At 34.7% G+C, this 534763-nt stretch overlaps 29 protein-coding genes and 2 long non-coding RNA genes across 47 annotated transcripts; 17 read left to right on the top strand and 14 right to left on the bottom strand.

Annotated features, from left to right (window-relative positions):
* The first annotated feature begins 7040 nt into the window (after positions 1–7040).
* LOC135840209 (uncharacterized) lies at positions 7041–14447 on the top strand. Its single transcript, XM_065356617.1, has 5 exons — positions 7041–7328; positions 8323–8429; positions 8509–8606; positions 12947–13330; positions 13420–14447. Exons 1-5 carry the CDS (start codon positions 7223–7225, stop codon positions 13574–13576), a joined length of 852 nt encoding a protein of 283 aa, XP_065212689.1. The 5' UTR covers positions 7041–7222; the 3' UTR covers positions 13577–14447.
* A 406-nt stretch (positions 14448–14853) lies between these two features.
* LOC135840210 (uncharacterized) lies at positions 14854–16054 on the bottom strand. Its single transcript, XM_065356618.1, has one exon. It carries the CDS (start codon positions 15674–15676, stop codon positions 15392–15394), a length of 285 nt encoding a protein of 94 aa, XP_065212690.1. The 5' UTR covers positions 15677–16054; the 3' UTR covers positions 14854–15391.
* A 50776-nt stretch (positions 16055–66830) lies between these two features.
* Positions 66831–87586, top strand: LOC135840453 (uncharacterized). Of its 2 annotated transcripts, none has more exons than XM_065357005.1 (4): positions 66831–67707; positions 80125–80412; positions 85301–85501; positions 85873–87586. In XM_065357005.1, the coding sequence occupies exons 1-4, from the start codon at positions 67233–67235 to the stop codon at positions 86235–86237; spliced, it is 1329 nt and encodes a 442-aa protein (XP_065213077.1). In that variant the 5' UTR covers positions 66831–67232; the 3' UTR covers positions 86238–87586. The 2 variants fall into 2 exon arrangements, with proteins under 2 accessions (XP_065213077.1, XP_065213076.1); XM_065357004.1 differs by having other exon boundaries at positions 66833–67707; positions 85301–85510.
* Positions 87587–95110: 7524 nt separating this feature from the next.
* Positions 95111–98537, top strand: LOC135840734 (uncharacterized). Its single transcript, XR_010557780.1, has 2 exons — positions 95111–95861; positions 96084–98537. It is a non-coding gene; the product is annotated as an uncharacterized LOC135840734 (long non-coding RNA).
* A 5749-nt stretch (positions 98538–104286) lies between these two features.
* On the top strand, positions 104287–107442 carry LOC135840987 (uncharacterized). Its single transcript, XR_010557821.1, has 3 exons — positions 104287–104678; positions 104894–105036; positions 106677–107442. It is a non-coding gene; the product is annotated as an uncharacterized LOC135840987 (long non-coding RNA).
* Positions 107443–108078: 636 nt separating this feature from the next.
* On the top strand, positions 108079–114847 carry LOC135840047 (ras-related protein Rab-2A-like). The gene is made up of 5 exons (XM_065356365.1): positions 108079–108406; positions 112224–112314; positions 113926–114027; positions 114118–114275; positions 114585–114847. Exons 1-5 carry the CDS (start codon positions 108185–108187, stop codon positions 114603–114605), a joined length of 594 nt encoding a protein of 197 aa, XP_065212437.1. The 5' UTR covers positions 108079–108184; the 3' UTR covers positions 114606–114847.
* A 5110-nt stretch (positions 114848–119957) lies between these two features.
* Positions 119958–128077, top strand: LOC135841481 (uncharacterized). Its single transcript, XM_065358453.1, has 2 exons — positions 119958–120886; positions 127591–128077. The coding sequence occupies exons 1-2, from the start codon at positions 120265–120267 to the stop codon at positions 127938–127940; spliced, it is 972 nt and encodes a 323-aa protein (XP_065214525.1). The 5' UTR covers positions 119958–120264; the 3' UTR covers positions 127941–128077.
* A 211-nt stretch (positions 128078–128288) lies between these two features.
* Positions 128289–130892, top strand: LOC135841477 (NADPH-dependent diflavin oxidoreductase 1-like). Its single transcript, XM_065358450.1, has 9 exons — positions 128289–128567; positions 128645–128827; positions 128901–129134; positions 129216–129351; positions 129429–129677; positions 129763–130017; positions 130087–130251; positions 130324–130544; positions 130614–130892. Exons 1-9 carry the CDS (start codon positions 128479–128481, stop codon positions 130840–130842), a joined length of 1761 nt encoding a protein of 586 aa, XP_065214522.1. The 5' UTR covers positions 128289–128478; the 3' UTR covers positions 130843–130892.
* Positions 130893–131195: 303 nt separating this feature from the next.
* Positions 131196–133706, top strand: LOC135841479 (NADPH-dependent diflavin oxidoreductase 1-like). Its single transcript, XM_065358451.1, has 7 exons — positions 131196–131517; positions 131594–131726; positions 131795–132043; positions 132113–132367; positions 132464–132628; positions 132706–132929; positions 133006–133706. The coding sequence occupies exons 1-7, from the start codon at positions 131369–131371 to the stop codon at positions 133229–133231; spliced, it is 1401 nt and encodes a 466-aa protein (XP_065214523.1). The 5' UTR covers positions 131196–131368; the 3' UTR covers positions 133232–133706.
* A 1802-nt stretch (positions 133707–135508) lies between these two features.
* Positions 135509–159354, top strand: LOC135841480 (casein kinase I). Its single transcript, XM_065358452.1, has 8 exons — positions 135509–135870; positions 136336–136442; positions 136525–136750; positions 136836–136975; positions 137058–137136; positions 137214–137288; positions 149799–150044; positions 154448–159354. Exons 1-8 carry the CDS (start codon positions 135754–135756, stop codon positions 154535–154537), a joined length of 1080 nt encoding a protein of 359 aa, XP_065214524.1. The 5' UTR covers positions 135509–135753; the 3' UTR covers positions 154538–159354.
* A 7022-nt stretch (positions 159355–166376) lies between these two features.
* Positions 166377–171620, bottom strand: LOC135841679 (uncharacterized). 3 transcript variants are annotated; one of them, XM_065358783.1, is made up of 3 exons: positions 170973–171620; positions 170645–170885; positions 166377–166827 (listed from the first exon to the last, which is right to left on the bottom strand). In XM_065358783.1, the coding sequence occupies exons 1-3, from the start codon at positions 171177–171179 to the stop codon at positions 166448–166450; spliced, it is 828 nt and encodes a 275-aa protein (XP_065214855.1). In that variant the 5' UTR covers positions 171180–171620; the 3' UTR covers positions 166377–166447. The 3 variants fall into 3 exon arrangements, with proteins under 3 accessions (XP_065214855.1, XP_065214854.1, XP_065214856.1); XM_065358782.1 differs by having other exon boundaries at positions 166377–166842; positions 170651–170885; XM_065358784.1 differs by having other exon boundaries at positions 170651–170885.
* Positions 171621–172200: 580 nt separating this feature from the next.
* Positions 172201–188551, bottom strand: Vps15 (vacuolar protein sorting 15). Of its 3 annotated transcripts, none has more exons than XM_065358779.1 (28): positions 188312–188551; positions 187916–188096; positions 187693–187842; positions 187448–187620; positions 187285–187374; positions 187079–187208; positions 186831–187009; positions 186612–186755; positions 183866–183971; positions 183645–183785; positions 183493–183569; positions 183221–183420; positions 182990–183138; positions 182749–182901; positions 182550–182669; positions 182286–182471; positions 182047–182187; positions 181541–181641; positions 181343–181459; positions 181172–181263; positions 180894–181083; positions 180600–180815; positions 180423–180517; positions 180242–180346; positions 179030–179155; positions 172820–172977; positions 172576–172751; positions 172201–172503 (listed from the first exon to the last, which is right to left on the bottom strand). In XM_065358779.1, the coding sequence occupies exons 1-28, from the start codon at positions 188401–188403 to the stop codon at positions 172257–172259; spliced, it is 4035 nt and encodes a 1344-aa protein (XP_065214851.1). In that variant the 5' UTR covers positions 188404–188551; the 3' UTR covers positions 172201–172256. The 3 variants fall into 3 exon arrangements, with proteins under 3 accessions (XP_065214851.1, XP_065214852.1, XP_065214853.1); XM_065358780.1 differs by having other exon boundaries at positions 182050–182187; XM_065358781.1 differs by having other exon boundaries at positions 182056–182187.
* A 161-nt stretch (positions 188552–188712) lies between these two features.
* Positions 188713–192349, top strand: LOC135841680 (UPF0047 protein YjbQ). Its single transcript, XM_065358785.1, has 5 exons — positions 188713–189231; positions 189306–189360; positions 189439–189478; positions 189565–189606; positions 189697–192349. Exons 1-5 carry the CDS (start codon positions 189072–189074, stop codon positions 189910–189912), a joined length of 513 nt encoding a protein of 170 aa, XP_065214857.1. The 5' UTR covers positions 188713–189071; the 3' UTR covers positions 189913–192349.
* A 3458-nt stretch (positions 192350–195807) lies between these two features.
* On the bottom strand, positions 195808–218041 carry Ubr1 (Ubr1 ubiquitin ligase). The gene is made up of 4 exons (XM_065357719.1): positions 217292–218041; positions 205981–211745; positions 202383–202702; positions 195808–198745 (listed from the first exon to the last, which is right to left on the bottom strand). Exons 2-3 carry the CDS (start codon positions 211705–211707, stop codon positions 202400–202402), a joined length of 6030 nt encoding a protein of 2009 aa, XP_065213791.1. The 5' UTR covers positions 211708–211745; positions 217292–218041; the 3' UTR covers positions 195808–198745; positions 202383–202399.
* Positions 218042–218365: 324 nt separating this feature from the next.
* Positions 218366–225434, top strand: sp3 (spermathreecae). Of its 2 annotated transcripts, XM_065357720.1 has the most exons (17): positions 218366–218724; positions 218799–218989; positions 219070–219231; positions 219307–219660; positions 219729–219954; positions 220018–220210; positions 220280–220445; positions 220524–220679; positions 220820–220890; positions 221031–221255; positions 221525–221583; positions 221727–221931; positions 222150–222227; positions 222306–222595; positions 222686–222847; positions 222986–223077; positions 223176–225434. In XM_065357720.1, the coding sequence occupies exons 1-17, from the start codon at positions 218628–218630 to the stop codon at positions 223761–223763; spliced, it is 3315 nt and encodes a 1104-aa protein (XP_065213792.1). In that variant the 5' UTR covers positions 218366–218627; the 3' UTR covers positions 223764–225434. The 2 variants fall into 2 exon arrangements, with proteins under 2 accessions (XP_065213792.1, XP_065213793.1); XM_065357721.1 differs by lacking the exon at positions 221031–221255.
* Positions 225435–225864: 430 nt separating this feature from the next.
* LOC135841092 (uncharacterized) lies at positions 225865–254364 on the top strand. 3 transcript variants are annotated; one of them, XR_010557842.1, is made up of 5 exons: positions 225956–226141; positions 226646–226783; positions 245303–245516; positions 245585–249388; positions 253785–254364. XR_010557842.1 is itself a non-coding variant. In XM_065357892.1 (3 exons), the coding sequence occupies exon 3, from the start codon at positions 232875–232877 to the stop codon at positions 235605–235607; it is 2733 nt and encodes a 910-aa protein (XP_065213964.1). In that variant the 5' UTR covers positions 225865–226141; positions 226646–226783; positions 229203–232874; the 3' UTR covers positions 235608–237796. The 3 variants fall into 3 exon arrangements, 1 of the variants encoding a protein (XP_065213964.1); XR_010557843.1 differs by having other exon boundaries at positions 225954–226141; positions 245303–249433; XM_065357892.1 differs by lacking the exons at positions 245303–245516; positions 245585–249388; positions 253785–254364 and adding an exon at positions 229203–237796 and having other exon boundaries at positions 225865–226141.
* Positions 254365–260552: 6188 nt separating this feature from the next.
* LOC135841093 (TWiK family of potassium channels protein 7-like) lies at positions 260553–281633 on the bottom strand. Of its 2 annotated transcripts, XM_065357894.1 has the most exons (8): positions 281033–281633; positions 277810–278166; positions 272464–272714; positions 272152–272335; positions 261697–261899; positions 261094–261399; positions 260928–261005; positions 260553–260830 (listed from the first exon to the last, which is right to left on the bottom strand). In XM_065357894.1, exons 2-8 carry the CDS (start codon positions 278162–278164, stop codon positions 260702–260704), a joined length of 1506 nt encoding a protein of 501 aa, XP_065213966.1. In that variant the 5' UTR covers positions 278165–278166; positions 281033–281633; the 3' UTR covers positions 260553–260701. The 2 variants fall into 2 exon arrangements, with proteins under 2 accessions (XP_065213966.1, XP_065213965.1); XM_065357893.1 differs by lacking the exons at positions 272152–272335; positions 272464–272714; positions 277810–278166; positions 281033–281633 and adding an exon at positions 265021–266208.
* Positions 281634–285567: 3934 nt separating this feature from the next.
* BBS9 (Bardet-Biedl syndrome 9) lies at positions 285568–296066 on the bottom strand. The gene is made up of 13 exons (XM_065357168.1): positions 295254–296066; positions 294818–295171; positions 294518–294735; positions 294133–294263; positions 293868–294045; positions 291386–291586; positions 291059–291304; positions 290661–290971; positions 290422–290586; positions 290111–290254; positions 289830–290034; positions 289649–289756; positions 285568–285773 (listed from the first exon to the last, which is right to left on the bottom strand). Exons 1-13 carry the CDS (start codon positions 295511–295513, stop codon positions 285733–285735), a joined length of 2562 nt encoding a protein of 853 aa, XP_065213240.1. The 5' UTR covers positions 295514–296066; the 3' UTR covers positions 285568–285732.
* A 4017-nt stretch (positions 296067–300083) lies between these two features.
* Positions 300084–313692, bottom strand: LOC135839401 (DNA-binding protein RFX2-like). Of its 4 annotated transcripts, none has more exons than XM_065355409.1 (17): positions 313381–313692; positions 312508–312764; positions 312284–312407; positions 312129–312185; positions 311614–311719; positions 306784–306898; positions 306560–306691; positions 306301–306468; positions 305965–306146; positions 305658–305886; positions 305311–305570; positions 305103–305224; positions 302490–302587; positions 302251–302406; positions 301970–302172; positions 301729–301882; positions 300084–301393 (listed from the first exon to the last, which is right to left on the bottom strand). In XM_065355409.1, exons 2-17 carry the CDS (start codon positions 312715–312717, stop codon positions 301220–301222), a joined length of 2490 nt encoding a protein of 829 aa, XP_065211481.1. In that variant the 5' UTR covers positions 312718–312764; positions 313381–313692; the 3' UTR covers positions 300084–301219. The 4 variants fall into 4 exon arrangements, with proteins under 4 accessions (XP_065211481.1, XP_065211482.1, XP_065211480.1 ...); XM_065355410.1 differs by having other exon boundaries at positions 300084–301405; positions 306316–306468; XM_065355408.1 differs by having other exon boundaries at positions 300084–301405; positions 313381–313691.
* Positions 313693–318273: 4581 nt separating this feature from the next.
* LOC135839785 (uncharacterized) lies at positions 318274–324169 on the bottom strand. The gene is made up of 9 exons (XM_065355986.1): positions 323743–324169; positions 323510–323675; positions 323180–323440; positions 322965–323111; positions 322731–322893; positions 322601–322656; positions 320079–320177; positions 319449–319659; positions 318274–319374 (listed from the first exon to the last, which is right to left on the bottom strand). Exons 1-9 carry the CDS (start codon positions 323832–323834, stop codon positions 319148–319150), a joined length of 1422 nt encoding a protein of 473 aa, XP_065212058.1. The 5' UTR covers positions 323835–324169; the 3' UTR covers positions 318274–319147.
* A 585-nt stretch (positions 324170–324754) lies between these two features.
* Positions 324755–326427, bottom strand: LOC135842125 (protein twisted gastrulation-like). Its single transcript, XM_065359494.1, has 4 exons — positions 326044–326427; positions 325749–325955; positions 325464–325665; positions 324755–325379 (listed from the first exon to the last, which is right to left on the bottom strand). Exons 1-4 carry the CDS (start codon positions 326261–326263, stop codon positions 325292–325294), a joined length of 717 nt encoding a protein of 238 aa, XP_065215566.1. The 5' UTR covers positions 326264–326427; the 3' UTR covers positions 324755–325291.
* A 1385-nt stretch (positions 326428–327812) lies between these two features.
* On the bottom strand, positions 327813–332413 carry LOC135842124 (flotillin-1-like). Its single transcript, XM_065359492.1, has 10 exons — positions 332085–332413; positions 331922–331997; positions 331738–331828; positions 331504–331647; positions 331307–331426; positions 330771–330901; positions 330605–330689; positions 330340–330527; positions 330043–330253; positions 327813–329966 (listed from the first exon to the last, which is right to left on the bottom strand). Exons 1-10 carry the CDS (start codon positions 332134–332136, stop codon positions 329793–329795), a joined length of 1272 nt encoding a protein of 423 aa, XP_065215564.1. The 5' UTR covers positions 332137–332413; the 3' UTR covers positions 327813–329792.
* Positions 332414–332732: 319 nt separating this feature from the next.
* On the top strand, positions 332733–338931 carry LOC135842123 (uncharacterized). Its single transcript, XM_065359491.1, has 2 exons — positions 332733–332892; positions 336482–338931. The coding sequence occupies exon 2, from the start codon at positions 336503–336505 to the stop codon at positions 338714–338716; it is 2214 nt and encodes a 737-aa protein (XP_065215563.1). The 5' UTR covers positions 332733–332892; positions 336482–336502; the 3' UTR covers positions 338717–338931.
* LOC135842126 (uncharacterized) lies at positions 338879–342039 on the bottom strand. Its single transcript, XM_065359495.1, has 3 exons — positions 341880–342039; positions 341593–341757; positions 338879–339128 (listed from the first exon to the last, which is right to left on the bottom strand). Exons 1-3 carry the CDS (start codon positions 341938–341940, stop codon positions 339046–339048), a joined length of 309 nt encoding a protein of 102 aa, XP_065215567.1. The 5' UTR covers positions 341941–342039; the 3' UTR covers positions 338879–339045.
* Positions 342040–343029: 990 nt separating this feature from the next.
* LOC135840775 (protein PBDC1) lies at positions 343030–344463 on the top strand. The gene is made up of 5 exons (XM_065357449.1): positions 343030–343206; positions 343310–343375; positions 343759–343818; positions 343911–344051; positions 344123–344463. The coding sequence occupies exons 1-5, from the start codon at positions 343183–343185 to the stop codon at positions 344363–344365; spliced, it is 534 nt and encodes a 177-aa protein (XP_065213521.1). The 5' UTR covers positions 343030–343182; the 3' UTR covers positions 344366–344463.
* Positions 344464–349846: 5383 nt separating this feature from the next.
* LOC135841886 (serine-rich adhesin for platelets-like) lies at positions 349847–436376 on the top strand. The gene is made up of 20 exons (XM_065359099.1): positions 349847–350168; positions 384431–384500; positions 400349–400412; positions 409991–410200; positions 411346–411605; positions 411812–411936; positions 412137–412266; positions 412350–412535; positions 412625–412753; positions 412837–412973; positions 413181–413374; positions 420350–420472; positions 420555–420860; positions 421031–421148; positions 421272–421391; positions 422206–422490; positions 426770–429755; positions 433919–434132; positions 434711–435043; positions 435156–436376. Exons 2-20 carry the CDS (start codon positions 384489–384491, stop codon positions 435578–435580), a joined length of 6357 nt encoding a protein of 2118 aa, XP_065215171.1. The 5' UTR covers positions 349847–350168; positions 384431–384488; the 3' UTR covers positions 435581–436376.
* Positions 436377–440613: 4237 nt separating this feature from the next.
* Positions 440614–447325, bottom strand: LOC135838752 (telomere zinc finger-associated protein-like). 2 transcript variants are annotated; one of them, XM_065354508.1, is made up of 3 exons: positions 447161–447325; positions 443983–444966; positions 440614–443580 (listed from the first exon to the last, which is right to left on the bottom strand). In XM_065354508.1, the coding sequence occupies exons 2-3, from the start codon at positions 444842–444844 to the stop codon at positions 443567–443569; spliced, it is 876 nt and encodes a 291-aa protein (XP_065210580.1). In that variant the 5' UTR covers positions 444845–444966; positions 447161–447325; the 3' UTR covers positions 440614–443566. The 2 variants fall into 2 exon arrangements, with proteins under 2 accessions (XP_065210580.1, XP_065210579.1); XM_065354507.1 differs by lacking the exon at positions 447161–447325 and adding an exon at positions 445168–446619.
* A 9249-nt stretch (positions 447326–456574) lies between these two features.
* On the bottom strand, positions 456575–459753 carry LOC135838981 (uncharacterized). The gene is made up of 3 exons (XM_065354821.1): positions 458979–459753; positions 458538–458747; positions 456575–458459 (listed from the first exon to the last, which is right to left on the bottom strand). The coding sequence occupies exons 1-3, from the start codon at positions 459751–459753 to the stop codon at positions 457156–457158; spliced, it is 2289 nt and encodes a 762-aa protein (XP_065210893.1). The 3' UTR covers positions 456575–457155.
* A 15624-nt stretch (positions 459754–475377) lies between these two features.
* Positions 475378–494926, top strand: cic (Putative transcription factor capicua). Of its 4 annotated transcripts, none has more exons than XM_065358880.1 (26): positions 475378–475598; positions 476110–477352; positions 477428–477557; positions 477781–477999; positions 478079–478221; positions 478309–478525; positions 478777–479002; positions 479086–479235; positions 479328–479571; positions 479644–479972; positions 480057–480236; positions 480308–480502; positions 480585–480671; positions 480803–480993; positions 482468–482877; positions 482946–483377; positions 483469–483580; positions 483648–483709; positions 485698–485810; positions 485896–486037; positions 486124–486355; positions 486431–486594; positions 486674–486784; positions 486871–487046; positions 487170–487308; positions 493373–494926. In XM_065358880.1, exons 2-26 carry the CDS (start codon positions 476218–476220, stop codon positions 493399–493401), a joined length of 5568 nt encoding a protein of 1855 aa, XP_065214952.1. In that variant the 5' UTR covers positions 475378–475598; positions 476110–476217; the 3' UTR covers positions 493402–494926. The 4 variants fall into 4 exon arrangements, with proteins under 4 accessions (XP_065214952.1, XP_065214951.1, XP_065214953.1 ...); XM_065358879.1 differs by having other exon boundaries at positions 475379–475607; XM_065358881.1 differs by lacking the exon at positions 475378–475598 and adding an exon at positions 475689–475829.
* A 4819-nt stretch (positions 494927–499745) lies between these two features.
* On the bottom strand, positions 499746–503710 carry LOC135838797 (uncharacterized). The gene is made up of 8 exons (XM_065354559.1): positions 503446–503710; positions 503220–503368; positions 502951–503137; positions 502626–502874; positions 502252–502542; positions 501894–502175; positions 501423–501816; positions 499746–501344 (listed from the first exon to the last, which is right to left on the bottom strand). Exons 1-8 carry the CDS (start codon positions 503486–503488, stop codon positions 501194–501196), a joined length of 1746 nt encoding a protein of 581 aa, XP_065210631.1. The 5' UTR covers positions 503489–503710; the 3' UTR covers positions 499746–501193.
* A 224-nt stretch (positions 503711–503934) lies between these two features.
* On the top strand, positions 503935–507200 carry LOC135838802 (glycosylated lysosomal membrane protein-like). Its single transcript, XM_065354568.1, has 6 exons — positions 503935–504239; positions 504321–504560; positions 504644–504844; positions 504918–505142; positions 505352–505638; positions 505717–507200. The coding sequence occupies exons 1-6, from the start codon at positions 504150–504152 to the stop codon at positions 505865–505867; spliced, it is 1194 nt and encodes a 397-aa protein (XP_065210640.1). The 5' UTR covers positions 503935–504149; the 3' UTR covers positions 505868–507200.
* Positions 507201–534763: the final 27563 nt, after the last annotated feature.

The following is a 534763-nucleotide window of genomic DNA, read 5'->3' as shown; positions in this document are numbered from 1 at the left end:
GGTGGTTCCAAAATTTTCAAAAATTGAAATACCCCCTCCACAACCGACAAAAAGGCCAAAAATGAAAAAAACGTTATAATGCTGCATTGCCTACTCTTAAAGCAACATAATATATTCGCTACTTTAAATTTTTTACATTTTCCAGCAATTGGTGGTAAAAATTTTAGAAATTTTCGACTTTGGGACCACCCCACGACCCCCTGGGAAAATGTCAACTAATATTAATAATAGGGACCATCCCCTATAAGAAAAGTCCGTTTCAAGTACCTATCGAAGTAGGTGGGGCAAGAAAATGTCCATTATGACCCTCCTTCTTTGTTCATTACTTATAGATACATTTTTTTCAGAATTTTTGAGAGTCGAAACGATATGAAAACTACGTTTTGGAACTTTTTGAGCTACGAGTAGTTTTACATACAAAGAAAGTGGCAACACTGATTTTTATGATGTCACGAAAAGGGTTTCAAAACCCTCAACTATTGTAAAAAGTTCAATTTCAGTAGGTATATCGCGGTTATCGAGTAAGTAATCCACTGCTGAAATGGATGATATTATTTCAAGTTCACTGAAAACTTTGACACCCCCTAGCAGCCTTTAAAAAATGGCTAGAGGGCTGCGATTTGCGCCATTGGTCATCCCTTCGAAAGGTCCTTACCATTTCTTGGTTGAATTGACGTGGAATAACCCAACAGTGTTCTTAAAAAGTCGAGTTCAATTTTTTTTTTTCGATAAAAATATGGAGTAACAAAACTAGAAAATGCCAAGAAGGACATCTGCCTCTAGCTAACTCATAAGCTGAAATTCTACATTAGGTACTCACATGTGTTATTTTTGACATACATGTACATATTCTTTAGATTCACACACATAATGTCGTTTTCGACAACATGTTGCCTATTTGGACTTACGGTTAGACAGGGTTGCTCAAAAAAGAATTAGTTTCCTTCGTCGTTCGTGGAAGGTAGTATTTACACGTTTCCCTCTAATTTTTAATGTGTAAGTAGGTACGTATGTGGCAAACAAAGGGACTTCGTTTACTGGTCATAGGTTTTGTACCTGTAGTGTTTACACTACACACAATAGTGCCTTAAATTACACAGGTGGTGTGAGACTTGCTGTTTATTTTAAAAATTGGAATAAGCGTGGTATAGATAGATATTAGGTATGTAGTTCGTTATCTCCATACTGGATTGCATCAGTCTAGAATAAGCGTTCATATGTGTTCACCCTTCCCTATGTTACAACGAGAAAAAATTCAGCGTACTCAAGTCAACAGTGTTACTTGATATCTATTAGGTGTATTATTTTACTTTCTAGAATTTTAATTTTGTTTCTCAAGAAGCATCATGGATCCTTGCAAAAATCTCATCGTCATTCAGATGACATTGTTCAGCTTTGGGATCACATTGATTACTTGTGCTTATGTTGTAACACATTTAATTCTCAAAACTTATAAGATCGTCCTATGGAAAAAGAAAACTAGTAAGTAAATGTAAATATTACGTAGGATGTCCACTGACGAATGGTCAGCAAAAGTTCAGATTTGGACACGACCGGATACCACTAAGAAAAATGTTATGTTAAGGTGTTGCCTATCTTTAAATTTGAATGGGCAAATTGCATTCTTTGAAATCGAAACCAACGGTCAAAATTTATTTTTGATTTTAGCTAGGAGTAGGTATAACCTTGAAAACTAGGTAAACAAAATCCGATATCATGACTTTTTGTGCTACTTGCAAATTGAAGGGGGCACGAATGAATTTCAATTTCAAAAAATAACAATGAAAAAAATAATTGCGGAAATGAATACATAAATTAGTAAGTAGGTAAGTCTAAAAATGAACAAATTTTGTTAGGATCAATTGTTTTCCAACTGTAATATTTTTAAAGTCAGTAGGTAAAATTTACAATTTACCTACCTACCTAGTGAAAATTTTTATAAATTTACCAACTTTCAACATGAAAAAAAATTGATCATTACAAGATTCGTTCATTTTAGACACTTACTACTTAATTACCTATTCATTTCAACAATTTTTTTTTTCATTCAAAAATTTGAGAAAAATAGTACCTAAAAAACTAATCCAATATTTTCAAGCTTTTGAAATTGGCAATAATGACCAAATGATTAGCATCACTGGGTACTAAAATATTTTCCAAGAGTCAGAAATTGTATATTTCAATATTTTGGCGTAATTGTTGCAAAATATTTGCAAAGAAAAAGACGTTTTCAAAATTCACTAGTTATAGTCCGGCATATCACAATAGGAGTAATTGCACCCCCTCCCGCCGATCCTACGGGACAACTTTTTTCTTAAAGGGAACATCCTAAGGAACATTTTAAAGCAAACTTGCCCAAAAAAATTCGGTCTTACTTACATAATGGCAGCCATTTTGATTGACAGGTCAGCCGAAATCGCAGATTTTGCGTTTCAACATAGGACTTGCACGAAATTTTTCAAACCATACAAAGGTAGATCGGAAGATAATGCAAAAATTCATCACCTGTCAAAATTTCAAGTGCTAAAGTGCGTTTTTCGATTTTTGGTGGGCCAAAAATGAGGGGAAAAAAATCAAAATTTTACCAAATTGACCAAGAAAGCTGAAATTTGGGATATACCCTATTTTCGACATGCCAAATCGATTGGAAACGGTTTCAACCAGTTTTGAGTAGTTCTGGAGCCTCCAGAAGATTTTTGAAACTCGAAATTCCCACAAAATTCCATCAAATTGGAGCTGTAAAGCAGAAATTTATTCTAAAAATTAATTTCAATATACTACGAACTGCTGCAGGTGAATTTTAAGTCGTTTTGGAGCCTCCAGCGACTTTTTGAAAATTCCTGAAGCCTCCAGCAGATGTTTGAAACTTTAAATTTTCACAAAATTTCATCAAACAGAGATAGAGAGTCGAAATTCATTCTGCAAACTAATTTCAATACGCTACGAAGTTGACTGCTGGTGAATTTCAAGTCGTTTTGGAGACTCCGGCAACTTTTTGAAAGGTTGTATGACGTTTTTAAAATTGAAATTTCGTAAAAGTAGTTGGAAGCTTCAAAACCATTTGAAATCACCATGTAGGCATGTAGTCTGCGAAGTAAATTTCAGCTTGCCAACTCCATTTGATAAATTAATGTTGGGGAAATTTCAAGTTTCAAAAATCTACTGGAGGCTCCAGTAATTTTCAAAAAAGTCGCTGGGGGCTCTAAAATGACTTGAACCCACCTTAAGTCGTCTTCGGAGGGTGTTAAAATTGGAGTGTAGGTATAGTAAACTTCAGCTTTCCAACTCCTCCATTTGATGAAATTTTGCGAAAATTTAAATCAAAAATCTGCTGGAGGCTCCAGTAATTTTCAAAAAATGTCGCTGGAGGCCCTAAAATTACTTGAACCCGCCTGAAGGCGTCTTCAGAGGGTGTTAAATTGGAGTGTAAAGTAAATTTCAGCTTTCCATCTCCATTTGATGAAAATTTGTGAAAATTTAAAGTTTCAATAATCTGCTGGAGGCTCCAGTAATTTTCAAAAAAATGTCGCTGGAGGCCCTAAAATTACTTGAACCCACCTGAAGTCGTCTTCAGAGGGTGTTAAAATTGGAGTGTAAAGTAAATTTCAGCTTTCCATCTCCATTTGATGAAATTTTGTGAAAATTTAAAGTTTCAATAATCTGCTGGAGGCTCCAGTAATTTTCAAAAAATGTCGCTGGAGGCCCTAAAATTACTTGAACCCGCCTGAAGGCGTCTTCAGAGGGTGTTAAAATTGGAGTGTAGAGTAAATTTTAGCTTTACAACTCCAATTTGATGGAATTTTGTGGGAATTTAGAGTTTCAAAAATCTGCTGGAGGCTTCAGGAATTTTCAAAAAGTCGCTGGAGGCTCCAAAACGACTTGAAATTCACCCGCAGTACTTCGTAGCGCATTGAAATTAGTTTTTAGAATAAATTTTAGCTTTACAACTCCAATTTGATGGAATTTTGTGGTAATTTCGAGTTTCAAAAATCTGCAGGAGACTCCAGAACGACATGAAATTCGCCTGCAGTACTTCGTAGCGTATTGAAATTAGTTTTTAGAATAAATTTCAGCTTCACAACTCAAATTTAATGGAATTTTGTGGGAATTTCGAGTTTCAAAAATCTGCTGGAGGCTCCAGAACTACTCAAAACGAGTTGAAACCGTTTCCAATCGATTTGGCATGTCGAAAATAGGGTATATCCCAACTTTCAGTTTTCTTGGTCAATTTGATAAAATTTTGATTTTTTTCCCTCATTTTTGGCCTAAATTCGATTTTCAAAAATTCACCAAAAATCGAAAAACGCACTTTAGCACTTGAAATTTTTACAGGTGATAAATTTTTGCATGATCTTTCGATCTACCTTTGAAAAGTTTGAAAAAGTTCGTGCAAGTCCTATGTCAAAACGCAAAATCCGCGATTTCTGTTGACCTGTCAATCAAAATGACCGCCATTTTGCAAGTAAGGCCAACTTTTTATTTTGGCAAGTTTGCTTAAATATGTTCCTTAGGATGTCTCCTTTAAGAAAAAAGTTTCATGGAGGATCGGTGGGGGGGGGGGGGTGCAATTACTCCTATTGTCATATGCCGGACTAATAATGACCAAATGATTAGCATCACTGGGTTCTAAAATATTTTCCAAGTGTTAGAAATGATATTATGTTTCAATATTTTGGCTTAATTGTTGCAAAATATTTTGCAAAGAAGAAATTTTCAAAATTTTCAAAATTCACTTAGGTAGGTATCTTACTTAAAAATAAGCAGTTTTCAAATGTTTAATTGCTTAGTGCCCTAAAAGTGATCTTGGATTTGTGTGGCAATAGCCTAAGTCAACTCAGAATTTTACTTACCATATTTTAGACATGGAAACTTTTAGGTATTTTGATTTTTTGGGCATCCTGAACTATAATATCTATTTAATTTTACAAGGATTTCGAGCTACATATATCTCAAATTATAAATCAAGAAAAAGTCGACTTTACTGAATTCGATCCAAATTCTTCAACCTTTTTTTCGTGATCCACCCTACTGAAATGTAACCATCCCTGGTTGTAATAATTTCAGTAATTATTATTTTGAAATTATAGCTAGATATCTCAAAGAACGAGTGTGGAAATTGCACAAAGAATTACAGGAACTGGAAGCAGTTGACCCATCTTCAGTACAAATGGCCATTGAGAAACAGTTTGAAAAAGTAAGTTTTCCTCATTTTCACACTGTACCTAATTGTTCAACTGCTATTGCTTTTGCTTCTTTTTAATGCTATTGAAATTTTTTAGTATGCACGGCATAGTTTACAAATCGAATGCCAGCCCACCGACGATGTTGGAATAAATCAACTCAAAACAGTATCACAACTTGCCGAAAATGAATTGAGGTAAATAACACAGCAGGGCTTTTTTGTGGTGGAGCGCGGGGGCTGCGTTCCCCCAAAAGAAAGTAGGTATAGAGGAAATAATCACATTCAGTGTTTGGTAACTTTTTCAAAAAATTTTGAATTTTCTTAAGTTAAAATAGTGATCAAAATTTTTTATCTTAAAATAATTCAAAATTTTGTTAAAAAAATAAACAAATAATTTAGGTATGTACTTTGATTTTTTTCTCAAAACACAGTGGCGGAGGGGGATGAAAATTAAGGACTCAACTCCAATTTAGCATCCTCCCCCCCCCCCCACCCAGAAAAAGACCTGATTATACCTATCTATCCAAAAATACAATTTTAAAACGCGTATACCTAATGTGAAAATATGACATTATTTTGCAGATTTGGAAGTATCGAAGAAGATTTGATCTGTCAAATACACAGAGAAATAACGAAGACCACGAATTTTGGCGGCGGATATCGAGTTGCGATAATCTCGGAATATGTCGATTGGATGGCTCTCTTGACATTAACAGACCATGGTATAAAGATGTGCCAATGCTTACAGAACGCTATGTGAAGTGGTTAAATTTACAGAAAAGAAAAGGCCCAATACACGTTTTAGAAATTGCCATCAACGCTAAGATGCAGTTTTTGTACATCTACCCATTTCCGGACTCGAATGAAATGATTGGTAGAATAATTTTCAATGGAATATTGCGAAATTCAGGTTTCCCTTGGATACCAGTGCCTTGTAACGAAAAACTAAAGTAAGCACAGTATTTTAAAGTTTTTTCCTCTCTTCAAAGTACCTACAAGTAGGTAATTGTAAATAATTTATTCTCATCTAGATATCTCAAAGCAATGGAGAAGCATTTTGATGAAAATGATACCGTTCCAATTCGCGTATTAATGATGAAATTAGTTGAAGAATCTTTGAAGGAAGTCATTAAAAATAGTAAGCCAGAAAGAAGATTATGGAGTAAATTTTCCTGGTTTTATAGAAGACTAGTGCAACCATTCTGCAGTAAACATGGAACAACTAAGTACAACAAAGTGTAACAATGTTTACTGTCAGAATGTGACAAAAAGCAATTGAAAGACAAAAGTGCAAAAGGAAGACACGCTTTATTATAATTATTTTTCTGCGACAATTATCTCACTGCGGCAATGAAATTAAAACCAAAACTCTAACTAAAAAAGCCACTAAAAATGAATTTCTGCAGCAAAAATGTTGGCGGAAGATGGCAGGACATGTTTTCTTAGAGAATTTACATACAATATTTCAAAGGAATATTTCAATACCTATCTATTTGGTTTTCCTATTATTTAATAAGGTACCTGTGTGCAAATTTCTACAACTGAAACTGCTTTCTTGTTCATAATTTTTATTCAAAGAAAATAAAACTAAAATGTCAATGTTATATAGCATAAAAATAAATAGTTATGTAAGTACCTTGGCAAATTATCTACAATCATTAAATTTAAATATTCATAGTTTTTGTCATTTGTGGTAGATATCTTTATATTTATTTCGCTCTTCGGTGGAATTTTTAATAGGTATGACGTATGTAGCAAACAAAGGGACTTCGTGCACTCGTTATATGTTTTGTATTTGTATAGAGATTACCTACACATGTGGTGCGAGACTTGTTCTATTTTAAAAATTGGAACACTTCTAGTTTGTTAGCTGCATACTGCACTGCATCAGTCGACAATAATCGTTCGTATAGTGTTTACCATTCAATGTGTTACAAGGGGGGAAAATTCAGTGTATTTTAATCTACAGTGTTAATTGATATCTATTACGTGTATTATTTTACTTTCTAGAATTTTTATTTTGTTTTCTCAAGAAGCATCATGGATCGTAGCAAAAATTACACCTTGATCATCAATTTAATTTTTTTTTTGGTTTGGAGTTGTGGTCTAGCATATTGCATTTACAGATATTGGAAACTGAAAGCTAGTAAGTAAATGTAAATGTTATACAGGGGGTCCAGTAAGTGGTCAGCAAAACTTCAGATTTGGTCATACAACCCGATACCACTAAATAAAAATGTTATGTTAAGGTATTACCTACCTTTGTATTAGAATGGACAAATTGCATTCTTTGAAATCGAAAGAAACGGTGACAATTCATTCTTGACCTTATAGGAGTGGACATTAACCTTGAAAACTATAGGTAAACAAAATTTTGCAATCATGACCAAATGATTAGCATCACCGCGTTATGAAATATTTTCCCAGAGCCATACTTGGACTGAAACATGTAAAGATCTGTTTTTGGTAGAGAAAATCTTAACCCTTCCATCGTTATACATTCTTGAAATGGGAGTCATGGTGAAGAAAAAAACAATAAAAACATCCACAACATCCCATCAGAACCGCACACGAAATAGAAACAACCTTACAGTAAACTACTTCAAAACAACAAATTTACAATCCAACATTGACACCATGGCAGCAAAAATCTTCAATGCTTTACCCCCTGACCTAAAAACCATCAATTCTACAAAAACATTTAAAAAATATCTGAAAGCATGGCTATAGAGACAAAGGCTTTCTACACAGTGCAGGAATTTCTTGAACTTTGTTAACACTAAGATTATAAGTTTAAGATGCATATGTGTACCTACCCCAAGTCAACGCAGGATTTCAATTACCATCTGGAACTGGACCATTTTCCCCGGAACAGGCTGGGTATAGGAGCCACAGTAGCAAAAACGTCAATTTTTCGATATCGTCCGCTCTTTGAGACCCCATATCACCCCTCCAGGTGCACCTTTGGAACTGAAAATGTTTTTATAAGTAACTTTTTACTCGAAAGTCTTTACTGAACTTGATCCAAATTTGACATTTTTTTTTCATGATTCACGTCCTACTGTAATGTAACACTAATAATTCCAGCGATTATTATGAAAGGTGATTAAATAAAATTTTTCTTTGTTTTGAAATTACAGGGAGAGAGCTCAAAGAACGAGTTTGGAAATTGCACAAAGAATTACAGGAACTGGAAGCAGTTGACCCATTCTCAGTACAAAAGGCCATTGAAAACCAGTTTGAAAAAGTAATGTTTCCTTATTTTCATACTCCTAATCATTTAATCATTACATAATGTTTTTTTCTAAAGCTACTTAAATTTTTAGTATGCGCGGCATAGTTTACAAATGGAATGCCAACCCACAAATGATGTTAACATGAATCAACTAAAAACAGCGTCACGACTCGCCGAAAATAAATTGAGGTAGGTAATTATACCTATATCTACAGTATGACACAAAAGTAGTGCCCAGTGGCTTCTATTTCTAAGGGGAAAGAGCTAGCGGGATGAATGAAGCGGGCGACGTTTAGGGAAAAATAAAGGCTTTCAAAAACGACCTTGAAAATTTCAGGCCCATGCACGAGGTGTTCGCAAAATGAAAAGCCGGTTTGCGTCAAAAAATTCAAACCGAGTTTTACTGGCTCAATGTATTCTACACACAAGATGATAGAAACGTGATAAAAAAAACTTGAATGAAAAGTTGTAGAGTGTGAAAAATTGAACCATTTTTGCTTATTGGATTTTGAAACCGGTTTATTAATTTGCAACCAGTTCTCAAAAATTACCTAAAAATTGGAGATCAAGAAAAAAGCTTGGAACAAAAGTTGTAGGTAGTGAAAAATGACACAATTCTGTTCAATCACATTTTGAAAACCGGTTCATTAGTTCGCATTTAGCAACCAGTTTTGGACAATCACCCAAAAATTAAAGATGGAGAAAAACCAGACAGCTGCACATCTGTAACCGTGTGAGTAGCCTATTTTATTAGGGAAGCACAATATGATTTTGAAAAAAAACAATGCAGTTTTGGGAAAAGCACAATGCGATTTTGAATAAAAAACACAATGTGAAATCAAAAAAAAAGCACAACGCAATTTTGAAAAAAAATCACAGCTTGATTTTGAAGAAAAGCACAACACAATTTTGAAAAAACGCGATTTGAATTTCAAAAGCACAACGCAATTCTGAAAAAATAGGCACAACGGGATTTTGAAAAAAAGCACAATGTAGTTTTGAAAAAAAGCACAACACAATTTTGAAAAAAAGCACAACGCAATTCCGAATTTCCTATGCTATTCTGAAAGCTCCAAAGCACAACGCGATATACCTATCTTAAAAGCATAACCCGTACAACAATGACCATGCTAATTTCGATGTGAATGTCGACCCATCCACATCCGTCACTTTTGGATGCCACATGTTTGATGTAAATTTCGACCCTGTGTCGAGCTAATTGTCGATGTAATTGTCGACTGATGTTGATCTACATTCGTGTCGACAATGGGCTCCACACAGGGTCGAAATTCACATCGACATGGGGCATCCAAAAGTGACAGATGTGGATGGATCGACATTCACATCGAAATTTACGTCGACCTCCTGCTTCGTTAAGTTATAGAATTTGAGTTTTGAAATTTTTCATTTTTTTTTCAAAAATTATTTCCTCTGATGTGGCTATTGCTAGTTCTGAAAACAGCATCGATGCAAAGTCCACTTCCGAAGAAGTACAGACGAAAAGTCTGTATAATCAAGAAGTTCAACAGAAATCCCTTATATCAAAGATGGTGCAATACTTAATCTGCGAGTACTAAACTAATCCATTTTCATGTCAACATGTTGATGTTAATGTTGATGTGAAATTCGACATCAACAAATACATCCACAATATCAACATCATATCATCTACAACTCCAAACTGCGGAAAAGTGAATAATTTCATCAATTCCCTAAAAAATTTGTTTTCCACATTGAACAAGGTCATATTTTTGAATGTTTACTAAAATTTTAAACACTAAAACAGAAATTTTAATTCTGAAAAATTGGTTGACATGGTTGTAGATGTAAATTTCGAGCATCGAATTTTACATCTACATGTTGAGATGGCATGTCGAGGTATCAGAAATAATGAGAAAATTTCGAAAATTTTCATTTACCTGGCTTTTGTATGGACAGAAGATTCCTACTAAATAATTAATTGATCACTTTTCCATCATATGTTGGAAAAAAAACGTAGTCGATGTAAATGTCGACGTCGACAATTGTTGTGTGGGAATGCAACTCCAAAAGCACTACAGCTCTGATTGAACCTCTTGGCAGCACTGCATTATCACGAATGACTGGTGGGATTTGATTCAGAAAGGGTAACCACCTGCTTTCGTTGTCTAGGTACTGCATTTGTGTAAATGAAACACCTGCAGAAGTTCTAAAAACCTTTCTCAAAATTGAACAATGGAGAAAATTTTATAACCCCTGTGGTGTTACATTTAGGTATAAGGGAGACAGATAAGCGAATACAATGGATCATTGAAAATCAATAGAAATGGCAAATCACTTTGATTTAAGGTGCACCGGGGCAAGTCAGAATGATTTTTCGCAATTTCAACTTTGACCAGGTGTTACTCCCGTTCTAATGAACCAATATGGATCAAATTTATTATGTAGGTTCTCATAAGGGTTCTTAACCTATGGTAAAAATTTGAGCGCGATTGACACAGTAGCCTTCGCTCAGTGGAATAAAATATAAACTGTCCTGACTTACCCCAATTGGGGGAAGTCAGAACAGGCTAAACTTTGCAGAGACGTAGATCACAAACCGAGCGTCCTAGAAAAATTTCATAGAAATAAAATTGTAGAGAAGTTAATTCTCTTTGAGATCACTCTCATCAGATTTTCACTAGGACGCACGGTTCGTCCGCTATATGCGAAAAACTAAGAAATAGAAAGTCTGTATTTTAGACCAAATTCAAAATAGGTTCAAAACAACAACAAAATACAATTGAACCAAAGACATCTAAAATGAAACTGAATCGCGAAAATTTGTATGCCGTGATGAAGTAGGGGTAGTACCCTCAAGTCACCTTTAGTGGCACTTCGCCAGATATAAACCTCTAGGCGCTAGAGCAAGTTTTCTAACTTACCCCAAATTCCAACTTCCCCCGGTGCACCTTAATAACTTTTAGAAAATAACCAAATTTGAAATTTTTGTAAAAGGTTTCTATGGCCTATTGTGTTTGCTAATCGGCATCTTTTATAAATATAACACCACAGGGGTCATAAAGATTTTACAACCCCTGTGGTGTTACATAAATTTTGAAATTTAACTGATGTCGGCATCGCTTTTGATAAAATCTTTTCCATTGTTTAATTTTGAAAAATAAATTTGAAATTGAACAATAGAAAAGATTTTAACCCCTGTGGTGTTACATAAATTTTGAGATTTAACTGATGTCGGCTTCACTTTTGTCGGCTTCGCTTTTGATATAGCCCTTTTCCCCTTTTTTATTGTTTTTTTAGTACCTACACATTTTCGTAACTAATTGCAATTAGGTACTCAAGAAGCTACTTGAATAATTACATTTATAATTACGACATTCCCTGCCTCAAGTTAGTCAAGTTAAGCCTCACCTATGTATGAAAGGTTCAAAAAAATGGCCCATTCCTCTAAGAGAACACTTGAGCCAACAAATTTTTCAACTTTCAGAACAAAAGTAAGTAATAGTGTGCTACACACACTAATAAAACTTGAATCAAAAGTTGTAGAGTATGAAAAATTGAACCATTTTTGCTGATCGGATTTTGTAATGGTCAATTAATTTGCAATCCGTTATCTTTTTGATGGCTTGCTGTGAATTAATGAACTAGTTTCAAAAACTGATAAGCCAAAATAGTTCAATTTTACATACCTACTTACTCTACAATTTATGTTTCAAACTTTTTTCTCTATGATGTTCAAACTTTCATCTCTATCTCCAATTTTTAGGTGATTGTCAAAAACATGGTTACTACCTAAATGCGAACCGATGAACCGATTTCAAAATGTACTTACACAGAATTGTGTTATTTTTTACACTCTACACCTTTGGTTTCAAGCTTTTTTCACTATCTACCTACAATTTTTGAGTAATTTTTGATAACTGGTTGCAAATTAATGAACCGGTTTCAAAATCCGATCAGCGAAAATCGTTCAATTTTTCACACTCTACAACTTTTCATTCAAGTTTTTTTTCTCTTTTTCACACTCTACAACTTTTCATTCAAGTTTTTTTTCTCTATCTCCAATTTTTAAGTGATTGTCAAAAACTGGTTGCTAAAGGCGAACCAATGAACTGGTTTCAAAATGTGATTAGACAGAATTATGCCATTTTTCATGCTCTACAACTTTTGTTTCAAGCTTTTTTCTACATTTACAATCTATGGGTATTTCTTGTTAACTGGTTGCAAATTAATGAACCGGTTTCAAAAATTCTTATCACGTTTCTGTCGTCTTAGTGTGTAGAATACATTGCGCCAGTAAAACTCGGTTTGAATTTTTTGACGCAAACCGGTTTTTCAATTTGTGGACACCCTGAGCATGGGTCTGAAATTTTCAAGGTCGTTTTTGAAAGCCTTTATTTTTCCCTACTCAACGCCGCCCGCTTCATTCATCTTGCTAGCTCTTTCCACTTAGAAATAAAAACCACCGGGCACTACTTTTGTGTCATACTGTAAATCAAAAAATACAATTTAAAATGCAGATATTTTGAAAATACGACATTATTTTGCAGAATCGGAAGTATCGACGAGGAAAATGAAAATTTGATCTGCCAAATATACGGAGAAATGATGAAGAACACAAATTTTACCGGTAGATATCGGGTTGATAATGTGAAAATATCTCGATTGGATGGCTCTCTTTGCATTAACAGACCACGCCATGAAGATGTGGCAAAGCTTATAAATGACTGTGTGGAGCAGTTAAATTCGGAGGAAAACAAATGCCCAAATGGCCCTATGCAAATTTTAGAAACTGCCATTGAAACTAAAATGCAGTTTATGTTCATCCACCCATTTCCAGATGCGAATGGAATGCTTAGTAGTACAATTTTCAACGGGATATTGCGAAATGCAGGTTTCCCTTGGATACCTATACCTTGTGAGAGCAAACTAAAGTATGCATGGTTTTTACATTTTTTCCCCCTTCAAATTAAGTATGCGCACATTAGATGAATTGTTAATCATATTTTTCTCATCTACGTAGATATCTCCAAGCAACAGAGGAATATTATGATCAAAATGAGTACTGTTCAATCTACTATTTAATGATGGAATTGGTTGAAGAATCTTTGCAGGAAGTCATCAAAAATAGCAAGCTCAAGAGAAGATCAGAGAAGAAACTTTCTTGGTTGTTAGTCTAGTGGAGTTGGCTAAAAAAAAAATGCCTCCGCTCACACTGAATGTAAAAAGCGATCTGATGACTGATTTTTAATCTAGAGGGTATTAGCCCCCTCCTCCTTCCGAGAGGGCCACCCTTTCTTGAAAATGCGCTCATCCCTCCTTCTATTGGTCACATAGAAAAATTTTTCCAGTAAAAGTTATTTCTTGAAGGGTTCTCTACATTATTGGTTATTACAAAAATTTCATTTAGAGCAACCTTTGCCCCACAAATTTGAAAAATCCACTTAGCAAAATACTTAAAAGAAAAGCACATTATTTGCATTTTTACTGCGGAAATTATTAAACGTTGCGCAAAAGTGGTGATTACTTCAAGTATTCAGAATGAAATTTTCTATCCAGAGATGTCTTCACCACTCCTCCCCTCTCAAATTTCAAAGTGATGTTCTTATTTGTAAGGATTGAATTTTTTGGAAAGGGTGGAACTTGAAGGGGGAGGAGAGGAGTGATGAAGATATCTCTGGATCTGAAATTTCATTCTGAATACTGAAAGTAATAATCACTTTGGCGCTATCTTCAATTATTTCTGCAGTAAATGCAAATTATTTTTTTTAAATAGGTACATGCATTTTTAGGAAGGAGCTAGTCATCAGATCGCTTTTTACAATCTGAGCTTTACAAATGAGGTACCTAATTTGACTAAACTACATTATATGTACCTACATAGAAGATGATACATAGTGAATCTAATAAATTAGCTGTCCTTTTATTTTAATTTTGATGTCCAAGATATTCGGAAATTAAATTTTATTAATATAGGTAGGTAGGTACCTACAATATTTACCTTTATTTTTTTATAGTAAAATTACTCAACACTGTATGGAGTATACATAATTTTTTAGTGTTTTTTTTTTTACTCGCAATATTCTAGGAATCTTTGCCAGGCATGTAGCCAAGTACCATTTTGAGGATAGAAGAAATGAAAAAATTCTCAACTGAATCATTTAAAAATTCCAAAATATTAAAAAAAAATAAAAGGGTGTAGAGAAGTTGAAATGAAATAAATTCACACTGGTTTATTTTGTTTGAAAAAAAATACGTTCTTACTATGTACTAAAAAGTTTGAAAATTGCCATAAAAACATTTTGTAGTTCTTTTAATTTTCAAAAATTTGTCAAAAATCTAAAAATGAACTTCAGCACCTAAAATTTTAGCGGAGGATGGCTGGAAATGTTTTCTCAAGAGACGAATTTTAGAATACCTATCAATTTTAAAGGAATATTTCAACATTTACTCGTATTTGGTTTATTATTCAATATACAAATTTCTACAATTGAAACTGCTTCCTTGTGAATGATTTTCCTCGTAGAAAATAAAACAAAAATGTAAATGTTATAAGTATATCATAAAAATAAAAAGCAATCAGGTACCCAGGCCTCATTGTTTCTTTTTTACAGTAAAATGAATGACAGTCCAAGTCACTGAAATTATAATGTCAATTCAACAATGAAACGTTCACGTCCGTGCATCCTTCATTTGCTACGAATACAATACAATAACTCGCTTGTCGAAGTAGAAGCATATCTTAAACTATCGCAAGGCTCACAATGCTTCTCCAACTATTCAGTCAGGACATTGGATAAACTACCTACATAATAAACAACACATTTTTTAAAAAGAATCGCGAGTTTTCCAAGCCTAAAAATAACCAACATCACGAATAAATACGAACTATGTAAAAAAAAGTCTAAAAAATGCAATACAAATTCTCATCTAAGGCCTCCAATTCGATATAATCACGTCTCTACAACGACAAAAATTGAAGGCCCGGGTACCCTTCATTGGCTATGACTACTATAACTCGGCTCGCTGGACGGAGTAGAAGCATATCTCGGGTAATTCCACGGCTCATCGAGAGTTCTCTTGCGATATCCGATCACCGCTGAATTGTAATCTTTGGCGTTAACGTCGATGATCGCTTCAGCGCACTGGTGCCGATAGGCAGAAGTCAAAGGTGCGGTTGACGCTGCGGTATAATGCGATGATCCTCCGTGCCCTTTGAAGTAACACATAATACTCAATATTAATGCAACTGTCGAAGCCACAACGGCTTTACCACTCATTGCGAATAGAGCGCTACTTCCCAGGGCTGCGATGGCTCCGGCTGCCCAGACTGCGGCGTCTTTGGAGCCTTTCTTTTTTCCTCGACCTGAATTCAGATATTTCAACGTATGAATAAAATTACCTAAATGAGATTGAACGTCGTCTGCAAAGTAAAAATGTACGATACATGGTTTCAGTTTGGTACGAGATGAATAAGTGGATGAGCATGAGCATGGCGATCAGTAAGCGAGTGCAATGGTTATGAGAAGCTTGAGAATGATTGCTCCTTTTCAGGCTGGATTATTAAAAAAAATTGGTTCATTAAAATCATGAAATGTGCATTCCAATTTTATACTTTTATCAAATTTTAATCTTTTTAATGACATTTTAACCTGTTTTTACAATATGTATTTTATATTTAATGTCACGTTTGCTACATTTCACTCAATTTCCCAAAATTTTATAGATTTTTGGTAATTTTCAGTCATAGGTATTTGTGTCAAGTAATTTTACAGTTATTATTCTTATTTTTTCAAGTTAGATAGTACCTACTTTTGATGCACCTTCATTCAATTTCTATAATTTTATTTCCAACCTTTTTTCCCGATATTTCCAACATTTTTGCAGGATTTTAGCCACAGTTTTTGTTCAACTAATAGAACAATTTCAATTTTCGAACTGAATCATTAAGTACCTATCTATATTGAATTTTGGTATTCTCAAAAAAACGAATTTGAAAACAGCATTTTTAGAATTGAAAAATAAAATTTGGTGGGAAGTACAATGTTTTCTTTTTTTTTTTTAATTTCATTCTGTTTTAGATCCTCCTTTTAAAAAATTTTAGAACTCAAAACTATATCCATCGACTTCAATTAAAAAAAAAAAAAAAAAAAAACTACAGTTACCTACCTATACCTATACTGAAACTGTCGAAAAATAAAATTCGAATGTGTAATGTTTCAAAAACAAAGATTTTTAGAGTAAATTATGTGCCATTGATTTTTTTCTCATTTTCATTTTATTCATAGAATTGCAAGTTCAGTTTGAAAATTGATTGTTTGTCGTGAAAAAATAATGAAACCTGATTTCTGAGCAAAACTTAGAACTCTCCAACAAGAAAGGATAAAGAAAATTATGTTTTTGAGATAGAAATCTCATATTTTGAACAACAGTTTGGAAAATGTGAAAACTAAGTAAATCAAAATAACAAGGGCCAAAAATTTCAAATTAAAAAAAATATATCCCAAAAATAGGTTGTTAAGGAATCAAAACAATTAAGGGAATCATTTGAAGTGTCTTTTTCCAGCATGGTCTGAAATCATTACAACCAATTTTTCGCTTATTGGGAAATTTTTAAAATTCAAAATTAACCATTCTCGCAATTTATGGTTTTTTTTATTTTTTTTATTTTTTTTTTTAGAAAAAAGGTATTTTAGTACTCATAAAGCTATCCTAGCTGTCAGAAAACTATTTGGAACGAACAAAACTAAATCAATAAGTAGAGTATGTAAAAATACATCAACAGACAAAATTTCAGATGGCAAAGTACATTTTTGAATTTTTGGCGAATTTTCAAGTACATACCTATCGTTTGGATAAACGATTGGAAAAAATCGAAAATTTCAACAAATTAACCTAAAAAGCTGAAATTTGGTACGTTCCCTGTTTTTAGTCGAATCAATTATTAGAAACGATTTCAATCCATTTTGAGCAGCTCTGGAGCCTACTGCTGATTTTTGAAAGCTGAAATTTTCACAAAATTTTACCAAATGAAATTGGAAATCTACAATTCACTTTATATGTATTGTACCTTCTTAATTTCAATATGCTGAGTCGATTGAAAGTAGTTTGAAGCCAGTGCTTCCAGCCATAAATTTTGAAAATTCCAGATTTTCAAAAAAGTCACAAAAACCGTCAAGAGGAAACGATTATCATTTATCCAGATTGTAAGTTAATTTGGACAGTTCTTATGAGCCTTTTTGAAGTTTTGAAATTTTCAAAATAACACTACAGGCTCCAGAATAACTTGAAACCCTCTCTAATAGACTCTCAGCACGTTGAAGTTATGCTATAAAATAAATTTTAAACTTTCAACCTAATTTAGCCCAGTCAAATAGCGAAAACAAATGGGTGAACCCAGACATAATTGCGACCAAAGCTTTATTTGGCGAATATTGTCTAGGATGGTGAGGTGAACAGCATACTGAAATCCCCGCCCCTACCCCGGGAGCCACCTCCCCCCACAATGGATCGGAGCCCCCCCCCCCCATAAGTTTTTTGTCAACAATTTCTGAAATATAAACTTTTGAGTAAAATGAGTTTAGTGATGATTTAATCTCCTCTCAAAATACCTCTAAAATGAGCTATCAACCGACTCTTTTGCCCCAAGGGGGGTGGCGCTACGACCCCTCAAAGTGACTTGATTTTATAATAATTTTACATTATTTATGAGTTCGGGACTTGGGGCCTGTTCTAATTGATCAAATAAAGGTAAACTTAAACGCGTTCCCCAAGAGAAAAAAAGTCCCTTTGTGGGTAGATAGTAATTTTGGAATATGTGTGACCATTAGTATTTTTTAGCGCTGAATCTGAATATGATATCAATTTTTGACTACGGGCATTAGGGGGAGGGAGGGAGGGGGTAAAATCTTGAAAATAAGCTTAAAAACCAATATGGGTATCCTCATATACGTTTTTTGAGGCGCTGAATCCAAATCCGATATTAGGTTTTGTCCATGGTAATCGGATATCCCATGGCATTATGATTCTTTTTTCGAATTTTGGCTGAAGAAGGGGCGAGGGAGAAGGTGGAACGGATAGAGGAGACCAGATCGAAAAACTAAGTCCATATTCGAATTCAGCGTCCCCAAAAACTCAACAAATGATACGTCACATGGTATTATTTTTTTTTCAATTTTGGATCATAAGGGGAGTGTGAGGGGGAGGGGAGAACAGGGTAGAGAAGGCCAGATCGAAAAACTAAGTCCATATTCGAATTCAGCATCCCGAAAAACATAACAAACGATAAGTCACATGGTATCATTTTTTTTCAATTTCGGATCATAAGAGGCGGGGGGAGGGGTGGACAGGGTAGAGAAGGCCAGATCGAAAAACTAAGTCGATATTCGGACTCAGCATCCCCAAAAACATAACAAACGATATGTCACATGGTATTATTTTTTTAAAATTTTGGATCATAAAGGGTGGGGGAGAGGGTGGAAAGGGTGGAGAAGGCCAGATCGAAAAACTAAGTCGATATTCGGTCTTAGCGTCCCCAAAAACATAACAAACGATACGTCACATGATATTATATTATGTATTTTTTTTTTCGATTTTGGATCATAAAGGGTGGGGGGTGGAGGACGTGGAGGTTCTCTACCTTAGGGGTACGATATTTCAAATCGGACGTGAAATTTGCATTCAGCACCAAAAAAAAAACAATTTTTACCCCTTAAAAGCTGGATTACTATAGAAAATAGTTTCCTATACCCCCTCCATTTCATTCTGATTCGCCCAGGGTAGGGGGAGTTGCAAACTTATCTCCTTGGTTGAAACAAATTTTGAAAAGGTATCAAATTTAGCATCTTTCAAAACCAAAATCATTACACCCCAGCCGGAATTCACCCTAAAAAATTTGAAATTAGAAAATTCAGGTATGTACTAAAAAAAATCACTAATTTTGATGTAATCTCTAGAAAAAAACGATTTTTGGACACTTATTATGGGAAAAATCAAGTAAACAAGAGGTGATTCGGAAATGGCATGAAATTTTGCGTCTTTTGAGCCCAAAACCATTTTCCTGAAAAAATTTTTGGATAGAAAAAAAAATTACTAAGTATAACAATTTTTTTTGCAATATTTCAACGGTTTTGGGTGCTAAAACCAAAAATTGCAAACCAACTAAAGCTCAGTTGCAAAAAATTTTCGATTCTTTCAAAAGCCCATACTTTGTGTCACATTTTCTTACATTTGAAATTTTTTCAACTTGCACCCCAATTTTTGAAAGCCAAGTTTAACATTTTTTTGAAAATTTCAAAATTACACATTTTTTCTCCAACTTCAACAGCTTATAATCACATTATAAATAATTGGAAATTCAAAATTAAGTACATCAATAGAATCTACATCCCTTCGGCTTTCATTTCCATGTTTCAAAATTTTCCTAGCTACTATTTAACGCACACAAACTTGAAATGTACAACACCGCGCACTTATCAACATTACCTTCACCATTTTTCACATTCCTACAACATTGAAGTTCCCCTGTCTGTAATTCCAGGAAAAGTGGGTGGGACGAGTTTTTAACGATTATGTGTGTTACTCTGCAGTATTTTCAAGAAAGAACAGTGGTTTCAGGTGCATCGGTCAATTTGACTTTTTTCCTCCTAAATTTTGCTCAGGTTCCACTGTGGAACGGGATTCTTTTGGGACCTAGAGTCGACCCCTGGAGAAGGGAGGGTCAAATTCAAATTTGAAAATTACAGAGAGCTCATTTTTTTGGAGGGGCATAATATGGTCCAAAATCATATCATTTGTCAGCGTGATCAGCATATCCAAATTTCAGCTTTCTAGAACAATTTGATAAAATTTCGATTTTTTTTTGCCCCAAAAATTTGAAAAAATCCACCAAAAATCTAAAAGTGTGGTTTGCATCTGAAATTTTTTCTACTATTAAATTTTGGCGTGCTGTTTTGATTTAGCAGTGTCCAATTTAAAAAATTTTCCTGAAGTTGAAATGTTAAAACTTGCTGTGTGGATGTGTGGAGTCGGTTGGAGGTGGTTTCAGTTCATTTTGAAGCCCTGCCGTATTCTAAAAATCTGTATAACTTCCAAATTACGACTAGAGGCTTCAGAACCTGCTTGAATTAGGTTCGAAGATATGGCAGTTTCAAATTTTCTTTTGTCAAAGGGGAGGGGGCAAAAAATTAAAAAAATTCAAGCTGCTAAACTCATGTCTCCTCTGAATATGTATTTTGGGTGAATTCAAAATTTTTTGCTAAGAACTCGTTGAAATATGATTTTTTTCGAAACAAAGCGTTTTGTCGTCATTATGGGCAAAGTGGTGAGGCGGAGGGGGCATTTTTGGCTCCAACCTTTTGTTTAAAGGTACCCAACAATTTCACCAAGTGATCTAAAGATTTCCTCGTAGGCTTATATAAAAACATAACTTTAATTTTTTGCGGAATTACCTTATTCGAAGTAGAAACTTTGATCGAGGAAACCATACCTATTCAAACCAGTTCCCATCTTCGAATTCGCTTCGACATGGTTGATTAATTTAATTATTGTGAAAATAGTACCATCGTGGTCGCCAGATTAAGCACAACAAAGACTCATAATCGAGCCCACTTTCAAATACAGGCACTCATATTATTACAAATCAAAATCACCATCGTTCAATCGATCATTCGATTATCAAATGGCATCCTCGTGTATATTTTATCAGACCTATATTTCACGACACACATTTCAAACAGTTCAACTCAACCCAACCCAATCCAATCATAAGCAATGCAAACAATACTCAACTTCACCATTAGTAATCCTTGCATTAGCCTTATAGCTGACATTTGTTAAATGTGTTACCACAATTCATCACCCCTTGACCCTGAATCTTCGACGAAAAAAAAAAGTACGAGGCGTTTTCACGACAACATTTCTCAGCTTATAGGTAGGTATCGTCGTTGAAGCAAAATCATTTGTCAAATGAACGAGTACTTATAAATTGCCGGAACTGAAATTAAATACACATTCTAATACTCGTCTAATCGTTTAATATTTGGCACACCGACACCTCAGCAATGAATATACGACGAGTACTTTAAGACGATGAGCGTAATCTCAGATAATGTACTCGTAGCTGCTTAATTGCTCATGCGTTTATACATACAGAATCTTCTTATTAGTAGATACCTAGCTATATTAGCACTATAGATGGAAATGTACTTAATCCTTGTTTTACCTGGAAAACTATTTTCATAACCTGGATGTGCGTTCGTAATGGGAATTCATGTCTGGTGCAGATACAGAAATAATAAGTAATATGCCATCATCTCCTCTCCACTGCGTGTAATAAGGTAAATATAATTTGTAAAATTTACTTCGAACGAAGAATAAAAAAAATAACAGTTAGACGAGCGAATGAATATTAAACAGATTGCCTCTCTCTATTTCGCACATATTATGGCAACAGCGTCAACATCCCGCTGACTCGGCGAAAATATCAATTTAGGAGAAAAAATAAAAACCGAAAAAATTAAATGGCAATTTTACTCGTTTTAGTGAATTTACTCGTATTTAACGAAGCGGTTACGCGTATTAGATTTCACCTCATAGTAGGCATATGATGGTGTTACCGGCTACCTACCAGTTTCCGTTAGATTTATTCTTTAGGACGCGGAGCTGAGGTATCTTGTGGTAGATTGGTAATCCTTTGCATTAAGACTCGACCAACAAACAATCCGATTGACGAATTTCCATACAATGGCATTAAAGCGATGTATAAACCGTTTGAAAGCGAAGGCATAGCTAGGTATGGCAAAGAGATGAAGACCAACTACCTAATTTCCTATAGTTCCGGCAAATTACGCTATCAAAAATTCATACGATTTGGAAGCTCGCTAGAAACGTGAGCTCATAGCACACAGCGCAATTACTTACAACAACAGCATCAGCATCGGCATCAGCCAGCAACATAAGTACGTCTATGTATACCTATAATGTAGGTATGTCTATGTACTTATAGGTTTAGATATTATAGTCAGGTCCCAATATTTGACAAAAAAACACGTCCGCACGCGTGTATTTTGTCGAAAGCAATTTCATGATTGATTATTGTTCTACACGTCAATACAAGGAAATTGAGCCCAGATGCACATTTTTCTCCATCCCTCTTCCCAGGATCCACCCCTCCTTGACTTGAAAATAAGTCTATTTATTCAGCTATTGGTGGGACGAAGAAAAAGTTCAAATGAAAATTTTTTCTTGAAATCTCCTCTACAACGTGGTTATCATTCATTTCTGTTCGGAAGAACCTTTGAGCTTGATGGCTCAAAAAATCATTCTAAAAATCATAAAAATCAATTAACAGAGATACCTACATTAAAAAGTATTCAAAAATCCCGTAAGTATCACAACAAATTTCCTCACCTCCTCTTCGATTTCATAAGGAACCCACCTCCCTATTTCCTAAAATATACTATGTATTTTCACTTTCACTAAACATGAATTTTCTGCAAAATAGTTAAAGTCTGCCTTTCTGACAAAAATAGCTAAAAATCTCACCTTCTGTCAAAATTTCCAAATAGCCTCGTTTCTTGTCAACATTTGTCATTTTTGCAAAAAAATTCAAGAAATATCCATTTCTCTTCCTAAAAATTTCCCAAAAATCCCACTTTTTTGCTTAAAAAAAATACCATGTGACCATGCAAAAAATATCTCCCATTTTCAACAAAGATTGCAAAAAAAAGTAAGTACTACCATTTTTTAAATAATAATTGCCAAAAAATGGTCCCTTTTCCCAGAAATAGTCGGTCTTGCTTTTTGCTAAAAATTGTCAAAATTCTCTGTTTCTAGCAAAAAATTAGAAAAAGTTCAATTTTTTTTCAAAACAGTACAAAAACTTAACAAAAATTTTCACAGATGGTTCAAAAACACGAAATGGAATTGGTTATGCCAGTATATAATCCACAATCGTCGATACTCCAGAACACTCAACCCAATCTGTTCTTCATATACTGCCAAACTATTTGGAATCAAACATGCATTAATTGTATTTCCTGATCCATGCTGACTATCTTAGTTCTCTACAGATAATTGACTACATGCAAAATGAAAGCTCAACTTGTTGACCAAATTCAAATTCACTATCTACTACATGGGTATATTAAGGCTGTTCTCTACCCCCTGTTATCAGTAGTGATTTTTGATGAAAACTACAAACTTTGATCTGGGATTGTGTGAAAACTCATGGGATGGATTTTTGTGGGGTTTGGTTTATTTTACTCAGAAAACATTTAAAAGCTAGGGTAAGTCGAGATATTTTGATTTATGTCATTTTGCAGCTGTCATTGAGAATTGAATGGAGGTACTATTGATACTCAGATCTCTGTTGGAAAAGCTAAATTAGAAAATATGGCTACATAAAAACTGACCACTTTTTGTAAAACTGCCACCAATCGAAGACTATTTCACTTTATAAACATGGTAAATGGCTTAAAATGTAGGTTGAACCTTCCCTAAATGAATAATCTTTAATATGTTTTCTGAATTTTTTTCCGAAACAACTCAAAAACAATTTTTCAAAATTTGGTATCCTAATCCCAACCACCTCCAAAAAGTTAGGTACCTAATTCCAACCACATTTGAAAGTGCAGCAACCAATAAAATACTATTTCACATGAAAATACAGTAAATGGCTTAAAAGATAGATTGAACCTTCCTCCAACTCATATTAAAATTTTGGGGTTATAGAATAATTCTTTATGGCTTTTTGGAATTTTCTTCTGAGGCACCTCAAAAATGACTGTTTGAATTTTGTACCCTAATCCTGACCACCCTGAATTTACATGATCTTATGGGTGGTCGGGATTAGAAGACCCATATTGTTTTATTTGTTTTACACTTTTGTAAAAATTATCTATACATACCTGCGATTGATTATAAAAACGGCAATACCATCAAAATCTCACTTTAATCACAATCACAAATCACATTTAACGCCACAAAATTAGTTATAACAAGTCAAAAATTTTTGGCAATAAAAAATGGTGAAAAACAATTTTTAGATCATGGAATTTCTTCAAATTCAATTTATTTTGCGAGTTTTGGCTTTACAGTGGCCGGGAATGTCTCAAATTAAATGTCTGTGATAGAGGAACAGGTTTATATCACTTTTCAATAGGTAGCGCTAATAACAGATGAGATATACATGGTGATGGGATTAGGCACTGGGTGGAATAGGGGTACTTTACCCTTACCCTAGTTTTCAATGATAAAAGTATTAGCATTGGTGAAAAAAAATTGAAAGAATTTTGAAAATTCACAGAGAAATCTCCGCCCAAAGTTATGATGGAAGCGGGTTGCGGGACATAAGTACAACTAAATTTGTTCACTCAATTACACGCAATCTTATGAACGAACGATGAAAATAATAAACAAATCGGCTTCATATTTTGAATGTTTTTGCAGAGGTAGAGAATACCCTTAACATATCAACAAAGAAGTATCACATTTCTCTGGATCCCCAGCCATAAGGGACTAACCTCCAATGAATAGGCTGATGAACTAGTGAAACAAGCAACAGAAATGTTGATCACCAAAGAACTAATACTGTGTTACAATCTCCAAAACCACTAGAAAAATGCAATCACACAAGTCACAACACTGGAAATTTGAATGGAATCAAACGAATAACCATTTAGCATCATTCAAAAAAGACATACAACGCCTTAAAACTTTTCCTATACAAGAAACCAAAGACAACAAAATGATCAATGTAGCAATTAGAATAGTGTTTATCAGTCATACTAGAGTGACACAGGAGCACACGGCCGAACCCAAGAACACGGAAAATTTAGTGGCCCACTAAGATATCCCATTTTAGTGGCCCTGATTTTGGGCTCCTCAATTAATTGGCCAAATTTCTTTCTCCCATTTGTTAAAGTGCAGGACACTGAGCATAAAAATTCATTCGGAAATTTTTTAAGCGGCCCAGTTTTTACTTCATCGGCCCAAATACGTCGGTAACTCGGTGGGTGGGTCCAGGCTTGCACAAGCACATCCTAAAAAAGACACCAAGACCTCAGACATGTCCCTTTTGTTTAGAGAATGGATTTTATGTCAAAACACATCATTCTACATGGTACCAACTTCGACAATGAAAAAAGGAAGTATAAAACAAATCTTTCTCTAAAAAATCTTTCAAATCCGGCACATTATCTTTTAGACACAAAATTGTATAAATTTATAGTTTTTAAGTACCTACTTATTAAAAATTATCATGTATTTATAAACTCAAGAAATGACCTAAAACGTTGAAGCGAGTATAATTTCAAATAAATAAATTAAAATTGAGTTTTTTTACTAAAATTTACAAATTTTTGTTCTGCATATTTTGCATCTTTAAAATTATCTAAAATCTCGGCTTAGGTAGGTACCTATTTGCCAAAAATTGCCAAAGTACCTAACTATTTTTACCAATAATTCTCACAAAGTTCTTTTTTAGCTAAAATTGTAAAAATAATTAATGTTTTTTTTAAAACAAAATTTCCAAAAATAGTCGGTTCTTCAGAAAATTTTGAATTTTTACTTTTAAAAAAAAAGTTGTCCAAATGTCTTGCTTTTTTGCCAGAAACTGCCAGAAAACTATTCCTTGGGTTACAATTGTCAGTCTCATTTCATTTTCCAAGAAAAAATTGCCAAAATCCTTATTTTGCTTCCAGAAAATTGTCAAAAAGTCTCACTTTTCAAATCATAGGTAATATTCTGTTTTTTTTTTTTTCTGTTAATTTTGTTCTGTAGGTATTAAAATATTTTCCCCACATTTTGTCACTTTTTTGACTACTTTTTCAAGCTTTTTCGGTTACAAAATTACTTTTTTGGAAGAAAAATTGAATACAAGCTCTGCCCTCGCTTCACTTGGGCCTGCTTATTTTTCATTTTCAAAATTAAAATTTCTTGAAATCTTGTAATTTATCTCAAAAACTTGTAATTTCCTTCAACAAAATTGTTATTTTTGTTCTCATACCAGTCGGCAAGTTTTCAGTCATCAGGTCTCTTCCCACTGCATTCCACTCCCCCTCCCCCCTTAAAACTAGTTTTATTTTTGTCAGATTGGTTTATTTTTGCAAAAGTGAATAAAAAATTAAAAATAAAATTGTACAACTTGCATTCAACTTTCAAATATCCGAACTTGAGGTAAAAGCAGTAGGAGGACGATTCTGTGGGGGGGAGGGTTCAGGACCTTATTCAGTACATCCGCCAGGGCTCTCCAACTGACCTAGTTCGCGCCTGGAGGCTATGTCAAGAAACATGCACACTTGGAGCAGCAAATTGAAAAACGTTGTGGAGGAGATTTCAAGGAACAACTTTCATTCGAACTTTTTTTTTCGTACAACCAGTAGGTGAAGAGATAGACGGATTTTCAAGTTGGGGAGGATGGATCCTGTGGAAAGTGGAGGAGGTTGAAAAATGGCCATCCAAGCCATCTGGGCTAAATTTGTTTGCATTGACGTTGTGTAGAACAATAATCGATCATAAAATTGCTTTCAACAAAATTAGCGAGATGGATGACCTATTGAGACCTGACTGTAGATATATGCGAATACCAGGCCAATAAAAATATTTACACGTTTTTATACGTAGTCTGTAGAGTACATATAAAAGTTTTTACTATGTACCTGTGTTAATAGTTGGAAGCAGTCCGGTGATAAAATTATCGCTAAATTTCCTCACACTGATGGCCGAATTTCTATCCATTATTTTCAACGATAAACTAAACGCGTCTAAGAATGCGTTTAGTTTTTTGCCAACGTACAACTCCAACATTTCCGTTTGATTATTTACTACCGCCAATTGAACAGTATCGATGCCGATGGAGTCGATGGATGTAGTACTTGTATTCTCGGAAGGTATATCTTCTTTAATGAGATAAACGCCCGGTAGTACTTGATACTTATTCGTGGATCGGCTACGATCTAACAACTTGTAAACGTCCATCAATAGACAATTAATCGAGTACTTGGCCGAGCACTGATCTGCAACCACCTGTAACATTCCAGCAATTTAACGCCGTGTCACTATATTAGTGTAAAAATCCATAAGAGATGCACGTACGCGTAGGCAGCAATCTATGTACCTATCGCATCAATGTATGTAAAATTTAGTAGCGTTTCGCTCATCTTCTGCGAACATGAATGTATGCAGATGCGAGTACCTACGTACGTAAATATTTATATACGTTAAAATAACGTGCTCAGGTTCGACTTGAATGACATTCCGGACCATATATTATCGATCACATAGTAGCTACAGAGTAGGTATATAATATTGTAGGTACATGTAGGTAAGCTAAGGTATCTCGTACATCACGCATTACTTCGGCTACTTCGTGCTAAATTAATTTATACCGCCACAACGATATAAACGGGTCACCGCTTGCAAGCGAAAAAACACTCGAGAAAGATATCGTGAATACCTCACTACCTACCTAATAATAATGATCAAATGAAATCAACATCATCTCTCACACAGCTCGCACACAGAGAAAATAATACACTGGGTTCTGGGTAGCATGCTGAGACTAAATGGCTGAATTTTCCCAACGAAAGTTATATGCTCGCGGTGCATCTTGCAGGGTGCATAATATTGCACCGCGTCACACTATTCGAGGAAGATGCACCCGAAATATTTGATGAAAAATTCGACATCTTTGGTGCCAGGAATAGGCATAGGCAGATATTTGAATCGTTTGTTCAAGTCGATGCCAGGTATAGAAAGGAGCGATACATAAATTTATATCTTGCAAGAAAGAGATTCCTAATGGCAGAAAATTTTCTAAACGAGAACGTTACCTAAACCGAAAGAGCAGTAGGTCTAGGTACCCTATTTTCGACTCTCCCTGAATCGATTGCAAATGACTTCGATTAGCAGATTTTTTTAAAGGTAACCAGCAACTTTTTGGAAATTAACGCTTGATGACTCCTGTAAATTAAGTTTGACTATGTTGATGATTTTTTTTTTTTGGAATGACACCATGATTGGGATAAAATTTGAAACTTAATGACATATTTCGGTGACATAGAAAATTTCACGTTGAATGACGTTATCACTTTTTTTGAACCACGTTTGCCACTATCTAGTATAAGGCTTGCAGTCCCACAAAAGACACTTTGAAGAAGTTGGAGCCAGAGACGGATTTAATAAACGGCAAAAGGGGCAGTATAGCTGGGTGGGCCTACATGAAAAATGGGTCTACTTTGTTTAATAAACTTCTTCTAATGATTCAGAGTTGGGGTGGGTTCCATTCAACTTTTCTTGTAAGATAGGGAGGGGGGGATTTGATAAAAAGTTGTGGGAAAGACCTCAAAAGACTGCAGAAAAAATCTTGGATCCCTGACTTGAATAATAAAAAAATTTTCGACTAATGAGGTTTCAAATTGAAACTCTAATTTTGTTAGTAATAATTTATTATCAATTTTTCATTTTTTCAAAAAAAAAAAAAGGTAGGTACGTTGGATAAAATGGCGTAAAAGTGACAAAAATGCACTAAAATCGCTTAAAATTACCCCAAACTACTGAGATTTCAGCAAAATTAATTGTCAAATGCATTAAAATGATGTGTTAAAATTAGTTTCAAATAATGTGAAACCACTCCAAAAAAATCATCGAACAAAAGTTGCCTAAAATTGATCTAATTTCAGTAAATTTCCAAAAAATCCAGAAAACGTGTTAAAAATGTGAAATAATTGTGATTAAAATCTATAAAAAAAAAAAATTCAAACTACTTAATAAAATTGTAGAAAAATTTGTCAAAAAAAAGAAAATGACAATTTTTTTTTTAGAATGCTGTAAAAACACCGAAAAACAAAGAAAAGGACTGACAATCACAAAAAAAAAGAATTAAAAAAACATAAAATGTTAGTAAAAATTTCCAAGAATGACATAAAAATACCTGCTTAGACAAAAACATTGAAATCATTGAAAATTGCCTAAAACTACTGAAATGTCAATGAATGTTGCCCCAAATGCATGAAAAAGTGTTCAAAAAGCGTTAAAATAATGTTTAAAAAAAATCGAAAAAAATTATTGGAATCACTGCAATTTGTTGAACCGAGATGGAATTTTAATGAAAGTTGTCCAATTATGTATGTAGCATGAAAAAATGTTAAAATGATGTAAAAATCATCACAAAAATGCTTCAAAAAAGTTGTTGGAGGGTCTAAAATGACTAGAAATCCACCTGAAGTCGTCTTCAGAGGCTGCACTGAAAGAAATGATTTTCAAAACGCTTTATTCAGTCCCGAAATTGATGCAATGGTTACTGCACAGTACAGTAATTTTCAAATTACCTCGTTTTGATGTAATGATTACATAGGTTAAATCAGAGAATGCATCAAGTGATGGAATGAGTACACCGCTAGGATGGATTTATTGCATCACTTTTCAAAATTCGTTTCTATGTTCTTAGGTAATACATTTCTTTGGGGACTCAGTCCTGCAGACATGGTATTCAAAACATCGTTTGGTGGGTAATAATTACATCGTATAGTATGCAATGATTACATTTCTTAAACATGACTGAGAACCATGTAGTGATTTACTGAATACAGTAAATGATGCACTGAGTACATCGCCATACTGCAATGAAATCATTTTTTTTCAAACAGTGAAAACCCTATAAATACTTCGAGGGCCTGAATCAAATGTTCTACTCGCGGCCATGTCGTTAATTGTAGGTAGTTAGGAACGAAAGGTCCCAGGTTCGAATCCCGGTTAGGTCGGAAAATTTTTGTTAGGAAATAAGTTCTTGAAAAATTTGTTGCAGTGAGAATTATTTAGATGTGCGGAGAAACGTGAAATTGATAGTACCAATTCCCCCCCACTTTTTAAATATTGTTGAATAAAAGCGATGGAATGGTTACCGCACTTCTGTGTAATAGCTACTTCTCTAAATATGTACTGATTAATGCGTTTCATTCCTATACCAAAATTACCGCGTTTTAATGCACTGAGTGCATCGTTTCAATGTAACTAGTACTGTTTATTTCTTTCAGTGTTGAAATTAGTTTTTAGAATAAATTTCAGCTTTACAACTCCAATTTGATGGAATTTTGTGGGAATTTCGAGTTTCAAAAATCTGCTGGAGGCTCCAGAACTGCTCAAAACGGGTTGAAACCGTTTCCAATCGATTTGGCATGTCGAAAATAGGGTATAACCAAAACTTCAGCTCTCTTGGTCAATTTGGTGAAATTTTGATTTTTTCCCTCATTTTTGACCTAAATTCGATTTTCAAAAATTCACCAAAAATCGAAAAACGCACTTCAGCACTTGAAATTTTGACAGGTGATAAATTTTTGCATGATCTTTCGATCTACCTTTGTAAAGTTTGAAAAATTTCGTGCAAGTTTTATGTTGTAACGCAAAATCTGCGATTTTGGCTGACCTGTCAATCAAAATGGCCGCCATTTTGTAAGTAAGGCCAACCTTTTTTTTGGCAACTTTGCTTTAAAATGTTCCTTAGGATGTCCCCTTTAAGAAAAAAAGTGTCCCGGAGGATCGGCGGGGGGTGCAATTACTCCTATTGTCATATGCCGGACTATAAATTTTGGCAAATCTTGACGACATTTTATTTTGTTGTTGTTGTTGATTTTTATTTTTTTATGAGTTTTCATTAATTTAATTGAAATTCTGACATGATCTGTTAATTTCAGTGATTTTGATGTTTTTTTTGTTTGAACGCGCGTCTTTTAAAACATTTTCGTGTATTTTTGATAAAATTTGGCTAAAAATTAATAATTTTTTGTACAGTGTATGTTTTATAAACTATTGTTCAAATTTTTTTTTCGAAAATTCTTTCTATTGTGAAAGGTTTGATTTTTTAAAAAAAATGACAATATCTCTACGAGTAAAGATTTTCAAAATATTTTGTGCAAGTTCTGCGAAATTTTGACGAATTTTGTAGAAATATAATCTGATATGTTTTTCTCATTTGTAAATGGATTTCAATTTTGCAGAAATTTCATCATTTTGAAGTAAATTTTGAATGATATTTCAATGTGTTAAGATTTCGTTAATACGTAGATACGTAGGCATCGTACTTAGGTACGTATATCACACGTAGATTCGTCTTTAAAAACTAGTCTAAGAAACTTTTGTTTATTTCGTTAGGTATTTTGTATTCGTTTAAAGAATTGTTGGTTGCCAAAGTGCGCCAGGAGCAAAATTCAAAATTACGCGATTTTGCGTAAAATAGAAATATTCGGCTAGTTTAAAATATTTAGACTCAAAATTTCGTACTTTTGTAGTGTATACGTTTGGGGTCATTCCTCTTATGGTTTTCGTATTGTCAACAACGTTTTTATGTTCGACAATTGTTATATTATTTCAATGTTATTTTTTTGAATTTTTTTTTTGAAAATAAAATTCAATTTATTTAAGTTGAAAAGCAGTTCCATGTTATTTTATCGACTCAGTCGATTTTGTTGAATACGTTATACGTATTATGGTAGGCAGAGCTATGGTTCAATAGCTTTTCGATTTCTACGTTCGTTATTTTCGTTTCCGTAAATGTTGAGTGCGATTTTGGGCACTAATTCGTCGAAAAACGAGTCCGATTCCGAGTCTAGTGATAATTCATTAAACCTAGACGATTCCGGCGAATGCAGAGGTTTCTCTACTGGTAGTGCACGTACGGCCAGAAACCGTAAGAGAAACGCTCGCAAGAAACTGCTACGTAAATCCATCGAACTTAGAGCTGCAGCGTCGTCCGCGAGCGGTGATAAGTTGAAAAACGCAAATCCGTCGAATACTCCGAAACAGTCGTCGTCTACGCAATCCACCGAAAACGCCGAGCCGCTGTCAACTCCGGTAACTCCGCCTGATCCGGTAAACGTTGAGAATCCGATTCCGCCGATTTGTACGCCGACTCCATCGCCAATACGTCGTAACCGCAGTAGAAACAGCAGTCGAGATAGTAGTCGTAGTTCTTCAAGTGAATCGTACGGCGAATACAAAACGGCAATGTCTGGTGACCATAAGGAGCATAATCCTGCTCAATACAAAGTTGGTTTAAATTATGTAATGTTTAAGCGTCGTTTATTAATCGCGCTTCGGGCTAAAAAATTAGAGAAATGCGTGTTAACCCCTGATGATTGTTCACCCGATCAAAGGGACAAAGCCTTTAATTTCATATTCGAACGTTTACACGATACGATCGCGCGTCTTATTAAAGAGGAACGGTGCCCGAAAAAGTTATTAAAAGAACTCGACGATGCCTACGGGCAAATTGACGAGATTGCGTTAGTAGAGACCCGTACGGCCTTGGCCAAAGTCGATATAGGTAGGTTCGATATGTGTAGGAGCTACCTAGATGAAATTCAGTTGCTCGTTAACAAGTTGGAGGCCGCTGGGGTTGTCGTGAACGCTGCGGAGAAATACTCGTACATATTAACGGGTATTAAAGATAAAAAGCGATTCGATAATATCTGCGTATCGGCCCGCACAGCGTTACACGGCAAACCAGCCGATCCTGAGTTACTGGCATCATTGTTGAAAGACTATGATGACAGAAACAAATCGTCGTCGTCGAAGGAATCGTTGAAAGGTGCAGCATTAGTGGTACCTGGCCCCTCTGGGGAACAGGGGAAAAGGTCGAATTCGTCTTCTGATAATAGGGACAAGAAAGATAGGCCGAGATGCTACAAATGTCGTAAGGTTGGACATAAAGCGAATTCGTGTCGCTCAAAATTCGATGATACGAAACGTGATCGAAATCCAAACGAAGCCGTTCGCTGTTACAGATGTAACGGCTTAGGCCATTTCGGAAAATCGTGCCCTCGTTACGGAGACGAGGCGAATGAAAAGCGAAGCAAGGACGCGAAGAACAAGAGGAATGATACTGGCAAGGGACCTGGAGGTCGTCCTCCACCTACCGCTATGATCGCATTCCAAAATGGATCAGTGTCTGGCTCAATTGATCCGGTACCGTCGACTTCTTCTGGTTATGTAGCTCCGTCGTCCGCTCCGTTGTCCGCTTCGTCGCCTGCCTCGTCGTCCGTAACGGTGAGTCAAAATTTTGGTACTAATTCGAATCATAGTAGTAAACGTAGTAATGCGTCGATTTGCGCGTTAGCAAACCTTTCTGGGTGCTTCGATTCCGCGTTACAAACGACATACGGTCATTCCAACGTAGATGATGGTGAAGATTACTTGACGTTCATTGTGGACTCAGGTTGTACTAACCACATGGTACGTTTTCCAAATCTGTTGAAAGATGAAAAGAAATTATTCGGTGAAACGATTTTGGTTGCTAAAGAAAATGTTTTTCTTACTAAAGATAGCGTAGGAAACTTACCTATTTTAGGTGACAACGATAAAGAATATTATTTAAAAGACGTATTCTTTGTTCCCGAACTTTCTCACAATTTATTGAGTGTCATTAAATTAAATGAAAACGGTTTTTCGGTATTATTTGACGCGAATCCTCGAATCGTCGATCGTAACGGTGCTAGCGTAGCATCTTTAAAAATTGTAAATGGACTTTTTGTCGTAAAATTTCTAATAAATTTTGTTTCTGAGTGGTACGACATTGCTTTGAATTCGGTAGATTCTGCTACTGGTACGGTCAATTCGGCAGACGAAGAGTCTGCAAATAACAATGATGTAAATTCTTTGACACGAAATATGGAAAATTTGAATATTAATTCTAATTTTAAAAGTGATGAACTACGTACCGATATCTGGCATAGAAGGTTAGGCCACCCATCGAAAAAAGTTATCTATGCTATTCCTGGCTTAAAGAAGTGTGCGTGTCCGAAATTAAGCCAATGCGAAGTCTGCTGTAAGGCTAAGCAACGAAAACATGCGTATAAAAATACAAGGTATCGTTTTAAAAATCCTTTAGACCTCGTACACGTAGATATTATGGGTCCAATAAATTCCAGTATTGATGGGGAAAGATATATTGTAGGTTTTTTAGATGATTGTACGAGATTTGCAGTTACGTATGCAATGGAAACGAAAGACGAAGTGGGATATTATTTTGAATCATATAATAAATTGGTTTCAAACATTTTTAATCGTAAAATTACGCGTATTCGATGCGATAACGCGCCTGAATTAATCGGAGGTAAATTCAAAGAAGTTGTAAATAGGGAGGGTATGCAAATGCAGAACTCCGAACCTTACGAAGCGCAGCATAACGGCGCCATAGAAAGATTTTTCCGTACGTTGCAGGAGAGAATGAGGTCATTTTTGATAGATGCCAATTTGCCTAAAAAATTCTGGGTATACGCTGCGTATTCAGCTACGTTTATTTATAATCGTATACCAAATTCTTCTTTAAATATGAAATCCCCGTACGAGATATGGAATCAGCGCAGTCCCGATCTGTCTCATTTGAAATTGTTCGGTAGCGTAGGTTTTGTTCTGAAACCGAAAGAAAAAAGAGATAAGCTCGATGAAAAGTCCGAAGCCATGATTTTGGTTGGGTTTTCGGACACTGGGTATTTAATGTACGATGTTAAAAAGAACAAAATCATACCTTCGTCTAACGTTGAGTTTGATGAATCGAAAACGTACGCTGATTTGACCGGTGAAACCGTAGAAAATGATTTTATCGACTTTACGCAAAATAGCGAGATTTCGGCAAATCCAATACCATCGGCCAGTGGTGCCATGAATCAAAATTATTTGACTAGTTTAGATAGCGATATTATTTCGGTAAATTCTTCGAGCGATGATTCTTCGGTTAGCGACGATGATGAATCTGAAACTAACGACGAATCATCAACAAAACAAGTGGCGTTAAATATAAACGAAAAACAGTCGAACGAACTGACCTACGAAAAGGCAATCTCAGGTCCAGAGGGTAAATTTTGGAAAAAAGCGATTCAGGAAGAACTGGATGCTATGGAACAAAAAGACGTTTGGTATTCGACCACTCTGGAAGAATTAAATACACAAAATTATTCACAAGTCGATTCAAAGTGGGTTTTGACCAAGAAGATCAATACCCAAGGGGGAGTTAGGTATAAAGCTCGACTTGTTCTTCGAGGTTTTAAAGACCTCCATAATTATGAACTTACCGAGGTGTATTCTCCTACTCCAAATAATCCTGTTATTCGTGAGGTTATCAATATTGCTAAGGTGAACGATTGGCCGCTCCGTCAGTTAGATGTGTCGACTGCTTTTCTTAACGGCGACATTACGCGTACGATTATATTTAAGCCACCTCAGGGTTCTTCACCTGAAAATAAAGGAAAAATTTTCGTTTTAAAAAGGTCAATTTATGGGTTAAAAACCTCTCCTAAAAATTGGAATTCTAAATTGAACGAGTATTTATTATCGTTGGGATTTGAACAATCCAAAGTCGAACCGTGCGTATATTTCGACAGCAAAGATCCATTGAGATGTTTCTTTGTAGTTTTCGTAGATGATTTTTTAATTTCGGGTAGAGATTCTAAACTAATCAAATGGTTAGTTGATTCTCTTGAAAATAAATTTGGAATTCGTGATCTCGGGGAGAGTAAAAAATTCGTGGGAATTGAAATCGATAGAAATAAAAGTAATAAATGTACGTACTTACACCAGGTAGCGTATATCAAATCGTTAATCGAGGAGTATGGTCTCGAAGGAGCCAATAACGTTTATTCTCCAATGGAACCAAATCTCAAAATCGTAAATCCAAAACTCGATAAATCGTACGAAACCAAAGTACGTGCTCTTTTAGGTTGCTTGGGATATATTTCGAGAGGCACTAGACCGGACATTGCTTTCCCGGTAAATTTCTTATCACGATACCAGCAGTTCGCAAATTCTGAAATTTATCAATATGCTTTACGCATATTAAAGTATTTAAAAACCACGATAGAAACTAAATTACGGTACGATACAAACGGTAGAAAAGATAGATACAACTTCAGAATATTCGTCGATGCAGATTACGCCGGTGACTTAATCGATAGGAAGTCCACAAGTGGAGTTATGACTTATCACTGTGGAAATCTTATCGATTGGTCAGTAAAAAAACAAAACTGTGTTAGCACTTCGTCTGCCGAATCAGAGTATATAGCGATGTCGTTCTCAGCTAAACAAGGGTTAGCATGGAAAAATTTTCTCTCAGAATTAAATATTAAAATCGAAACGATCCCCGTTTTCTCCGATAGCTCTTCGGCGATTGCTATCGGTAGTACTACGGAAAGTCAACGTACGCGACACATCGATATTTCTGTACATCATGTTCGCGATCTCGTACAGAAACATATCGTACAACTCGTTAAAATTGCAGGGACTGACCAAATTGCAGATGCAATGACCAAATCCCTTACGCGAAAGATTTTTAAGAAAATGTTCAATTTAATGTATAAATTGAAATAATCGTTGTGTTTTGATGACAAATGTTATCAAACGTACTTTTTATTTGTGTTATTTTTGACTTCGCGCATATGTTACACGTAATTGTATACACCACCCCATTTATTATGTTCGTTTGTTCGGTGAAATATTGTAAAATTTATTTTTTATTTAAAAAATGTTAATTTTAAGGGGGAGTGTTAAGATTTCGTTAATACGTAGATACGTAGGCATCGTACTTAGGTACGTATATCACACGTAGATTCGTCTTTAAAAACTAGTCTAAGAAACTTTTGTTTATTTCGTTAGGTATTTTGTATTCGTTTAAAGAATTGTTGGTTGCCAAAGTGCGCCAGGAGCAAAATTCAAAATTACGCGATTTTGCGTAAAATAGAAATATTCGGCTAGTTTAAAATATTTAGACTCAAAATTTCGTACTTTTGTAGTGTATACGTTTGGGGTCATTCCTCTTATGGTTTTCGTATTGTCAACAACGTTTTTATGTTCGACAATTGTTATATTATTTCAATGTTATTTTTTTGAATTTTTTTTTTGAAAATAAAATTCAATTTATTTAAGTTGAAAAGCAGTTCCATGTTATTTTATCGACTCAGTCGATTTTGTTGAATACGTTATACGTATTACAATGCTTCTCACGTGTTTCAATTTTTTTAAAAGGTGTTTTAACAATGTTTCGCGCAGTTTTCGCTTTTTTGCTCAATTTTCGCCAAATTGTGATAAATTTCTTTAATTTTTCATATTAAGTGTTTTAATAACGTCTTATGCGACTTTCGATCAACTGACAAAATTTTCTTTAATTTTCGTCAGTTCTTGGGAAATAAATTTTGATGAATTTTAATGGTTTTTAAAATACTTATAGACTAAATAGATATCATATAAGTGACCTAAAATCTAGATTTACTTAGTTTTATTCAATTTGTAGAGGTTGAAAATCCTCAATTCCTGTAAAGCTAAATGTTACTATGTAACAGATTGCAGTAAATATACCACTAACTACTACTACTACTTAGGTTTTACTCCATTTCAAAACGTTTTTAGCGACGTTTTATGCAATTTTTTGCAAATATCCATGAAATTCCTTCATTTTTTGAAATCTTCTGGTGACTTTTATGATATTTTCTTGTCTTCCATGTCACTATAATAGCTTTTAAATTATTTTTTGTGTGATTTTTTCCCAAATTTTGCCAAATTTTATAACAATTTTATGAGTTTTTGGTAATTTTTCAAAATGTTTTTGTAAAACTTTCAACAGTTTTTAGCGACTTTCTATGCAATTTCTATTTGTATAAAAAACCTTCCTTACCCATCAACAAAAATAAAATAAAATTGAAAACACATACTAATACGTGTGTCAATTACCTACAATAGCGTCATATAGGTACTTTCTTTCACCCACGTCGCGTGGGCAATTCGCCTAAAATACCATTACGAGAAAGTAAGTTCCTACAATCTAAGATCATACTTACCTGTCGGTAACTATCAACCTACCTATCTATAAAAAATCGTAATCACGTTGCCTATATGCAGTACATTGTCATAGTCTCCATCTCCACTACTCCAACTACAGTACACTACATCTACACTACACTACACAACTCATATTCTCGAGCCTTTACCAAATCAAAAGACAGACGATTGTAAGAATCTTGTTGCAAGTTAGTAGGCCAAGTATGAGTAAACAAATTAATTCATTTCTCTTTCGAATTTATCCGGCGTGTCTTTATTGTTATAATGGGTATAGCGGGCGCTCGACGCATAATTCACCAATTCTAATTCGATACGTTTTTATACGTCGTCTAAATGACTAATTTACATAATGTTAACAATCTCGTAAATTAAAATTTGCATTCAATTCTATGTTATACTAGCTCATAGAGGTAGGTATCTGGTTATGTACATATTGCGAACACCTCTTCTCCGATGTAGATTATTCGCACCGTGGCTAATTCTTCACATTTTACATACGTTTAACCTCGAACACATAAAAAATAATACAGGAAAAACTCAATTTCGCGCCGCGACGCCCAAACAAGTATATTGTACACTTCGATGAAAATCTATGTAAGTATGTTTGTAATACACACAACCGTAAGTGCATAATCAAAACCACGCCGGTATGTGCTTTATGAGCGCCCACGAATTGTAATTTCTACTCGAATTAAATACTTGAGATACTTTTTTTTTTTTTTTTGGGTGTCAGGTCAAATTTGCTCGATGTACTGGACTACTTTAACGAGAGTAGGTGATTATCGTGACGAGACTTTGTTGCAGAAATTTTTTTTACAAGTTTGAGAAGAAAATTTTGGTTCGCCTCCTTTTTCAATTAGTTTGATTGAAAAATGCACATTTCTGGAAAAAAATTCAAATCTGGAGGCTCCAGCATAAAGTCAGTTTTCTCCAGGAATTTTAAAGATTTCCAAAATAGCTGGATATTAACTTGAGAAATTGAAAGTTTGACACGAACCTCCTCTCGACTATAGTTCAATCGAAACATTCACGCTTCCTGCGAAATTCCAGAAGCTTTGGAGCTTCCAGCACAGAATCAGTTCTCTCCGGGAATTTTAAATACCCCCCCCCCCCCTCCAATATTAACTAGATATCAACTTGGGTGACTAAAATTTATTTTGCATCCACTTTCAATTAGTTTCAGCCAAATTCCAGGTGTTCTGGAGCCTCCAGTTCAAAATCAGTTTTCTCCATAAATTTCAAAAACATAAATTATAATATCTTTACAAGTGCTGGGTATTAATTTAGTGCGATGAAATTTCGGTTCAATCCTTTTTGGTGGAAAAATTCACATTCCTAGAAAAATTTCATATGTTCTGGAAGCTCCAGCATGAAATAAGTTTTCTAAGTAGAGTTTTAAATACCTTCAAGATGCTCCAGGATGCCTGAATATCAGCTTAATTGACTGATGTAGTTTTGGTTCCCACGTACTTTCAACAAGTTCGATCGAAAAATGCACGACACTTCCAGCTGAATTCTAGGCACTCTGGAGCCTCCATTTCAAAATCAGTTTTCTCCATTCCAATTACATATGTTCGAAATGGTTGGATATTAACTTATTGGTCTTCTGAAATGTATGATTTGTAGCTGCTTTCGACTAGTTCAACCAAAGCCATGGTTCAGAAATTACAGCTTTTCAAATCAATTTTGTAGCAATTTTGAAAATTTTTATTTTTTGTACAATTTTTATGAGTCATTTAACATTTTTTCAAAATTTTCTAAAAATCGAGAAATCAACTTGGGTGGTTACTGACACATTTTTTCTTCAAATATCCAAGAATTTTTCAAACCCCAGGAAGAAAATTAAAATGATTTTCTTGGTTACTTTTAAAATCCAAAGACGTCGAAATTAATTAAGGCAGTTGAGAATAATTTGGTTCTGGTGTTCTTTTGGAGTATTCTATCCAAAAATTGGCCATTTCAGCGAATTCTTCTCTTCGTCTCAATTGCAGTTTTTGATCGATTTGGAGTTTTAAGGAATCTCAACTACCTACATTAAAATGATCAGGTCGTCTGGTCGTTTCTTGAGTGGAAAAAAAACATTTCTTGCCCAATATTGTCTCGTCAGATTCGAATTCAGCCATTTTCAAGAATCTGGGAGCTTTCAAAAAATATATACATATATAAATTTCCTATTTCTGTCGGAGATACGTCTATTGAAATTTGATTAGAGCAGCTGTAAATTTGGCATCGCATCTCCTTTTCAGGTGTTCAATCTGAAAATTTGATCAAAATTTGGTAAATTCTTCCATAAAAAAAAATGTCTGTGGAATTTCAAAGGTGTTCATACTGAAACTGAACCCTCAGAGATCAGAGAAGTGGTCGGGACCCGAAATTTAAAAATTCCAGATTCTGAAAAATACTTTTTTCGTAGGAGGGATGGCAGAGAATAGGAAAGTGACCAAATTTCAACAAATTTCACCTGATAAAATTACTGCCAGTACAGGTAATCCATTTCTCATCAATTGTTGCGATTTTCAATCACTAAAAATCCTATTCTGAAAAAATGAACTCTCTGAATTCGTGCTGAGAGGATCGAGATACTTCAATTATTACGTAATTTTCCATCAAATCATCAAAATACAATATTTTTTGATACATCAACAAGGAATTCATCTAAACTCAAACTCTCCGATTTGAACAAAACCAAACTAGATCGAAAGAGCATGTGCTATAAAACTCCACTTACCAAAATTCCAGGTCCTAAAGTTCAGTCGTAGATTTTTGGTGAATTTTCGAAAATTTTAAAAATTCGAAAAAGCTGTTTCAAGGACTACTTTTGAACTTTTTTATGAAATATAAATTTTTTGAGAAAACTAAGCTTATGTAAATTATTCCATTAATTCAATCCCCACACGTCAAGATCTACTAGTTTAGACTATTATCTGGAGCCTTCGACGATTTTTTAATTTTCTCCAGAAATTTCAAATCGCTGTGGAAGAGTCAAAAATGAACTTGGCCCCCTACAGCAGGTTTGTTGGTGCTTTTAGTGGACGCACTCTCGGCCATTTTTTTGCACACGTTCTTTGAAAAATTTTTTCTTTCACTTCTTCTGGAATTTAATCGGTCAAAAATTTACTTTTGAATTCACACTCCTGGAATTTTGCAATAACCACTGAAAACGGTTTCGAGAAGGTGCCCATTGCCGTACAAGCACCGATCAAAGTTGCAGGTGCCAAAATAGGTACAACGATTTGAAAATGGAAAAAATTAAAAAATCACCAGAGCCTCCAGAATGGCTCAAAACAAAAGTATGGGACTTGAAGTGAAGGGATTATTTATAATTGCTTCAAAAAAAAATATTTCATAGAAATCGTTGAAAATCATTTGAAAAATGAATTTTCTCAACAATTCGAAAAAATTCTACATCCAAACCACTCATCATTCGGATCACCATCACAAAAAAAATAAACAAAAAATCAAGCACCAAACACTAGGTACCCACCTTTTTCAAAACGACAGGATCAATAGCACCTGTTATATTCTCAAAACACTGGTATTGGTCACAAAAACACAGCAAAATTAACAAAACACCACAACAAGAAGTAAAACCTTTGCCGATCATTTTGCACTTTTTCGCCAGCACTGTGAAGCTGCAACGACACAATCGAACACTCCTAAACGACATCTAATCACCAACTAAATTGTTTCGAGTTAATTAAATACCTCATTAAGGTGAAATTTAAAACATGTAAGAAAATAAAAATTCATTAAGGAATCGCTTCATTACACCTGCGATGATCGTGCAATTTCCTTCAGATACAAATAGGTAGGCAGGTACTTGGTAGTTGCGATAGATGATAAAAACGGTGATTCTTTTTGTGACATGGCTAATTGATATGGGAATAGTTGATTAGCACAATCTTAATGGGTCATTTTTTTCAGACTCATTTACGGTTTCCTTTTCGATGGAATTTAGATTCGAGTTCGAGTAAAAGCGAACGATAAGTAAGTAGATGCGTAAGAAAGAACGTAAATCTTTTATTTATTATCTATGCAACTTACTTAAATGTTCATCTGCATACCTACCATGACATTAAGTAGGTACGTCTTCGTATGATGATGTAGTCTGTGTAATGCGAATGATGCATTCGAACGTTGGAAATGATATAAGAAATATTGATACCTACATTGTAATGCTGCATGCATGCAATTGCATAAACGCATCGATTCGTCTTCTACACAGGTAGTTAAAAATTGATCAGATGAAAGTGAAACGATCGCAGTAGGTAGTTTTTGTATAGCCCTGCGTCGAACCATCGTCAATACAGAATTGATAGCCATTCTATCATCCGCTACACAAATGCTAAATTTCCAAACCATTGTTCTCGGCTCAAATCAAGCCAGTTAATTGTGCGTGATTTTGAATATTTTATAATGACCTTGACGAGGTACACAACGGTGCTCGCAGTCGCAGCTCGAGGAAAATCTAAACCTATCGGAGAAATTTTCATTCGGTGCGATACCGATGATACCATCGTCAAGCTACCAATCTTAGGTATAGGCTATATATATACCTACCTATAGTTCGTTCTGCGAAAATAACGCTACTCTTAACAATTATAAAAAATATCTTTTTTTAAATAGAAATAAACTCAGCGGGAAACTACATCTCAAGTTATTAGCCATGGGCTATTATGACAGAATAAAATCTCTTGTAAGGTACTTGTTCCAATAAACCAACAACGCTATGCCATGCCACTCTCACTCAAATATTTTGTTTTACTATCGTTTGGTCCGGCGCTCCGAGTAATTAAGGACACTACCGATTGCCATAGCTACTACAGCCGCCCTATTAATGTCTTTTCTTCCTTATAAGTTGATTAGTTTTCAATGAGACGTATAAAATGAAAAAGAACAGAGTGTATTGGTCAGACTTGTGGGTGATATACAATACCTATAAGTACACATACACTGCACGGTATAGATCTCACGAGCAGAATAGAAACTCTTCTGCGGAGTAATCAAAGTGGACATTTTACACTCTGTTTCAATTACTGACTTACAGGATGAGTAACACATACGAGATCTACCTACACTTAGATATTATTTGTCAAAAGACCGATAATTCTCATCAGATCAAATGCATTGTGCTTTGAAACTTGTTTCATATAATAAAAAATCGTATATGGTTTTTTACTTTCGACTAATAAGATTCGATTTTATTTATACCTATCTCAAGGCTAATGAAGCTATAGACTCTCATCTTCAGACATAGGTAGGTATAGGTTAGGATGGACCGAGAAAAAAAAAGTGGGCGGATTTGAACCAAATTTAGCACAAATCTCCATTCTCAGTGTTGTGACTTGTGGGTTATTCAGAAATAATTTTAGCTCCAGAGGTGTCCCATCCCATGGAGAAGAGAAATGAGTCCTGGGGAGGGGGGGAAGTCGCTCTTGTTGCTACTCAACCTGTTTTGGGAAAAATGGTCTAGTCTGAAATGAAAGTATTCGTGAGATTCTGTGTCGACCTATGCAATATATTGCCCTTGAAATCCAAGACCAATTTTAGGGTTCTACTGAACGGTTTAAAATTTGCAAATCGCTCATTTTTGGATAAATTCGTGTTTTGAAAATTTTTTCTTTGCAAATATTTTTATATTAATTTTGCCAAAATATTAAAAGATATCATTCCTGAAAGTGGGGAAATATTTTGGAATACAGTGGTGCCAATTTTTTGCTCATTGCTGCCACTTTCAAAAAATTGAAAAAAATTTAATAATTTCTGGCTATTTTTATTGATTTTTTGAAATTTGCAGGAATGGTCAAAAAATTAGCACCACCGCATTCCAAAATGTTTCCCCCAGTTTCAGGGATGATATTTTTCAATATTTTGGCAAAATTAATGCGAAAATATTTGCCAGGAAAAAATTTTCAAGACACGAATTTATTCAAAAATGAACTATTTGCAAATTTTTAATTGCTCAGTTAGAGACCTAAAAGTGGTGTTGGATTTTAGGGGCAATTGCATAGGTCGACATAAAATCCCGAATAAGCACTTTCATTTAGAACTAAGCCATTTTTTCCAAAACAGGTTGAGTAGCGACAGGAGTGAAAAACACATTTTTTCGAAAATGCCCCCTTTTCAGAGCCCAAATATTCCACAGAGATGTAAGAATTCCAGTTTTTTTTTCAGTTGCCAGAAAATTCGAAGATCAATTGTTGGCTTTCGAAAGATCGAATCAAAAAAATTAGTTCAAATCACATATTTGCCATTTTTTTTTTTGTTTTTTTTACTTTTTGAACAAAATATCAAGGTTTCTTGCCCCCTTTGTGGTTTTGCGAATTGCATCTTGCAAAGTTCATTGTTAAAAATATCGCAAAAATGCATTCTTCCTGATTTTTTTTTAAATTTTCAACATGGAGCTCCGAAAATTTGAAAGCCTTTAAAAATTGATCCATCATAAAAAGCTCAATTTTGAACTTTTGAAATTATTAGCAGATATTTTTGAAACTGCTCTCGGTTTAGTATCTTTATAGACAGATTTTCCCGAAGTTGCAGCAGTTCTACGCAGTAAATTCCAAATTTGTACATTATATGTATGACGATAAATTACAATCGTTGAAAAAAATAAACCCTACCTCGCCTGCCACAAGATGAGCTAGAGAGTCAATGATAGCAATATTCCTTTTTTCTAATATTTATAAGCAGGGCTTTTGTGGTGGGGGAGGGAGAACCCGGGGACTTTCAGCTCCTTCAAAGTGCCCCTAAAAAAATTTCAGAAAAATTGCCATAAAAACTGGAAAAGTAAAAGAATTTGGGAGAAAAAAAAATTAATTTGACAAAAAATAGAAGCTTATAAACGGTTTTGTAAAAAAACAGTACTTTTATTGGCCAAACTTTGAAACAAAAAGATAACATTTTAGGCAGGCAAGCCAAAAATTGATGCTTTTTGGACTTTTGGCAAAAAGTTCACAAATTCCTTAGAAATTTTGGAAAAAATTACGACCATTTGATTAGGTACCTACCTACCTATTATTATCATCAACAAACTACTTCTGAGAATTTTGACTAAAAAACATTACAACTTTTTGTCAACTCGCCAAAAATTGACGATTTCTGACAATTTTTACAAAAAGCGGGAATATTTTGACATTTTTTTCCAGAACATGACTGTTTGACAATTTTGGCAAAAATTAGCCTTTTTTGAAAATTGTATCAAGAATGGACATTTTTTTGCAATTTCAACAAAAATGGACGCTTTTTGACCAATTTCCCCAAAAATTGACTATTTTTGACAACTTTTCCAAAAATTGGCCCTTTTCAATTTAGGCAAATTTGGCAAAACAATCTTAAAAAGTCAAAATTTGATAAAATCTTGTAAACAGGACTTTTATTTGGCAATTTGGGAACAAAGATAGGACTTTATAAACAGAATAAGGTAAAAACCAATTCTTTTTGTACGTTTTAGGGAAACAAAAAATTATGTAGGTTAGGTAGGTACCAACTTTAGAGAATTAGCGTATCCCCAAAAAAGAGGTGAAAACAAAAGGCCGGTGTGTAAGGAATTTATGAGAAAATTTTCAGCAAAATCTGAGTACCTGAACCCAAAACGAGCGGGGGCATCCTAAGGAACATTTTAAAGCAAACTTGCCCCAAAAAAAGTTGGCCTTACTTACAAAATGACGGCCATTTTGATTGACAGGTCAGCCGAAATCGCAGATTTCGGGTTTCAACACAGGACTTGCACGAAATTTTTCAAACCTTGCAAAGGTAGATCGAAAGATCATGCAAAAATTTATCACCTGTCAAAATTTCAAGTGCTAAAGTTCGTTTTTCGATTTTTGGTGAATTTTTAAAAATCCAATTTAGGCCAAAAATAAGGGAAAAAATCAAAATTTTACTAAATTGACCAAGAAACCTGAAATTTGGGATATACCCTATTTTCGACATGCCAAATCGATTGGAAACGGTTTCAAACCGTTTTGAGCAGTTCTGGAGCCTCCAGCAGATTTTTGAAACTCGAAATTCCCACAAAATCCCATCAAATTGTAGTTCCATAAAGCTAAAATTTATTCTAAAAACTAATTTCAATACGCTACGAAGTACTGCAGGTGAATTTCAAGTCGTTTTGGAGCCTCCAGCGACTTTTTGAAACTCCTGGAGCCTCCAGCAGATTTTTGAAACTTCAAATTTTCACAAAATTTCATCAAATGGAGATGGAAAGTTGAAATTTACTCTACAATCCAATTTTAACACCCTCTGAAGACGACTTCAGGTGGGTTCAAGTCATTTTAGAGCCTCCAGCGGTTTTTTTGAAAATCACCTGGAGCCTCCAGTAGATTTTTGAAACTTGAAATTCCCGCAACATTAATTTATCAAATGGAGTTGGCAAGCTGAAATTTACTTAGCAGACTACATGGTGGTTTCAATTGGTTTTGAAGCTTCCAGCTACTTTTAGGAAATTTCAATTTTCCAAAAAAACGCCATACAACCTTTCAAAAAGTCGCTGGAGGCTCCAAAACGACTTGAAATCCCCCAGCTGTCAACTTCGTAGCGTATTGAAATTAGTTTGAAGAATGAATTTCGACTCTTCATCTAACTTTGATGAAATTTTGGGGAAATTTCAAGTTTCAAAAATCTACTGGAGGCTCCAGTAATTTTCAAAAAAGGATTGTAGAGTAAATTTCAACTTTCCATCTCCATTTGATGAAATTTTGTGAAAATTTGAAGTTTCAAAAATCTGCTGGAGGCTCCAGGAGTTTTCAAAAAGTCGCTGGAGGCTCCTAAACGACTTGAAATTCACCTGCAGTACTTCGTAGCGTATTGAAATTAGTTTTTAGAATAAATTTTAGCTTTATGGAACTACAATTTGATGGGATTTTGTGGGAATTTCGAGTTTCAAAAATCTGCTGGAGGCTCCAGAACTGCTCAAAACGGTTTGAAACCGTTTCCAATCGATTTGGCATGTCGAAAATAGGGTATATCCCAAATTTCAGGTTTCTTGGTCAATTTAGTAAAATTTTGATTTTTTCCCTTATTTTTGGCCTAAATTGGATTTTTAAAAATTCACCAAAAATTGAAAAACGAACTTTAGCACTTGAAATTTTGACAGGTGATAAATTTTTGCATGATCTTTCGATCTACCTTTGCAAGGTTTGAAAAATTTCGTGCAAGTCCTGTGTTGAAACCCGAAATCTGCGATTTCGGCTGACCTGTCAATCAAAATGGCCGTCATTTTGTAAGTAAGGCCAACTTTTTTTGGGGCAAGTTTGCTTTAAAATGTTCCTTAGGATGCCCCCTTTAAGATAAAAGTTGTCCCGGAGGATCGTCGGTGGGGGGGGGGGTGCAATTACTCCTATTGTCATATGCCGGACTAATATAGGTACCTAATTCATGCAATCAAAGGGTTCACAAAAAACACCGACCAAAGTTATTCGTTTCCAAGTTGATTATTCGTCCTTTCAGAGTGATAACTTGCAGTTTTTAATCTCAAAACTTATTGTTATTTGTAAAAATTAATCAAAAAAGACTTTGTACGTATGTTTTTATACATTTTTTTCGTTTATTTATATTTATATTTTTTTTAAGATGGTGCTAATGATTAAAAAATTGGCAATACTGCGTTCCAAAATATTTCCCCAGTTTAAGGAATGATTATCTTTCAGTATTTATGGCTAAATTAATGCGAAATAGAAAAAGTTTTCAAAACACAATTAATTTAGGTAAGTAGTAGGTATAACCTATCTAAAAATAAGCGATTTCCCGAATACTTTCATTTTTAAATGCGCAATTTTTCAAAAGCAGATTGGGTAACGAAAGGAGTGAAAAAATAACGATTTTGTAAAAATTTCTCTCTTAGGGGGCCCGTTTCTCCCTTTCAGGTGCGCCTCCGGAGCAGAAAATTTTTCTAAGTAACTTTCAACTCAAAATGAAGGTCTTCGCTGAATTAGGATAAAATCCGTATACTTTTTGCTCGCAATCCACTCCAATCTTACAGTTGTCTTAAGCTTGTAAGGCTCATTCGAAATCAAAATCATTTCAAAACTGACAACTAACAATTTACACTTGCATTTGGCAAATTTCTGCAACAGCGCAAAGTGTTACCCATTTGAAAATATGAAAAATTCGTTTTCCAATTTCACTGTAAATAGGAATAGATGCCTATTTGCTTACCTACATTGTGGGTACATATAAAAGTGCTGCTTTATCATTACAGTCACACATTCGAGCTTATTACTTTATGACTGTTTAGAGTACTTAGGTACTCTATAAACCTCGTCGCCTCAATCACATCCAGATTAGAGACGTTGAAAAGAAACAATTTCGCTAAATCAAACCATCGAGATGACACTGATTCGTTGGTGCGTAAATAACATGCCATATTGCCATAGCTCATATAGGTACGTTATAGCATAGTTTTCTAAATTGTAAATCCACATATTCTGTATAATATACCTCCTATACGTATTGACGAGTGATTAGTTCGATAACAATACATCATCGATGCATATGTAACAGACACGAATTTATCTACGGTCGACAAACTACCTGTATATTATCTACATAGGTAGATAGGTGGATGTAGTGTATGTGCTATATGTATACTGGCGATTGTTTAGTAGGTCGATTAGAATGACAATCTCGCGGCGCATTGCATTTTACATTCACGTAAAAATTGAACAGTTATTAAATATTGACTCTGAAGGGACTTGGCCAAGTTCAGAAACAGTCTCCAGATGTCTATCAAGGTCCATATTGCACTATTGTTGAATTAGACACGGGAATACGTCTTCTTTTTTGGCCGCGATTCGAAATGGACATATTTGAAACAAATTATAATGGAATATAAGAATATGTTTATGGCAGATGTGATTATCAAATCATAAAAAAAAGTGTTACAAATGTCCCACCCTCTTCCTCTCACACGAGTCGTAAGGAAACAAGAAGAATTCGCATTCGCATTTATAATCAAAACTATTTCATTTCATTTTCTGCAATGGTAAAATTTTTCTTCCTACAATACCATTGTGGCCAATTAAAGTTGTAATAATGACATCGATATCATTTTTCATGATACTCTGTTTTCATGTGTAGGTGCTAGCTAGACTATGGGTAGGGACAAAGATAAAACCAACGTACCAAAATACTATTTTCTTAACCTATAAAATTCATATCTACTTACACTCGGTGTTATAATATAAAATCGCAGTTCCTGGAGTAAACATAGAGGTCTTATACCCAGGTACTCATCTTGTGGAATATTTGTGTACATGAAATAATAATTTAGGAGAAAAAATGTGTCAGCGAATACAAAGAATGTTTGGAAGAGGAGAGGGAATAAAGGATTACAAATCTCGTACGTTTTCATGAAATTCATTCACAATGACCAAACTCATTGAACATTTCACGAGTAGGTACCTACCTAATTTACTTTGAAATAGTTTTCCACCATCCAAATAAAGGAGGCGACTAGTTCATTTGTGATGATTGATTGAAAATCCTTTCTCAAACAATGAACCAATCGACTTGCACTTTTGTAAAGCAGGTAGTACCTCTCAAAGAAAATTCAAAAATATTGAAAAATTGCCATGAAAACTGTAAAAAATGAAAGAATTTGAAGGAAAATGAAATTTGACAAAAAAATAAGGTTTCAAACAATTTTGTAAAAAAACAGTACTATTGTTTGGCAAACTTCGAAGTACGTAAAAAGAGGACTTTTTAGCAGGCAAGGGAAACATCTATGCGTTTTGGACATTTTGGCAAAAAAGCATAGGTATACTATGTTTTCTGCAATTTTAGCAAGAATTGGCGCTTTCCCTCTTAGACAATTTTATGGACACTTTCGACAATTTCGACAAAAATGGACACTTCTTGATAATTGTATCGAAAATGAACGCTTTCTGACAATTTTGCTAAAAACTGACGCTTTTTGAATTTTTTTCCAAAAATTAACACTCTCTGACAATTTTAATAAAAATGGGAATTTTTGACAAATTTTGGCAAAAACAGGATTTTTGGGACAATTTTAGCAAGAAAAGGACTGTTTGAAAATTTTTTGCAAAAATTGACCCTTTTTGAAAATGTTACCGAAAATGGTTACTTTTTGACAATTGTGCCAAAAATGGACGCTCCTCAACTATGTCAAAATGCCCTTTTTGACAATTTTGCCAAAAATGGACACATTCTGACAACTTAGACAAAAATGTCTATACCTACTTTTTGACAATTGTGTCTAAAATTTACATTCTCTGGCAATTTTGAGAAAAAACGGGAATTTTTGTCTGATTTTGACAAAAACAGGATTTCTTGGGGCAGCAATCTTGGCAAGAACAGGACTGATTAAAACTTCTGGCAAAATTAATCATTTTCGGCAATTTCAGACTTTTCTCGACAATTTTGGCAAAAATGCACACTTTTGACAATTGTGCCAGAAATGGACGCTTTATGAAGTTTTTATCCAAGAATTGACACTCTCTGTCAATTTTTTAGAAAAAAGAAATTTTTGACAAGTTCTTTAAAAGAATCTTGCAACAAGAACGGGACTGTTTAAAAATTTAAGGCAAAGATTGACGTTTTTTGACAATTGTACCAAAAATGAACACTTTCCGACAATTTCGCCAAAAATCAACGTTTTCCGACAATTTTTCCAAAAACTGACGCTTTTTGAATTTTTTCCCCAAAAATTAACACTCTTTGACAATTTTGATAAAGTGGGAATTTTTGGCAAAAGCAGGATTCTTGGAACAGTCTCAGCAAGAACAGGACTGTTTGAAAATTTTACCAAAAATGGTTACTTTTTGACAATTGTGCCTTAAATGGACGCTTCTTAACTATTTTGCCAAAAATTGACGCTGTTTGAAATTTCTTGTCAAAAAATTGACTCTCTGACAAGTTTGACAAAAAACGGAAATTTTTGACAAATTTTGGCAAAACCCAGGATTTTTTGGAGCAATCTTGGCAAGAACAGGACTGTTTAAAACTTTTACCGACTTTGCCGTGAAACGGAAAAGTAAGGTATTGTATTTGTCATGATGGTTGAGGATTTGGGTGGGGGTGGGTTTTCTTGACGTTTTGGAGTGTGCTGATCACGATAAGACATATGGCGCAATAAAACGAGATAAGTTTACATATATATTTATTTATATATTTATTTATTTATATAGGTATTAGTAACCAGACTTGTCAACTAATGAATGGGTTAATTTTACTATACAAGTGGACTGACCAACTTCTCAACTATAGTTGACAAGTCATGGGTTAATTTTACTATACAAGTCAACTAGGAGTTTTCAGAAACTTCCAGCAGAGCGCGCATGGTTTAGAAATCAAGGCGCGAGGACGAACGCAGGGTCTACAGTTGATTTGTAGTAAGTAGAATGTGATGCGCTGGTGGATATGTATGCAGATACATCGATCCTGAGAGTACACGACAACAAATTTGACTTGAAATTTTTCAGTATTTTATTGGCCCATGGAAGAATTAGAAACATCAAAAATTTTTATGGTGTTCAAGCTTTCTTGTGGTGTCTTAACTTTTTTAAAATTCAAATTATTTCAACTCCATTTTCAAAATTTTTCTACAAAATTTAGCCTAAAAATCTGAATACTTTTTTCAACACATAGATTTTTAAAATATTAGATTGAATCTGCAAATAAAATTTTGGTAAGTGATTTAGAACAGAAATTATACCAATTTTAAAATTTTGTTCACTTTTCTGCATATATGCCAAGCATAGTTGACATGTCTGGTCGCTAGCAAATATATATATATAGATTTAAACTTGGTCATTGTGGTGCCCGTTTTAAGTATACGTAGTCATTGTGGTGCCCGGTTTTGGGCTTGTGGCGCCCAAATCGGGCACCACAAGGTCTTTTTATATAAAACGATGTAGAATTTAATGAAATGCACTCTAAGGTGAAAAAAAAATTTTTGAGGCAGGCACCACAAGTACCAAGTTTATATAACGGGCACCACTATGACTAAAAACTGCAAAAAAAATAAACTGCTCCAAAACACCTTTATCATACATATATATATGATCCTCTATGTACGCGGGCACCACAATTACCATAAAAGACCCGGGCACCACAAGGTACTAGGTACGTGTATTCATATATATCAATTTATGTATAAATTTGTGTCACGCTGAACTCAAAAGCTCCGAACTTTAAATCGAAACTGATGATGGCAAAATATTGCTTTGATACTGAACTAGAGAAATTTTTAATGTGGTCGAAATCGATTCAGCCGTTTACGAGATATGAACGTTTAAGTGTGTTTCAACGTTATGGATAAGCAGAAATTTGTGTAAACCCTTATATCTCGCAAACGGCTCACCCCCAACAAACAGATGGGGTGGTTAGGGTGTGTAGGTTGCAGATTGGTGCGCCGGAGGTCGGGTGTTCGAATCCCGCGCGAGTCAAGAGGAGAAAATTTTTTGTTGATTTTTTTGTTAATTTTTTTGTTAATTTTATCCGTCCAAAATTTTTTTGCCATAAAAAAACAAAATTTTTCAAAAAATTCTGGTGTAAATTTTGTTTCAACAAAAAACACAAGTTTTTGGTAAATAGCCCGTAAATTTTGATAATTTTTTTTTTTTTTGTTAATTAATAGTAGTTTTTAGTAAATAAAATGATTAGTTATTTTTGGTGAATTACTCGTAATTAAAGTTGGTCGAAAATTTTGGTAAATTGCTTGGGTAATTTTTGGTAAATTGGTAAATACCTTTGGCAGTAAATTACTGGGGTGATTAAAATTCAGTAAAAAATTGGTAAATTAGTGAGGAAATGTCTGGTGAATTACTGAGGTGAATGTTGGTAAATTGCTGAGGTAATTTTTGGTAAATTTGTAAATTTTGGTAAATTGGTAAATTTTGGTAAATTAGTAAATTTTGGTAAATTGGTAAATTTTGGTAAATTGATAAATTTTGGTAAATTGGTAAACTTTGGTAAATCGGTAAACTTTAGTAAATCCGTAAATTTGGGTAAATTGGTAAATTTTGGTAAATTGGTAAATTTTGGTAAATTGGTAAATTTTGGTAAATTGGTAAATTTTGGTAAATTGGTAAATTTTGGTAAATTGGTAAATTTCGGTAAATAGCTAAATTTTGGTAAATTGGTAAATTTTGGTAAATAGCTAAATTTTGGTAAATTGGTAAATTTTGGTAAATCCGTAAATTTCGATAAATTTATTTATTTTCCTGTATAACAGAGCAAAGTCGGTTAATCTTGCCTACTGCGCAAGATGTTTTTTTTAAAATGCCCTTTTTGACAATTTTACCCAAAATGAACATATTTTGACAACTTTGACAAAAATGGCTACTTTTTGACAATTGTGCCAAAAATTCACAAGGACGGATTAAAACTTCTGGCAAAATTAATCCTTTCCGGCAATTTCAGACTTTTCTCGACAACACTTCTGACAATTATGCCAAAAATGGATTCATTCTGACTATTTTTCCAAAAATTGAGGCTTTTTGATATTTTTCCCCAAAAATTGATATTTTTCGATTTGGGAAATTGGGGGGGGGGACAGAAACTCATTTCAGCTACTTTAGATCAAAAAGAAGACTTTTTAAGAAAGTAGAAAGAAAAAACACAACTTTTGTTAGGCAATTTTTGAACAAAAACGGGGCGGAAATCGATTCTTTTTGTATGTTTGGGGGAGGGGGTTGGAGAGGGGGTACAAAAAATCATGGATCTACAACTTTCGAGAATTAGTGTGGTCCCAAAAAAGAAGTGACAAAAAATACTTGTTTCTATCAACAAAAATTGGAATCGATTCGTTTTGCGAACGATTCGCTCAGAAATGATGAATCATTCGAGAACGACTAAATCACTTGGAAATTGAATCAAACATGACAAGATAACGTTGATAAAAAATTTCAATAGTTCATTCCCAGAGTGATTCGTTTGCTCAAAGGGAAAACATCGTTTACGAATGAATTGAATCACTAAAAACTCAAATTAAATACATACCTTATGTACCTCTACCTACCCACCATATTTTCGATCTACCGAGTCGATTGGTGATAGTTTCGAACTGTTCTGCGGCCTCCGGCAGATTATTATTTTTTTCATTTTTTCAAAAATAATCAGCAGAGAAAATTTTGGATTTGAACCGACTCAAAAATATTTTGAATTGTGAGCTCAAATCGCTTGAATGAGTCACGAAGATATTGACTTTGAGTTAATAGTTGCTGACTTTCATTTTCACCTCAGATATAGGTATTTAAAACTTTTTTTTTTTTGAAAAATAAAGAAATCTAAAATCTGCTAAAGGCTTTAGAGTGGTTCGAAACCATCACCAATCGACTCGGGAGGTCGAAAATAAAGTATAAACCAAATTCCAGCTTTCTAGGTCAATTTTCTGAAATTTTGATTTTTTTTCTCATTTTGGCCCAAATTTGAATTTTTAAACATTCGCCAAAAATCGAAAAAAAAATTTAGCAGCTGAAATTTTGGCTTGTGGTGCATTTTAGAGACTTCTTTCGATTCTTTTTTGCTCGGTTCAAAAATTTTTGTGCTGGTTGGGATACTTTCCCTTGTTAAAAAATAAGCAACGAGCAACTTTACCTGTGAAATTTTTCAGGTATGTGTAGATCTAGATACTCATCATTTTTATTTTCAATTTTGAACCGTAAAGTGTAGGTAAGGATCCATGGACGTTCAAACATACTCTTTTATTAACGACTCGAAGACTTTCAAAGCATCTGCTCATTTCATATTGTGAATGTACATATAATTATGAAACCGTCAAATAAAACGTGATAGATAACTCTTTCATTACCCGACAATCGACAAAACACTACAATATTTACTCTTCCTTTATGGTCCACATTTATATAGTACGTCACATGATCACAAAATGTACGTATCCATCTTACAAGTACGTATAGAAAAGTTCACGTTCTCAACATTTAGCCATTTTTAATCAAACTTTCTCACCTTGAAAAGAGCTTCAAACTTATCACTCCTTTCACTCGATATAAGAATATTTGAACTTGGAACCTATCTTTGCTTTCACACGATTTAGCTTAATGTGTAGATATCTTTTGTCTTTGCAAATCAGGAATGACCAACTTATTTGGAGCCGAATTATCGATCTGTTTATGTATTTCAAATCGACACTCGATCCAACATTCTCACAAGAGCTTATCTCGGTTTGACCAATTTTTATTAGAATCTTAGACGATAAGACAAAAATTCTCATACTTTAATAAGAAAGTATTATCAGACATCGGTCATAATGTAGTGTGCCCGATGCGTCGTCAATGAAATAAAAATTTCACTAAGAGTGAATTTGAAAAATCATTTTCTATACAATTTCTATGGTATCTGCATAGCTATATATTTCGCTAGGTACATTGAGAACGTTGTGTTTTTTTCACTTAATCTCACCAACAAATATATAGGTACAAAGAAACGATAAAAAGAAACGACCATATTTAACATACTTTTTAAATTCATAAATAGTATTAAATCGATGACTACACAAAAAAATAAGAAAGATGCATATCTCCATCTTGGCGAATATTTGTTTAAATTTCACGCCTATTCGAATGACGCAGCTGACGCGCCGTTTCACCTCGATTACAAAATTTCATCTCGATGGAATTTTCGTATTACAAAATAGGCCTATGTACATACCTACTACGAGTACGATGAGTAGTCGTGCGAAATATGGATTAGATGTGATTTTATTTATTATTATTTTTTTTTAATATAGGAAATCGAGAATTCTCGAGTGAATTGGAATTGTGGGTATTCGCACAGATTAAACTTATTGATTAGATCGTGAATCGATTTAGTCGAGTTGAAGATGGATACTTTGGGACCGAATCGAGAAAAAACGAATGAAATGCTCGTAACAATTAATCCGGATTAATTTAACTAAAATCGAGTCGACTTTCTCACAACTACACGTGCATATCTACGTAAAATTTTATCTAATTCATATCTCCGTACCCATAACGCTTATCATATAAACAAATCTAATGTTCTAATTTACATAAAAAGATAAAGATGCATACGAAAAATGATTTATTCGACGTTATATGCAGAAATTTTTACATTTTGTCGTATGGTACCTTTATCTGTCTATTCTGATACCATCAAAGCATTTTGGTACAACATCACTTAAATATAAAACGCTGCTCCAGCTCGTAAGTACTCTACCTAGTCTATCTTGTAAATCTGAAAATTTCCTCCAAATTAAACCCGGATATCTCGTTAAGTACTCGTACTTTCTGTTCGCGGTCGCGAAAAGCAAAAGCAAAAGCAAAACCTGCGCAAATGTTCATTTAATGATTTCGACAAGTAGAATTCCAAACGACCGACTCGAAAAGGGAAACAAAACAATGAAATATTAAATTATATCTCACGTTTAATACCTATTAAGAAATCTAATGTTAAAGTGTACCCATTTTCATAAATGATTTATTGTTCGAAAAGAGCCTGCCGTATCATTATGTTCTTTTATACAAAATGACAGCATGCTCCTAAACGCTAAACGCGTACAGACAGACAAGTGAGAATTTAAGGAGGCCATGGGTCATCGATGAAAACTTTTTCAAACATCAGCGCTCCCTTCGACCGACGTCCGCCACATCCGGCGTTGTCATCTGTTGTGATTTCGAAAAAATCCGAGTCGTTAGGATAATTAATCGCGGCGATTTTGATGAAAGTTCAAGGTTATGAGGAGAACGAGGCGTACCATTTCTCGCGCCTCGCAGGTCGTCGAAATCTGCCTAGCGGAAAGAAATTTCCTCTTGGGTGATCGAAAAATAGATTAATTTGAATGTTGAGAGGGTCAGAAGAGAGTTCGTCGTCTTTTGAGGTCATGAAGATCGTGAATTTTTCTTCGCCAAGAAATTCTCCCTGGTGCATGTGATTCTGATATGTAATTGAAAATTGGAGAGGGGTACATTGTCAAATTAATGATTTTATGCTAGATTTTTACAAACTTCTCTTTTTTTCCTTTTTTTTTGCGGGTCTTATTTTTCCCGAGTTACGTGTACACAAAGTTGGTCTAGTTTATCTGTTCGCTGAAAAAAATTTTCTTCTCATAAGCTATCTCCACGGATCAAATCATTCCATTTATGTGTACAGATTAGATAATGTTTCTATCAACAGATTCCTTACTAATCTTTGATTGCATCTTTAATCGGAAGAAAAGTTGAACACTGTAACACTGAAATTAATACTTAGTCGACTTAAGAGCACAGGACTACTCTTGATTATTTTCCAGTATAATTACCAAACATACTGATACGATAAAATGAAGTTTCTCTTACATATAATTACTATAGGCATAACAATATTATGTAAGTAAACTTTCTTTATTAATTCTTTCTCTCTATAGTGACAATATTTGTACAAAGATCTTGTGTATAATACATTTGTTAATATCGTAGATTCTGCACTTCCACACCCCTGTCCTCCAACAAAAACTCCAAAAACACTCGAAGAGGCAATACAATCTATTCAAAAAATGGCCGAAAAACAAGAACAATTGCAGGAAACTTTATCAAAACTGGATAACACGATGAATAGAATGTATAAGAGGATGGTTGATAATGATGGTAAGGGACCAGCATCTGAATATTTCTACTAAGTATATTAGATAGATACGCCAACACTATAAAAAATATTTTGTGTCTCTGATTTCAGAAGATATTCCCGTCCCATATAAACCCGAAGTTGTTGCATGGTTGAAAAAACAGGACGAACAGAATGAGGATAAGAAAAGTAAGAAATTTGTATGTGTGAACCCGCTATATTGTTAAAAGGGACTCGTTCCACTTTTTTGAGGTATATGCTGAGTTATGCACGAGCTCATACTCTGTAAGAGTAGATAGACGCATCTCTGGAAGTACAAAAGGTACTCATTCCACATCTTTTTCCGGCGTCTTTAGGCCATCGAAATATGAAATATGCGCTGAGTGTTAAAAGATATAGGTTCACGACAGCACACTTATGAACCCATGTGTGTGTTCATCTTGCATAAGAAGTGAACCAGTAGGTATAGGTTTACCAGCCTGGCTCACTTTGTAAAGGCTAAAGTTACATAACAAGTGAGCCGCGCGTTTCAAACCAGTTTTGTCAAAGATAGCTACACTCAGTAATTGTTTCTCAGAGATGTTCACTAGATGTAGTACCTACTAACGCGAGGCCTATAGAATAGGAAGCACTGGTCGGCATACCCATAGCCCTGTTGAAATTGGGTATGCACAATGATAAATTTGACTAATGATTTTTCTGCATTTTATTGCTCTGCTTTTTTACAACCAAGCAATTTTCACAAAATTCAATATAGTTCAAAAAATTTTTTAATTTTTTGACTAAATTTTCTCCAAAAATTTTTTATTCTGTTTCTTGATAGAGATAAATTATATATTTCAATGACTGTGCAATTAGAATTGTGATTAGTTGATTAGAACAAAAATTGAAAATGATTTTAAAAATTTTGAAATTTTGAAAAATTGGCTCATAAGCCTGCCGCGATGCCTATATATATATGTAGGTATTCATTCCGAAAGTTCATCACATTTCACTGGAAGGAAATTTCATCCTCTATAACTTTGTTCATAGCCTAACTATTTTTATTGTAAGATGTACCGTTCGCCCATAAAATCAACTTTAATGTCAAAAATGTGAATTTAAAACTCGTACCTCCAAAACTATGATATTTTCATGGCGCTGTAAGTGGGAGCTACCATTAGAAAATCTGAAAAAATTTCCATAGGTGTACCTTTTGATGTTTTTTTGAAATACTTTTTTTTCGAAATGGGATCTTCTGATGGAGGGGGCGCACCTCCTCTCCAAATTTGGGCGAAACTCTCGAGAAAAAAAATCTGCAGCATTTGATATATCGAATTGTATGTTTTGGTGATGCAGAACACGAATATGAGCTCAGATTTTTGATTGGACCCCATCCACGACCCCCAACAATTTTTTTGGACTTTTACCAATTAGGGGAAGTTCTGGGAGCCATGGGTGAGGTCAATTTGAAAAACTGGCTAGTGGCTATAGGTACCTATTCGTGTTCAGCGATATCGAAAGCATATCATTTCATGTGTCACACAAATGAAACCATTTTTTTTGGGTTACCCGCTTTAGGGAGGTGCTGGGGACCGTCGATGCCAATCAAAAATCTGACGTCATATTTGTGTTCAGCGTCACCAAAAACACACTATTCCATGTATCGCACGATCGAAACACTATTTTGAACTTTTACCCCATTTGGGGAGGTGCTGCTGGGGATTTTTAGCATTAGCAATTTTCCATTTTTTCTCAATTGAGCATAGCAAAATACATAACCTCTCCCCGTATTCACTCTAGCAGCGGTGAAAAACATTTTTCATTTGGGGTGTAACAGTTGGGCTCGTAAGCCCATATAATTGTTTGTAATATTATTCTTTTAACAGTATAAATTAAAAATGTGAATTTCAGATTTTTAGCGTCCGCACCAATTGTAGTTAGTACCCCCTGCATCTGTATTATTCGTTTTTATAACCACTGGAGACTTGGAAGCCAATTTCAAGGCAGGCACCCAGGTTTAATCGTAAAGTATAGCAAAGACTCCAAACGCGCATTGGTGTTCCCACTGAGCCATACGAAACAGTACAGCGATAAAGTAATACCAATTCGATTGCCAAATGATGAGGGGAAAACAAGTTACATCTTAGTAGACCAAATCCAGAACATAGATTCTAGAAATATAATTACACCTATGATTGGTGCCCTAACCGACGAAATGTGGGAAATTATATATAAAGATTATCCTTTTTTAAAGAATAGGTAATATAACTCAAATATGTATAAACTGTAATTGATGGTATCGTACTGAGGGAATCCGAATCCCCACACTCGCAGGTATTTTCCGTAGAATGCTTCGTTCCACCTCCAGAAAGCTATAAAAATTTTGAGCGCTCAATATTTCCGATTTTTTTACCTTCTAAGTTGCATTATTTCCAAATTCAAAACGATAATTTTCGCTGTTTTCATCAGAAAATGCGTCCGAAGTTGCAAATATTTGTTTACTTAATTGTTACGAGCATTTCATTCGCTTTTTCTCGATTCGGTCGAAAAGTATCCATCTATGTACAACTCGACTAAATCGATTCACGATCTAATCAATAAGTTTAATCTGTGCGAATACCTACGATTCCAATTCACTCGAGAATTCTCGATTTCCTATACTTATTTTAAAAAATATAAGTAATAAAATCACATCTAATCCATATTTCGCACGACTACTCATTGTATGTACTCGTACTACATAGGCCTATTTTGTAATATGAAAATTCCATCGAAATGAACTTTACGTGAAATTTCATCTAATTCATATCTCTGTACCCATTTGTATGTAATATGAAAATTCCATCGAGATGAACCTTATGTGAAATTTTATCTAATTCATAAGTATCTCTGTACCCATAACGCTTATCATATAAATCGCAAAAATGAGTACCTAATTATAAGATATAAATAATATCTATTCAAAAATATAGATAAGTAAACCTTTTTTTTAAACAAAATTTAATCTTCTAATTTATTTGTACATAACAAGAAAAGATGCATAATATTTAAGAAAAATGATTTATTCGACGTTATACAGAAATTTTTACATTTTGTCGTATGGTACCTATCTATTCTGATACCATCGAAGCATTTGGTACAAAATAACTTAAATATAACGCTGTTCTAGCTCCTAAGTAGGTACTCTACCTAGTATAATCTGGTAAATCTGAAAATTTCCTCCAAATTAAACCCGGATATCCTTTTTAGATTTTTTGAAATTGACAGTAAGTGGTCAAAAAATTGGTACCACTGCGTTCAAAACTATTTCCCCAGTTTGAGGAATGACGTCTTTCAATATTTTAGCTGAATCAATGTAAAATATTTTCGAAGAAACAATTTTCAAAATACGAAATTTTCCAAAAATTACCGATTTTCAAATTTTTAACTATTCAGTAGAACCCTAAAAGTGGTGTTGGATTTTCACGATAATAGGTACCATAGATCAGCACAGAATCTCGAATACTTTCATTCAGGACTGGGGCATTTTTCATTTTTCCTAAAACAGGTTGAGTAGTGACAGGATCGATAAAATCACAATTTTTTAAAAATATCCCCTCTTTGAGAGCACATTTGTCCCACCCATTCACAATTATTTTGGACCGTTCGTATGACTTTTTGGAAAATGTGAAATTTCAAAAATAGGACTGGAGACTTCAGAACGCTTTATATACTTCTCCAATCAACTCCGAATGTTGAGATTTCAGCTCTCCTGCTTTATTGGAGTGAAATTTCCCTGGAAATTCCAACTTTCAATAATCAGCCAAAAGGCTCCAGAAATACTCAAAACGGTTCGAAACTCAAATTTCTACTTTCTGGGTCAATTTCGTTAAATTTAAATTTTTTTCCCCATTTTAAAAAATTCACCAAAAAATCAAGAAAAGCGCGGTAGATAACTATTTTTGTGTGGTCTTTCAATTTTAGGTCATTTCATATTCGTCCCGGTTCAAAAAAATAATTTTTGTCAGTTGTAATGTTTTTCTTGTTAGGGAAAAAAATCAAAAAAATGAAGAATTTTTCTCTCATAAAAGGTAATAGGGGAAGGAAAATTAAAAATAAGAATCGTTCTAAAGAAGTACCTACTCATGACTTCATTTAAATCATGTTTTTGATTTTTTTAAATGAATTTTTGAGACCTCATAGAAATGGGAATGTATTGACATTGTTTGGAGACTTGAGAGAAAAGGCAATTGAACAATGCTTTTTACGCAGAGATTGAAAGTTGAAAATTATCCCCCCCCCAAAAAAAATGTTTGATTTGTTTTTCAACCTGAGAGCCTCGTTTTGGAGGAACTAATACCTACCTATTAATCTGGGTCACTGGAGACATTTTCAAAAACGGAATGGGTCATGTAGAGGAATTTATTAGCAGAATTTAATTTTTATTTCATGATTTTAACAACAAAACTCAAAACAGTTTTTCGGGGGGGAGGGGGGCACAGTGACTCGGATGGCGAAAAAAGGCGCGGGCATGGCGTTTTACAACAAAACTATGACCATATCAAGAGTTGAAAGTAGTTATTTCCGTAGTAATTTTCAACGAGGAATTCGAATTCGATGACCTTTTTTTCGCCAGACCCCTTAGGGGGGTGGTACCAAAATCAAATTTTGTAAAAATGAAAAAAAAATCGAGTGACATGTCAAAATATAGGTTTTTTGGGTCGAGAAACACGAATATGAGGTCTTTTTTCCCCTCAGACCTTTTGGGCGCCCTTGGGGAGGTGCTACCAAAATCAAATTTTCAAAAATGAAGAAAATCGAGTGATATGTCAAAGTATAGGTTTTTTTTGGGTCGAGAAACACAAATCTGAGGTCTTTTTTCCCCCTGAGACCCCTTGGGGATCCTTGGGGAGGTGCTACCAAAATCAAATCTTTAAAAATAAAAAAAATCGAATGATATGTTAAAATATAGGGTTTTTGGGTCGAGAAACACGAATCTGAGGTACTTTTTTTCTTCAGTTCCTCTCGAGGGCCCTTAGGGAGGTGCTACCGAAATCAAATTTTGTAAGAATTTAAAAAAATCGAGTGATATAGGTCAAAATGTAGGTTTTTTGGGTCGAGAAACACGAATCTGAAGTCCTTTTTTTCATTCAGCCCCTAGGGGAGGTGTTACCGAAATCAAATTTTGAGAAAATCACAAAAATTTGAGTAGATTATCAAAATTTAGATTTTTTTGGTTGAGGGGTTTTATTAGTCAGTTTTTCAATCATTCGACCCGATATCGTCGGTTATTTTATATCATAACTTGAAAAATCGGACCTAATCGGAAAGTAATTAACCACGCCCAAATTCTGCATAATTCAACACACATTTTCACGCAATCGCGGTTTTGAAGGGAGTTGAATGAAAAAACTTATGCCTTATTCACTTACAATTATTTCGCATTAATTCAGTTGAAATGTAGTCTCGTTTGAGACGAGATATCGCAAGAATGGTAGCACCTCTCCAAGGGCCCACGAGGGGTCTGAGGGAAGAAAGGACCTCAGATTCGTGTTCCTCGGCCCAAAAAACCTATTCCCTATTGACAATTTCAAGTGGCAGAATGCTAGCAAGAGTGCTAGCATGGCCATGCTAGCACTGGTTGCACCATTTTGAACACCTTTCCTAGCATATCTGCTAGCAAACTGTTGCTAGCACAATGCTAGGAAACTGGTACTAGCACCACGCTAGCAGCATTTTTCTAGCATTATGCTAGCGACGGTTTGCTAGCAGATATGCTAGTAGAGGTGTTCAAAATGGTGCTATTGGTGCTAGCATGGTCATGCTAGCATATTTCTAGCATATGCTGGCATACAATTGGCATAATTCAAGCAGGAGGACCAGCATTATGCTAGCATCCGTTTGCTAGCAGATATGCTAGTGCAGGTGTTCAAAATGGTGCTACTGGTGCTAGCATGATCTTGCTAGCTTTTTGCTAGCTTATGCTAGCATGTGTACAATAAGTATAATGCTAGAAGTGTATTAATTTCTTTATAAAAGAATAGGGTATTTGTAATTATGGTATGTTTCCCAAAAATATCCAAAAATGGGCAATTGCCCTACAATGCTAGTTCTAGCATTGCACTAGCATCTTGTGTTAGTATAAACTGAGTGATTAGTTTGCCAACTTCACTCTTCTTAATTTAAACAAGAAACTGCATTGAGCTTATATTCGATTTGACTACATACTTCGTCTAAGAGAAGTTAAATGTATCATGATAAAGAACAACGCTAGCAAGTTGCTAGCATTATGCTAGCACTTGACTGCTAGCATCCGGATAAGAAGTCGTTTAACAAAAATCCAGCACCATGCCAGTACTTTGACTGCTAGCTTTACCAAGGTGAGGATAGCGCTAGCAGTAGACTAGTGCAAGTTTACCAGTGATTGTCTTTCTAGCATGTAACTAGCAGATTGCTAGCATGTCTTTTGCTAGTTCACCTCATGCTAGCACCATTACAGGGTGCTAGCAATGCACTAGAAATATGCTAGTAGTGACGGCTAGCTTTACTCAGTGGTTATGCTGCTAGCATGAAACCAGCAAATTGCTGGCCTGTCTTTTGCTAGTTCACCACTTCACCTCATCCCAGTTGGGTGAAAATCTGCTCTTACGCGACATAAAAACGTGGGCAGGAGATTTAACACTTCACGCCAATGCCTTTTCTGCCCATAAATCGGCGCGTATTTTAATTACGCGTAAAAATCTGCCATTGATAAAATATTCTTGAAAAATTTTTCGGCACTAGCGGGGATCGAACTCGGGTCCCCGGATCTGTGAGCGGACTCCTTGCTACCTACTCCACCAGGGATCTTGGTAGAAGAGAACAAATATTTACATACTAACCTATAACACACGCGGAAAATACCACATTTACGCGCGTTTTTCAGAAAATACGCGATTAAATACGCTACGAAATATTTGCGTAGCGTATTTTGTGGCTGGTTTTTTCAACGTGCAAAAATACGCCACATAATTTAGAAGCATAGCGGCTTTACGCGATAAAAATACGCTACGAAATATTCTTGTGGCGTGTTTATCAGCAGAAATTTTATTCTGCTGTGCAGAAAATGCAACAACCTAAAAAGTCGCTTCAAATTACGCCCGTGAATTGAAGCGCGATTTTGAAAACTGTAAAATCTGCTGCATGGCAGCAGTTTAAAGTCGCGTTGAAGTATAAAACGCCAATTAAACTGCTCTTTACCGCGTATTTATTGGCAGAAGAGCAGATTTTCACCCAACTGGGATGCTAGCACCATACCAGTTCTATGCTAGGATGAATTTTTCAATAAAATGTCTGCTGGCAAAGTGCTAACACCATTCTAACTGGTAATATGCTAGTTGATTCCATGCTAGTATTCTGCTAGGATCAACTAGTGTCTGGCTAGCGTACTTTTTACTAGCTCATATCATGCTAGCAACATGGTAGCTTAATGCTAGGAGAAACTGCCAGCATCGCTCGGTAATTATGACGTTAGGATATAACTAGCATGTTGCTAGCATACATTGTGCTAGCTCATCTCAGGCTAGTATTATGGTAGAATTTTGCTAGCAGGAACTGCTGGGATCACTCGATAATTATGGTGCTGGGTTTTAACTAGCATATCCCTAGCATACATTTTGCTAGATAATCTCACATTAGCAATATGATAGCATCATGCTAGCAGGGACAACTGGCATTACTAGGTAATTATGAGGCAAGGGTTTAACTAGCACATTGCTCGCATACATTTTGCTAGCTCACCCCATGCTAGGGATATGATAGCATCATAGTATGAACTGCTAGCATCACTTGGTAATTAAGGGGCAAGGGTTTAACTAGCATATTGCTAGCATGCATTGTGCTAGCTCATCTCATATTAGATATATGATAGCATTTTGCTAGCTGGAAATGCTAGCTTCATTCGGTAGTTATGTTGCTAGCTTCATTCGGTAGTTATGTTGCTAGCATGTAGCTAGCTCATTGCTAGCATACTTCTTGCTAGTTTGTATCATGCTAGTAATAAGCTGACATTTTGCTAGCATGTTATGCCAGTTTATTTCATGCTAGCATAACGCTAGTATCATGCTAGTTTCCTGCTACTCATGCTAGGTGGGTGCTACTAATACTAGCATTCTGCTAGTAAAATTGTCAATAGGGATATTTTGACATATCACTCGATTTTTTTCATTTTTACAAAATTTGATTTTGGTAGCACCTCCCCATGAGGTCTGACGAAAAAAAAACCTCAGATTCGTGTTTCTCGATCCAAAAAACCTACATTTTGACATATCACTCGATTTTTTTTTCATTTTTGCAAAATTTGATTTTGGTACCACCCCCCAAGGGGTTTGGCGAAAAAAAAGGACATCGGATTCGAATTCCTCGTTGAAAATTACTACGAAATCACTACTTTCAACATTTGATATGGTCATAGTTTTGCTGTAAAACGCCATGCGCGCCTTTTTTCGCAATCCGAGTCACTGTGGGGGGGCCTTCATTCAAAATTCCTAACATAGAATTGTAATTTCTGGTCGAAACAAAAGTACCTATTGGTCGAAAACTGAGGACCTGTGTAAAATTAGGTACCCTACTCCACCAGAAAAAACGTCAAGTGCCAAAGTTCATTTTTCAAGCTTTGAGGTGTAAGTTTGGCCAAATTGTGCTAGAAAACTAAAATTTGGTATCATTTGGGTGAAATTTTATGGAAATCGTATTTTCCAAAACTTTTTTGGAGACTTCAGAACTGCTCGACCCGGCTTTAAACCGCTTCCAATTGATTCAGAAGGTGTTTGAAAAGATTGTGTTTGTGAAAATTAAGGTACACGTACCAATCCGCAACTTCTTTGCTCAATTAAGCAATTTTTTTGCAGTTGTTCTAAATTTGATTTTTTTTAATTCCCCAAAGCTCAAAAAATGATTTTTAAAACCTAAAACATTGGCTGATGAGCTCTTTTAATGCATAGCTTTGTTGATGTTTAAACGCTTATGTAGGTAGGTACATAATATTATGTTTTTCCATCCAAAATGATAATCTCAAAAATATCAATACATAAATTGAAAAAATGTCAACAAAGAACTAAGTAAATTTCTTTCATTTTTGAAACACAAAAAAATTGAATCCCAAAAGAAGCAATAATTCCGCCTCAAAAAAGCCTCACTTCCTCGTCTGAAACCGGACCCATACGATAACAAATGAGTATAAAATTGGCGAAAAAATGATTTCACGTACCGGAAAAAAATCCGCAACTTGGGCAAAGTGCGGGATTGCGGGCGTTGATGGTTTTGCTTTTACACGAGCGTGTGTATGTATAGAGTATCGGAGGCAAGGCGGACGCTTGGTTACATCGGATCGTTTAACGTCGAGCTGAATCACCTCCCACTCACGTCGGCGACTTAAACTCCGGTAAAGAACAATTTGGTAAATTCGTTTCATGTAGTTACCATTGACCGAATTACATTGATAAAAGCGCCTTTACACTTGAATCATATTTCACTATGGCGAGACCGACGGCCAAGGACACTTCGAACATGGCATTTTCGCGTCCGTTGTTTTATATTTTATTCGCGATTATAACGCGTATTTGTGTATCGTATGCCGAAGATGTGGCGAATAATAATAATACGCAGCAAACGTTAGATTTAAATCAAAACCAAAGTGTACCTTTTTTAAGTAGTAATTCTAATGTTAATAGTAGTGAACCAATAATACCAGTGTTTTCGGTTAAAAATATAACCACTAAATTGTTTCCGGAAAGATATGCGCGTTTTTTGAGTATTTCGCAAGGCCATTACGCGCCTTTGAAGAGCATCGAGGATAACGAAATCGACGATAAAAATGACGCCGTGTCGCAGGAAGGCGATCCGATGGTGCCTTTGTACGAAATTTATAAAGATTGTTTGTTTCGGTTATCGTTTAAGTGTGTTCAACAAAAAATATTGGTAGCTTTGGATCAGTTTAGTAGAATGAAAAGTGAGTTTTTTAAAATGTTTATTCAGTATGGTGTAATATGGTGATTGGTGATTGGTGAGGTGTCAAATCTCGATTAAGGGGGGCTCTAAATGTTGGCCAAAATATGTTACTTTTTTCGTGCAGAAGAGTGGTTGGATTTTAGCCCCTTCGATCAAAATTTATGAGTTTGCCTTGTATGATAATTTCAAGCTGTATAAAAAATTTGAAAGAAAATTTTCAATTTGTGAGGTTAATGACCTTTCAAGCACAAATTTTGACTATTTTAAACGCATAAAACGCAATGAATGTTTCTGTAGGCACTCCTCATTCTTTTTTAGAACACCATTGGTCTAAGTATTGATTCATTATTTATTCTTATTCGATCAAATGAAATTTTTCAAACACCCAACACAGAGCCTTCAAAAATGACGGATTTTTTAAACAAACATTAACTAAACGTTGTTGGGCGATTAATTCGTAGGTATCGTGAAATATAAGATGCGTTGAAACGCACGATTTATGATTTATCTGCGTGATCCGTAGATCATATCAATGGGAAGTAGGTGGTATAGGTAGCATAACTAGCTATACATTGTTTGAAAAATAACGAGTTTGTTTCTCTGTACACTTATCTCGTCGTTTATCTGTAAGATTGCCTGTTTAGTGATGGGAATGATAAGTGACTAGGTGTAGGTAGATATTACATGCAGCGTTATTTTCATGTATCAGATCTTGGGGACAGATTCGTTCTTTATTGACCATTTTCTTGATAAAACAAAAAATTCGAAAAAATTGCAACAAATGATACCTAATTTAATTATTTTTTTTCTAATAACAAAAATGAAATATACCTACAACTTGAAAAAGAATCGACTTGAAAATTAAAGACAGAAAAATTAAAATCAATAGGTACTTACTGATTCGTGATCAAATCTTCAAATAACTGAAGAGGTAAAAAATGCTCACATTTTTCAAATAAGTATGATTTTTTGGGACAACACTAACTCATTTTGATGTTAATTTGTTTTGAGTTTAATTAGATAGTGAAAAACAATCTTTGGAACAATATAGGTAGGTACCTACTAAATTTAATTTTTTTTAACGGTTGCTTTCATCACAACTGAAGCGAAAATTAAACGCAGTTCTTTATTCAAGGTTCAAATTCAGATATCGTAGTCTATACTCTATAATAAAAGTCTGCGATGCACAACAAGGGGATGTTTTTGATTTTGAGGCCAATATAAGAAACGATAAAGTGAAAAAATCATGGTTGTTCAGGTCCACAAAATTTTGATTTTTGTAGAAATATTCAGAATATCTTTTGAAAAATGTCGAGAAAGTTTGAAGGTGATGGAGGGAGCTTTCAAAAACCGAAATGGGCCAGGAACAAATATCATTTGATTCATCTTCCCCTAAAAAATTTATTCTGGGAAAAATCGTTGAATTTCAATTTTTTTTCAATGAACTCAAAAGTCAAAACTGCTTTGTTTTAATAAACTAAAATTGAAAATTTTCGATGAATTTTAAAATTTTACCTGTTGTATGATCATAAATTCATAGTTTATCTCAAGCCCTTGATTTTTAGGACCCTCCAGGAAATCTAGGTCCGGAGCAGATTGCTATCTGCGCCCTCTCGGTCCTCTGCAATATTATTAAATTACTAATACGAGTAAATCTAGGTAAATAAAAATTTTATTTAATTAAAATAACATAAAATAAAATCATCTAAAATCCAAATAAACATTTTTAAAAAAATTTAGGGAACATTATTAGCAGAATTTAAACTATGAAAAATTAATAGATACTTATTTACAAAAAAAAAATTAAAAAATTAATTATGTTTTTATAAATTAATGGTGCTCTTGTTCTGCTCGTAATTTTTCCTTCGTAGGATTAATTAATTTCGAAGCAAATTTCGTATCGATAAGTAATTTTGAAAATTCGTTATTCGAATTTCCACCAGCAACTTTCAAAAATTGTCTATGATAATTTTTTCATTTTTTTTTTTTTTTTTAATGTAAAGAAGAAAAAATTACAAACTTTTCTGAAAAAGGAAAATTAACCATTTTTTAAACCAATGAGTAGATTTTAGAAAATGAAAGTGTCACTCCCACTGTCCTTATGTTGGCTACGAGTCTGAAAGTATGGGAGGCAGTATCAGTACCTAATCTTAATAAAATTTTCAAAAAACCAATAGAGTGGCCAATGGGAGGGGTAAAAAAGCAATACCTTTTTTTTGTCTTTTGAATTAATTTTTTCAAAAAACTTTTGCTCTTGCTTCGCTCAAGCAGTAATTTCATTTTCATTTTCATGAAGTGATTTTTCAAGTAGGTATAGTATTAATACAATCTTTTTAGAAAACTATTTCAAATTTTCAACATTTTTATGCCTGTAAATCATATTGCTTTGCTCTCCGTTTAAGAAACCCTACCTCTGCTATTGAACCAAACTAATAATTTTTTCAAATTTTATAACCGATTTTTCTGACAATTTAAATTGGAAATTTGGAGAAAAAAATTACTGAGTGGAAGGAAATGAGTAGAAGTATGAAAATTGAAAGTGCTTCATAACCCCCCCCCCCGTCCAAAAAGCTAAAAATCTCAAACAATTGGTAATAATCGTGCAATTACAAACACAACCTCCCCCTCCCAAAAAAAAGGTTAAATTTTTAATACTTTCTTAATATTGTGAATAAATGAGAAATTTCGTGAAAATGAGGAGTAAAAAAAATGACAATTACAAAAAGCTTAAATGTCAAACTTCATGAATCCATTAACGACTTTCGAAAACAGATATTTTTAACGAAATTTGATTTTCGAAGAGCACATAATTAGATTAATTTTTCAAAGTGGCTGAATTCTGCACATCTCTGGAAAAAACTTTAATGTGTTTTTCGACTGTTTTTGGCGTTTGAAACATTAAAATTTGATTCATATAGGTAAAACTTTTTGACCAATTTTGATGAAAATTTCAGGAGTGGAAGAAGAAAATTGGCTAATTCGTTGTTCAAGAATTATTATCAAAAAATTAGAAAACAATATGTCTTCTCATAAAAATCAGTTTTTTGAACAAATTAATGACACCATAAACAATTTTTATAAATATAAATTGTAAAAAATTGAATTTTACGTTGCTATGAGCGAAGCATTGTTTACCTATTTCTGAGTAACTTTGTTTTTACTCATTTTTTTTTCTTTTTTCTATGTACATACTTACTTGCTCACAAATTTATTTCAAGTTGATGATTTTTGAACCACTGTAAAACTTATCCACCTATCTACTTTTCGCCCGAATTCAAAAATACGAGTATTGGTAGGTGCCACAAGATCTTCCTATTTTCCTCTTTTTTCTGTGAAATTTTTGTCGAAATTGGTTGAACGGTTCCGGACAGAAATGGAATCTCGAAGTAGGTAGGTATAGGTACGTGAGTCAAAAAGTGAAAGGAAACAAACGAGTATAATTTTTCACAGGAATGCATAAAATTAAATCATTTTGGAAAATTAACTAATGCAGTGTCTGTGTCTCCAGAAATAAAATCTCGGTTTAAAAAAAATAGAGGTTATTTGGGAATACTTGTAGGTAACTTATTTGTTTTAGGAGGGAGAATGAGGCAACTCGTCTCAGCTCTAATTTTGACGCGGAGAGCCCAAAAAATGGAAAATCTGGGAGCTATTGATCAAATGAATATTGAACTTGGAAAATTTATTGAAAAATTTCAATTTAAATAAACAATATTTACCCCTCCAGGGGGAAATGATTGGTTCTGAAAAGGCCTGAACTGATTTAATTAAGTCTACAAAATATATGTCTTTGTATCTGATCAGAATCAATCAGGTCTTTCATCAGGTCTGATTTGATCTAATTCGACTAGAATTCTAATCTGGCCGGATCTGGTGAGGTCAGGTCACATGAGATTTATGGAATGTCCAAATCTAATCACATCCAATCATCCCCCCTCCCCGGGTAACGAATAACGATTGATTGAATGAAATACCTAATTTTTCCATGAGATAGTTTTTATTAGCAGGTGGAGGGTGAAAAGCTCTCTTTCATGCCGCATTTTGGCTCTCGTCAATTTTCCCAAGCATGGGTAAGCCTGTGGAGTTGAATACTTATTCAAAATTTTACATCCTCGACCCTTATAAATGTTACGAAAGTTGTCCAAGTACTCATCAGAAAGTACCACCCATCAATTTTTTTCAGTTCTCCTCACCTAAAGTTTTCAGCAAGCAAAGTATGATTATCTTTATTGAGGTTTTCTAGCTGATTTTTTTTTTGCAAAAGTCCCAACTTATTGTCTTGAAGCTTATTCTGATAAACTTCAGAACTAAAAGTAGGTACTTACAGCAAACCAATAAAAAAACTTCAAAAACTGCAAATTCAACGACCCATAAGTCAACGAAAAAATCGACTCGGTAATTAATTCAAAAAAATATGAGAGAACAGACCCTAAAACCTTATGGCACGAATCGTTCTAAATACCTGTAGGTACTTATTATCAAAAATTAGCATATAAGTACCTAACTACTTACCAATAATTCGAGATGAACTTTATTTTTTTGACTTGATAATTTTTGAATAAATTTTTGCCAAATAATGCTTTTTGCGAATTAATCCATTCGTCTCACAGAGCGGAAGATGGGATGTTCCGGGTACCAAACGAACCGTTTAATTACCATTCATACCTACCTATAGGATACGTAGGTATGCAAAATATCTCCTCAGTTAATTATCGCAATACACCGTCAACGACGAACAATTAGTCGGCGCATAGTTCCAAAAAATTTAGATCATCGAGGTCGCTTTCAAGATCCTTGAACATGATCCTTGTTCGGTGCAAAACAGAGCACTTCTATTTCAATTCTAATGGACAATGAAAGCCTAAAAAAAATGCAGCAGATAAGCAGCCTTCTTTCTATGTACCATCTACTAATAAAGCTCGTCTAGATATTAACCAATCGTCGCATCGCCGGCCGGCGAAATAAGCAGATAATTGCATCAAAACTCGTTGACCAAATCCAACTCGCACACTTTCCACGTTCGAATTATTCTCATAACATATAAAATTATTATGCATGCCGAAAAAAAAAAACGAGAAGGTAATTAAAATACGCGATAATTTAGCTGAATACCATACCTAGACATCGCGAATAGGCCATATGCATACCTACGGTCCATTACGGGGCTAATGTATGAAAATGTATTAAAATTAGTTGCATTTTCAGACAAATTATAAAACACGGCTGTCATTAATCTGCGACTATTACGAAGATAATATACTATCAGTTTCACTCTTATTAGATAAGTTAGTAGCGTGTGACTTGCCGGTAGAAGTAAAAAAAAAAAAAAAAAACGACTATTCTCGTAATAATAAACTAATTCTTATAGATTTTAAACGCTTGGCACTTTCGCACCTGCGTTTCGAGTTTCTGAATTCTGTGTATAAATTTTAAATTACTCGCGTTTCGAATTAGTAAATTCGCCTTACGGAGTGATTTTCGATTCGAGAGTTGTAAATGTCCTCAGCAGTCTATATTTTGCTAAGTACTCGATAGGTACTGTAATATTCATTTGCATCTTATTGCCAATGCGCAATATTCCCAGATTGGTAGATACCCGTTTTTATGATCATGATACGATCATCATTTTACCGTATACTGTTGTACCACGTCTCTCATTCATCTTCTTCTAGGTAGGTATCTTTTCTGGTCGCGAGACCACGACGAAAAAGAATCGCAGTACACATTATGTCGAATTCGTTTTAATATACGTAGGTATAGGTACATTTTACAGCATACTCGTATCTCTCTTCTTGTCTGGCTGATGCTGTGAATAGGCTATACGAGTAGGTACGGTTTTTAATATGGTACGGTACACGTCTTCCTATGAATCATAGTGTACACGTTCGTTGGTCTCTTCATCTGCCATTAAGTTACATTAAACGAAAGTAAAGCTTCGATCATGACGATGCGTATTCCTATTCTGGATCGTGCACTATTGTTAGAAAGAAAGGTGCACTCTTTTTCTTCATCTTTATTTACGTTTGTTCCCATTGAAGTAGTTCATGAAAGTGTATTGATAAAGTGTTTCTGATTATTGTATTTCATTTCGTTATTCGGTTAACCATATCTTTTTTTTTTTCTAAATGGGATAACCTTTTTTTTTTCATACGAGTGTGTCGTTCTTTTTGAAAGGATATTAAATGTATAGGTAGGTAGTAGGTACTTACTTGCTGCAACGAGATGCGTAATCTGGTCGTTGAAATTTACGCGTAGATCTTTTTGCATTTTTTGTCATCAATTTCAAATCGTAGGGTACTTGAACTTGATAACTTATTAAAATGAGAGCTGGAAAAAAATTAGCATATGACCTATATAATATGTAAATGGGCCTCTCTCGTTAAGATCTGCTGAATTAATTACGAAGATTGCCTATTTCTCGGGCTCGAGGAGCTGGAAGCTATCTATCAAATTTGCAAAATGACCTTTTTGCATTTTTTTTTCATCTCCCTTCAAAATTTATGGTTTTTATGGGGGAGGGAATTCCCTGAAAATTGTAGGCTGCCAATTTCAAATTGCCTAGATCGTGTTGGCAAGCCCTCATATATGTTGAAAGAAATAAAAAACAGTTTAATTTACCCAAAAACTTCCTATATTTTTTGTGTGAGAATGCTTCAAAATAGGCAAGTTTTCAAATTTTCGAGAAAACCCCCACTTCCCTTTCCTGAGCTATTTTGGTGCCCTTATGAGCTCCCGAAAATTGGAAAAAACCCAAGAAAAATGGAATAGACCTATACCTACAGGTAAAAGTTGGTAATTTATTTACATAAAATTTCTCATCACTATATCAGAATCCTTCTATAATATGTACATATGTAAATATACTTAGCACTTTTTAAGCAAAATCTGCATCGAATCCCCAAACAATGTTGGTGGAAAAATCAAAAACATTAGTGGGGACCGAGGGAGGATTTTTCTGGAATGGGGATTTGAATACCTAATAATGATTCTGACTAGAAATGAGAAATTTTCAAAAATATACTTACAGACTTTCATCAACCTATTACACTTTTTTCTGAATTTTTCTAGAGACAGGGGAGATTTTTTTCTTGAATAGGTAATCATTACTTGGAGGAATTTGTGGGGCGAAAATGGAACATTTTTGGATTAATTTCTTCTCTTTTTTTTTACTGAAATTGATTATAACACGTTTCACTAAGTCTAAATTATATTAAAAAAGCTCTACACATTCGAATTAAGAAAATACCTATATTCTACAGTACAGTGGTGTAAGTAGGATTGCTTTACCTACTCCTGTGTCAACAATCACTTTGCCCTCGTCCCCAAAAGCCGAATTACTGAAGGCGGAGGACCTGAGACTCGAGCACTAAACTTACGTAGGAGTGACTGGCCCTATTAATCTCTGACGATCAGACCTACACTGTGAAGCGTGAATCAACAAGTGAAGTTTAATTCCTTCTTGACTTGGCTGATAGCCTCGAGTTTAGAAGGAATTGAGCTTTATGAACTTACGAGCTTTTCACATTTGGCCTTAATGCATTGAATAGATCTTTTGTATGTAAAGTACTATGGGATCAATCTAATTGATTGAATCCTACAGAACCTATCCTTACTGATGAAAGATTTACCTATAATATTATCACTGATACTGGGTGACCAAGAATAATGGGTTTTGTAATATTCTGATATGCCAAAAAGGGAAAAAATTTCCCTAATTAAAAACTGGAAAATGAAATAACAATCGAGAAAAAGTGCTTTCGATTCATTGTTTGGATGCAAAATGAAAGATTATTTCGTATTTCATTAATACAATCACTCAAACGCCATTTTTTACATGATTATTTCATTTTGTAATTTTCATAACGGGAATTTTCTCTCCTTTTTGATAACATCGAAATCCCATTATTCTTGGTCACCCGGTAGAAATACGATAAGTATCCCTGTCTAGCCAGTGAATGCATATTGTCCCCTTAGATACAACATGACTATTTATCGCACCTCGGGAGTAATAAGGTCACATCTCAAAAAAAATCGATTTTGATGTTTTTGCATTTTTGGGGTTTGTATGACCCTCCTCATCCAAAAATTACACTTTGAGTTGGGTACATTTTGAGCAATTTTCGTACATACAAAGTGTTAACAAATAGTTTTGATTGTTTTGAATGTTTGTCAGTTAGAAATAGTCACAAGGAGTGCATTTTTTATTGGCTTGTACCAAATGGAAAATTTTTTTTAAATTGATCACTTTTCAGAAAAATGAATTTGCACATATCATGAAATTTTAGTTTTTCGAGAAAAACTCAAAAACTAAGCACTCTAGAAAAAAACTAACGATATTATGTCGATTGGAAATTTAATTCTCTACAACTTTGTTATCATGAAATTTTTTTGTACGCTTCCTTCCGCCTCCACATCAACATTAATGAAAGGTTATAACTCAAAATGTTTTCCAAACATTGAAATATTTCCTCTTTAAGATTTTATTTTTCAAAGTGTTCTTATGCTAAATGAAGGTAGGATACCAGATCTTTAAAATGAGGTGCTATTCATTTCTCACAATTAATTATAAGTTGATAAAAATAATGAATCAAGTTTTAAAAAAAAAGAAAATCACTCTCCTGTAAAATTTCACTTTTTTGAGATGTGACCTTATTACTCCCGAGGTGCGTTATTAGGATGGAATGAGAAAAATGTATTTTGTGTTTTGACAAAAATTGACGAAAAAGTTTACTTTGAGTGGAAGACCACTCACAAAAATATTAAGTCCGCTAGCTGCGCAGGTAGCTGAGCCAAGAGGTCTCTAAGTGCCCATTCTTGAAGGGGAAACATTTTTTTGCCATTTTTTGTTATCTGATGTGACGTGGAAAAGTACCTACCTCGGGCCACCTCCTTTTAAAATTTTGATTTTGAGTTTCTAAGTACATATATATATATATACTGCCCTGACCATGACCATTTTATCAACTTTATATTGTTTTTCCATCATTGAAGGCTGTCCTGGCTGCCACGCTATTTACCATCGTCCATCGTTTCGATCGAATTGTCCAGATTCACTTTTTTAAATGAATTTTTATTTGATCAAAATGAACACGAAAAAAGTGTTTATTGTAGATACTTAAGTGTGTATTTCAACTTGCTAATGATGAATCCAACGACGTTAGTTTTTCGTAAAAAGCATTTTAAATGACGGAAAAGTGCTGTAAAGTATAGATATATAGTTAAGAAATCGTAATTTTCTCGATCCACCAATCTTCAATTGTTAAGTATATTCGTAGAATGGAGGAAAGTGATACCGCGAATTTCAATTTCAATATGCCAGGAAGATGTGGAAACTCAAATCGCAACTTTTTAGGAGGGAAGGGGAATCGAGGTACTGCACAGTGTCGTTACTTTGAAGACTTCTAGATCAGCTTTTTGTTCGGCTACAGGACTAAAAAATAGTCTGAATAGTCTCATTTCAATCAAAGTAAACTTTTTCGTCAATTTTCATCAAAATCCAGGACAGGTTTTTTAAGCTTGATCAAAATTAATGTACCTATATTCTTTCTTAAAACAAACTCAAGCTGTTGTTCAACTCAATTACTTTCTCATGCCCAAATTTATTCTCACGTGGTCTAGACACTGGAGAAGCTTCAAAATTCCGGAGAATTCGAAAATCACGCTGAAGGCTCCAGAATAGCCCGAAATTGTAAAATTCGAATGGGCAGGAGGATTCGCAAAATTTTAATTTTTCGATATTTACTGGGATTCGAGTTTCTGGTCTGAACCCCCCATCCTAAATTTCAGCTGTCCGAATCAATTTTTAGATTTTTTTGAAAATGATTGTTTTTCTTTAAATGTGTTATTTTACTCCAAATCGAATTTCACCATTTCATGCCCCTCAGAAGCCTCCTTATTTAGTGCAGTTTCTGAGCAGACACCTCGCGTGCACTTACGAGTATTTTTTGATCAGAATATTTTTAAGGTAAAAAATGTATGTACCTATTGAGTAAAAAATTGTTGGTCAAAAAAACGCACTGGAGGTATGTGGAAATGAGATAAAGAGTATGAATAATTTGTGAAACAGGTCGAAAATGAACCACAGTTCGACATCCGGCTGCTCGCAAAATAATCTCCAAGCCTTCTGGAGAAATTCAAAAATTCCGGAGATATCGAAAATTACGCTGGTGGCTCCAGAATGGTAGGAAATTGGCTTCGAGTCTGATTCTAATTTTTACTGAATAAATAATATATTTTTCTTTGAAAGAGCAAATCCTAAAACTTTATCAACCAAAATTTTAGATGCTAAAGTTGAATTAATCACAAATTTTTGAGAATCTCAAAAAAATCAAAAGTTATTATTATTGTGATAGGTTTTAACTTTTTTTTTTGGATTTGCCTTTCTGGAGCAATTTAAATTTTTTGAAGAAGATTGAAAACATTAAAAATTATAATTTTTGAGATTTCCAATTTACCAAAAAATTAAAATTCAAAAGTCATTTGCTTAAAACGGATTTAAGACTTGCTCTTCCCATCTCTAAATAGTTCCATCGAGTTTATGGTGTATTTGTGGGTCTTTTGGGACGCATTGAGTGATTTCGACGAAAAATATGTTTCTATAAAGGACCCTACAAGTTTGAAATACTGAAATTTAAGACAGAAATTGCAATTTTATTTCCTTCAATGGTAAGATAACAGTCCGCAAATTTTGTCACAAAAGTTTGGAATCATCTGGACTTACTTTTTCTCAACTTTATAACCAAGAAATAAACAAATAAAAACGCTGAAATTTTCCACGCACGGCTGCCAAAAATTACCCTTCCCATTTCTCAAATATTTTTGAGAAAAGAGTCTCAAGCTTTGTAAAGCCTTTGTACAAAAATAGGTCTCCACTTATCCCCCCTTCGGAACTTTCGATGGGTAATTTTGAATTTTTGGATAGATTTCAAAAATTTTCATGCGAGAAATTGGACTAAAAAATTGAGTAAGCAGTGAAAAAAAATGAATTCAAATTGATGATTCTCTTAATTTTTTTAAGACCATGATGTTGATTTCCAAAACCAAAATTTAAATATGCAGATGGAAATAAAAGGCAACATTGATAGAAGTTTTCTAAAAAAATTCCATCAGCTGAAAATTTTCCCGACCCACTAAGAAAAGATATGTTGCCCCAAAACACAGCAATTAATTCCCCCCCCCCTTTTTTGACAACTTCTATATTTCGCAAGGAAAATTTGTATACCACGGATAAAGAGGAATGAAATAAGATCAGAAGTCGTAAAGGTTTTCGATTTCGAGAAGTCTGATTTTAAAATTCAAAAATTCAGAACAAAATATGGTAAAGATTGAAATTTTTGACAGTCAACAAAATTTGAATACATATTTCCAAATACATATGAAAAAATTTCCATTTCATATAAAATTGAAATTCGTAAACTTTGAAAGCAGAATTATCAAGAGAGGCAGGCAACCGATAAATTGTAGGTAAGTATTTAGGAACCACTGGTTGGAGAAGAGGATTTCAAAAAGCAGTTCTCTAAATCAAGATTTGGATTTTTAAGTACCTATAGCGTATAAAACTTCCAATTCATTTTCAAAATACCTACCACCTCATTTCGGGATTTGAATCCAGCAATAAGAACCTACCTAGAGGTAAATGAATTAAACTTTGCCTTCATTCAAAACCAAAACTGCGTCAAATCACCTCGCCGAGCATAAATAACTCACCCGTCAACGTCGCGTTTTCTCCCAAGTCCCAAATCTAAGTAGAACCAGCAGTTGTCAGTTCTATACTCACGACGACTCCAACAACTGCCAATTCCACATCGCAGAACAAAACGCATACGAAAAAGGTTATTAATTCTGCATCACGTCATTAAAAAATGATATAGCACCGAAATACTACCATAGCTTGTCCATTGCTAACCTAATTTTCGCATCGCATTAGTCGTCGAAACCAAAACTGCGAAAGCGAAAGCACCGTGTAAAGAAAAATGACCCGAGACCTTGCCTTTTCTCTTCTCTTTTTTTTTGCCCACGAATGACGCGAATACGAGAATTTGACGATATTAATTTTCACCATCCAGACAGAGGTGGCAGTTGTACAGAGAGTCAGACTACACAGAGCTATCAGCAATGTGAAAAATAGACGTTTGATCGAGTAAACAACCATTACAAATAAAAAACTAGGCAACTGGTACGAGTATGACCAATTTATAAATTGTGTATAAAACAATAATACGAATATGAAAAGTCGTCAAGCGGTTGGGCCCAGCCTGGCCGTTGCTGTAATCACACTCTTGTTAATAGACGAGGTGCATGTTTCTGGTTAATACATACAACTGTGTACTTGTTGTAGCTGTGGCATTGGCATCGATGCAATTATTAATTTATTAGCCGGAGATAACTAAGTTTTTTAACGATTTATTTTTTTCCGCAGGTATCAATTTACTCGGCGATTTGCTGTCGATTGTGCGAACGAAACGGGAACTTGGTCCGGTGATTAGAGAATCCGAGCTGGAGGCTCGTCTGAATCCAGACGATGCTACGAATTCGTTATCAGCTTTGCTGGAATATAATTTAGAACGTTTCTTGCAACAGCATGTGTTGAGGGTGACGTTACCAGCTGGAATGACTGCATCGGTTACCAGTAATGCTAGAAGTTTTCCAGGCGGCTCAATAGGCAATACCATCGATATCAATATTACCAGAGCATTGGAAGAAATGGGTAATATTAACATTTTTGAAAGATATTATTCGCATGGTTATGTTTAGTCTACGGTCCAGCCGGCAAAAAGTGTAATTAGTTGGCTGGAATTTCTGCAGCACAAAAAATTTAGTTGACGTTTTGTAGAAATGAGTTCAAAATGTCAGAAAAGACTTTATTTTGTAGAGGAGGGAGTGAGAGCTTGAGTAGCTCGAGCCCAGAAATGTCATGCGATCTATAAAAATTTTCTATAAGTTCAAGAGAAAATCAGAAATTTTCACTAAAACTTTGTTTCAGCACTTTTGAAGAATTTTGAGCTTAAAATTAGCTTCCATTGGCTACAGTCAATGATTTTTCTAAAGTTTAAAAAACGGTATCATGGCGTTAAAATTTTAGCTGAAAATCAAAATTCTCTACGGTGACTTTCTTTGAGCACTTTTAAATAATTTTGAGCTCAAACGTTGATTCTCGAAAAAGTACTAGTGACCTATCAAAATGTGTTGCTTATAATATTTCAGGAGAGAATCAAAAAGTTCTGTCAAAACTTTTTTGAACTCAAAATTGACTCAAGTCATGAGTCATGATCGTATGAATTTTTGAAAGATTTAAGAAAAATGTAAATATCTCATCGAACATTTTTTTTGAGCACTTTAAAATGATTTTGAGCTCAAAATTGGCTCTTGATCTTCTGAATTTTGAGCAAAAACTGGCTCATGAGATCCTAGATTTTTGAAAAATGTGCCATGTAATCAATGGATTAAAATTTCTCATAGAATTCGAGTATTTCGACAAAAATGTTTTTTGAGCATTTTTTTTGAAAAGTTTTCAGCGTAAAATTAGTCATAATTTTTAAAATTTCTAAAAAAAAAAAAAAAACGTAATGTGACCTATTAAAGTAGACTAAAATCTTACAAGGAATTCAAATAGAACGAACTTTTTTTGAACATTTTTGAGGAATCTTGAGTTTTAGACTAGGTCATGATTTTTGGGATTATTGAAAAAGTATCGTCAATTTTTTTTTGTGTTCTTAAAAAAATTGTTAGCCCAAAAACTCAGTAAATTTTTCTGGTGATTATGTGACATTAAAAAGAAAGTCCAGTGAAATAATCTTTATAATATTTTTATAACGTCTCTTAAGAATTTCAAATGTTATTGTGGACTTGGTTAGAATGTTGTATTAAATTTTGATAAGGTTCCAAAGCATTTTAAATAATTGACGAGTAGGTAATTCTCGTGTAATTTAAATCTATTCTGATAGGTTGCATTCTCCGATAGTTTTCAAAAATCAACCTATAATGATACGATATTTTTAAAAAATAAGTTTACTCAAAATTGGTAACAATTTCTGATTTGTTCTTAAACTTGTAACACTTTTTGATAGATCACGTGGCAATTTTTCAAAAAAATCTCAAAAGGGCCCAAACAAAGTTTTGATAGAGATTTTTCATTTTCTACCTTAATTTTAACCCATTTGGTATTTTGATCAATCGCATGACACCTTTATCAAAAATTCAGAAAACCACGAACCAATTTGGTTTTCAAATTCTTCAAAAGTATTCAAAAGCATTTTCGTCAGAATATTTAAATTTTTCTCATACTTTTAACCCTCTTCGATAAGACATTATGACACCTTTCTCAAAAATTCAAAACCCTTGAACTAATTTCAAGCTCAAAATCTCTCAAAAGTGCTCAAATACGTTTTTGTCGAAATATTTGAATTTTTTGCATATTTTTAACCTGTTTTGATAGGTTGCATGACCCCCTTTATTCAAAAATTCAGAAAATAATGAGTCAATTTCAACATTAAAATTCTTCAAAAGTGCTGAAAAAAGGTTTGTTGGAGATTTTTTAATTTTATGCCAAAACTTTAATCCATTTTGATTGGTTGCAAGGCAGTTTTTTCAAAATTTTCAAAAATCAAGGCTCATGTTTGGGCTGAAGATTTTTCAAAAATTCTTAAAAAACATGTTTTGTCCAATTACTTTTTTTTTTTTTGCAAAATTTTAATCCGTTTGGATAAGTTTTATGACACTTTATCAAAACTCCCAAAAATCTTGACTCAAGTTTGTGCTCAAAGTTCTTCAAAAGTACTAAAAAAAATTTTGATGAAAATTTTTGTTTTTCTAACGAGATTTTAATCCATTTTTAAAGGTCACATGACACCTTCATTTTCATAATCATGAAATTCCTGACCCACTTTGGAGCTCATGATTTCTGAAAAATTTTCCAACAAAATGTTTGTTGAAATGTTTGATTTGTTTTCTTTTTCGAAATTTAAACTTTTTTTGATATGTCACAAGACACCATTTTTCAAAATTCAGAAAATCACATGAGCCAATTTTCAGAAAAAATTCTTCAATTCACACTGAAATTATAACGCATTTCGATTGGTCACATGACAGTACTTTTTCTGATAATTCTGATTCATGACCCAATTTTGAGTTCAAAATTCACTTTCGTTGAAATATTTGAATTTATCCCGTATGAAAAAAAACTAGTCATCACTACTAAGTACCACTAGTAACTAGTAGTAACCAGTGGTAACTACTCGTTATTGAGTGGTGATTAGTGGTAACTACAAGAAACCAGTCGTCATGACTATTCACCACTAACAGGATGAGTTGTGATTAGTAGTTACCACTGGTTACTACTCATCAGAAAGATGCTGATCAGTAGTGATGACTGGTCAGACTAATGGTAACCACTAATCACAACTAAAAATTTTACAGGTCAAAACTAAAAAATCAAATAATTATTAACAGGATGAAGTACGTGTGACTATTTTTATGGAAAGTGGAAACAGCAATTATTTTGCATAGAAATAATAACTCCAACACTCATTTTGGCGTTTTTGCAATACCTGGTTAGCCATGTTTAATTTAAATAACTTTAAATTTTGAATAGGGAAATTATTTTCCTTTTTTGGAACATTAAAACCTTTTATTCTTGGACACAATTTCAATACTCAGCACCTCAAAAGGAATCATTCACTTTATTCTTTGAAAATTATGAATTATTTCAATTTGGGCCAATTACAAAAAATCAAAAATAAGGAAAGCTCCTTTTTTTTTAGGTATAGATGGTGCAATATCCATTAAAATTTCATCTAGAAGTACGAACATACTAAAAACTTGATTATATATCCGTAGTTTGTATTTTGTAAAATCATCATACTTGGAATTTTCTAAGTCCAGAGTGCTGAAAAGTGCTGAAAAGTGCATATAAATCCTTAAAACACCTAATCTTTCGACTTCCCCAGTAGCCCAGTAGGTTAGATAGGTGACTACCAAACGAGAGGTCCCAGGTTCGAGTCCCACCCCACGTGAAAATTTTTTTGGTTTTTAAAATTTTTGGGGGTTGAATTCTTTGACCTAGAAGGGTCTACTATAAGAAACAATGACTGTACTGCCGTAAAATATATGTTTTAATTGATTTTCAGTTCAAAATATGTACATACTGCAGCAACTACAACTACCACTACCACTGGTTATTAGTGTAGTGGTAGTGGTAGTGGTGTCGAAAATACCACTGGTACTTTTTACCAGTGGTGATGACTGGTTTTTTTTCATACGGGATATCAAAATTTATAACCCATTTTGTTTTGTGGTGTGACACTTTTTCAAAATTTTCAAAAATCATGACTCAAGTTTGGGCTCAAAGTTCTTCAAAAGTACTCAAAAAAATGTTGATAGAACTTTTTGTTTTTCTGACGAGATTTTAATACATTTTTATAGGTCGCATGACAGCTTCATCTTCGGGTATCGTGAAATTCCTAACCCAATTTGGAGCTCGTAATTTCTGAAAAATATTCCAACAAAATCTGTGTCAAAATGTTTGATTATTATTTTTTTTTTTTGAAATTCAAACTTATTTTGATATGTCTCAAGACACCATTTTTCAAAATTCAAAAATCACATGAGCCATTTTTCAGAAAAAATGCTTCAATTCCTACTGAAATTATAACCCATTTTGATAGGTCACATGACAGTACTTTTTCTAATAATTCTGATTCATGAGTCATGATCCAAATTTGTGTTCAAAATTCCTGAAGAATGCTCGAAACTCACTTTCGTTGAAATATTTGAATTTATCACAAAATTTATAACCCATTTTGTTTTGTGATGTAACACTTTTTCAAAATTTCCAAAAATCATGACTCAATTTTGTGTTCAAAAATTCTTCAAAAGTACTCAAAACTGCATTGATGATATTTTTTGGGTTCTGCCAACATTTTCACCCATTTTGATGAGTGGTACGACACCTTTTTAAAAAGTTAAGAAAATGTCGAGCCATTTTTCAGCTCAAAATTCTTCAAACTGCTCAAAACGAGTTTTGAAAAAAGATGATTTCCCGCCAAAAATTTAATCCATTTCTATGGGTCACGTGACGTCTTCTTCAGAAATTCCGAAAATCATAACGTAATTTTGGGATTGAAATGCTTCAAAAATGCTCAAAAAACATTTTAGTTGAAGTATATTTTGGATTTTCTGCAACATTTTAACTTAAAATTTGATAGATTACGTGAAACATTTTCAAATATCCCAAAAATTCATGACTCAAGTTCTTGCTCGAAATTGCTCATGAAAGCTCAAAAACATTTTCCTTCAAATATTTGTTTTTTTCGCAAAATTTTAACCCACATTGACGGATCACAAGGTAATTTTTGAACAATTCTACAACTACTATTCAATTTTGAAAAATGAAGAGGGGGAGGGGTTTGGTCCCTTTCCTACCGAGATACCTATCTGCTGACATTTTAGACCCCCTTATCTACAATTCGCCGAATTTTTCGGCTAAAAAAATTCCATCCAAATAAAATTCGACTTCTCGACGAGCACTTTTTGCCTGTTGGACTCCGGACCACACACGGCGTATTGGATTAATTTGACCCGGTTTGTGTATTTCGCAGGTCGAGGTAAAGGCGACAAGAAGATGAAGAAATTGATGGGCATGATGATGACCGGTTTAATGGGCAAAATGGCGTTCATGGGTCCTATGATGATTCTATTGATAAAACTAAAAGCGTTGAAAGCTCTGATATTGAGCAAAATCGCCTTAATGCTCTCGCTCTTCCAATTACTCAAAGGAGGCGGAAAGAAAGGAGGCGGAGGTGGGCACGGTAAATACTAAAAAAATTCAGCATTCTTGATTATCATGACTCAGTGGCACTATAATTCGCAAAAAAAAATCCTCACATACACACACACACACACGTACCTACTCGTACTACCTAGCAAAAGAACGCGATCGAGCCGACGATAATATAGTAAAAAGTATACATGGTATTTAAAATAAAAAGAAGGACAAATGCGTAAATAAAGTACAGGGGCAATAAATAAAGGGTAAAACGCGCATGCGCATCAGACTATTAAGTCGTCGCCACCGACCGCCGAATTTCTCCCGCTTGGCCACTGACTCTGTTATAAGAATATAATCGCTGTGTAGGAGGCAAATTTATTATATTTCCGATATGTTTTACAGGTAAAGAGGTGATAATTGTCCATGACGCGCATGGAGGCGGAGGTGGTCATGATAGTTATGGTGGAAGCAGTGGGTGGGCATCAGGTGGTGGCGGCGGTGGATGGTCTGGTGGCGGCGGCGGCGGCTCAGCATGGTTAGCTCAGGGAGACAGTTACAGCAGCGGAGCCCATACAGGAGGTGGCGATGCCACCTACGCTGGTTCTGATGCCTACGCCACCGGTGGCAACGCAGCCGCTGCTGCTGGCGGTGGCGGATGGGCCGGAGGTGGCGGAGGCGGTGGCGGTGGCAACGGATGGGGCCGCCGATCCGCCACTGATCCACATTGGGTCGCTTACAAAGCATACGTGCCGCCGGGAGAAGAATAACCACCTTGATACGCCGCATTTTTTTTCTTTGGAATACCTACATAACTCTTGTGTACTTCGAAATGGGAAATGATTGCGCATGGAAATGCGCTGGAATTTGTACAACCGCGATGCTCACTCAGCAGTCAATGTCAACTGAAAAGTCTACCATCAGCGTACAATTTTCTCGAATGTACTTTCTTTTTTACACGTCGTGATATCAAAATATAATTAGATAATTATATCGCCTTTTAAAAATACTTGTAGTATTTTTTTTTTGTTGGTTTTTACGTATTTTTCCTCTTTATTTATTTATTTATTTATTTAATTTATTACTTATTTATTTATTTATCGTTTATATTTTCCTTCTTTCATTTTTTTTTTTTTTGTTACTATCCTTTTATCCCCCCGAGTTTTATCGCGCTCAACTTTCAAATCGAACTAGTCATATTCGAAAGAAATCTTTTACTTTTCCATTCGCGCAATCAGAGTAAAATTTTACATCCATGGCGAAGAAATATATGACTAGCTTGTTCGTACTTCGTAGCCCATCCAAAAATGCTTCCTTTTTGCCCAATCGAGTCAAATGTTTGCCATAAAAAAAAAGTACCTACCTTCGTTTTTAACTAAAAATAATCATGGACTAGAATGATTCTTATTATTATTATGTTGAAGATTATTTCATTCGAATAAAAAACATCCCACGTGAAAAACAATTGTATGTAAATATTTAATTATAATATTGTTGTTATATTTATAATATGAAATATTTTCATGTGTACTGTATTTATTTATACGAAATGGTTCAATCAATTGCGAATTGTTCATATTTTAGTACCTAATAATCACAATCACTATGTCACAAATTTTTTTCATCTTAGTAAATTTCTTCGAGGTTTTTTCTCCAAATTACATTTATAAAATTGAAAAGTACCTACTCCGAAATAACAGATTCAAAAATATGAAATATGACAAATCGCAAAAACCATTATCGAATTTTATTTTTTATACGTATTTTATACGAGTATATTTTCTTTTTTTTTATTTATTTGTTTTGTTCATTTATATGATTTACTTATTTATTGTTTTTTTTTTGTGTAGTAGATACATATTTATTTATTTATTTTCAAACTACCTTAACTTTTCACTTCCCTTTTTCCAATTATAATACGATACACTTGATAACTTTACAAAATAAGAGCTAACCCCAGTGTGCCGTAGTCGCAGAAAAATAATGTAAATAAATAGATTATATCTCGTTGAAATATTTTAAAGCAGTTTTTGTAGTGAACGAATGCTTTATTTTTCAAGCATTCGTACAGCATTTAAAATTATCGTTGTAAAAATAAAATTATTTTCTTTATAATTTATTTTTTTATTTTATTTTTGCTGTGTGTACTCACTGAGAAAGCTTGGGCCAATCTAGTTCCAGTTTTCGAAATTTGAATCTCTGAAAGGTAATGCTGTTCAAATTTGAAAAATTTCTGAACCAGCAAAATCATCTTCCCACATCAAGAATGTTTGAGAGCTCATAGGAGCCCAAAAGCATGAAAAAATGTGCCCAAAACAGGAAAAAAGAATATTTCGGGATATACATGTTTTACCGTTAAAGTCAGAATTGGAAAAAAAACAAAAAAAACGTTTTTTTTTTGTTTTAAACAGTTTTTGTTTTAAACAAATGTTAAAAACAGTTCCATCGATTCGTTGTTTAAAACAGTGTTTAAAACAAAATTTTGAATAAATAAGCAAAATGAATAGGTAGTCAAAACTCAAATCTCAAAAGTCTTACTTTTGTTGTTTAAATTTTATTCATCATGTAATGTTCTTTCTGCTAACAATTGAAATTTCTGTTCATCATTTTTATATTGGTTATCAAATGATTTTTAAATGTGACCGTGATTGTAAAAAATTGGGAAATTCATGAGAAAAAGTTTTTTTTCCATTTCAAAAAAAACATTGTTTAAAACGTTTTAAACACTTTCCTTGTTTTAAACACTTCAATTTTTTTGGCCTGTTTAAAGCACTGTTTTAAACACTGTTTTAAACATGTCTGTTTTTTTTTTGCCAACCCTGGTTTAGTTAAAGTATTTACTCCAAGTAATGTATGAAATAACTAGTTATTTCATACATTAACGAAAAAGTATTTAATTCAAGTAAATTGTTCACAGTTCACCTAATCTAGTTATTCCATGAAATAGCTAGGTGTGATCAGTTAAATCATGAAATGAGCTGTTAAAAATTATTTTATTACAAAAATATGGTTTTGAGCATGATAAAAAATATTGGTGACAAAAAAAGCTTCCAAAAATTGAAAAAAAAATATTTATTACATCACGTGTTGCTTGCATGGCATTTTGAGTTGCACTTCATTCAATTTTTCACATATTGGCAACGTTTATTTTTTCAACTTTTTCAACGGATACGTTAAAATAAGAGTACAATAGGGGTAAAATGGGTCAACTTCACCAGTCAAAACTTTTTTTCATGTTTTAAATGAAAAATCGCATTTTTTCGCAAACTTTCAATTTTTTTAAATCGACTTTATTACGACATAATGCCATCCCATTTTTTTAATATGTTGTTCAGCATACAAAGTTGTTCATCATATATATATTTTTTTCAGAATTTCTGAGAAAAAGGGCTACAGGGCTGCGATTTGTGCCATTGGTCATCCCTTCGAAAATACGTATGCAAACCACGTTGAAAATATGTTAATAGATTTGCATAACTAGTTCGCCGCAAATACAGCAAAATTCTCAACAAGGAATTTTTTACAACTTTTCTACTCCACTTGGGCTTAAATTTTGGGTCATTTAAAGAGCACGTTATCCATTTCCCGGAACCAAATTTTGAGTTGTCGAATAAGTTGATTTTTCGATTTTTGGCAAATTTTTGAAGATAGGTACCCACTTAGCGAAAATACATGGTTGATTATCCACAAAAAAAAAAGCATAAATACTGGAGACATTGTATCGTCAGGGTGAAATAAGAGCTTTCAAAAGCGGCATTGAAAATTTCAGGCCAATGCACAGGGTGTCCACAAATTGAAAAACCGAATTGGTCAAAAAATTCAAATTGAAAATAGATGAAAAAACCTTGGAACAAAAGTTGTAGAGCCTAAAAAATTGAATTATTTTCGCGGATCGGATTTTGAAACTGGTTCAGTAATTTGCAACCAGTTTACAAAAAATACCCAAAAATTGTAGATAGAGAAAAAAGCTTGAAACAAAACTTGTAGAGAGTGAAAAATTACACAATTCTGTCTAATTACATTTTGAAACCGGTTCATTGGTTCGCATTTACGTAGCAACCAGTTTTTGACAATCACCTAAAAATTGAAGATAGAGAAAAAAACTTGAAACAGAAGTTGTAGAGCGTGAAAAATTGACATAATTTTGCTGATCGGATTTCGAAAATGGCTGATTAATTTGCATCAGGTAACTTTCGATGGCTTGCTGCGAATAAATAAACTGGGTTCAAAATCTGATTAGCAAAAATACCTACTTCAACTTTTCACACTTTACAACACTTATGTTTCAAACTTTTTAGTTTTTTCTCAATCTCTAATTTTTTGGTGATTGTGAAAAACATGATTGCTAAATGCAAACCAATGAACCGTTTTCAAAATGTGATTACCCAGAATTGTATTATTTTTCACACTCCATAACTTTTGTTTCAAGCTTTTTTCACTATGTACATATTTTTGGGTAATTTTCGATTACTGGCTGCAAATTAATAAACCAGTTTCGAAATACAATCAGTAAAAATGTGTAAATTTTTCACGCTCTACAACTTCTGTTTCAAGTGTTTTTCTCTATCTTCAGTTTTTAGGTGATTGTCAAAAACTGGTTCCTAAATGGGAACCGATGAATCGGTTTCAAAATGTGATTGAACAGAATTGTGTAATTTTTCACGCCCCACAACTTTTGTTCCAAGCTTGTTTCTCAATTTCCAATGTTTAGGTAATTTTTGATAACTGGTTGCAAATTAATGAACCAGTTTCAAAATCCGATCCGCGAAAATAGTTCGATTTTTTTATACGCTCTACAACTACTTATTATTCCAAGCTCAATTTTTAGTTGATTGTCAAAAACTGGTTGCTAAATGCGAACCAATGAACCGGTTTCAAAATGTGATTGGACAGAATTGTGTGATTTTTTACGCTCTACAACTTTTGTTTCGAGCTTTTTTCTCTATCTACAATTTTTGGGTATTTTTTGTAAACTGGTTGCAAATTAAGGAACTGGTTTCAAAAAATTCATATCACGTTTTTGTCGCCTTAAAGTGTAGAATACATTGCGCCAGTAAAAACCAATTTGAATTTTTTGACCAAACTCGAAACTGGTTTTTCAATTTGTGGACACCCTGTGCATGGACCTGAAATTTTCATGGTCGCTTTTGAAAGCCCTTATGTTTCCCTATTCAACGCCGCTGCATTCATCTTGCTAGCTCTTTCCACTTAGTCCGGCATATGACAATAGGACTAATTGCACCCCCCCCCCCGCCGATCCTCCGGGACAACTTTTTTCTTAAAGGGGACATCCTAAAGAACATTTTAAAGCAAACTTGCCAAAACAAAAGTTGGCCTTACTTACGAAATGGCGGCCATTTTGATTGACTGGTCACCGAAATCGCAGATTTTGCGTTTTAACATAGGACTTGCACGAACTTTTTCAAACTTTACAAAGGTAGATCGAAAGATCGTGCAAAAATTTATCACCTGTCAAAATTTCAAGTGCTAAAGTGCGTTTTTCAATTTTTGGTGAATTTTTGAAAATCGAATTTAGGCCAAAAATGAGGGAAAAAATCAAAATTTTACCAAATTGACCAAGAAAGGTGAAATTTGGGATATACCCTATTTTCGACATGCCAAAGCGATTGGAAACGGTTTCAACCCGTTTTGAGCGGTTTTGGAGCCTCCAGCGACTTTTTTTGAAAATTACTGGAGCCTCCAACAGATTTTTGAAACTTTGAATTTCGCCAAAATTTCATCAAACCAAGATGGAGAGTTGAAATTAATTCTGCAAACTAATTTCAATACGCTACGAAGTTGCCTGCTGGTGAATTTCAAGTCGTTTTGAAGCCTCCAGCAACTTTTTGAAAGGTTGTATGACGTTTTTTTTCTAAATTGAAATTCCCTAAAAGTAGCTGGAAGCTTCAAAACCATTTGAAACCACCATGTAGTCTGCGAAGTAAATTCCAGCTTGCCAACTCCATTTGATAAATTAAATTTGCGGGAAATTTCAAGTTTCGAAAATCTACTGGAGGCTCCAGTAATTTTCAAAAAAGTCACTGGAGGCCCTAAAATGACTTGAACCCGCCTGAAGTCGTCTTCAGAGGGTGTTAAAATTGGAGTGTAGAGTAAATTTCAGCTTTCCATCTCCATTTGATGAAATTTTGTGAAAATTTGAAGTTTCAAAAATCTACTGGAGGCTCCAGTAATTTTCAAATAAAGTCGCTGGTGGCCCTAAAATTACTTGAACCCGCCTGAAGTCGTCTTCAGAGGGTGTTGAAAATGGAGTATAGAGTAAATTTCAACTTTCCATCTCTATTTGATGAAATTTTGTGAAAATTTAAAGTTTCAAAAATCTGCTGGAGGCATCAGGAATTTTCAAAAAGTCGCTGGAGGCTCCAAAACGACTTGAAATCCACCTGCAGTACTTCGTAGCGTATTGAAATTAGTTTTTAGAATAAATTTCAGCTTTACAGCTCCAATTTGATGGAATTTTGTGGGAATTTCGAGTTTCAAAAATCTGCTGGAGGCTCCAGAACTGCTCAAAACGGGTTGAAACCGTTTCCAATCGCTTTGGCATGTCGAAACTAGGGTATATCCCAAATTTCAGCTTTCTTGGTCGATTTGGTAAAATTTTAATTTTTTCCCTCATTTTTGGCCTAAATTCGATTTTCAAAAATTCACCAAAAATCGAAAAACGCACTTTAGCACTTGAAATTTTGACAGGTGATAAATTTTTGCATGATCTTTCGATCTACTTTTGTAAAGTTTGAAAAAGTTCGCGCAAGTCCTATGTTGAAACGCAAAATCTGCGATTTCGGCTGACCTGTCAATCAAAATGGCCGCCATTTTGTAAGTAAGGCCAACTTTTTCTTGGCAAGTTTGCTTTAAAATGTTTCTTAGGATGTCCCCTTTAAGAAAAAAGTTGTCCCGGAGGATCGGCGGGGGGGGTGCAATTCCTCCTATTGTCATATGCCGGACTAACTTGGAAAAATATAAAAGCCACCGAGCACTACTTTTGTGTCATACTATGTGATGAGCAGATATGCCCTGACTGCCGTAGGTGGTCACTATTGTAACTATTCCTATAGTGGTACTTCATATAATAACTGGTTTAGAGGTAGCGGGGAAAGGTTACGTATGCAAATTACCGCGATCCTGGGTCTGGACCAGGATGGCGAAAAATATCATCTTCACTACCTGTGCAAGATCTCGAGCTCTCGGTACAGTGGTCAACCATCTAGACTTTATTAGGCTATGGCCTCCTTGCATTTCAATCCTAAGTATTACCCGCTTGTTCGGTGTGAATTTGTGTCAATTAACATAAAACGTTTGAGATTCAATGAATTAGCGCGTTTTATGGTATTTTGGATCATCTCTCATTCGTCGACCATGAGAGTATGTACCCAGTCCCAAAATGTATTACGAGATGATGGATACAGAATCGTCGTAGGTAACAGACCCCTTAATTGGAGACGATTAACGCGAATAGTTGGGTATGAGTTGGAACACTCTCCACCAATCACATTGTCGATGCTTTTATTGCTAACAATGTAGAAGCGTCTCGTAAGTAGAGAAACTATTTCATATATTTTAGATATATTACCTACTTACGAGCAGAGTAAGGATTAATATTTATGATTAGATAAATTTAGTCTGGCTTGAATCACGAACGTAATTCTCATGTGTGCCAGGATTAAACACCCTGAGTAAATTCGTCCCTCGCATAACGTAATCTAGAGCTAATCATCTATTTTATGATACTATATTAATTCACCTTGTGTATTTTAGAATTAATATCTTATGATATTCACGACGTATTATACAGTGCATTGATATTTATTTCATCAATAAATCTCTATAGTATTGTTGTCTCGTAACTAATTTAATTGGTTATGGAGTTCAGAAAAATCTAGTATGTATAGTACCTGAGGATTATTGAGTTGCCTATTCCTTTGAACTAGGCATAGGGAATTTCTCACCCCCTGAGGAGTTATTTCCTACTATCTTGCTATTATGTCTGATTATTACCTATCTTACCAATACCAATAATTCCTTATATCACTATATCAACTAAAAAAAAATTTCTTACGCTGAAGTGTTAAAGCCGAAACAGTATTTTAAAACACTTTTCTAGACCCAGACAGAAAGTATATATGGCCAAACACGGGGCGCAGTTCACCATATTTTTTGACCTCTAATTTTAACCGACGCGATGGCGATCTTGTAAACCAGTTCTCAAACTTGAAACGCTACACGTTTATTACGATTACCTACCTCATAATGGATTTTTATTTCGGTGCGAAACTTACTCAAATAATATTACATTGGTTCCGTTGAAAGCAGAGATGTGCTTATTAATTAGGTGTACACTGTATAGGGTGTGCAGAAATATCGAGTACCCCTGAAAACGTTTCTTTGCTAAATGTTTGGGTTGGTCACAGTGAATGATAATAATGATAGCACATTATTGGTTGTTGGACTGAGACGATTACATTCCATCAATCATGTGCATCTATTTCACGTTGCCAAACTACATTTTTAATTTTTTTAAAAAAACTTTTTTGGGGGTACTCGATATTTTTACGCACTCTGTACAATCTTGTTGGGTATGTACCTACCAACTTAATTTTTCGACATTTTTTTTAGTAAGAGTTTTGGAATTTTTAGGAACTAAAGTACATACGTAATACATGTCATGGAACAGATACGAGATGCATGTTAGATATTAATTTATCGTGTTGATGCAAAAGCATAACATGGAACATAAAAATTCGCGAATCGGGAGGATAACTAAACTCGTAGTTATTTATCACAACCATTAAAATCATTCTGGCTGAGCTGTGTCACCTCTGCACAGTTGGGGTCTGACTAGCTAAGGATAATGAGTAGTGTGTAATATGGAAGGAGGGGGTGCGTCCTGTAAGAGTAGCAGTCTATAAGGCTTTTGACGTATTGCGGGTTGCATATCGGTTTGCCTGAACTTTATCGGTTTGGTGGGCATTCTTATCAGTGAGTATCAAAATTTCATATTTTGAGCAATTTTCACAAGGTTTTTTTGAAATTTATAGCTTTTATTTAGTTTTTCCATCAATTTTAAACACTGTTGAATCCTGTGATGGAAAAAGATCCGCTCTTTGTCGAGGTTCAAAGACGTTTTGTCAACTTCTTTAAAACTCGACGAAGAGAGGATCTTTTTCCATTACAGGGTTTAACAGTGTTTAAAATTGAAGAAAAAACTAAATAAAAGCTATACATTTCAAAAACACCTTATGAAAATTGCTCAAAATATGACATTTTGATACTCACTGATAAGAATGCCCACCAAACCGATAAAGTTCAGGCAAACCGATATGCAACCCGCAATACGTCAAAAGCCTTATTATACCAACATATCGATGCATTGACCTTATCTCTACTTGAATCTGAGAACCAGATTCTTTCATTACCTATAATTTATAGGCCCTCTTTATTTAGTAAAATACATTATTGGTCGAACACGAATGAAACACTTTTGTGATGCGATACATGGCCATTACGTGTGGAAGAATATACCATTGTATCTACCAAGTCGCGCATGCTCCTTCGTAGGTAGATATTATTATATAACGTGAAAGACAGATTCATCTGAAAATCTTGTCAAGTTCACTGATGACTCGACCACAGGTATGATGTGCGAGAGAATTCTAGGAACGTTAATTTAAATTAGGTACCTATTCGGATTTTTGAAAGGCCTAAATACCTATATTAATCAGTTAATTCGGTGATTTCGCGAAAGTTGACAATATATAAGATAAAAGCTTCCTCATTGTATTTCAAGTTTATTTCGCGTTCAAAGTTCAAACTTTACGAAGTCGTGTCGAGTGTGATAAAGTGCTAAGGATAAGAAGAACTAATCACGAAGACGAATTGATGCTTTGGGAGATCGGTTAAATAGGCAAGGCAACAAGTTGTAACATCATAATTACCTACCTACTTACTTAGTTATAACGAGAAAAGCCTTCGTAGGTACCTGAAGAGTGAACTTCGTCAATTCGGTTAAAGGACATTCGACTAGTCTTTCCATTGCAATTTTGTTAAACAAATTTTTCTTTCTAATTTTAAAATTGACTGTGATAAAACACTTCAAAGAAACTGCAATATTCAAAAACGAAATAATGGGGAATTTCAATACGTTGATCCAATTTAGTGTCGGCCTATTTCTTTATTTATCAATATCAATAGTTAAAACTTCCCCTATCAACACCTTCGAAGATTATTACTCATTCGCCTTACTTACCAAGACCATCGACGATTCTGAATACTCAGTCATGCCTGCCAACAGCACCTGCATTTCTCCAAGTCACAAGTTTCATTTCGCAAGGCTTCAGATGATGGCTAATGAACTTTTAAATTTTCGTGAGCAAACGATGGTAAGTGATTCAGAATATATTTATAATTCAAGAGAAGGAGAAAGGAAAACGTGAAAATTTTTTCATTTTTAATAGCCCTACAATTTTTTAAATTTTGATTTTTTAACTGATGTTTTTTTCGTGGCTGATGCACGCGACTGGAAATTCAATCGACATGCGGCTGGTTTATGTAGTTATTTTAACATAATTATAATTTTATTTCATGTGAAATAATTTTATCAGGATAATCTGGAAGAAGGTGTGCCAAGAAAGTGTACGTATGATGGTCCTTGTGGTATATTAACGATGAAAAGATTTGAGCCTTTGCCCGAAGATAATGAGGATGATGAGGGTCCTTTTACTGATCCTAATGAGAAGAATTCAAGGTAAGTAAAATTTCACGCTGAACAATCTATCACCTATACCAATTAACTTATACCTATTCTGTACAGAATAATCAGATAGTTACAACGGAATCTAAAAAAGACCCAAAATTTACAAATTCAAAGGTCCTTTTCGAGAAAAAAAAATCAAAATTGACGTGAAAGGTCAACATTTTATTTCTGTCCTATTTTTGCTCTTACCATGTTAATTGGCGATGGTTTCGAAGCGTTCTGGACTGGAGCCTCTAGGAGGCCATTTTTCGAAAAAAAAAAATAAAAAAACTGGAAGTAAAGGGAAACTGAAATTTAACACCTATAAAGTAAACTCGGATTTATCCTTTTTGTAACACTTTCGATCGATGTAGACTCATATTTTCAAGATCCGTTTTCTATAACTGATTCAAATCCAACCCTGTATTTCAATACACTGTTAAAAATAACAAGGTACCTACTTAAATATAAATTTTTTTTTTTTTTTTTTTTTGACATTTTTTTATACTGGGCGTGTATAATTGCCAGGATTTTTACGCCCAGTTTCCAGGGGTTTGTCTAGATTTGGTTTGAAAGATTGATTTCTTTGATGTATTTAAGAATGTTTTCCATCTGCTTGATGTTGTCAGGAATTGTAGGGTTGAGGTCTGAAATGTTTAAGGATTGACGTTTTGTTTTGAGGGAGGGACAGTAGAATAGAAGGTGTTGGGTGGAGATTATTTCAGAATTACAGAATTGGCAGGTGGGTTTAGGAGCTTTGGTGTACAAATAGCTGTGGGTTAATTTGGTATGACCAATTCGGAGGCGGGTGATTATAATTTCTTCTGATCTATTTAGGTGACTGAGGTGCTTCCAAGGGAGGATTGATTTTTTGTGGGTAAATAGTTTGTGATTTGTTTTTGAGTTCCATAGGTTTTGCCAGTTGGAGTTTTGGATGATTTTTAGAATGTTAATAACATCATCATGGGTCACAGAGAAAATTTTAGAGGGGGTAACAGCTGTTTTAGCTGATTCATCTACTGCCTGATTTCCTTCAATGCCTACATGACTTGGGACAAACATAAATTTAATAATTTTGTCAGTAGACTGAAGTTTATAGATGATTTGATGGATCTTATGAACAAGTTGATGTTCAGAAAATTTGTTTTGAATTGATAAAAGAGCAGAGAGTGAGTCTGACTGAATCAGGAATTTTTTGTTAGGGCTTTTTGAAGTAGAGATCTTTTGTAGGCAATGGAGTATAGCAGAAACTTCTAAATTGAAAATTGAAGAATATTTATGAGCTGTGAAGTTGGTAATTTTACCATCAATAGAAAAAGCATAGCCTGCATATTCAAACTCATTTTTAGAACCATCTGTGAAGCATAAAATAAATTCGTGATATTCTGCTATGATCTCAGTATATTTTTCTTTGATGAAACCAGGTGGGTACTCATTTTTTTTATATTGGGATAAGGATAGATTGAATTCTGGTAAAATTAATTCCCAGGGAGGAAATTTATTGTATTCGGAAGTGAGGTCTAATAGGCTTACATGGTAATTTCCTAAAGAATTTTGGAGAATACATGAGTGATTTTCAGAATGGTTTGAAATATTTTGAATTTGTTTTTTGATTAAAGTTCTGACTGGGTTTGTTGGATTTGTTGTTGCTGATACAATGAATTTATTAGTAATATAGAAATTCCTGAAGTTTGGAGGGGGTTCACTAGCTTCACAGTAGATGCTGTCTATAGGAGAGGATGGTAATGCTCCAATACATAGGCGTAAGGCAGCATTTTGTATTACTTTAAGGATTGATAGGTTTTTATCTGATGCACTGATATAGGCTGGACAGCCATATTCTACTTTGCTTCTAATTAGAGATCTATATAACTGAAGTAAAAGGGATCTTGAAGGGTTATATTTTGGATTTTTAATCACTTTCAATAGATTTAGGGTTTTCATTAAGTTCTGTTTGATGGATAAAAAGTGAGGTGTCCATTTGAGCTTGCAATCAAAAATCAATCCAAGGAATTTTGTATTTGATTTGAATTCAAGTTTTTTACCTTTGAGAGTTAGGGAAGGAAGTTCAATTTTGTTTTTTCTAGAAAAAAGAATGCAATGGGTTTTAGACTGTGAAAATGAGAGACCATTTGAATCTGCCCATTCTTGAATTTTATCAAGGGTTTCTTGGATAAAGAGCTGTGCTATTTGTAAGTCTTTGAAACATAGGGAGATGTTCATATCATCTGCAAATAATCTTAGTGACATTGGGGGAGGGATAATGCTATGAATACTATCAATAAGGAGAATAAAAAGAGTTGTACTCAATACAGAGCCTTGTGGAACACCATTTTGAATTTCATATACTTGTGATAAGGTATTATTTATTCTAACTTGAAATTTACGATCAGAAAGAAAATTTGCAATGAAGAGAGCAAGATGTCCTCGAATTCCAATTGAGTGGATTTTTCCAAGAATTTTGTACCTCCATGCTCTATCATAAGCCTTCTCTAAGTCAAAGAAAATTGAAATAACACTTTCCTTATTTTCAAAGGCAGTGGAAACCTCTTGTTGAAGAGAAAAAAGATGATCAGTGGTGGATCTTTTCTTACGAAAACCACTCTGGCTATTATTGAGAGAGTTTGTAGATTCAATGAACCATACAAGTCGTTTACTCACCATTTTTTCTAAAATTTTGCAAGGTACAGAAGTAAGAGAAATTGGTCTATAACTAGAAGGGGACGAATTTTCTTTATTTGGTTTTAGGATTGGAATTATTACAGCATTTTTCCATGAGTTAGGGAAGGAGTCTGAAAGCCAGATTCTATTAAAGAGATTTAAAAGCTGTAACTTTGCCTGCTCTGGAAGGTATTTTAGCATAAAAGGATGAATATTGTCAGGACCAGGGGAGGAATTTTTAATGTTGTGATTCAGAACATAATCAAGTTCATCCATATTAAAAGGTAGGTTGTAGGTTTCAAAGTTATCTGAGTTGAAATTTAAAGTTGATTTTTCAGTTTCTACTTTAAAGTTTTGGAAATTAAGGTCATATGATTCATCTGCTGAAACATTGGCAAAGCATGTAGCAAAAATATTAGCAATATCTTCATCTGAGGTGATGAAAACTTTCACAGGTGTATTTGTTAAAAGCCCCAAGGAACTTGCTCAAATGGCCCATTGACGAAATTGGAGGATGGAAGTGAAGGTTTTATTTTCTATTGCCGTAATAAAAATTGCGGAGATCACAGAACGTGGTTGAGAAAGAGATGGGGTGATCTAAAGAAAAACAGCCTTATACATAATTTTACACAGGTAAAGGTGAATTAATTTTACAGAGACAATTCGAACTGGTGTATAGAAGAGAGATGTGGATCGCAAAAATACCGACTGAAATGTTTTTTCATGATAAAATATTCGCCAAATTGGCTGTTTGAGTCCCCTCTGAAAAAAATTTGAATGAAAGACGATTCAGAGAAAAAAAAATATTAAAAAAACTCCTTCACGAGAATAAAATTTTGAAAAAATGAACATTTTTAGAAAAATCATTCGATAAGGAAAACTAATAGGTATGCAGGTATCTGTCCAAGCGAAACGAGGGTGCCAAATTTTTGAAAAATGCCAAATTTTTGAAAAATTTTCGAAATTTCCCAGTCGATGGTTTTATAATTCAGTCGGAATTTTATTTAAAGATTTTAATTAAGCAGTTTGTTGGAAAAAATTGGTGAAACTCAATCATTTATCTTCTAAAATTTGGCCGACGATTTGGGTGAAATTTTACAGAAAATGCCGACTGAGAAATGACTGCCCCCCCCTCTTCTAGGTGGCTTTGAATCTAGCTGATACTTTCATAGCATATTTTCTAGAACTTAGCAATATTTTTAAAATTATGAGTAGGTAGTAGGTACTTAGGGTAGGTATGTACTATTTTGTGAAAAATATACTTTGTATTATTTGATTTGTTGTTGTTTAGTGTACTTATTCATTTTTAGGAATTTTGAGAAAAATTTGAAAACGTGTATGTAAGTATAATTTTTAAATAGCCTGCACGAAATAGATTTCAACTTACAGGTACTACACGACATGTCTTAAGAAAATATCTCACGGAACCCGCGCAGGTATCAATATTCATTGACGAAAGTGATGGGTTGCCTAACATCCTTCTAATAGGAATATAGATAATATTTTAACGATCATGATCGCTTTATCTGATCGAGAAAAAAAACAAAAGTAGGTATCAACATACATATAGTTGAGAATTTTCGATCTAAATGAGAAAATTTTGTCCTACAAGTTGAAGTTGCAAGATTTATACTCGATAAATCGGCAAACAGACAACTTTTCTTGGAACTTGAATTACGCATTTTTGAGAACGTTTGCCCTCGTTTCGATCGTGTCTAAATAGTTGTTTAATTCTGAATTTCTGGATCAAGAACATATCAGCTGTTTTACTTTTTGAAAATGTCAAAGGCAGAAAAAAATTTACCTATTCTTATGAAAAAAGAATTTCTTTCAAGATGAAAGACAAAAAGCGAATAACAAATTGTAAACACAAAAACAAAAAATTCTAAAAGTTTTTCCAAAACAGGAAAAAATGATAATTAAAATTAATTTTGAAAAAAAAACAACAACAACAAAAACTCAAAAAAATTAAACGAATTGAAACATAATTTCATCAAGCACGAAGAAACACCAAAAAAATAACTCAAAAAATTTCTAAAAATAGAAAAAAAATTATATATAACTATTGAAAAACAATGAAAAAATGCAAAAAAAAATTGAAAAAAAAACTCCAAATTGAACAAATGCCGATTATGAAATTTTATGGGTAAAATTTGATTGTCCAATACATATTTTACACAGAGCTGTTTCCTCTTCGTGGTTGATTATGTAGGAATTTGGCAGAAATAGATCTCAGTTTGTCAGTTTGTGTTGATACAATATTTCAATTATTAGACCATTCTGTTTTTTTTCAGCCAGCAGAAAAAACAAATAAATACTTATATGCAGGACTTTTTTGTGGGGGGACGCAGGGGGACGCCGTCCCCCCCCCCAAAGAAAATTTGAAATTATCGAAAAATTTCCATAAAAACTGTTGGCAAAATTGTAGTGTAACGCTACCCGTAACTTTAATCTACGTGTAATTTAGGTTCCAAATCTAAATTTTTGTTTTTATTTATATTGTCGTTCGGTTATGTAAAATATAAATGGTTAGTGCGCCAGGAGCCCAAAACGTTATGGTCTCTTATGGGAAATACTTGGCTATTGTTTTTTCGAGCATTTTGAAAGTGTAATCGTTATAGACGTTATTGGTATTACGTCACAATGAGGCATAATGGTTCTTGCTGAGCGCTGATTGGCTGGTTGGTTTGTGGCGCAAAATTACGTCTAATTAATCAAATATCTCAGTAATTACTGAGAATAATTAAAAAGTAATTAGATATTTGAAATCTACGCATCTGAAAACATACATGAGAAGTTCAAAAATGAATAAAGTGGAAATTCTCGCGAAATGAATCGTTTATCAGTGTCGCGAATTGTGCTCTCTGTTTACAATGATAAAAACCAGAATTCCTAACACTGATAAACGATTTATTTCGCGAGAATTTCCACTTTATTCATTTTTGAACTTCTCATGTATGTTTTCAGATGCGTAGATTTAAAATATCTAATTACTTTTTAATTATTCTCAGTAATTACTGAGATATTTGATTAATTAGACGTAATTTTGCGCCAACTTGACTGATAATTTAATAACAAACCAACCAGCCAATCAGCGCACAGCAAGAACCATTCTTCCTCATTGTGACGTAATACCAATAATGTCTATATACATAAGTTCGACGCGTTAATACGATTGTAAACTTTAAATGGTTAAGTAGTCTAAGCTCTTGGAGCTTGTTATAATTCTACGTACGGTTCGTTGTACCCATCCAGGTCAACGACCGCAGTTTCAAAATAAATATTTCTATTTATTTGAATATTTTTGTTCGAGATGTTTTTAGTTTAAAGTTAGTAAAAGTCAGTTTGAGTAGTCAGGGTATTTTATTCGTGTGTCGAGTAAATATCCGTACAAAAACTAAAAAAATGAACGAATTAGGAAAAAATGAACAAATTTTGGTAACTTTTTTTAAAAATGTTGAATTATCGGAATAGTAAAGTGCGAAAACGAGATTAGAATTACGATGAAAATTATTCGTAAATCTAAAATTTAGCATTCACGTTTGTACCTCAGTACTTATCTTGCACGTCGGGGAGCCCGCTCAAGTATTATTGCAACCCCCTCCCCCCTCCCCGATCGATCCCCGGGGACAAATTTCTTAAAGGGGGAGTCCTGAGGAATATTTCTAGCCCTTGTACTCAAAAAAAAGTGGCCCTACTTACAAAATGGCGGCGATTTTCATTGCGCCGTTTTGATTGGCAGATCAGCCGAAATCGCAGATTTTGCGTTCCAACATAGGCCTTGCACGAAATTTTTTAAACCTTACAAAGGTAGATCGAAAGATCAGGCAAAAATTTTTCACCTGTCAAAATTTCGAGTACTAAAGTGCATTTTTCGATTGTTGGTGAATTTTTGAAAATCAAATTCTGGCCAAAAATGAGGTGAAAAATCAAAATTTTACCTAATTGATCAAGAAAGCTGAAATTTGAGATATACCCTATTTTCGACATGCCTAATCGATTGGAAACTGTTTCAAACCGTTTTGAGCAGTTTTGGAGCCTCCAGAAAATTTTTGAAACTCGAAATTTCCACTAAATTTCATCAAAATGGAGTTGGAAAGCTGAAATTTATTCTGGAAACTAATTTCAATGCGCTACGAAGTACTGCAGGTAAATTTCAAGTTGTTTTGGAGCCTCCAGCGATTTTTTGAAAATTCTGGAGCCTCCAGCAGATTTTTTATACTTTGAATTTTTACAAAATTTCATCAAATGGAGATGGAAAGCTCAAAATTACTATCTACACTCCAATTTTAACACTCTCTGAAGACGACTTCAGGTGGATTCAAGTCATTGTGGAGCCTCCAGCAACTTTTTGAAAATTACTGGAGGCTCCAGCAGATTTTTTAAACTTTGAATTTTTACAAAATTTCATCAATGGAGATGGAAAGCTGAAATTTATTTCGCAGAATAATTTTCAATACAATATTATGAAGTCGACTACATGGTGGTTTCAAATGGTTTTGAAGCTTCCAGCTACTTTTTGTAAATTTAAATTTTTCAAAAAACGCCATACGACCTTTCAAAAAGTTGCTGGAGACTCCAAAATGACTTGAAATCCACCAGCAGTCGACTTCGTATCGTATTGAAATTAGTTTGCAGAATGAATTTCGACTTTCCATCTCCGTTTGATGAAATTTTGGGGAAATTTCAAGTTTCAAAAATTTGCTGGTGGCTCCAGTAATTTTAAAAAAATAGCCGGAGGCTCCAAAATGACTTGAAATTCCCCTGCAGTTGACTTCGTAGCGTATTGAAATTAGTTTGCAGAATAATTTCCAGCTTTCCAACTCCATTTTGATAAAATTTTGTGGAAATTTCGAGTTTCAAAAAAATTACTGAAGGCTCCAATAATTTTCAAAAAGTCGCTGGAGGCTCCAAAATGACTTGAACCCACCTGAAGTCGTCTTCAGAAGGTGTTAAAATTGGAGTGTAAAGTAATTTTCAGCTTTCCATCTCCATATTTGATGAAATTTTGTAAGAATTTAAAGATTGAAACTTCGATTTTTTTCTCTCAAAAATTCAAATTGTGTACAGTGGCTGGGGAAGGGGGTGGTATGAAAATTAGAGGCTTGCAACTTCAATTTAGCGTCCCCCTCAGAAAAGAAATACAAAAAAAGCCTGCTTATATATGTAATACGTTTTACTCGTAAATCGACTTGTGACGTAGGTACACAATATGTACATACATTGAATAACTGTTAAATTTGACAATATATGTTTAAGGTAAAATCTTCCTCATTGTGTTTCAAGTTTATTTCGCGTTCAAAGTTCAAACTTTACAAAGTCCTGGTGAGTGTGATAAAGTGCAAGTAATATCCTAATTACCTACTTGGTCAACAAGAAGAACCTTCGTACCTGAAGAGTAAACAGTAAACTTTATCAATTCGATTAAAGGGCATTCGACTAGTCTTTCCATTACAATTTTGTGAACGAAATTTTTTTAGTTTTAAAAGTGACTGTGACAAGACACTTCAAAGAAACTGCTATATTTAAAAACGAAATAACGTATTTCAATATGTTGATCCAATTTAGTGTCGGCCTGTTTTTTTATTTATCAATATCAATAGTTCAAACTTCCCCTATCAACATCGCCGAGAATTCATATGACTCATTATTGCCAGACGTACTACTTGCCAAGATCACCAACAATTCTGAATACTCGGTCATACCTGCCAACATCACCTGCCTTACTCCAAGACAAAAGGAATATTACGTAGGTCTTCAGCTGCTTGCTCATCTACTTTTAAATTTTCATGAGAAAACGTTGGTAAGTGATTCAGAATACGTATTTTTATAATATAATTTAAAAAGGGAGGGGGAGAAGACATGAAATTCTTGAACATTTTTAATACAATTTTTAAAATTTTGATTTTTTAACTGATTTTTCTTTCGTGGCTGATTCACGCGATTGGAATTTCAATCTACAGCGTCTGGTTCAGATAATTTCGCCAACTTTATTTAACGTGAAATAATTTTTTTAAGGATAATAAAGAAGAGGGTGTGACAAGAAAGTGTGCGATTGATGGTCCTTGTGGTATATTAACGACGAAAAGTATTCAGCCCCTGCCCGAGGATGATGAAGATGATGTCGGTTATTCTATTAATCCTGTTGACAATGCTACAAGGTAAGTAAAATTTCGCGCTACCTATTCTGTACAGAAAAATCCGATAGTTACAACGGAAGTATCCTAACCAGAAAGCAATTGAAAAAGGACCCAAAAATGCACCTCACCAAAAATTCCAGGCGTCGCTGCAGAAACTTATTTTTCGATTTTTGGCAAATTTTTACAAATTGAAAGGTCCCTTTTCATGAAAAAATCAAAATTAGATTAGACGTACCGTAAACTGGGGTAACATTGAAGGATTTTTCAGAATTTTTCATGTTTAGAGGCATGAATGGCGGAGGTAGGGGAAATGTGTGCGGTGCTTTTGATAAAGCTATGTCAGCACTACGTTTTGGCGTTTACAGAACTTGTCTACCTTTTTCCTGTCAGGCGCAAAAGCCAAAAGAAGTGCCCTTCAAAGTTACCCAGCGTTTGGGGTAACTTTGAAGGCCCCTTGAAATGTGCATTGCTCAAGGTCAAAAATTATCAAAAACATGAATATTCACTTCTTGGTCACTTTATACGCGTCAAACACCTACAAAATGATCCATATATTCACAATTGAATTTATGAAAGAGTGCTCCAAAATGATAATTTGAAATTTTCCTAGTTTTCAGACGTTTTTCATGCATTTTGGCCAATTTGACCAAATTTCATGATTTTTCAATGATTGTAGAGCTGTTTTTCAAGTTTTCACACCATTTTTAACAAGTTTTCAAGCATTTTCAGGCATTTTTTGCCAATTTTATTGAAATTTCATAATTTTTTTGTAGCCTTCAAAGTTACCCCAGTTTGAATATTATTTTTCTACTCCTCAGGGAAGAACTTTGGCACATGAACAAATGCGCTAATTTGTAGTCAGGAGGTGCACCAACACATCTATAATGTCACTTCACTCATTATTTGAAAATTCAAAATTCCAGACATCAAGCTTTTCACATTAATTAAAATTAATCAAAACACCACTTTTTTTCATTTGCTTTTTTATTGGTGTTGGAACCAGTAGTTGAAAATGATAAAATAGGAAAAATAATTGCCAAAGTGAACTCTATCCATTCCCGGTGTCAGAATTGCTCTATTCTTCATAGTTCCACCGCCATGGAGCATACGTGATGAAAAACCGCACCCTTCAATGTTACCCCAGTTTATGGTAGGTATATATGTACGTATCAGACCAAAATCTGATTTTGGCCCTATTTTCGCTCTCTCCAATTACTTGGCGACAGTTCGAATGAAGCGTTCTGGAGCCTCAACAAAATTTTCAGATTCTCCATGTTTTTGAAAAAACTCTGGAACAAAGAAGAAAATAAAATTTAACGCATATAAACAAACTCGAATTCATTCTCTTTGTGACACTTTCGATCGATTTAGGCTCATATTTTCAAGATCCGTTTTCTACTGGTTCAAATCGAACCCCCTATGTGACGATATCATAATTCACATTAAATAAACACGCGCATTTCAAAAGAAGAGAAATGAAAATCGTCATATTTAATTTAATCAAAAAAACATCATCGTATCTTAATTACAACGTGCTCATCATAATGATATATCTACTATTCTCAATTATCGATAGATGGCGCTATTCGCCACACCCTATTTCAATACGCTGTTAAAAATAACAAGACATGTACTACAATATAAATTGAAAACTTTCGCAGGTGTATTTGTCAAAAGCCCCAGCGAACTTGCTCAAATGGTCCATTGACAAAATTGGAGGATGGAAGTGAAGGTTTCATTTTCTATTGCCGTAATAAAAATTGCGAAGATCACACAACGTGGTTGAAAAAGAGATGGGGTGATCTGCAGAAGAAAAACAGCCTTATACATAATTTTACACAGGTATAAGTGAATTAATTTTACGTTTTTTGTATGGTACATCAGCCAGAGACCATTCGAACTGATGAATAAAAGAGGAATGTGGATCGAAAAAATACCGACTGAAAATTTTTTTCACGATAAAACATTGCCAAATTGGCTGTCCGAGTCCTCTCTGAAAAAATTTTGTATGAAACGCGATTTATTGGGAAAAAATCAATAATAATTATGTACTTTATTGTTCCTAAAAAATTTTTAAAAGAAACTTTTCCACATATAAAATAATTTTTTGAAAAAGCGAGCATTCTTAGAAAAATTATTTGATAAGGAAAATTTATATGTATCGATCCAAGCCAAGCGAATAGCGAGAGAGCAAAATTTTTGAGAAATTTTTGAAATTTTTCAGTCGGTGATTTTATAATTCAGTCGAAATTTTATTTAAAGTTTTGAGTTAACTTAAGCAGTTTGTTGCCGCCCCCCCCTTCTTCAAGGTGGCTCTGAACCTAGCTGATACTTTCATTGCATATTTTCTAGAATTAGCAATATTTTTACAATTATGCGTAGGTACTTGGGTACTATTTTGTGGAAAATATACTTTGTATTATTAGATTCGTTGTTGTTTAGTGAATTCATTTTTAGAAATTTTGAGAAAAATTTGAAAATATGCATGTGTAATTGTGTAAGTATATTTTTTAATGGCCTGTACGAAATAGATTTCAACTTACAGGTACTACAAGACATGCTTTGAGAAAATATCTCACGCAACCCATATCAATATTTATTGACGAAAGTGATGGGTTGCCTAACATCCTTCTAATAGGAATAAATAGATAATATTTCAACGATTATGATCGCTTTATTTGATCGGAGAAAAAAAACAAAAGTAGGTAGCAACATACGATAGAGATTTGTCTCGTATTAAATTTCCAAAAATAGATAAGTAATTCAATTTTTTAATTTGTATCCAATTTTTCAACCTCTGAGCTTTAAATTTGACGAATAGTGTAGACCTGTAGACCTATCCTTCCTATTGATCAAAATCAGATCCCCTTGACATATTTTTTTCTCAATTTCTGCAATAAGTGCATCGCGATTTCAGAAGCTGTTGCATAGCTATATAAAAATACAAGTACGTAGTCTGAAGCAGAAAGCACGTATTATGTGACGTATGTATCTTTATCGATATCGCTCTCTGATAAGATTAGAACGTTAAGAATACGATAATGATTGGTCGCATAGCTAACGTTTGAACAAACACATGGATTGGAAGTTAAGATTTTATTCAGTATCGGCTCTGATTTGATTAACTAAATACGAGTAGGTATAACAGTTTTTTAAACGTGTTGAAGTTATGGGCAATAAAGTGGATACGTGTCCGTCTGGAAAAACTCCACCTCCGCAAGATGAAGAAGTAGCCAATTCTACATTTGAAGTGATCATAGCTGGCGATATAACTGGTAAATCCTGTATCCTAGATCGTTTTTGTACAGGAACATATGATCCAGCGGGTGGATGCACGGCTGGGTATGGTGTAGGATACAAAAAAATGTTTGTGGATAACGAAGAAATCAAGGTAAGTGCTATGAAATGATTCTTGATTTTAGGTATACTTTTCAGAGATATTTTAGATCAAAAAACCCCCGGGATTTCATTTTACAGATTTTGAGTTTGAGGCTTACCACTTATATGGTACTTACAATGAAGAAAAGTTTAGATATTTTGAAACTAACAATAAGAAATTCAAAAAATTTGTACTTCCAAAACAGTAGATAATATTACTCGTAAAATTTCGCTATTGCATTAGCATACCGAAACCGATGTACTTAAGCAGAGGCGTCGCGCTTCAATTTTTCTGGGGGGGGTCTCGTATTGGGTACGAAAATGCCGAATGGAAATTAAAAAATGCCGAATGAACAGTGACGTAGCCAGAGTTTTCTCAAGGAGGGGGCAAAACCAGATTTTTAGGCATGAAAAATTGAAATTAGAGGTAATTTTCTGGAAACCTGTCATGATGCGAGGTGATTTTATGAAAATGAAGGCAAAATTACTGCTTGAGCGAAGCGAGATCCCCGTGTAGGGACGGGTTAAGAATATCCTTATGGTACCCTCTGCCTGTCGTAAAAGGCGACTAAAAGAGGACCAGGCAAGCACGGAGGCCTAGATAGCAGCCCTATCACCGTGATATATCTGGCATGGCTGGTAACCAAGTCAGACGAAAATCAACCTTACTCAAAATACACAAACAACAAGAAACGGATGGAAATATAGGATCCCAGGCGGAGGTGAACCCCTGGTTAAAATAAAAACACCCGCAAACGAAAGAAAATACAAACTCGGAAACTGGAATGTAAGAGGATATGCAGCCAAGGAAGCAGAAATAAACGAAATTCTAAGCAGCAGAAATATAGACTTTGCCGTGATGTCTGAAACAAAGAAGAAAGGAAGTGGAACAATCGAATCTGGAAATTACATCGTTATCTACAGCGGAGTCGACAAGAAAACCAGAGCTGCAGGCGGAGTGATGTTACACATTACATAATAAACACTGCGAAAACATCGACTCATACAACATATGGCATGAAAGAATTGTATCAGCAAGGATGAGATTGAAAAAAGACTTTCTTACAATAATTGGAGTATATGCACCAGAAGAGGGAAGAGAGGAACAAAGCGAAGAGTTCTACGAGCAACTACAGAGGGCAGTACAAGCAGTAAATCCAGAAGATAAGTTGATAATAGCAGGAGACTTGAATGCTCAGGTAGGAGATAGGCATGTAAAGACAGTAACTGGTATGTAAGGTGCGAAAAGAAACAAGATTGAAGGTGTACAATACCCTCGCAATACCGATGATGACTTATGGAAGCGAGGCTTGGGCACTGAAGAAATCTGATAAAAGAAGAATAACGGCAGCTGAGATGAAATTCATGAGGAGAACGGTAGGGGTGACTCTCAGAGACAGAGTCCCATCTGAGAAAATAACAGCAGATCTCGGAGTGATGCCAGTCATGAAAAAGATAAAAAAGTATAGGAAAGATTGGAGAAATCATGTCAAAAGGATGGAGGAAACAAGATCACCAAAACAGGTCCTCCAATATACACCAACGGGGAAAAGAAGCAGAGGGAGACCTAGGAGGAAACTCACTGATACCTCAGGCTCATCCTCAACAGGTTCCACACCACAGCAGACAGGTCAATAGGCCTACCGCTTATAAGGAAACGACGACGACGACGCGAAGCAAGAGCGAAAATTTCTTTAAAAAATGGATCAAAACAACAAAAAAACGTCCATTTCTGCATGTTTTATATCAAATTTTCGGTTGCAAGGGGGGCCATGGCCCCCGTCGCCCTCATTGGCTACATCACTGCGAATGAAAAACCAAAAATCCGATCAAGAACATATTATGCGCCCCATTCCTAAAGCAGAAGCTATTTTTAGGTTTTTGAGAGGGTGGGAGGTGGTGTGTACTAAAAATTTGTCGGCTGATGTAGGTAGAAGAAAAATATCAATTTCACTAATTGAAGAGCTGTATTCCAAAGTGGGTAAGTCGTTTTTCCCCCCCCAAAAAATACGTTTAAAATTTTTGATGCTGAAATTTGTTCTGTTTCCAAAGGTCGGTGCATCTTTCCTTTCTTTGGACATGGAACAATTGCTTGTAGAAAAATTTATAGAGCTTTTCAATTGATAAAACATAACAATCATATGACTATAATGAAAATTTTTATATTTTTTTGGATTTTTGGAGGCCTCGTATGTGAAATTCGTTTATTTCAAAATAAGAAACAATTTGCCCGAGCGAAGCGAGGGCGAGAGCTCTCGCCAATTGTTATTTTGAGATGCCTAAAATGAAAGTTTTTTAATGCGAGGAGTTTATTTTTACTTTTGGAAAGAAAACCGACTTGAGCGAAGCGACGCAAAAAAGTTCTGAAAATTTGTACTTCGAGAGGCGTAAAAACGATGTTTTTTCATCATAAAGACGAGGAGTTTATTTTTTGGATTTTAAAATGTTGGAATTTGAATGATGTTTTTCTTGAAGGAAATTGCTTTTGAAAAAGAAAACAGAACAGACCCAAGCGAGGGCTCAAGCTCTTAAGAATTTGTACTTCGATGAGGAATGAAAACAATTTTTTTTGAAGATTTCATTTTTTGGTTTTAAAACTTGATGTTTTCTTTAAAAAATAAAAAGTTCATCTTGAACTTCTCGGAACTGAAAAAGTATGTAAAGAAAACAAGCCCGAGCGAAGCGAGGGCAGAAGCTTTTGAAAATTTGTGTTTCAGAAAGTAAAAAACTGGGTTTTCTTTTATCACGGGCCCTTATTCGGCATTTTGCCGAATTTTGCCGAATTTTACCCAATTTGCCGAATTGCCGAATGAAATTCGGCTGGGGGGGATTATCCCCCCCATCCCCCCCCTAAGCGACGCCTCTGCAACTTAAGTCAAAATGACTCATACCTTTTATGATGAAAATTAAAGAAGCTGAAAATGTTTTTATTTTCAAACTTGATACTTATTTACTTATCTTGAATCAAGAACTTTTTCAAAGATGATTATCCTATTTCATAGCGTAGCATAATACTCGTACTAATACCTAGCCAAATAATTTTAATTATTTTTAAAAATTCTACCTACGTACAATAATGTATTTCAATGAATCGAATCTGAAAAAAAATTAAGTTCTGGCATTATCACTCGTGTTGAAAGAATAATCATTTATATGTATAACTTCTTCAATTTTGATGATAAATAAAAAATTGCGTCAATGTACTTAATCTATTCTAGTTTTTTTTTTTTTTTTTTATTATTATTATATATATGAATACACGTACCTAGTACCTTGTGGTGCCCGGGTCTTTTATGGTAATTGCGGTGCCCGCGTACATAGAGGATCATATATATATGTATGATAAAGGTGTTTTGGACCAGTTTATTTTTTTTAGGGTTTTTAGTCATAGTGGTGCCCGTTATATAAACTTGGTACTTGTGGTGCCTGCCTCAAAAATTTTTTTTTCACCTTAGAGTGCATTTCATCAAATTCTACATCGTTTTATATAAAAAGACCTTGTGGTGCCCGATTTGGGCGCCACAAGCCCAAAACCGGGCACCACAATGACTACGTATACTTAAAACGGGCACCACAATGACTAAGTTTAAATCTATGATTACAACATTTACATGAGAGAACCTTCATTAGCCTGCTAAAAATTCAAGCTGTCAGTTATTTTTATTTTATTCCTTAAATGTACATTAAACAGAACAATGAATCATTTAAAGGAGAGGAAATCTTATATCTAAATTCTAAGAAATGGGTGTAATTTGTAAAGTCTGCTGTCCAAAATAAGAGGATATGCCTCCCTCTACTATCTGTGCATAAAATTTTTGTTTCAATTTCAGTTACTAATATATGATAGCCGTCATATAGAAATGTTTTACCGTATTTTTCAACGAGCATATGGAGAAAGATCGCCGAATGGAATAATATTGGGTGAGTTTTGTACTATGTACCTGTGGAAATAAGTAGGTACTAGGTACCGTAAGTGCGAGCAACTTGACGGTGGAGCCCAACTTGGAAGTGAGTATTGCTTCTTAAGCCCCAGTTGAGGGCTGGTGAACGAATGTAACACTTCAATCGTCATCACCCATTGTCAATTTTGGTTTTTGGGTTTGGAGAGCCCGCATCAACATTTTAAAATGATTTTGAGATTTACAGTAGCGTGCAAATTACTTGGCCGAGCAGAAAAATCGCGATGTTGGGTACACCGTTTTTAAAAAGCTCGCTACAACAATACCGCTAACAATTTTGAAAAAACAAATACAGGGGGTGAAAGCACTATCCTTTACGAAAATTTTGATGTGTTTGAACCAAAAAAAAATAAGTTTCTTAAAGCTCATAAAAGCTCACTGAAATAAAAATCAGAAAATTTTCAGTCTTTTAGTTTTCCGCATTTACCGGACGAACCGTACGTCCTAGCAAAAATCTGATGACATTATGCTGAAAGAGAATTAAATTCTCTACAATTTCGTTACTATGAAATTTTTGTAGGACGCTCGGTTTTCAATCTGCACGCCTTTAAACTTTGAGTAAAAAAACGTTGCTGCAACTTTTTTTAGTAAAAAATCCAACTTCTTTTCACTAAAACTTCAAAGACGTGCAGTTTTGAAACAGAGCGTTCTACAAAAATTTCATAGTACCGAAATTGTAGAGAATTTAATTCTCTTTCAGCTTAATGTCATCAGATTTTTGCTAGGACGTACGGTTCGTCCGGTAAATGCGAAAAACTACAGTAGTGTGCAAACGTTGGGTTTTCTAGTAAAAGAAAGTTGCAGCAACATTTTTTTACTGAAACTTTGAAGGCGTGCAGATTGAAAACCGAGCGTCCTACAAAAATTTCATAGAAACGAAATTGTAGAGAATTTAATTCTCTTTCAGCATAATGTCATCAGATTTTTTCTAGGACGTACGGTTCGTCCGGTAAATGCGGAAAACTAAAAGACTGAAAATTTTCTGATTTTTATTTCAGTGAGCTTTTATGAGCTTTTAGAAACTTATTTTTTTTAGTTCAAACACATCAAAATTTTTGTAAAGGATAGGGCTTTCACCCCCTGTATTTGTTTTTTTCAAAATTGTTAGCGGTATTGTTGTAGCAAGCTTTTTAAAAACGGTGTAACATCGCGATTTTTCTGCTCGGCCAAGTAATTTGCACGCTACTGTATTGATAAAATAGGAGCGATGAAGTTTTTCGTTTTTAGAAAATTTCGGTTGGAAATTGTTTTCAGAAAATTGGTATTATTTCGAAATCTATACTTAGTTCAAGGATTATTGTAGTTGTGACATTGAGCATAGGTATATTTCCTACCTAACTAAAGTCAGGTTGACCTTTTCTGTATAATGCCAACATCAGATCAAAATTTGAAAGTATCAAAAACCCTGCCAACTGCCAAGTTGTTCGTTCTTTTGGTACATGAATAGGTACGGTGTTGTACTTGTAGTTGTCCAAGTTACTCGTATTACGTATATGTAGGTAAATGCCAGAGGTTTAGGTAAAGATAAGTTTTTGCATCTTTTTTTTTTTTTTTTTTTTTTTTGTTCACAAAGTTTATGATATTACCAGAGAAATCACGTTTTCAAATTTACGAACGACTTGGATGGAACGAATGCAACACGATTTTGGATTAGATGTACCAATAATTGTAGTGGGTGAGTGATTACTTGAATTAGGTAGTCGAATTATTATTAAATAAAGTGTGGACTTATTAATAGTAAGGTATGTATATGTACTGCATGCAGGAAATAAATGCGATTTAGAAAGTGAACGAACGGTTAAACAGTCAGAAGTTGAAGAATTTTGTGATGATGTTCCTCAAATAATATGCGCAGCGCTATCGTCTGCCAAAACAAATAAAAATATCGACTTTATTTTCACTCATCTGGCGATCGAAATGAAGGTAACTACCTAGACATATAAAATTATATAATGAAATGCAATTTTTCAATTTTTACGTAGAATTTTGTTACGTTCGACGAGATATGTAGATAAGTGCATATCATGATTATGATGTTAAAATAATTCTGAGTCGATGAAAATATGATGAATCGTGCTCTTATTTATACCTAAGTAATTACAATATAGTTGTTGTGAATCATCAGGCGATAATTTCAACACTAATTTAAAAAACACCAATCAAACACGTTTTATAATATTAATAACATATTGACGTTTAACTGAAATGATTTATTCATCATTTATTTTACAGAGGAGACGCCGCGCCGTTTAAAGACTGAATTGCAAAATCAAATTGAACAGAATGATGAAGATTTTTTCAAATCAAAGGATGAGAGAGATTCAGAGACCAACATCACAGCCCTATAGTGGATAAAGCATTTTAATCATTTTTTTATATATTTTTTTATGTTCCCTTATTAATAAGCAGTACCTCTACCATACTTATTATACTCAGTAAAAAAAATAAAATCGGTGTTACGAGTAGGCAGGAATAAATTTTGTTTTTGAAGTAAATTCCAGTGTAACTTACTTTTTTGGCCCCCATCATGATAGTAAACGTGCTCAATGTAAAATAGGTACTTATACTTACCTACTTACCTTATTCCGATTCTTCAGCAAACAGCATCTTATTACAGTTTTTTTTTTAAATTTTTCGACATCAATTTTTATCGTCATTATTGAGATTAAATTAATTTTTAAAAAAACACACACACTCAGATTAGATTACAAATCACATAAAAAAGACAGAAAAACTTGAAAACTCTTTTTTGAAGTACCTATTTAATATGAATAAATATATCAACCTATTCCCCTTCCCTTCACAGTCCTATCAACCTAAAACATTTACAAAGACCCATTCCACCTTTCAACCAACAAATGGATCATATAAATTGTTACAATTTAACGCATCAATTGAAAATTTTAATTGCATGAAGGGAGAACGATTGTTTTTCACATGGGACCAAAGAAAGAAGAAGCATAGACAGATATATACCTACAACACGCAAGCATACTCGTAAACATCAACGATGTCATTATTTCTTCTAATATAAATGCAAAAAAATATATATATATGAGACGAAAAATGTACAATAATTTAGAACACTATGAAGTTTGAACTAATTTCCGAGCCAGGTATGACGAACCAAACTACAGGTTCAGGTACAAGAATGAAAGTATTTGCCATATAGTTTTAAAATTATCTCATTTTTTTGCTCAGAACGAGTAATAGGTACCTATAGGTAATTTGAACATGGTATGAGTGGTCGAGAGAGGTACCTATCCAATTATTATGAATCATGAATCAGACGACGAAATGTAATTTCATTTTCCAATATTCATTTCCCTTTTTCTTACAATGTCTACGCATTATGGGACTTACGAAAGTAAAATTATTCTAGACAGTCAAGATCAACTAAAGTAGGTACCTAGTTCTTCGATACAATTTCACAGAGAAGAGGAGCAGAGAAATGATCAAAAAATAGCTAACTATGTATATTTTTTGACCCTTCAGGATTTTTATTAGCAAACAGCTAAAAATTAACAAGATTTCGGATTTTAAATTTTTTTATATTCTTGACAAAAAAATGTTCAGTTCACTCCTCATTTTTTCGTAACCCAACCTGCAAAGGGAAAATTCAAAACGCAGCATCATTCCCTTTTTCTGACAATTTCAGCAGCTCTCGAGGTATAATTTTTACAATACAACAAAATTGAAATGAAACAGAAAGAAATAATTCAAGTTTCAACAAGAATAAATGCAACTAAAAAAAATCTGGAAATCTGCAATTTAGACAAGATTTGATGAAAAACTGAAAATTTTTAGTCAACAAAATGTCAAGGTTTCTCTATAGAATTTGATTCGACGAGTCCACCTCAATGATTTGTGGAAAAAGCAAGATCAGAAATATCCAAGACTTTTTTGTGGGGGCACGCGGGGAGGGGACACGGAGTGCCCAAAAGAAAATTTCAAAAATATTATCGAGAAATTGTCATAAAGACTGAAAAAAAAAGAATTTGGGGAAAATGAAATTTGAAAGAAAGATTTTAAGCAATTTTGTAAAAAAAACAACAGGATTTTTGTTGCCAAAAATTGACACCATTCTGGCAATTTTTATAAAAAAACAGGAATTTTTTTGGAAATTTTGACAAAAACAGAATTTCTTGAGCAATCTTGGCAAGAGAACAGGACTGTTTGACAATTTTGGCAAAAATGGACGTTTCTTGACTATCGTACCAAAAATTGACGCTTCTTCGCATCTCCCCTCCCCGAAAATTAATCTTTTTTGACTTGAGCAAATTTGACAAAAAAAAAAATTGAATAAAGGTATTTTCAATTTTAATGATTTTTTTTTAAAAATCGTACCTACCTTAGGTATTTAGTAACTACTTTCCTATTCAGAAAAAAATAATATACCTATTTAGCTTTGACACTAATGTCAGCTTTTGCAAACCGAATTTTATCTACCTTTTCAAAATTCAAACTATTCTGGAGTATCCAGCATGACTTTCGATTACTCCAGAACTTTCGAATTTCTCCAGAAACTGTAGAAATTGAAAATTTTCTGTCTTGGGAAATTTTTTGTAATTTAAACGAATGTCTACTTGTCTAAAATCGATGCTCCGGATCTGAATTTTACCATTTCCGACCATTCTGGCACCTCCTGCGTGATTTTCAATTTCTTCAGAATACGTAAAAATTAATAGTCCGGCATATGACAATAGGAGTAATTGCACCCCCCCCCCCGCCGATCCTCCGGGACAACTTTTTTCTTAAAGGGGACATCCTAAAGAACATTTTAAAGCAAACTTGCCAGAAAAAAAGTTGGCCTTACTTACAAAATGGCGGCCATTTTGACTGACAGGTCAGCCGAAATCGCAGATTTTGCGTTTTAACATAGGACTTGCACGAACTTTTTCAAACTTTACAAAAGTAGATCGAAAGATCATGCAAAAATTTATCACCTGTCAAAATTTCAAGTGCTAAAGTGCATTTTTCGATTTTTGGTGAATTTTTGAAAATCGAATTTAGGCCAAAAATGGGGGAAAAAATTAAAATTTTACCAAATTGATCAAGAAAGCTGAAATTTGAGATATACCCTATTTTCGGCATGCCAAATCGATTGGAAACGGTTTCAACCCATTTTGAGCAGTTCTGGAGCCTCCAGCAGATTTTTGAAACTCAAAATTCCCACAAAATTCCATCAAATTAGAGTTGTATAGCTAAAATTTATTTTAAAAACTAATTTCAATACGCTACGAAGTACCGCAGGTAAATTTCAAGTCGTTTTGGATCCTCCAGCGACTTTTTGAAAATTCCTGAAGCCTCCAGCAGATTTTCGAAACTTTAAATTTTCACAAAATTTCATCAAATGGAGATGGGAAGCTGAAATTTACTCTACACTCCAATTTTAACACCCTCTGAAGACGACTTCAGGTGGGTTCAAGTCATTTTAGAGCCTCCAACGACTTTTTTGAAAATTACTGGAGCCTCCAGTAGATTTTTGAAACTTGAAATTTCCCCAAAATTTTATCAAACTAAGATGGAGAGTCGAAATTCATTCTGCAAACTAATTTCAATACGCTACGAAGTTGACTGCTGGTGAATTTCAAGTCGTTTTGGAGCCTCCAGCAACTTTTTGAAAGGTTGTATGACGTTTTTTTTGTAAAATTGAAATTTCCTAAAAGTAGCTGGAAGCTTCAAAATCATTTGAAACCACCATGTGGTCTGCGAAGTATATTTCAGCTTGCCAACTGTATTTGATAAATTGATGTTGTGAAAATTTAAACTTTCAAAAATCTGCTGCAGGCTCCAGTAATTTTCACAAAAAGTCGCTGGAGGCCCTAAAATCACTTGAACCCACCAGAAGTCGTCTTCAAGGGTGTTAAAATTGGAGTGTAGAGTAAATTTCAGCTTCCCATCTCCATTTGATGAAATTTTGTGAAAATTTAAAGTTTCGAAAATCTGCTGGAGGCTTCAGGAATTTTCAAAAAGTCGCTGGAGGATCCAAAACGACTTGAAATTTACCTGCGGTACTTCGTAGCGTATTGAAATTAGTTTTTAAAATAAATTTTAGCTATACAACTCTAATTTGATGGAATTTTGTGGGAATTTTGAGTTTCAAAAATCTGCTGGAGGCTCCAGAACTGCTCAAAACGGGTTGAAACCGTTTCCAATCGATTTGGCATGTCGAAAATAGGGTATATCTCAAATTTCAGCTTTCTTGATCAATTTGGTAAAATTTTAATTTTTCCCCCATTTTTGGCCTAAATTCGATTTTTAAAAATTCACCAAAAATCGAAAAATGCACTTTAGCACTTGAAATTTTGACAGGTGATAAATTTTTGCATGATCTTTCGATCTACCTTTGTAAAGTTTGAAAAAGTTCGTGCAAGTCCTATGTTAAAACGCAAAATCTGCGATTTCGGCTGACCTGTCAATCAAAATGGCCGCCATTTTGTAAGTAAGGCCAACTTTTTTCTGGCAAGTTTGCTTTAAAATGTTCCTTAGGATGTCCCCTTTATGAAAAAAGTTGTCCCGGAGGATCGGTGAGGGGGGCGTGCAAATTGTCATATGCCGGACTATATAACTTGATTTGCTAACAATCGAGTTGTACATAACTTATTCTCGACCTGTTTAACTAGTTTTTATTACACAAATTTTCGCCAATTCTCAGGTGGACATCTCAAATGTGTCTTTTTGACCAGTTTATTAATGAAGAAAAATATTTTTAAAATGGAAAAAAATCTGTTCATGCAAAGATTTTTAAAACTCGCGTCAATTAAGTAGAATTTCCAAAAACCTTCTGGCGGCTCCAAAACGGCTTGAAACCATCTTCAATCGATTGAGATTGTTGAAATTGGAGTATGAAGTAAATTTTAGCTTTTTTCAAACATAATTGGGTCAAATTTGGTGGAAATGTCATCTTCCGAAATTCCGCTATGGAAACTCCAGTACTGCTCAAAACAGTTTGAAATCATTTCTAATCAATTCGAGGGGTCGAAAATAGGGTACTCGCCCAATTTCAGCTTTCTAGGTCAATTTGGTGAAATTTTGATTTTTTTTTTTGATTTTTGACCTTGACAATTTAAAAATTTACCAAAAATTGAAAAAGGCACTCAAGCACCTGAAATATTGATGAACGACGAAAAATACTCCAACCTAAGACCGACAGGTTGGTAGAGAAAAAAATACGACTCTATTCTCAGTAGATACCTATCCATAATCTCAGATCAATACACATTTCAATCAATTTCGAAATTCACTTGAAAAACTTATCAAAAAAAATTCAAAACCCAATCCAAACAACAACGCATTTTTTCAACCTTACACCAACACCTTACTTTCCATTTCATTACTTTTACTTTTGCTCAACAGTCAACAGTCAACATCTAGCATTATCACGAGGACCGTTCATCTGCACAAATTGATCACAGCACGACATTTCATACCAGTTCATCAATATCGAGTATGCAGCTAGATAGTTTATTTATAGGTACCCAGCGAAATTGAAAACAAAAACAAAAAAAAACCGCGCAATATGGACAGCTAGCTCCTATTACGATGCGAGACGAAGAGGTAGGTACCTATAACTATATACCTGGAGCTGGAGACATGGAAACTCAGGGTACTACAGTTTTCTTACCAAATGGTTAAATATTCATCGGTTCGTCCTACTTCTCGACAAAATGGTCTCGACACCTGATACTCGTAGCTGATGGCTCGCATTATAATATGCAAATCTTCGCCGAAACCATCGATCCTTCTCTCGATCATTTTCCGATAAAAAATATCACTCGTATTCGTTATTGTTGTGTCGTCGAGTGCGATCTTACCTACCTACCTATCTAGTGCGCGTTCGCATTTAATTCAAAAATTATGAAAATCTTCGCGCTTTTAATTCTACTTCGATGAATTTTCTTCGAAAAGCATGTCTCGTTTATTAATTATTTTCATCGCTTTTATACACCATACTCGCGGCGACGATGTTCCAGGTGAAGAAGATGAAGGTGCTGGTATAAGCGACATCGACGTAAGAAACGATTCTCGACATGATCTCAGCAACATGACACTACCGATGAGGAATAAATTCTTACAAAATTTATATAAAATTGTGCAAAGCAGTTACGACACTGCCAACTCTGAAGAAAACATCGATCGATTCCCAACCGAAGCTTTGAACGGTATCTACGTCGAATGTATTTTAGGACTTTCGTTTCCGTGTTTGCAGAAAAAAATGATCAATTTTTTATCCAAACTCGATAAAATGAGACGTATCGATTTGATCGGTAAATCTATCGTGGTTGTTCGAAAAGCCGAGCATTCTTCCGATGCAGCCATTTTGGCCAAAATAGCCGAATACGTTGATCCGTCGTATTTAAAAGATTTCATCGATCATTTAATCGACGTGTTCTTCGATAATCACGTTTTACGAGTGAAAATTCCGTCGTATTTTCAAGAAAACTCCTCGGATGACGTTAATGAAACTACGTTCGTCGATATAGATTTCGGTGTTCAGAGAGCTCCAGCGTCGTCGAGAGATGGTAAAATACGTATGTGTTTTATTAGTTTTCAATAATTTATTGTATTAGGCTATAATAATTTCACTGTAGGAGATTTGCGCCTAATTTTATCAAAGTTTCTATACATACAAGGGAACCTCTTAAGATGTCACACTCCGAATTTGAACGGGACCGCGATTTTTGGAAAGAGAATAGTCTAAAACCCCTAAAACCAAATTTTCAGTTGCCCAAGTTCATTTTTCGATTTTTGGCGAATTTTTGAAAATTCAAAATTGACTGTTTTTGGCGATTTATGCTTTTTTTTAAAAGTAGGCTACGTACTTGATCAATAAAAATGGTCAAAATAAGTCCCAAAACTAATATTAATTACGCAAATCCAAATTTCACCATTTCCAGCCATTCTGGAGCCTCCAGCGGGATTTTTCAATTTCTCCAGAATTTTGAATTTGCTCCAGAAGGCGTGAATGTGAAGTTGGGCAGTTAAAAATCGAGTTGTATATTACACTCAACCTGTTTAACGAGTTTATCCACATTTGAGCCGATTTTGAGAGTGACACCTCGAAAGCAGCTTTTTGACCAGCTTTTTTCAAAATTAAAAAATCCAAAAAATCAAAAGATAACCGTTTGTGAGGAAATTTTTGAAATTTGCGCGAATCGCTGTATTTTGTCCAAAACTAACCCCCCCCCCCAAATCCAAATTTCAAAATTTCCAGCCATTCTGGAGCCTCCAGCGGGATTTTTCAATTTCTCCAGAATTTTGAATTTGCTCCAGAAGGCGTGAATGTGAAGTTGGGCAGTTAAAAATCGAGTTGTATATTACACTCAACCTGTTTAACGAGTTTATCCACATTTGAGCCGATTTTGAGAGTGACACCTCGAAAGCAGCTTTTTGACCAGCTTTTTTCAAAATTAAAAAATCCAAAAAATCAAAAGATAACCGTTTGTGAGGAAATTTTTGAAATTTGCGCGAATCGCTGTATTTTGTCCAAAACTAACCCCCCCCCCCAAATCCAAATTTCAAAATTTCCAGCCATTCTGGAGCCTCCAGCGGGATTTTTCAATTTCTCCAGAATTTTGAATTTGCTCCAGAAGGCGTGAATGTGAAGTTGGGCAGCTAAAAATCGAGTTGTATATTACACTCAACCTGTTTAACGAGTTTATCCACATTTGAGCCGATTTTGAGAGTGACACCTCAAAAGTGGCTTTTTGACCAGCTTTTTTCAAAATTAAAAAATCAAAAAAATCAAAAGTTTCCTGTTTGTGTGGAAAGTTTCAAAATTCACGCGAATCGCTGTACCCTCCAAATCCAAATTTCACTATTTCCAGCCATTCTGGAGCCTCCACTTCAAAAACGAACCCCCGGAGCGCAAATTCTACCATTTCCAGCCGTTTTGGAGCGAGAGTGACTCTTCAAAAAACCACTCTTGAGGCGTCACTCTCGAAATCGGCTAAAATGTGGATAAACTCGTTAAAAAGGTCGAGTGTAATATACAACTCGATTTTTAGCTGCCCAACTTCATATTCACGCTTTCTGGAGCAAATTCAAAATTCTGGAGAAACTGAAAAATCGCGCTGGAGGCTCCAGAATGGCTGAAAATTGTGAAATTTTGATTTTGGGAGGTTAGTTACAGACAAAATACAGCGATTCGCGCAAATTTGAAAAATTTCCTCACAAACGGTTATCTTTTGATTTTTTGGATTTTTCAATTTTGAAAAAAGCTGGTCAAAAAACCACTCGTGAGGAGTCACTCCCAAAATCGGCTCAAATGTATAGGTAAACTCGTTAAACAGGTCGAGTGTGATATACAACTCGATTTATAGCTGTCCAACTCTATATTCACGCCTTCTGGAGCAAATTCAAAATTCTGGAGAAATTGAAAAATTGCGCTGGAGGCTCCAGAATTACAGGAAATGGTGAAATTAGGATTTGCGTAATTAATATTAGTTTTGGGACTAATTTTGACCATTTTTATTGATCAAGTACGTACTTTTTAAAAAATGCATAAATCGCCAAAAACAGTCAATTTTGAATTTTCAAAAATTCGCTAAAAATCGAAAAATGAACTTGGGCAGCTGAAAATTTGGTTTTGGGGGTTTTAGACTATGCTCTTTCCAAAAATCGTGGTCCTGTTCAAATCGGAGTGTGACACCTCAAGAGGTTCCCTTGTTAGGTACAAAATTTTTATTCCTGGTTTCAACTTTGACCAGGTAATAACGAATATTGCATGGTTGAAGGTACATATTGTTATTTCGATTGAGTTTTTTCATGAAAGGGAGGGAGACAAAATTTGTGTTTTGGGGCGTACTTCCCTCTCAAAAGAACTAAAAGAAGTCAAATTTTGAATTTAAGATTAAAATACGATGCAAAAAAGCACTACTTTTCAAAATTTTGTGCCTTGATATCACTACGGTCTACTACACCGTACACCCCTCCCCCCTCCTACCCATCGCATTATCTTCAACCTGGGAGCTGAACGGAAGTTGGCATTATCTTTTTAGTCTCCACCCTCCCCTCATTATAATATAAAATATCATTTTTCATTCAATCCAATGTAAATCTAGGATAATTTCTTAACTCAAGTGTCAAGTAAGTTCCAAAATTTCATTCCTTTCATCTTTTTTTTTGTTTTTGAACAAGGACCGAAAAATTCATTTTCGCAGCAGAAAAAAAACCTACTTATGAGATTATTTTGAATAATTAAACAAAACAAAATTTTTTCAAAATTTTCAGAACCCAATTTCTTTGACAATAGTTTTTAAAAACATGACATTTTGGATTCAATTTCAAAGGCTTATATTTTTCAAGATTTTTTGGTAGATGAGAGAGGAAAGTTGATATTAAAAAATGTATATAGGTATACCTATTAAAAAAACTGTCTTCCTTGACATTTACCAGAATGTTCACCAACTACCCCTCCCTCACCCAGAAAAAATGCTCGAACAACGGGTTGTAAAAATTCACAATAATCATTGGTCTCTTGTAAGCTGCAACTAGTATTTTCGGTAACCTTAAAAACATCACCCATTCGTCTCTGACAGCAAGAGAGAGAATTCAGAGTGACGTTAATTCTGGGTTGTGATTTAATACTCAAGTATTAAAAATACTCGAGAGGATGATGGAAATAAGTTTTCAAGCTCTTGGTACCTACTTGAAAACCTGAATCATATCTACCTACTCTAGAGCAAAATCAGATTCAAAGTGATCAGATCTGAATCTGATTAGATCGGATCAGACTTTGTTTAGACACATTTTATTAGTTCTGATTAAATCAGATCAGTTCAGATCTGGTCAATTGAAGCATATGTTTCGAAAACGCACCAAGTCCAACAAAAAAATATTGATAAGAAATTCATGGTACTTAGTATGTACAATTTGGAAACGTAGAAATGGCCCAAATTGGCTGATTCTTTGATATGTTGTAGCCAAGACCGTTGAGCATAACATATCGAAAAATCAGCCATTTTGGGCCGCAACTTCATACTAAATGGCCTTATTGCAACCTCAGAATCTTTGAAAATGGACTTGGTGCGTTTTGGAAACATATGCTTTAATTGTATTTAATCCGACCCAATCCTAAAAAAAATTGAAGGAGAAGGTGGAAAATATCATTGATATTTTTCACCAAAAAAAACACCAAACACTGGTGAAATTTCAGGAAAATTTGATAAAAAAATCAGCAAAAATTTCATAAAACGTGATTAAACATGTTAGAAATGGCACAAAGCAATTTAAAATTCATTGAAGAAAACCCATAAAAAATGTCGTTAAAACACTTCAAAATCATTAAAATCATCCCAACCTATTCAAAACTGATGAAATTTGGCTATAAATTTGACAAAAATAACATAAAAAGTTACAGAAGTTAAGAAAAAACAAAAACACGTAAAAACTGTCATAAATTTAACAAAAATTGTATGTATTCAACAGGGTTAAAAACTTGATAAAATAGCAGAAAAACACCAAAAAGTGTTAAAATTATCCAAAATGTATTGAAAAATTATAAAATTTAGAAAAAAAATGTCAAAATGGAGCAAATTTTGGTATTAAAAACTGAGCTAAAACTTGTTTAAAATAACATGAAAAAGGGGGGGGGGGTATTTAAACCAATTAAAATAATCGAAAACTGAGTGGCCACATTTGGCATTTGTATTTAAATTGTTTTTCCATTTTCAAAAATTGTCAAAAAATAATAAAACTTGAGTATAAAATTGTGTAAAATTTTGCAAAATTGCAAAAAAATAAAAATGCAAGAAGGCAGGTAAACCTTTCAAAATGGCATAAAAAAACAATTGAAAATGACTTGAAAGTAATAAAACTGATGAAATATCTCAAATACTACCTTCCAAAACTGGTCATTTGCAAAATTGGGAGAGGGAGGGGTTAAAATTACATACCCAATGATTCAAACTGATCATTTTTTACTGCTTTTTTTAATTTTTCAAGTTTTGGAGAATTCGCCAAACATCAAAAAATAAATTTTAGTATCTTAAGTTTTGGTTATGTTGGTTTAAAGAAACTTTCTCCGATTTAAATCTCTTTCATCCAAATAGAACGTAGTCAGCTCAAAAGGTTCAAGCCACCCCTCCCCTTCCCTTGTTAGCTGCAAATAAAAAAATAAAAAAAGATAAAAATTGTATTATAAATGTGTCAAAATCTTACAAAAATAATAGAATCGTGAGCAGGAAGGATAAAATTTCAAGTAATTTCCAACTGATGCTCAATTTGTTCGAAGTGACTATTTTATTGATTAAATTAGTCACGTTAATCAAAACAAATACTTCCCTAATTATTACTCATCAAGATTTTACTTTCAGCCTCACCACGCATCACGTAGCAACACTTCGACGAACCGATTAATTCCATAAATCATTAACTACTGTACCGTCTAATTACCTCATTTACCCACAACATTTGATTGTCTGCTTGAAAATAATACCTTTACTTACCTACCTATAAAAAATAATAATACTAATAGGTATTATTCATTTTGATTAATTATTGTTTCATGAAACGTTGTCTATCTAATACCTTTGACAAACATTTTCAATAAAAGTTTCTTTTTACGATAACTTAGGTAGGTACCTACCATAACCGATTCTATCAAATTACTTATACACGCTAGAATATCAGTGTGGAAATGCAGTAGGTCTAGATTTTCATTTAAAAATAACACACTTTAATAACGAAAACAAAAAAAGTTCATTTTTCACTGTCCCACAATCAGGAATCTACCTATATGAAAATTCATATACCTATAGGTACCTTAAACACAATGGATTTTTTTTTCGTTCAAGAAATCATTTCGTATTATGGTTAATAATCAGATAACTAGGAATGTGCGTAAGATGAGCATGCTTTGGAGCAAAAATACGAGTAAAATATTCTTAGATGAAAATCAATATTGCATGGGAATTGTCGTACTGGTGAAAAATTAACGTCATCGTCGGTGTTTCTTTTTTACAATGGATAGGTATAGGTACCTAGTAATTTTAGATAATTTTTTTCATCGAGATTTTTTTTTTCACAATCGTGTGCAATGTGTTCATAGTCTCTATTCGTCTGGTATGGTAATTCGTAGGATAGCGAATTTGCAGATATATTTTTTGCCTAGATGCGAGTCAAGTGTAACGTGACTGGATGATTTTTCGCCTTCGGAGAAGTTTCCCACACAAATGATGATGAAATTTTCGAATGACAATATGTGCGACATGTAGGGCAACAAATGAAATTTTCTCCGAAAAACAGGAATCTTACGAAAAACACGATATGAATTATTTGAAAAATTATGTTTTGGCGAATAAGAATCTATAGATTTTTTTTATTTTAAAAAAACTGAAGTCTTTGGTTTTGAAAACAGATGTATAACAATTTTTTTATTCCTCGCAGGTAGCACTTTTTACTCCAGTACTTTCAGTATAGGTAGGTATGATAGTTTACTGAGCTAATCTGGATCCAAAATTTCGTATTCTACTTATTACACTAAATGCGGTGATCCAAAATTGAGAGAAATCTTGCAACGAGTACAATTTGATCGTTAAAACAACGAGGAAGTAACAAATCTGCAAACATAAATGACCCGTGTTTACTTTTATCACCTGTCAAATAGAACCTGCTAACCTACTAACCATAAGGATAGGATATTTGTATTTGGATATGAACTTATTCTTAACTTTCCATTCCACCCCACCCAAAAATGGTCGTCTTGATTTTTTTTCATCAATTAAGTACCTACCTATTTAATTCATTCGTTAAGTTTTGAAGGTACTAAATCGCTACGCATATAAACTTTTTTCATCGAAGAATAATGTCTTGGGTACCTCTTAAATGGCACCACACCTCCGACATAATCTCTTCAAACGTAATGATTTTGATTCGCTTGAGTGAATTTGCTACTATAATACTAAAGTCAGTACGCTTCTTATACCATAATACTTTCTTGTTGATCAGTTTCGAATAACATCTAGAAGAAATCATTCGACCAATTATAATGGTCACTCAAACGTGTTCATCTGTTCGAATCATCGCTGTAGGTATTACTTAAGTGTAAAAGACAGTGTCCAACACCTGACTGCTTAGCTACCTACCTAGGTTTTCTTTCAGAATTCAGAGCACAAATTCATGCGAGAATATCGAATAGTATTATCGATTTACCTACGATGAATTTTTCTTAACGTGATGAATAATAATAAGGTTAACTTTTACTCACTATGAATTTCCACTCGTGTGTTCTCAGGTAAAAGCAGACATCCTCATCACCATGGAAAAATCAGAGGTCTAAAGAAACTCCTCATGTTGATGGGATTACTGATGTGTATGAAGCTATCAATGATGGGTCCTCTGATGCTCGGTGTAATCGGATTGAAAGCCATGAAAGCTCTGATCTTGGCAGTAATGTCGATAACAATTAGTAAAATGATGATGTTGGGTAAAGGAGGACATCTCAGTGGAATGCTCGCTGCACATGATACAGCATCAAGTGGTAGTGGTTGGGATCGTACGATTCAAGAACAATATACGTCAACTTCTTCTTTACCATATCATATTGAACCGCCAGTACCTTACAATAGTTATACTGTTCAATGATATAATTCAGAAATGAAATCGTAATTTTGCAGAAGAGAATTTTTTAGATATTATTTTACAAACGTACAAACCATACCTATTCAGATTTTGAGTGTTACGATTACCTACGAATATTATGAAAGATCATGTACATATTTAAAAATATATAATTTATATATCAATAATACATTTATTTTCCTTCGCATTCAATCGGTTAATTAAAATAATTAATTTGAAATAATCAAAAAGGAATCCACTTTTGCTTTTGCTTTGCAAAACCGTCCTTTTTTCAAAAGAAAAAAGATTTAATTTACTAAACATGGTAATTACTCGTAATTTCCGTAAAAATCAAACACTGCGTTATCAAATCATCGTTCTTATCAATTTTGGAGTTTGAAAAACTTTTGAGAGCTTGAAATGAGCTTTCAAAAATTATTTTTAACTATTCAATCAAGTTATATTTTGAAGTGATTACTACAAAAAGGACTGTAAAAGTCTTAGATCCACTCGAATACAAAATCAGTTACACTAGAGTAAATCTCACTTCTCAGTCAAAGAAATGAGCACCAAAAAACTCACTGTTTTATATGGCAGTCAAACAGGAACCGCTCAAGAAGTCGCCGAAAGGATTTGGAGAGAAGGAAAAAGGTAAATATGCACCTTCCATCGCAGTATATTGATCTAATAGCAAAATTTTCAAGCATTTTCATAATTTTATTCTACAGATACTCCTTCGAAGGTCCTGTCCTGGCCATGGATGAATACCAAATTCCCGATTTAATCCACGAACCAGTCGTAATCTTCGTTTGCTCCACAACTGGACAAGGAACTCAACCAGATAACATGAAAAGATTCTGGAAATTTTTACTCAAGAAAAATTTACCTTTAAATTCGTTGAAAAACGTCAGGTACATTTGGGATAATCTGATCATGTGTTATAATTCTTCAGTACGTCGTTATAAAGGAAATAATTTTGTGTAGATTTTCTGTACTAGGTTTGGGTGATTCTTCGTACGTGAAATTTAATCATGCGGCTAAAAAGTTGTATAAAAGAGTACTTCAGTTGGGAGGTCAGCCAATAATTGATCCTGCATATGCTGACGATCAACATGATCTCGGGGCTGATGCTGTGGTTGATCCGTGGATTTCGAAATTATGGAATGCACTCGGTGATCCGTTAGTTGAACAAAATTCAAGAGTTGTAGATCCTCCTAGGTGACTCATTTGTCTTTATGTAAATTTTTTTTCATTTGAAAAATGAGAATTAATGGAAATCTAATTTCAATTTCTGTTTAGATGGATTATTAACGTTTCAAAAAATGACATCGCTATTCCCAGTAACGAAGTAAAGAAAGAAGAATTACTCAAATCTAATTCAGCGAAGGTTACTTGTATTTCAAACGTACGGTTAACCCCTGAAGATCATTTTCAAGTAAATTAAATTCAATTACATATTTGTATATTCAATTGAGTTCGATCATTTTTCACTCAACGTTATGAATTTTTCAGGAAACAAGGCTGATTAAATTTACTTCGGAAAATTTACAATATGTTCCAGGAGACGTGTTCATGATCAAACCTCAAAACTGTGATAAATCTGTGGATACTTTTTTTGAAATATTTAACGATCGAAGAAACGAAATCAGTGAAAATTGCCTCGTTCGTGTTACCAAACGGTTTACAGATATGGCTGTGCCATATGCGTTACAAGAACCAGTACCTTTTCGTAGTATTGTCAAGGAATACTTCGATTTAAATGTAATATATTCTGATATATTTCCTTAATTTTCATCTTTACAGCATTTTATAGGTGATAATGGGATGGTTATTATTATTTTTTTAGATGATACCTCGACGATACACTTTTGAAATTCTATCCCATTTCACCGATAGTGAATTAGAACGTGAGAAGCTGATAGAATTTAATACAGCTGAAGGTCAGCAAGAACTATACAATTATTGCAATCGTCCCAAACGAACGATTCTGGAAGTGTTGGCAGATTTTCCTCACGCTGTGGCTAAAATACCTGTCGAATATTTATTCGAAGTATTTTTACCAATTCGTCCCAGAGCTTTTTCAATCGCATCTGCTCCGGAAGTTCGTAAAAACTGCTTTAAAAATTATAGTATTTTTTTACTCGAAGTAACGAGTTTTGTTTTATTTCAGGTTCATAAAAATGAAATCCATATTTTAGTAGCTGTTGTCAGATATAAAACTAATTTAAAAAAGCCAAGAATCGGTTTGTGTTCGACTTGGCTGGCTTCTCTGCAGTCTGGCAGCGTGAATCCAGCGTACATCAGAAGTGGTTCATTTATTTTCCCGAAACAAATCGTAATATTTTTTAAATCACAAATTTTTCGTGAATTTTTCAGTCAATTGTATACTATGAATATTCATTTACAGGATATTCCAGTGATCATGGTTGGTCCAGGAACTGGTATAGCCCCGTTCAGAAGTTACGTTCATCATTCTTCTGCGTTGAATCCAACCAGTGATAGAGTCGTATTTTTTGGTTGTCGAAACAAAACTGCTGATTACTATTTTCACGAGGAGTGGACCTCGCTGCAGGAAAACCGTAAAGTTCGCATTTTCACAGCTTTCTCGAGAGATCAATCAGAGAAAATGTAATGAAGTTTTAATCTTTAATGAAGCTTTACGTAGGATTTTTATTGATATTCGTTTTGTAATTTTAGATACGTTCAACACGTTATTGAAAAAAACGTTCAAGATATCGTGAAACTCGTAGCTCAACAAAATGCCTACATATTTGTGGCAGGTAACTCGAAGAATATGCCAGAAGCGGTCAAATCAGCGTTCATTTCTGGTTACTCGAAGTATGAGAATGTTGAACAGGATTATGTTGAGCAATTATTCGAAAAAATGGAATTGAATGGAAGATATCAGACTGAAACGTGGTCGTAATCGAAGAGTTGTTTTTAATGTATTTGCAAATATAGTTTTTTTTTAGCATATTGGATTGTAATATTTTTAAAACTTCGAACTGCTTGGTTCAGTCAACTTTTTAGTACAGGTGTTCTTATCCTAGGGCTGTAAACTGAATGCATCAAATGAATAAATGTAGTATTTCATTCGGGTGCAGCACGATTTTGATTTTTTTCTGGGTACCTAATTAAAATTATATTTTTACCTATGGAAAATTTTCTTTTTCTGTACATTGTAAAGTTCTTGAATTTTCGTAAGAAAAGTTACGTAATACGTATCAAAAATATGTTGAAAATTAATTTATAAATTATCTTCGTTATCTCTAATATTATCTTCGGGATCATTTCCTCTCTTCATTGAAATCTGAAATATTCTTGCTAATATGTATAGGATGAGCTGATGCAACGAAATGCACATTTGTCGTGATTAGGTAATAGGAACGTCCTACTCTTATATCTTTACCGATGAACTTGGCTTACATTAAGTAATCTTCTTTGCGTATGAAATGAACACGATCTTTTTCAAAACCATGTTCTTGCTTTCAAATTTTGAATTTCAAATGCTACCTTTATTTAGAATTCTATCTCTTTCGAGTCTTGTGAGCGGATTTCCATCAAATGCCGAACCAAATTTACCAAAGTTAGAACCTTCTAGGTTGGTGTTTTTATACTAAGAAAATCTCGAAAGGTGAAAATTATCAGCTATGTAATTAATTCCTTAATCGTTTCAGTTTCATTGTAAAGGTATTGGAAAATGGTACTCCGGTGAAAGACTCTTTAAACAAAGAAGATTTACTGAAACCAAATTCAGCCATCGTCACATGTATAGGAAACGAACGAGTCACTTCCAAGGATCATTTTCAAGTGAGTAATTTATTAATTTGGGCTTTTTCTAGACATGTGGATAGTATTTATCAATAGTGATGTTACAGGACACAAGATTGATGAAATTTACGCTTGAAAATTTAAATTACGATCCAGGAGATGTGCTCGTAGTTAGACCTCAAAACAGCGACCAAGCAGTGAATTATTTTTTTGAATTATTTAAAAACCGAAAGGACGATTTTAATGAAAATTCCGTTGTTAATGTTTCGAAAAATATCGAAAACATCTTCATTCCTCCGGCATTGGATAAACCTGTTGCTTTTAAAAATGTGATCAAAGAATATTTCAACTTAGATGTAGGTATCATTTGAATCAATTTTTAGTTTTATGTATCGAATGATGATGTTTTACTGAATTTTATGCAGACGATGCCTCGACGATACACGTTAGAAATTTTCTGGCATTTTACCGATAGAGAAGAAGAACGACAAAACTTGATGAAATTCATGAGCGCAGAAGGAACCAAAGAATTTTACAAGCGTTTCATCTTGCCTAAGCGAACAGTTTTGGAAGTATTGGAAGAATTTCCTGGCGTTGTGGAGAAAATTCCGATAGATTATTTGTTTGAAATATTTCAAGATATTAAACCGAGATCATATTCAATAGCATCGTCTCCTAAGGTATCTAACTAAACATAGTTTAATTTTCAATTAATATTAATAAGCGATGCAATGAACAATACCTATCTTGTAATGTTTTTTTTGTCTGTATTTTAGGTTCATAAAGATGAAATCCACCTTTTAGTTGCTGTTGTAAATTATAAAACTGATCTGGATAAGCCAAGATCTGGCTTATGTTCGACCTGGTTAGCATCTTTTCAGAATGGCAGTAAAGCTGCGGTATATCTAGCCAAAGGATTACTTTCATTTCCAAAATCAAAAGTAAAATAAAACGTGCAAAAAAAATATCAGCCAATCTACTATCAAAAAAATATTTATTCGTTATTTTTTCGACGCAGGATTCCCCTACTATGATCATGGTAGGACCCGGTACTGGTATTGCTCCATTTAGGAGTTACGTCCATCAGACATCAGACTCCAATGAAACTGACAAAAACTACGTCTTTTTCGGATGTCGCAGCCAATCTGCGGATTATTATTTTGCTGACGAATGGGATACATTGCAAAAAGAAAATAAAACTCATTTATTCGCCGCTTTCTCACGAGATCAACCTGAAAAAATGTAGGTATAGCAGAATCTATTCAGTAAATAAATTTATTTTTCAACTTTTATTTGTTCAATGGTGATTTTTGTTTAGATATGTGCAGCATATTATCGAGAAAAACGCAGAACTGATGTGGAAACTCATTGCTCATCGAAATGCCAGTATTTATGTGGCTGGTAATGCGATAAATATGCCAAATGAAGTGAAGAAGGCTTTTATCTCTAGTTACTCGAGTTATGGAAACGTAAGCCAGACCCGAGCAGAAGAATTTTTCATGGATATGGAAACGAATGGAAGATATCAGACTGAAACCTGGTGAACTCAAGATAGACATCTACAATTTTAGTTTCAGATACCTACCTACTTTCGTGTAATCTGTTCCGCATTTATTCGTATCGAAATCTTACGAGGTGTTTTTCTAACGTGTTATTTGAAAAACGTGTTTCTCGACGATTCGAATAAAGTATAGGCAGAAAATTGAAAAACCAATATTTTCTCATCATTTTGCAAAGGTCTCCTTTAAATTTTTCGTGATATGAAAAATATCTGGTTTTCAATTCGATGCCTACATCGCTGAAATTTTCCAAACTTAAACACTTTCTGTGATTGTTGATATCGTTAATTTTTATTTAATTTTCTATTTATATATGTAATTTCGAACGACTTTTTGTTAGGAATACCGTCAAAATTTGTTATTTTTTTTCAACATTGTAATGTAATCAACTTTGGTATTTATGTCGAGTGAAATCAAAAAGTGTAAAAAAGTTTTTCAATAAAATTATGGTGCCCGCATATTCGAATAAAGTCTCACTAAATGAAGTCACAGGAGTATCTCATTCAGGCGTTTTCAAATTGATCATCAACGGAAAATATAAAATTATCAAAAAACTAGGAAGCGGTTCTTTCGGAGATGTTTATTTGGCTCGCACATTGAATACTCCGCAAAAAGAAGTGAGTCATGGGTATATTTCTAATCAGTTTGGTTCAGCTAATTACCTATATATAGATAAAAAATACACAGATTTATCAGTTTGTTTTACGCGGAAGCGGAATATCCATCGGGACAGAATACCTACACGGTCTTACTTGTTTGCTCTCTGAATACCACAGTTTCTTTTATATTCTCATTTTATTAACGAAAATGATATCATATAATTAGTTATCATTGGGTACGAGTTTTACCTACTTAGGTACTCTTTTTTAAACAGTAGTTGATTAGGTTCCCACGTAGGAATTCATTCTTAATTGCGAATTACGAATACTCACACTCGAGTATTTTGATACTTTGTGCTTTCTTCTATTATCAATCAAATGCTAATTTCCTCATCAGATTCTATATAATCTAAGGCCAATTCGTAGAGTACGTAGGTAGGTAATATATAGGTAGATGAGATGTGCGATAATTTTCACCCAAGTTGTAGAAGTAATATATTTCGATGCGTATCCCATCCTAATTATGCAATCAAACATTTTTAGGTATTACTCAATTTTATTTTTTATTCTCCTGAGCAAATGGAACTCGAAAGCTCGAATCAGTCAAAAATTGACTACAGAATATGAGATGGAGGAAATTGTTTTACAAGTTAGAACATTGCGGTTGGTAGGTGTCAATTAATCTCCATCTATCGAAGTATCGATCCGGTACTTGATTTAATTAAACAAAACGATGAGTCGCTAAGTATATGTTTTTCGAATTAAGAGTTTGTAATAAATGAAAATGAGCGAATGACTGAATGATCAATTCTCTAATCAGCATTTCTCGGATAATGAATGAGTCCAATATAAAGTATTTATCGCTTTTCATAGTCCTATTTCTATTTTCTACAATTATTTTCAAACCGATAGGAATGAGAAGAGGTGATTGAAAATTCTGATTTCAACGTACGTTCAAATTTGACTACTGAACTTTCATTTTATAAGACATATCACTCATCAGAGTTTATTTTTATTCTTTTGCGATAGTAAATTCTTCTAAATGAAATTGCTGATGCTGATTAAGCAATAATAATTAATATTTTCGGCAAACCATCCTACACATTTCGCGCAGTGCAAATTCTCCATCATTTTCGGGAAAAACCAAAGCTCGTTCATTTATTGTAATTGGTATGTAATTACATAGTGATCACTGATCAGTTGAGGCGTAATAAAAATATGCAAAGCAAAATATCTACTGCTACATAATTTTCTTCCATTTTCACCGGGAAAAATCGTAGAAAAACTTGCCAATTTTCAAAAAATTTTCGAAATTCAAAATTCAAATTCAAATATTTCAGTAATCATGTCACACCGGTCACGCGTCAATGAGCATAAAGTGATCATTTGAAATATTTTTTTATTGTAATTTCCTGTACTTTTAAAAACTTTAATTAGCTATTTTCTATTTTCAAAGTTTATATTTTGTCTTCCATGTGTCGATTCTGATAAATGATACCGAATTTGTGATTAAAAAACGTAATTAAAAAAAATTCCGTACGCTGCAAACTGCTCCTAGCGACATTCCTCGCGCAACGTTGCCACATCAAAGATTGCCAAACTGCGCACGCATAGAGCCAGTAAAAGTTTTTAGTCATTTTCTGGAACTAATTCATTTAACAAGTCGTCAATCAGCTATACTTTGTTATTAAAATCTTGATGTTTTCTCTTCTTTATGTGTAGTAACTTCGAAGTTTTTATTTAATTCATGAATATTTCCATAATTATTTATTCTCCTTTCGAACGTATTGTTGTTAAATTCACAAAATAATGGCTACCCGTTGCACTAATTGATGGTGTTTGTTGAAATTGATGCCGATAGTTTTATATGTCGATTGTATTAAATGACAAATAATTGAGTGTATAAAGATGGCAGGTATAGTGAAAAACGAGTTCATAGTCAGTAGTAAATATCGACTGGTTCGAAAAATAGGAAGCGGATCATTCGGAGACATATATCTAGGAATCAACATATTAAATGGCGAAGTAAGTATTCACCTGGATGTGTAACTCATCCGCATTGAACAGTATTGATAACGTGATGTGCTCTTTTCGTCAAACGACCTTAATTTATTAATATCACCACGTTATTTCGCTCTATTATTCAACTTACAGCGTTACTTCGATTACACATTCGTTCGTTGAACGAAACCATTTGGTGTATACTTCGAGACACTGTTGTCTTCCTAAAATAACTTGGAGAAAATCGTATAATTGATTAGACTAGATACCCTTATTGAAGTATATGCGAGAAAATGTACTCATATTTGGGTGACTAATGCTTAGGAATTTGTTCACTAAGACTGTCGAGTCGAGTAATACGATTTGCGTAGTTTTCCTACTATTAGGTCAATGTAGGTTATGCAAGAACGATCGTAAAATAAGTCATAATAATATTGTAAAGTTGTACATTTCTATAAACTTACTACGTTAACTTTTTTCTGTTCGTAGGAAGTAGCAGTGAAATTAGAATCGGTCAGAGCTCGTCATCCTCAGCTTTTGTACGAGAGTAAATTATATAGAATTTTACACGGTGGTATTGGTATCCCTCACGTAAGGTAATAAATCTTTCGTACGTACGTAATGATTACCGTAATACAACACGTACGTATTGTAATTTCGATTGTTTTTTTTTCGCAGATGGTACGGCCAAGAGAAGGACTACAACGTGCTGGTTATGGATCTACTGGGGCCTTCGTTAGAAGATTTGTTTAATTTCTGTTCTAGGCGTTTTACTATTAAAACAGTACTGATGTTGGCCGATCAAATGATCGGTCGCATTGAATACGTTCACTGTAAGTCTTTCATTCATCGTGACATTAAACCAGATAATTTCTTGATGGGAATTGGACGTCATTGTAACAAGGTACGGTTTCAAAAACTCGAGAGCTCGCTGAACGAGTACGTCGAGTTCACGTTGATTGATACTACGATCGTTTTGTGTATTTCAGTTATTCTTGATTGATTTCGGATTGGCTAAAAAATACCGCGATACACGCACAAGATGTCACATAGGATATCGAGAAGATAAAAATTTAACTGGTACAGCTCGTTATGCCTCGATAAATGCACATTTGGGCATTGAACAAAGGTATCTACGGTTCTGGCGAATTTATCTCTAGATTTTAATTGTAATCGTGTGATTAATTCGTGTTCATTTTGTTCGTTTTTAGTCGACGAGACGATATGGAATCGTTAGGTTACGTCCTTATGTATTTCAATAGAGGTTGTTTACCATGGCAAGGACTTAAGGTAACGTATTATTCGGTCGTATTATTCTTTACTTTTTAGTAAATCTGATAACTATGATTTTTTTTGATATTTCGCAGGCGGCAACCAAGAAACAAAAATACGAAAAAATTAGTGAGAAAAAAATGTCTACCCCTGTAGAAGTCTTATGTAAGGTAAGCATCGACGAAAACTTACGTTATCAACACTATATACTTTGGGAAACACTTGGCTTGAAATGTGCGTTTCTACATTGAAATGTGGTCAATTTTCTACTCTTGACATTATTTTCAAGCCTTTTGTCTGAATTGTTTATTATATTAACTCCATTGTTAATCGAATGTTGATTTATTGGTAATTGGAAGTGATAAACCTACACAGGTAATTTAACTCGTGTTTATATTTACGTGATACGTATTCGTTTTTTCCTCGCGATAAGCCACGATAACGTACGTACGTTCGCTGTTGGAATATAATTTTGCAGTTGGCTTTAAAATTGCAATTTTGATCCGATTCACGTGTCACGTACTGAGTTGATTTGCTACGATTGAGGTTTTATGTCGTGTGAGAATGTAATCTGTTTTGTTTCTGCTGTTATTTCGAGACCTAAGGTTCAAAATTTCTTTCCGCACGTCGTAGTCTGATCAATTTTCAAATTTGAACTCATTTCGAGCCTTTTTTTGAGAACTTTTCCAAAATTATCGGTCGTCATTTTGAGTTGAAAATGTTCTTATCAATTGCCTACTTATTCTGGTTAAGGTATTTTCACATTTTTAGATCGTGAACCTTCTTTCGATTCGAAAAATGGGTTTCATTTATTTCGTATAAGATTATGTTAAAAAATACCCAACCCAGCCGTCTTGTTAACCTATCGCATGTGTCAAATCGAACACCTGTTTTAATATGGCTTACGATTTGTGTGTGTACTTGTACTTGTTCATGTGTGAATGCAACAGCAGCGGATGTGGCATTAAGGCTATACGAATGTCGTTAAAAATCATAACAACAAGGAGAGAAAATTATGGAAGTTTGTTGACTGGTTGGTGCATTTTTGATATTTTTTCAAAGAAAATGAAGAATGAGAAGTGTTTTTTCGAGTGAATTTTCTAATCGATCGATGAAAAATTATCTAAAAACAAATCCAGGAAATTATATCTGGTGAAATCCTGTCCTGTAAGATTCTCCTTAGCTGAAGTGATTTTAATTAGTAGTTTATGAGATAGGTACTCGTATTCGTGGGACCTTGTAACTTCAATGTTGTTGGGAAGAAGTTTTTATGTTATTTGGAAGTTTTCCCAATTCTTTGGATTAGGCCTGACGTTGAATAAAATCGAATCAGCTTCTACGTTTTGTAAAAGTTTTGATCATCTGTTCGTTTGAAAATATTTTGGCATTCAAACTCGTAGTTTCATTTCATATCAAGGACGACTAAATCCTATTTTCGAGGTCAATGACCCTACTGCTATCAGTGAAAGTTCACATCCCCCTATTCTAATTTGAAAAAAGTTATGAAACAGACTTAATCTCTTAATCAGAATAAATTTTGGTTAAGTTGAATACCTACTCTGATACTACCTCTTGTTTTTTTCCGAAGAAAAAGTATTCGTAATTTCTTCTACTTGCACTGTAGTGTAAACTGACCGAGGGTTTCCTCGATGAAAAGTGAGAAACTGTTTGGTCAGTCTATAAGTAATCAAAATTAAATTAAGTTTCTAATTTAATCATTGAAACGAAAACCTAATGAACAATGACGTCATTAAAAGTGATCAATTATCTAAATAATTGAATACGTAGTGTATGAAGTTCGATATCCTCCTCGACGACGTACTTTTCCTTCAACAAACCAAAAAAAAAAAAAAAACAGAAATTTTCTCACTAAACCCTCATCTCATCCATTCCCCCTTTGATTCGATTAATCCGCTAAAAAAATGTGAGTATCGAAATTCCTCATTCCGTATAATTTCATTACTAGATGAAAATTTGATGAAAAAAATCGAAATTACAACGCCAACATCTGTTTAAATAGTATAGTGTTTGAAATATGTATTTGGAACACTCAGTGGTCGAATGAGTAGGGATAGGAGGAGCGGGCAACAGCCCAACAGACGGTTCATTGTCGAAGGTGAAAGTACTTTTCATGAGAACGACATCTTGTTGTGTACGTATTTAACGTGAAGAAAATCATTCCACGTTTTTTTTCTTCTGTTTTTATTTTGCGAGATGTTTTTTTTCTCTTATGTGTGTGAGACTGTGAAATGTTCACGTTCAGCTTCAGGTGTCAGAGTCAGAGCGTTAGATGGCGCGATTTTTTCGTTTATTCAGGAGTGTGGAAACTGAGAAGTCGAAGTCTGGATTTGAGGCTTTTTTTTCGCGTTTCTCTGGACGTATTTTTTTCTAGGATTATTTTTTAATCCTCCCTTCCGATTTTTTATATTTTTTCGGGGGGGGGGGGGGTTGTTCAACCAATTGACCTGAAACTTGGTATTGAGGAGAGAAGAAGGGGTAGTTGAGGGTGATGGCCTTGAATTTTTTTCGAATTTGAAAACTTTGAATCAGCGTGGAAAAGTGTCTGAAACTTTGAAGGAATCCAAACAAAATTATTTTCAGATTTTTTTCAAAAGGGTTATTTGAGCAGTGGTCGCTGCGCCATCGTCTTAAAATCATAAGTTTTTTTTAGCTAGGTATTCAAATTCGTACAGATCCATACCTACTCATATGGGAGCCATTTAAACCGAACCCTCCAATTTCCTCGAAACTACGAGCTAGATTTTTAAAAAACACATGCCCAAAATCCATCTTACCTAATCAAACGTTTAAAATTTGAGGTTCATTTTTGGCAAATTCCAAAACTTTCAAAAAGCTACTGTTATGCCACTCACAAGGTCCACGAAGACCAATTTAATAGATTTAACTTCTATTTACCCCCCTCCCCCCAATGTTGAAAACATCGCTGCCAAAAAAGGTATTTTAGCGATATTTGCTCAATTTCTCATTTCTGCATTTGGACTTAGTTTGATGTTGGATTTAAAAAGCCTGTGTAAAAATGACATTGACCCAGAATTTGGGGTCTAAATTTTCTGGAGAGGTGAAGGAGAATGAAAAACGCCAAAAAAAATCAAAATACGTGTGAATCAATTGATGAAAAATCAAAATTTGAGTAATACATGTTTATAAAGCAGTTTCCTGTTGTACCTCATTTGGGGAGGAGGAATTTTTTTGATCTTGAAGAACCTTGTATGCTACCCTCAGCCTGGTTTGATGTTGGATTTAAAAAGCCTGTGTAAAAATGACCTTGACCCAGAATTTGGGGTCTAAATTTTCTGGAGAGGTGAAGGAGAATGAAAAACGCCAAAAAAAATCAAAATACGTGTGAATCAATTGATGAAAAATCAAAATTTGAGTAATACATGTTTATAAAGCAGTTTCCTGTTGTACCTCATTTGGGGAGGAGGAATTTTTTTGATCTTGAAGAACCTTGTATGCTACCCTCAGCCTGGTTTGATGTTGGATTTAAAAAGCCTGTGTAAAAATGACCTTGACCCAGAATTTGGGGTCTAAATTTTCTGGAGAGGTGAAGGAGAATGAAAAACGCCAAAAAAAAATCGAAATACGTATGAATCAATTATTGATGAAAAATTAACATTTGAGTAACATGTTTAAAAATCAGTTTCCTGGAATACTTCATTTGGAGAGGAGGAACTTTTTTGATCTTTGAAAAACCTTGTATGCCAACCTCAGCCTTCTCAAATTGACTTATAAAACTAAAATGAGTATTTTTTTTGCTAAAAATTATCAATTGTCATGAAAGCCTTCTTTCAAGGTGTCTAACAGGTCCTAAAGTCCTATTTTTTTTTCAATAAGATTTTTTCAAATTTTCAATGTTCCCCTTTTTCCGGAATTTTGCACAAATTTTATACACATTTTTGAGAGCTTTTTTGCCTTTTTTAAAAATTGATAAGGAGAGAATAAAACAAAAAATTGGAGTAAAACGTTATATTTTTGGCGTCTACTTGTTTGAATAAAATCATAAGAAACATTTGTTTACAAACATTTTGACCCTCCCCCCCTTCCACCTTAAAAATTCCATAAGTGCTCGAAAAATTACCTGCTGAAAGTCCTACTTAAGTCCTACTTTTGAAATTTTGTTAGACACCCTGTCTTTTTTTTTCGCAGAAATTCCAGAAAATCCCTTTTTTTGTTGTTTTTGTTGGTTTGAATTAATTGTCACAGAAATGTTTGATCAGCTCAAAGTCTGTTTTTTTTTTTTGCCAAAATGGTAAGAAAAGAAAGTCTCATTGTGTACTTATCCAATTGTCGAGAAGTGCCGATTTTTCCAAAATTGGCTAGAAATTCCTGCCTCTTTGACGAAACGTCCGAAAACAAAAACTGAAAAGTGTTGATTTTTGCTTTAAAATCCTTTTCTTTTCTTTTTTTTTCAAAATTGTTGAGAAAAATCCTGATTGATGTCAAAATTGCCAAAAGATCTAGTTTTTTGCCAAAATCGACAGATAGATTCAATTTTTTTCCATGTTACTGGAAAGTCTTTCCTTAGATTTGTATAGAATCGTGTCAAAGTGATATTTTTTGTAAACATTTTCTAAAAGTTTCGATTTTTATCAAAATTCTTCGTTTTGGATAAAATTTTAAAATAATGCGTTTTTGCCTCAAAATTGTCACAAAATTCCATTTTTACCTACTCTCTAAATTTAAAGCAGTCAAATTTCACTGCTTAGCAGTCACGACATTTTGCCTTTTTAAAGCAGTAGTTTTTTTTACTGCAAAACAAGGAAAAATTACTGAATTGGTCAGTCAAAATGATTTTTTACTGACCAATTCAGTAATTTTTCACTGTTTTGCAGTAAAAAAAACTACTGCTTTAAAAAGGCAAAATGTCGTGACTGCTAAGCAGTGAAATTTGACTGTTTCAAATTCAGAAAATTGTCAAAAATCTCATTTTTTTTTGCCAAAGTTGCTTTAAAATCTATTTTGTGTCTAAATTGACGGGCCTGATGGAAAAGGGGTCTCAGCGTCCGGAACCCCTTTTTCCGCACTTTGGCGATTTGAACTCCTCGAAGTCTTGACTACCTTGGGTGTGATTTTCAGTTCGTGATCTTGCTCCTAGAGCAAGTTACATGACGTTTTATTCATACCTCTCTACCTGTTTTCCAACAAAAGTAAAACTTTGAACGCGTTTTCTCAAAAGTAGGGTTTTCCAACGAGGCCCTTCTTCCATCAGGGCCGTCAATCGTTAAAAAAGGCTCTGCCCCCCTCCCCCTCCACTAGATTGCTAGACAGTAGTCTCATTTTTGCCAAATTTGACAATAAGTCTTGTAATTTTTTCCTTAATTGCTTGCAAACAATTTTTGCCGAAACTTCTACAAATTAATTTTTGCCTTGGCAGTCTAAAAAGTTTTGTTTTTTTGTCAAAATTACCATAGAATCCTAAGTATTTTTATTTAATTTTTTTTTTACAAAAATGCAAAGATATTACGTGTTGTCTGAATTCCCAAAGAAAATTCAATATTCTGTCAAAATAAGTATCTAAGTTTGCTACCAAAATTGTTGAGAAAGATCTCGCTTTTTGTCAAAATTGTGCGAAAATTCTGTATTGGTGAAAGTGTCAAAAAAGGTTTTTTTTTCTGATAAAATTCATAGAAAAGTCCAGCTTTTTTGCGATTTTCTGCAGTAAAAAGTTTCCTGTGGGCCATTCCACGTCAATTGGACCAAGAAGTGGTAGGTGGATTCGGCGATATTTTTGAAATTTTTCCTGTGGAAAGACCTTCCGAAGGGATTACCAATGGCGCCAATCGCAGCCCTCTAGCCCATTTTTAAGGGCAGCCAGGGGGTATCAAAGTTTTCAGTGAACCTAAAATATCATCCAATTCAGCAGTGGATTACTCGATAACCGCGATACCTACCAAAATGGAACTTTTTTCCATAGTTAGAGGTTTTGAAAGGCTTTTTGGTGATATCATAAAAATCAGTGTTGCCACTTTTTTTCCTACAAAAAATTAGCTCAAAAAGTTTCGAAACGTAGTTTTCATATCGTTCCGACTTTCAAAAATTCAGAAAAAAATATATTATGGACAACTGTTCATGCTGAACAACATATTGAAAAATTGGGATGGTAACATGTTGCAAATTTGATTTAAAATAATTCAAAGTTTGCGAAAAAAAATGTTTTTTTTTTTCAAACATGAAAAAAAGTTTTGATAGGTGAAGTTGACCCATTTGACCCATATTTTTACGTATCTGTTGAAAAAGTTGAAAAAACTCGTTCACTCAATGAAATAAACTCCTCACAAAAAAATCAGAATTCCAAAAAAAGATTTAAAAAAATGAACGAATTTTCATGTTTGTTGTTGTGAGTGTAATTTTTATCAACTTTTTCATGAAATACGTCAGAAAGAGGTCAAAATAAGACAACTGAATAAATTTAAACTTTTTTTGATGTTTAAAATTGAAAATTGAATTTTTTTGAATTTTGATTTTTTTGTGATGAGTTCATTTTATCGAGTGAAAGGGGGGTTTCAACTTCTTCAACAGATACGTAAAAATAGCAGTCAAAATGGTCAACTTTTTTCAAAATTGTCAGAATATCTCATTTTTACCGAAGTTGTCAAGAAGTTTCGTCATTTTTGCCTCAGCTGCCTGAGAAGTCCTGTTTTTCGCCAAGATCACCAATAAAATCTCATTTCCTGATAGAAATTCATGATCACGTTTTTGTCTGATTTGTCAAAAAATTCAATCTTTTGCCAAAATTTTCCAAAAAATTTACCTTTGTTACCAAACTTGCCAAAAAAGTCTCGCTTTTTGTGATAACACTAAGACATTTATATAATTGCCAAAATTGTCCGAATATTCCAGTTTTACCTAAATTGTCGAAAGATGCTATTTTTGCCAAAATTTCTAAAAAATCTCTACCGAATATCCAAAAAGTATAAAATGTTTAAATGAAGAGTCCACGGAAAGAACCAGGTAAGTCACTTTTTTTCAAAAATGAGTTTAGGGTTGAATTAAATTCACACTGAGGAGTAGAAAAATGTAGTCCATTTACATTTTGAAAAAAATCGATTTTTTGTGGTTAAAATGGCTTTTAAAAAAAATAGGAGAAGAGAAAAATGAGCCGAGACCAAATGTGAGGCGACAGAAAGAAAATTTCAACATCGTCAACTATTTAGAATACAAAAATTTTTCATTATGTCATCATAATAATCGATTTTCATCGAATTCAAGTTGTTGCAAAACACTGATTTTTCGATTTTTTGCTTGATTTTTTCACGAAAACAGTGACTTTTCAAGTCGTGACTGGCTCATCTCTTCATTTTTTTCCTACAATGCCTCAAGTTGTGTTTGTGGGATGTTGTGTGATGTATTTCCAGTCATTACCTTGATGAAATTCAAATTCGCTACAAAATTGGAGCCTTCTGATACTTCAAAACGCCGTAACTCAGAAGTTTGAAAAAGTGACTTACCTGGTTCTTTCCCTGGACTCTTCAAATATTCGTCTAAAAAGACCTTTTTTTCTATCAAGTACCTACGCAAATGACTTTCGTACCGTTGTGTTTGAAAATCAAATAATACGAGATGAGATGAGAAATGTAAACCATGGGAAATTCGTATCAAATGTAATGACGAAGAAAGATCAAATAAGTACGTTTTCGGTATCTGATAATTTGTATTCCCTATGACGTCTTTTAGTGATAATTTAGCATAATACGGTATGCTATTTTTAAGCTGCGGCTACAGTAGTGGCGTCGTGAATGCGTTAAATTACACCATGCTCGCGGTGTGTTATGTTGAATAAAACGCGGCGAGCTACGACTGAAAGAGTAAAAAACATGTAAACAAATAACAAAATTATTATTGCAATGGTATTACGTTGTATGTATGTATACGAATTATAAGAGAGAATCAGCTGGATGCGTATAATACATACGAGTATGTATAATGTGTAAGACTGGGTACTGCGTTTATGTAGAGATTGTGATTGCGGTTGCACTTCGAATCTCTATCTTCGATTCGTGGTTTAATTATTCTTATACAGAGAGTGTGTGCGAACTGCGAAGGCGTTTCCGAAAATAAACGGAGAAAAATAGGAACCTGCAGGTGAAGATGGGGGAGAGTAAATTTATCCAACTGATAACTCTTGTGACCCTGCTGAAAAGAGATGTGAGGTGTGTTGGAATATATACGGTATCTTTCGTATTGTTCGCGTTGCGAACTCGTACTCGAGAGTGCGATATTGTGTACTTGAAAAATGTAGGTAGGATTTTTTTAAAAAAAAAAAACTTATAGAATAGCTTAGACGGCTGTAATAAAATTTCGAATTGATACACTCGTCTGCGATGGTAATTTCAAGTGGAAGGTCTATAAGAGCACACCGTAAATATACGAGTACAATACGTATACGCAGTTTGTGTACCTACTCGTAAATGTCGTGTATTAGTAGGTTAGTAGGTCAGCGCTGTGTAAGAGTAGAGTATTTTTGAATGAAACAAACGAACTGCACAGACGGACGAATTGCACGCATGGAGTATTGTTGCGAAGGCGCAGAAGAAGAATAAAATTGCGGGCGAGATGATTGTAAAATTTTAAACCCAAGTGGGGAACAAAATTTGAGAAAGAAGGGTTTGGAATGAGGCCATGGTTTATGGATGTAGTGCTTGTAAGTAGTGCCGGTGTGGTTGATTGGATGAAGGCTTGAAGTACATATGAGGTTCTCAAAATGAATGTTTTTGATATTGATCCCTGTGAAATTTGATTGATTAGAAAGCTCAATTAGAAGGTTTTTTTTTTGTTGGTAAAATTGGTTTTATTTTGAAAGGTTAGATTTGACGTACCTGTGTACTCGGTGAGAAGACTGAACAGGTTCTGACCTTGTCCTTGGAACTAGATTCAGTTTTTTTTTGTTGATTTTTGATCTGGTTTTAAATTTTAGTATGTAAGAAAGAATTTTACGTTTTAATTTAGATGAAAAGTGTATGTGTAGTAGTGTCTGGTAAATTCGCCAAAAATAGGATTCAGATTACGTACGAATCACTGCTCAAAAAAAAAGATGAACAAATTAAGCAAAAAAATGCAATTAATTGCGAAAAAATGAAAAATTTGTTGAGACTGCTTTGTACAAAAATTAATACATACATATTGGGTGAATACACTGCAATTTTGTTAAAATTGTTCAAATCCCTCGAAAAGTCTACAACAGGGTATCTAAGAGGCAGTGAAAAAGAGGCGATTTTAAAAATGGATAGTGAAAGTAGTGAAAAAGTAATGAATTTAGTCAAAAAGGTTGTGAAAAAATGAAAAAATCCAAACAGCCAAACAAAAACCTTCAAATTATCGAAAAAAATATTTTTTTGATGAAGTTGGCAACTTGTTTTTTTAAAAAATTTTGATTGAAATTAAAAACCACTTTGTATACTTACAAATTTTCTTCCAATTTCAATTGTTTTGAAAAATTTCATATGAAAAATTGGACTTTGTTAATTTTTTTGGTGTGTGGGAGGAGGGGAGGGGAGGGGAGAGAGTTCGAGTAAAGAACTTTCTGAAAATTTGGTTGAAAAAAGGTGCAAAAAAATCCCTTAAGTTTGTGAAAATTTAGTTCAAATGAAATTTTTATTAAAATTTATCAAATAGGCTGAATGGGAGGAGGGGAGGGGAGGGGAGGGAGGGTCGAGTAAAAAGCTTTTTGAAAATTTGGTTGAAAAAAGATTCAAAAAAAAATCCTTCAAGTTTGTGATTTAGTTTGAATGAAAAATTTTATTAAAATTTATCAAATAGGCTGAAATTTCTCAAAATGAAAAAAATCCAAAAATTGATAAAGCATGCTGAATTTTTTAAATATTGCAAGAATTGTTCAGAAAGTCTGCCAAGTTGTCTGGAATTGCTGCAAAATGAGTAACAAAAGCCAAAAATGAGAGGGAAAAATCAAAATTTTACCAAATTGTTCAAGGTAGCTGGAATTTGGGATATACTCTATTTTCGACATGCCAAATCGATTGGAAACTGTTTCAAACCGTTTTGAGCAGTTCTGGAGCCTCCAGCAGATTTTTGAAACTCAAAATTTCATCAAAATATGGAATTTGGAAAGCCGAAATTTACCATGCGAACTTAATTTCAATACACCACGAAGTCAGCTGCAGGTGGATTTCAAGTCGTTTTGGAGCCTCCAGCGAATTTTTGAAAATTACTGGAGCCTCCAGTAGATTTTTGAAAATTGAAATTTCCCTAAATTTCATCAAATGATGTCGTAAATCCGACATTTACGCTGAATTCCAACTTTTAACACGCTATTAATTCAACTGCTGGCGAGTTTGAGTCATTTTGAATCCTCTAGCTACTTTTTGGAAATTCCTGGAGCATCCAGCAGATTTTCTGAAACTTGAAATTTCCATAAATTCTGTAAACCAATTTCAGAACGCTATGAAGTCGACTGCAGGCAGATTTCAAGTCGCTCTGGAGCTTCCAGCGACTTTTTGGAAATTACTGGAGCCTCCAGCAGATTTTTGATACTCGAAATTCCCACAAAATTTCATCAAAATGGAGTTGGAAAGCCGAAATTCATTCTGCAAACTAATTTCGATATGCTACGAAGTCGACTGCAGATGGATTTCAAGTCGTTTTGGAGCCTCCAGCTACTTTTTGAAAATTACTGGAGCTGCCAGTAGATTTTTGAAATTTGAAATTTCCCAAAATTTCATCAAATGATGTTGGAAATCCAAAATTTAGGCTGAATTCCAACTTTTTAACACGCTATTAATTCGACTGCTGACGAGTTTGAGTCATTTTGGATCCTCTAGCTACTTTCTGGAAATTCCTGGAGCCTCCAGCAGATTTTCTGTAACTTGAAATTTCCATAAATTTTGTAAACCAATTTCAGAACACTATGAAGTCGACTGCAGGCAGATTTCAAGTCGCTCTGGAGCTTCCAGCAACTTTTTGAAAATTACTGGAGCCTCCAGAAGATTTTTTGAAACTCAAAATTCTCACAAAATTTCCTCAAATGGAGTTGGAAAGCCGAAATTTACCCTGCGAACTAATTTCAATTCACCACGAAGTCAACTGCAGGTGGATTTCAAGTCGTTTTGGAGCCTCCAGCGACTTTTTGGAAATTACTGGAGCCTCCGGTAGATTTTTGAAACTGGGAATTTCCAAAAAATTCCATCAAATGTCGATTGGAAAGCGTAAATTCATTCTGCAAACTAATTTCAATACGCTACGAAGTCGACTGCTGGTGGGTTTCAAGTCGTTTTGGAGCCTCCAACGACCATTTGAAAGGTTGTATGGTGTTTTTTGGAAAATTGAAATTTTGAAAAAGTAGCCGAAAGCTTCAAAACCATTGGAAACCACCATGCAGACATCATATTGTATTGAAATTAGTTTGCGAATTAAATTTCAGCTTGCTAACTCTATTTGATAAAATGTTGTGGAAATTTCAAGTTTCAAAAATCGGGTGGAGACGCCGGTAATTTTCAAAAAATCGCTGGAGGCTCCAAAATAACTTGAACCCGCCTGAAGTCGTGTTCAGAGGGTGTTAAAACTGAAGTGCAGAGTGAATTTCGGCTTTCCATCTCCGTTTGATGAAATTTCAAGTTTCAAAAATCTGCTGGAGGCTCCAGTAATATTCAAAAAGTCGCGTGGCCCAATAAATTGATGAAATTTCAGAAAAATTTATCAAAATTGAGCAAAAATTGACACAGCTTTAAAATCAATTAAAACTATCAAAAAATCAATCGTCGATGAGGTTTCAGCATTTTTGGCCAAAATGTATCCGAAAAAAACCTGTTGAATCACTGAGGTTTTGCTTTGTTTGTATTTTTTTATTTTTGGTTTGTTTACGAGTTGTTTATATTATACATACATATGTATTTTGAATTGATCCGCAAAATTGGAAAAATTGCCCAAAAAGTACGAAAAGTCGACATTTTTCTGAAAGACTGGACACCGTGTGATGAATTTTTTCACAAAAGTTCTCTTCATTTTTTCCCTCGGTGAAAAATTTATAAAATGAGTGTTATGTTGTTTTCGGTATTAAATTCCAAGCGTATCTGTCAAGTGATCTCTGTGTACTACATAGATAACGTTCTTTTCGTTTATAATTAGGAATATGCGCCGTTATGTGTGTATTTTTACATGCGATGTATGTATTAATTTGTAATTGAATATCGATTTCATTTTTTTGAGTAGAGAAGAATGGGAAGGGGAAAAATGGCGAATAAATGTTCCGCAGCTACCCTTCTAATTTCATGTTTTCGATCAAAAGTCGAATAATTTTAAAATAATGCTTACCTAATCTTTCCAAATTATTGTGTTTAATATTTTTAAAATTCAGCTTTCGAATGGAAAATGGTGCTCTAAAATTGACGAGACGGAGGGCAGGTGGCCATCTTTGAATAATATGTAAAAAAAGTAAAAACTCAAATTTGATGACTTTTTGAGAATGTATTTTTTTTTTTTTTTTTCAATTTGAAACACGAAGCCTAAGGGTGTCCCAATGAAAAGAAATGTTTGTCAAGAGTGAAACTATATACAGAAGACATAAAAAAATACGTGAATTTTTTGTAAATTTCAATTTCTTTATTTTTAATGATTATAATTGCTTCAATTTTTAAGATGAAAATTTTGTTTTTCATTAGTAAGTATAGCTTGGAAAATGAAACTAATTTTTAACGTTGTTTTTTCAGGGATTCCCCGCGGAATTTTCCATGTATTTGAACTACTGCCGTGGATTAAGATTCGAAGAAGCTCCGGACTACATGTATTTGAGACAATTGTTCCGTATATTATTCCGAACGTTAAACCATCAGTATGACTATACCTTCGATTGGACCATGTTGAAACAGAAAAGCGCCAACACTAGTAATATCAACCCGAGCATGGGTTTACCAAGTGGTTTGACCGGACCAGAAAACGCCAACTTCCAGCATCCGGTGAGTTGATGAAAAATAATTGTCACTCGAATGGTGTGATTTTTATTGTTGAGGGTTGTGTACACTATACACATCTTTTGCCTAGGTGATTGTGTACATTTTTTTAGTTTGCTTGTGTTTGCATGATGTGTGCATGTCTGCCTGCCTTCGTGTGATGTACTCGTATTACCCTGTACATAAATGTGATTTGCATGTCGTAGTCTGGATTGTGGCCGTGAATTATTTATGGAAAAAATTGGTGGGTGGTGAAGTATACACTCGTACCTAGATAATTGTCCCAGATCTGGTTCATTGTGAGCCCTTTTGTAAGCATTATGAGGGTTGGTCGTGTTGTTCAGTTACTGGGCAAAATTTTCATGTGAAGAAATAGCTTTTTTTAAGGTGGGGTGGTTTTTTAAGTCTGTGTTTGGGAAATTCAGGTCATTTCACGACTGATTGGCAACATTGATGAGATCCTTTTCTCGATTTTTAAACGAATTCTGTGTTTTTTGAATTAATTTGATGAAATCCTAGCGAATAATGAGTACTTCGAAGTAAAATTGCCAAAGCCGTCGAGAGCCAATGTGCTCAGCTGGGACAAGAAATGAGACCTTCCTGAAAATATTTCACATCCTCTCAATCCTCTAATGAAAGTGTGTTTTTTGAGATCAAAAATAAGCTGTTTACAAAACAAAACGTTTCCACACGTTTTCTGCTATGTTGAAGTTACCTCCCCCTCCCCTCCCTCCTCCTCACAGTTGATAATTTTTGTTTTCAAAAAAAGTCCATCGGGAAAGGTTCTTCTACAAAGTTTGTTTTATGACAAACTATTGCATAGGTTTTTTCACGTGTAGAAAAGTTTTTTTTTCGAGAAAGTTTTTCACGAGATAATTTTTTCCTTGAAATTGAAGTTTGATATTTCCCTTCAAAAATGAAGGTTTCAATTTATTTTCTTTTCAAAAAAAAAAAATTGTGTGGGATTTTGTTCCAATAATGAAGTTTTTCCTTTTTTTCTACAAGAATGAAAGTTGCATTTTCTTTTCAAAAAGTTTACATACTCTTTTCTAAAGCGAAATAAAGAAATAACGTTCTCATGTTTTGTTCAAAAATGAAGATTTTATTTCATTTTATTTTCAAAAATGACGATTGCATTTTCTCTTTGAAAAATCAAGTTCACAAATTTTTTCGATTTTTGATAAATTTTTTGAAATTTTCAAAAATGTGGTACCTATTTTTTTCTTGAAAAAAATATACCTACTTACGTAATATTTTTTCAATGAATATGTCTGTTTAGGTGAAAATTCTCACCTCTACCAATATCAACTTCACAAAACCAAGTTTCGTGATTTCCAGCGGATTTTGAACCTCCAGCGAGATTTCGAACGATCAATGAAAATTTGTTAGCTATAAATTGTCAACTTTTTTTTCGAATTTTTCGATCTTGTAAGATTTTGAAAATTATTAGGAAAATCAAAATCTTGCTGGAAACTTCAAATCGACTGGAAATTTAGAAATTTTGATTTGCTCTTGAGAAAATGATATTTTTTGTTGATGTATGAATTTTCATCAATCCGAAAAAAAAGTATCTTGTAGCTTATTTCAAAAATATTTGGTATTTTTTCTCGTTGAAAAATTTCACTTTTCCGTTAATTATCAGTAATTTTTCCAGAATAAAAAAATTCTTTGAGATTTTAATTTAGAAAAACAGTCAATTTCGTGACTTGAAAAATGGAAAAAAGCCCCTTGATCCTCCAAGCTATTTTCATCCCCTAAAATCTTTAAAAATAAAAATGTGCCTCAGTCATCCCCTCACAATTTTTTTTTAGATATTTTTGGTCAAAACCCTTCTAAATTATCTCCTGTAGTAAAAAAAAACCTCACTCGGCCCCCAAAATGGATAAAGAATTTTGAAAATTTCAAATTTCTGTGTCAGAACTTCTCTGCATACGTTCAAGCTCCTTTTCTAAAAAAAAAAAATACTCAGTCTCTTAAACGGAATATTCCAAACAGAAGAAACAAACTTGGGGGAAGGAGAGGGAGGGGTTTTTCTTGATGTGAGGTTATTTGAAAGGATTCTAAACAAAAATGTTGAATTTTCAAAAAATTACTGTTTTTGATTTTTGTGTTGAAGTTTTTTTTTCGAGGTTGGAAGAAATATTTTTTTGAAAAATTGGGTGAAATTGGAAATTATTAGTAGGTAATATTTTATCAATTTTGATTTTCCTATTTCAATTTTCTTGATTTTTTTCGTGTTGGGGGAAGCTATGCAGACGTCCAAAATTGCTCGGAAGACCGGGGGAGGTTTTTTTGAGAAAAGGACTGTGTATTAAAAGAATTCTGACGTTGAAAATTAATTATTTTTGCACAATATAGACTAGATTTTTTTTAATTGGTGGAGAGGGCTTCCAGGCGACTTGATTTTAAGTTGAGAGGCTAAAATTTTCAAGTTTTTTTCAAAATGGGTCATCTCAACTTTACAAGTATAATAATAAGTTCCACTCCAGTGTTGCCAATCAGTATTCGTCTCATTTCAAAAAAAAAAAAAATTGTATCCTCTTGTGCTAAAATTATTGCCACGTATGGGGGAAAACCGCTGCTTTCGATTGAAACAAGAGAGGAAAAATTTGATGAGATCATTCGTAAAAATAACGACCTACGGGCGGTCCATTATAGGTACTATCCATATAATTGTATTGCTTTGCGCTTGTTATTCGCGTAGTTTTGTGTCAAGTCTCCTTATAGCTTTCGGGTAATGCGGTTGTTTATGGGAAAATGCTTGGTACTTCTCCTTAAACGCTTCCAACCTTTCTATCCTGTCTTTTTTTTTCTGGGCTCTTTTAACGACGACGAGGACAGTGCTCATAAAAACCGATAGGACGATGAGTTCAATGCCGATGATTTCTCTTTCGCCGTACTAATGATTTTCGTGGGTTTGAAATTATTGAACCTTATTAACACAACTCAGTAGCGTGGATTTTCTCGCCACGTTTATTTACCTCTATACCTGGTTTTATGTACCTTCATCCAGTATACGTGTAATTTTACCTATTTACATTTTTGTGTGTGTTGGATGTGTCAGTCTGACGTGAGTGAAGCTCCTATTCCATTTAGCGATGCAACGACTGAGACGAAGAAGGGAATATTTGGATTTGAAAGTGACGATGTATTTCGATTTGTTTTTTTTTTTTTTTTTTTTTTTTTTTTTTCAAGAAATTATTTCAAGTTTCATAAATTTACTGGAAGCTCCAGTGATTTCCAAAAAAAGTCACCGGAGGCTCCAAAATGTCTCGCATTTACCTGCAGTCGACTTGAAATTGGTGTGCAGAATGAATTTTGGATTTCCAGCTCTGTTTGATGAAATGTTATAGAAATTTCGAGCATTTAAAAATCGGCTGGAGGCTCCAGTGATTTTCAAAAAGTCACCGGAGGCTCCAAAATGTCTCGAACCTACCCGCAGTCGACTTGAAATTGGTGTGCAGAATGAATTTTGGATTTCCTGCTCTGTTTGGTAAAATGTTATGGAAATTTCGAGCATTTAAAAATCTGCTGGAGGCTCCAGTAATTTCCAAAAAGTCGCTGGAAGCTCCAAAGCGCTTGAAATCTGCCTGCAGTCGACTTCATAGCATTCTGAATAATTGGTGTACAGAATTCATGGAAATTTCAAGTATCAAAAATCTGCTGGAGGCTCCAGGAATTTCCAAAAAGTAGATAGAGGATCCAAAATGACTCAAACTCGCCAGCAGTCGAATTAATAGCTTGTTAAAGTTGAAATTTTATAAAAAAATTCATATTTCAAAAATCTGCTGGAGGCTTCAGGAATTTCCAAAAAGTAGATAGAGGATCCAAAATGACTCAAACTCGCCAGCAGTCAAATTAATAGCTTGTTAAAGTTGAAATTTTATAAAAAAATTCATATTTCAAAAATCTGCTGGAGGCTCCAGGAATTTCCAAAAAGTAGATAGAGGATCCAAAATGACTCAAACTCGCCAGCAGTCGAATTAATAGCTTGTTCAAGTTGAAATTTTATAAAAAAATTCATATTTCAAAAATCTGCTGGAGGCTCCAGAACTGCTCAAAACGGTTCTGCATCAGCTGTCGGACTATTGAGGGTGGTAAAACTTCTTGTAAAAACAAAAAAAAAAAAAAACAAACAAAAATATTTTCAAAATTATTGCTGTGCTTGTGATAGGAATTCCGAAAGCTAGAATTTTGAAAATCTTCATGTTTGGGTAAAATTATTTTTTTGGTTGAAGAAAATTTTTTCGAAGTTGCATCGTTAAAGATCGTTGTTGCATCGCTGAAGGAAGGTGTCGAAGCTGCAACCAACATACCACCTCTATAAACCTTTACATACATACCTATGTGTATTATTTTTCCCTTTTTTTTTTTGTTTCTCTGTTGAAACTGATAACTTTTTATTTCAGACTACTACTTATAACCACATAACTAGCCAGCATATTTCTACCGAAGCTGCTGAAAACGAAAGTAGCACCAATGTTCCGATTAATAAATGAATCCGCTTCCATATTCTCGAAACGCTTCCTAATGGATTTTCTCCTCTACTGTTCCGTTGTTGGCATAATAAGAGCTAATTGTTTTAATGCACACAAATACACACGCATTGAAAAAAAATATATATACGAGAATGGATGTTCGTCGAAAAAATTTGATTTTTGTTACTCCAAATTTTATTTCTTATTTTTCTCCAATTTTTTTCTTCTTTTTTTTTGGAAACAAACTGATACGAATAAAATTTTTCCTCGTCGCATATTTAAACTTTTTTTTTTTTGGTCAAAATATCGATTGTTTTGTGTGTAGAAGAATTGATTGGCGTGTATGCTAACGATTTGATTTTTTTGAAATTAATAATTCCGCTGGTGTTTTTTTTTTCTTCACTGTCTTTCTTCTTCAGCTTTACTCTCTGTCGTCGTTCATTTCTCGAGTATATAAACGCATTATTCGTGGTAATTGCGCTCGCGATTATATTCTACTACATATAAATACTTTTATTAAAAAAATTCACGGTTTTGTATGGTTTTATTGCTGTTTTTCCATCGTGTATTTCTAATCTCGACGACGACGCGACGATGAGATTTATAGTCATTTTTTATGTTTTTTTTTCTCGTTGAGAAGGGTGGAAGGGATTTTTCATGCTCGAACATAATAATTTTTTTCACTTTTCTAGTCTTTTCGATGCTTAAAAAACTACATTTTCGAGTAGATTATTGTTCTAGAATAGTAAATTTTAAAGAACAGTAAGGAAAAGAGAGAAATTTAACATAAAGATATTAATTTTTCGAATTTTCGAAGTAATTATGTTCTTCTGGATCTTCGTTCTCTTCTCTTGTACTTACGATTCCATTTTTCAGCGCGTTTGGGAATATAGCACAATTGGGAATAGGTACGAAAAGAGGAGAGAATGAAGAAAAAGTGTGCTTGGAGAAATGCCTACTTACTTAATTCGGTCTGCGGTGTAATTAAACTCGAGCCCGGGGGAAATATCATATTTTTATTAATTTTCCTTCGATTCGTCCTACCTCGTACTACTTGAAATGAACATTTATACATAATATGTGCCTCAGTGAAGAGTTGAAGCTTCTTGTTTTTTTTTTTCTGTAACTATTATTTTTGCATGTTGGAATTATTAGCTTTGCATGAATTTAGTGGATTATGCTTCATTTTACCGGTAATTTGGTCAAGTTTATGAATTTCGCTGTACTTGACCGAACGATGATGTGTATTGTAAAGCGTTGAATTGGTATTGAGAACAGGGTGTTCCTAAAATTATCGACGTTGATAATGGAAGGAATATGATTTACAATAGCTGTAGGTGTTTCGTAGAAGCATATGCGGAGAGTGTCGATTGGCAATAGCTTGTGAGGGCACTGAGTTCAATTTTTTGAGCTCCCCAGTTGCTTAGTTTTTTTTTTCTTCAAAATGAAGGACTGGAAAGAAACTGAAAGATAATATCCAGAAAATGAATATGTTTTTGAACTCATCAGTGAAAATTGACGGATCGTGATCATTTCAATTTTCAAAATCGGACGGTTGGAGGCATATTGGATTCGGGGCATCGGGGGGGGGGGGTCGAATTTAGTTTGAAGTTGTGGGCATTTGAAGAATCGACATAATTATTTATGCAGTTCCCAAAATCTTCTAACGAGGAAATTATTCATTTCTTTGTGAGAAAAAAATCTTCGAATTTGATGCTTAAAAGTTGAAAATGTTTCATTCAGAAAAGTTTTTTTTGGTGGCAAAGAAATTTTTGAACGTTTTTGGGTAGAGAGCTTCGATCTTTTGATGGAAAGAAATCTTCAATTTTTCATTTTGTTTTAGTTGAAAAACCTGTAGTTTTATTGGATGGGGTGGGGGGATTCAGCTTTGTGGTCAACATCTATTTTTAAAAAATTCCATTTCATGCATGGTGAAAAAACTTCAATTTCCAATGTTTGAAGTTCGGGTGGAAAAATGTCAGTACTTACCTGTTGTGTGGCTAATTTTTGTTGATTTAGTGATTAATTTTCAGTGCTGTGTGTTTAGAATCATCTTTTCTGATGGGGAAAAATACGATTTCTTGGTAAAAAAAAAAAACAAAAAAACAAAAACAAGAGTTTTGGTGAAGAAGAATCTTTAATTTTCTAGAGGAAAATCTTTTGGTACCTATTCACTTCAGTAAGAAACAAAATCGTCAGTTTTGTGGTCAAAATCGTATTTTCAGATGAGAAAAATATTCAATTTCTTGGTGAATGTTTGGTAGAAGAATCTTCAAAGAAAACTTCAATTTTTTAGGAAAAAAAACAGTGAGAAAATTTTTTAATTTTGTGGTCAAAATCTTGGTGTGAGGCATCTTTGATGAAAATAACTTTTCAATTTTTCTGTGTAAAGAGTATCAATCCTTTTGTGGGAAAAAATGTTCAATTATTTTTACTCGAAGTTTGAAACTCGTATTTGATGAAAAAAATACCTATTCGATACGTATTTTAGTGATGAGAAATATTCCTTTTTCGGCGAATAAAAATCTTTAATTTTTTAGTGAGAAAAATCTTCAGTTTTATGGTAAAAATCTTCAGGTGAGAATATCTTTGGTGAAAATTGGTTCCCATTTTTTTTTTTTTTTTTTATTAAAAGGAACTTCTATCCATCTTCAATTTTTTAGTGAAAGAAGTTTGATTTTTGAAAATGTTATAGGATAGAGTTTTTCTCATTTAATTTTAAATATTTTTCTATTAATTTGAGCTGTTCTTTGGTGAAACAGTTTTTTGGTCAAAATCTTCAAGTGAGATGTTTGGTGAAAAGTAGTCCTCAATTTTTTAGTAAAAAGAGTTATTTAAATCCTTTCATACAAAGAATCTTCAATTTTTAGTGAGTAGGGAAAACACTGAATTAACTTTTTTAGTGAAAAAATCTTCACTTCGGTTTTGTAGTTAAAATATTAAAGTGAGAACATCTTTTGTGAAAATAAGTTTTCAATGTTTTTTGAATAGAGCTTCAATTCTTTTGTGGGATGAAATCTTCAACTTTTAGTTTGATAAAAAAAACACATTTTTTTGTGAAAAATCTTCATTTTCCAGTGAAAAAATCTTCTATTCTTTTCAAAAAAAAAAAGAGCTTCGATCAAATCTTTGGTGAAAAAGAATATTTAATGTTGTTGAGTGTTGAAATTTACAGTTTTTCACTGAGCAAGCTCTTGAGTTTTGTGATGAAAATTTCCAGATGAGAACATCTTTGGTGAGAATGTCTCCAATTTTTAGTTTGAAAAACAATGAAATTTTTAAACAAAAAAAGAAAGTAGGTAGTAGAAAAATAATGATGGTTTTTTAGTGAAAAAATGATGGTTTTTTAGTGAAAGAAATAATGATTTTTTTAGTGAAAAAAATGATACTTTTTACTTAGTGAAAAAATGATACTTTTTTAGTGAAAAAATGAAACTTTTTTAGTGAAAAAAATGACGATTTTTTAGTGAAAAAAATGAAACTTTTTTTGTGAAAAAATGACAATTTTTTTAGTGAAAAAATGACCATTTTTTTAGTGAAAAAATGACCATTTTTTAAGTGAAAAAATGACTATTTTTTAGTGAAAAAATAACTATTTTTTTTAGTGAAAAAATTACTATTTTTTTTAGTGAAAAAATGACTATTTTTTTAGTGAAAAAATGACAATTTTTAGTGAAAATAATGATAATTTTTTAGTGAAAAAAAGAATAATTTTTTGGTAAATAGAACCATATTTTGTGAAAAAAAATTTTTCAGTGAAAAAAGGGTCATCTTTTTGGGGGGGGGGGAGGGGGGAATCTTCAATTTTGTGATTCAAATTTTTAGTGAGATGGTAGGTAATTCTCAGTTTTTATTTGATAATTTTCAGTTTTTTGGTGAAAATCTTCAAATGGGAACGTATTTGGTAAAACAAAATCTTCAACATATTTTTTGGGGAGAAAAAACTTCAAATTTAATCTAAAAGAAACTCGAAGCTTCCAAAAATCTGCAAAGGACTGTGTTTGAACGTTATAAATAAGATGCACATCTCCCCCCCCCTTCCCTTATCTTCGATTCTGACTGCGAAATTGAGATCTGATCTGTATTATGACTTCTTCACCCCCTTCCCCACCCGGGCTTCCAATTAAGTATTCCATACTGCAGTTATAAATGTTGACTGTATAAAGAATGAAATAAGTCCATTGTTGCCAATTCCAAAATTACAGAATCGATAATAATTTCGAATCATTCTGCGAATGTTCAAAAACATCGGTAGTATGGCATGACGCTTTGTTTTTGTAAACAAAATCGTAGCATAATTAATTATGGAACACCCTGCGCTTGTATCGCTTTCAAAGGAAATATTTAATTGATCTAATACGCGGATTAAATAATGAAAATTCTCAGCTTACGACGAGCTGATTAAATTATTGCATTGGCTTGTAACTCTGATGATGATGTAGTATGGGATAAATACATTTATGTGCAGTAACGTCGGTCTTTATTTTTATCTGTATGTACTGTAATTTAAATGATTGTACAATTGTACATACAAAACTAACGAAAAAATTTATTCATTTTTTTCGAAGAATTTTTTTCTTTTTGTTTACAAAAATATTGCATGAAATAAATTACTCGATGGGTTTTTTTCCTTCGTCTGTTTCTCGTCTGCATCGACGACAACAACAACAGTAATAATTGGTCAACGTGTGTTTTTTTCGTCACGTTTCAATAATAAAATGTATTTTTCTTGTTTTCTGTTGTAGGATTTAACAAAAAAAGTGTAAAATAGCATTTTTTCGGATCTTCGTCGCAACCGTGTTTTTATTGCATAAAAGAATAAACGTTTGTTATTATTATTTTTTTCTCGTTAAAACCGCCTTTATTTTTTTTTCTTTCTTTCCTCTTTTTTTTTCTTCTTTTTTAAGTTGTGCAATGTTTTTTTCTTATGAAATAGGAATTGTGTACTTTTTATTTACTTTACAAACTTTTTAATTTTTTTTCTCCCCCTGTCCCTGTTTTTATTAATGTATTCTATTATCAAACGTTTATTTATTTACATAATTTTTTTTTCTCTCTCTCTCTCTCTATCTCTGTTTCATCGATTACGTCGTCTCGGAATTCTTGATAAATTTTTTTTCGAATGAAAAAATTTCTATAAGAAACGAGGATCGAAATTTTGTCGTATTATCGAAGCTTTTTTTTAAAATCTCGTACATTTTATCTTTTTTTTTTTTCATCTTTTTAAGAAGCGGATTCGGATTCAAGAGTTGAATCGGTTCCGTGGATAAATCGTTGAAGTTTTAAATTGGTTGAGATTAATTTTGTTTATTTTTTTTTTCATATTATAATATCGCACTAATCCGTTTTTTTTTTTGATTTTTTTTTTTACTTTTTTTTCTCTTTGTGTCTCGTTCTTATCGCCAAAAGACATATAAGTATAGTAATGGTGATAAATGAGTATATGTGGCGTGCTTTTTAATAATGGATGATGAAGTGTTATCGCGGTCGTTCGTTGTGGAATTTTTTTTCTTTTTTTTAGAAGGAATTCATTTTCTTCGCTGATGTACTTGTAAAATAGATAGCGGTGGAAAACAAAACAATTATCGATAAGTTGTAGGTTTATTTAAATTTTAGGCTATTTTTACATTTTGAAATTGTACGTGTTTTTTTTTTTTTTTTGTATGACTTCCACCTTTTAACTAACGTAAAAAGTTGTTTTGAAAAAACGCTATCTAATTTTTTTTTAGGAGGGAAGATTTTATTCCTCGGTTTTGCGATGTTTTTTTTTCTTCTTTTTGTAACATTACTACTTTTGAATGTTTCATAGTCATCTGCGTAATCGTTGTTATATATTTTTGGGGGTATTTTGTATGAGAAATGTCAAGTCGGGATGTCTTTAGAGAAGGATTTAACGAAGCGGATGCTTAGGAAGTGTGCTCGATGATGCGATACTCGTATAGCATTCAGTGGACATCCCCAGAACCTCTTTGAAAGGCTGTCAATTTTAAATATAGTTCTATACGAGCGATTTAATTCATACATACTACAAACGACAAGCCAATTGTTTTTTTGGCGCATTATTTTATTTTATTATTTTTTTCGTTTTGTTTTATTTCGTTCGTTCGTTCGTTTCGTTTCGTTTTTTCTCGTATATTTACCTAATTTTCTTCATCCTATGATCATGGAAGTTGATTGAAAAGGTTGAATAGATTGGTAAAGTGAATGGAAATATGTTTAAAAATTCAGTAAAGTGAGGAAAAGTTGGATTTTGTATGTCTTTGTACATACATTTTAAGGTATGGAATTTTTGATGAATAAACAACAACAACAACAAAAAGGAAAGTAGATGGCGACGTATGAAAAGATGCACTTTGTGTTCGAGTTCGGAGTCTCGATACTTGAAATTATTATCGCCGCGTTGCCAAGTTGAAGTGTGTGCAATTTTTGATACAATTTTTTCAGTACCTAATACTGTAAAAGATCGAGCTCTGAATCGTTATTGTAAAGCAATTCCTAATTCTAATGTTGGAAACAGACTGCGGAAATAAAGGTCACGTGTTTAAAAAAAATGATTTTTTTTTCTTATTACGAACTCGACCATTTGCACGATTTTTTTTTTCTAGATGTATTTTTCGAATTGTGTGTTTTGTTTTGATCGATTATGTAGTACGTAATTATGTGTATTACACTTTTTTAATCGGGATGAATGATGAGGTTGGTAATATTGGAAGGGTGCAAGTGTTTAACGTTGATAAATATTACCAACGGTTATATAATCGAATACGAATATACCAATATTAAGATGTTGAAAATTGAAACATTCATATACATTTTTTTTTTCATTTTGTAGTAATCATTTGATTATATAGGATTTTAAAGTGTTTAATTTTTATTGTACGTAAGTTATAGCTTATTTACCAAATACCTGTATTTTTTCCTATATAACGCGATAATATTAAACTATGATTAATTTACGATTTACTCTGTATTATTAAGTTTGTATGTGGAAAAAAATTATTTCTCTTCCGAAGTTTTTGTTTTTTTTTTAATAGTTTATTTTTTTAGGGTGTTTATAATTGCGAGATTATTTGTACACCCTGTGGATTTCAGGTGTGGATGAAGACGTGATTTTTTAAATTTTGAGACGTTTGAAATTTTGAACTGAAAATGTTTAGCTTTTAACGAGTAAAACTTGAAGTTGTAAGTAATGGAAACAGAAATCAGAAAGCCTTTATTTTTAGTGAGAAACGTTCGATTTTATTATTGTAAAAATCTTCAATTTTCAGTGAAGAAAATATTTAATTTTTAGTGAAAGAAATCATTCTTTTTTTAGTTGAAAATTTCTTCAACTTTTTTTTATTCGAGGAATCGCTTCAGTTATTTGATGACGAATAAAGTTGTAGACTTTTTACTGAAATGAGATTTTCGATTTTTTTTTCAGTGAAAAAAGCTGCATTTTTGGTCAAATTTTTTCACTGAAAATATTTTCAGTCATTTTTAAATTTTAATGAAATAATTTAATTTTTTCAATAGAAAAAAATCTTCAACCAAGCAATCCTTCTTGAAAATAAAATCCAATTCAATGAGTGAAAAAATAATGAAAATCTTCATTTTTGCAGCAGAAAAAAAACATGCAGTTCTGTCAAAATATTTTACAGAAAGAAATCATCCATTTTTTAAAATAGAATATATAGATCGGCATATGACAATAGGAGTAATTGCACACCCTCCCCCCAGCCGATCCTCCGGGACAACTTTTTTCTTAAAGGAGACATCCTAAGAAACATTTTAAAGCAAACTTGCCAAAAAAAAAAGTTGGCCTTAGTTACAAAATGGCGGCCATTTTGATTTGACAGGTCAGCCGGAATCGCAGATTTTGCGTTTTAACATAGGACTTGCACGAACTTTTTAAACTTTACAAAGGTAGATCGAAAGATCATGCAAAAATTAATCACCTGTCAAAATTTCAAGTGCTAAAGTGAGTTTTTCGATTTTTGGTGAATTTTTGAAAATCGAATTTAGGTCAAAAATGAGGGAAAAAATCAAAATTTTACCAAATTGGCCGAGAAAGCTGAAATTTGAGATATACCCTATTTTCGACATGCCAAATCGATTGGAAACGGTTTCAACCCGTTTTGAGCAGTTCTGGAGCCTCCAGCAGATTTTTGAAACTCGAAATTCCCACAAAATTCCATCAAATTGGAGTTGTAAAGCTAAAATTTATTCTAAAAACTGATTTCAATACGCTACGAAGTACTGCAGGTGAATTTCCAGTCGTTTTGGAGCCTCCAGTGACTTTTTTGAAAATTCCTGAAGCCTCCAGCAGATTTTCGAAACTTTAAATTTTCACAAAATTTCATCAAATGGAGATGGAAAGCTGAAATTTACTCTACACTCCAATTTTAACACCCTCTGAAGACGACTTCAGATGGGTTCAAGTTATTTTAGAGCCTCCAGCGACTTTTTTGAAAATTACTGGAGCCTCCAGTAGATTTTTGAAACTTGAAATTTCCCCAAAATTTCATCAAACTGAGGTAGAGAGTCGAAATTCATTCTTCAAACTAATTTCAATACGCTACGAAGTGGACTGCTGGTGGATTTCAAGTCGTTTTGGAGCCTCCAGCGACTTTTTGAAAGATTGTATGACGTTTTTTTTGGAAAATTGAAATTTCCAAAAAGTAGCTGGAAACTTCAAAACCATTTGAAACCACCATGTAGTCTGCGAAGTAAATTTCAGCTTGCCAACTCCATTTGATAAATTAATTTTGGGGAAATTTCAAGTTTCAAAAATCTACTGGAGGCTCCAGTAATTTTCAAAAAAGTCGTTGGAAGCTCTAAAATGACTTGAAACCACCTGAAGTCGTCTTCAGAGGGTGTTAAAATTGGAGTGTAGAGTAAATTTCAGCTTTACATCTCCATTTGATGAAATTTTGTGAAAATTTAAAGTTCCAAAAATCTGCTGGAGGCTCCAGTAATTTTCAAGGAAAGTCGCTGGAGGCCCTAAAATGACTTGAACCCACCTGAAGTCGTCTTCAGAAGGTGTTGAAATTAGAGTGTAGAATAAATTTTAGCTTTCCATCTCCATTTGATGAAATTTTGTGGAAATTTAAAGTTTCAAAAATCTGCTGGAGGCTCCAAATCGACTGGAAATTCACCTGCAGTACTTCGTAGCGTATTGAAATTAGTTTTTAGAATAAATTTTAGCTTTACAACTCCAATTTGATGGAATTTTGTGGGAATTTCGAGTTTCAAAAATCTGCTGGAGGCTCCAGAACTGCTCAAAACGGGTTGAAACCGTTTCCAATCGATTTGGCATGTCGAAAATAGGGTATATCCCAAATTTCAGCTTTCTCAGTCAATTTGGTAAAATTTTGATTTTTTCCCTCATTTTTGACCTAAATTCGATTTTCAAAAATTCACCAAAAATCGAAAAACTCACTTTAGCATTTGAAATTTTGACAGGTGATAAATTTTTGCATGATCTTTCGATCTACCTTTGTAAAGTTTGAAAAAGTTCGTGCAAGTCCTATGTTAAAACTCAAAATCTGCGATTTCGGCTGACCTGTCAATCAAAATGGCCGCCATTTTGTAACTAAGGCCAACTTTTTTTTTGGAAAGTTTGCTTTAAAATGTTTCTTAGGATGTCACCTTTGAGAAAAAAGTTGTCCCGGAGGATCGGCGGGGTGGGGGTGCAATTACTCCTATTGTCATATGCCGGACTAATAGTACATTAAATTTTCTTCAATTTTTTGCGATGATGGACATCTTCAACTTTTTCGTACAAAGAAACAAATCTTCATGTTTTCATCTAGAAAAATCTATCGGAAAATACTCAAATAGCTTCAATTTCCCAACAAAAATAACTCAGTTCTTTGGTGGATAAAATCCTCTACTTTTAAATGAAAAACATCTTCGGTTTTTAGTTGAAGAAGATTATCATGCTTTCTTGCCAAAATTTGACGAAAAAAAAATGACTTCAAAATCCTGTACTTATTTTTTCTTTTATTCAAAATGTTGATTTTTTTCACTAAAATCAATTATGAACTAATTTCAGAGTCGGATTATTTTATTCGTCCCTCATTAAAACATCAATAGCATCATAAAGACCTCGCACTCGTAATTCAACAAGAGTCTTGAAATTAGCATAAGACCTCGTTAAATTAAAATGCAATAATGATATTATCAAAATGCGACTTCGAATTGGTAAGTACTCGTTGATTTTGAGAAAATTGCATCTGTAGAAAAGTAATAAAATTAATTTGCTGGCGAAAAATTAACAATACTCCTGCAAAAATCACGATAGGCAACCACTTTGACCGAGTTCGATTCGAATTTTCAACTTAACGGACACACAACGCCCTCTATCGGGAAAGAAAATAAACTTTGTTCTGTTTTCAATGAAACCAGGTGAAAAATTGGCGAAATGAAGTCTAGATATGCGCGTGGCGCTATCTCTCGGAATAATTCGGAACTACTTGAGACAGAACATGGAAAATCGCGTTTCTATCACTCTTTTTCGACGTAGTTCCGAAATATTCCGAGAGATAGCGCCACGCGCATATCTAGACTTCATTCCGTCAAAATCTTGAGACCGAATTTTTAAAAACGCTGAACAAAGTTTCTACTTTATTCCGATAGATAGCGTTGCCCGTCCGTTGAAAATTCGAACCATGAAACTTTAAAAAACGCCGTGTTTCGTGTATTTTTTGCGCCTTGTGAGTAGGCAACTTCTTCAACAGCGGAAAGAATTTCAGTTGTTTTACCTCCTTTAAAATGTCAATTTAGGACTGAAAAGTGGTTTTCAACTAAATCAAGACCGCTGAGTTCGATACTGCAGTTTATTTTACTCAATGATGCCAACTTACCGAGAAAAAAAATATGGAATACAAGTTTTCTTCCCCTGTTTCTAAATAATTTTGCAAAAAATGTTTGAAAATGTAGTTTTTTTTCTCATTTTGAAGAGTGGTAAAGTTGTGAGAGGGCCTGAACATGAAATTCGATCATCAAGAAGATTCTCAATTTGTTTCTCTAAATTCGATCCCATCTAAATCGGTCATTTTTCTGCTTCAAAATAAAATTCCAAGTTCCAAAACCTCTTCTGTGGCCTCGTTTAATGACTTCATGGTGTATTGCTGTAATAAGGAAGAACTTGTGAGCCAGTATTGGTATGTCCAACGTTCAATCTCAATATCCCTGAGAAACTCTTCAGAAAATGAGATACTATGTTCATTCCACGAGTAATTATGGGTACTTGTAGTATGAGATTTTTACTTCCACAGTTCTAGAACTTGAGGTATAATATGTATCATGAAGGTAGGTAGTCAGTAAAATTAAATCGTTAGATCCTGAAATCAGATTTTGATGTACGAAATCTAAACACCGGATTACCTGATTTGATTTTTTTTGCGATATTTATATAATATGTTAAGTATACCTACAATCTACATATATAAGTATACGATGAAAAAACCAAGGAAATGGATGTCTTGTCGATGATGAGCTGTAGAATTAAACGTGTACCTATCTAATAGACGTACCATCTCCAAAATTCAGTTCACTGAAGCATTAAAACGTTGATTATTTCGAATGATTACGTTGTTCAAATTACCTATACAAGGTTTACTTTAAATTCGTAATGCATTAACCGTAAATGCCACCTGCTCAGTTGACATAGTAAACCAAATAAAACATTTTGTAGCTGAGCACAACCAAAACGAGTACCTATATTCGTCGATTACGGATAAATATGACTTGCAAACTGTCGCGATACGAGTACATTACAATTCCTTAATTTGTGGTGTGTAACACAAAGATCATGGTTCGTAGATCGTACAGATTTCCCTTAGTAGGTAATAAAAAAAAAAAAGACAGGTAAAATAAATAGGTTTTATTTACTTAAATAAACAATTTGTACAAACAAAACAAATTCAAAGACACGACGAGGTGCTTTTAATAAAAACTTTTACCTCCGTAATCAGCTTGTTGCTGTTTATTGGCATGATAAGGATTCGAATAAGCTAAAGGATTATAATTCGAGAAATCGCCAATAATTGTATCGGAAGTAGCAACGTAAGGAGCTAGCACAGGAGCTGTAGCCGCAGCAGCTTGTAATCCTCCGGCTCCAGGGAAGAAACCGCCTGGACCAAATCGGCATATACGTAACATGGCTATAACTGTAGGTACTGCCATTGCAGCCACAACTAACATCTTTTTAATGGCGATGATTCCCATTAAAATAGGTATAAGTAGAGCTTTGATGAGAATGAATTTAAAAGTTGCTATTAAAGGAAAAACCATGGCGAACTTTTTATCCTTCTTCTTCCTTCGGGCTGCAATTCGAAGAGCTTCATTAAACGGTAATTGGAATTTTGAGAAAAAATAAATCATTTATGGTGATGGGAGATTTTTCTCTATAGATTGAATTCATGAAGCATATACGAAGGATCGAGAATTGAAAAATGAAAATATTATGATGACTTGAAATGTTGGGTTTTGATTTCATTTGAAAAATATATGTTTTAAAATATTTGTAACAAAATTTTCAGCAGTTCAAATTACTACTTTTCGGTAATTTTTTAAAATTAAAAAAAAAAAATCAAGGCATTACGAAGAAGGTGCGTAACTACATGAAATTCCTATCACAATTTTTTTTCTATTAATTTAAATTTGATTCGATGCAGGGTGGTCAGAATATGACCTAGAAAAAAGCTCCCTCCCTACTATCGCAGCTTTAAAATTTTGGGTCATTTTTTCCTAAAGAATTAGCCCCCAAAAAATATTACTAAATATTTCCACCTGTTCTAAAAATTATGGGCCCCAGAATATAAAGAAGCTTTCCACAGTTGTGGCAGCCCAATCGCTTATATCGAGATTTAGGGTAATTTTTTTGAAAAAATTTGAACTCAAAAAATATTTTTGCGCTTGCTCATGTTAACAGTTGTTTTAAAAATGTGTCAAAATAGTCAATAGTGAGAATATATGACCTTGAAATAAGATTCTTACAAGGGATTCTCTTGAGGTGTAACACTCCGATTTGAACGGGACCGCGATTTTTGGAAAGAGCATAGTCTAAAACCCCCAAAACCAAATTTTCAGCTGCCCAAGTTCATTTTTCGATTTTTGACGAATTTTTGAAAATTCAAAATTGACTGTTTTTGGCGATTTATGCTTTTTTTTTAAAAAGTAGGTACTTGATCAATAAAAAAGGTCAAAATAAGTCCCAAAACTAATATTAATTACCCAACGCCAAATTTGACCATTTCCAGCCATTCTGGAGTCTCCAGCGTGATTTTTCAATCTCTCCAGAATTTTGAATTTGCTCCAGAAGGCGTGAATGTGAAGTTGGGCAGCTAAAAATCCAGTTTGTATATTACACTGGACCTGTTTAACGAGTTTATCCACATTGGAGCCGATTCTGAGAGTGACACCTCAAAAGTGGCTTTTTGACCAGCTTTTTTCAAAATTATAAAATCAAAAAGATAACCTGTTGTGAGGAAATTTTTGAAATTTGGGCGAATCGCCGTATTTCTTCAAGAACTAACCCCCGGAGCGCAATTTCTACCATTTCCAGCCGTTTTGGAGCGAGAGTGACACCTCAAAAAACCACTCTTGAGGTGTCACTCTCAAAATCGGCTCAAATGTGGATAAACTTGTTAAACAGGTCGAGTATAATACACAACTCAATTATTAGCTGCCCAACTTCATATTCACGCCTTCCGAAGCAAATCCAAAATTCTGGAGAAATTGAAAATCGCGCTGGAGGCTCCAGAATGGCGGGAAATTGTGAAATTTGGATTTGGGGGGTTAGTTTTGGACAAAATATAGCGAATCGCGTAAATTTCAAAAATTTTCTCACAAACGGAAAAATTTTGATTTTTTTGATTTTTTAATTTTGAAAAAAGATGGTCAAAAAACCACTTTTGAGGTGTCACTCCCAAAATCGGCTCCAATGTAGATGAGCTCGTTTAACAGGTCGAGTATAAATACACAACTCGATTTTTAGCTGCCCAACTGCATATTCACGCCTTCCGAAGCAAATCCAAAATTCTGGAGAAATTGAAAATCGCGCTGGAGGCTCCAGAATGGCGGGAAATTGTGAAATTTGGATTTGGGGGGTTAGTTTTGGACAAAATATAGCGAATCGCGTAAATTTCAAAAATTTTCTCACAAACGGAAAAATTTTGATTTTTTTGATTTTTTAATTTTGAAAAAAGCTGGTCAAAAGCCACTTTTGAGGTGTCACTCCCAAAATCGGCTCCAATGTAGATGAACTCGTTCAACAGGTCGAGTATAAATACACAACTCGATTTTTAGCTGCCCAACTTCATATTCACGCCTTCTGGATCAAATTCAAAATTCTGGAGAAATTGAAAAATCGCGCTGGAGGCTCCAGAATGGCTGGAAATTGTGAAATTTGGATTTGGAGGGTTAGTTTTGGACAAAATACAGCGAATCGTGTGAATTTCAAAAATTTCCTCACAAACGGGAAACTTTTGATTTTTTTGATTTTAATTTTTTAATTTTGAAAAAAGCTGGTCAAAAAGCCACTTTTAAGGTGCCACTATCAAACATATTCACGCCTCCAGGAGCAAATTCAAAATTCTGGAGAAATTGAAAAATCGCGCTGGAGGCTCCAGAATGGCTGGAAATGGTGAAATTTAGATTTGGCTAATTAATATTAGTTTTGGGACTTATTTTGGCCATTTTTACTGATCAAGTACGTACTTTTAAAAAAAAAGGATACATCGCCAAAAACAGTCAATTTTCAATTTTCAAAAATTCTCCAAAAAACGAAAAATGAACTTGAGCAGCTGAAAATTTGGTTTTGGGGCTTTTAGACTATGCTCTTTCCAAAAATCGCAGTCCTGTTCAAATCGGAGTGTGACACCTCAAAAGGGTTCCCTTGTTAGTTAGTTACTGTTGTGGCTGCTCGAAATCGAACATTCCGAGATTTTGAGTCAATTTTTCGAAGAAAAAAAAATGAAATTAGGTGGACTTTGAGAAGTACAAATTATTAATTCTGTCTCATGCCAAAAATTGGGTCTCAGAACGCGTTGGTAGTTAGAATATGACCTATAGAGAAGCTTTCCATCAATAAACTGATTTTTCAATTTTTGACAAATTTTTGAAAATTCAAGATTGATTTTTTTCGACGATTTATGTTTTTTTTTTTTTTTTTTTAATTATTATTTATTCAGTAAAACTGATGGAACTTATTCCTAAAAATAATTATCGACTCTCTGCAAGCGAATTTCACTATTTCCGGTCATCTAGATGCTCTGTGGGATTTTCGATTTCTCCAGAATCTCAAAATTCTTCCAAAAAGTACCTAAGTATGGAAATTTTTAAATTTTTTCCTTTGTTACCTATCTAAATGTTTTAGCCAAAAAACGCACTTGAGGTGTCCGCCTGAAAATTGATCCAATTCATTAAATGGGTCCAAAATGAACCATAACTGTATTTTCATCTGCGCAAATTGAATTCTAGGCTTTCTGGAGAAATTTTGAAATCCTGGAGAAATCGAAAATCACGCTGGAAGCTCCAGAATGGCTCGAAATGGTGAAATTCGGATGGGAGGGGGGTTGTTTTCTACGAGACAAACCATTCGAGCAAATTTCAAAAATTTTCCACAAATAGAAATTTTTTTGATTTTCTCAATTTTTTTCTCATAAATGAAAATTTTGACCAAAAAAACTCATTTGAGCTATTTGCCTGGAAATTGACCCAACTCGTTAAATGGGTCTTGAATGACTACCAAAATGAGCTACAATTCGGTTTCAGTTGCTCAAGCTAATTTACACGACTTCTGGAGAAATTTTGAAATTCTAGAGCATACTGTACCTAAATTTCCAAAAAAAATTGATCAATTTTGAACTTTTGAAAATTCGTTAAAACCCAAAAAATCAATTTGGGCATCTGAAATTTTGATTTCGAATCATACTCTTTTTAAAAATCACGGTGTCATTCAAATAGGAAGCGGAAACCTCGAGATGAAGAAGTTCCCTCATTAGGAATTTTTCTGTGAATCGTCTTCTTAAAATCGTCCCAAAATTCTCATTTTCAGTCACCATCTTTTTCAAACCCTTTTCCTTCTTATATGCTTCTGATATGTAATTCCAAATTAAAATAATATTTTGTATCTCTTACCCCTACCTTCTCCGATCTGTTCACTGGCGTTCGTATATTCTTCGACAACTATGCCCGGGTAATTCTTCGTCAACGAAGGAATAGGTATTTTTATACCATACGATTCCATGAAAAACTCCAAGCTTTTACTAATCAACGATATAATATTCGACGAATACGAACGGAATTTGGGTTTTTCCTCCGACACCGACATAATACTCGTTGCATATTCGGGTAATTTCACGAGTTGTACAGGACCAGCCTTTAAAGGAATAAATTTTGATTTTTTTTTTTCTTTTAGAATACTTGTATTGTGAACCAATAAAGCAACAAATAAGGCAACACTTACTTGAAGCGGTGAAAAATTTGACACATAAGGTAGTTGTTCGATTAAATACACGATTTTATGATAAATACACGATCGATTGAAATTATTCTCGCTGATTTCGCAACTATTCTGCAATCGTTCGTTCATTACGATCGCGTACGATTGAAAATGCGATTTTAATAAATTAACGTATAAAATTATAGCACCGAGAAGTATTAAAAAACGCATGTTTATGCTTGCGACTTATCTATCCTCGTCACATTGTTCATTTGTTTGAACAATACTGAAACACGAGATAGGTACAGTTCAAATGACGATCGATAAAGTTGCAAAGTCATTAGCAGAGCTAAGATTAATCAAGCGTAATTTAACCGACGACGACAATTAACCTTAAATTCGAAGAATTATTATACCCACTTCTAAATTCGCACATTGCCTACCTATTACGGGCTTATAAAAATACCTACTAACAGATGTTTAAAAAATTGCCTAGTTCATTATACGAGTTATTTGAGCGAAAAATATGACAGAGGGGAGAGGACGGAATCACAAAGTAGATCCTTTTCCGGATCGTTGGAAAAATTATGGTGATAATATTTCATTTCCTAGAATTTTACAATATTTTTATCATAAAAAAATCAATGATCGAGGAGAACACTGATCTCCTTACCAATCCCAACTCATTATTATTTAATTTCGATTTCAATTTACCGGTAAAATCTTCCTTTCGCAGCATCGATATCGACTTTACCGGTAGGAAATTAAAAAAATCAACCAAACACCGACACACTCGAATAAACAAATATTAAAACAATTTATTAAGTCAAGCGAAAAAATATTTAAAACATATCAGGAAGGAAAATAGCATAATAGTAATGTTTACTTTGGTAACTATAACGAACAAGTAAACAAAACTGCGTATATAAAAAGCGTATCATTTGAGGAGAGAAAAAAAAACGTCAAAAATTTGATTATAAAAATTTAGAAAATGAAAAAAATTCGAACGAACACTTACGTTAATTATTACAGCTCCGAAAATAACATCGACTTAATTCTAGTAAGAGGAGAGCGGAAAATGGGGGAGTAAATTTAAACGACTCGAATACAATAAAAATTACTAAAACGCTTTTTAGTAGATTTTCTTCAATATTTACACAGGCAGTGCACGCTTTTGTATCCGTAACTCGAGAACTACCTACTATAGATCTAAACGTACACATCGTGTTCGTATCGCACCGTACGAATAAAATAAAACAATTAACTAAATTATAATTAAAAAGATCACAGACGAGTAAAATATTCTAATCACTTCCACACTTTGATGACACCATCGCGTGCTGAAGTAACCAGAAAACATTGAGTTGGTGTTTGGCACATGGTTATATCGGTAATCGTATCTCGATGACCGGAAGAAGGCAGCTCAGGTCCGGCAGCCAGTTGCGAGGTGTCATTCATCGTGACTCCTTGCCTTTCGTTATCCATTGATTTTTCTTTTTGAACCGATAACTGGCAATGTTCTTCTATCACACGAGTTCCATCGACCAGACGATCGCTGGAAATTATTTCAAAAATAGTATTTTTCTAATTTATGACGAGATTTGTTTAATGTTTATCTCAAATTTACCTATAGTTATACGTAGTTTGAGGATAATCATTCGCAGAAGGTATTACAACGTTGCATTCGTCGATGAAAGGTTTCAAGCACCATTTTCTGATTCTTTGATCGGTTCCACCAGATAACAAAATATGCGAACGTTCAGAATAATACGCGTACAAAGCGCAAGTGCTGTTCCCATTTTCCTAAATAATCGAAACACGTTTTCAATGAAAATTCTCAATATCTGAATTTTTTTCAAAATTTTACTCACGGTCGGTTTGGAAAGAGGGGGAGTTTCATTAGCCCAGAAATTAAGCTGTCGAGAACCGGTTTCCATATCCCAAACGGATATTTCGTTATTTCCATGCACCGATGAGATAATCCACGATGATTCTTTCGGGTGTCTGATCACTTTACGTACTCTGGCGTCTGTTGAACGTGAAAATCAATCAATTGATTCGGTTTTGACGAGTTTTTTTTTACCCAAAAGTAAAGTAAAACTAGACAAAGAGATATAGAATCAGTGTAGCATGCGAGAGATCCCTTAAATTACGAATCTCCATCGAATGAATAATTTTTTTCTCTACATCTAACGATGAAGGGACCTTTCAATCTCACTCTCTCCGATTTCAACGATACCAAGTTAGATGAAAAGAACATGTCTTGAAACTCTGGTAGTGGTTACCAAAATTTCAAGTCCCAACGTTGATTTTTAAATTTTGGGCGAATTTTTGAAAATTTAAAAATCCAAGAAACCAGTTTTTTTTCGACGCAATTTTCAAACTTTTTCATGAAATATAATGATTTTTTTTTCGAATCGAGTGAACTCACGTGAATAAAATCCCTCAATTCAATTCACTAATTTTGGATCATTCTGGAGCCTCCATCAATTTTTAAATTTCCTTCAGAGAATTCAAATCGCTGTGGAAGGGTAAAAAACGAACTTTGGAATCCATAACTTCAGTCCTTACTTATTGGGTACCATCTCGACCATTCTAAGTGGTCACCGCAAAATTCCACGAGTTTGAGTTGAAAAATGAATTTTTGACCAAATTAAGAATAATTCCAGGAAAATTGAAAAAATTCAAACTTCAAAGAAGGAAATGTCTACGAAATCACCTGACTCAAAAACAGTCGCAATTTGATCATTTTTGGAGACGCCATCGAGTTTTCAAATTTTCTCCAGAAATTTTAAAGTTCTCTGGAAAGACCGAAAATGAACTTCAGCGCATGTGACTTTGGTTGGTGCTATAATTGGGAACCCTCAAGACCGTTTTGTTACATATCTTCATTGAAAATCCAATTTTTAAATTTTTTCTAGAATTTACAAATCGGTCAAAAAATTTATTTTTAAACTGGCACTCCTGGAATTTTTTGAAAACCACCTAAAACGGTAAAGAAGATGCTCTATATGCGCACTGATCAAATTAACACTGGCTCAAGTTCAATTTTGGCCTTTCCAGAGCGATTTGAAATTTCTGGAGAAGATTAAGAAATCGCTGGAGGCTCCAGAATTCACTGAAACTAGCATTAGTTCCTAATTCATGAGAGTTGAATTTGAAAAATCATTTAAATTGGTTCACTTCGCTAAAAAATTTTAATTTCATGAAAAAGTTTGAAAATCACCCTCAACAGTTTTTTTAAAAATTTGTATACAGTATGACACAAAAGTAGTGCTCGGTGGCTTTCACTTCCAAGTGGAAAGAGCTAGCGAGATGAATGAAGCGGCGTTGAGTAGGGAAAAATAAGGGATTTCAAAAGCGACCTTGAAAATTTCAGGTCCAAGCACAGGGTGCCCACAAATTGAAAAACCGGTTTGGTCAAAAAATTCAAACTGGTTTTTATGGGCGCAATGTATTCTACACACTAAGGCGACAAAAATGTGACATGAATTTTTTGAAACCGGTTCATTAATTTGCAACCAGTTAACAAAAAATACTCAAAAATTGTAGATAGAGAAAAAAGCTTGGAACAAAAGTTGTAGAGCGTGAAAAATTACACAATTCTGTCCAATCACATTTTGAAACCGGTTCATTGGTTCACATTTAGCAACCAGTTTTTGACAATCGCTTAAAATTTGAGATGGAGAAGCAAGCTTCAAACAAAAGTTGTAGAGCGTGAAAAATTACACAATTCTGTCCAATCACATTTTGAAACCGGTTCATTGGTTCACATTTAGCAACCAGTTTTTGACAATCGCCTAAAAATTGGAGATAGAGAAAAAAGCTCAAAACAAAAGTTGTGGAGCGTGAAAAATTGAACCATTTTCGCTGATTAGATTTCGAAACCGGTTCATTAATTTGCAACCAGTTATCAAAAACTACATAAAAATTGAAGATCTAGAAAAAAGCTTGAAACAAAAGTTGTACGACGTGAAAAATTACACAATCCTGTTCGATTACATTTTGAAACCGGTTCATTGGTTCGCATTTGGGAACCAGTTTTTGACAACCAGCTAAAAATTAAAGATGGAGAAGAAAACTTTAAACAAAAGTTGCAGAGAGTGAAAAATTGAACCATTTTTGCTGATCGGATTTTGAAACCAGTTCATTAATTTGCAACCAGGGAACTTTCGATAGTTTGCTGCGAATTAATGAACTAGTTTCAAAATTTGATTATCGAAAATAGTTCAATTTTTCACACTCTACAAGTTATGTTTCAAGCTTTTCTCTTTATCTCCAATTTTTAGACGATTGTCAAAAACTGGTTGCTAAATGCGAAATGATGAACTACTGGTTTCAAAATGTGATTAGACCAGGGTATCTAACGGATTTTTTTTTGAAAAAATCACTACTTTTTCACTGCTTTTTTCACTACCTTTTTTCAACCAAATTTTCAGAATGCCATCCACTCAACCTGCCCCCCTCCCCACAAAAAAAAAATTCGAGAAAGTCAAATTTTTCACATGAAAATTTAAAAAAAAATTGAAACTGGAAGAAAATTTGTAATTTCAATCAAAATTATTGAAAAAAACAATACAAATAAACGAGCTTATTACATTCGTTATAAGACAAGGTGTCAAACAAAATTTCAAAATAAAAAACCAGAACTTTAGCAGGACATTTTTTAAACACAAGAGATTTTATTTTAAAAAAAAGGAGCCGGGGGGAAGCAAAATTTTACATTAGAATTTTTCGCTTTTAGTTTTCAAATGTCTTCAACAACCCAAGATTTTTTTCAAGCAAGCGGATGTCGAAAATATAATTTTATCATTTCAATTTTTGATTTTTTTTTCACGTCAAAGGTTTATTTGTGCTCATGTAATGAAATTGGGCGAATAAAAAACTTTTTCTTCAAACAAACCAAATTTTTAATTTCGAGAGGGAGGTACATATGTGTCAAAAGAGATGATTTTTAGTGTGACGAATTGGTTAATTTTATTATAAGAACAAAATTTTGAAATTCAAATGATTTTTTTTCTTTAAAAAATTTAAAATTGAAAAAAAAAGCAAACGAGCCCGAGCGAAGCGAGGGCAGAAACTTTCAAAAATTCATGTTTCGAGAAGTGAAAAAAAATTTTCTTCATGCAGGGAGGAGTTTATTTTTCTGATTCAAACTTTGAACATTTCTTGAATTTGAACAATAGTTTTTCATGGCGAAAAGAGTAAACAGCCCGAGCGACGCGAGGGCAAAAGCTCTCAAAAATGTGTAATTCAAGCTCTAAAAAAGTCGACAAATGAGCTCTTTTCTACAGAATAAAAATCGAGAAAAAGGAACAAATTTGAATTTTTTCATTTTTTCACTACCTTTTTAACAAAATTCACTACTTTTTCACTACTTTCACTACCCATTTTAAAAATCACTACTTTTTCACTACTTTCACTACTTGCACTACCTGTTAGATACCCTGTAGACAGATAGTCCGGCGTATGAAAATAGGAGTAATTGCACCCCCCCCCCCCCGGCCGATCCTCCGGGACAACTTTTTTCTTAAAGGGGACATCCTAAGGAACATTTTAAAGCAAACTTGCCCAAAAAAAAAGTTGGCCTTACTTGTTTCAACATAGGACTTGCACGAAATTTTTCAAATTTTGCAAAGGTAGATCGAAAAATCATACAAAAATTTATCACCTGTCAAAATTTCAAGTGCTAAAGTGCGTTTTTCGATTTTTGGTGAATTTTTGAAAATCGAATTTAGGCCAAAAATTAGGGAAAAAATCAAAATTTTACCAAATTGACCAAGAAAGCTTAAATTTGGTGAATACCCTATTTTCGACATGCCAAATCGACTGGAAACGGTTTCAACCCGTTTTGAGCAGTTCTGAAGCCCCCCCCCCCCCGCAGATTTTGGAAACTCGAAATTCCCACAAAATTCCATCAAATTGGAGATGTAAAGCTAAAATTTATTCTAAAAACTAATTTCAATACGCTACGAAGTACTGCAGGTGAATTTCAAGTCGTTTTGGATCCTCCAGCGGCTTTTTGAAAATTCCTGATGCCTCCAGCAGATGTTTGAAACTTCAAATTTTCACAAAATTTCATCAAATGGAGGTGGAAAGCTGAAATTTACTCTACACTCCAATTTTAACATCCTCTGAAAACGACTTTTGGTGGATTTCAAGTCGTTCTGGAGCCTCCAGCGACTTTTTTGAAAATTACTGGAGCATCCCGTAGATTTTTGAAACTTGAAATTTCCCTAACATTAATTTATCAATAAATTGAGTTGGCAAGCTGAAATTTACTTCGCAGACTACATGGTGGTTTCAAATGGTTTTGAAGCTTCCAGCTACTTTTAGGAAATTTCAATTTTCCAAAAAAACGTCATACAACCTTTCAAAAAGTTGCTGGAGGCGCCAAAACGACTTGAAATTCACCAGCAGTGAACTTCGTAGAGTATTGACATTAGTTTGCAGAATGAATTTCGACTCTCCATCTTAGTTTGATGAAATTTTGGGGAAATTTCAAGTTTCAAAAATCTACTGGAGGCTCCAGTAACTTTCAAAAAATCGTTGGAGGCTCTAAAATGACTTGAAATCCAACAAAAGTCGTTTTCAGAGGGTGTTAAAATTGAAGTGTAGAGTAAATTTCAGCTTTCCATCTCCATTTGATGAAATTTTGAGAAAATTTGAAGTTTCAAAAATCTGCTGGAGGCATCAGGAATTTTCAGAAAGTCGCTGGAGGATCCAAAACGACTTGAAATTCACCTGCAGTACTTCGTAGCGTATTGAAATTAGTTTTTAGAATGAATTTTAGCTTTACATCTCCAATTTGATGGAATTTTATGGGAATTTCGAGTTTCAAAAATCTGCTGGGGGCTCCAGAACTGCTCAAAACGGGTTGAAACCGTTTCCAGTCGATTTGGCATGTCGAAAATAGGGTGTATACACCAAATTTCAGCTTTCTTGGTCAATTTGGTAAAATTTTGATTTTTCCCCTCATTTTTGGCCTAAATTAGATTTTCAAAAATTCACCAAAAATCGAAAAACGCACTTTAGCACTTGAAATTTTGACAGGTGATAAATTTTTGCATGATCTTTCGATCTACCTTTGCAAAGTTTGAAAAATTTCGTGCAAGTCCTATGTTGAAACGCAAAATCCGCAATTTCGGCTGACCTGTCAATCAAAATGACCGCCATTTTGTAAGTAAGGCCAACTTTTTTTTTGAGCAAGTTTGCTTTAAACTGTTCCTTAGGATGTCCCCTTCAAGAAAAAAGTTATCCCGGAGGATCGGCCGAGAGGGGCGTGCAATTACTCCTATTGCCATATGCCGGACTAAGAATTATGTAATTTTTCACGCTCTACAACTTTTGTTTCAAGCTTTTTTCGCTATCTACAATTTGTCAATTGTTGATAACTGGTTGCAAATTAATGAACCGGTTTCAAAAAATTCATATCACATTTTTGTCGCCCTAATGTGTAGAATACATACATTGCACCAATAAAAACCAGTTTGAATTTTTTGACCAAACCGGTTTTTCAATTTGTGGACACCCTGTGCTTGGGCCTGAAATTTTCAAGGTCGCTTTTGAAAGCCCTTGTTTTTCCCTACTCAACGCCGGTTCATTCATCTCGCTTACTCGCCAGCTCTTTCCACTTGGAAATAACACCCACCGAGCTCTACTTTTGTGTCATACTGTATTTTTCAAAAATTCACCAAAATTGAACTCAACCACATGAAATTTGGATGAGGGGGGGGGGATTCAGGACAGATCCAGCTTGGTTTCGTTCAAATCAAAAAAAATTCATTCCGTTCAAACAAAAAAAAATTATTTTTCTCAAAATTTTTAGACATAAAAATGTTTTTTCTTTTTTTCCTCAAAAATGTCAATATCATAAAGACAAGATTACGCAAATTCACGAAAAAAAATTGTTATTGGATTTTTAACTAATATTTCTATTGACCTACAACCAAAAAGCAAAAAACTGTAATCCCTCCCCCTCCGCATGCACATTCAACTATTCAAAAAATCATTTTCTTTTAAAATGTTTCAAAACAGTTGCTATTTATGGAAATAAATTCTACGATTCTTATTCAACTTACTGTACGGATGAACGACTGAAGTAATAGGTAATCTGAATCTTAAATCGATGCACGTGTGATAACCGCATCCGGTACCCAATATCAAACAATTTTGGAACGAGTCCATGCACATTGTAGTAATCACACCTGGAATTCAATCAAAAAAATAGTCATTTTTTTCATTTTTATAACAATATTATTTAATTAGGTATATTTAGTAATTATTAGGGCTAGGATTTTTATGATAATGCTTTTTTTTTGTAGCAACACCCTATACGGCATAAATATATTTTCTTTGCGTTTCATTCCATTCTGAGGCAAATGGTGAAAGTTGATAGTGCTTTTTTTTGCTTTTTTTGGGTGTAAATGCTTTAAAATGCTTATTTTGGGCAAAAAAGGCGGAAATTTTGCTTTTTTGGGGCTTTTTTTCGTCGTTACCGCTTTTTTTTGGTAAAAAATTGATAAAATGAAGAAATAAGTTCCAAAAATACAAAAATTTATCAACTTTTTGCACATTTTTGAAAAAAAAATAGTTGTTAAAAAAAGATGAGTTCAAAAAAACAAGGGAAGAAAAACTGAAAAATAACAGATTCAGTTTTCATTTTTCTATTTTTATTTTATTTTATTTTTTATTAAATTTTTAGTTTCAGGTTTGTTCCTTTTTTTTCTTTTTTTCATCTTTTAGTTCATTTTGGTTCAAGTTGTACATATATTTAAAGGAGGGGTCTTGCTCGGTTTGAAAAAACCTTCATTTTGATACGTAACATGGTAGGATTTGATAGCGCTTGTTTTTGCTTTTTTCTTACATTTTTATTGCTTTTTTATAGCGCTTAAAACGTGTTTGATAGCGCTTGAAAATCCTAGCCCTAGTAATTATATTTTACATAATCAAGACCAAAAACCTTCAGATATGCGAATTTTCAAATCAATTCCTCAAATTCGCCTCCAATGTGATCCAATTTTCACTTCATTCCCTTCATTAGATATTAATATTTTTTATTTTAGCAAATTTTTACAGGGTGCTCAAATCCAATTCGTATTTTACCAATTTTAAACGACGTTCCAAGCAAGTGACCAAGTTACCTCAATTTATAAATATTTCATGAATTTTTAATTCTTTGAAGATTTCCAGGAATTTGAATGTTTTTTTTTTCATGCTTTTCAGAAAATTAAAGGACACTAGGTATTGCTATTTATTGCGGCTGAATTTGCTCATCAATACCAAATTATTACCTTGTTTGGATTTACTATCAATTCTCCAAGCGTCTTCGTAGGCTCGCAGATCCCATCCTACGATTGTACCATACATCGTCACATACACAACGACGGATTGATGCCCTGCAAAAAAAATTCACATTAATCACGTTGCGTAAAATTTCACGTTTCGTAGAGATTTTCTTTTTTCAAACTATACCAGGATCAAAATAGGCAATATCCACTGCACAGCCATCTTTTTTCAAATCTAATTTTCTCGAATGCAGCGTTGACATTTTGCCTCCAGAATCGATACTGTAAATTACAACGTATTTTATAATTTATAAAATAATTTTATCGTTCATTTATAGGTCTATAAAAATACAATTCAACTCACTTGAGCACTGATACATTTCCCGAATTACTACACACAGCCAAAGATTGATTGTTGCGACAGATAGTCATGCTATTAAGACCGCCGCTTTTGGTATTATACGTTAGTTTTGATTTATTGGCGATATTACGTCCTTCTATTTTACTACAATCCCATAGTTTCACGCATTGATCATCGGAGCAACTAGCAAATAGATTTGATCCGGGTATTGTCACAAGTCTGTAATAAAAATTGATTTTAGCGACATATTCGTGTGTAGAAAACTGATCGAAGGATGAAATAAAGAGTGCGAATTACTTATTCACGGCCGATTTATGTTCGTGTAAATGAGCTATTAAAGATGAACGGAATTCCCAACCGGGAGGAGGCAAGCTGGGCGAAAGTATTGCGTTTTCTAGGTAATCTTGAGCTACGACGGCACTTTCGTATTGTTCTTGTTTCGTACGAATTATTTTATTCAAGTCGGTCTTACAAGGTGGGTAACGATCTGTAAAATTAATCATTGTAAGAATAATTTTTTTTTTCAGTTCTTCAAAAGTCGAAAATCGTAGAATTAGAGCTAGTGGATGGCTCACATTGAACGTATGAATGTTCTTGGATACTTTCAGCTTCGAGGCTCTGGTCTACCGAAAATGTGCTGGATTTTTTACTCGAAATGGATTCGTGTCTGAGGAGAGAACAAATATCAATTATAATAACGAAAACAAACGTTGCTATGAAATACAAGCGAAAAAACAGTCACGTACAAAGTATCTGACGAATGAATGCCTTGTTTCGACGATGAGTTATTTATACCGAACATATGTTTCCATTCTTCGTTCATTCCGCCGACTAAATGAGATCCTCCATCGTCGAATCGTTTTCTGAATAAATAATTCACAAATATATTCTCCTATAGCGATTTTTTAATACATTTAACGAATAAATTATACTGATAAATGTACCTGTGAGAGACATTCGATCGTGTATCTTTCGATAAAATATCAGATTTCGAAAAATGCACCGTATGGAATTTGATACCATGCTGCAAATGACTCACATCGATCTGATGAAACAGGCAAAAAATACAATATTAGATTCAATCAGGTATTTCAATTTAGTAAAAGCTTCGCATGATTCCAGATTCTGAACTAATAACGATGAGATAATTACATAATATCGAGAACCCACGAAAAATCATTCGAAAGCCCATAAAAGCTCTTCACAAACACACATACAAATGCACAAGACGAACAACAGGTTAATCAACAACACAAACAATAACTTACTCCAATGTACGTAGAACAATGATGATTGATGATTAGTTGAAAATACCCAAAATTCACAAATGAGCTCATGCAAGTTCGAAAAAAGTACACAGGTATAACGAAACACACCACGAAAGACACCCAAAACCCCACGTCGAAAGCAGCATTCGGACAGCCAGCACAAAGAAAATTAATCAACTTACTACCTTCACCTTTCCAGTAGGAGCCGAGGGTTTTTCAACATTGATGTAATACTGATTCAATTTTTTGTAATGATCAGCCATCAAAAGTATCTTGTCTTCGACCGTGTCGTCCATTCCTTCGGAACATAAACGTCGGAAAAGCTGAAAAAATCCAAAATGAATCAGAAGACTATTTACAGTGAAGGAAAAAAACAGGCGATCAAAAAATTATTTCATTAAAACGATGAAAAAATGCCTACAGCTTGAAAAGTAGTAGAATGTCGGATCAACGACGATGAAAATATTTCTTCAGTTCTGGCACCCATTTGCCTGGCACCACGTCGAGCTTCCAACGTGTTGAGAAATAACTCCAGATCGTTAGATTTATAAACGTTATCGTGTATAAATCTCGGTATCGGAGGTTGCAAAGCATTCAGTACGTATTTCTGTAAAGTGACAGTCATTTCATAACGACGAACAGATGCAATAATATTAAATTCTAGGTTTACTCGTAATCCACTCACTTCGGTATCTAATTGGTGAATCGCGTGTTTCATGAATTTTATGATTATCGGAGATACGTGACATTCGACTTCTAGAGGTGATAGGATACGAGTGATTCTCTTTATGAAGCCAACTACAGCCTAAAAAATAAACGTATCGTTGAAATTAAATGTTTTTCTCGTGGAACAAAATGAGACGTGAAAGTGCACGAATAATTACTCGTCTAATCCATAAATTGGGATGAATCATGAGACAGGCAGTACCGTTGATTAGAGTCAGTAAAGTGCTCTTTTTAAAAAGACCCAATTCGGTCATCGCTGACATCGAATTGATCGCTTTTCTGATAATGTATTCTTCCGAATCGGTCGTTCCCTGAAATTATCGATTAACGATTAAGTTTCAACTCGAAAAAAGTCTAAATAATTTGTTTTCCGATGAAAAATTCTGAAATCGTAGTTACCTGAAGTAATAAGGGAATCAGCATATCTGTGCAAAATATTCCAATATATCCAGCTACTCCGGGAATACAATCAAAAAACGATGCTCTCAGTTGTTTGTCGTTTTTATCGTTGAGAAATGTTACCATATGCGATAGGACAATTTCGTTAGCTGCGATACGAACGAAAATGAGAAATATTAACAAACAGTCACTTATTTTTACATCCGCGTACTTTTTGAGCGATGGACTTACATTTTATTTTACCGAAGAATGTGCACAGTCTAACGATACCGTTTTCAATCAAGGTACGTTTCACGATATTTTGCGAATCAGTGAATAACGAAGAAACACATTGTCTGATCATCTCGTGTAACGTAGCAACTTCGCTTTCGAAAGTATGACAAGGTATTTCGTGATTCTCCAACGTGACTGTTTGAGTATATTCCAAAAATCTGAAAGAAAATTGAATTAAATCGATTGCGAAACTCGAAGACGTCAGATTGAAGTTTTCAACGATGATTTACTTCATAGAAGTCTCCGATATTTGCGCGATTACTTCGGCTAAAGCAGTTCTAACAGCTACTTCTTTATGTTGAGAAATCTAACGAAAAAAATAGTATTCGAATTAATTAAATTTTCCATCAAAACTGATCAAGTTTCATTATTATTAACTTACTGGAGTCAACGCTGGCAGAATGTACTCTGGAAATATATTAGCATCGCTCGGAGGCACAGATTGAATAAGATTTAGGCAATTATTAATGGTATGAATGGCGGAAATGCAAACTCTAGTACATCCATCTTGTAACAAATCGAGCTGAAAATTCATATAAGATTAATACTAAGGATCATGAGAAATTTATTCGTTCACATTCGATATCAAAAGAATCAGCTTACGATGTAAGGGATAATTCTATCCAATATTGTTTCAACGGACGTATGCTTGGAAAGCGTGAACAGAATTTCTAAAGCCTTTAATTTAGAAGAAGAAGTTTTCAGACCCCTGTAATTAGTGGTATTTTTATATTAGATACTTGAATTAAAAAATATAGTCCGGCATATCACAATAGGAGTAATTGCACCCCTCCACTGATCCTCCGGGACAACTTTTTTCTTAAAGGGGACATCCTAAGGAACATTTTAAAGCAAACTTGCCCAAAAACAAGTTGGCCTTACTTACAAAATGGCGGCCATTTTGATTGACAGGTCAGCCGAAATCGCAGATTTTGCGTTTTAACATAGGACTTGCACGAAAATTTTCAAACCTTACAAAGGTAGATCGAAAGATCATGCAAAAATTTATCACCTGTCAAGATTTCACGTGCTTAAGTGCATTTTTCGATTTTTTGTGAATTTTTGAAAATCCAATTTAGGCCAAAAATGAGGGGAAAAAATCAAAATTTTACCAAATTGACCAAGAAAGCTGAAATTTGGGATATACGCCATTTTCGACCTGCCAAATCGTTTGGAAACGGTTTCAACTCATTTTGAGCAGTTCTGGAGCCTCCAGCAGATTTTTGAAACTCGAAATTCCCACAAAATTTTATCAAATTGGAGTTGTAAAGTTGAAATTTATTCTAAAAACTAATTTTAATACGCTACAAAGTACTGCAGGTGAATTTCAAGTCGTTTTGGAGCCTCCAGCGAGTTTTTGAAAATTCCTGAAGCCTCCAGCAGATGTTTGAAACTTTAAATTTTCACAACATTTCATCAAATGGAGATGGAAAGCTGAAATGTACTCTACACTCCAATTCTAACACCCTGTGAAGACGACTTCAGGTGAGTTCAAGTCATTTTAGGGCCTCCAGCGACTTTTTTGAAAATTACCGGAGCCTCCGGTGGATTTTTGAAACTTGACATTTCCCCAAAATTTCATCAAACTGAGATGGAGAGTCGAAATTCATTCTGCAAACTAATTTCAATACGCTACGAAGTTGACTGCTGATGTATTTCAAGACGTTTTGGAGCCTCCAGCGACTTTTTGAAGGGTTGTATGGCGTTTTTTTTTTTGAAATATTGAAATTTCCTAAAAGTAGTTGGGAGCTTCAAAACCATTTGAAACCACCATGTAGTCTGTGAAGTAAATTTTAGCTTGACAACTCCATTAGATAAATTAATGTTGGGGAAAGTTCAAGTTTCAAAAATCTACTGGAGGCTCCAGTAATTTTCAAAAAAGTCGCTGGAGGCCCTAAAATGACTTGAACCCACCTAAAGTCGTCTTCAGAGGGAGCTAAAATTGGAGTCTAGAGTAAATTTTAGCTTTCCATCAACATTTGATGAAATTTTGTGAAAATTTAAAGTTTCAAAAATCTGCTGAAGGCTCCAGTAATTTTCAAAAAAGTCGCTGGAGACCCTAAAATGACTTGAACCCATCTGAAATTGTCTTCAGAGGGTGTTAGAATTGGAGTGTAGAGTAAATTTCAGCTTTCCATCTCCATTTGATGAAATTTTCTGAAAATTTAATGTTTCAAAAATCTGCTGGAGGCTCCAGTAATTTTCAAAAAAGTTGCTGGAGGCCCTAAAATGACTTGAACCCACCTGAAGTCGTCTTCACAGGGTGTTAAAATTGGAGTGTAGAGTAAATTTCAACTTTTCATCTCCTTTTGATGAAATTTTGTAAAAATTTAAATTTTCAAACATCTGCTGGAGGCTTCTGGAATTTTTAAAAAGTCGCTGGAGGCTTCAAAACGACTTGAAATTCATTAATTTAACAAATGGAGTTGGCAAGCTAAAATTTACTTCGCATGCTACATGGCGGTTTCAAATGGTTTTGAAGCTTCCAGATGCTTTTAAGAAATTTCAATTTTCAAAAAAAAGAACGCCATACAACCCTTCAAAAAGTCACTAGAGGCTTCAAAACGTCTTGAAATACACCAGCTGTCAACTTCGTAGCGTATTGAAATTAGTTTTCAGAATGAATTTCGACTCTCCATCTCAGTTTGATAAAATGTTGGAGGAATTTCAAGTTTCAAAAATCTACTGGAGGCTCCAGTAATTTTCAAAAACTCGCTGGAGGATCCAAAACGACTTGAAATTCATCTGCAGTACTTCGTAGCGTATTGAAATTAGTTTTTAGAATAAATTTCAGCTTCACAACTCCAATTTAATGGAATTTTGTGGGAATTTCGTGATTCAAAAATCTGCTGGAGGCTCCAGAACTGCTCAAAACGAGTTGAAACCGTTTCCAATCGATTTGGCATGTCGAAAATACGGTATATCCCAAATTTCAGCTTTCTTGGTCAATTTGGTAAAATTTTGATTTTTTTCCTCATTTTCGGCCAAAATTCGATTTTCAAAAATTCACCAAAAATCGAAAAACGCACTTTAGCACTTGAAAATTTGACAGGTGATGAATTTTTGCATGATCTTTCGATCTACTTTTGTAAAGTTTGAAAAATTTTGTGCAAGTCCTATGTTGAAACGCAAAATCTGTGATTTCGGCTGACCTGTCAATCAAAATAGCCGCCATTTTGTAAGTAATGCCAACTTTTTTTGGGCAAGTTTGCTTTAAAATGTTCCTTAGGATGTCCCCTTTAAGAAAAAAGTTGTCCCGGAGGATCGGCTGAGGGGTGCAATTACTCCTTTTGTCATATGCTGGACTAATACATCAAATTTCATAAGGCGATTCGATGATATTGTTTACCTTACGAAAGACGTAACCAACGTTGTAATCAGTACTAAAGCTTCGCATTCGCCTTCTTCGTAATCTTCGCCTAAATTTTTTTTCTTTTCTTTAGCTTCGCTATCTTCTAATAATTTAATCACGTTAGCGTTGTCTTGATACAGCCTACAAAACGAAAATCTCATTTACTGCTCGTTTCGATAAAATCTTCCCAAAGGAATCAAAATTCAAGATGAATACCTTTCGATTTTTTCGTCCGGAGAAAGTATAGTAGGCGAACTGGTGGAAAATAATGACATATATAATTGAAGAAAATCGTAAAAATATTCCGGAAATAGGCGTCCTCTCTCTCTATCTAAATACGATTCGGCTGATAGTCTTTTCGATGGGTTTCGTTGTATCATATCACTAATCAATTGCTAAACAAATGGAAAAATATTAGCACAAAAAACCGAATAAAATAGTCTAACGATCGAATAAACTATTACTTGAACGGCGGGATCTTCGATAGTTTTCAAAATATGAGGAACTTGTTCGAATTCGTTATTTCTATAGGATAATAATTGAGATAAATCAAACAGTTGTCTTCCATCTGAGAATAACTCGGCTAAAACGCACCTATAAATCCAACACAAACGATATTAAAACACAATCGAGTCGATATATAACACGGTTTAAGACAATCATAACAAACCCAGCGGAGAAAATATCCATAGCTGGAGTTAATTCGTTCTTTTCAACATCTTGTAGAGGAAGCGTGTTACTATCCGGATTGCTAACAAACCTACGCAGCGAATAAATCCGCATTAATGATGTGAATTTAGAAAAATGAGCAAATAAGACCTCAATTCGAGTACCTTTCCGGTGCAATGTAGCACGTTCTTCTTCGCGACGTATCGAAAAAAAATGAAAAATCGGCCGGATTATCGTCAGGCAAATAAGTCGGTTTAAACGAGGCAAAATCAGTCAACATAACCCAATGCCATGATGTTACCATGATGTTCTCTAGTTTTACGTCACCGTGACAAACCTAAACAAGTATTTACTCGATTTAGTGACAGATTTAAAGAAAGAAATTACCACCGAACGATATTCAACTCACTCCAACTTTATGACAATGATGTAACGCTAGTAGTATCTGAAAAGCGATCCATTTCTTTTCAATAAGAGCTAGAAATGGTCTAGTGCTAATACGATCGTATAAATTATATTTCACATATTCTCTCATCAAAAAAGCAGCGCCATGAGATACCTGAAAGTATACCAAAATGAAGGTAATTACGAATGGCAGCTGAAATTTTGAGCAGATGGATATTCATACTTACAATGGCTTTTCGAAAAGGTAAACAGTTGAGAGATGACGATAGTTTATTCTTTATTTCTTCGACTTCCTGTTGATACTTGTTTAGCAGCAGAGACAAATCATGCATAACAAACACTTTGACCACGATTAAACCTTCGCTTGATTCAGCTCTGGCCACTTTGAAGAATCTCGTGCTTCCGAGGCTGGAAAAAACATGAATAATTTTAAACGAAGCAGTTACCAATACAGACTCTAGAGCACGAAGTTCGTCTGTTTTGTTTGGAAATTGGAACGGAATCGATTAAATAAATCTCAACTCGGAGATTTCATTCGAGAGCTACAGAACGTGATTAGCTTCTCGAACAAGTCAGCTTTAAAACGTTTATTGTTCTATGATACAATGGAATTATGTACTTACTTTCCATCGAATCTCAAGTTGGGATGATGAGTTAAATAGTGCTCTACAGGAAAAATCTGCGAAGGAGCGACACCAACGAGCTGATTACCCATTTCGTAATTCACATAATTTGCATTCTATCACTCGAATAAAAATTAATTAAAGACTACTCTATTCTATACAGCAAAAATTCAACGAATAAGTCACAAAAGTAGTGTATTTTTCTGCAAATTCGCAATATTTTGAAACGATTGTTTGATATCAGTGATTTCAGTTTCAGTGTTTTTCATACGAGCAACGCAAAATTAGCAAAGACGTAGCGAAATTTTTCTTCTGGTAGCGTGGCAACACTGCATTCGATGACGAACTTTTTTTTTTTTTTTTTTTCAAAATACCGTAATGACTAATGATCCGGTTACGGCCTTTGCGGGCCTTACAGACCGAAACACAAAATTTCAAAGGCAGTCCCAAACACAGCTGAAATTTTATTCGTAAGTTGTGAAGCTTTTGGTGCAAAGTTGAAAGTTAGAACTGCGGGTATGAATTGTTTTTATAAAGGGTTGTGAACGTTATGGAGGCGTGTTTCTTGCTGTGTATTTTGATTGATGTTCGATTTTCGAAAGCTCGCTAGTATCAGTTGTATAAAATTGACATTTCATTTCGCATTCGTAAAACTCTGGCTAAAGTTTACTCATTTTCCAATTCATGTAAATGATTGTGACTAGTTACATGTTGAAATTTTTATCTCGTAATAAATGTCTTAGATGACTTATCTTTTATCATGGCTTCGTCAACAAGAGGTATACAAATTGGGAATGCTTGGTTTCAAAGGAAAATGAACTTGAGGCCACAACACAGAGGAGTTCATCTAGTTACTGAAGAAATCCTCAGACAAATGCCAGAGTTATGTCAATTCTCAGTTGGCTTATGTCATTTGCAAAGTAAGTAGAATACCCCGAAGTGCTATAATTTTAGTTGATCGCAGAAGTAGTAATCTTATATTGATATGTTTCAGTTTTACATACATCAGCAAGCTTAGCTTTGAATGAAAGTTGGGATCCGGATGTTAGGTGAGTTTGTTTTCGTACAGTCCTGCGATAATATCTCAGAATGTTTCACTTACCTAATGATTTCTTTTTTGATAACAGGGACGATATGGAAATGATGTTAAACAAAATAGTTCCTGAGGTTAGTTTGGTTTGAATAACAAGTCCTGTATTATATTTCATTTTGATCACTAGAATAGAGTCTCATTTGTGTCGCTTTTTTTTCAGGGTTTACCCTACAGACATTCTTGCGAAGGACCAGATGACATGGTGAGTATATGAGTAACTGTAGTAAAATCGAGATTTCATCTCGTATATTAATCGATTTAATAATATGCTTTTTTATATGTGTATTTACAGCCTGCTCATGTGAAAGCGTGTTTTCTCGGCTCCTCGTTAACCATTCCAATAACCGACGGTAAACTGAATCTAGGTACATGGCAGGGTATTTGGTTATGTGAACACCGAGACCATGCAGGAAGTCGTAAGCTAGTTGTAACGTTAAATGGTTGTCTTCACGACTCAACTCGTTCACCAATTAGTCCTGTATCACCTTTAGCTTCTACTAGTAGTTAATGTATGTACGTGTACATTCCAAGTGCCATTTCATCGTGTAAATATGTAAGTTAATTTTCCAAAATATATTACTATATATATATTTTTTACGTAAAAAAATTAATCGGCGTTTCGTAAACCATTATAATATTGTTTCTACTTCGTATTTTCACCTTATATTTGGCACCTTTCATTCAAGGTGTCAATATGATTGTACATAAGTTCTTGTAATTTATTAAGCGTTTGACTTCGATACAACAACACTGCTTTGGAGATGAGACTCGATAATAATGGAGAGAAATCGAATACCTAGTCAAGTAATGCGTTCAGTTATATACCTAGATTGTTTTTATTTAAAAACCAACGCGGAATATTTTTGGTGTTAGGTTTTTAAGCATTTTATTGTTATTTCTTATTAATGTAATCACGTTGCAGTAATCTCATTTTTGGCGAGTACTCGTACTTATCATCTTAATTTATCAATATGAATGTACAACATACTATTTAGGATAGATAAAAAGGTTTCTAATTACCAAGCAGAGATTGTACCGAAAAAATTTTATCGCGATATACTTAATTAAAGAGTCGAGTGATCGAGGCATTATCATCTTGCTAATTTGAATCTTTTATGCACAGATTACACGAAAATGTATCTTTTAAAAAAAAAAAATCAAACTAGTTGTAACTTATATACTTTGACGAATTGGTCATTTATTCGGATTTCAGATTAATATAAGAATTATTTTTTAATTACGATACTTATGTTTGAAATTTGTTTTCGAATGAAAATCTTGTTCACATTTGCCAGTCCAAGTCTTGATTGTTGAACTTTCGATAATTTCTGAAGATAGAAATGAATTTTGAAGATTATAAAAAAAAAATAATGGCGTGGGTTGTTTTAAAAATAGATTGAATTGGTATTCGAAGTTATTTGGTCGAATGAATTTTGCTTTTGAAAGTATGTATTGATTCGTTGTGTGATATTTATTTAAACGTCTATTCACTTTTCATTTTCAATCAATATGTTTGAAATACTGCAGCAGCTTTTTTATCCCTAATCAAACATTACGTTGAATTATTGCGAAGTGATGATCGTTTATTTTATTCCCTCCCAGTTTACGGTGATCCAATTCGTCAGTGGTTAATTTACCAATGTGTAAGATTACCTATATTTTACAGGCGATTTTTGTCACTCTTTTTTTCACCTAAATGTACTGAGCTTAAATGGCTATTCATTTTATGTACAGGGCATGTCCTTGAATTTATTAAAGCCCGAGTTTGAATAGTTATTTGAAAAAAAGCTATGATTTTATTCTTAATATACTTGACTCCCTGTCACCTTATAATATGTAATATTTTAACTATGCCGTACACAAATTACAGTGTTAATTCACCTTTTTGCTACGTTAAAAATAAATAAATTCGAGATTAGTACTCGTGTTTATAAGGGAGGCAGGTTTTTTTTCTTTTTCGTAAAACAAAAATAATATTTTTCACGTGATTTTCGCCTTGCTTCGAACTCTTCTTATATTTTTAATGTTTCAATACCGCCGAATAAAACCATTCAAATAAGAAGAAGTCTCTTTTCTTTTACTGACCTATAATTGACCTGTTTTCTAATGCATCTAACGTACGAAAAATTCGTGCCCAGCCTGGGAATCGAACCCAGGCCCTCCGGATTGCCGGTCCAGCGTGCATTCCTGGCCTAAAAGTAATTTCCTTGCAGGTTGCCTACCTGTACTTAGTAGAATAAAACCATAATTGTTCGATAATTTCTGCAAATTAATAATCGAAACACATTTACATGTAGGTATTATCATGAGGCTACATTATTGCAGAAAATTGTTTCTCCTGAAGTACTTAGTCCTTGTAAAAGATCACGGGAATGGGAAATAATAACATCAACTCTATGTAATTATTAATAAGGTTTTTTTTTAGTTACCTACCAACATACGGTTTATATTTATGTAGGTACCTATCTATTAGTTGATGGTTGTTGTTTAATGAACCGATGATTTTTTTTTTTTTGATCGATACGATGAATATTATGCCAATAAGCTCAATACATAGTGTTGAAAATTTTCAAATTATTTATATTATAATAATAATAACGTATTGTATTTACTTTCTTCTTTTAGTTGTGATAATTTTCCATCAAACTGTATGGTGTAATCGTATTTTAACGATGAAAATTGTTCGGAACTGTGTTCCATTCTTGTATAAGAATTTTAAACAATAATTTATTATTATTGTTATTTCGTGCTATTTCCTATATATTTTTTTTTTTCAGATTTTATTTTAATTCGCATCGTGACTCTTATATGTGTACTTATTTGTAAAGAAGTGAATTGTATAATGTATATTTGTTTATGCAATTTGACTCTGATTACACTTATTATTTTGATTTTATGTACATATTGTTATTTATTTAATTATTGAATAAAGCAAAAGGGATCAATTTTGTGGTTTTGGTTTTTTTTTTTTCTGTAACAAAGGAATCTCTTTTATAACTTATCAACTCCGATCGAGCTGAAAAAATTTGGCTCATAGTCCGGCATATGACAATAGGAGTAATTGCACCCACCCCCCACCAACCGATCCTCCGGGGAACTTTTTTCTTAAAGGAGACATCCTAACGAACATTTTAAAGCAAAATTGCCCAAAAAAAGTTGGCCTTACTTACAAAATGGCGGCCATTTTGATTGACAGGTCAGCCGAAATCGCAGATTTTGCGTTTCAACATAGTGCTTGCACGAAATTTTTCAAACTTTACAAAGGTAGATCGAAAGAACATGCAAAAATTTATCACCTGTCAAAATTTCACGTGCTTAAGTGCATTTTTCGATTTTTTGTGAATTTTTGAAAATCCAATTTAGGCCAAAAATGAGGGAAAAAAATCAAAATTTCACCAAATTGACCAAGAAAGCTGAAATTTGGGATATACCCTATTTTCGACCTGCCAAATCGTTTGGAAACGGTTTTAACTCGTTTTGAGCAGTTCTGAAGCCTCCAGCAGATTTTTGAAACTCGAAATTCCCACAAAATTTTATCAAATTGGAGTTGTAAAGCTGAAATTTATTCTAAAAACTAATTTTAATACGCTACAAAGTACTGCAGGTGAATTTCAAGTCGTTTTGGAGCCTCCAGCGAGTTTTTGAAAATTCCTGAAGCCTCCGGCAGATGTTTGAAACTTTAAATTTTCACAACATTTCATCAAATGGAGATGGAAAGCTGAAATGTACTCTACACTCCAATTTTAACACCCTGTGAAGACGACTTCAGGTGGGTTCAAGTCATTTTAGAGCTTCCAACGACTTTTTTGAAAATTACTGGAGCCTCCAGTAGATTTTTGAAACTTGAAATTTCCCCAAAATTTCATCAAATGGAGATGGAAAGCTAAAATTTACTCTACACATCAATTTTAACAGCCCCTGAAGACGACTTCAGGTGGATTCAAGTCATTTTAGAGCCTCCAGCGACTTTTTTGAAAATTACTGGAGCCTCCAGTAGATTTTTGAAGCTTGAAATTTCCCCAACATTAATTTAACAAATGGAGTTGGCAAGCTAAAATTTACTTCGCATACTACATGGCGGTTTCAAATGGTTTGAAGCTTCCAGCTGCTTTTAGGAAATTTCAAAATTCCAAAAAAAAAAAAAAAACGCCATACAATTAACCCTTCAAAAAGTCACTAGAGGCTTCAAAACGTCTTGAAATACACCAGCTGTCAACTTCGTAGCGTATTGAAATTGTTTATTGGAATGAATTTCGACTCTCCATCTCAGTTTGATAAAATGTTGGAGAAATTTCAAGTTTCAAAAATCTACTGGAGGCTTCAGTAATTTTCAAAAAGTTGCTGGAGGATCCAAAACGACTTGAAATTCACCTGCAGTACTTTGTAGCGTATTGAAATTAGTTTTTAGAATAAATTTCAGCTTTACAACTCTAATTTAATGGAATTTTGTGGGAATTTCGAGATTAAAAATCTACTGGAGGCTCCAATAATTTTCAAAAAGTCGCTGGAGGATCCAAAACGACTTGAAATTCACCTGCAGTACTTTGTATAGCGTATTGAAATTAGTTTTTAGAATAAATTTCAGCTTTACAACTCTAATTTAATGGAATTTTGTGGGAATTTCGAGATTAAAAATCTACTGGAGGCTCCAATAATTTTCAAAAAGTCGCTGGAGGATCCAAAACGACTTGAAATTCACCTGCAGTACTTTGTATAGCGTATTGAAATTAGTTTTCAGAATGAATTTCGACTTTCCATCTCAGTTTGATAAAATGTTGGAGAAATCTCAAGTTTCAAAAATCTACTGGAGGCTCCAGTAATTTTCAAAAAGTCGCTGGAGGCTCCAAAACGACTTGAAATTCACCTGCAGTACTTTGTAGTGTATTGAAATTAGTTTTTAGAATAAATTTCAGCTTAACAACTCTAATTTAATGGAATTTTGTGGGAATTTCGAGATTAAAAATCTACTGGAGGCTCCAGTAATTTTCAAAAAGTCGCTGGAGGATCCAAAACGACTTGAAATTTACCTGCAGTACTTTGTATAGCGTATTGAAATTAGTTTTCAGAATGAATTTCGACTCTCCATCTCAGTTTGATAAAATGTTGGAGAAATCTCAAGTTTCAAAAATCTACTGGAGGCTCCAGTAATTTTCAAAAAGTCGCTGGAGGCTCCAAAACGACTTGAAATTCACCTGCAGTACTTTGTAGTGTATTGAAATTAGTTTTTAGAATAAATTTCAGCTTAACAACTCTAATTTAATGGAATTTTGTGGGAATTTCGAGATTAAAAATCTACTGGAGGCTCCAGTAATTTTCAAAAAGTCGCTGGAGGATCCAAAACGACTTGAAATTTACCTGCAGTACTTTGTATAGCGTATTGAAATTAGTTTTCAGAATGAATTTCGACTCTCCATCTCAGTTTGATAAAATGTTGGAGAAATTTCAAGTTTCAAAAATCTACTGGAGGCTCCAGTAATTTTCAAAAAGTCGCTGGAGGCTCCAAAACGACTTGAAATTCACCTGCAGTACTTCGTAGCGTATTGAAATTAGTTTTTAGAATAAATTTCAGCTTTACAACTCCAATTTAATGGAATTTTGTGGGAATTTCGAGATTCAAAAATCTGCTGGAGGCTCCAGAACTGTTCAAAACGAGTTGAAACCGTTTCCAATCGATTTGTCATGTCGAAAATAGAGTATATTCCTAATTTCAGCTTTCTTGGTCAATTTGGTAAAATTTTGATTTTTTCCCTCATTTTTGGCCTAAATTCGATTTTCAAAAATTCACCAAAAATCGATAAACGCACCTTAGCACTTGAAATTTTGACAGGTGATGAATTTTTGCATGATCTTTCGATCTACCTTTGTAAAGTTTGAAGAATTTCGTGCAAGCACTATGTTGAAACGCAAAATCTGCGATTTCTGCTGACCTGTCGATCAAAATGGCCGCCATTTTGAAAGTAAGGCCCATTTTTTTTAGGCAATTTTGCTTTAAAATGTTCCTTAGGATGTCCCCTTTAAGAAAAAAGTTCCCCATAAGATCGGTGGGGGGGGGGGGGTGCAATTACTCCTGTCTCCTATTGTCATATGCCGGACTATCACTGAAGGAGTATTAGATGAGGGATACTTGATGTTAATAAAATTGCATAACGAGTTCGCCGTAAATATTTATATTTTTTTCAAACAGAATGACTCTTCAATTTTTGGGGGGGGAGAATCGAGAGGAAATTTTAGTTTCAGTGGAGTTTTCGGCTCGGCCTCGGCGAATTCATTTTCGTTATCATATTTGATCCAGAATTATTGATTCTCCTGCAAACCGCAAATTTTGACGAATGAACGACCAACACTGCTAGAAATAAAGTAAAAAATACTTAAGTAAGATGAGAAAGAATCGAAACAACCGAAATGGCAATCATTATTTTGTTATATTTGTTTGCGAATACAACAATTTGAGTTAAAGTACATACATTACAAAGTACGTATCTATACGTAATACCACTGACATAGGTACATATGTAGTACACTAAGCACATCGACTAACTAGACATAAAAAGCTATGTTACAAAAAAAAGTTACACACGATTAGAAGAAGAAGAACATAGGTAGATATAATACAAACGTTATACATTATTACTATTGGATATAGGCATATGAACGTATTTCGTAAAATTACAACTACAATTACAATTAATATTCGAATATTTAAAACTGAACAGCAACGCTCGTCAAATCGGTAAAATACGACGAACTAGAGTTAAAATAACATAATACTTACACATTCGCTTATGATGCAATAATATAGATGAAGGTACGTGAAAAAATATCTACAATAATATCAGCTAGAGGATCAACCCATACTTAAAAGTATTTATGCACATACACGAACTCGTATAACGATACCTGCGAACAGAAATGTTAAACTTAAACTAAAATGTACACATTTTTTCATTATGTATTTTCACTCCACTTTTCTGAGAATATCTAATAATTCTAGAATATTACAGATGGTTCGCTTTCATTTCAATATTTTGTAAAAATCTTTCAAACTCGTACCCATCGAAGTCGGTAGTTAGGTTATCAAAAGGAAACAGCATTCTGTATAATATCAATACACATGATAAGAAGCTAAAAACTACTCGTAGGAAATTAATCTCAAAAGCAACAGTTATTACTGCCAATGACAGGAACAATTAGGTAAAATAGGTTGAGTAAATGTCCTCTCTGAAAAGCTACGACTTTTAAAAAAAGGAAATCAGAACCTTATGATTACAAAACTGGCAATACAAAAAATATACGTTAGCAAATACCTACTGTAGTAAAATGGTTTAATGATAAATGTGTGACATTGATAAGTTCGCAGCTCTAAAAAGAAATTTATCAATTTTACAACAGAATAAAGCAAAAATGCCAGCGTTATGTCTAAACCTCACATAAAAGAATCCAATTAGGTATAAGAGGTGTAGTTTTGGTAGAAATTCTGAATTGCTGATTGCACTTTAGAGAACAAATATGAAGACTCAAACGTGTTACATCCGTTTTATGTGATTACCATGTAAAGTAAATGATTTCATTTCAAAAAAATGAATGATAATAATAATGACAATGAACAAAACGATAATAAAAATAACGATGATTATAATGATCTATGACAACGATGATAATGCTGATAATGGGAATCAAGTATTAAAACGCAGCAGTAAGAAAACGATCGAAAATTAAGCAATATTATTATTGAAAAATTCCACCAATCAGGTTCACGACATTAAAACTCGCCCTTCTTTACACGTTCGTCGTTCTAATAAATAAAAATGTCGCGTCGCTTCGAAGTAGGTAACTAAATACATTACAAGTTTAGGTACTATAGTGATAAAGCTAGCAATGGTTATGCAATGCCAAGTGAAACAAACTATATAAGAGTATGAATATTATGATTATAGTTTTTCGAACAAGTCGCAATCTAAAAGAGAAAAAAAAATTACAATAATTGTACAGTTAGAATTAGAGAGAGAGAGAGAGTAGTAAATAAGGTACAGGGTGGCCCAGAAAAACCTTTCACATTTGTTTTGCTCACTACTCCGAGAAAAAAACACCTAGAGAAATGATTAAAAAACCAAAATAAAGTAGAAACATGCCAGTTACAGACCATATATTCAATTCAACTTTACAAGTCCCCGTTTAAAAATTTTGCCAATAAGATGTTTTCTACCTTTTTCACACATTTGGCCTGACATTTTTTTGAATTATTGAACACGTTCGTCAAAATTTCTTGACTGATGAGGGAGCATTCACGAATAATATTGTTCTGAAGGTCATTTAGGGTCCCTGGATCAATTTTATGCACGTAGGATTTGAGTAAGCCCCATAAAAAGAAGTCAAATCACATGAAACCTGATGATCCAGGCAGCCAGTGATTTTCAGCGTTGCGTGAGATTATTCGGCAAGGGAAATGTTTACAATCGTTTCACAAGCTGATCAACGCGTTGTATCGTCTTGTTATAACCAGGAAGCCCTTTCGGAAGGAGAACCTTCGCAAACATCGCGCAATCTGATCTCCATTCCCCGTTCCCTCGATTACACATGGTCCCAATAACTGGTATTGAAGCCACGCCCATCCAGACAAGTCAACTTAGCGGAGTGGTAAACGCGGTTTCATGTAGCCAAGGCATGCTAAATTATGTTCTGATGCATGTTTGTCTTTGTGGTGATGTGGATGTCTGTGCAGAGTGCTTTTTTGCGAAGGCATCTTACCAAAATAATGACTGCATTAATGTATGCATCATCATTTTGGTAAAACGCCTTTATAATGAAAGCGAGCTGCACAAGCGTCCACTTCTCTACAACGAAAAACACACACTGCAACATAATTCGGCATCCATTGGCTACCTGAAGCTGTGTTTACCATTCCCCTAACCCTTACAGGACACGAATAAGTGGCTACCAAAGTGTGAAAGGTTTTTCTGGGCCACCCTGTACAAGGTACATATGTATAAAAAATCGAATCAAAACAATAGGTAATAAAGACAACGGCGATGACGGTGGCTAAATGGGATATAAACACAAGCGGTATTACTGCCTCATCCAAAAGGATAGTAGCCAACTACAATACGATGAACTGGAATTTCAAGACCTCCAGTATAAGCAGAAACAAAGTTTGCCATGATACGTGGCAGCAGCGAACGTGCAATTGCATATTCCCGTATTCCAAATCCTAAGGTTGAGTCCAACAGACCAGCAAACGTCGATATTGAGCTGCAGGTATTTTGTACAGTTGGGTTATCAGTGATGATAATAAATAAAGCTGCAGTAAGAAAGAACCGAGCACGACTGGACGAAAATTAGAAAACCTGTAACAATAGGTGCATTTATTAGTACAGTTGCATAAATAAAAATTATTAAAAAACTTCTTTATTTGGAATTTAATTTCAATTTTTTTGGTAAATTTGTAAATTATGATTTTATTCAATAATAGTCCGGCATATGACAATAGGAGTAATTGCACCCCCCCCCTTCCGCCGATCCTCCGGGACACTTTTTTTCTTAAAGGGGACATCCTAAGGAACATTTTAAAGCAAAGTTGCCAAAAAAAAAGTTGGCCTTACTTACAAAATGGCGGCCATTTTGATTGACAGGTCAGCCGAAATCGCAGATTTTGCGTTTTAATATAGGACTTGCACGAACTTTTTCAAACTTTACAAAGGTAGATTGAAAGATCATGCAAAAATTTATCACCTGTCAAAATTTCAAGTGCTAAAGTGCGTTTTTCGATTTTTGGTGAATTTTTGAAAATCGAATTTAGGCCAAAAATGAGGGAAAAAATCAAAATTTTACCAAATTGACCAAGAGAGCTGAAATTTGGGATATACCCTATTTTCGACATGCCAAATCGATTGGAAACGGTTTCAACCCGTTTTGAGCAGTTCTGGAGCCTCCAGCAGATTTTTGAAACTCGAAATTCCCACAAAATTCCATCAAATTGGAGTTGTAAAGCTGAAATTTATTCTAAAAACTAATTTCAATACGCTACGAAGTATTGCAGGTGAATTTCAAGTCGTTTTGGAGCCTCCAGCGACTTTTTGAAAATTCCTGAAACCTCCAGCAGATTTTTGAAACTTTAAATTTTCACAAAATTTCATCAAAAATGGAGATGGAAAGCTGAAATTTACTCTATACTCCATTTTTAACAGCCTCTGAAGACGACTTCAGGTGGATTTCAATTCATTTTAGACCCTCCAACAACTTTTTTGAAAATTACTGGAGCCTCCAGTAGAGTTTTGAAACTTTAAATTTTCATAAAATTTCATCAAATGGAGATGGAAAGCTGAAATTTACTCTACAACCCAATTTTAACACCCTCTGAAGACGACTTCAGGTGGGTTCAAGTCATTTTAGGGCCTCCAGCGACTTTTTTGAAAATTACTGAAGCCTCCAGTAGATTTTTTAAACTTGAAAATTCCCCAACATTAATTTATCAAATGGAGTTAGCAAGCTGAAATTTACTTCGCAGACTACATGGCGGTTTCAATAGTTTTGAAGCTTCCAGCTATTTTTGGGAAATTTCAATCGTCATACAACCTTTCAAAAAGTTGCTGGAGGCTCCAAAACGACTTGAAATTTACCAGCAGTCAACTTCGTGGCGTAATGAAATTAGTTTGCAGAATTAATTTCAACTCTCCATCTTGGTTTGATAAAATTTTGGGGAAATTTCAAATTTCAAAACTCTACTGGAGGCTCCAGTAATTTTCAAAAAAGTTGTTGGAGGGTCTAAAATGACTTGAAATCCACCTGAAGTCGTCTTCAGAGGCTGTTAAAAATGGAGTGTAGAGTAAATTTCAGCTTTCTATCTCCATTTTTGATGAAATTTTGTGAAAAGTTAAAGTTTCAAAAATCTACTAGAGGTTTCAGGAATTTTCAAAAAGTCGCTGGAGGCTCCAAAACGACTTGAAATTCACCTGCAGTACTTCGTAGCGTATTGAAATTAGTTTTTAGAATAAATTTCAGCTTTACAACTCCAATTTGATGGAATTTTGTGGGAATTTCGAGTTTCAAAAATCTGCTGGAGGCTCCAGAACTGCTCAAAACGGGTTGAAACCGTTTCCAATCGATTTGGCATGTCGAAAATAGGGTATATCCCAAATTTCAGCTCTCTTGGTCAATTTGGTGAAATTTTGATTTTTTCCTTCATTTTTGGCCTAAATTCGGTTTTCAAAAATTCACCAAAAATCGAAAAACGCACTTTAGCACTTGAAATTTTGACAGGTGATAAATTTTTGCATGATCTTTCGATCTACCTTTGTAAAGTTTGAAAAAGTTCGTGCTAGTCCTATATTAAAACGCAAAATCTTTTTTTTTGGCAACTTTGCTTTAAAATGTTCCTTAGGATGTCCCCTTTAAGAAAAAAAGTGTCCCGGAGGATCGGCGGGGGGGGGGTGCAATTACTCCTATTGTCATATGCCGGACTATAAACAACACATCAAAATTTAGCCTAAAAAAAAATAAAGGAACTCAAAATTAGTTCAAAATATTACTAGAGAACCTTTCAGACCTTCTTTCATAAAACTATTGAAATTTAAACAAAAACTAACTGAAATTTTTTTCAAAAACGTGGTTTTTGTAAAAAAAAAAGTCACTTTTATTGTTCAAAACTCAGTTTGTTTGTTTGTTTGTTTGTTTTTTTTTTTTGTTTTAAACACTGTTTTACACATTGCATTGTTTAAAACCATCTGAAACTCTGCTCACAATGTTGCTGTATATGGCTCATTAAAAAATGAAATGATAAAAAAAAAAATCTTCGATTTGAACGAAACAAAGCAAGATTGAAACCCCAAAATCCTATACCTAACCAAGGGCTCATGCTCAATTTATTCCAAAAAAAAAAAAAAAAAGGTAACATTTGTAACTGAAGAAAATCAAAAAAGTAACCAAAAAAGTTAAAATCGTGAGCAAATCATTCTATTGTAAAAAAAAGGTCGCCAAATAATCTAGAACATTTCAATTAAAATAACAAAGAAAAATTTCAAATGTAAAAAAAACAACTAAAAACAGATAACATTCAATTAAAATCTATGCAATAATGTAACTCGATTGAGACTTTGAACTTTTTGGTAATGAAGAAAGACTTTTTGGAAATTTCAGAAAAAAGGGTAAGATTTTAATAAATAGAAAGCAAGGATTTTTTCTTCTTTTTTTTGGCAAAAAAATTACATTTTTGAAGAATTTTTAAAGAAAAAATTGGGCTTTCCAAAATTTTTGTCAGAAAAACGACTATTTTTACTGGTTTTTGGCAAAGAGCAACTTTTTAATTTTATATAAAAAAGTAAGACTTTTTAGCAATTATTTTGGCAAACAGAAAAACAATTTTTCATCACAAAAAAGTGAGACTTTTTACCTACGTATTTTGGCATTTTTAAATTTAAAAAAAAAAAAATCATCAGTTGAGTAAATAGCGAAAATTTTATGCCAATTTTTGGCAAAAAACAAGACTTTTTTGAAATCACTGACAACATGGTGACAATTTTTTGCAATTTTTGTCGAAAAAGTGAAACCTTTTGCAACATTTTTTAGTAAAAAAAATTGACTTTTTGTAAAATGTTGGAAAAATGAGAGATTTTGAATAATAGTAAAAGGGCAAGCCACTTTGGCAATTTTTTAACGACGAAGCGATCGAGATTTATGGGCAACTTTTGGAGAAAAAGTGAGACTTGAATTTCTTTGCAAACAAGTGACAATTTTGAGTAATTTTAGGTTAGAAATGATACATTTAGAATTTTTATTATTTTCAAAAATTTGCCAAAAATACAAAAATGAATTTAATTAGTTACCTAAATTACTCGAAATTTTGGCCACGAGGTTTTGAGACATGCTTTTCGGTTTGGTTTGGTTTCGTTTAATTATTCGAAGAGTATGAGTTCAAAAGATTCCCTTGTTAGGTGCAGCTACTCTTTCATCGATTATTCGGACGAATGAATAAAGAGATACGCGTACCTATAATATTAGCGAGTTTACAGATGCTGCCACTGAGTAACGGCCAACGAGTGTGTAGATTCCAACGAACGAGACACTTCTTCGTGAATCGAATGCGATAACCAAATATTTTCCAATTTTTTATATCGTTTAAGACATAGCTTGAGCGGATTGCCTCTTCTCAGGCCTTGATCGGTTTCGCCGTATTCGTCGACGTAAGGAGGTGCCAAGAAGCAGCCACGATTGAAACACGATAACAATAAGATTTCGCATTCTCGCATACGTAAAAATATTCCAGCTCCGGCTCCGCAATACTGGGCATGATACGCGCAAGCACCCACCTGAAACACAAACGTTTCGGTTACTACATACGTTTAGTAAATATTATTAAAATTATTTCCAAGTTGATATCAACTCTCTCGAAGTAAATTTCACCATTTCTAGACATTTTATAGAGCCTACGATAGGATTTTCGATTTCTAATGGATTTCAAAACTTTCTTCAGAAAGTGTAGAAATCAACTAGATAGCTTAAAAATCGAGTTGTGGCTAATACTTGACCTGTTTAAATGGTTTATCCATATTTGGGTCCTCGAAAGCTTTCCAGGTAGTCGGGGAGCCCGCTTAAGGATCTATTGCTCCCTCCCCCCGTCGATCTTCCGGGACAACTTTTTTCTTAAAGGGCGAGTCCTAAGGAACATTTCTAACCCTTGTACTCAAAAAAAGGTGGCCCTACTTACAAAATGGCAATTTAGGCCAAAAATGAGGGAAAGAATCAACATTTTACCTAATTGACCAATGACCAAGAAAGCTGAAATTTGGGATATATCCTGCTTTCGGCATACCAAATCGATTGGAAACGGTTTCAACTCGTTTTGAGCAGTTCGGGAGCCTCCAGCAGATTTTTGAAACTCGAAATTCCCACAAAATGTCATCAAATGGAGTTGGATAGCCGAAATTTACTCTGCAAACTAATTTCAATACGCTACGAAGCCAACTACTGGGAGATTTCAAGTCGTTTTGGAGCATCCAGCGATTTTTTAAAAATTACTGGAGCCTCCAGTAGATTTTTGAAACTTGAAATTTCCCCAAAATTTCATCAAACGGAGATAGAAAGTCGAAATTCATTCTGCAAACTCATTTCAATACGCTACGAAGTTGACTGCTGGTGGATTTCAAGTCGTTTTGGAGCCTCCAGCGACTTTTTGAAAGGTCGTATGGCGTTTTTTGGAAAATTGAAATTTCCAAAATGTAGTTGGAAGCTTCAAAACCATTTGAAACCACCATGTAGCCGACTTCAATACCGTATTGAAATTAGTTTGCGAAGTAAATTTCAGCTTGCCAGCTCCATTTGGTAAAATGTTGCGAGAATTACAAGTTTCAAAAATCTACTAGAGACTCCAGTAATTTTCAAAAAGTTGCTGGAGGCTCCAAAATGACTTGAACCCACCTGAAGTCGTCTTCAGAAGGTATTAAAATTAAAGTATAGAGTAAATATCAGTTTTCCATCGCCATTTGATGAAATTTTGTGAAAATTTAAAGTTTCAGAAATCTGCTGGAGTCTCCAGTAATTTTCAAAAAGTAGCTGGAGGCTCCAAAACGACTTGAAATTTACCTGCAGTACTTCGTAGCGCATTAAAATGAGTTTGCAGAATAAATTTGAGCTCTTCAACTCCATTTTGATGAAATTTTGTGGAAATTTCGAGTTCCAAAAATCTGCTGGAGGCTCCAGAACCTCTCAAAACGATTTGAAACAGTTTCCAATCGATTTGGCATGTCGAAAATAGGGTATACTCTAAATTTCAGCTTTCTTGATCAATTTGGTAAAATTGTGATTTTCCCCCTCATTTTTGGCCAAAATTTGAATTTTCAAAAATTCACCAAAAATCGAAAAACGCAATTTAGCACTTGAAATTTTGACAGGTGATAAATTTTTGCCTGATCTTTCAATCTACCTTTGTACAGTTTGAAAATTTCGTGCAAGTCCTATTCAGGTGGGTTCAAGTAATTTTAGGCCCTCCAGCGACTTTTTTTGAAAATTACTGCAGCCTCCAGCCGATTTTTGAAACTTGAAATTTTCACAAAATTTTATCAAATGGAGATGGAAAGCTAAAATTTACTCTACACTCCAATTTTAACACCCTCTGAAGACGACTTCAGGTGGGTTCAAGTCATTTTAAGGCCTCCAGGGACTTTTTTGAAAATTACTGGATCCTCCAGTAGATTTTTGAAGCTTGAAATTTCCCCAACATTAATTTATCAAATGGAGTTGGTAAGCTGAAATGGTGGTTTCAAATGGGTTTGAAGCTTCCAGATACTTTTAGAAAATTTCAGTTTTCCAAAAAAACGTCCTACAACCTTTCAAAAAATTGCTGGAGGCTCCAAAACTACTTGAAATTCACCAGCAGTCAACTTCGTAGCGCATTGAAATTAGTTTGCAGAATGAATTTCGACTCTCCATCTTAGTATGATGAAATTTTGGGGCAGTTTCAAGTTTCAAAAATCTACTGGAAGCTCCAGTAATTTTCAAAAAAGTCGTTGGAGGCTCTAAAATGACTTGAAATCCACCAGAAGTCGTTTTCAGAGGGTGTTAAAATTGGAGTGTAGAGTAAATTTCTGCTTTCCATCTCCATTTGATGAAATTTTGTGAAAATTTGAAGTTTCAAAAATCTGCTGGAGGTTTCAGGAATTTTCAAAAAGTCGCTGGAGGCTCCAAAACGATCTGAAATTTTCCTGCAGTACTCCGTAGCGTATTGAAATTATTTTTTAGAATGAATTTTAGCTTTACAACTGCAATTTGATGGAATTTTGTGGGAATTTCAAGTTTCAAAAATCTGCTGGAGGCTCCAGAACTGCTCAAAACGGGTTGAAACCGTTTCCAATCGATTTGGCACGTCGAAAATAGGGTATATCCCAAATTTCAGCTTTCTTGGTCAATTTGGTAAAATTTTGATTTTTCCCCCTCATTTTTGGCCTAAATTCGATGTTCAAAAATTCACCAAAAATCGAAAAACGCACTTTAGCACTTGAAATTTTGACAGATGATAAATTTTTGCATGATCTTTCGATCTACCTTTGTAAATTTTGAAAAATTTCGTGCAAGTCCTATGTTGAAACGCAAAATCTGCGATTTCTGCTGACCTGTCAATCAAAATGGCTGCTATTTTGTAAGTAAGGCCAACTTTTTTTGGGCAATTTTGCTTTATAATGTTCCTTGGGATGTCCCCTTTAAGAAAAAAGATGTTCCGGTGGATCGGCCGGGGGGGTGGTGGTGGTGGTGCAATTACTCCTATTGTCATATGCCGGACTATTAAGCGAGCTCTCCGACTAAGATTAATTCGATAAAATTTTATTATTTTTCAATTTTGGATCCAAATTTGATTTTTAAACATTCATTAAAGGTCAAAAAATGCACTCTGGAACCTGAAATCGTGGCTGGTGGAATATTTTTGAAAAGCTCTTTCGATCTAGTTGCGTCCAGTTCAAAAAATGTTCAGCCAATTGGAATACAACCCTTGTAAAAATCAATTTTGAGCAGCATTTTCGTAACTAGCAAAGAGTCGGAAATTTCGTCATCATTATTTAAAAAATCAAAACACTAGACAACGTAATGCACGTACCATGACCCCGTTCAACTCCTTCTGACAGCAATAACTTTGAGAACATAAAATAGTTCCGCAGACGAGACACACTGTCGGATTCCTAGAATCTTCACGATCGCTGTTCGGGCAGGTAAACATCGACACCGAATTGATCAATTCGCTGTAATCGTCGGGCAACTGAATTAAACGTCTAAGATTCAGGTAAGTTTCGAAACGTATACTGCTATTATGAAGAGTTTGCTTCCTGCGCCAGTTAATCGTCCACTTTTTGAACACCTTCAATACGAACGGATCGTCGAGCAGTTGGTCGCAGGTCGTCGGCAGTCCCAAATATTTACACATGTTCTCGTAGGTATCGCCTTCCGGCTGGCTCAGGCAGTCGGCAGCCGGCACATTGGTAAGGAATCGGAAAAATAGACAACAGCAGCGTAAAAACGGTATACATAATTCGGTGACGCGTTGCCACAACGCCGCCGTGTCTATGGTTTCGCTGTAAGTCGCGGTATCCTTTTCGTCTCCTTCTGTGATGATTTTCAAGTACATTTTCAAGCACTCGCTCCTAGCAGCTGCTTCGTCCGGGTTAGCGGGTACTTGTGTGGCTGTAGAAACCGCAGCTGATTCTAGGTTACCGCTACGTAGACCGATTAGAATTTGCGCAACGGTCGAGATCAACATCAATTTCAGCGTGTATAATTCGAGCACGCTGCCGCAAGGTAGAGGCGAAGGGGTCGCCATACAGAACAGACTAGGCAGACACATGACTAGTGGGACCAGCATGCCGAACGGATCCCAGTCTAGGATACAGGTATCTTCGTAGATGTGGCTGTTGTCGAATACGATGCCCAGCAATGTGACCGCGTAGTTGTTGATGACGCGCTGGTTTCCGCAAATCTCTTGCAACGCCGATAAACGTATCAAAGCTTTCATGCATTGTTTCTGTCTGGTGGGTAAATATCGTAACAACGGTCTGCTCTCGCTTCTTAGTAGCATTTCTACGACGTGTATCGTGTACGCGCAGCATTTCCAACAATACAGTACGCTATTGTGTTCGATATCCGAAGACGAGCCTAGACCTTTGACGCAAACTGATTTGCAATATTTTTGTATCATACTGGTCAACGTGGGAGACAGAACCGGACCCGAGTAAGACGAAGACGAAGCTTGTTCGGCACCACTTCCACTTGCGTTCGATTCGGCTACGCTGTTGAATAATAAAATCTCCATTTGATCGGTATCTTGGGATAGAGATAAATCGTCGTCGTCTTCGGCTGCGGTCGGAACGGTATCTTCGGGTTGTTGTTGCTGCGACGAATCATCCGATGTAGCTGCTGCGTCGGTGGCAGCGACACGTGTATTGTCGTTGGCGATGACATTATTCGACGCCGAAGCGCCCGTCGTCGTTAGATCGGTAACATTCGACAAAGATGACGATTCGCTATCATCGAGTAAGCTTTCGTTAAAAATGGCGGTTTCTTTGATACATCCTAGCGGCAAAGTGGTGGTTGTTTTGCGTTTCAGTATCTCTTGTTGTTTCTTATCGGTTGCCACGATGATGCTTTTGAGCCAAGCTGCGAACGAGAATTGCGGATGGTCGAGCGAAAGCGTCGTCGACGAGTTGCTCATATTCTTGAGCGGCGGCAACACCGGAAGCACGGTGTTGTTGAGCGATTCGCAGAGCGGACACAGGAACTCGTTTTTCTCGACGTCGAAACTGATCGGCTGACGTAATCTGTACGGTCGACGATTCTCCTTGGTGGAAATATTGTTGAAATACTTCTCCCAACACGTGCTGTGCATAACGTGGCCGCAAATGCTGGTAAACGGGCTAGGATTCAGTGCGCTGGTCAAGAACACGGTAGCGTCGTCGCCGGCAGCGCTTACGTCGACTTTACGATGCTTATCCAGCGCCATCGTGTGCACTTCGTTGACCAGTACTGCGGATTTCTGCACAAACGCTCCATAAACCATGGCCGGGGCATCTGTACGAACGATCTGGTGTTCTTGGCACAATATGCAAATGTATCCGGGATCCGGAGACGAGCGTTGGGTTTGATTGGGGCCGACGGCGATTGGGAATTCTACGTTTTCGTCGTTGCTGGCTTCCCACGCCATGCATTCGCCCGCACCGCCCGAGCCACTGGCGCCGGACGTGGCTAACGTGTCGCTTTTCGTGGCCTCTTCGTATAGTTGGGCGTGCTCTTTGATGAACGATTGCTGGGCCGAAGACATCTGAGCCATGATTTTCATTCGACGTTCGGCTGCCAGTTTGGCGATACGTTCTTTCTCTTTTTTTTGAGCTTGATCGTCGGCTGCCGCGACCGCAGCTTCGTTCTCCGAACACTCCCAAGACATTTCGCAGGTGGCTTTGTCCGCAGACAAGCAGGCGGATTGGTCGTTCGACTCTTCGCCTTCTCCTAGCTCCATTTTTTCATCTTCGCGACCCGATCTGCGGCGTTCGTCGTCTTCAGCCGATGCGGCAGCGGCCGCAGCTCGGGATTCGTTCATACGTTTGTTTTTGGCGCTTAGATGCGACACGAATCGGTACTTGTTGGCGGTCCATTTGATTAGATCGCGATGAGCTTCGACTCGATTGCTGCTCTGTAGCTCTTCCAAGTAACGTAGCACTCCCCATTTTTCGCACCGTTCGGTGAACATAAAGTAATCGAGACGAGCGCTCTCTTCTTCATGTAGAGCGTATCCGATCAGGTGTAGGACGCGATGTAGCTGCGATTCGGAGAAGCTGCGAGCTTTCAAGTCGCAGGCTCGTTTCAAGATCAACTGCATCAGGTAGAACATGACGTCGCACTGTAACATATTCACCAGCATGATGAAAGATTCGGTGAGAGGAGGCAGAGTGGGCGGTGGACAGCAGTCGAGGAGACCTTGCTCTTTACGTCTTCTACGCTGAGCTTCTTCCGAACGTGATAACTCTTCTCTGGTGTAATGGTAGTAAAATACGTTGTATTGATCGTAGTATTGCGGTTTCAGCTTATACATGCCTTTGCCGTTACCGGTGGACGGTTTCTCGAACGTGGCGATCTCGTCGATAATCGAATCAACCGTTACGTCGTTGTGATCGCTATCCGGCAGTACTTTGCTCAGCTCCGAATGCGATAACGGTTTGATGCAGAGCTGCTGCATGATTTCTTTCTTAACGCAATCTTTCTCGGTCACTTTGCCGATTCCTACTACATATCTTTCGCTGACAATCGTCACCAGTAACGTGAGGAATTCTTCTACTAACGTGATCGTCTGACGTACGGTTTCTTCTTCGGCTTTTTTAGGAGACGAAGACGTCGTGATGGTCGTCGTTGTCGTCGTCGATGTCGACGTAGTCGTCGTCGACGTTGTAGAACCAGCGGACGTAGCAGCCATGCCGGCTGCAGCAACCGAAGAATACGAGTTACCTTCGAATTCGGAATCGGCCCAATTCATCAGGTTGAATTTATTCAACAAATGAATCAGGAAATCGTTGCTTTCGATGAGCGAGGCGCCGATCTGCAACATGATTATATCCTTGTTGAGCATCTCGTTGCGACACTTGACATTATGATAGAAATAAATCTGATGCAGAATCGAGTAACCGTTACGACGCCATAAATTCGCGTGTACTTGGGCAATCATCACTTGCGTACGGAGCACCGGTTCGATGATCTCTTCGAGCGTCTGCTTAGGAGTGAATTGAAACTCGGAACTGTAAAAGTTGAGCGAAAAACGCTCCAGCTGTACGTGCAATCCGGCCAAGAAACGAGACAAAGGCAAATGTATCGAAACGGGCTGCGTACTTACATCGTACACGACGCACGACGTACTATGATTGGCTAACTCGCGAACTTGGCAATGAGCTGAAGACAGATCAGCGCACGGGTTCTCGAGTAGTTTTTTCAACGTTGCTCGGTACGCTTTTGTTAGGATTTTCTTATCGGTGCCGCACCATTTGATCATCAACGTTATAACCGGGCTAAGTTTGATGTGCAGATTGAACGCCGTCTCCCATTCGGGCTCGTATTCCATGTGCTGGCCGACCTGGCGTGTTACCGCGTCCATGCCTTGCATCAGACACAACAGTCGTAAGAATAAACTCAATCCTTGGCTGAAACCTTTACGTAGCTCGTTCGTCCATCGTTCCGGTTCCGGTACCGTGCTCAGCAGGTAGTGCAGATCGTAGATGATGAATTGAGCGCGTTTAAAAGTGACCGCTGACGAGTGCTCGTTGCGTTGGAACTCTAATTTGCCATCTTTTTGATTAGCGTTGCATTCGGACAAGAAGGTATTCAGCAACACGAACAACACATCTTGATAGGCGATCAAATAATGCGCTATGGTTGGCACTGTGAATATCTGCACTGCCAACGAAGCGACTGAAAACGAGTGATCGTGATCGTCGCGAATATAATCCTGCATAATCGAACCGTAATGTTTAGTGAACAGTTTGGCGAACGCTTTCTTATGCTCGTATTCTTTCAGCATACCGGAAATGAACAAACGATGCCAATGGACACGGGCTGATTTCCATAACGACGAGTCTGCCCGAAACACACCCTCCAGTATGGATATGTCTAACGGTGGCGACGAAGCAGACGACGCAGACGACGACGACTTAGTTTCCAAAACGATTTCGGAGAATATACGACGAAAATGTTTCGAGTAAGATAGAATCTTTTGCACGCGAGCCAGCAGCTTGATAGCGTACAACTGATGGGCGATAACGTGCGAATGTTTAACCAACACCTTCAAAGGTTTACTGCTGGTACGCGATGTGATTCGTTCGACTTCGTGTTTCAATTCGGTACAGTATTGAAAAGTGGATATCTTGACAACGGCTCGTCCTTCTCGATCGATGTTCGTCACGTAATCCATCGCGTCTCGCTGATTGCATTTGATCACTTTGGACAGCGTAGTGATGACGTGATCGAAAGTGTGCGTTTCGTCGTTGTACAATACGGTACAGTAGCTATCCGGCGTATCGAGGAAACTCAACGGATCCTCTTCGATCTCCTTTAAACGTAAATCGCTCGGCAATTCCGGCGAATCGTCGTACTTGAGCAGATGATACGCGTATCGTAAAATAGCTCCGAACATGAGACGCGTACGCTGGGCCATATCTTCGGGAAAATTACCCCGAGCAGTGGTTCCACCGCTACTTTCTCCCGTCGCTGGCGAAGAAGAAGACGACGCATCCGGTGCTGTGGAAGCCTGGCTCAGTGTGCCGGCTATATGTACGCTGCAATAAGGATCGCTTTTCCAAGCTTCGGTGTCGCCGCAATCGCAACATCCGCCTCCGTTCGACATCGACATCTTGTATTTATGATTCTTATGCGCTGATTTCTTGAAACACTCGACGCAAAGCACGCAAGTCGGATCAGTACCGCATTCTCGGCAATGATACGTCGGCTCGCTCATTTTAAACACTTTGCCGCATACGGTCGATGGCTCATCTAGACGTTGTACCCGGTCCAATATCTCGCCGGTGTTACCGTCGCCGCAAATGAACTGCTCGAGGGGGGCGAACAGTACGTTTTCTTCGTCGAAAATACGATCGTAGGAACTATTACTCGGATCCAAACACAAAACCTGAGGAACGTACAGACGCCAGTGCTCTTTGAAATGCGACTCGTTCAACGTCCCTTGCTCGAATTTCTCTCGCCATATTCCCACTACTTGGGCTACCGAAGGGAAACCGCGTGGCTGGTTCGATTTCGCGTATCGGTGCTCCATATCCATCGAGTCTTCGTCGCCACTCATCGTGAAAAATAGCTACCGTGATTCTTTTCTTCGCAGATCTGTGAACATAAAAAATCACCTATTAGTCTACGAAATGATTTTCGTCTCATTGCACGTAGACGTACGTATACGAAACACTACGTATGTAGATTGTAGATGAATATTAGGACACATACTATACTATGCATAATGTGTATTACGACGCGATATTACGAGCTATTTTTTGCGTATACGTACTCGTATAATGAACGAGTAAGAAAGCTTACGAGCAGCATCACAATACGAGATCGTGTCGTGACACACTACACAGTAGTCGTCGATCTAGTAAATTTAGTTTTCGCGACATCTACCTCCCTCCTATACCCAACCCACCACCGACTTGATATTCTTTTGTAAGGCAAAAATAGTACATCTCTACGTACGTCTATAATGCGCTACGAATGTGTTGCGTCACAAAGTAACAAAACAAAACAAATTATGGGTGAAGAGACCTAGACCTAGCCTTAGCCTTCCAATACACAAGGTGACAAGAGGTAAGTATTCTGTTTTACACATACATAGTTTGCAATGGCAACGAAAATTTCTCTAATTCTTTTCGTTCTTAGAACCTTTCTTTTTGCTTCATTTTTCCATACTAGTATCTTACCTACATGCTTGAACGTTCAACTGATTAAAATTTCGAAAGAGTGATACACTGATAATTTTATTCACCCTTTACGTATACCATCCAAGTAAGCATATGAACAAATAAGATAATGTACCATTTTTTACAACCAAGTGGATGAATTTTTTGAACAGGATATAGGAGTTAGAAGGATAAGAATGGTGAAATTAATTTCTAGAGCCAGCAAGACGAACTCTGGAGTAACAAAGTAGGTAGGTTAGGGTGTAGCTCATTTTGAAAAGTTGGAATTTTCCACCTCCCACCAATCAAAGTTGTTACTTCAGGCAAGAAATCCATCTATTTAATTTTTTTTAGTGACTTTAGTGACTGAAAAATAGCAAAAAAGTGACCAAAAATTTGAGAAATGAGAGCAAAGTATATGTATTATGTTAGTCGGGGAGCCCGCATAAGGATCTATTGCACTCCTCCCCCCCCCCCGTCGATCCTCCGAGACAACTTTTTTCATAAAAGAGGAGTCCTAAGGAACATTTCTAGCTTTTGTCCTAAAAAGAAGTGGCCCTACTTTCAAAATGGAGGCCATTTTGATTGACAGGTCTTTGCGTTCCAACATAGGACTAGCACGAAATTTTTTAAACCGTATACAAAAGTAGATCGAAAGATCAGGCAAAAATTTATCACCTGTCGAAATTTCAAGTGCTAAAGTGCCTTTTTCGATTTTGGTGAATTTTTAAAAATCAAATTTAGGTCAAAAATGAGGGAAAAAATCAAAATTTCACCAAAAATCGAAAATGCACTTTAGCACTTGAAATTTCGACAGGTGATAAATTTTTTCCTGATCTTTCGATCTACTTTTGTACGGTTTAGAAAATATCTACTCTATCCAATCACATCGTCTTACATCTTTAATGTTGAACAGTTGATTTTTAATTTTTTTTAAAATGATGATTCTGAAGGATTTTCATGAAAAATATTGATCATTACATTTCTTAAAATTTTGCACTTCTTTTTCTTTTTTACACGACAAATGTTTTAATTGGACCATTTTCGCCGAAATAGTGATAAAAGCGACTTGCAAGTTTAAGACACTTTTTAAGTGACCGAACTTCATGCCTGAATAATGCCTTTTTCGAGAGAAAACTTTTCCTGGCCCTTGTATCACATTGGCTTTCTGGTAAGGAGCCTCCAAAGTTGGAAAAAATCAGAAAAAATGAGAATAAATCAAAATCAGTGACATTTTTTGGGAAATATCTCATTTTCGCATTACAGGGTGTCTAACAAAATCTGAAAACTAAAAAGAAGGACCTTTTGGAAGGACATTTTCAAAATACCAACTGATCCCCCGACCTCCACCCCATTTATTTTTATAAAATTGCCAAAAAAAACTTCAAAAATTTATAATTTTTAAAAGAAACGAAAAAAATTAATAATATTCAGATAGACCTGATCAGTTTCTTTTCCGGGGTGTCTGGTGTCTATCAAATCCAAAAAACAAAACTTCGTACCTTTTTCGTATTTTTTTCACATTTTTTTTCACACGCCATATTGTCAAGACATAAAAATTGAGTGATTATTGGGAAACTATTTTAATGAAAATTTTTAATATCAGTGATAGTACTCAAATTTTTCTGAAAAAAGTAACTTTAGTAACCAAAAAGTAATCAAAAAAGTGATTTAAAAAATTTTTAATGTAAAAAACAGAGGTGAGCATAAAACTTTCCATACAAAACATTGTGGTGGGTGATGGGGGGGGGGAGACTGAGAAATATTCCCAATTATTTTCTTCACACCTCCCCTCCCCTTCACACCAAGATTTTTCCTTTTAAAAATGGAAGTGTTGGAAACAAAAATGTCGAATCAAATTTTTTTTGAATTTTTTCATTGATTGGATTATGTTTTTGGAATTTCTCGAGTTGATTTTTCCATTCTAGGAAATGTTCGAAGATTGATGTAGTAGAATTCAAATCTGATCGAGCAAAATTGATAATTCAAAACGTAAAACACCATTTTTTATGCAAAAAGTTTATTTTCATAGCTTCAAAATGTTCAAATTTGAAAGTTTTCAGAAAAACTTATTATCTTAAAAACACGAGTAAATGAGTGAAGCAAGGGCAAAAAAAATCAAAAATTCACAATTCTTCTAGGAGTAAACCAGAATTATTTTTGATTTGAGGAGTCAATTTTTTTACCCTTTAACTTCGGTTCGAGAAAAGAAAAGAAAAAAGGCTGAGGAAAAATGATAAAATGAGATGTAAAACAACACCATTCTTGATTTTGATTAAATTACAGAAATTTAGAAAAAAGAAGGACCTTCGGATAAAAAAGAGGACTTTTTACTGACTTTTTCGAAAAGAAGGACCCATAGGCAAAAAGACAAACGTTTACTGACCTAGAGGGACTGGAAGGACTGTTAGACACCCTGTCATTAGAATTGTTTTTTGTAACCCAATTTTTCAAGGAAAAACCTTCGTTGGACCCTCAAATGATGTTGGTTTTCTTGCATGAAGACCTCCAAATGTGGAAAAAATGAAAAAAAAAAATGAAAAATTGACGTATGTAGAAATTTTTTGAAAATTTCCCACTTATACGAAGAACCCTTCTCAATAAGCACATTTAAAAGAAAAGCCTTCCTCCTTTCCCTAATTATTTTGGTTCCCTCGTATAAAGCTCCTCCAAGTAAAGAAAAAATGAAAAATTGATATCTGTACAAATTTTTTGAAAATCTCTCATATCTGGGGAGAGTACTTTTAAATAACCATATTTTCAGGAAAACCCCTCCCTTCGTTCTTCAAATGAAGCCCCCAAAGTTGAAAAACATCGAAATAAAATCAAAAAAATAAAAAATTGATGTCTAGGTACAATTTATTTGAAAATTTTTCATCTCTGAGCAAAATACTCCAAGATATTTTTCTTCTTTTTTTTTCTCAAGAAAAATCTTCCTCCAGTCCCCCGAACAATGTTGGGCATCTACAAACATGGAGACCTCTAAAGTTGAAAAACGCAAAAAAAATTAACAAATTAGTATTTTTAAAAAGAAATTCATTCTCCTAATTGAGTTGTTTGAATGACTTCAATTTTCTCATCAATTCAAGGCAATTTCAACGTTTTAGTAGCTGGAAGGTGAATTCAACTGTCTTTTTTATAATAATTTTTAGATATCGGCCCTCTCCCTCCCCCCTAATCAAAATTTCTATGTAGGAGCTCAATTTCAATTGTGGATTTTTAAGGACTTTTCAAAATAAAAAACCACTGTTTAAAAGGTGATTTTTAAACGTTTTTTTAAAATGAAATTTAAAATAAAATCGTTTGACTTGACTCAAAAATACTTTCAATTGAGGGGTTCCATGAAAAAAGGGCCTTAGTTATTTTTTTTTGTTTTTTTTTTTATTTTTACAAATTATTCTGAACGTATTTAAAATTATATTTTTTATCAATTCCACCATTATCAGTGACATTGAAGTGTTCCTCCATGAAAAAAAAACAAATTGGAAAATGGTTGCTAATAAAAAATTTTTTAAAGTCCATTTGAAGTTGTAAAAATCAGTGAAAAAAAATTGACTAAGACCCCTTTTCCATGAAGCTCCTCAATTTGACATTTTTGGAGCTTCCAAAGGTTCCCTAGCAAATATATCTACATTTAATTAGAGTATAACGAATGAACTTTTGTGAGGGGGAGTGGTCAGTGAAGAAGGACCATGAATCTGAGGGAAAATGATATGATTAGATTTGATCAGATCCGAACATTCACCATATCCAAATAGATCTGACCGAATTGGAATAGACTTGCTTGCTCAAACCAGATCAGATCCAATAGGAGAAATCTGATTAAATCTAAATTGATTTGAACTGACCCCAATAGTTCTGATCTTGATCAGACCAGATCACATTAGATCATATACGGACCTTCCTCAGATCCAATTAGATCTGCTCAGACCTGATGAAATTTGATCATTATTCCATATAGAGAAGGCACAGTAAGTAATCTGAATTGAAAATTGATAGGGAACAACGATTGAAATAAATTCCGAAAAATCCAAAAAAATGTAATAAATAATGTAAAATGAAAGTAGTTTGATGACAGAGAGGGGGGGGGGTACTTTTTTTAATGCAACTTTCATTATGAAAAATGAGGTTGATTGCGGGAAAAACGTTAAATTTTGGCCAAATTATGTGGAGGTAGACCATCAGTTTGAGTTGAAAGGTTTTCTTGCTCTAGCCCCGTTTTAGAGGAAAGGCCCAGTTTCAAAAGATAGTATGCATTTCAAATTATGCGTCGGGACCTACCATTGCCATCAAAATCCAAAACCACTTTTAGCCCTCTTTGAAAATTTGTAAATATAGGTATCTTATTTTTGGGTGAATTCGTGTTTTGAAAATTCTTTCTTCTCAAATCATTTTGCATTAATTGAGTCGAAACATCGAAACATTTCGCTTCTGAAATTATTAGATTGTGGGACGAGGTGGTGCCAATTTTTGGGCCTTTCCCATGTCAAGTTCTGTAGCATGGATAGAGCGAAAAAACAAACGATTTTTTCGAAAAAGCTCCCTTTTCGAGGATCCATCTCTTACCTCTAAAGCTACAATTTTTTCTGTGCAACTTCCAATATTCAAAATGAAGGTTTTCTTCGCAAACGGGAAGGGGAGTAGGAAGGGGTGAGTTGATTTTTTGACGTAAAGCTCACGTAGGCCTACGACCCATATCTCATCCAAATCGGTCACGTAGATTTTCAATGAAAACTTCAAAACTATTTTTGAGGAAAAATGACCTTACTCAACAACCACTCAACATTGAGGTCTGAAACTTTGGCGATCAAAGTATCTCGGCAGTAGCTACTTACTGCCAGAGTTTCATCTCGATGGCTCTACGAAAGTCGATTTCACCATTCTTATCCTTAGCCTATGTAATAGCTAACGTAGTACTTATAGGTAATTAGTATTATGGTATGTTGGCAATCAGAACTCGTGAAGGAAATCGTTACATACCTCGCATTGGTAGGTATAATTAGCTACATCGTACGTTCAAGTTCATGTCGGTGCACTCTTTGTGGATGATCCTTTATGATAGTGCTATTCGATAAAAAGCAAATCCGAACGTGTGCAACGGCTGACTGAACTTCAGGAACTACACGTAGTGTCAGTGGAGTGTGAATATACGTCTACGTACTCGTCAACAGTGATACAGATTCTTCTCGAATTCAAAACAGCTTTTACGATTACGAATGCGGATTTTATAGATGATTATAGATTACACACTAATGACTATAGCTGATAGCTAAACAAAAGTCATAACATACCATTTACGAAATACGATACACAGTACAGTACGCGTTGTACGAAAACAAAGCACTCGTAAGCATCGAATATTCGAATACCGAGCGAAGAACAAAGCAACGTTATTATCACTACTACGATACGAATTACTCGACACTATTTTCGAAAAAGCAAAAAGAAAACAAATCACAATACAGATGGACTTTCTGATTATAAAAATCACTGCACAACAGGCAAGACAGCTCAGTTCCTGATCCTGAGTCACGAATTCAATTTCAGCGCATCATCTTCAGCGCCCACCACTCGACTCGAAAACAATAATTTATACACAACTTACGAATGTTTATGGCAGTAGTTTTCTCAAAATAATCACTTCACGTCGCACTAAAAGCACAAAGTACGAACTTTTCGAATTCTAAAATGCTAAAAGGATGTCGACCATTGGAACAATGATAAAGATGAATTTTTGATAAAAATAAAAAATTAGCTGGATCGGAATCAGATCGGAACCGAAACCGAACCGAACTCGACGATGATATTCGTTCTATTCTCCGAACCGAAACCGAAACCTTTCGAATAAGGCACTAAAGCTTCATTCAGATAAAATCAGTCGGCCATCTTTGGTACAAAATGAATGATTTCAGCCAATCACAGCACAGTACAGCTGTCCGTCAAGTGACGTCACTGTGACGTTTCATTGAATTCTATTGTTATTCTGCACCAAAGATGGCCGACCGATTTGATCTAACCGAAACCTTTCGAAATAATTGGAAAACACGAATGACGTCATTAGAAATCATTGATATTTGATAAGAAAAAGACTCTTCCTAGTTTCCTGTCGATGAGAAATTCAAAAATTATTCATATTTCGAGGAAATGAAGGTTGAAATTAAAAATTCCCCGTTTCGTATCCGTTTCTAACTCATTTATATCATGTTCGATCGCGAGATAATCAAGTAATACATGTAATTTGTTTTACATGCTGATCAAATACCAGCTCAATATGTAAAGAAACTCAGTGATTTATCATCAAATAGAAGCATACAATATGGAAATTTTTCGTACGGAAAATTTCTTCGTACTCTTATGTGGTGAAAGTAGCCTTTGGATCGATAAAAAATCCGGAGAATTATCCATTAAACCAGGTAAGTGTGTCTATTACTCGTCTCTGATTTTTATTGTATTACAAAAATCTATACCTTTTCACATTTAATTTCAGCTTGGGAACTGGCTAATGGACAAGATCCGGAATGTTTGGGTATATTTTTCGGTTTCATCGGTCGTATTCAATGCCCAGTTATCGAGGATTACATATTACTAGTCAGAGAAAGCGTTTGTGTTGGAGAGTTACCTTCTGGACATGCTGTGCATAAGATCAAATCTATAGCTATGTTCAATCCTACAGTCGATGTGAGATTTCTTAAACTGTTTCAATGTACCTGTACTCATCACACTCTTGTATTAATCATCTTCGTGTACGATGTTTCTAGTTTTATCAAGATTTGAATTTGAAACCGTGTTCTAAACATCATAGAATCGCCTACATGCAAGAACAAAATATCGCCAATTCAGCCATATCAAAGACATGGACTTCGTTAAAAACGGCTACTACTAATATTAAAACATCGGCTCAGAGTAGTACTCCTCTACAAGTATGATCATTTTGCATACATTAGTCGTATTTCGTAGTAATCTGCGTTGAATTAACGAACGTGGATTCGTTTCAGTTCCCTAATCAGAACCGTAAAGAAGCCAGAGAACGTGAAAAATATAAAAGACGTATTAAGGAAGAGCTGCATAGAATATTCACAGATACAGATTCGTTTTACTTTTGTCCAGCCGGAGGCGATATTACCAATTCTACTTACAGACAATACTTATTTTCCGAAAAGGATAGCGAAAATTACGAATCGAATTTATTGGATTACGTAGACGAAAGATTCTTCTGGAATCAACACATGTTACAAGATATTATCAATATAGATTCACCTCTAGCTAAAGTATGGATTATGCCTATTATTCAAGGCTACGTTGAAATCAAGCAATGCAAAACTTTTTTCAAAGAAAATCAGAAGCACGAAGTAAATTTTTCACTCTCTACTTTCTAATTTTCGATTTCAGTTGTAATAATGAATAACTTTCTGCGCAGGTTTTCACGATATCATTAATCAGCCGTCGTAGTCGTCACAGAGTTGGTACTCGATATAAACGCAGAGGGCTCGATGAACATGGCCACTGTGCTAATTACGTAGAAACCGAACAAATACTCCAATACAAATCTCACGTAGTTAGCTTTGTGCAAATCAGAGGTTCGATTCCGCTCTTTTGGTCTCAGCAAGGGTATAAATATCGACCTCCTCCGCAGCTTCATAAAAGTAAGAAATTTTTCTCGAGTATAAGCTTCGTCGAATAGTTTGATAAAAGGTGTTCTTTTACAGGTTACGAAGAAAACCAGGTCGCTTTTGAGAAACATCTGTCCGAAGAGATTGAAATGTACGGTCCAGTAGCTATAGTCAATTTAGTAGAGAGAACCGGTAAAGAAGCTGTGGTAGGAGATGAATATGCTGAACACATTTGTTCATTTGATAATGAAAAAATTACCTATATTACTTTCGATTTACACTATTACTGGTCAGTATTGGAGATTTAATTGGGTTTTGGAATCTGGTGGAAGTAATAATCGATGTAATTTGTTTTTAGTCGTGGTATGAAATTTGAGAACGTATCGTTATTGATCGACGAAATACAAGATGAAATTAGTCGTATGAATTATACTTGGGTTGATAATCAAGGTTTGATTTCGAAGCAAAATGGAACTTTTCGAGTCAACTGTATCGATTGTTTAGACAGAACGAATGTTGTTCAGGTATGTGATTTTAGATACGAGTTTGTTCGATATTTTTACTCGTAGAAAAGCGAATAATTTTGAATTATTTTTGTACAGACTGCTATAGCTCGAGAAGTGATGATGTCGCAGCTGATAAAATTGGGACTAATGTCGCCGGAAGCGCCTTATAATTTGCTTTCAATTACTCAACAGATGTGGGCTAATAATGGCGATGTAATTAGCAAACAATACGCTGGTACAAATGCTTTAAAGGTGAGAATACCTACTGAGTATTTTCCAAGAGTGATCTGGTTGAACCAGTTTGATCCGCTTACGAAGTCATATCGACTCATTATCTGAATTTTTCCCAATGCATCGTTAAATTCTCGACTGATCAACAATTTCATTTACAGGGCGACATCACTCGAACCGGTAACAGAAAAATAAGTGGCCTAATGAAAGATGGAATGAACTCAGCCAATCGGTAAATCAATTTCGTATACTATTTAACCCCTTTATCTACTCCTCCAGTCTTCTCAGCCACCCTAAGTTGATCTGCACGATGAAAAAATTCGATCCCATTTCGCATCAATTTGTAACCATTTTTGAAATTTCTTTGTCCAGTTATATCCGAAGCCATTACGCCGAGCATTATACGCAGATTTGTCTGGAATTAATGCAAGGTGAACCTCTAGATTGTGAGACTTCATTAATTACGTTGGTAGATTCAGTTGCGTTACCGTTACTCGATCAATTTAATCTTCCTATGTATCAGGTCACAGATTCGACTGAAAATTTTGTTTTCATCAATGAATTACGTGTGACCGAATTTCTATACTTGTTTTCGAGGTTAGTTAATCAACTTATGCATTATTTCATTCGCGTAGAACAAGCTGAATCTGAACTACCAACGTATCAACGAATTTTTCGCTTCGATAATTTTTTTTATTCTTGTTGGCTTTTTGATTAACGTTTTACCATTCTCTAGAGTTTAGCTTTCACTCTGCAGCAAATAATCCTCTAATTCCTCGAATGGTTTTGATTTTTCGAAATGACTAAAAAATTAATCACTCGTCGAATTAGTGTTATCGAGTTTAAAACTGTCGATTATTTTTCAGGTATTATTTGAACCGATTCAAAGATACGACCAGACAAGCTGCTTTGGATATAATGTTGGGTAAGTTGTGATCCAGAATTATGGACATTTTTTTTATTTTTTCACTTCATTGTGAATTTCAACTGAATTGTTCTTCTTTTCGGTTATGAATTTGTGACTATAGCCCTTAAAGCATTAGATTTATTCTATTTTCATGTTCTCAGGTAATAATATCGAAGAGCATATCAATCAGCAATCTAACAGCAGTGAAGATGACGAGGAAGATAGCCCAGATAGTCCGATCAACGAAGAAGAACATTTACTAACAATCGAACGTATAAAACAAGTTATCGAAGACGTGAAAAAATTATTGATCGAAGATCCGTGTTCGGTTATTGCATCGTGGGCGTTATTGAACGCCGATTATCAGTCAGTATTTTGTAAATGTATATTAGCCCTATAAATTATGGTCATTTCATATCAACTTTACTCACATGGGACAGGGAGGGATCCCAATTCCCACTGGCAGAATAGACTTGACTTCAAAGCTCGGGTCGAATTGACATGAAATGACCCAATAGTTGAAATCTTCGTACTCGTATGAATCTCGATTGATCAATATCTTGTTTTGATGTTTTCTTGTGCAGGAATATTCATGAAACTTCTCATAGCGCTGAAATAGATACAATTTTAGTTTTAACACGTGCTTCCTGTTTCTTAGCAGAGTAAGTCGAGCTTTTAAAATCACAATCGTCGAGAATCTCAACGATTGGCGAACGTTCGAGTAATGATTATTTTTTCAGTTACGACGGCGAACTCGATAAAGTAACCAAATTCCAAGAAATTCCTCTAAAAAATCTCAAATTATTGGAAATCATCGTTTGGAATAATCCAACTAGTCCGTCAAACTCTTCTGGTCACATGCAAAAACTAAGTCCATCGAAGAACTCGCAAAATACTCCGGTCTTCGTCTTACATTATTGTCCAAATCCAGAAAAACCCAACGTCACGATGCATTATAATTTCAAGTCGACCAATTTACGATTCTTTAATAATATCGCGGTCACTATCAAAACCGACGAAGAGAAAATAGGTTCGTGTCATTGATTCAATATGCTTTCCAAACAAAGTTTGTTCTTCGTTTCATTGAGTAATGAATTTTCTTTATTATTTCGTGTTTTAGAATCATTGAGAGCGATTGCTGAAACTATTCAAGTGGCTTATGAAGTGGATGGACTTGGAGAGTTGGAGCTCAATGTGCGAATGTTACAACGTAAAGGATCCTTATTGATGCCAGATAATTTGAAAACTTCCGATGTGCAGTTTTCGTCTTTGAAGAATGTTGGTGAGTTGATGTTTTATTCATCGAGAAATTCAAACCGAAGTGAATAAAAAATATTTTCGGTGGTTTTCGAAATATTTTGTTTTTTTGGTTGTTTTAATTGGTAAATGATTAAAAACTTGAATGTTTGCTTGCTCGTAGGTTCTAAAGCATTATCTAACGTTTCGCAGCAGTTCAGTAAGTTCAACAAATTTGGCCAAAATTTCAGATTCTCGAAAAATAAAGATAAAACTGTAAGTTTTTTCGAGCTCGTAGCAGATTTTAAAATTATATTTTATTTCTATCTTCTTCCAAACCGTAAAATCGTCTTACTTTACCCCAATTTTTCCAGGTCCCAGACACATCGATCGAGCTAACAGACACAAACACCTCTCAAGAAGCCTTCTTACCTACAGCTGGCATCGTATTAAGCAACGCAGACATAGAATCAGCTCTGAAAAAAGATCCGGTTACTGGAACATCAACCGAATGCGTCCAACGTTGTGATTCCGGCGCCAATCCTGAAATCATTATAGATAAAGCTTCCGCTAGTCTTCCCCTCGGAGCTATTTCGAGTCCAGAAGTAAAAATGGAAAAAAGTCACTCATCCGACGGTGTCGATACTCTCGTACTAAAAGAACAAATCGGACGGAGTAGTTCGGATAAAGATCTTTCTCTTAATTTATCCTCAAGTGCGCACGAAGATAACGCTTTTCGATCACTGAGATCCGGATTCACTAGCGCTACCACAGCACTGGTCAGTCCTTCGTCACCGTTGTCTAAACTTGCCAAAGGTATGCAAAACCTTAGTTCCAATTTGGATCCTAGAAGGTTACGTAATTTCGAACGTACTCAAGAAAGCTTTCAAATCAGCGAAAATACGAAAGTCAAGGAGAAATGGGCCTCCACTCAATGTAAAAGTAAATTAATCGCGTTATAATACTCTAATCTCAGTCCTTCACTCTCTATTTTTTGTCGTATTTTTTATACAACCTTCGTCCATTTTAGATCCATTTCCTTTGGTTTTTCTTTTTTTGTTTTTATTATATTTTGTTTTCGTTTTTTTATGTGTCTATTATTAGTTACCATACTTACAATATGATGTGTATATCGTTATTTTATTCATTTTTTTTTTCGTGAGCAGTTACGAACGAATAATTAGGTATTATTTACCCAGATATGCTAAATACTGCAGTTTAGTTAAATTATTCAATCAGTATTCCCAGTTTTGAATATTATCCTTATCTTTTCTATACGTACCCTTATATTACAATCTGTATACGTTAAATTACATTAGCATAAAATACTCATTGTTCATTATCAGTGACCGGAATACAATGAAGTTTCGTAGTAAACTTCTTCTAGTCCAATCCCAGTATGCTTTCAATCAGCCTACATCAGTCATTCAATCATTCGAAAACATGGAAATACGATCTCGGAATGAAAACTCAGCACTTACACACTCTCACCCATATTATTTTCTGGTCCGACTATTTTTAAGCTCAGATAATCTTAATTTTGAATCATTATAATTTACATAAGCTTTATTCGCTTCAACTCACGCATTTAATTTAATTTTACCCGTATGTACTATAGAACTTAAGAAGTTCCACTTCGAAATCATTCCAGGAAATTTTTGCTCCGCTGCTACAAACTTCATATTTACACAGAATTGAAAAATACAATACGAATGCGAATGTTTTTTAATACGTAATTTTTTTCAACATGTCCTCTGGCCCGTCAATTATCTACCGTTACCTCTTTTACGTGCATTTCATTCTTGGTTTCGATATCATGAAAAAGTTTTCCAACATTTTTGTTTTATACGACGTTGCAAAAATTTCTTTGTTATTTTTATATTCATCTGGTTCTAGTCGGTTGTGATATTTTAATTATTATAATAGCGTTCCATTTTTTCATCCGGTGTATCTTACTGTCGGAAAGTTCAATCGTATGGAAATTCAAATAGAAATAACGAAAATTTTTTCATAGAAATTTGGAACAGTTTGGCTTCAGATAGGTACTTGAATTTAACTGTATCTTGAAGTCAGAAGGTTCTAAAAGTACCTTCAACGAATATGTTATTTTACTCTTACCCATCCATTTTATACATCTAAAGTAGGTACCTACATAAATAATAATTCAAATGATATTACTTAATTTTTCCCTACGTTGATATACACTATCTACTTATAGTAAACGTTATTTTCTTGGTTCGTGAACTTTTTTTCTTATCGTTTCAATTTATAGGACTTATATACATGAGTGATATTTCGCGTACAAGGTATTTTTTTTTCAGACTAGTTTTTCAACTAGGTTAAAATTTAACCATCGTCTTGTTCTAACTCTAAGTAGTGATTTTACAAGCTTTAAATCTACTTCGGGTAGTTCATAAATTAGCGAAATTTTATTGGTTAAATTTTACCCCTATGACATAATAATTATGTATGTGTACCTACTGTGTGTAGGTAACTGAAAAACTAGCTTTTTATAGGTTAAGATTTCTATTACCTACGGAGCTTCTCTTAACTTATAAGAAATTTATATTAGTTGATTGTGTATGCACGTTCACGTGTATTGTTTTACATTAAAGCTTGCTTGTGTATCTGTTTTCATTGTCTTCTTGTGCTGTAAAGTTTCCTTCGAGTGTTCCTATTTACTGCTGTGAGTTTGAATTTATTGAGTTTATGAAGTAGGTGCACCTACAAAAATCGGCGGATTTTGATTAAATTTAGCAAAGACCTTCATTTTGAGTTGAAAGTTACTCAGAAAAAATTTTAGCTTGAGAGGTGCTCCTGGTGGAGAGAAATTGACTCTCAGAGAGGGAACATTTTGGAAAAAATCGTGGTTTTTTCGCTCCTGTCGTAACTCAACCTGTTTCATGGACCTGGCCAAAATGAAAATAAGACTACTTTTAAGGTTTTACTAAGCGGTTGAAAATTTGAAAATCGCAGATTTTTAAATAAATTTGTGTTTTGAAAATCTTTTCTTCGCAGATATTTCGTATTACTTAATTATGTCGAAATATTGAAAGATAGGTACTTATTATTCCTGAAACCAGGGAAATATTTTGATGTGGATACCTATAGAAAAATGATACCCATCTAATCGTTTTGTGTAATCGGAAAGACAATCAGATAAATCCACACTCTCATTTAATCTGATTGAAGTTCACTTCATGCACTAATATTCGTCTTTCATCATTTCAATTTCGTCCTTTGCTTTCAGTAATCTTATTTAAAAAAAAAACAAACATGAAAATCATATTCGCTATTGTTGTAGTTCTCTCAGCAGTGATTTTATTGGACATCGTTTCTGGTAAATAGATTTAAATCTGATATAATAATATTCTTAACGATTTACTTACCTATTTGCTAGTTTTACCACCATTATACCAATTCGGTATTTATTACTTACGTAATGAATTAATAGACATTTTAATGATTTCATAAAAATATTGTAGGTGAGTACTAATAACGAACCGATTTGCTTGAAATTTTGCACATTGATAGTGAATAAGATGTAAATGACCCTTCTCTACGGTACTACGAAAAATGTTCATTTTGGAAGTGTTTTAGGGGGGAAAGAAATTTTCAAATTGAAAAAAGGGAGGCAAAAACGATATTTTTTAAAATCAGACGTTATACCTACCTATTTAAATAATTCGCTAATTTACACCAGTCTACAAAATTTGAACCAAAAATTAGTTCAGTAGGTTTCTCTTGACACGAAGATTGGTGATTTCAAAAATTACCCCAAAACGCTTTGTATAGGAATGTATGTATTTTCTGAAATTAATACCAACGGTAAATTATGTTTCAGTTATAAGTACGAGTAATAATACCCCTGATTATGAAAAGCTGAAAGCGGAATGCGGAAGTGAAGATCTAATCCGTTATATCAATAATCTCGAGAAAGAACGCGATGAATTTCGGGAAATGGTTGACGTATTTGTAGAACGTAAGTGAATTTTTTTACATCATTTACTAGTTATTAATTTGGTACTGGTATACTGCCAATAGGCATTCTCCCGTACTTACATAGGTACATTGATATAACATTGACAAACTTGAATAAAAATTTTAAGTACCATCGTCCCAATAGGAAGTATTCTAAATTAGGTCCATTGATCAAGAAGCTGGATTGCTTCTGGTTTTGGATGTTCATGTAGTCTCTTTTCATGAGTTGACGTGGGAAAGGATAGAAGTGATGATCGCCGATCAGAACGCTGATATTTCGTTGATCTACGAAAAACCTACTTTGAAAATTGAAGGGGCAGGGGTATAAGGATTTTCGTAAATTCAATTTTCTGGAATAATATTTGAAGACGAACAAAAAAAGGTTCTTTGACTAAATTGCCTATCTCTAAAACTGAAGGCTCCATGGTCAAATAAATTTTTATTGGTGTCTCAAAATTTTTGTAAATTTTTGTTTCTGGCTCCTTCAATTTGAGGCATACGTTTCCAAAACGCACTAAGTCCATTTTCATAGATTTTGAGGTTGCAAGGCCATCTAGCATAAAGTTGCATCCCATAATGGCTGATTTTTTGATATGTTATGCCCAAGAATCTTGGCTACAGCATATTAAAAAATCAACCAATTTGAGCCATTTCTACGTATCCAAATTGTACTAAGTACCATGAATTTCTTATCAATATTTTTTTGGACTTATTAGTGCGTTTTGGAAACGTATGCTTCATTTCAAAGTTGAACAATTTCATGAAATGACATTTTTTGCTCGTCTTATAAAAAGTTACACAAGAATTTATCTTCAAAATTGTGACAAAAATTCAACTTTTGAAAATTTTTGAAAAACTTGGAAAAAATTTACTTATTCTATGTGTATTTGCAAAGTATGATTGCCCGTAGCCCCTTTGGTTTTAGAGATAGGGTCTAGCTTTTTTGTTCGTCTTGAAAAATTATTCCAGAATAGTAGTATAGGGGTCACTATAGAACACTCCCGGGCACACCCGGAAGTGTTCTATACTGACCCCTACACTACAGGAAGTTTGTTGTTGTTGTTGTTGTTGTTGTTGATGCAGTTGCAGTTGCAGTTGCAGTTGCAGTTGCAGTTTGTTGTTGTTGTTGATGCAGTTGCAGTTTGTTGTTGTTGTTGTTCTATATTCTATAAATTTACTGGATATAGAACAGTTGATGAGGAAGTGTTCTATAAATTTACTGAATATAGAACACTCACTAGGTCAATGACCTTAACCCAGAAGTATTCTATAATATTATCGGATATAGAACACTAGATTGACGACCTTGACCTATAGTTACCTAATCTAAATATATCTAATACTTAATCTAAAATAACATTAACCAATTACCTATATTATACTTAGTATAAGTAACACAGCACAAACAACTGACATGTGTGAGATCAAAACAAGTTCTGACTTCTAACGAGCAGTGCACTCCTATTTATATATTTTTCATTACCCCCACTCCTAATGAAATAGTAGGAAAAAAGGAGTGGGGACGCGTGTGCAACTTCTACAAAACACGTCTGTCATGTATGAGATCCCAATGAGTTGTGACTCCTAATGAACAGCGCACTCCTATTTATAGGTTTTTTATTACCCCCCCCCCCCCACTCCTAATCAAATAGAAACAAAAAAAGGAGTGGGGGATGTGCGCGCATCTTCTACAAAACACGTCTGTCATGTATGAGATCCCAATGAGTTGTGACTCCTAATGAACAGCGCACTCCTATTTATTGGCTTTTCATTACCCCCACTCCTAATCAAATAGAAAGAAAAAAAGGAGTGGGGGGATGCGCATGCAACTTCTACAAAACACGTCTGTCCTGTATGAGATCCCAATGAGTAGTGACTTCTAATGAACAGCGCACTCCTATTTGTAGATTTTTCATTACCCCCACTCCTACTTATATATTTTTTTTTCATTACCCCCACTCCAACTTCTATCTACAGACATGTTGTGCAATAATTCTCAGAAGTGCTTATCTTATCAACAGGACATGAGTCATCAGTTTTAACTTGTGGTAAACAAGGTGGTATTCTCTTTGATCTTATCTTAATTTTTTGTTTTATCTAGCTAGAATACTCAGAATTTTTTATCTTAGCAACAGGAAATGAGTCATCAGTCTCAATTTGTTTTTTTTTTTAATTGAAATAATTTTTTGAATTTATTTCTTTGAAACATGATTTAAAAAAAAAAAAAAAAAAAAAACTATTTCATATTTTTTGCACTACTACTACTACTATTTACTAAGTGATTACTTGATTGGTCAAAGGATTGTAAATGACTTTACGATCCATAATCATAACTAGGTGTAATTTGGCATTGATTGGAAAGCCTTCACGAAGATTGATGAGCAATTTTGCATTGATCAGTGAATCTTTAACTGTTTCAGGCTGATGTGAACAATCAATTGCAATCATAGGGTACTTGGACAAAAAAGTACCATAATCACAAATAGGATCACGCTCTTGTCTATTATAATATGATTTGGGGAATGACAGAAACATATCATACAAATTACCAGCTTTTCTTTCGCTAACTTTAACATTGAGACGATCTTTGGGGTATAGCCAGTAGTTGTTAATGGACAATTGCACATTTTCTACATTAAATAATTCAAATTGACTCATTCTTTTATTAATACTGTAGCTAGAGTCTTTTTGAAACGCTACAATAACCCACTTTACACGGGAATAGGCAACAGGTATTTCCCAGGTGTACTCTGTAGATTGAGCAGGGATTGCTGTGCATTGATATAACCAATGACGGTAAAACATAGTAAAATTAGTATTACCCAATACTTCTTTTCTCAACTTAATTTCTTTATCTATTCGAAGTTTTACATGTCTCATTCGCCAAATAATTTCTTTAAATATCACAGTGACATTATACCCTGTATTATCTGAATACATCATTATATTGTCAGATGCAGTAGTATTATGAAATATCAAGGATTGTGGTACACGTACCATACATTGACGAAAATCTTCAAAGAAACCCATCACTTCACTCAATGGTTTTATTATAGTGAAGTATCCTTGATCATTGATCAGGTTATTTGACGAATTAGGATATATATCCCAACCAGATAATGAGCGTGACATATTTGGTTGAAAAGATAATAAACCTTTCATAGTTGTAGCCGTTCCTGGTTTTCTAATGTCATCAATTTTATTGTCACCAATTTTATACTCAATGTGATCAAAACGATGTAAAATACCATTTGTATCAAAAGCAATTTTAGTGGGATCAATAGGCTTTACATTTTTAGTAGCGGTTTCAGTTGTTTCTTCAAGTTTGATTTGACCTGTGAAAACTAGTACACTTTCACAAGGTAATGTTATGATGTCCTCACTATATATAGTGATTGGAAATTCCCCACCAGCCTGATTAATATCTTCAGATTGTGGTGGTTTATAATCATTATACTCAAAATGTTCGATGAAATCATCATAATTTTCTTCAATATGTGCCATTGAAATATTATATCAAGTTAGCATTCATGTACTACTATTTATAGTTTTTTTGAAAGAATTCTTTGTATAAGTCATACAATTGTACACGATTTTTAATACCAGTCATGTGGTAGCCTGAGTTTTTATACAGGAATCAAACTTTTTCTTATATTTACATTTTTCACTTTCCACATCAATCACAAGAAAACCATATGGTTCATACCAACAACTATTACATATGGAACGGAACTTATCAAATGTGACATCTGTTACATATTCAGTGTAAACCTGTCTCAAGTTGACTAAATCTTGTCTAAATAAGATGACATAATTAAAGTTTTCACGAATACCACTCTTTTTTGGTATTTTAGTGTATGTTTGACTTAGGTAAAAACATGAAATATTTCTGTGTCTACCTCGCAGAAAAAAATTTGCTACTTTATCTTGCTTCTCTGTCAATATGTCATCAAATATGATTATTGAATCATTTTCCAATTCTTCAGGCTCAGGTAGGATTTCAGAAGCTACCTCATGAATGTTAATCATCTGCTTTTTACTTTTCTTCCCTTTATTGTGGTTATATATGAGTTCACGAAGAGTTTTGTACTTTTCCTGGTAACTAGTTTTGGAACACAAGTACAAATGCCGAAATGGTCGAATATATACTAACATGGTAAGAAGTAAATTTGACTTGCCAGCACCACTAGGTCCAAACATACCGCAACGGATGACATCAGGGAACATTTCCACCTTACGATGTGGTTTTCTTACATTATTATCAAAATTAATAACATTAATGCTGTTTTTTAATTTTTGGGAACTCATATTATCTTTGTTGTATCACAATGCTGGTAATTGATACTTCTATTTATAGATTGAGGTTTACACATTTGCTCTCAAATTAAAAGACAGGAAATGAGTCATCTGCTATTTTCATCTTATCAGAATGGCAATTAGCAACACATTGAAGCACAGGAAATGAGTCAGCATAACATAAATTATCAACCATTTTTATCTTATCTCAAATCAAACTATTAAAAAAATGAGTCATCATTGCTATTTTTATCTTATCAGGATAGCAGCACATCAAAGCACAGGAAATGAGTCAGCATTCTATAAAATATTATCAACAATTTTAATCTTATCTTGAATTTTTATCTTATTAGAAAGGCAGCATTCCCTTTGATCTTGATTTTTGTTTTGTCTAGCAAGAATTCTCAGAAACTCTTATCTTATCAACAGATATGTTGCGCAATAATTCTTAGAAACTCTTATCTTATCAATAGGAAATGAGTCAGCATTCCATAAATTATCAACAATTTTAATCTTATCTTAAATTTTTATCTCATTAGGAAGGCGGCATTCTCTTTGATCTTAATTTTTGTTTTGTCTAGCCAGAATTCTCAGAAACTCTTATCTTATCAACAGACATGTTGTGCAATAATTCTTAGAAACTCTTATCTTATCAACAGGAAATGAGTCATCATTTTAACATGTATTTATAGATTTTCCATTACCCCCACTCTTTTTCAACATACCCCCACTCTTTTTATTTACTCTATCTGTGGTTAAGAAAAGTATAAATAGAGGTCCCAAGCACAAATTTCTCATTATGTTTTTAAAATGCCGTGCAACACAGTTGTTAATTGTGATAGTTCGTTAGTTAATAATTGTAACAGTTCAGTGATTGATAGTAATTGTTCGGTAATTGATCGTAATTGTTCGGAAGTTATTCGTAATTCTTCGGTGATTGTTTGTAATTGTTCGGTAATTGATTGTAATTGTTCTGAAGTTATTCATAATTCTTCGGTAATTGATCGTGATTGTTCGGTAATTGTTCGTAATTGTTCGGTAATTGATCGTGATTGTTCGGTAATTGTTCGTAATTGTTCAGTAATTGATCGTGATTGTTTGTGTATTGTCTGTCTAACATAGCTTGAGCTGAATTGTGTCATTTGCATAAGCCGAATTCCAACAAATTTTTCATGAATTTTTCCAAATTTTTTTGGTTCCCAAAATTTTTTAGAGAGTAAAAATTGTTGGCTATGTTTATTTTGCATGTTTATTTATGGCTGATTGGCTGGGAAAAGATTTATTGAAATAAATCAAGATAAAAGCTAATCAATTTGGGAAACCCTTCTGTTATTCCTTTTTGGCTTCCATAAAATGCAACTGACACAATTCAGCTCAAGCTATGTTGGACGGACAATACTGATCGTGAGTGTTCAAGTATAAATCATAATAATCCGTGTATTGATCGTGAGAGTTCGGGTAATATTTGTGATAATTCGCGTGGTTTAAAAAGAAAAATTGTTTCGGTCAGTGATATCAATGTTGAAAACCTTCCAATTAAGAAGCGTATACTACAACGATATACAGCTTCTAATCAAGATGAAGTTGAACCAACACAGAATATCTACTTTGGTGGAGGAGTTGATGGTAATACCACTGTTAATATTACTACCAGTGATGCTGCTGCTCCAACTGATGAGATTTCCAAGGTAGGCGATTCTTCAGACATTGATAATGATGATGATAATGACCATGACGACTATACATCACTGGAATATATTAAAGTGAAAGAAATCAACTCCCAAATCACCAAGAGAATGGGTGTACAGTTCCGGGATTATGAAATGCAACTGAAAAAAGATGTTGAAAAACTGCCACCAGTTGACCTCATAACCAAATCACTTGAAGAGATGCTGAATTTTTCCAAACAACAGTCACAGTTCCGGAAAGGTGATAAAATTGATCTCGGGGTAAGTAACCCTCAATTCGGCCATCGCTATATTTCCACGGGTTATAGAAAAGAAGATGATCATATTGACGCATTAAAGGAGAAATTAATGCAAATTCTCACTTCGGATGGGACTGTTGATCTCTTCAAATGTACATTCAACGTACACACAATAACCATGCCACATGGTGGAGCAAGAACACGTATAGTTAACCTGGCCAAAGATTTACACACAAAGAAAAGTGTTGTTGAAATTAGAAATAATGATAACTTGTGTGGACCACGAGCCATCATTGTGGGACTCACCTATTATCAGAATAATATTCTTGGTCGTCAGTTAGAATCCTCTCATATTAAAACCATCAGAATGGGTAGACTGATTCAGAAAGAACTGGCTGAAGAATTGTGTAGACATATCGGATATAATTTGGAAGATACTGAAACTGGTTTTACCCTCAAAGATTTCAAGAAAGTTGAAGAAAAACTTGACATTCAAATAACAGTGTTAAATGCAGATTTCAACAACAGTGTATGCTACAGAGGTGATGAAAAAGATGTTAAGATACATCTCTACAAGCAAGGTGAACATTATGACACAATCACCAACATGAAAGCCTTCTTTGGGTCTAAAAATTTCTGTGAAAAATGCCTAACATCATATGCAAAGAAAGATAAACATATCACCTGTGTGAAAGGTGCCAAATGTTATCTATGCAGAGATGTGAAACACGACCCTGAAAGTATCAGGCGTGTTTTTTGTAAAGATTGTAATAGATACTGCATGAATGAACAGTGTCTGAACCAGCATAAATCATTTGTATGCAAAACATGGTACAAATGTAAGACTTGTAATGAGCTTGAGAGACATGATAATGCAGAAAACCATAAGTGTGGTTACGCCAAATGCCGGAACTGCAAGCAAATTGTGGAGAAAGCAACTCATAAATGCTACATGACAATGACAAGCGCCAAGGGAGGAAAATGTGAAGGAGGCTGCCAGAACTGTGATCCAACATCAAAGATAAAAAATAAAAAGTGTACCTACACCGAAAAGTATATTTTCTTCGATTATGAAGCTCAGCAAGAGACAGGTCAACATATACCAAACCTGATTATTGCTCACGATTTTTCTGGAAATGTCTACAGCTTCAATACTAACGATGACTTCTGTGCATGGCTCATTAGTAGAAAGCATAAAAACTACACCGCTATAGCTCATTATGCACGAGGATATGATGCCCATTTCATTCTTCAGTATTGCCTAAAACAAACAATTTTACCTAAGACAATTTATAATGGCAGCAAGTTAATGGAACTGAAGATCAAGACCCTCAAATTACGTATCATCGATAGTCATTGTTTTGTTCCATCGGCACTTTCAGACTTTCCAAAGACTTTTGCACTAACTGAATTGCATAAGGGATACTTTCCTCATTTATTCAACACTGTTGAAAATAAGAATTACATCGGAAAAATACCAGATAAGAGATTCTACTGCGCAAATCGTATGAAACCTGATGCTCGAAAAAAATTTGTCGATTGGCATAATGCAAGAGTTGCTGAAGGCTATCAATTTGATATGCAAAAAGAGCTCTTTGCCTACTGCAATTCAGATGTGGATATTTTACGACGTGGATGCTTACAACTTCGAAACGACTTCCTGGGTATTGCTAACATTGACCCCTTTTGTTATATCACCATTGCCAGTGTATGCATGGCTACTTATCGTAGCATGTACCTGAAACCCAACACCATAGCTGTCCTCAACAAGGAGTTGAGTGATCAGTTCTCAGACATTTCACTCATGTGGTTGAAATCTCTCAGCAATAGCGAAAATATTGCTTATGCTGGTAATGGTGGTGAAGTATCCTTATGTGGTGTTAAAGTTGATGGTTTTGATAGTGATACCAACACTGTGTACCAATTCCATGGGTGTTTCTGGCATGGTTGTCCAGATTGTTACAACGAAGAAACTGTCAATAAGGTAAACAATTACAGCATGGGTGATTTATACCAGAAGGCAATGGATCGTACCGAACAACTGAGACTAGCTGGATTTACTGTCATAGAAATGTGGCAATGTAAATGGTTAAAATCAACCGAATATCGTAATTACAAGGCCAGCAACATTACCCAACAAATCACCAACCCCCTCAACCCACGAGATGCCTTCTTTGGAGGTAGAACCGAAGTTTTCAAGTTGAAGAAAGCAGTTGATGGTGTGAATGAAAAAATCAACTACATCGATGTATGTTCATTGTATCCCACGGTAATGTATTATGACGATTATCCAGTTGGACATCCTACGAAGATTTATTCACCTGCCAATCATGATCCGAGTTGGTTTGGTTTCATAAAATGTAGAATCTTGGCTCCGTATGATCTGATCATTCCTCTGTTACCTGTCAAAGTCATGATGAATAAAACTGAGAAACTACTTTTCCCATTATGCTTGAAATGTGCTATTGAAAGTCAAAGTAGATGTGAACACTCCGCTACCGAGCGTCAATTTGTTGGTACATGGTCGACAGTTGAGGTTAACAAGGCCATCGAAGTTGGATACCAGGTCAATACCACCTATAGTAAAAGGCCTGAGCGCTGAATCGTTATCACCTTCTGACGTCACACCTTAAGGGGACTCGATTGTGTTTACCATTTGAATTTTAACGTATGATTAAATGGCGAATTCGTGAAATTGAGTAAAACTTTCGTTGAAAAAGTTATTAAAATGATAAATAATTAATTAAATTCGTTCTAAGATGTGGTACAGTGATGAAATATTGTTGTTTTCAATCATTGGTGGTGTTGGTTTACTTTCTTTTTGTACAAAAACGAATTTTTCGCAATCTGTTGTGTTGTGTGATTTGAACATGTAGATATCAAGTGAATTGAAAAATGAAAACTAATGTGTGTATGTGCTTGTGTTTTACTCTTAACTGGAATAATGTCATAGTGAAATGAATAGACCTGAACCATAAAATCTACAATGCGTTTTAAATCTGCATATTATTGAGTACAACAATCCAATCCAACTACAAAGTGAAAGTACAATGGATAATCTAATCAAGAAACCATTAACGGCATTAACCATCAACATCTCAAAACTGAAACCAATTAGCTGAAAGTGTTCTAGTCATTAATTTATCACTCAAGTTGGTTATCATCAATCACATTGCTGCTGAAGAAACTGTGTGGTTTTCCGTTTTTTACCTGTGTAGTTGAAATGGAATTGGAAATGGAATACATACTTCGGAATAGAGTCAAGAGTGTTGATATCATTTAATTTTTGTGGGATTTTGATGAATTAAGGATTATTTGACAAATATTTCATTCGATTTCACCAGTGAGTTGTATAATATCCTTCAGAAGGTATAATTTTGTCAAGTTTATGCATTATTTTCATCTTTAATGTTGAAAAACAATGTTGTTTAACCTCGTTTTTTTATTTTTGTTTTCATTTAAATCATTCGTAGGTGATCTTAAATTCATTATGCATGTGAATAAAATATGAAAAATAAAATTTTCACCGGATTTAATTCGTTGGAGTGCATTTTTCTTTCATTTCTATAGTGTATTACCATATGTTAGATATGTAAGTATTCCCCTTTAGTGATGACGTCACAAAACAGCGCTCAGGCCTTTTACTATAGGTGGTATTGACCAGGTTCAAGAAATCTACGAAGTCTGGCATTTTGAAAAATCCAATGAAATGTGGCAGGAGTACATCGGTGCAATGATGAAAATCAAGCTGGAAACCAGTCCACATGGCTACTCTACTAACACGGAATATGCTCAAGCAGTGGAAGAACACTACAACATCAAGTTGGATATCGACCAGATAATACCCAATCCAGGCAGAAGAGCCGTTGCGAAATTGTGTTTGAACTCCCTTTGGGGAAAATTTGGTCAACGGTTGAACATGAGCCAAACAGAATATCTCACCGATCCTAATCAGCTTTATAAACTACTACTTGATGACCGTTTGGAAAACTTGCGTCTTGAATATGTGTCCGAAGAAATGGTTCAAGTGAACTACAGGCATAAGGATACATTCATCGAAGACAACTGCAAAACCAATATTTTTGTTGCTGCATACACCACAGCTAATGCAAGACTTCGATTGTATGATTTACTTCATGAAATCGGTGATGCTGCCCTCTACTGCGACACTGATTCGATTATCTATGTAGATAATGGTCTAAATACAGTAAAAACCGGTGATTTACTTGGCCAATGGACTAATGAACTCGGAGATGGTGTGTACATAACCAAATTTCTATGTACAGGTCCAAAATCGTATTATTACATCACCAATACTGAGAAAGAGTGTACGAAGGTGAAAGGATTCACCCTCAACTTTGCAAATGCCAGGCATATTAATGGTAAGGCCATGGAACGAATGCTTGAACGTGAACTTCATTGTGTCTGTGTTACCAATGTAAATATCACACGTAATACCAATACTAAACAACTTACTACTGTGTATCAACCCAAAAAATTCACCTTTGAATTCAATAAACGCTTGATTCGTAAAGACTTTTCAACCATACCTTATGGATACAAGCAATCCCTTCAAAAAAATAATGTATGAATTTTTAAAAATGATGTATAAATTTTTAAAAATAATGTATTACTTTTTCTTAAAGATATGTAACAAAAATTATTGTAAAAATTTTTAAAATGAAAAAAAAAGGAAAAAAAGGAAAATGTGAAAAAAAAACAAAGAAAAAAATGAAAAAGAAAATGTGAAAAAAAAAAATAAAAAAAATAAAAAAAAAATAAAAATAAAAAGATTTAGTCTTTAGGGTCACTTGTTTGGAGCGTGCTCCAACTACACCCTATTGAAAAAAAAAAGAAAAAAAATGAAAATGATATGACTCATTACTGGTTATCAAAGACATGATAACTCATTTCCTGTTTACATCTTTGTTCTCATATGATGAAATCAATGACTCATGACATTCCTACAAATTTTCTCCCACCACCAGTATCACTTGAAGAGTGAACCAGTGTCTTGCCTACTCCCACCACTTTTTAAAAAAAGTATAAATACAAGTATCAGTACCATTTCTAATCATTATAACACAATGGACTCTCAACTAAAAGACTTCAATGATGTTGGTGAAACAGCATTTAAACCTTTTGCCAAGTTCCAAGATTATCCAAAAGGTTCCCTATTTCATGTGTTCTCCTTCAAGAAATGCAATACCAAGTTTGGTTCAACTATTGTTGTGGAATGCGCAGAGCAGAAATTCAACTTGCCCAAAAGGTTTGATAAACTGTTTGACACTCAAGAAAAAATTGATCAATGGAATGATCAACCTGATCTAGTTCTAACTTATAATGGAACTTTGAACAACATGATACTCCTCAACATCTCTCGTTTCAACCTATAGTGGTGCTTCAAGAAAAAATTCTAGTTATTATACTAGGATGAAATCTACACATTAAAACGGCCCTTTTCAGGGCCACCAAAATGGCCCTTTTTAGGGCCGCCAAACCTAATTTTTTCATTGTGTGTGTGTGTGTGTGTGTGTATGTACTCAAACCATCATTTAAAAAAGTATAAATACATGTGTGAGCTGTCCATCCATATCATTAAAATGAAATATCTTGAGTGTTATGAAAATCTGGACTGGTGTTTCCAACAACCAAAACGACCACCATCACCACCACCTCCTCCACCACCTCCACCACCAACCCGACCACTACCACCACCACCACCCCCACCACGTACTACATCACTAGGATAGATGTAGGTTCAATTTCAGATAAGAAACCAATAACTCATGCATTATCTGCATTTTTCTTGAAAATTTTAAATTGGAAAAAATATAAATAGACCAGCAGTATGTTTTGTGTATGATACTTGTAAAGAAAATGGCATTCCAAATATCATTAACTAGTACATCTTCAATATTCAGTTTTGAATATACTGATGGTATACAACTTGATGGACCTTATGAGGTTTGTCTCAAGAGTTTTGTAACTTATAATAACATTCCAAACATATCAGAATGGAATAATAGGATAGACTTTATTGATACTAGACCTAAACAAATAGAGTCTAATGAGATACCTCAAAAACCTGATGAAACTCAAACTTTCACCAAAGACCACCCAACTTTCTATAATGTTCCAAACATACCAGAAAGGAATGATAGGATAGACTTTATTGATACAAGACTTAAACAAACAGAGTCTAATGAGATTCCTCAAAAGCCTGATGAAACTCAAACTTTTACCAGATACTTTAAAGCTCACCCAACATTCAAACTAACAATACCAAAAGGAACATATGAAATTCGTGATCTTGCCAAATATATTGAAAATCATCCATCAATTAGAAGTTCAGGAACATACTTTCACCTCAACAAGAATACTTTTAAAATGGAAATGTCTAGTCCATATGACATAGATCTTAATGTTGATCATTCTATTGCCAAGACTTTGGGCTTCACTCCACGTTTGTACAAGTCTAAAGAAATACATACTTCTGACTTGACTGTAGAAATTTTTACAGTTCAAACCATCAGAGTGAAATGCAACCTAATAAAATGTAATGTTAATAATTTGAAACAGAATGACAACACATTATATGAGTTTCCATTGCAATGTGAAAGTGGAGAAAAAATTGTTGAAAGACCACAAACCTTATGTTTTTACCCTGTGACTAGAATGGATAGCATATATCAATTGCATTTGAAAATTGTTGATCAAGATGATAATCTTGTGGATTTCCGTGGTGAACAGATCTCCATAACATTAGGTTTTCAACCATGTAAACAATGAAAAAATATATAAATACACCTAGTTACTTTACCTTACTTATATAATAAAAATGAATAAATTACAAAGTACAGAAAAACTGGTAAATGAGTACATTGATTGTGGAAAAGCATTGAAACAAAAATTTGATGAATTAAAATTTGGTAGAGTGATTAGACATGCTAAATTGGAAGAAAGATTCAAACCAATAACTGAATCTGTTCGATCATTGAAAACAAACATGAATCCATTAACATCATCATCTTCTTCCTCTTCTTCTTCTATTGGGAGTCAATTTTCTCACTCTATTCATGCATCTTCAAAAAAGTTTGATAAAACTTTTGGTTTATATAGTAAGGGTAAAACTTTGTTCATTGGTAATTCACCAGTTACTATTACAGGTGACAATACACTTATTTTAGAAACAGATAGCAGTACTTATAATATCACACCTGGTTTAGGGGAGTTACTTCTTTATGTGAAACCTGAAAACTATACTGAGAAAGATTTGGTAGACTATGAACACATTCTTTTAAAAACATACGCTTACAAGCGTGATAACAACAGTGCTAGTAGTTTTATTAAAGCTAGTAATGGTTTCAAGTATAATTCAATCATCAAACCTTTCTTAATGAAATATAAATTAATGAAAAGTAAAATTAAGGAACCAAAACTACCTAGTTCTGATGAAGATGATGATTTTACTGATAGTTTTCACACACTAGTAGGTGATGATAGCTTTCACACACTAAAGGGTGATAATGATGATGATGATGATGATGATGATGATGATGATAGTAATGAAGTTGATGATACAAAGATCATGGGTAAAGGCTTACATAAATTCAATACTAACAAACCTGTAGAATATGTCCACTGGAACACAGTAGATGAGTTACTTGAGCGCTTATGTCACTTATGGGGTGAAGTTCAAGCAGGTAATACTAACCCTCTGTTGTTGAATGAGATTGTCAACATTATTCAAGAATTCAAAGAGTTGTAGTAGTAGTAGTAGTGAAAAAAAATCTATAAATATAACCATAATAAATACTTTTTTCTATTTAAAAATGGACTATCGTCATGAAAGATACCTTCAATGTTTAGAAATTTTACCCCAACCTCTACTACCACCAAAGTATCGTGGTAAAGGTATTATAAATTCTGCAATAAATAATTTACCATTTGAATTACATATGCCTGGTTATAATTACCTTGGTCCTGGAACTAAGTTGGAAAAAAGGTTGGATGCTGGTGTACAGCCAGCCAACAAACTAGATGCTCTAGCAATGCAGCATGATATAGCTTATTCAAAATCAAAAAAATTAGAAGACCGTCATGCTGCTGACTATGCCTTACAAGAAGGAGCTTGGAATCGTGTACTGTCAAATGATGCCGGTTTAGGTGAAAAAGCTGTTGCTTGGCTAACTACCAATGCCATGAAAGTTAAACGAGCTTTAGGTGCTGGTATCTTGACCAAACACCCTGTATCTTTAGATGCCCGAGAACAAGAAAAACTTGCTGCAGCAGTTGAAAAGCAGAAAGCTGTCACTCTAAAAGTCTGCACAGTTCGAACTAAAGAATCTGTTATGAATGAGTCATATCTTCCATTAACTAAGAGTCAAATAAAAAGTCTTCAAAAAAATAAAAATAAATATAAAAATATAAGACTTTCAGGTGAACAAGTGAAAAAAGTGAAATCTAGTGGTTATTTGCAAACAATTTTACAAACAGCTCCAGCTGTTATTGGTGTAGTGTCATCGCTCATGAGTGCTTTGAAAAGTAAAAAACAAAGCAATGGAAAAGGTGTTTATATCAATAAAAAACCTAAAAAAGGTGATGGCATACAAGTAAAAAAGAAGAAGATGACATCTGCCCAAGGTAAAGGTGTATATATCAATAAGAAACCAAAAGGAGGTAATGGTCTTTTGGAACAACTATTAAAAAAAAAAAAGACACTCCACTAAATAATTTGGAATTGATTGAGTATGCTATTCAATTAAAAATTCCATACTTTAGAGGTGTATACATGCGTGATGCACTTCCTCCCAAAGCCCACACCAATGAGTGTGCTATTATTAATTTAGATACTAGCTCAGGATCTGGTACACATTGGGTAGCATATGTCAAACGTGGTAAAAGTGTAAATTATTATGACTCTTTTGGTGTTGCACCTCCTACAGAACTAATACAATATTTTGGTAAAAATTCTGTAGTGATTTACAACTATGAGCAAGAACAAAAATTAAATCAAGTTATTTGTGGACACTTATGTTTGCAATTTTTACATAAATATAAGTAGTGTTGTGTGTGTGTGTAATTTCAATATTACAATGGATCTAGCTCGTGAATTACATAAGCCTGTGATTAAAAAATTTAAAACTCGGAAAATCATCACCATAGGCATAGACCACATTTGGGAAGCAGACTTGTTGATTATGTCTAAGTACACAAAAGAAAACGAGGGTTTTGCGTATATTTTAAATGTTATTGATTGTTTTAGCAAGTATGCTTGGTCAATTCCACTGAAAGCTAAGTCTGGTAAAAATGTCACAGTGGCATTCTCTACAATACTTGAAAAAAAACATGGAAGAGGAAAACAGAGACAACCTAAATTGTTGCATGTTGATAGGGGTAAAGAATTTGTCAACACATCATTCAAGAAATTATTGCAAAAGTACAATATTGAAATGTATCACACATTCAGTGAAGTTAAAGCAGCTATGGTGGAGCGATTCAATCGTACCATTAATGAAAAATTGAAATTACATTTTGAAGTTAATCAGAATCATCATTGGTTACAAATTCTACCCAAAGTCTTGAAACAATACAATGAAAAAGAAGTACATCGGACCACTGGTCTTCCACCAATAGATGTCAACAGTAAGACTGAAGCTGATGTATACAAAAAGATGTATGGTATTAAACAAGATTTTAAACTTCCAACATCAACATTGAAAGTGGGTGACCGTGTTCGCATCACAAGCTACAAATATACTTTTGCAAACAAATACTCTAGAAAATGGACAACAGAAATCTTTGTTGTTCATAGAGTCCATTTGACCATACCTGTAACTTATGCTTTGAAGGACCTGAATGGTGATACCATTGAGGGAAAATTTTACAAGCAGGAATTGCAAAGGACCAAATTCTAGTAACACTACTCCAGGTGTAGTAACATGCTTATTTTTGAAAAATTACAATGTATTCATATGTACTTTTTAGGTAGGTACCTATTTGGTTCCCTCATTTTTTTCCAACTGTTGGCTGCCCTGATTTCAAGTGGTGGGGGTAACTACAAAAAAGTATATATAGAGGTACTTGACTGGAGAATCTCATTTGTGTTTCAACTATGGCATGCTCAAGTACTTCTTTATGTGATGATGCTACTTCTTCATTTGATGATACTACTTCTTCATTTGATGATACTACATGTATCCAAAACAGCCCTTTTCAGGGCTACTCCATGAAGGATTTGCGTTATATAGCACGTGTAAATAATGTAAGATATGCTTCAAAAATGAAAAAACAAGTTTTGGTGGCTACATTGGAAAAATTGGGCATTTACCCTGATATTTCTACGGTGAAAAACCAAACACTCGCTTCTAACAATGATGGTTCTAGTTTACATAAATTAACTGTCAAGCAGCTGAAACAAAAGGCTCGTGCTGCACACATTAAATATTATTATAAACTTAAAAAAGCAGAATTATTCTCAGCATTAGAGAATATGTTGTCATATCCTGTTGATAAGATAAACATTTCTGAGAATTCTGTCTAGATAAAACAAAAAATTTAGATCAAAGAGAATGCCACCTTATTTACAACAAGTTAAAACTGATGACTCATTTCCTGTTGATAAGATAAGAGTTTCTGAGAATTCTGGCTAGACAAAACAAAAATCAAGATCAAAGAGAATGCTGCCTTGTTTACTACAAGTTAAAACTGATGACTCATTTCCTGTTGATAAGATAAGCACTTCTGAGAATTATTACACAACATGTCTGTAGGTATAAGTTGGAGTGGGGGTAATGAAAAAAAATATAAATAGGAGTGGGGGTAATGAAAAATCTATAAATAGGAGTGCACTGTTCATTAGAAGTCACAACTCATTGGGATCTCATAGATGACGGACGTGTTTTGTAGAAGATGCGCGCGCATCCCCCCACCACTCCTTTTTTTCTTTCTATTTGATCAGGAGTGGGGGTAATGAAAAATCTATAAATAGGAGTGCGCTGTTCATTAGAAGTCAGAACTCATTGGGATCTCATAGATGACCGACGTGTTTTGTAGAAGATGCGCGCGCATCCCCCACTCCTTTTTTTTCTTTCTATTTGATTAGGAGTGGGGGTAATGAAAAACCTATAAATAGGAGTGCGCTGTTCATTAGAAGTCAGAACTCATTGGGATCTCATACATGACAGACGTGTTTTGTAGAAGTTGCTGCATGCATCCCCACTCCTTTTTTTTCCTACTATTTCATTAGGAGTGGGGGTAATGAAAAATATATAAATAGGAGTGCACTGCTTGTTAGAAGTCAGAACTTGTTTTGATCTCACACATGTCAGTTGTTTGTGTTGTGTTACTTATACTAAGTATAATATAGGTAATTGGTTAATGTTATTTTAGATTAAGTATTAGATATATTTAGATTAGGTAACTATAGGTCAAGGTCATCAATCTAGTGTTCTATATCCGATAATATTATAGAATACTTCTGGGTTAAGGTCATTGACCTAGTAAGTGTTCTATATTCAGTAAATTTATAGAACACTTCCTCATCAACTGTTCTATATCCAGTAAATTTATAGAATATAGAACAACAACAACAACAAACTGCAACTGCAACTGCAACTGCATCAACAACAACAACAACAACAACAACAACAACAAACTTCAACTGCAACTGCAACTGCATCAACAACAACAACAACAACAAACTGCAACTGCAACTGCAACTGCAACTGCACCAACAACAACAACAACAAACTTCCTGTAGTGTAGGGGTCAGTATAGAACACTTCCGGGTGTGCCCGGGAGTGTTCTATAGTGACCCCTATACTACTCAGAATACATGGTCAAAAATTGAATTTACGAAGATCCTTATACCCCTGCCCCTTCAATGTCCAAATTAGGCTTTTCACAGATCAACGAAATATCCGCTGTAAGTTGATCTTCCATGTACAACACGTAGGCGAAGTTTCGTTCTGATCGGCGACTTGAGGGCTACTTTTTTGATTATCTCATCAATGGAAGAAATCTTATACAGTCAGCTCTGAGTGATTTATTACTCAAAAACCAGGGAGCATTCGCCATAAGATGTTAATGACCTAAAATCTCAACCGAATGTAGGTATCTACCTAAAAATATTTTAGTACCAACATATGGTTCTTTTGACGTCAAAAACACACTTTTTGTCCAAAAATAATAATAATAATTCACTCTACATATTTCCTATTAGGCCTATAGATATTTTTATGAAACAAACCCGCTTTGCATAACCTAATTATAATGGCTTCAATATTGTTTTAGCTCGATTCAGAGACATGGACCCAGAAAAGCTAAAGGCAATGCTGGCTGAAAATAGACAAATTAATAACCCCATTGACTGAGTAATGTACTTCAAAATTGAATTTCGCGTTCATCAGATGTTTTTCAGCGCTCAATCTTGCAAAAAATTTCTTCATTACAAATAAGACAAGCACGCATTATGTACTCAACTTACTATAGCGACGCGTTCATAAAAGTACGCGATTGAAGCACGGCTTTAACGTACCTATGACAGGCCTTGCTCATTAATTAGAAATTTTTTAGGTTCGAGAAACGTGAACCATTTATTCCAACTCCATACTCCATAGCATTTGTGGATTTCCCAGCAAGTCCTGTTGCCGGAGTAAAACCCCACTATTGTCATATTGGCTATCGCTGTATCATGTCATCTCAAACTTGACCGTTCAACCAACATTACTTACTATTTAGCCGAATATTTGTTATGTAGAAGCAATACTCTTCATTACGATTTAAATAATGCCACCAGTTTATTCAAATTAAACTTAAAATACCCGAAGTATTGCGATCCGAATGATCTTCTCATCGAAGATACTCGTAGACAGTATTTGACGAACATTCCAAATCAAGAAGGGGGCTATTTCGGAAATAATTTTACATTGAAAGAAAGTGAACAGAGTGAGTTAGTTGACACTCTGATGGCCAATATCATAAAAAAATACGCAACTTTGGATTTGTTTAAGGGTCGGAGCTTACACCGTGCTGGAAATCAAATAGGTATCATTTACTCTGATTTTAATTTTACAAGCAAATCTGTTCTATTTTAATTGCAATACCTATACTTACTCCATATTCGATAGCATATTGTCATGCCGAGCGAAACTCGATTTATCAACCAACCTCACCTACTATATTTACCAAAATATTTGTTCTGTAGTAACAATACCTATTCGTTATACCTACTACAATAATATTCCCGATGTAATAAAATTGGAACAAGAATTTCCAACGTTTTGCGACCAAAATAAGGTTATAGAAAATATGTAGGTACATTATATGTACTAGAAGACAGTATCTTACAAAAATTCCTAACCAAGAAGGAGGTTATTTTGGAAACAATTTTATAATAAGACCAGTAGTTTTAATGTAAAATCGTTTCCGAAATAACCGACTTCTTGATTAGCAATTTTTGTTGAATATTGTCTTCTAGTATACATATCTTCTATAAGTAGGTACATCAGCTTCCACCGTGCTGGACATCTAATAGGTGTTAATTTCTGATTTTAATTTTACAAACAAATCTGTTCTATTTAAATTGCAATTTCATATCAACGTTTTATATCACAAAACCAGCTAAATGTACGCATAGCTAGGTACATATGTACATACCTACTTGCCTAGTTTTATTTTGTGGATAGTACCTACTTATTTCATTTTTTTAATGTGGAGGGAGTTTAATTTCCTACTTAGGTGCTTACTTATTTGTTTGTTTGTTTGCTCATTATTAAATAAGTACCTATACCTATAATATGTATAATATCAGTATGTTTTATTGTTACCTAGGATTTAGTGACACTTTTAATATGGATTTTTGAAAGCTCTCAATTTTTTTCTTAAATTTGTACACAAATTGTTCCAACATCAACTAGAATTCCCTATCGGAAAAATTAGAAGAGTACTTATCGGTAGGCGGTATAGCTTCATTTGTCGCAGTACTTCCTCTCAAGAATAAATAGGAACTAAATCACCAACAAACGGAGGATAACTGTACACGGTAATACCTACTTGTCTAGATTGGAGCGGCTCTCTTTTTCAACATTTCATTACACTTATCCAAAGAGCCTTTCAGGGTAAGATAGTGAAATCGGCACTTTCTCCGATTTGGTCGAAACTCACCCAAAATATTAGTTTCGATGTAAAACCATCCCAAAAATTGTTATAGTGACATTTAGGAATTACCCAGCGAGATAGTAGATATCAGCATGATCTATCCCTGAAGTTGGCCAAGAAATATTCCCTAGGAGGTGAATATTTACTCATTGTCCCTGACTAGCTCAGATAGGAGACTTCGGCAATATCCTACGCACTATAAGCACATTGTCCAGTTCTTCACCAAATAAAAACATTATATTCATGCTAATCTATATGTTTATTGAATGAGAATGATATACCGAACGAGTTACATACAAAATAATAAAGGATAATTGAGACTATTAATATGTAATTCAATACATGTGCATACCCGTATCGAGTAAAGTTTAATCTACACGTAACCACTTAAATGTTACCTCAAATGATGACGTGCTATATATTGCTGCTCTAATCTAACTAAAACATGGTGGAATTATGTCTTTCGTCTGAGATAAAATCTAAAACTAAGAATTTTTTCAGAATTTTTACTGGGGGACATTGTGGTTATATTTAAATTATAAGTTTTTAAATCGAGTTTTTTAGGTTTCAGAAAGTGGCAACACTGATTTTGACATCACTCGTCGATTACCCTCTCAAAGTATGTACTACAATTGAGGAGGTTGGTTACAAAGTTAGACAAATGCCACTTCCACAAAAATTGAGTTAGGTATTGATTCTTATAGGATTTTTAACGCTCTTTTCATTGCCGAGGTCTGTTAGTTTCAAGATAGTACGTAAAAGGGTAAAACACGCGCTCAAAGTGTTGCCTTAGTTTCAAACACAGACATGTGCACATTGTCTTAGTTTCAAAATAAGACATATCCAGGATATGTCTGTTTTTGAAACTAAGATAATAGGATGTGTCTCATTTTGAAACTAAGATAATGTTCACATGTCCGTGTTTGAAACTAAGGCAAAACTTTGATCGCGTTTTCCAACTTTTTATGTACTACATATTTTGAAACTAAGGGACCTCAGAAATGGAAAGAGGGTTAAAAATCCTACACGTATCGAAACCTAACTGATCTAGACAACTTCACTTTCAAATTATTTTCATCTTGGTTTCAAAATCAGACAAGTGCATTTTCAGGTTCATTTTATTAGTGGTGGGGGGTGATAGTGGAAGGATATTTTTCGTATTTTTGTTACTCAGTATCATCACTTCAATTTGCCAAATATCCCCCGCCTTTACGATGCTGTATGTTTTTGTAACAAAAAACATGGATTTTCTCAAAATCAACCCTGTGGCGTTTGTCTAACTTCGTAACCAAGCTCCTCAATTTGAAAATAAGTTCAAAATTCTATACCACGTACAACCGGAGCAATTTGCAACTGAAATTTACCATTTTCAGCCATTTTGGAGAACTTTGAAGCGCCACAGATCGAAAAAATGTCCGGTTTGCGTCATTCGTCATCGTTTGATGACCTCTACAAATGATCTGATTTTGAACAAAATCGAAGACCCCTCGTGCAAAAATCCGCCGATTTTGCATGGAATGACCCATGTATGAAGCCTCCGCACAAATCACTCTTCAATATAGTCAACGTGTAGCTGAAGGACATAGGAATAAAGTTGTTTCATCCTTGTTGCCCCAAAATGTACAGGAAACCCAAAAAATGAAAAATTTCTAAAATTTTGAATTTTGCCATCGGAATACCTCACTTTACCTTATGTAATTTTGAAAAAGAAAAATAGCGCTGATTTATGACAGTCCATTTTTCATCCAAGTTGGTGATAATGAATTTGTGATTTGTTTTTTTCATTTCCAAGTAATCAAAGTACCTAAAGTAAAAAATAATTTAATTCACATTTTACTTGACGTGTGCACTTTTTTTTTAATACCTACTGATAAGGAGGAAAATATGTCGACAAACCAAGCCATTCGAATGATAACTTGGTGAAATATAAGAAAGTCATTTAGAAAAAGGACATTTTGTTGGCATGTGATGAAAATATTATGCAACATCTCCTATGTTTACTAGACGAAAATGAAATGATTATTTTGTGCTTTGAACTTTTGTTTAGATATTTACTTGTGCATACATGCTGATAAAGAGTGGTACTTAAAAGCGTTTTTTTTTCGCAACATTTTTATATTTCTGCTCGCGTTTTCTGCGATCAGTAGTCTTTGTGCGCGTTCTTTATGATTGTTGATCAACTTGAGAATCTTCTTATCACGTAACCTACCTTACCAACTGGTAAAACTGTGTGGTTTTTTGCATTTGTTTTTTTAAAAAATATAAGTATGTAAGCTTTTAATTCAGACAGGGTATTCCGCAAATCGTCTGCTAAAATTCAACTGTAGATACCTAGTATTCGAGGAGACAAACAAAAAATGCCATTATGACAAATTCACACCTTCAAAATTAAAGAAGCAAATTTGATTCAAAATTTCCAAATTTTGTCGACGTATTATAGATTTTGAAAATTTTAAATTTTCAAATTGTGTTTGCGACTTCAATTTTGAACATTGGAAATTTGTCATAATAACTTTTTTTGTTCGTCCACTCAGATACTACATGAGTTAGTAAAGTCATCTTTAATAATCCAAAGATTTCTTCATTTTGGGCAAATTTTTCAAAATTGCTAAATTTTTGCCGAAAAATGGCGTACATACCTTCTTTAATTTACAAATACCTAGGTGGTAATAAAGTCCTTCTTCTTTAAATCTCGAAAAACCTTTCATTTGAGACATGGGTCATTTTTCCCAAAGCAGGTTGAGTAGCGACAAGAGCAAAAAAAAACTGATTTTTTCGAAAGTAGTCCCGAATCTTCCACTTTCTGTGGGTAACTTTTAACTCAAAATGAGAGTCTCTGCTGAATTTGGTCAAAATCTAACGACTTTTTTTTGAGCCACCCACCCTACTACTCATATTGAGACACTCGTCGTCGTCGTAGTCGCGCTCCTTTACAGGAGATAGCGTATATGTCCATCTATATTAGCCGGTATCTAGCGTATCTAATTGTTTCTTTCAGGGTCTTGCAGGGGGAGTTGGCCGGTGAGTTTGTTGTTAACAGTTCCGATCGTTTCCTCCCTCTCGTCGATCTTCCTTGGATTTTCCCCTGTACCGCTAGCATGAAAATACCGTTTTCTCGTATTTTATGAGCTAAATACTTTAGCTTTCTGTTTTTGATGTCTTCAACTACGACTTTCCGCTCCTCTCCTATTCTTGCTAGTACTTCCTTGTTGGTAACGAAGTCCTTCCATGAGATCCGTAGTAGCCTTCGATAGCACCACATCTCAAAAGCGGATACTTTCTTCTCGCATTCTGCACTCATGGTCCATGTTTCGCAGGAATACTTCAGAACGGTCCATACGTAGCATCGCATAATTCTCTTCCTCAGATCAATACTCATCGTTCGATTTCCCAGCACATTGGCAAGGTTGTTGAAAGCAGTCTTTGCCATTCCAATCCGTGATTTGATTTCTTTATGATCTCTAGCATCGTTGTTTATCAGTGCTCCAAGGTACCTGAATTGCTTTACATTTTCAATTTCTTGTGATCCGATGTTGATTTTGACCTCTTTATCATCTCCTTTCGTAAATCTCATCACCTTGGTCTTGCCTGCATTTATTTTCATTCCATATTTTAATCCAGCACTGTTGATTTGGTTGATCATTTTCTGCATCTGCGCCTCTGTCTCAGCAAGGATCACTTTGTCGTCTGCATAACTTATTTCATTTATTCTCTTGCCATTGATCTTGAATCCCATTCGTTCGATTCGCGCTTCTCTCATTATTTCTTCTGCGTACACGTTGAACAACCTGGGTGAGAGGGGGCATCCTTGCCTCACACCTCTCTTTATTCCACATCCGTTCTCCGAGTACTCAGTTCCAATCTTGATGTTAGCGCTTTGCTCCCAGTACAGGTTCTTGATTATTTGCAGGTCTTTGTTATCGATATTGTATTTTTCCAGGATCTCCAACATCTTCTCATGGTTGACACGATCAAATGCTTTTTCATAATCGACGAAGCAAGCAATGATTTCCCTATTTGCATTCAGTGCTCTTTGAATGATCACTTTCAGCAGGGCAATTGCATCTCTCGTCCCTTTTTTTGCTACAAAGCCATATTGTGTTTCACTTAGATTTTCATCTATCTTCTTTTCAATTCTGGCATTTATGATGGAGAGTAGTAGCTTCAGTGCGTGGCTCATCAGTGCGATGGTTCTATATTCAGAGCATTTTTGCGAGTTGTTCTTTTTTGGTATTGGTACAAAATTTACTGCTTTGAAGTCCTTAGGCAGAGTGCCTTCATCGTATATTTTGTTTATTATCTTCAGCAGCTCCTTTTCATACTCTGGTGTTAAATGTTTGATCAAGTCTGCTGGTATGAGATCTTCTCCCACTGCTTTGTGGTTTCTGGCTCGCTTCACAGCATTCCTCAGCTCCCACATTTCAATTTGTGGTGCCTCTTCTGTGGATGAAACTGCAAATTGAGCCGGACGTGTATCATCTCCATACAGTTCTTGTATATAGCTGATCCAGACCTCTTCAGTTTCTTGATTGGTATCACAGTACTTTCCGTCTTTTCCTCGCATATATGCTATTCCACTTCTCCTTTTCTTGTGGGTGGCCATCATCTGCTTCACTTTGGTATGCATTTCTCTAGAGTTGTGCCTTTTCTCCAGATCTTCTATTTCTTGACACTTCTCCTCATACCACTTGTTTTTGGCCATTCTGCACATTCCCATGATCTGATTATTTATCACTGTGTATTCATTACTTGGTCTGTTTGCTTGTCTTCGTTCTTCCATCAGATCCAGTATCTCTTGAGTCATCCATGGTTTGTGTTTTCTTCTTCCTTTGAATGGAATAGACTTTTCTGCTGCTGTTTTAACCTTTCGCTTCCATGTTTGCCACTTTTCCTCGATACCTTGTTCTTCTTCCAACCTGTCTTCCTTTTGCTTTTCCAGTTCTTCTTGGAATTTCTTTTGAACTTCTTTTGATTTGATTTTTGCAATGTCAAGTTGTTGGTATCGTTCTTTGCTCTTCTTCTGGCTCTTCAAGACTAGCTGGCATTTTGCAGCCAGTAGTTTGTGGTCAGAGTTGCAGTCAGCACCAGGATATGTGTGACAGTTCTTCACTGTGTTCCTGAATCTTCTTTTTACAAGTATATAGTCTATCTGGTTTCTGACTCGATCTCCAGGACTGACCCAAGTGTATAATCTTCTTTCATGCTGCTTGAACCAGGTATTGCATATTACTAGATCGTGTCTTTCAGCAAACTCTACGAGCATTTCACCTCTTTCATTCTGCTCTCCAAGTGCGTATCTCCCTGCAACTTGGCTGCCATGATCCTTCCCAACTTTGGCATTGAAGTCTCCCATCAAAAACACAACATCATTGTTTTTCGAGCATCTCATCACTTCTTCTAGGTCGTTGTAGAAGTTGTTGATTTCTGCTGTACTGCTTTCCGCTGTTGGCGCATAAACTTGAATTATCACCATTGGTTTTGGCTTGACCTCCAATCTCACGAGTAGTATCCTCTCTGATTTTGGAATTATGGCACTGATTTTATCGCTGATTCTGGTATGTATTAATATACCCACACCTTGTTCGTGTGTGTCTTTCCCAGCGAAGATCATTTCATAATTCTCATCTACCCGGTATCTACCGTTTCCAGTCCATCGGGTCTCACTTACTCCTAACACGTCGATTTGCAATCTCCTGGCTTCTTTAATTACACTAGCAAGTTGTCCAATTTTATACAAAGTTCGTACATTCCAGGTTGCGACGTTGATGTTGTTCCGCCTTGTTTTAACTCCGCGTATTCTTAGCACCCTATCCGGCTGCCTTGGCGGATGAGGATCAGCCTGACGGAGACTTAGGGCCATTGCTAAATTGATGTCCATATAATTCTAGGGAAATATAATGGTGTTGGTTTCCCGTTGCCTTCCACCATGATTTTCTGTTGGGGTTTACTCCCTTAGCCGAATTTGCCAGTTTTTAGGCGCTGGTATTCGCCTACTCACTCTGAAGCTCTTGCGCTTCCCTGGGGCTGGAACGAGTGAGTTGTTGGTGTTCTGCAGCTCTTATGCATTCTTGTTTGTAATCCGGATTTATGTAGAGGCTTGGCCTTCGACTTGCCACTCCTCCCCGTCGTTCCACCAACTGGAGAATTCTGCTTTAGCCATGTTTATCGATTCCGAGTCCATCGAACAGCAACATGTTACCACTCCGCACGACGTGGACGCGCAGAATACCCCTGGTGTTGTCTTCGCCTTCTCATCTGTCCTGGGGGACTGGCTCCTCTTGATGATCCGAGCTACTACCTAGAGACTACCTCTAGCGACAACAACCTGTGCCCTCGCGGAGCATTGAGACACTAGTGATTGTTTTTGTATTTTTTAAAAAAATTTTGAATGAAGAAGCTCAAAAATTTTTAAAATGTGGTTTTTATCGCATACTTATCCCTCCTCTTCTCCATTTTGGATTTAAGTTGAAAATGCGATTTAGAAAAACAAGTCCTGAAATTTTCCATGTTGATTCTCATAGAAGCAAATACTCAACTAGAGATCCTGATTAAAAGAAAATAACGGGTAGGTACTTAAGATGTAAGTTTTTAAAATGGATATTTTCTCTGTTTACAGAACTGGACAAACCATTCGATTACATACTCAATTTTTGTGAAAAGGAGCCACTTAATATCGTGATAACTATTCTTCGGATACCAACTGTACTAAAACTAAAAATCCTTTTAAAATGCGTTTTTCATTTTCATTATTCGCTCTAATGCTGGTAGTATTACTGAACGATAAATTATTTGTAAATGCTGCCCAGGACGACTGCCTGGATTGTAAAACTATAGCTGGTAAATATACCAAACTAAAATCAATAGCCTTTGTTAAAGAAGCTAAGAACAGTCCGGGCCCATATTATTTCTCGGTCACCGTCAAAAATGAGAAAATTTATCTGCCACCAGAAGCGGTTGACTTGTGTTTACAAGCTGTGCTTCAAAATTTAAACATTTATGTTAATACAATGACCCAAGATTTTAATGTTGCTGGACCATCTTATAACCCACCATTTTGAGAAAACTTCTGCTCAAGTTCGCGTGTAAAACAGATAAGTTTATAAAATACCTAAGTTAATACATTCTTACAGTACATATATACATATTATTCTTGACGTTTATAAATACCTAAGTTAATACATTCTTACAGCATATTATTCTTGACTTCTTTAATTTCTCGTGTTTTCTGATATTCATCATCATTTATTCAACCATCGAGATGAGAACGTGGAGGCACATTTCTCGGGTTGGAGTGAGGGGGTCGGCTCAAACAATTTTTTTGGGATGGTTTTACATCGAAACTAACATTTTGGGTGAGTTTCGACCAAATCAAAGAAAGTGCCGATTTCACTATCTTACCCTGAAAGGCTCTTTATGAAAAATTTTCACTCATATGCAACATTTTGTCGGATTTTTAGAATACCTATTATTAAAAAAAATTTATAGGTTATCAGAAGTTTTCAAGTTGAAAAAAAAGCTTTGCAAGTGAAGCTTAGAGCTAGGTTTTCTCATCGCATGTATCATAAATGACTGACTGTCACCAAACAGGCTTTGGCATTCGTTAAGAGGGGGGGGGCTAGAAGTTTGAAATTTCAAGGCGGGTTTATAATGTTACTTAGAACCCTTCCCTTTAGAAATTTTAAAATTTTTATACGTCGCAATAGGCAGTTTTTTTGAACCAAAAAAAAAGAGTTGAAAGTCAAGTGGGAATTCCTAGGTGAATTTGGTAAAGTTTTATTTTTTATTTTTTGCATTTTTTGATTGAAAAATGTTTGCAAATTTATGAAAATTTGAAAAAAGCACTTTAGCTGATATAGTTAATTCATTCATAACTGCGTCAATTGATATAGAAAAGAATCCATTCCTATAGTGGTTAGATTTTTCCAATTATTCCCTAAGGATAGAATAATTGTACTATTGCCTGGATAGCTCAATTGAAGAGGCTTTTTAGACGTTATGCTGAACTAGTATATGCAAAGTTATCTTGCAAAGAAAGAAATCAATTCAGACATTACAACAAATTAAAATCATTTTATTAAAACGTAATTTACATAGACAACATTTATTCCTTATACAAACAATACAGGTTGCCTAAGGACTGTTTTAAGGCAGAATTACACATTTTTATATCTTAGTACAATTATGTAGCAATTCGATGGCTTGGTATAAAAACCTCATAAGTCCAGATTTTTTCAAAAATTCTTTTTTTGTGGTTTCTTTAGTAAAAAACAACGAGGAATCCGAATTTGAAAACCTCGTAAGTCTAAAAGGCATCCTAGCGCTCTAATCGGCGAAAATCCAACATTAAAAAACACGTAAGGTAAAGTGGGGTAATTCCGATGGCAAAATTCAAAATTTTAGCAATTTCTCATTTTTTGGATTTCCTGTACATTTTGGGGCAAAAATGATGTAAGGTGCACCGGGGCAAGTCAGAATGATTTTTTGCAATTTCAACTTTGACCAGCTGTTACTCCCCTTCTAATGAATCAATATGGATCAAATTTATTATGTAGGTTCCCATAAGGGTTCTTAACCTATGGTAAAAATTTGAGCGCGATTGACACAGTAGCTTTCGCTCAGTGGAATAAAATATAAACTGTCCTGACTTACCCCAATTGGGGGAAGTCAGAACAGGCTAAACTTTGCAGAGGCGTAGATCACAAACCAAGCATCCTAGAAAAATTGCACATAAACAAAATTGTAGAGAATTTAATTCTCTTTGAGATCACTCTCATCAGATTTTCACTAGGACACACGGTTTGTCCGCTATATGCGAAAAACTAAGAAATAGAAAGTCTGTCTTTTAGACCAAATTCAAAAAAAGTTCAAAACAACAACAAAATACAATTGAACCAAAGACATCTAAAATGAAACTGAATCGCGAAAATTTTTATGCCGTGATGAAGTAGGGGTAGTACCCTCAAGTCACCTTTAGTGGCACTTCGCCAGATATAAACCTCTAGGCGCTAGAGCAAGTTTTCTAACTTACCCCGAATTCCAACTTCCCCCGGTGCACCTTAACAACTTTATTCCTGCGTCCTTCAGCTACACATTGACTATATTGAAGAGTGATTTGTGTGAAGGCTTCATAAATATAATTGAAAAAACATTTTGGAAGGTTGAGTTATCAGAATTACCCTAAAAATGGGGTAATTCCGATAATGAGTTTTATAAGGAAAGGAATTCTCCCAGGGTAATTCCGAGCCAGTAATGTTGAAATATACCATTTATTGCATATTTAGGTTTTTATTTCATGTAAATTGAATCATTAGAACAAAAATTGATTTTTTTTTACAAATATGCATTTTTGAGGCATAATTTTTGAAAACTAGACCAACTAGAGAAAAATGCCCCGTTTTGAGGATTTTCTTTCATAATTTCGACCCCCTAAAACTATAATACATCAAAACAGAGAAAAAAACATTGCAGGACAATTTTGCTGTGGCTATCGGAATTACCCCGCAGCATGAAAAATGATCGACATGTTTAATAATTCAATGCCACCAAACAAATAATTATAAAAGCAAAATCAACAGAGGTACTGACACTTTAACACGTATTCATCAAATATCAGCTTCTAAACAGAATTTTTCAACAAGTTTTGAACGATAAAAACGAGTTTCAAAAGTGCACTGTTTTTTGCGGCAAAGGATTTGGGCATTCAGATTTTGAACACCGCACAGACTTGACAAAACAGAGCAGATGAACCATCTGATCATTAATGGGTGTAGGTTAGCACTAAAACTACCTACTTTCTTCATCATTTGTGCCAAAATGTTTTTTGCAACAAAGCTAGGGCTTGCTATCGGAATTACCCCATATCGGAATTACCCCACTTTACCTTAAGTCCGACTTACGAGGTAAGTACATGAATTTCATCAATTGTAAATTTGAAAACCTCGTAAGTCCTTGTTAAAAACCACGTATGTCGTACGTAAGTACGATAAAAATCTCGTATGTCGTCTCCAGAAACCTCGTATGTCCTTCCAAAGCGCTTTAATCAACTAATTTTATTTTATCAACCTGTAAAATATCATCAGGCCATACCATTAAGACCTCTAAAACATAATAATGCAATCTAAAACTGCAAATAACAAAATATGAATGTTTTAAACGTTTTTTTGTTCTCCTGAAAAATGTAGGATTTTGGACTTACGTGGTATTTATACCAAGCCATCGAATTGTTGCATCATAACTATAAAAGCCAGAGAATAGTTCCGATAGGTAAAATTATGATTTTCCAAAAGAAACAAGATGTAATTTTGTCTAACTCCATTTGAGTAAAATAAATAATATTAATTATATTGATCAAGTCTACAGCCCTCAGAGATTATAAACTTGACCATTAGCACTAATTTATCACTATGATTAAATTAATGAGAAATGAGTAAGTTACTTAAACTTACTTGAGTTACTTAAGGTAAAGTGGGGTAATTCCGATGGCAAAATTCAAAATTTTAGCAATTTCTCATTTTTTGGATTTCCTGTACATTTTGGGGCAAAAATGATGTAACAAGTTTATTCCTACGTCCTTCAGCTACACATTGACTATATTGAAGAGTGATTTGTGCGGAGGCTTCATACATATAATTGAAAAAACATTTTGGAAGGTTGAGTTATCGGAATTACCCCATTTTTGGGGTAATTCCGATAACGAGTTTTATAAGGAAAGTAATTCTCCCGGGGTAATTCCGAGCCAGTAATGTTGAAATATACCATTTATTCCATATTTAGGTTTTTATTTCATGTAAATTGAATCATTAGAACAAAAGTTGAAAATTTTTTACAAATATGCATTTTTGAGGCATAATTTTTGAAAACTAGACCAACTAGGGAAAAATGCCCCATTTTGAGGATTTTCGTTGATAATTTCGACCCCTCAAAACTATACTACATCAAAACAGAGAAAAAAACATTGCAGGGCAATTTTGCTGGGGCTATCGGAATTACCCCACGGCATGAAAAATGATCGACATGTTTAATAATTCAACACCACCAAAAAAATAATTATAAAAGCAAAATCAAAAGAGGTACTGACACTTTAACACCTATCCATCAAATTTCAACTTCTAAACAGAATTTTTCAACAAATTTTGAATGGTAAAAACGAGTTTCAAAAATGCACTGTTTTTTGCGGCAAAGGTTTTGGGCATTCAGTTTTTGAACACTGCACAGACTTGACAAAACGGAGCAGATGGACCATCTGACCATTAATGGGTGTAGGTTAGCACTAAAACTACCTACTTTCTTCATCATTTGGGCCAAAATGTGTTTTGCAACAAAGCTAGAGCTTGCTATCGGAATTACCCCATATCGGAATCACCCAACTTTACCTTACCAAACTATATACTTTTTCCATCGCTTTCCTGGGCCTTACCCATACTAAAGGCATTGATGGAACTCAACTAAATGAGGCACATTTTAATTCTTTGCATAGTCTGTACCTGACTGGTTCAGGGTGAACTACCAAAAAGACACAAATTATTGATCATCGGATCCATGATCAAATTAAAAACGAATCAACCACATGCGATGGTGGTTAAGCTTAAAGGGGTAGATAGCGAATAAAATCATCATTGAATGAAATATTTCTCCACTTATGGTTGGAAATATTATGATTAAAAACGCGACTGTATGGACATTGCAACGAGGTTACCATGTACTGCAGGTTCAGGAGCTAAGTGATTTTTGGCGCTAAAACGATTTCTTATATAGAAAAAGGGGTCAAATAGGCACCTCCCCATGGTCACATGGTGTAAAAGGGATAGAAATGCTCGCAGTTCGGCAAATCTCAAAGAGAAGCCGCAACCTGTCAATAAGCGAGCATTCTTTGCAATAAATTTACATAATTAATTGCCTATTTTCCCTATTTTGGACAATAAACGTCATGGGGGTAGCAGAACCCTGTCAAATAAATAATATTGAAAATAAGAAGGGTTCTCCTACCTCTGACGTCAAATGTACAAATATGCGAGTATTTGTACATTTCTAACTCTTTAAAATAGATACACACGTTTCCATATTATAAGGGGTAAGTAAAGTAGGCATCCCTCTAAGTGGTACTTAATATAAGAACCACCTTAGCAGATGCGGGCCAACCACACTATGTCATAGCTCCTGAAATTTTAGCTGATGATGTATTTTTACATATCTACTCTTTCGATCCACTTTGATCGGTGTACAAAAATTTGGGATACCTGCTTTGTAATGCAAAGAATGCACCATTTCGCACTCCTGGCGCAGAATCCGCTTAATCTATAGGCAAAAATTTCTCATCGCGATTTCTTCAGACACTCGTAAACGAAAACCAAACATTCATTTTGTGATACTTTTTTCAATTTATTTGAGCGCATCTTGGTCACTATGCGTTGGTAACGGTAGAAAATTTTCAACCTCGAGATTATAGTTCAAAGATTATTTTTTTTTCAAACAACGGCTCTCTTCCTCTCGTATTCGTCCTACCACCTAAGCCATTAGAAATCAAAAAAAAATGTTTCATTCCTGGCGCAGAACCCGCCTACCCATCTAATCGAAATTTCTCATCACTTGCCTTTAGTCGATCCCTGCACTGTGGTTAAATGCTGACTTTTCGTTACTTTTCAAATTTTTGATCCATATTTTGAGGTTTCTTTGTGTTCATTTTTTTTTTATTTTAATTTTTTTAGGAGCGTTTTTACTCAATTTCGTTGTAAATTTTATTCGCACTCAAAAATAAAATTTTGTCAATTAATTTCTAGATATTATGTACATACTTTGATTTTTATTAGAAAATTTAAAAAAAACTTACCATTTTTAATTTTATGAGGTGTGAATTTATCAACACAGAGCACTTTATTAAGTAATAAGGATTGTATGCTGAATAAAATTTTGGTATTTTGTGACTCAGAAGTTCTTGGTCCTGATTTTGTTTGGTTCAAGAGTTCTCTTTTTCTATTATATGTACTTGTCTACAATAACTTCGTGTTATGTTTCTCGAATTCTATCTGGTCGGCGATGTTTATGAAAGTTTGCATTGAAAGAGGAATTAGGTATTTCAACGAGCCACGACCTAAGAAATTCTTAAGTAGTGGCTCGTTGGGCATAAAAAATCTAAATTGCAGGTAAATTTCTGAAAAGAATGGGTTCAAAACATGAAAAAAACGTCCAGTTTTGGCATGTTTTATTGAAAATTTTCACTTCGAAGGGAGATGCATAGCCCTCTTCACCACCCCATTGGCTATACATCACTGTAAACATGATGTAATTTATTTTTCAACTGTGGTTTGAAAGCTCCTGTTTGAAAGTTTGCAATTGAAAGATGAATTTCAAATGACACCAACACCTCTGATTTTTATACACATGTAGGTAAGTACGTATCTTATTTAATTCAATATGAAACATTACATACCTAGCTAAAACTACATCACATTTTCAATATATAGAGTTTTCTAATTCGAACTGAATTAGATTAAAGTTTGAAAATACAAAAATATATACACGTTTAGGAAATGAATATTATTGAATATCCGTTGTTTGGTTTTGATTCATGACTGGCACATTTAGAACCATATCATCGGTGACTTCCAAGCCCATCGTGGCTCCTATTTTGGCCGTAGCTTGTCGGAAAGAATCCGATAGTTTTTCCTGCAAAACACAACACCAAATTTATTAATAATTTATCTTGTCGATAGTCGACTGTCATTTATCAAGTAGGATTCATTTTTGAGTTTTTAATACGTACTTGAACGACATTTATACACATACTGGTCAAAGCTAAACCAAAAATCAAATACAACAGACTCCAAAGGAACCCTGTACTCTACAACAATGCAAAAAAAAAAAAGCAATCGTAAATACATCTGCGGTTTTATTATTATCTAAAGATTGCAGATTGCAGCTATACGTACTGTCAAAACCAAATCACCCAATCCGATAGTCAGTATAGAAATATATACAAAATAGAACGACTCGAATACTGGCCATCCTTCGATATAAGCAATCAGAACTGCTCCAGCTAACATATAAAGCACTAGTATGGCAAAAGCTACTGATACTGGTATATTGAATTCATCATCTATTGTGTAAGAGCTTAGTGCTGGAGTTCCAGTGGGTGATGTTGGACAAGGAAATGTTGGTTCTCCTTCTTTTGCCATTGTACTGGGTCTTCGAAGTTTGGTCATATCGAATACCAATTGTACACCTTTTACCATTTCCTAGAACATGTGCAAGTAAGTATATTTAGTCACATCTTGTTACTTTCAGATCCCTTGACATGGTAGCTAGAGGATTCATTTCATGTAAGTATTTTTAATTTCTTTTTGGGAAGATCCCCTTATAATGATGCCTCGCTGAAATTGATTTTCAAACGAATTTTTAATTTTTCTTGAAATTTCAAAACGCTCCCCAAGGGACAAGGGTTGAAAATAAACTATAACCGTCGAGATAATTTTTTAAAAAATCAGTCAAGTAAGCAAAATGTGATGTAATGTGATGATATTTATGTCAGTTACCTGAACTGGAGCGGTTCGTCGAACTTTTCGGCAACTTCCAGTATAATACAGTCTTCTAACAAAAGCCCATAAGAATTTAATACCTCTTGTGAGTAGTTTACCATAATCAGCCAACATTATTAGGAACATGGGTACACCAAATAGTGCATAAACGATGGTTATTATCCTACCCACCGTAGTTTTGGGTGCTATGTGACCGTATCCTGAAAAAAAAACATGCAGAGTAGTAGGTAATTATTTATCTGAATAGGAAACATGAAGTGTTTTTATTCAATATCTCAAGTTCTTTTTGAAAACAAATTTTTGATGCATCAGGTCTTGATCAGTGATGAGAGAAACGTCCATTTTGTGGTTTTCAGGGCTCAGTTACAAAAGTTATCACAAGTTTTTTGGTTACTTTTTCAAAATTTAGATCATGTTACTAAAAAAAAAAAAAAAAAAAACTCAAATGTTCGATTTTTCCAAATCTTTTGGAAAAAAGAAGAAACATTGAATACGAGAATCAACAGGTAGGTATAAATGCAAATAATTTACGAAAATATTCACTTTTTTAGAGGTCTTGGCTACAGTCAAAATTGCGAAAAAGTGGGTATAATAACTGCAAAAAAGGTTCGCTCTCTAAAGATTTTTCACTTTTTATTTCGGAAATTGCTTAAAAGTCCAACTTTGTTATCAAAAATTGCCAAAAAAAAGCAGGTTTTTTTGTCAAAATTGTGGAAGTTTCAATTTCTGAAAATATTTTTCAAAAAAGTTGCATTGTTAGATACCCAAAACAAGTTTCAGAGAAGTACCTATCAAGTACCTACAGGGTGGCCAGAAATATCGGGTACCCCTAAAAAAGTTTTCTAACTAAATACTTCGGTTGGTCACAGTGAATGATAATAATGATAACACATGATTGGTTGTTGGACTGGAGAGATAACATTCCACCAATCATATGCATCTATTTCACGTTGCCAACCTATATTTTTAATGAAAAACTTTCTTAGGGGTACCCGATATTTCTGGCCACCCTGTACCTACCTTACCTACCTATTACTTTTTTGCTAGTAATTTTAAAAAAGTCCTACTTCTTGCAAAAAATTGACAAAAACTCTTGTTTTTCCAAATTGATAAAAAATCTTTCTTACTTTAAGTACTTACTTGCCTAAAAAAAGCAAAAATTGCCAAAAATTGTCAAAAAGCCCTTTTTTGCTAAAAATTGTTAGTTACACATTAAGTTTTAAAATTGTCTTTTTTTTTTTTGCAAATAATTTTGAAAAGTTTCGATTTTATCTCAAATATAGGCAAAAAAGCCATATTGTTTGCAAAAATTATTAAAATCTCGCTTTTTTGACTAAAATCGTCAAAAAATCTTGCTCCTTTACCAAAAAGTGATGAAATGGCCTCACTTTTCTGATTTTTTAATGACATAAAAAGGCTAGAAAGCCAGACAGACGACTTTAGGAAGCCCAATAGGCACCCCGATAACCTTGAGAAACCAGATCAGGCAGACGGAAAGTCTAGAGAAGCTAGAAATGTAGGTCAATGACCTTGCGAGGCTAGGTATACAGGTCAATGACCTCTAAAGGTCATACAGGAAAACATACGACCTTGAAAGAATAGTCAGATAGTAGATCAGTAACCTTAATAGTTCAGACGCACAGGTCAGTGACCTCAGGACAACCATAAGAGGCTGGACAGGTAGGCCAGTGAACCTCAGAGACCAGAGAGATGGAAATACAACCCAGAAAAGTTGTATTGATGGGTCGATGACCTTACAGAGGTCAGAGAGGTGGGAAGACGACCCTGAAAAGTTATACAGATGGGTCAATGATCTTACAATGCCAGCCAGTCAGACGACCATAAGAGGCTAGACTGGTAGGTCAGTGACCCTCAGAGGCCAGAAAGGTGGAAATACAACCCTGAAAAATTATATTGACGGGTCAATGACCTTACAGAGGTCAGAGAGGTGGGAAGATGACCCTGAAAAGTTATAATGATGGGTCAATGACCTTACAATGCCTGCCAGCTAGCCAGCCAGACGAACTTGGATAAAGCTAAACAGATAGATCAGTAACCCTGTGTGTTCAGACACACGGGTCAATGACCCTGATGACCTTGAGAGGCTAGACAGGTAGGTGAAAGACTTTGAGAGTCCACACACATGGGTCAATGACCTTAGGAAGCAGCCAGCCAGCCAGACAGACAGACAAACAGACAAAAGATGATTCTGAAAAGCCAGACAGACAAGTCAATAGTCTAAATTTTGGTCCGGTTGATTAGACCAGACCTGACCTGATCAAGTGATCAGATCAAATTTTGGTTAGATGACTCGTATCTGCACACATATGACCGGAGCAGACGTCAGGCTGCGGAAAATCTCAGCATAAAGCTCAGGCTTGGTCCGGATCAAGCTGAAGACCCAGTCCGAAAATCAGCGAATTTTGACCAAATGCAGCTGAGATCTTCATGCCCTCAAAAAGAATACATGTTGGAAAAAAATCTGTTGTTCCTGAAACTAGGGTAGTACTTATTTTGAAACGAAGTGGTTCCTACCAATTTTTTGATCATTATTGCCAATTTCAAAAATTCGAGAAAAATAGCCAGGTCAATAATTTTGTGAGCTATCAGGCATATGAATCTTACTTCAAGTACTTCTTTTCATTTTTGAATCAGAATGACGAATATAATTGTATTTTAATTGAACAATAGGTAATCCTCTCCGCTTTGTTTACTAATTTTCGATGTTTTTCCAATTTTCATTTTTTTTGCTCGCTATGAACGCAACAAAAAATACCAAACTTTCGACACAAAAATATACTGTATAAAATGATTCGGATTTTCCTCCTAAATTAACATTTGGCCCGGTTCCATTAAACTTGAAAGTTACAAAATAAGTTATTTACAAGTTCAACTGCATGGAACTAAAAAGATCACGTAAACGACGCGACGTGTTTACGCTGCATATAAGACACACCTCGCCCTGCAATCGTAGCAGCATTGACGACAACGGAGACATAAATTGTTAACAATTAGGTATTTCTTCTTTATCGAGCTCTCGATGAAAATTTGAGAAACGTATCAAGAGTAAGATAAATGCCACAATTAACAAAACGTACTTAGAACTTTTTTTTCAAAATACAGAAATGTTTCATCAAAAGTATTCGGTATTCATATGAGACAGTAGGGTACCTATCTTTTCATGTTGATTTGGTCTTCACCAAAGTCATTTTGATTACTCGCAAAATGTTAGTTTATTTGATAAGCTAAATTGTTCACTATAGGTATAAGTATATCGAAGCTATGTTATGGATCGAATTCTTGGCGTTTCGCAATACTCACCGATGGTGGTAACCAAGGTGATGCAATAAATCAACGAATTGATAAAACTCCAACCTCTTTGACCACTGTACGAATTCATACCCGCTTCGTAAGCGTCGTAGAGTTGATTTTCAAACTCCATTAGTTTATTCCTAGCCGTAGATTTCCATTCTTCTTCTCGCATATAATTACTTTTAGACCACAGAGTATCGAGAAAATCGCGTTTTACTCGTTTCACTCCGCATTTGTAGAACATTTCGAAAGCCCCCTCGGTCGAATGGAAAATAATACCACCTATTCCGCAGTAAATAAACACCAGCAGAGAACCAACGAAGCAACTGTTTCTGCAGACCTTAAGCTGACGCAAAGCCTCACGATTCTCTGCTTTGAAATCTCTCCATTCGTTGAGGAAACGTCTAAAAAACCCTGGTGATTTGACCTTAGCCGAGTTATTCTTTCTTTTTTTAGCCGATTTGTCCTTAATCTGAGCCACTAAAGGGGTACGTTGCGAATCGGATTTCCAAAAATCATCTTCGGTGCTTTCTTGGCAGTCTTCGGTCAAGGAAATATCGCTTTCTTTCGGGTATTTATCCACTAGCTCCCATTCGGCGTCATCACGACTCGACGAATACGCTACGATCTGATTCGAGCAGAACGTCGAGTCAGCATTTTCGCGTTGGGCAGACGCAGCGTCAACGGAATCTCCAGCTTCGGCATGGGCATCGTGATGCCCATGCGCAGGCCTCCGTCTGCGTAAATTACCAGCACTGTCCGAGTGCTCATCTAATACTCGATCTGCCCGCGTAGAATGCTCGGCGATGTCTTGATGATGATGCTGGTGAAAAGCAGACGAACTCTCCTCCGAGGACGAATACCCACTTTTTTCTAACCGAGGGGTCGAGACAGGCGCATGCTGCTGGGGGGGTTTCCTCGGTCGACGTTTTTTCGAATCGTATTCTCGGCTCGCGTCTTCATCGCTGCTATCGGTACACTCGGTCGCGCGTTTATCGCTTTTAGAACGGCGAATTTTAGACGAAGGTTTCGAAGAACTAGAAGGCGATAAATACGACACTGTTTGGTCACCGGCGACGGCGACGGCTGCGGTGGCGGTGTCGACCGCTACGGCGAGATCATTAGAACAAGACGAATTCGGCGGTTCCGAAGCCATCACTAAAACCAGCGTCCAAAATACATGTCCCGCTGTATTTACTCCGCATCGGTATCGGACATCTTGGGCATGATGCCGCGCCACCTATACGTTGCAATATTATTAGATGATTTATTTATAGACTCGAGACACTCCTCACAGACCACCTCCCCCCTTTTCTAGGTGATGTTCAATATGTGTCCCCTGTACCATCACCGTCGAAGTTTTCATACTGATCGTGTTTATATCATTGCGAAGATACATTATTGTTTTTTTTTTTTTTTCATAGAATCAACGATTAATTGAGAATTAGCCATTAGGTAACTGATTCTTATCATTTCGAGTTATCTGCCAAAATCGATGTAATTTTTTCATCGGACGGTCGTAAAATCGATTCACCTTGCAGTGTATGTTTTTCAACTCTTCGCGTTAAACGTATCTATTCGTATTAATCTGTCGTGATTTTTGATGGAATAAAGTATTGGTCGTCTCGTGACAGTTCATTGATTCATTTTTATTGCCCTATTTTGGAAGAATTATGAAAAATCGAGTGTCATGATCATGTTGTTGAAAATACTCGTAATGGTTCTGATGGAGATGAATTCACTCGCTTGTTTCAACGTAGATATAGATTTAGGTACTTATAGGTACTTGAATCCAACTGAAATATCTACTGATTTTCAAAGTGTTCGGATCATTTGACGCCCCCCCTTATCCCTCAGTTTGGTTCAAGAACATGGTGCATCAAAAAATATGTTTGAGCTACTTGATACAATATTCTATAAGTGAAAAAATGCTTGAAATGAAACGATTCTCAGATTAATTTAATAGAATTCTCAAAAAAAGTTTAAATTTCAGTATAAAGATTTTTCAAAAATGAAAACCTTTTTTTTAAATTTTTTTCAAAGGGGACTTGATTCTACGAGTATACATACCCAGGATCCCTAAAATGACTTCAGCCCCAAGTCATCTTCAATGGGGGCGGAGGTAGGGGCTTTAAAAAAATCGGTGTCGTCACCTGTTGAAAAAAAAGGCTGTCCATTACTTTTGGGTAGGTACAGGTATAACTGGAGCAGTTATTTGTAGGTTTAGGTCATCAAATAGGTACCAGGTACATTTTAATTGGAGTATTCAAACATGAATTAGTCCTGAAAAGATAGGTACTTTCCTTCGCCGTGGACAAAAAATCCTGATAGCCACGACGAAATACCAAACTGTACTGTCCACGTCGTAAGAAAAAAAGAACTAAAATTTGTTTTACTGGTAGTAGAATCAATAATTTTTCAATTTTCAAAAAGCCACGGCGATGGAGAAAAAACTGGTTACATCTTTTTATGGCCTCGGTTTCATGGTATAAGTATCATTCTGAAAATTTTTATTGGTTCTATCATTTACTCTGGATATCACACAAAATAATATGTATCTTTTTTTTTCAGAAACAGTGACAGTGTAATTAATTTTTGAAGATGAAGTTGAAAAATTGAAAGTGGTTACAAGCCACGACGATGGAATTTTCGGGGTTTGAAGGAGGATTCGACCCATAGTGGAGGGGGGTTGGGGAACATGAAACTGTATGAGGAGCTGAGAATCAAAAATCACATTTGCCAAAAAAAAAAATACCGTTTTATGGCAGATTTGGATATACCGTTTTACACTCTATAATGTGACATATTCGGTTTTTTTGGATCAAAGTCATTTTGGTGTGAAATTCACTTTCAAAACCAAGGGTTAGAATCAAAACTTAGTTTTGTTTGCAAAATTCCATAGGGAAAAGTTTGATAACAAGCTGAATTTTGGTACACGGGGGTTTTTTGATACGCTGAACACGAATTTAGGGTGTCCAGGTGAATCCGGTGTACGCTTCCCCCTTTTTTGTGGACCTTAAGCCCCCAAATTTGTTTTTTTGCGTTCAAGTCCGAAAATATGCAATTTTATGCAAAATGCTTCTCATCGATTTCGTTTTACTATTCCACGTCGAATGAAGAGTCAGCGAAGTTTCCCACCTTAAAGGGGGTGGACCTATGGTCACCTAAAGTAGGGGTGCACAGTGGACTGTGAGCACCCTCAAAACGGGCGTAATTCAAAAACATACAATGAACCCTAAGAAAATGGTACAATGGTATCCTCCCTTATGTTTTTTGGGTTGCAGAATACGAATTTGACAATATTTTTTTCGTAAGGGTTAATGGTGGGGGATGAAGGGGGTGAAAAATTCACAATTTGACCATAATGATGTGTGATATGTCGAAATGTATGTTTTTGAGAGTGTAGATCACGAATTTGATAATATTTTTTTCGTAGGGGTGAATTGTGGGGGATGAAGGGGGTGAAAACGGTGAACAATTCAAAATTTGACTATAATGATGTGTGATAAGTCGAAATGTACCAAGTATGAATAATTCAACTGAAAGTGAGTAATTTTCATCAATTTACTCGATTTTAGTTGTTATAAAGTCATTATAGAGGTTTAATTTACGTTGAAGCTCCGTTTTTTGCCTACTCTGCTACATAAATAGGAATAGAACAAATTTTTGCACGTAGGTGCACGGGAAATCCCAAGGGCTAGCAATACTTATGATAGTGTATTTCAAGATGTCATTTGCCATTTTTGCCCCCGAATGCCCCGGCGACCTCAACAGTCATTTATAGTGAAAAATCATTGTGAATTTTGTTTAAATGTTACAAATTTTTTCTTCCAGGGACTTTGACGGCTCTCCAATAGAAAATTCTCCATCCCCCACCCTTCACCTTTTCTACACCTTCAAAAACATACATTTTGACATATCTTACGTCATTATGGTCAAATTTTGAATCCCTTCATCCCCCACAATTCACCCCTACGAAAAAAATATTATCAAATTCGTGATCTACACCCTCAAAAACATACATTTCGACATATCACACATCATTATGGTCAAATTTTGAATTTTTCACCCCCTTCATCCCCCACCATTAACCCTTACGAAAAAAATATTGTCAAATTCGTGATCTACAACCTCTAAAACATACATTTCGACATATCACACATCATTATAGTCAAATTTCGAATTTCTCGCCCCCCCTCACCCCCTCATCCCCCACCCCTACAAAAAAAAATATTGTCAAATTCTTATTCTGCGTCCCAAAAAACATAAATTTTGCATAAAATTGCATATTTTCGGACTTAAACGCAAAAAAACGAATTTGGGGGCTCAAGGTCCACAAAAAAGGGGGAAACGTACACCGGATTCTCCTGGACACTCCAAATTCGTGTTCAGCGTATCAGAAAACCCCCGAGTACCAAAATTCAGCTTGTTATCAAACTTTTGCCTATGACCCTATTTTTGAGCTAATTTTTCTACACTATGAAATAATCGCAAACTTCTACCTTCAATGAAACTTAAACAGGAATAATTTGTGTATATTTTGTTTGAAAACACTTAACAAATGAAACAGTTGCGATCTTCTACCTTCATTGTAATTGAAACAGTAAAAAAAAATTTGATCGCAAATCTTGGAGTCAAAACTCACATTTGCCATTCTTTGTCTGGATATTAAAGCAGAAGGGAGCTAGGTGAAAATCAGCCAACACACAGAATCGTGTGCTAGTAGCGCTATCTAATGATTCATTTTGGTGTTATAAGTTTTTTCAACTGGCAACACTACTAAATCAGTTTTTCGCGTTTTTCTCAAAATCGTTTATGGTGGCAAATGTGAGTTTTGATTTTCAGCTCCTCATATGCACGTGATGCCCGAGTTGGTATCTACACAATGCCACCGAAAAAAAAATCATTGGTAAATAGTAAGTACCTATTCAAGTAAACCACCTATCAAGTACATACTTATATGATTTTTAAACTTTTTTTGAGGATTAGCCCGCTGGTGATGTTTGAAAATATTCAAAACCCCTCCCTTCCCACTTCCATTATGATTTGTTTATTTGATATTTTGAAACATGAAATTAAGCTTTATTTGGCAGCTTCGAATACGCGACTATCTCGTTTTCTGCCAAAAAATAGCAAAAATTCTCGCTTTCTGTCAACATTATCAACAAATTTCGGTTTTTGAAATTGATAAAAATTGTCGATTTTTGGCAGAAAATTCCTGAAATTCTCAAATTTTTTCCCTAAAATTACCCAAATGTATCGCTTTTGCTAAAAATTTTCAAGAAGTTCAACTTTTTCCATAAAAATTGAGAAAACATTTGATTTTTGATTTTCAAGAAATTTTAAGTTTGGCCTCTTTCTAAAATTGTCTAAACTATTATTTTTTTCAAAAAAATTAACAGAAGCTCTCGCATTCTGGTCAAGTATCTAAAACATTTCACCTTTAAAATTCCAAAACCTCTCCTTTTTTAAAAAAAAATCAAGTTTAGCTTTTTTGCTGAAAATTGCCACAAAAAAACTTTTTCTTTTACCAACATTGTCGAAGTTTTGCTTTTTGTCAAAAACTTTCACTTTTTCAAGAATTTATTATAGGTAATTGTTGCTTTTTCAAAAAAATGGCTGCATGAAAATCGTCGTTTTTTTGCAAATACCTAATACTAAAAAGTCACCATTTTCTCTCAAAATTGTCTTACTAAAAAATTTAACATTTTGCCAAAAAGCAAAATTTTTTGTAACTTTTGAGAATTTTTGGCAACATGAAAGATTTTGACAATCGAAGCAAAAGGCAAGACTTTTTGGCAATTTCCGGCAAAAAAAGCTACAATTTTAAAAGATATTAAAAAAAAAGAAAAATTCCAGTCTTTTTTTTAAATATCTTTTAAAATTGTAGCTTTTTTTGCCGGAAATTGCCAAAAAGTCTTGCCTTTTGCTTCGATTGTCAAAATCTTTCATGTTGCCAAAAATTCTCAAAAGTTACAAAAAATTTTGCTTTTTGGCAAAATGTTAAATTTTTTAGTAAAAATCCCAAAAGGGCTCACAATTTTCCAAGAATTGTCCGACTCTTGCTTTTTTGACAGATATTGTGAAAAAATAAGTATCATTTTTGGACTTTAATTGCGGGATATGAATTCGTAATTACAAAATTTTTCGATCATTTGATCATTTTGGAGAAGACATTTCCACTTTATTTTCCCCTGGATCAGCAACTGAGAAATATTCACGTGTTTCAATGATAAGATTCTGGCAATGTACGCTGTACAGTTGCGCCTGTGTTTTGCTCGATATGCTACACTTCTTTCAGATGTGTTTTTGAGGTCGTTATTTCACAGTTTTGTTGATGAGTAAATTAAATCTCATATCATTTTATTAAATGGTTATTACATAATTATTATGTTGGAAAATATCTCATTTTCGCTCGGGAATGGTTTCCATTATGTCTAACAAAGGGAACTTTTACAACTTGTCAACTCCAAGAAAGAGCATGTCACCCTGACCTCAGAACGTCAGAACCAAATTTTCAGCAGTCGAAGTGGATTTTTCGATTTTTGGCGAATTTTTAAAAATGCACAAAATGTTTTGTTGGTACCTATATTAATTTGTTCAAAAAGAGCAAACATAGAGATAAAAATCTTAATCTCAGCTTGTACCTATACTAAAGTCGACCCCCTCCCCTTGAAAAAATCAATTACCAGAATTTTCCAGTTGATACCTGCGGAGCCTCCATCAAAAGCTGGCTTTTCTCCAGAAAATTCAAATATTCCAGGAGTATCTACTGAAAATTCAATTCTATCATAAGATCGGTATTCTCAGTTGATTAATGGTAGGTGAATCGCAAATCCGAGGTAACGATTTCAAAACAGTACCAGTTTTTTTTACAAGTTAAGTAAAATATTTCATATTTTCAAAAAATTCCAAAATCGTTCATTTTTGCAAAAAATTGCTCGAAATTTCGGCTGTAGCCTTCAGTCGATCTAATAATCAATTTCCATCATTTGACTTTCGAGTTGTAGAGGTTCCTTTGCAAAGGCATTAGTAGTTGATTAACATAAGCGAGACAGCAACTCAAAAAACAAAAACAACAGAGAGTAATAACAGCATTATTTCAAAATGTTTGAAAATGATTGCAACTAAGGTACGTACCGATCGTGGTGAAAATCGTTCCGCAAAAATACACCCAATTTAATACGTCCCAATTTTGATTATGTATACTGTAATGTTCTCTGAAATATATTATCAATTTGTTCATTTCAGCTTCTACGAGTAGATCTCGTGTTCCATTGTCTGGTTTCAGGAGTTTTGTCGAATTAAAGATCTCAGTGATATTCTATCAAATGTAAAAATATCTTCATCAATAGGTTAGTCGTGGTACCTAAAGCTTAATTTCAAAAAAGGTTTTCCCCTTTGTGATGTCGATTACCTATACATTTCGAATAATAAAATGACATTACTTACTTTGGTAAGGTTCTTGACCATAGCATTCTCGTAAGCTAAATCTTTTATTCTAAGATCTAGTTGATGTTCGTTTTCAATGACGAAAAATAATACACCTCCTAGTGCGCAGTACAGGCACATGACTAAAAATAGGCATATATGAGTGAAACCATTTTTCGATAGTTCTCGAACTTTGCCGTACATCCAGAAGGCAAACTTTTCGCCGAAATTCAGTCCCAGTTTGCCTGTGTTTTTGGTGAAATCTTTGAATCCTGAAAAAAAAAATAACTCACGAGTGAAAAATTAATCGAATGAGAACTAAAAATTAAATTCGTGAAATTTATGTAAGAAATGAAGTGTTGCAACTGGACGCTAAATTGATGGGGTATGCAGAAATGCATTAGCAACAGTCTAAATTCCACGAATGAGATATTTTTTCAACATTTTCTAGAATTATAGTGAAAATGATTGACTTTTGAACGCATTTTTTCAGTCATTATTTAATGATGAGCAGACCTTATACTGATCTATTTTCTCAAAGATCAATGATCATGCACATGACGTAATTTCTTCTCAAAAAGCAGCCATGTGCAATGTTCTGCCTATCTTGGTTCTTCAGGGGCGTCAGATTTTGGATTAAATAATCTTCTTGTAGATATTTACCAAAACAGTGGAACAATTAACTAACGTGAGTTTGCTCTTGATTGAAACTTACAGCAGAAAGAATTCATCTTCGTCACGTCTGCCATTATTATCCAACCGAAAATATTCATGTGTGAAATGAGAACACGATTTTTCTTTTTGAACATTTTTCCAACTTTCTGCATGAGGTGGAAGAGTAGGTAGTACAGTTTACAAGATTGACAATTCGTACGTACAAAAAAATGAAGGTCGAGAATTTTAATTTTCGAGTCAAGGAAGACACCTTGTTGGATGCATGAAGCGCATGCACCGTACAATGACGCTTAATTAAGCTAATGATATAAGTGCTGCGACTCCAAGAATAGATCAAACGATTATTCGGCGTGAATTTCTCGTAATTTTTTTTTTTTTTGGTGAAAGATTGGTGAAGAGACGAGGGACAAGCATGTCACTCGATGATATTAACATTTCAACGTAATAAATTAACGCCTTTCGAGCTAAATCGTAGTCATATGTTCTATTCGCTCGAAGTGCATAGGGTAAGGGTGGGATTTAGAGTTGTAGAAATTCGTACGCGATCATGGAGGAATTTTCCTAGTGTAATGCCCTATGTAGATATGTAGACATACGTGCGATCGTTTGTACACGCTTTCTTTTCATTTAAAAACATGACACGCGTGTCTAGCGAGTAAAAACACAAAAACACACAAAAAAATAGGAATATAATTTTGATGAATGGCGCCCCGTTTAACAAGTTTAGTACACTAGATATGTATGTGTGTAGGTTTTAGGTATGCAGCAGTTATACATTTACGTTAAGATGCTACTACGCTGGTGCTATATTTATATAGTTCAGCATATACTTGTATTATTATTTATTTTTCATAAAAAAAATAATCGCATCATTTTTAGTCGAGTTATCTCATGCTGTAAAAATTTATTTATTAAAATATACACTCAATAGTGCTTTTCGCGGAATTCGTGTGTGTCATAATGTAAAAGTTGCTCTACAAGTAGCCCCCTTTCTCATCTCGATGCCCATCTACCGCATGCTCGGCGTGCTTTTTACGAATACTTTATAGAAGGTCCATTTAGTAGACGAGCGAATAGTGCGCGTTTATGCCAAATTTTTAATAATTAATGGACGATGTAGTGATGCTGTGTACGTTTAGTGTACATGTACAATTCTACATACACAATGGACTATGGGGATTGGAGATGTACCTACAAATATAATGAAGGGATAAAAAATGTCGTCGTTGTTTTTCAAAAGTGTACGATATGTACTTATTCATGTAATTTACCCTGGACAATTGGGCATGTGTTACTTGTTGAAATAAAAGTACACTAGGGTCATTCCACGTCAATTGGACCAAGAAGTGGTAGGTGGGTTCGGCGATTTTTTTGTAATTTTTCCTGTGGAAAGACCTTCCGAAGGGATGATCAATGGCGCAAATTGCAGCCCTCTAGCCCATTTTTAATGGCAGCCAGGGGGTGTCAAAGTTTTCAGTGAACCTAAAATATCATCCATTTCAGTAGTGGAGTACTCGATAACCGTGATGCCTACCAAAATGGAACTTTTTTCCATAGTTACGGGTTTTGAAAGGCTTTTTGGTGATATTAGGTGATATCATAAAAATCAGTGTTGCCACTTTTTTTCGTACAAAAAATTAGCTCAAAAAGTTTCAAAACGTAGTTTTCATATCGTTCCGACTCTCAAAAATTCTGAAAAAAATTATGTACAACTGTTCAAGCTGAACAACATATTGAAAAATTGGGATGGTAACTTGTCGCAAAGTCGATTTAAAAAAATTGAAAGTTTGCGAAAAAATGTGATTTTTTGATTTAAAACATGAAAAAAAGTTTTGATTGGTAAAGTTGACCCATTTGACCCCTATACATATTTACGTATCTGTTGAAAAAGTTGAAAAAACCCCCTTGTGATGAGCAGGACTGCCCTGACCGCCTATACGTGGTCTTAACTAAATTTCTCCTCAACGTAGTTTTATGATCTTGCCGACTTTAGGCAAGATTACGCGAATCTTACTGTAGGGGCATGCTCAAGGCTATCGTGCGACAATTCTGTCGAAGCAGAGGCTCAGCTCCAGCTTCATATTCCTTAAAAAATCAGTCTTTTGAGTACCTAGTCCGCGGTAGTTTCTCTTAAGCTCTAACCAGCTAAATAGGTGACCAGGGAGCCCTGCCTCGGCTCTCTGGAAACCACACATTGAAGTACCCATCCATAGATGGTGATTTTTCTACTTATAACGTTATTTTATATAATGCGATCTTCGTTAACTTTCCCGTGTAAGATCCTGGTACTTTTTTAGTCACTGGCCAGATTTATCCGGAAATCTGAGCCTTTGTCTCCACAAAAATGGAACTCTGACCCAGACCTGCCAAAGCGACAATTATTGGGTCGCCAGGGAGAGGCAGGCAATGTGAACAGACTAAACAGAAGTGTACTCAGACCATCCTAGGTAATCGTGTATCCTTTTATTCAGGGTTACGTGCGCCCTTAATTTATCTAATTACGTTAATAATATATCTTGCGTAATTGTATTAATTGGTAGATGATGATGTGTTAATCATCTATCAATTGATCTATTTTACCAAAGAAGCTGTTTTATTTCGCTTCTATATGTATTTTAATTTAACCCCTAAACCAATCTTCCGAGCCTAGCTCGCGTGTGTTGTAATCTCGCCCGCATAATCTTGGCCGGTTATGCTGACGCCATCGAATTTCATGGCAATACAGAATAATTTACGTTTAGACTCTTGTAAATTATTTGGTATACTTTGCTCAACTATGTATATATTTCTTGATTAAAATAATTGTACATAATTGCTCCTTGCGTCAGTGTTGTCATAACGTTATTCATAACGTAACGAAAAAACGAAAAAACGGAAAAAACCGGAATTTTTTCCGTTATAATAACGTAACGATAAACAAAAACGAAATTTGTTGCAGAAGAAACCGTAACGAAATTATAACGTTACAAAAAATCTTAATGCTATAACGAAACGGAAAACGAAAAAAAATCCGTTATTTTTTCCGTTTTTTTTTTCATTTTTTTTGCTTTTTTTCCTCAATTTTTTGGGCAAAATGATTGAAAAATCATCAAGTAATCAATAAAAAATTGAAAAAGTTGGTTTTTGCCCTCGCTTTACTCGGTCCTATTTGCCTTTCTTTTTCCATTTTCAATTTTTCAACAAAAAAAGACTATTCAAATTTCAAAATTTTAAAGCTAGGTAATAGTAATATGAAATATTTGCAATCGAAGAACATAAATTTCGACACCTCCCCCCCTTCTAGACACCCTAAAAAATAGAAGTACTGGCAATTGAAAAAATTTCATAAAAACTAAAAAGTGTCCAACTTTGTACTTTTTTCAGTTTTTACTTTTTTTTCAGAGAAACCCCCAATTTGGACATTTCTGTGCTATAACGAAAAACGAAACGAAATAACGAAATAACGGAAAAACAAAATGATGTAATAACGTTAAACAAAAAACATAACGTAACGGAATTATCTGTACAACGAAATAACGGAAAAATAACGTAACGAAAATTTCATTGAATCTAAAATGAAACAATATAACATAACGGAAAAAAAATTTCGTTATGACAACACTGCCTTGCGTTATCATTTCATTGAACCAAAAAGGTAACCAAGGATTGTTCTAAGTGAATAGTGTAGTTTGATTGACTAAGTCTCTCCATCTTGAGGCATCTAAGAAATATTTCCCTCTTAACGAATATTTCTTTGAATTCGCCTAACACAAAATTATAGGAATTTCTCTCATACTCAGTTAATATCACTCTCCTTCTTTATACCAGTTATTCCAACTCTCACTATTACACCTTCACTCGGTGAAATTAACTCATCAGAAAAAAATCAAAATTTGAAAAAAAATAAACAGATTTTAATTTTTTTGCTGTAAGTGTGATTTTTGTCAACTTTTTCATGAAATATGTCAGAAAGAGGTCAAAATAAGACAACTGAATAAATTTAAACTTTTTTTGATGTTTGGAATTGAAAATTGCATTTTCTAGAATTTTGTTTTTTTTTGTGATGAGTACATTTTATCAAGTGAAGGGGTTTTTTCAACTTTTTCAACAGATACGTAAATATAGGGGTCAAATGGGTCAACTTTACCAATCAAAACTTTTTTTCATTTTTTAAATCAAAAAATCACATTTTTTCGCAAAATTTCAATTTTTTTACATCGACTTCGCGACAAGTTACCATCCCAATTTTTTAATATGTTGTTCAGCATTTGAACAGTTGTCCATAATACTTTTTTTTCAGAATTTTTGAGAGTCGGAACGATATGAAAACTATAACGTTTTGAAACTTTTTGAGCTAATTTTTTGTACGAAAAAAAGTGGCAACACTGATTTTTATGACATCACCAAAAAGCCTTTCAAAACCCGTAACTATGGAAAAAAGTTCCATTTTGGTAGGCATCACGGTTATCGAGTACTCCACTATTGAAATGGATGATATTTTAGGTTCACTGAAAACTTTGACACCCCCTGGCTGACATTAAAAATGGGCTACGAGGCTGCGATTTGCACCATTGGTCATCCCTTCGGAAGATCTTTCCACTGGAAAAATTACAAAAAAAATCGCCGAACCCACCTACCACTTATTGGTCCAATTGACGTGGAATGACCCTCTACACAAAAGCAATTTGTTGAGATATTTGTGAACGTACATACCTTCGAATTGCTTGAACATGAATTCTTGAGCCTTATTCGGATAAGCTTGGAAGAAATTAATGGGGTAATTTGGAGATAAACCGGTGACCGGTGTTAATGGAATGGTGATTCCACCTGGCGTCTGGTAGTAGGATGGCATTTGACATTGAGCTGCAATCGGAGGCATCTTTAGAGTGATTTTAGGCTTGGAGATTTTACGAGGTGGACGAACTGCTGGTAGCTGGAGGTTGCCACTGTCTGTTGTCGAGGTATCGTTGGTGACATCGTCGTTTGTTTTGTCATCTGCTGAAGTTATTACCCGTTTCGGTGGTGGTGGTGGTGGTGGTGGTGGGGGCTCTGATGAGGCAGATTCCATGTCTGGAAACAGAATTCATAGAAGGGTTAGTGTAAGATCAGGATCGAAACGATTCATTATAAATTCAATTTGAATCGAGAATTTTGAATTATTTCGTGTACCTATCTTACAAGTATTGAGAATTGATTTCTATTGAAGTTAGAGTAAGAGTTTAAAATTGTATGATGTCTGAGATGAATTCGAGTAACGAATTTTTTCAACCCGGATTTGATAATTTTATTGGGCTGGATCTTCCATGAAACGCTACCATTTACGAAAAGACGAAATTTTTGAAAGAAAAAAAAAATTATTCCACGAAGTCAGTCAACTAAAACCACATTGGACTGAGTCCAAAATATTTAAGTGAGAATATGTAGACTCTATTGCTGTACACGCATCAGAGGAAAAATAAATAATGTACTTTTATACCACCCTCTGCTCCTCGCGTTAACGGATTTATATCGGAAAAAAGAATAGCATCTCATTACGTAACACATATTACAGTATGAGAGTTCGAAAGCAAAAATAACCATTTACACGTGTCGATGTCTTCCAGATAGGAAATTTTTTTCTTCATGGAAATGCATTTTTTTCGAATAGGTGTAGTTGTTCTGGTCCTTTAAATCGATGGATGAGATAGAAACTAGGATTGCTGAGTTTAATTTTCGTTAAAACCACTCTCAGGTTCCTCGTGAGAGTCTCGATTTTCGCCAATAAAATATAAATAAATCTCGCCTTCGATCAAAATTACCAAAACGTATCCTTGTTTTGATAAATTAATAAGAAATAAGTACCTAGTCGTTTTTTGTAGGAAATTCCAAAAATTTTCAAATTTTTTTCCTAAAATTATCCAAAAGTATCGCGTTTTGCTAGAAATTGCCCAAAAGTTTGATAAAAATTGTGAAAAAGTTCAATTTTTATAAATGTAGGTAATTCTCAAAAAAAATTTCAAAGTATTTTTTTAGTCAAAAATTGCCAAAAGTTTTTGCTTTTTCAAGAATTAACCATAATAGTTGCTTTTTTACGTTGAAAATGGCTGAAGATGGTCGTTTTTTTGGAAAAATTGCAAAAAGTAGCCCTTAATTCTTCCTAAAAATTGTTCGAAATTCTCGCTTTTTTGAGCAAAATTGCGAAAAAGTGTGTTTTTTCAATTTTCCACTCAGTTCTGCTTCTTATTGCTAAATAATTGCCCAACTAAAAGTTCTGCTCTTTGCTGAAATTTTCAAAGTCTTAATTTTTTTGTCCAAAATTAAAAGAGTTCTCGCCTTATCAAAAATTGGCAAAAATGTTCATTTTTTTCGGAAAATGTCAAAATACTCCACTTTTTATTCAAAATTGACCAAAATTCTCGTTAAAATCCCAAGAAGTCTTTTTTTAAAAACAATTAATTCCTCAAAATTCTATAGCTTTTTAGCTGAAAATCTCCAGAAGGTCTTTCCTTTTGCTGAAATTGTCAAAATTTTCAAAAATTCTCACTTTTTTATTTGCTTTATAGCAGAATGGCTAATTTTTTGGTTAAAAAATTCCAAAAAACCTCCCATTTTTCTAAAAATTGACCAGTTTTTTTTGGACATAAATTGCGAAAAAATTGGTATCATTTTTGGCCTCTAATTTGCATCACAAAAGGACAACCTAGTTACTCTTCTTTACATTCTCATTTTCTCTTTTTTAAGAATCACCCAAATGTCTTGTTTTTTGTTGGCATACGATTCCCAAAAGTTCTGCTTTGTGCTAAGATTCCCAAAATCTTGCTTGTTTCCAAAAATTGCAAAAATGCTCACATTGTTGCCAAAAATTTCCATAAATTTTCAATTTTTTTTTATCAAGAAAATTTTTAAAATAAGTCCAACTTTTTAAAATTAATAATCAGATCGTTTTTTTTTTTTGGTCATTTTTCTCCAAACTTTTTTTTTGTTACTTTTTTGATTACATTTGGGTTATTTTTTCGAGCTTTTTTAGTTGAGAAGGTATAGGTACTAAAGTTACTTTATTGGGGAAAAAATTGTGTACGAACTCTAGTAAAGTGAAAATATTCATTAATTTTGCTTTTATTTCAATCAATTTCAAAATTTTACTTCAATTTCAATCAACTTCAATTTGGAAAAACCAAGCTTTACCTAAAACAAAATTATTTTCTCTGATTATTGTTGTTTTTTCGCGGAATCGCGGATTTCCCCAAATTTGGACCTGTACGATCTCGAACAAAGTAGACAGATTTCGCTTCCAACTTTCTCAAATGTGCTCAAGTTCAATGGAAAGAAAACCACAATCCTAGCTATGTTTACAGGGTGAGGAAAAATTCAATTTTACTGGACGAAAATTGATGCCAAATATCAGAGTAATGCTTGGCATATTGCATGTTGCTGCGATGAGAACACTTTTGAAACCGTCTGCACTATAAATTTCTAGAAATTCATCTGAAAACATCACATTGTGAAGGTTTTTATGGAAGTGTCAGATTCCAGTATAGAAACTTCAACCAAAACCATCATTTTCATAGTACGAGTTTGGAATCTTAGGATTCCAGAATCATGTCACTCGACTTTTTCATTGTTTCAGATTGGCTGGAAAATGCTGTATTTTTTATTCAAAGCAGCAATCGCCCATGAATCATTTGATTTTTTTGCTCTCCTTTATATTGCCTGATTTCATTTGATTAAAATCATGGAATTTTTTTCCAAATGGACGGACGGAGGAGAGTATTGATCATTTTGAGAAAAATGAAAAACGTTATTACCTAACTAATTTCAAGAGGGTCATTACCCCAAACAAAAATTTCTCTCTATTAAATCACCCTCAAATACATACATATTGTAAAAGTTTCAGAGCTTATTCTTAACCCATTAAGGAATGCTATAAATATAGGAATGGCATCAATTTCTTACTTACTGTGACTATTCGTCCAGGTATTTGTTTTTAAAAATGAAGTTTGTTGTTCGAGTTGATTGTCAAGTTGATTTTATCGATGCACTATACATGTATTAAACTAACTATCACCACTGGCACATTGAAATTTTAATTAGATATAATGAAAACCCGTTCACATGTCATAGGAATGAAAACGAAAGGGATAATGTAACATTTCACAGATACTTATAGTTGAGAAAATAATTAAGGTATCACTTTCTCTCGACCAGCTTTAAAATCGTTCATCTCAATCTCAACACAAAAACGATAAATTGCCACAAAATCCGACTCGAACATTTCCACAGCGGAAAGAGATCGTAATCTGCACGACGAAACAAAAACACCACAAATGCGAGCAATTATTGGTACATATTTTGATTAAGTTAATTCCACGAAGAAGAAAAAAAAATTGAAGAAGGGATGCTCTATACGTTTATACGTATACGTATATTCGGTTTTTAGAAAATGAGTAACGATGTGTATGTAGTATTTGACGTATGTAGTAAGTAAATGGAAAACAAGAGAGAGAGAGAGAGAGAGACACGGTCAAAGATATGGACACCGTATTGGTCAGAGTTGGCGTTCAAGTGTTAGGAAGTAATATTGTGAGTTTGTGATGGGACCAAGGCGACGGCGACGACCGCCAGAGAGTTTAAAATAAAACATAAAAGCGACCATGTAGCGTAGGTACAATTCTACGTACTTATCTACTTTTACTTAATTATACCGAACATGTGATCTTAACGATGTGTAATTGTGGATTGAATTGAGTTGGAGATTGAGGCTGGAGAGTGGATATTTATTGTACTTGTCTTGAAGTGATTTCGATTGAGATCTAAAAGAGAGAGAGAGAGAGTGACGAGTTGGTAAAAAAAAGTCATTAAAATCATAGGTACCTACCCATAGAGTATTTGCACGTGGAGATTTTCATTTTGTTTTCAACTATAAAGGAGAAAATTTGGGAAAGTTAGTTGAATGATTGTGACAAATTGGAGCAAAATTGTAACTCCTGAAACGTGATTTTCTCCATAAATAACAGAAGGAAAGAGATAGGTCACGGCTGGTTACTAAAAGTAACTTTTTGGTACTTTTTGGTTACCTAGCTACTTTGTCTCAATTTTGGTTCTCAAACTCACTGTTGTTTTTAAATCAAAAATTTCATTTTTTTTTTCGTGCATATCGAAGAAAAAAAAGTTAATAATATCAATGAATAATTTGCATATACACTTTTTTATTTTTTTTCAATTGGCTGTTTCCTTTTGCTGAAATTCTCAAAGTCTACTTACCTTTCTGCCAAAAATAACAAAAATCTCATTTTTGCCAAAATTTCCAAATTATTTCTTTTTTTGCTAAAAATGGTCACTATTTCGTAAAAAATTCCAAAGAATATTGATATTTTACTAAAAGCCTCTTTTTTCAACATAAATGACGAAAATTTACCTACCTACCTTTTTTTGACAATATCTAATGCTCAAAAATTTGTGCTTTTTACTAAAATTGTCAGCCTTCATGCTTCTTGGCAAAAATTGTCAAAAATTCACGAGTTCTTGGAAAAAATTCCAAAAAGGTTAATTTCTTTCCAGAAATTGTTCAAAAGTCTTACTTATTTTGGCAATTGAAAAATTTCGTTTTATTACTTAAAATTGCCTACAGAAGTTACAAATAAAACAAATAGGTACCACTTTTCAAAAAAAAAATGCTAAGAATTCTAAAATGTGAGTACTAAGTAATCATCTAATTTCTTTGCTAATAGATATAAATAATTCCCAAAAATTTCTTTTAAAAAAATTCAAATTTCTGGAAAAATAAAATGTGATTGGCAATTTTAAGAAAATAAATGGTTTTCTAGAAATTTTGGGCAAATCAGGAAAACTTTTGAAAAAAATCAAAATTTTAGACGTTTTTGCAAAAAAAAACCAATCCCATTTTTAAAAATTTTGTTGGAAAGCGAGCATTTTTTGCAATTTTTGGTATTTTGATTCCCCCCCCCCCTCAAGTAATTTTCCATTCAAAAAACCTAAGTTGGATACTATTTGCTAAAAATTGTTTTAAAAAATATCTCTTTTTTGCCATTAATTCCTGAAAAAGCCCTGCTTTTTGCTGAAATTGTCAAATTATTTTCCAAAGTTTCAGTTTTTTTTCAAAAGTTTTCCCAAAGTCTCGCTTATTGTCCAGCAATTTCCAGGAAAGCCTTTTTTCACAATTGCCAGTCTCGTTTTATTTTTCTAGAAATGAGATTTTTTGAAAAAAATTTCAAAAACTCTTACTTTGTTGGGAAAAATTATCAAAAAATTTCAAGTTGTTCAACTTCTAAACATTAAAAGTTTTTTGTAATTTTTTCTACACTAAAAATATGTTTTTCTCGCGTTTCTTTATTTTTTGGTTACTAAAGTTACTTTAGCTCATCCTGTTGGCTAGAACTTTATCATTATAATTTTTTTGACAATCGTTTTGTACATATTTCAAGGGTCAATATAAGAAGAGATTTAATCAAGTTCTTTGCTACGATTTTTACCACGTTCTGTCTATGCCATGTTGTACATATAATTATAATTTGTGTTAATCATCCACGTTTTCTTCAGAATGACTCATTTATGGTGTCATTAAACCGTAATCATGCCAAAAAAAACCAGTGACTGTGCAGTTTATCGATATTTCTTGAAGATTCGTTCCTCGTTCTTCGATGAGATGTATTGTTCGTGAAATTTGAAGAAAGGAGTATCATCGGATTTTCGAAAATCTTGAAGAGATACTCTCCCTAACCAAAAATATACATTTTGGAGGAGAGTGGCCCTTCTTACTATTTCTGGTAGTAAATCCTTTGATTTTTCGAATTTATTTTTAGCATTTTTCACCACTTTGCTTACCACTTTAGCTAATTATAAATTTTTTTTATGTAGAGTTATTTTTTCCTTAAAATGTGTTTTGGTCTATAACTTAAGTCACTTGCTGTTTTCGTCTTACACGAACGCCAGTCAATTTGAAAATTCAATAGAAATAAACAAATTACATACTTACCTCCTGAAAACAAGCTGGCAGCAGGTACATAGTTAGTTGCCTTGATGTCAATTCGGCTGAGGCATTCCCTCATCCTCCTTGGTATAATTGAAAGAAATATCTACAGCTTCCCTACTTGTTGTATTTGAGAAGAGTGACAAGACTGTTGTGCATCGAATTTGAAGCATAGATACTCAATTTTTTATTTCTCTGAAAACTGATCATTTATCTAGTAATTCTTGATGAATATTTTGGTTCGGGTAAAGTGCTGAAATTTGAACATTATCTTGTTTAGTAAGATGTGTCATTAGTTTGAGTAATTATTCGAAAGTAGAGTTAATTGTAAAAAAAAGTGTCGTAGGATTTTGAACAATTTTAGTGGAAACTCATTTTGACTTTAAAGTCACTCAGAAAAAATTTAAGCCTCGAAAGTGCTCCTGGAGGAGAATATGGGCTTTTAAAGAGAAGGCATTTTTAAAAAACGTGGATTTTTTTTGAGCTAACTCCTACCCAACCTGTTTGAGTTAAATTTTTGAGTTTGTACACTTTGTTTCAACTTTTTATCAAACAAGAAAGATGAAAATATTTGGTTTTTTAAAACGAAGAAAACTCAATCACGCATTGCAGCTTTACTTCAATGAGATCACACGTTCATACAATGAATGGATCATCACAATCAAAAGTTTGACTTTCATTTCTAAAACTTTCGACTACCTAATCACGCGTATAATCGCATAAAAATACTTTATACCCGTGAGAAGAGTAGGACAGACACTCTCACGGTCTTGGCACGCGACAATAATCGATTCTAAAAATAAAAATACCAGAAAAAATATGTGTCATTTGCTGGCGACCAGATGTTACACCTTTCTCGTACCACAAATACGTGTACATTTACTCATTTACCCGTGTAAAATGCATACAACCCCTCGCTTCCTCCTATTTTTACACGATTTCGTCAATTTTATATTGCCCTTTTTTGACGAAACAATTGGAAATTATTCTGATGCACTTTCTAATGTGCGAATGACGAGAAAAAGCACCGCGCACCCTTCCATAGGCGGCGTCGCGGTTGGCCAAAGATACCGTCATAAACTATCTATGCTTAATCCGCGCGTCGAGACGTATTCCACCTCTTCACCCTGCCAGTTATTCGATCCGCTGAAAAAAATCATCTGTTAAAAACCATTATGTCATAAACAGAGCTCGTAAATTTTTCACACATCTTGAAAATTACTCTTCGCGCAACGACCTACCATGATTAAATGCTATGTTGGCGGTGCTGGGAATTTTTTTTCCATGCTCGATTATTTTATGAAGTTTTTGTCAAGAATTAGTTCGTGTTTTTTTTTCATCATTCTGCGCGTAAGAATGATCTGAGAGGCTGGTATCGTGGCTAGAGTACCTAGTATAGAGTTATGATTTTTTTTTCGCAATTTTATTTGCTCTCCCAGTGGTTATTGGATTACCTATGCGCATGCAATTCATGCACAAATAATTGAAAATTCCGTTATACCAAATAATTTAATGCATAAAAAGGAATTAACATTATGGACATCCTTATAAAAAGTATAAATAAATGACTAGAATAAAGTACATATGTATCAAGTACCCGGACGATTTTTTTTCTCGTGAATTGAGCTTGTATTTCGTATGTACAATTCCGATTTCAATATCGTAGGAAACTAATTGATCTCGTTCAGTTGATCGATAATGCTGTCCTGAGCTGAAGGAAGAAAAATAATCACACTTAGCAAGAAATGTGTACTAAAATATGCTATTTTTTTTAGAGCTACCATCATCAAAAGAAATGTAAAGTGCATATAGCCAGCTTGACTGGTTAATTGCGAAAAAAAACCACCCATAGTGTAAAAACGAATAGGGTCTGATTTTTACTTTCATTCATTAAAAATCGTTTCCGGAGAGGTATAAAAAGCATCAATATAAAAGCAGCGAAGTAAGTTGAAATACAGGTCCCTATTTAGAAGAAGATACGCTACAGTGTGTCCGAAAATGGAATGAAATATTTTCCCACTTTTTTCTAGAATTTCAAATGTAATAAAATAAAATAAAATAAATGGAGAAATTTTGATGAGTTTTGGAATCATTATCGATGAGCCAGGAAATCGCATTCAGAACATTTCGATCACACCCTATGATGAGCGAGTTCTGCGCCAGGAGCTCTAATTTTGAAAATTTCTGCATCAATTGATGATGGGTGGGTTCTGCGCCAGGGGCCGAAGTTTGGAAAATTTCACTCCACCCAATGATGGCGGGTTCTGCGCCAGGAGCTCAAATTTAGGATATTTCTGTACTACCTGGAGCTCTAATTTTGAACATTTCTACATCAATCAATGATGGATGGGTTCTCAGTTCTGCACCAGGAGCTCTAATTTTGAAGATTCCTATTCCACTAGGTGATGGGTGATTTCTGCGCCAGGAGCTCTGATTTTGATATTTCTGTACCACTTGATACTTACCACTCGATGAATGAGCGAATTCTGCGCCAGGAGCTCAAATTTTGAAAATTCTCAAACCACTTGATAATGAGTGGGTTCTGCGCCAGGAGCTCCAATTTTGAATATTTCTGTGCCAACCAATAATCGGCAAGTTCTGCACTAGCAGCTCTTAATTTTAAAAGGCCGGCAAAAATATCTACACCATGTAATGTGAGTAGGTTCTGCGACATGGAACTCTACTTTTGAAGATTTTATCCCCACCAAATGGTGGATGGGTTCTGCTCCTGGAACTCAAACTTTGTGTATCTCTGCACTACACGATGATATGAGAGTTCTGCGCCAGGAGCTCACTTTGGAATGTTCTGTACCAACTGATAATGGACGGGTTCAGCGCCAGGAGCTGCGATTTTGGATATTTCTGCACTAACCAAGTATATGCGAGTTCAGCACCAGGAGCTACAATTTTAACATTCTTGTACCACTACATAGATGATCTTCTCTGGGAGATAGAATCCATCCCACTCCATGCTTGAGTGGATTTTGAGCCAGAAGATCCAATTTTGAAAATACGAGTATATCACGGGATGATGGGTGGGTTCTGCGCCAGGAGCTCGAATCTTTCTGTTCTACCTGATGATGGCTAAGTTCTGAGCCATGAGCTTCAATTTTTAAAAATTTCTATAGCATTCAATGACGAGTAAGATTCTGTGCCAGGAACTTTGATCTATGAAGATTTTTATCTCACCCAATGATGGGTGAGTTCTGCGCCAGGAGCTCCCATTTTAAAAATTTCTGCAGCTTTCAACAATGAGTAGGTTCTGTGACATGATCTCTGAGGTTGATGATTTTCAATTCCACTAGGTGATGGGTGGGTTCGGTGCCATGAGCTACAATTTTAAAATTTTCTATAGCATTCATTATTGATGAATAGGATTCGGTGCCTGGAAGTTTGATTCTGAAGATTTTTATTTCACCCAATGATTGGTGAGTTCTGTGCCGGGAGCTCCCATTTTAAAATTTTCTGCAGATTTTGACAATGAGTAGGTAAGTTATGTGCCAGGATCTCTGAGTTTCCCAATTCGCGCAGTATCAGAAAAGAAGTAGGTTTTTTCTGCCATTTGTTCACTTTTTGTCAGTTTTGTGACACCTCGTCAGGTCTCGTCGCCCATTGGCTGGAATTTTTGTCATTTTGCTGCCACTGTGGCAATTCAACAGGCAAAATTCGAATGCTGGTCGCTCATTGGCTGAATTTTTCTATTTCACTAGTTTTTTTATGCCATTTGTTCACCTTTTGTCATGGCAAAATAAACTGACACCAGCACGAATCGGGTTGATGATTTTCTATTCCACTAAGTGATGGGTGGGTTCTGCGCCAGGAGCTGCAATTTTTAATATTTCTGTACAATCTGATGATGGATAAGTTCTGCGACAGGACCTCCAATTTTAAAAATTTCTATAGCATTCACTGATGAGTTGATTTTGCACCAGAAACTTTGGTTTTGAAGATTTCTGTTCCATGGGTGATGGATGAGTTCTGCGCCAGGAGCTCCTGTTTTAAAAATTTCTGTAACATTTGACAATGAGTGAGTTCTGCGCCAGGAGCTCCGACTCTGAAGATTCCTACATCAATATGGTGAGTGGGTTCTGCGCCAGGAGCCACAGTTTGTAAAGTTTCACTCCACCCAATGATGGTGGGTTCTGCGCCAGGAGCTCAAATTTTGGATTTTTTTTTTTGCACTACCGGATGAAGCTCTAATTTTAAACATTTCTACATCATCCCTCAATGATGGATGAGTTCTCGGTCCTGCACTAGGAGCTCCAATTTTGAAAATTCTCAATCCCTCTGATAATGAGTGGGTTCTGCGCCAGGAGCTCCCATTTTAAAAATTTCTGCAACATTAGACGATGAGTAAGTTCTGCGCCAGGAGCTCTGACTTTGAAGATTTTCTTTTCCATTGATGATGAGTGGGTTCTGCGCCAGGAGCTCCCATTTTAAAAATTTCTGCAACATTAGACGATGAGTAAGTTCTGCGCCAGGAGCTCTGACTTTGAAGATTTTCTTTTCCATTGATGATGAGTAGGTTCTGTACGCCAGGAGCTCCAATTTTGATAATTTCCATACCACTTGATAATGAGTAGGTTCTGCACCAGAAGCTTTAATTTTGGATATTTTTATACAACCTCATGATGGATAAGTTCTGCGTCAGGACCCCCAATTTTAAAAATTTCTATAGGATTCATCGATGAGTAGGTAGGTTCTGTGTCGGAAACTTTGGGTTTTCAAGATTTCTGTTCCACAGGTGATGGATGAGTTCTGCGCCAGGAGCTCCCATTTAGAAAAATTTCTGCAACATTTCACAATGAGTAAGCTCTGAGCCAGAAACTCTGAGTTTGAAGATTTTCTTTTCCACTGAGTGATGAGTGGGTTCTGCACCAGGAGCTCCAATTTTGAAGATTTCCAAATCACCCTAAGATGGATGGATTCTGCGCCTGCAGGACCTCCAATTTTAAAAATTTTTATAGCATTCAATGATGAGTTGATTCTGTGCCTTAAACTTTGGTTTTGAAGATTTCTGTTCCACAGGTGATGGATGATTCTGCGCCAGGAGCTCAAATCAAATTTGGGATATTTCTGCACTACCTGATGATATGAGAGTTCTGCGCCAGAATTTCTCATTTCAAAAATTTCTGTAACATTTGACAATGAGTAAGTTCTGCGCCAGGAGCTCTGAGTTAGAAGTAGGGGTCTACGCCAGGAGATCCCATTTTGATAATTTCTATTCCACTTGATGATGGATAGGTTCTGTGCCACTAGCTTTAATTTTGAACCGACTCACACGATGATGAGTGGGTTCTGCGCCAGGAGCTCCAATTTAAAAAATGCCATTGCACTCCATCATGAGTGAATTCTGCGCTAGGAGCTTCGATTTTTGAGCCAAATAATTGATTCGATGGAAATGTAAAGTACATTTTTTTTCATACGTAGCTGGAAGATGTGATCGATTATTCCCTCCCCACAATTTAACCACAACAAAAATAATACCTAAGGAAAATATTTCAATTTTCAAAACACACCGTACATTGTTTTTTTGTGGCAAAATTCACTAATCAATTACCCAATCTTAACTGATTCCCAACTTACCAAGTGATAACCGTTTTGAGAGTAATTTTTCATTCTTTAAGAATCGAAACTTGCTCTGTTTAGGTTCTTCTTCTGCAGTTTCATCATCTTCGGTAATTGGCGTAACCCCTTAAAAATTCCACTCATTATAACACTCGGCCATAAAAATAACGAATCATTAGTCTAAAAAAATCTCACATACTTCTGTTTTGATCTAGTTTCTGAGACAGTGAAAATTTTCCTTTAGTGACGCGATCAAAAGCTGTACACAAAAGTTTCCATAACTGATTGAAGTCTCGGATACTTTTATCGGCAGTGGGTGACACGAGGAATTGGTCTTTATCAGAATCAGAAAGTTTCGTTTTAAGTAAATGAATCACGTTCGCATAAGTTCTTTCTTCCCATCCCTGAAAAAAAAATTGCCCATTCTAATCATTACAGCTCAATGAATTATTAACATTGATGAAGAATACACAACACAACCTGTGAATCGGAATTCAGGGAGGTCAACGTTAAAGCTTCTCTTAATTCATCCAAATTATTCGATTCGATCGAACTATTTATAGCTATTAACTCCAGGGTCAATTCGATCGAGCTGTGTAATTCACTGCTAAGTACAATTAATTTCTAGAAACGAACAAAAAAAAAAGTCAAATTACATGCGCCGTCCTCATCCTAATAATAATTACTAGTTAGAGGGTTGAGATTACGAAATACATATTTGTATAGTAGGTAGGTTACCAAAATGAAATATTCAATACCTAGACCTAGGTAATAATTCCCTAGATACATACTCTTTGTTTTTCTTCGATAGACTGAATGGTATTTGAAAGTTTATCGTATATGTCGTTGTACAATGTTTGCAAAGCTGTAATTGGGGTGTTTGTTTTCTCTTTCAGCTTGATCAAGAATCTTCGTTGGATCAACCTAAACTGGGAGCTTAATTTCTCTAAGAATGACTAAGAACAGAAAAATTCATCAGACATGTAATTTTTTCGAATCGATAGTATAAAATTGCATGCAAAACACTCACTTGCAAATCACATATTTCATTTCTAGCATTGACATGGTTTTCAACAGCTTTCATTAATTCGTTTCTCGGCACGTTTTTACAATCGAATTTAAATTCTTCTTCAGTTTGGATTCCACTTTTATGAGATTTACTACGACGCATCACGTAAATGAGCAAAAAATATAACAGAGCCATCGAATTTGTCGAGAATTCATAACCATGTTTGAGTTTACTCAACGATACAGTGCATTTTATATCTGGATTGTAATTTAAACAGAAGCAAGCCACTTCGTCGTTGTTTCCACTTTCCGTCCATTGGTTTCCACGAAACTCTGTAAATAAATAATTTAATTACCTACCTAATTCTCGCTGATAAATGGAACTTTGGCCCAAAAATTAATTAATAGGTACCGATGTACCTTGAAATAGGACGGATAATGGTAACGGAGGTTTATTCGTAGACAGAGTAATTTTTGAGCAATTTTTCTCTTCGGTCAACAAGCAAGCAGATATCACAATTCTGGCTGGCAAACTGCAACGTTTGCGTATCATGCATGGGGCATTCTTTCCCATGTAGCTCACTATGGTAGTGACATCTAAACTGCTTGGTACGATATCTTTGAAATCTTCAATCATGATTGTAGCATTGAAAACTGATTTTTCCTCTGTAAAATGGTTCTCGAATAAGAATTTACATTGTACCTACAAATTTCTAATAGGCTATTAAAATGATAACGGAAACTTACGTAGAGTAGAAAGAGTATATGATTCTGGTTGGATGGAAAACGGTGCCATGATTTCAAACGCTACGTGCACACTAATCAAAGGTCGACTGGGAAGTAGATCAATAACGAGTTGACATTGATTCAATGCTTTATCAAAAGGCACAATTTTCGTTTCAACTTGGATCTCACGTTCACTCACAGACAGCGTCAAGTTATTTATAGCTGGAAAATAATTGAATTTAAATCGTCAAAAATGGGCGAAAACCAGTTAGTCCGGCATATGACAATAGGAGTAATTGCACCCTCCCCCCGCCGATCCTCCGGGACAACTTTTTTCTTAAAGGGGACATTCTAAAGAACATTTTAAAGCAAACTTGCCAAAAAAAAGTTGGTCTAACTTACAAAATGGCGGCCATTTTGATTGACAGGTCAGCCGAAATCGCAGATTTTGGCGTTTTAACATAGGACTTGCACGAACTTTTTCAAACTTTACAAAAGTAGATCGAAAGATCATGCAAAAATTCATCACCTGTCAAAATTTCAAGTGTTAAAGTGGGGTTTTCGATTTTTGGTGAATTTTTGAAAATCGAATTTAGGCCAAAAATGAGGGAAAAAATCAAAATTTCACCAAATTGAACAAGAAAGATGAAATTTGGGACATACCCTATTTTCGACATGTTAAATCGATTGGAAACGGTTTTAATCCGTTTTGAGTAGTTCTGGAGCCTCCAGCAGATTTTTGAATCTCGAAATTCCCACAAAATTCCATCAAATTGGAGTTGTTAAAGCTAAAATTTATTCAAAAAACTAATTTCAATGCGCTACGAAGTACTGCAGGTAAATTTCAAGTCGTTTTGGAGCCTCCAGCGACTATTTGAAAATTCTTGAAGCCTCCAGCAGATGTATGAAACTTTTTAAATTTTCACAAAATTTCATCAAAATGGAGATGGAAAGCTGAAATTTACTCTACACTCCAATTTTAACACCCTCTGAAGACGACTTCAGGTGGGTTCAAGTCATTTTAGAGCCTCCAGCGACTTTTTTGAAAATTACTGGAGCCTCCAGTAGATTTTTGAAACTTGAAATTTCCCTTACATTAATTTATCAAATGGAGTTGCCAAGCTGAAATTTACTTCGCAGACTACATGGTGGTTTCAAATGGTTTTAAAGCTTCCAGCTACTTTTAGGAAACTTCAATTTTCCAAAAAACGTCATACAACCTTTCAAAAAATTTCTGGAGGCTCCAAAACGACTTAAAATTCACCAGCAGTCAACTTCGTAGCGTATTGAAAATAGTTTGCAGAATGAATTTCGACTCCTCATCTTAGTTTGATGAAATTTTGGGGAAATTTCAAGTTTGAAAAATCTACTGGACGCTCCAGTAATTTTCAAGAAAGTTGTTGGAGGCTCAAAAATGTCTTGAAATCCACCAGAAGTCATTTTCAGAGGGTGTTAAAATTGGAGTGTAGAGTAAATTTCAGCTTTCCATCCCCATTTGATAAAATTTTGTGAAAATTTAAGGTTTCAAAAATCTGCTGGAGGCTTCAGGAATTTTCAAAAAGTCGCTGGAGGACCCAAAACGACTTGAAATTCACCAGCAGTCAACTTCGTAGCGTATTGAAATTAGTTTGCAGAATGAATTTTGACTCTCCATCTTAATTTGATGAAACTTTGAGGAAATTTCAAGTTTCAAAAATCTACTGGAGGCTCCAGTAATTTTCAAAAAAGTCGCTGGAGGCTCTAAAATGACTTGAACCCACCTGAAGTCGTCTTCAGAGGGTGTTAAAATTGGAGTGTAGAGTAAATTTCAGCTTTCCATCTCCATTTTGATGAAATTTTGTGAAAATTTAAAAAGTTTCATACATCTGTTGGAGGCTTCAAGAATTTTCAAAAACGTCGCTGGAGGCTCCAAAACGACTTGAAATTCACCTGAAATACTTTGTAGCGAATTGAATTTAGTTTTTAGAATAAACTTCAGCTTTACAACTCCAATTTAATGGAATTTTGTAGGAATTTCGAGATTCAAAAATCTGCTGGAGGCTCCAGAACTACTCAAAACGGGTTGAAACCGTTTCCAATCGATTTGGCATGTCAAAAATAGGGTATATCCCAAATTTCAGCTTTCTTGGTCAATTTGGTAAAATTTTGATTTTTTCCCTCATTTTTGGCCTAAATTTGATTTTCCAAAATCACCAAAAATCGAAAAACCCACTTTAGCACTTGAAATTTTGACAGGTGATAAATTTTTGCATCATCTTTCGATCTACCTTTGTAAAGTTTGAAGCGATTTCGGCTGACCTGTCAATCAAAATGGCCGCCATTTTGTAAGTAAGACCAACTTTTGTTTGGCAAGTTTGCTTTAAAATGTTCCTTAGGATGTCCCTTTTAAGAAAAAAGTTGTCCCTGAGGATTGGCGGGGGGTGGGGGTGGGGGGGTGCAAATACTCCTATTGTCATATGCCGGACTAAGTAGGTAGTGAATTGAATAGGTACCTGCTACCTACCGTCACTTATGGTGAATTCTTTGATCTGTTCGTGTAGTTTTTCCAATTTCGTATTGATATTTTTGTAATTCGTGATCGAATTTTCTAATGGAGGAGCCACGAAAAGTGATGGTTTAGTTCCCAAGTAACAACAGTTCAAGTCTCCTTGATCAGAGAGCATTAATAGAGCACCTTTCACCTGAAATATCGTGAATTTTTTTTGATTACTTTAGGTTTTCTCAGTTTAGTGGAAATCGTACCACAATTGTGTGTGTATATAACGTACCCCAAAGTCTGCCTTACTGATGTGGATAGGAATTGTAGGTAATTTAGCACTCCAACGTAGGGTAGTACGTTCATATACGAACAAAACACCAGAATCGGATACGTTCAACATCATTAATTCATTTGTGACATCTGAAAAATGTAAATTCATGCACATTGAATGTTTATGCTACAATATGTACTTATAATAGAGTGGCCCTTTATTTATACTTGGTGAGATTTTTTTCTTAGGGAGACCCTCTTTAGTTTGGTGCTAGGTATTACAAAAGAAAAAAAATAAATAAACAGCATTCAACTAGGGGGGGGGGGGGGTCCCAAAAAAATCAACAATTTGTTTTAAAGGCCACTCTTCTAAGTTCTAATGTTACAAAATACAACGTACTTACCATTGATATAGATATGAAAACATAACGAAGAATACTGCAATCTTTTGGTGAATCTGACAACGCCTTTGGTATTAAAACAAGTCAAATTGTGCTCGGAAAGCACAACGATGAATGTTTCATCGTGTCTCAAAGTTTGTATATCGATAATACTATCGCCCAAATTATACGACCACGTTGGTACAATTTTCTTCCTGGATGTGTTTACTAAATCTTGATACCTACAAAAATCAAATGATAGAATAATTAGGTACCTATTTCTGCAGCTGCAATTGCAACCATTTTAACAAAGAACCAACTAACCTATAGCTTTCAATACACCAGTCAGCGGAAAACGTAACAAACGAATCGAATTCTGGCACATACACTATCGGATTTGGCAATAAGAAAGAAGGCAAACGAGTTTCGTGGACTAAGGTTTCTTGCTCAAAAAACGTCAGCGTACCATCTAAAGCGCAACTGCATATAAAATCTCGACCTTTGACGCCGCCAAATGATCCTACTATCAGTTGATGAATGGAATGTTGTAATGCATGCTCGTAAACAACTCGTAAATCAAACTGATCTCCGTGTTCGGTTGAGCCTGGTATTGAAGCAAAACTATACACTTTTATATTCGTAGGATGAGCTATAGCGATATGTTGAGCTCTAGAACCACTGAAACATGTAAAACATTTCATGTAAGGAGGTATTTCATTCCAACATAGGTACACTGATTTCAAATAGATTGCAGGGTTACCTGACTAGTTGACCGGTAGCAACGTGAATGATTGGTAGAGGCAATTGGGTTTCCAAGAGTAGATCAGAAGGTTTAAACGATGTTTGAGCAAAATCGGTGCAATTGAATTCGTAAATCTGTAACAGACCACTCAAGCTTCCAACGATCACTTTATTTCGACCGGATTCGTCATAATCCACGCATACTAAACAATTTATACTGAATGTTTCATCTACTCCGCAACGAGTTGACCATAAATCAATAGCGTTGAATAACGACATTCCAACTCAATTCGGATTTTCTTCTTCATAAGTGAGTGCTAATGATTCTAGTCAGCTACGACGGCAAATTCGATAATATCACTTTTGAACGAAGCTAAGACGTGATGATTTACCTGATACAACATGATAGATGGGGTTGCAAGTTGCACTGAAAATTATCATTTTAACACAGTTATTTCTAAAAAGCCCATAACTGATGTAAATTTGAAAAATCGCGACAAGAAATTTCATGTATTTTTAATTCATTTTCAGATTCTGAAAAATTTCAATTCGAGCACAGAAATTTTATTGACTTTCAAACATAGGGATACGGTGCGTACACTTGAACTTAAAGTTTAATGTGAAAGTTTTTTCAACCATAGATATGAATGTAAACTGGATTAGAATTATGAATCTAATGTTTACAGGTAAAAATGCATCATTTTCTAAATTCGTTGCTATGGAAACCATGGAATTATTTCATGTGTACGCCAACACCTGTAAACTAACTGGGAACCTCATGAAGTTTGCTCCGAGGATTTGGATGGAGAATGGTCTCAGTGGTAACCCTTGGCCCAAGTACCACTTTATTAGTAAAAAGTAAAATTTTGAATTTCCAAATTTTTAAAAATCGCTACCCCGACACTCGAGTTTTTCCCACGGTGTTGTCGTGGGAAAATTTTGACCCACGCGCTCGACCAAGAAACATGTTTTATTTTACCTTTTAACTAAATTTTTAACATTATAGGTAACTATATTTTTCGAAAATTACTCAAATTCTTTATTTTGGATGAAAATTTGAATAATTTTCGAAAAATGTAGCGTGAAAAATTCAGTTGAATGGGAAATTGAAAGAAGTCCCTTGTGCGAGCGCGTGGGTCAGAATTTTCCCACGACAACACCGTGGGAAAAACTTGAGCGTCGGAGTAGCGGTTTTTTTAAATTTTACTGTGGAGCTAAACTCAAGCCTGACAGCTAAAATATACACAAAAAGATGCCACTTTGACTGCAAACAACTAAATACATCTATGCATACTTCTGGAATCTGGATACCCTCATTAACTAAAATTTCATTTGCTCAAAATTCATTTTTCGATTTTTGGGGTATTTTTGAAAAAATGGAAAACTGGAACTGGTTAAAAACTGAAACTGAAAAAAGCAAAACTGGTTTTTGGTAGTTCATTTTTTTCAACAAATTTAAAACATAAACTTAAACTGAAACTGAAACTGAAATGAGCAAAACTAAACTGAAAATTGAAAACTGAAACTATAAAAAAAAAATAAAACTGGAATGCAAGATTTTTTCATTACTGGTAAAAATGATGATTGGTCCTAAAAAATATTTAACCCTCTCGCCCCATTCAAATTTCACTGTTTCGAGCCATTGTGGAGCCTCCAGCGTGATTTTCGATTTCTCCATAATTCAGATTTTGCTCCAGAAAACATGAATCAACTTCGACAGCTAAAAATCGAGTTGAAAGCTTTGATCAAATACAAATACCTATCCTCAAAAATTGAGTGATAATTTTTCAAAAATGCAAACTATCTATAGTGAAAATTGCAAAGTTATAAACCTGCCATGTAATAAAAAATCAGCACAATTAAACAAGATTTTGGAAAAATTGCTTGAAAATTTGTTTAATTGTCATACTATAATATTATTTTGAATTATTTGAAAATTGATGGGTCATTCCATGTCAACTCAACCAATGTTTTTGAGTCATGTCTTTCGATTTCGCTCAAATTTTTTTTACAATATATATCCACCCAGTAAGTGATAACTCCGCAATCAGTTTGGTCCCAGTCCCAGCCCCCTCAGGGGGCGGGTGGGGGACTTCCATTATTTTCACATTGTCTCGAGGTACTCAACTTCAGCAGCCCATTCCTCCAAAACTATGATACTTTAATCAAAACTGATTTCACAGTTCAAAAGGGCATTGCATTTAAAACTTTTTAAGCATTTTGAAATTTTCAAAATTTGAAAGTTGAACTTTCAAATTGAAAGTTCAATTTCAAAATGGCGCTGTAAGTGGGAGCTACCATTTAAAATTTTGAAAAAATTTCCATAGATGAACTTTTTGATGCTTTTTTAAAATATTCAACCTTCGAGATGGGATCTCTTAATGGAGGGGGAGCACCCCCACCCCCAATTTTGGGCGAAACTTTCGAAAAAAAAATCTGGGGCATGTGACATATCGAATTCTATGTTTTTGGTGACACTGAACACGAATATGACGTCAGATTTTTGATAGGATCCCATCCATGGCCCCAGCACCTCCCCAAAGGGGGTAAAAGTTCAAAAAAGTGTTTTGTTCGTGCGACACATAGAATAGTACGTTTTTGGCGACGCTGAACACGAATATGACGTCAGATTTTTGATTGGACCCGTCCACGGCCCCCAGCACCTCCCCATAGGGGGTAACCCCCAAAAACATGGTTACATTCGTGTGACACATGAAATAGCATCTTTTCGATATCGCTGAACACAAATTGCCATAGTTTTTTAAATCGACCTCACCCATGGCCCTCAGAACCTTCCTCAGTAGGTAAAAGTCCAAAAAAAATGTTGGGGTCCGTGGATGGAGTCCAATCAAAAATCTGACGTCAAATTCGTGTTCAGCGTCACCAAAAACATACTACTCCATGTGTCGCACGAACAAATACACTTTTTTGATCTTTTACCCCCTTTGGGGAGGTACTGGGGGCCATGGATGGGGTCCTATCAAAAATCTGACGTCAAATTCGTGTTCAGCGTCACCAAAAACATACTACTTCATGTGTCGCACGAACAAATACACTTTTTTGAACTTTTACCCCCCTTTGGGGAGTTACTGAGGGCCATGGATAGGGTCCTACCAAAAATCTGACGTCATATTCATGTTCAGCGTCACCAAAAACATAGAATTCGATATGTCACATGCCCCAGATTTTCTTTTTGAAAGTTTCTCCCAAAATTGGGGGTGGGGGTGCTCCCCTTCCATTGAGAGATCCCATCTCAAAACTTAAATATTTCGAAAAAGCATCAAAAAGTTCATGTATGGAAATTTTTTCAAAATTTTAAATGGTAGCTCTCACTTACAGCGCCATTTTGAAATTTAAACTTTCAATTTGAAAGTTCAACTTTCAACTTTTGAAAATTTCAAAATGCTTAAAAAGTTCTAAATGCAATGTTTTTTCGAACTGTGAAATCAGTTTTGATCAAAGTATCATAGTTTTGGAGGAATGGGCTGCTGAAGTTGAGTACCTCGAGACAATGTGAAAATAATGGAAGCCCCCCACCCACCTCCTGAGGGGGCTGTGACCAAACTGATTGCGGAGTTATCACTTACTGGGTGGGTATATATTGTAAAAAAAATTTGAGCGAAATCGAAAGACATGACTTTCAAAATAGCCTTTTTTTGGTTGAGTTGACATGGAATTACCCTGATGCAACATTGAGAAAATTGAACAAAATACCTATCGCCAAAATGCCTATAATCTTAGAAAAAAATTGCAAAAAAGTGATCAATTTTATCAAAAGAAAACGAAATTGTGGAAAAAAACACTTGAAGTATCATAAAAACTGTAAATGATCAGAGAAATTACTTGAAAATTACCAAAAATTGATGAAATTTCAGTGATAATGACGTCGTCAACTCTGAAATTGTGAAAAATTCTGACATGATGGAGTTTTTTCCTCATTTTTTCCGTAATCAGTGCGACATTTTTTATGAAAATTACTCATTGAAGTTGAATTTCAGGTCTATGTGATTTAAAACAAAGTGACCAAAGGTCATTATTTTCCTTTTTTTTTTGATTTAGTACCCAGATTCCTTGAGCAGAGAAACCCAAAGAAACTCCAAAAGGTTAATAAAAAAAAAAAAGTAAAAATGAAGAATTCGCCAAAATTCTACTTAATATACTTACTTACCTTTTTCAACTCACATTTACGTTGGGACCCTTTCTAGCCCCTTTTAAAAATAATGAAAATAACGTTGGATAGTTTCTTCCGAACATCGGTTCCTTTCCGTTTGATATGAACAGCATCAGACTGCAATCTGTGTCCCTTTAAAAAAACACTTTCATCCCATCCTGACCATCTTCATATTGTTATCTTGTATCCTTGAAAGAAATAGTCCTTCCCTATTTCAATAGAAAATTCATCAAAAAAAAATTCGCGAGGATTTTGACCAAATTCAGTAAAGACTAATAAAGTCTGCACTGTGGAAAAATTTTAGCTCCAAAGTTGTGCCTGTAGATAAGTTATACGCTCATAAAAAAGGATTTTTTTTTGAAAAATCGAAATTTTTTTGCTCTAGCCCTTACCAAATTTTTTTTACGATAATGTATCAAAAAATTTTGGGATGGAATTTTTTCATATTTTCGATTTAAACCATTCCAAAGTTTTAGAGAAACACCATTTTTTCTCACCAGAAGTCAAAAATTTGTCAATTTTACCCACACACCATCACAAAATTTCACAAAAATTTCGTATTAACCTGTCCAAACAGTACACCATATTTTGTACGAAATTTATTAAAATTACAACAAAAAAAATCTTTACTTTTCTATGATAAATATTTTTAATTAAAAGAAATGAAAAAAAAAATCGATCGCTCAACAAAATTTTCTATTTTGTGATCACCTTAATTAAACCATCCTGTGAATTGCATTTTTTTTCACAAACATGGACTTCGTAAAAAATAAATAGGTAAATAAGGTAAGTACACGCAAACGATAGCACACAAAAAGCAGTGAAATTGAGAAAAAAAACTGCACACATAAATAAGTACTATTATTTTTTTTTATCGCTTAAAATAATAATGTATTAATACAGATGCGAAACATGATCCTGTAATATGCGAGGAAACTTGATGAGAACACGTCTTACAATTCAACACAGACTTTTTAAAAAATATATAATATATCAACAGTACAACCGTTATAAATGTTTCCTTCGACTCGAATTATTGTCTGTATTGAAATAAACTTTCTACGTAGGTAATAGGTACGTTAAACCAAAATATACTCTAGGAATAGGTATTTGCTCGTATGTGGTACCATAAAAGAATCGAACAATAATTAGATTTCAAGTATGCATAATAAGAAAGTATAATAAATTAAAATTCGCATCGTTCAACAACCCTGTAAGAATTTATAGAGAATAAAATCGAGTAAAATATAAAAGAGTTGAAACCATAAACGGTCGTGTCATTGCAGAAAAAAAAAAAGGTAAAAAAATCCTAAGCAAATTAATCTTTGAATAAAAACACACGCGCACATTAATTTATATAAATAATTCGTTAAAATATCATTTAAAACTGACTCGAAATCACGTTTAAGAAGCAATTAAAAGTAATCTTTAACCGCGAAAATATTATGCCAATTAACTACCTAGGTAAGTTCAATGTTACAGACATTTAAATAAGACCAGATAGCACACATATAACTCGAAAGAAAATGGCAAAAGGAAAACATAAAATCACATCGAACATTCAAATAATTTAGTTACAAAAAATAAATAAATTATAAGGTAGGTACCGAACGCGTTTTTAAAATTGAATCGCGTTCATTTTTTAAAATAAAATGCAGCCTTGCCTTAGCGAAAAGAACGAATAAGGAACTAAACATCATACTTATATTTGGCCTCATCGGAGCCCACATCTCGAATGAAAATAAATCAGAAACTTACTACGGAAATTATAGCTAGGTAAGTACATGGTACATCAAGTACTTGCACATTCACCATTATAATTTCATCCTTTTGGGCGATCCTATCTCCATGATATCGTTAGAAGCGAGCAATAAATTGGACGAATCGCTGTCTAATGCTTCGATCGTGATCGAGCCATCGTTACAGTCTGAAGTATCGTTGATAGTAACATCAAAGTTGACGTATTCCGGAGTCGCTGTTAGATATTTCTGGAAAAAAGACTACGAATGTTGAAAATGTGTAAGTCTTTGGAATTATACTAACGAGAAGACTACAAGATCGCATATTCTTCTGTTCTGAAGAAAATTTAAAAAATAAACCATTTTTAATTTTTATGTTCTTAAAAATTCAGTATGCAATTTTTCAGATTTTCGTCAAGTGCGATTTGAAAAAATATAACATAATTATAAGTCCATACTCTCATCTAGATTTAATTTTAAATAAATTCACGAATTTAAAATAAAAATCAGTCATATGACTTTGATACATACACATGAAGAGTTCTGCGATCATGTAGCGTTTCGATAATTTTATACAAACTTACTTCTCCCATAACCGCCATAGGAGTCTCGCCGGTAGCTTTGGCAACAAGATGTTCAATCACATAGAACATATATTCATCGTACAATAATCTAATTAAATGAAACGATCCGAAACTAGAGGCACTTCTCAAAGTCAAATCACGAATAACCATGGAACTAAAGAAAAGATACATTTATAAAATTAATAGACGGACGTTCGTACGATAGATTTTTATTTAAGTTCTCAATAAATGAACATCTCACCTGTAAAATGACCATTTCAATAAAAACTGACGAGCTGCTTTGATGTACGACTTTTTACCAACGTGTGGTTTTAATACTTCATCGACGACGTTTTTCAACCAATTGGCCCATTCTTCCAGAGAATTTTGTTGCTGTAAAGTGATCTTGAAATCTTCCTCCAATCGTCTGACCAGATTAGTATCACATTGGGAGACCCAGGATGCCTGATACAACAAAAAAATCATAAATAATTCTATATTATGTTTCATTTCAATATCTACGATCAGTTTCAGTTTTCTTACCTGTTCTTGAACGTTATGAAAATCAACTCGATTTAAATCAGTCAACATTTGATTTATTTGGGCGGAATTTTGTAAAACAGCTCGAGCAGCTTGAGCTAAATGATTCAGCGATGTGTAACGTCGAAGTGTTTGCGAAAACGCGCTGACCGTATTTGACTGCGAATATCAAAATAAATGGTAAAAATCATTCTGAACAGATTACTTATCAAGGAATCATTATTATGCTTTTCAGTACTTACCTTGATAACGGTCATTTCTCGAGGGCAGTCAACCATGGCAGATGACAACCATGTTTCTAAACTTTTGGCAAAATTACGGATGGACTGAGTTAAGGAACCTACGCAGAAATTGAAAAACATCGTTGTAAATATTTTTGTTGTGGTTATCTCACGAAGGAACCTCACGAAAGTGCGATAACCAATTTGACAAGAATTTTTTTCCAAGCAAAAGAGAACCTTGAGAGTAGTTCACCAGAAAATTTATAGCTGGCTAATTGCAAAATTATACAGACCCCATGAGGGGTTCAAATGTCTCAAAATGTCGATTTTTTAGACCATTCCGCAAAAAAAAATGAAATAATGTGCAAGAAAAGTAAAATAGTGACCCTTAAGACGTATCAAGCTTTAAAAAGTCTTAGGGTACAAAAAGTTCTTTTTGGGGTGCAAGAATTTTATTCCAACATCATGTGATTCGGCAGCTAAAGCTTTGGGAATCGTCTTTTCTAGCCGAAAATAGTGTTTGGTAGAGTTTGAGCACTATTTCGAGTCTGCACCTTCAAAAATGGGTATTTTTAAGGCTCAAAAATTTTTAAAAAATTTTCAAAAAAATTTCCAAAAATGTTCAAATTTCCAAAAATGGTCAAAAGTGCGACTGGGCTCTCAAAACTTTGGGAATTGTCTTTTCTTGTCATAAGTGGTGTTTGGTAAAGTTTGTGCACGCGATTACGAGTCTGCGTATTCAAAAAAAAATTTTGAGCCCTAAATTGTTCGAAAAATTTTCTAAAAATGGTCGAAAAGTGCGATTGGGCAGCTAAAACTTTGGGAAATGTATTTTCTAGCCGCAAGTACTGTTTTCTGGAGTTTGAGAGCTATTTCGAGTCTGTCCCTTCAAAAAGAGTATTTTCAGGACCCAAAATTTTCAAAAAAAATCCCCAAAAATGGTCAAAAAATAAAATTGGACAGTCAAAACATTGGGAATTGCCTTTTCTAGTCACAAGTAATGTTTGGTGTACTTAGTTTGAGTGCGATTTCAATTCAGTAATCGATAATGTATTTCATTAGGGCCCAAAATTTCCAAATACGGTCGAAAAGTGCGATTGGGCAACTCATGTTTTGGGACTTGTCTTTTCAAGTCGCAAGTAGTGTTTGATGGATTTCGGCCGTGATAGCAAGTCTGCGCACTCAAAAAAAAACATTTTTAGGGCCCAAAATTTTCGAAAAATTTCTGAAAAAATGGTCGAAAAGTGCGAATGGGCAGCTACAAAACTAGGAAACGTCCTTACTAGTCACAAAGTAGTGTTTGATGAAATTTGGACGCGATTGCAAGTCTATGCATTCAAAAAAAAATTTTTTTTGGCTCTAAATTTTTCGAAAAATTTTCCAAAAATGGTCAGATAATGCGACATGGTTAGCTGCACTTTGAGGAGTATTCTTTTCTAGTCACGAGACAAGATACTTCAAGTTTGGACGCAATTTTGAGATTGCGCATTCAATAGTGTATTGTTTAGGGTCCAAAATTTTTCAAAAAATTTCCCAAAAATGGCCGAAACGTGCCATTGAGCAGATAAAACTTTGGAAATTGTCTTTTCTAGTCAGAAGTAGTGTTTGGTGTAGTTTGGGCGCAATTTTGAGTCTCCGTATTCGATAGTGTATTTTTTAGGGCCCAAAATTTTTCAAAAAATTTCCCAAAAATGGCCAAAACGTGCAATTGGGCAGCTAAACCTTTGGGAATTGTGTTTCTATAGTCACTAGTATGTGTAGCGTATGTTGTAGTTTGGGCGAGATTTCGAGTCTGCGTATTCGATGGAGTATCTTTTGGGCCCAAAAACACTCAAGAATGCGATTACTCGGCTACAACTTTAAGAATCGTATTTTCAAATCAAAGTGGAGATTCAAACAATTCCCAACCGGCCATTTTTGGGAAAATTTTCAAATTTTTGGACCCCAAAAAATATTTTTATGGACCCTATGATTTTTTAATGCGTTTTCGACCATTTTTGAAATTTTTTTCAGATTTTTGGACCCCAAAAAATATTTTTATGGACCCTATGATTTTATAATGCTTTTTTGACCATTTTTCGGAAAGTTTTTAAAATGTTTGGACCCCAAAAAATATTTCATGGACCCTATGATTTTTTTAAAATGCGTTTTCGACCATTTTTGAAATAAGTTTTCAGATTTTTGGACCCCAAAACATTTTTTTATGGACCCTATGATTTTTTAAATGCTTTTTTGACCATTTTTGGGAAATTTTTTCAAATTTTTGGACCCCAAAAAGTATTTTTATGGACCCTACGATTTTTTAAATGCTTTTTCGACCATTTTTCGGAAATTTTTTCAAATTTTTGGACGCCCAAAAATAATTTATGGATGGCATGATCATCACTATTTTACCTTTTTGGAAAATTTTTCCAGTTTTTTTTTGCCAAGTTGTCTGAAAAATTGAAATTTTGAGACCTTTGAACCCCTGTGGAGCCCGTAGTTTTGCAATTGGGCAGCAATAAATTTCATGTGAGACTACCCTCTGGATCCCATCACTTAAAAAAAAAATTTTAATCGGGTCAAATCGGTTGCTGCACACTTGTGAAGTTCCCTGGTCAGCTCTGGTATTCTAACAAAGATGTCGATATTTACTTGGGATCGATCGTAATACGTCGGGGACTAGAACAGTGACTAGATTCTGATAAAAACGATAATCGACATAACGAACGAAATCTTGAACTTCCAGGCATTTCGACAGCTGATACAGTTTCGTTCTGTTGAAACAAAAGCAAAAAAAATTAATAAACTGGAGAATTTTTTTATAAGTCGAAACACTTTAATATGTATACAAAACACTCACTTAGATAGATATCTTTCTTCTTCGCAATCATCCAAACTATCTTGACAACGCCAAAACTCTCGCCACAACGATTTGATGGTTGAAAATTCTAAATTTTCAATAGCGTGTAAAAACATTTCACAATGTTCTCGATAAATACTACGAAAAGTATCTACATCGTCCAACGAACAATCTTCCGGTAGTGTTCCGTTATTGAAAGTAATCTCTGGAAAATCTGGAATCGCTGAGGCGCCATCTCCCAAGAATTGATTGTGTTGAGACTATGTAAAAACGAAGAAAAAATTTCAATGAGTCATATACATATAAAATGCATGAGTGAATTTACTCGTAGAACGCGAATATTTTACCTCTGGAGATGACACAGATTGATAAGAAGAAGTGGAATGATTTTGTTCGGTATTATATTGAGTGTCGTTTGTTTCAGGTTTGCTGGATCTGAAACGTTTCTGTGTTTGGCACGTGTTACCGTTGGTAGTTCGATTAGTGAATGTACCATTTTCTTCATTCACTGATAAATTATTCAAAGGAGAGTCTGGTTTCAAACGTATGCCATAATAATGGTACTTGGAATTACCCCTGAAAATTACATCGTACGAAATTATTCGAGAACTGACACAAAAAGATTAATATTATCAATTAAACAATCTCAGTCACCTGGTTCCTAAACGTCTAGTTCTTAATCCTACGAATACGGATCTGATTAATTTGCCAAACGATGCAGCATTCACGGGATCTATTTTACTTTCGCTGCAATGGTGCATATAATAATAATATAAAGTTGAGCGAGGTAGCGATACTCCGTCCGCCGTTTCGTAATTATCTAAAAGCCATTGTACCTGCGCAAGAAATTATACACGAACTTATCAGTTCAACGAACAGTGACATTTTTAGTAATTTGGGTAACAATAATTGAAATAAGATTCGAACATTTTCTTTGAATAAAATTGCGGTAGAGATACATCTTGAAATTTAAATTTTATGGAAACTTACGGTGGCTGGAGATACCTTAGGGATATGATTGATGTTGCTGGCTGTATCGGCAGAATGCTGTAAATTGTTGTTATTGGCCACAGTTTCATTCGACGTACTAGGAGCAGATACTACTACGTTATTAGTCGTGTTATTTGTACTAGTTGAGTTGACCAAATATGACACATCCTAAAATAATGAAATGCATAAACAAACATTGAAAATTGTACAGATTAAATAGGTACGATAGGGTTGAAAATGAAACGTTTTGGAAACTCACAGACGTAGATGTGTTTCTCGCAGTGGTAGCAGTAATAATAGTATGATCACTGTCGACGTTTTGTTGTATCAGATAAGGACCATTGTTAATAATTTGAGATTGATTATTACCTTGGTTGATATTATTAGCAACCTGAAAATAGGTAATTTAAAAAATAAATCGCATCAAAAGTAGGCTTCTACAAGGTGTGCTTAGTTCACTACAAGAATATAATTTCAACTTACTCTAATTACTTGAGAATATGCTACCGGACTACCGCTGTTTGTTTGATAATACTGGCCGGAAGTTGGAGAATACATCGTTGTTCCAGTATCATTGACGGTGTATACAGGATAAGCCCTGAAATTCATCGCATAGGTAGGTAAGTCGTAATATCTGTAGCTTTTATTACATAGAACTTCTTTTACTAGAAATTTTCAAAAAAATCCTTTCCTTTTGCTACAATTTTCAGATCTTGGTTTTTTGTCAAAAATTCTTGATTTTTTGAGCAGAATGGCTCGAAATTGTTGTCTTTTTGCAGAAAATTTCAAAACGTCTCACCCATAAGGGAAGTGTCCAAACCAGCACAAAAATGTTTGAACTAGTCAAAGAGGAATTATTCTTTTTTCGATTTTTGGGTAAAATTTTAAAAACTCAAATTTGAGCCAAAATTACGTATAGAAAAAAAATCAAAATTTCAACAAATTGACCTAGAAAGCTGAAATTTGGTTTGAACCCCATTTTTGACCTCCCGAGTTGGTTGGTGGTGGTTTTGAACCGTTCTGAAGGCTCCAACAGATTTTTAGATTTCTCCAGTTTTCAAAAAAAAAAAAAAAAAAAAAAAAAACATTGTAAATAGGGTGAAAATGAAATTAAACATCGTTATAAACTCGGATTTACCATCTTCGCGACCATTTTTATCGATTTAGGTACATTGCCAAATTTTTTTATGCGGGTTGAAATCCAAAATTTTCTCGGGGAATTATTTTTTGAAGAAATGAAAAAAATCAAAACCCACCACAGGCCCCAGAACAGTTTGAACCCGTTACCAATCAACTCAGCATGTCAAACATAGGTTTTCAACCCATAAATTTTAAAAAAAGGGAGCCTTTTTGAAATTAACATTGCCAGAAAGCGAGATAGACTTCATACAATATTTTAACCAGAAGCAGAACTTCAAGGCAATTGTTGGAAAAATAAACTTTTTTGCAATTTTGTGTTTTAATAAACGAAAATTCTAGGCCAAACCTAAAGGTTTTGTGCTTTTTGCTAAAATTTTCAAAGTTTTGTTTTTAGCCAAAAATTGATAAAATTCACGCCTTTTCAATTGTTAAAAACAAGTTTCCCAACAAAAATTTACACAAACTTATTGGTTTTTTTTTTGTCAATAATTCTCAAAAGGTCCTGCTTTTTAACCAAGGTTGCCAAAGTCATACTTTTCACCAAAAATTGGCTTTTTTGACACAATTTGCAATAATTCCCACTTTCTGTCGACATTGCTAAAAAGTCTCGGTTTTTGCTGCAGGTAAAAATTGTCGTTTTTTGACAGAAAATTACAAAAATTCGCAATTTTTTTTACTAAAATTACTCAAATTCAGCAGAAAAATCCAAAAAGTCTCACTCTTTTCCAAAAATTGTTCAAAATTCTCGTTTTTTCGATGGGAATTGCGAAAAAACCTACAAGTATATGCATATAATTGTTTTGTCTTGAATTACCTAACTAAAGTGAAAGTTCTGCTTTTTAATAAAATTTTAAAACTTCAGATTTTTACAAAAAATTGACAAAAACTCGCGTTATACCAAAATTTCTAACAAGCACCTTTTCCCCAAAGATTTCAAAAAGTTTTCTTTAAAAAAAAAAAAAACAACAATTATCCAAAATATTAGCTTTTTTCCCGGAAATTGCAGAAACAAACGCCTTTCCTGTGGCTAAAATTGCCAAAATTTCACATTTTACCAAAAATTCTCAAAAAAGAGAAGTTGCGATAAGGCCATTTTTTGGCACCAGCTAATTACCGACTCAACCACTCTTAAAATGTTGTAATAAATGTTCCAAATACGAATCCGTGGTTGGTTAACCCAAAATGACCATTTTTTGTGCTCCAGGGGTTCCCAAAGTTGCGAATAAAAAAATAATTTTAGGAACCACTGAGTATTATTTTCAAAAAACCTTTTTAGCGTAAAATATCTGTTTGAAACCGATAAACTTTATACGAGGAGATTTTTCTATTTTCGACCCCTGGACGCAGAAATGGGGGGGGGGTCAATTTTTTGAAAATTTTGGAACCACCATTTTGGACCTACCCCTTCGAACCCCGCAGAAAAACTTTTTACATTTCATTAGTATCTGAAAGACCTCCATCGTACGAAATTTTGAGCTCAACAAAAATTTTCGCTGGTACTCAAAAATCCAATTTTCCAATTTTTCGTAATTTCGATATTTTGGGAACCCCTGGAAAACTAGAAACCTGTGATTTGCGCCAAACGTTACGTGTTGAATTATTCAAAGACCTAGATGAAAAAGTTGAATTAACTCCCCGTATATCCGCAATTTTGAACCCTTTTTTCAGACCCCCCCCCCATCTTGGGCACCACTAAAAATGACGTTTGTGCATATTTTTTCAAATAAACTGAAGAATTTACATTCGAAACATACTAGCAAGTGCTCGATAATTTTTCATATAATTATTACAGTAACTTTTAAAATTGAACTATTTTGGATCAAATTCTGCGATTTAAATCTTCGAAAAGGCGTGAAAATAACGTTTTCATGATTTCAACAAAGTAAAAATGTCAGAATTTGACCTAAAATAGCTCAATTTTGAAAGTTACAGGAAAAATCAAATGAAAAATTATCGAGGACTTGCTAGTGTGTTTCAAACGTAAATTATTCAATTTATTTGAAAAAATATGCATAAACGTCTTTCTTAGGGGTGCCTAAAGTGGGGGGCTCTAAAAAATTTTTCCAAAATTACGAATATACAGAGAGCTTAATTCAACTTTTTCACCTAGGTAATTAAATATATACCTCAACACGTAACGTTTAGCGCAAATCACAGGTTTCTAGTTTTCCAGGGGTTCCCAAAATATCGAAATTACGAAAAATTGGAAAATTGGATTTTTGAGTACCAGCGAAAATTTTTGTTGAGCTCAAAATTTCGTACGATGGAGGTCTTTCAGATACTAATGAAATGTAAAAAGTTTTTCTGCGGGGTTCGAAGGGGTAGGTCCAAAATGGTGGTTCCAAAATTTTCAAAAAATTGACCCCCCCCCCATTTCTGCGTCCAGGGGTCGAAAATAGAAAAATCTCCTCGTATAAAGTTTATCGGTTTCAAACAGATATTTTACGCTAAAAAGGTTTTTTGAAAATAATACTCAGTGGTTCCTAAAATTATTTTTTTATTCGCAACTTTGGGAACCCCTGGAGCACAAAAAATGGTCATTTTGGGTTAACCAACCACGGATTCGTATTTGGAACATTTATTACAACATTTTAAGAGTGGTTGAGTCGGTAATTAGCTGGTGCCAAAAAATGGCCTTATCGCAACTTCTCTTTTTTGAGAATTTTTGGTAAAATGTGAAATTTTGGCAATTTTAGCCACAGGAAAGGCGTTTGTTTCTGCAATTTCCGGGAAAAAAGCTAATATTTTGGATAATTGTTGTTTTTTTTTTTTTTTTAAAGAAAACTTTTTGAAATCTTTGGGGAAAAGATGCTTGTTAGAAATTTTGGTATATCGCGAGTTTTTGTCAATTTTTTGTAAAAATCTGAAGTTTTAAAATTTTATTAAAAAGCAGAACTTTCACTTTAGTTAGGTAATTCAAGACAAAACAATTATATGCATATACTTGTAGGTTTTTTCGCAATTCCCATCGAAAAAACGAGAATTTTGAACAATTTTTGGAAAAGAGTGAGACCTTTTTGGATTTTTCTGCTGAATTTGAGTAATTTTAGTAAAAAAAATTGCGAATTTTTGTAATTTTCTGTCAAAAAACGACAATTTTTACCTGCAGCAAAAACCGAGACTTTTTAGCAATGTCGACAGAAAGTGGGAATTATTGCAAATTGTGTCAAAAAAGCCAATTTTTGGTGAAAAGTATGACTTTGGCAACCTTGGTTAAAAAGCAGGACCTTTTGAGAATTATTGACAAAAAAAACCAATAAGTTTGTGTAAATTTTTGGTGGGAACGAAAATAGAAAAATCTCCTCGTATAAAGTTTATCGGTTTCAAACAGATATTTTACGCTAAAAAGGTTTTTGAAAATAATACTCAGTGGTTCCTAACATTATTTTTTTATTAACAACTTTGGGAACCCCTGGAGCCCAAAAAATAGTCATTTTGGGTTAACCAACCACGGATTCGTATTTGGAACATTTATTACAACATTTTAAGAGTGGTTGAGTCGATAATTAGCTAGTGCCAAAAAATGGCCTTATCGTAACTCCTCCTTTTCGATTTTTCCAAAATGACAGAAATTTTTGTTTTTTGAAAATATACAGACAAATTTTTAGAGAATATTCCAAAAAGCCTGACATTTTTTAAAGAACAACGAAGTCTCGTTTTTTGACTAAAATTGGAGAAAAAAGTGGGTAGGTAGTAGGTACCTATCCAAGTGTTATTTTTTGACCTTTTTTACAATTATCAAACAATAGGTCCTACTTTTTTCTCAAATTGTAGGTACTCTCACTTCTTCTTTTTACAAAAATTCTCACTCATCACCAAAATTGCTAAAAAGTTTTACACTTTTTTGGCAATAATTTCCAAAAGGTTGTGCTTTTTGCTAAGATTATTGCCAAGGTTTTGATTTTTTTTTGCCTTTTGCCTAAAATTGAAAAAATTACCAAAAAGTTGCAAAATTAGTTCAACCTTTTAAAATAAAATTTTCAAATTTGAAATATTCTGTTTTTTGGTTATTTTTTTCTTCGTACCTACATAAATTTATTTTTTGTTCGTTTTTTTCATTTTTTTGGTTACCAAAGTTAGATACGTTTTTTTTTTGAAAAAAATTGAGTACGAAGCTACGAACTCTACATTTTCTGAGATTTGAATCTACGTAAAAATAGCTCATTTACTTACATTTGTCCATTAGTTGTATAGATCGTTTGGTCTGTTGTACCATCCACATACTGGACATAAGTTGAGTGAGATACCCCATTTGTACCAACAGTTTCAGTTTCTGGTACTGAAAAAAACACAATCGTTATGAAAATTCCATCGCTCTAAAATATACCTAAGAATAAAAAGATCTCTACAACAAATATGTAGGTAGGTAAATAATGTAAGATGGCATGAAACGAAACCGAACAGAAATTCATGATAATGGGAAACATTTTCAAAACACTGGTAAAGTAGAATCTTACATTTTGTGTTTTCAAAATAAATTAGGTGAGTAGGTAAGAAGTAAACGAGGATATAGTCATCAAAATAAGTGCAATTTTTGGAGGAAAAAAAATACGACGCTTCAACATGCAATTAAAATTACACAAGCATCTATTTGTACCTATCAGTCGAGTTTATATACTCGTATTTCATCATTCGTATCTCTTTTACAACGCTAAATTTCAAACTACTTCCTCAAAACCTACTCTTACCTATGGACGGAGTAACCGGTGTTAATGAGGTATATGATCTAGCTGCTGCAGTACCTTCTATATTGTAGGCATGAAAACATATATTATTCGATTAAGTAACACATTCTTATAAGCTAGAGAGGATAGATTTGAAAAAATAGATAAAAAATATTTACCAGGAACCGTAATATAATGAGTATTTTCAACGATGGTTCTGGCTCCTCTTTCGATAACTCGATCTTCGCTCGTTTCTGTAATTACATCGTCTGCGTCTAATTTTGGCGACGGTTGATCATTGGTCTATGAACAAGAATAAAACGTGTTAGGTTTGTTTTTTTTCTATACGAAGGTATCTAGCAAAAGCACTGGAGCGATGAATAATAAAATGAAATGTGATTACAATTTCGCTGACTTGTTTCAATATGGTATGCCTGGGTGGTGATGTATTTACTATAGTGGTTGGTTGAACTAATAAGGTCTGACCGGATGCATTCGCTACGACGGTTATGGTCGCAGTGCCACCGGTTGTTAACAGCTGGCCGGCTGTTGCCATCGTCGGCGATGGTGAATTTCGATTGGTGTTTTCAGTGACACTAAACGTTGCCATCATTATTGACGGGTTTCATGTGATACTCGTGTACTCGCAAATATTATAATCTGTAATAAAATAATCGATAAAATAGAATGGTAATTTTTTCATTCGAACGTTTGTTTATTGAATTGCAACTCTTCACAATATATTCAGCTATAAGAAACTGAACGTACATAATGATTGTTTATGAACTGTTCTTAGATATCTAAAAAGTTTTCGTAAGCGAGCAGTAATTTATACCTCAATTAAGTAGGCCTAAAATCATTTTCATCTCATAATAATATTTCATATGATCAAAAGTCACCACTGCAATAGTTCATTATCAATATTATGATACTAGATGCACTTCTCACACTCACACAATCATGCAATATTACATGGGTAGTTAATTTGAAACTATAGATACATAACTGGGAAGTAATAACTGCACCGAATTCTGCTGATGCATTATAATGATCCTTGAAGTTGATCAATAAGTATAAGTATTTTGTTGAATAAACCAAGGCATTAAAATTGGTTACATGGCTGTACCCACAGAAAATTGGGTGCCACAGATCGCGTAGCTTAAAACTCCTCCATACTGTTTGTACGATTAGGTAATTAGATCAACAATTGCAGTATAATTAATGTTAAGTATAATGTGCAATGAAATAAAATACGTTTAAATTAATTTATATTCACCTTTTTTACTTTTTGTTGATGAAAGAGGCGTTTTCCGTGGCTATGACTACGGCTTCATGCGTTGCTATGTCAGGTTATAGAAACACACTACAAATAGCCACAAACCGATTCGTTAATCGCTTAGATTGTATTGTTTTACATAATTTTAAACACTGGTCATGTGATTTGAAAAATTTAAATGCGAATGTCATCAAAATGGCAACGAAAAAGGCTTATTTCTAACAGATATTTTCACTACAAGACGCAGTTATCAAACTGTTTGTGTGGTTGCTAAGCAAAAAAATGGATCATCGCGACACGGATATGTACAAAAAACACGTCAGTCCTGGCAGATAAACCATCCAAAGTACCATTTCATTTAGTACTGCATCGAGAAAGTAGATTTCGCCAGCATCGAGGTTCTTTTTGAGTTATGGGACTGAAACTGAAATTTTTGAAAAAAGCATAGGTACTGAAACCTCCACAGTCAAAATTTCAGCTTCTGACCATTTTTAGTGATATGCCAAAAGAAAAAGTATTTGACCAGTAAAAATAATGAAAATTAGGCCTGAAACAAATACTATTAACGCCCAAATCCAAATTTCACCGTTTCGAGCTATTTTAGAGGCCCTAAAGAGGCTGCAGCGAGATTTTCGATGTCTCCAGAACTTTGAATAGTTACGACTAATATGAGCCTTGCTCCCTTATCGCTTCGTCTTCTTCGAGAAAATTGAAATTTTTTGAGTACAAACAAGTTGACGTTTTTTGAGAAAATTTTTCATCAGAGTGATCGAATTCGAACTTTTTGCAAAAAAATAGAATCTTCTATCTTTCGAAACAAATTAGAATTGTGAACTCTGAATAGTGAAATGTCCATCAAAAGTCAAAACTGGGAAAATGGAGTTTTCCGATCAAACCAGCTGCTTGAAAAGTGAAAACGTTTATTGCACGAGCAACCAGGTGTTGATAAAATTGCCTAACCAGTTTGCCGTAAATACGAATGTACATTTTTATTGGTATTATTTTTTTAAAAAGAACCTTTGAATTATGAAAGCGAACAGGATGGAAATTCTGGCCATGGTTTCTATTTGACCCGCAGAATTCATTTCCAATTTGAGATTCTCTTCACAGTTTTTTCTTGTATTAAGAATTTGCTAATTTTGGGCCTCAAAATTGAACAAAATACTATTTTTTAAAAATTGTATTCTAGTCACTAGTCCGGCATATGACATAGAAGTAATTGCACCCCCCCCCCACCCGCCGATCATCCGGGACAACTTTTTTCTTAAAGGGACATCCGAAGGAACATTTTAAAGCAACTTACTTAAAAAATGGAGGCCATTTTCATTGACAGGTCAGCCGGAATCGCAGATTTTGCGTTTCAACATAGGACTTGCACGAAATTTTTCAAACCTTACGAAAGTAGATCGTAAGATCATGCAAATCACCTGTCAAAATTTCAAGTGCTAAATTGCGTTTTTCGATTTTTGGTGAATTTTTGAAAATCCAATTTAGGTCAAAAATGAGGGAAAAAATCAAAAGTTTACCAAATTGACCAAGAAAGCTGAAATTTGGGATATACCCTATTTTCGACATGCCAAATCGATTGGAAACGATTTCAAACCGTTTTGAGCAGTTCTGGAGCCTCCAGCAGATTTTTTATTGGAGTTGTAAAGCTGAAATTTATTCTAAAAACTAAATTCAATACGCTACGAAGTATTGCAGGTGAATTTCAGGTCGTTTTGGAGCCTCCAGCGACTTTTTGAAAATTCCTGAAGCCTCTAACAGATTTTTGAAACTTGAAATTTCCCCAAAATGTCATCAAATGGAGATGGAAAACTGAAATTTACTCTACACTCCAATTTTAACACCCTCTGAAGACGACTTCAGGTGGGTTCAAGTCATTTTGGAGTCTCCAGCGACTTTTTTGAAAATTACTGGAGCCTCCAGTAGATTTTTAAAACTTGAAATTCCATCAAATTTTCATCAAATTTTAATTTTTTTTGATTAAAAATTATTTTTTCATTTTTTTATTTAAACTAAAAAATTAAATCAACTTTTTTTTCAAAAAGTAATAATTTTTTTTTTTTTTCTATGATGGAGAGTCGAAATTCATTCTGCAAACTAATTTCAATACGCTATACGAAGTCGACTGCTGGTGGATTTAAAGTCGTTTTGGAGCCTCCAGCGACTTTTTGAATGGTTGTATGGCGTTTTTTTGGAAAATTGAAATTTCCTAAAAGCAGCTGGAAGCTTCAAAATCATTTGAACCCACCATGTAGACTGCGAAGTAAATTTCAGCTTGCCAACTCCATTTGATAAATTAATGTTGCGAGGATTTAAAGTTTCAAAAATCTTCTGGAGGCTCCAGTAATTTTCAAAAAAGTCGCTGGAGTCTCCAAAACGACTTGAAATCCATCAGCAGTCATTGAAATTAGTTTGCAGAATGAATTCCGACTCTCCATCGTAGTTTGATGAAATTTTGGGGAAATTTCAAGTTTCAAAAATCTGCTGGAGGCTCCAAAACGACTTGCAATTCACCTGCAATACTTCGTAGCGTATTGAATTTTAGTTTTTAGAATAAATTTCAGCTTTACAACTCCAATTTGATGGAATTTTGTGGGAATTTCGAGTTTTAAAAATCTGCTGGAGGCTCCAGAACTGCTCAAAACGGGTTGAAATCGTTTACAATCGATTTCGCATGTCGAAAATAGGGTATATCCTAAATTTCAGCATTCTTGGTCAATTTGGTAAAATTTTGATTTTTTCCCTCATTTTTGACCTAAATTGGATTTTCAAAAATTCACCAAAAATCGAAAAACGCAATTTAGCACTTGAAATTTTAACAGGTGATAAATTTTTGCATGATCTTTCGATATACCTTCGTAAGGTTTGAAAAATTTCGTGCAAGTCCTATGTTGAAACGCAAAATCTGCGATTCCGTCTGACCTGTCAATCAAAATGGCCGCCATTTTGTAAGTAAGGCCAACTTTTTTTTGGACAAGTTTGCTTTAAAATGTTCCTTAAGATGTCCCCCTAGGATGTACCCTTTAAGAAAAAAGTTGTCCCGGTTGATCGGCGGGGGGGGATGCAATTACTCCTATTGTCATATGCTGGACTACACGTTTTCAACTACATTGGGGTCGCTAAGCATGACGTCTCATTTGAGCGATTAGTTCGTAACTCTCGAGAAAATCCTATTTTTTGAGAAATATCAAATTTTTTAGCAGAGTGATCGAACATTTTCACAAAAAGTCGCAGTTTTCAAAACGAATAGGAAATTTTTCAATGAAAGAGTGTCAAATGCAAAAAACTGACGACTGATTTGAATTCGGCTACCTCGAATCAGTCAAAAATGTATACCAAAGCTGGACAAAAATGACATTTTCCGACCAAATCAGCAAATTAACAACGTACGTTGCTCAAGCAATACAAAAGTTAATAAAATTGCCTAACCAGTTTGCCGTAAATATAATGTGTATTTTTTTAAGAAAAAAGAATTTTTGAATTTTGAATTTAGGAGCAAACGGGATAGAAATTCTGGCCATTATTTTTTTTTTTTATTGGCACGGAGAATTCATTTCCGGTTTCAGATTCCCTCCAGTGTGCTTCTTTCAACGAAAAATTTCCCAATTTAGGGCTCAAAATTGAACGAAAAAAGAATTGTTTTTATCAATTCTGGGTCACCGAGTACGAAATTGATGTATAATTTGTGCTTCAATTCGTAGATTTTAAAAAATCTCTGTCTTTTATTAAATTAAAATTTTTTTGAAAAATTTTCAACACTGAAATCCAACATTATTATTGCGGAAGTACCTATTTTTTTTTAACAAATTGGAAATTTGTTAATGAAGGAGCAACCGGTTTGAAAAATTAAGGCAGGATTCGAATTCGTCGATCTCGAATTGTTCGGAAATGTTCATTAAAACTGGGGAAAATGGCGTTTTCCGACTAAATTAACAACGTTAATTGCAAGAGCAGCACAAAAGTTGATGAAATTGCATAACCAGTTTGCCATAAATGTGATGTGAATTTTTTCAAAAAAGGTACTTTTGAATGTGGAGGCGAATCGTGTGAAAATTGAGGCCATGAGAGTTTTTTTTTTGGCAAGGAGAATTCATTTTTGTTTCCAGATTTTCTTGTACCGGAAATTGAAAATTTTAGAGCTGAAAATTGAGCAAAAAATTATTTTTCAGAAGTTTCATTTTTCGATAACAACTAGTTAAGATTTGAGCCTTGCTTCGTAATTTTCAAAAACATTGAAATTTTTCAAGGACATTAAAATTTTTTCGAAAAATTAAAGTTTTTGACATTTGAAAAATTCAAAATTTTTGGGAAACATTAGAATTTTTCAAAGTCATTAATTTTTTTCAAAAATTACAAAATTTTTCAATTTTTTTGATACAATGGATTTTTTTTCATTTTAAAATTTTTTTACTAAAATTGACTTTTTTTGATAAAATTGAAGAATTTCGAGCAAATTTAGAGCCAAATCCTTATTTATTTTAGTTGCAACCTGGCAAAATATTAGAGGAGCTAAGTAATCAAAACTTTACAAAGAAAATGAAAAAATTTAGAATTTTTCAATATTTTGAGAATAGTGAATTCGGTCAAATGAGGAATTCATCGTAAACAATACTAATTTTATTTCAAATCCAAGCTCATGCGTTTAAATTGAGCAAATAATCAATTTTCAACGAGAAAAAGCAAGATTTGCACTCTGCACTGGTTAACTCTCAATCACAAAAATCGCAACTCGAGTAATTAATTTAAAAAGTCAATACCATAGGAGCAAAAAGCCCAGCGATTCAACATGGAATAAACTAGGAGCACATAAACCTGAGATTTTCTCATTTCCAAACAAAATCAACTGCTAAAAACAAGAAATACCTACGTAGATCAATAAAAACCACATGAATTTGAAAATATTTACTAAACATAATTTTCACCGATCATAAATGGCTTCGTAAATTAAACGAATATTCTTTCAAAGAACGAAACATAAAAAGTAAATAAGGAAACATCTTCCAGCGGTCATTGGTTCAGCCCATATTAAATAATAAAGCTTCTAAAACACACTAATTATGACTTAGATAAAAATATTAATTAAAAATAACAACACGATTAAAATTTCGTTGTTCTTTTAAATGCATCTTAATAATAGATAACAATATTACTTTGTTTCTTTACACACACACACACACGCTCTGCAACAATACAGAAAAACAAAAAACTTGTACTCACAAAGTAATGGAATCAGAAAGAAAAAAAGAATTCAAAAAAAAAAAAGTCGTGGAATACGTGGTAAGAAGAACGGGCACCTCGAATTAAATGCAAACAAAAAATTATCAACCATATTTGACGTTTAGATTTTTTTTATCACATTTCTTCTAGTAAAAAAAATTACAACTAGACATTTTTTAAAACAAAATGCCTCAAGTCTTTGGTATCTACGATTATCTCGTAGAATTCCGAAACGGTATCGATACTCAAAATGGACGAATAAATGACGCGACGATAGTGAATTTTCATTCACCGGGGGTAACCCCTAACGAGGTATCACAGATTACAACTCATAAAATTCTACACGCTTCTAAAATTGATTGTACAAGGTGGTCGTCTCACATTCCATCGAAACAACCTGCATTCTTTTTACAACCATCGGAAAAAAGTAAACGTTAAAAAAATAACTACTACGTCTCTATTATAATATGTAATATTAATGCGAAGAGAAAGTCGTAGCCAAAGAGAAAAAAAAATGTCAAATTTTCATAATACTGAGCGAGAACTAAGAAGTCATCGTGTCTCCTTTTACGGTAACGAATAAGGAAACAATGCTCCAGAATTTCGATAATCCGCGTTGATTACGTTTTTCTTCTTCTTTCATCGTTGATGTCATTTTCGAGAGTTGTTTTTTACGTAATTTGAATTCGCCGATTTGCTTGTTTAGTTCGTTACATTTTTGTTGAGCTGTTCCTATGCGATTTTTCAAGTAATTTATCTCGTTTTCTCGTTCTGCAAAAATACGTCGATTAATACAGCAGCAGGTTGAAATGGATTTTTCGAGTGGAATCACTTTAGCCACTTACCAGAGTAACTTTTCATTACAGATATAATACTATCGTTCATACTAGGCGACGCAGGTTCGGTAATATCGGGACTATAGGTAACATTTGTATTTCGTTTGGGCGACAGAGGTGCTGCGTCCAAGCTAGATTCATCGAACGAGTAAGAACTACTGTTATCATTGCTTGTCGTTGGAGTAGCTCTCAACGATTGCTTCCATTTGCTGGATATTTTCTAAAATGTAACCCATACACATTTTCATGATGAGAAATACTCGTATATTCCTAAAAGAGAAACTCTCGAAGAAGTTTCCACCTCCAATTTGAAATGGACTTTAATTTTTGGGAAGAGCATAGTCTGACCCCCCCCCCCCGCCGCCGCACCGACAAAACTTCCGCTGTCCAAATCGGTTTTACAATTTTTCGTGAATTCTAGAAAAATTAAAAATCAGGTCGTTTGATTTTTTGAAGAAATGATTTTCTTTGACTTTTCTCGGTTTTTTTAGACTAAATTTTTCAAGTTTCTAGGGGTTTTAGATTATGCTCTTTCAAAAGATCACGGTCTCATTCAAATTTACAGCGGGACACATCGAGAAGTTCACTACTTGAAATCAAATTATTGAAGAATAAGGTACAACTGATAAGAAATAATACCCCAAGATGCTGTTTCCCATACAGATGTTCTTTTTTATTGTGAAACGTCACGAACCATTGGTCACAGGCTTTACAATATAATTCTTCGTTATCTTCCTCCTATAAATACATTATAAAGTTAACGTTAGTTACAAAACACAACACATCATTTATAGTCCGGCATATGACAATAGGAGTAATTGCACCCCCCCTCCCCGCCGATCCTCCGAGACAACTTTTTTCTTAAAGGGGTCGTTCTTAGGAACATTTTAAAGCAAACTTGCCCAAAAAAAGTTGGCCTTACTTACAAAATGGCGGCCATTTTGATTGACAGGTCAGCCGAAATCGCAGATTTTGCGTTTCATTCAACATAGGACTTGCACGAAATTTTTCAAACCTTACAAAGGTAGATCGAAAGATCATGCTAAAATTCATCACCTGTCAAAATTTCAAGTGCTAAAGTGCGTTTTTCGATTTTTAGTGAATTTTTGAAAATCGAATTTAGGCCAAAAATGAGGGAAAAAATCAAAATTTTACCAAATTGACCAAGAAAACTGAAATTTGGGATATACCATATTTTCGACATGCCCAATCGATTGGAAACGGTTTCAACTCGTTTTGAGCAGTTCTGGAGCCTCCAGCAGATTTTTTAAACTCAAAATTCTATCAATTTGGAGTTGTAAAGCTGGAATTTATTCTGAAAACTAATTTCAATACGCTACGAAGTACTGCAGGTGAATTTGAAGTCGTTTTGGAGCCTCAAGCGACTTTTTTGAAAATTCCTGGAGCTTCCAGTAGATTTTTGAAACTTAACTGAGATAGAGGTCGAAATTTATTCTGCAAACTAATTTTAACACACTCTGAAGACGACTTCAGGTGTGTTCAAGTCATTTTAGAGCCTCCAGCGACTTTTTTGAAAATTACTGGAGCCTCCAGTCGGTTTTTGAAACTTTAAATTTTCACAAAATTTCATCGAACTGAGATGGAAAGCTGAAATTTACTCTACACTCCAATTTTAACACCCTCTAAAGACGACTTTAGGTGGGTTCAAGCCATTTTAGAGCCACCAGCGACTTTTTTGAAAATTACTGGAACCTCCAGTAGATTTTTGAAACTTGGAATTTCACCAAACTGAGATAGAGAGTCGACATTTATTCTGCAAACTAATTTTAATTTAACACACTCTGAAGACGACTTCAGGTAGGTTCAAGCCATTTTAGAGCCACCAACGACTTTTTTGAAAATTACTGGAGCCTCCAGTAGATTTTAGAAACTTGAAATTTCACCAAACTGAGATAGGGAGTCGAAATTTATTCTGCAAACTAATTTTAACACACTCTGAAGACGACTTCAGGTGGGTTCAAGCCATTATAGAGCCTCCAGCGACTTTTTTGAAAATTACTGGAGCCTCCAGTAGATTTTCAAAACTTGAAATTTCCCCAACATTAATTTATCAAATGGAGTAGGTAAGCTGAAATTTACTTCGCAGACTACATGGTGGTTTCAAATGGTTTTGAAGCTTCCAGCTGCCTATAGGAAATTTCAATTTTCCAAAAAAACGCCATATAACCTTCCAAAAGTCGCTGGAGGCTCCAAAACGACTTGAAATCTATCAGCAGTCAACTTCGTAGCGTATTGAAATTACTTTGCAGAATGAATTTCGACTCTCCATCTCAGGTTGATGAAATTTTGGAGAAATTTCAACTTTCAAAAATCTACTGGAGGCTCCAGTAATTTTCATAAAGTCGCTGGAGGCTCCAAAACGACTTGAACCCACCTGAAGTCGTCTTCAGAGGGTGTTAAAATTGGGGTGTAGAGTAAATTTCAGCTTTCCATTTCCATTTTAATGAAATTTTGGACAAATTTAAAGTTTAAAAAATCTGCTGGAGGCTCCAGGAATTTTCAAAAAGTCGCTGGAGGCTCCAAAACGACTTGAAATTCACCTGCAATACTTCGTAGCGTGTTGAATTTAGTTTTTAGAATAAATTTTAGCTTTACAACTACAATTTGATGGCATTTTGTGGGAATTTCGAGTTTCAAAAATCTGCTGGAGGCTCCAGAACTGCTCAAAACGGGTTGAAACCGTTTCCAATCGATTTGGCATGTCGAAAGTAGGGTATATCTCAAGTTTCAGCTATCTTGGTCAATTTGGTAAAATTTTGATTTTTTTCCTCATTTTTGGCCTAAATTCGATTTTCAAAAATTCACCAAAAAATCGAAAAACGCACTTTGGCACTTGAAATTTTGACAAGTGATGAATTTTTGCATGATCTTTCGATCTACCTTTGTAAAGTTTGAAAAAGTTCGTGCAAGTCCTATGTTAAAACGCAAAATCTGCGATTTCGGTTGACCTGTCAATCAAAATGGCCTCCATTTTGTAAGTAAGGCCAACTTTTTTTTTGGGGTAGTTTGCATTAAAATGTTCCTTAGGATGTCCCCTTTAGGAAAAAAGTTGTCCCGGAGGACCCGCGGGGGGGGGGATTCAATTACTCTAATTGTCATATGCCGGACTATTACGTATTTTCATTCCAACAATAATTTACCTCAATTTCATCGGTAGCATCGAAATCCGATTCTTCAGTACCGTTAGTTTGTCTTCCTAAGGAACAGAATCAACACACATAGTCATTCATCGATAATCTTCAACAATAGCACTTGCATCAGTCAACTTACTTTTGGCTCTTTTCCACCGAAGATAGGTCTGATAAGCGTCAGATTTACGATAAACTCGCAATTCTTCTCTATACCTTTTCTTATCGATTTCAGCCTTATCCAAGTAAAATTTCTTCTGCGATTTATCCAACTTGGTCCACTCGTTACCCAATAATTTAGTAACCTGAGGCCAAAAATCACATTTTCAAAATGTCTCAGCAAATATGTCGCAATCTCATTAGTAAAAATACTGACTTCGTGGAATGGTAAGTTTTTGTAATGTTTCCTTTTATCGATGAGATAAAATACGTAACCGGTTGAAGGCGCTTTGGGAGGTTTGAGGTCGGACATATCCGGAGGTTTACGTTTCCTCCCTTTAGGCCAGCCTCCTTTTCTTTTACCCTGTGAAAATTACACCATTTATTTGAACTCGTTAACAGACTCGATGATTTGTTCGAATTGCTACTCACTTGACCAGAAGTATAACTCTGAATGGACGAATCGCTATTGTTACTTTCAGAAGTAGAGGCCGTTTTGGTAGATAACATGAGACGTTTCATACTGGGAGAACTCGTAGTCGGCTTACGACTATGTCTAGGAACGAAATTCATATCATATTCGGAGGTAACCGTTTCCTCGGGAGTAGTCTCCGTCATCGTTTCGGTTTCAATATCACCGTCACCTTCGTCTAACGAAGAACTTTCACAGGTTTCTTGTATTACATCCAGACTCTGTGTAAACAATTGAATCATCAGTACCAAGTACCACAGACCATATAAGAAGCGCAAAGACAAACGTACCGAAATCAATGGGTAATGAAGAGGATCATCCATCGATAAAGAAGTTTCATCCGAGCTCGACAGCGGCTGAGATGAGAGCAATTGAGCGGTAACGCTGTGCAAGTCATCTATACCTAATCCGTGTACTTCGTTGGTTAAATCTTCGGCTAACGCGTACCATTCGCATCTGTAACGATAGAAATACGCTTAGAATACGATGAAAATATGACATTTCAATGTTTCGGTGAACTTACCCTCTTTCGTTGTTTACAAATATACCGTTCAAGTCTGCTGACGGTTCTGTATGAGAATCATCTTTCTTGATGTCGATTTGAAACGCTGACATGATACCCGATTGGTTTTTCAACAAAGTAATACGTTTAATTCTTCGGAATGTAGCAAGATGTTGTGTTTGACTTCATCGCACCTGGATGGCATTTCAATTTGTAAACACGAGAATGAAAGGCACAGGCTGTTTACATTGTTCGTCTTCGTAGTGAATCACGTAAAATTAGGAATCCACGATACAAAATCATTCGTATTTATCACCAAATACTTCTAATATGTATTCATTTTAAAACGCGAACAATTTAAACGATCGTAATCGTAATTAAAACAAATTAAATTAATAATAAAATAATCATCATGACAGTAGGATGACAGCAGGAATTTATTTTTCACCTAAATCGTCTCTTATTTTGGTGTGGAGAACTTGTGGCTCTTTATGACGAGTAGTGTCTATTTATCACCAATGTGCTTGATTTTGTGGGGAGTGTACGAAATTTTTTCGAACTAAAAAATGCTTTGACGATTTTGAATTTATTTCGATTTATTTGGTTTTTGTTTTTAATTTAATTGATATTAAAGAAAAAAAAATGAAACTGAATTTGGAAAAAAAGTATCTCTGAATTTTTCAGGCAGCAGGCACAACTGACACAAGGCACACAACCTTTTTAATGCGTACATTGCGAAGTGAACAAAGAACAGTCGTTGTTCGGCTAATAATGTTATTCTCTACAAATATAAAATATCTATCAACTCTAAAATTGAAGACTATGAGATGGGCAAATGAAATTTCGAATTTGCTCCACATTTTTAAATTTCAAAGATAGGCAATTTCACAAGATGAATTTTTTGCTTTGCTTTAAAGTACATACTACATCATGATTTCGTTTTCAAATTTCCAACTTCAACATCAACAAAATTTCAATTTTTAAAAATTTTGTTTTACGAGACTCGTAATTTTTTTTAAAAATAAAAAATTACTCATAAGAATGATATATTTCCAATAATCCTACAATACAAAGAAGAACGTACAAAAATAGTCATGGCACAATATTACTTACACATAAAATATTCAAATACGACAAGAGAAAAATAAAAATGCAAAATACTGGTAAGCTGCGAAAACACGAGAGAAACAAATAATGATAAACAAAAAATAAAAGGAGCAAAATTGCAAGTCTTTTTCTTGTTCTTTAGAATTAATAGAATAACTTAATTACTAACCGAAAATCTATCACGTAATGGAAGACAAACATAGCATGAGAATTTCATGTAAAAAAGATAAAATATCACAATGAAAAATAAGGCACATTGTTTTCGATACAATTAATAACTATACAAAATCTCAGATCTTCTTCATACTATCCGTAGAAAATATAGAACAAATACGCAAAATAATACTCATGTTTCTTGAAATTGGAAGAAACGGATACGACGAGAAGTTTCAGATTTGGAACATTTAAAAATTCGCGATGTTTCTCACAATAGGATTCGGATCAATTTTCACTGACTATGGTTTCAGGACAGAACATCGGGCGATTCTTCTTCACCGAAATCCAGTTGGATATCAGGTTGCACGATTTCAGGAGGTGGACATCGAGCACATCTGCGAGTAAAGTAATAAATAGTTTCATTATACATATTTCAGAAAACTCATCGAGAGATTCGATGATGAAACTTTCATCATTACTTGCTCTCGTTGACTCCATAATCCGGACATTTTTCTCCAACGCACTCGCAACATCCGTCATGAAACCAACGATAACTATTAGCTCCCATGGACTGACACGAAGCTCGGCATTTATTCCAAGGCATACACGAAGCCATAAACGCTACAGAGCAATTAAAAGTCACGATATCTTTGCTAGGATCGACCTCTTGTTCGTTAGTTTCTGTTTAAAATAAATTACCATGATATTGAATCACATCAATTAGGTATATAGTATTTAAATAGTACAAAAATTCCGATTCTTACGCATCATCGTCGCCGGATCTTTTTTTATTTCTGGTCTGTAAGCGGCGGGATTCATATCGATGGGGAAAGTCAACGAATACCATCTTTCCAAATTATCGTTTTCTGCTACCAAAGAATGAAATAAAGTAGGGATCGGGTCGTAAAGATCTTCTACATGGCTCATTTTACTCAATCCGGTTTTGGTGACTTTCGGTTTTGGGCACATTTCTACAGAACAAAATTAACGTAAGTATGTAAATTTGTATCTCAAGAATGGAATAGTAAAGACTTGGTATTTTATATAGTTGATATTTACCAACGCAAGAGCAGCATTCGCTCCATAGATGACTCAAGCAATTGAAACAGTCCTTACAACACGAACAGCTTTTCAGGTCGCATTTACAAGCTTGAGTAATTAAACATTTACTAACTGTACTGGCACAAACAGCTTCGTTGCAACTGTCTACTGGAATGGGCCACTGGACGACGTAAAACACCGCACATATGTGAAGAAATAATAATGTTCTTACGTACATCTTTAAGTAGGTATATCGATATGTTACAGTGAGAACTTGAATTTTGATCGTTCGAGATAAAAATTTGATCCACGAAAAAATATTAAATGAATTTTATAGCGATTTTACAAGAATTTGAACGTGAATTTTGATCAAAAATCGAGTTATCAATTTTTATGAATAATTTTTAAAAACAAAACAGAAGTATTGGAACATTGGAAAACGCTACTTTCACAACTATTTTGTTTCTATAACGATATTCGAGGATTCGTTAATGAACGAATCATGACTCCGGTCCGCCTCTCCGGCTACCCCTCACCCCACCAGGAACGGTAGCCTAGGCCGGCCGGCCGAGTCGACCCTAGGCTAAGGTCATCTATCAGCCGGGTCAGCCCTCAAGCCCAGGGTCATCTGAGTCATCTCCAAATGATTCTCCAATCTGCATTCTTTATTCTTTCAACTTGAAACTGATAGTTTGAACTTTGAAACTTGAAACTGGTTGACTGAATTTATGATCAATTGATCATCTATGACTATGACAAATAAAATGCTGCTGAATTGCTGACGAAGAAAGTATGAAGTATGATGTATGAACTAGTATGAGTATGAAGCATAATTTTAAAAATTTTCTCAATCTGCAGAATGATGAGCCTTGGCCAGTTGATTGGGTCATCTCCTGATCCTGAAGAGCCTTGAATGAGATTGAGATCATCTCCGGACCACCGGATGAACCGTGGATAATCTCCGGGTGGATCTTAGGTGACAAATTGAAAAAAGATTGTTGTGAAACTGGGTTTGAGATTTATGGCAAGACTTGACCCATACTTAGAAAATGAATGATTCACTGAACTTTTTGAAAATACAATTTTCAAATTTCCATTGGAGGAAGCTGTGAAGCATGTTTTTAAAAAATTTTTCAACGTCCGGATGAGCCTATGGTCATGTCATGGTCAATGGTCATCTCCAGATGAGATCAGATGAGTCTAGATTCATCTCCGGGTGAGCTAAGCTCATCTTCAGATGATTCTTGGGTTACAAACAATTTTTCAACATTTGTTTTGACTAATTTTGAAATTTTGGTAAAGGAAGCTATTAACTAAACTTGGAAACTTATTCTGATATTTTTGAAATTTAAAAATTCAATTATCAAATTTCTGGTAGGTAAAAAAATTATAGAGCATACTCTAGGCAATTTTTCTCGATCTCCGGATGAGCCTCTATTCCAACAGGAAAAAAAGGCTCATTTCCGGGTGTGGGTCAAGTCATCTTCAGTTCATCTCTGGGTGAGGTAGCTCATCTCGGATGAACCTGGGCTCACCTCCGTTGATTTATTTTTCATTCTCCATCAATTTTTTTTCTTATACATATTAAAAGTGTCCCTTTTGAATTGTTCAATTCTGTTTTTGTAAATTTTAATGAGGTTTCATGTTATTGTTGGCAAATTTCATCAAAATGTCATCAACTTTTGGAAAGTTTTGCTCAGATTTTTAGTTTTTTTTTCGTAACTTTCAAGATGACAATTTCATTTAAAATTCCGAATGTTAAAATCACACAAAGATATAATTATGGATACTATCGTATAATTTATATTCATTAAAAACAAACAGAAGACTTCACTTTATAACGAAAATTAATAAGCTGCTACTAGTAAACTACAAATAAGATGATTACTCCACATAAAACATAAAAAATAAAAATACCAATTTGTACTGAATAGAATTCAAAAAGTAGAAAAAAATTATCACGATATTTTTCAAGTTTTGGGAAAACAGAATAGCGTTGAAATAATATAATAAGGATTTAAAAAAAAACAGCGACGAGTATTTTACGATACGAAAAGAAACTCGACATGTACATACAAACGTAGTCTTAGAAATTGATTAATTAATACATCAATAGTTATTTTATAAGCTCGTGTAATGAATCATAAAAAGTGATTTTTAAAAAAGGACGTAAACTTGTAATAATTTCGTTACACTTGTACTTTTCTTTCAAAATACATATGTGACCGTCCGCGATAAAACCGACCATCCGTCGCAAAAAAATCGAAAATTTTTTTTCGCCAATTTTTGTTCCCTAAACCATTTGAGACCCAAAAATAGGCGAAAAAACGTTTTCGATTTTTTGCGACGGATGGTCGGTTTTATCGCGGACGGTCACATATACTCTTGAAAAGATGAAACCACAATACGCCGTCAAAACAGCAGTGATACTAAATTTTCATTCATCATTGGTCATTTCATTAAATTAAATGAAGTAAAGTAAGAAAATTGAAAATAAAAGACATGAATTAAAATATACATAAATTATAAAAATACGAATAAAAATGGTATAATAGGTACGATGGCCATAACCAAGAACATACCTACTGGTTGAACAAACGAATATCGATAATAAATTAAACATAAAATTACCCACAAGCGTTAGATCCTTATTGCATTGAGCTTAGTATCTTCACATAAGGAGAAAATTACTAAAATATGAAATAAAAATACGATTATACAAAAACTAACGAAAAAATAAAATGCACAATATTTGACTAACGCGAAATTTGAGACTAGCGCATTTCGACAAACAATTTTAAAGATTTCCAGAACACAATTTTTAAAAAATATATCCTGTAAAGATTGAATGAAGAACACAATAGAAAGCGCAGTAATATTGACATTCTCCAAATAAAATTTTCAATTCTACGTCAAAAAACAAATTAAAAGTTCTAATGTAAAAATACATTTTTTTAAAATTTAAAATATTTGATTCACATCCGTTCACATTTTACAGTGAATTATTTTCACAGCATATAACGATTGTGAACAGTTCAAGAGAAAAAGTAAGTAAACATAAATTTGCAAAATAATGTAGGCTCATATAAAGTTACAGTAAGAAAGTATACGAAAATTCAGTTCTAAAAAAAGGTAGATATAATATTCCTTTAACGTGATAGTAAATATTTGTTTTTAAAAAATGGTAAAGAATATTGATATAGTAATATATCATTAAGTATGTTAGATAAAAAAGATAAAATAAATTAATACATAATATAATATGCATTAATGAATATAAATTGGACAAGACGTAAATGGTAACAGTATCACAATGAAAAGAAATGGTGCAATCTGAATTCAGTGGAGAAAGGAAGAAATTACAATTTCAAAATTCAAACTAGAAAAAACCTCTATTTAATTCAACACCAAAAATGTCCAATAAAAATATGCAAAAAAATTGCTGTTCTGCTTCGAAAAACTAGAAAGAAAACATTATAAGATTAAATAACAAATGATTCACAAAAAAAAAATCACAAGAAAAATGAGGTTTTTATAGAATTTAAAAAGCATAAAATATCGAAAATGAGAATTTTAAATTTCCATCAGGGAATGCGAGTGAGAATTTAAATTTTAAGAACATTTTTTTACGAAGGAGTAAGGAATACAATATAACGAGTTGGTTATTCGAGTACAAACGATGACAAATTTCACACCAGAATCATTTTACTGTTTCACAGATACCAAGGGAAATCTTCTTTTACACATGAGCCTACACGAAGCCGGTTTCATTTCACTTTCATAACATCGACACCGGTCAGAGTTTTGACCATTTCGGGTACGCTGGTCACCATGCTTATTATTTCGCCGGTGAGTCGAGCAGCACCAATATCGCCATTTCCGCTCGCAATCATGGTTACCTTTTTCGTCTGAGTGAGTGGATTGGCTACTTCAGCAGCGACCTTCATTAGGAAATGATTTTTCGTTAAGTACGTTCAGTGTATCATTTAGGTACCTAAACATAACATGGTCAATTACCTTCGGCAACACGTCCAGAACCATATCAATCATGGCAGCTTCTTTGTATTCTTTCCAGGCCTCAGCCTTTTTCAACATTTGATCTGCTTCAGCTTTAGCTTTCGCTTGAATAGCAAACGCTTCGGCTTCTCCTCTTAATCGTAAGCTTTCAGATTCTGCTTCAGCTTCCAAAATTACTCGGTTACGATGAGCTTCCGCTAATTTTTCCAATCTGTATAGGAATATTGCAAGTGTAATTAATATTTTTTTATATTGAGAACAAAATATCGCATTTAAATTTTAATTCACAAAGATTACTTGAATTTTTCGGCTTCTGCAGGTCTTCGAACTGTAGACTCTAATTCTCTTTCTTTTCGTTGAATTTCTTGTTCTTGGACTTGAATTTCTTGCGTTCTTTCAACGACTTTAATCTGCATTTCTTCTTCTTTGATTCTTTGTTTAGTTTTAGCTGCTTGCAATTCGTAAGCAAGCTCCGCGTCAGCACTCTGAATCGCAGAGAAAAAATTTCATATTTGTGAATGACGTACGTTTAGTTAACACATAAATGTACTGAAATAACTACCTTAGTTCGGACTTCCGTATCGTACATCGCTTTCTTCAACTCGAAATCTCTTTGAGCTTTAGCGATTTCTGTATCGTTCAATAATCTGTTGAAAACCAAATCGAAATTCAGCGATTGAAATTTACAAATTTGTCAAAAAATAATCTGATAAAATACACTAGCTTACTTCGATGCCATTCTCTCCTCTTCGGCGATAGCTTCCTTTATTCTGGCATCGCGTTTAGCTTCGGCTTCGCCGATTTTAGCATCCCTTTTGACTTCGGCAGTTCGAGCCATTCCCAAACTTTGCAGATATCCCTGAAATGAGCAATAAATTGATTATTCAAAGAAAGTACTCGAAGATCGCAAGTACGAAAAAAAATTCAATGAAATAAAAATCACAATCAAATTATTTCTTAATGAGTTTACTTACTTTATCTTTCTGCAAGCGTGAATAACAAATACAAAATGGTACGATAATTTGAAACGTAGTATGAACTATAATCTTTGTTCAAGATTAAAAATATCAGTAAACGAATAAGTATGCGTTGAAAATTAGAATATTACTTGCAATTTTTTCTCAAAAAGTGAAATAATTTAATTGTGATTTTTATTTAATTTCAATCTACAACCAGCTAGCAAAAGCTTTAAACTTAAGCTGAGATGAAATTGGGAAGGAAATAGGATTTTTGTGAAAATAAAAATCAATCAGAGTAAACCAACCTCTTCGTCGTGGATATCTTTCAACGTATAAGACACAACAGTGATTCCCATATTGACCAAATCCGAAGAAGCAACTTCAAAAACTTCTTTACTGAATTTTTTTCGGTCTTTATATATTTCCTGAAAATTGAATAAGCAGATAGAGAAACACATTTCGTTGAATAATCATATTACAGTGTTATGATCGATCAATTTACTTCAACTGTCATGCTACCCATGATAGCTCGCTGATGTCCTTCCAAAGTATGTAGAGCGATATTCCGTATCTCTCCTTCGCCCTTGCCAAGAAATTGCTCGCAAGCGTTCATCAGCATTTCTTGATTTTGACCCTGAATTTTTACCTATCATAACAAAACAAATCGTTATTCAATTTGTTACATTGTAAACACAATACGTATCAACGTAACACCAATGCAAACAATAATATTTACTTGGGCAACGCCTGTAACCGAGATGGGAACACCCTGAGAAGTATAAACTGTTGGACTTTCAATTTGTAATGTCAGAGTGTTCAAAGATATTCTGCAAAGAAAACACCACAAAATTAAATACATTGGAATTCAAACTGAAATTCTGATAATACAATAATGTCAAGTTATATGTTTTCGACAATACCTTTGAACTTGTTGAATCGTTGGCCAGATGAAAGCTCGTCCTCCAGGTACGAGTAAAGGTTTGCCATAACAGCATCCTGTAAATGCAAACATTGCAAACACACGTATGTAATCAGTACTAGATGCAAGTGTTCTAACACACACAGAAAGAGAAGGCTACTCACCAGAAACTACCAACGCCTCATTTGGGCCACATGTAACAAATCCCCAAGTCATTTCGCTTGTTTAAAAATATTTCTCAAGTTTCAAATGGGTACGACGTACGAATATACAGATGAATTTTGTGTTTACAGCGAAATGAAAGTGCTGCCACGTTTTAAAATCACATTGAACACGATCCTCTACACGAAAAAACCAAATTAGTTAATGATTATTAATTAAGATGTACAACTTCGATACAATCCATCATTTCGCAAGGTAATAAAAATAACATTCCATCAGCCAAAACATCATAAAAATTCGTCCCCGTCGCCGGTTTCTCAAAAAATTATCTCAAAAAATGAAAAATGACGCCCGATGTTTTGATTTGAGAGTCTGTTTTGTCAACTCGTAGGTGGATGAGGTGCATGGTGGACACTCATGGATACCTACGTTTTTAAAGTTCATTTTCTGAACCAATAATCAAAAATTTTGAAAAACGGGCAATGTAGTGATGTATAGGGGATAGTTTGGCTCAACATATTCAAAATTCATCACATTCCATTGTGAAAATCCTGAGAAATTTTATTTAGAAAATTTACTTAAAAAAAAAAAAAAAAAACTTATCGGTAGGATATGGATAAGGATGGCATATATCGTTCAGTCTTCCATCGTGTGATTTTTATCAGTAAACACGCCGCCGCCAAAACTGTCAAATATTTTTTCCAAAGTTGACTAACTAAAATGACTATTTCAGTAATTATTTTCGCTATAATTGTGTGACGGATCTGCTTTTATGTCAAAATCGTCAAGAAGTCCGAATTATTTCTAAAGGTAACTATAAAGAACTATTTCTGTTTGCTAAAATAGTCTCAAAGGTGCTGCTTGTTTGCCGAAACATGACGAAAACATTGACTTATGCCAGCTGTCTGAAGATTCATATGCCATAATTATTAAGACTGCGATACCAAAAAGGACTGCAATCTCTCGTGTCTCGTTTATTGCTTGAAAGGTTCTGTTTTTATGCCAAAATTGCCCAATATAATTTCACTTTAATGCATCCAAAACTGTGAAAAAGTCATGTTTTCTTCCTACAGACAGGGTGCTCAAAAAAAAAATATCGAGTACCTCAAGAAAGTTTTTTTATTAAAATAGTATAGGTTGACAACATGACATAGATGCATATGATTGGTGGAATGTTATAACCTCAGTCCAACAACCAATCACGTGCTATCGTTATTATCACTGTGACCACCCGAAACGTTCAGCAAAACACTTTTTTGGCCTTTTGGGGGTACTCGATATTTCTGCGCACCCTGTATACGGTCATTTGCGGATTTTTTAAAACTGATTTTCAATTTAGAGATTGAAATTGACCACTTTTTGTGTTTCAAAAATTAGCATATTGCAAAATTTTTAAAAAATTGACAATTTTATTAAACTCTCAGAAAGTTTACAATTTTGCAGTTTGTTTGAAAATTAACAATTTCGAAAAAATTTCGAGAATTGACAATTTGTGACTAAATGTATGAAATTTGATGGAAGGAATAATAATGAAATAAATTATGTGATTTTTCGTGAAATTCTTAGTTTTTCAAACAAAATATCCTTCGGTTCGCTCGAGCGTGGAATTCAAATTCAGCTGGTTTTTCCATCTTGAAATGAGGATTGAGAATATTGTGCTGTTTGAATTGAAAATGGGAGCGAAGTCGACTGGGTTTTTCGTCTTGGAATGGGATTGAAAGAGAAGTGGGATTAGTTATGAAAACGGAAATGGGATTTATTACGCTGCTTGAATAATTTCTAGTCGAGGCAATCTCAATTCTCAACCCATTCTCTTGGAAGTTGAATGAAAAAGTTGAACTTGTAGTCCGGCTTATGACAATAGGAGTAATTGCACCCCCCCTGCCGATCCTCTGGGGCAACTTTTTTCTTAAAGGGGGCACCCTTAGGAACATTTTAAAGCAAAGTTGCCCAAAAAAAATTGGCCTTACAAAATGGCGGCCATTTTGATTGACAGGTCAGCCAAAATCACAGATTTCGCGTTTCAACATAAGACTTGCACGAATTTTTTCAAACTTTACAAAGGTAGATCGAAAGATCATGCAAAAATTTATCACCTGTCCAAATTTAAAGTGCTAAAGTGCGTTTTTCGATTTTTGGTGAATTTTTGAAAATCTAATTTAGGCCAAAAATGAGGGAAAAAATCAAAATTTTACCAAATTGACCAAGAAAGCTGAAATTTGAGATATACCCTATTTTCGACATGCCAAATCGATTGGAAACGGTTTCAACCCGTTTTGAGCAGTTCTGGAGCCTCCAGCAGATTTTTGAAACTCGAAATTCCCACAAAATTCCATCAAATTGGAGTTGTAAAGCTGAAATTTATTCTGAAAATTAATTTCAATACGCTACGAAGTACTGCAAGTGAATTTCAAGTCGTTTTGGAGCCTCCAGCGACTTTTTGAATATTCCTGGAGCCTCCAGCAGATTTTTGAAACTTTAAATTTGTCCAAAATTTCATTAAATGGAGATGGAAAGCTGAAATTGACACTACGCCCCGATTTTAACACCCTCTGAAGACGACTTCAGGTGGGTTCACGTCATTTTAGAGCCTCCAGCGACTTTTTTGAAAATTACTGGAACCTCCAGTAGATTTTTGAAACTTGAAATTTCTCCAAAATGTCATCAAACTGAGATGGAGAGTCGAAATTCATTCTGCAAACTAATTTCAATACGCTACGAAGTTGACTGCTGGTGGATTTCAAATCGTTTTGGAGCCTCCAGCGACTTTTTGAAAGGTTATAAATGGCGTTTTTTTGGAAAATTGAAATTTCCTAAATGTAGCTGAAAGCTTCAAAACCATTTGAAACCACCATGAAGTCTGCGAAGTAAATTTCAGCTTGCCTACTCCATTAGATAAATTAATGTTGTGGAAATTTCAAGTTTCGAAAATCTACTGGAGGTTCCAGTAATTTTCAAAAAAGTCGCTGGAAGCTCTAAAATGGCTTGAACCCATCTGAAGTCGTCTTCAGAGGGTTTAAAATTGGAGTGTATAGTAAATTTCAGCTTTCCATCTCAGTTTGATGAAATTTTGTGAAAATTTAAAGTTTCAAAAACCGACTGGAGGCTCCAGTAATTTTCAAAAAAGTCGCTGGAGGCTCTAAAATGACTTGAACCCACCTGAAGTCGTCTTCAGAGGGTGTTAGAATTGGGGTGTAGAGTAAATTTCAGCTTTCCATCTCCATTTGAAGAGTGATATTCCAAAACTCGCTTTGTCCATTTTCACAACTTTTCAGGAGAGAGGAAAAACAGTTTCCCTTTAAACGGGTAAATTGGCTTTTTAGGCGAGTTTAGCACTTTATTTGGGTGGATTTATGATGTAGGAGTGTAGGTATACATTTCATCCACTAAATACTGCTGAAAAAAAATTCAATAAAAATGGACAAAACGCGTTTAGGAACGTTATTTTTTTTAAATTTTTAGTGAATTGGCTATTCAGGTGAGTTTAACACCTCATTTTGGTAGGTTGATGATGTAGGAATGTGAGTTAATACTTCATCTACCAGGTACCACTGAAAACCCAACTTTGATAAAAATGGACAAAGCGAGTTTTGGAATATCACTCTTCATTTGATATTTTGTGAAAATTTAAGGTTTCAAAAATTTGCTGGAGGTTCCGGAAATTTTCAAAAAGTCGCTGGAGGCTCCAAAACGACTTGAAATTCACCTGCAGAACTTCGTAGCGTATTGAAATTAGTTTTTAGAATAAATTTCAGCTTTACAACTCCAATTTGGTGGAATTTTGTGGAAATTTCGAGTTTCAAAAATCTGCTGGAGGCTCCAGAACTGCTCAAAACGGGTTGAAACCGTTTCCAATCAATTTGGCATGTCGAAAATAGGGTATATCCCAAATTTCAGCTTTCTTGGTCAATTTGGTAAAATTTTGGTTTTTTCCCATCATTTTTGGCCTAAATTCGATTTTCAAAAATTCACCAAAAATCGAAAAACGCATTTTAGCACTTGAAATTTGGACAGGTGGTAAATTTTTGCATGATCTTTCGATCTACCTTTGTAAAGTTTGAAAAATTTCGTGCAAGTCCTATGTTGAAACGCGAAATCTGCGATTTTGGCTGACCTGTCAATCAAAATGGCAGCCATTTTATAAGAAAGGCCAACTTTTTTTTGGGCAAGTTTGCTTTAAAATGTTCCTAAGGATGTCCCCTTTAAGAAAAAAGTTGTCCTGGAGGATCGGGGGGGGGGGGTGTGCAATTACTCCTATTGTCATATGCCGGACTATTGTCATCGTATTAAAATTTAATATTATTTGTACAATATTATAGACCCATTTTCGATGCCTATTCTTTAACTATCTTGCATATTTTTTACTTGTTATTACCTACAAAGTAATTTTCACTTTCAGGTTATTCCAGAATAATTCAAAATGAGTACAAGCGACTCATCCGAACCGATGCAGGTGGATTCAGTTCAGGAAGACAGTTTCTTCTCTCACATTCCGCTACCAAGCTTACAACAGTTAGCATCCATTCAAGTAGTTCTGCCAATGATGTTTGAGCACTTTTCACAAAAGAAGAAAGTATCCTCTTTTGAATATAAATATTTGGATTCTGATTTGCGTAAAGTGGTGGAATCTTTGAAAACTCCTCAAACTATTGAAAAAATACTTACGAAAGCGGTGAAAAAGATTGCTAAAGCATTGGATATATGGATGAAACATTTTGAATCGCGCGACTTTTCATCTGCCAACTTGGAAGGTTGTAGAATCTATGATTGTAATTGTAACCCGAACTGGTGCGTTTGGCTTTCGAGCGGCGATATCGATTATAAACAGACTGCTGACAAGATGTTATCTTCTGGCGAACTGAGTGAAACGCAAATATTCGCTATCATGTGTGCGTATTGCTTAGAAGATGAAATCAAAGCGTTCGATTTAAATTCGCTTCCTGAGCATTCTATGAAAAAAATGAACCTAAATCGCTACTTTTTAATCGCTTATTGGATCTTTTCCATGAAAAATAAATTGCACGACCTCTTCGCTGGCATTTCCGGTTCCTTCGATGCCGCAATGGCCAATCGGTGCGATGGTGAGCTCGCGTTCAAGTATTTTTGGAATCGTTTGGGCAATGAAGATCGAATATCAGTTGCTAAACACAAAATAAGTCGTTTTGGCACTGGTGATAGTACGTATTTTTGCCAAAATCAATTATTTTCCGCGATGACGTCCGCTGAGCATCTTCATCTGTTGTCGATGGTACCCGATGAGATTATAATTAATTTTTGGTTCTTGGTGAAATCACCTTCGCTTGTATGTTGGGCATGGAAGTATTCCAAAAATTCGATGACTGCCAAACAATTTTCCAGAATAGTGGAAGAAATATTCCAGGCCAGAATTGGGTTCGATAAAGATATGCAGATGCTTATAGACTTATGGGATACGGCTCCCATCCATCTCAAGACGTATGCAGCTGAGCGCTTGGTAAATGTGATTTTTTCACCATCTCAGTTCGGCGGTTTACTGCCAATGGCTGACTGCTCTTATTTTGATGATGGTCTTACTTTGGAAGAAGCAGCGACAAAGCATTCGAAGAAAGAATACGCGTTGAAGTTTTTGTATAAATTTTTATTGCTAGTAAACGCGGATACTCGAAGACAGTTGATGCTGAAGAATGCAATCGGGTTCGGGGTCAATGTTAGCGACCCTCGTTTGATGACTGATGTAATCAGCTTATGTTTGCCAAACTCTGGAGATCAATTGCTGTATAAAAAAAAAATCATGGATTCGCCCACTATGAGCGAATATTGGGCAAAAGAGCTTCGTCGCAGAATGGGTGTAGAGAATTTAAAGTCCCAAATAGAAGTTTATTCGACCGATGTAAAAGCTGGTCAAGAATTCACGAAGCGAGTACTTCAGTCGAAATCTCTAGATAGAAGTAACTATTTTTTCAATACCGATAATTGGAATAAAATGAGTAAATTTATCGATGATACTTTCCACGATGATCCGACGTCCGCCTCGAATTTAAAAACACAACTGCTTTCCTCCCTTTTCACTAGCTCCGATCATTATACCGAATGGAACGAAGAGAAGAAGGTCGATGCGATGATGAAAATTGTCGAACAGGGTTTTACTCCTAAAGAGCTTGCAGTAGAAAAGCGACGTTTTGCTCAAGCTTACAAATCGAAAATACAAAAACGCGGATTTTGGTGGAATCGGTTCAGGGTAAATTGTTTCAGTAAATTGATGACGTGGTGTGTGGGTGACGGAGAAGCCTTACTGAAATTCAAGAAAAGTTTTTCTATCGATAAAATGTTCCACGAAGTAATTTACGAATTGAACCAGAGTTATTGCAACGATTCCGAATTTCATGAAGATTTGTTGCATCGATTTGATGATTTTTTGAATTGGATTTTCCCCAGTGCCGAAGAAAAGACGAAATATAAATTGAATAGATTGGAGATGTTGGATTTGAAAGAATTCGATATGTTTTCATATCTTTTAGAAGATGATCACCACGAGTGTTTGCCAGAGTTATTAGGTTGGTTTTACGATGTGGACCGGGTCCCATCTAAGGTGTTTAAAGAATTCAAGGCGAGAATCAATAAAGCTTTTAAGAGGAGCAGAAATTTTTTCTTCTAAATATTTGCTTCGCGTACTTATTATCTCGATGACTGAAACATATCTATGTAAGTGTAACCTGTGAAACGAAGTATTTTCTATTACCTATATATTTTTTTCATTTATCTGTTTTACATTTTATTAAAATGACTTACGAAGTGTCAATTAAGTATACCAAACGTATCGTATTCGATTTTGTATTTTTATATTCGTAATAAAAGTTTCAATTCATTGTACCTGAGTGTTAATTTTCTGTCTTAATAATAGTGGTGAAATTTTTTGCATGACTGAGCTCTGATAAACACCAGCTGACAAACGTGGAATTCAATTTTGAAGTACGAGTATATGTATTACCAATTTATTGGGTTATCACTTTGTCTTTGTTCAGCCAGCATAGCCTTCCGGATTTCTGGATTCAAATCTCGGATATGAGCTAAAACAATATTAAAGTCAGTATACCTAATTAGTTTATACAAAGCGAGTTTGTTGCATAAAAATATCTATAATAGGTACCTAATCGAGTGAATTATTTTTTTGGGGCAGAAAGATGTTTTTTGCGTCAAAGAAAACATACTAAAATATTTTTAGGTAAGTTACATTCTATTAGAAGTTATTATGGATTTTCAAAAGTCATAAAAAATGTCAAAATACCATAAAGTTGAATGGGAAATTTTTATGGATTTTCAAATGTTAGAAAAAATGTCAAAATGTTATAAAATATGGTAAAAATGTTGAACTCACGCTAAATGTAAATTTTTTGGTGAAAAAAAATGAACGTGAAGATATTTTTGCGAAGTATACTTTGTATGTACTTTGTTATATGTTGTAGGATGCGTAAGTATTTTATTGAAAAGATCAAAAGTTTATCTGTTTCATCATCAGCCAATGTGAAATTTATTTGTATATTGTCGAGATTTTCAAATACCACACAATAAGAATTTCATTTTCTTTACTTGAGTAGGTAATAGTTGTTTAAGTATCCAACTTTCTCATCAAGTTTGAACTTTTAAAAATTATCAGAAAATAATGGTTTTGAGAAAATTTGTAATTTAGAAGGACAGAATTATTTATATTTCATGAGATAATTTGAGGAATTCCAATATTTTCCTAGGACGAGTCAGAGATAAATTTCGAAATTGGAGGAAATTGGGTTTGTTTTTATTCAACTTATGAAAGATAGAAAAAAGTAAAAAACCAACCCGTGCAGTCAAATTCTTATTTCCCTTTATTTTTTCTTCTATTTATTCATTTCTAATCTCGCAATAGGGTCATTCCGTGTCAATTCGACCTACTTTTGGAGTCATGTCTTTCGTTTTCGCTCAAATTTTTTTTACAATATCTACCCACCCAGTAAGTAAGAAACCCGCAATTAATTTGGTCCCAGCCACCTCAGGTGGCCGGTGGGGGGCTTCCATTATTTTCACATTGTCTCGAGGAACTCAACTTTAGCAGCGCATTCCTCCAAAACTATGATACTTTGATCAAAACCGATTTCACAGTTCGAAAGGGTATTAAATTTTGAACTTTTTAAGCATTTTGAAATTTTCAAAATTTGAAAGTTGAACTTTTAAATTAAAAGTTTAAATTTCAAAATGGTGCTGTAAGTGGGAGCTACCATTTAAAATTCTGAAAAAATTTCCGTAGAAGTAACTTTTTATGCTTTTTTGAAATATTCAAGTTTTAAGATGGGATCTCTTGATAGCGGGGGAGCACCCCCACCCACAATTTTGGGCAAAACTTTCAAAAAGAAATCTGGGGCATGTGATATATCGAATTGTATGTTTTTGGTTACGCTGAACACGAATATGACGTTAGATTTTTGATTTAACCCCATCCACGGCCCCCAGCACCTCCCCAAATGGGGTAAAAGTTCAAAATATGTTTTTTTTTTCGTGCGACACATTAAATAGTATGTTTTCGGTGACGCTGAACACGAATATAACGTCATATTTTTGATTGGACACGTCCACGGACCCCAGCACCTCCTCAAGGGGGGGGGGTAACCTGAAAAAAATTGTTTCAATCGTGTGACACATGAAATGGTGTGTTTTCGATATCGCTGAACACGAACTTAGCCTTAGTTTTTCAAATTGACCTCACCCATGACTCCCAGAACCTCCTCCAATGGGTGAAACTCCAAAAAATCTGTTGGAGGCCGTGGATGGGATCCAACCAAAAATCTGACGTCATATTCGTGTTCAGCGTCACCGAAAACATACTATTTGATGTGTCGCACGAAAAAAAAACATATTTCAAACTTTTACCCCATTTGGGGAGGTGCTGGGGGCTGTGGATAGGGTTCAATCAAAAATCTAACGTCATATTTGTGTTAAGCGTTACCAAAAACATACAGTTCGATATATCACATGCCCCAGATTTTTTTTGAAAGTTTTGCCCAAAATTGGGGGTGGGGGTGCTCCCCCGCTATCAAGAGATCCCATCTCGAAACCTGAATATTTCGAAAAAGCATAAAAAGTTACTTCTATGGAAATTTTTTCAGAATTTTAAATGGTAGCTCCCACTTACAGCGCCATTTTGGAATTTGAACTTTCAACTTAAAAGTTCAACTTTCAAATTTTGAAAATTTCAAAATGCTTTAAAAGTTCAAAATTCAATACCCTTTCGAACTGTGAAATCAGTTTTGATCAAAGTATCATAGTTTTGGAGGAATGCGCTGCTGAAGTTGAGTACCTCGAGACAATGTGAAAATAATGGAAGCCCCCCACCCGCTCCTTGAGGGGACTGGGACCAAACTGATTGTGGGTCTCTTACTTACTGGGTGGGTAGATATTGTAGAAAAAAATTGAGCGAAATCGAAAGACATGACTTTCAAAATCGCCTCGAGAATATTAAATATCTTCATAGTTATGGTACATGATGAAAATTTTTTTACTTACGTTCCACAAATTCGACTAGATCTCGCAATTTCTGTATGTAATCGCGCGGATCTTCACCGTCACATAGTTCCATAAGATCTTTAATATAACTGATTGGATCTTTACTTTCCCACTCCTGTTTCAGCTGTTCGTAAGATTTAGATTTAACGAAATCATCACTTTCAACTGAAACAGAATTTACCATTGATATTAATTCCAGAAAATAATACGGAATGGTAATGATGATCAAGAATATGTTTATCAGCTAAGTAGAATAATATTATATCAGATTTAAATAATCTATTTACCAGAAATCATATGTAACAGGATCACTCCAATAAGGCTCACAATAGCAAATATGATTTTCATGTTTTTTTTTTTATTTTAATGAGACTACTGAATGCAAAGGACGATATTAAAGCAAATGAAGACGAATATTATAGTGCGATTATGGGGGCTGCAGTGCAGAAAGTAAAGTTCAATCTGATTAAATAAGAGTGTATGGATTTATCAGATTGCCTTTCCGATTACTGAAAACGATTAGGTAGGTAATACGAGTAGGTATCATTTCTCTCTATACATATCTTTAGGAAGAATTCGATTTAATAGTTCAATTCTACGGTGAGCTATTTTCAACTTATGAGAAAATAATTCCATACGTAAAGGTGGTGCTTATTTAGGTACTTGCTGGAATTTTTTTCCAAATTCTTTTACAACAACGTTCCTTTTTTTATGAAAAAAACTAAATAAATTACGATAGTTTTAGCCCTCAATGGGTACAAATTACAAAATAAGTGGTAGTGATGACCAACTATCCCAAATTTTCAAATTTAAAAAATCTGTAGGTACCCATATGACTCAAAATATCGACACAACACAAGTTTCATAAAAAAGACTTGAGTCGCAGAAAATTTTTAATAATTAATATTGCAAGCATAATATCTTTTATTCAACTTTAAGTAACTTTTATGAAGTTACATGAAAATTTTTAAAAATAGGTAGCATAATCCAAATGTTTGGTTAATCCTTAATCGAACTGATCGTGAGTGATCGAACAAGATTCTAAAATTACGTAAACTGGTTAAAATTACATATTCATCAAAATCACAAAATGACAAATGTTAAATAGGTAGCACAAAATTGAAAATTGATAAAAGTTATTTTTGAAGTCTGATTCATGATTGAAATTCAATTCAAATTAAAATTGTTTGAAATGAAAATGTAAATTTGTTCAGAATGCTCTGAATTTCTTCACAAAATTATCAAAATCATAGATTTTCATTATGTTAGACGGGCAGCTTTTCTGATATTCTGATTTTAATGGAAAAAGTTTTTACAAAAAAATTTTAGATTTTTTTCTGCGTACCCCATCCACCTGTACGCTGACAGAACAGAGAACAGACTCTGGTGGAAAACGCTGGCTCGAATCGAATCACTTTCATTTGAACGCCAACAAAGTTTTTCTTATCAAAGTTCGACTTTCGTTTTCAAAGTTTTTGCAATATTTCCTTTGATTTGACTATTTTCTCGATTTTTTTTTCAGATTTTCTTTATTAAATCTGAGCTTAAGCAGACGTTATTATCTGAAGATTCATCGGGTGCGATTACATCATGGTTGTTTACTCCAGAAATTTGGTAAGTTTGATCACCGTGTCGAGTTACTTCATTCATTATTTCATGTAAACTTCATTGTCTTACTGCTGATTTACATTATATTAAATCAACAATATTCTTTCAGAACGCCAACGAAGTCTTTGCCGGTTACGATGCGCTCTCTCAGCCAGCCGAATCGTACGGAAATAGCGTAAGCAAAACAACACCAACTCAATTTCATTCTCACACCGTCATTTTAGAATTTGTGTAAACCTCGCCGAACTTTGATAAGAATTGCAGCATCGGGAACGCCAGTGAAATCAAATGAGAATCCAGTAAAATACTTTAGAACGCAAATGAATTTCATTAATCGCTGTATCGGTGCAGTTGATTTATCTATATTTAAAACATTGCAGTGCGATGATTTTTAATGAGATCGTTCTCACTGATTTCACTTTCGTCAATCTTTTTTATTGATTTACCCTCGCGTTGCAATTCTCATCGAATTTTGGAAGTTTTCACAAGTTCAAAATGAAGAGTATTTTTTTCTAGTATAAATATCTTTTGCTTATAACATTTTTATTATTCATACAGGAACAAGTGGAGTATATGTGGGCTCGCAGTGCTTACGAACACGCCGAAATACACTACGACGTAAGTACACCGGTCGTTGATCCACCCCTAGAAATCATATAGGTACATCCAATTCGGCGATAATTAATCAATTTGTTGTATTATCCATTCAGTTATTGCTATCAGTGGACGCTAAACTCTTAAGACTCACTCCTATCGACGAAGAAATATACAAACACTTCAAAGAACAATTTCCTGATTTCAAATTGGACGTGATTAGCGAAGATTTCTTGAAAAGTCCTCAACAAAAAGAAGTATGTTAATTTATCGTGTTTGGAGTAAAATTTTAACCAACTTGTTCTATACGTTAAGTAAATAATTTCAGCTTTGGAGAGAATTCTGCGAGCAGTATAAGACCAGGATCGAGAATTACAATTTCGCTACGTTGCTTCGTTTAAGATGTGATCAAGATTATAGTCCGGATAATACGACGTTAGCTCCCAGGATTCAATTTTATGCTATTGAAATCGCTCGCAATCGAGAAGGATTAAACGACGAAATCAGAAAGAAAATCAAGACTGAACTTCCTCCCCAAACTCAATCACTTAATAATAATGAAAAGCAATAAAGTAATCGTCGTTTCGTTTAATATTAATTATGTTATCGATAGTTCGAGTAAAATTTGTTGTTATTAATTTCCATTTTGAATATAATGTCCTTTTTTTATTCGTTCGTATTTTTCATTTTTAAAATTTTGGTTTCGTGTTGAGATAATGTGGATAAAAAAAACGCATTATTTTGCAGTATTATTAAATTACATATAAAAATTTTCTAAATTCCGTTACTGTTTACTTTTACCAGAGGGTTTTATAAAGCTCGAACACTTTATTCGAAAAATGAGGAGGGGCGTGTGGATTGAAAATATTAAACACTAAACAAGCAGAGAAACGTCTATACGTTGTCGATTATTTGCGTTTTTGTTTCATCTTTGTGTAGCAATTTCATGCCATAATACCGTGTAAACAAAATCGCTTTGTTTTTTGTTTATTTTTAGTATATGTAACCTTGAAAACGATAGGTAGTTGGAGAAGACAAACTGCATTTTTTTGTCGTCTCCGAAGTAAAATGAGCCTGGAATCGATAAACTATACTCATTTGCGAGCGTCGCGTCGCATCGGGCGTGTATTTAATTTCTTCAAACGAAACTTCCTGCTGAAAGTTACTCTACTGGAAAGAATATTCATAGTCAGTATGATGATATTCGATACCTGAACCTGCTGGCACGCTGCCATATTTGATATTCAGCTATCGAATGCCTCATTCTCTTTGTACGCGAGTGACTTGTCTGATAATGCGATGAGTAAACCAAGTTGCTAGGTACTTGGAATGGAAGCTAATCGCGGAAGGGGTTTGTGAAATATAAAGTATTCACAATTTCCGTGCCGAGCATGGTCGCAGGGTGATGGCTTTATGTTCAGGGACTATTTTGAAAAATGAAAAAGTAAAATGAAGCTGAAAGGTGAATGAGTTTTTTAAGATTATAGGTGATGAACAAATGATACACAATTTTTTGAACTTTTATCAATTGTTTCTGAAAAAGTTGCTACATAAATAAAACAAATTTTTTATTATCTCGCGTTCCTGCTAAAAATTGGTAAAAATTGTTGCTTTTTCCCAAAAAATTCCAAACAGCTTCAACGTTTTCTTTCTAAAATTAATCAAAAGTATCGCTTATTTTCCACCATAAATTACCAAAAATTGCCAAAAAGTCTCGATTTCTTGACAAAAACTGCCAAAAAGTATAATTTTTTGCTTGGTATTTGCAACAATTTTACCAAAACTCGCTTTCTAGCAAAATTGCTAAGAAATTTGAAGTTTTTTACCAAAAATTCCAAAAATTATCCTTTTTTGAAGAATTGTCCAAAAGTTAGCTTTTTTGCAAAAAGTCGACAAAAAGCCTTTTATTTTCATAAAATTGTCAGTCTTGGTTTTTTTTTTTACCAAAAATTATCAAGAGTTTTCTCTTCTTGGCAAAATGGCTAAAAATTGTCGTTTTTTAAAAAGAAAATTCAAAGCCTCGATTTTTTTAAACAGAAAGTACGAAAAACTGTTTTCTGACCTGTAACTACCTAACAAAACGTGTCCTGCTTTTTGCTGAAAGTGTCAAGAGTCTTACTTTTCGACAAAAAATTCTCGCTTTTAAGCCAGATTGCTGAACATTGTCGTTTTTTTTGCAAAAAAAGTAATTTGTTCCCAAAAATTGTCCAAATAAAGCTGTTTTTTTACTTATTTGCCAATAAACTTTTTCGTTTGTTAAAATTGTGAAAATCTCGTTTTTTACCAAAAATTTTTCGCTTTTTAAATATGTATATTTAGCAAAACGGTTACAAATTTTTTTTTTTGTTTGAAAAAATCTCACTTTTTCTCAAAAATTGTCCAAGTGTCTTTTTTTTGCGGAGAAGCCTTTTATTTTGCTGAAATTATCCAAGTCTCGCTTTTCCCAAAAAATAATCAACAATTATCGCTTCTTCAAAAATTGACAAAAATTTTTGCTTTTTAATACCTACAATGGATTTTTTGTCCATTCTGTTATGAGAAAAAAATACCAATTTTGCCGAATAGAATGACGACTTTTTTAAGATGAATTACAAATAAAAGATGAAATGACAATGTTGCCAATTGATTGATGTACCTTACCTACGTAACACTCACATTAAGTGGTAATAGTTTCATTAAAAAATTGTTATTTTCAATTCGGAAAAATCTAGAAAAAGTAACCAAAAACAATTGAAAAGTAATTTGAAAAATAGCCAAAGAAGTGACAAAATGCGAGCAAAACATTTTAATAGTCTTACCTACAGAGAAAAATCACAAAAGAAAAAAAACAAAAAAAAACCAGAATATTCCGAATTGATTTTTTTTTTAAATTTAATTTTGAAAAGTTGAACTACTTATTTTGAAACTTTTTGATGAATGAAACGAGTCGTACTTAATTTCAACAAAAGAAATAGTTTTATGACAGTTTCTGAATAAAGACGAGACATTTGGACAATTTTTTTTAAAAAAGTAAAAAAATTCAAAATTTCTCGAAGAAACGAATGTTTTTAGAAATTTTGTTAACAAGCGAGGATTTTTTCACAACCTTTATAGTCCGGTATATGACAATAGAAGTAATTGCACCCCCCCCCCCGCCGATCCTCCGGGACAGCTTATTTCTTAAAGGGGACATCCTAAGGAACATTTTAAAGCAAACTTGTCCCAAAAAAAGTTGGCCTTACTTACAAAATGACAGCCATTTTGATTGACAGGTCAGCCGAAATTGCAGATTTCTCGTTTCAACATAGGATTTGCACGAAATTTTTCAAACTTTACAAAGGTAGATCGAAAGATCATGCAAAAATTCATCACCTGTCAAATTTTCAAGTGCTAAAGTGCGTTTTTCGATTATTGGTGAATTTTTGAAAATCGAATTTAGGCCAAAAATGAGGGAAAAATCAAAATTTTACCAAATTGACCAAGAAAGCTGAAATTTGGGGTATACCCCTTTTTCGACATGCCAAATCGATTGGAAACGGTTTCAACTCGTTTTGAGCAGTTCTGGAGCCTCCAGCAGATTTTTGAAACTCGAAATTCCCACAAAATTCCATCAAATTGGAGTTATTAAAGCTAAAAGTTATTCTAAAAACTAATTTCAATACGCTACGAAGTACTGCAGGTATATTTCAAGTCATTTTGGAGCCTCCAGCGACTTTTTGAAAATTCCTGAAGCCTCCAGCAGATTTTTGAAACTTTAAATTTTCACAAAATTTCATCAAATGGAGATGGAAAGCTTAAATTCACTCTACACTCCAATTTTAACACCCTCTGAAGACGACTTCAGGTGGGTTCAAGTCATTTTAGGGCCTGCAGTGACTTTTTGAAACTTACTGGAGCCTCCAGTAGATTTTTGAAACTTGAAATTTCCCCAACATTAATATTATCAAATGAGGTTGGCACGCTGAAATTTACTTCGCAGACATGCATGGTGGTTTCAAATGGTTTTGAAGCTTCCAGCTACTTTTAGGAAATTTCAATTTTCCAAAAAAACGTCATACAACCTTTCAAAAAGTTGCTGGAGGCTCCAAAACGACTTGAAATTCACCAGCAGTCAACTTCGTAGCGTATTGAAATTAGTTTGCAAAATGAATTTCGACTCTCCATCTCCATTTGGTGAAATTTTGTGAAAATTTAAAGTTTCAAAAATCTGCTGGAGGCTTCAGGAATTTTCAAAAAGTCGCTGGAGGATCCAAAACGACTTGAAATTCACCTGCAGTACTTCGTAGCGTATTGAAATTAGTTTTTAGAATAAATTTCTGCTTTACAACTCCAATTTGATGGAATTTTGTGGGAATTTCGAGTTTCAAAAATCTGCTGGAGGCTCCAGAACTGCTCAAAAAGGGTTGAAACCGTTTGCAATCGATTTGGCATGTCAAAAATAGGGTATATCCCAAATTTTAGCTTTCTTGGTCAATTTGGTAAAATTTTGATTTTTTCCCTCATTTATTTTTTGGCCTAAATTCGATTTTCAAAAATTCACCAAAAATCGAAAAACGCACTTTAGCACTTGAAATTTTGACAGGTGATAAATTTTTGCATGATCTTTCGATCTACCTTTGTAAAGTTTGAAAAAGTTCGTACAAGTCCTATGTTAAAACGCAAAATCTGCGATTTCGGCTGACCTGTCAATCAAAATGGCCGCCATTTTGTAAGTAAGGCCAACTATTTTTTGGCAACTTTGCTTTGAAATGTTCCTTAGGATGTCCCATTCAAGAAAAAAGTTGTCCCAGAGGATCAGCGGGGGGGGGGTGCAATTACTCCTATTGTCATATGCCGGACTATTAGCAAAAAGTAGGATTTTGACAAGTTTAGCAAAAGAAGAACTTTGTTAGAATTATTGGCAAAAAGAGATACTTTGGTAATTTCTAGCAAATTACCTAAGCCGGGCTTTTAGATAATTTTGAAGAAAAAAAATTGTAAGCAATAATTTGAGGATTTTAGTGAAAATTAGCAATTTTAAAAAATTAGAAATTAAGTACATTTTTTGGCATTTTTTTTTTTTTTTTGAAGTGAGATTTTTCACATTGCAACTTATGGCAGTTTTAGGTAAAAAAATCTAAACTTTTCAACTGCGAAAAATCTAAAATTTTCAGCAATGGGGAAAACTTTGGACAATTTTTGGGAAAAAATCAACTTTTTAGAATCTTTTGCAATAACCCGTGAATTTTGATAATTTTTGGCTAAAAGCGAGACTGTCTGTTTTTGAGAAAAAGCAAGAATTTTTGGCAATTATTGGTCAAAAAAATGGTGGGTATTTTTTCGCAATCTTCGTTGAAAATGGGAGAAATTTTTTGGTCATTGACATTGCGAAAATTCATGTTTAGAGGGAGTGAAAATATATCTTTTTATGGTTTTAAAATGAGGCCCCTTGTTGTTTCGGTGCCTCTGGCAATCGCCAGTCAGCAGTATCTTCATCTCAGAGCTATGTAATAAAAGATATACAAAGTCGTACCAATTGTGCTGCTATGCATGTCTAGTCTATACCTATGTAGACGTACTTCATCCACAATATTACATAATTATATAAGATGTAGATTGCATTCGTAGGTACATACAATACATGTGTACAAATTTACACAAACACAGCCACTACGCAAACGAATGAACGATTCTTATAGGATGACTACAAGTTTAATCCGTACACATTCCAAACTTCTAACATCCGTAGGTAGGTACTTGAAATGCTGGGATACAAGTCCAGATTCAAACAGCACGGTACTATAGACCAGGCAAATTATGAAGATTCTTAGCGTTTTTGGTATTGAATCATACATGTACCTATGCAGATTGCAGATGTACACATTGAAGCCATTAGTGCCGCATATACAAGTACAGTACACATAGGTACATGCATGTTGTAAGTGCACTTGCCTATCTTCTGTAGGTACCTACACTACCTTCTGCCCAGACCCAGATGGCCAGCTATACGTATACACAACTGGGAACTGGGAACTGGATACTGGATACTGGATTACTGGATGCTATTAACACGAGTGAGGTATCGTCAGCGGCATCCAGTTATCGTGTGTCTAAAGAGATGGTAATTTGGACCGCTTACCATGACCACGATCATACCCATACCCAACAGCAACAGTAGCGTTCTCCATACTCCATACCAGTGTGTCATAAGTGTACTCGAAGGAACGTACGTACTTCGCGTGCTACGAGTTTAATATTCTCGGTGATTGTTTTTTCCATGTTCGACGAGTCGAATACGATTTTTTGTTTTACGTACGTAGTACTCTAGCTCTGTGCTTATACCTAGACCGTTCGGCGTTTGGCGTTCGGTGTGCGCGTTAAATTACACCCAAGAGTCGGTCCGGTCAACGTTACCGGTAAGTTTTGAATTTCATCATGAATTAGCTTATAGCTATGTAAATTAGATCAATTAAGTACCATACTCGGCCGACTACAAAACTTTCTTCATCAATACGAGTACGACGAATGTGTGAATCTGGATAGGTAGAGGTACCTGGACTACCTCGCACCTGTTTACCAATTAGTGCAGTTTACCGAACCTATAATAATCGCGTCTCGTCTTTGATGATGGATTAAACAAGTTGCCCCTGAATATTTGGAGTGAAATATGAATTTGAACGTGGTTAAAGTTTAGCTGGACCATTTTAACAACTCGTCGTAATCGAAATCTCGAATAGGTACTTACTATAAAATGTTTCAAATGGATTGCGAATTGCGAAAATATTTTGGATCTTATAGCTCTGGAATTGGAGCATTTTTTATAACAAAAAACGCATCTCCTTTTTCCAAGAAATTCAAATAAGCCAGCTGATAAAAAATCACATTACTCGAGGAAATCCCCTATTCATTGAATGGTATAGTAGGTACCTACCTCTTCCAGCCGACAATTTGGTCTCTTTTACACGTGTGTAAGTTGAATAGTACGCGACATCGACAGTATGGTTAAACTTTCGATTCAACGAGTCTACCTAAAAAGGGCGTATCCGCCAGTGAGACATTTCTATAGGTAGCGACAACTTCAGTTACCAACTTTCGATGCTTTCTCAAACTGGTTTTGAAATTTACACGAAAAACAGAAAAAATCTCAGGATCGTGAGAAAAAAGACAATTTTTAAGCTCCGAGATATTTGCTAAAATTTATCTATAGGTACATTTTTCCAGCGAAAATTTTTTCTCAAGGTGATCGTCTTCGATTTGAAGAGGATTGCGATTTTTAGAAATTTTACGAGTATGATTTTTGACGAATTTTTAAAAACCCCAAACTAATTATTTTCGACAATTTCTCTTTTTTTTCCCTCTTTCTTTTTTTTTCAATATTAAATGTTATTATTTTGTAAAAATGATTGAAATCAGTCCTCAAGCTAAAATTAATATCATCTTTTTCAAACTGAAACCTCCAACAATTTTGATGAACCTCTCACTCCTCAGCTCATCCAAAAATAGGTGTCAAGTCTTCTCTCTCCTCTCCCCTCTGCAAGGAAAGTTTTAAATCACGAATGTTTTTTGTCCCGTTCTCTGTGAGCCTTCATCCTTGGTCTAGGGAAACTGCTTTCATTTTTTTTCTTCAAATTTTTAAAAGTCTAACATAATGTGAGGAATACTTAATGGTCAATTTTTTCAGTTTTTGAAAATCAGAATATCAAAAACATGTCACAATATCTCCAAATTCTTAAAACGCAGTCAAAATATTCTAGAATCAGAATGTATGTATTTGTACTTTAAATATTGGAATTTTAGCTCCGGAGGTGCACCTGGAGGGGGGGGGGGATTTGAACCCTCAAATAGGAGGCATTTTTGAAAAATTTCAAATTTGTGTTTTGAAAATTTTTTCTTCGCGAATATTTCACCTTAATTAGACCAAAATATTGAAAGATATCATTTCTGAAGCTGGGAAATATTTTTGAACGATTGTGCAAATTTTTTTTCCTATCTAGGGCTGAAAAGTACTACTTTTCCAACCTCGCGAGAATCGCTCGGATGTAAAAATAAGTACTTTCCACCCTCGTTCAGGAAAAATTACTTCACTAAACTCGGAGAAAAAGTGATTTTGAACTCGTGTGAGTTGTTCCCCTCACTTCGTTCGGGTCACAAACCTCACCCTCGTCAAAAATCACTTTTTCGGCCCTCGTTGTGTAATATACTATGACCATTTCTGCCAACTTTGAAAAAATTTTAAAAAATTCATAAATTTTTGGCTATTTTTATCGATTTTCTGAAATTGGCAATATTGACCAAAAAATTGGCACAAATGCGTTCCAACATATTTTCTAATCGTTTCTGCTGAAAATTTGGTAAAAATTGTTGCTTTTACGCAAACATTTTCAAAAAGGCTCATGGCTCAAAGTTTTTGAGCTTTTTCATTTAAATTGACTCACATTTTTTCTAATGATTTTTTAGGAGATCTGTTCTTTAGTTATAAAATCACTCAAAAGTATCGGTTTTTTAACAAAGGATTCCAAAAAGTCTCGCTTTTTCGAAAAACATTGCAAACGTACGAGGTATAACTTTTTTGCCAAGAATTCACAAGAATTTTTTTTTTTGCGTAATTTCAAAAAGTCCTACTTTTTCTTCAAAATTTCGAAAAAAATACATTTTTTCCAATTTGTCATGTAGTTGCGCTTCTTGCTAAAATTATCCCAATCTTGCTTTTTGCCAAAATGTGAAAAAAAACTCTCGGTTTTCAAGCAAAGTTTGCATAAAACTTCATTTTTTCTCCCAAATTCTGAAACGTTTCCTTCTTTTAAAAAAAATGTCCAAAAGTTTTCCTTTCTTTGCCGGAAATTATCAGAAAAAGCTTTGCCTTTTGCTAAATTTGTCAAAAAAATCTCACCATCTTCCTAAAGTTGTTCAAAAGTCTCATTTTCCTGACAGAAACTTCAAATATGCATAATTTTTTAGCCCATTTGACCCAACCCGCTTCTTGCTAAAATTGCCAAAGTATTGCTTTTATTTATGTTTTTGCCAAAAATTTACAAAATTCTCGCTTTTTCAAAAATTCACAAAAATTTTCACTTTCTTAAAAAAATGTATGGTGATTGTCATTTTTTGCAGCAAATTCTAAAATATTCCACTTTTTCCAAAATAGTCCAAAATGCTCGTTTTTTCGACCAAAATTGCAAAGAAGGATCTTTTTTGCCTGTAAATTGCCATAAAGTTATGCTTTTCTCGCTAACATTGTCAATGTCTTATTTTTGGAGTAAATTTCAAAAAGTCCTATATTCATCAAAGGATTGTCCAAATCTCGTATTTTTGAGGAAAATTTCGAAAAAAAACTCGGATCACTTTTCGGCCACAATCATCTAGCAAAAAGTTCTCCTTTTTTCCAATTGTAATGCTGCACTCTTGCTTTGGGGTTTTCACAAAAATTCACCCCTTTTTAGTAAAATTGCTAATGGTGTGTTTCCCCTCAAGAATTACCTAAAAATGTCTTGTTTTTTTTTTTTGCCAGAAATTGATAAAAAGTACGAGTAGTTACAACTTTTTTGCCAATTCTCAAAAGGTTCTGCTTTTTGTCAAGATTGTCAAAGTCTTCCTTTTTGCCAAAAATTGTCTTTTTTTTACAGAATAATTGCAAAAATTCTCACTTTGTTGCCAAAATTTGTCAAAAACAATATAAATTTACTTTTTTTTTTGAAAAAAACCGAGTACGAGCCTTAAGGCCAACAATCAATATCCTAATTTTAAAAATTTTTGGATTCACCAGATTCCATGAACTCTCCATAATTCATTCATGGGTCATTCCACGTCAATTGGACCAAGAAGTGGTGGGGGTGGGGGTTCAGCGATTTTTTTGAAATTTTTCCTGTGGAAAGACCTTCTAAAGGGATGACCAATGGCGCAAATCGCAGCCTTCTAGCCCATTTTTAAAGGCAGCCAGGGGTGTCAAAGTTTTCAGTGAACCTAAAATATCATCCATTTTAGCAGAGGGTTACTCGATAACCGCGATACCTACCAAAATGGAACATCTTCCCATAGTTAGGGGGTTTGAAAGACTTTTTGGCGATATCATAAAAATCAGTGTTGCCACTTTTTTCGTACAAAAAATTAGTTCAAAAAGTTTCGAAACGTAGTTTTCATATCGTTCCGACTCTCAAAAATTCTGAAAAAAATATATTGTGAACAACTTTTCATGCTGAACAACATATTAAAAAATTGGGATGTTAACATGTTGCAAAGTTGGTTTACAAAAATTCAAAGTTTGCGAAAAAATGCGATTTCTTGATTTAAAACATGAAAAAAAGTTTTGATAGGTGAAGTTGACCCATTTGACTCATATTCTCACGTATCTGTTAAAAAAGTTGAAAACCCCCTTTTACTCGATGATAATTATGAACTCCTCACAAAAAAATCAAAATTCGAAAAGATTCAAAAAATGAAGGATTTTTTATTTTTTTGTTGTGAATGTAATTTTTATCAACTTTTTCATGAAACACATCAGAAAGAGGTCAAAATAAGACAACTGAATAAATTTAAACTTTTTTTGATGTTTGAAATTGAAAATTGAATTTTTTCGAATTTTGATTTTTTTGTGAGGAGTTTATTTCATTGAATGAAAGAGTTTTTCAACTTTTTCAACAGATACGTAAAAATAGGAATCAAATGGGTCAACTTCGCCTATCAAAACTTTTTTTCATGTTTTAAATCAAGAAATCGCATTTTTTTGCAAACTTTGAATTTTTGTAAACCAACTTTGCAACATGTTATCATCCCAATTTTTTAATATGTTGTTCAGCATGAAAAGTTGTTCACAGTATATTTTTTTCAGAATTTTTGAGAGTCGGAACGATATGAAAACTACGTTTCGAAACTTTTTGAACTAATTTTTTGTAAGAAAAAAAGTGGCAACACTGATTTTTATGATATCGCCAAAAAGTCTTTCAAACCCCCTAACTATGGGAAGATGTTCCATTTTGGTAGGTATCGCGGTTATTGAGTAACCCTCTGCTGAAATGGATGATCCCTTCAAAAGGTCTTTCCACAGGAAAAATTTCAAAAAAATCGCCGAACCCCCCCACCACTTCTTGGTCCAATTGACGTGGAATGACCCTCGTGTAATATGCATTGGTCATTATTTACGAATGTTGATAAACCGTCGAATCGACCATCGACCAAACGACCGGTCAGGTTTCGAAGTCCGAGCCCAAGCAGGCGCCTATCTAAATGAATTTACTCGGCGGTCCGTTCAACGACCTGAGAAAAACTATCCAATCATGAACCTTGGGGGCTCGAGTTGGCTATCGAGACAAAACAGCAAAGGAGAAAAAACAATCAATACCTAGGTATAAATACTTGTACATATAAGTGATATGTGATGTGGAGCAGCCTGTGTTGTTTGGTGCTTGGCACATAGAAGAGTGGAACTGCAAGAGAGTGCGCTATTGATAAGACGTCTTAAGCGGAGTAATTAATTTTCTCGGTTTATTTTCTCATAAACGCCGATCCGATTTCTTCACATTTTCCCAGCCCGAGCGTCGACATTTACGAAGGCATTAATTTGATGACGAAACGGTGTTAATTTTTTCATTATATTATCATTACTATTATTATAATGCGCTGTTACTCGCGAATATACGTTTACGTACGTACGTATGTGTTTGCTAAAAACACCGCGCCGAATAAAACAATCGTACGTAAGAATTATGCGTAAGAAACGCGCAATATGACAAGCAAAACCGAATATTGCCCAAGTGTATTGGTAGTTTGTTGGTCGTCGTCGGCGTACAATGACTTTGGAAATATGTATGGTACCTCTCTGTACCTACTCTTATACTGTATTAGGCGAATACGAATTATAATTAACGCCATGGGAAAAAATCGGCCACCATCTACGAGTAAATAGACATAGGTAGGTGTGACTGCAGCTAACGTCTAGCTCATAGCTGGTAATATCTGCTGCTTCAGAATTACAGCAGGCAAATTGCCTATTACATCGTGCGTTTTAATTATATGCATAGTTGTATCCCCTGTTGCCCCCAAAAAAACGACAATGTGACCATTTTCCAGATTCTGTAGCTTGGTTCTCAAATTATGAAGCTTTGTTCGATGTTTTTGAATCAATCTGTAGGATAGGGAGTGAGTGAGTGGACAAGAGGAGAAGGTGCAGAGGAGGCTCAAAAATTCAAACCTTTGGAAAACGCAGTCAGACTGCTTTCAAAAACCTACCAAATACACACCAATAATCTCCTGTGCCAGTCAAACAATGCACCAGTTATGAGGCGAAGAGATGTTTTCACAAGTTTAAAAAATAGGGTACCTAGAAATCTAGGTTAATTTTTATCAAAGGTTGAAAAAAATTCTGTTTTTTTTTTCAGAAATTCAAAAAAGTTGATCAGAATTTTTTTGGTGTTTGTAATTACTTGATTATTACACCCATCGTGTAAGATTTAAATCGATTTGTTAAGGTCAAGTTTTTTAATTAGGTCTAAGAATTTTTTAATTTTGGAAAGGTCGTCTGGTATGAATATGGATCTTTCATCTATTTGTAGGGATAGTCTGTGCTGATGTAAGGAGGGACAGCAAAATAGTAAGTGTTGGACAGATATAAGTTCGGACGTGCAGAACTGGCATGTGGGTTTTGGGGTTTTTTCATAGAGGTGATTGTGGGTGAGTTTTGTGTGGCCAATTCTCAATCTGGTTATAATGATTTCTTCAAGTCTATTTAGTTGAGATAGGTTTTTCCAAGGCTGAGTAGTTTTTTTGTAGTGATCGAGCTTGTTTGACGTTTGGAGGGACCAAAAGTTTTGCCATTTCTCGAGTGTGTTTTGGGTGAAGATAGATTTAAGGTCCTCAGCTGTGATAAATATGAGAGGAGAAAGAGTAGCGGTGGATTTTGCATTTTTATCTACAATTTCATTTCCTGTGATTCCAACATGGCTGGGTACATACTAAAACCCGGAACGATATCGTTAGTGATGTAGTTATAACAGCTATCGCATCGTTTAAAAGCGATACCCATTAGTAATCGGTATCGCCAAATAAAACCCAAACCTGTTAGTTGTTACAATCACTTTTCATAAAACGATTATTTCAGTATCGATTATGCATTGGCACAGAAATCCTTATCTGTTGCATGAATATCTGAATGGTTGCGCACGCTTATATGAGCGCGGGGGTGTGTGAGTGTGTGTGAGTCATATTCAAAAGCGTTAGCGACGGTGATACCAAAAGTGATACTAACGACATCGCTTCAAAATAAACTTGCTAGAAAGCGATGTGAATAATTCGCTGATAAGAAAAACCTGTTACTAACAGTATCGTTAACAGTTTTGAAGCGATGTCGTTGTAAAGACTAACAACATTGTTCCAGGCTTTAGTACTACATACATAAACTTGATGGAGAAGTTTGAATTTTGTAAATCAAATAGAGCTTTATGGATATTTTGAATTAGGGGGTGGTCAGAAAATAGATTTTGGATAACAGTTAGTGAGCTGAGGGAATCACTCTGAATTAAGAAAGACTTATTTTCTGATTCATAAGTGAATATATCACAGAGGCAGTGGAAAGTAGCTGTGAGTTCGGCAGTGTAGATTGAAGAGCAGTTATGGATTTTAAAATTTGAAATTTTATCATTAACAGAGTAGGCATACCCTGAATGAAGTGTTGGTATTTTTGACCCATCTGTAGAACAGAGATTGAATTTTTTGTATTCTTATAAGAGTTCAAGATAGTTTTGTTTTATTATTAGTGGATAGTGGCTATTTTTTGGGTAGTTAATAAGTTGTGTATTGACTTGAGGAGGCCTGAGGAGCCATAGGGGGATATGATTGGTTGTTGGATGAGTGTTTTAGGATTGATTTGAAGATCATTCAACATTGTGATGAAATTAGAAATGGGTCCTTCTATATGATCAATATGTTGGGGGTTGAGTGGGTTAATTGAGTTTTGGAGTGGATGGGAAGGGTTGGTGGATGCATTTGAGATGAATTTGTTTGTTATGAGAGTTCTTCTAAACTCTGGGGGTAATTCTGCTGCTTCACAATGAAGGCTATCTATTGGAGAGGAATGGAGGGCTCCTAAACAGATCCTTAGGGCTGAATTTTGAATTGTTTTTAGGATATTAGAAGTTTTACATACTTGAGATATTTGCAAAACATGGGCTTCCATACTCAATTTTACTGTGAATTAGAGATTTATACAAGTGAAGTATGAGTTTGTGAGATGGATTATACTTGGTGTTTTTGATTTTTTTCAACAGATTTAGGCGCTTCATGATATCTGATTTTACTTTTAGAAAATGAGGAGTCCAATTTGGATTTCTATCAAAAGTCAAGCCAAGAAATTTAGTAGTGGTTTTGAATTCTAAAGAGTGTCCTTTAAAGTTGGGAATGAGATCTGGAGGAATCTTATTTTTTTGGTGAAAAGTATACAGTGGGGTTTTGACCAGGGATCGCGGAGGGGGGGGGTCTAGTGCCTCCACCTCCAGCTCCGGCTCCCAAAATTTTTAAAAAAATACCTCCGGCTCCGGCTCCAGCTCCGGAGGTTTTTCATGAGTACCTCCACCTCCACCTCCGGCTCCACTTGAAAAATTTCAAGTACCTACCTCTTGCTCCGGCTCCGGCTCCCGGAGCAAGGCCCAAAAAAGGGTACCCTCCAGGGGGCTCCTGCCCTCCAGCTCCGCCTCCGGAGGTCAAGGAGGGGGGGTTTTGAGCCTTCCCCTCCGGCTATTTGAAAAAAAAATACCTCCGGCTCCAGTTTTTTTTGTAAGTGCCTCCGCCTCCGCCTCCGGCTCCAGTAAAAAAATTTCAAGTACCTCTTGCTCCGGCTCCTGCTCCCGGAGCAAGGCAAAAAAAGGGTACCCTCCGGGGGCCTCCGGGCCTCCACCTCCGCTCCGCTCCGCGATCCCTGGTTTTGACTCACAGAAGGTTAGACCATTAGAATCTGCTCATGATTCAATTTTTTCAAGGGTTTCTTGGATTACATGAAGAGCTAGTTGAATATTATTTGAACGAAAAGGAAATGTTTATATCATCAGCAAAGATTCCCAGAGAAATGGGTCTAGAAATAACATTGGAAATGTTATCAATCAAAAGTATAAATAAGACTGTGCTAAGCACTGAACCTTGAGGGACTCCATTTTCAAGTTCAAAAAATTTTGAGTATGGATTGTTAAAACTCTCACTCTAAAAGTACAGTTTGTTAAGAAATTCTGAATAAAGTGGGCCAAATGTCCTCTAATTCCAATGGAATGTAATTTTTGGAGAATTTTATAACACCAGGCGTTATCAAATGCCTTTTCAAGATCAAAAAAGACTGAAAGAACACTTTCTGTATTCTGGAAGGCTGAACTAATTTCTTTTTGGAGACTAAAGAGGTGGTCTAGGGTAGATCTTTTCTTTCTGAAACCACTTTGATAAATGCTGAGAGAGTTTGAGGAATCAATATACCAATTAAGATGTTTAATAACCATTTTTTCAAGTATTTTGCAAAGAACTGAAGTTAAGGAGATGGAGCGATAACTAGATGCCAGATTTGGGTTTTTATCAGGATTTAATATTGGTATCATTGTTGCAGTTTTCCACAATTTCAGGAAGGAATCAGAAGTCCAAATTTTGTTGTACAAGGTATATAGTCACAAAGTAAGTTTCACATTTTTTTTAAAAATAGAAGGCGTGAATATTTTTTGACCAAAATTGGAGGGGATGTAGTTCAAACATTCGACCAGATCTGACAAAATTTATTTTGCATTTGGGTGCATTGTTCGTATTTCACAGCGTGATTAGTAAAGTGCTGACAAAAAATGCCGTCCAAAAATTATATGTATCTCAGAAAAAATGAATTTTTCAACCTAACAAAATAAAAATTCATCGGAAAATTGATTGAGAACCACTCAAGACATAACATACTAACATTATTTTGATTCAATCAAAATCCAAATCAAGTAAATTGTTCAGTGATAATCTGCTGAATGTCGGCATTGTCGAGAGTCACTCAGCACCAGAAATTTTGCAACCATCACATGAACAAATTACATCGCCAAATAACATCTCAACTTGAAATAACATTGCTATGATACGTTTTGAGTAATTTTTGATAAATTTTAGTCATAATTACTACAACTACAAATTTTTTTTTGGGCCAAATACCACATTTGGACGGCATTTTTTATCAGCACTTTACTAATCACGCTGTGAAATACGAACAACGCACCCAAATGCAAAATAAATTTTGTCAGATCTGGTCGAATGTTTGAACTACATCCCCTCCAATTTTGGTCAAAAAATATCCACGCCTTCTATTTAAAAAAAAAAATGTGAAACTTACTTTATGACTATACCTCGTATAACGTATAACTGAAGTAAATCTTCTTTTCCAGTATCTGAAAGGTACTTTAACATGTGAGGGTGAATTTCATCAGGTCTAGGGGATGAATCTTTAATGTTGTAGTTTAGATAATGATTTAGCTCTTCAAAAGAGAAAAGAGAGTTGTATGGTTCTAGATTTTGAGATGAAAAGTCTAAGGGGGTGGATTCTATTTGTGTTTTTAGTGTTTGGAAAGCAGAGCTATAAGAGGCAGTTGCAGAAGCTTTTGCAAAGGATCTAGCTAAGGTGTTTGCAATCTCATCTATTGAGTTTATTTTAGTGGTGCCATCTACTAAGCAGGGTATCTCAGTAGGTATATAATTTCCTTTAAGGATTTGAACTTTTTCCACATTTCTTTTGTAGATGTGCTTTGGGTGATGCTCAACATGAAATTATTCCAACTTTCTCTTTGTTTACTCGTAGATAAGTTGATTTGGCGAGCCATAGCTCTTTTTTTCTTAAAATCAATGAGGTTATTGTCAAGAGTGCGACTAGCGCTGTAACTTTGCACGAGTTCATAATCGAAATTTTTTTAGCCAAAATTTAGAAGAAGTCGTAATTTTTTCCAGTATGTAATACAAAATGTCTCAATTTTTCCAACCGTCCTGATTTTTTGTCAGACTTTTTTTTTCAAAGTTTCAATTCTCGTCAAGATTTCATAAAAGTTTTGATTTTTTCCTAAAACCCAAGAAATTCCAATTAGGCTTATTGTGCAATTACCAGAAACGAGAAGATTAACGCGATCGATGTCTCACACAGCTCTTCGCACATCTTCCAACTTGAGAAGTGTATAGATACGAGAACTTCATCGACGACGCGGTTTGCATCTTTGCATCAACTACATACATTACACTGTGATTTGGAAAAATTATATAAAACATGGAGCTATCGACGGATGATACCAGTCGATTATGTAACATACAGAAGCATGCGGATAACGTCCGACAGCTAAATAAACTACCTGTTGATCCGAAAAAGACCGGTTTATTACTCGATAAATGGAACAATTTTTCAGTCGTTTGACTGCTCGCAATCAATAATCACCCTCTTAAAATATGTGTGCGACCGAAACCGACGCAAGATGTTGTATATTTCAGTTCGTACCATTTGTAAATATATACAGGCTCGCGTACAATGTTACAAATAAGTACAAAATATGTAGGTATGTAGTGCCAATGACAATTGGATTACGCTAACGTACCTATCCATAGATCATAAGAACTTATGGCGCTGATTTGCTAATCAGCCATTTTATAATGAATCGAACTAAATTCCCAGATTACTTCATACATACGTTGGAATCTTCATTTATTGCAACATTGGCAAAAATGTAGGACTTTTCAATATTTTTTTGTGAGAAAACAAATGGCTCCTTTGGAATTGTTGGTAAAAAACATGACTATTTAATCAGTTTTGGGAAAAAATGGGACTTTTCTGGCAATTTGGCCAAGAAGTAGAATTTCTCCATTAATTTTGAAAAATATCACGCATTTTGACCAAAATGATATTTTCTTAAGAATTTTACTGCAAAAACAGGACATTTCTGGCAAATTTGAAAAAAAGGACTTTTTCAACAACTTTGGCAAAAATGCTATTTTTCCATTTTCCGTGAGAAATTAATTCTTCAGCTGAACTTTTTTGCAGAAATATTCAACTATGGCTTTTGGCATGAAGTAAGACACTTTTGAAATATATAGACCAAAAAATATGCCCTTTTTGACTCTAACTGCCAAAGCTGCCATGAGCAATATCGATCAAGGTAGGGCTATTTGTCAGTTTTGACAAAAGAAAACATGACTTTTCTAGACATTTTGGCTTAGAGAAAAACACAAGAACTTTTCTGTAGTTTTTCCAAAAAACCAGACTTTTTCGGTAATTTTCAGAAAATTTGGACTTGGTTATTCTGGCAATAATCATGGCTTTTTCAGCAGTTTTAGCCAAAAATTCAGAACTTTTTTGAGAATTTTATCAAAAAACAAGAATTTTTCAGTAGTTTTGACGAAAAGGCCTTTTTTGATGATTTCTTCAAAAAACAGAATTTCTTGTCAGATTTTGCAAAAAAGTGGCAATTTTACCATTTAGCTTTCCAGTAGGTATAGCATAGCCCCACTTTTTAAAGAAATCAAAAATTTTGACAATTTTGGCAAGAATTAGGTATAGGTTTTTTAGTTGGTAGGTGAATCAAATTACAGAACTTTTTTGGTCATTTCAACCGAAGAAAAAAAAACTTTTCTAGCAGTTTTGGCGAAAGAGGGTCTTACTGGCAATTTCTCGATAAATCAGAACATCTTGGCAGTTTTTGCGAAGAAGTACATACCTATAGTACTTTTCTATCAATTTTTTGGTGAAAATGTGGGACTTGTGACACTGATCTGCGTGACGCTAACTATTGAAACTTGGAGAAAAATCTTAAATTCTTCGTCTTAGGTAGGTATTCATATCTATCTTTTTGAAAATTTGAGAAAAAAATTGATTAGGTAATATGTTTTTGCCTCAAATTGCCCAAATGTCTTGCTTTTTCGGCAAAAACTGTGAAACGATATAATTTTTTTGTCAATTATTCCTAAAAAATTGTCAAAGTCTTGTGTATTGCCAAGAATTGTCAAATATTCTGACTTTTTAAAAAATTGACAAAACTTTTGTCGGTTTTTTAGACAAATTGCAAAGGATTTTCATTTCAGAACATTTCAAAAAATCATTTTTTCTCAAAACTTTGAAATTTTTTACTTTTTTGACCAAAATTTTAAAAAAGTATATTTTTTTCACAAATTGCCATAAAGTCTTGCTTCTTGCTAAAATTGTCAATGTCTTGCTTTTTGCCAAAAATTGACAAAAAAAACTTGCTTTAGAGCAAAGTTTATAAAAAAAGGTTCACTTTTTCTCAAAAATTCTGAAAATTACTACCCATTTTTTAAAAAGATTGTCCAAGAGTAGGTATTCCCTTTTTCAACGAAAGTTTACTAAATTTGTCAAAGTCTTGCTTTTTTATCAAAAATGACAAAAATTTTAACTCATTGGAAAAACAGTGAAAATTTTCGTCTACATTGAAGAAGATTCCAAAAAATCTCACCATTTTCTAAAAATTGTTCAAAAGTCTCTTTTTTTTACTGTGACATTGAAAAAATACTAGTATGTACATAACATGAAGCTTCTACTTCTCGTAAAAATGTCAAAGCCTTGCTTTTTATCAAAAATTAACAAAATTCTTGCTTTTTCAAAAATTTAGATAAGTATATTTCGCTTTTTAAAAAAATCGCTGATGATTGTCGCTTTTCGCAAAAAATTCCAAAACATTCCACTTTTTATTCAAAATTTTCGCATTTTTGACCGAAATTGCGAAAAAGGATCTCTTTTTTTGTTAATTTTTGCCATAAAGCCTTCATCGTCAAAATTTTACTTTTTTCGAAAAAATTGACAAAAACTCGTGTTCTGGTAAAATTGATGAAAATTTCACTTTTTTTCCAAAAAAAAAAAAAACACCAAAAAGTTTCTTTTTTTTCAACAATTGTCAAAAATGTCGACTTTTTATGTCGGAAATTGCCAAAAAATTTGTCATTTTTTTCAAAATCTTGCGTATCTTTTCTCAAAAATTCTCGCATTTTCAAAAATGACGCAAATTTTGCTTTTTCAAACAGCTAATTTTTTGAAAAAATTCCGGTAAAGATTCGCATTTTCCCAGACTTGCTTTTTTGACAGTAATTGCGACAAAATAGGTGGTCTATTATTTTTTGGCTTCTAATTACTTTATGTTGTAAGCTCCTACTTTTTTCTAAATTGTCACAGTCTTGCTGTTATTTTTTTACAAAAATGATCACTTTTTACCAAAATTGTTGAAAGAATTTTCTTTTATCAAGAATCGCGATCATTTCAAATGTCTCTTCCCCCCCCCCCCGAAATTGCTAAAAAGTATCAATTTTCTGCCCATTATTCCCAAAAATGTTTGTCTTTTTTGCCAAAAATTGCAATCATTTTCAGTTTGTGGCCAAAAATTGACAAAAAGATACTTTTTTTTATCAAAAAGTTGCATTGAAAGCTCTGTTTTTTTTGGTCATTTTTCTCTACTTATTTTTATGTTTTGTCATTTTTTTGGTTACTTTTTGGTTAGGTTCTTTTTCGAGATTCTTTTGTATTGAAGTAACTTTTTTTTGGGAAAGAGGGGGGGGGGAGATTTGAGTACGAACCCTGTGAGCACGAATGTACTTTTTTCGATGATTTCAAATACGCTTTTAAATGGTAATTTAGAATGAATTTCCCAGAAACGATTCAATTTGGAATTTTTTCGTGGTCTAAAATGAATTTTTTCCTACCTAGTAGATAATACGAGTAGCTATTCACTCCACCTTCAGTGTACGTACGTGTATCTTAATGCTTTTGCGGATTAGAGTTCATGAAATATTAAAATTTGCATAATTTTGTTGATGTACTCGTAGATTTAGTAAAAGTTTATTAAAAAGAGATTTCGACCGAACGCAGTAGAAATGAAAGGGATCATCGAAGGTCAAGTTGTCGCAGTGGGAGAACACAAACAACATTTGAACTAAAGTAAACGCGTGGATCTGTAATATGACCTCACTTCGTCGGACATAATATGTACATTCCGAGAATATTGACTCAATGAAATTACGATAGGTATTTATATAATATACGTGCCTGCTTCAGTTTTCAAAATTCCCTTATTATAGCTTTCAGGTACACGTTGCATTAATTACCTCGCATGATTCACCATAAAGCATTGACCTCACTACTGAATTAAAATTTCTGAGGGTGTGGTGGGGAGAGGGGTGCAAAAATTTGTATGAGACTGATGACTAGAAAAATAAGAGAGTCTTCAGCTCCAAAATGCGAAAACGAAGAATTCTCTGTAGACTACATTTTTCCCCTCACTGATCACGAAAATAGTGCCAAATTGAGAGGAAGTGGTGCAAAAAGTCCTTCCTTTTTTGGACTTCCCTTGTTCTATCAAAATGTCATACGCGAGACCTCCCCTATGCCACTTTACAGACACATCCTTCGCATGTGTTTTATATAAAGAGCGTCAAACTTCAAAACGTCTGACGTAGAATCAAAATACAAATCCTCATACACAGGCATATGGGGCATTGAGCATTAGGCATATATGTGTGTGTATTATGCATTGAAAGGCAGGTAAATACGCATAGGTAGGTACCTCTACACTATACATATTAGCCGTCGGCGCAGCGTCGCGTCACATCACTATACGTATACGTAAATGTTTGGTTTAGCCTCAGCAGTGAAAGTTAATAATCAGGAAATGTGCGGCTATTATTTCATTTCATTATGCGCGTGCGTGCGAATAGAAGAAATGATTATCGTTCAGCCATCTCAACTATTGCCCTGCGGCCAATTGTAATGTATGGAGAAGCTAATTTGCATTGACCTCTGCGACGTGACGTGACGTGATGACGCGACGCGACACCACATTATATACCTATAGGTACTTACGCCGTCTCCGGTCTCTGTCCGATATATACGACGTCTGCTGAGTGAGCATTTGAGTAATCTAGACCATGAAACCAGATCTTTGATGCTCGTTAGATGTCCAGGGTCCAAGAACCCCAGGATTGGAGTAGATGCTCGAAACTGTCTCAAAATTTGATTCCAAATCATCATCCACCTATGGTACTTGGTGTGTTTGACCCAACTACATATGTGCATATAAGCCTCTAGTACATGCCGTGCAAGTGTGCAGCGTGAAATGGAAAGTGCTATCACCGCGCAATAATGCTCGACTTCACTTGTACGTACCTACGTACGATACCTAAACAGTTGCACTATAAGCAAAGGAAAAAAAACAGGTACCCCAACCTCTCTATCGTCAATTACGTATACTTATAATACGACGTGCGAATAATGATTGATGAAGTCGGGTCGTCGTTTTGTTCTGAAACAATTTCAAATTGAATAGTTTTAACGAATACCAAATATGTTACACGACCTACCACAGAGACCAAGTGGGATAAAGCGGCACAGTAAACGATATACTTTAACTATAGGTATAAATCTGCAGATCAGATATGCTACAGAAGAAAGCCACGTATGAATGGTAGGTATAACGTTCGCGTAAGTAGAGATCTCTTACATAAACGCGCACCCAGGCACATAATATGTTTAATTCTTCGTACTATTGAGGTACCTACTTCCAATTTGAACAGTTCAAAACGAACATAACGAAGATAAACCAACTTCAAAGACCGAGAGCTTTCAGAAAAAAAAAGAATCCTGAGTTGATTCGATCATGAAATGCGCAAAGAAGTCAATAATTTGGGACTGACCATGCATGAGCTTCATGCTGGAGAATGTGTCACGAAAGGAGACCTGTAGAAAACCACGAGAGGCATCGCTACGGCGAGGTATGGGGGCTCCAGTCAAATTTTCATTCGGCAAATTGAAGCGTGCAGAAAATTCCTTTTCATGAACCGCATCATCCCAAGTACCAAAAAAAAAAAAAAAAAATAAGGAAACCCCTGGGAAATGACCTAGCTAATGAAAGCACACCCATGTCTGGCGATTTACCGCCTCGCCATGGGTTATTCGGACAGAATAAATAAAAATGAAAAAAGAAAGCATAGAATCTTGGACCTAATTTGAATTAATATGATGAAACTAAATGGACCAATATCCGCATTGGCGCAATATTGATCATGAAACGAATGTACCTCAAAGATTTACCATTAAGAATCATACATAAGAATAATTCAACCGGATAAATAATTAAAATCAGGGTCTTTCACCTTCAAATAATTAGAAACGAATGAAGAAACTAGGTATACCAAAGAAAATATGAAGGGATAAAAGGGCACCCGCCAGTGGTGGCAGCCTAGATTTCGCCTGGGTGTAGCAAAACTGGGGTTGGTTGAAAGAAAAAAGTGCAAATTTTTCCTAGGTGTAGCAAAAATTTTCGAGGTTCTGAAACTGATTGAAAAAGAACAAAAAAGAGAGATTTTTCGCTGTTTATTAACTTTTACCACAAAAATTGTGTCTGTGTAGGTAGCCAACTAGCGAAAAACAAACAAAACGAATAGGTAGTTATTACTAAAAAAATTGAGTTATAACAATGTAAAATTGGAGAATAATTTTTTTATGGGTGTAGCGAATTTTTTCTGGGTGTAGCAAACTGTTTTTCTGGGTGTAGCGAACTACTTCTGGGTGTAGCAGCTTGCTACACCCACTATACAAAGGCTGCCACCGCTGGACACCCCTAACCCATCGAACTTGAAGAAAGTAACAAGCACACTGCTTTGAGACTTTTATTTGAAAACAAAAACGAAAACAAAGAAAAAGAAAATCGTGCAGCTTATAATTAAATTTAAAAAAATCATTAGCATACCCTGATCAGAGAAATCAACCGAAATAGGTGGCAGCTACCCTATAACGACCGGATGAATTAATTTCACCTATTCTCAAGGAATAAAAACGGAAAATAAGACGATTATAGGAAAAGAGAGAACTTTGTTGTGGATAATTAAAAGTTTCATTTTAATTAGGATGTTCAATAATTGAATAATTCGAAGATAGTTTCGAGTTTCAAGTTTCGTGTATAATATTTCGTATCACCAGTTTCACTTTTCACTAATCGAATGAGCAGGCCGAGGTGCTCGGACCTACTGAAGTTTGACTCGGAGCTTCGGAACGTTGTAAGCTCGTACGAAAGTTCGGCAAAACGCCGCTAGTCGTTTACTATGATAATTTAACCGGTGCAATGATCTTATTGGTCCATCATAATATAGGTGGGAGGAAGATTAATAAAGTAGTTTCCTTTAAGGAAATATTTACCCAGCAAATAGCGTGAGGAACGAGGGAAAAACCTCCCACTACAAAATTGGACAAAATTTGGCCAAATTTCGGATATAAGGGCCTGTGATGAAAGAAAAACATTATTTTTTACTTCTAGAAACACAAATAAAAATTTGTTATGAAAATTTCTAGAAAAAAAATCAAGTTTTATAAAGTCGCAAAGAATAAACTTTTCACAAAAAACCATCGCTTTTATGCCTCTCGAAATTCAAATTCTCAAGATCTTAATTTTGCTCTCACTTGGACCCGTTCTGTTTTCTTTTTCAAAATCAACTTCCTTCGAAGAAAAAAAACATCTTTCAAATTCTAAAATTTTAAAAGCCAAAAAATAAACTCTTTGTCCTCACATTGAAAAAATCGTTTTTATGCCTCTCGAAATGCAAATTTTCATAAGCTTTCGCCCTGGAGGAGGAGGGTGAACCTAAACCTGAAAAAAACTCTCATGGAAACACACCTCAGAAGGGCCCGTTTCGAAAATGGTGTTTTTATCCCCCCCCTCCTCGCCTGCTTAAGAACCTTACAAAAATGAACATTTTTCAATTGTTTTGAAAACAGTTCGAGATATCTTATGGAATTGATTTTCTTACCCTTATGACTTTTTTTCTATTTTGCTTCAAGAAATAATTTTTGGAGTGAGAAGTTTATTTCTCTAACCACAACTCAAATCTGAAAATATGGAACAGTAATTTTTTGAAAATTTCAGTTTTGAAAAAAAAAATACAAAAAAAACAACCATTTAGCCTGAGCAAACTGCGAAATGAGGGCAAAAATTTCGAAAATTTGTGATACAGGAAATAGAACTTTCTCATTTTCGACATTAGTAGTTCATTTTTTTTAAATTTTGAGAAAACAATGTGTAATCAGCAAAAAACAATAAAATTCAAGTAAATTCGCATAAGCTACAGGAAAAAGTTTTGAAAAGGGTTAAAATTATCTATATAAAAACACAAAGAAGAATCATTTACCTAAGCACTGAAAATCAATAATTAAGCATGATTAGATTTGTGTAAAAATGGTCAAAAATGCAAAAAAAAAGTGAATATTAACGAAAAAACATGAAATTTTGGTAAAATTGGTCAAAAAGTGATTTTTTTGAGATTTTTTGTGTCTTTAAAAGCGTGCTCAACGCTTTTTCCTATACTGTGAGAAAACTTCAATTTTTTTGGGCAATTTTAATGATTTTATTGGGGTTTTTGAGACTTTACAGCGATTTAAAACTTTATTGAATCTTTTTTTTTCATACTTTATCGGAAAAAACCAAAATTTGATCACTTTTCAGAATTTTTCAGGGATTATATAATCAAATGTAATTTTTTTTTTTTTTGGTGATTTTCAGTGCTTCACTCATTGTTTTTGTCAACACTTCTTTTTTTCGTACAAGCAACTACCTATAATGCATTTTTGGAATGTTTTTTTTGCCAAATTTTCACACTTTTTCTCACATTTTTGGTAAACTTTGCTGAAATTTCATGTTTTTTCTCAATTTTTATCGATTTTAATGGTTTTTTTGTGTGTTAGTAACGCTTTTTCGTGAATTTTTCTCAAATTTTATTAAAATTTCATTATTGATTGGCAATTCTTAATGATTTTGATTCTTTTTTAGTGTTTTTTACATCATCCTAATGCATTTTTAACACTGATTTGTGCATTCAGGGCAACTTTCATTAATATTCTTCAAGTTTTTGGCAATTTTTTGTAATAATAATGATTTTTTTTTAATTTTACAATTTGAATACGTTTTAACCGATTTTTTCCTTTTTTGCGTGTTTTCACATCATTTTGGAAAGTTTTCGACACTTTTTTGTGCTTTTTCTGCAAGTACTAAAATTTTATCAGTTTTCGGTAAATTTTTATTGATTTTAATGCTTTTTACGAGTGTTTTTCTTTCTGACGCTTTTTGATCACTTTCACGCTTTTTGGACACCTTTGATTGAAATTTTTGCAATTTATTGTAATTTTCAGTAGTTTCAACGCCTCTTTTGAGTGTTATTACTTAGATCATTTTAATGCGCTTTGAGCACTTTTTCGTGCATTTAATTGGAGAAATTTCACAAACATTTTCAGCTTTTTGGTAATTTTTAGTGATTTTCAATTTAATTTTTGACATGTTCTTAGTGCGTCGCACTTGCTCTCAATTTCCATCAAAATAGTAACTATTAGTAAGTCTTAGTACCTAAGTACATACTTATTACTTATCTGGAAATCAAATTTTCAAACATTTATTGTCATTTCATCTCATTTTTGAAAAAAAAAATGTACCTATACTATTAGTCCAAGAGCTATACCACTGTGATTGGGCCGAAATAACTGAAAGCTGGGGATGGTCTCAAAAGTTAGTATACATACCCCTATTTTGAAAACACTTGGTCTGCCGATCCGCAGCTGCTGCTTTAAAGCTCAGTGAAAGCTCGAAAGTTCAAAATTTTTCTGAACTTTCAGCTGAGAAAACTGATGGCTGAAATTGGTGCCTAATTATAGCATTTTTCGCGCTGAATCCGAATATATCGGTCTGCCGACCCATAAGTGCCGCCAAAGCCCCGCCAGACTGGGTCAAAAGGGGAGCAAATTTGACAAATTTCATGTTTTTGGGCTAAATTCTCATAAAAAGCTACAAAATCGGGTTAAAAATTATTTTCAAGCAGTTTAACGGAATTCTCTATGGCTAAAATGATTTTTAGGCACCGAAATTTTTCAAAATTTTCATTTTTGGGGGGTGGGGCGTAAGGTGAGTATTAATGAATTCAGCAAATATGGCTTTGTGATACATCAAAATATATGTTTTTTGGTCTGTAGAATTCATTTATGGCAATATTTTTCACATTGGAGAACAATACGATCAAAAAACATATATTTTGATGTATCACAAAGCCATATTTGCTGAATTCATTAATACTCCCCTTACGCCCCACCCCCCAAAAAATGAAAATTTTGAAAAATTTCGGTGCCTAAAAATCATTTTAGCCATAGAGAATTCCGTTAAACTGCTTGAAAATAATTTTTAACCCGATTTTGTAGCTTTTTATGAGAATTTAGCCCAAAAACATGAAATTTGTCAAATTTGCTCCCCTTTTGACCCAGTCTGGCGGGGCTTTGGCGGCACTTATGGGTCGGCAGACCGATATATTCGGATTCAGCGCGAAAAATGCTATAATTAGGCACCAATTTCAGCCATCAGTTTTCTCAGCTGAAAGTTCAGAAAAATTTTGAACTTTCGAGCTTTCACTGAGCTTTAAAGCAGCAGCTGCGGATCGGCAGACCAAGTGTTTTCAAAATAGGGGTATGTATACTAACTTTTGAGACCATCCCCAGCTTTCAGTTATTTCGGCCCAATCACAGTGGTATAGCTCTTGGACTATATAATATTGAAGCATACGTTTCCAAAACGCACTAAGTCCGCATTTTCAAAGATTCTGAGGTTGCAAGGCCATCTAGCATAAAGTTGCGACTCAAAATGGCTGATTTTTTGATACGTTGTGCCCTACGGTCTTGGCTACAACATATCAAAAAATCAGCCAATTTGGGCCATTTCTACGTTTCCAAATTGTGCTAAGTACCATGAATTTCTTATCAATATTTTTTTGGACTTGATGCGTTTTGGAAACGTGTGCTTCAATTGCATTTGTTTGTTTACCAGTGGGCCTATTTTTCACGTAGCCCCTCCCCCCCCAGCTATAAGTATGTTGAACCCATCTCATGGTTTCTCGATAGGTACCTATTTGAATGGCGAATTGCCAATCTTATAGCTCATTGCCCAAACAAGTATTTTACTAATACAAAAATGCATTACCTTTAAAATAAATTTTCGAAATGAACTCTTCATTCTCGAGTAAGTAAAGTAGGTAGGCACTCATAATGTAAACATAGAAATAAAATCAGCCTCTCTTATCGTTACAAAAATGCTAATTTTCTTACACATCGTGAGCAGACGCCAAGACGTGAAACGCGTTTTAACGGATGAAGGATGCTACTTACGAGTAATTTTTTAAAGATACATTAATTAGACGCGATCGAGTTCGAGCACCGAGTCAACTTTTATTATCATTCTAGCGAATGATTCGATAATGTCCGAATAATTTAGCACTTGATAAATTTCTTAATGAATCTTAATCACGATATATAATCTGCATATCACACACACACGTTGGCCGAAACGCATCGACGCTCGTCACGTCGTCCGGCTAATTCAACAACATCATTTTACTCACCACCCAGTTCGAACAACAACTCAAATAATCTCCAGCTAAATCAATATCATAAACAATAAAAAAAATTTTAAGAACATTTTTTATTCTCTGTACCTAAACCGAAAACAACAACAACAACAACATCAGCAATGAAAACAAACAGAAAACTTTCACTAGGTACTCATCTCCTGAAAAATGTTATATAATCGCTGATAAAAATTTAACAGCCTCGTAAATGAGATTTAACGTAAAATTTTCGATGTTCCATTCTTGAAAATACCTCATTGTTGTTGTTATTATTGCTGTTAGCGAACGATTAAACAGCAATTATTCGTGTAACATATACAGGAACATCGTATACGGGGACACGGCGGCCACCGTAATTACCAACGCAGTGTGTTCTCTTGTTCGTCAATTAAACCTTGCTCTTTCTTTCATTCTTTCTTTCTGTGTTTTTTTTTCTCGAGGAACCGGTAGTAGAGATATAGGCAGTTATATGCTCAAGCACAGTGTATTATGCATTGCCTTAGATATGCGCAGATTGCGCTGTCGTGTGTTAATAATAAAGTCAATTTTTTTCACTCGTATGCCATACCCTCCATTTAGCCTTCACTTACCGTCAACTTTTTCTAATGAATTTTTACACCCTGTATACCTGCATAAGTAAGCATAATTGAGAAGTTTTTAAAAATTGCGAGAAAATTTGCTGCAATGTCTTATACTTAATCAGATTTTGATGCTATTCTGAGTACTTTCTTACAGCAATATTATAAACACCCCTCCCCCAAATTGTTTTTCAACAGAATGCGTGACTTTCTAAAGCAGTTTATAGGCAGAAAAAACAACTTGGTGACAATTTTAGAAAAACAGGGCTTTTTTGACAGAAATTATAATTTTAACAATAATGAGAACTTTATGACAGTTTTCACAAAAGACAAGACTTTCTAAGGTAGTTTTGGTTGAAAAAAAAACACTGATGTACAATCTTGAAAAAAAAAAACAAAACTTTTGGCGACGTTGAATAAAACAGCTGATATTTTTGACCAAAATTGGACCGTGGGACTTTTTGACAACTTTTTGACAAGAAATGGAACTTTTTTACAACTTCGGTGGCAAAAAGTTAAATTTTTCGAGTTCTCGATAATTTTGAAAACAATTCTGGCAAAAATTGAAACCTTCTGATTATTTTGGCAGAAAATGGGACTTTTTTTCGACAATTTATACAAAAAAGAAAAACGGACTTTTTGACAATTTCGGCAAAAAATTGGGTTCTTTGACAAGTTTTAGGGAAAATGGATCTTTTTTCAGGCAATACTGGCGAAAAAACTGCTTCAAGATCGTGAAAAAAAAACCAGGATTTCCGTGATATTGGAATTTTGCCAAGATCGAGACTTTTTGACGAAAAATGGGAGTTTTTGGCAATTCTGGCACAAAGTGGATTGTATCAAATTGGAACTTTTTGATAATTTTTTTTGCAAAAAATGACAATTTTTTCAGCAATGCGTAAAACTACAGCCTACAGGAATTTTTAATGATAGTTTTGGCTTTGACTGAAAAAAGTACTTTCTGACAAATTTTTGGTTTTGGATGCATGGTGAAAAATTGAACCATTTTCTAGCAATACTGGCAAAAAAGAGACTTTTAATGACAGCTTTGATAGAAAAAAACACCACTGGACAATCTTGCAAAAAACACGACTTCTGGCGATTTAAAAAAAAAAAAAGGTTTCCTATATATCAAAAATTAAAAGTTTTTGGCAATTTTTTGACAAATGGGAATTTTTGACAATTTTTTCTGGCAAAAAGTTGTAAGGGGGGGGGATTGTCTTGTACTTGTATAAGATGAAGACTTCTACCAAATAGAATACACAGGTTGAAGACAGGAGACCTCTCTTCGCCACTCAGGCATGTGAGTACTGATTAATATGCAGAGTCGATTAAACGATTCAATAAATCACGATTACGTGCGTACTTGTAATAGTTTATACTTATTAAATAAGATATAAATTAATTACTAAAACATAGACAATACCAATGTACATGGCCGAAGCCTAAAACGAGTTTCCTATCGCGAACAGAATAAATATGTGACGTGCTCTACGAGAATCGACCTACGTTCAAAAATATGGTTTTCAAGTTAATGAGTGATGCTTATAGAAAAAAAGATGCTCTTTCCAATGGCGCAAACCGCAACTTCCTATCTCTTTTACTTTCCTCGGAAATCGACTGCAAAGTTGAGGGGTAGGGCCAAAATCAACTCAAAATTCATTTTTTTTTATTTTTTATGTTTTTGGCAGTAAAAAAATTACCTAATTTGCATAGAAACACTTTTCAAGTCCCATTTGTGTATTTCACCTCATAAAAACTTGTAATTCATTAATTTTTTTAAAAAAGAAAAAGTAGAATAAATTACATTTTTGGTGAAAAATCTGCTTGAAAATACAAAGGTTGATCGAAAAGTAACCCCTCCTGCTTTGTGGCGCCCTCTATAGGAAGGTTACAGAAGTCGTTTTACACTCCAATCGATAGAGAATTTCATCAGCTTTCCAATGGTATGTTCGTGATTGTTGTGAGATGATCACAAGCGAACCTGTGTCCAATAAAGTGAATGAAGGTTTCCACACTCGGTTCATGCAAAACAATTTTTGAATTTTTTCACCTCCTGTGCTTTGGCAAAATGTTACAGAAGTTGTTTTACACTCAATCGATAGAGAATTTCATTAGCTTTCCAATGGTATGTTTGTGATCGCTGTGAAATGATATCAAGCGAACTTGTGTCCAATAAAGTGAATAAAGGTTTGGGTGCTCAGTTCAATTGCTGTTTTCTTGAAACGAGCGCCAAACCTTCATTCACTTTATTGGACACAAGTTCGCTTGATATCATCTCACAGCGATCACAAACATACCATTGGAAAGCTAATGAAATTCTCTATCGATTGAGTGTAAAACAACTTCTGTAACGTAACGTTCCTCTGAAGCGCGACACAGAGCAGGAGGTGGAAAATCGTGGAAAATTCAGAAATTGCTTTGCATGAACCGAGTGTGGAAACCTTCATTCACTTTATTGGACACAGGTTCGCTTGTGATTATCTCACAACAATCACAAACATACCATTGGAAAGCTGATGAAATTCTCTATCGATTGGAGTGTAAAACGACTTCTGTAACCTTCCTATAGAGCGCGCCACAAAGCAGGAGGGGTTACTTTTCGATCAACCTTTGTATATTGAAATAAAAAAAAAACAGTTGAAAAAAATGTTAAAAAAATTATTGGCCCAGGTAGCATCAGCTGCGCCACACAGCTAGCGTAGCAGCATAGGAACATGTGGTTATGACTGGTTTACAGAAACAGTCAGGGAGCTAAAGGGGACCTACTAGGTATAGTCAATAAGTACTTAAGTTTCACATTTTTTCGAAAAATAGAACGCGTGGATATTTTTTGACCAAAATTGGAGGGGATGTAGTTCAAACATTCGACCAGATCTGACAAAATTTATTTTGCATTTGGGTGTGTTGTTTGTATTTTACAGTGTAATTAGTAAAGTGCTGATAAAAAAAAACCGTCCAAAAATTATATTTTAGAAAAAAAAAATTTTTCAAGCTAACACAATAAAAACTCATCGGAAAATTGATTGAGAACCACTCAAGACATAACATACTAATCCAATTGAAGTAGATAGTTCAGTGATAATCTGCGGAATGTTGGTATTGTCGAGAGTCACTCAGCACCAGTAATTTTGCGACCATCGCATGAACAAATTACAGCGCAAAAAAAATTCTTAACTTGAAATAACATTAGTATGATACGTTTTGAGTAATTCTTGATGAATTTTAGTTTTTAGTCATAATTATTACAACTACAAAATTTTTTTTGGCCAAATACCATATTTGGACGACATTTTTTTTATCAACATTTTACTAATCACGCTATAAAATACGAACAACGCACCCAAATGCAAAATAAATTTTGTCAGATCTGGTTGAATGTTTGAACCTCGTTGAACTACTTCAACAGATGGCTCTGCCTTATGGAAGTTTCCATAGACAGTGTATTCACTTCTGAGGAACACATCTACCTCCCCCCCCCAATTGGGGGAAAATCTGCCCATGCGCTGAGAAAGAAGCCAAAACTAGCTGGTTTATTGACATATTCTGAATCTACACATGAGATAGCGCTGTGTAGAAGGTGGATTGGTGCACCAAAAAAAAATTTGCTGAACAATACTCAACGACTCTACATGAATATTTTGTAGCATATTTTTCTCGCGTAAAGCCACAGCGCTTTCAAATTGCATGGCATGTTTCTACTCGCTGGAAGAAACCAACTACAAAATACGCCACTAACCTGTTTTTTGGTGTATTCTTTTGCATACCTATTTGCTAAATAACACGTGTAAATGCGGTAGGCTTATTTTACGCAAATATTTAAGAGTAGTATAGAAATATTTGCATTCATTCCATTACATGTCCTGGTGATTAGGTAGGTAAGTAAAAAAGTCACTCTCCAGCTCAGAGACCCGTGTTCGATCCTCGGCAGAGCTAAAAAAATTTTTATGAATATTGGACATTGGCAGAATTTATTGTGTAAAAAAATACGCGCGCTGATTAATGAGCTGAAAAGTATTGGTGGAAAGTGTTGCAATTCCTGTCGCGTTTTTTTGTTGCGTATCATCAACAGATTTTCACCCAATGGGGCCCTGATGGTGGAAGTTGTGGGTGCATCCCCTCCTGGTCCAAAGTGAAACTTCTGGAGGATTTTGGCAAATGGCTAAAAGTAGAGCTTTTACACAATTATGATTATGACCATACAATATACCTAAACAGAACTTTTTTGATAAGTTCTGATTTTGAAAAAAAAAACACAAACTTCGATAAATTTTCAGAAAATTGTCGACTTTTGAAAAAACGTCTTTTGTAGATAGCTTTTAGTGATTTTGGAAAAATCAGAGCTTCAATGGCAACAATTGAAGCTAAAAAATGCAGCTTCTGGACAATTTTGGCAAAAAAGGGAACTTTCTGACCATTTAGTCAAAAAAAGTAGAATCCTCTCGGCAATTTGTTGAAAAACAGGACTTATCAAGTGTATATAGGGCAGTCTTATACTAAAAGCAGGGCTTCTCATGGTATTTTGACCAGAAAATGATCGGCAATTTTGCCAAAAAATTTGTTGAGCAGGGCATTAAACCTTGGTCAAAAACAAGATTTTCATGCATTTTTGCCAAAAAATGAAAAAAAAAACCAAGACTTTTATTCAAAAAATTAGGCATTTTTAGTTGACAATTTTGGCAAATTAAAAAAAAAATGACCTTTTTTGTCAACTGCGGATAAAACATGACTTGTTCAGCAATCGCTACCGTATCATAGGTACGAATTTGACCATTTGTGATACGTGAGAAGGTGATTTGGGCATGATTAATGACAAGGCGATGAGATTTAATTCGAAATTGAAAGTTGGACCTCATTTTTCTACATTTCACGTGCCACCGGAGGTTTTTCAAGAACGCGTTACACATTTTTTTTGTTGATAGTGCTTTCTTGGACGATCATTAATCGCGTGTCAGCTTCGTCATGTGAAGGAATAGGTAGGTAGTAGGTCTAGGTACGAGTTAATTCAACCTGCGTAAGCGTATCTCTATCTACTATCTAGTATCTGGAATCTACTTATTGAGTACGCGTGTGCGCGATGTGTAAAAAAGCCTTCGCAAGATGAAGACGCATTCTAGATTTTAGCTATAGTAAGAGTTATCGCGTGTACTTGTTCTTATACTCGCATTTTTTGTCAGATTTTCTCAAGGTCTTTGAGTAAAATTCTATCAGATGAAGATCTCGTGTGAACTGTTTAAATATTTCAAACCCTCATAGACGCCCAACCTACTACATAAGCTGATGCAAAAGGCGTGCAACCGCGCATGATGCACTTAGTGGGTACGATTCGTCTGTGTTTTGTCAATGGATGCCTACTTGCGAGGTCTTTCACGCTTTTTTTATTCCAACTATCAACCTATAAGTTGTGTATGAAGTACGAATCGTGAATCGCGTTGGAAAAGTCCAAAGATTGAGATTTTAACTAAATTTTGCGAGTTGAACCTCTTCAGAAAAAATGTCAACCTCATGGTGAAAATGAACCCTATTGAGATAAAGAGCATTTTCAATCCAAAAATATACCTGTATGATGAGTATGGAATATTTTTGTGAAACTACAAATTATTATTGAAACACTCGACGAGTGAAAGATCGCGATCTTCTTGAGTAAATGCATTATCCAGAATCCAGATCGCCTCATCGTTGACATGACGTGTGATGTGATTGCTCGTATTTATTATACCTACATACATGTACCTAGCACTCGTTTCATTCTCTTTTTCATCATCGCACTGGTGTAGAAACAATGCGGTCGTCGATTTCGAGCCGGCCTTGAATATTATTAACGCCTAGCACCAGCACAATACAAATACAAAGGCGAAATAGAGTTGGCAAGGATGACGGTGCGAACTGCTAAAAGAATGAACTTTGAACAGTGTCTTGGTCGGCTTCTCTTCGGATTGTCTTCACCAGGTGTCCAATTTATCGCAATATTCTGCGATACTGCTTTGATTTTTAGAAGCATTTTTTTTTTTTGATGCCAGTAAATCAACAAAGTGGGCATAATACTGATTACCTTTACATAGAGCTGCAGGTATGCAAGTGAAATATCGATACTCGTACCTATATTTTAATTAAGTCATTTTTTAAAAATCGAATCAAAAGGCTGAAATTGGCGCATCGATACCTACACTACTTTGTATAATGCATTAGGTAACAGTGCTTTAGAAAAAAAAAATCAAGAATACGTACATACCTACATGTAATTCGCTGACAGGCGAATAATTCGCGTCTGTTAGGCTAATTGTTGATCATGTTGCGGTTGCGGTTGAGGTTGAGATCATAAGCGTACACTCCTACGATACACCTTTCGTACGTACTAGGTCGTTTGATGAACACTCTCTTCTCTTCTACAAATTCTCTGCATCGGTTCTTTGTTGCCTTGTATCGTCACTTACCTACTAGTTAAGTAACTAGTAACTATACACACAACACAGCACATACGAGCGTCTCTTTCGTACTCAACTATGGTATTTAATCTATTGTTTGAATGAATAATAAATGAATCGCAGACTCGTTTGTAATTTATGTATATGTACCTTACCTATCTAATTCGTCAACAAATTAATAATGCGTTGACATCTAGTAACAAAGGTGTAGATACGTAGATAGATTTTTGTGGCCAGGTAAGTGTACCATCAATCTTTTAAATCAAAGATTTCGCAATACATAGTAGAGTGGATCGCCCTACCCCCTCCCTACCACCCAAAAAAGTCGGTGTATTTTGATCAAATTTAGAACAGACCTTCATTTTGAGTTGGAAGTTACTGAAAAAAATTTTATTGCTCCGAAGGCGTTCTCGGAGGGGACATAATTATTAATTATGGGTCCTCAAAGAAGACGAATTTTAGAAAAATTGAGGGTATATTTTCGCTCTAGCCCTTACCCAACTGTTTTGCGAATAAAATGGCTCAGGCCCAAATGAAAGTACATATTTGAGATTCTGTGTTGATCTACGCTATTGCCATTAAAATCCAAGATTACTTTTGAAGTTCTACTGAGTGGTTGAAAATTTACAAATTGCTCATTCTGAGATAAATTCGTATTTTGAAAATCACAATATTTCGCATTGATCTTGTATTAAAAAAAAAAAAATCAAACATTCAACAAAAATCGTTGGAGAATGGGGATTAGGGTATAGTTGAGGTTCTCGTTCCACCGGTTCAAGTTAGACTCCAATTAGAGATTATAATGTCAAGGGACTTCCCGTTTAAGGTAAAACATATATGCCCCCCCTCCAAATGAAAATTACATTTTTTTGTTTTTTAAATTTCCAAAAAAAAAATGTGTAGAAATTTTTAACAATTTTTTTTTTTTTTGGTGTTTGTAATTACTTGATTATTACACCCGTCGTGTGAGATTTAAATCGAGTTGTTAAGGTCGAGTTTTTTAATTAGGTCTAAGAATTTTTTAATTTCGGAAGGGTCGTCTGGTATGAGAATAGGGATCTTTCATCTATTTGTAGGGATAGTCTAGGCTGATGTAAGGAGGGACAGCGGAATAGGAAGTGTTGGACAGATATAAGTTCTGACGTGCAGAACTGGCATGTGGGTTTTGGGGACTTTTCATGGAGGTGATTGTGGGTGAGTTTTGTGTGGCCAATTCTCAATCTGGTTATAATGATTTCTTCAAGTCTATTTAGTTGAGATAGGTTTTTCCAAGGCTGAGTAGTTTTTTTGTGATGAAAGAGTTTGTTTGATGTTTGGAGGGACCAAAAGTTTTGCCATTTCTTGAGTGTGTTTTGGGTGAAGATAGATTTATGGTCGTCGATCAGCTGTGATAAATGTGAGAGGAGAAAGAGTAGTGCCGGATTTTGCATTGATATCTACGATTTCATTTCCTAAGATTCCAACGTGGCTGGGTGTAGTACATACATACATAAACTGTATGAAGAAGTTTAAATTTTGTAAGTCAAATAGAGTTTTATGAATATTTTGAATTAGAAGGTGATCGGAAAAAAGATTTTGGATAGCAGTTAGTGAGCTGAGGGAATAACTTTGAATTAACAAGGACTTATTTTCTGATTCATAAGTGAGTATATCACAGAGGCAGTGGTAAATAGCTGCGAGTTTGGCAGTGTAGATTGAAGAGCAGTTATGGATTTTATAATTTGAAATTTTATCATTAATAGAGTAGGCATACCCTGAATGAAGTGTTGGTATTTTTGATCCATCTGTAAAGCAGAGATTGAATTTTTTGTATTCTGATAAGAGTTCAAGATAGTTTTGTTTTATTACCTACTAGTGGAGAGTGGCTATTTTTTGGGTAGTTAATAAGTTGTGTATTGACTTGAGGAGGCCTGAGGAGCCAACGGGGATATGATATTGGTTGTTGAATGAGTGTTTTAGGATTGGTTTGAAGATCATTCGACATTGTGATGAAATTAGAAATGGGTCATTCTATATGATCAAAATGTTGGGGGTTAGGTGGGTTAATTGATTTTTGGAGTGGATGGGAAGGGTTGGTGGATGCATTTGAGATGAATTTGTTTGTTATGAGAGTTCTTCTGAAATCTGGGGGTAATTCTGCTGCTTCACAATATAGGCTATCTATTGGAGAGGAATAGAGGGCTCCAAAACAGATCCTTAGGGCTGAATTTTGAATTGTTTTTAGAATATTAGAAGTTTTATTTGAGATATTTACAAAACATGGGCTTCCATACTCAATTTTACTGCGAATTAGAGATTTATACAAGTGAAGTAGGAGTTTGCGAGATGGATTTTTTAACAAAATGATATCATTTAGTTCCTAAAATAGAGTCAAAGAAATTCCAAATTGAATTTATACTTACTTTCAATGAAGAAGTGACAACGTTAGGTGAACAAAATGTGACCATTTCAACAGAAAATCAAAAGAATTAAAAAAAAACATTTTTAGCGAAATATGACGAACTTTTAAATAAAAGAATGTGACCTTTTTGTACAGAAAAAAGACAATTTATGCCAAATAAAAAATGTTGGTAAGTAGTTTTTTTAGTGAAAAAAGCGAAATCTTAGATGAACAAATTGTAACCATTTCAGAGAAAAAAGAGTTATTTTGACTTTAAAAGTGTCAATTTTTGATTAATGAATTTTTAGTGAATATATGTTCATTTTTCAAAGAGGGGAGGGAGAGATTTGACTATCGATGGTAAAATAAAATGAGAAATTTCCAATTTTAAAAAATACCTATGTACCACTTTGACAATTTTTGCAAGAAGAAAGACGTTTGGCAATTATTGATAAAAAATTGATATTTTTAAAAAGTTTGGCTATATTTTGCAACATTTTTGTAAAAAATGAGGCTTGAGTAAATTTTTGGTAGAAAAAGCTGGGGTATAAAAAATTGTAATTTTTGTCAAAGAAGTCCCGTTTTTCTAAAATTGTCACCAAGTTGTTTTTCCTGCATAGGTAAACTGCTTTAAAAATCATTGTATTCTGTCAAAATCCAAGAAGTCCCGTTTTTTTGCTAAAATTTCCAGTTTTACTTTTCTCATGTTCTCAATGAACCTGTGTGTAATTATTTTGCAGTTACTTTTTTTCATTTTTTGAGAATTCTGGCTTGACCGAATTTAACGCCTACTCTTTATTAAATTAACCCCCCCTCCCTCTCCGCCGCGATTTAAGTGTAAGTAGTTGTGTACCTATTATGCTCGAACTGTTTAACAAGTTTATCTACATTTGAGCAGATTTTGGGAGTGACACCTCAAGAGTGGTTTTTTGACCAGATTTTTTCAAAATTAAAAAATCCAAAAAATCAAAAGATAACCGTTTGTGAAGAAATTTTTGAAATTTGCGCGAATCGCTGTTTTTTGTCCATAACTAACCCCCCAAATCAAAATTTCACAATTTCCAGCCATTCTGGAGCCTCCAGCGCGATTTTCAATTTCTCCAGAATGTTTAATTAGTTCCAAAAGGCGTGAATATGAAGTTAGACAGCTAAAAATCGAGTTGTTGAAGGAATACAGCGATTCGCGCAAATTTCAAAAATTTCCTCACAAACGGTTATCTTTTGATTTTTTGGATTTTTCAATTTTGAAAAAAGCTGTTAAAAAAATCCACTTGAGGTGTCACTCCCAAAATCGGCTCAAATGTAGATAAACTCGTTAAACAGGTCGAGTACAATACACAACTCGATTTTCAGCTGCCCAACTGCATATTCACGCCTTCTGGAGCAAATTCAAAATGCTGGAGAAATTGAAAAATCGCGCTGGAGGCTCCAGAATGGCTGGAAATTACGAAATTTGTATTTGGGTAATTAATATTAGTTTTGGGACTTATTTTGACCATTTTTATTGATCAAGTACGTACTTTTTTTTAAAAAAAACATAAATCGCCAAAAACAGTCAATTTTGAATTTTCAAAAATTCACCAAAAATCGAAAAATGAACTTGGGCAGCTGAAAATTTGGTTTTGGGGATTTTAGACTATGCTCTTTGCAAAAATCGCGGTCCCGTTCAAATCGGAGTGTGACACCTCAAGAGGTTCCCTTGTGAGCAAGCAGCGAACCACAGTCCTTTGATTGGTAGGAGTGAAATAGCGCACAAGTACATACAACTACTTTCAAACTGTCTGCCTAAATATAGTTACCTCGGAATTTTAAAAACCATTATGATCAACTCATCGTCTTCATAAACGGTATTTAAACATCGACGAACAATACCTACTCCATCTAGGTATAGATAGGTCTGGTCGTACGAGTAGGTACCTATAGCTCAAATCAACACGAGCTGTATTAGGATTTTCCTGTAATGTAATTTAGGAGTAGGCTGATGATATCGTAGAATAAGCACCAAAAACAATCGAGTAACCATTAAATAATTTTCAGTTTACAACGAAAACATCTTCTGTATAATTTCGGCAATTCTGAAATTTCCTTCTTGATTGCCAAATAATTCGCATCTGGCTCAATGCGTTTTCTTTTGATTACGTCGGTCGTGCCGCTCGTCATCATTTTTCAACGCAATATTGCCCGAGTTTAGCGCCGAAAAAATCTTCTTTATCGATGGGAATCATCTTACCGCTGCGAATCGCATCCGAGTAGTCGTCCGAGCGAAAATCCTTCCAAAAATGAAAATTTATTCTAATTAGGACTCGGCCGAGCTAATAGAATAATGATATATCAGTATAGATAATCTCGCAAGTAGTGATTTAAGTAGCTACTCGTTCGTATTGAGGCTTTGTACATCAAGTATTTAGTTATTTGTGTAAGTACGTAAGTTTATTTTATAAGATGCGATTCGATAATTTTTATAAAGGCAAGTAATTCTGAACGAGCGTGCGAAAAAGAATAGAGTGAGAAAGAAAGGAAGAAAGAAATGAATGAATGAATGTCTCACTCATCAGTTATAATTAGATTTCAATTGTTGAGTGCGTAAATATACCTATTACCTACCTATATTACGTTGATACGCAGGCACGATTATATGCCCTCGCGGCGGTAGCACATCTGTCGCACTTATTCAATCCGGCTCGATGTGCAATCCCGATCGTGAAGACAAGTTGAAAGTACAAGTGCCTATGTAAATGTGTATGGTAAATAATATATTCAATCATTGAAAATACCTGTGTATTGGGCACTTGCAGTTACATCCAAACACGGATGTAGAGCAAACATTCTTCTCTTTCCCTATTTCTAGAAGACCATTTAAATTTATTGTTTACTGTGTAGCTATAATTTGGTATGTAATATGATTGCAGAACTTCCAGAATCACCTGGGCCCATTTAAATGAATCCTCCAAAGAAGCATTCCGCAAGATGATCAATTTTGTAAGTATATCAAGTATTCAATTCAAAATATTTTTCACTTTCAGAAATTATAGGTATCTTTTGGTAGTTCAACATATGTAATTGCTTATTGTGAAATATTTGTGTCGAAAAAACTGGTGAATTTTTTTGTCAACAAGGCGAGACTCTACGACATTTTTGGAAAAATTTGAGACTCGGAATTTTCAGCAAAAAAACGGCCACATTTATAGCCATTTTGACTAAAATCTAGCATTTTCGACGATTTTAGCCTTTAGGCAAAAAGCAAGACTTTGATCATTTTTGCAATAGGAAAGTTAATCATAAAAACAACAGGAAAAATTGATGTTCAGCAAAATTCGTCGATTTTAAAAAAAATTAAAAATTACAAAAGAATATATTCAAAACTATGTACCAAAAAATATTTTTTCAGAAAAGTGAGTAAAAATCATGGATCATAAAACATTTCGAAAAAGCAATTAATAAACCATAGATAATCATCAGAATTCAGAAACTAATCAAATTACCCATTGATAGGATTGAAACAAATTTTTTTTGCGGTTTCTGTCAAAAAAACAGGACTTTGGAACAGTTTTTGAAAAGAAACGAAACTTGGAATTTTCTTCAAAAATAAAAAAACAACATGCCATTTTACTGAGAAGAGAAAAATCTTTGATAATTTTAGCAAAAGGAAGGGGCCTCTGGCAATTTTTGGCAAAGAAGTACACTTTTGACAATTTTTGGAAAAAATGAGATTTTATGGATGTTTTTTTGAAAAAAAAAACAATTTTTAGTCACATTTGTTAAAAAGTAAAAATGTTGGCCAATTTTAGAAAAAGCGAGAATTTTTGACAATTTTTGGGTATTTTGCTATAAATCAAAAACCTATGTTATTTTTTGAAAAAGCGAGAATTTTTGACAATTTTTGCAAGAAGCAGGACTTTTGGAGGCTAAAATATTTTCATTCGAAAATTTCTTCCAAAAAACAAGACTTTTGACAATATTAAGAAAGGAAAGGCTTTCTGGAAATTTTTCACAAAAAAACGATACTTAAGAGTGATTGTAAAAAAAAACAAACCTGAGGCTTTACGAAATTTTTTTGCAAAAAAGCAACAATTTTTACCAATTTAGAAACAACTAGAAAATATTTTGAAACGCAGTGATGCCAAGTTTTCGGTCATTATTGCCAATTTCAAAAAATCGAGATAATTAGCCAAGAATTCTTGACATTTTTTCGATAATAATGATTGAAAAATTAGTAGGTACCACAACGTTTCAGAATATTTCGCCAGTTTCAGAAAAAATGATATCTTTTAATATTTTGGCCTAATTAATGCGAAATATTGCGAAAAAAAAAGTTTCAAAACACAAATTTATCCAAAAATGAGCGCGATTTGCAAATTTTCAACCGCTCAATAGAACCATAAAATAATATGCTCTTGAAATTTGATGGCAAAATAGCATCAGTCAACGCAGAATTTCGAATACTTTCATTTGAGACTAGGTCATTTCTCCCAAATCAGTTTGTACAGGGGCTAGAGCGAAAAAACACGATTTTTTCTAAAATTCCATCTCTCTGAGGGCTCATATCTCCTCTTCAGGGATACCTTCGCAGCTGAAATTTTTTCTAGGTAACTTTCAACTCGAAATGAACGCCTCTGTTGAATTTTATCAAAATCACATGGGTTTTGCTGATGAGTAGGTACTGACAACTACAGTGCGATCAGAAAATTTAAACCACCCAAAACAGTATTTCGTGTTGAAAATGCAATTGATCGCAATGAATAGGAATACTGGTAACAGTGGTGACTCATGATTGATGCGATAACAACATATCGAATGCTATCACACCAATCATATGTGTACCAGTACCTAAACCTATAATATTCCATATTACCAACCTGTATTTTTAATGAAAAACTTGCTGTGGGGTGTACGATGTTTCTAAGCACGGTGTAGTATGTATCACCTACATGTTATTGCATGTAGGCATGTACATACCTAGTATGTACTAATTAAGTAAATTACTAGTCGCGATGTGACGTGACGTAATGTGCCGCGACACGTTGAATGGGTTATCCAGGCTGGAGAAGGGAGAGTTTACGGTTTTTGCGTACTGCATGACTTACTTATGCTGTAGGTACAATTATAAAGTATTAAGTGATCGTTGATATTGGGAGTGGTACGAGTATCTAATAGACTCAATATGCTACACTGTAATGATAGGTACACTTGAATATAGGTAAACGTACGTCGCATACATAGACATACGTGCTACGAGTATAAGAATGGAGAAGGCGCTGCATGGTGTAAGACCTACGCGTGCGAAATTCGCATGCGTGCAGCCACCAGTGGCCAGCTGGTTCATATAATGAAGAGAAAGACGTGCGTATCAAACGTTTAACAAACAACTCCACCACCACCGGATCGGGAATTGCTGATTGGCACAGGGTAGTGACCACTGACCAGTGAGGTTACATGTACCTCATAATTGTGCTCATTGCTTGTGGTATATTTCTAAGATTTAGAAAACCGAGATGTCATCTTCATCATTCTGACGATCATGAAGCTATCGCCAACGTTCGCACCCATTTGCAACATTCATTCCTACCTATTTCCACTAAGGTAGGAAACGAGCTAGCCTATTGCTCTCTGCGTTGTTATTATTCAAGGTGCAATGTGTTTATATTATGAACATCCTGAAGTTTTCATGCTTTCGTGACTTACAGCATAATAATGACGAACTCATTCATTTGTCACCAATTCTGCAACCATTGTTTGTGGTAGGAGTGAGATAAGTACCCAGCACCTAAGATATACCTATCGGAATACAGAATTTGATAAGATTTTGCTCAAAAGGTATTCTACATAGAATGTACACTGCTGCAGCAGAATTGAAATATAATGTAGGAATAGTTTTCCCAACATGGGTTACTTAGGACGTCAACTCTCATCATTCTTTCCTGTTATGAAATTGACATTTGGATATTGCTGAAAAGAAAACGTTCGTCGTATATTCCTTCATTCCATGTTTTCCTTCCGTCCTTCCTTCCGCCGTACAGTTAATTGTCTGGTGTGCTAAGCTGCCCCTTTGCGTGTTCACAAACCATAAATTTATGTTCATTGATGAGTACCTATTGATGCATTCGAATATGTAACTCTGCTCGCAACTTCGCTAGCAGGTGATCGCGTGATTACAGATTATGGAATTCGTTCTTCAACCTAAAGAAGAATATAAGATCTTCAAATGGAGAGGGTAACAATGCCGAAGAAATTTTCGAATAGCTGCCGTCGAGTTCGAATAACACTAGACAACTGCAAATTTGTATTCGGGTTGAAAATGGGCTTAATCGATACTTTAGACCCTAAAACAAAAAACAGAGTGGGGTTTTTCAATTTGAGTTGTTTTTGTGGTCGTCTGCAGGAGAGATGATCAAAGTTGTAAAAATTACCGTTTTTGCCATACTTCAAGAGTTTGTAGCGACTTCAGTATTGTTTTGCGAAAAAAACCAAGGTCATTTTCGGATTCTACGAACTTTTTTAAGTAAACTACTTTCCCCGATTTTTGAAGTTTCAAGCGCATATCGAAGATTTTTATTTGTATCAGTATTTTAAAACTTGGAGCGCGCGACGCTGGCGTTGCTCCACCACGTAATCGTGGCGCGGAACTTTATTCACTCGGAGTTAAAATTGAATTTTTCATATTCAGAAAAATCAGTCTTATGCGCTTGAAACTTCGAAAATCAAAAATCGGGGAAAGTAGTTTACTTAAAAAAGTGCGTAGAATCCGAAAAGGACCTTGGTTTTTTTCGTAAAACAATACTGAAGTCGCTACGAACTCTTGAAGTAGGGCAAAAACATTAATTTTCGCAACTTTGACGGTCTTTCCTGACCACAAAAACAATTCTTTAAAAAACTCACTCTGTTTTTTGTTTTAGGGTCTAAACTATCAATTAAGCCCATTTTCAACCCAAACATGAAAAAAAAAGTCAAATCTTACTTTCTGACCAAAAATTCTTGCTCTTCAGCAAAACTGCTAAAAAGTCTCACTTTTTTGCCAATAATTCCCAAAAGTCCTTGCAAAATCCTCAAAAATTGTCTTTTTGCAAAAAGTCTCATTTTTTCTCAAAAATTTTCAAAAATCCACTGTTTTGCTCAAATTTTTGAGAAAACTTTTTGTTTTGCTACTTTTTAGTAAATAATTATCAATTAACAATTTCTGGAAAAACATGTAGATTTTTGAAATATTTTTGGAAAAAAAATAGGCTGAAGATTTTTTACAAATTTTATTTTAACACAGCTCTCTCTTCAGCTAGAAACTCAGCCCCAGGTGCTGATTTAATTCACTTACAATTTATCAAAAATGCATCAGAAAATATTACTCTCTTACTATTGGAAATTTTCAACCAAATCTGGACATCTCATTCTTTTCCAAATTGCTGGAAAACTGCAATGATTCTACCTCTCTTGAAACCAGGTAAGAACCGATTTGATATGAACAGCTATCGCCCAATCTCTTTGACTTCCAACCTCTGCAAACTATTTGAAAGAATTATAAACAAGCGCCTATTATGGATCCTTGAATCAACCAAAAAACTATCCCCATCTCAATGTGGTTTCTGCTCCTAGTGAAGCCTTTCAATATTTTGACATAATCATACGAAATAGATATTAATTGCAAAGAAAAAATTTTCAAAACACGAATTCCCTCTTCACCAAATAGGTAACTCCTTGAGTGAATAATCTGCAAATTTTCAACCGCTCTGCAGAACCAGAATCTCAAATACTTCCATTTCGGACAGGGCCATTTTTCCAAAACCGGTTGGGTAGGGGCTGGAGCAAAAAACCACAATCTTTTTGAAAATTCCCTCCAGGGCACCTCCGGAGCTAAAATTTTTTCTGAGTAACTCTCAATTCCGGATGAAGGTTTCTGCCGAATTTGGTCAACATCCGCCGTCTTTTTTTGGTAGACAATCCACCCTATTGAACATGGTTCAACTACGCTGTGGGTATGCAATTTTTTCTGGATTCATCTCAATCTCTTTCTGAATTGTGTTTGACGATTTTTAATAATTTTTATAAAATTTTTGTACTTTTTTATAATTTCAATTATTTTTTGCAATTTTTTTTTGCGATTTGGTAAGTTTTGCCGAAATTAACCAAATTTTTGTTATAGTTTTGGTAATTTGAAGTGATTTTATTACCTTTAAAAATGTTTTCATGTCATTTTCGATGTGGATTTTAACGATGTTGTATGGGAATTTAACTTTTTGAGGTTCAAATCGCATGACCCATCTAAATATGCCATCCCTTCAAGAAATCCTGTCTGAGAAGTGAGAAGCTATGCTCATATGTATATATGCTATATCATCGTTTGCATACACATATACCATACAGTGTACCGTAATATGTGCTAGGTAGGTATGTGAAGTATATAAATTACAAAGTACCTACCTCAACAACAATTCATTCGTGTAAGTGTTATGTGGTGTATAAGGCAATTACATTTACCGAAAATTACTGGCAAACTGAAAGTGAGCATAATGTCCGCACCCACCCACATCTCTGCCATCCTCCTCTTTTACTCACTTGCTGTTTTATTATTATTATTATTTTAATTGTGGCAGTTTGTTGTTAATTTATTAGTGTAGGCACTATAGGCACTGTAGTAAAATGAAGATGAAATTTTAATATTCTCGTTTCTATACGCGTGAAGTTGTTTCATGCAGTTTCTCCTTTGTCGGAACTGATCTCACGGTAAAATATTGTAGACTTATAGGTGAAGGTAGTAATAAAGCACGTGACTTGCCAAGACCTGTTAGTTTTTTAAGTGATTTGGGCCAAATTGAAGATCAATCACTAGATCTTCAAATTGAATTTATATGTTTCTGTATACGTGTCTAAATTTGATTTTATTTTCTCCAATTGATTTTGCATTCATGTTTTGTCAAACACTCCGTACACCTGACTGCCTGAGCATACGCGTATGTAATGTTCATGTGCATCAAAGTACATACGATTGTTGACGAGGATGAGAAAGTTTGCTCAAATAATCCTCGCCATTGCGAATATTACGATTACGACAATCGATAGTTCACTAGTTCTCAAGTCTGTCTACTCAGCATTCGCTGCGTTGCTCTTGTTGCATTACTTTCGTCTTCGTGATACGTGGATTGGATGTACTTTCTCGTCGCTCAAATGTACTTCATAAATAGTAGGTATATTACTTTGACGTAATAATGTAGTGTGTGAGTTTTTGTCGTTCGTTCTCATGACGATATGTACATAGGTAGGTATGTGGTGCATGTGTAGACAGAAAGGAATTTCTGCTGCGATGTTCTCAAACATATCACAATTCTGCAAAGTTTGAACCTTGAGACAAATAGACAGTCCTTCGCATGGAAAGAGTACAGCAGCTTTAAAAAAAAGTCCAACGACCTTCGGCGTCTCTTCAAACAAAACTAGTACGTCCAAAAAGTCACCGTTTGCCATTTATTGGACCATACACCGGAACACCGGTAGGTAGTGCTCCAGAGTGTCCGTAGACAAACACTAAATTCTGAATTTACGCTCACAATAGGTGGTAGAACCTATACCTACCAATGTAAATCCACACAATTACACGAAGCAAGACGTGTTTTTGTATGCACTATATATGCAACAATGTCGTATTTGAAAACGAACAATTACAATACGAATATGTAAACGATGACAATGCGAGATACCTGCGTATAGTCTACCAGAAATTGCAATACTTTTGTATATGTGAGTAGCGGCAGAGCGGCGTGTGCCTGAATAAAAGTACCTCGTCTACAATAATACATTATACGCAACAAAATAGCGTATGTGTGTGAAGACAGAAACACTAGACAGTAACCGCTAGAATCTCATCTTATGTCATTGAAAATGATGTACACGAATAACTTTCACTATGCTCACCTGCTCTTCTACGTAAGTTACAGGATACCTACCTGAACAGAATGTCATCGGACGATGAATGGTGCTAGGTATTGGCGGACGTTATATTCGGAATTTTTAATCGTTTCATCGTCGAGTCGCGCCACTCCATTCCACATGCTATTAAATAATCTACCAATTAGAATTTCTTGTCGATGAGAGATGCCAAGTATGTAGGTACTCGTACCTATTGGCTAGATTGGAAAATGAAAATTCAAAGCGGCCGCGACGGCGTGCGACACGAGGCAAAGCGAAGACACGTAATGCATTTCGTAACCTTGATCTCTACGCTGCCTCTCACGTTTCACGTCTGTTATTGGTACGAGTAAATAAATCTGTACTGTGATCGTCATTAACCACGCGTTAACGTTATTTTATATACCTAGACCTACACAATTACCCATCGCAATACACGTTCAATATACACAGTACACACATATACATAGGTATAGGTAAAGGTACTCGTATAATGATCGTGAGTACGAGCAACAGGTACAACGTTCAATTTTACTCCAGTTTCAGCTGCACAGCTACGAGCAATTTATAATGTGCGTACATTAGCATTTTCAATATACACAAACAGCGTGTGTATTACATAATCATGCGTACAGGCATGACCGTATGTGCAAGCCACACACATATGGAGGCACCCTAGTTTGCGAATCTGTTCAGTATACACACAATTAGTCAAAATTGGTACTCTAGTTGAACTCAATTTGAACAACTGATCAGTTAATATCTCCTCCTCCTTCTCCCTCTTCATGTACCTACGACTCCGGAAGTCCGGATGAGGCAAAAGCAATGAGAATTGAGCGAGGATAGTCAAGTCCAAAAACTTCCCTTTTCCTAGGATCCATATTTTTTCAAAAATAATTTCAGCTCGCCTCACGGTATTGGTCATTCGTCCAATTCAATTTAATTTTTGAACAAGAAAAGTCGCTGCTTTGAGCGATTCCGAACAAAAAAAGGGATGTGGCATGGGTGGAAGGGGGCAAGGGGTGATACTGAAATTTTCCTAATTTTTTTACCAGATTTTCCCAACTTTTTACACCAGATATTTCGCTTCCTCTAGGATATTTTTAGCAAATAATTATCCACGTGTGGTTCGAACAAATTTTGAAAGGGAAGTTGAAAAGAAAAATTTTGAATAATTTAAAAATTTAACTTCGAAAACAAAAATCAATTGCATTCAAGTATTTGAACTTGAGAAAAAAACAGGACGAGAAAGTTTTTTAGAAGAAAGGATTAAAATTTTGAGGGTTCCATTCGCTGCATCCACCAAGAATCTCTAACCGACTCAGTCCACGTTTGTTTTGAAATGACTCTCTCAAAGGGTATTCTCGGGTAAAATAGGTGAAATGCCCTTGTCCTCGGATTTTTCAAATTTTGATGAAACATTGTTGGGTACCTTTAAAAAAAAGGTTCGAGCCAAAAAATCTCCCACCCTACCCCCTTGCCCCCCCATGGCGAAACCCCGCATTTTTCGGGGGAAAAATCATACTTTCAACGAGTTTTGAATACAAAATTTTGAATTCACTCAAAATATAGAGGAGACATAAATAAGTCTGGCAACGTGAATTTTTTCAAAAAATTTACGAATTGATCAATTCTTTAATTTATTAATCAATTTGTACGCGAACGATTCACTTATACGAATAAATTTCACTTATACAAATCAATTCGTTCGCGAATGATTCACCGAAAAATTTCCCATTCGTTCGCGAACGAGTCACTTATACAAATCAATTCGTTCGCGAATGATTCACCAAAAAAATTTTAATTCATTCGCGAACGAGTCACTTATGCAAATCAATTCGTTCGTGAATGATTCTTCAAAAATTGAATAAATGAATTGATTCGTTCGCGAACAACTCACTTATACAAATCAATTCGTTCGCAAATAATTTCCCAAAAATTATTCAATTTGTTCGCGAACGAGTCACTTAATTAAGGTGCACGGGGCAAGTCAGAATGCGTTTTTCGCAATTTCAACTTTGATCAGACAACTCCCACCGAAATCCGAATTCTGACTTCCCCCGGTACACCTTATACAAATCAATTCGTTCGCGAATGATTTTTACATTTTTTACCAAAAATTTTTTAGTTCGTTCGTGAACGAGTCACTTATACAAATCAATTTGTTGAATTCGTTCGTGAATGATTCATCAAAAATTGAGTAAATGAATCGTTCGCGAACAACTCATTTATACGAATCAATTCGTTCGCGAACGACTGAACGAGTCACATACAGTATACACAAATCAATTCGTTCGCGAATGATTCACCAAAAATTTTTCCATTCGTTCGCGAACGAGTCACTTATACAAATCAATTCGTTCGTGAATAATTCATCAAAATTGAGTGAATGAACCAATTCGTTTGCGGACGATTCACTTATACGAATCAATTCGTTCGCGAACAGGGCTGTAAGGTAATTTATGTTGGTAAATTACGGCGGTATTTTACTGTATTTTACGGTATTTTACCAAAAGTTTCTTACCATATTTTACCATACTTTACCAAAAAGCCAAATTAACACTTTTTTCCATCTTTCCTTCATAAATTTCCAAATTTCCATGGGAATTTATGATTTGAAAGTTAGCAAAAATTTTCCTAATAAATTTCCAAAAAATGTCCATGGAAAATAAAATTTTCTATAATCTTTAATAACACCTAAAACAGTTGAAAGTTTACTTCAGAGGCAGGTCAAAAGTTCAGAACTTTGAAGTCAAACTACAAAAAATAACTTCATATCTAAATGAGTAAAATACCATAAATACCGTATTTTACCGCCGTATTTTACCAGCGAATAAATTATGGTAATTTAACAGCCCTGTTCGCGAATGATTCATCAAAAATTGAGTAAATGAATCGATTCGTTCGCGAACGACTCACTTATACGAATCAATTCGTTCGCGAACGATTCACTTATACAAATCAATTCGTTCGCAAACGAGTCACTTATACAAATCAATTCGTTCGTGAATGATTCAATTTCATCTTCATCGAAAATTCAGTAAATGAATCGATTCGTTCCCAGACGATTCACTTATACGAATCGATTCGTTCGCGAACGAGTCACTTATACGAATCAATTTGTTCGCGAATGATTCACCAAACATTATTCAATTCGTTCGCGAATGATTCAGTACCTATTGCACAATTTGTTCGCGAATGATTCACCTAGAAATCGATCAATTTGTTCAATCGCCAATCTGTTGTGAACGATTCGATTCGATTCGATTCACTTCGCTTGAGAACAGATCAATTCCTGTACAATAGCTTCAGAAAACCCGAATTATTCGTTAAATTAATTGATCTGCAGCTTGCGAATGATTCACCAAGAAATCAATCAATTTATTTAATCACCAATCGTTCGTGAATGATTCGATTCGATTGTAAACAGATCATTTGCGTACAAATGTTTCAAAATAAGTGAATCAATTAGTTCGTAAACGATTTTTATTTGGAGAAAAGTCGGTCTTCTCACGCTAAATGTGTAAGTGTTTTTGTTTAGCCTCCAGCGAGTTTCCAAATTTCTCTAGTAATTTCAGATCACTCTTGGTTGTTTAGCTACCGAAGTTTCATAATTTTTGGTTACTTTTTAAAAAATTTTGGTTATAAGTACCTACTCATTTGGTAAGGTTGAATCCTTGCTAAATAATTGCCGAGAATATATTTGAGGGAAATGAAACGTCATGTAAGAAAGCGTGCAAAAAATTGATAAATTTTAAAACTATAATTGCTACAAGTTTACCAATTTTTCACCCAAAAAATACGTTAATGAATAAGAAAAATTTTAACCTTTTGGGCAAAAATAGAAAAAAAGCATTATCGGCTTTCACCATTCGCCTCGCAGAATGGAATAATTCGCAAAGAAAATGTATTCGTGCCCTTTAGGGTACCTATTGCTAGAAAAAAAACATCACAATACCTAATCTTAACCCTACGAGTAATTACAACAAATCATCCACACGAGAACTGGAATTTGGCTCCGGTACAGAATTATTATAGAAAGGGAAGACGAGAAGCAGAAGAGTTTTATCAAGGATAACGACGAATTTCACGAGTGAAGTAATTCAGCCGTCGGTGAATTACTTATGCATAGGTACCTATTTTTGTATCTATCTGATTGGCACCAGAAGTTACCCATCTAGGTATAAATAATATACAGATACACCAGCTATGTAGGTACACTTACCAGGTTTACATTTTTTAAATTTAGCTCGATTAGTATGAACAGGTTTTCAATTTCAAATAATATTGAACATAGGTATATGTATAACGAGAATTTTCGGTCAATAAGATAAGTTGGAAGCATCGAAATCGAGTCCTATCATATTACCTACAGGTACTGAATCTGCATTTGATCAAGACCCTTCGGAAGTTGTTTCTTCTCAAGGAGATGGGTTGACAGATGAAATACTAGCTCATAAGTCATAATATAAGTTGTTACAGTTACAGATATCGCGAGATCAACGCATAACTGTGCTCGTGCGCACAGTAATGAAACACAAGCAGCTATTCGTCTATTTTGGAATCGAGTCGAATCGAGTTTTTTATGTTTATTGGAGAAATTCACAAACGAGAAATGTAAACAAGCTCTATCCTTATAGTTTATCTCACAATATACCGCGATGCAGTTGGTATAAAGCTGGACTTATACAGTCGTGCAGTATCTCTACCTATGTCTAGGTTTACGCATCCGTACCTCTCAGCTTCATCCATCTCGATAACATAATTAATTTCATCAGCAAGTACCTTACATATATACCTACTAGTACATAGAACGTTCGCGACGCGCATCTGCTTTTTAATACTTACTCGTAATGTAACTGGATTGCCTGGTGCTTGTGCCTAGCTGCCAAACCAACCTACCAGTTGCAAACAATTTCACTTTCAAAAGGCAAAGAGAGAAGGCAGAAGAACGAATAATATAAAAAAAAGCCTACTCGTACTCGTACATACATCGCACATATATCTACGATGGTTCACACTTTTACACTCGATCGAACAATTATTTTTTTCTTACTCAGTTTCGACGAGGTACAAGTGTATGGTACAAAATACGTACGATTATACATGCGAGAAGGAATAAGTAATTTATTGGGTACCTGTATAGATAAATCTTACAGAATATCTGCGTACTACTCGGCATTTCCGGTGCTGATCTTGCTTAGGTATGTCCATTCGGGTAACCAAGTGACTTGACTAGTATGGCAATAGTGAGCAGTTCGAAGGGGGATTTAACACACAGTCAAATGAGAATAAGTAACTGAATGGACCTCCATGAAAAATAAATCTGTGAAAAGTGTTGAAAATGATTTAAAATGTTGTAAAAATACTTAAACAAAGCATTAGAATATCTGAAAATTGCCAACAAGCCACAAAATTTTGATATACCTACTTGCCAAAAAAAACTGTCACAGTTGCATTGAAAGTTCCCAAGATGCATGAAAAAATGTTGAAAATGTGTCAAAATTTCATAAAAAAAACTAAAACTAAAAAAAAAACCATTAAAGTCACTGACAATTGTCAACATGTGATGAAAGTGTCATAAAAGTTGCAAAAAAAAAGGCATGAAAAAGTATTTGAAAACTTGCTAGAACGATGTGAAAACATCATTCTAAAATACATCAAGGTCATCAGGAGAGGGCTGCCCTATAATGTTAGTACCTGGCAATCGCTAGGCACCCTAATTTTGTTCCTATCAGGTTGATTAATTTTTACAAAATGGAGCACGACGCGATTTTGAAAAAAAGCACAACACAATTCCAAATACACTATGCTATTCTGAAAGCTCCAGAGCACAACTCGATATATCTCAAAAGCATAATTCGACTCCAAAAGCGCTACAGTAGTACTGAGAGAACCTCTTGGGAGCACAGCAAAATCACAAATGACTGGTGGGTTTTGATTCAGAAAGGGTAACCACCTGCTTTTGGTGTCTAGGTACTGAATGTGTGTAAATGAAACACCTGCAGGTGTTCTAAAAACCTTTCTCAAAATTGAACAATAGAGAAAATTTTATAGCCCCTGTGGTGTTACATTTAGGTATAAGCAAGACAGATAAGCGAATACAATGGATCATTGAAAATCAATAGGCGGCAAATCACTTTGATTTTTAACTTTTAGAAAATAACCAAATTTAAAATGTTTGAAATTGAACAATGGGAAAGATAACACTGTAGATAAGAATATTTTACGACCCTTCGGTGTTACATTTTAAAACCGATGTTGGCTTTGCTTTTGATAAATATAACACCACAGGGGTCGGCTTCGCTTTTGATAACATCTTTTCCATTGTTCAATTTTGAAAAATAAATTTCGAAAATTGAACAATAGAATCAATTTTACAACCCCTGTGGTGTTACATAAATTTTGAAATTCAACTGACATCGGCTTTGCCTTTGATGAAATCTGGTCCATTATTCAATTTTGAAAAATAAATTTGGAAATTGAACAATAGAAAATATTTTATGACCCCTCCCAGTTGGGTGAAAATCTGCCCTTCTGCCAATAAATATGAGGTAAAGAGCAGTTTAATTGGCGTTTTATACTTCAACACGACTTTCAACTGCTGCCATACAGCAGATTTTACAGTTTTCAAAATCGTGCTTCAATTCACTGGTGTAATTTGAAGCGACTTTTTAGGTTGTCACATTTTCTGCACAGCTGGAAAAAATTTCTGCTAACAAGTAAACACGCCCCAAGAATATTTCGTAGTGTATTTTCATCGCGTAAAGCCGCTACACTTCTAAATTATGTGGCGTATTTTTGCACATCGAAAAAACCAGCCACAAAAGTATGCTACACAAATATTTCATAGCATATTTATTTGCATATTTGCTGAAAAACGCGCATAAATGTGGTATTTTGTGCGTGTGTTTCAGCTTAGTATATAAATCTTTAGTCATTTCTACCAAGTGCTCTGGTGGCGTAGGTAGAAAGGATTCCGCACACAGATCCGGGGACTCGAGTTTGATCCCCGCTGGTGCCAAAAATTTTTTCAAGAATATTGATCAATGGCAGATTTTTACGCGTGAATAAAATACGCGCCGATTAATGGGCAGAAAAAGCATTGGCATAAAGTGTTAAATCTCCTGCCCACATTTTTATGTCGCATAAGAGCAGATTTTCACCAAACTGGGCTGTGGTGTTACATTATTGTCGGCTTTGCTTTTGATATGACCCTTTTCCCCTTTTTATTCTTTTTTTTGGTATACATTTTCATAATTACCTAATTGCCATTACTCAAGATTATAATTACGGTGTTCCATGCCTCACGTTAAACCACATTTACGTAAGAAAATTTCAAAAGCATCGGCCCATCCATCTAAGAGAACATTCGTTCCAATGAATTTTCCACTTTCAGAATGAAAGACGAAAACAAAAATAAATTGCACAACATTGCATTCAAGTATCCGAACCTGAGAAAAAACAGAACAAGAAAGATTCTTAGGGGGGATAAAATTTTGAGACACCCCCCCCCCATTGAGTGTATCTGCCATGGGACCCAACCGACCCAGTCCACGCCTGGAGGTCTTTGAAAAGAACCAATAAATAATGAAATTATAGTCGAATTTGCCTAGAGTGCATGACAAAGGTGTCGAAAATTTGCCAGAAATGCATAAAGAAGTGTTCAAATCGCGTTGAAATGATGCAAAAACAGTCACAATAATTTTATTCAAATTCACTCTAATAAAATTTTTCCTAAAAAAAGAAATTGTTGAAATAAAATTGATAGGTAGGTACCTAATCATCTGCAATTCCGCACACGATCCAGAACAATTTCCAAATCAATTGAAAAATTCCTATTTTTGATACTGGGGGAGAGGAGGGGGTTGTGAATAAAAATCACAATGGCCGAAATGGGCTGTTCTGGAAGCACTTTGCGTGTAGACCTTTTTCCTTGCTCCTTCTAAGTGAACCTTTTCAATCATTACCTCCGATTTGTCAGAATAACTATTTGGTTTCCTGAAAGTTCATCTCACCCACACCTCAAAACCAAATTTTCAGCTACCAAATTCGATTTTTCGATTTTTGGTGAATTTTTTAAACTTACAAAAATATTCCAACAAGGGAACCCTGTCAACTCGTCGCCTCCGATTTGACTAAAATTTGGTTCAATGAAAGTTCATGTCGCCCAAACTTCAGAACCAAATTTTCAGCCCTCGAAGAACACCTAGGTACGAGATTTTTCAAATTTTGGCAAATTTTTAAAAATGGCAAACATCGAGATAAAAATCTGCAGAAATTTGGTTTGAGTACTAAAATATCGAGGTTTCGAATCGATTGTGATCATTTTCGAATCGATCTGAAGCCCCAGCATAAAAGTTGGGTTTTCTCCAGCACACTGGAATCATTCCATAAAACGCTGTAATCAACTTCAACTGCTGAAAATTTAGTTCTTAGATGTGGGTGACATGAATTTTCAGTGAGCCAAATTTCAGCCAAAATTGACAAAGTTCCAATAGTAAATACTGGTAAGGTTTTCATAAAAATTGTAAACCACGAAATGAAAATCTCCCCCTCTCTCTCTCGAATCGATTACGACCATTTTTAAGTCGATCTGAAGCCTTTAGCAGAAGTTGGTTTTTCTCCAGCACGCTGGAATAACTTCAGAAGATTTTGTAATCAACTTTGTGTCCTAAAAAATTTAAAGTGCGATATTCTCAATCGATTAGGCAACCCTCATAACTCACTCTCTCAAATTGTCCGAGTGATGCGATGCTCAACTTGTATAAGTACGTGTATTACGTAAACATTACGTGTCATTTACATATGTTGATGCACTTTGCACTGCGCAGGATTCAGTTATGGCTTATGTACTACCTATATGTACTCGTATACAGTTAATTGTAAGTCTCGCATCAATACTTTATTATGATATCAACTCGTATACTTTGTTTCAGGTAATTGCTCTAGAATGGACGTTGCTAGTAATTACATTAACTCAAGTCAACGCAGACGATACGCGTAAGTAGATATACTTACCTGAAGATTATTAATATATACAATAGGTCTTGAAAATAAACACATAATTAGGCAGAAGTGCCTTCATGATTTTTTTCAAGCACAAAAATATCACTCGATGCTGAAGGTACAATATTTGACGATATCCCAATCAGTGAACTATTTTATGGTTGGTTTTCGGTCTTTGCATGGGTTTTTATTTTGGCCCCATTTTTGACAATTCATCAGTAAACAGAATCTACGTGAGGGAAATTCGAGATAAGTAGGTAGATTGTGGGTTTCAGACCGACAGTGAAATTTGTTTTCCAAGGTACGTTATATTCCATATTATATAGAAAACGCTATAAACTCGAAAAAAAAAATAATAAAATGGGAAAACAGAAAATGAAGATACGAAAAAACCACGTCATCTTCGCAACGACGACGCTATCACGGATGTGACGCTTGAAGATTCACGTTTTCATCAATTTTTTTTCTTCGCAAGTACCTATAGGTATAGATAAAAGTAAGACACCTATACTCGTATTATTGCAGATCTACTCGTGTATATAGCCTACAACTCCTTGATAAAGTTCAAAATCAGAACACTCATTGCTAATCGCGTTCAATTACGCAGTGCGAGTGCAGCATCCATTACCCCCATACCTATTACGCTCTATAAATCATTGGCGCGGGCGTAGGTATAGTGCACCGTATGTCGCTTTCTTCGTCAACTCTCAACTAACGTATAAGCTGAGCAGGTGTACGAGATGTATTTCTACGTGGTACACGCATTAGATACATTGTACTTAACAAGTCCTACTAGCCTAGCAACTCGTATTTTCACGGTAACGTGCAAAGTGCATGACCGACACGACGACGCATCAGAAGGAAAAGAAGAATTCTGTACGTGAGATGCAGCACAGTGCAATCTGTCTAATCGAATCGCGATTCCGAAGTTGGAGAGAAGAAATGTGTATGGTTAGGGGGGAGGGGGTCGCCCAAAAAAATCGATGGATTTTGACCAAATTAAGTTGAAAGTTACCCACAACAATTTTAGCCCACAAGGTGCTTCCGGAGGGGAAGTACGAGTATTTTTTAAAAAATCGTGTTTTTTGCTCTAGCTCCCACTCAACATGTTTTGGGAAAATGGCCCAATCCCAAATCAAAGTATTTGAGATTCTGCCTCCACTTTTATGCTATTGCTGTCAAAATCCAAGACCGCATTTAGGCTTCAACTGAGTGGTTGAAAATTCGCAAATCGCTATTAGTCCGGCATATGACAATAGGAGTAATTGCACCCCCCCCCCGCCGATCCTCCGAGACAACTTTTTTCTTAAAGGGGACATCCTAAGGAACATTTTAAAGCAAACTTGCCAAAAAAAAAAAGTTGGCCTTACTTACAAAATGGCGGCCATTTTGATTGACAGGTCAGCCGAAATAGCAGATTTTGCGTTTTAACATAGGACTTGCACGAACTTTTTCAAACTGTACAAACGTAGATCGAAAGATTATGCAAAAATTTATCACCTGTCAAAATTTCAAGTGCTAAAGTGCGTTTTTCGATTTTTGGTGAATTTTTGAAAATCGAGCCTCCAGTAGATTTTTGAAACTTAACTGAGATGGGGAGTCGAAATTCATTCTGTAAATAATTTCAATACGCTACGAAGTTGACTGCTGGTGAATTTCAAGACGTTTTGGAGCCTCCAGTAACTTTTTGAAAGGTTGTATGACGTTTTTTTCGAAAATTGAAATTTCCTAAAAGTAGCTGCATGCTTCAAAACCATTTGAAACCAGCATGTAGTCTGCGAAGTAAATTTCAGCTTGCTAACTGCATTTGATAAATTAATGTTGGGAAATTTCAAGTTTAAAAAATCTGCTGGAGGCTCCAGAACTGCTCAAAACGGGTTGAAACCGTTTTCAATCGATTTGGCACGTCGAAAATAGGGTATATCCCAAATTTCAGCTTTCTTGGTCAATTTGGTAAAATTTTGATTTTTTCCCTCATTTTTGGCCTAAATTCGATTTTCAAAAATTCACCAAAAATCGAAAAACGCACTTTAGCACTTGAATTTGGACAGGTGATAAATTTTTGCATGATCTTTCGATCTACGTTTGTAAAGTTTGAAAAAGTTCGTGCAAGTCCTATGTTAAAGCGCAAAATCTGCTATTTCGGCTGACCTGACAATCGAAATGGCCGCCATTTTGTAAGTAAGGTCAACTTTTTTTTTGGCAAGTTTGCTTTAAAATGTTCCTTAGGATGTCCCCTTTAAGAAAAAAGTTGTCCCGGAGGATCGGTGGGGGGGGGGGTGCAATTACTCCTATTGTCATATGCCAGACTATATAATTTTTGGATAAATTCGTGTTTTGAAAATTTTTTCTTCGCAAATATTTCGCATTAAGTAATTAGTCCAACGTATTGGAAGATAATTTCTGAAATTGAGGAGATATTTTAGAACGCAGTGATGCCAATTTTTTTGGTCATTATTGTCTACTTAACTGTTTAAACAATATATTAAAAAAAAAAAAAAAAAAAATTCAAAAATTTTTAGCCATTTTTCTCGATGTTTTGAAATTGGCAATAATGATAAAAAAAATTGGCACCACTGCATTTCAAAAATATTTTTCAATCGTTTATGCTGCAAAATGGTAAAAATTGTTTGCTTTTTCGAGAAAAATTCCAAAAAGTCTCACGTTTTTTCCACTAAAGTCTCTCAAAAGTAGGTAATTTTTGTTTGCTAAATACCTATAGTTCCCAAGAAATCCTGCAATTTGCTATAACTATCGAAATTTTGCTTTTTGCAACTACCAAAAATCAATTTCCAGCAAAATTGCAAAGAATTTCAATCCCTCTCCCCTCAAAAAATCCTAAAATAACCCCTTCTTAAAAAATTGTCCAAAAGTTTAGCTTTTTTGCCAAAAAAATTCCAAAAAACCCTTACTTTTTCTAAAATTGTCCATACCTATCTTGTTTTTTGCCCAAAATTGTCAAAAATTTTCTCTTTTCATCATAAATGGTTATAAAAATTGTCGTTTTTTGGAAAGAAAATTCAAAAGTCTTACATTTTTTCAAAAAACCGTCCAAAAGTCTCGTTTTTTTGACAGAAATTGCGAAGAAATATTTTTCATCTTCTTATCGTGTGCCTTACTTATTACAAATGGTTCTGATTTTTGCTAAAATTGTCAAGTTTTTTGACAAAAAATTCTTGCTTTTCAACTAAATTGCCAAAAAATTCTCACCTTTTGCCAATAATTTTCAAAAAGTCGTACTTTTCATTAAAAATTGACAAAAATGTTTGCTTTTTAACAAATACATAGTATCATAGTGAAATTTGTTGTTTTTTTTTTTAATTCTATAAAATCTCATTATTTCCCAAAAATTGTCAAAATTCTACTTCTTTTGCCAAAAATTACCAGAGAGCCCTTCTATCTATTTGCAAAAATTGCCTAAGTCTTGTTTTCTGCCAAAAATTTTCAAAGATTTTATCTTCTCAGCAAAATGGTTAAAAATTGTCTATTCTTTTTTTGAAAAAAATTCCCAAGTCTCAAACATTTTCAAAAACTATCCAAAAGTTTCGCTTTTTTGACAGAAATTAAATTTCAAAAATCTCGTATATATTTTGGCTTCTCATTTTCCAACAAAAAGTCCTGCTTTTTCTTAAAATTGACGAAATCTTTCTTCCTGACAAAAATTCTAGCTTTTTAGCAAGGTTTCTGAAGAGTCTCACTTTTTGCTAATAATTCCAAGAAAGTTCTGCTTTTTGCCAAAATTGTCAAAAATTCTCACTTTTTCAAAAAGTAACAAAAATTTTTCGCTTTCTAGCAAAATACCTAAAAATTGTAGTTTTTTTTTGCAAGAAATGTCATTTTTTTCCAAAAATTGTCAATGATTTTATTTTCTTAGCAAAGTGGCTCAGAATTGTCGTTTCTTATTTGAAGAAAATCCCTAAAAGTCTGATATTTTTCCAAAAACTGTCCAAAAGTTTTGCTTTTTTGACAGAAATGTTGAACAAAAAATCTATCAAAAAGTTTTGCTTATTGCTAAAATTGACAAAATCTTGCTTTCCGACAAAAAGTCTCAATTTTTAGCAAAATTGCTAAAAAGTCTAATTTTTTGCCAAAATTGTCAAAAATTCTCGCTTTTTTAAAAAGTAATAAAAATTGTTGTTTTTTTGCAAGAAATATCATTTTTTCCCAAAAATTGTCAAAAGTCTACGTCTTCTTTGCCAGGAATTTCGAGAAAGCCTTTTATTTTACTGAAATTGTCACAAAGTTTCACATTTTGCTAAAAATATTGCAAAACAATCCCAACTTTTTAAAACTTATAAAGTCAGAACATTTCAAATGATTTTAATTTCCCCTCATTAAAATGTTTTATACGCGACTTTATCACTTTTTTGGTTACTAAAGGTACTTTAATTTTGGAAAAAATTTGCAAATGAGCCTTGTGGTGGCCATTTTGAAAATTTTCAAATTCTACCTGCAAAAAAACAGGATTTTTTCGAAAATGACTCCTCTTATTGAGGACTGTTATCTCTTTTTTGGGGACACTTTCGGAGCTTTGAAGTTTTTTTGGGTAACTTTCAGCTCAAAATTTGGGCCTTTACTGATTTTAATTGAAAACACTTTGACGTGCGCGTCTGTTATTTCAGAACGAATTACGAGATTTTTCAATTTTTGATCTACGAGTATTTTATTTTAAAAAATTACTCTATTTTCATTTCGTGGAGATTTAGTGGAACCTCCAAATATTGACTTGAGAAGCAACAGTTTCTGGTGAAGGATTACACTCATACCAATGCTTTTTTCACTCACTCAGTAGTCAGGACTTCTGTCTTTTCTCCCCTCCACCACTTCATCCAACCAGTAAACGCAACTTTCAAGCTGCGAATTCAGGAAAGACACGTTGATCGAGTCGCGTCTTCGTCGACTTACGAGTTCCTGCATATTTAAGGAGCTATACGATTACGTATAGACATAGACGCACTATCTGGTACTGTTAGTATAGATGCCAGACGCTAGATATACGCAGAGGTATACTTTACCTATTAAAATTGCACCACTTTTTCTGCGCAAACTTTCTTTTACGTACATTTCGGAATAAAACTATACGAATTAGGTACTCGTGTTATACGATGAAGTGGTATAGGTAGGTATATTAAGTGAGCAACTAAGTAAAGTAAAGATAGAGTAGAAAGAACAAAAAAATTAAATAAGTAGGAAAAGAAAAACATTAACCACGAAATTATATTATTTATAATGTCGTTACAATAATTTCCCGATTCATTTACAGCATAATTTTCACTTCCATTGTTCCCATGACGCGCATTGTTTGGATAGCCGCATTGTGCAGTCTATATGTACTCGTACTCTATAGGCACAGGCACAGGCACCTTCTACAGGTTTTTAGGTATACACATTGTACACAATTTATGCATACTTACACTTAGGTATACACGAAACACTGGCTACGTGTTTATTCGGCTGGTCCAAAACCATCCGAATATACTGTATACAGTGTGTACACCGCACTAGCCATCGCCGCCCATTACAAAATAACACGCAAATAAGCGGCGAATTATGTAACCAGCTGAGTGCTCGTATATACGTCTAGCTACAGCTATACATAGTATAATCACACAAAAAAAACCAGTACCAAAGAGTAAATAAATACCTACTTATTACTTGGATCGCAGCAGCCGGGCCGCATGCTTATGTATAAAAATAACATTCGTTCGCGTCTGCAGCCAGATAAGAGATAAATATCGAAAAAATTTTCAACACAGGGCCCTGCGCTGCGCTGGTGTACTAGACTAGTGGAAGAACATACGATAGGTATAAAGGTGCCCATAAATTTGCAGATATGCGCCAGGCATTACTCGGCCATCGGATCGCGATCGGCCCATACCGTGAGAACATGTCAAGGTCTCGCAATAAGAAGTACTTCACCGAGCGTTATCATTATTTTAATACTTTTTCATTATATGTAAATGCAATGAAAACACCTTCTAAGGTCTAACGTAACCTATAAACATTGCAGAACGTCGTCGTCGTCGCCGTAACCGATGATAGTAGATAATTGCCAACGTACGAGTACTTACTCTACGTTAAAAAATATATCTCAGTCGTTGACGTAGTACATATTTGCTGGTTTGATATGATTTTTTTGGTTTTGATACTTCCGAGCGAAAGAGCGAAAAAAATAGAAAACATTGAAACGAATAATAATATTGTCGAGCATCGAGAACAAATCGCAATTTTTTCTAATTATCTACCGTATTTTTCATGAGCACAAACAAATCGATTCAGCCAAGTGCCAAGTAGGTATGGTACTTGATTATTTTGCGAAGAATTGGCACTTCTATCGAATCAATTAGTCTAATAATGAAATGAGTAGTTTCCCTGAGTTGACAACTGAGACAAATGCGCCAATCATAATTTACCATTCCTCATTTCATCGCTTCGAGTGCATGAATCTACCGAAAGTTGACTCCCTGTACTGTAATAATATGTACCTACCTACTTCATTCTTGATGTACGTTTTGGGCTCTCCACATCTAATTAGCTGGCCCAAACAGAGAGGGGAGGAATTGAGAATCTCCCTTGGGTTTTTGGGAACTATTGGCAAAAAAAGAAGACTTTTCAGCAATTTTGTTAAAAAACGATTTTTCTCACAATTTTTGTAAAAAAGCAATACCTACTTTTGCACAGTTGTCAAAAATATGCCAGATTTTGGATTTTTTTCAAAAAAATGGTAATTTTTAGCCATTTTGCTTAGAAGACAAAATTTTTGATCATTTTTGGCAAAAAAACAAGACTTTGACAATTTTAGCAAAAAGAAAAACTTTTTAAGCAAAAAAGTAAATTTTTGACAATTTTTGAAAAAAAAATCAAATCTAATGAAAGGAGGAGTTGCGATAAGGCCATTTTTTGGCAAAAGCTCGTTATATCGACTCAATTACTCTTAAAATGTACCTAGTAATAAATGTACGAAATACGAATCCGTGGTTAGTTAACCCAAAATGATCATTTTTTGGGCTCCAGGGGTTCCCAAAGTTGCGAATAAAAAAATTATTTTAGGAACCATTGAGTATTATTTTCAAAAGCTTTTTTACCATAAAACTAAAGTGATACATAAAACATCTGTTTGAACCAAATAAACGTTATGCGAGGTTATTTTCTTACTTTCGACCCTCGGAGGCAAAAATTGGGGGGTTTCAATTTTTTGAAAATTTTTGGAACCACCATTTTGGAACTACCCCTTTGAACCCTGCTAAAAAGCTTTTTACAGTTAATTAGTATTTGAAAGACCTCCATTCTACCAAATTTTGAGCTCAATAAAAATTTTCGCTGTTATTCAAAAATTCAATTTTCCAATTTTTCGTAATTTCTATATTTTGGGAACCCCTGGAAAACTAGAAACCTGCGATTTTCGCCAAACGTAACGTTTTGAGGTGATATTCGATTATTTAGATGAAAAAGTTGAATTAAAAGCTCCCCGTATATTCGTAATTTTGAACCCTTTTTTCAGAGCCCCCATTTTAAGCACCCCTAAAAATGGCGTACGTTTGTGCATATTTTTTCAAAAAAATTGAAGAATTTACATTCGAAACACACTAGCAAGTGCTCGATAATTTTTCATATGATTTTTCCAGTAACTTTCAAAATTGAACTATTTTGGATCAAATTCTGAGATTTAACTCTTCGAAAAGGCGTTAAAATAACGTTTTCATGATTTCAACGAAGTAAAAATGCCAGAATTTGACCTAAAATAGCTCAATTTTGAACGTAAATTCTTCAATTTATTTGAAAAAATATGCATAAACGCTTTTTTTTAGGGGTGCCTAAAGTGGGGGCCCTAAAAAAAAAGTTTCAAAATTACGAATATACAGGAAGCATAATTTTACTTTTTCATCTAGATTACTGAATATACGCCTCAAAACGTTACGTTTGGCGCAAATCACAGTTTTCTAGTTTTCCAGGGGTTCCCAAAATATCGAAATTACGAAAAATTGGAAAATTGAATTTTTGTGTACCAGCGAAAATATTTATTGAGCTCAAAATTTGGTAGGATGGAGGTCTTTCAAATACTGATAAACTGTAAAAAGCTTTTTAGCGGGGTTCGAAGGGGTAGGTCCAAAATTGAGGTTTCAAAATTTTCAAAAAATTAAAACCCCTCAATTTTTGCCCCCAGGCGTCGAAAATAGAAAAATCTCCTCGCATAACGTTTATCGGGTTCAAACAGATGTTTTATGGTAAAAAAGTTTTTGAAAATAATACTCGGTGGTTCCTAAAAATATTTTTTTATTAGCAACTTTGGGAACCCCTGGAGCCCAAAAAATGGTCATTTTGGGTTAACCAACCACGGATTCGTATTTGGGACATTTTTATTACAACATTTTAAAAGTGGTTGATTCGATAATTAGCTGGTGCCAAAAAATGGCCTTATCGCAACTCCTCCTTTTTAGAAAAAACATGAAATTTTTAGCCATTTTTTTGATAAAAAGCAAAAATATTTTTCTATCAATTATTGCAAAATTCAAAATTTCAAACATTTTTTTGTCAAATAGCAAGATTTTGATTATTTTTTTAAAAAGCAGAACGTTTATAATACAATAAGAGGCCAAAAAATTGCAATTTCTGTCAATAAAGCGAACATTTTTGACAATTTTTGCCAAAAAGCAAGACTTGGGCAGTTTTAACGAAAGGGAAGGCTTTTTGGAAACTTCTGGCAAGATAATAGACTTTTGTACAATTTTTTTGGGGAAAAGCAGATTTTTGCAAGAAAAAAACAACTTTTCCCCACTTTTCTGAAAAATAAAAATTCTTGGTAATTTATGATAAAGCAAGGATTTTTTGAAAATGTTTAGCAAAGCGGGACTTTTTGAGAATTATTGGCAAAAAAGTGAAACTGTTCAGCAATTTAGCTAAAAAGTGAGAATTTTGGTCGAAAAGCAAGACTTTGACAATTTTAGCGATAAGCAGGATTTTTTTGGAAGATAGGTAGGTACTTAATTAGAGGCCGATAAATATTTTTTCGCCATTTTTGTCAAAAAAGCAAGACTTTTAGACAATTATTGGCGAAAAAGTGAGACTTTTTAGGAATTTTATTAAAAAGCAAGTATTTTTGTCAAGAAGTAGGACCTTTTTAACCTTTTGTTAGGACAACTAATTAATTAGAGGTTAAAAAATATTTGTTCGCAATTTCTGTAAAAAAAAAATGAGACTTCTGGATAGTTTTTTGAAAAATTTGTTACTTTTTGCTTGTGAGAAGAAAATTTTTTTGACAATTTTTAGCAAAAGGAAGAGCTTGATGCTTTTTGTTTTGTGTTTTTTTTCTTTTTTTTTTTTACAAAAAACAACAATTTTACTAATTTTTAGCAAAATCCCTCCAAGAAAAAAATCACTGGCATTCACAATCAGTAAAAATAAAACATTCAATTAAAATTACGATCAAGAGCTCAAATTGTCTCTACACAGCCCTACTAAATAAGTAGATGTATAGCATATGCTGCCGTAGTTCATACGTCATTAGGTATCTACATACGCATCATGCGAACCTATTTTATAAATATTTCTCCATCATTGACATTTTTTTGCAGATGGAATCGAAAGGCGCGCTACAAACTCTGATACTACAAAGAAAATCGTCTGTTACTACACCAACTGGAGTGTGTATAGACCAGGAACTGCGAAATTCTCACCTCAAAATATAAACCCATATTTATGCACCCATTTGATTTACGCATTTGGCGGGCTCGACAAAGAAAATGGACTGCGGCCTTATGACAAATACCAGGACATCGAACAAGGTACGTCATTCAACTCGGCATAATCATCTTACCTACTTCAGGACTCTCAGAGGAAATTCACTTTTTGAGCAACAGAAGTGTTAGTAAAATTGCCTAACCAGTTTGCCGTAAATACGAAGGGCATTTTTTACCCAAAAAATTAACCTTTGAATTTCGGAGCACATTGAACAGACATTTCGGTCATGAGGGGTTTTCTGCACGGTGAATTCATTTCCGTGACCAGATCCTCCCCCCCCCCCTCGACCCAGTCAACGTACTTCTACCCGAAATGGTCTATTGTTGGGCTCAAAAATGAGCCAAAAAAAGGTCGTGCAAGTGTTTTGATGGAAATTTTTAATTTCACCCTGAAAATGGAACACATTTTGATAGTTGGCATGACGCTTTTTCCGATGCCCGAAAAACCATGATCTAAGTTATGGGTTTTCAGTTTTTCAAAACTGCTCAAAAAACTTTTTCGTAGAATGTAGAAATATCTTGTTTTTTTTTTTTATGAAATTTTAACCCATTTTGATACGTCGCATGACATTTTTTCAAAAATCGAAAACTCATAATCCAAATTTGGACTTAAAATTCTTCAAAAATGCTCTACAAACATTTTTGTGAAAATATTTGAATTTGTTGCGAAATTTGGACCTCATTTTGATAGATTACGTGAAATGTTTTCAAAAATCCAAAAACTCATAATGCAATTCTGAGCTTAACATTTTTCAGAAATGCCCAACAAACCTTTTTATTGAAATATTTGAATTTCTTGCAAAATTCTAACTCATTTTTATGGGTCCTATGACACTTTTTCGAAAATCCACAAATTATGACCCAGATTTGAGCTCATTCGAAAATGTTCAAAAATCATTCCTGTGGAAATATTTGAATTTCTCGCGAAATTCCAACCCATTTTGATTGGTCTAAGGATCACTTTACTCGTAGCATGAAATTCTACAACGGTTCATTTTTCCTCTCGTAGGTGTTTAAAATTTTTTTTGGCCCTCGTCAACCTCAAGCGTCCCCTAACTTGAAAAAAAAGAGTTCAAATACACGAATGTTCTTGATTTCCTCGTAGCTGAGAACGATGAACTACGTACACGACAAAATACGACGCGCACTTGATCGTCACACCACATTAACTACGAGTATTTGCGTTATAGGTGGATACGCCAAATTTACCGGTCTTAAAACGTACAACAAGAACTTGAAAACGATGCTGGCCATTGGAGGATGGAACGAAGGCTCTGCTAAATTTTCTTCTTTAGTTGCCGACGAAGAGAGACGCGGTATTTTCGTAAAAAACGTGGTCAAATTCTTGCGACAGAATAATTTCGACGGTTTAGACTTGGACTGGGAATACCCGGCGTTTAGAGACGGGAGCAAATCGGAGGATAAAGAGAATTACGCTTCATTGGTTAAGGTAAGCATTAAGCAGTCGACTAGTTTCGTTTTCAACTGCAAACAATTACCTATACACATGTCCAGCTGATTTAAACTGGACAGGTTTCTGTACGTATTCGAGTTCGTTAGCACGACATTTACGAGTAATTTTATTTGGGTGTTTTTCACTCTTCCCAGCAAATGTCTTATTGATTTATCGATGATTGTCGATATTCTTTACTATAGGAATTGAGAGAAGAATTTGAAAGAGAATCATCAAAAACTGGGAGATCTCGTCTTCTGCTTACGATGGCTGTGCCTGCTGGTGTTGAGTATATAGATAAAGGTTACGATGTACCCAAACTAAATAAGTAAGCAAACATCAAATGTATTTGTACTTATTTCTTAACGATGAGGCATTCTTCAAATAGGGCTCTTTCTTCGACCTCGGTTGGAATATTTTCAATCGAAGAATTATATCGCCAAATCTCTAGGTCTTTGCTTCTTTATCTCTTGAACCATACTATCTTTATCTCAAATTGTCAACTGACGATAATGAAATTCCTCGCAGGTATTTAGATTTTATGAATATACTAAGTTACGATTACCATTCGGCTTACGAACCAAACGTCAATCACCATTCTCCTTTATATTCGCTGCAAGAAGAATCCGAATACAATTTCGACGCGCAATTGACCATTGTAAGTGAACCTGAGGGCATACATATATTGTGTAGTGGCACAAGTATTCGTCATTTTAGCTTTGCTCGATTGTTTTGTACTAGGATCACACTGTGAACCACTACTTGAAGAAAGGAGTCGATCGGGAGAAATTAGTCTTAGGAATACCAACTTATGGTAGATCGTATACGTTATTCAATGCAGATAGCACTGACCTCGGTTCACCTGCTGATGGTCCAGGAGAACAAGGTGAAGCGACCAGGGAAAAAGGATACTTGGCGTATTACGAGGTTATTAACACGACTATTTACCTACTTCTAAACAGATCTATAAACCTTAGGATTGTATCATTTTTTTTGCGAACTCTGTTCTTGCGTAGATTTGCGCCAATTTAGAGAATGATAAAGAATGGAAAATCATTCAGCCGAAAAAAAGTGCCATGGGTCCTTACGCGTATCGAGGCAATCAGTGGGTGAGCTACGATGACGCGGATATTGTAAAATTGAAGGTAGGTTATTTTTTTCAGTTTGCCTCTTTTACCTAAGTGGATCTGGATATTTTACAAAATAATCGATTGTAATATATGAACAGGCTAAATACGTTAATGAAAAAGGCCTCGGTGGAATTATGTACTGGTCCATCGATAATGACGACTTCAGAGGCAAGTGCCATGGTAAACCATATCCATTAATCGAAGCTGGTAAAGAATCGCTCTTTGCAAGTGGAGGGTAAGTTTAGTGTTATCCAATATAGCGAATAATAGAGATGAAACGAATTTGAGCAATTAATCTTTAATATGTTTTTGAAATCTTTTATTTCACAATTTACAAAAAATCTCTCTTCATCGTCACCTCCAAACAAACAACTTACCTACGTAATAAAATTACACTTATTGAATTGGAAAAAATAACCGGACGAATGATTTTGTTATTCAGATCATCTGCAAACGTCATCACAACATCTGAAGAAAAACGCCCGTCCAAGCTCTCTAATAAACGAAATCGTCCAAAATCGCAAACTTTGAGCAGTACCAGTACCACTACCAAACAACCACCGACCACGTCTGCAACCACCACTTATAATGCACTTTCCACCCCAGAACCTCCGACAACACCCGATCCAGGAACAGGTAAACTCATACTTGATGACATTTTTAGATATTTTTGTACTTAGTTAAAATATAGGTACCTAATACAAGAAAACACCTACCAATGTACCAGAAGTAAATTTGGAAAAAGACCTAAGTATGGGGCAGAAGGGCTCATTTCGAAAATTGTGATCTTAATCCCTCTTCCCCTCGTTCTTTAAATGGAGGTAAGCAAAGCAAGAGCAAAGGTTTTGAAAAATTCATACTTTGAGAAATGATACAACATTATTTTTAGAGTGATAAGTTTATTTTTCTGGGCGTAATTCAAGTTTGAAAACTTTGAATAGTAATTTTCTTAGAATTTCAATTTTGGAAATTGAACCTATCTCGTAATTACTAATTAACCAGAGCAAGCCGCGAAACGAGGGCAAAAAAGTATTGAAAATTTATGATTTACGAGACTAAACGATATTATTTCTAATGGAAGAAGTTCATTTTTCAAACGTGGATATTAAAGCAAATTGTTTCAAGAAAGAGTAGGTATAATATTTGCAGAGGCTAAAAAGTTCACCCAATTTTCATTCGGCTCCTATTAAATTTAGGAAGCTATTTTTTTTTTTTTTTTTCAGAAAGTACTTGATAGGAAAAATAAATCGAGAGGCCAATTTTGATTATACGTAAGAGCCTCAAATTTGGAGAAGAAATCTGAAAATCAACATAAAACAAATTTTTTGTAAAATCTTTCAATTTTTCAAATTGTGTTCCAAATTTAAATTACAAAATTTGAACCGATTTAGTCCCATAGTGCCCGAGATGTTCACCAAAATGATAAAATGAAAATACAACTGCAATATAGGTACCTACTTTTGCATTCGACTGTTAGGGTGGATTTCAAAAAAACAGTCTGCGGATTTTGACCACATTCGGCACAAACCTCGTACAATTTTAGTCGACAGTTCTTCACAAAAAATGTTAGTTCGGAAGGTGCCCCTAAAGGGAAGATTTGGAGCCTCAAAGAGGAGGCATTTTCGAAAAAATCATGGTTTCTTCGCTCCTGTCACTACACACAACTTGTTTTGGAGAAAATGGCCCAGTTCAAAATTAAAGTACTCATTTCATGACCAAAAAATTGGCACCACTGCATTTCAAAAATATTTTCCAGTCCTTTTGCCTAAAAATAGGTATGAGTAAAATATTGATTTTTCTAAAAAAAAAAGTCCAAAAAGCTTCAAGTTTTTTTTTTGTAAAATCACTCAAAAAAAATTCTTCCAAGTAAGTATTTGTTATAACATCTATATATTAAAATTATGACCGGATTCTTTTGACTCTGAGATCTCAGGAACGGCTGAACCGATTTTGCTGGGTGATGTCTCAAAAAAAAGCTTTTGACCCGTAGATGTGCAGGTTTTCATTGAAAGTTCGAAAAGTTTCGCCGAAAAGCTCAAAAAAGCTCAATAATTGATTTTAGCCTTTACGTAGCGCATTTGACGTATACATAGTAGTACGTATATTATACCTTGAAAGAGCATCGAAAGAAGTCTAATGTCGAAGAAAAAAGTTTACAAAAAAGCTGCGCCTTAAAGCTCAAAAAAGCTCAATAATTCTTTTGACTCTGAGATCTCAGGAACGTCTGAACCGATTTTGCTGGGTGATGTCTCAAAAAAAAAGCTTTTGACCCGTACATGTGCAGGTTTTCATTGAAAGTTCGAAAAGTTGCGCCGGAAAGCTCAAAAAAGCTCAAAAAAGCTCATTAATTGATTTTAGCCTTTACGTAGCGCATTCGACGTATACATAGTAGTACGTATATTATACCTTGAAAGAGCATCAAAAGAAGTCTAATGTCGAAGAAATAAGTTTACAAAAAAGTTGTGCCTTAAAGCTCAAAAAAGCTCAATAATTGATTTTAACCATTGATTTTAGCCTATACATACAGCATTCGACATAAATACAGAGAAGTGCGTCTATTATACCTTGAAAGAGCATTGAAAGAAGTCCAATGTCAAAAAAAAGTTTACAAAAAAGTATGCCTTAAAGCTCAAAAAAGCTCAATAATCTATATATTAATAGCAAGGTGTTTTTTTTGTGATCGTTCGTTTGGAAGAACCGCCGAACCGATTTTGTTCGACAATGTCTCAAAAAAAAAGCTTTTGACCCGTAGATGTGCAGGTTTTGGTCAAAAGTCCAAAAAGTTTTGAAAAAAGCTTTCAAAAGCTTCAAAAAGCTCAAAAATTGATACAGTATAAACAAGCGTGACGATGTATACGCGAAAGTACTTAAGGTCCACCTAGATAGAGCTTGACAAAAAATACTTTTTGACCATATTTTGTTAAGTTTTATAGAAAGCCTAAAGCTCGAAAAAGTTGAAAAAGCTTTGTATATGACATAAACAATTAGAATTCTTCAATATCCCATAAACATTTTAAATTACCTTAGAAAGTGCTTGCCAAAAAATATTTTTTGGCCATATTCGTAAAGTTTTGAAAAAAGCTAAAAGCTCAAAAAAGCTCAAATGTCAAATTTTCCTTATATTATTGTGAAATATGTCGATTGATATGTTTTCGAGGTCGTACAGTTCAAATCTGGAGTCATTTTTTTGGTGTGGTTGTGGTATCAAAACTTCGGAAAGTTCTGATTAAAGCTTTGAAAAGCTTTAAAAAGCTCAAAAAGTTCAATGCAGTATAAATGACTGTGTCAATGTAAACGCGCGAGTACGTATAGTCTACCTAGAAAGTGCTTGCCAAAAAATGTTTTTTGACCATATTTGTAAAATTTTGGAAAAAGTTCAAAGCTCGAAAAAGTTCAAAACGTTATACATGACATAAACAATTAGAATTTTTCTGTACCGAATAACTATTTTAATGTATGTATGGTCTACCTAGAATGTGCTTGCCAAAAATACTTTTTGACCATATTCGTAAAGTTTTGGAAAAAGCTTAAAGTTCAAAAAAGCTCAAATGTCAAATGTTCCTTATATTATCGTGTGATATGTCGATTGATATGTTTTCGAGGTCGTAGAGTTTGAAACTGGAGTCATTTTTTTGGTGAGGTTGTGGGGTGAGTCATGGAGGAGCTTAAAGCTTTAAAAAGTTCAAAAAGCGTCATACTTCATAAGAACAATTAAAATTCTCCCGTGTCCAATGAATATTTTAAGTATGTATAGTCTCCCTAAAAAGAGCTCCCCAAAAAATACTTTTTGACCATATTCGCAAAATTCTGAAGGAAGCTTAAAGCTGAAAAAAGTTCAAAAAGCTTCAGATATAATGTAAAAATCAGAATACTCCAGTGCCCAATGAATATTTTAAAGTATGTATAGTCTACCTATATCGAGCTTGCCAAAAAATACTTTTTGACCATATTCGTGAAATTTTGAAGAAAGCTTAAAGCTAAAAATTTTTTAGAAAGCTTCAGATATGACATAAAAAATTAGTATTCTCCAGTACCGAACCAATTTAGAGTACTCATAGTCTACTTAGAAAAAGCTTGCCATAAAATACATTTTGACACATTCGCAGTTTTGAAGAAAGCTTAAATGAAATCCTAAAGCTTAAAAAACATGAAAAAGCTTCATATAATCAGTAGGTATTCTCTACTACTCAATAATATTTTAATTTGAAAATAGCTTTTAAACTTTAGTTGTGATGGTTTTTATCAAAAGTTGAAAAGTTTCTGAAGGGATCTTTAAAAAGTTTTTAAATAGCTCAAAACAGAAAAACAACGGTGTTGATGTACACATGAAAAAGTGCTATTTTTAGCACATTGGGTATCAAAATTAATCCTGGAACCATGGTTTCATTTTTTTGAGTTCTAGAGTGGATCTGGATATATCTAGCATCTCACTTTTTCATCAACTTATGCAAGTTTCAGACTATTTGAGAAAATCTCTACTGTTATATGTAGGAGTTTAGATTTTTCAACTGAGGGGTTGAATTTTTTTTGTGAGTCCTTGACAAAATTAGAATCACGTTTTAAGGAAATTCCTAATTGCATTTTTGACTCGGAAATCTTGGAATATTTCTAAAATTGTGTCAAGTAAGTATTTTATTGAAGTATTCTCCAGTACCGAACCAATATTTAGAGTACTCATAGTTTTCTTAGAAAAAGCTTGCCATAAAATACATTTTGACACATTCGCAGTTTTGAAGAAAGCTTTAAAAAGTTCCAGGTCAAAGTTAAGTGAAACTTTGAAATTTTCAGTTATGTGGTATTAGATCCAATCCGATGTGTTAGTTTCATTTCAACTGTAGGAAAAAAAAACAAGTATTTTTGGAATTTTTCAGCAACTTCTGCTAAAAAAGTGATAAGTAGGTAGCCTAATTCGCAATTTTGCCTAAAACTTGAAATTTTTGCCAACTTTAAATGAAACCATGACTTTTTAGGCAATTGTTATAAGAAAGCTGATACTTTTTTTCAATTTTTGTAGAAAAGTAGGACATTATTTTAATGAATGATAAAGCGATGACAGAGTGATGCTTTTCAGGATATTTTAGAGAACAATTTACACTTTGGGTTATTTTTGATGAAAAAGTAACAATTATTGGAATTTTTGCTTTGAAACAATTTTTTTTCTGTCAATTATTAAAACAGCCATAAACTTTCACAATTTCCGACAAAAAGCAACAATAACAATGTTAGCAAAAAGCAAGACTATAGGCGAAAAAAGATACTTTCAAAATTTTCAAAATGAACAATTCACGTCTAGAAGAGGAGCGCAGTATGCGCGAAAAACGGGTCATCTAGTATGAAAATTATTTCGCTTTTTGTGACTACCAAAACAAAATTTCCAGCAAAATTACCAAGGAATTTCACCCCTCCCCCTCAAAAAAATGCATAAAAATGTCCTTTCTTCAAAAATTTGTCCAAAAAGCCATTTTTTTTCAAAATTGTCCAGCGAGATTTTTGCCAAAAAGTTTTACTTCTTACCAAAATGACTAAACATTTTGGTAAAAAGTAAAAATAAAAATTTCGAAAAGCCGCAACGTTTTTTTTTTTTTTGAAGAAAATTCCAGTCTCACATTTTTTCAAAAACTTTCCGAAAGTCTCTCTTTTTTGACAGAAATTGAGAAGAAAAATTCTTTATCCTTTACTTAATAAGTACGTTACAAAAGGTCATGCTTGCTAAAATTGTCAACATTTTACTTTTTAACAAAAAATCTTGCTTTTCAGCATAGGCTAATTTACAAAAAAAGTCTCACGTTTTTTTGACAACAATTTTCGCAAATTTCCTTTTTTTAAAAAATTGACATAAATTTTGGCTTTTTAACAAATTTATTTGAAAATGTCTTCTTTAAAAAAAATCCATAAAATCTAATTTTTCACCACAAATTGTCAAAAGTTTACTTCTTTGCCAAAAATTGCCAGAGAAGTCTTCTTTTTGCTGAAGTTTGACAGAGGGCAGCTTGGCCCCACTGGCAAAGGTAGTGCTGACGTAACATATCCCTTATAGTAAATGTAGGTAATGTGTATAAATATCTTAAAAGAAGTAGGCTAAGTACACTACATACTCGCGCATACAAGGCGGCACCCTTCTCGAAGAGAAAGGGCTCGCGAGCCGTTGACAGTTATGACTCGAGAAAGGGATTCTTGGTGACATTTATAGCTCGAGATAGGATTTTTGGGCATAAATTAACAAAATCACATAAATTCCTCAAATTTATGTGTACTTGGCAATTACGCTATTGGTACCCCACTAATAGGGGTGGAGACTTGACCATCTCAAGTCTCTATATAATACTGATCATCGCGCTGAATTTGGGCCGAGCACGAAGCATGATGCGCCACTTTTTGTACATAAATCAAGCGGGAGACCACTTGAAATTTAACTTTTTTTCTTATAAAAACATTTTAATTTTTCAATTAATTTTTGAAACATGTAAATTTCGAAGTAATTTTGCCTAGAAATTGTTTTTCTTCCTTAAATAATGTAAAATTACAAGTGGTCTCCCGCTTGAGTCCCTCTTGCCTTATCAGCATGCTCGGCTCGAATTCTTCAGGAACGTTTTGTCTCTTGTCTCGGTGATTCGCGGTCGTTGGTTCTTTACCTGGATGTTGATGAAATTTATGCCATGGGAGCGCCTCATACGAGGGAGACCATGGCAAAGTTCTTTTGTTTTCTCCATCTCGCTTGATGGTAAATAGCCTGCGCAAATCGTGTCAGATTAATCATACATATGTCCGGACATCACCAAGATACGCAAAGAATTAAAATGCACCTCTTTTAGTTGAGTTCCATCAAACGCCTTAGTATTGGGTAGGCACCCAAAAGAGATGGAAAACGTGTACCTACAGTTTGTCATAAGTGGTGAGATACACTTATTTGTTTAATATTATACCTTTCGCATGGATTTCGAGCAAGGTGTTGTAATCCATGAAGACTAATTTTTATGTTGTTTTCTCGTGTAAATATTACCAAAAACTACTTATTTTCGCATATCCTATTCTTCACAGGTGTTTAGGGTAAAATCTCAAGTTAGATTATTGTTTCGGTTTTTATGATCTACGCCAACACACGCATGGCGAGATCATCTCAAATTAAATTCATTCGTTTCATACTTTCTACTAAAGATTAGAGAATATTACGTATGTCGATGAATGTGTGTGTAAAATGTAAATATACCTTGTAAATAGAGCAGAGTCATATTTATTAGGTATTTTCTTTAAATGATGTATAGGGTAGAATAGTCAAACTACACCTTTCTGAGCTATCTAGGTATTGGCAAATATTCCCTGCCTAAGGAATATTTCTAATCTCCCCCCAACTGGTATAGGATCTTTTCCCCCCTATATCTCGTAGTCACTCTAATCCGCACTATAACAAGTTGTCAAAGTCTTGCATTAATTATACCAAAATATTGAAAAAATATTCCTGAAACTGAGGAATGCCTCCGCATGGTACCCCTTCCTAACAATTAACATATTATGCAAATGTGTTGAATTGTTGAACTTACGTAACTCTTATCAATCCCGTCCATTTGCAATCACTTCCATTATTTAACTTTGTGCAATTTTTAATTGTAACAGATTTCGTTTGCAAAGACGAAGGATTTTTCCCACATCCGCGAGACTGCAAAAAATATTTCTGGTGTTTGGATAGCGGCCCGTCGAACCTCGGAATCGTAGCTCATCAATTCACCTGCCCATCGGGTATTTATAAAAAATTCATTTCTTGAATGAAATTTTGTTCGTTGATATGTACTAATATTCATTCAAACCACCTCTATTGCAGGCCTGATGTTCAACAAGGCAGCGGATTCTTGCGACTACAGTCGAAATGTTATTTGTAACAAAAAATCAGAAAAAAGTTCCACCACTACAACCACTACATCGAAGCCTACCTCAACAAGCTCATCTCCAACGAGCAAAATTGGTACAAAAATCACTGCCAAAACAACCACTTCAACCACCACCTCCACCACCACTACAACCGAGCCACCTCCATCTTTGGAAGAAGAGTATGAAGATGGCGAGGATGTAGATTCGCAAGAAGATCCTAAAGCGATCAAGCAACTGATTACTTTGATCAAAAAATTAGGTACAGTAAAATAGCTTATCTACGAGTGTAAAATTAAGGTCCCATGTTAAATGTAGATTTTTACATATTCCTCACGGAATAATGATGTTGTTTCGAATTGAGTACCCAAACTTTTTATTGAGAATGAGTGACCGAAATTTTTGAGGAAAAAAAATCAATTGTGTTTATAGGTGGAATAGCTGAACTGGAGAAACAATTGAAATTAGAAGATGGTTCGACAGAAGTCACGACGCCGGCAATAAGCAAAAATCTTTACAATAAAGTATTCAGCTCACCAACTTCCACAAGGTAGGTACTCAATAAATTACTGTCGATGTAAACTATTTTGTATTATTTGATGTTCGCAATTTATTATTATAAGTATGCTTAACAATTCGCATTATTCAACACTATGGACATTTTAACGCGCAGATTCAAAAGCCAATACCGAAATGGACCATCGAGCCCTCAACATGAAACAGCTTCGTCCAATGATGATGTGCCATATTACAGAAAAGAAAAACCACAATACGTTACAATACAAAGAAGCAGGTGAGCAGTATTATCTATTTTTCCTCGTACTTACCTATTTTATTCTTTATTTTATCTATTTTTTATTCGAATATTTATTTTTCATTTTTTGTCGGGCTATAAAAATACCTCAGTTAGAGGGATTTCAACGAAATTCGATCAAATTTGGTAATTAGTGTTGGTTTGGCGTTAGATTGAAGAAATTTGAGTTGGGATGACCTTGACCTAAATTTGGCGGATGTCCAAATTTTTAGGAGGAGATGGAGAGGGATGAAGAAAGTCAAAAAAGGTCAAACTGAAAACCAATCGATAGGAAATCAAAAGTTGTATAACATATCCAAAAATTAATTTTCTGCAGCAATTTGGAGAGGAGAAAATGGGGTTTTTCGTATTTTTTGACTTGAAAAATCTTGTGTTATGCCCCCTCCCCTTCAAATTCACCTGAGAGGCTGAAATTTGAGTGACCCAGATGTGGCTTTTGGAAGTTTTGACTTTTCAACCCCTCTCTACTCCTTTTCAGTGACAAAAAAGTGGATTTTTCTACAGTTGTTGACGCTGGAGACTCTAAATCGACCTAGGAAGCTAAAATTTGGTATAAACGTACATCGAGAGGGCATTTTGAATGTGCCTTTTGGGCTTTTCCACTTTTTCATCCTTCCCCATCCATTTTCAGTTTCAAAAAAGTGGATTTTTGCATAGTGAGGTAACGGATTTTAATGAATGAGAGACTCGAAAGAGCGAGCTACCTCAACACGGCAAACGAGGAACAAATTATGACGCCTGAAGGGAAAATTCCGTTTTTTTTTCAATTAACGATGTCGATCATCTTACACAGGCCATTGAAAAACGTACCCCAAGACGCCGAAGACTCTGGTACGACGAATAATAAATCAGTAGAACCAGGTAAGTACCAAGATACCGCCGAGTACACGGATGACGCAGCCGAAGGTGAAATAACCACCATTAAATACTCGTCGCCACCGAGATTCCGTTCTGGTGCAGATAGTAGAGGCAGTTCTCCAAAATATGTAACCTTGGAAAGAAATAGATCAGACCGCACCTCGACTACCACAGCTGCTGATGATGAATCGAAGCCGGAATCGTCTATTACCACTCAAAGGTATTGTGTAAAATAACTTTTAAGATGAGTAATGGAAGTATGCTAAGACTATAACTCTTATTTTGACATGGATATGTTTTCTTTTACGCTGGAGGTCTGTCCAATATTAAGAAAAATTTTCAAAGTTAGGTACGAAAAAATGATCAATTTTTGGCATTTTTGTGTTTCATGTCTGACAACTATAGTGGAGGCAAATAAGAAAAGAAAAAAACATTTTTGGCTACCCAAGCTTTTATGATGAAAAATTGTCAGGGGTGGTCCCCCGAATAATTCCTGAGAACTACCACCCCACAGACCCCCGGCTAATTTTTTTATGGGGGGTTGAACCCCCCAAAAATGGGTTTTTTGCAGTTTTATTCTCAGGGGTTGATTTTACGTCAAAAATAGCTTTAGTTTTGTGTTCTACGTCAAATTTCCGATCTATTGATGTATCAACTGTCTTTCTGCCCCTAAGGAGGGTGGAGCTGGAACCATTCAAATGTGAGGGGTTTTCTAAAAAACTCCACAATGCTATCGACGCATAAGAGGGGTTAAATGACCGCCGAGAGCGTTCGGGTTGATACTAGCATGAAAGGTGGGTACTATCGAGAAACTACCACGTGAAAAATTTCAGATCCACACCACCTCCCCTGTTTGGGGAACCCCCCTTTTCTGAAATTTCAATAGCACTTTTCTCAGCCCCATTTTAACCGATTTTGAAAATTTTTCAGTATGTATTGTATATTCTTGGTAGGTATCCCCACAAAAATTTTAAACCCCCTCCCCTCATATTTTCCCCTCAAAATAGCGTTTTTCAACTTCTTTTATGTTTCTTAACAATAGTAAAAATTGAGGGGTCCAAGTGCTTTGGAAGGGGCCAGATGAGTGTAGCAAAAAATCTGACGTCATATTCGTACTCAGCGGTATCGAATCATAAGACAACGACACCCTACTTATTAATATCTAGTTATTTCCCCCAAAATTCCCATTTTACCCCCAAACCTCGCAAAGACACATTTTACGCCGTTTTGAGGGGTAAATATGAGGGGAGGGGGTTTAAAATTTTTGTGGGAATACCTACCAAGGATATACATTACATACTGAAAAATTTTCAAAATCGGTTAAAATGGGGCTGAGAAAAGTGCTATTGAAATTTCAGAAAAGGGGGGTTCCCCAAACAGGGGAGGTGGTGTGGATCTGGAATTTTTCACGTGGTAGTTTCTCGATAGTACCCACCTTTCATGCTAGTATCAACCCGAACGCTCTCGACGGTCATTTAACCCCTCTTATGCGTCGATAGCATTGTGGAGTTTTTTAGAAAACCCCTCACATTTGAATGGTTCCAGCTCCACCCTCCTTAGGGGCAGAAAGACAGTTGATACATCAATAGATCGGAAATTTGACGTAGAACACAAAACTAAAGCTATTTTTGACGTAAAATCAACCCCTGAGGATAAAACTGCAAAAAAAACATTTTTGGGGGTTCAACCCCCCATAAAAAAATTAGCCGGGGGTCTGTGGGGTGGTAGTTCTCAGAAATTATTCGGGGGACCACCCCTGACAATTTTTCATCATAAAAGCTTGGGTAGCCAAAAATGTTTTTTTAATTCAAATATTATGCTAATTTGCCTCCACTACTACGTAATAGTCCGGCATATGACAATAGGAGTAATTGCCCCCCCCCCGCCGATCCTCCGGAACAACTTTTTTCTTAAAGGGGACATCCTAAGGAACATTTTAAAGCAAACTTTCCCAAAAAAAAGTTGGCCTTACTTACAAAATGGCGGCCATTTTGATTGACAGGTCAGCCGAAATCGCAGATTTTGCGTTCCAACATAGAACTTGCACGCAATTTTTCAAACTTTACAAAGTTAAATCGAATGATCATGCAAAATTTTAACACCTGTCCAAATTTCAAGTGCTAAAGTGCGTTTTTCGAATTTTGGTGAATTCTTGAAAATCGAATTTAGGTCAAAAATGAGGGAAAACATCAAAATTTTACCAAATTGACCAAGAAAGCTGAAATTTGGGATATACCCTATTTTCGACATGCCAAATCGATTGGAAACGGTTTCAACCCGTTTTGAGCCGGTCTGGAGCCTCCAGGAGATTTTTGAAACTAGAAATTCCCACAAAATTCCATCAAATTGGAGTTGTAAAACAGAAATTCATTCTAAAAATTAATTTCAATACGCTACGAAGTACTGCAGGTGAATTTCGAGTCGTTTTGGAGCCTCCAGTAGATTTTTGAAACTTGAAATTTCCCCAACATTAATTTATCTAATGGAGTTGGCAAGCTGAAATTTACTTCGCAGACTACATGGTGGTTTCAAATGGTTTCAAGCTTCCAGCTACTTTTAGGAAATTTTAATTTTCCAAAAAAACGTCATACAACCTTTCAAAAAGTCGCTGGAGGCTCCAAAACGACTTGAAATCCACCAGCAGTCAACTTCGTAGCGTATTGAAATTAGTTTGCAGAATGAATTTTGATTCTCCATCTCAGTTTGAGGAAATTTTGAGGAAATTTCAAGTTTCAAAAACCTACTGGAGGCTCCAGTAATTTTTAAAAAAATCGCTGGAGACTCTAGAATGACTTGAACCCACCTGAAGTTGTCTTCAGAGGGTGTTAAAATTGGAGTGTAGAGTAAATTTCAGCTTTCCATTACTCCATTTGATGAAATTTTGTGAAAATTTAAAGTTTCAAAAATCTGCTGGAGGCTTCAGGAATTTTCAAAAAGTCGCTGGAGGCTCCAAAACGACTCGAAATTCACCTGCAGTACTTCGTAACGTATTGAAATTAGCTTTTAGAATAAATTTCTGTTTTACAGCTCCAATTTGATGGAATTTTGTGGGAATTTCGAGTTTCAAAAATCTCCTGGAGGCTCCAGACCGGCTCAAAACGGGTTGAAACCGTTTCCAATCGATTTGGCATGTCGAAAATAGGGTATATCCCAAATTTCAGCTTTCTTGGTCAATTTGGTAAAATTTTGATGTTTTCCCTCATTTTTGGCCTAAATTTGATTTTCAAAAATTCACCAAAAATCGAAAAACGCACTTTAGCACTTGAAATTTGGACAGGTGGTAAATTTTTGCATGATCATTCGATTTAACTTTGTAAAGTTTGAAAAATTTCGTGCAAGTCCTATGTTGGGACGCAAAATCTGCGATTTCGGCTGACCTGCCAATCAAAATGGCCGCCATTTTGTAAGTAAGGCCAACTTTTTTTTGGGAAAGTTTGCTTTAAAACGTTCCTTAGGATGTCCCCTTTAAGAAAAAAGTTGTCCCGGAGGATCGGCGGGGGTGGGGGGTGCAATTACGCCTATTGTCATATGCCGGACTATAAAGACTTGAAAATTTTTTAATCAATTTCCAATTGCCTCATTCTTCTTTTAAAAAATTGAATTGATTTTTATACGCTTTTAAAAGTGATTAGGTAGGTACACTAAATTCATCTTCATTCGTGAATAGCTCTTTGATAAAGAAGTAAAATGAGAAAAATCGTGTTTTTTTTTACTTACAACTAGGTAGGTATAGCAATTTTTGAGCTCAAAAACGAGTCAAAAAGTCGTCGAATTTTGCGTTTTTGTTTTTATGGCTTTTCTGACCAATTTGAGGTTTCCGAACACGAAAATGACGTCTAAGTCAAGTTTTTTGCTTCTTAGTTCTCGTGAACATTTTGAATTGTTCGAGAAAAATCAAATTTTTTCTGCAGAGTGATCATACATTGTTGCAAAAAAAATGGGAATTTTTCAATGAAGGTGCAACCGGTTCAAAAAATCGTCGCCGGATTCGAGTTTGGAGACCTCGAATCACTCGAAAATGCCCATCAGAACATTCAGAACTGAGAAAAATGGCTTCTTCCCACCACAACGTTCATTGGATGAGCTATCTATACTTGAGTGTTAATAAAATTGCCTAACCAGTTTGCCGTAAATACAATGTGCATTTTTTTCAAAGATGAACTTTTGAATATGGGGGCAAATCTTCGGCCAGGGGGTTTCTTGGCACGGAGAATTCATTTCTGAGGCCAGATTTCTTCCAGAGGGCTCCCTTTTTTCCAAAATGGTCTATTTTCAAGCTCAAAAGTCAAAATTGAGCCAAAAAAGTCAAATTTTGAATTTTAAAAAAATCCGAAAAATCCGTGTGGGGGATTTTTTGAGAAAAAATTCAAACTTCAAGATAACCCCCTCCCCCCACCTTTTAACTTGTCGGGCTCTTCTGTTCATTTGATATCCATAAACTTTATTTTACTCGGAGATAAAACTTTACCTTTATTTTAAACTCTAATTTTCACTTCAAGGTACATAACACTAGTACGACACCGACCCACACCAGTCACCGAGTACGAAGAAATCAACACCGAACCATCATCGACGCAAAGAACCTCGACGCAATCCAGACTGCAGACCGAATCTCCGATCACCGAAAGATTCAAAGACAAGGTGAGCGAAACCGAGACCACTACGAACTTGCCAGTTACTTCAGCTCAATTAAATACCGATCAAGTACAACAAACGTTAGTAACTACCCTCGAAAATCTCGACTTTACCACCTTGGTCCCAAAAACGTATCTAGTATTTTCCAAAAAAGTCGACCAAACAGAGACTAGTAGTACTAATACGAGCACTGAAACTCAACGTCGTCGCGACGACGACTCTTCACTGGTAGACTTGACCACGCTTCCAACAACCACGACCGATTACGTCACGGAGCCGTTTATTTTATCAACTTCAACTAGCGTAATAACCACTATTAGAGAATCGGCCACGGAGAAGACGCGAATCTCGCTGAAACGTTACAAAGAGTACCTGAAGAGTAACAAAACTGATTTGCTGAACGAGCTTCGATCTAACGACATTAACGCCGAAAACCCAAAACCGATCAATACTCAAGAAGAGACCTTTGTATCGAAGACAGATTCGACGACTAAAAAATCAGCAACGTATTTCCGGAAACGTTTCAATCATACGGTTACAACGACCGATACACCGGTCAAAACTCAGAATTCTGAAACCACTGGAACCCATTCTAGATTCTTTTTACGTCGTCATAAGAATATTTCATCGATTGCTGCCACTTCGACTGAACAAAATTCCGTAGGATTTACAGGTTTACCTAATTCGTCTGAGAAATTCACCAAGTCCTCTTCGGCCGAATCACAGTCAGAGAATAACGAAGCTGATAAATTATCGAAAACGGATAAAGGTCGATATAAAGTTAAATATCGAAGCTCGACAACTCCGGAATCTGACAGTATAAGCAGTTTTTTCACTAGACGTCGTTATTCGAAAACAGATAAGTACAAATTGACCGAGTCCACGAGCACTACAGCTGCTCCTACGACGAGCAAAGCCTCCAGATACTTTTCCAGGAATAGGAAAGCGTCTCAACGAACCACCGAATCAGTATCTGAGCAACCGTCGAAAAATGACGAGAATCAAAAAGTAACTCAACCGACTGAAATTTTGAATTCGGATGAAAATCGTTACGAGATACCTCAAACGAGTACGTTCAGACCAACATCGCCTTCAAACGTTGTTTCCACTTCAGATGACGATTCTATCGCTATAGCTACGGTATTTGATTCGACTAGTAAAACGATACTGGCTACGAAAGAAGATGAAGGCATTGCTTCGAATACAGATTCGCCTCAAATTGGTTCAGAAACCTCGACTGTAGCCATGCAAGATTTGACTTCGAGAGGCAAAGAGGATGTGGTATCAGCTCAGACGAGCAATACGACCTCAGTGACGGCTCCTCTTGTCAAAAATGTAACCGAAATACGCGAACCGATCAAAGCTTTTCGCAATAATTCGAGATTTTTGAAAAATCCCGAGCCCGAATATGTCGGAGTTGGGGTGCGAACAAAAGGTACCCGAATTCAAAGCTCAACCAATCAAAATAAGCCAGAGAATTCGGCAGATGACAAACGACATCGTTTTGGTACCCCTATCAGGGTTGCTCCGGTGATTCCGAATGATAAATTCAAACACCCGATTGAAAATGACGTCCAAAGTTCTTCAATAAACAGCATTCGTCGAGGTCGTAAGAAATTCTCCGACAGTTCGGATGATGCTGCAAATGTGGCCAGTGTCATCTCAGAAACCTCGACAAACGCTGAAAACTTGAGAAAAGATTACAGATCTCGATCTCAATCACGTTTTCATCCAGCAGATATTCCTCAAGTAACCTCAACTCCTTCTAGACACGAGCCAACGAGAAGAGGCCGACCTTTATCGAGCACATCTTCAACCAGCAGCACGTTTTCAGATTCGGATGCCGGAAGATTCGTATCAGTATCTGAATTCGCCTCTACTTTTGGCCGTTCTGCATCCACCTCGCCTGTAACTTTCAGTTCAGCAACGGCAGCTGGCACCGAACGAAACGAAATCCGAGGACGATTCGCTCACGAGAATAAATCAGCAGCTCGAGTCCACTCGCAATCGACTGTCACTCCGTCTTATTTCGAAATCTTGGAACAAGAATTCCGAGAACGTAGTCGGCCCGCCGTAACGGCCATTCCAACCGATCCATTCATCGTTAAAAAAACCGAAGGTCGGCCTCGGTTTTACCAACCCTCGAGTCGAACCGTCGTTGAACTCACGACCTCGGGTGACCTCAGAGTTTCACTCAATAAAGAGCTCGATTCTCGACGTCGTTCAAAATCGCAACGTTTCAACGCCTCCGACTCGCCAACCCAATGGAACGAATCAGACAACAAAGTGGCAGCCACCGATGTGGAAAATAATAAACCTAGAACGACAGTGACTCGAAACAGAGGCACAATCAAAGCTCAAAATTCTCTATCCAGAACGGAAATCAGAGAACTAACCTCTCTGATAAATTCTCAAGGTCAGCCTGAAACTAGATCTAAAAAGAAACCGACACCGATCGTAGAAGAAACATTTGTAACCAACGCTAACGCCTTCCAATATGGCGGTTTGGAAGACGAAGCTTACACCGCAACCGCTGCTAGTCCGTCCATTTTGGAAAGATCGTTCGAAGAAACAACCGATACAATTTACGTGCTCGATGGAAATTCGAATTCTATATCGAATTTCGAATCAAACAACCTCGATCTTCATCGCTACAAATCGAAAACCCCTGCCGAAATATTCGGAGCTAGCGAAACCAGGTACACGAATCAAAGGCCAGCTGCTGGTACTACTACCGCGTCCAGAATTACCACCGATGATGATGAGGATGACAAAAGTACCGAACAAGGGGTCAACGAACCATCTGCAGTATCCAGCAATGAACGAACCACTATCAGGCATCAGTCGGAGGTATGGATAGCTATTGGATATCGTACCGCTAATCTTAACACAATACCTATAAACGCCTCGTATGCGACATGGCATGCCATCTAATCCTGTTCTCTATTTCAAAACACTAACATCTTACCATTTTTTTTCTTCATTTTTGTTCTTCTTTTCGACAAATGAAAGAAAAAAACTAATAACGCCTGCGGAGATTCACAGACATACCTATATACGACTACCATACGCGGTACTTGAGCTGAAGTTTCTGCAAGTGTTGGTTTTTCCATCAACATATTCTTCTTAACACTAACCCAGACGTAACCAAAGCATCTCGGTAATTTAGTATATTAATGTATTATAATGGTATTTTCTACTATCTCTGCATGCTTTCTTATATCTTCGAGACGTGCAGCGATTTTGTTGGGTAGCAAAACCTGCTGCGGCTGCGAGGTATCACGATATAAGCCTGGTTGGAAACTCATACGAATGAAATTTGGTACTTATATTATATTTTTTTTTGCTTCGAAATAGTCGAACGACTCCGAAGCTTGGGATTTTTTCATAAACTCATCGTTATCGACCATGCTCAAGCGCTCATTGATCTTACATTCACGCTGGAATAATTTTGCTTTTTTCACGCTACGCAGCTAAATTGATCCTGATCTTCATTTACTTGAGATGTGAGAAGAGAAGGAGGCCCTGATAATGATCACTAGGGATGCGATGAAAAAATGTCTGTAGCTTTCAACTCCTGTATTTATATATCATGAACAGTTGAGATTTCGCTTTACCTACAGTTCACTTTTCAAGTTTTAAAATTTCAATTAGGTACTGGTTTCTTTGAAAACCCAAAAACTAGTACAGTGGAAAATTGTGAGCAGGACTAGGTACATTTCATAAAATAAGAGCATGAAATTTGATTTGATGAACAAAGACTCCGAAAGGGAATTTTTTAAACCTGGATAGCGTCCGCCAAATCTCATAGGAGGGAGTGTAGGCTCACCATTTTTCAAAATTTAATCATCTGCTCGTTCTTGGGATCATTTTCATATGTACAATTCAACGTCGCTGAGTTCAAAAATGTCAATATTTTCCAGTAGTCTCCTAACGAAAAACTACATCCAGATTCGAATTCAGCACCCTTGAAAACCTAACAATCGATAGGTCACACCAATTTTTCAATTTTTTTGAAATTTGGGATCCACTTGCGGATCTTAGAGGGCCCCAATCGAAAAATCGAGCTGAAATTCGAAATCAGCGGCATCGAAAACATAATAAACGATATGTCACATGATTTTTGAAATTTTTCCAAAATTTGACCGAAATTATGGAGGGGGGAGGTGCAAAATGTACCCAATTGAAATTCTGTGCGACAAAATGGAAAACAATTCGAACTGTTGAAAAAAAAGACATGAGTTTTTTTCTTATCATTTGACAGTTTTCAGTAATTACGCCATTTCCTTCCAAATTCCAATCCAAAACATTATGCCCCCCACCCCACCACCCCACCCCTTTCGGCCAAATTTCGAAAAAATCCAAAAAATCATGTGACATATCGTTTGTTAGGTTTTCGAGACCGTAGATTTCGAATATTAGGTTATTTTTTCGGTAAGAGCCTCCTAGGTCCCACAATGAGTCCTAAAATTTCAAAAAATTGAAAAATTCGTGCGACCTATCAATTGTTAGGTTATCAAAGGCGCTGATTTCGAATCTCGCGTTATTTTTTGCATTCGAGCTTTCTAAGCTCCACAATAGGCTGTTGAATATCATCTACGCTTCAGGTGGGTTGAGAGAGAGGGGTATTGTGAAGTTGATGCGTCGTATATTGTTTCTTATTGCGCTGAAATTGGGATCATTGAAAGTTCATGCCCCTCCACCTCAGAATAAAATTTTCAGCAGTTTTGAAAATGGCTGAAAATAGCCTATTACTATAGCGTCGAGGTTCAGATAATAAAGCAAACCACGGGATAAAAATCTGAGATTCTGTATATCTGGTACAATCGAGCCCCCCCTCCCTACCTCTTCGAATCGATTACGACTGTTTTCGAATCGATCTGGAGCCTCCTGCAAATGTCAATTTTTCTCCAGCACACTTTTTTTTGGTAAAAATGTTCAAAAATTTAATTTTTTGAAGATAAAAATAACTTTTTTTGAAAAAAAATGTCATTATTTTTTTTTTAAAAAAAAGAAGGAATATATTTTACACATAAAATTAAATTGAAAAAAAATAAAAATTCAGTTGTTTTATACACTTTTTTTTCATTTATTTCATTCAACAATTTTGAATCTTTTTTATTAAAAACCAATTATTATTTAAATGTAAATATTTTGCTTTTAATATTTTTGATTTTTTATAAAATAAAACTATGCTTTCATGTTTCACCAATTGGCTGCACTTTTTTTTCAGAACAAAAATTCGATGCTTTGTCTTGTACTGAAATTTTCAAAGTCTCGTTTTCTATTAAAAACGGCAAAAAATGTCCATCTTCGTCGAAATTATCAAATCGTCTCTCTTGTAAAAAATTGTCACTTTTTAGCAAAAAATTTCGCAGGTTTTAAATTTTTTTACAAATTACTCAACAAGTCTCGCCGTTTTGTCAAAAAATGCTGAAAAGTCTTGCTTTTTCATTCAGAAATGAAAAAAAAATGTTGTATTTGATGAAAATTGCTAAAAAAGTATCATTTTTTGGCAAGAATCGCAGAAAATTTCAGATTTTTGGCAGAATTACAGTCTTGTCTTTTTGGTCAAAAATTGACAGAAAATCATGCTTTTCAGTAAAATTGCAGAAAAACGACTTTTTTCCAAAAATTACTTAAACGCTTTGTTTTTTGGCATAAATGACTAAAAAGTCTTACAAAAAAAATTATAAGAATGTCTCGGTCTCCATTTTCCTGAAAAAATAAACTTGCAAAATGAAATTTTCAGTCTTACTTTTTGCCAAAAAATTTCAAAAATTGATAGAAATTCTCGCTTTTTGGCAAAAATGCTAAAAATTGTCATTTTTTTATAAAAACAAAAATTGTCCAAAAGTAATACTTTGTTACCATAAATAGCCAAAGAACCTTTTTTTCTCTTAGAATTGTCAAAGTCTCGTTTTTTCATTAAAACTTTGCAAAATAGTTCAATTTTTTTAAAATTAAAACCCAAAAAATTTCATTTTGTGACAATTTGTTTGTTTTTTTTTCGTTAAAATGTTTTGTTCACTTTTGTCAATTTTTCGGATGCTTTCTTGATTACCTATTTTTTTTTTGGGGTCATTATAAGTTCATTTTTTTGGAAAAAAATTGAGTACAAGCTCTGAACTCATCGCCCTCAGCAGGGTTGAATCATATGATAATGACTCCAAGAACAGCCAGATGACCAAATTTCGAAAAATTAAGAACTGAATCCCTCTTTCCGTAATCAAAAGTTCCTTTTAGGGTCCTCGTGCCATATCCCATATTTCATGCTTCTTTCGTGTAATGCACTTTACTCAACAGTTTGCCTCTGGACTAATTCTTCTTTTCAGGAGATTCCAGGGATGGTGTTAATAAAATTGCATACTCAGTTTGCCGTAAATACAGCGTATCGCCTGCGGCAGATCGAGTATGCAATTCTTTCGACACATACGATCATTTTTTACGATTTCCTGAAAAACTACTCAGGATTATATTTCAAGACTGGTTCAACTTGGAACGAATCTGTTTGCGAGATTTTAAAAAAAAATTGATAGGATTTTCGAATTCAGTCTTTAGACTTTCAAAAAATTCAAAACTGAACAAGTTTACATGCAAGGCTTTCGTTGGCTGATAATACGAGTATATAAATTCCAAATACCTACTCATAACATGCAGACATCAACTCGACTCGATCATTACGACAGATTTTGTAATGCAAGAATAATCTTGACGATTGCTAAACATTTGAGGAAGGGAAAAGTTAATCGAAGTTCTACACGTAAGAACACGAAACTGAGCTGGGCTCTAACATTATATAAATGCAATTTGGATGACAAATATTTTATTCTAATGGGAAAAAAGGTTTGCTTAAATTGGTGTTGAAACTGATCTGATGATGTTGGGCATTTGGATGATGGTTCAAACAGACGCGGACATGGTACCCATCTACATACTTACTATACCTTCCTAAAGGCATTTCACAAATAAATTGATTACTCGTCTAATTTGATTTTTTTGCATTTTGTTAGCCTTCTTCGAGGTACAGAGAGAACTTTCGAAGAACGACTTCGCCACGATCTCGTTCAAGATCTACGACTACTACAACTACCACTGAACGTGCATCCTCATCATCTTCAAACGAGTCCAGTAAACTTGCAAACAGATTCCGCAGAAGAAAAATAAAACCTGAAAATCGCAGTATCAGCAGTAGCAGAGGCGAAACTTCGTATTCTTCTAACTATCGTAAGTACTCGTTGGACATATTGGACATTTTCAATTCAAGTGACTATCAATTAATTACTCGTAAGAAAGATCAGGTTTTTGGAAAAAGTGTGGTGTGAAGCTTCCAAAAAATGACCAAAAGTGGGGAAATTCGATTCGAGGGATCGATTTACTTTCAGGATCAATTTCCATCGCTTTCTCATTGGATGAATATATTTTTTTTAAACATCCATAAATCATCGAAAATGGTCAATTTTGAACCATTAAAAATTCGTCAAAAAATTGAAAAAGCTTTCTGAAGAAATTTTAAAATTCTGGAAAACTTTCAAAACTTTGGAAAAAATTTAAAATTCTGAAAAAAATTTAAGTTTCCAAATTATGAAAAAATTTCAAAATTCTGAAAAAATTTCAAAATTTTAAAATCTTAGAAAACTTTTAAAATTTTGAAAAAACTTTAAATTCCTAGGAAAATGTCAAAATTCTGAAAAAAATTTAAAATCCTGGAGAAATTTCAAAATTTTGGAGAAATTTCAAAATTTTGGAGAAATCAAAAGTCGTGCTAGTGTCAACTCGACTGATTTTTATTTTCAACTTTACAGTTGTAGAAACATCAACAACGAAACCAAAGAGAATTGATATTTCTCAACGTGGTTCTACAACAATATCAGACTTCTTACCAGTACCAGCTCCATTATTGTACAGAGGAAATGCTACAAGCAACGGTTTAGACGTTCCTTACGTGGAAGATTTAGAGGCCCAAAATATAAACACGCAGACAAACTATTACAATACCGAAGACGTCTCAGATCTAGCTGATCCTGCTGTAGTTGCCATTCATAATTTGAAAACTGTACCTCCGGCTGCTGCTTCTCAGCAGGTTGCATTTTCTAAAACAATGAGTTCGGTTGCTCCTCAAATAGCATATACTGAAGGTGAGTTTCTATATAGTTAATGATTTCAACAACTATAGATTTTAACAAAATATCCTCGATCGAACTTTATGTTCTATTAACTCACTTGTGCTTTCCACCTATGTTCGCACAGATATTTCACTACGACCATTTCCTAGAATACCAACAACTCCGGCAACCCCCGTAATAGCAATTTCCAACCCTAGATCATCGATTCGTCGAGGCACAAGTCGTTTATCTGTCAAAACAACCACAACAACGCAAGTTCCTTCGTTGCAAGATATCTACAACGATTATCACGAGACAGATATCGAATACCACGCCGATCCTGTAGAAATACCCATCACCGGAAAAGTTAGAATACACAGCGATGGCTATATCGAATGTTTAGACATGGGTAATTTCCCGCATCCGTTTTCGTGTAAAAAATTCATCTCTTGTGCCAAAATGGAATTCGATAGCTTATTGGGTTGGGAATACACCTGCCCGAAAGGCTTATCATTCGATCCTATAGGTGGTATATGTAACTGGGCTGCTGGATTAGGTTGTAAAGAATGATGAGTCTGCAAGTTTTCAAGTTGCGAAGAAAATTTATTGGTAAATGTATTGTAAGATGTTTTTAAACAACTACTCGAGTCGCATATAACCCTGGACGTATAGGTCACATTCAGTGTGATATCGTTTCAATATTCATCTCCATCTTTATGGTACCACTTAAGTATTTTTAAAATTTTTGAATTTTAATTCGTAAAGAAACATCATTCATTGTTTTCAAGTGAATGATTTTTTATGTTCATATTTTTCGTTTCAAAAAAATATGAGTGAAACAGATCAAAAGGACAATAGCTCATTGAAAAGCTCATTCAATTTACTCGAATTTTTCAGAAGAAAATTGAGAGAAATGCTGCTTTGGCAGATTTTATTTTCCTTTTTAAAATTTATTTTAATTCGTTTTTTAAGAAATGTCCGTCTAAACATTTTAAATCACTTCAAATCCGAAATATTTTTTTTTTCTTTTTTACAATTAGGTGGCATGTCGTATGAATGGGAAAAAATTGTTTTTTGAATTTTATAAAATACCTACCTAAGCGAAGTGGTTGACAGAGTTTCAACGAAAATAAAAGAAACATTGAAATTCTGAAACAACAATAGGTATAATTTATGTTATGAGTATAAATAAATTACAATTTTTTTATTGAATATCTAGTCGTATTAATAGGCCTACATTTTGATTTATTATTTTTATGATAATCTACTCGCCATCGTATTCATTCTACTCGCGAAAGGAATAACATTGGTTTGTACAATTAGAATTTTGAAATTCTTGTATGGAAAATAAATGTATTGGTAAATATGTTTGTGTTTGTTTGTTTGATTGAGAAGAGAGGAAAAAACACGAGGATAATATCAGCTATGTAGATATTTCATTAATCAATCCTGTGACAGAAAATAATTTTAAAAAATACCTACTTTTTTGTACCTACTCAAAATATTATTTGTATTGGTTGAGAATTCGTTTGCAGGACTCGTTCTCGGTTATTTTTTTAATGACCAAGTTACTCAAGTTACTCAAGTTACTTACTTACTTTTTTTTTTTAATTTTCGAAAATCCAATTTTTCCAAATTTCAGTTCTTTGTCAAAATAGTTCTCAGAACACAAAAAATTTATTTTTTGTCAAAAATTGTCAATTGTAGCGTTTTAACAATTAAAAAGTCTCATTTTTTAAACTAAAGATAAGGAATGTAAAGCTGAAAGTCTAAAACTTTTGGCTTTAGCTTTTAGCATCTAAAAAATTTATAAAACTCTGGCTTTAGCTTTTGGCTTTTCAAATTCGTACGTAAAGCTTTCTAACAATTCCAACAGATAATTTTTAAATTTTTTTCTAATGAAGTGAATTGAAAGGGAAATAAAAATTCAGTAAATTGACAGCAACAAAAAAAAACTGAAAAAAACAGAAAAGTAAAATGTGAAAATCGAAAAAAATCAAACAGAAACTGAGAACCAAATGAATTTGCAAAAACGCTGAAAGAAAGCTAAATAAACAGAGCTTTTGGCTAGCTCTTAGCTTTCAAAAATCCCAAACTTCCTCAGCTTTCAGCTCTTAGCTTTTAGCTTTCCATCCTTGCTCGAAATTTCCAAAAACCACCGAGAAAAGTGTCGTTTTTTCATATGAAAAATATAAAAAAGTTTCACTGTTTGAAAAAAGAAACTGCAGAAAAATATAATTTTTTATAGTCCGGCATATGACAAATCCTAAGGAACATTTTAAAGCAAACTTGCCAAAAAAAAAGTTGGCCTTACTTACAAAATGGAGGCCATTTTGATTGACAGGTCAGCTGAAATCGCAGATTTTGCGTTTTAACATAGGACTTGCACGAACTTTTTCAAACTTTACAAAGGTAGAGCGAAAGATCATGCAAAAATTTATCACCTGTCAAAATTTTAAGTGCTAAAGTGGGTTTTTCGATTTTTGGTGAATTTTTAAAAATCGAATTCAGGCCAAAAATGAGGGGAAAAATCAAAATTTTACCAAATCGACCAAGAAAGCTGAAATTTGGGATATACCCTATTTTCGACATGACAAATCGATCGAAAACAGTTTCAACCCGTTTTGAACAGTTCTGGAGCCTCCAGCAGATTTTTGAAACTCGAAATTCCCACAAAATTCCATCAAATTGTAGTTGTAAAGCTAAAATTTATTCTAAAAACTAATTTCAAAACGATAAGAAGTACTGCAGGTAAATTTCAAGTCGTTTTAGATCCTCCAGCGACTTTTTGAAAATTCCTGAAGCCTCCAGCAGATTTTTGAAACGTGAAATTTGCACAAAATTTCATCAAATGGAGATGGAAAGCTGAAATTTACTCTACACTCCAATTTTAACACCCTCTGAAGACGACTTCAAGTGAGTTCAAGTCATTTTAGGGCCTCCAGCAACTTTTTTGAAAATTACTGGAGCCTCCAGCAGATTTTTGAAACTTTAAATTTTCACAAAATTTCATCAAATTGAGATGGGAAGCTGAAATTTACTCTACACTCCAATTTTAACACCCTCTGAAGACAACTTCAGGTGGGTTCAAGGCATTTTAGGGCCTCCAGCGACTTTTTTGAAAATTACTAGAGCCTCCAGTAGATTTTTGAAACTTGAAATTTCCCCAACATTAATTTATCAAATTGAGTTGGCAAGCTGAAATTTACTTCGCAGACTACATGGTGGTTTCAAATAGTTTTGAAGCTTCCAGCTACTTTTAGAAAATTTCAATTTTCCAAAAAAACGTCATACAACCTTTTAAAAAGTTGCAGGAGGCTCCAAAACGACTTGAAATTCGCCTGAAGTCAACTTCGTAGCATATTGAAATTAGTTTGCAGAATGAATTTCGACTCTCCATCTTAGTTTGATGAAATTTTGGGGAAATTTCAAGTTTCAAAAAACTCGTTGGAGGCTCTAAAATGACTTTAAATCTACCAGAAGTCGTCTTTAGAGGGTGTTAAAATTGGAGTGTAGAGTAAATTTCAGCTTTCCATCTCAATTTGATGAAATTTTGTGCAAATTTCACGTTTCAAAAATCTGCTGGAGGCTTCAGGAATTTTCAAAAAGTCGTTGGAGGCTCCAAAATGACTTTTAAATTCATCTGCAGTACTTCGTAGCGTATTGAAATTAGTTTTTAGTATAAATTTTAGCTTTACAACTCCAATTTGATGGAATTTTGTGGGAATTTCGAGTTTCAAAAATCTGCTGGAGACTCCAGAACTGCTCAAAACGGATTGAAACCGTTTCCAATCGATTTGGCATGTCGAAAATAGGGTATATCCCAAATTTCAGCTTTCTTGGTCAATTTGGTAAAATGTTGATTTTTTCCCTCATTTTTGGCCTAAATTCGATTTTCAAAAATTCACCAAAAATCGAAAAACGCACTTTAGCACTTGAAATTTTAACAGGTGATAAATTTTTGTTTGATCTTTCGATCTACCTTTGTAAAGTTTGAAAAAGTTCGTGCAAGTCCTATATGTTAAAACGCAAAATCTGCGATTTCGGCTGACCTGTCAATCAAAATGGCCGCCATTTTGTAAGTAAAGCCTACTTTTTTTTGGGCAAGTTTGCTTTAAAATGTTCCTTAGGATATCCCCTTTAAGAAAAAAGTTGTTCCAGAGGATCGGCGGGGGGGGGGGGTGCAAAAAATTCTCATTTTTTTAAAAAAATTGCCAAAAAGTGTCGTTTTTTTTACCAAAATATCCAAAAAGTTTTCCTTTTTTCAATTGTTCAAATTTCGCTTTTCTTTGACCGAAATTTGCGGAAAGCACTTTCCTCGGTTAAAATTGTCAGTTTCGCTTTTTTGTCAAAAAAAAAATGCTAAAAAAACGAGTATTTCAAACTAAAAATTGAAAAATCCAAGTCTCTCGTTTTCCACAAAGATGGCGAAAAAGTATCATTTTTTGCCGATACATAATAAGCTGGAAAGTTCTACTTTTTGTTGAAACTATCACTGCTATACTTTTTGCCAAAAATTGTCATAATTCGTGGTTTTTTTTGCAAAAAATTTTCAAAAAATCTTTTTTTTCCAAATGTTGTCCAAAAATCTGGATTTTTGCAACAAATGATGAAAACTTTTTAACAATAATTGCAAAGTATCACTTTGCTATCGACGTATATTTGCCAAAATTACCAAAAAAAAGTGTTTTTTTTTACTTTTCCTTCTTCATGTCCTGTCATTTGCCAAATTGCCTGATAAAACTCTAATTTTTTATAATATTGTCAAAAATTCCCGAAAATATTATGTCTCGAAGCGTGAAGAAAAAAGTCACATTTTCTGCTAAAATTGTCAATTAATTGTACTTCATTTTTATCAAAATGTGTCTAAAAAATTCATAAATGCAACGGTTTTGTGCTTCGCTGCCTAGTGTTTTTTTTTTTTTTTGCAAAATTGAAGTATTTTTTTCAATTGCACAAAATATTCTGTTTTTTTGCCGAAATTGTCAAATAAAAGTCCCGTAGGTACCCATTGATTTTTCTTTCATTTTCTGTTATTTTCAAAATTGCCAAAAAGTTCAATTCTCTGCCTAGACTGCCATCAGAAATCCAGTTTTTGCCTCAATTGTCAGTTTTTCTTTTTTTAATTTCCTCTGTTTCAAGATCGCAATAAATTTATTTATCACTGATGAACACTTAAATCAATCTGAAGAATAGTTTATTTTTTCAAGCATGATTTCGTCACAAATCGTTCACAACAAACGTGTATTGCTTCGATTCTAAAGACTAAGAAAAACAAATCGCGTTCGATTCAATTATTCTACGAACATTGATGTATTATTTATTCGCGATATTGTTCGTAGAATTTCAAATATGCATTAAAAGGTTAAATAATACAATGAATGCGTTAATACCGAATCTGATCAAATTAGAAAATCAATTGCAGCAGTTAAAAACATTGGTTTCAGATGACTTGTTTCTCTGTGTTGTAGCCAATGTTTTGTTATGTTACATTTTCGAATAATAATAAGTATTATAAATCCTTCTTCGATTATTTTACCGAGTAAGTGAGTAACAAGTAGCTAATAGAAAGAAGAATGAAACGTAAAACAAAACAAACTCGGTGACGTGAACAACCCACTTTTATTGTAACGTTTCTTGAAACAGAAATATAAACCGAATACTACATACCATATGAAATAAAGAAAGTACACACGAATACACCTAACATAGTATCGAAATTGATTTGAAAATTGAATCACGAAGAAGTAAGAAATACAAATATGTAGCGTTTAATCTTACTTAATCAAAGTAGGGATCACCACAAAGTTAGGTACTAAATAAATGACTTAGCATCATCTCAGTCCACTATCATACAATACAAAAGCGAAGTAAAAGTAACTCTTCAATAATTAAGAAATTCAGCAAAATCACCATTACATAGACTATAAGAGTTAGTTACATTTTTTCAATCTATCAAAATTAATCACATCGAGGTACACAAAATATAATATAACGATTCGTGTTTGTGAAAATAACTTGAAAAATTATTTAAAAATTAATTCTCAATTCGATATTTATTTTTTAAAAATTATTGCAAATCCGGAATGAGAAAAAAATCTCATCTGAGCAAAATTATTTTGAGCTAAAAAATAACCACGTCGACACGAAGTACGAAAATGTGAATTGCGATCATTCTAATCTACTACACTAAATTTATTTTACCACTCGAACATACATAATAACTACTTAATAGGAAGAAGGAATCCTCGTCACAATCAGAAATCATGCATTTTTTGGTTTTACATTATTTTTCTCACAATTTTTGTTATCGCATGAAAATGAAAGTAATACGATATTAAAAATACTAAATCATCACATTAATTTATCATCACACTGTACATTACTTACGAATAATGATTAATTAATCTAAACAAATACAATGATTTTGGATTAGAATTACAGGAAAATGATAAAAAGACTAAAAATCAAAGAAAAAATTTCAGTGGGCTCAAAAAGTGGTATAGAACATTAGTAATCATAAACCATAATATTAGTAACTAATTCCAATCAATTCGCAAAAAAAAGTGTAAGAAAAAAAACCTAAAATTAACTTAGTAAAAATATTCGAAATACATTATGAATAAAAATAGGAAAAAAAAAGAAAATGACTAAAGGCATTATCACACACATACAATAATATAGTTGAATATAAATTGGGCTCGCCACTAAATAAAATGAATTGGGAATACAAATGATTTTACTATAATATTAAAAAATTCGCAAAATTTACATTATGTTGTAAATTATAATATGAGCAATCGTAGGGGCCAGATTGACAAAGAAATAATTGAGATTACGTTTCTTGGTGTATTGCGGCATCTTTTTTTGTTTTTTTTTCGGTAAATTGATATTGATAAAACAAAATATATCGAAGGTAGACTAAATTATATACAATGTACAATAAAAAATAACGTATCGATTTATTTTTTAAATATACGATACTTCTAGAGTAGGAACATAAATTGACATACGTTGGACAACGTATTCCGCACTGGATTTTAAAATGTCGATTGAAAACAAACACAGGGGAAAGGAGTTGATTAGATCTAGACAATATCCAGATATGATTAGGTCAGATCTTTTTACAATCAGGTCTCCTCAGAAAAAAAAAGTAACTTTGGTAGGTAAATTGAACGATTGTATCTTGCAACTTTTTAGCAATTTCTGACAACCGAGTAAGAATTTCATCAAAATGGCAATTCTTGGCATAAAAAACGAACTTTTGCGCTGTCCTTGAGGAAAAAAGTAATTTTTTTGGAAATTTTGCTAAATAGTAAGAAGTTTAAACATTTTTTGAGAAAATAAAAAAATCAAAAAAATTATACTTTTTCGAAATTTTTGTCAAGAAAGCAAGATTTTTTTTACGATTGTTATGTGAAAAAGCAAAGACCACTTTTAGAGGAAAAAAATGAAGACTTTTGCAATCTCGCTAAAAAAAATGATTGTTGCAATTTTTATCGAAAAAGGCGAGATTTTTTTAATAATTTCTTGGTAAAAAAAAAAATGAGACTTGGGTAATTTTTTTCATGAAAAATTGAACAAAAAATCAAGACTTTTGAGCAATTTTTTTGAGTTGTGGGAGATGGTATGGAAATTTCAGACTTCTTGGAATTTTTTATTTTTGCAAAAAAAAAACGACGATTTTTAGCAAGAAACGAGACCGTATTATCAACATCCCCTCCCCCCTCCCTTATCGATATAAGGGCCTTGAAAAAGCAACCATTTTTGGGGGTAAAAACTAACTTTAGCATCCAAAACGTTGAAAAAGTAGCCAAAAGTTCAGAACTAATCCGATCAAAACTTCATCCGACCGAATCTGATTTAATGTCATCGGGTCAAATGGGATTCAGGAAATGCTCAGATTCCGGATCTGATCAAATCAAATAATTTTCCGAAGGTATTGAAAAAATCGAATTTAGGTTTTCACTTTTTGAGTTGAAAAAAACCTATTACCGGGCAACGTTTCGTTTAAATCGTTCGGTAATTAAAAAAGCTATTAACCGACCTTCCGCCATAAATATTATGGACTGTAAATTTCATTTGGAAAATATCACATTATAAATTGAAATTACATTGTATTTGGTCACGTTTGATTGGAACTCTCCTTCAATACTAATTTTCGCTTACGAGAGAGAAACATAATAAAATATTTGGCAACAATACACACGAGGAAAAAAACCCTACGACAAGAAAGGAAAATGCTAATCTAACGAAGAAAAAAAAATACAATTAATGAATAGAAGAATAAAAACAAAAATGCAAACGATCACTCGAAAAAAAAATCAAAAAACCTAAACTAGGATTAATCGTGAATTCACGCGGCGGGATGTGTATCAAATTAACGAATAATGGTGTACATATTATAAATTACGACTTAATAATAAGGCAAAAAAAGAGAAAAAATACGCTCACATATCGTATTGCTTCGAAGTTGGGGTAGGATACTGAAATACATAGATATGATTGCGTAATTTTTGTAATAAGTCTTCGAAATGTTGCGATTCAGTACTTCAGCTAAGTTGGCACATCTGAAAAACAAATATTAAAAGAGTTAGAATAAAACCGTTTATGTATCTCGGTGAAAGAAAAGTTGCAACGAGGGACACGTTTTAATTATTATTCTAGTTGCTCGGGCAATTAACGATGTTATAATAGCATTGAATAAATTAGCTATTAGTTCAAAGTTGTATAGTTCGAGTTTAAAATTTCCCACCAATATTGCATCATGCATTGTAAGCGCCATGTACTTAATTTTAAATTTAAATCGAGCAAAATGGAGGACGATAATTTTTAGCAAGCGATTCAAAAGTTGATTTTTCTCGAGGTAGTTAATTTTTAGCCAGATGGCGAATTTTTTCAACGTATCTATAGATCGCAAGAAGAGGAACAAAGATAAGAGAAATAATCACGTTTCGCATTTATATACTTACTGCTGACAACGTTGTTTGGAAAACTCTGTTCAGCTATAATTGTTTTTTTAGCCGATTGTTTCTTGATACACTCAATGGAATGCGTAGCTAAGCTGTCCGTATCGCAAAATACAGCCGAGCATAGTTTACAAATAACAGCAGCGTTCAACTTATGAGTCCGGAATAGATGTTTCTTGTATTTAGACTCCCAGCCGAATTTCGATTTACAATAAATACAATGAAAATTCAGTCCGATTTTCAGGCAACTTTCCATATGCTTAGACAGTTTATTTTGATCGCTGAACGATTTCTTACAAACGTCGCACGCTTTTTTAAATACCACCGGCACGGTGGTTCCGCCGGAACCGGCACCGGCGCCGTTCAAACGTAGGTTTTCATTGGTCATTGAAGCTCCACCGAAACATATTTTATTCGCCAAATCTCTGTTGTAAGATTGACTAGCCGTTGCACAGAATTTTTTACTCTGTTTCAATTTCCTCGGATTCTTGGCGGTTTTTTTCTGCTTGGCTCGTTGCTGTGTGACGTCTCGTTTGTGTTCTGAATCCATGTGACAAATCAAACCAACGTTGTATTTGAATGTTTCGTTACATATGGTACATGTGTACGTCTCTTCGATAAATAATTCATCTTTCATATCGGACGAACTGATTGATTCGGGGTGGAAGAGATTTTGGTATAGGCTTTCACTGGACCAATGATTGTCTTCGTTAGTTGTCACCTTCAAGATCTTCTTAGCTCGTAAATCCTTATCTGGTAATTTATATTTACCATTAGGGCAGGTATCTTCGTCGCCGCTACTTAATATAATCGTTTCGTCGATGATCAAGTCACCATCCGAATCTGAAGAGTTTGCGATATCCATTTTCACTTTGTTTAGTAGCTGATAACGACGTACAATACTTGAAATATCATCCGCAAAAATTCCAAAATCTGTCAGAATCGATGTATCGAGCTTTGATTATCTGATTTCCAAACGAACATCATCTGCACACAAAAGGAAAAAAATTAATGTATCGATTGAAACCGACGAAAACCGACAACTAGTCTTGAATAAAAATACGTGAATTGAAGCACAATGTCAAGGAATCGATGATAGGTTTCATTCGAATTCGTTAACATTACAGTTCAATGAACAAATAACACGATTTTACAGCCGAAAAAACAAAGAAAAATTGTTCAACTTACACCGTTGATACACTCGTTTGGTACTCATTCGAATTTCATCGAGAAGAGTAATGTTTGCAAGTTGAGCGGTTGATTCGAGTGTTTGTAATGTAAAAATTAGCGGAAACGAAGCGATTACCATGCACAATGTTGAATGATAAGAAACAATGTGATCGTATTGCACCACTATACTAATTACTATTTTTAATTCGAATAGCTTCAATGACAGATTAATTCTCTCCTTTTCGTTTGATTCGACATTTGATAATAAAAAACTTTTTGTACACAAAGTAAGAGTAGTGGGTGAGCGCATCGGCCATTTTGTTCCCTGAGTGATAACGGACTAGTAAGTATGCATACAATTTCTCACGTAAAAAATGCAATTTTCTCGATAGTTCGCGAGTCCGGGTGAACTTACGTGTAGTCTCAAATCAAAGACAATAAAATTTCCTATCGATCGATGTTAAATTTTGATCATTTCATGAAAAAATAACGACTTTATGAATACTTCAATTTTACTGATTTCTGCGTACTACGTACGTCGTCTTTAAACTAAAAATACTCGGAATTTTCAGTGGACGCATAGGTATTTTAATACAGCAAAATGTTCGTTATTTTATCCTCTTTAAAATGAGCTATTACCGAAAGCTCTACATGCAACCGTTCAAAAGTTTTCGAAGTTGAAAGTTGGGAAAACAAGCTGCGGATGGTAAGTAGTGAACTTTGAACTAATATTACTCGAAATTTTCAGGGGACACGTAGGTATTTTAATACATCAAAATGTTCGTAATTGTATCCTTTTTAAAATGGTTGTTTACCGAAAGCTCTACCTTCAACCGTTCAAAAGTTTTTGAAGTTCAAAGTTGCGGAAAGTGGTCAAATTGTGTTATCACTGTTATCAGTCACTTAGTTTTGATCAGTATTTTACTTTCCGCAACTTTGATCTTCAAGATCTTTTGAACGATGAGAGGCAGAACTTTCGTTATAAGCTCATTTTAAAGACGATAAAATTACGAACATTTTGCTGTATTAAAATATCCATGTGTCCGTTGAAAATTTTGAGTAAAATTTGTTCAAAGTCAAATACTTACTGCCCGCAGCTGATTTTCGCAACTTTCAACTTCGAAAACTTTTGAACGGTTGCATGTAGAGCTTTCGGTAATAGCTCATTTTAAAGAGGATAAAATAACGAACATTTTACTGTAATAAAATACCTATGTGTCCACTGAAAATTTCGAGTATTTTTACTTTAAAGATGACGTACGTAGTATGCAAAAATCAGTGAAATAGAAATATTCATAAAATCGTTATTTTTACGCGAAATGATCAAAATTTAACATCAATCGATAGGGAATTTTATTGTCTTTAACTTAAGACTGCATAACAGTTCACCCAAACTCGCGAACAATTTAAAAAATTGCATTTTTTACATTAGAAATTGTATGCATAATTACTGGTTCGTTATCACTTCAGGGAACAAAATGGTGGATGCGCTCACCTAGTAAGAGTAACGATTTTTGATTTGAATACTGGATAGATGTGTCAGTGCGGCTTACTGTAATTACGGAGTAATTACCGAAAGTGTTGAATCGAAAGCATAAATAACGGAAAATAACGTTTCGGATTCGGTTTTGGTTTTTGGTCGAATTTCAAATTGATTTTACGTTTTTTTTTTTTTTTTTTTTAATGAAAATTGGAAAATAATATGAATATTAATTAATTATTAATATTAATATTGCTTTGCACTTTTGCAGATGCAAAAGGGCAACTTTGAGAAATGGTTAGTGGTTTGTGTCTTGTGTCTTGTGTTAAATTAAAAAGGCAACCATGAAAAGTAGAGTAAGTAAAGGTAAATAAAATACGTAAATAGGTTATAGGTTGATGAATATTGAAATTGAATCATGAAATGAATGTTGAATATTTTCATTTTTCAGCTATAAACTGAAAAATTAAATTAACTTAGCAAACTTACTTAAATAAGAGCGAAAAATGCGAAATACTGGGCTAAACTTACTTAAATAAGAGCGAAATACTGGGCTGCGGCTGTGCTGTGTAGTTTATGTTTAATGAATAATGAATATTAATTAATTAGCTTGCTGCTCGAAATCATAAAAATTATTGCATCATCCTTCAGGCTTCAACTGAACTAAAAATTTAACACAAGTGACAAGACACAAGACACATCAAAAGAAACTGAAGAACTGAATGCAGAATGCGTCGATCAAGCATATTTATCATCACTTATCCCCACTCTTCATTCTTTTTTCAAGAACCTGCGCACTGTATTCATTTACACGAGTTGCGCCATAGTTGCGCCTACTTGCGCAATGCGCAATAATATAAATTCTTGGAACTCGGAACTATCTTCTCAACAGGAAATGAGTCATCGATGTGGAATGTGGATGTAGAACACAATGATATTTTTGATGACTCATTATTTTTTTTCGGATTTGTAAACATAAACAGGAAATTGAGTCATTAGGTAATTTTTAAATTTTTTCCTAGAACATTAATTACTCAATTCCTGTTTACAAATTGGGAAAAAATAATTTGAGAATTTAGTGTCTAATTCAGGAATGTGAGAACAATCGAGGAAAAAAAAGAACAAAGAACAAAAAATTAAAAAACGTTATGACAGGTTCTGACTTCCAGAACATGTTTTTTTATTTGAAATTTTTTGTACACTTGGCTTAATTTTGAGAAAATTTCTCCTGTTTTCGTTTTTCGGTGGTATGTAAAATCTCATTATTTTTGTCAAAATTGCAATACAGTCTCATTTCCAGCTAAAAATTGTCGCATTTTCGCAGAAAATTCCAAAAAGGTCTCAAAATCCCCCCTCCCCTCATTGATTTTTGCTTAAAAATTGCCAAAACTTTGTTTTTCGACTTTTCGTCAAGAATTGACAAGAATTTTCGCGTTTTGCAAAAAGTTATTTAATCAAGTTCAATTTATTGCCACAGTACGGTACCTATTTTAAAAGAAGTCCTGTATCAATTTTGGCTTCAACCGTCTATTCACAATTGCTGAAAAACCTCACCATTTTTTTTCAAAAGTTACTGATGTAAAATAAATATCTCACTTTTTTGTTAGACATTGCTAATTACTAAAAAAAATCGCATCTTCACACAAAAAAAATGCAAACAAAATCGCTGTTTCAACAAAAATTGCGAAAAACTTTTTTTACGAACCTAAATAATCCCCAAGAAGTCCTTTTTGTTGGACATGTCGGTTTCACTATTTTCCAAAAATTGTGAACTTTCTCGGTTTTTCAAAATTAACAACGTAATCTAGTTTCTTCGCAAAAAATTCCAGTGCCATCATTTTTTATGAAAAATTGCCTCAAAAATCTCGCTTTTTTGTCAAAAAATGTCAAAAAGTCTTCTTTTTTTATCAACAAACTGAACTCACCTTCATCGAGAAAAATTGAGGCAATCTTTTCTTTGCCAATAATTATTGTCAATTTTTTTTTCTTTTTAGCGACATTGCAAAACGTTTGATTTTGTTTTAAAAATTAACCATCTTGCTTGTTTACCTAAAGTTACTACAAAAAAAGTTCGATTTTTGGCTAATTGCGAAAAAAAAATAGGTAGGTATAGGTATCATTTTTTTGGTATTGACATTTTGCCAAAAATGGGGAAAAATTCTTACTGTGTATTTGGCATAATTTCTAAAAAGTTTTGTTTTTTCATCAAAAAGTTGCAAAATAAAAGTCTCGCTTTTTCTCAAAGAATTATGCAAGTGACACTTTTTAGCCAGAAAATTGCCAGAAAGTATCTTTCTTTCAAGTACCTAAAATGTAGCAGTATATAATTTTCAAAACGTCCTAGGTACCTACTTTTTTCTAAAATTATCAGATTTGCTTTTCGGCAAAAATTGTGAACAATGTCTCGCTTTTTCAATACCAAATGAATATTTTGTCTTTTTTACACAAAGATTCCAAATTTAGAATAAGTCGTGTTTTTTTTTCTATCAGAAATAGCCAAAAATTCTCCAATAATTTTCAAAAAGCCCTGTTTTTTGGTAAAATTGTGAAAGTTTTGGAGTTTTGCATTTTTGCCAGAATCCTGTAAAGAATTCTCGCTTCGTAGCAGAATTACGAAATCTGGTTTTCTCAGCACTCAGCAGAAGTTGCCAAAAGGGAAGAAAATTCCGAAAAAATATATTTTTACCAATGATTCCCAAGATTGCAACTTTTTGCTAAAATTGCCAAATTCTTGCTTTTGACAAAAATTACCCATTTCAGCAAAATTCCTTACAATTTTCAAATTATTCCAAAAAATAACCCAGTCTTGCTTTTTTTTCACCAGAAATTGCTGAATGGGTCATTCCATGTCAACTCAACCAACGTTTTTGAGTCAAGTCTTTCGATTTCGCTCAATTCTTTTTTACAATATAAACCCATCCAGTAAGTAAGACCCCCCGCGATTAGTTTGGTCCCAGACCCCTCAGGGGGCGGGTGGGGGGGTCTTCCATTATTTTCACATTGTTTCGAGGTACTCAACTTCAGCAGCCCACTCCTCCAAAACTATGATACTTTGATCAAAAATGATTTCACAGTTCAAATGGGCATTGCATTTAGAATTATTTTTAAGCATTTTGAAATTTTCAAAAGTTGAAAGTTGAACTTTAAAATTGAAAGTTCAAATTTCAAAATGGCGCTGTAAGTGGGAGCTACCATTTAAAATTTTGAAAAAATTTCCATAGATGTACCTTTTGATGTTTTTTTCGAAATATTCAAGTTTCGAGATGGGATCTCTTGATGGAAGGGGAGCACTCCCACCCCCAATTTTAAGCGAAACATTCGAAAGAAAATCTGGGGCATGTGATATATCGAATTGTATGTTTTTGGTAACGTTGAATACGAATATGAAGTCAGATTTTTAATAGAACCCCATCTAGGGCCCTCAGTACCTTCCCAAGAGGGGTAAAAGTTTAAAAAAGTGTTTTGTTCGTGCGACACATGGGACAGTATGTTTTTGGTGACGCTGAACAGGAATATGACGTCAGATTTTTGATTGGACCCCATCCACGGCCCCCAGTACCTTCCCAAAGGGGATGACCCCCCCAAAAATGGTTACATTTACCTATGTGACACATGAAATAGTATGTTTTCGATATCGCTGAACACGAATATAACCATAGTTTTTTAAATTGACTTCACCCATGGCCTTCAGGACCTCTCCCAATACGTAAAAGTCCAAAAAAAAATTGTTAGGGGCCGTGGATGAGGTCCAATCAAAAAATTTGACGTCATATTCGTGTTCAGCGTCACCAAAAACATACTATTACATGTGTCACACGAACAAAACATTTTTTTGAACTTTTACCCCCTTTGGGGAGGTGCTGGGGGCCATGGATAAGATCCTATCAAAAATCTGACGTCATATTCGTGTTCAGCGTCACCAAAAACATAGAAGTCGATATATCACATGCCCCAGATTTTCTTTCGAAAGTTTCGCCCAAAATTGGGGGTGGGGGTGCTCCCCCCTCAATCAAGAGATCCCATCTCGAAACTTAAATATTTCGAAAAAACATCAAAAGGTACATCTATGGAATTTTTTTCAAAATTTTAAATTGTAGCTCCTACTTACAGCGTCATTTTGAAATTTGAACTTTCATTTTTGAAGTTCAACTTTCAACTTTTGATTATTTCAAAATGTTTAAAAAATTCTAAACGCAATGCTCTTTCGAACTGTGAAATCAGTTTTGATCATGTAGGGGGAGATTAATGCACACGTGATGATTAAAGCATGTAAACCCTACTTGAGAAGGTTATTCACGTCAGTCTCAAGTAGGAACTAATTTAGCCATATTCCTGGGTTCTAATCAGGGGACTAATTAATTATGAATCTCACCTTCCACTACCAGGACCCCCTCGAACCAGAGAATTCCACTTAGGGGTCCAGCCCTATATACGAGAGCGGGTATGAGTCAGGATAATAATTAATATTTCGTAAATGAACTTACTCAACATTACCTATTACCTAAGTGAGGGACCCACCCCAGGTATAATCACAGGACGAATTTAGATGTGTAGGATCGTATGTATATAAAGAAATAGAAACACAAATGAACTTCAAAACTGTTTATAATTACTTCATCACGTAGAGAAAAGATCAACATTCGTTGGTATCTCAAGAAACGTAATTATAATTGAAGTTAAAACAAGAATTACTACATTCATAGCCTATTCTTGTGGATTTGGGGAAAAGGAAAGTATTTGTTATAAAAACTAAGAAAATAAAGGATAAATACCTTGGATTTGGGAAAGACAATATAAATACCATTCCAACACCAGAATGATAATTAAAAATTGCTGTTTGGTGTTGTATAGGTATGTACTTCCGGAATAGTACACACTACTATTGACTCAAAATAAATAGAATAAATGGGGAAAAATCCGAGCCATAGGAAAATAATCCCTCGTGAGCATCATCTCTGTGCTAGTTTCAGTACATTCGAATCAATAGAATCAATGCACTGGACTAGACCTCACACTTCCCTGGCAGTCCAAGCTCGTAGTCTTGGAGCTGACCAGGTCAGGTGGCAGTAGAATGAATACTGAAGTTCTTAGAAACTAGCTTGAGAGAGCTCAATGATGAAAATATGAATATGGGACGAGCTGCGGATGCAGCGGCTGCGCGCGATGGTGCGCTGTGATTGGCTGGATATTAGGTCATATTTCGCGGAATTACCCCTTTCTATGGTAAGGCTTGCGGTGCGGATATTCGCGTCAGGTTGGGTAATACAGCAATACTTTTTATCCCAGCTAAGTGGTATAAAAAGCATGATTTTTCTCCCTCTACATATGCCCCGATTTAGGTAACACATGTAGCGAGGTCGAAATATGGTACGTAAATCCAAAAAATAGCAGGAGAATCAATAGAATCAATAAGTAGATGACCAATATCCAGCGCCACTGCCCCGATTTATGTAGTTTATTGTGTACTCGTGTAGTGTGTACCGGAAGTGATAGAATTAATAAACATCTTCAAGAATTCGAGGTATAGAAAGATAAAAGTAAATAATATGGAAAACATCCACAAGATTACAAAAAGAAGTTACAATACGAAACTACGTAATATAGAAAATACAGCTTAAAGTAAGTTTGAAAAAAGAAAAAATACGTAAAAATAAGATAATTACGTAATGCTATAGAAAATGAAAATTTACAGAAATTTGAAAAATGAGAATGAAAAGCAAAATGTGAAAAAAGTAATGATTTAACAAGTAGGACAACTGTCCAAAAGGTAGTACAGTGTAAAAGTAAATACGTACCTATTTGCTTTGGATGTATCAATAAAATAATATAACTTCTGTAATAATTGAGCTTATGTTTTTTTTTTTATTTCAGATGTAGCAGTTGGAAACGGATACAGCAGTCAAGTCAGAAAGTTGAAGATTACTTGATCGTCGTATAAATGATGAAAGTAGGTCTAAATCATTTACTGTGTAATAGATTAATTTCGTAGTATGACGGCTAAGCGCTACAATTATATGTGGAATACTATCAAAAATTGAATTGTTCTGATTGATTAAACGAACTAATATAATTGTGGCTGATTGTTTCCCTTGGTATTCATGTACCGTGTTAATTGGGAATCCGTTACGTGCTAAGATCTGTTTTTCATGTTGAGTAAAACATAAGTAATGAGCGTCAACTATATGAGGTAGGGAAATAATATTTTTCAGTTTGACGAGATTCATCTCATGATGTATTTGCGACGATGAGAACATACCGTGATGATAATATTGAAACAATAATGCTGAGGTGGTTAATGTACACCTATGAGAAATTGATAAATAGGTATAATTCGAAACGGAGTCATCTGATATTGTAGAAAAATGCACAGTTGGTAATAAAGAACGATTGATATATGGGATTTGATTTTTATCTCCAACAAGTATTACTTCCTTCACATTGGACTTCGCTATAGCAAATATAATTTCACCTAAATGAACTAAAAATGCTTCATCTATAAATAATCGTGTATAATTCTTATTATTTGTACCCATTAGGTAAGAATCAATTGTTCTGTAATTACGTTTTAAATGGTATTCATCCAAAGTATGTTCATTTTTCAAAATTATTTTATGTCGAAAATTCTCAGCTCCTTCTTTGGTTGGAAATAATACAAGATCTGATTGAATATTTACGTTATTTAGAATAAACGATGTTTTCCCACAGCCTGGTACACCTTGTACAATTGTAAATTTTGGAATTAATGTGTTACTCAGATCAATATTTTTGCAAGAAAAGAATAGGTCATAATCACTTAGTATTCTGGTTTCATTTGTTACGATTAATTTTGGAGAATTCAAGGTGTCAGAATTAATATCGTTAAGAACGAGTAAGTTTTTTCCGTCGCAGGCATATTTGTAATTACTGTATGGTGGAGAATGAATAAATTTTCCAAAGTTAGTATCGTAAATTCCTATTTCCAAATTTTTAGCAGGCATGATCTTTGAATTTTCAAATGAGGAATGAAGTACACTTGCATTCCATAGTGCCGAAACCGAGTTCAAATACCAGATATGTAATTGCTCATTAGCAGCATTCAAGAAATTAAGATTCTGGTCGATTGTAGAGTTACTCATTATGAAACAATAATTCAACTCAAGAAATAATATATTCAATGTAATAAGGAAACAATAGTGTCCAGCAAAAATAATAATCGATTATTAAATAAAATTAAATAAAAATATTCAGTCTTCGAGAAAATAAAAAAAAATAGGAAAATTTGCCAACTTTAATTCACACTTCTAATTGGTCCAATAATTGATGACGTAGTAAATATAAGTATCAATAATCTATTTGTAATGATAACAAAAATTAACAGCGTTTGTTTTTAATTTGTTTCAGATTATGCGCAAGGATGATTACGAAAATATCGGCAGAATAAACGGGAAGTAATTATAGTTCGCGATATTATATAATATGATACATCGGTACTTTGTTAATCATTATCGTCTTTTTTCAGCGTGATCGGGCTCATCTGTATTGGCGCGTTTCATGAATGGCTTCAACAGTCTTCGCTCTGCAAGATAAGGAATTAAGCCGAGTAAAACTTCAAGATGACTACTCTGTGTTAATGCGGGAATGTTTGACCAGTGTGCAATTGGTAAATGATGATCTACCACAGTTTCCACTTCATGTAGATAGACAATTCTGGAGGAACGACTTAATAACACTGCCGTATATCGAAGCCAAGCTCGTAAGTCCTTACATGTCTGCTCCGTCTCGCTAGTGTAGATTGGAGGGATTATAACGATTTTACAAACATGCGTCTTGAGAATGAACTCCAATAACTTCTTAGCATCTTCGGTGATATCGGTCAACAGTGTACCGTTGGCTATGTCTCGATGGCCAAGAGAAAGAATAATGTACTTAGGGAGTACTACTACATATTTTCGTAAGTTCCTCTGAATATCTTTTATCGTTATAGATCGGTTCACGAAGAGATTCGAGGGAAGCTGATCGACCAAATCGATGTTTCCAGCGACAGCATCGTCTACAGCACCACATAGGATGCCATCTCCAATGATCCAATGGCCCTGGATAAAATAGACTGGTTCACGTGCGCCATCAGATCTACGTAGTTTGCCCGAAACAATGTAAAAATAGAACTTGTGGTCATTTACGTATTTAGCAACGTCTCGTGGCACTTGACGATCGATGTAAAAAGGTAGTTCGGAAATCAACATATGAAAAGTCGCAGTAGTTATTACACCATCAGCTGGAATTCTCACCTTTGGGAACGAACCGATCGTCGGACGATGGTAATATGTAATAGGAAAATTATTACGAATATCAAGTCGATTTACTTGTAAGCGACGATTTTCTCTCATTATAGGAACGATGGCAGCTGCTGGCTCAGGTACGGGTACTGGAGCAGGTTCGGGTACAACAGCATTGAGAATCGGATGATAAAGTTGATCGAAGTTCATGGGAGAATCATTCGACGAAGCGGACGATGGCGAATATTGATCGGCTGGGATCGGAGCTCGGTAGCTGGAAGTCGATGGCGGTGAGTTGTCAGTTTCGAAATTACGTAGTGCGGCTTGTAAGTTTTCAACTGTTACCTTGGGTCTAGGTGATGTAGAGGTGGACGGCATTGACGACTTATCATCGATTTTCTGTTTAGGTTTAGACTCCTTGGAATCGGAATCAAGCGTCTGCATAGAATCGATAGAAAGTTTCAGAGATGCGAGTCTGGCACGTAACTCTTCGATTAGACGGTCTCTTGCGCGTAAATTAGCTTGCAATTCGGCATTACGATCTAAGGTTCGTTGGATTTCACCGTTGAGTCGATTATTCTGCTCGTATGTACTATTCATTTCTTGATTGAGCGACATTATTTGAGCTCGCGTAGAATTATTAACGAATAAACGTAGGCTCTCTGATATAGGTGATACTTTAACTACGATTTCATGAATTGAAGTAACAGAGATCGATGCACCGCAATTATCGTATAAGCAATCTAATTTCCTCTCTATCATACCCTTTGTCTTTAGCATCAGGCATTTGAGATGCATTACGTGGTGGCAATTTGAACCGGTTACCAGGACAGGAGGTGCTGTAGATCCAGCCGGCGGAGCAGCTAGCGTATCATCGCAAATGGTACAGACGGCGATACTCAGCTCAACGGAGTGCGTTAAATTAGCAGCAGCCATAATCTCGTTCCACAAAATAAAATATCGAATTTTACGGAAAACAGCAAAAATGGCACAAAATCGCGTACATCAACTGAAATGGAGCACTAGCAATGATCACGTCAACATTCAAAATACTAATGAAGGCTAATAGATATTTGCGTAAATTCCTTGTGGATATTATATCGAAAAAATGCTGTAAATGGAAGGGATTATCTTTATAAGGCTGTTAAGTATCATTGTATTTAAGTAGGTGGGGATTATCCATGTAGCAAAGGCCTACAGATTATTGTAGTATTCGTCTGGCAAATTCTATTTATATCTTGTTATCTCTAGTAGACAGATTCTTCCGATAAATTGTACCTGTAAAATATTTTATCTTGAATAAATGGCTGTGAATATTTCCGTATTGTAGATTATTAGAGTTTATACGATTTCAGCATATAATAATTTCAGGTGAAAACATGCATCTACTAGTATGAGAATCGAATACACGGAAGATGGAACTATAAATAGAATTAATCGCAGTATAGTATGGTCACCAAGTGACAAGTTAAATCGAATATTGTCTCGTAAGCGGTAAAATAGAACCCACCTGCAGTAAATATCATGAATATTAAACCAATCATATTGCAAAATTCCCTCAGTACTATGTCAAGTTATTAACCAAATTGAAACTTTGATACTGATAATCCCAAGTAGTGAATAAATTGCCGCAAATCACCTTCTAATGGAAATAATTGACACTATTATCATGAACAAATAAATAATGCGATTTATGCAGAAGAGCGTATACTTCTTACAGCTCTTGAATATTTATTATCAAAAAAAAAAAAAAAAAAAAATCATAGTCTATTAATACTGGCATACTAGTGAACACAACGTATACACGAACTCGAAAAAATGATTATGCATAAGAAATATAACAAGAAAAAAGAATCAAACAAGGAAATACAATTCACAAACACGTAAAAATAGAAAATACTTCCGAAAATTCCTATTATATCATAGAAAAAGTAGAAAAATTAATCATAATAAGCAATATACGTAAATAAATGCTTCGTAGAACAAATTAGCTTAGTTTTTATAATAGAACTAATTTCGTAGCATGCGTAATGGTACAAAACATAAGTCCTGACATAGGTACTTATGTTGATCGAAAAACAGCGAGCTTTGAATTGAACAAATACCGATCCATGTTCAGCTTATTACCGCATTCTTGTCAAATAAACAACTTAAAAATAGGAAAAATTCAACGAAAATAAATTCACAATTTGACAAACAAAAAAAAAAAAAAAAAAAAAAATAAATGAAAAATGTCACCTTAAAAAATAAATATTTACGTAAATGTCTGCTTTACGGCCTGTAGGCGAGAAGATGGCTAATTCTGTAGATTACGTCGAATACCACGAATGGATGAACGTATAGGATACCACCCATATCGCAATGATAGGGCTCTACGCGATCGATTGTTTCTTCGATGAATTCTAGGTAGTGAATTCTTTCCGTATCCATCTGAGGCATGATACTTCTCTGCCAGTCGCGATATTCCAACAATCTCTGAGCGTCTTCCCGCCTAGGAGCTACGATGGTCGGAAGAACTAGAATTCGCCGTACGCCATGGTCAAGTAAACATTTCAAGACGAGGTTGGTGTTCAATCGAGTAGCCAATTCTTTTTCAAGCGTATTGTCGTGGGTTCCCATAGAGAGAATTACGTAAGGCGGTACGTTTGTCAAGTGGTTGTCAATATTATGCATCAGCCTTTTGGCGCTAATGAAGCTCCCTGCAAATCTTGACCTATCCCATCGATTCTTCAGAACGGAATTTCTTCTTAATGGCTCTCTAGCCAACGAATGTGCCAAGCCATCACCAACCACCCACCACCCATTGAAGAAACAATGGGTTGATGGCTGGTTATCGTTCGAAGACCAAGTCGTAAAAACCGATGAATACATTTCTTGCGTTTGAAATGAAAATTCTTGTCTCAGCTGATGTTGAATTTGACGACCATAATGGTAGTTCGCTCTTTCGAGAATTGCCATAATATTGCTACGGCGGTTAGGAAAGATCGCTCTTTGCATTGAATGGCCGTTTACTCCTCCGTCGTAAATGCGTATTTCACGTTCATTGCGGAAGTCTTCATTCGGAGCGTCTTCATCGTCCATTAACGGTCTTTGAGCTTCGGCGACCGTAGCTATGCGTGGTGTTATTACATTACGAGTCCGTGGATCTCGAGACATTCGTGTAGTATTCGCAGACGGTGCCACGATGTGGTTGACCAGCACGTTATGTGCGTTGAAAAAACTTCCCAATACGTTGCGGCCGCTTGGACGGAAAGTGTCGCGGAATCGTGAAGTCGATGGTGCAGCATCATCTGCCAATACTGGCGGATGAGCAGGTGGCATGTTCACATCATCGAGGTTGATTTCTGATGTTTTCGAATAAATTTCTTTATTTTCCTCGATAGTTTTAGGCGACACGATGACCGACGATGAAGTCGAACCGTAAATCGATACTTGATCAGTATTCGTCGATTGGCGTGATGGACCAGCTTCGCCGATTTTTTCGACCGGAGGAAGTGAATTGGGCACCTTTGCAATTAAGCCATCTTGCGCATCCAATTGCAGGTCTAGTTGTCGTTGGAATTCACGCTCTTCAGCTTCAAATAAAGAAAGAATGCTAGAATTAGATGAATCAGTTGACTTGTTAATTGAATCAATAGAATGATTAATAATACCTTCTTTCGCGGCGAACATCGACGATAATCGATCAATCGGTTCGTTCAAGTCGTTACGTCCAATTGGGCTCGTGTTTTCAGTTTGTACTGTATCTTGCAAGTCTTCGTTATTATTATCGGTATTTACGCAATTGTCTACTTCATTAATATCATCGTCAATCGTATCTTCGACGTATTCACCGTTTTCTTGAACTAATTCTTCATCAATATCTGTGGAAACACATGGAATATTAAAATTTCTTAAATTATGAAATTTTGAAATGAATACGTCTTTAGAATTAATGTCAACAGGTGTAGGTAGTAAATTCTCGTTTCCACAGGTGAAGTAATTGAAAAAATGCAATTCGCGTAAAAACAATTTCTGTTCAGCGTAATTGAAGTAATTGGTACGATGATGATGGGTACGTGTATATTCAGGATGGTTAAAACAACAAAACTTACCGTCGAGATGATTAACTTCATTTTCACGTCTGATATTATGCAGTTGTTGTTCCAAATCCGAGATTCTATTCAAACGTACGACACATATGGCCTCAGCATCTTCGAGAGATTCTTGGAGATGGTTAATGCGTTCGGATTGTCGACGGATTATTTCTCCCTGGTTGTCAATACTAATGCGATGCGATTGATTCGTACAGACGCATGATGGTGTACCAAAACGGAAGGATAAATAATTGTACCGTTGGCGTACAAGGAGCGCGTTACAGTTTTTGTTTGGACATTTATTTTTCACCGTCTTAAAATTTCCAGCCGGGGTCCGTTGTTCTGTTGCATCTTTAATACAGGTTTGATGGAATACGTGCGGGCAATATTCGTTTTTTACAACTTCTTGACGCATCTCGAAACCGTCGCCGCAGCGTTCACACATAGGTACTTTGAACGATTCCATAACCCTAGAGGAATGAATAGAATTAGTGTCAGAATCCGATATATCTATGTCTATAGATTGGATAAAATCAGTTGGGAAATCATTATTAGGCTCTGCACAAATAATGTCATCGACATACGTTTTAGTAATTGGTCTATCAGGGTCGAAAATTTTCGATCGGTAGAATAAATTAGGTTCGTTGAAATATGCTCGAACTAATTCGGGCTTGTAAAGAGATAGGTCTTCTTTGTATAAAGCTCTACGAGCATCATGAATATCATCGTCAATCTCTTTCTTCGAAAAATAGTACCGGTTTCCTTCCCATTTAATAAGATTGTGAAAATTCATTGTATAAAGAGTAATAGGTACCTGGTAAAGAAATCCGCGTCGTCAGAGTTAGATCTGGTCGCGTTGAATTCAAGTTGAGGAAACCGTATCACCAATTCGCTGAATTAATCGAACCAATAATCGTCAACAACGTCGAATATTCTTTGCTGATATCGTAAATCACCAATAAAATCACACAGCTGGGCTGTCGCCAAAATACCACGTTGACTTCTGATCAAACAATGAACAAATGTTGAAATTAATGAACGAATTGCACGCAATTAATCAATGAATATTTGTACGACTGGAGTATTTAGTCTTGCCTATTATGGAATAAATATCTTGACTGATTTCTTACCTTTTAAACTCAATTTTCACGCATAGATGGATGTATCCGTAGAAAATACACACCGATTGGACTCAATGCTAATGAATAAATTTTTCAAATTAATACTTCGTCTCGAGTAGAACAAATAGGTATATCGTGTGCTTGTTTACCGTATGTAGTATCCAATTCGTAATTAAATCAAGATTCGTTTATTATAGGGATGAATCCACTCCGACACAAGCTGACCAAAGTCGCTGAATTAATCTCCAAAACTGAAAGATATTCACGAATCAATTAAATAGGCTATATAAAATGGTCGTAGATATTATGGATAGAAAGAGTATCGCAACAGTAGCTTCCAATCGAATATGGTAAACAATAACAACGTGGTACTTACAGCAGGATAATTTGCATCAATCTAAATTAATCCAATCGAAATATAATACCGCATTAATCGCATAAAAACACCACTGCAATTAAGAAAAGAAGTTCATGAAATGCCTTTAGGCTAGTATGGTGTAGAAAAAATCAAATAATATTTACCGAAAAAGATGGCGACGCAAATAAAAGCACACACAATTCGAGAGAGACATTCGCATTGAAAGCTAAACGTTGAATAATCGTATGTCAGCATCGATGGTATAGGTTCAGTTCGTAGAAGCAATAAATGCAATAAGGAATCTGCCTTTTGTATAATTTTTAGGCGACGGTTCCTTATCTGATTCCCCTCCCCTCCTGTCGTCTCGTACGGCTATCACTTTCCATCGCTAAATATAACTTCTTATGCGACAGAAATCAATCTGGTAAATTTTTGTTCAAGGTTGAGAGGAGAAAAAATGAAACAATTTGTACACGTTAATAGGTTATTTTTTTTTTTTTTTTTTATTTATTCGCATAATAAGAAGGGACGTAATTATAACACAAAGTAGAAAAAATAAAATCAAAATTCTTCTCTTAAAATTAATACATTATGTAGAAGTGTTGGACAATAGATAATTACGTAAATATCGGTAGAAATGATTAAAGTTGGTTAGAAGCTTCCAGGGACTGTGTGAATTTTACAATTCTGTACGCAAGTTCTGCATAAATTAGAGGGTTTGCGTAGTAATTTCCAGCTCCATCTTTAAAGAAAGGGTCTGCTCGATCGATAATTTCTTCGAGAGCGTGAGCATACTTAAGTACTTGTGGGTTAATTTTAATTAGATCTCCTTTGAGCCAATTTCGGAATTTACCACGCAACGATTGATCTGGAAGGATTCTGGAGTTAATATTGGGAAGAATCAATATGTCTTCGACACCCTGGTCCAGCAGAAAAGCAATCAATTCTTTAGTGTTGTAACAACATTTGGTAAATGACTCTTTTAAGATGTCGTGACTACCAATAGAAAGAATAATTCGTTTAGGTACTTTAATTTTATGATGCTGGATGTTGTGGCATAATCTCTTCGCAGAAATATTTGTACCTGAAACTTTTGAGGTATCCCATAGTTTCAAAACCCTTTTTTCTTCTTTTACAACTTGACGTACGATAGCGTGTGAAATGCCATCGCCAATCAGCCACCAACCGTTCAGAAAAGCACTCATAATGTGCATGCCATCGTAACGTGAGAGAGAAATATAACGGCTTATGAAAAAATGTTGTTGAGCGTAAATAAAATGTTCTTGATATTCGAGAGGCATGATTGGTCCATAGTCACATCCTTCGTTGACCAATTTATCTTCAAGGTTTTCCCAAGTAATAGGTAAAAATACGTCTTGATATACTCCATCAAATCTTCGAATTCTCACGATGTTTTCTGCTTTATTTACATAACGTAGAGGGTAGCTATTGTCCAAAGCATACATATTGAATAGAATTAATAAGCTCTTCCCGAAATAATAAAATCTTCTTATTTGAAATAATATTTACAATGCTGCTAAAATGGGATCAATCGTGAACAAATAAAACGAACAAATAGGTAAAATATTTGTAAAGAGGTATTTGCGAGTTAGAGATGATCGTTTGAAGAAGAATTAATATCGAATGAGCAAAAATTGAAGTTACTTTTTCAAGGTAGGTAGAAAATATTCAACAGGTGAAATCGAGGGAGATTGAGGAAGCTGTCGACCAATCGGGGAGTTCTGATAACGAATGCACCAACGCAATTCGTTGATCATGGTTAAGCAAACTGAGTATAATAGAATTAACGTGTTTGAACCTTTTCCTCTCCCTTCGAGGTTCATCTTCGGGTATGTCAGTTCCTTCGTCGTAATTTATCTCCATACGCCTGCGCATATTATATCGCTGATTAGCCTGTTGTTTAAGATCTTCGCGAGATTTTTCATCTGGAATAACTTTTGATAATACAGCATCAAATTGCTGAGATTTATAATCATCTACCTTTTTTCTAAATTTTCGACGAAATCGGTTAAATTGAATCAATTTCTCATCCTCAGTCATATCATTGACTTTTGATGTGGTTTTCTTTTGTTTTTGTGATTCAAGTTCTTGTATAAATTTCTCTAGCAAATCACAATGCTCAGCAAATTGTTTCATTCGTTTCTGCAAGGATCGATTATCCCATTTAGAACGAAGCTTAGGTTCTTCTGCTAGCAGCTTTAAATGACGTAAATTCAGGTAAGTTGTAATTTGTCTAACGTTGATCAATCGCTTATCACTTTTATCTGCAATATTGCATACTTCATAGCAATTTGCCCCAGTGTGAGATTTAATAACATATGGCCCAAAACGCTTAGGATATAATTTATACGTAGTTCCTTTATCAGCCGAAGACTGCTTATGATTAGTAATCATAACAAGTTCTCCAGGCTGATAAATCCTAGGATCTCCATAACGCTTATTATGTTTCTGTTCTTTAGATTGGAAAATATCTTCGCGTTTCTCTTTAATGTATCGAATAAGAGCCTGGTGTTCAGTCAGCGAATCAATCAACGCTAAATCATGATCCACGGTATAGACAGCTTTACGAGCTAATCTATCAGCGGTAAAATTCCTAAAGTCCGTTTCACGAGCATATACATGGGTAAGTTCAAATAATTCAAATTGTGATTTCAAATTAATAATCTCTTTGAACAAGTTCTGATGATGAACTGGCTTCTTTGCAGAGTTCTTCCAATCATTTTCGCTCCATTTTGAGAAAGTATTATTGACGGCAGATGTCAAATACAAAGAATCAGAGATAACTCGTAATCGAAGAATTTTATTATGAATGGCTATTTTCATCGCGGTAAGTAGCGCAACAGCCTCTGCTAAATTGTTCGTTGGCGTATAATTTTCGAGCTTGATTCTTTCTGAGATGTTTTGTTTACCTTCAGGATGCCAGCATATGCCAATGCCAGCGATGGCATTATCTGAACCGTTATTTGCACAGGCTCCATCAACCGAAACCCATACAACATCTTCGCTGGAAATATAAACGTTGTTTAATAAATCGAGCTTGGAATTTAAGAGCTCTTCGCTAGTAATTGAAGGTAATTCATCTTGTTTTCTTTTTTCTCGGAATTTACGTAAATGATATTTAGCATCAAATTTAACTCTTTCAGAAGGAAAATCAGTATCGAACTCAGAAATGCTCCAGATTTCGTTAGGAGGAACGTTAACGTCGTTAGGAGTATTATTTATTTCCTCTTCGATATCCTTGATGTAAGTGGACCAACCATGATGCGAGTAAGCTCCATCAGCAGTACTATTCATCTTAATTCGTAACCGGTCACCAATTATACGCATAGTACGTTCGACTAAATTGGATTGGGGGTTGTAGGCCGTGGAGTGTCCAATTTTAATTTTATATTTCTTCAGCAATTTTCGCCATATAGAATTAGTAAACTGAGTTGCATTATCTGTGATAATTTTACGAATTTTACGTTGATCTGATGTAATTTGTTTGATTACAGATTCCATAGCAGTAGCTACGGTTTCTTGAACGATATTCTTCAGTGGTGATAACCAAACTCGTCCTGATAAAACGTCCTTCGATACTAGTAAATAACGCGGCTGATTAGAATAGTTTGCAATCGGACCAAGAATATCAACGGAAATTACATCTCCAAGTGAGTGAGCTTGCGTATATCCAAATTCTAATGGCTTACGTTCTGAATAAGTTTTATTTGCTTTACAGTTTAAACATTCGCTGGTTATATGACGAATAAAGTATTTAGCATTCGATGAATAATACATTCGACGGAAAATAAGTTCAAGCTTATTGGCACCAATATGACCGTAAGTTTCATGTAAAAATATAATAATATCTTTAAATATTTCGTCTGGTAAAACTGGTACTCTACTCTCATCGGGATAATTGAACATTAATAATTCTTCATCGTTGGTAACATCGATGGAATATCGTTTAGCGAGGTTGTTTTTAATCGATAATTCCCTGGAGTTTAATTCTTCGTCAGGGGTTTTTAAACGTCGAATAATATTTAAACATTTTGAGTCTCGTTTTTGGAAATGACTAAGTCGTGATAAATACTTCAAGAGCTGAGCTCTGATACGTGTAGAAATATCATATTCATCAAGGATAAAATTTGAACAATTGGCACTGTTGATAATGAGTTCGGGAGCTTGCATTCCGAACCACTTCTTGTGTCTCTTTCGTAAATCGTAAATTAAGTTGTAGCAATTGAATAAAGTGATCCACCCGGCCGCTTTACGGTGGACTTCTGCTATGGTTTCAAATTTATGTACGATGGATAATAAGTCGCTTCGGACATGAATTGTCCGGCCATGGAGCCATAGCTGTAACTTTTTGATACTTTTAGCAAGAGTATACATTTCTTTTTCAATCAACGTATATTTCTTTTGATGACTTTTGAAACTATGACTCGTAAACATTATTATTTCATCGTTATTCTGATAATTCTGATATAATACTGCGTTCATCGCATCACTTGAAGTATACGTATCTAAATAGAGATCAATATCGTCTCTCGGTGGAACTAAATCAAAATCTTTGGTATATTCTTTCTTCAATTCTTCAACAGCAGCATCTTGACGAGGTCCCCATTCAAATGGTACGTTGTCGCACGTTAGTTCATATAATGGCGCTATTATCTGCTGGTATGTAGGAATAAATCTACGATATAGGCCAGTAAGACCTATAAATTCGAGTATTTGAATTTTGTCTTTAAGAATAAATTTACCTTTCTTCGTGTGCTTCGTAATATAATCGTTAAATTTATCTATTTTGCACGATTGTTTCGAAATTTTAGCATGACTTAAATCGAAACCCAGATGTTCAGTTTTTCCTTTGAAGAAAGTTGTCTTTTTTGCATTTAGGCGTAGATTATTTAACCGTAATATCGTAAGTACTTCGACCAATAATTCCAACATATTTTCAAAAGTCGCAGATCTGAGTAAAATATCATCGACATATTTAGTAATTCCCGCTTTATCAGGTATTATGGCATTAACCATTTTTACAAAGAGAGCCGAAGATACTTTCAAGCCATAGGGCAAACGAATAAATTGATACACGCGTCCATCAACCTGAAAAGCACAATATTGGCGAGAATTCTCATCCAATACAAGTTGCCAAAATCCTGAGACAAAATCGAGAGTGCTGAATAGTTTGGATTCGGCATCTTCAGTAATGATTCTATCCAATAATCCAGCTTCATTGTAATTAATAGCTAAAATAGGGTTTAAATCGACAGGATTTAAGCACACTCGTATCTCACCGCTTTTCTTAACGTTGACTACGATGGGGTTAATGAACGTGGAGTCTGATGGTTCGATGACATTCGTGGCCATCATTACTTGTAATTCTTTACGTAGATCATTCATTAACTTTTTTGATGGATTGTACTTAGCTCCTTTATATTTTATTTCTGTTTCAGGAATGGTGAACTTCAATGGAATCTTCTCACCGACATATTTTCCCGGGAATTTGGAGAATACATCGTGAAATTGGCTCAATTTGTTGAAAGCTTTCCTAGCTTGCTCGGTGGTGATTCGATTATCATCGACAGCGTCTTGTAAGTCGGACTCCAATTTGGCAAGAAAGATTTCTGGTCCATCGTCGATGATACCGTAAGGTAGGCGATGATAATTATCTTCAGTATTAGTTCTTCGTAAAATATCGTTCATTACCAACCTATATTCTTCTTTCATTCTAGCTCCGGAAACAAATAGCTTACCCTCATATTCTGACGGCGACATAAAATCAATAACCTCAGTATGGACTTTGGCGGATGGTCGACACAAAGCTTTACGTTGTCTGATACGAGGCTCAATTCCTAAGTATTCCATAGACTGAGTACCGATGAGAAAAATATGATTGCAGCCTTTGAGTACATAAAAAGGTATTTTAAGAGCATGAGAGCCGAAATGTAACGTAGGAACAATAATATATTTCGCAGTTTCAGCTTCCTTTGAATCAGCTAGCACGCATACGGCCGGTTCGTCGAGTGCAATAAAATCTAAATCATCGGAATGATTTTTGATCAAATGTAGAGCTGTTTCTTCGGACATGATGTTCGGAACTGCCCCAGAATCGAGTTGAGCTGGGTAATTAGTATTTCCTAATCGTAGTGGTATTACGCAAGTAATTATTTCGTCTCTAACATGAAGTAACTGCGATCTTAAATTATTGTTCATTTCAGAAACTTTCATCGGAGTTTTGTTGAAGCTAGAAGGATTGAATGAATCAGTGTTTTCTTCGTTTACTGAAATGCGATTAACCATACCTACGGAAAAAGTCGGAAAATTACGTAATTCTGTAGGAGTTTTATCGGGATCGTCGTTATGCGTTGACTCAGGTGGAACCGTATCATGAATAGCAAGACTAAAGTCATCAGATGTATTCAGTGTATCGTCGAGAGATTCACCAGCACCCGTACTAGTGTTCAGGGTTTGCATTACCTCTAAAGCTATTTCTTGATTTGGAGAGCCTAATATTTGTTCAATCAATCGTAATGAATTGGTTGTCAAATGTTCCAGCGACCCATCTGGTCGAGCAGCAAATTGAGCGCCTTCATCTTCACTAGTTGAGATATCTTGAATCGTAACAGGGTCACGTGTATCCATCAATCGTTCAGTTGGTTCGCACAAATCATTGACAAACTTGAGAATAGTATTTCGATCTTGGATTCTCAATCTATAAATTTTCTGATCTTCGTCGAGGTAAAATAATTTCTTATCTGGAATTACGTTATCGTTAGCATCAGTAGCAACTAAACATTTTCTTCCTAGATTTTCAAGTTTCACTTCTTCTGCAAAAAATATTGCTGGATATAATGAGTAACGAACGTTCCGTGCTGGACAAACATCCTTGAAAACGTGGAGAAAATCAAGCCAACGCCTGTGCGAAGTTGTCGCAGTATCGTCAGCTTTGGGACGAACTGGAGGAAATATAACGAGTATGTCTTTAAATTGTTTATTGACCAATAATCGCATAATTCTGTCTACATAGGTATGAACGTACTTCATGTCTATTGAAGAATTATTTAACTCGAAGTCGCCTAATGAAATCAATACGTGTGGTTTGGTGAATGTTGCATTTTCTATTTCATGAGCCAATTCTTTTAATAAAATAATTTCCTTTAAATAAGGTTGTGGATCGAGATCGAATAATGCAGCACCATGTTTAATATAATACGCAAGACTGTCACCAATAATTTCATAGTCGTCGAGTGGAGTTGGAGGTCGATTAAATGAGATGGAATTAATTACTGTTCGTCCCCCTCCACATTCGTCGTGGAGGGTTTCTTCAAGTTTTTTGAAACATTGATTTCCTCAGCGTCAGATTCGGAATCAGAATCAGAACTTATATTTTCTTCATCTTGTTGTTCACCGTAATGCGTTAATGCTTTTTCTAATTCATTCATATTGATTCCAACTGAATGTAAATAGTTACGCATTTGTCGATAGGGGTGTTTTGAACGTTCTTTTTGTTCGGTTTGTGTTCCCGCAGCAGCGTTCGATGTACCACTAGGTCCAGGCATGACAGCATTTTCCTTTTGAGTATCATTTCCTTTATTCTTCGTTTTATTGAATAAATTTTTTATCGCACGGTTATTTGGAGCACGATTCGGAGTCGACATATAGGGAGGCATCCAGAATTTGTAAAAAGGAGGAACACTTTGATCTTTATTTTCAGAATTAGTATTGGTGTATTCTTCATGACGTCGCATAACTTGTAATTTATTTTTGAAACGAATACGATTTTCTTGACATTCCGAAAATTTGAACCTCAAGTCCTTAGGAACTTTCTTATAGATCGTGTCTAATAACATGGCGTCGGTAATATCTGAATCGGCTAGAATATTGAACCACTTTAATAGTTCGCCAGCAGGTTTCTTCGATGATTTGACGTTCAATTGCATTTTCATAAAATGATTTCGAGCATTGTTTTGCTCAACACCATCCCATACCTTCTGAACAAATCCATCCCTAAAATCGAGATAACGTAATTTCGGATCAGCATGTTCTTTATAAGCCTTAGCTTCTTCACTTTGAATTAATTGCGAAAACAACTGTCGATACTGCGATTCGCTAGCTCTTTGATCGCGCATGAAATGTTCAAACTTCTCAATGAAACTCATTACTTCATATTTATTAGTATCGTCGTAATAAATTCCGTTATCCTGTAAATGCTTAGCTTTTAATTTTAATTTACCTTCCAGGAATTCAAGATCGTATCGAAGAGTTCGTTGACGTGGTTTCGTTCGGGAACTGGTATTTTTCTTTCGATTAATCTTATTGGAAAAAACGCCTGATTCATTGAAAGGATTAATATTTCCGTCTTGATCATCGTCGTTGTCGCTGCTATCACTGTCAGATTGCTGACTGCGATTAGTTCGATCATTCGAACCACCGGAACCGGAACGTCGTGTTTCATCGGAGATATTGTCTCCGCGTGACGTCGACTCGGGAATTTTTGTCCTGTACTTACCATGAGCATTGTAATAGAACAAATCATCTACTGAATCAGTAAGTTCATTGGTAACCTCTTCAATCGCATCAGTTTTACGATCAATATGAACAACGTCCTTTTTCAAAGAAGCAATCATTTTATCGAATACATTAAATTTACGTGAAGTTTTGCCTAATTCTTCGTTCAAATATTTACTCATGTTTTTATAATCTGCAGACCGTTGTTCTTGAACAGTTAAGTAGACATCCTTAAGATCGCCTCGAGTGGTAGAAATCCCACTTTCTAGACCTTTAATTCGATCCTTAACTGCAGATGTACGAGAAGCCCATCCGTTATTTTCTCTTTTTACCCAATCAATAATTCCTCGAGCGTGTTGTAATGATAAAACTGCATCTTCAGGAATGTCGAAATCGTCAACATTGATTTCCGGATAAGGAGTTTCAGGATCAAAAGGTTCGAAGCTATATACTCTTCCATGTTCCTCTTCTTCTTCTTCTCCAGTGTTAACACCTATGGAACGAGCTATTGGTTGTCCGTCATTACCGAGAGTAATAACTTCATCTTCTTGGTCATCTTGTGCTGGAGGTGCTCGTCGCAGAACGGCTGGAGGAGGTACTTCTAAATTAATTTCAGGTACTTCATCAAATTCATCGATCCAATGATATGTTGCGTCCAATTCAATACGTTCATCTTCATCGTCATTTTCCTCTTGAACGGCGGATAAATTGACACGAATGGGTTGATGATCTATCGATTTACGAGGAGTTGAAGAGGATGGCTCTAGAATGGTGCCATCTGGAAGAGTATATCGAACCTTCTTTTTGCCATTGACCTTAGTAATTGTAGGACTGATAATTACGGATTGTTCAGAAGGAGTCTTCTTTTTGGCATTATAGAATCGTTGGGTTTCTTCAACGAACCTTGATGTAGCTCCCTTTTCGGTGCTCTGAGTTGGATGGTCTGATTCTGCAATTCTTCGAGCAGTTTCACGAGTCCATCTCGGACGTGATAATAACTGTGATGGTTTGGGAGGAGCTGACTTTTTTCTTTGTTTTCCGTTGGAATTACGGTCGTTGTCTCCATTGCTCATAATATAGAATTAATAATTACGTAAATTTCTGATGCAGTAATATTTTCGATTCGGAGTTAAATGTCAATATTATTCTGATTATTACGAATAAGAAAATACCAAATTAATTCGAATTTTATTAGAATGAATAAAATTAAATAAATATTTCCGTGTAATATTTCAGAAATATCGGCGTAATTGAGGATTGAACCAATGGATCGTTCAATCAATTCAGATAAGTACAGCACTCCGGAAATTACAATTGTCAGAAAAAATACAATCTGGCAGGGTAGATGTAAGTGAGTCCAAAGAAATATCCACATAAATAATTACGAATAAATTGACTAATTAATTCTGTATTTATTCACCAGGTTCAGAAGACGTTGACAGGTAACGAAGATTAAATTCAATAATACTCACCGCGATGTACGGAAAATAGTCAAAACACCAGTGTAAAATCTGCTAATTCCGGAAAAATGATAAATCTCAATAGAGAATAAATTCTCCAAGTATTTCCGCAGTATATTATTAACTAATTAAATAGAATTAGTAATTACGTAAATAACTGTACTATATTTCACAGGTCGATATATTATTGCACCAATATCAAAGTATTAATGATAAATGAATGAATAAGAAGCAGTAGCAAAATTAGAAGTTAACTAGTCGAGAATGAAAAACATAATGAAACTTCTATCCACCGGCTGCTGACCTATCGACCTACTACTCATATCGTGAAAGAAGGGGTGTGTCACTTGTTTCCGGGAGTAGGGATAGATAATCGCGAAATGTAGCCGCTATTTCCGATGGTGGTGGCGTTATAAAATTTTACCAATATCGTTATCTCATAGATAAGGGATTCTGCAGGTTCTTTCGCACCAAATGATTATGTACGTAATGTTCGCGGTTATTTATTAAGGGGTAGATAACGATACACCGTTCGCAACGTCTCGCGGATGGGTAGCTACAATCACTCCTCAATGCGATACAGAATGTATTATACTCAATCGTAGGATGCTGATTAGGGAATCAATATGTGTAAAAATAGCTCAATTATCTAGCGGTGCTCGCGTAATCGCGAAGGGTAAACAATAAGTTGCTATTTTAATCTTGATAAATACACGTACGTATTTCCCCAGTTACTGGCCTGTAGGTAGCTTTTTAGCAATAAATGACAGGTACGAGATAACAATCGCATATAGTGCGTCGTGAATGTGAGATAACGACCTTGTAGGCATTTGCGGCTATTGTATTATATCGTGAATAATTCCGTTATCTAATCTAAGCGCCAGCTTTTGGTCCGATTTTAGGTATTTTTCATCTAAACGTGTATAGAGTGGAAAGAATATGGAAATGGGAAAAAACCCAATGCAACTTTCGTCACATTTACGACTTGTTTGATTTCTAGTTCAAGGTCGTTCATGGGCATATGAATAAATTCCAATACGTGTATGAAAATTATAATTTCTTGTGTCATATTTTCGTAGAATTAATGACAATACATATTCCATAATATCTCCTCTCATAAACAATGAAAAATATAACTATCATGACCATTAATATGTCGAAATTGGATGAACTGGTCTTCTAATCATCCAATATAAAACCATGGAGAATAAATAGCATGAATTAGATATGAATTCGACTGATAATTTCGTTCATAAAAGGTGATAAAAATCCTATGCTTAATGGAAGCTGGAATGAACGAATTTTTTGATAATTGAATTTGAAATAATATGTAATCGAGTGGATATATTTACGTTAAGCTGCTGAATGGTGAATAATTATGTGTAATACATAATTTGAATCAATTTACTCCGATGTATTTGGTGGTAGAATTGCCCCAGGGGGTTCGAAGTCCAAGGGTTGCTAAAACACACGCAAATAACAAATTTTTTTGCAGCATACGAATACGATTACATAAATAATGCGGAGATTTACGAATGAATAAATATTTACGAGGTGTTATATTATGGTGTGAGATGTTATATTCGAGCTCGAGTGATTTTCAACACCATAATTAATTGTTGAGAATGAGAATGAATTCCATGAGTGGGTAATTTCATGGTAAATTGAATCAATAAGTTAATAAATTCTCATTCTTCATTTTCGTGAGTTGAATTAATCAATATTTACGCAAATCTCTGTTGTATTTGGCATGTTTCGTGAATTAATCGCTGACTGGATAGAATCAATTCTATTGGCGGGATTAACAAAAATACATGGATACAATAATCATGAGAAAATTACTTCCTTCTCGCAGTTTTCTCTGAATTTTAATTCATCTGCGCAAATGAACTAATCAGTTCTTCTTCCGGAGAATTAATAAATTCTTCAATGAAATACTGTATCATAAAGAACCAAGAGTATTTCTCTTCGAAATATCTTGGTATGTAGAAATAATTGGAATTAATAGAATTAATTTCTTCTTATTTCTACACCTATGGGTTGGGTTCGCCATAGGAATTTTTTACTTGAATTAATATTTCAGTAAATAAATATCGATCCCCACCAGGGATGCCAAAATGTAGGGGGAGATTAATGCACACGTGATGATTAAAGCATGTAAACCCTACTTGAGAAGGTTATTCACGTCAGTCTCAAGTAGGAACTAATTTAGCCATATTCCTGGGTTCTAATCAGGGGACTAATTAATTATGAATCTCACCTTCCACTACCAGGACCCCCTCGAACCAGAGAATTCCACTTAGGGGTCCAGCCCTATATACGAGAGCGGGTATGAGTCAGGATAATAATTAATATTTCGTAAATGAACTTACTCAACATTACCTATTACCTAAGTGAGGGACCCACCCCAGGTATAATCACAGGACGAATTTAGATGTGTAGGATCGTATGTATATAAAGAAATAGAAACACAAATGAACTTCAAAACTGTTTATAATTACTTCATCACGTAGAGAAAAGATCAACATTCGTTGGTATCTCAAGAAACGTAATTATAATTGAAGTTAAAACAAGAATTACTACATTCATAGCCTATTCTTGTGGATTTGGGGAAAAGGAAAGTATTTGTTATAAAAACTAAGAAAATAAAGGATAAATACCTTGGATTTGGGAAAGACAATATAAATACCATTCCAACACCAGAATGATAATTAAAAATTGCTGTTTGGTGTTGTATAGGTATGTACTTCCGGAATAGTACACACTACTATTGACTCAAAATAAATAGAATAAATGGGGAAAAATCCGAGCCATAGGAAAATAATCCCTCGTGAGCATCATCTCTGTGCTAGTTTCAGTACATTCGAATCAATAGAATCAATGCACTGGACTAGACCTCACACTTCCCTGGCAGTCCAAGCTCGTAGTCTTGGAGCTGACCAGGTCAGGTGGCAGTAGAATGAATACTGAAGTTCTTAGAAACTAGCTTGAGAGAGCTCAATGATGAAAATATGAATATGGGACGAGCTGCGGATGCAGCGGCTGCGCGCGATGGTGCGCTGTGATTGGCTGGATATTAGGTCATATTTCGCGGAATTACCCCTTTCTATGGTAAGGCTTGCGGTGCGGATATTCGCGTCAGGTTGGGTAATACAGCAATACTTTTTATCCCAGCTAAGTGGTATAAAAAGCATGATTTTTCTCCCTCTACAATCAAAGTATCATAGTTTTGGAGGAATGGGCTGCTGAAGTTTAGTAGGTTCCTCGAAACAATGTGAAAATAATGGAAGACCCCCCCCACCCGCCCCCTGAGGGGTCTGGGACCAAACTAATTGCGGGGGGTCTTACTTACTGGATGGGTTTATATTGTAAAAAAGAATTGAGCGAAATCGAAAGACTTGACTCAAAAACGTTGGTTGAGTTGACATGGAATGACCCATTCAGCAATTTCTGGTGAAAAAAAAAGCAAGACTGGGTTATTTTTTGGAATAATTTGAAAATTGTAAGGAATTTTGCTGAAAAGGGGTAATTTTTGTCAAAAGCAAGAATTTGGCAATTTTAGCAAAAAGTTGCAATCTTGGGAATCATTGGTAAAAATATATTTTTTCGGAATTTTCTTCCCTTTTGGCAACTTCTGCTGAGTGCTGAGAAAACCAGATTTCGTAATTCTGCTACGAAGCGAGAATTCTTTACAGGGTTCTGGCAAAAATGCAAAACTCCAAAACTTTCACAATTTTACCAAAAACAGGGCTTTTTGAAAATTATTGGAGAATTTCCCTTTTTTTTTGGTTGAGTTGACATGGAATGACCCGAATATCATCACTTTTTCGTCATTACAAAAACAATTGTCAATACAAACGGACATTTTTTTTTGCACTTCAATAAAGATCGTTGATAAAACTAAAAACTCAAAATAAAACTCTCAAATTAAGATCCATAAATATATGTGCCTTTGCGAACTTGCGAAAACGAAGACCTTACACTCGTACTTTTATACTTCGAATTACCTAGTACCTAGCTACCTCAACTTACCCCTGATTATGTATTACATCACATCAAGGTATACTTTCCATTCATGTACGAGAATAAACAAACTATAAGCGGTTTCAATACATCAATTTGTCAATATTTACACATCAAGGTGAAAAAATGAATGATCTCTGATGAGACCCAAGTCCAAGTGAATATTTCTCAAAATGGTTCTTGATTTTCAGATTCACGAAATAGGTACTAGTAGTACCTCCTAAGTAAACATCATTAAGGATGACTTGAAATCTATCGTCTTCAAATGAGTGTGTTCTAAACTTCTGTACTGATATAATTAGGCCACCACAACATCATCTTTGCATAAAAATTCCTAGTGGACGACCAATTTCAATGGTCCCTGTACATACGAGTAAATATTTTCTGGGACCAAAAAAAACATGACATTACCTATAACATTATTATACGCTATACGGAATACGGATGAAATTTAAACCTGGGATTTTTTAACGTACCTACCGAAGAATTCTTCAGCATTCAATTTCAGAAAAATCCCCAAGAAAAAATCAAAGTTGCGAAAAAAGGGAGGAAAAAATTGAAAATTGTAGGAAATTTTTTTTGAAAAAAAAACGTAAACACATCAGCAGCTGATTTCTGATTCGTGTAAATATTTCTTCGATTCAATGTCGTGTTTTCAATGGATGCCAAATATTGTACATTCAATTCAAACACTTCATGTGCCACGGTTTTGGGCTAAAATTGAATCATTATCATTTTAAAAAGTACAATTGTTTTTAAATTACCCGTTTAAAATATAAAATCGTCTTTTGAAAACGTAACTTTTATTAAAAACGAAAGTAAATACAACTTGGCGTGTTCGTATTCAAAAGGAAATTACGCTGGCATTTTTTACTACGCTGGGTAATTCAATGAATAACACGTGACTGCACACGAACCAATCACACAACGAAAGAATTTCCATTCATTTGCTTTCTTTGTGGTGGTTGAAGTAAAATGTATTGTGAAGATTCCACTTACGTTAAAATACCCAAGTTTTCGTGATTGTATACGTTCTAAAAAATTACATAAAGGTGTTATTCAATTAAAAACTCGGTTTACGTTTATGAATAATGATTCGAGACGAGTAAAATATCGAATCCCGAGTAACTGTTTAGGTTACTATCGAAGTAATAGATGTTAGGTAAATGCTGTAAGTATATTTATTCTCCTTTGTTGATATAATATTGATCTTTTAGAATCTCTAGGTCACTATGTGCGTAAGTACTATATGCTCGTATTTTTCGCGTATTTATATTCGCAACATGGCGAAAATGTCAACTCGAGATAATCGAACTGATGTGCGAAATTCCGAAAAAGCATTTCGCAAGTGTTCTGCAGTTGGTACTTGTTTTGAAAATGTATTAGAAAATTGGTTAGTGTTGGGATGATTTCATCGAAAATACGTGTTTATGTTAGTAATGTAGTTCGTTTCGAGTGTTACTCGTATGGATATGTGTTAGGGATGTTGATGTTTAGTGTGTTTATGTAATATTACTCTGCTAGGGATTACTCGAGGAGGTAATCGTTCTAGGTGATATTTTTTCTTCTCGCGTTGATATTTACGGTTATCGAGTACATCTAGTACGTGTAATACAGTTCTGACTGAACGAATACATGATTTACTAACCATTATCGATTTCGTTTTGTTTTAGGCATGAAAAATGAATATGTCAGCGAAGATACCTTCATCTGTAGTCATTCTGAAGACGTGAAATGGCTCTAAAACTGCTAATAATGTGGAACACTTGAGAGCGCAAAACATGAATAGCGTATCTAACACGGATTCGATGGGGCCTGTTAACGTACTGCACAACGGTGTGAACACCACCAGCCAGAGTAGTTGTTTAACTATACAAGAGGTATCCAAAGATTCGCTTTCTTCGGTTCGTAAGCTTCCGAAGAAACGAAAGTTTGATTTATCCGAATTGGAAGAAACATCTCCTCCGCAATCGACGGCCGTAGATTATTCTTGCGTAGGTACCAGCAGCAGTACTACAAATACGCACAACGGTCACGGGAATTCGCCTGTAATATTACATCAACAACAACAACACGCTTACTACGAGCCTAGCACTAAAAAGGAATCCAAACCGAATGTAAATTTCCCAATACCGATAATCAGTGTAAATAATACGATACCCGAACGTAACGATAAATACACCGTAGCTCTACACGAATGGGTAGAAAATCGAGTATTGGCCAAACGCGACGGTGTTTACGTACCAGGCATCATTCGTCGAGCCGACTCATCGGCAGGTTGCGTTTGGGTGAAATTTGACGACAGATCGGAAAACGAACTGGTTCAGTTTACCGATTTGCTGCGAGCTGGAAGATACGATATAATTAGCGACGCTAGTCCGTCGTTGAATAGCATCACCGAAGGTATCAGAGTTTGTGTTCGGACTACCGGTTCGGCCGGAGCGGACGATGTTTTGAGAGTATTTGTCGAAGGATTCGTCACAGAAGTGCTCCGGTCTCCGATCACGTTCGCTGTACGGATTCTAGATTCGGACGAACAGTTTATCTTCAAAAGAGCAGATATCAGATTGTTGCAGCCTCCGTGGATAGACGAACTTGAAAACGAGGAAAACGATTTGCAGAATGATCTGCCTCCTCCATTGTTACCTTACGGAAATATACCTTCCAGCGCAGCCATAAATTGTAATAATCTGTCTGTCGCGTCGTCCAGTTCTTACCAACCATCCACTTCGACTCCGTATTGCAAAAGTGCTGCTACTTCACCGTTGCAAGTGAATCCGGCGACGTTGCTTCCGAATAATGTTTCGTTACCTAATACAAGTTCTGACGAGCAACGCCGCAGACATAACGACGATCCTTGCGAGAGCGACGATGATCTCAGACGAGAGAATATCTCATTTCCTTCGTTCGATAACGGTGGGTTTTAATTTCGTGGTGTTTTTCTTCCTTTTTTACATCGGATGCTAATTGTTTTCTTGAATGTGTTCGTAGAAATGGGCAAATATAATTTTTCGGCCACTAGTAGTAAAAGAAGCAGTGTACAAAGTATCGGGAGCACATCCAGTATTCTAGATTACACACCTAGATCAACACCGGCTACACCGAGATTTGTCGAAACGAGGTAAATATTGCGTGTACATTGGACAGGGTTCAATGTCGTGTTTTTGAGCGTCAAAGGTGGCAATTTGTTGCTGTTTTAAAATTCGGGCTTGTCTTATAAACGATGTTTTTCAGTATGGCATTGAAGTTCAGCAGATTTCAAGGAATTGAAATCGATTACGCTAAAAAAAAACAAGCATTTTGACTGAAACTTAATCATTTTTTATTGAATTTTATTTGTCCAGTGGTTCGCAAAACACAACGCCTCACAAGTATAATAAAGGAGACGTCGTAGCTACCCCTAGCGGAGTGCGGAAAAAATTCAATGGAAAACAATGGCGTAGATTGTGTTCGAAAGAGGGCTGCAGCAAAGAATCTCAACGTCGAGGATATTGCTCGCGGCATCTCAATTTGAGAGATTATTCTTTACGTCCTGCTACAACTGTACCATCACTTTTTGTCAGGTAACAATGATCGATAATGTTAACGAAATTCCAATTATCGGAATTCAACTTACATTTGATTTTATTTTTCTCTCTCTAGAAATAGACGTAATAATAGGAGCGCTTTAGATAACACGAGCGAAGAGACATCGTTAGATTCCGAAACATCTCCAAATAGCAACGAACGTAGCAGATTAGCTGGTCGATTCGACTCGGATGAAACCGAAGCCGCTAATATGCTCGGTAAGTACACTAAATCCATGTACGGATTACTGCGATAAGAAATACATATTTTTAGAATATATTTTTAACGAGATTATCTTCGCGTAGTTTCTTTGGGAAGTTCTCGATGCGGTACTCCATCGTACAATTCGTCTCGAGGACCGGCGTATTCTCCGGGAAATGCCAGCTTACAATCGCCGCTAACTGTAGTTCAACATGTAGGCAACACGCAGTACACGTTTTTGCCTATTAAAGGCAATCACAGCTCACCGACTACGAACGAAGCCACATCAGTAGTACAAATCACACCTAAGCCGATCATAAAGTAAGTATCGGATGCGATAACGACAATACGAGTGTGAATGTGACGTCAAGCACGTACGAGTCGCTTATCGTAAGAGGAAATAGTACCATTTTATCGCTAATAGAACAATTCTCACCGACCAGTTGTAACAATTGATTCATATTTTTGTTATTTACAATGTGTTTAAACAATATGCAAACACAACATGTATAATATTGAATCGATATATGTGAATCGGAATGTAATTTTGGTATCGTTTAATTTTTTCATAGGCCGCAAGCGAGATCGGGAGATGCGACTAATAATCCATCTACTGTAACGGTCACCCAATCTCAAGCTAGCGTTATTCGAATTTCACCTCAGAAAGTCAGCTCGTTATCAGTTCATAGTATACCTATGTTAGTAGGACCGGATACAAAACTAGAACCACCCAAACAACAAATTTTACTGCCAATTTCACGCAGTAATATTTTAGAACGTGCATTAACATCGGCCGAAGTAGATATTTTTGTTTTGTTTTTTCCATATTATGGAATTCGAAACAGAGACAGTATCATTTTAAAATCTTTTCTTTTTCGCAGGGTGAACAAAATATCGAGCAAGTTCATTCGGTTATCAAAAAAGAAAGCAGTATTCCTCAACCCATTCATCGAGCTCCTCAAGTCGTCCAGAATAACCAGCAAAATTTCCAACATTCTGTCTTGGTCAATAATGGAGCTTCTGTACTTCAAGTACGTATTCAATTTCAAAAGATATCGTTTCGATTTTTCTGTCACGAAATTCATCGTGTAGCATGCTAACCATTGTTGAAATATTTTTATAGGTTCATAAATTAGCGGAAGCGAAAACTATACCAATTCCAAATTCCGGTACGCATCCGAATATTCATTACGTATCGGAAATAATAAATTCGGGCAACGGTATCATTACCCATGGCCAACAATCTTCGAATAATTCTCGAAATCCGGTAATTCAACAAGTAATAGTTCAACCTACAGAGTTACTGCCTATTATTCCGATTCCACCGCCCAGAAATGATCCTCCTCGTGAAAGTCCAATCAATATCAGTAAGTAATACTTGGAAAATGTATCGAAGTAATTATTAGAGTTGTGTATTTATTCTGAATTATCTGCTGTAGATGACACCGAAGGTGTACGAATTCCCATTTATTCGTGGGATACTTTATTACCCATTATTCATAGCAGCGCTACACCTCCGCCGACTCCTCCACTATCAGCACCTCCTGTATTATCTCCACCTCTGGACGAGCTAGTTACCGGTGGAGACGAAGACGACGACGTTTTCGAAGCAGATCCGGCCGAACAAGAAGATGTCGTGGATGATGCCTTGGTCAGCGATAGCAATAACAATAATGGCAATTCAGTTCAGCCCGGCAAACGTAGAACGCAATCGTTGAGCGCGTTGCAAAATCTTCAAAATAGTAAAGAACCGCAGAGCCCACTTAAGGTATGAATCAGCCTTATAATTATTATGCTGTTGTTATATTTTCGTTTGTGAAAAATTGCTTAAATCTCGATTACGATTTTACAGGGAAGAGAACGAATCCGCAGACCGATGAATGCGTTCATGATATTCAGTAAAAGGCATCGCAGCTTAGTCCACGAGCAGCATCCGAATCAAGATAATCGTACTGTTAGTAAGATTTTAGGCGAATGGTGGTATGCTCTCGAAGCTGATAAGAAGCAAGAGTATCACAGATTGGCTTCAGAAGTGAGTTATCCCTAAAATGAAAATAATATTACTCGAGACGTGATTTTCTAACGAATGTTGAAACTTTTCAGGTGAAAGAGGCTCATTTCAGGGCGCATCCTCAGTGGAAATGGTGTAATAAAGATAGACGTAAGTCTTCGACCGGGTCTTCCAAGAAGAGCATAGCAGAAGAGGGACCCAACGGCGGTGCTCATCACGATCAACAGAATGAACTTTTAGAAGTTACCATTGAAATGCGAGAAGAGAATGGAAATCCGGTGGAAATAGTGAGTGTTCGATAACACGGTGGAATTCAAGCTTTGAACAAGATTTTAATTTATTTATTTATTTATTATTATTTTTTTCAAGAATTCTGCCGAGGAATGTGATGGTAAAATAAATATCAGAGGGACGGAAAACATGTACGTTGATAATTCCGAAGATGAACAAAATTTGGTAAGCAAAGTTCAAAGTACAAATGTGAATTTGTAAACGTATTTCAATTCTAAAGTCTTTCTCACTTTCAGTAACTTTCTGTTATTTCCATTGAAAATTTTGTTCTTTACGTCAATTTGTCTATTTTACAGGTAATATCGGTGGATAACGGTCCGCATATAGATTTAAAATGCAAAGAAAAAGTAACAGATTCGGACACCGAGTCGCAAAGCGATGTTGAATCATCCGCTGCTGAAAGCAGAGCTTTCACACAGCAACGTTTCAGTCCGGTTAAAAACAATCAAGGCGAAGCATTACGATCCAAAGCTATTAAAATGGCGAGGTAAATATCGCAATAACTGTTGCTTTTTTTAAAAATTTTCGAGCCGTATGAATTTTTTAACCCCCCCCCCCCCCATTTCGAGTAAAAATGAATTGTAAAATTATTCAAAAGTGATGTTGCATCCTATCAAAATGGATTGAAATTTCGCGAGAAATTCAAATTTTTCCTAGAAAATGTATTTTTGAGCATTTTTGAAAAAATGTTCCTCGAAAATGTTTTTTGAGCATTTTTGAAGAATTTTGGGCTCAAGATTGGGTCATGATTTCTGTGATTTTCGAAATAGCAATATCGTGAGAAGATCAAATATTTCCACAAATATGTTTTTTGAGCTTTTTTGAAGAATTTTGAACTCAAAATTGGGTATTGATTTTTGAAATTTTTTGAAAAATTTCAGTGTGACCTATCAAAATAAGTTGAAATTTCGCAAGAAAATCCAATTTTTCCACCAATGTGTTTTTGAGCGTTTTTGACAAATTTTGAGCCCAACATTGGGTAATGATTTTTGGGATTTTTGAAAAAGTGTAATTATGACCTAATCAAAGTGGTTAAAAATTTTGCAAAAAAAATGAAATATTTCCACGAAAATGTTTTTTGAGTATTTTTGAAAAAGCTCAAAATTGGGTAATGGTTTTTAGGATTTTTGAGAAAGTGTAATACAGCATAATATTAAAATGTACATAAAATTTTACAAAATAATCAAATATTTCTACGAAAATGTTTTTTGAGTATTTTTGAAAAATTTCATGCTCAAAATTGAGTAATTGAGCGTAACGACTTTTAAGATTTTTGAAAAACATGCTATACAACCTTTCAAAATAGATTAAAATTTCACGAAAAAATCAAATATTTCCAGAAAAATGTTGTTCGAGCATTTTTGTGTATATCGTCAAAGAAGGAGTTCAATTGTTTGTGATTAAATTCTTTTTAAAAAATCCTCAAAAAACATTTTCATGGAAATATTTGATTTTCTCTCGAAATTTCAACTCATTTTGATAGGTCGCATTATACTTCTTCGAAAATCCCAGAAATCATGACCCAATTTTGAGCTCAAAATTCTTCAGAACTGCTCAAAAAACATATTCGTAGAAATATTTGATTTTCTCGCGAAATTTTCGCCTGTTTTGGTAGTCGAAGTAACCTTTTTCAAAAATCCCCAAAATAATGGGCCAATTTTGAGCTCAAAATTCTTCAAGAATGCTCTAAAAACATTTGTGGAAATAATATTTGATTTTCTCGCAAAATGTTTACTAATTTTAATTGGTCGCAGAATCACTGCTGAATAATCTGTGCCCCTGCGAAAATTTATTATACTTTTTTCCGAAATTTTAGGCCCATATCTACCAAAAGCAAACTGAATTTTTTCGGGTCGCTAAAGTATAATCCAATTTTCACTTTTTGCCGATTGTACTGCTGACTATACCCCCAAGCAGCGAATGCATATAAACAATAATCACGTCTCGTCTTTAATTTTCAGATCAGGGGAAAGTACCAGTACAAATAAAGTAGAAAGTGGAGTAATGTACGGAGCAAAAGAAGAACAACACGGTTCTGTATTCTCGTATTATCCTCACGGTTCTTCGGCTTTCCATCCAGTTTCGCCCAAGGTGCCAAAAAACCCTTCTATCTCAAGCGAACCGACACACAGTCCGCGCGAAGTATGGCAAACATCTTCATCGACTTCGGTATCCGAAAGCGTCACTTGGAGCACTGCGGCGGCCAGTTTAAATTCGCCCATTAAACCGGAACCAGCATCGAGCCGCGGTTCTAGCGGTGATCTACATTCCACGTCACATTGGCAAAAGCCTAACCAAGAACCGATCATGTCTCCTGCGCAAACCATGCCAGTCAAATCTTTGCGGTTTTTATTCAAACAAAATAACCAAGGTAAGAGCTTGAAAACATTTTCCAAAAATCTGCGGAGTAATTATAATTATTACATTTTGTTTGCGCAGAAACCTTATCACCTGGTTACGCTGTATCGCCATCGTGCACGATAGCTTCGAAAACCGCCAGTGCGACCGCTTCGATTATTACAAACGCTGCCGTTCTTACCCAACAGTCGCTTTTGCTTAAAAGTCCGCATCAAACGCAAGTCACTGCGGTGAAAACGATCCCGGTATCGTCCATATTACCTACGTCGACTGCCCAGGCTCATATTAATTATCAACCCCAACCCGTCACGTTGGCTTTTATACAACCAGCCGAACCGGGTCAATTGTTGACTAACTTGTTACTGAAACAAAATCGCGAACAACCTGTCAGTTCGCCGACAACGCCGAATACGCAGGCTGAAACTTTACATTATGTTAGAGTGAGCGGTAACCAGTTGATGAGAAATATCTATGTGCCGACTCAGCGGGAATTCCATATACCGGTGTCGAGTGGTGAGTATATTATTGTGCTAGTGTATTTTGATTTTTAAATGGAGATGGAATTGATGAGTTTGTGACTGATTTATTTTTCATGTTTGAATAGAATCCGTGACAACGAGATACGAAAAGTCACCAGTTTGCTTAGTGGAAAATTACGGTGGACAGCCGGGTAGTGTTATCGTTAGTAAAGCTAATGCAACTTATGCTACGAAAAGGTATGTGAAAATTGGAAGAAAAAAAATTATCGAGGAATTGAGCAATAATTTTTTATATTTTTTGCAGCGACGATCGCATCGAATCAAATTCGAGAACTACGCCGAATTACGGAACAGTTTTACATTATGGTATGAATTATGAAGTATTTCGTTTGCTGTGGAAATGATAATCATCATTTCGCCTAATTCTCTTAATTTTTTCTTAAAATTACCCCAAAAAATTAATTTTGCTAGAAATTACCAAAAAGTTTCACTTTTTTTGACAAAAATTCTCGCTTTTTCATTGACAAAAATTGTTGCTTTTTCTGGAAAATTGCCAAGGATTGTCGTGTTTTTGCAGAACATTCCAAAAAGTCCTACTTTTTTCTCAAAATTTATCCACAACTTTCATCTTTTTTACCAAAATTGTAAAAAAGTATATTTTTTTCCAATAATTACCATAAAATTCCACTTTTTGCTAAAATTGCCAAAGTTTTGCTTTTTACCAAAAATTGACAAAAAATATCACTTTCTATCGAAGTCGCTAAAAAATTCATTTTTTTTCCTAAAAACGTCAAAAAGTTCCATTTATTAAAAAAATTATCCAATTTTGCTTTTTTACCGAAAATTGCCAAAAAATGCTTTCTTTTCTTTTGCTAAAATTGACGAAGTTTTGCATTTTGTAAAAAATTCACATTTTTCAAAAATGACAAATTTTTTTTTGATTTCTAGCAAAATGGCTCAAAATTGCTGACTTTTTGCAGAAAATTCCAAAAAGTATTTCTATTTTTCAAAAATTGTTCAGAAGTCTTGTTTTTTGACAGGAACTGCGAAACTGCGAAACTGCGAATACATATAAATTTTGGCTCCTAATTACTTTACTAAAGCTTCTGCTTTTTGCAAAAAATTTTAAAAAATCTCTGTTTCAAAAATTTACAAAAATTTTTACTTTTTAAAAAAAATTGCTATTGATTGTCGCTTTTTGCAAAAAATTCCAAAATATCCCATTTTTTATTCAAAATTATCCATAATTCCCGCTTTTTCGACCAAAATTGCAAAAAAGTAGTTTTTTGGCAATTAATAATGCTTACAAAGTTCTTGCTTCTTGCTGGAATTGTCAAAGATTTGCTTTTTGCAAAAAATTGACAGAAACTAGTGTTATTGAAAAATTTTACTTTTCTTCCAAAAATTCCAAAAAATCACCTTTTTTTATCAATTAACCAAGATTGTAGCTTTTTTGCCTAAAATTGCCAAAAGCCTTTTTTTTTTTTTTTAACTAAAAATTGTCTCTAAACTTGAATTTTTCCAAATTTTTTGCACTTTCAAATGTATGTTAAAAATTTTGCTTTCTAGGAATTTTTTGGAAAAAGTTCCAAAAATTGTCCAAGTTTTGCTTTTTTGAGAAAAATTGCGAAAAATAGGCACCCATCATTTTTTGGCCTCTAATTACAGGATTTCCTGAAGTTATGGGGCATAGCTGACGAGAATTTTGGTGGGTTGGCAACGCTGAGCTATAAGAAAATTTATTGATTCAATGCTGCCAACCCACCAAAATTCTCACCAGTTATGCCCAATGTTTTTGAACACAAGACTTTTAAAAACTTTGAAAAAATCACCAGTTTCTGAAATTCTTTGAGTGAAAAACATATTCGTGATTTAAAACTTTCCTTTGAGAAAAGACTTTATTCACATTTTTTACAAAATTTTTTTTTTTTTCTTTAAGAATTACCCAAATATGTTGTTTTTTTTGCCAGAAACGGTCAAATTCCCAAAAGGTCTTGTTTTTTGCTAAGGTTGCTAAAGTCTTGCTTTTTGCCAAAAATTGGATTTTTTGTTATGAATTGCAAAAATTTTCTCTTCGTTGCCAGAATATTTTAACTTTTTAAAATTAGAAAACAGAACATTTCAATTCTTTTTTTGGTCATTTTCACGTAGAATTTTTTTAAATGTTTTGTCACTTTGTTTGTTACATTTTGGTTAATTTTTCAAGATTTTTTGGTTACTAAAGTCACCTTTTTTTTTCTCAAAAAAGCTGAATACAAGCTCTGCCTTCAACTTATGTCGTACCTGCTTTATTTTGTCAAAATCATTTCTCTTGCATTAATTAATAGAAAATCATTTCTTTGCTCGATTCGCAGAAAAACGCTCGGAAGAGTCTTCTTATCACGACAGCGGTTGTTCTAATGGAATAGACGTCTCATCATCGTTCGTAAACGTGAAAAAAGAGCCCCAAACCCCGAAGGCCGTCGAAGTACGTAAATGCAACTTCAGCATACATTCGAAACTTGATCAATTCGCGTTGATGTTTTTATTTATTTTTTGTTTTAATTTCACAGGATCAACAGCAGTACAGAGGCCTGCAAACTTCCGTGTTGGTTGCTAATGTATCGGAGAATCAACCGGAAAAGCCGTTTGTATTGGCACCTACCCCAGCCCAATTGGGTAAAGCTCCATTGCAAAGACGTCTCTCAGTTGCTGGTAAGATACGTTTTCTGGTTTGATTCCAAATCGATGAAAAATGTTTCCAAAATTACGTTGTAATGGTGAAAATGTCTGGTATTTAGCCATCACAACGTCATCCAGTCCTTCACCCATGTCGTCGTCTTCTAACACGGTTACCTCGACCATCATGTCACCCAAAATGACTCCATGCGGTAGCTCGGCTGGTACACCTCAGAGCGCTTCGTCAATCAAGACCGAATCGAACGATCCAGAATCTTCGTTAATTCCAGAGTCACCTTCGTCGGCCAAAAAGCAGAGTTTTTTCAAGAAAAACATCGAAGATGGAATGGACAGGTTTGGCAATTTTCGATTTTCGATTTCTCTAAAGAGTATTTTGTTTCTAATATAGTATTGATTTTCCATTCGTAGGGTACTGGAGCAAGTGAATTTCGAGCAAAAGTTCTCATTGTTGCCGAAATTCAAACCGGAAGAGTGTCAATCGCCTAGTGCCATATCGGTGAGCTCGAGCCCGCAAGTATACGCTGCTCAGACTCCGCACCGAAATAAACACCCGGTGTCGCAAAGAGCATCGGGTAAGGATTTTTTCCCCTCGAAAATGTTGCTAAAATATGTTTCGAATCGATTATTGATTTTGCTTTTCTATCGATGTAGACGAAGAACCAGCTACGAGTGTAGAAAGTGTACCGAGTTCGGCTTCTAAATCGGCTAAATTACACGGAAACGCGTTCTTCGGACCGGATTTCAATGTTGACAATTATAAAAGTAAGATTACAGACGGATTTTAGCTGAAAAGTGATCGATTTGCACCTCAGAATACGAGTAATAATGTTTGCTTTTTTTAAACGCAGATGATTACGATAATTGGGAAGGATCTCCGAGAACTCCTCGTACTCCGAGCAGTCGCAGCGATTCGGCTAACGATAAAGGTCATCGAAGAGTTCTCGAGCAGAGAAGGCAACTGGTAGTGCAGTTGTTCGATAAACACGGATTTTTCCCATCTACACCAGCTACGAACGCGTTCCAGGTAAGACATTACCTCTACGTTCGTGGGCGTTGAGCGATTATAATCGTCAGCCGACTAAATATGTAAAATGTGGTTTATTATTCGCGTGATATTTATCGTTCGTGTGGGTGTTTTGTTGCGTAGGCCGATCACGCCGACTTGTTCCCGAGTAAAGGAGCGTTACAATTGAAGATACGAGAAGTTCGTCAGAATTTAATGCGACGGAATGTGGCGCCCAGTGCGAACTCGACCGATGGTTCCAATGATCCGAATGTCGGATTAGGTGAGTTTGTATTTTCGTTTATTTTGGGCCCTACGATTGTAAGATGTTAGAAGGATTGAAGCGATATCTTGGAATGGAAAGTTGCGTGTTATTCGACGATAATATTTTATGGTAATTTGAAAGTTGGGAATCACTGATGTATCTAACTCCGGATCTAAAAATTTTACGTAGGAATTAGGGTGTCAATAGCCAATTTTTTTTTTTAGTTCTGTCAGTTTCAGTTCTTTGGTTAGTTCTTTGAAATTCTGGTTCTCAGTTTTCGTTCTTGATTCTGTTCTTCGATATTTTGATTTTTGTTCTCATTTTCTGTTCAATGACTTGATTAATTGCCCAAATTCAGCAAAATTTTCGCAAAATGCACGAATAAGTGTTCAAAATGTACTGAAATTATCAGAAAGCGCTCAAGATAAACAACATTAAAATCATTGAAAAATTACTAAAAACTGGCAAAATTTCTATGAAAGCAAAAAATATACTTACAAGGGAACCTCTTGAGGTGTCCGCCTCAGATTTGAACGGGACCGCGATTTTCGGAAAGAGCATGCTCTAAAATCCCCAAATCCAAATTTTCAGCTGCCCAAGTTCATTTTTCGATTTTTGGCGAATTTTTGAAAATCCAAAATTGACTATTTTGGTAATTTATGCTTTTTTTTAAAAAGTATGTACTTGATCAGTAAAAGTGTTCAAAATAAGTCCTAAAACTGATATTAACCCCCCAAATCCAAATTTCGCCATTTCCAGCCATTCTGGAGCCTACAGTGCGATTTTTCAATTTCTCCAGAATTTTGAATTTGCTCCAGAAGGCGTGAATATGAAGATGGGCAGCTAAAAATCGAGTTGTGTGTTATACTCGACCTGTTTAACGAATTTATTCACATTTGAGCTGATTCTGGAGCGGACACCTCAAGAGTGGGTTTTTGACCAGCTTTTTTCATAATAAAAATATCGAAAAATTAAAGGGAGGCCCAAGAAAGCCTGGAAATGGCGAAATTCGCTCGCGTGTGGTTAATTAATAACGAAATACAGCGATTTCCGCAAATTTCAAAAATTTTCTCACAAACGAGGAATTTTTGGTTTTTGGGTATTTTTATTTTGAAAAAAAAGCTGGTCAAAAAACCACTCTTGAGGTGTCCGCTCCAGAATCTGCTCAAATGTGGATAAATTCGTTAAACAGGTCGAGTATAACACACAACTCGATTTTTAGCTGCCCATCTTCATATTCACGCCTTCTGGAGCAAATTCAAAATTCTGGAGAAATTGAAAAATCGCACTGTAGGCTCCAGAATGGCTGGAAATGGCGAAATTTGGATTTGGGGGGTTAATATCAGTTTTAGGACTTATTTTGAACACTTTTACTGATCAAGTACATACATACTTTTTTAAAAAAAGCATAAATCACCAAAATAGTCAATTTTGGATTTTAAAAAATTCGCCAAAAATCGAAAAATGAACTTGGGCAGCTGAAAATTTGGATTTGGGGGTTTTAGAACATGTTCTTTCCAAAAATCGCGGTCCCGTCCAAATCGGAGGCGGACACCTCAAGAGGTTCCCTTGTTAGCTTTTTCTGGGAAAAGGTCTTGATTTTTTATTGAAAGAAATTTTAATTTCCATTAAGAAAATTTTTTTTTTTTGAAAATCGCAAAATAGTAATTTCAATTTTGACACGAAAAAGTTTGATAAAATTCATTTCTCATCACAAAAGAAAAAGTCACAGAACAAGATTGAAATTTTTGAAGCGAAATTAGGTATTCAATTTTTCATCATAAAAAACTCAAATTTTTTCTATAACACAATTTTTTTTACAAATTTTTTCAATTTCTTTCAAGAATTAATTTTAATCAAAAATCACCATAAAGGTGTAATTTTTTCAGTTTGTTTAACACAACATTTTCGATTTTTATCCCAAAATATTCAAGGTTATCAATCACAGAAAATTTCGGAGTTTCATCACAAAATTTGTTGCTTTTAGTCAAAAAAATCAGCTTCTCAACAGGACAAGTTATCAATCACAGAAAATTTTGTAGTTTCATCAATAAAATTTTAAAAAATCATCTCAAGAGGACTCGCTTAAATTTCAATTTTTTTTTCATCTCAAAAATCTCATATTTTTTCATTACGAATGGCTTTAATTTTCAATTTTTCTGTCACAACAAATTCGATAGTTTTGTCAGAAAGTATTTCAAATTCTCGTCTTGAAAATTACCTACTTTTCTATTGCAAAAGTTACAATTTTCTGGCACATGTCAAATTTTTAAAATTTTTTATTGTTTGTCACAATTTTATCACAAAATCTTGTTCAAGTTTTCATTTGGAAAAAATCTTGTGTTTTCCCCACAAAAGTTTCAGTTTTTAATCATGAAAAATTTGATTTTTTGATTACAAAAATTTTAAATGATGTAAAAAAAATCCAAAAAAAAGCATTAAAATGCTGAAAATTGCCAAAATAATATGAAATTTCAGTACTTGCCTAAGAACATGCGCAGTGTTGAAAAATTTTCAAAATGCTGTGAAAATGCCCAAAAAGTAATAATTACCTGCTGAACAGGCATGAAACAAGGTCACTTAAAAAGTGACTTTGTCACTATTTCACGTGCAAGTCACTTTTTGTCACTATTTCAGCAAAAATGGCCAAAAAAAGTGACTTTGGTCACTTTTTTAACGATTTGTCGTGTAAAAAAGAAAAAGATTCGGCGCCGCAGCAGTGCCGAAAGTGTAGCTCTGATAAAAGAAAAACATTATTTTTTACTTCTTGAAACACAAATTTTCGAAAGCTTTTGCCCTCGCTTCACTCGGGCTCGTTTTATTTTATTTTTCAAAATCAAGATGAAAATTTCTAAAAAAAAATTAAGTTTTAAAGCCGAAAAATAAACTCTTCATCCTCACATTTAAAAAACATCGTTTTTATGCCTCTCCTCGAAGTATAAATTTGCAAGAGCTATCGCCCTCGCTCGAGCTTGTTCTCTTTTCTTTTTCAAAATTAACTTCCTAAAAAAACATCACTCTAATTCTAAAATTTAAAAAAATAAAAATAAACTCCTTGCATTTAAAAAACCTTGTTTTTAGGCATTTCAAAATGAAAATTTTCGAAAGCTTTCGCCCTCGCTTCGCTCGGGCCAATTTGTTTTTCTTTCAAACATAGGACCCAAGCTCCAAAGTTTGCATGTTCAGTAACGAAAATAACATTTTTTCAAACGTTTCAAGTTTGGATTTTCCAAAATTTTCGCCCTCGCTCCGCTCTGGCAAAATGTTCACCATTTCATACTTATTCTATTCAACATTGTTTGGCTCAATTTAGTGTAGGTGCTAGTGGATTATTTTTTAGTCATAAAACTGTAAATTTTTCAAAATTTTGTTTATCCTTTTACAAATACATACTTGGTTTGACCTAATTTAGCATACAAATTCTAATTTAGTTCAGTAAATAGATCTAATACACTCATTTCAATTTCGTCAAATTGTTCAATTTTTTAAAAAATCAGCAACTTTTTGCGTTTTTTTCCCTCAAAAGTTGACGAATTTGTAATTTTCAAACCTCCCTCAAAATGACAACATTGGCTAAAATATTCAAAGTAAAAAACTTCAAAAAAAAGTACACATGATTTTATTCCTTCGTCACACACCCCCTCCCCCAATCATCGCCCCAAAAAAACTGGCGTCGCATCAGCACCGGCGCCAAATCCCGGTACTTCGAAGTGCCCCATCCGCCCCTGGGTATACATCAACACTTTGCTGCGCCCATGCAGGGAGCGGGGAGGGTTACTAAAAAAATTCTCCGCGATGATCGCTACATAATATATACGAGTACTTTGCTCACGTTCCTCAAAATTTTGGTCACTTTTTTCAAATTTTTGGTCACTTTTTTGCTATTTTTCAGTCACTAAAGTCACTAAAAAAAATAAAATAGTGAATTTCATGCCTGGCTGAAATTTACCAAAAAAAAAAATGTGAAATTTTTGATAACATCTTCCAAAAGGCAAAATGCACGAAAAAAAGTTGGAGTGATCATAAAATCACTGAAAATTACCAAAAAAAAAAAAAAAAAAAACAGTTGAATGATATCTCAATGAAAATTGGCCAAAGCCATGAAAAATATTGAAAAACTGGTCAGAATGGAGTAAAAATACTCAAAAGACACGTTAAAATGACTGAAAGTTATCAAAAAGTGATGAAATGTTGTCAACAACAATCTGTTCAGTGTTCACTGTTCTGTTCATGGTCCAAATTATCAGAATAACTGGCATTTTCTTGTCTAAATAGCCATAAAAGGTGGTTTTTGCCAAAATAGCTGGAAAAACCTTCTTTTTGGTCACATTACCCGAAAATTTTGCTTTTTTGTCGCAAAGAAATCTGTTTTTACTTATTTTTTCATGTTTCACGTCAGGATTATCAAAAAATCTCACATTTTTTCCAAAATTGTAAATGCGAAAAAAACGAGTTTTTCTTAAAATTTTCAAAAAAAAAGGTCTTATTTTTTCCCAAAATTGTCAAAAACAACACTTTCTGTCAAAATCAAAAAATCTAGCTTTTTGTGTCGAGATTTTAAAAAAATCGGTATATTTCATTAAAATTAGTAAAAAAATTTACCTTTTTTACTGATTTAAATTGTAAAAAGTGGTTGTTTTTTATCAAAATTTTCACCAGGTTTTTTGCTTTTTTGAAAAAAATTCTCAAAAACTCTATTTTGCTCTGAACTTTTAGACAGCCTTGCATTATTCTTGTCGTAAAAACTTGTTTTTGTTTTCGCCAAAATTGCAGAAACCTCCACTTTTTTGTTAGAAGAACTTATTTTTCATCAGAATAATTGCTGGAAAGTCATATTTTTGCCGAAATTACAAATTTCGTTTTTTGGCCAAAAATGAAAATTTTTACGGTCTTACATTTTTGCTGCAAAAAAATCTGACTGTTTCGTCGAAGCCTCAAAATGAAATCAGTTTTTCATCCAAATTACCAAAAAACTTATTCATCAAAATTATTCTGACAAAACCATTATTTTTTGCAAATGGTGCAAAAAGTACACGCTTTTTTTTGTCAAAATTGGCCAAAAAACTGTTTTCTCATCTATATCTCTTAGAAAATTGTGTTTTTCATCGAAGTGACGGAAAATACCCTAAACCCTTCTAAGTCTGAATTGTTCCCAGAAAATATTGTAGGTATTTTTGTGGCAGAAAATCAGTTTTTTATCAAAATTACCAAGAATTTTCATTTTTTTGTTGAAATTGCGAAAAATCCTTAGGTACCAATTTTTTCCATTAAAATTACTAGAAAAATATTTTTAGTCAACTTTTTTAGAAGGTCTTGCTTTTTTTGCCGCTAAACATTTCAGTTGTCAAAATTGCTAACAAAAATCAAGGTTCATCAAAATTTATGTAAATCTTACTTTTTTTGTCCAAACTTTCAAAAAAAATATACTTTTTTGCAAAAAGTGTAAAAATTGCAACTTGTTGTCAAAAATTGATAAAAGAAACGGTTTTTATTGAATTTGCAATCAAGTTTGATTTATTTTTTTGGCAAAAAATACCTAAAAGTCGAACTTTTTTTTGCCATTTCTGTATCAAAATTGTAGGGAAGATTTTAACCCCCCCCCCTCCCCGAACAAAATTAATTTTTTTTACGTGCAACCAGTGTCAACTTTTTTGTGAAATATAAACCATAAAATATTGTATAAAACAATAATGAACTGGTAAAGAACGAAAAAGAACCAAAAAAAGATCATAAAAATCGTTTTTTAAAATAATAATTCTGTTCTCAGTTTTCATTCCTAACATTTTTTTAGCTTTTGATTTTGTTCTTCGGTTTTGTTCAAAAATGAAAAGTTTTTCGGTTTTTAATATTGTTCTTGAATTTGGTTCAATTTTGTTTTTGAATTGGATTTACAAATTTTTCAGGTTTATAATTTCGTTTTTTGAAAACAGTTCTCAAAATTTTGAAATTTTTGATTCGGTTCTGGAAATAAATTTTTAATTTCAGGGGTTTTTGAATTCGGTTCTCAATTTTTTTCACACCCTTTTTCTTTTCACATTCAAAAACGTCTATTTCATTATGCGAATGTGTATTTTGTTTTTAGGAAATGCAAGCAACGCTACTAATGGTTGAAGTAACCATGTTCTTTGTCATTTCGGACTTGGCATTTCTAGCTCACAATTGTATCTCATATAATGTAAGCGTGTTCATGTGTACCATAACTTTAATGTACTAATACCTACTTTAGGAATTCCCTTCTTCTCTGTTTGTTGATTAACGCCTTTTAGATTATTTCGCATGTTTACTACCCTACGTTTAAAGATTCATAATTTATATTGTTGAGATTTTCGCAACAGGTTTTAGTTTTTATTGCCAGAAAGTATCATTGTTTTCGTTGCTAATTGTACGCAGCAAACAAAATTGAAATTTTAATATTAACGAAGCTATTTTAATTTTCTTTTTCTTTCTAATACCTATATAGTTATTTATTAATTGTAAAAAAAATTACGTTTTTTATTATTTTTTTTCTGAAAAAAAAAAGAAAACAAGAAACCGAAATAAGGAAAAGTTGTGTATAGTTTTGTACAAAATGAACGTCATTTTTGTAACTGTCGATGATGGAATCTACGAATTTGAAAAATTAGCGTGACGAGGATGTTTGTTTGTTTCGACGATTCATTTCTTTTTTTTTTAAAAATACATTCGAGAGAATTTTAGCTAATTTTTTTCTTTTTGTATAGATTGATCTCTGTCGTATTTTGTAGCATTTTATATTTGACCTCTATTTTCTTCGTTTCATACTGTAGCGTTACCGTAAGGTCTGATTTTGAAAATTTGCCATTCTAAAAAAAAAGGGAGGGTGCCATTATATTCGACGTACCCCTTGACGATTGTGCCTGAGTGTATCTCGTTGTAGGTATCTGTTTAAAATAAATAATATATTTTTACGAATAGTGCAAAAGGAATTCGATATTGAAGATTGTTGAATTTAAAACATTGTTTGTTTTTATAAATTAAGATGTGATAGCGTTATTTTCATTGTTGCGTTTGTATTTGTTTTAACTTGGTATTTATATTTATAGTGAAATTTACAAAAGAAAAAAAAAATCGATGTTGCCATTATAAAAATATGTATTCATATTGTAATCGAAGTATGTTTATTTATGTGTTGCTCGTTATATTTATCTTATTCTTCTTTTTATCTTCTTTTTATTTTTGAAAAAAAAAAAAACTTTTAGTGTGTTCTGTTTTCCTTTCTTATTATTATTTTATTTTTATTTATTTTTTTCTTTTGCATTTAGAAGGATTTTTATTGTGAAAAGACAAATTTTACCATCATTTTTTTTTCGCGCGCACACACACGCATATTCCAGTATTATTAGTAACATGGTGTGCTTCGTGGGAGGGAGGGATGTAGAAAATTAAGAAAAAGTCGTGCCAAATTTTGTTTTTTTTTTTAGATAATGGGGATTTTTAACAAATCGATGTTGTCTTTTTTTTCGTGTTATCATACTTAAGTCTTTCATTCTACTTTTTCTTTTATTTTATGTTTTGTATCAGTGGATATGAAAAAAATCAAACTTCGCTTTGTATTAATGTTGTTAATGTAATATGTATGTGTAATATTCACTCGAATAAATATCATATAATAGTTTAAGCGATGTCTTTTTTCTGGCATGGTGTTGAAAAACTTCAGATTCGACTGTGCAAAGCGGTACAGGTGTTTCTTTTTTTTATTTTTTCAATAGGAAAGTAAAACGTAACAAATTGGATAAGATTTAAAACTACGCTTGGAATACTTCGTAATAATAAGTGATACTGACACAAATCCCAACGATTCCTTTGAATACCGAACATATGAATCCCATATCTTGTATATCTTTCGACTTCATCGCATCGAGGTAAGATGTTAGCGTAATTACTCCCAATACATTGTAAAGAACAGCTCCGTGCAATTTAGTCATTGCTTCCTGGAAAAATCAAACCCGATGTAAAGCTCTCGTAGATGATTGTGGTGTAGAAAATATGTAAATACTTACTAGAGGAGGAGTGAATGTTCCATCGCTGAGGACGGCGATTAGATAACCTATTTTTACGACGAAATACGTTCCGTACACAGTGGTTTCAAAAATCACCATGTTTGCTCCCCATAAATAACTCAGATCGTAGAAAGTGAACAGATGGAGACAGAAGGCTAATGTGATCAGAAGCTGTGGAATGTATAAAGATGGAGATTTGAAAAGATTTATTACAGGAAAAAGTGTTTGAAAAGTTTCGAGTGCAGATGATGTACTTAGGTCTAGGTAGTGAGCAACTTACGATTTGTAATATGTGAAATGCTGATACGTGAAGCATCTTGGTACAGGTTCAATGTACCTAATATGTTGTCTTGCACTTCTGAATTAATGTCTTAGTCTTCTGATTCGATGGAATTTTTATCTACTTATGTATTTTATCAAAATGCAATAAAACTATAGGTAAGTTTTTATTCGAAATTGAGGTGAAATAAAATTCATTTTATGGCCAATGATTTCCTGCTTTTCATCGCGATATAGTTTTTTTCATTTGTCACTTTTTTCGTGATTTTATTTTATTTTTTGTTGGATTATCGTAGAATTGATAATTAAAATAAATTTGGTGCTACTAATAATAAGATAATTGGTAATTAAAAAGATAAAATTTGCCAAAACAAGGGGACCTAGTCAGCGTTTCTTTAAAAGTCCTGAAATCTCACAGCAGGTGCGAATCCATTTTGTAATTCATTATTCAATATGAATTGACATTTTTTTCAACAGCTGCATGTTTTATCAAGCATGAATTTTTATCTTCAATCCAAAATATGTAGGTAATAGGTATGAGTCATGTTTCTACAAAATGATGTAGACTGAATTTTAAGATAAAAATTGAATAGGTAAAGGTACTTTATCGTACATTTCTCAAACTGCATTATCAGACTATGATTCATGAGTCCCCTCTAGAGGTTCTTGTTTTGTAGTTGTCACTTTGAATTAATTTTTTTCATGATAATTTAAGAAAGTTTTTGAAGATGACTCAAATTTTTTTGTGATGAGATTTTTCAGCGAAGGATTTTTCTTGCAGTACGAGTACAGGGTGCCCAGAAATATCGAGCACCCCTAAGAAAGTTTTTCATTAAAAAAATAGGTTGGCAACGTGAAATAGATGCATTTGATTGGTAGAATGTTATTATCTCCAGTCCAACAACCAATCATCTGCTATCATTATTATCATTCACTGTGACCAACCGAAGTATTTTATTAGAAAACTTTTTTAGGGGTGCTCGATATTTCTGGGCACCCTGTAACTTTGAATAAATAAATTTTTTGTGGTGATTTTAATTATTTTTTTTGCGTTGATTTGATAGTCCGGCATATGACAATAGGAGTAATTGCACCCCCGCCCGCACCAATTCTCCGGGACAACTTTTTTCTTAAAGGGGACATCCTAAGGAACATTTTAAAGCAAACTTGCCCCAAAAAAGTTGGCCTTACTGACAAAATGGCGGCCATTTTGATTGACAGGTCAGCCGAAATCGCAGATTTTGCGTTTCAACATAGATAGATCGAAAGATCATGCAAAAATTCATCACCTGTCAAAATTTCAAGTGCTAAAGTGCGTTTTTCGATTTTTTGGTGAATTTTTGAAAATCGAATTAAGGCCAAAAATGAGGGGAAAAAAATCAAAATTTTACCAAATTGACCAAGAAAGCTGAAATTTGAGATACACCCTATTTTCGACATGCCAAATCGATTGAAAACGGTTTCAACCCGTTTTGAGCAGTTCTGGAGCCTCCAGCAGATTTTTGAAACTCGAAATGTCCACAAAATTCCATCAAATTGGAGTTGTAAAGCTGAAATTTATTCTAAAAAATAATTTCAATACGCTACGAAGTACTGCAGGTGAATTTAAAAGACGTTTGGAGCCTCCAGCGACTTTTTGAAAATTCCTGAAGCCTCCAGCAGATTTTTGAAACTTTAAATTTTCACAAAATTTCATTAAATGGAGATGGAAAGCTGAAATTTACTCTGCACTCCTATTTTAACACCCTCTGAAGACGACTTCTGGTGGGTTCAAGTAATTTTAGAGCCTCCAGCAACTTCTTTGAAAATTACTGGAGCCTCCAGCAGATTTTTGAAACTTGAAATTTCCCCAACATTAATTTATCAAATGGAGTTGGCAAGCTGAAATTCACTTCGCAGGCTAGATGGTGGTTTCAAATGGTTTTGAAGCTTCCAGCTACTTTTAGAAAATTTCAATTTTCCAAAAAAATGCCATACAACCTTTCGAAAAGTCGCTGGAGGCTCCAAAACGACTTGAAATTCATCAGCAGTCAACTTCGTAGCGTATTGAAATTAGTTTGCAGAATGAATTTCGACTCTCCATCTCCATTTGATGAAATTTTGTGAAAATTTAAAGTTTCAAAAATCTGCTGGAGGCTCCAGTAATTTTCAAAAAAGTCGCTGGAGGCTCTAAAATGAATTGAAATGAAATCCACCAACAGTCAACTTCGTAGCGTATTGAAATTAGTTTGCGGAATGAATTTCGACTCCTCATCTCAGTTTGATGAAATTTTGGGGAAATTTCAAGTTTTAAAAATCTACTGGAGGCTCCAGGAATTTTCAAAAAAGTCGCTGGAGGCTCTAAAATGACTTGAACCCACCTGAAGTCGTCTTCAGAGGGTGTTAAAATTGGACTGTAGAGTAAATTTCAGCTTTCCATCTCCACTTTTAATGAAATCTTGTGAAAATTTAAAGTTTCAAAAATCTGCTGGAGGCTTCAAGAATTTTCAAAATGTCGCTGGAGGCTCCAAAACGACTTTTAAATTCACCTGCAGTACTTCGTAGCGTATTGAAATTAGTTTTTAGAATAAATTTCAGCTTTACAACTCCAATTTGATGGAATTTTGTGGACATTTCGAGTTTCAAAAATCTGCTGGAGGCACCAGAACTGCTCAAAACGGGTTGAAACCGTTTTCAATCGATTTGGCATGTCGAAAATAGGGTGTATCCCAAATTTCAGCTTTCTTGGTCAATTTGGTAAAATTTTGATTTTTCCCTCATTTTTGGCCTTAATTCGATTTTCAAAAATTCACCAAAAAATCGAAAAACGCACTTTAGCACTTGAAATTTTGACAGGTGATAAATTTTAGCATGATCTTTCGATCTACCTTTGTAAAGTTTGAAAAATGTTGTGCAAGTCCTATGTTGAAACGCAAAATCTGCGATTTCGGCTTACCTGCCCATCAAAATGGCCGTCATTTTGTAAGTAAGGCCAACTTTTTTTTGGGCAAGTTTGCTTTAAAATGTTCCTTAGGATGTCCCCTTCAAGAAAAAAGTTATTCCAGAGGATGGGGGGGGGTGCAATTACTCCTATTCATAAATATGCCGCGTGCCGGACTATTACAGTTTTTACAAAGAAGTAAGATTTTTCGCAATGTTAGCAAAAAAGTTGATAAAATTTCTGGTATTTTTTATTTTTTTTAAAGAACTGTTTTTTATGCAATATTTTGAAAAAAAAATGGTGACAAAAATATAACTTGTACTTGTATTTGCAATAAGTATAAGATTTGTCACAATTTTGGTGAAAAAAAGTATAATTTTTTGGTAATTTTGAGTAGGTAAGAAAAAACTGACTTTATTTTGAAATCTTGACGAAGCAAGCGGATTTTTTGTAACAAAAATGCAAGTTTTCTGAAAAAACAAAACTGTCTGGAAATTTTGTCCAAAAAAAAAGTTTTTGGCCAATTTTACAAAATTTGTTAAAAGTGTATAATATTATGTATTTTTGCAATTTTGACGAAAAAGTGACGTTTTTTGGTAATTTTAATAAAACACAGATTTTTTATTGTAATTTCGGCATAGAAATCAAATTTTTGGTGACAAACAGCTGAAGTTTCTGAAAGTTTTGACTAAAACAAGTTCAGTTTTCAGCAATTATTTTTAAAAAATGAGATTTTTTGGAAATTTTCAAGTTCTTCAATTTTGATATAAATTTTTACATAGAAGTAGGATTTTTTTTCCAATTTTGACAATGAAAAAGTAAATGTTTTGATAGTTCTGATAAAACTCGACGTTTTTGTGATTTGGATTTTTGACAAAAAAAAAACAAAGCAGATTTCTGTGCGATCATGGAAAAGAGACTTTTTGAAATATCTAATGGAAGTTGATCTTTGATAGTCTAAACTTTAGGACGTCCACAAGAAACAATTTGAATTTTCTAGTTCTCTTCTGTCTATCTCATGCATGTATTTCATTTTCCTTATTATAATGTTTCATTTCAAACAGTTTTGCTCTGCAAGAATCAAAAAGTACACTAGAGCCAATTGCTTGAGAAGCGAAGAGAAGAGGGAGAGTTTTCTTTCCAGATGCTCAAAATTTTTTGGCGAATGATTTTCAATCATCTCCATTATGATTTAGAACAACGCCAAGAGACGTTTATTTTCAATAATAAGAACATACTTTATACGTACACATATTTTTAATTTATAAGTAATACATATCATAGTATTATGAGAATGCAAAAAAATAACATCATCTATTTTTTTTTTATTATAATACTCTTCTTATAATCGTTTAATTAATAGTAACTCAGTTTCGGAAATTTTTTCCCCCAAAAGAGTGAGAAAAAACTGAGTTCGTAGGTGGGTACGTAGTAATTATAACAGATCAATCATTTCGAGTATATTATGTTAAAGACTAGAACATGTATAACGAGTACAAATCCAATTTCTAAATGTTAAATATTTTCTCTATCTAACTACACAACACACTCATTCAAACAACTAATCTGGTCGTACTCATTTTTCATTATTAAAACTACATAAATTCCAATTCGTTGGTTCGTTATTTTGAAAAAATCCTCTTTATTTATTCGAATGTTATCGAAAGTCCAATACTAACGAGTTGTTTTTCACTCTGGAAATTAGTACAGGGTGTCTCAAAAAAAAAAAAAAGTCAGAATTAATTCTAAGTGATGATATTTTTTAGGACACCTTGTACGATGACAGAAAAACAATACGATATGCTAAATCAACAGTTTTCCATTACGTATTACATTTTAAAAGCATATCTGTTTCATAGAATGACTAGAATAACATTCCTGATATTAATTTACGTTATCGGAAACACTAAATAGTCTCACAACATGTTTAACAGATCTTCAATAAAATTAACTTATCATTAAAAATACCACTCACACGAAATTTAACGAAAATAACATAAAACAAGTCCGCCCTGAATGTAACAAGCGTGTCACTAAATGATACAAAAAAAAAGAAGAAAAAAATCAGTATAAAACATTTAAAAAAAAATTAAGTACAGAAAAAGAAAATATGACACTGGGAAATGCGTCGAACTAAAGCAAATCATTTAAATTGATACGTTCGAGTGACTTTGGAATTGGAAGGAACGAAGGAAGGAGTAAAGCGAGTATAATACTACTTTAAATGAGATGAATGGCTTACGTATATGTAAAAAAAAAAAAGCGCAGAAATGCTCGAGATCTGAACTTGAGGAACGCTATAATACTGTACGAGAGAAAAAAAAACACTGAACAGTAAAGTGTAAATGAAAATGAAAATAATAAAAGAGGCGAACATAAATGCAACACAAAATGAAACACAGAACTTAATACTACGCGATGTAAAATGGTAGAACATTTATAAATAATACTGCATTGGTTACGAAACCGTTGAACTTGACGAAGATGATCGGAACATGAAGAAAAATGGAAGCTTACTTCGGGGGTAACTCGATAGAATGGAAGAAGACGATCATCAACGTTGTTCAACTCGTTCAACGAGTACATATAAAAAATTCAACAGTGAAGCTTACTATACGACGCAGTGGATCGAATAATACCACATTTTTAGAATATGTATCCTACAACTTGGAAATATTACGTAATTTTAGACTTTATCGTCGGAGTCGGTAGTTTTATTCGGTTGAGATTTATCAGCCTCTTTTTCTTCTTCTTCGGAAGACACCAATTCGAGCATGGTTTTGAAGGGAGATTCTTTACCATTCCAACGTCCGCATTTACGATTCTTTGACGAACATCTGGTTCAACAAATGAACGTATAAATGAATCAAGATTTGAATATTGGAAATGAATTGTCAAAAGTATCACTCGCTTACCTTTTAGTTCGCGAGTTGGTGGGCAAAGTCAACGAAGCTTTTTGATCGTTGGTTTTAGCAGTCGAAGCTTCGTGTAGTTTCCTTTGCAAAGTCATCGTCTCCTGCTCTGGGAAATATTCATCGGGACCGTCGCATTCTCCTTTTACGTTTAAATTACAATTTTCACATTCGGCATGGTAGTCGTCGACTAGTTGAGAGCTGCCATCTGTTTCTGGTTTGGGTTCTTTGGATTCATTAGGAGTGGATGAGGTTGCCGCAGCAGCAGCACGCTCTTTCGAACATTTGGAAGATTTTTTCGGTTTGGGTTGAGATTCGTTGGTTACTGATACCGATGCTAGAGATTTTCTAGATTGGCTAGATTGTTTGGTTAATGGCTCCAATTTACCTGATTTACCTGAAATATTCAAAAATGATCAATTCAACGAACAGTGATGAAAATATCTCGATTTGAAATAATTCAAGATAGATTACTTGGACTTGGTTCTTTTCCATTCACCGAGGAAATATTAATAGCGGACGAGAATGTAGTAAATTGGGGTTGACGTTCGCACGAATCCGAAGTAGAAGGTAAGGGCGAAGATAAACTGGCAGATAAAGGTAAAGTGCGATGAGTAGAACCAGTTGCGTGAGCTGGATCGAGATGGAATTGAGGAGGACAAGTACCATGTCCTGTGCTAGTGGTAGGTTGAGCATAACCAGTCGAGTTAGCTCGGCTACGTTGTTCAGAGTCTGCTCTTCCGGTGGCGTCATTTTCTACAAAACGTTACATGATTTTTAATTAATAAGAACGTTATAAACAAATCAAGTCATATAAAAATGATAATATTACTTTTATTGTGGATTGGGCACGAACGACGATTCAACGACTCGTTAGATTGAACTGGACCATGTTGATTAAGTGATTCGGGAGTGACACAGATAGGTAAAGGTATCGTTCGGTGTTGAGCAGCGCAACCGTACACATTAGTCAGATCAGCTTGGTTACGATTATCTTTGACGGGCTGCTGTGGTTCGCAATTACATCTTTCGGCGGTATTAATCGGATGCGAAGCTGTCATAGCAATGCCAGCTGAATTGCATCGTCGTCTCTGTTCGTTGAATTCTAGAATTTCTCTATCATCTAGACGAATAAATAAAAGAAATTACATCGCGATCGAGTTCGAATAAAATTACATATTACATTTCAAATAAACACCAACGTACTCGTAAGCAACTGAGTTGCAGCAGATATGTTCAACGCTGTATCAGCCATTGCTTCGTCGTAAGGTGGAGGAGCTTCACCCCTAGGAAAGTAATTAGCATGCGGTTTGTATACAGGAAAATGTACAAGAGGATGATCGTCGAAATGATGCCCATTGGATAAATTCAAATAACCGATACTTCCGGTAATGAAACCAATACTACCGATACTCCTTCGGTCTTCAGCAAGTTGTCTATTTTGAAGTCTACCTACTACATATAAAACATTTTAATATCTTCATATATGATCAAAATACGAATAATATCGAGACAAGTTTTATTCCAATACCATGGATAGTTCGATGACGTAGTTTATGAATGATGAAGAGTAATACTGTCAGAATAAGGAATGCTGTAGCAATAGTGATTAAAAATCTGCGATCGATTTCATCCCTGAAATCTCCACCGCTCTGTATCGTGTTATCCAGACAGCTGTAATCGCAGCAAGAACTTCCCATCACGAAAGATTTGCAATTCTGTAAGAACATAGTTCTCGTTAGAGTGGGTGTTGGTGGTGTTAAAGATGTACGTAAGTGAGAATTCTGTTAATAAGCTTACTTGAGGCGGTGAACATAGCACTCGTTTGCACCATTTTGGAGTAGTGTTATCACAAACACATAATTGACATATATCCGGACCAGGGATGAAATGAATACCTGGTGTAATGGATCTACCATAGATATCTGTACACTCGGCAGATACTAAATCTACACGAAATATTGACCAGTTAAGTTTACACACAATAATGATACTCTACGATAGTAATACAAGTAATAAATCTCACCTAGTTTAGCGAATAAAATGCTTGAAAGAATGAACGCTATCATATTGAAGGATTATTTTCACATTGTTATGAATAGATATGCATTCAAAGGCTCTTCTCCAGCTTCCATAGTTGTTTTTCTACGATTAGATCTACTCGTTCATGGTTTCAAATCCGTTTAAATCAAATAAATCACTTAAAATGCATCGAACAACAGATGATCATCTGTTGTAAGTTCAACTTTTATGGAAAAAGCTGCCCTAAAAAAGTTTTTTAGGCCATTCTTATCAAAACATTGACGTCATGTCCAAACACAATAATGTTTTAGATGACGTTATCGAGTTCCATGACGTAACACCATCGTCAACCAATCACGTTGCGTTATTTTGCGAAATAAAGCACGTTCACATTCTTGGCGCATGCGCAAGTGGGGAAGTGCTCGGTATGTTTGCAAGTGTGAACGCGCTTTCAGTGCAGAAGGGTGGTTGGAAAGTGAGGAAAGGAGTGAAGAGAGGTTTGTTTGTAGATAGAAACATAACATGTCTATATAAAAATTTCATTCAATTATGGTTTTGAATTTGGTCAATTGAATATTTCTTTGTGTTCGTTGATCATTTGTTAATTGATTGATATCGATGCAGAATAGTAGTATTGTAAACTGCAGTAATTGAACACTTGAACAGTGATGTGTGAACTTTAGCCCTAGCTACGTGTTAGATGTAAAAATGTTTTGTTTTAGTAAAATTATTTTCTTTGTCGCTCTTAGCATTATTTTTTGTGATATAAATCGCGTATTATGTGGAACGAGCAGGAAGGTGAGTTGAAAATTATGTTTTAGTATTCTCAGCTCTCACTCCTTTCACTGTTTTTCATCTGACATTTCGATTGTTCGACAGCTAAGCCATTTCGTATACCCAGACAGCAATTCAACATATTGTCGGAATTTGATAGTTATTAAAGCTGAAGGACCCGCAGATGTGCTTTACCATGTGTGGGATTTCGGCCCCGAACTAGATGAACCAATATTAACCATGCACGCAGTACCTCCTCATGCGAACATATCCGTGAATTGCACACAAAAAGCTATCAATTTTACATCTGAGCCATTATATTTCTTCGGTGTGGTGATCAGGAATGTGAGTATTGCTCAAGTTTGGTGTTCGATGTTCATTATGTGTTTTCGAATATGTTTGCATTAAACACCATGCTATTTTTTCAGATTTACGAATTCAACGATAAAGATGATTCGGGAATTTTGCACAGCGATGACTCTCAAAACATAAAAATGCCTTTTCAATACTTCAATTGGGCTGTACAAGGGTTCCTCGACGATCTACCTAGTAATTCTATCACTTATTATCTCAGCGCCGATGGTTACCAACATGGAAATATTACCAAAACTGGTGTAATAAGTATTACGGTAAGCATTTGCACTGGTCACTCGACTGTGATCGTTTCAATTTAACACTGAATGTGTTTCATTTGTCTATCAGGTTTCAGTTTTTGGAGATTATGGCCATTCTGTTGATTTACCTCATTTGTTGCATACTGAAAATAGCACGCAGGTCGATCTAGTTATCGGTAATTTTACTACGGCTTATGATAGATCTCGATTCGCAATCGAATTAGCAACGTTAAGTATGAACGAACCAGACACTAAAGTGAGATTATCAGCTAAGAAAACGCTAGATGATGAAAATACTCCGGGAGTGTTTATAGTGAGTTGAATATTTTTTATCGATCGATGTTCTCGATTGGAATTGTGCAATAAAAATTGTTTATTGACTCAGAACACGATGAGAAACAAATTATCTCTTGTTGGGTTCCGTTATTATCAATTTAAAAACTTAATACGAATTGTATTGATGTTTTTGATTACGTTTACTGTCCTCGATATTAATTCATTTTAATTAATTTTTATCATCAGTTGGATACATTACGTGTTGGAGACGATGACGATATAAATCAAGCACACAGCGGGTATTTGCAGTGGCGTCCAATCGTCTACACATCGCCCAATAAAGTCGTGTCAAATTCAACGAAAACCTTTGAGTATGATATCGTCAATGCAACTCGATCTGTGTTCGATACATATTGTCTATATCCCAGTTTATTACTTGATTCACGTGGCTCCCCAGTCAGTGCTGTATGTGCAAACATATCACTTGGGTGGAGTGGAGATGGATTTTATAAAAGAACTAATTACTCCTCATGGTTCGTACCACTGAACATTATTTATACAGTTACGAGTCGATAACAAATTAATTTTCATCTTTTGTTGTTCAATTTTAGGTCATTCTTGGTTGGAATTGGGAGCTCGCCGGAGCCTGAATTTTCTATGATGGTTTTTCTCATCATCGCTATCGGTTTAGGATTCCCTACGTTGATCATCTTAGGTGGAACTGCTTTCATGATCTACAGAAAAGTCAGAACCGGTGATTAGTATAGGTAAATGGATTGAAGCATTTATTCGTCCTTCGATTTTATTCGAGTCATACCAATTTTATAAAAGTCTATATACCTTCGAAGAAGGAGATTATCGCATGGATGATATTTTTTACACTTATTTTTTTAAATTTATTATCGTTGTTAATGATATCAAAACATTTATTCTGTTTAATATCAAGTTAAGCAGGTCTAGTTCTTGGCTCAAAGGTTCTTCGATACCTTATGGGCGTTGAGTAATTGCCTAGTTCACAGATGCAGTTTTTTTCTCGCTTAATGTAGCATTTTGCTCAAATTTAGAATTATTTTCTCCTGCGTTTGGGCATTTCGCATGTTCGAGATTCCTCTTATGACAAGTAGTTTGTGTCTGCGTTAATTGTATAGCTTCAGAAGGATACTTTTTTGCTCTTGTGATGTCAATATGTGTTTTGATCTTGGTGAAATCGATGCAATATTTTGCCAATGCAATCGATGGTTTGTTCGTAGTGTTTGATTTGCTTCTAAAACACATTATTCTTTGTTTTTCTCAAATATTCCAACGTAGTTTTCGTTATCTTTAGTGTTTGCTTTTGATTAATAATAGTTTCTTATCTGATACATTTTCCTGCGCATTTCTCTTCGCATTGTTTCGCTTTCGGCTACCCTGAAAAATATTCGTACATAGCTTTGTGAGAAGCTATATTAGCTGTGGTTCTATAGACTGCAAAGTACCATAGAGTGATGTTTTATTCGCAAAAATGAATTTTATTTTAAGGCTTATCTTATAATTTATAAGATCTCAAATGTGATGAATATTTTTAAGCTGCTCGTGTGATCAAATACTTGTTGTTTTTCCTACATACCTTTACCTATCTATACTTTTTCTTTAACCTATTTCTATTCTTTTATTATCGATTGTATGTATTAAAAATAATTTTGCTCAAATTATTTGTGAGCTTTGTGCACGATTTCGCACATTTACGAGTATATTCGTATCCTAAGTATTTGTGTAATATTATGGTTTTATACGTTTGGAACTTTTATTGCCATTGATTTTTATCGTTTATCCCCGAATTCCGTGCCGAATTATTGTGTTTTCTTGTTTACTTTGTCGTATATTATTTGAATAATTCTTTATGCAGTAATCTATTTATCTACTACGTATATTTTAATGATTATTTTTAATTAATATTTGGAGCATATCCTATGTTACCATTCTAGGAATTTTTTTCTCTATAGTACCTTTTTTTTAATGTTCAAGTTTTAAGTTATTTTCTTCGTGTTTTTATCTTTTCCTCTTTCTATCCGTATTTTTCCCTTTTTTTAAAAATAAATTATATCTATTTACGTGATTTTGTTTTGTGTTCTATTTTGAATGCGATGTGTTTCATTTGCATGAGAAATTCAGGTGATGGGTTTTTATTACTGTCTACTTTTTTCGTGTTGTTGTATTATTTGGCAAGAAGTTCGTGATGTGTTTTGTACGGAAAAGCCAATGTTAAAGGTCGATGGTCAACCTATCGAAAAATTTATTTGGATTGCGAAATCTTTCCAAGATAAATACTCGTACTCGTAACTTGCCAGTTACTTGGTTTACGTAGCGTTAATTCGCGATGCTATGGATAAATTAGCGTCTTACGGTTTTTCCATATTATGTTATAATTTGTATTAGTTTTTACAATTTCAATTACCTATTTACTACGTTTAATTTTGATGTGTTTTTATAGACGTATTATACGTTTAAAATATTAAAAACGGAAGATGTACTCGGAATTCGAATCGAATGTGCAAAAAATTAATGTACACAGGTAGATTGATTTGTTTATTTGAGTGTAAAAATATTGAGTCGTCTGTTTGGCTTCTAAAGGCCGCCTTTCTGACCTCTCAAGGTCATTAACCTGTAACACATTTTGATTGGCACATCGCACTTTTCAAAAATCACAAAAAAGATCCATTTTTGGGATTTAAAATTCTTCAAAAGTGCTCAAAAAAACATTTTTCAAGAAAATTTTGAATTCTTCACGGAATTTCAACACATTTTGATTGGTTACATGGCGCTTTTCCGAAATTCATGATCTCATTTCAATCTCAGAATCCATCAAAACTGCTCATAAATACATTAACAGTTTTTTAAAAATTTTCTTCCAAAATTTTAGTTCATTTTGACAAGTCGAATTACTCTTTTTTCTATAAAATATCAAAAACCATGACCCAATTTTGGTGCTCAAGATTCTTCCAAAACGCTCGAAGTACATTTTCGGACAAAATTTTTGAATTTCTAGCGAAACTTTGACGCACTTTGATAACTTGATAAGTCACATTACACGTTTTTAAAAATCCCAAAAATCTTGGCCCGATTTTGGAGCTCAAAGTTTACTAAAAATGCTTAAAATGCATTTTCGTCGACGTTTTTGGATTTCTCGCGAAATTTCACTTGATACTTTTATCAAAAATCTCAAAAATCATGACACAATTTTGGGCTTGAAATTGTTCTAAGATGAATGTTTCAGGACCCAACCGTTTTGAAAATCAGAGGTTTTTAGACAACTGTTACACCCAAATCTACAAAAACCCAACTGAATTTTTTTTAGCTCCAAGCAAGCCAGCAAAATTTGATTTCTAGAACATTTTTCTCCATTTGGACTGATGACTTGACGAATCAATTTAACAAATTACAACCTAAACTCAAACTGCTTTATTTCTCCACAGCTACGCTTTTCGGAGACGTATTCATCACAGACATGCCACAAACGAAGAATCGTTCCCAGGACATGACTAAATCTATAAAATCAATCAACAGCAGTCAGCAAATTGACAGGAAGAAGGCGAACTTCGTTTATCATTTTCTAGTTAACGATCAGATGAGCGATCTGATCGCAAATCGTGGTAAATTAATAGTGATTTTAAGCGAAGTCTTTTGAATAGAATCGTATTTTAGTAAAAGAATCACCTACATTAAGTTTAAGCGCCTGTAGAAAGTCACCTGTTGAAAGTTTTTGTTTTTTTTTTTAAATCACTGATGGAGGGATTTATTTTAGCCCTAGCCGAGCTTATTGGAACGAGTTGCGATAAAAGTTTCGTTCGACGGTAAATTGCGAGAGATCGCGAATATTCGACAAAAGCTTGTATCGTATTTTATACGTATTATTTGAATGAGTTTTTCGTTCGTAAATTTCGCTATACGTATCTAGGCTTATTAACTTGAATATCATTATCAAAATAGCTAATTATGTTATGGTGACATGAATGAAGCAATTTCACTTTTGAAAATCCTATATCTCCATTTTAACGATGTTTTATTCTAATTTATGGTACACGTTTCATATCTAAGAAATGAATACTTACTCGTACCTACCTACCGATTCCAATGTTTAAAATTTTTGTTCATAAGTATTTCTATTTCAATACATATCTATATACTTGATGTAGATCGAGAGAAAGTGCTTCTCCAATATGTTTCCAATTGAAACTTCTAGATTTATAAAACCGAAAGATCTTTCAATAAGAGTAGAATCTATTCATGCGTTGCCGATTGTAATTCAAATGAAGCAACTTGATAATTCATCATGAAATACTCATTTAAAATAATCATCGGTAGTAGGTATTAGTATGTATTCAATGCTCATAACTAGAATCCTTAAGCTATCGTGAAGACGAAACATCATAAAATACAAACTTTGCAAAAACTTATCTCCATTACTTCACATACCAATCAGTTCTGTTTACTGTTGCTGTTTACTAGATATTCTAATGATTTCAATTGTTTACGATAGCTACGTTGATCGTTGATTCATTCATTATTTTTTCGATTTCAATCTCAAATTTGAATCGCATATAGATAGTTGAATTGAAATATTGAAAAACTAACGATATAGTGATCAATGATGATTGCTCATTCGAAGGAATCTGCAACTTTTTTACTGATAATGATAAGCTATATTTTATTTAATTCGTTAGTTTACGTAAAAGCTAATGTTCAAGTAATAATTCATCTTTGTAAAACACGAAAAAGAATAACACATTTATTCCAAATCCATTCATAATTGTTAAATTTGCATTTTTCTGTCAAAAACCGAAAATTTTGTTTTGAATGTTTGTTTACGTACGCTTTGTGCTTTACCAAAGTTTACCAACCCCCCACGTCGCGCGCACCCGCGCTACCCAAAACAAAACCGTTACAGCGTGTGCGAGTTCGTACTAGTCCGTTCATTCCAGTAACGTCCGTTGAAGCTTTTACGTCCGTCATTCAAGTTGCAGCTTTGTTTTATTCGTTAATGAGGTGTTTTTTACATGTTTTTAATTACAAAGTTTCGAATAAGTGTATCTTCATACAATCGCGTGTTATTTACTCGATAATATGTGCGCGATCGTCTTTACATACGAGAGAATTAGACGATGGTCGTCGATCGTCTTCAGCGAAATCGCGAGTTCATGTCTCGGAGTGTACGTAACGGTTTTTTTTACTATTTTGGAATTACTTTGATTTCGGTTTCGTGATGTAAGCTATTGTAATCGTATTTTTCGCTTTTGTTGGTTTTCATTTTAATTTCGATTAATCGGTTGTATTTTTGAGTCGAGTGCGGTGTTCTATGTCAACGATCAACGTTCTTTTTGCGTACGTGTTGTCCGGCGATCAGCGGTTTGCCATCTTGTTGCTGTTTTATACGATCATTTGTTTTATTTCCTTCGGTTAATCGGTGAGTACTTTACTTGTATACATATATGCATTCAATTATTACGTAAATGTGTTTTAAGTATACGTTTATGGTACCTATAATGTCGTTCGTGTGGTTCGTGATGAGTTAGAAGTTTCAATCGAAGCCTATAATTCTAACGGTCGTTTCTTTTGATTTCATATTGTTGTTTCGGGATTCAAAATTTACCTAATAATGATCGGTATTCGCGTTCCTGTATCTGTTTGTGTAATTTTCTACTTTGTTAACGTAATTTCCTCGCGAGTCGTTTGGTCAACGAAATCATAGGTACGTTAATCCTACTCGAGTGAATTTTCGTCGTGTTTCAATGAAAATCTCAACGGTTTTTTTCCCAATTCGAGTCTGTCTCTTGATCTAAAAGTATTGATTAAATTACGAGTAACTGTTTCCGTATTTCTATATTAATCTACGTACCTAATTTTCTATTTCGTTGATGTGATTTTACTTCTCGAATCGTTCAGCGTACCTACACGGTGACTCGACGAGTAACGTACCTACCGCGAGTTTATTTTTAACCCTGCTTACCGCTCTCCAACTGTAGTCAACGTATATTTACGGCAAACTAGCTATGCAATATATATACGTCTTTTTTCAATGATTCGTGTAAATGGTGAACCGGTCAATCAACTTATCCGAGTGGTTTGAGAATCGAGTGGTAGTTTTTACATAGAAAACGAGTTTAGTAAAAAAAAAAACCGTATAAAGAAAGTGAATCGAGTTCGAAATGAACGATTTGAGTAGGTAATGATAATTTGGAAGCTTCGGTTATTCATGCTATTTCTCCTATCGATGTTATTTCAACTTTGGTCCTGAATAAAAACGTAAACCGAATGAATTAAAATTGAAATGTGAGAATCACTCTCATGATGGAATAATATTCTTGCGTTGATGAAATGAATAAGTTTTTGAACAATAATGTTCATCGTTCTAAATTGTCGATCGATAATATTTTATCACCAAAAGTTCATCAGTCAGGGATGGGTATTTGTATTTTTGAAAACAAAAATTGATATAAATGTTTTATTAATGTAGAATAATCGTTTTGTTAAACGCTTTGGTTTTTCTTTTGATGATTCTTTATTCCTTAATGGGGTTTCTGATTGATTAGTGGATCTGAAACTTGATAATCGAATTATAAATGATCGTATAATAGTGATGCGAGTAAAGTTGAAAGCTCGATCCATCGGTATGGGGGTACTTTCTTATTCTTATGTCGATGTCACTTTTGTAATTGGAAAAGTGACATTGATTATCTAATATACTAAATGCTTCGAGTGACGATGTTGTTTTCCTAGGAAGTTTGATAGACGATCAATTGAAAGCTACGATCTTGAACTTTCCAGGTAAACTTTTTTCGTTCGACAATACGTTTTCTAGTTGGAAATTTTCTTGTGGTTTCGATGTCGTTTTCTTTTTTGAAATAGAAGTCAGGTTCAAGTTTGTGATTATCGTTGAGAATAATAGGAGCGATAATGGTGTCGAACGTACGTTTGGTGTACAAATAAATATTCAACGTTGTGAATAAATAGTGGTGATAAATTAAGAAGTGTTAAGTTTGCCACGATCTTGAATATCGAACGGAGTTCGTGCTCATTTTTCCCAAACTTCTGATTGATAACTTTGCTGGTATAAATGCTCTATGATCTTCGATGCTTTGTGTAATCTAAAATAGGAAACAGATATTAATGGTGTAATAGTGATTAAAATTCGTTTAGTTTCGATGAACTTATTTACGGTGGTGAATTAAAAGTAAATGCGTTGGTAATTTAAAAAAAAAAAAAAAAAAAAAAAAAAACGATAAACGATCATCTTTTTCATAGTTTTCTGTTGACAAACTTTTCAATTTTTCTTTTAACACCTTGAGTGTTAGTTTGATCAACGATTTTCGATGGTATATTTTGTCAAACATTTCCCTTCGGTGTATCTTCCTGTTCGGTAATTCTGTTGATAAATTGAAACAATTCGTTAATTATGGTTTACATGATATAAATGATTTTAATACTTAGCATTTTACGATGGTATGTTGAGTCTTGGGTTTTCCGGTGGTGTTTTCGTGTTTGAATCTTTCGAAAAACGGGTGATGTAGCGCATTACTATATTTTCGGTTTCGGTGATCATTGTTCGATATCGGTTATTGTTCCATCATAATAATTTATTTTACATCTGCTAGCCTACTTACGATTATTTTGAAGAATGAAGATAAAAGATAAAACGAAAAAAACTGTTGTAGGTACTCGTAAATTATGTACGTTCGGTATATTTTGAGGTATTTAGTTTCGGGAATGTTATAATAGGTAATTCCAAAAGGTTAATTTTATTCAATCCACAACAATTGAATTGAAGTTTGCGATTAATTTATGAATTCGAATTCGCGTACCTATCGCGTATCATTTTTCATTTTACCTATGTAAAATTCGTTATCAATATTATTTTCGTGTTTACCTTTTTATCGGCTATTTTTTCTCATTACGCGTTTAAATTTTGGTGGGGAGGCGTCACGAGCGTTCGATCCACCATAAATGAAGTTTTCACTCAATAAACTGAAAATTTTCAAAAAATTGTTGCTCTCGCTACGCTAGTTCGCTCAAGCTTGAAATTTGAATTATTGTTATATCTGATCTAATTCAAGGTGTCTAACAGGTCCTATGTACTAGTCCTACAAAATCCTACTCTTCAACAATTTTATCCAAAAGTCGTATCTTTTTTTTCAATAAAACTTTTCCACATCTTCAATTTTCCCCCTTTTTCTGGAATTTTGAACAAATTTTGCTGAAAACCGCTCATTTTTCGATTTTTTTTAGATTTTGAATTACACATTATTTAGAGCATGAGAGCTTTTGCCCTCGCTAGTCGCTTTTGTTCAAATTCAAGAAATGAAATGTTCACAGCCGTTTGAATAAACTCCTCCCTCCACAAAGAAACTTTTTGTTGTTACTTATCAAAACATGATTGAATTTTTGAAAGCTTTTGGCCTCGCTTCACTCGTGCTTGTTTGCTTTTCTTTTTCAAGTCTGGATTTTTAAAAAAAAAGTAATCATCATTGAAATTTGAAAATTTTGAGACAAAAATAATAAACTTCTTTATATGTACTAGAGCAGGCAAATAGCGGTTTTTAAAAGGAAAAAATTGGCACATTAATTTTTTCTTCGGAAATGTGTTCAGATGAACCCCCTGAACTACCAAAAAAAACCCGACCCTCCTAACCTTGGAGCTAATTTTTTTAGGGGGCTAAAACCGGTTCCGATTCACGTTTTTTGCGATTTACTCCGAAAATATTAGGTTTACGATAAACACTACCATGACTAAAAATGTTCCCCTTCAAATTCTCGACAATTTGATACCACGCTCGATACCCATCCCTCAAGAGGGGTGTCCAAAAATAGGGGTGGAAACAGTAAGTGTTTCAAAAAAAGCCAGTCCAATAAATTGATCAAAGTTACCACTTAATATCATTCGTTTTTGCTCAAATTTTTTTCACAAAGTCTACTCACCCAATTATTAATCATACCACCATTGATTGGTCTTCAACCCTCCCAAGGGGTTGGTGGGGGATGCCTGATTACCAAAGTAACACACAACTGAATCATGTATTTCAAAAACGAATCTGGACATGCGATGTATCGAATAGTATGTTATCGAGGTTGCTGAATACGAATACCAACTTATTTTCTGGGTTCAACTTCTCAAAGCCCCTCTGTGCCACAAAAAGAGGGTTAAAATTTTGAAAAATTGTGAAAAGTCGAGTGATATATCGAATGGTATGTTTTCGAGGTCGCTGAGTACGAATATGAAGTGAGTTGTTCTAATAGGGGTTGAGAAATTTTACACAACCAAGGGGGAGGCAAGGGTTTGAGATTTTTTTGTTGAGTCGTTCTAATGAGCGTTGAAAAATTTTACATAACCAAGGCAGAGGCAAAGGTATGAGATTTTATCGCTGAGTTGTTCTAATGGTGGTTGATAAATTTTACATATCCAAGGGGGAGGCAAAGTTTTGAGATTTTTTCGCTGAGTTGTTCTAATAGGGGTTGAGAAATTTTACATAACCAAGGGGGAAGATTGGGTTTGAGATTTTTTCGTTGAGTCGTTCTAATGAGGGTTGAAAAATTTTACATAACCAAGGGGGAGGCCAGGATTTGAGATTTTTTCGTTGAGTCGTTCTAACGAGGATTGAAAAATTTTACATAACCAAGGGGGAGGCCAGGGTTTGAGATTTTTTCGCTGAGTTGTTCTAATGGGGGTTGAGAAATTTACACAACCAAGGGGGAGGCCAGGGTTTGAGGTTTTTTCGTTGAGTCGTTCTAATGGGGGTTGAGAAATTTTACATAACCAAGAGGGAAGATTGGGTTTGAGATTTTTTCGTTGAGTCGTTCTAATGAGGGTTGAGAAATTTTACATAACCAAGGGGGAGGCCGGGGTTTGAGATTTTTTTCGTTGAGTTGTTCTAATGGGGGTTGAGAAATTTTACATAACCAAGGGGGAAGATTGGGTTTCAGATTTTTTCGTTGAGTCGTTCTAATGAGGGTTGAGAAATTTTACATAACCAAGAGGGAGGCCAGGGTTTGAGGTTTTTTCGTTGAGTCGTTCTAACGAGGATTGAAAAATTTTACATAACCAAGGGGGAGGCCAGGGTTTTAGATTTTTTTGTTGAGTCGTTCTAATGAGGGTTGAAAAATTTTACATAACCAAGGGGGAGGCAGAGGTATGAGATTTTTTCGCTGAGTCATTCTAATGAGGGTTGAGAAATTTTACATAACCAAGGGGGAGGCCAGGGTTTGAGATTTTTTCGCTGAGTTATTCTAATGGTGGTTGAGAAATTTTACATAACCAAGGGGGAAGATTGGGTTTGAGATTTTTTCGTTGAGTCGTTTAATGAGGGTTGAGAAATTTTACACAACCAAAGGGGAGACAAAGTTTTGAGATTTTTTCGCTGAGTTGTTCTAATAGGGGTTGAGAAATTTTACATAACCAAGGGGGAAGATTTGGTTTGAGATTTTTTCGTTGAGTCGTTCTAATGAGGGTTGAAAAATTTTACATAATCAAGGGGGAGGCCAGGGTTTGAGATTTTTTCGTTGAGTCGTTCTAACGAGGATTGAAAAATTTTACATAACCAAGGGGGAGGCCAGGGTTTGAGATATTTTTGGTGAGTCGTTCTAACGAGGATTGAAAAATTTTACATAACCAAGAGGGAGGCGAGGGTTTGAGATTTTTTCGCTGAGTTGTTCTAATGGGGGTTGAGAAATTTACACAACCAAGGTGGAGGCCAGGGTTTGAGATTTTTTCGTTGAGTCATTCTAATGAGGGTTGAGAAATTTTACATAACCAAGGGGGAGGCCAGGGTTTGAGATTTGTTCGCTGAGTTATTCTAATGGTGGTTGAGAAATTTTACATAATCAAGAGGGAAGATTGGGTTTGAGATTTTTTCGTTGAGTCGTTCTAATGAGGGTTGAGAAATTTTACATAACCAAGGGGGAGGCCGGGGTTTGAGATTTTTTTCGTTGAGTTGTTCTAATGGGGGTTGAGAAATTTTACATAACCAAGGGGGAAGATTGGGTTCCAGATTTTTTCGTTGAGTCGTTCTAATGAGGGTTGAGAAATTTTACACAACCAAGGGGGAGGCAAAGTTTTGAGATTTTTTCACTGAGTTATTGTAATGGTGGTTGAGAAATTTTACACAACCAAGGGGGAAGATTGGGTTTGAGATTTTTTCGTTGAGTCGTTCTAATGAGGGTTGAGAAATTTTACATAACCAAGGGGGAGGTCAAGGTTTGAGAAATTTTTGAGTGTTGAATCATTTTACAAAAGAAAGGGGGAAGATTGGGTTTGCGATTTTTTTGTTGAGTCGTTCTAATGATGGTTGAATAATTTTACATAACCAAGGGGGAGGCCAGGGTTTTAGATTTTTTCATTGAGTCGTTCTAGTGAGGGTTGAGAAATTCACACAACCAAGGGGGAGGCAAGGGTTTTAGATTTTTTTGTTCAGACCTTGAGAGTATTGGAAAATTTTACATAACCAAGGGGGAGGCCAGGATTTGAGATTTTTTCGCTGAGTTGTTCTAATAGGGGTTGTGAAATTTTACATAATTAAGGGGGAAGATTGGGTTTGAGATTTTTTCGTTGAGTCGTTCTAATGAGGGTTGAAAAATTTTACATAACCAAGGTGGAGGCCAGGGTTTGAGGTTTTTTCGTTGAGTCGTTCTAACGAGGATTGAAAAATTTTACATAAACAAGAGGGAGGCCAGGGTTTTAGATTTTTTTGTTGAGTCGTTCTAATGAGGGTTGAAAAATTTTACATAACCAAGGGGGAGGCAGAGGTATGAGATTTTTTCTCTGAGTTGTTCTAATAGGAGGTCAGAACTTTTACATAACCAAGGGGGAAGATTGGGTTTGAGATTTTTTCGTTGAGTCGTTTAGTGAGGGTTGAGAAATTTTACATAACCAAGGGGGAAGATTGGGTTTGAAATTTTTTCGTTGAGTCGTTCTAACGAGGATTGAAAAATTTTACATAACCAAGGGGGAGGCCAGGGTTTTAGATTTTTTTGTTGAGTCGTTCTAATGAGGGTTGAAAAATTTTACATAACCAAGGGGGAGGCAGAGGTATGAGATTTTTTCGCTGAGTCATTCTAATGAGGGTTGAGAAATTTTACATAACCAAGGGGGAAGATTGGGTTTGAGATTTTTTCGTTGAGTCGTTTAATAAGGGTTGAGAAATTTTACACAACCAAAGGGGAGACAAAGTTTTGAGATTTTTTCGCGGAGTTGTTCTAATGGTGGTTGAGAAATTTTACATAATCAAGAGGGAAGATTGGGTTTGAGATTTTTTCGTTAAGTCGTTCTAATGAGGGTTGAGAAATTTTACATAACCAAGGGGGAGGCCGGGGTTTGAGATTTTTTTCGTTGAGTTGTTCTAATGGGGGTTGAGAAATTTTACATAACCAAGGGGGAAGATTGGGTTCCAGATTTTTTCGTTGAGTCGTTCTAATGAGGGTTGAGAAATTTTACACAACCAAGGGGGAGGCAAAGTTTTGAGATTTTTTCACTGAGTTATTGTAATGGTGGTTGAGAAATTTTACACAACCAAGGGGGAAGATTGGGTTTGAGATTTTTTCGTTGAGTCGTTCTAATGAGGGTTGAGAAATTTTACATAACCAAGGGGGAGGTCAAGGTTTGAGAAATTTTTGAGTGTTGAATCATTTTACAAAAGCAAGCGGGAAGATTGGGTTTGCGATTTTTTTGTTGAGTCGTTCTAATGATGGTTGAATAATTTTACATAACCAAGGTGGAGGCCAGGGTTTGAGGTTTTTTCGTTGAGTCGTTCTAACGAGGATTGAAAAATTTTACATAACCAAGGGGGAGGCCAGGGTTTTAGATTTTTTTGTTGAGTCGTTCTAATGAGGGTTGAAAAATTTTACATAACCAAGGGGGAGGCAGAGGTATGAGATTTTTTCGCTGAGTCATTCTAATGAGGGTTGAGAAATTTTACATAACCAAGGGGGAGGCCAGGGTTTGAGATTTTTTCGTTGAGTTGTTCTAACGAGGATTGAAAAATTTTACATAACCAAGGGGGAGGCCAGGGTTTGAGATTTTTTCGCTGAGTTGTTCTAATGGGGGTTGAGAAATTTACACAACCAAGGGGGGGCCAGGGTTTGAGGTTTTTTCGTTGAGTCGTTCTAATGGGGGTTGAGAAATTTTACATAACCAAGAGGGAAGATTGGGTTTGAGATTTTTTCGTTGAGTCGTTCTAATGAGGGTTGAGAAATTTTACATAACCAAGGGGGAGGCCGGGGTTTGAGATTTTTTTCGTTGAGTTGTTCTAATGGGGGTTGAGAAATTTTACATAACCAAGGGGGAAGATTGGGTTTCAGATTTTTTCGTTGAGTCGTTCTGATGAGGGTTGAGAAATTTTACATAACCAAGAGGGAGGCCAGGGTTTGAGGTTTTTTCGTTGAGTCGTTCTAACGAGGATTGAAAAATTTTACATAACCAAGGGGGAGGCCAGGGTTTTAGATTTTTTTGTTGAGTCGTTCTAATGAGGGTTGAAAAATTTTACATAACCAAGGGGGAGGCAGAGGTATGAGATTTTTTCGCTGAGTCATTCTAATGAGGGTTGAGAAATTTTACATAACCAAGGGGGAGGCCAGGGTTTGAGATTTTTTCGCTGAGTTATTCTAATGGTGGTTGAGAAATTTTACATAACCAAGAGGGAAGATTGGGTTTGAGATTTTTTCGTTGAGTCGTTTAATGAGGGTTGAGAAATTTTACACAACCAAGAGGGAGGCGAGGGTTTGAGATTTTTTCGCTGAGTTGTTCTAATGGGGGTTGAGAAATTTACACAACCAAGGTGGAGGCCAGGGTTTGAGATTTTTTCGTTGAGTCATTCTAATGAGGGTTGAGAAATTTTACATAACCAAGGGGGAGGCCAGGGTTTGAGATTTTTTCGCTGAGTTATTCTAATGGTGGTTGAGAAATTTTACATAATCAAGAGGGAAGATTGGGTTTGAGATTTTTTCGTTGAGTCGTTCTAATGAGGGTTGAGAAATTTTACATAACCAAGGGGGAGGCCGGGGTTTGAGATTTTTTTCGTTGAGTTGTTCTAATGGGGGTTGAGAAATTTTACATAACCAAGGGGGAAGATTGGGTTTGAGATTTTTTCGTTGAGTCGTTCTAATGAGGGTTGAGAAATTTTACATAACCAAGGGGGAGGTCAAGGTTTGAGAAATTTTTGAGTGTTGAATCATTTTACAAAAGCAAGGGGGAAGATTGGGTTTGCGATTTTTTTGTTGAGTCGTTCTAATGATGGTTGAATAATTTTACATAACCAAGGGGGAGGCCAGGGTTTTAGATTTTTTCATTGAGTCGTTCTAGTGAGGGTTGAGAAATTCACACAACCAAGGGGGAGGCAAGGGTTTTAGATTTTTTTGTTCAGACCTTGAGAGTATTGGAAAATTTTACATAACCAAGGGGGAGGCCAGGGTTTGAGATTTTTTCGTTGAGTCGTTCTAATGAGGGTGGAAAAATTTTACATAACCAAGGGGGAGGCAGAGGTTTGAGATTTTTTTCGTTGAGTTGTTCTAATGGGGGTTGAGAAATTTTACATAACCAAGGGGGAAGATTGGGTTTCAGATTTTTTCGTTGAGTCGTTCTAATGAGGGTTGAGAAATTTTACATAACCAAGGGGGAGGCCGGGGTTTGAGATTTTTTTCGTTGAGTTGTTCTAATGGGGGTTGAGAAATTTTACATAACCAAGGGGGAAGATTGGGTTTCAGATTTTTTCGTTGAGTCGTTCAAATGAGGGTTGAGAAATTTTACATAACCAAGAGGGAGGCCAGGGTTTGAGGTTTTTTCGTTGAGTCGTTCTAACGAGGATTGAAAAATTTTACATAACCAAGGGGGAGGCCAGGGTTTTAGATTTTTTTGTTGAGTCGTTCTAATGAGGGTTGAAAAATTTTACATAACCAAGGGGGAGGCAGAGGTATGAGATTTTTTCGCTGAGTCATTCTAATGAGGGTTGAGAAATTTTACATAACCAAGGGGGAGGCCAGGGTTTGAGATTTTTTCGCTGAGTTATTCTAATGGTGGTTGAGAAATTTTACATAACCAAGAGGGAAGATTGGGTTTGAGATTTTTTCGTTGAGTCGTTTAATGAGGGTTGAGAAATTTTACACAACCAAGAGGGAGGCGAGGGTTTGAGATTTTTTCGCTGAGTTGTTCTAATGGGGGTTGAGAAATTTACACAACCAAGGTGGAGGCCAGGGTTTGAGATTTTTTCGTTGAGTCATTCTAATGAGGGTTGAGAAATTTTACATAACCAAGGGGGAGGCCAGGGTTTGAGATTTTTTCGCTGAGTTATTCTAATGGTGGTTGAGAAATTTTACATAATCAAGAGGGAAGATTGGGTTTGAGATTTTTTCGTTGAGTCGTTCTAATGAGGGTTGAGAAATTTTACATAACCAAGGGGGAGGCCGGGGTTTGAGATTTTTTTCGTTGAGTTGTTCTAATGGGGGTTGAGAAATTTTACATAACCAAGGGGGAAGATTGGGTTTGAGATTTTTTCGTTGAGTCGTTCTAATGAGGGCTGAGAAATTTTACATAACCAAGGGGGAGGTCAAGGTTTGAGAAATTTTTGAGTGTTGAATCATTTTACAAAAGCAAGGGGGAAGATTGGGTTTGCGATTTTTTTGTTGAGTCGTTCTAATGATGGTTGAATAATTTTACATAACCAAGGGGGAGGCCAGGGTTTTAGATTTTTTCATTGAGTCGTTCTAGTGAGGGTTGAGAAATTCACACAACCAAGGGGGAGGCAAGGGTTTTAGATTTTTTTGTTCAGACCTTGAGAGTATTGGAAAATTTTACATAACCAAGGGGGAGGCCAGGATTTGAGATTTTTTCGCTGAGTTGTTCTAATAGGGGTTGTGAAATTTTACATAATTAAGGGGGAAGATTGGGTTTGAGATTTTTTCGTTGAGTCGTTCTAATGAGGGTTGAAAAATTTTACATAACCAAGGGGGAGGCAGAGGTTTGAGATTTTTTTCGTTGAGTTGTTCTAATGGGGGTTGAGAAATTTTACATAACCAAGGGGGAAGATTGGGTTTCAGATTTTTTCGTTGAGTCGTTCTAATGAGGGTTGAGAAATTTTACATAACCAAGGGGGAGGCCGGGGTTTGAGATTTTTTTCGTTGAGTTGTTCTAATGGGGGTTGAGAAATTTTACATAACCAAGGGGGAAGATTGGGTTTCAGATTTTTTCGTTGAGTCGTTCTAATGAGGGTTGAGAAATTTTACATAACCAAGAGGGAGGCCAGGGTTTGAGGTTTTTTCGTTGAGTCGTTCTAACGAGGATTGAAAAATTTTACATAACCAAGGGGGAGGCCAGGGTTTTAGATTTTTTTGTTGAGTCGTTCTAATGAGGGTTGAAAAATTTTACATAACCAAGGGGGAGGCAGAGGTATGAGATTTTTTCGCTGAGTCATTCTAATGAGGGTTGAGAAATTTTACATAACCAAGGGGGAGGCCAGGGTTTGAGATTTTTTCGCTGAGTTATTCTAATGGTGGTTGAGAAATTTTACATAACCAAGAGGGAAGATTGGGTTTGAGATTTTTTCGTTGAGTCGTTTAATGAGGGTTGAGAAATTTTACACAACCAAGAGGGAGGCGAGGGTTTGAGATTTTTTCGCTGAGTTGTTCTAATGGGGGTTGAGAAATTTACACAACCAAGGTGGAGGCCAGGGTTTGAGATTTTTTCGTTGAGTCATTCTAATGAGGGTTGAGAAATTTTACATAACCAAGGGGGAGGCCAGGGTTTGAGATTTTTTCGCTGAGTTATTCTAATGGTGGTTGAGAAATTTTACATAATCAAGAGGGAAGATTGGGTTTGAGATTTTTTCGTTGAGTCGTTCTAATGAGGGTTGAGAAATTTTACATAACCAAGGGGGAGGCCGGGGTTTGAGATTTTTTTCGTTGAGTTGTTCTAATGGGGGTTGAGAAATTTTACATAACCAAGGGGGAAGATTGGGTTTGAGATTTTTTCGTTGAGTCGTTCTAATGAGGGTTGAGAAATTTTACATAACCAAGGGGGAGGTCAAGGTTTGAGAAATTTTTGAGTGTTGAATCATTTTACAAAAGCAAGGGGGAAGATTGGGTTTGCGATTTTTTTGTTGAGTCGTTCTAATGATGGTTGAATAATTTTACATAACCAAGGGGGAGGCCAGGGTTTTAGATTTTTTCATTGAGTCGTTCTAGTGAGGGTTGAGAAATTCACACAACCAAGGGGGAGGCAAGGGTTTTAGATTTTTTTGTTCAGACCTTGAGAGTATTGGAAAATTTTACATAACCAAGGGGGAGGCCAGGATTTGAGATTTTTTCGCTGAGTTGTTCTAATAGGGGTTGTGAAATTTTACATAATTAAGGGGGAAGATTGGGTTTGAGATTTTTTCGTTGAGTCGTTCTAATGAGGGTTGAAAAATTTTACATAACCAAGGGGGAGGCAGAGGTATGAGATTTTTTCGCTGAGTTGTTCTAATAGGGGGTGAGAAATTTTACATAACCAAGGGGGAAGATTGGGTTTGAGATTTTTTCGTTGAGTCGTTTAATGAGGGTTGAGAAATTTTACACAACCAAAGGGGAGACAAAGTTTTGAGATTTTTTCGCTGAGTTGTTCTAATAGGGGTTGAGAAATTTTACATAACCAAGGGGGAAGATTTGGTTTGAGATTTTTTCGTTGAGTCGTTCTAATGAGGGTTGAAAAATTTTACATAATCAAGGGGGAGGCCAGGGTTTGAGATTTTTTCGTTGAGTCGTTCTAACGAGGATTGAAAAATTTTACATAACCAAGGGGGAGGCCAGGGTTTGAGATATTTTTGGTGAGTCGTTCTAAGGAGGATTGAAAAATTTTACATAACCAAGAGGGAAGATTGGGTTTGAGATTTTTTCGTTGAGTCGTTCTAATGAGGGTTGAGAAATTTTACATAACCAAGGGGGAGGCCAGGGTTTGAGATATTTTTGGTGAGTCGTTCTAAGGAGGATTGAAAAATTTTACATAACCAAGAGGGAAGATTGGGTTTGAGATTTTTTCGTTGAGTCGTTCTAATGAGGGTTGAAAAATTTTACATAACCAAGGGGGAGGCAGAGGTATGAGATTTTTTCGCTGAGTTGTTCTAATAGGGGGTGAGAAATTTTACATAACCAAGGGGGAAGATTGGGTTTGAGATTTTTTCGTTGAGTCGTTTAATGAGGGTTGAGAAATTTTACACAACCAAAGGGGAGACAAAGTTTTGAGATTTTTTCGCTGAGTTGTTCTAATAGGGGTTGAGAAATTTTACATAACCAAGGGGGAAGATTTGGTTTGAGATTTTTTCGTTGAGTCGTTCTAATGAGGGTTGAAAAATTTTACATAATCAAGGGGGAGGCCAGGGTTTGAGATTTTTTCGTTGAGTCGTTCTAACGAGGATTGAAAAATTTTACATAACCAAGGGGGAGGCCAGGGTTTGAGATATTTTTGGTGAGTCGTTCTAAGGAGGATTGAAAAATTTTACATAACCAAGAGGGAAGATTGGGTTTGAGATTTTTTCGTTGAGTCGTTCTAATGAGGGTTGAGAAATTTTACATAACCAAGGGGGAGGCCAGGGTTTGAGATTTTTTCGTTGAGTCATTCTAATGAGGGTTGAGAAATTTTACATAACCAAGGGGGAGGCCAGGGTTTGAGATTTTTTCGCTGAGTTATTCTAATGGTGGTTGAGAAATTTTACATAACCAAGAGGGAAGATTGGGTTTGAGATTTTTTCGTTGAGTCGTTCTAATGAGGGTTGAGAAATTTTACATAACCAAGGGGGAGGCCGGGGTTTGAGATTTTTTTCGTTGAGTTGTTCTAATGGGGGTTGAGAAATTTTACATAACCAAGGGTAAGATTGGGTTTCAGATTTTTTCGTTGAGTCGTTCTAATGAGGGTTCAGAAATTTTACACAACCAAGGAGGAGGCAAATTTTTGAGATTTTTTCGCTGGGTTATTGTAATGGTGGTTGAGAAATTTTACATAACCAAGGGGGAAGATTGGGTTTGAGATTTTTTCGTTGAGTCGTTCTAATGAGGGTTGAGAAATTTTACATAACCAAGGGGGAGGCCAGGGTTTGAGATTTTTTCGCTGAGTTATTCTAATGGTGGTTGAGAAATTTTACATAACCAAGAGGGAAGATTGGGTTTGAGATTTTTTCGTTGAGTCGTTCTAATGAGGGTTGAGAAATTTTACATAACCAAGGGTAAGATTGGGTTTCAGATTTTTTCGTTGAGTCGTTCTAATGAGGGTTCAGAAATTTTACACAACCAAGGAGGAGGCAAATTTTTGAGATTTTTTCGCTGAGTTATTGTAATGGTGGTTGAGAAATTTTACATAACCAAGGGGGAAGATTGGGTTTGAGATTTTTTCGTTGAGTCGTTCTAATGAGGGTTGAGAAATTTTACATAACCAAGGGGGAGGTCAAGGTTTGAGAAATTTTTGAGTGTAGATTCATTTTACAAAAGCAAGGGGGAAGATTGGGTTTGCGATTTTTTTGTTGAGTCGTTCTAATGATGGTTGAAAAATTTTACATAACCAAGGGGGAGGCCAGGGTTTTAGATTTTTTCATTGAGTCGTTCTAGTGAGGGTTGAGAAATTCACACAACCAAGGGGGAGGCAAGGGTTTTAGATTTTTTTGTTCAGACCTTGAGAGTATTGGAAAATTTTACATAACCAAGGGGGAGGCCAGGATTTGAGATTTTTTCGCTGAGTTGTTCTAATAGGGGTTGAGAAATTTTACATAACCAAGGGGGAGGCCAGGGTTTGAGATTTTTTCGTTGAGTAGTTCTAAAGAGGATTGAAAAATTTTACATAAACAAGGGGGAGGCCAGGGTTTGAGATTTTTTTCGTTGAGTCGTTCTAGTAAGGGTTGAGAAATTTACACAACCAAGGGGGAGGCAAGGGTTTTAGATTTTTTTGTTCAGACCTTGAGAGTATTGGAAAATTTTACATAACCAAGGGGGAGGCCAGGATTTGAGAGGATTGAAAAATTTTACATAAACAAGGGGGAGGCCAGGGTTTGAGATTTTTTTCGTTGAGTCGTTCTAGTAACGGTTGAGAAATTTACACAACCAAGGGGGAGGCAAGGGTTTTAGATTTCTTTGTTCAGACCTGTAGAGTATTGGAAAATTTTACATAACCAAGGGGGAGGCCAGGATTTGAGAGGATTGAAAAATTTTACATAAAGAAGGGGGAGGCCAGGGTTTGAGATTTTTTTCGTTGAGTCGTTCTAGTAAGGGTTGAGAAATTTACACAACCAAGGGGGAGGCAAGGGTTTTAGATTTCTTTGTTCAGACCTTGAGAGTATTGGAAAATTTTACATAACCAAGGGGGAGGCCAGGATTTGAGATTTTTTCGCTGAGTTGTTCTAATAGGGGTTGTGAAATTTTACATAACCAAGGGGGAAGATTGGGTTTGAGATTTTTTCGTTGAGTCGTTCTAATGAGGGTTGAAAAATTTTACATAACCAAGGTGGAGGCCAGGGTTTGAGGTTTTTTCGTTGAGTCGTTCTAACGAGGATTGAAAAATTTTACATAAACAAGAGGGAGGCCAGGGTTTTAGATTTTTTTGTTGAGTCGTTCTAATGAGGGTTGAAAAATTTTACATAACCAAGGGGGAGGCGAGGGTTTGAGATTTTTTCGCTGAGTTGTTCTAATGGGGGTTGAGAAATTTACACAACCAAGGTGGAGGCCAGGGTTTGAGATTTTTTCGTTGAGTCATTCTAATGAGGGTTGCGAAATTTTACATAACCAAGGGGGAGGCCAGGGTTTGAGATTTTTTCGCTGAGTTGTTCTAATGGGGGTTGAGAAATTTGCACAACCAAGGTGGAGGCCAGGGTTTGAGATTTTTTCGTTGAGTCATTCTAATGAGGGTTGAGAAATTTTACATAACCAAGGGGGAGGCCAGGGTTTGAGATTTTTTCGCTGAGTTATTCTAATGGTGGTTGAGAAATTTTACATAATCAAGAGGGAAGATTGGGTTTGAGATTTTTTCGTTGAGTCGTTCTAATGAGGGTTGAGAAATTTTACATAACCAGGGGGGAGGCCGGGGTTTGAGATTTTTTTCGTTGAGTTGTTCTAATGGGGGTTGAGAAATTTTACATAACCAAGGGGGAAGATTGGGTTCCAGATTTTTTCGTTGAGTCGTTCTAATGAGGGTTGAGAAATTTTACACAACCAAGGGGGAGGCAAAGTTTTGAGATTTTTTCACTGAGTTATTGTAATGGTGGTTGAGAAATTTTACACAACCAAGGGGGAAGATTGGGTTTGAGATTTTTTCGTTGAGTCGTTCTAATGAGGGTTGAGAAATTTTACATAACCAAGGGGGAGGTCAAGGTTTGAGAAATTTTTGAGTGTTGAATCATTTTACAAAAGCAAGGGGGAAGATTGGGTTTGCGATTTTTTTGTTGAGTCGTTCTAATGATGGTTGAATAATTTTACATAACCAAGGGGGAGGCCAGGGTTTTAGATTTTTTCATTGAGTCGTTCTAGTGAGGGTTGAGAAATTCACACAACCAAGGGGGAGGCAAGGGTTTTAGATTTTTTTGTTCAGACCTTGAGAGTATTGGAAAATTTTACATAACCAAGGGGGAGGCCAGGATTTGAGATTTTTTCGCTGAGTTGTTCTAATAGGGGTTGTGAAATTTTACATAATTAAGGGGGAAGATTGGGTTTGAGATTTTTTCGTTGAGTCGTTCTAATGAGGGTTGAAAAATTTTACATAACCAAGGGGGAGGCAGAGGTATGAGATTTTTTCGCTGAGTTGTTCTAATAGGGGGTGAGAAATTTTACATAACCAAGGGGGAAGATTGGGTTTGAGATTTTTTCGTTGAGTCGTTTAATGAGGGTTGAGAAATTTTACACAACCAAAGGGGAGACAAAGTTTTGAGATTTTTTCGCTGAGTTGTTCTAATAGGGGTTGAGAAATTTTACATAACCAAGGGGGAGGCAGAGGTATGAGATTTTTTCGCTGAGTTGTTCTAATAGGAGGTGAGAAATTTTACATAACCAAGGGGGAAGATTGGGTTTGAGATTTTTTCGTTGAGTCGTTTAGTGAGGGTTGAGAAATTTTACATAACCAAGGGGGAAGATTGGGTTTGAGATTTTTTCGTTGAGTCGTTCTAATGAGGGTTGAAAAATTTTACATAATCAAGGGGGAGGCCAGGGTTTGAGATTTTTTCGTTGAGTCGTTCTAACGAGGATTGAAAAATTTTACATAACCAAGGGGGAGGCAAGGGTTTGAGATATTTTTGGTGAGTTATTCTAATGGTTGTTGAGAAATTTTACATAACCAAGGGGGAAGATTGGGTTTGAGATTTTTTCGTTGAGTCGTTCTAATGAGGGTTGAGAAATTTTACATAACCGAGGGGGAGGTCAAGGTTTGAGAAATTTTTGAGTGTTGAATCATTTTACAAAAGCAAGGGGGAAGATTGGGTTTGCGATTTTTTTGTTGAGTCGTTCTAATGAGGGTTGAAAAATTTTACATAACCAAGGGGGAGGCAGAGGTATGAGATTTTTTCGCTGAGTTTTTCTAATAGGGGTTGAGAAATTTTACATAACCAAGGGGGAAGATTGGGTTTGAGGTTTTTTCGTTGAGTCGTTCTAAGGAGGCCAGGGTTTGAGATTTTTTTATTGAGATGTTCTAATGAGGGTTGGAAAATTTTATATAACCAAGGGCCCGGCAAGGGGGAGGCCAGGGTTTGAGATTTTTTTCGTTGAGTTGTTCTAATGGGGGTTGAGAAATTTACACAACCAAGGGGGAGGACAGGGTTTGAGATTTTTTCGCTGAGTTATTCTAATGGTGGTTGAGAAATTTTACATAACCAAGGGGGTCGATTGGGTTTGAGATTTTTTCGTTGAGTCGTTCTAATGAGGGTTGAGAAATTTTACATAACCAAGAGGGAGGTCAAGGTTTGAGAAATTTTTGAGTGTTGAATCATTTTACAAAAGCAAGGGGGAAGATTGAGTTTGCGTTTTTTTATTTGAGTCGTTCTAATGAGGGTTGAAAAATTTTACATAACCAAGGGGGAGGCCAGGGTTTTAGATTTTTTCATTGAGTCGTTCTAGTGAGGGTTGAGAAATTAACACAACCAAGGGGGAGGCAAGGGTTTTAGATTTTTTTGTTCAGACCTTGAGAGTATTGGAAAATTTTACATAACCAAGGGGGAAGGTTGGGTTTGAGATTTTTTCGTTGAGTCATTCTAATGAGGGTTGAAAAATTTTACATAACCAAGGGGGAGGCCAGGGTTTTAGATTTTTTCATTGAGTCGTTCTAACGAGGATTGAAAAATTTTACATATCCAAGGGGGAGGCCAGGGTTTGAGATTTTTTTCGTTGAGTTGTTCTAATGGGGGTTGAGAAATTTACACAACCAAGGGGGAGGCCAGGGTTTGAGATTTTTTCGCTGTGTTATTCGAATGGTGGTTGAGAAATTTTCCATAACCAAGGGGGAAGATTGGGTTTGAGATTTTTTTGTTAAGTCGTTCTAATAAGGGTTGAGAAATTTTACATAACCAAGGGGGAGGCCATGGTTTGAGAAATTTTTGTTGAGTCGTTCTAACGAGGATTGAAAATAACCAAGGGGGAGGCCAGGGTTTGAGATTTTTTTCGTTGAGTTGTTCTAATGGGGGTTGAGAAATTTACACAATCAAGGGGGAGGCCAGGGTTTGAGATTTTTTCGCTGAGTTATTCTAATGGTGGTTGAGAAATTTTACATACCCAAGGGGGAAGATTGGGTTTGAGATTTTTTCGTTGAGTCGTTCTAATGAGGGTTGAGAAATTTTACATACCCAAGGGGGAGGCCAGGGTTTGAGAAATTTTTGTTGAGACCTTCTAACGAGGATTGAAAAGTTTTACATAACCAAGGGGGAGGCCAGGGTTTGAGATTTTTTTTATTGAGTTGTTCTAATGAGGGTTGGAAAATTTTACATAACCAAGGGGGAGGCCAGGGTTTGAGATTTTTTTCGTTGAGTTGATCTAATGAGGGTTGGAAAATTTTACATAACCAAGGGGGAGGCCAGAGTTTGAGATTTTGTTGTTGAGTCGTTCTAATGAGCGTTGAAAAATTTTACATAACCAAGGGGGAGGCCAGGGTTTTAGATTTTTTTGTTGAGAGGATTGAAAAATTTCACATAACTAAGGGGGAGGCCACGGTTTGAGATTTTTTTTGTTGAGTTGTTCTAGTGAGGGTTGAGAAATTTACACAACCAAGGGGGAGGCCAGGGTTTGAGATTTTTTCGGTGAGTTATTCTAATGGTGGTTGAGAAATTTTACGTAACCAAGGGGGAAGATTGGGTTTGAGATTTTTTCGTTGAGTCGTTCTAATGAGGGTTGAAAAGTTTTACATAACCAGGGGGAGGCCAGGGTTTGAGAAATTTTTGAGTGTTGAATCATTTTACAAAAGCAAGGGGGAAGATGGGGTTTGCGATTTTTTTGTTGAGTAATTCTAATGATGGTTGAATAATTTTACATAACCAAGGGTGGAGGCCAGTGTTTTTGATTCTTTCATTGAGTCGTTCTAACGAGGATTGAAAAATTTTACATAACCAAGGGGGAGGCCAGGGTTTGAGATTTTTTTGTTGAGTTGTTCTAGTGAGGGTTGAGAAATTTACACAACCAAGGGGGAGGCAAGGGTTTTAGATTTTTTTGTTGAGAGGATTGAAAAATTTTACATAACCAAGGGTTAGGCCAGGGTTTGAGATTTTTTGGTGAGTTATTCTAATGGTGGTTGAGAAATTTTACATAACCAAGGGGGAAGATTGGGTTTGACATTTTTTCGTTGAGTCGTTCTAACGAGGATTGAAAAATTTTACATAACCAAGGGGGAGGCCAAGGTTTGAGATTTTTTTTGTTGAGTTGTTCTAGTGAGGGTTGAGAAATTTACACAACCAAGGGGGAGGCAAGGGTTTTAGATTTTTTTTGTTGAGAGGATTGAAAAATTTTACATAACCAAGGGGGAGGCCAGGGTTTGAGATTTTTTCGCTGAGTTATTCTAATGGTGGTTGAGAAATTTTACATAACCAAGGGGGAAGATTGGATTTGAGATTTTTTCGTTGAGTCGTTCTAATGAGGGTTGAGAAATTTTACATACCCAAGGGGGAGGCCAGGGTTTGAGAAATTTTTGTTGAGTCGTTCTAACGAGGATTGAAAAATTTTACATAACCAAGGGGGAGGCCAAGGTTTGAGATTTTTTTTGTTGAGTTGTTCTAGTGAGGGTTGAGAAATTTACACAACCAAGGGGGAGGCAAGGGTTTTAGATTTTTTTGTTGAGAGGATTGGAAAATTTTACATAACCAAGGAGGAGGCCAGGGTTTGAGATTTTTTCGTTGAGTCGTTCTAATGAGGGTTGAAAAATTTTACATAACCAAGGGGGAGGCCAGGGTTTGAGAATTTTTTGGTGAGTTGTTCTAACGAGGATGGAAAAATTTTACATAACCAAGGGGGATGCCAAGGTTTGAGATTTTTTTGCTGAGTTGTTCTAATGGGGGTTGGGAAATTTACACAACAAAGGGGGAGGCCAGGGTTTGAGATTTTTTTGTTGAGTCGTTCTAATGAGGGCTGAAAAATTTTACATAATCAAGGGGGAGGCCATGTTTTGAGATTTGTTGTTGAAATTGCCAAAAGTCTCGTATTTGTTTCCAAAAATCTCAAAAAATTCTCAACTTTTGGCCAAAAATTGTCAGAAAAATTTTTTTTTTTAATCAAAAAGTTGCAAAATATTAATTTGTACCTTAGTTCAACTTTTCCGGCAAAAATTTAAAAATTGACTGTTTTGGCAGTAATTGCCAAAATGTCCTGCTTTTTGCTGAAACCAAACAAGTTTCTATCGAGTTTCATTTTTAGATTTTGACTCGTAAAAACAATAAGTTCTGGTTTTTTTGGTGATTTTTTTTTTCTGCATTAAAATGTATTGCCTATGTTTTGTCACAAGGTTACTTTTTGGTCACTTTTTTGAGCTTTTTAGGCTGCTATAGTCACCTTTTTTCAGAAAAAATGAGTACGAGCCCTGGAATTTCAAAAAATGATTGAATAAATTTGAAAAATGTTGACATTAAAATGAACTTGCCAAAAATTCCTATCTCGTTTTTGTCAAAGTTATAAGAAAGTCCTTACTTTTGTCAAAATTGTCAAAAAACGACTGTTTTTGGCCGAATTGTCGAAAAAATTGTCTTCTAATGTTATCAAAAAAGTTTCAATATTTTTTGTAAAAATGCTTATCGCCAAAATAATTGCCAAAAAAGTCTCATTTTTGCCAAAATTGTACAGAAGTTTCTTTTTTGAAAAAATTATGAAGAATCTCAACTTGTCAAAATTTCCAAGAATGTCATGTATTTTGCCAAAATTGTCGAAAAATGTCTTTTTTACCTGCTGATTATTATAAGGATGGGCTATACTGAACTTAACCGTAAACTTATTCCCTTAACTTAAGAATAAGACTGGTTTATACTGAACTTAATGTACGTTAACATGAAAGTTGCCTTTGTTTAACTTCTACATATATAGGGTTAAGTTTAAGGTTACGGTTAAATTCAGTATAGCCCCCCTTTATTCGTAGAGTTTTAGAAAATTCGAGCCATTCGTCATGCTATTGAAATTCCGAGATAAGTACTATAATCAAGGTACATATACCTAGGTACTATAAAGATTTATTAAAATTTATTTTTATTATTAGTAGGTAAATAATTTGATTTTTATCAAATTCAATTTTTAAAAAGCCAATCAAATAATTAGGTACATTATTAAGCATTTTTTTTTCAATTAATATAACTTTTTTTTATTGATCTTTTTTTGAAAAAAAAAAACTTAAGGCATCATTGATAAGTAGGTACCTCTACCTACGCATATGTTCATTCCCGTAAATGTGTGAATACAGTGTAATGTACCTATTGTTAATAAAATGTTACTTTTTATAGGTTTGATCCGTACCAAGTTCCAACTTCAGGGAAAATGACTTCGAATTGAATATCTGAATGTACAGATTCTATTCTACAAGTATGCAGCTGGAAGCATCAGTAATTGAAAAGCAGTAAAGTATCGTAACTTGGCAAGTACGTGTTTATTATTGGTAAAGTTTCCAAGAATCATTTAAAGGAAAATTCAACGCATTCTTTGGTAAGTAATTTTTTTCCAATTTTCTACATCAGATTTACGAAGGTCATGTAGGTACTCACATTTTGTTCTGTGAGGACATAAATTAATATGCTATACCCATTGCAAAATGTTTATATTTTGCAATTTTTAATATTGAGGGTCAATTTTATGTGGTATCAGTTTTTTGGAAATAGCACATTGGCACTGACCAAAAATCCCTATACATTTTGTAATTGAGTATGCATGCATGGTATAAGTAGGTAGTAGGTACCTATTCGATTTTAATGTCCCCTCTCTGCCATATTTTCCATGAGAAGTGTTTGATATTTACGAGTAGTATTATTAATAATGTAGCTATGATATATTTAATAAGACCAATACGATTCAATTTTCGAACCTATGGGGAAAACCTTATTGTTGAAGAGCTATACCTACTGCAATCAGGTCAGAATAACTGAAAGCTGGGACTGGTCTCAAAAGTTAGTTCAAACTATTAGTCTCCTACTTGAAATTTTTAGAAGTTTAAAGTTTTTCGATCAAGCGAGTCTCCTAAAAATTGGTGACATTTTTGGTAGGTGGCTCGAATTACCTCTTCACTGGATTCGGCACAGTCTGGTATAAGTAAGTTCGGGCCCTCGGCTGATTCCATACAAAGGTGTCTAGGTTTTTTCATCCGCTGTCTTCTAAAAAATTCTCCAATTTTGAAACAGGCTCACGAAATTGATGAACTGATGAACTTGGGGGGAAAAAGGGGAATGATCTCTGGGATAAAGGATGGAGTTGAGAATTAGCTTGCACTATAGCAATGCATTTTTTATGATCTCTGAATTTTTGGCTGAAAAATGAATCTGATCCTGCCCGTGGGTTAATTGTATGAATAATTTTTATTAACAATATAATTACCTATTATTATTATTAATAGAATTACTTATTATTATTATTATTATTACTAATTAGTGTATTTTGATAGCATATCATGTCAAAAAGTTGACTGGATTTTCCCCTAGTTTTCAAAAGTCAGCCTCACACTGTTTTTGATCGATTTTCTTCCAAGTTGTTTGAAAATCTGGCATTATGTCAGAAAGGCAACCTGTATACTCTGTCGGTGTTTTTCCAGGTCTGTAAGCTGTCCCAGGGCCTCTGCGTTGACTATCTGTCGGGGCTGCAGTCTGCAGGGATTTTCTGGTCACACGGATATGTTTGCGGAGGGTCTGTCGTCCTTGAATCGCTGCACCAGTGATGAAGAGATTCTTTAAAATTGAGTCCGAGTCTCACGAGCCCGAGTGCGGCCTCACGAGTCCGAGTCTCCCAAGGAGGAGCTCATTGCAAAAATAGCGATGACAGTTCTTCTCGAGAAGTCCCTTCATGAGTGTCCAGAGTCTAATTTTGGAGAAAATCGGAGTTTTCTGCGAGTCCGAGTCTCACGACGCCGAGTGTGGCCTCACGAGTCCGAGTCTCACAAGGAAATTATTGCTGGTGTTGGCCATTCCGGTTGCTCAGTCTACATCTGTTCTAAACAGTCCGACTGGTCTGTCTCTGTATGTGCTCAGATTGCTGACTTATCAGTCCGCAAGTCTGATTTTACGGTCAGCCCAGGCTTGGTCTGCTCGGGCAAGTCAATGCAGGTTAGTGTGATAAAAATGGAAGTAAAGTCTCCTGTCAGAGGAAAGTTTAAAATCTGTATATTCTGGGAAAGAATGGAGTTGACTGTTGAGGAATGGTTTGCATTCAAAATGAATTTTATAATTATGGTGTTTGAATTTTTGCAACTTTTCAAGAATTTGATGAATTATTTTTTGTTTATTTTTTAAAAACGGTATTCTACTTTTATAAATGATAATTTTTTCATCACTATGTGATTTGTGTAATGCCATTTCCTGTTTCTCAGTGTTTGAGAAAGCTGTCCCATCTACTCTTAGATCCAAGTTAATAAGTACATACCTAGGTACATATTAATTTGAAATACTGTTGTTTTTTTTTTGGTCAACATTTTTATAACATTGGTCCCTCACCCTCAGCCTCATTATCTGTCAATTTTTCGAAGTACAAAGATGTACCTACATTTTACAGGGTTTGTTCAATCAAGTCAACACAGGTCAGTGTGATAAAAATGAAAGTAAATTCTGTGGTGCCGTTTACACACTTCCTGGTAGTGATTTCAGCTGAGATTACTTGGAGGGAGATGTGCCATTGTTGGTGGGCGTGGTGGAAATTTGTGGTGGCGAGGGTCTTTCGGGTCTCCAGGCTCCCTGTCGCAGTTGGGAAAAGATTTTCCTGAGGGTTAAAATTTTCCTGTGATGGGTTAAAATTTTCCCGATGATGGTTAATATTTTCCTGATGGTTGGACGGCAGAGTGGGCTCTCGTTGCTGCAATGCTTTGTTGCGTTTGCTTGCGGTGACGTGTTGAACTCTGGGTATGATTTGTTGTCATTGCTGCTTGGGGTTGTGTTCCTGTGCAGCGCAGCCTTGATGGCTAATAGGGCTAATTTATAATTTAGTAGATTAGGATGCATTAAGTAGATTAATTACATCAAATTAGTATCAATAAAATTTTGTGCTGGTATTCAA

This window comes from Planococcus citri, chromosome 3, assembly GCF_950023065.1.
Source record: "Planococcus citri chromosome 3, ihPlaCitr1.1, whole genome shotgun sequence".
In the NCBI taxonomy this organism is placed as follows: Eukaryota; Metazoa; Arthropoda; class Insecta; order Hemiptera; family Pseudococcidae; genus Planococcus; species Planococcus citri.
Note: the sequence above shows the minus strand (reverse complement) of the source record. Positions and strands in the feature narration are given on the sequence as shown.

Bases quoted from the DNA above. Each gene is read 5' to 3' on its own strand.
- LOC135840209 (XM_065356617.1), top strand. From the start codon at position 7,223: ATGGATCGTAGCAAAAATTACACCTTGATCATCAATTTAATTTTTTTT. The intron at 8,607-12,946 runs GTAGGTAATTAT...ATTATTTTGCAG, and splicing joins CTCGCCGAAAATAAATTGAG to AATCGGAAGTATCGACGAGG. The intron at 13,331-13,419 runs GTATGCATGGTT...TCATCTACGTAG, and splicing joins CCTTGTGAGAGCAAACTAAA to ATATCTCCAAGCAACAGAGG.
- LOC135840210 (XM_065356618.1), bottom strand. From the start codon at position 15,676: ATGAGTGGTAAAGCCGTTGTGGCTTCGACAGTTGCATTAATATTGAGT.
- LOC135840453 (XM_065357004.1), top strand. From the start codon at position 67,233: ATGGCGAGACCGACGGCCAAGGACACTTCGAACATGGCATTTTCGCGT. The intron at 67,708-80,124 runs GTGAGTTTTTTA...TTTTTTCCGCAG, and splicing joins TCAGTTTAGTAGAATGAAAA to GTATCAATTTACTCGGCGAT. The intron at 85,511-85,872 runs GTAAATACTAAA...TATGTTTTACAG, and splicing joins AGGAGGCGGAGGTGGGCACG to GTAAAGAGGTGATAATTGTC.
- LOC135840047 (XM_065356365.1), top strand. From the start codon at position 108,185: ATGGGCAATAAAGTGGATACGTGTCCGTCTGGAAAAACTCCACCTCCG. The intron at 108,407-112,223 runs GTAAGTGCTATG...TTTCAATTTCAG, and splicing joins TGGATAACGAAGAAATCAAG to TTACTAATATATGATAGCCG. The intron at 114,028-114,117 runs GTGAGTGATTAC...TACTGCATGCAG, and splicing joins TGTACCAATAATTGTAGTGG to GAAATAAATGCGATTTAGAA.
- LOC135841481 (XM_065358453.1), top strand. From the start codon at position 120,265: ATGTCTCGTTTATTAATTATTTTCATCGCTTTTATACACCATACTCGC. The intron at 120,887-127,590 runs GTATGTGTTTTA...GTGTGTTCTCAG, and splicing joins GTCGAGAGATGGTAAAATAC to GTAAAAGCAGACATCCTCAT.
- LOC135841477 (XM_065358450.1), top strand. From the start codon at position 128,479: ATGAGCACCAAAAAACTCACTGTTTTATATGGCAGTCAAACAGGAACC. The intron at 128,828-128,900 runs GTACATTTGGGA...AATTTTGTGTAG, and splicing joins AATTCGTTGAAAAACGTCAG to ATTTTCTGTACTAGGTTTGG. The intron at 129,135-129,215 runs GTGACTCATTTG...ATTTCTGTTTAG, and splicing joins AGAGTTGTAGATCCTCCTAG to ATGGATTATTAACGTTTCAA.
- LOC135841479 (XM_065358451.1), top strand. From the start codon at position 131,369: ATGAACACGATCTTTTTCAAAACCATGTTCTTGCTTTCAAATTTTGAA. The intron at 132,044-132,112 runs GTAGGTATCATT...AATTTTATGCAG, and splicing joins AAGAATATTTCAACTTAGAT to ACGATGCCTCGACGATACAC. The intron at 132,930-133,005 runs GTAGGTATAGCA...ATTTTTGTTTAG, and splicing joins CGAGATCAACCTGAAAAAAT to ATATGTGCAGCATATTATCG.
- LOC135841480 (XM_065358452.1), top strand. From the start codon at position 135,754: ATGGCAGGTATAGTGAAAAACGAGTTCATAGTCAGTAGTAAATATCGA. The intron at 136,751-136,835 runs GTACGGTTTCAA...TGTGTATTTCAG, and splicing joins TTGGACGTCATTGTAACAAG to TTATTCTTGATTGATTTCGG. The intron at 137,137-137,213 runs GTAACGTATTAT...GATATTTCGCAG, and splicing joins TACCATGGCAAGGACTTAAG to GCGGCAACCAAGAAACAAAA.
- LOC135841679 (XM_065358782.1), bottom strand. From the start codon at position 171,179: ATGCGTTTTTTAATACTTCTCGGTGCTATAATTTTATACGTTAATTTA. The intron at 170,886-170,972 runs GTAAGTGTTGCC...ATTCCTTTAAAG, and splicing joins CAAATTTTTCACCGCTTCAA to GCTGGTCCTGTACAACTCGT. The intron at 166,843-170,650 runs GTAGGGGTAAGA...CGTTTAATGAAG, and splicing joins CAGTGAACAGATCGGAGAAG to CTCTTCGAATTGCAGCCCGA.
- Vps15 (XM_065358779.1), bottom strand. From the start codon at position 188,403: ATGGGTAATCAGCTCGTTGGTGTCGCTCCTTCGCAGATTTTTCCTGTA. The intron at 182,472-182,549 runs GTGAGTGGATTA...GTCACTTTACAG, and splicing joins TTCACCAATTAGATACCGAA to AAATACGTACTGAATGCTTT. The intron at 172,752-172,819 runs GTGAGTAAAATT...TCGATTATTTAG, and splicing joins CCCCTCTTTCCAAACCGACC to GAAAATGGGAACAGCACTTG.
- LOC135841680 (XM_065358785.1), top strand. From the start codon at position 189,072: ATGGCTTCGTCAACAAGAGGTATACAAATTGGGAATGCTTGGTTTCAA. The intron at 189,361-189,438 runs GTGAGTTTGTTT...TTTTGATAACAG, and splicing joins AGTTGGGATCCGGATGTTAG to GGACGATATGGAAATGATGT. The intron at 189,607-189,696 runs GTGAGTATATGA...GTGTATTTACAG, and splicing joins GCGAAGGACCAGATGACATG to CCTGCTCATGTGAAAGCGTG.
- Ubr1 (XM_065357719.1), bottom strand. From the start codon at position 211,707: ATGAGTGGCGACGAAGACTCGATGGATATGGAGCACCGATACGCGAAA. The intron at 202,703-205,980 runs GTACGTGCATTA...TTTGTGTTTCAG, and splicing joins AGGAGTTGAACGGGGTCATG to GTGGGTGCTTGCGCGTATCA.
- sp3 (XM_065357720.1), top strand. From the start codon at position 218,628: ATGGAAATTTTTCGTACGGAAAATTTCTTCGTACTCTTATGTGGTGAA. The intron at 219,955-220,017 runs GTAAGAAATTTT...GTTCTTTTACAG, and splicing joins TCCTCCGCAGCTTCATAAAA to GTTACGAAGAAAACCAGGTC. The intron at 220,891-221,030 runs GTAAATCAATTT...TTCTTTGTCCAG, and splicing joins GGAATGAACTCAGCCAATCG to TTATATCCGAAGCCATTACG.
- LOC135841092 (XM_065357892.1), top strand. From the start codon at position 232,875: ATGGGTGTACAGTTCCGGGATTATGAAATGCAACTGAAAAAAGATGTT.
- LOC135841093 (XM_065357893.1), bottom strand. From the start codon at position 266,167: ATGGCTTCGGAACCGCCGAATTCGTCTTGTTCTAATGATCTCGCCGTA. The intron at 261,900-265,020 runs GTGAGTATTGCG...TTTTTTTTTCAG, and splicing joins CACCTTGGTTACCACCATCG to GATACGGTCACATAGCACCC. The intron at 260,831-260,927 runs GTACGTATTAAA...TGTGTTTTGCAG, and splicing joins TGTGTATAAATGTCGTTCAA to GAAAAACTATCGGATTCTTT.
- BBS9 (XM_065357168.1), bottom strand. From the start codon at position 295,513: ATGTCGTTATTCAACGCTATTGATTTATGGTCAACTCGTTGCGGAGTA. The intron at 291,305-291,385 runs GTAAGTTTCCGT...ACCATTTTACAG, and splicing joins ATATACTCTTTCTACTCTAC to AGGAAAAATCAGTTTTCAAT. The intron at 290,587-290,660 runs GTGAGTGTTTTG...TTCTGTTCTTAG, and splicing joins ATGAAATATGTGATTTGCAA to TCATTCTTAGAGAAATTAAG.
- LOC135839401 (XM_065355408.1), bottom strand. From the start codon at position 312,717: ATGATGGCAACGTTTAGTGTCACTGAAAACACCAATCGAAATTCACCA. The intron at 306,692-306,783 runs GTAAGTTGAAAT...ACCTATTTTCAG, and splicing joins CATATTCTCAAGTAATTAGA to GTTGCTAATAATATCAACCA. The intron at 305,571-305,657 runs GTAAAATATTCG...GTTTTTACATAG, and splicing joins AATCTGTGTCATCTCCAGAG to TCTCAACACAATCAATTCTT.
- LOC135839785 (XM_065355986.1), bottom strand. From the start codon at position 323,834: ATGTCAGCGTTTCAAATCGACATCAAGAAAGATGATTCTCATACAGAA. The intron at 322,657-322,730 runs GTAAGTTGACTG...TCTGTTCCTTAG, and splicing joins TCGGTGGAAAAGAGCCAAAA to GAAGACAAACTAACGGTACT. The intron at 320,178-322,600 runs GTAAATTATTGT...ATGTATTTATAG, and splicing joins ATGCTACCGATGAAATTGAG to GAGGAAGATAACGAAGAATT.
- LOC135842125 (XM_065359494.1), bottom strand. From the start codon at position 326,263: ATGTACGTAAGAACATTATTATTTCTTCACATATGTGCGGTGTTTTAC. The intron at 325,956-326,043 runs GTAAATATCAAC...TTTGTTCTGTAG, and splicing joins CGAATGCTGCTCTTGCGTTG to AAATGTGCCCAAAACCGAAA. The intron at 325,666-325,748 runs GTAAGAATCGGA...TATTTTAAACAG, and splicing joins AGATCCGGCGACGATGATGC to AAACTAACGAACAAGAGGTC.
- LOC135842124 (XM_065359492.1), bottom strand. From the start codon at position 332,136: ATGACTTGGGGATTTGTTACATGTGGCCCAAATGAGGCGTTGGTAGTT. The intron at 331,648-331,737 runs GTAAATATTATT...TTGTTATGATAG, and splicing joins CGGTTACAGGCGTTGCCCAA to GTAAAAATTCAGGGTCAAAA. The intron at 331,427-331,503 runs GTAAATTGATCG...TTCAATTTTCAG, and splicing joins TGGGTAGCATGACAGTTGAA to GAAATATATAAAGACCGAAA.
- LOC135842123 (XM_065359491.1), top strand. From the start codon at position 336,503: ATGAGTACAAGCGACTCATCCGAACCGATGCAGGTGGATTCAGTTCAG.
- LOC135842126 (XM_065359495.1), bottom strand. From the start codon at position 341,940: ATGAAAATCATATTTGCTATTGTGAGCCTTATTGGAGTGATCCTGTTA. The intron at 341,758-341,879 runs GTAAATAGATTA...ATTCTGTTTCAG, and splicing joins CCTGTTACATATGATTTCTG to TTGAAAGTGATGATTTCGTT. The intron at 339,129-341,592 runs GTAAGTAAAAAA...ATATTGTTTTAG, and splicing joins TCTAGTCGAATTTGTGGAAC to CTCATATCCGAGATTTGAAT.
- LOC135840775 (XM_065357449.1), top strand. From the start codon at position 343,183: ATGGTTGTTTACTCCAGAAATTTG. The intron at 343,207-343,309 runs GTAAGTTTGATC...ATATTCTTTCAG, and splicing joins TTGTTTACTCCAGAAATTTG to AACGCCAACGAAGTCTTTGC. The intron at 343,819-343,910 runs GTAAGTACACCG...TTATCCATTCAG, and splicing joins ACGCCGAAATACACTACGAC to TTATTGCTATCAGTGGACGC.
- LOC135841886 (XM_065359099.1), top strand. The intron at 421,149-421,271 runs GTAGGTACTCAA...TTTAACGCGCAG, and splicing joins AGCTCACCAACTTCCACAAG to ATTCAAAAGCCAATACCGAA. The intron at 422,491-426,769 runs GTATTGTGTAAA...TTTCACTTCAAG, and splicing joins TCGTCTATTACCACTCAAAG to GTACATAACACTAGTACGAC.
- LOC135838752 (XM_065354508.1), bottom strand. From the start codon at position 444,844: ATGGATATCGCAAACTCTTCAGATTCGGATGGTGACTTGATCATCGAC.
- LOC135838981 (XM_065354821.1), bottom strand. From the start codon at position 459,753: ATGAATTTTCACAATCTTATTAAATGGGAAGGAAACCGGTACTATTTT. The intron at 458,748-458,978 runs GTAAGTTTTGTT...GTGTTTCCACAG, and splicing joins TGAAGTTAATCATCTCGACG to ATATTGATGAAGAATTAGTT. The intron at 458,460-458,537 runs GTATTATTAATC...CTTTATTTGAAG, and splicing joins GATGTTCGCCGCGAAAGAAG to CTGAAGAGCGTGAATTCCAA.
- cic (XM_065358880.1), top strand. From the start codon at position 476,218: ATGAATAGCGTATCTAACACGGATTCGATGGGGCCTGTTAACGTACTG. The intron at 478,526-478,776 runs GTAAGTATCGGA...ATTTTTTCATAG, and splicing joins ACACCTAAGCCGATCATAAA to GCCGCAAGCGAGATCGGGAG. The intron at 485,811-485,895 runs GTACGTAAATGC...TTAATTTCACAG, and splicing joins AAACCCCGAAGGCCGTCGAA to GATCAACAGCAGTACAGAGG.
- LOC135838797 (XM_065354559.1), bottom strand. From the start codon at position 503,488: ATGATAGCGTTCATTCTTTCAAGCATTTTATTCGCTAAACTAG. The intron at 503,369-503,445 runs GTGAGATTTATT...TATTTCGTGTAG, and splicing joins CATTTTATTCGCTAAACTAG to ATTTAGTATCTGCCGAGTGT. The intron at 501,817-501,893 runs GTAATCTATCTT...TGAATATTTCAG, and splicing joins TGGAAAAGAACCAAGTCCAA to GTAAATCAGGTAAATTGGAG.
- LOC135838802 (XM_065354568.1), top strand. From the start codon at position 504,150: ATGTTTTGTTTTAGTAAAATTATTTTCTTTGTCGCTCTTAGCATTATT. The intron at 504,845-504,917 runs GTAAGCATTTGC...TTTGTCTATCAG, and splicing joins CTGGTGTAATAAGTATTACG to GTTTCAGTTTTTGGAGATTA. The intron at 505,639-505,716 runs GTTCGTACCACT...GTTCAATTTTAG, and splicing joins AGAACTAATTACTCCTCATG to GTCATTCTTGGTTGGAATTG.